This window comes from Oncorhynchus mykiss, chromosome 22 (genome assembly GCF_057628025.1).
Source record: "Oncorhynchus mykiss isolate SJ-2025 chromosome 22, ASM5762802v1, whole genome shotgun sequence".
Lineage (NCBI taxonomy): Eukaryota > Metazoa > Chordata > Actinopteri > Salmoniformes > Salmonidae > Oncorhynchus > Oncorhynchus mykiss.
The window spans coordinates 5,105,946-5,680,864 of record NC_143043.1 but is presented as its reverse complement, the minus strand read 5'-3'; the positions used below and the strand labels follow the sequence as shown (position 1 = coordinate 5,680,864).

The following is a 574,919-nucleotide window of genomic DNA, read 5'->3' as shown; positions in this document are numbered from 1 at the left end:
TCAATAACATTTGATTTGATTTGTATTACCACCACACCAGCGGTCACGATTCATGACCGCAGTCAAATTCCACTTCTCCAAGCTCTAATGCTGCTGATGGTCATTAGTAGCCTACCAAACTTGCTAACTGCCTGGCACTCAGCACTCTCTTGTCCCTCTAATCACTCTGACATAAATACAAAAACCATTACAAATCAAATCAAACACTTCATGAGAGCCCATTAGCTCATGTTGCACAACATTACTGTTGCCTATGCAATTGCATGAGAAAACAGAGTTTTGATGGCCTCTATTAAAAAGAGGAGGTCCATCAGCTGTTTATAGTCTAGGCCTACTACATTTATTTATCAACTTTCCTAATATTAAGCACATTGCATCTCTTTACAACATTAAAAAGGACTGTATAGCCTACCTGGCTGGCAAGAAAATGAACCACGAGAAAAGCGTCCTCCATTTACTATTTAAGTGCTCAGATGACATGTATTATTTCCCCAGGGGGTCCATTCTAAATCAAAACTAATTTCACACAAATATTATTTAGTATATGTAAATAAGGTCAATTAATAAGGTTAGTATGACACACCTCATGTAGCCTAGCCAATAGTCCTATATATTTTAATAAGGTTAGTATCACACCTCATGTAGCCTAGCCCATAGTCCTATATGTTTTAATAAGGTTAGTATCACACCTCATGTATCCTAGCCCATAGTCTATAAGGTTAGTATCACACCTCATGTAGTCTAGCCCATAGTCCTATAAGGTTAGCATCACACCTCATGTAGCCTAGCCCATAGTCCTATATGTTTTAATAAGGTTAGTATCACACCTCATGTAGCCTAGCCCATAGTCCTATAAGGTTAGTATCACACCCCATGTATCCTAGCCCATAGTCCTATATGTTTTAATAAGGTTAGTATCACACCTCATGTAGCCTAGCCCATAGTCCTATAAGGTTAGTATCACACCCCATGTATCCTAGCCCATAGTCCTATATGTTTTAATAAGGTTAGTATCACACCCCATGTATCCTAGCCCATAGTCCTATATGTTTTAATAAGGTTTGTATCACAAGTAAAGTGTCCAATACACTGGTGTAGATTCTAATTGGCATACATAGGAGGCGTGTGAGTTTCAAGTTTGGGGAAGGTAATATTCACCATAAAAATGCACCTTTGTAATAAAGCAATACATGCATAATGCCATTCCCGGTCACCATTGAGAACAGTGTGTTCCCACTAATTGATTACATTTTGGAACATTCGCGGGTATAGCCTACTGCCGCGTGCACATTGCTGCATTCATTAACATTTTAAGCTAAATGTTCCCGATCTGTTGCATCAGCCTCATTGCGTTTTAAACGTTATTTTACTGCAAGTGGTTGTATTAATTAGGGATCTATCACATCCCACAACTATCCCAGAGTATGTGTGGAATATGTATTTCTTGCACCTATAGAATAGGTCAACTTTTGTACTATGGGGGATAGTACACTGAACAAAAATCTAAAACGCAACACGTAAAGTGTTGGTCCCATGTTTCATGAGCTGAAATAAAAGATCCCAGATAACAGTTTATTTCTCAAATGTTGGGAACAAATTTGTTTACAGCCCTGTTAGTGAGCATTTCTCCTTTGCCAAGGTAATCCATCCACCTGACAGGTGTGGCATATCAGAACCTTTTGCTGGGGATAATTAAAGGACACGCTAAAATGTGCAGTTTTGTCACACAACGCAATGCCACAGATGTCTAACATTTTGAGGAAGTGTGCAATTGGCATGCTGACTGCAGGAATGTCCACCAGAGCTGTTGCCAGATAATTGAATGTTCATTTATCTACTATAAGTCACCTCCAACGTTGTTTGAGAGTATGTGGCAGTACGTTCAACCGGTCCCACAACCGCAGACCATGGCGTCATGTATGGCGTCGTGTGCGTGAACGGTTTGCTGATGTCAACGTTGTGAACAGAGTGCCCCATGGTTGCGTTTGGGTTATGGTATGGGCAGGTTTAAGCTACGGGCAATAAACACAATTACATTTTATCCGTGGCAATTTGGATGCACAGAAATACAGTGTTGAGAGCCTGAGGCCCATTGTGAGGCCCATTTATTTTAAGGTATCTCTGACTAACATGCATTTCTGTATTCCCAGTCATATGAAATCCATAGATTAGGGCCTAATGAATTTATTTCAATTGATTTCCTCATACGAACTGTAACAGCTTTTGCTGTTCGTTAGGCCTACTCATCTTGTTGGCTGATGAATGTGCGTCTCGGAATTCGATAAAAGGGACGCGCACAGTTGTGTCCCCAATGAGTCGGTCTTCACTTATAGCCTACTTGTTAGCTGAAATGACTGTGAGAAGGACCGGATCATGTGACGGCATTGGCTAATAAGAATTTAGATATCTGTGAGAGCCATGGGAATGAGAGGTGCTTCGGAGTACGGAAGCCGGGAGAAGGGAATTATTATTATATTTCCTCCCAAGGGCACAATGGCTACTTTAGCTTCAAAAGGCGTGGATTTTATAGTTGAAGCCTGGTGAGAATATTATCAAGTGCTTGTCAAATTGTGAATGAGAGACTGATGAAGTGTGTGCAGCATGCACAAGAAACATATCAGAGCTCATGCCTTTCATGCAACTTTTTTCAAATCATCGTTGGAGTTTCATCATGCAGCCTTAGAATATATTAAAAATCTAAATATATAATCTAACTTTGGTTCACAACAAAAGTTGCATAAAAAACTCTAAATTAAGCATATAGCAAGACATGTTTCTTTGTTAATCCCTCAACACAGAATAGCCGCATGTGCGCAATTCCTTGGAAATTTTTGGGAGAAAGTATCCTTTCTATTTTATTCAGCTATGTTCAATTGTATTCCTCATACTATAAAATAATTTTAAATAATGCCACGGAATTCTAAGCAAATCTTGTCGAAATGAATTAGTGTATTCCACAGCCATATAACATAGCCATATCAGGGCCTAACATAAGGACAACTATTCTGTTCATCTGAAATAGACTACATTTTATTCACATCATGTTGCTTTATGCCTGTCTAAAATAAATAATGGTGTAGGCTATATTGAATGGATTAATTCAACTTTTTTAAATGTACATGTTCCAAAGGTCTGCATCAGTTGCTTGTAGGCTGTGTGTCTAAACCAGTGTAAAACAGTTTAGACAGAGTGTCGGGATTAAACATAATCGGAATTGTAGTGCACTCGAGCAGGGTTTACCAAACTTCTTCACTTGCAGCAAATGCTAAACGTGTTTATGTTAATCAACGGTAAATCACCGTGAGACTGGCAGTTATTTGCTTGACAATCACCAGCTGACAACATTTCATGACCGCCACAGCCCTATGGGTGCATGCATGTGTTTGTGTTTGTGTTTGTGAGTGGCTATAATCAGTCTGTAATCAGTTCGCGAGCGCCTTTCTTTTGATGCATAAGTCTATATAAAACACAGAACTGGAGAACCCGTTTAAAGAACCCGTTTAAAGATGTTATTTTTTGAATGGTTTTCCCCGATTGCTCCTCCTTCTTGTGCCCAGTTGATAATCACCCTGATAATTACCTCAAAACTGAACGTAAAACCATACTGAAATATCACACATATAACAACAGATTAAATGAATGAAGTAAAATATGGTAGCGGAGAAAAGGGGGAGAATGGGTGAGTTGATGACCAAGGGAAAGCAGACGATGCATATTAAACAAGCCTGGTCGGCACAACGAACAAAGCGAGACGGGAGCTCCCTCCATCTGCGCAAAATAAGGCAACTGCACAGCAGCTGTACTCCATAACGTGCTGAAGAATGACAAGACAACACTCACATGATACCAGTGTTGGGAACTATTCATTTAACTACATTTTGCACTAGCTTGGTGGTAGTTGAACGACATTCAGATCTATGTAGTGTTTTCAGTAGTTCATTATTTTTCTGCCATCAGTAGTTAACTACTGGAACTACACACTACTTTTTTTTTTATATAAAATAATATATGGGCAATAATCAGACCTGCCTAATTCTGAACTTGAAACATAATTTTTGTGTTTAATAGGCTAAATAACTCATTCTGTTAACATATGACCCCAAAGTGATTTGTTCTTTCAATTTGTAGTCTGTGACATTTCAGATGACAATATTTCACAAAGTAGTTTGGATGTAGTGAACTACTTTTTCAAAGTAACTTTTGTTAATGAACTGTATTTTTCTGAAGGTTAGCTTTAGCGTAGCTTAACTTCTTCCATTGTGAAGTAATTGGTAGTAGCTTGGTAAACTATTTGTTCAGAGTACTGTAGCTTCCCCAGTACTGCACTTTACCAATGCAAGGCAAAGGTTTGCGTCATGTGCATCGGGCATCCGACAACAAAAGAGAAAACCAGAGACTATTACTTACTACAACTGAACAAGGTATGTCAACATTACATAATATGTATTGCCATATATAGATAAACTTATGCAATGCATTATGCTCTTCTGAATGGGAAAAGAATCCTAACATTTTCTACTTTCTTCTATTCCATAGGTCAGTGTGGATGTTTTTGGATCAGGTGGCACGGTTGTACTCTGTGAAAGGAGGAACTTGCCGCTGGCCTATCGCTGTGTTCTACAACATGCTTGACTTGGCTGCTATCAATGGACACTTGTTGTTCAAGCCGTGCGTGAACAACACCATTAGCAGAAGACACTTCATCATGAGTCTGGCACACGGGCTACCTGAGAGATATATGAGGACCAAGGCAGCAGCAAAGATTCCACACCAGCCATTGCTCGAGCAAAAATCGCGCACAGCTCCCAGCCAGGAGAAACTGCCAGGTGGGCAGATGAACTCACAACAAAACCTACCACACCTGCTTCAGCTGCAATCGACTTGTTTGTGGGAAGTGTTGCAAGCAATTGCAAGTGACCAAGCTTTTTGTCGACTGTTAGGACAAGGGATAACAGCTAAATGAGATCCAACTGATGCCATTGCGTGAAGATGCACACCATACTGTAAGAGCGAGAGCGAGGCCACAAATAAAGTGTCCAATAACTGACAATGGTGGACTACTTTTTACTGCAGTCATATCGATACATTCATTATAATGCGATTATTGCTTTTGTGCTGATTTTCACTATTCACAAGTACACTTGGTGCTGATACTGATGTTTAGGCAACTGATATCTTCTACATTTTACTGCGTCTTACTGACCATGACTCTTGGTGGGTATTTTTACTTGTTTTGTCGTGTTCCAGTGTTCCAAGGCACATATTTTTTGTATCATAGTCGTAACAAAGGCACTCCACCAATGAAATAGATTTTACACTTGAAATTCTGTAGTTTTTAGTGGTTATTCGTCTTTACATATCATAAACTAATGAAAATGTTATGTTCTTTCAAAAATATACAGTGGCAAGAAAAAGTATGTGAACCCTTTGGAAATATCTGGATTTTTGCATAAATTGGACATAAAATTTGATCTGATCTTCGTCTAGCTCACAACAATAGACAAACACAGTCTGCTTAAACTAATAACGCACAAACAATTATACGTTTAAATGTCGTTATTGAACAAACCGTGTAAGCATTGGATTTAATAACAAGTTGACCCTCCTTCAGCAGCTATAACCTCAACCAAACATTTTCTGGAGTTGCAGATCAGACCTGCACAACAGTCAGGATGAATTCTGGACCATTCCTCTTTGCAAAACTGTTTCCGTTCAGCAATATTCTTGGGATGTCCGGTGTCAACTGCTCTCTTGAGGTCATGACACAGCATCTCAATCGGGTTGAGGTCAGGATTCTGACTGGGCCACTCCAGAAGGTGTATTTTCTTCTGTTGAAGACATTCTGTTGTTGATTTACTTCTGTGTTTTTGGCCATTGTCCTGTTGCATCACCCAACTTCTGTTACACATCAATTGGCAGACAGATAGCCTAACACTCTCCTGCAAAATGTCTTGATGAACTGGGGAATTCATTTTTCTGTCGATGATAGCAAGCTGTCCAGGCCCTGAGGCAGCAAAGCAGCCCCAAACCATGATGCTCCCTCCACCATAGTTTACAGTTGGGATAAGGATTTGATGTTGGCGTGCTGTGCCTTTTTTTCTCCACACATAGTGTTGTGTGTTCCTTTGAAAAAACTGAACTGTAGTTTCATCTGTCCACAGAATATTTTACCAGTAGGCTGTGGAACATCCAAGTGCACTTATGCAAACTTCTGACGTGTAGCCATGTTTTTTTTTGTACAGCAGTGGCTTCTTCCATGGTGTGCTACCATGAACACCGTTCTTGATAAGTGTTTTACGTATCGTAGACTAGTCAGCAGAGATGTTAGCATGTTCTAGAGATTTCTGTGTGTGTGTGTGTGTGTACCCTCACCTCCACATATCTCCCCGCTGACGCTAGGATTCTTCTCAACCTCATTGAGCATTCTGTGCTGTGCTCTTGCAGTCATCTTTGCAGGAAGGCTACTCCAAGGGAGAGTAGCAACAGTGCTGAACTTTATACATATATAGACAATTTCTCTTACCGTGGACTGATGAACATCAAGGCTTTTTAGAGATACTTTTGTAACCCTTTTCAGCTTTATGGAAGTAAACAATTCTTAATCTTAGGTCTTCTGAGATATTTTTTGTTTGAGGCATGGTTCACATTAGCCAATGATTCTTGTGAATAGCAAACTCAGATTTTGTGTTTTTAATAGGGCAAGGCAGCTCTAACCAACATCTCCAATCTCATCTCATTGATTGGACTCCAGCTTAGTTGACTCCTGACTCCAATTAGCTTTTGGAGAAGTCATTAGCCTAGAGGTTCACATACTTTTTCCAACCTACACTGTGAATGCAGACAAGAAAAATACAATAATTTGTGTGTTATTAGTTTAAGCACACTATGTTTGTCTATTGTTGTGACTTAGACGGAGATCAGATCAAATTCCAGGTCATCCCAAAGGGTTCACATACTTTTTCTTACCACTGTATATGTTTATATTATAATATTACCTTCATAAACACAACAAATGGTTATCTTTCCGATAACATATATAAAACATATTTATTTGACTGTTAGAATGGCTTTTCTAATGTTAAGAAGGACAGCATGATTGCATCCGCTTAGCAACGTTGTTGACATCAGGCTAATGCCATGTTGAATCGATCCCCTCGCTCCCTCCTCCTGCGAGCGCATAGACCACCTTAGTTAAACCCCTTCATGGTAGCTTTAGCAGATATGACTGGCTCAAAGGCCCTGTTCTAATCTTTCATTGGCGGTTGACATTTCTCATTGAGAGAAAGAGAGAGCGGTTTGTATGTGGTATCAGGAAGTATCAGCTAATCACTCAGCCATTCAAGAGGCACACACATGCAACTTCCACGACTATGTACAATGGACCATACTCAATTACACATACGTGTATAACACCCCTGCCTTATCGAGATAATCTCTGTGGTTGTCATGGCTGCCTGCGCCTGAGAGGGTTGTGTGTGTGTGTGTGTGTGTGTGTGTGTGTGTGTGTGTGTGTGTGTGTGTGTGTGTGTGTGTGTGTGTGTGTGTGTGTGTGTGTGTGTGTACCCTCACCTCCACATATCTCCCCGCTGATGTCCTCACACTGGCGGTCATCACACTCACAGTTCCTCCCATGCACACGAGTGTCCCCTGGGGGATGGCAGGTACACTGGCCACATTGACACAGACCTGGAACACAGGTAGTACACAGGTACACACAGGTAAGAATACAGGTGTAAAGGTGGCAGTGTTATTCTCATTTAACAACATTATGACAGACGACTAAATTGTAAAATACAGTTTTTCAACAACAAATATCAGAAAATGTTTATTTGCCATCGCTCATGTTGTATTGTTAAAGGTAGATTCAGTGAAGTGACATCCTCAAATACAGAAGGGTGAGGTCCTTCTTACAGAACATAACAACAACCACTAGTTGAGGTAAGGGAATCTTCAGGTATCGGCAGCCAAATGCACCTAATATTGGCTCTTAAAGTATGTGCATACTGTACCTAAGGGAGAAATATATTCTTCCAAATGAGGTTGTAAATTGGTCAGTTTTAGGAGATTGAATTCTAGTCTGCTTTCAATTGCTTTTTAATGACCATTGAATCATTTATGTAACAACAAATACATTACACTGAAACATAATATGACAACATTTTGAGGGTAAAGGGAAATAATCTGTTTTACAGTTTCTATCACATAACGAAACGGGGAGGGACTACTTGCACAATAAGAAACTATAATTTTCGTGGCACAACGTTTTCCTTTGCAAAACATTTTACTTCGGTATGCTATGATGTGCATTCATAAATACACCCAGAAGGCTTTACAAGGAGGAGAGTGAAAACGGCAACAGAGACAATCCCAGTACAAAGTGCTGTCTAACCAAAGCAACTGCCAAAGCAAACGGAGAGTTGTCATAACTGCAGGTTTCAGAGATAGTGTATTGCCCTTTTAATTACGGAGTGTGTCGCCATCCGTTAGCTGTCAGTCAAACTGCGCAAAAGTGAAACCAAAACTATCCTCAACGGTTAAATTTAGACATTCATTCGTAGGTTTTGGTAAAAATGTAAAGCATTAGGGCTGAAGGTCCAATGCAGCCGTTTCTATCTCGATATCAAATAATATCTGAGTAACAGCGGAGTACCTTACTGTGATTGTTTTGCTGGTCTGAGTGGGGAGGGGGTAACTAAAAACTCGCTGTTATTGGCAGAGTTGAAAAATCTCTTTCTTATTGGTCTATTAATATAGAGTTGACAGCAGTTTTCCACTGGTTTGCTGTTGGCTATATTCATCTATCCAGCAAGAAAGCAATATTTTTAATAATATATATGTACATGTATATTTATTTATCCACCAAAATAAATGTTGTTACAGCTTTTTCTGCGGTCCAACTCATCCCAAACCATCTCAATTGGGTTGAGGTCAGGTGATTGTGGAGGCCAGTTCATCTGACGCAGCACTTCATCATGGTCACAGTCTGGAGGTGTGTTGGGTCATTGTCCTGATGAAAAACAAATTATAGTGGAACTAAGTGCATACCAGGTGGGATGGCGTATCACTGCAGAATGCTGTGGTAGCCATGCTGGTTAAGTGTGCCTTGAGTTCTAAATAAATCACTGGCAGTGTCACCAGCAAAGCACCCCCACACCATCACACCTCCTTCTCCATGCTTCACGGTAGGAACCACACATGCAGAGATCATCCGTTCACCTAATCTCACAAAGACACAGTGGTCGGAAACAAATATCTTGAATTTAGACTCATCAGACCAAAGGACAGATTTCCATTAGTCTAATGTTCGTTGCTTGTGTTTTTTGGCCCAAGCAAGTCTTTATATTCTTATTGGTGTCCTTTAGTAGTGGTTTCTTGCAGCATTTCGACCATGAAGGCCTGATTCACGTAGTTTCCTGAACAGTTAAAGTTGAGAAGTGAAGCATTTCTTTGGGCTGCAATGTCTGAGGCTGGTAACTCTAATGAACTTTTCCTCTGCAGCAGAGGTAACTCTTTGGGTCTTCCTTTCCTGTGGCGGTCCCCATGAGAGCCAGTTTCATCATAGCACTTGACGGTTTTTGCGACTGCACTTGAATAAACTTTAAAAGATCTTGAAATTTTACGTAATGACTGACCTTCATGTCTTAAATTAATGACGGACTGTCGTTTCTATTTTCTTATTTGAGCTGTTCTTGCCATAATATGGACTTGGTCTTTTACCAAATAGGGTTATCTTCTGTATACCACGCCTACCTTGTCACAACACAACGGATTGGCTCAAACGCATTAAGGAAAGAAATTCCACAAATTAACTTTTAACAAGGCACACCGGTTAATTGAAATGCATTCCAGGTGACAACCTCATGAAGCTTGTTGAGAGAATGGCAAGAGTGTGCAAAGCTGTCATCAAGGCAAAGGGTGGCTACTTTGAAGAATCTCAAATATAAAATATACACTTAATATACACTTAATTAACACATTTTTTGTTACTACATGATTCCATTTGTGTTATTTCATAGTGTTTATGTCTTCACTATTATTTTATAATGTAGAAAATAGTACAAATAAAGAAAAACCCTTGGATGAGTAGGTGTGTCCAAATTTTTGACTGGTACAGTACATCACATCCAGATACGTTATATATCCGTATACGTTATATTGTGTTTTTAGTCATAACTATTATAAAACATGAGCTTTCAAACATGAGCTTTCAATCCCACCCCTCAGCTTTTGAATTAGTTTATTTATGTCTGAGAAAAAAAACACTCAACCCATATGCTCTAGTACATCATTAAAGTGTGTGTGTGTGTGTGTGGGGGGGGGGGTTCTGTGTCTCAATATTAGGAAGGTGTTCCTAATGCTTGGTATACTCAGTGTATAGTTACAATCAGATTTAGGAACATCTACCAAAAATATTTCACCTTCTTTTTTACTTTTTTCAAACTGTCATCACATTTGTGGGAGTCAGAATTTGTGAAATTTGTGAACATCTAAATCAAAAATGTTGCCATTGATGGGGTGGACAGCGTGTCCACCCCATCAACAAGGGGAGATGCGCTCAGAAAAAAAGTAGCTTTTTCTTGATTTTACTGTGCTTTTAATGTCTGTCTCCGCAGAATTTTTTTTGGGGGGGGACTTCCACACAAAATGAGTTCTTTACTGATAATATGTTTACATAATTTATGTGATTAATGTCCCACTGTTTTATTAGTCAGAACACAAAAGACTAGATATTCCTAGGACACTCAGGTTTATCTGTCGAATAAACGTGTCTCTGGCTCAATCGAGTGGTCAGCTGCGTCATTACAATCCATTTTGTCTCCTCTTTGCCACGTCATGTCAAAGTGTGGTCCTTAGCAAGCTGCTTGTCTAGTCGACCCGCTACTGCTATTGGATTCCTATTGAGCATGCGGTTCTAAATGTATAACTTCCATAGATACACGATAAAGACTGTGACCTACACACCTAAAATAAGTAATTACCAGTTAATACAGTGCCCACCGTAGTCTTAAGAAGTTTAATTTAATTTAATTTGATGTCACCAGGCAGGCCAAAATGCTATCCCAACAAAACAGGCTGAAATTTCAGGCGGTCTTTTCAAATAGCTCTTATTACACTAAAAGGGCATTATCATAATTTGTACAATTTCACAGTATTATTCCAGCCTCATTGATGGGAGAGGTCGAGGGAGAATGGCAAGAATTGTGCAAGCTAACAGGCGGAAGGCAAACAGACAAGTAACGGGCATCTCGGAACTCACAACTCGTTAATCCTTGTCACGGATGGACTATTGCAGCAGACGACCACACCGGGTTCCACTCCTATTAGCTAAAAAGACGAAGAATCGGCTCCAGTGGGCACCCGATCACCAGCACTGGACAATTGTGAAGTGGAAAAAGATTGCCTGGAACATGACAGCGAGTTCAGTATATTTGAGTGGAATGTGCAGTCCCCAGACCTCAACCCAATAGAGCATCTTTTGGATGAGATGGAACCGGCTGTTTTTAGCATTAATGTGCCGCAGTCCAATCTGCAGCAACTGCTTGATGCCATTGCATCAGCATGGACCAACATCCCTGTGGAACGTTTCTGACACCTTGTAACCAGGCCTGAAGAATTCAGGCTGTTCTAGAGGTAAAGGTGGCTCCGACCTGCTCCTAGAATGGCGGACCTAATAAACTAATAAAGTGTATATAAAACAAGGCACTTAACCCTAATTGCTCCTGAAAATCGCTCTGGATAAGATTTTCTGCTAAATGACTGTGTGTGTTCAGTTAGCCTAGTGGTTAAGGGTGGCAGGTAGCCTAGCTGTTAAGAGCATTGGACCAGAAGCAGAAAGGTTGTAGGTCTTAATCCCAAAGCTGAATAGGTGAAAAATATGCTGATGTGCCATTGTGCAAGGCACTTAACCTGAATAAGAGCATCTGCTAAATGACCAAAATGTGTTCCAATGTCCATCTCTCTGTTACCAATAAAATGAATAGTGTATGCAGGAGAGGCATGTGTATGCATCCAAGTTCCATTCTTCGAAATAGACATGTTGTTAGGTGCATGGGCAAGGCTTACTTGCAGGTAAAGAGAAGCTAGAAGTGACAATTCCACTTCCAGCTAATGCCAAATGTCAATTACATACCAGTAGTACTGTAGAATCTTAATTTGAGCCAGTTCCCTGAGTTTCCTACCACAGGAAAAATAATCCTGCAGCAACAGGAAATGTGGATTATTGGGGTTGATACGTTTTACGAAAATCAAGTCTACATTTTCAAAGTGGAAATCACAAACTTTTACAAGCCTTTTTAAACCTTAAATACACTTAAGTTTGTCGTTTTCTGCTTTGCATGAAAGTTTTTCTGCGTCACGGTGATTAAATGAAGATCTGTAGCAAAAAAAAAAATGAAATCCACGAGAGTAAAAATGACATTTATGAACAAAGCGTGACATATTTTCACCGCCAATTAGCGTTTTTACCAGCCTAACCGGCTGTTGTTGTGTGGACAACTTCCTGAATTATGATTGGTTCTCGTTTGCAAAGTTGACAACAATAACAAACATATCAGCAATAGAAAACTTCTTCACGCCGTTGCAACTGATGTTTTTTGGATTCTAAGAAGCAGGAAAAAGCCATTTTAGCCAATTCTAAGCAGTGTCCTTCAAAAAAACATGAAGAAATCACATGTATGGATGAAATGCTACATGTTTCTCCTTTAAAGCAACTATCTTAACAAATACCGTTAGAAGTTGGTAGGTCAGTGAAGTGTGAATAGGTGTGAAAATAGTCAATGAACTTGCTTTGAATTGGCAGTTTAATATGTACTGTACTATTTGACATAGAATCAGTCCTGTCTTGAAATGACCAACAGGTGTCATCTGACGCACGCACGCACGCACGCACGCACGCGCACACACGCACACACACACACACACACACACACACACACACACACACACACACACACACACACACACCACTCTGTAATTAGACAGAGTAACCTGGAGGCAGTGGCCTGTCTGACAACCTCTCCAGTCATCCTCACTGGCCTCATACACCCCTGTCTTATCAATTATGTCTGTGGTCATCATGGTTACCTGCGCCTGGGAGGGGTGTGTCTGATTTGTGTGTGTCAATTGTTTACCCTCTACACTAACCAACTTTTCAAGGATTTGTTGTCTTCCTGAGTGTGTGTTTGTGTGTGTTTATGTGTGTGTGTACATAACACCTTCACTACAGCAACAAGTGAATGGGGGGCAGTCGAACTCAGTTTGCCCCTGTTTGAAGATGCAGAGGACAGACCAGTGAAGCCTAAACATAGTCAATCGCCCACAGGCACTCTACATCACACAACACAGATATCAACTGTGACACTAAGGAGCCAGAGTGGACCCAAGTGCAAACCAGCTCCATGGTTTGTCAGTGGACTTAAACACAGAAAACTATTCAAAATAACCACAAATTACAAACAACAACAATAGAAATACCCAGCTGGCAAAACCAGTTGTAATAACGTCATATCAACCCATTTCTGGTTTCAATGACATTCTAATGATGTTATGATGATGTCGTAATGACAGCAGCCAGTTTCACCTACTGAGAGGCTCATTATCTTGTCACAGTCACAGCATCAACCATCTTCCGACTTCAGAGCTGAAATAGGTTAAAACCAGGTTAGCTGCCTCCAAATCTCCAACGATTAAAAATTCTCTTAAATCTTTCTTTCATGCCGTATTGTGACAGGCCTATAGCCGACTTCACACAAAACATGACAAATCCTGTGAAATCGTCCTCGGTGCCACATCACAGTGGTCCTGTGGTGCGAATGGGAAACAAGTTGGACTAAAGTATTCCATTAACGCCCCCACCTCCTATCTGCCACGTAGGACCTTCCTCACATCAAGCCTCAAACGTCAAGCTTTCTTCAGACAGCTTGAAAACTTTTCTCACTCTCCCGTCTTCCCAAACTTTGCAATGCTAGGGAAATCTGACTTGTAAATAGGCCTACTTGGCGGGAGGAGGGGTGGGGGGTATCTCTCGCTCTCTCTGCTCGCCAAGCAGAAACAGAGGCCCACTCTCTCGCTGTGTGTGTTTGTGTGAGCCGGATCATTTTTTTTACCCCTGGTGTGTGTGGTGAAACATAAAGCCACTATGAAAAACACAACAATAAAAAATACAGAAAAAAATAGAGAATGAGTCCAGATGTTAACAATGGGATCCCAGGGACCCTGAAGAGAAACTCCTTGTTTGTCAAGATCTGAGTAATGTCAAAAACAGAATAAATACTGCAGTGTGTGTTGAACTGAGAGAAATAAGAATAAAAGAGAGAGATTGAAAGAGAGACTTAGAGTTGAGTAAGAGGTGTTGACCCTGCAACTGTGTCTTAGACTAGTTCACAAATGTTCCTGACTGTGATTGACCATGTGTTTCAGCACCATCTGTGAGCACTGTGTCCTTTCAAGGTATGGAAGCATTGATGGTACAAAAGCAAGGGCTGACTGGGACAAGAGTTAGGTCTTGGCATTTTATCCACACCAAACCATATCACTGCACGCATAGCCAACTCACCTTTTTGTGTGCCTCCCAGTTGTGCTGTCTACCTGTCTCAGCATATTCTCCCATGTCACTCTGTGCTTCTTCTTGTTAGGCCTAACTGAATTATAAGGATGGTGGAGATGTTGATATAATATAGAACGACAATAGCGTAGTGATAAGTTTATGTTATGCCTACTTATCAGCAGCAAATAGCTTGGAGTTGTGTCTACACGGCTGAAAATGGTGAGAACAGTACATTGCCGGGTTACTACTGGCGTGTAAAGTGCTCGGGAGCTGAACCCTGAATAATCAACCATTGAGACCAAAAGACGTGAGACCGTGGTTCACGCGTTGAAATGGTTGAAACTACCAAACCAGCTGACGTGAAGTGCGAGCTAAACATTACAAATGGTTGTTACTCTGAAACTCTCAATCTCTACACGAGAAGATAAACTCACTAGACCTTAGCATTACCAGTCTGCAGCTGGCATGTAAAGTAGTCTTGAACTTTGACTAAAGACATTAGGTGGAAAGGAGAATCCCATCTCAGACAACTGTTGGTGCATCTGAAGTATCTGTTCTGACCAACACTTCACTACCAGAGAAGCTCTACAAAGAAGAAGAACATTGTGCCCTCTGGTGGACAACCAGAGCCTTACACCCATCCAGCCCCTTCCTCATAGCAGGATCGATTGGTTTCAGAGGGACGACGGACAAAGACATCTACACGTAAATACATTGCATTTATTACCAAAATGCGCGGTGGTTTGTGAGCAAAGTATTATTATTATTTTGAAGGTACCTTCTAAATGTATCCAAGTGTTGTCTCTCTTTGTCTCTCCCTCTCTTTACCTACCCCTCATTCTCCATGTGTGTAACAAGCTGTCATATCTTGTCAGTCCACTAGGGACTTTTATCTCATGTAAGTGTGTATGTGTATTCTGTGTTATTATTTAGTTAGTTAGTAAATAAATAATTAAATCAATTTGTGTATAACCAAATAATCAGAAAAGCTTGGGTTGTTTAGGATTCAAGAGTTCTACGAAGTTCAGAATGAGACTGATATGAGGTAATAATTAATAAGTGACTGTTATTGAAATAAGAAATATCTATATATCTTTAGAGTTTAATTCAGGAGATAGTAATTTGTTAAACAACTTTTCCCGTGGTGCCCCAAATTCCTAATTAGTTAACTGTTACATGACTAATTTAATGGAGTAACAATTAAACATAGTTAGTTGATAAGATAAATAACAGTCATCACATTAATGCAAGTCACGTCAGGACAATATCCTTGATTCTATCCAGTGTAGCAAACGATACCAGCCCACTGAATGAATGACAAATGGATGGGCAATAATTGTGCAAATTACTTCAAAATAGTATTTAAATGAACTGAAATGATGAAGAGGTTGATTTAATTTAGAACAACAATAGTGTAATGATGAGTTTGTGTTACTTTGTAAAAAGAAGCTGTTACGGGACTGTTTTATTTACTGTAACTCCATTACAAACATGCTATGTGTTGCATTGTGTCTTTGGAATAATACTGAACAAACGATGCCAGTCAGCCTGCACAGCCAGCCCATCAAAACACACCTATGCAATAACAAAACGAATTCCACACATAATATAAACAAGATTAAATTGACAATAATGAAATATTAGGCCTATCAGTTCTCAAATTGTACATGAAGAGATGGGCACATCCTCATTCAGAGCCAATTTCGTGGTATCCAATTGGTAGTTACAATCTTGTGTCATCGCTGCAACACCTGTATGGACTCGGGAGAGGCGAAGGTCCGCCAAAACACAGCCACAGCCACAGCCACACTGCCTGCTTAACCCAGAAGCCAGCCATACCTTTGTGTCAGAAAAAACACTGGCGACCGTGTAGGTGCCTGGCCCGCCACAGGAGTCGCTAGAGCACAATGGGACAAGGACATTCCTGCCAGCCAAACCCTCCCCTAACCCAGATGACGCTGGGCCAATGGTGCACTGCCCCGTGGGTCTCCTGGTCTCTGACAGCTGTGACAGAGCATGGACTCGAACCAGGATCTCTAGTGGCACAGCTAGCACCGCGATGAAGTGCCTTAGACCACTGTACCACTCAGGAGGCTCTGTGATTTCTATATAGTATCTGAATGAGCTAATTCTGCAGTTTCGATGACACTTAACTTTGTCAAATAAAGCTTAAAATTCAAGAAGTGTAGCTCTTTTTCCAAATTTCATTTTTTTCTCCAAAATATCTGTGCTGTCCATGCATTCAGCACATGACCACTCACGCTGCAGCATTCCTCTGGCGAATTAGCAAAAGCTAGTAACATAATAAACTTAAAATGAAAATATGCTATTCTGTCATTCAAAGGATAAATGGGCAATAGATAGAAACTGATAATAGTGCATGTGACTTCAGTTAAGTTTTGGTTAGCCACCTATGTCAAAACCAAGTACTTGCTCAGTGGCTTTCCGCATCCGGGGAAAGACGAAACCAGGCCAGCAGGTGAGCGACTTTCTGAGGCTGTGGTTTTGAGACTTGTGGAGCCTTACATGGGAAATGCAAATGCAGAAATGTGAATATGGACAACTTTTTCAGGTCCTGCTCTCCGTCTTCCCCAAGTCCTGCTCTCCGTCTTCCCCAAGCACCACAGCTTCCACTCGGGAAAAATAAGACACAATGTCAATTTGGCAGGTGCACACGAAACAAGACCCATGACAACTAAGTGCATTGCAACCGATTTGTTTGTGGGGATGCTCACGCAAAGCCCAGAAGCTATCTGCTGATGTGGACCCTAAGCATAAAGAGAAGACACAATTGACTCATGAGTAAAGGCATGGGTATAATACAGTGTGTGATTCAATCAACAAATGACTGTTTTTATATCTTGAAAATATTTCCACAAATATTTCTTTATGCAATTATTACTTTACAATTGTTCAAGCACTGGTGCGTTTGTTTAGGAATACATCAAATAATTTAAACTACGCACCTGGCTGGTTATATTATTATTATTATTCTCATCTTTTTTGTCTGCTTTGTCAAAATAAATTACTATAACTCTATTACTAATCAAATCTAGAAATAAAAGTTGATCAAATGAATTACACTGTAATGTTTTTATTGTTATTATTATTATTATTGTTTATTTATTTTATTGGGCAACAAAAATATATTATTCAAAACATATCCTTGACTCTATCTAAACAAATAACTATTGTTGTTATTTCTTTAAATTGATATATTCCCATGAATATTTCTTCATGCGATTAATCCTTTACAATAATAGTTCATGCACTATCAAGCATTTTATTTATCAAGCGTGTTTGCGCACCTTGCAGGTTGACGTGCATCTGATGCAGATGCTAAAGGAGATGCCCGGCCACGTTCTTTAGCGGGTTCTTACATGCTGAAAGACCAGGCGGTTCTAGTGTTAAGCCATTATAAAAGCCAAGCTAATGTCTTATAGTTATCTTTCTAAGTTTATAAGCACCCTTTTTATTTTTTACCATCCATGATCTTGGCTGTCTAACTGAGAGTCGGAGCAGGTATCTTTACCGATGTTTGACTTTGAATGTGAGTTTGCGTGTCTGTATTTTGATGTGTGCGTTAATTTTGACCAGCTCACCCAACAAAAAATGTCCAGCCCATCTGCCATTTGCCAGACGCCGTAAATCCGTAGACCTATGATGTGAGGACCTGCTATTGTATTTCTGCACTGCTAAAAGCCATACAGAACCTGCTCTATTTTCTGTATAAGTACATGATAACATACTGTAGTTCGCCCTTAACTTGATTTTCAGCCACATACCCTTTAATGGCCTTTCAGGAGGTCAAAAACTCATTCTGATTGGCTGGGCTTGGCTCCCCAGTGGGTGGGCCTATGCACTCCTACGCCCACCCATGGCTCCACCACTGCCCAGTCATGTGAAATCCATGGATTAGGGCCTAATTTATTTATTTAACTGGACTAATTTCCTGATATGAATTGTTGAAACTGTTGCATGTTGCGTTTGTATTTTTGTTCACTACACATTTACCCCAATCCTGACACTTTTACATGGCATCCTCTTCTCCTCAACTTTAAATTCACACAATCAGTGCCCCCCCTCCGCTCTTCCCTAGTAGGAAGCTGGTGGAGGTAAACACACAGACGGTCTGTCTCTCACCTGGCATTTCCACGCCTAGCACTCACAACCCTTCAATCAACACAGAGGAGGGAAAAGGTCAGTGAGGAGAGAGAGAGAGAGAGAGAGAGAGAGAGAGAGAGAGAAATTATTGGTTAATCACTCAGCCATTCAAGACACACACACACACACATGCAACTTCTAATGCTTTACCCAATTTGCCAATGAAACACATAAACTCCATACACATACATATAGGCATACATGTTTGCACGCACACACACACGCACACACACACACTGGCTCCTACCTCTCTGTCCATGCTAGGCTTGGAAGGGCCAGGTGAGTGACAGACTGTCTTTTTTTGTTTTGTTTTGTTTTAGGGATGCGACTGCATCTAGAGTATTACGCAAGGTAACATTGAGATCCTCAGTTAGGTGATTAACCGGTTTTTGTATGTCCTTGGGTAGGTGGAAGGAGCGTGGAAGAGCATCTAGGAATCCAAGATTTTATAGCACAGCTTTCAATCATCCTTGGTTGGGGTCTGAGCAGATTATTTGTTGTGATTGCAAACATAATAAATCATAGTCTAGGATTATGAGGAAAAACATTTAGATCCACAAAGTTTATTTCACAGGACAAAACTATATCCAGGGTATGACTGTGACAATGAGTACGTCCGGAGACATATTGGACAAAACCCCCTTTTGGAGTGGGTCTGTGGACTTGAATTGAAGTCACTAAAAATGTGAATATTTCTACAAGGTCCGATGGGAATTCAGGAAACTCTGTGAGGAATGCCGTATAAGGCCTAGGAGGCCTGTAAACAGTAGCTATAAAAAGTGATTGAGTAGGCTGCATAGAATTCATGACTAGAAGCTCACACAACAAAAATGCTGTCATTTTTGGGAGGTAAATTTAAATTTGCTGTTGTAAATGTCAGCAACACCTCCACCTTTGCAGGATACACGGAAGATATGGTCAATAGCGTAACCAGGAGGAGAGGCCTCATTTAACATAGTCAATTCATCAGGCTTGAGACAAATTTCAGTCAGGCCAACCAGATCAAGATTATGATCAGTGAATAGTTCATTGACTTCCTTGGAAGTGAGGGATCTAACATAAGTAGCCCTATTTTGAGATGTGAGATATCATAATCTCTTTCAATATTGACAGGAATGGAGGAGGTCTTTATTCCAGTGAGATTTCTAAGGAGAACACCACCATGTTTAGTTCTGCCCAACCTCGATCGAGGCACAGACACAGTCTCAATGGGGATAGCTGAGCTGACTACACTGACAGTGTTAGTTGCAGTCACCACTAAGCTGGCAGGCTGGCTAACAGCCTGCTGCCTGGCCTGCACCCTATCTCATTGCGGAGAGGAGTTAGAGCCTTGTCTATGTTGATAGATAAGATGAGAGCACCCCTCCAACTAGTCATTTATTCAGAAGGCCAGGCTTGGTCCTGTTTGTGGGTGAGTCCCAGAAAGAGGGCCAATTATCTACAAGTTCCATATTGAGGGGCAGAAAAAGTTTTCAACCAGTGACTGAGTTGTGAGACTCTGCTGTAGAGCTCATCACTCCCCTTAACTGGAAGAGGGCCAGAGACAATTACCCGATGCTGACACATCTGTCTAGCTAATTTACATGCTGAAGCTATGCGCTTGGTGACCTCTGACTGTTTCATCCTAACATCGTTGGTGCCGACGTGGATAACAATATCCCTATACTCTCTATGCTCACCAGTTTTATCCTTAGCCAGCACCCTCTTCAGATAAGCCTTTATGTCGGTAGCCCTGCCCCCTGGTAAACAGTGTATGATCGCTGGATGATTATTTTTAAGTCTAATATTGCGGGTAATGGAGTCACCAATGGGTTTTCAATTTGTCAGAGCTAACGGTGGGAGGCTTCGGCGAGTCAGATCCCGTAATGGATGGAGGAGAGATCTGAGAAGGCTTGGCCTCTGACTCCACTCGTTGCTTAATGGGGAGAACTGGTTGAACGTTTTTGTCGGCTGAATGAGCGACACCGGTTGAGCATGCCAAAGGTATTTCTGTCCAGAAGCCTTGAGAAAATTGTCCTGCTGTGGGGACTGTGTAGGGAGATTTATACTACTATTTGTACTTACTGGTGGCACAGACACTGTTTCATCCTTTGACCTTACCTAACGATTGCATCTGAAGCTTGGCTTGCAACACGGCTGTCCTCACCATAAGGTGATAGTTCTCCTGTATATTATTAGTACAGCGACTGCAATTAGATGGCATAATGTTAATGTTACTACTTAGCTTTTCCGGCTGGTGGAGGTCCTGTATAACCATGTCCAGATAAAGCGTCCGGAGTGAAAAAGATGAATGAAAAAAGTTGAACGTGGTAAAAACTAAGATGTTGGTAAAAACTAAGACGTTTGATAAATGCACATTTTTATTAAACAATGGACTTTCTTCTTTCTATCAATAAACCCAGCTAGACACAATCCCACACATAATTAAGCAATCATTACTATGTATTAAACAACAGCAGATGTGTGAAAAATTATGTTTCTTGAAAGCAACTGAACGTTCTTAGGATTAATTCTACAGTGTATAAAATTGCATTATGCATACAGGAAGTTGATTTACAGATACAGTACCAGTCACAAGTTTGGACACACCTACTCTTTCAATGGTTTTTCTGTATTTTTTATTTAATTTTTTTCTACTTTGTAGAATAATAGAGAAGACATCAACACTAAGAAATAACCCATATGGAATCATGTGGTAACCCAAAAAGTGTTAAACAAATCAAAATGTATTTTAGATTTTAGATTCTTCAAAGTAGCCACCCTTTGTCTTGATGACAGCTTTGACAACTATCTGCATTTTCTCAACCAGCTTCACCTGGAATGCTTTCCCTACAGTCTTGAAGGAGTTCCCACATGTGCTGAGCACTTGTTGGCTGCTTTTCCTTCACTCAGCGGTCCAGCTCATCTCAAATTATCTCAATTGGGTTGAGGTGGAATGATTGTTGAGGTCAGGTCATGTGATGCAGCACTCCATGACTCTCCTTCTTGGCGAAATAGCCCTTACACAGCCTGGAGGTGTGTTGGGTCATTGTCCTGTTGAAAAACAAATGATAGTCCCACCAAGCACAAACCAGATGGGATGGCATGTTGCTGCAGAATGCTGTGGAAGCCATGCTGGTTAAGTGTGCCTTGAATTTTCAATAAATCACAGACAGTGTCACCAGCAAATCACCCCCACACCATCACACCTCCTCCACCATGCTTCACGATGGGAATCAGACATGTGGACATCCTCCGTTCACCTACTCTGCGTCTCACAAAGAAACAGTGGTAGAAACCAAAACATAACATTTGGGCTCATCAGACCAAAGGACAGATTTCCACTGGTTTAATGTCCATTGCTTGTGTTTCTTGGCCCAAGCAAGTCTCTTCTTCTAATTGGTGTCCTTTAGTAGTAGTTTTATTGCAGAAATTCAACCATGAAGGCCTGATTAGTAGTGGTTTCTCTGAACAGTTTATGTTGAGATGTGTCTGGTACTTAAACTACATGAAGCATTTCTTTGAGCTGCACTTTCTGAACTTTTCCTCTGCAGCAAAGGTAACTCTGGGTCTTCCTTTCCTGTGGCGGTTCTCTTGAGAAAGAGTTTAATCATAGCGCGTGATGTTTTTTGGAACTGCACTTGAAGAAACCTTCAAAAGTTCTTGACATTTTCGGGATTGACTTACCTTCATGTCTTAAAGTAAGGGTGGGCTGTCATTTGTATTTGCTTTTTTGAGCTATACTTGCCATAATATACACCACGCCTACCTTGTCACACAACTGATTGGCTCAAATAAGTAGAAATGGTTGAAATTCTGCAAATGACGTTTAACAAGGCACACCTGTTAATTGAAATGCATTCCAGGTGATTACCTCATGAAGTTTATTGAGAGAATGCCAAGAGTGTGAAAAGCTGTCAAGGCAAAGGGTGGCCATTTTGAATAATATCAAATGTAAAAGCTATTTTGATTTGTTTAACACTTTTTTGGTTACTACATGATTCCGTATGTGTTATTTCCACGCGTATGGCTTCACTATTATTCTACAAAATAGAAAATAATAAAACAATAAAGAAAACCCTTGAATGAGTAGATTTGTCCAAACTTTTGACTGGTACTGTACATAAAGCAATTGTTGTCTGTATGAATATTCTGTGTATTTTGGTGCATGAAAAGATAGATAGTAGTAGATATTGGAGACCTGGAAAAGTATGGTACGGTATCGGGGTTGAAAGAGACTGTCAGTCAGAAAGCTTCCAGAACACTGAGAGAAAGACACCATTCAAAAACACAGAAAAGCTGTGTAGCTTCCAGAACACAGAGAGATGAGATTTTAGAACACTGAGATTAGATTCTAGAACACTCAACATTCGTAATTACCCCTGGGGTGCCAGAGAGCGCTCAGAGGGTGCTCTGGGTGTGAGTAAATTCAGAGCATTGTCAGATTGCCCTTTCGTAAATTGAGAGTGTGTCGCTCTCTGAGGGTTCAGAGCGCACACTGGACGCTCTGGCCGAGAAGTAGAGTTGATCCGAGCGTTCTGACCTCACAACAGCAGTCAAGCCCTAAGTTAACTGGCTAAAGTTAGCTAGCTTGCTAGCTATTTCCAGACATACAGTTGAAGTCGAAAGTTTACATACACTTAGGTTGGAGTCATTAAAACTCGTTTTTTCAACCAATCCACAAATTTCTTGTTTACAAACTATAGTTTTGGAAAGTCGGTTAGGACATCTACTTTGTGCATGACACAAGTCATTTTTCCAACAATTGTTTACAGACAGATTATTTCACTGTATCACAATTCCAGTGGGTCAGAAGTTTACATACACTGAGTTGACTGTGCCATTAAACAGCTTGGAAAAGTCCAGAAAATGATGTCATGGCTTTAGAAACGTCTGATAGGCTAATTGACATCATTTAGGTCAATTGGAAGTGTACCTGTGGATGTATTTCAAGGCCTACCTTCAAACTCAGTGCTTCTTTGCTTGACATCATGGGATAATCAATAGAAATCAGCCAAGACTTCAAGAAAAAAATTGTAGACCTCCACAAGTCTGGTTCATCCTTGGGAGACATTTCCAAACACCTGAAGGTACCACGTTTATCTGTACAAACAATAGTATGCAAGTATAAACACCATGGGACCATGCAGCCGTCATACCGCTCAGGAAGGAGACGAGTTCTGTCTCCTGGAGATGAACGTACTTTGGTGCGAAAAGTGCAAATCAATCCCAGAACAACAGCAAAGGACCTTGTGAAGATGCTGGAGGAAACAGGTACAGAAGTATCTATATCCACAGTTAAACGAGTCCTATATCAACACAACCTGAAAGGCCGCTCAGCAAGGAAGAAGCCACTGATCCAAAACCGCCATAAAAAAGACTATGGTTTGCAACTGCACATGGGGACAAAGATCATACTTTTTGGAGAAATATCCTCTGGTCTGATGAAACAAAAATAGAACTGTTTGGCCATAATGACCATATTTATGTTTGGAGGAAAAAGGGGGAGGCTTGCAAGCCTAAGAACACAATCCCAACCGTGAAGCATGGGGGTGGTAGCATCATGTTGTGGGGGTGATTTGCTGCAGGAGGGACTGGTGCACTTCACAAAATAGATGGCATCAACATCTCAAGACATCAGTCAGGAAGTTAAAGCATGTTCGCAAATGGGTCTTCCAAATGGACAATGACCCCAAGCATACTTCCAAAGTCGTGGCAAATTAAGGACGACAAAGCCCTGACCTAGAAAATTTGTGGGCAGAACTGAAAAAGCGTGTGTGAGCAAGGAGGCCTACAAACCTCACTCAGTTACACCAGCTCTGTCAGGAGGAATGGGCCAAAATTCACCCAACTTATTGTGGGAACCTTGTGGAAGGCTACCCGAGATGTTAAACAATTGAAAGGCAATGCTACCAAATACTAATTGAGTGTATGTAAACTTCTGACCCACTTGGAATGTGATGAAAGAAATAAAACCTGAAATAAATAATTCTCATTTCACATTCTTTCACATTCTTAAAATAAAGTGGTGATCCTAACTGACCTATTTTTACTAGGATTAAATGTCAGGAATTGTGTAAAACTGAGTTTAAATGTAGTTGGCTAAGGTGAATGTAAACTTCTGACTTCAACTCTAGATGAGAGAATACAGTTGAAGTCGGAATGCACAAAGCAGATGTCCTAACAGACTTGCCAAAACTATAGTTTGTTAACAAGAAATGTATGGAGTGGTTAAAAAACAACTTTTAATGACTCCAACCTAAGTGTATGTAAACTTCCGACTTCAACTGTACCTCACTCTGACCATTGTTCTCACCCTAGCAGAGCTGATTAGGCTGTTTTCATGTTATCCAGTGAGTTGGTGAGCGTTGGAGCGTTGCTGCTGGCAGTCACCTTTAACAATATAATTACACTTTTACTGACACCGACCATATTCAACGGGTGTTGAGCTGTTGTAAATTCATCCGTTATTCTACGCTCTGGCACACTCAGACAAGCGTGCTCTTAAATCGGAGTAGATAGCCAGAGGGAATTTAGGAACTAATCCTGAAGAAATTTTTTTTTGATTATAGAGCATTTAGAGGACATGAGATTGTAGAGCATTGAGAGAAAACAATACTCTAGAACCCTCACATTCAAATCTGGAACTCAAGGCCAGTTCTACTGCTTTTTTTTAAATGAATGTTTCCATTTTAATCACAACCCTTAAAACAGAAAGACTCAAATCACCATAATTGTGTGATAAAACCACAAACCATGAAGTGGTGCAACTAAGATGAGATCTGGTGTTTGAAGTGTGTTTGAATGTAAACCCAATGTAAGTGTTATGATACACTGAATTCATTTAATAAACAGAATGGAAGCGCTCTGAAACACACAAAGTGTTTCTTCAATCTGAATAATTGTGTTATTTTAGAGCTCGCTGTGAAATTTGTTTGGGTGTTTCAGTGCATGTAAAAGCATCAGAATGGAAACAGAATGTTTTGGCACACTATGTCTGTCATTCAATCAAATGGTTTTGCATTTCAAATTATTGTTTTTGCACAAATATTGTTTGATGATTTTTTTGTCTATATTTTGATTAACATTTTAAAAGACACTGGGAAATGAATACTTTTCCTAGGGTAGACTTTGGCCAGGACCATTGTGAGATTATATTCAAAATGTTTAGGACTAAGTTATAGCAGAGGTAACATGACGTCACATGTGTAAAATGGGCTTTCATAACTGGTATTCATGTGAGAAAGTGAATGTGGACCTGGGTCTCCTGCTAGTCCTACTATAGAGAAATGTGAAATGCCACATTTATTTTTTGTGCTTTGTTTAAACAGATTAGAAACAGAGAGACAGAGAAAAAGTCAAAGTTGGACAGGCGGAAATGGGAAATTAACCGCAGACTGCTGGAGCAGTAAGATTGGAATTTTACCGCCTCAACCACAAAGCCACATACTGTGTGAGGAGCTTTGGCCCCAATATCATAGGCAAAAGGTGAACTCCAAACATTGTACTGGTGCACTGTTCAGAATTCACCCAATCTGAGGCATGGAGGTGGAGAGAGGGCATACGTGGCAGGTGTGCCCTCTAGCAAGCTCAATGGTCAAGCATAAAAACATCGGGCGCCTCCCCTGTATTCGGGTCCTTCGCAAACTCAGACAGGTAAGAGCACACCAAATGCACATATGAAATGCTCCAAAACAATCTAAGAATGTATGTGTCAATGAGTAAAACATTTTATCACATTGAAGGAAACATAAATGGAATTCACTCAATAAGAACACTTGTTTCGTGTCACATTTCAGCCGCCAATGCTAATAGTCTGAGTCAAACAGCCATTTTGATTCATTGATCAGTTTTCATGATGCTACATGTAGTTGTTTATTGGCACATGTTGTTGTTTGCACCTTTTGTACAGTAGTGCAAATTATAGGCCTGCTTTTTAGTTAACACTGCTGACTTGTTTGCCTACTAGCTTCATGAGCTTCTTCTATTGTTTCATGTATGACCCACATGTGATATACTACATTAAATGGCCACTGCCCATTTAACCACGTTATTGCATCCTATCCTATGTTATTGCATCCTGTCATTAGCATAATGGGGATGACTGGTAGATTGCATTGAGCCCTGGGCTAAAGTTTGTACAAGTGCTACTGCTATCAAGTTTTGTATAACTGCTACTGCTAACATTGGCAGTTATTAGACAGGTTTCCATTGACTCAGGTTTATTCGACAAAAGCAATGTCCCAAAAAAACCATTGTAACGTGTAATAGAAACGGCAGCTATAGGACAAATGTTCTAAGAATCTAAATTTGTATCCGTTCAACAGGGGTGGATTTTAATTTAGTCTAACTTCCTTTATTGCAACACATTATGATGGAATTATGATATTTTTTCAAGTAAATGATCATTGCTGAATACTTTTGAATGTATGCAGGGCACGTGATGTCATAATGTAACTGTAAAGGTCCACCCCACATTTAACTATGACAATAATGTATCTTTGCAGGACAAGGATTGTCTTGACTTTCAAGAATGCCTAAATTGCTTCACTTATCTTTTATAGTTGCACATTTCACCATCCCAATAATTTCAGAACTACAGGATTGCAAGTTTCACCATGGCACGGAATGTGGCAATACGTTGGCACATGATAATTATTAGAAATGGCAAATATTAGTCCATTCTTGCATTCTATCCATGCTGGCTTTTGCGGGCTACCTGAGACATGAAACAGATAGGTTGGAGGGCATACAAAATGTCACTGATTTATTCACCAATTTGCCTAAATGGATAATGGAGACACTTCAACCACGTCATTTTTATTCGACATTAGGTGTTTTCTATGGGGTTTTTTTGTTTGTTTTTTGGTGTGACATCATTACGTCCAGCTGTTTTTATCGACACAAGACAGTCCGGGCTCTGGCTGGGCCACTCAATGGAAGCGCACAATTGTAGAATCTATTTTCTATGCGAACATTCTAAACGTCAACAAAAAATATCACTGAACAAGTTTATGGAAACGTAGCTACTGCCTAAATTTATTTTCCATAAATGTGAAATATAGTTCCATATTTCCATTGATTTTGTTTGCTCAACTTTTTGGTCAAAGTGTTGCCTGAACCTAACATTTTTTTGTCTGTCCAAACTGAACTTCGACATTAGAAGAAATAGGCAAAAATTCAGTCAACTTAAAATGTGTTTGCTCAAATTGTATTATATGTTCATTCAACTAGAAATGATTACCTAAAAAAGCTGTAGAACTAGTTACACACAGCACTTCTAACAAACAATGTTTTTTTCTTACACATGTACATGTTCATTTACACAGTCATTATTATTCAATATGTATATTATTAATATATTATTCAATATATCACTTGGGATTTGAACTCACAACATCTTGGATCATGGCATTCCAATCTTCCTGCTGTCTGTACCAATAACTCATTTCCATGTATTGTTACACTCTGCACTTCACATCTCAGCTCTGTTAACAATACACTCACTTCACATCTCAGCTCTGTTAACAATACACTCACTTCACATCTCAGCTCTGTTAACAATACACTCACTTCACATCTCAGCTCTGTTAACAATACACTCACTTCACATCTCAGCTCTGTTAACAATACACTCACTTCACATCTCAGCTCTGTTAACAATACACACAAGAAAAACTATAGTGATTAAGGGGTGACGTTAAAACAGCCCCAACAACATTAGACAAACAATTGCTTACATATCTAAATCAAATCAATGATGAAAGAACTGTATGATTAACTGATCGGTGACACAGACATGGTGGCATAGATTGAAGATCGGCGTGACATAAACCAAGCGGTTGTGAGTTCAAATCCCAAGTGAGGACATGTTTGAATAATAGTTACTGTATTAACGAATATGCACAATGTAATCATGTACAGTCCATTTCGAAAGTATTCAGACCCCATGACTTTTTCCACATTTTGTTACATTACAGCCTTATTCTAAAATGTCTTAAATCGTTTTCTCCCCCTCATTAATCTACACACAATACCTCATTTTGACAAAGTAAAACATATATTTTAAAAGAAACCGAAATATCACATTTACATGAGTATTCAGACACTTTACTCTGTACTTTACAATTACAGCCTCGAGTCTTCTTGGGTATGACGCTACAAGCTTGCCACACCTGTATTTGGGGAGTTTCTCCCATTCTTCTCTGAAGACCATCTCAAGCTCTGTCTGGTTGGATGGGGAGCGTCGCTGAACAGCTATTTTCAGGTCTCTCTAGAGATGTTCAAATCCGGGCTCTGCCTGAGCCACTCAAGGACATTCAGAGACTTTTCCCGAAGCCACTCCTTCATTCTCTTGGCTCTGTGCTTAGGGTTGTTGTCCTGTTGGAAGGTGAACCTTCGTCCTAGTTGGAGGTCCTGAGTGCTCTGGAACAGGTTTTCATCAAGGATCTCTCTGTACTTTGATTTCCCTTGATCCTGACAAGTCTCCTAGTCCATGCCACTGAAAAATATGTTTTCACTTCATCATTATGGGGTGTTGTGTGTAGATTTATGAGGAAAACATTTCATTTAATCCAAGGCTGTAACGTAACAAAATGTGGAAAAAGTCAAGGAGTCTGAATATTTTCAGATCGCACTGAATGTCAACCTGTGTCAAATATGTAAGTTGGAAACATTGTATGTTGAAAGCACTGTGAGTGTGTGTTTGTGTAACCAGTTGCACATCCTTTTTAATCTCAAATAATAATTTATAGTTGAATGAACATATTACTTACATTTTTGCCAAAGTTTCCTCAAGTAGGAGGTACGTTTGGACCAACTAATTGCTTTTAGTTATGGTAACACTTGGATTAAAAAAAAGGCTGTGGAACCAGTTACTTCTTTGGGATCGGCGTCCCGTCAACGGGACATGTAAATCATGCAGCGCCTTGTGTCACAATCGCAGTTTTTAGAGAAACAACAAATGTCGGTACATATAAGTGTCTTATATCGGCTGGAAGCTTAAATTCTTGTTAATATATCTGCACTGTCCAATTTACAGGAGCTATTGCTGAGAAAAAATGTCATGCTATTGTTTGAGGAGAGCTCCTAACAACAAAACATTTTTTTCACCCGTGATAGGTTTGATAAATTCCCCTCTGAAGGTGAAATGTGTACTTACATTCTGAAATCTTGCTCTGATTTATCATCCAAAGGGTCCCAGAGATGACATGAAGTGTTGTTTTGTTAGATAAAATCATTTTTCATATCCTAAAAAGGTCCATATAGCATGCAAGATCGATTCTGTATTTCCACTCGTTCATTAAGCAAAGAAACTAATCTGTGAAAATCACATTCGTATGTATTCCTCAGAGATCTTAGAACGTAACTAGACTTCACTATATCATTAGGGGTGTAGTATATCCTATAGGACACCATATCAGAGATCCTAGAACGTAACTAGACTTCACTATATCATTAGGGGTGTAGTATATCCTATAGGACACCATATCAGAGATCCTAGAACGTAACTAGACTTCACTATATCATTAGGGGTGTAGTATATCCTATAGGACAACATGTTTGGCCAGAGACCGACGCCTTCATGGCACGCCTATGACGCAGGCAGTCTTCACTTGAACGACCCTAACTTTGTCAAATAAGAACCAATCAGGGTCAAACAAAGAAGAGCTAGATAGCCAATGAGCTGGGCTTTACGGGAGTAAAGGAAACCCTGTATCTGTTGTAAAATGTAGCTACTAACCTTGTGCGACAGCAGGACCTTTCCTTTTTGACAAAAATTATATTTATGAAGTTACTGACGTTATGAAGTTATGAGAACTGATTGTTTTGCAAATGTTGAACTTCTAATATGTCTACTAATACTGGAAAAGCTAAATCAAAGTCCAAGTATACAGATCTTATGATATTTGCAGAAAAATGTAATAGGAATGCAAATGTCTCCTTCACGATTTGCCCAAATGTACCTGGGTGACTTCACACTAAATGTCATGTAGTTCGCTCAAACTTCAAGTTATCTGACTGACACTTTACACATACACTGCTGGCATATTGTGGACACCATCAGAATTACAACCAGAGTGATGGAATGAACTGGGACCTTTCTATTACATTTCAAAGACAGTGGTAGAAAAAAACGGTTGTTCTTTTCTTTGTATTTTCTTCTACCAGATCTATTGTGTTATATTCTACTACATTCAATTAACATTTCCACAAACGTCAAAGCGTTTTCTTTCAAATGGTACCAAGAACATGCATATCCTTGCTTCAGGGCCTGAGCTACGGGCAGTTAGATTTGGCATGTAATTTTGGGCAAACATTGAAAAAAAGGGGGTTAATCCATATTTATAGTAGTTGAAACAACAATTATTTTTCTTATTATCATTTTGACAGTGCAGATCTTTGAACTGTCTTACTTTATCAATATACAAACGTGAAAGACCTGTTAATATTTTGTCATTTGCAAAGACAAGCTAAAGCATCAGAAGCTTTAAAATCATGTCATAGAAAAAGTAATTCTATAATCTAATTAATGAATTATATTCCTGGACAAACTTATACATTGTTTTTACAAAACTATATTTTCTTGTGTCCTTTGTTTGAGCATAATAGTGTATATTTAACCATTTTGAATTACCAATGAGGATTTTATTAACACAACATTGAAGAGCAAGGAATATACAATACGAGGAAGGACCCTTTTTACATTATTTTGTCCAAAAGAGAAGGGTCTAATTCTGCATTACACAGGACTCGAAACACCATAATAGTTAGTGCTCTCAGTCAGGCAAGGTGTTGCACAACTCTTGATTATGTGGTGTTATAACACACCATGTTATGTTTCAGAATACCTTAGGATAAATGTTTCAGTAGAGTTGATATCTGCGCCCCCGCAGAAATCGAATTAGCATAATAATAACAAATCCCCAGCACAATCCATTGGTTTAAGGCTTCTCATCTGCGGGGGAAGTTGATAGAGCTATACCGGTATTTGTCAGACCAGGAGACATCCAGAAAATATGTCTTCTCTTGGTACCGTCTGTAGCATCCCAACGGTTTGGGCTACAGACTATGACCCTTCTATAGAAAGATGTAACTCTCACCAGCTTCATTAATAAGTGCATCGACAACATCATCCCCACAGTGACCGGACGTACATATCCCAACCAGAAGCCATGGCTTGCAGGTAACATTCACACTGAGCTAGAGCTGCCACTTTCAAGGAGAGGGATATTAAACCCGGACGCTTATAAGAATCCCGCTACGCCCTCCGACGAACCCTCAAACAGGCAAAGCACCAATACAGGACTAAGAACAAATCCTACTACACCAGCTCTGACGCTCGTCGGATGTGGCAGGGCTTGCAAACTATCGCGGATTACAAAGGGAAACCCACCCGCAAGCTGCCCAGTGACGCAAGCCTACCAGACAAGCTAAATGCCTTATGCTCACTTCGAGGCAAGTAACACTGAACCATGCATGAGAGCACCAGCTGTTCCGGACGACTGTGTGATCTAGCTCTCCGTGGCCGATGTGAGTAAGACCTTTAAACAGGTTAACATTCACAAGGCTGCAGGGCCAGATGAATTACCAGGAAGCGTACTCAGAGCATGCGCTGACCAGCTGGCTAGTGTCTTCACTGGCATTTTCAACCTCTCTCTGGTCCAGTTTGTAATACCTAGTTTGTAACACCTAAAAGTTTTAAGCAGACCACTATTGTCCCTGTGCCCAAGAGTGCCAACGTAACCTGTCTGAATGACTATTGCCCCGTAGCACTCACATCTGTAGCCAAGAAATGCTTTGAAAGGCTGGTCATGGCTCACATTAACACCATCATTTCAGACACGCTGGACCCACTCCAATTTGCATACTGCCCCAACAGATCCACAGATGAAACAATCTCTATTACACTCCACATTTTGCCAGATGGACAACGTGAAAAATGATGTTCATTGATTACATCACAAAGCTAAGGACCCTGGGACTGAACACTTCCCTCTGCAACTGGATTTTGGACTTCCTGACGGGTCACCCGCAGGTGGTGAGGGTAGGCACATGCGCCACATTGAACCTCAACACAGAGAACCCTCAGGGGTGCGTGCTAAGTTCCCTCCTGTAATCCCTGTTCCCCCACGACTGTGGCCGCACTCACAATGATGAGACAGCCCATAGGGAGGAGGTCACAAACCTGTCAGTGAGGTGCCAGACAACAATCTCTCCCTCAACGTCAGCAAGACAAAGGAGCTAATCATGGACTACAGGAAACGGAGGGCTGATCATCAGCGGGTCAAGAGCTTCAAGTTCCTCTGTGTCCACTTCATTAAGGATCTATCATAGTTCAAACACACCAACACAGTCATGACGAGGGTAAGACAATGCCTCTTTCCCCTCAGGAGGCTGAAAAGATTGAGAGCATCTTGACTATCTGCACTGACCTTTTTTGCACTAACTTTCTTTTGACTCATCACATATGCTGCTGCTAGTGTTTAATATCTGTCACTTTATTCCTAGCTATATGTACATCTCTACCTCAATTTCCTCGTAACCCTGCACTTCGACTCGGTACTGGTACCCCTTGTATATAGCCAAGTTGTTACTCATTGTGTATCTATTATAACTTTTTTTTAATTACATGTTTTTATTATTTATTTTCTTTCTCTCTGCATTGTTGGGAAGGGCCCGTAAGTAAGCATTTCACTGTTAGTCCACACCTGTTGTTTACAAAGCATGTGATGAAAAATATTTTATTTGATAAAAGTGTACACCGAGTGTGCAAAATATCAGGAACACCTATTTGCATGACATAGACTGACCAGGTGAATCCAGGTGAAATCTATGATCCATTATTTGTATCAATTGTTAAATCCACTTCAATCATTGTAGATGAAGGGGAGGAGACAGGTTAAAGAAGGATAGTTCATCCTTGGTGACAATTGAGACATGGATTGTGTGTCTGTGCCATTCAGAGGTTGAATGAGCAAGACAAAATATCTATGTGTCTTTGAATGGGGTATGGTAGTAGGTGCCAGGCGCACCGGTTTGAGTGTGTCGAGAACTGCAAAACTGCTAGATTTTTAACACTCAACAGTTTCCTGTGTGTATCACAAATGGTCCACCACTCAAAGCCAACTTGACGCAACTGTAGGAAGCATTGGAGTCAACATGGGCCAACATCCCTGTGGAACGCTTTCAACACCTTGTAGGGTAAAAATAAAATACAAGTACTTTCCTGAACTTTGTTATATCTCTTAGATATAGAACCAACACTTCAAAACATACTTCCGTTTGATTTATTTTTTGACTATCTGTTTTGCCACGTGTTATTTAATGGGTTTCTACGGGCTAATAGCCAACTAGTTCTCATAGGCTCATGTCAGAATTAGACGTTCATCCAAATTTTGAAGTTCTTCCAAACGTCAAATTTCGAAGAGTTTAAGGTTAAGTTTAGGCATTAACTCCATATTTTTAAAGTTAGGCTTGAACTCCGAATGGTTAAGGTTAGGGTTAAGGTTTGGGATAGGCTTAAAACAACAACAAAAATCTTTCCATTGCTAGATTTGAACATCCAAGCTTTGTCACCAAAGGCAGATGCTTACACCCATCCGCCATTTCATCCACAATGCCCTAGCAAACCGAAACCTTCTTGAAGGTAACAGCGGTCACTGTTGCCCCTATACTGACTTGTATCAAGGGTGTCCTAGCTGCTAATAGCAGTAAGGCCAAATTCAGTGTTTCATCAAATATTAGTATTTTTTTTCATACTTACACATCCTAAAATTCAAAATAAATTAGCTAAATGATCCTTGGTATGACCATCTTAAAACAATTCCATAGGTTAGCTTAGTATAAACCCATCCCGGGACCCTTAGACAAATCTGTCCCAAAACCCTTACAACACTGTGTTTAAATACTCCAGAAAATATACGTTTTCGGCTCCATTAATGTGATGGCGGCTCAGTTACCACTAGTTTTAATGTTACAAAGCACTTCATTTTAACAGTGCAGGGACTGATTTAGACCTGGAACACCAGGCGTGTGCAATTAATTATCAGCTAGAACAGAAAACCAGCAGTACTCCAGACCTGATAGGCTAAGATTTGAATACCCCTGCTCTAGAACAATGAGAGAAAGATGTAATTCTAGAACATTGAAAGAAAGGTGAGACTGTCAAGAGATATTATTCTAGAAAATAATCCAGAACACGGAGAGGAGATTCTAGAGTGTTCTCGGTGCCGTGTTCTGGAACATTGTACAAATGATTGCAAATTTGTAATGCATATGACTTGTTCATAAATTACTGATCAATGCATTGAGTTGTACAGCTGACTAGGTATCCCACTTTCCTTTCATCACACCAGGCTGGTGGGTGGATCCATCCCAACTATTAATCAGGATGCATTCATGACTTGCCGTTTAACAGGAAACATACGGAATTAGAAAGCATCAGTGGACTAATCAGGCAGTATAGACCCACATGTAGACACTTCCCTCTAATGCTTTTTAGAGATGATTCATTCCATTCTCAGTTCATACATGTAGCTGTTTTCCTGAGCACAGTATTGTTCTCACAGACCTTTTTGGAATGCAAGGCCAAACATGTCCTCGTTAAACACTTAAACAACACAGCATCTCATCTTTAATGTCATGCAACATTTGAAATGACTGCAGATTCAAATATAGCATATGTCTGCCAATCACATCTGCAAAGCTGTACTAGGTTTTCTTTCAAGTATGAAATATGAACGTTTGTTTGAAGGTGTTCAGTTTCAATATTTGAGAGAGGATATGCCTACAGTTCATCTACTACATACTTCAGAGGGCGCATAAAGGAATCAGCAGAAAAATGATCGAAGCAGGTGTTTCCTTGAGGAAATACCACAGTAAAAATAATGTAATATCTGCAAGCATTTGACTTCTGCCTTTCAGGAAGAAACTCAGACGCTGCTGTTTCCACTCAAGTCTTGGATTGTACCAGCTGGACTCATATGTGTCTCCCTGAGCCTTTCTTTCTCTTTCTCTCCCTCTGTTTCTCTCTGTTTCTCTATTCCAACCATTCCCCTTCTCCCATCTTATTGATCATGTCTCCATTACCTCCCTTTTGTTCCCATCATTCTCTTTCTCTCGTTCTCCAGGCCTTCACACACTGATCTACAATAATGTGTTATACAGTATAACAAATCCGCTTCTCCCAACCACAGGACTAAGACAGAAATGGGTTGTGCGCAGCATCTATCCTTTTACCAAATGAAAAAGTTCACATGCATATGCCTGCAAACGTATGCACACACACACACACACACACACACACACACACACACACACACACACACACACACACACACACACACACACACACACACACATACAACATTGCCAATTAAAGGAGTGAAATAATGAGGAATATATAGGGAAGTTATGTAATTGAGCCTACTATCTGAGCTACTGGCTGTGTCCAAAACCTGGCTTTCCTATTACTTATTTAAAGTTCATACTGTGTACTAATCGTACAATGTACTATTTAGCACGTGCTGTTTAGTAAAAAGTATGCACACGGTCTAAACACATTACTTTTGGTGCTTTCAAGATAACAGGGAACGAGCTCAGACAAAAAGGAGAAATCGTGACGTCGGTGATCTTAAGGTCAGAGAAGTTGGAGCTCTAGGATGATGCCCGAGTTCCTGACGTAATTCCGAGTTGGAAGACCGTTCAAAATTATTATTTCCAGTCGGAGCACGTTCCCTGTTGTGTTGAAAGCACCATCAGTTACGACTTCACATATGAACCGTAAAGGATCGTCTGTAGCCCCATCCAGTGACCTTTCACTACTAGAGTGTTGTTGTTTTGGGTTAACGTCAGTTAAGTAGCTAGTACTTGGAGTACACCTGAGTTCCCATAGAACTATAGCTAGGCTACTCATTATGTTGTATTGCTTGTTTGTTTTTTGCTTTTAATGTGCTTTGAGATCGTTATGTAAAGCACTACAGAAATGTAATAAATTATTAATGGTCAGTTATGTTTAGTAGATGGTTTATTAGAGTAAAATGGTCATAAGGCGTGCCTCCCTGGCACTCCACATCTGGACCCTTCTGGGAGGGAGAGGAGCCCACAGCTGCACCTTGGATGAGGAGATGATTATCATACCACTTCCAGGATGCGGCTGTGGCCTCCCCTCCCTCCGTGCTGACTACGGTGGGGGGAGATTTCAATTCCTGGAAAATATGGAAAAGGATAGCTTTCAGCATCAAACTTAATTATTAAAAGGAATTATGCAAATTGACAATCTCAGAAATACTTGCACCTTTCTAACATGTACAGTTGAAGTCGAAAGTTTACATACGCCTTAGCCAACTACATTTAAATTCAGTTTTTCACAATTCCTGACATTTAATCCTAGTAGAAAATCCCTGTCTTAGGTCAGTTAGGATCATCACTTTATTTTAAGAATCTGAAATGTCAGAATAATAGTAGAGATAATTATTTATTTCAGCTTTTATTTATTTCATCACATTCCCAGTGGGTCAGAAGTTTACTGACACTCAATTAGTATTTGGTAGCGTTGCTTTTAAATTGTTTCACTTGGGTCAAACGTTTTGGGTAGCCTCCACAAGCTTCCCACAATAAGTTGGGTGAATTTTGGCCCATTCCGCCTGACAGAGCTGGTGTAACTGAGACAGGTTTGTAGGCCTCCTTGCTCGCACATGGTTTTCTATAGGATTGAGATCAGGGCTTTGTGATGGCCACTCCAATACCTTGATTTTGCTGTCCTTAAGCCATTTTCCACAACTTTGGAAGTATGCTTGGGGTCATTGTCCATTTGGAAGACCCATTTGCGACCAAGCTTTAACTTCTTGACTGATGTCTTGAGATATTGCTTCAATGTATACAAATAATTTCCCTACCTCGTGTTGCCATCTATTTTGTGAAGTGCACCAGACCCTCCTACAGCAAAGCACCCCCACAACATGATACTGCCACCCCCTGCTTCACAGTTGGGATGACGTTCTTTGGCTTGCAAGCCACCCCCCTTTTCCTATTTTTCATTATGGCCAAACAGTTCTATTTTTGTTTCATCAGACCAGAGGACATTTCTCCAAAAAGTATGATCTTTGTCCCCATGTGCCTTTTCAACACAGGTACTGTATAAGGCCCTCTCTAGCCCTCCTTTCAGCAAATCTGACCACAACTCCATTTTGCTTCTCCCGGCCTACAAACAAAGTCTCAAGAGGGAATTCACGCTCCAAGACTGTTTTGATCACGTGGACTGGAATATGTTCCGGGTTGCCTCTAGGGGTTTACATCAATGAATTTGCTGACTCAGCTACCAGAATCATCAAAAAATGAATAGATGATGTGATTCCAAGTGTCATTCAATACTTACCCAAATCAAAAACCGTGTAATGATGGCAGCATTGTAGGAAAACTACTAGAGAGAGATGCCTCTTATGAACACGGCAAGGTGACCGGGGACAATAGTAAAGGTTATAGGGTCAATCTGTTACATCTGGTGTAATTCTCCTGCCTTATCTGGTGTCCTGTGGAAATTTAAGGGAATTTAAGTATGCGCCCTCTAATTCTCTCCCTGCACTCCCTGCGGACATGAGCACTAGGGCCATGCCTCAGGACTACCTGGCCTGATGACTCCTGGCTGTCCCCAGTCCAACTGGTTGTGCTGCTCCTCCAGTTTCAACTGTTCTGCCTGCGTCTAGGGAACCCTGACCTGTTCACCGGACGTGCTACCTTGTCCCGGACCTACTGTTTTCATCTCTCTTTCTCTTTACCGCACCTGCTGTCTCAGCCTCTGAATGCTCGGCTATGAAAAGCCAGCTGACATTTACTTCTGAGGTACTGACCTGTTGCACCCGCTACAACCACTATGATTATTATTTGACCCTGCTGGTCATCTATGAACATCTCGAAGAACAATCTGGCCTTAAAGGACCATTTACTCTTATCTCCACCCATCACAGCCAGAAAAGGACTGGCCATCCCTCAGAGCCTGGTTCCTCTCTAGGTTACTTCCTAAGTTCCTGCCTTTCTAGGGAATTTGTAATAGCCAAGATTGCCAGTTGCACGGTGTTTCCTCCAACACATTGGTGCGGCTGGCTTTCGGGTTGGATGTGTGCTGTGTTAAGAAGCAGTGTGGCTTGGTTGGGTTGTGTATCGGAGGACGCATGACTTTCAACCTTCGTCTCTCCCGAGCCCGTACGGGAGTTGTAGCGATGAGACAAGATAGTAGCTACTAAACAATTGGATACCACAAAATTGGGGAGAAAACGGGAGAAAAAATACAAATAAATAAAAAGAGACCCTGAGGACAACGAGGGCTATGTACTTACGGTCTCCACAAAGGATGTACAGTATATGTCATTCAAATGTGTTAACCCTCACAAACAGCATCCCTAGCTGTGCCCTCAGAGCATGTGCAGACCAGCTTGCAGTTGTGTTTTCTGATATCTTTAATCTCTCTTTAGCTTAGACCACTATCTTCACCTGCTCCAAGATATCCACTATCATCCCAGGGCCCAAGAAAGGGAAAGTAACAGATCTGAATGATTACTGACCCGTAGCACTCACCTCTGTCACCGTGAAGTTTTTGAGATGCTAGTCAAAGAACCACATCACCTCCTCCCTCCCTGACACACTCGACCCTCTCCAATTCTCCTACCGCCCTGACAGATCCACTGACGATGCAATCGTCATTGAATTGCACACTGCCCTCACCCATCTGGACAAAAAGAGTGCACATGTGAGGTTGCTGTTCATCGACTACAGCTTGGCATCAATACCATAGTGACCTCTAAGCTCACCACAAAGCTCACTGCTCCCCTGTTCCCTTCCTGCCTCTTACCCTGACCCCACACCAAAGGATATTTACCATTGTTACAGTGTTAATATAGTGTTAATATACAGTATTTATATATATTCATTTAAATACATATTTGTTTATAGTCCTTATTATTAAATGTGTTTTTATTTCACTTTGACCTTTATTTCACTGTAGCCCCGTGTGGCTCAGTTGGTAGAGCATGGCACTTGCAATGCCAGGATTGTGGGTTTGTATCCCATGGAGGACCAGTATGGAAAAAAGTATACAAATGTACACTACTGTAAGTCGCTCTGGATAAGAGCATCTGCTAAATTACTAAAATGTACCTGCATGCTTAGAGTTTAAGATTTTCACTGTGCCCTGAAATTTACTTTCACTATTCAACATCTAATCTAAAAAAAAAAAAATGTGTATGGTCAATCTCTTCTAAGCAAATAGGGTTAAAGTGTGGGTCAGAATTAGCTGTCTAGCTTTATACATTAATTCATTCAAAACGCATAGCTGCTGTTATCTAGTCATGTGTATTATACCAGTTTCATACCTAAATCCTGGTTGAAATATGTAAACATTGAGTCATAGGAGTCTATATCAGCGGGAGACTTTGTTCTCTTTGTTCTTTCAAAATTGGAGTCAACTAACGCAATAGAGAAGGAGTTGAGAGTGGACTTGTTTGGTGCTGGCCCTCCACCACTAATTAGACATTGTGTCATTTGATCTGGTAGAATCACTATGGCGTTAGTATTGTAATTCCCCCGACGGCGAGCCATGGGAAAGCATTTAGCAGGGCACAACAAAGTGCAATGTTTAATTGAACGGAAATGGTGCTGTTCTGAATGACCAGTTGAAGAACGTTGTGATCATGGTGGGCGATTGTATGTGGTGTGATGCTGCAGTAATTTTGCTATTTCAAGTGGTCACCCCGCCAGACCCACCAAACAGGAGCAAAGATACCTTGAAGACTATTGAAGAATGGTGTGCATCATTGTAGGAAAACATGGCGTTCAGGTCAAACTATCAAAATCCTTAACAAAATGCTTAATCAGCTGACTGGACCCTGTAGTGTCATTTCAGGTGCTGGGTTATACAGCAGAGGCAGGGCCAACCATGGGGCCTTAGAGACCCAACCCGGACCAGCCCTGCAACTCCCACAAACACCAGTCTGTTCAGTTTGTTTATTTGGGCCCTGGCAGCAGTGACCAAGCCAAGCAATCCCCCACAGACGTCATCTCCTCTTTGAGTAACACAAAATCAATGGCTACATTAACCCACGTTAAATATAGGGAGCTTTGAGACCATGCAGGGTTATGTTCCTCTTAATGAAGATATCCGCCAGCGACATAATCAGGAAACTCTCCACCGTTTAACAGTTAAATTCGATAAGGTCTACCTGAATTACGTTCATGTTATAGTGCCATGTGTTAGTTGTTTTTCTGACACCGGTCACTGCCTAGAGGTCAGTATCCTTCAGGGATTTAAAGACAAGGTAACGACAAAAGGAAGGACAATGCAATATGACAGGACACATTGAAAAAGGCCCGACACATTAAATCTAAGTTTACTTGTCACGTGCACCGAATACAACATACAAAATGCTTACTTACAGGCTCTAACCAATGGTGCAAAAAAGGTATTAGTTGAACAATAGGTAAGTAAAGAAATAAAACAACAGTAAAAAGACAGGCTATATACAGTAGAGAGGCTATAAAAGTAGCGAGGCTACATACAGACACCGGTTAGTCAGGCTGATTGAGGTAGTATGTACATGTAGATATGGTTAAAGTGGCTATGCATATATGCTGAACAGAGAGTAGCAGTAGCGTAAAAGAGGGGTTGGCGGGCGGTGGGTGGGACACAATGCAGATAGCTCGGTTAGCCAATGTGCGGGAGCACTGGTTGGTCGGCCCAATTGAGGTAGTATGTACATGAATGTATAGTTAAAGTGACTATGCATATATATGATAAACAGAGAGTAGCAGCAGCGCAAAAAGAGGGTTTGGGGGGGCACACAATGCAAATAGTCCGGGTAGCCATTTGATTACCTGTTCAAGAGTCTTATGGCTTGGGGGAAAAACTGTTGACAAGCCTTTATGTCCTAGACTTGGCACTCTGGTACCACGTGCCATGTGGTAGTAGAGAGAACAGTATATGACTAGGGTGGCTGGGGTATTTGACAATTATGAGGGCCTTCCTCTGACACCACCTGGTGTAGAGGTCTTGGATGGCAGGCAGCTTAGCCCCAGTGATGTACTGGGCCGTATGCACTACCCTCTGTAGTGCCTTGCGGTCAGAGGCCGAGCAATTGCCATACCAGGCAGTGAAGCTCTCGATGTTGCAGCTGTAGAAAACCTTTTAGTTTCCTGAGGGGGAATAGGCGTTGTCGTGCCCTCTTCACGACTGTCTTTGTGTGTTTGGACCATTCTAGTTTGTTGGTGATGTGGTCACCAAGGAACTTGAAGCTCTCAACCTGCTCAACTACAGCCCCGTCGATGAGAATGGGGGCGTGCTCGGTCCTCCTTTTCCTGTAGTCCACAATAATCTCCTTAGTTGAGGTTGCTTTGAGGGTTAGGTTGTTATTCTGGCACCATGTGGCAAGGTCTCTGATCTCCTCCCTATAGGCTCGTTGTTGTCGGTGATCTGGCCTCTTGTGTCGTCTGAAAACTTAATGATGGTGTTGGAGTCATGCTTGGCCATGCAGTCGTGGGTGAACAGGGAGTACAGGAGGGGACTGAGCACGCACCCCTGGAGAGCTCCAGTGTTGAGGATCAGCATGGCAAATGTGTTGCTACCTACCCTCAGCACCTGGGGGCGGTCCATCAGGAAGTCCAGGATCCAGTTGCAGAGGGAGGTGTTTAGTCCCATGATCCTTAGCTTAGTGATGAGCTTTGAGGGTACTATGGTGTTGAACGCTGAGCTGTAGTCAATGAATAGCATTCTCACATAAGTGTTCCTTTTGTCCAGTTGGGACAGGTCAGTGTGGAGTGCACTAGAGATTGCATCATCTGTGGATCTGTTTGGGTGGTTTTCAAATTGGAGTGGGTATATTGTTTCTGGGATAATTGTGTTAATGTGAGCATTACCAGCCTTTCAAAGCACTTCATGGCTACGGACATGAGTGCTATGGGTATGTAGTCTTTTAGGCAGGTTGCCTTTGTGTTCTTGGGCACAGGGACTATGGTGGTCTGCTTGAAACATGTTGGTAATGCAGACTCAATCAGGGACATGTTGAAAAGGTTAGTGAAGACACCTGCCAGCACACATCCTTGTAATCCGTCTGGCCCCGCAGCCTTGTGTATGTTGACCTGTTTAAAGATCTTACTCACGTCGGCTACGGAGAGCGTGATCACATGAAAAGATTAATTATAAATGATGAGTAATCGTACTGTACGTTTGTAAAGCATGCACAATTTACAAGACTCCGGATAATAAGTGCTATCCTAAAGAAATGAACTACAATCCGGCATCGGGAACTGCCTCTATGAACGGAGGCCAAAATCTGACAGGCAGCATTGTTCCCAAATGTTGGCCAATCGCTACGAATGTAAGTTTGTGTGTGCAAGCAGTTTTATGTAGTTGATATGGAATCACTAGCTAGTTAGGGGCGGCGCGCTTGTTATTATCAGCGCTAGTTACTAGCTCTAGTTAGAAGTGCTCTAGTTAGCGTCTATCGTGCAGGTGCTCTTTCAAGGCCCGTGGCTTTTGTGCAGCACTAGATAAAGCTGCTAATAAAGTGTGCAAAGTGTTGTTGTGTAGAAGGTCCCCTGTGAGGGGAATGGTGAGTGAGAGACAAGGACATGACCTAACATGTTACAGTGTCACTACGTGTCCCTGTTCCAAGTTGCTGGGGGTTGCTGCAGAGAAGGGGGGGGGTACGCCAAAGGGGGTAAATGTACCCGGTGTGGAATTACTAGCTGGTTAGTGCGTTTGGTTGCAACCAAGTCACTGGTTGTGACCAAGTGACATCCCTCCCTTTGAGAAGTCATGGCTTTTGAGGAGCGACAAAATGCCGCTTCATGTGTGTGAAGTGTTCAAATCAAATGTTATTTGTCACATGACACCGAACACAACAGTTGTAGACCGACCGTGAAATGCTTACTTAAAGACATTGTATTTGACGCATGTGACAAATAAAATGTGATTATATTTGATTCCATTGAGGGACAGGGATGGGGATCCACTGTGTTACATAAAGAGCTCAACCTGAATCTACTTTCTTTGTGGTGAACCTGACCAACCCCTTCTATAAGATGTTACTCAAACGTTCTCTCTCGCTACGGTCTTTGATCATGACCCAAGATGGACAGGTGGGTTTATGTGAATAGAGCAATGACATAATACAGTGTATCAAATCTTGTCTTTTTACAATGCAGTTGGATCACCCTGACTGACCAACCTGATGGACCAGGTGGGGGAATTTAACACGGCCAGTTAAATTAACATCTGCTTGAACATCACAGACCACAGTGTCCCAGAAATATCTACTGGAAATGCCAGTGTCAGCGAAATGCATGTTTTCTGTAACATACAGTACATTACATGCATCAGACGCCCATACAACACAATACAACGCACTGTACATACAACACCACCACAACGCATGCCCATACAAATCACATACAATGTAATGGCGTTACCGTGAATTTGACAGTAGCCCACGGTAATATGAATACGGCATCAAAGCAAGTACTGTGTAATGACACACAGTACAATACTGTAACACTGACTGTATTACGCTGTTAAAAGTAAATGCTACTGTAAATCGGAATGAATGACTGGATGAACAAATTAAATTAGTTGACAGAGGGGTTTGTATTTCATAGTATTTTACTATAATTACAAGGGATTGGTGCAAGCAGGTTGGCTGATGGGGAAAGTGTTTACAAACATTACAGCATATTAATCTATATTTGGTGTTTTATACCACTTGCACTTCCAGAGGTCTTAACAAGCACTGTCCGAAAAGGGATTCTACAGAATACAGACCATTTCCAATGCGTTTTTTGAGTTTTATTTATTTATTTATTTTATTTTACCTTTATTTAACCAGGTAGGCAAGTTGAGAACAAGTTCTCATTTACAATTGCGACCTGGCCAAGATAAAGCAAAGCAGTTCGACAGATACAACAACACAGAGTTACACATGGAGTAAAACAAACATACAGTCAATAATAAAGTATAAACAAGTCTATATACAATGTGAGCATTTTGTGGATATACACCATATCCTGACAAATTCTGAATCCAGATGAGTCTTTTAGACATCTATGACATTGGGATTACTCTCTTTATGTTGACAAATACTGATTGTATACATCGCATATCTGTGTTTTCTCAAGATATGAAGCAATTTTGATTCCAGATATGCTTCTCTAGGCTGAGGTCCATATCTGCATGTTGATATGTTTTTTGATGTGCTGAAAATCAGGATGATTTCTGATGCATTTCTGAGTTTTCAGCACATGCACAATATTTGGACAAACATAAATCTGTATTTTTTTTTCATGCACATTTTATTTTGGGATTCCCTCTGGATATCACACACTGAACGGCTGGATATTGATTCATTAGATATCCTGAGGCCTATTTCGACATCTTATTTTCTCTATATGATGACAAGTACTGACAGTAGGCCTACATATTGATATCCTGAATAAGGACAACTTCTGATGCTCATTTGAGTTTTGAGGACATGTTCAATAAGTTGAAAAATATGAAATCCATATTTTTTTAAGAACTTGATCTCATGTTTTATTTCCCTCTGCATGAAGACACGTGCAAACCGCAAGCACTGTAACTGGTAGTCTAGCAGGAAAAATCATGAATTTTCTGCTGGGGACATCCAATTTGTTATTTTGGGTGCCACAAATGGGTCTGTAAACACTATATTAAATAAATACAATTATATATATATACACAGTTGAAGTCAGAAGTTTACATACGCCTTAGACAAATACATTTAAACTCTGTCTTTCACAATTCCTGACATTTAATCCAAGTAAAAATTCCCTGTTTTAGGTCAGTTAGGATCACCACTTTATTTTAAGAATGTGAAATGTTAGAATAATAGTAGAGAATGATTTATTTTAGCTTTTATTTCTTTCATCACATTCCCAGTGGGTCAGAAGTTTACATACAATCAATTAGGATTTGGTAGCATTGCCTTGAAATTGTTTAACTTGGGTCAAACATTTCAGGTAGCCTTCCACAAGTTCCCCACAATAAGTTAGGTGAATCGTGAAAAACAGAGTTTAAATGTATTTGGCTAAGGTGTATGTAAACTTTCGACTACAACTGAATATATATTTAGCAAAGATTGGCCTACCGTTGCATCTTCACAGAAAATGTGTTGTGATTGGAGGGTTGGAATTGCTATGCTGCATTTTTTGGAAACTTGGATTAAATATGATAATGTTTGCCTTTCCGTCCCTTTTATAACCTACTACTGAACATGGTGCAAATGTATGCTCAGATATTGTATGTCACCTTCATGTGAAGAAACAGTATGATTTTCAGCACCTGAACACATAAGATCATTTTGGAGCTAGACATTTCATGAGTCCGATTTAGCACATTTTCCATCAGATATAGGAGGATGAATACTACATATGTAACGCTATCTATTGAAATTGCGATTATTTAAAAAAAATACAGATACATAAATGGTCAGTTAATGATTACAGATATGAAACGTTTCTGAAAATATGCCTAAGTGTAAATAAAGGCTTAGATATGTCAGCATGTTGACGCATACCCTCTGCGGAGTTAGAATATCCTACAAATATGTAACTGGGTGCATGTGCATCAGGTGCGTGTTTTGATAGTATCTCAGCCTAGATATCTCCCTGGACTCATATGATAGCAGGGAGATTTTTGAGGTCCAGATTGGACGCATGTAGAAACTGTCCCATTACGGAGAATATCCTAGCTCCGTATCTGAAATGAAGGACATGCATATCTGGAGCATGTCTGCACCCTACATTTAACAAAATGTCAGATATCTGGAAATATATAGTTCAATATTTCACTTAATATTGACCCTTTTCGCCCAGTGAAATTCTCCCAAGCTGGCAGCGGCTACAGTGCAAAACAGACCGAAAGGTTAAGGTTGAAGACTTCCTGCCACTCTAATCTGTCCCCTATACATTTTAAATTGATGGGGCACTATAACCATATAGGAGTTCAATTGGTACAGCATTCTCACTAATGGGTGCAAGAAATATAGCGTCACACCTCAAAATATGTTAATCTGTTAATTAGCCAGAAACAACAATACCATGCACCTACTAGTGGTCAAACGGTATTTGGCGCACCAAAGATACGGTACTGTATTATACAGGGTGGAATTACAGTACCATTCGAAATACAGCAATTATTTCCCCGACCACCACATTTTCCCATAATGCACCATGATTTACAGTATGCTGCAGTAAAATGTTTCAGAGTATTTTACCGTTGATAATACAAAAAATGACCACATAATTGACAGTTTTCCATTACAGTGTAGGCTACTGTACAAGGCATTTGCAACACACAAACAAACACCATGATGCAAATACGACATCCCCACCAATGTTTGGATCTCATTAGATCTGTTTGATATCGAAGCGCATCGTATTAGTCCCTTTAAAACCCACTGCTATCAGCAATATTGGACATTGGATTCCTTTATTATTTCAGTGAGAGTCAGGGATAAGAATCACACAGAGGATGAGGAGGTCCCAGGAAAACATGCTTCCTCAGTCCAAAGGGACAGTTAATGAGGCATATAATGTAATAAATCTAGACACATCGACCCAGGCCATTGCTGTTGAGAGCAGCCCCTACCCTGACTCACAATGTAGCTGGCCAGCCATGCTCATTAGACACACACACACACACACGCACACACACACACCAAGGGCAGTGGGTGCTGTTTAAGATGAGGGAGAATTATATATTTTTTAATGAGCATGGCATTATTTCTATTACATTATATTGGATGTCTGTTATTCATATTCCGTTCACCCAGTTCAATGTAACATCGATAGGTTTAGGCTACTACATGATACTCAAATGTTCCTTGTATCCATCATGAGGTTGCTATATCCTAGCCTATGAATGAAAGTTTACAAAGTAGGTGTACAGGTCGAGAGAATTTTGAGTAATCAAGGTGACAGACACATTCAATACTGCATTGCACTAGCTATCTTCTTTTGCTATCTAAGTGACTATTGCCTTTCTCGTTGAGTCAACTACTCATCACATTTTATGCACTGCAGTGCTAGTTAGCTGTAGCTTATGCTTTCAGTACTAGATTAATTCTCTGATCCTTTGATTGGGTGGACAACATGTCAGTTCATGCTGCAAGAGCTCTAATAGGTTGGAGGATGTCCTCTGGAAGCTGTCATAAGTACTGTGTAAGTCTATGGAAGGGGGTGAGAAACATGAGCCTCCTCGGTTTCGTATTGAAGTTAATGTACCCAGAGGAGGAGAGAAGCTAGCTGTCCTCCTGCTACACCATGGTGCTGCCCTACAGTGTGCTGCTGAGGCTACGATAGACCTTCATTGTAAAACAGTTTGTTGTAATCAACACACACACACACACACACACACACACACACACATACACACACACACACACACACACACACACAGCCTTACATTAGTCAGTAAACTGAAAGGGAGACACTTGGCATCCCCTCAGTTCTGCTAAGATCCCAACACTAGGCGCAAAGGGATTCCATTTGGACCGGTGTATAGTTGGACTGGTTTGCTCAGTTAGTTCGAGTATTGTGCACCAACATTTGAAACTACAAACACAATTTCTTAAAAAACACATTGAAACCGTGGTGACGAGAAATGATTGGAAGTATACTGTACTGTGCTGTAATGTAATGTAGTTTTCTGTACCTCGTCCGAAGCAGGGCATGTTAGACGTTCCCTTGCACTTCTTCAGGCTGCTCTCCAGAGACAAGGAGCAGGACAGAGGGTGCTCACATTTCTTCCCCATCCAGCCTTCCTTACAGTCACACCTTCCACAGTTACACTGGCCATGTCCTGGGGACGAGGAGGGAGAGTGTAAAGATGAATGGGTTGGGGAGGAGAAATGGAAAATAGTGGAAAGATGAGGTAGAAGAAAGAGTGTGAGTAGATGGGGTGATTTGTGGTTGGGGGAAGAGAAAGAAGGGAGCGAGTGGGACAGGGATGGAGGAAAAGGGACTGGAAAGGATGAGGGAGAATTTAGTAGAATTCTCCCTCATTTTATTTTAGTAGAATTTAGGGAAAGGTTCACTGTGTTTTGACAAACAAAACACCATAAACGTAAAAAGCTGTTCCAATGCAAATAAATGTACTTTATCATCACCAATAGAAGGCACAGTGAGAGCATCCATTACATTTCCCCAAGAAGTTACTAAAACCTCCTTACCAAAAAATATAGTTGGAAAGTTACATATGAAACAGCATAACGTTTAATGGCTATAAAGTTTTACTGTTGTATTAGAACCAGATGGAAGAGTGTTTTTGGTGTTGGCCCTGTGTCTGTGATCTCAGGGTAATCCTGAAAAATAGTATTATTCCACCCAACGCCCAATTTCTAAAGCTGAATCAGCTGGACTTTAATCAAGAACAGAATGTATCCGCTTTCTGAAGTTCATGTAACCCTCACAAAGATCTTTGGGTTACTTTGACAAAAGACTGTGTGATATAATGGTCTGGTTTGTGTCCATGTTGTTAGTTGATGTTACATTTTGTTCATAATCACCTTTCAAAAACCTTACATTCCAAACATTGCTATGATTCTATTGTTTGCAATTCTCCTCTGCCCTGTTTTTTCAAATTCAATCAAATCAAATTTCGTCTTACAGTGAAACGCTTATTAACAAGCTCTTAAGCAACAGTGCAGTTTAAAGAAAATGCCTTTAAAAAGTAAGAGATAAGAATAACAAATAATTAATGAGCCGTAGTAAATAACAATAGCGGAGCTATATACAGGAGGGGGGGGGCTGGATGCAAATAGTTTGGGTGGCCATTTGATTAGATGTTCAGGAGTCTTATGGCTTGGGGGTAGACGCTGTTTAGAAGCCTCTTGGACCTAGACTTGGTGCTCCGGTAGCAGAGAGAACAGTCTAAGACTAGGGGGGCTGGAGTTCTTGACTATTTTTAGGGCCTTCCTCTGACACACCGCCTGGTATAGAGGTCCTGGATGGCAGGAAGCTTAGCCCCAGTGATGTTTATTTGATTTGATCTTTATTTATACAGGTTTTTCTCATTGAGATAACCTCTTTTCCAAGAGAGACCTGGTCCAATAGCAGCAGAGGGAACAACGTTTCAGACAAAACAATTGACACAACATTAAACAAAACTATAAACACACATACAGTACAACAAAAACATTGTACATTAAAAACACAAACGTCTTGACTAAAAACAGCTGGCCTAAAAACAATTACACTCTTCTGTGATATATACAGTGGGGAGAACAAGTATTTGACACACTGCCGATTTGGCAGGATTTCCTACTTACAAAGCATGTAGAGGTCTGTAATTTTTATCATAGGTACACTTCAACTGTGATAGACGGAATCTAAAACAAAAATCCAGAAAATCACATTGTATGATTTTTAAGTAATTCATTTGCATTTTATTGCATGACATAAGTATTTGATCACCTACCAACCAGTAAGAATTCCGGTTCTCACAGACCTGTTCGTTTTTTTTTAAGAAGCCCTCCTGTTCTCCACTCATTACCTGTATTAACTGAACCTGTTTGAACTTGTTACCTGTATAAAAGACACCTAATGGCATTCCCCACAGAAGTAAAACAGGAAATTAAAAACTTTCACAAGATAGGTAACCGAGATTAGCTTGCCCTTACAGTTGTCCTATGTCAGTACATGTTAACATTGCATTAACATTGCATTAAAGTGACATATAGAATGCCTTACATTTGAATGTTTCAGACCGAAGCGAACGCAGCCAGTTGCCTTCCTGTCTCACCTGAACAGAAGTCGTCAGAGTATCTGTCATAGGTTGCGTGACAGCTCCTCTCATCACACTCGCAGGTGTCCCCGTGAATGTCACCCCAGTCCCCTGATGGATCCACATCATAGCATGTACACTCCCCACATATGCAGGTACCTATGCACACAGAAAAGAATGCACACACACACAAATACACACACAATATTTTCCAAATTTGGAGTTGATTCTGCTTTCAACACAAAATCCAGTCTAATCCTTTTCTAACTAAGTGAATGTTTATGCACCATAGAGATCAAACAACAGAGGGCCTATGGGAGCTCAAAGAAAGTCAGAGAGGTTACAAACATTATTCTGTTGTATGGAATATTTTAGGCAAGGAAACCTTATTGAACACACAAGAGCCTTCCTGCCTATGCCTCTTGAGTTTAAGGATTAGGAGGTTTGCTGAGACATTTTCAGTTAGTGACAGTAACACAATCAAAGTCTGGCTGAGAGGGAAGGCAGACTGATTCCCCCTGAGTCTCAAATCCCTGGTAATGACCCCAGAGTGCAGACTGTTGACAGGAAACGACCACTGCTATAAGATTGGAGGGACTGGGTTTGGGCAGGAGTATGGCAGTAGCCTTAGTGGGCATAGCAAAAGCCAATGGCAGGAGCCTAGGGGTGGGGCACTGGGCAATGGCAGGAGCAAAAGCAGGAGCCAAGGAAGGGGCACGACAATGAGCAAAGTCAGAAAGCAGGATTTCAGGCAGGGGGGGGAGAATAAGATTCAGTATAGTATAGGCAGATGTATGGTCAAGCATGGTCAGGTCTGGATGTAATCTGTGATAGTGGAACAACCGTGGCTCCCATGCCCTTTCTCTATCCTCCTTCCCACTCTCCTCTAATTTCCTAGCTCACGTACCTCCAACTCTCTCTTTCATTCTTTTCCCTCTGATGAGTCTAAGCCAGGGTGCCGGTTGAGCAGTTGCCAGTGGAAATCCCATTTTCTCTTATCAGGCGCAACAGGACAGGGGAGCCCTGGGGGAGCCAGGTCAGTTGGCAGGCCTCTTGACTAGGGCAGACACATGGCAGACTTGGCCTCTGGCCCTGGATCTCCTACCCCTACTGGGAACCCTGGAGCTCAGGCATCCCTGGCTATAGAGCCATGCTGTTTCATGCCACTAACAATATCACTGTTCTAAAAACATGAATACAAACCACAAGTCCTGACTTTTACACCTGGACCTGTATATCTCTGAGATAGACACAGAGTGTACCAAACATTAAGAACACCTGCTCTTTCCATGACATAGACTAACCAGGTGAATCCAAGTGAAAGCTATGATCCCTTATTGATGTCACTTGTTAAATCCACTTAAATCAGTGTAGATGAATGGTAGGAGACAGGTTAAATAAGGATTGGTAAGCCTTTTAGACAATTGAGACATGGGTTGTACATGTGTCCCATTCAGAGGGTGAATGGGCAAGACAAAAGATTTAATGGCCTTTTAACGTGGTATGGTAGAAGGTGCCAGGCGCACTGGTTGAGTGTGTCAAGAACTACAACGCTGCTGTTTTTTTTTTACACTCAACAGTTTCCTGTGTGTATCAAGAATAGTCCACCACACTAAAGACATCCAGCCAACTTTACACAACTCTGAAAAGCATTGGAGTCAACATGGGCCAGCATCCCTGTGGAACGCTTTCGACACCTTGTAGTCCATACCCAGAAGATTTGAGGACGTTCATTAAAATATATATATATATATATATATATATATATATATATATATATATATATATATATATATATATATTAGTATAGGCTTATACAGTACATAATTCTCCAGCAAATATTTTAAGTGTTTGCCTCTTTTTACATTGTTTCCAAAGAATGTTCAAAATCAAATGTTCCTATTACTAAAGGCTTGTTTCTATGTCAGTTTAGAATGAAGTTTTATGCTGAAGTAAATTAAATTGTACGTGGAGAGTTCCATACACACACACTGGGTGTGTCTATTTCCTTTCACAGAGTGACTACTGCAGTCTGGGACACCTGCAGCTCTTCTTCCTCCAGTTGAACACAATCTCACAGATTAGTCAGGCACCACAGGCACTGTGTAAACCAAACACAACGCCTGATTTTGGACTGAGGGAAACTGTAGGTTTCTAGTAGAGTAACCCAACTGTAGGTTTCTAGTAGGGTAACCCAACTGTAGGTTTCTAGTAGGGTAACCCAACTGTAGGTTTCTAGTAGAGTAACCCAACTGTAGGTTTCTAGTAGAGTAACCCAACTGTAGGTTTCTAGTAGGGTAACCCAACTGTAGGTTTCTAGTAGAGTAACCCAACTGTAGGTTTCTAGTAGGCTAACCCAACTGTAGGTTTCTAGTAGGGTAACCCAACTGTAGGTTTCTAGTAGGGTAACCCAACTGTAGGTTTCTAGTAGAGTAACCCAACTGTAGGTTTCTAGTAGAGTAACCCAACTGTAGGTTTCTAGTAGGGTAACCCAACTGTAGGTTTCTAGTAGAGTAACCCAACTGTAGGTTTCTAGTAGGCTAACCCAACTGTAGGTTTCTAGTAGGGTAACCCAACTGTAGGTTTCTAGTAGGGTAACCCAACTGTAGGTTTCTAGTAGGGTAACCCAACTGTAGGTTTCTAGTAGGGTAACCCAACTGTAGGTTTCTAGTAGGGTAACCCAACTGTAGGTTTCTAGTAGAGTAACCCAACTGTAGGTTTCTAGTAGGGTAACCCAACTGTAGGTTTCTAGTAGAGTAACCCAACTGTAGGTTTCTAGTAGGCCAGCCCAACTGTAGGTTTCTAGTAGGGTAACCCAACTGTAGGTTTCTAGTAGGCTAACCCAACTGTAGGTTTCTAGTAGGGTAACCCAACTGTAGGTTTCTAGTAGGCTAACCCAACTGTAGGTTTCTAGTAGGGTAACCCAACTGTAGGTTTCTAGTAGGGTAACCCAACTGTAGGTTTCTAGTAGGGTAACCCAACTGTAGGTTTCTAGTAGGGTAACCCAACTGTAGGTTTCTAGTAGGCCAGCCCAACTGTAGGTTTCTAGTAGGGTAAACCAACTGTAGGTTTCTAGTAGGGTAACCCAACTGTAGGTTTCTAGTAGGGTAAACCAACTGTAGGTTTCTAGTAGGGTAACCCAACCGTAGGTTTCTAGTAGGGTAACCCAACTGTAGGTTTCTAGTAGGGTAAACCAACTGTAGGTTTCTAGTAGGGTAACCCAACTGTAGGTTTCTAGTAGAGTAACCCAACTGTAGGTTTCTAGTAGGGTAGCCCAACTGTAGGTTTCTAGTAGGGTAACCCAACTGTAGGTTTCTAGTAGGGTAGCCCAACTGTAGGTTTCTAGTAGGCTAACCCAACTGTAGGTTTCTAGTAGGCTAACCCAACTGTAGGTTTCTAGTAGGGTAACCCAACTGTAGGTTTCTAGTAGGGTAACCCAACTGTAGGTTCCTAGTAGGGTAACCCAACTGTAGGTTTCTAGTAGGGTAACCCAACCGTAGGTTTCTAGTAGGCTAACCCAACTGTAGGTTTCTAGTAGGCTAACCCAACTGTAGGTTTCTAGTAGGCCAGCCCAACTGTAGATTTCTAGTAGGGTAACCCAACTGTAGGTTTCTAGTAGGCTAACCCAACTGTAGGTTTCTAGTAGGCCAGCCCAACTGTAGGTTTCTAGTAGGGTAACCCAACTGTAGGTTTCTAGTAGGCTAACCCAACTGTAGGTTTCTAGTAGGGTAACACAACTGTAGGTTTCTAGTAGGCTAAACCAACTGTAGATTTTATTTCTGCATTGCACCTAACACAATGTTCTGTTGCACCTACCACAATGTACACTTCTCTTTGAGTTTCAATCTCGCTCTCTCTCTCTCTCGCTCTCTCTCTCTCCTCATTCTGCAGTGTAGGTAAGTAGAGTGTTAAAGGTTGTATTCACACCGTGTCAGAAGTCCACTTGACCACAATTGAGAAATTCAGCTCTGTGGTCGAGTTCAGTCCATGTACCACTTACCCTTAATTTTTTTGCTGAAAAGTTCACGGGGACAATTTCTGCAATGGACTTTTTCTCCTGCCTGTCCAAGCTCAGATGAGAATTTCAGTGGAATATACAAAATGAGGGATTTTTTAAAATCTTTCTCTCTCTCTCTCCTTTTCTACCTCTCTCTCTCTCTCATGTTCTACCTCTCTGTCTCTCCTTTTCTACCTCTCTCTCTCTCTCTCTCCTTTTATACCTCTCTCTCCTTTTCTACCTCTCTCTCTCCTTTTCTACCTCTCTCCCTTTCTACCTCTCTCCTTTTCTACCTCTCTCCTTTTCTACCTCTCTCCTTTTCTACCTCTCCTTTTCTACCTCTCTCCTTTTCTACCTCTCTCCTTTTCTACCTCTCTACCTCTCTCCTTTTCTACCTCTCTACCTCTCTCCTTTTCTACCTCTCTCCTTTTCTACCTCTCTCCTTTTCTACCTCTCTCCTTTTCTACCTCTCTCCTTTTCTACCTCTCTACCTCTCTCCTTTTCTACACCTCACTCACTCACTCACTCACTCATTCACTCATTCACTCATTCATTCACTCACTCACTCACTCTCTCAGAGACTCAGTGGGACCAACCTCTGTTGCTGCAGATCTTGCCATCCGGAGACGTACATCTCCGCTTGCTCTCCCACGGGCTGATGTCACACTGTAATTCACATTTGTCTCCATGCCAACCGGCCGCGCAGTAACAGTTGCCACAGTAACACTGACCGTGGCCTGGAAGCAGAACAGAATGCAACAGTCACACAGAGACGAACAAACGCCTTCATCTTTACATAGCATACAACAAGAAACCTGTTATCATTGTTGAATCGTTGGGTGTCACTTTGGGTAAACATTTTCTGCCGTTTGGAATATTTCTGTCAATGTAGGTTTATCCCAGAGGATAATTACACAAGGTACTTTTATAGCCACATAAATTAAGGAAAGTAGTCCCCTTTTACAGTGCCTTAAGAAAGCATTCATGAATTCAAAATGGATTAAACACATTTTTTTCCTCACCCATCTACACAAAGCGAAAACGTGTTTTGATATGTTTGCAAATTTATTGAAAATGAAATACAGATATACTCTATCCCATTTACATAAGTATTCCCACCCCTGTGTCCACTTTTTAAAAGCACCTTTGGCAGTGATTACAGCTGTGAGTCTTTCTGGGTAACTCTAGGAGATTTCCACACCTGGATTGTGCAACATTTGCCCGTTATTGTTTTCAAAATGCTTAACGCTCTGTCAGCACACTGGGTTTTTAACAGTCCCGGTATTAGCGGACCGATATAGCCCTCGTAAGTGCAGGCGAAAAAACATTCTCAGCACCCCGCCCCCAAACATCTTCCCACGGCTATGTACCCATAACATGATGCAGCCACCACTATTCTTGAAAATATGGATAGTGGTACTCAGTCATTTGCCCCTAACATTGCAAACAGGATGCGTCTTTTCACTCTGTCAATTAGGTTAGTATTGTGGAGTACCTACAATGGTGTTGATCCATTCTCAGTTTTCTCCTATCACAGCCATTAAACTCTGTAACTATTTTAAAGTCACCACTGGCCTCATGGTGAAATTCCTGAGCGGTTTCCTTCCTCTCCGGCAGCTGAGTTAGAAAGGACGCCTGTATCTTTGTTTATCATTATCAAATGAATGGGTGAATTGATACACCATCCAAAGTGTAATTAATAACTTCACCATGATCAAAGGGATATTCTGTGTCTTCTTTTTCTTTACCCATCTACCAATAGGTGATCTTCTTTGTGAGGCATTGGAAAACCTCCCTGGTCTTTGTGGTTGAATGTGTGTTTTAAATTCACTGCTTGACTGAGAGACCTTAGAGATAATTGTATGTGTGGGGTACCGAGATGACGTAGTCATTCAAAAATCACTGTTATTGCACACAGTGAGTCCATGCAACTTACTATGTGACTTGTTACGCACATGTTTATTCCTGAACTTATTTAGGCTTGCCATAAGAAAGGGGTTGAATACTAATTGACTCAAGACATTTCAGCTTTTCATTTTTAATTAACTTTTGAACATTTTTGAGAAACTGAATTCCGATTTGACATTATGAGGTAGGCCAGTAACAAAAAATGTCAATTGAATCCATTTTAAATTCAGACTAAAACAACAAAATGTGAAAAAAGTAAAGTACTTTCTGAAGGCACTGTATATCCTGGTAATTAGGTTCACCTTTAATTACAGTTATTACAGACACCGGCTGTGTCCCAAATGGCACCATATCACCTATATATACATAAATATATAATTAATAGGGTGCCGTTTGGGACGCAGGCACTGTCAATCTCTGTGCTTTGAATCTCCTGAAAAAATGTAGTGCCTTTCTCTCACAATGGACTGATGGGGAGAGAACATAATGTGTTTTATTTCAAATTAAATTAGCGAATGGTTAATTAAAGTTCACAACCAGGGGATCCCAAACCTTCAGGAACCTATGGATAAGTATAATAACACCACTAAGTGATTCAGAAAACATTAGGTCAATCTTTAATTAACTTCCTGTTAACCTTTTCTCAAATTAAACTGTGGAATGTTTTTCCTATTCACAGAAGCTTTACAGATTGCACTGTCAGAAGTGCATTTGATTGTGCAAAGCCTGTGGTCTTGTGGTAAGTTACCCGGCTGCTTGAAAATACTGTACGTATGCCACCCCACTGTGTCTATCCCCGTTTCAATCCCCGTTTCAATCCCCGTGTCCATCCCCGCCTCAATCCCCGTGTCTATCCCCGTGTCTATCCCCGTGTCAATCCCAGTGTCTATCCCCGTGTCAATCCCTGTGTCTATCCCCGTGTCTATCCCCGTTACTATCCCTGTGTCTATCCCGGCCTCAATCCCCGTGTCCATCCCCGTGTCTATCCCCGTCTCAATCCCCGTGTCAATCCCAGTGTCTATCCCCGTGTCTATCCCCGTGTCAATCCCCGTGTCAATCCCCGTGTCAATCCCCGTGTCTATCCCTGTGTCTATCCCCGTCTCTATCCCCATGTCTATCCCCGTGTCAATCCCCGTGTCTCCCACTCTATTTCTAACCTGTCTGAAAGGAATATGGCATTCCCCTATCTTTGGAAAAAAGAAGTGCGTTTGATTTGCTCAGGCACAGCATGTCCCAGATAGAGGGAGTTTGACACTTGCTACTGGTTGCGTACATTGGATTACATTTCAGCCAGGTTTGCTGTCAGAACTAAACGGTTGATGCCACAGGACTGCCAGTTCCTTAATCTAGTGTCAACTCCCTCTATATAGGGAAGATGCTGCTTCTTGTGAACATGCAATGTTCACTAGCTGCAGTTGACTGAATCCCAGCTAGAGTAACACGACCAGGGTGGGAGTAAGAGAGCATACCACTGCCAATATTGGAGACAGTTTCCATCAAATCCTGCATTAGGTCTATAACAGTACAGCTATTTGTTTAAATGATATTCAAAATGAGGTCAGAGAAAACAATTTGATGATAACACAGTCTGTCTCAGTGGAAACAATGGTCTGTTTGATGTGGAGGACATATTCTAGTGGCTACTTCCACACACACCACACAGGCTCAGGGGCGTACCTCCACACACCTCTCCGTTGTCCTCGTCCAGACATTCGCTGTCGTCACACTCACAGAAACGTCCTGTTACCAGACTCTTGCCATCGGGGTTGTGACACATGCAGCTGCCGCAGTGACAGGAGCCTGTCAGAGACACAAACGTCTGTGTGTGTGTCTGTGGTGTGAGTGTGTGTGTGTCTCATCTGTCTGTCTGTCTTGATGTGATGCACATTAAGGGGTGAGGACACAGCTGGTTTGCAGATGTGCTTTGCGAGGGGTTGTGTGTCTCCACGTGTGTGTTGGGGCTCAGGCTGTGAAGCCTGCGCAGTGTTTGAGTGTGCATCTGCTTTAGGTCCGTAAGGCAGGGTGACAGCATGCTGTGAACGGATTTGCATTCACACATGCTGATTGGTCTTGCAATCAGGCCACACACGTACTCACAAAAACACAGACACACAGACACACACACGGTCAGAGGCAAGATCGTTAGGGTTATCCACAGGTGGGTATGGTGAGTCTGAAGTAATAAGCTTGTGCCTTCAGATGCGCAAGCACGCCCATAGGGCTCTGCTCAAAAGTAGTGCACTATATAGCGAATAGGGTGCAATTAGGGACGAAGCCACAGCTACTTTTCCTGTGTCTGTGTAATTGTAGTTGTGTACCTGTGCTCACATGAGAGAGAGAGAATAATAGAGACAACACAAGGATAATAAAGCATGTGTCATAACTTTGTTAGCAAGAAAGAGTGAGGTGAGATACCTGTGTCAATATGAAAGAGGTTGAGGAGCGACGGCATAGTACAGTATACCTGCGTTGGAGCACACTACTCCCTGTGGGTTTCTGCACAGCTCCTTGCTCTTCTTGTTGGTCAGGTTACAGTCTTCCTGGTACTGGCAGGCCTCCCCGAACCAGTCCTCATCACACTCACACTTCCCACAGTGACACACACCATGGCCTACAGGGGAAGGGAGATGGCAGAGTCAGATCAAACGTTGTGAGAGGTGTAGACCTAAGTTATAGCATTTAGAGACAATGGAGTATTTTGATCAGCTGATGTTGAAGGCACAGTACATAGTGTACACATTGAAGTTCTCACATGCAGACACACAATGTATTGCTAATACACAGGCACACAGGCACACAAGTGCACAGACACTCACCTGCACACACACAGCCTTGCATTTGCCAGTTAACTGAAAGGGAGACACTTGGCATCCCCTCAGTTCTGCTAAGACGCTAAAGCTCTTCAGTCTAACCAGATGATGCAATAGTCCTCCAATCCTATCCCTACATCTTTATTTAACTAGGGATGTCAGTTAAGGACAAATTCTTATTTACAATGACGGCCAAGGAACAGTGAGTTAACTGCCTGGGGCAGAACGACAGATCTTTACCTTGCAAAAATCCCCAGCTCGGGATTCGATCTAGCAACCTTTCAGTTACTACCCCAATGCCCTAACCACTAGGCTACCTGTCACCCCTTACATTACACAAGTAAGCCATGATGATTAGGATTTATACTGTAGAGTATTTATTCCTATTGTAATATTATTCAAATATCACATCTTAAAACAAAGTGTTGGGAGAGAAGAGGGTTTAGGTAGAACACATTTTAAAGAGGCTCCCTGGTCTAGGCCGTCTTGCTCTAAAGGCAGACCTACATTAGATTGCGTAACTGTTGTAATAAGGCCAGCAGGATAATAGGCTTAACTGCTTCTGACACCATTACAGACATGATTGATAGACAAAAATAAGGATTTTAATTTTTCCTAATCAAAAAGGGTTCTGCTGCCTTAAGGTCGTCTCTCTCACACATACTTTCTCCCTCTCATTGATTTCTGTTGCACCTACCACAATGTACACTTCTCTTTGAGTTTCAATCTCTCTCTCTCTCTCTCTCTCTCTCTCTCATTGCGTTTCTCTCTCACACTCTTTCCCTCTCTTTTCCCCATTCTCTCTCTCTCTCTCTCTCTCTCTCCCTGTTTCAGCGGATGAAACATGACGACTTTGAAAAGGGAAGAAAATACCCAGGTAGCACATGACGTTCTGAAAACCAAATGCTTCTTAAGAGTTTGGCAAGCTTGGTGAAATTGGTTGTCCTTTGGTTATTTTGTATACAACCTTGGCACAACTTTCTGGGAATGGTGCAGGATAGTTGACTTTGGAACATTCTACGCACATTTAAGGAACATGACCAAATGTTTTATTTATTTTCTTGGTTTTTCATTACTTGAAGTTAACAGAATGTTTTCTAAAAGTTCAAATATAATTACATTTAATGTCAATTTTGGTGGTGTTGTAGTAGCAACATTCTCCAACTGGTTTGACTTTGGGAATGTTCTGAAATAGTTCAGAGAACGTTAAGAAACAACATTCTTCTGTGGGAATTTCAGTACTTCAGCATAAGGTTTTCTACAGGTTTTCTCGTGGTTCTATTTCAAGTAATTTTCTCGAATTGTTTTCAAAGAACGTTAGGAAAGCTTTCCGTAAAAACTTTAGTAACATTCGTAGAACATTGTAGGAATGTTATTTATAAACATATACATTCCGTTCTCAGCATCAAGCAAACTCTCTATATCCTCTAACTCAGGGCTCTCGAACCCTGTTCTTGGAGAGCTACCCTCTTGTAAGTTTTCGCTCCAACCCCAGGTGTAACTAACCTGATCCAGCTTATCAACCAGCTAATAGTTAAAATCAGGTGGTCTAAATTAGGGTTGGAGTGAAAACCTACAGGACGGTAGGTCTCCAGCAACAGAGTTGGAGATCCCTGCTCTATTTTGTTAATTAAGTGTGTCAGGTGTATTGGCCACACCTGATTTTAATGAGTGCTTGTTTCCTTTGAAATGGGGTCTATTTGAATAGACTAAAACAAACAGCTTTGTATGAGTAAAAAAAAAAAGATTAATTTCAATTAATTTTTTAATAATTTTGCACGCCCAATTTTTCAGTTTTTGATTTGTTAAAAAAGTTTGAAATATCCAATAAATGTCGTTCCACTTCATGATTGTGTCCCACTTGTTGTTGATTCTTCACAAAAAAATACAGTTTTATATCTTTATGTTTGAAGCCTGAAATGTGGCAAAAGGTCGCAAAGTTCAAGGGGGCCGAATACTTTCGCAAGGCACTGTAAATGTGCTAGCTGGGCACATTATGTTAAAACACATTTTCCAATAAATGTGTAAGAAACCATATTTGTTGCGTGGTTTCACAGCCATATTTGTTCGAATCACTTTAATCTTCTGTATAACACATTTCAGTGGTGAAGATTAGCGGTTGTTTACTGTAATCAAGTATATCTGTTTTCCGTCTCTGAAATTGAGGGCCAAAAACATGTTTAGGTATTCGGAGGGTTTGTGAAACTGCTTTGTCTGTGTACCATTACTCATAATTCTAATAGCTGAAGTGTGCAATGTTGAACACAGGAGAATTCATACAATGAAAATGAAGTCTGTTGACAAGTTATTATAAATGTTGCTCTTGTCGCGTTTTGCTGGGGCCTTGCATGTCATACTCCATCATTCGTCTGCCTCGTCCATCATGGAAATATGATGTCCTCTTCAAGGGCTATCCATCAGGCCATAAAAATAGGCCTTGTCCTCATCACGCTCCTCTCATTACTGATCTGTCCCACCAGACTGCAGAGGAGTTTTTATGCCCAGGTTATTTCATATCATGTAGTGTTGTTCTATCCAAAACACTTATCTTAAAAATGCCATGCAAAAAGTGGAAATGTCCACAATCAACTCTCTCCATTCTATCCCCTTGTTGCTGTTGTTTAAGTACATAACTCAAGTGAAGGTTTCAAGCTCAAGTATTTACTGATTTGATGCTCATGTATTTTATTATATCCTTCTTAGAAGAAAGGGAAAAAAATGCAGGATTAATCTTTCACGCTAAGTATTTTGCCAATGTAGCAATCAAAAACAACCCAAAAGTATGGAGAAATGTTTGTTATCTAGATGTAAAATAGATCTATATTATTATTATCATTACTATGAAGTACAACAATGGGGGCTAGCTGTGGACAGAATGTGTCCTGTGGGTAGCTTCAGAGCAGCTGTATTCTCAACAACACTAGCTTCTCCGAGTGTTAAAGCTATCATCAAAGCTGTCAGCACATCACAGACCAAACCCAACCCCAGAATATGGCGTCCATCTGAATAACCTTCAACTGAAAGACACATAGCCAAGCCCAGGCAGGCTGAGGGTTCCGCCATCACAGCTGTACATGTTACTATAGTATATTGAAGTGTTTGAACAACTTAATGACTATTCGCCCGCTCCCACATCTTTTTGTGCTCTTGCCAACTCCGTGAGGCCCATATGTTGATGGAGGTTGAACAGATGCAGGGTGAGGTCTTTGTGCATTTCATCAGTCTCTGTGTGGCACGTGCCAAAGAGATAGCAGGGCTTGCTGTACCACCTCAGTTTAAGACCTGTCTCCTTGGTAGCAAACTCCGTTAGCCATAGAGTGCCCAGATCCTTCTTTACTGATTGACAGACATATTTAGCCAATGACACGCTCTGACAGATAGACCCAGCCAATGATAATGAGGCAGACAGACAGATTCAGCCAATAAGGCCTTGGGAAAGACTTTATCAAGCCCAGCAGCTGTGGGAGTTAAAGATAGGTGATGCACCGTCACCGTCAGATAAACTGTTGATGGGGAGAGAAGCAATGACTCATTCAGGAGGCTAATTTGAGTGTTTTTATTCCAGTCACGTCTTTCCTGTCCGCTGATAAATGGGGGATATATCATTTAGATAGAGGTGAACAACAAAGTGGGCTTGTTTGAAACACAGTTTAAGATAATAATGAAGCAATCTTGAGTGATATAACCTACCCTGGCTGTTCAGCTAAAAATGGACAAAGATGGTGATGTGTCATTCTTGTTATGAGCTACTCATTAGACTTTACCATGACACATCCAGCTGTATATGGAGTGGATTTCAACAATATATAAACACAGGGATATGTAACATTTAAATTACTTGTGAAATTAGCTAAAAAGGGAGAACAGGACTGTCATTAAGAATCTCAAACTAGTTAACTAGTTAAGTTAATACAACCTCCACAAGTCAGCCTTTCACTGTTAGTCTACACCTGTTGTTTACGAAGCATGTGGAAGATACAATTTGATTTAATTCAAGACTATTATACAAAAACGATGAGGACCCCAAGTTGAAAACCTGGTTCTGTAATGAGCAAATTAGGAAAAATGTTTGATTGTCTTCTGTGTTCATTTACTGCTTGGTTCCCGGGTTTTATAGCCTGATGGCATTTTTCCATTCACTGTCTCTATTAAACACAGAAACATTTTGGTAAGTAATTATTCCATCCTTGCTCTCTTTTCTTCTGTGATGTGGAGCGTGAAATGGCTACACGTCAGGTCACGTCTTAAGCGAGAGAGGAAGGAGTCACATGTTTCAAGTAATTATTTATCCTTATAGAGCCGCAGAAGACTGAGAGAGAGACCAGAGTCATAGATATACCACGAAATAGAGTGATAAGTAACAGTAAATCAGTCATTTTCATTCTATAAGTCCAAAACGCATTGTGATGTTTGTTTCTTCTTCATAGAAGCGAAGGGCAATAACTCTGAACTGATGGAAAGTATATAATGGAAGGATAACAGCCAGGACAGTTAAAGAGATTATGCAGAGTAAAAAAATAAAATAATTCAGCCAGTAATTCTGGCAGTAGTGCTAAAAAGCTGAAAGGATCCCCCAAAAATAGTGTCCACCATCACAGCACCACAGTATTATTCATGATCATTGCGCTGGCACATGGCTGCAGTGTTCCAAGCATGAAGCGGCCTAATGTAACTCCCTGAGGAACCTGAACACACATCAGAGAGCAGCTCTCAACCTCTCCTTCATAGCCGCACTGGACCCATTAGGTGAGTCATCATACAAGCACACAGTGCATCACATCTGTATTAGAGCACATCAAAATATACGCCATGAAGGAAAGAAATGGAGAATGAGGGACAGGGTAATGAGGTATAATAATAAGTACAGCAGAGTACTGTAGAATCCTTGCTGCAAATTCAGAGACCAGTAAATCCGTAGTTGACAAAGGGTGTTGTTCTATTGGTGGACGAAGGGACTGGACATTTTCAATAACTTCAACATTTGCAACGAGGACGTGAAATGCCAGAGGAGAGCTTTCCCAGGGGGAAAACTGGTTGTAATGGCAATCTTATCTCGGTCAGGTTGTATACTGGCTGAAAAAATATGTTTTTTTCCCGCAACAAATAAGAGAAGTCTTTATGTGGTTGTATTCTAAACAGACAACAACCAGAATATTACGTCTTTCCTGTGACGTCTGGGTTGTGGATCATAATGCCAAAATATCTTCTACAATAGTTTGCCTGAAGTTTGGAGGATATAAGATTCATGCTCAAGTGTGCCATGGAAACTCTCTCTTTCCTGCATTCGGGGAATGTAGGGAAACCTTTTTCTTACAGCACACTGACGTGCACTCAACTTGACGAAGATGATGCATCTGCCAGACACCCACAACTGTTGTGTCCAAAGGAGTCGGAACTACTCAGAGGCAGGCAGGGTGGATTTCAGATTAAGCCAAGCCCAGAATTACGTAAACTCCCCTGGGGTGGGATCGCCTTGTGCCGTGGCAGGGCTGACTGGAACAGAACAGTGAAGGAGACTCTGAAACACCAAAGCCTTCAGTAGGGAGGGAGGGAGGGAGAGGGAGAGAGAGAGAGAGAGGGAGAGAGAGAGAAAGAGAGAGAGAGAGAGAGAGAGAGAGAGAGAGAGAGAGAGAGAGAACTGAACACACATCTAAAGACCTTTCTGACAGAGCACAGCTAGGGCAGTCAATCAGCAGAAAAGGGATTTTCTCTTGCCCAGTTTCTCACTGTCCCCTTTCAACCAACCGCCCCTCACAGATAGAGGAGAGAGGAGGACACAGAGAGATGATAAAATCCACACAAATCATAAAGTTACAGATTCTTTCAGATTGGAGAGACATTTAGCTTTTTGTTGAAAGTCCTCTGGGGGAAGAGAAGGAGAGTTGGCGTACCAAAAGGGTTGAGAGCATCTGACCCATGCAAAATTAGTTGCTCAAAGGCCCAATGAAGATGTTTTTATCTCAATATCATATCATTTCTGGGTAAAAATGACTGGGTAATTACCTTATTGTGAAAAAATAGCTTCTTTGCAAGAGCAATTTCTCAAGCAATAATTTTATTAGGACTGGGGAGGGGTAAACTGAAAACTAGCTGTTATAGGCAGAGAGGTTTGGAACTCTCTTATTGGTGTATAAACGAATTCACCAGGCAGGCCAAAACTCCATTCCAGCAAAACAGGCTGAAATTTCAGGCGGTCTTTTCAAACAGCTCTTACACTAAAAGGGCATTATCCAAATCTTTTTACATTTCACAGTATTATTCCAACCTCACAGTGTGGAAATGTATATACAACACAAGCAATCACATTTTTGACTGCACTGGGCCTTTAATTCATCTTCAATGAATAAAGCAGATAAAAGTGTCATTATAACCCATTTGGCAATAAATCGTTACTTGCAAGACCGAATTACCATTATCATCTGCGAAGGTGAATACTTTTCTTCAGTACGGAAGACATGGAGTTCACTCACTGCATCCGTTTATGCAGTATTGCAGAACCCCTTGATCTGGATGGGAAGGTTGACCTACCTACAACAATTTGCAACGTTTTTAACATCTTTAAACAACATTCACTCGCTAGCCTCATCTGAGGATTACTTCAAGAATGAGCTTTGCACATAATTAATGTTTAGATCACCTTGAACAGGCTGCTGGTAACCTATTGTGCCCCAGGTCTCACTTAGTGTGTCTGACAGTGGAAAAGATTAGGCATCAGAGAAAAGGAGAGAGAGAGAGAGAGAGAGAGAGAGAGAGAGAGAGAGAGAGAGAGAGAGAGAGAGAGAGAGAGAGAGAGAGAGGAACCAGTTATTTCACATGGCTCATTAAAAAACAGAATAATCCTATAAAAAAAATGAAACACTGTGAAAGGGATGGAAACATTGCCACGTCGAGTCGCCATGAGTCTGAGAGGACCAAGTTCAGAACAAAAACACATTATACCAAAGGAATAAAATGTTTTAACTGTGCACCAATTAAAGGTTACTACACCAACAATGGGGAAAGTTCAACCAAGTTGTGGCTGTTTACATACAATACATCACTAAATATGACTTTATTCCTGGGATCCTCTCCTATTTTACTGTTGTTTTTCTTTCCTGATTATATTAAGCCAATAGACAGAAATATACAAGGTTGATCAGGGACAAACCAAGACAAAAACAAAACAGATAACAGGTAAGTCCTGCACAGGATTGCAGTAGCATATTTCCCCCCAGTAATGGACATTTATAGGGAATGTTTAGGACATGATCCTGGGAGCGCTCGGCAGAGTGCCCCTTTTTGCATACAGAATTATGTCGCCGGGGGTTTTCAGGGAAAATTAGGAATCTGCAACCTCTGAGTGAACTCTGTTACCTCTTTGTAGTGTTGATATTAAATTAGACTACCGTCATGCCATGCCGTACTGTTATCAACAAAAACTATGCACATTGTGTTTTCTATCTGCACAACAGATGGACAGAAGAAACAAGGACTTCATGCGAATCAAACCTCCAGGCGGATTGAGATCGCAAACCGGATACAATAGTATATTGTCTCTCAAACTTTTAAGAAATGTCACATGATCAGACATTTTGCAGTGACAAACAGCTAATTCAACATGCAAAACATACATGTATCTTGCTGCTGAACATCTCTTGCAGATTTAAGCCAGTTCATTCTCAGATAACTTCAACAGCGAGTCGCTACAGTCGCTACTTGTTGCTTCGGCTAGCTGTACATCTAGGCCATGTGTCACTGATGAATAGCATCCAAAGGAAAAGCTCAAGTTCAAAGTCAGCCCAGCTAATGTGTTTGGAGGAGGAAAACCCATAGTTTAGCCCTAAGGAGGAAAATCCATAGAATCCTATCTGGGGGCAGTTGGGAGAGGCAGAGATAAGTGAGTCACAGGAAGAGCATGGATGCTGGGCACAGTACAGTGGAGAGAGAACTTGGCAAATGCAGTGAGAGAGAGAAATGCTCCATTTGGTCGTCTTCTTACTGTTTTGAATAACATTGACATGTGAGGAGTGTGGTTATAGGCAGTTACACACACGTGGATGAATATGCAAGTGTGTGTGTGTGTGTGTGTGAAAGTCTAACTGCACCCCATTAACAGGCTGAGGCAGAACCTTCACTCTCCGGACCCGTGAACCATAATGAGCTCCTTACCAGCTCCCAACCTGTCTGCCCAAATAAATCACTCTCTCCCTCACACACAAGCAAGCATGCAGGTGCACAGCAGTGGCGGTCGGTGCCATTTAAGATTAGGGAGGACACGTTTTTGTTTTTAGGAGCATGACCTTATTTTTATTTTCCCATTTAGTTTTGTTTGCTTCCATTTAAGAAATGTTTTTCAACAGAATCAGCAGAATCAATAAACCCCTGAACACCCGCACACACAGTTCACTTTCATAGCAGCCACATACAAACAGCCTGATCACTTTGCTCGTTGTATAATTCCTGCTCACATCTACACACCCTCCTCCTCTCACATTTTCCCTTCACTTGTGGACTTCATTGCACAACACAACAAAACCGCTAATCGATACACACAACCTACATCGTTGTCACCATATTAGCTAACATCTTAGTCAACATATCTACATATCTACTAGAACTAAAGAGTTAGTAAACCCACAACAATCATGCAGTACAGTGTACAGCAAGCGGTTTATCAGTTACAATAAAAGTTTACCATGAGTTCCAGTGTTGGATAGCCTTACCCAGCTAGCTAGCATAGAATCCCTCTCTGTTTAAGCTGGGTGTTTGAGTAGGCTAAACTAGCTAGCTGCATCCGCTAGCTAAGTAAGTGAAAGTGAAAAAAATACTCTCTCACTCTCATTTTTGAATCAATGTATGTGTTCAAAACTGTTAAACAATTGTCTTTCTCTCTCTTTAAGTCAGCTACTCACCACATTTCATCCACTGCAGTGCTAGCTAAACGTAGCTTGTGCTTTCAATATAAGATTAATTCTCTGATCCTTTGATTGGCTTGACAACGTGTCAGTTCATGCTGCAAGCGCTTAGATAGGTTGGAGGATGTCCTCCTGAAGATGTCATAATTACTGTGTAAGTCTATGGAAGGGGGTGAGAACCATGAGCATTCTAGGTTTTGTATTGAAATCAATGTACCCATAGCTGTCCTCTGGCTACACCATAGCATTACCCAAGAGAGTGTTGTTGAGGCTACTGTAGACCTTAATTGCAAAGCAGTGTGTTTTAATCAATTATTTGGTAACGTGAAGTTCACAGGAGGTTGGTGACACCTTGATTGGGAAGGACGGGCTCGTGGTAATGGCTGGAGTGGAATAAGTGAAATGGTATCAAATACATCAAACGTGTTTGATGACATTCCATTAGCTCGGTTGCAGCCATTATTATGAGCCGTCCTCCCCTCGGCAGCCTCCACTGGTGAATATATTTAGTATAGTTTTATTTAAAAAGCATAAGCTCTGAGGAGCCTCCATTGGTGCACACGTACACATACACTAACACACACTCTCCTGAAGGAGCTCAATTGCACACCCATGTATGTACACACACACACACACACACACACACACATGCCTTTAGGCCTGTTAAAGATTGTAGATCTTCACCAAGAAATATATTTATTACTTTCAAGTTCATGAAATTGGATAGTAAAGTAGCTGTTACGATGGTATTCATCAGTGTGAATGCTTTGATTTAGTTCCACTGGTTTCAAAGAAGAAAGATTGCAGCATGTTTCAGGATAATTTGTATCAGGTGTTCAGGATATGGAATGTTTGGCGACTGCACAGCAGTTAAATGTTCAGATACTTGTAGTGCCTGTAGAAATGTTAATAAACAATGCATAAAGTGCTTCCCTTTCACTTAATAAGAGGAAACAGGAATAAATATGAACCCCAATACAGCTAAAAAAAAATCACATTTGATTGACAGTAGCTTAACATCAATTCCCCTTGAAAAGACAAAACTATTAAAAAAAAAATTTTTACAAAATTTACAAGACAGAATCTCGAACTTGAGATGTTTTATTTTTCCAAATCCATTTATTTCATTACGCCCAGAGCCATAATCCCTGTAGTCCCTGACTGGATGTCAGCACTCTTTAGTATTTCAAGGAACAATGCCAATAACCACAAGAGACTGAAGAGGATGAGGGAAAGAGTGGACATATTTGATGCTAGAGAGGTGTGCACTCAAGCTCAAACCAGCTCCATGGATTTGTGTGGACGCACATCTCCTTTCTGAGAACAATTACCGAAATGTCAACTGAACGGCCGCCCAACTTCAAAAACAGACTGGCTATCTAACAGAAGCTAATGCCACCATGACGCATGTGGATGGCAAGCTGTCTATTCCAAAATGTATGATTTCTCTGATGTGTGTTCTAGAACTAATAAGGCCAGAGCATTCTTATTCTGTACCTATAAAGTAGCGACCGGTCAGACCAACTGACTACACTTTCAAAATGTACTTTTCGATCTCTATTAAAATGAATGGCTGTCAAATTTAAATGACCTTCCAGATGCTGATGAAAGGAGAGAGTGGGGTAAGTTGAGCCAAATGGGTAGTATGAGCTACCCTTGTTTCTAAGAAACCATACACAAAATGTATAATTTGGTCCAAATACCGTATGAAGAGCTTTGAAATGTTGGTAATGGCTCACATCCACACCATTATCCCAGAAACCCTAGACCCACTCCAATTTGCATACCGCCCAAACAGATCCACAGATGATGCAATCTCTATTGCACTCCATACTGCCCTTTCCCACCTGGACAAAAGGAACACCTATGTGAGAATGCTTTTCATTGACTACAGCTCAGCGTTCAACACCATAGTACCTTCAAAGCTCATCACTAAGCTAAGGATCCTGGGACTACACCTCCCTCTGCAACTGGATCTTGGACTTCCTGACGGGCTGCCCCCAGGTGGTGAGGGTAGGGAGCAACACATCTGCCACGCTGATCCTCAACACTGGAGCTCCCTCGGGGTGCGTGCTCAGTCCCCTCCTGCACTCCCTGTTCACCCACGACTGCATGGCCAGGCATGACTCCAACACCATCATTAAGTTTGCAGACGACACAACAGTGGTAGGCCTGATCACCGACAACGACGAGACATCCTATAGGGCGGAAGTCACAGACTTGCCCGGGTGGTGCCAGAATAACAACCTATCCCTCAACGTAACCAAGACTAAGGAGATTACTGTGGACTATAGGAAAAGGAGGACCGAGCACGCCCCCATTCTCATTGACGGGGCTGTAGTGGAGCAGGTTCCTTGGTGTCCACATCAACAACAAACTAGAATGGTCCAAACACACCAAGACAGTTGTGAAGAGGGCACAACAAAGCCTATTCCACATCAGGAAACTAAAAAGATTTGGCATGGATCGTCAGATCCTCAAAAGGTTCTACAGCTGCAACATCAAGAGCATCCTGGTTGCATCACTGCCTGGTACGGCAATTGCTCGGCCTCTGACCGCAAGACACTACAGAGGGTAGTGCGTACGGCCCAGTACATCACTGGTGCTAAGCTGCCTGCCATCCAGGACCTCTACACCAGCCGGTGTCAGAGGAAGGCCCTAATAATTGATTGTCAAAGACCCCAGACACCCCAGTCAAAGACTGTTCTCTCTACTACCGCATAGCAATCGGTACCGGAGTGCCAAGTCTAGGACAAAGAGGTTTCTCAACAGTTTTTACCTCCAAGCCATAAGACTCCTGAACAGATAATCAAATGGCCACCCGGACTATTTGTATTGTGTGCCTCCCCCCAACCCCTCTTTTTACGCTGCTGCTACTCTCTGTTTATCATATATGTATAGTCACTTTAACTATACATTCATGTACATACTACCTCAATTGAGCCGACCAACCAGTGCTCCCGCACATTGGCTAACCGGTCTATCTGCATTGTGTCCCACCAACCACCCGCCAACCCCTCTTTTACGCTACTGCTACTCTCTGTTCATCATATATGCATAGCCACTTTAACCATATCTACATGTACATACTACCTCAATCAGCCTGACTAACCGGTGTCTGTATGTAGCCTAGATACTTTTATAGCCTCGCTACTGTATATAGCCTGTCTTTTTACTGTTGTTTTATTTCTTCACCTACCTATTGTTCAACTAATACCTTTTTGCACTGTTGGTTAGAGCCTGTAAGTAAGCATTTCACTGTAATGTTGTATTCAGTGCACGTGACAAATAGACTTTGATTTTAAATATTTAGGAAGAGGTCATAATTTCAAGGAGTCTGTAAAGGAAGAAACCACATTGAAAAAGTGGTAAGCAAGTTAGGGCCAAAAAACAGATTTTCACAAAGTCAAATTAATTTATTGTGTTAGAGGATTCATGATTTTTGTATCTAAACCAAAGTAGATCATTTAAAGATCTTTCTATATATCAGTTGGGGTCTCTATAAGCTTCAGTATGAGGTCCTAAACCTAGCATGAACGTGCATCCTTGTAGCTGTGCGGGTTAATAGTCTAAATGTTTTCCTTGGGGTAAGTGTTTTCTTCCCAGGCGTAATGCAAGGAATTATAGCTGGGATATAAGTTAACAACAGGACCTATGTTAAAAGTGCCAAAAAATGTACAAAGTGTTTGTTAGAAGTAAAGATACCTTAATATAAAATGACTCAAGTAAAAGTGAAAGTCACCCAGTAAAATACTACTTGAGTGAAAGTTTAAAAGTATTTGGATTTACATATTCTTAAGTATGAAAAGTAAATGTAATTGCTAAAATATACTTAAGTACCAAAAATAAAAATATATAAATAATTTCAAATTCCTTATATTAAGCAAATCAGACGGCACCATTTTCTTTTTTTTCTTTTTTTACAGAGAGGAAGGGGCTCCAGTAGACATAATATACAAACTAAGCATTTGTGTTTAGTGACTCCGCCAGATCACAGGCAGTAGGGATGATAGGGGATGTTCTCTTGATAAGTGTGTGAATTGGACCATTTTCCTGTCCTGCTAAGCATTCAAAATGTAACGTTTGGGTGTCAAGGAAAATGTATGGAGTAAAAAGTACATTATTTTCTAGTAAAAGTAAAAGTTGTCCAAACTATAAATAGTAAAGTACTTTAAAGTATTTTTACTTACTTTTTTACTTAATTTAACTTAACTTTTACTTTTTACTTTTACTTTACACCACTGGTGGACACCCCTTCAAATGAGTGGATTCTTGAGTGAATAATTGTTCGTCAGGAGCTTCATGAAATGGGTTTCCGTGGCCTAGCAGCCGCACACAAACCTAAGATCACCATGTGCAATGCCAAGCGTCGGCTGGAATGGTGAAAAGCTTTCCGCCGTTGGACCCTGGAGCAGTGGAAACGCGTTCTCTGGAGTGATGAATCACGCTTCACCATCAGGCCGAATCTGGGTTTGGCGGATGCCAGAAGAACGCTACCTGCCCCAATGCATAGTGCCAACTGTAAAGTTTGGTGGAGGAGGAATAATGGTCTGGGCTGTTTTCTCATTGTTTGGGCAAGGCCCCTTAGTTCCAGTGAATGGAAATCCTAACGCTAAGGCATACAATGAGATTCTAGACGATTCTGTGCTCCCAACTTTGTGGCAACAGTTTGGGGAAGGCCCTTTCCTGTTTCAGTATGACAATGCCCCTGTGCACAAAGCGAGGGCCGTACAGAAATGGTTTGCCGAGATAGGTATAGAAGAACTTGACTGGCCTGCACAGAGTCCTGACTTCAACCCCATTGAACACCTTTGGGATGAATTGGAACGCCAACTGCGAGCCAGGCCTAATCGCCCAATATCAGTATCACCTCACTAATGCTCTTGTGGCTGAATGGAATGAGATGTTCGACGAGCAGGTCATGTGTATGTCATGTTTATTCATTCTGATTATTCCCTGGGATTCTCAACATCCTGAAATAACTCCCTTGACAGAGTGATGCTGAATGTAAAAAATGTTCAAACTCTCCCCTACAATGAAAGCCTGTGGGAACATCAAAGGCCCTAATAAAACCTGGAGGGGAATTTTTAGTGTGACTCCAGGATGAGGCCGAGCTATTCTTCTCACACACTAACCCGGGGGGTGTCTTCAGTCTGGTTGAGTCAAACCAAAGAGCTTTCCAGAACGTTTGCAATCTGAGAGAGAAGATGTCTGCTTTATAACTTATCTTTGGAAGACCGAGCTGGGTCAAAACGTGTTGCACCATACATCCACTGACATGTTAAAAACGTTCCTGGTCTGCTGCACTTTTTTCAAACCGTGAGAGTACATGTCCTTGTACTGTGTGTACTATGGTTACCTACAGTATTTTTTTAATGACATAAAATGCTTTACAATTCAATCAGTCAACCAAAAGAGGGAGCAACAGTCACAAGACAAAGTGCAGAGGAGAGAACCCTTGAGAGGAACCCTACTGCTGACTTAGTGAGTGTTTCTGTATCGCTCTATCCCTTACCTCCACAAGTCTTCCCGTCATATGTAGCACAGACCCAGTCATGGCATTCACAGCGTGGTCCATAGTAGTTCCCTGGCTCTGCGACCTGGCATATGCAAGCCCCACAGTCACACTCTCCCCTACCACTGCAGATAAGGCCTTCAGGGGTCTTGCACCGCCGTTGGGACGACTCAGCAGACAGCGTACATACCTGCCTGGGAAAACAAGAGGATTAGCTTTTTATATCTCTATAGCCTATAGATCATATGTAGATGTATATATTAAGTATGTTATTATCAACACAATTTCCATAACTGGCCATAACTGCAGCAACAGAGAGATGGCATGGCTGGCCCTTTTAATTATGGCGTATGGGGCAGTCTGTGGAGCCGTCTATTGATTGTGGAATGTGTTGACATTAAGGTTAGGGTTTAGGTTTGGGATAGGGTTAGAAACAGAAAAAATAAAAGTACAAAATTATTGCCTACAACTGGGATTGAACCTGAGAGACCATTTTTAATCCCCAATGTCCTATAGTGGGGCAGTTAAGCAGATAAATTGTTCACTTCTTTGATAAAAGCACCAAATTTGGAAAAGATGTAGATTCATGTACCCTGAAAATATTTAGATTGAAGCCACCCCAGATTTGACCCCTGGCGTCCGTGGCGACCATCTTACAAAATGGCTGCTGTCGTTAGCACTATTTATCTGGACTTTTTCAAGACAAACGCACCAAATTTGCTTTCAGGTAGATTAATTTACCCTGAATAGATTTAGATTTGGCCACTGGAGACCTTGGTAGTCATCTTAAAAAATGTAAAAAAATGTACATTTCACAAGGCTTATTTTGAGACAATAACCACATTTGGCACAGAGGTAGATTTAGAGGTAGATTTAGGTACCCTAACATTTTTAGATATAGAGCCACCACAGATTTGGTCCCTGAGTGCCATGAATGCCATCTTACTAAATGTCCCCAGGCTGTACAACTATTTTACAAACATTAAATCTACAAGACATCATGGCATATAGTGTACTTCTTTGACTTTTAAAAGTCATAGCCTATACTTCTTGGCTTGAATCTTCTGAATGCCAAAATGGCTTTAAAGGCCCAGTGCAGTCAAAAACTTGATTTCCCTATGTTATATATACACACAGTACCAGTCAAAGGTTTGGACACACCTACACATTCAAGGATTTTGTCTTTTTTTTTACTATTTTCTATATTATAGAATAATATTGAAGACATCAATACCATGAAATAACACATATGGAATCATGTAGCAATCAAAAACGTTGTATATTTTATATTTGAGATTTTTTTAGCCACCCTTTGCTTTGATGACAGCTTTGAACACTCTTTGCATTCTCCCAACCAGTTTCACCTGGAATGCTTTTCCAAAAGTCTTAAAGGAGTTCCCACATATGCTGAGCTCTTGATGGGACAAACTTCCAGAAGGACAACCATCGCTGCAGCACTCCACCGATCAGGCCTTTATGGCAGAGTGGCCAGACGGAAGCAACTCCTCAGTAAAAGGCATATGACGGCCCTCTTGGGGTTTGCCAAAAGGCACCTAAATGACATTAACGATGAGAAACAAGATTCTCTGTTCTGATGAAAATAAGATTGAACTCTTTGGCCTGAATGCCAAGCGTCTGGAGGAAACCCAGTACCATCCCTACGGTGAAGCATGGTGGTGTAAGCAGCATTATGCTCTGGGAATGGTTTTCTGCGACAGGGACTGGGAGACTAGTCAGGATCGAGGGAAAGATGAGCGGAGTGAAGTACAGAGGGATCCTTGATGAAAACCTGCTCCAGAGTGCTTAAGACCTCAGAGTGGGACGAAGGTTCACTTTCCAACAGGACAACAACCCTAAGCACACAGCCAAGAGAATGCAGGAGTGGCATTGGGACAAGTCTCTGAATGTCCTTGAGTGGCCCAGCCAGAGACGGACTTGAACCCGATCGAACATCTCTGGAGAGACCTGAAAATAGCTGTGCAGCAACGCTCTCCATCCAACCTGACAGAGCTTGAGAGGATCTGCAGAGAAGAATGGGAAAAACTCCACAAATACAGGTGTGAACAAAGTACTGAGTAAAGGGTTTGAATACTTATGTAAATTAGATGTTTATTTTTTTAATTTGTAATACCTTTGCAAACATTTCTAAAAAACAGTTTTTGCTTTATCATTGTGATGTATTGTGTATAGATTGATGAGGGGAAAAAAAGATTTCATCAACTGTGAAATAAGGCTGTAACCTTACAAAATGTGCAAAATGTCAAGGGGTTTGAATACTTTCCGAAGGCACTGTATGTACTGGGGTTGGAACATAAGGGAGGAGGAGAGGTGGACTTCTCTGCATACAGTGTGTCTATAATACATTTGTTGTATATATGTATTAGAGCTGTCTGTCAATTAGATTTCTCATCTTGGCCTTTATTCTTATGTGTTATAGGTACAGTGCCTTCAGAAAGTATTCATGCCTCTTGTCTTGTTCCACATTTTGTTGTGTTACAGCCTGATTGATCTTTTCACAAACATCGACACACAATACCCCATAATGACAACGGAAAAACATGTTTTTAGACATTGTTGCTAATTTATTGAAAATGAAATACAAAAAGATCTCATTTACATAAGTATTCACACCCCTCAGTCAATACTTTGTAGAAGCAAGTTTAGCAGACTGAAAGAGGTCCTCTAGGATTTTGCCTGTGTTTAGCTCCATTTTGTTTATTTTTTATTAACTATCCAGTCCTTAACAATTACAAGCATACCCATAACACGATGCAGCCACCACTTTGCTGGAAAATATGGAGACTGGTACTTGTATTGGATTTTCCCCAAACATACAACTTTGTATTCAGGACAAAAAGTGAATTGTTTTGCCAATTGTTTTGCAGTATTACTTTAGTGCCTTGTTGAAAACCGGATGCATGTTTTAACACATTCCAAAGCATCTTCCCACGGCTAGGTACCCATAACTTGATGCAGCCACCACTATGCTTGAAAATATGGAGAGTAGTACTCAGTAATGTGTTGTATTAGACTTGCCCAAAACATTGCAAACAGGATGCATGCTTGGGAATAATTTGTATTCTGTACAGGCTTCCTTCTTTTCACTCTGTCAATTAGGTTAGTATTGTGTCGTCAGTGTTGTTGATCCATCGTCAGTTTTCACCTACCATTAAATTATGTAACTGTTTTAGTCACCATTGGCCTCATGGTGAAATCCCTGAGCGGTTTCCTTCCTCTCCGGCAACTGAGTTAGGAAGCATGCCTGTATCTTTGCAGTGAAAGTACAATTAATAACTTCACCAGGCTCAAAGGGATATGTCTGCTTTAAAAAAAAAGACGCATGTACTAATAGGTTCCCTTCCTTCTTTGCGAAGCATTGGAAAAAGTCCATGGCCTTTATGGTTGAATCTGTGTTTGAAATCCACTTTACAGATAATTACAGATCCACTTTACAGAAATCCACCTTTCAGATAATTGTATATGTGGGCTACAGAGATGAGGTAGTCATAAAAAAATTATGTTAAACACTTATTTCACACAGAGTGAGTCCATGCAACGTATTATGTGTCTTGTTAAGTTCATTTTTACTCTTGATCTTATTTAGGCTTGCCATAACAAAGAGTTTCAATACTTATTGACTCAAAACATTTCAGCTTTTCCTTTTTAATACAAAATATAGAAAAACATTCCACTGTGACATTATGGGGTGTTGTGTGCAGGCCAGTGCCAAAACATCTCAATGTCCATTTAAAATTCAGCATGTAACACAACAAAATCCGTAAAAAGTCAAGGGGTGTGAATTTTTTCTGATCGTACTCTACATTCTATATCTATGCTATACCTTTCCTCATCCCTTCTTTCAACTTTTTCCATTTTCTTTTGGGGAATAGTAATGTGTGTTTCCTTTTGTAAACAGTGCTGGTCTCTGGTAACAATCCCCATCTCAAGAGTCAAGAATGCCTCTGTTCACTCTTCCCTCACTTTCTTCCCTCATTTTACTTCCTGTGAAAAAGTAATTTGTCTATAGGTGCAAGGTGACTGTGTGAAGTTTTACAGCTTTAATTGTAATCGTACTCACTTTCCCTTTCTTTCTGACTATTTCTCTCACTCTCTCTGTCTTCCTATCCTCTCCTCTCTCTCCATGCCGCTTCCCCTCTCTTGTTTTTCCTCTCTTTCCCCCTCTCTCTCTCCCACCTTCTCCCTCTCTCTCTCTGACTGTAAATCTTTTGTGGCTCCTGAACGTTCAGCTCTGCAAATGCTGTAGGAGTATCTCACAAATGAATGGATTATCTCATTGTAATGTAATTTCTGTTACTATTCACGTCCTATTTTAAGCATAATGTGAACTAACCAATACCTAGTGTACTCTAAAGGCAGAAATACCTCCTATGGCTGGTGAGCTACTGTATGACAACAGCTAACCAGTGCAATATAAGAAAATGGTCATTTGACAATAGCTATAATGTTTCTCTGTGTTATGTAATTCAACTGATAATGGCCGAGGTTAGAGCTGGGGTAGAAACCTACAGTCTACAGACACAAGTATGTCAATGTTCAATGTTCAGGAAAGAGAGACAGAGTCCCGAGTCATTTCAAATAGGTTAAAAGGAAAGGAAAATGGGGATACCTACTCAGTTGTACAACTGAATGCAGTCAACTAAAATGTGTCTTCCGCATTGAAACCAGGTTGGAATGGAGAATGAGAACCAAGAAAAGAACATACTGTACAGATACAGATATAGGATCTCAATTTGATCACTCTCTTGTTGCTGAGAACATTCCTGCAAAGCAGGAAATGCAAACTTGTAGTGTATATGAGTTTTTCAAAGGATTCTAAAGTTAGCAATTTCCACTTTGAAATTTGCCCGTACAAAAAATGTATCACCCCCTACAAAAATGTTCCTTAATTATAATCCACATAATAATTCACATTTCCTGTTGCTGCAGAACTATTTTCCTGCTGTAGCAAACTGGCTGTACAGTCATTCCACTTGGACTGCAACTCCAGACGGGCGATCTTTCAAAGCTTTTGTTTTGCTGTCCCACTCACTCGGAGATTTCCCAGTGAGTCTTTTGGTCTAGGTTTCTGACATTCTTTTCTATTCCTGGCCTCACATGCTAAGGCCTTTCCTGTTCAGGAACAGCAGAAATATTCCAAGGGGTGAGTAAAACCCAAATATCAAATATTCCTGCCACTCCCAATTTGATAAAGGAACAGCTTATTACACTCTTTATGGAATAATGCATGCATACCTTATCTAAAAGAAATGGTGGCACATTAACAAACACAAACCAACCAGGGAGAAAAAACTCAACCCTGCATTTGAGCTATGGGCTACAACAACATACTGTTATTAATCCTTGACTTCACCGTAGCTGTCACATGTACAGTAATGGTACAGAAAGCCTCTATATTTCCCAATTAACATGTGCTGTGGATTTTGGGGGGCCTACCACCCAACCACATAACACAACAACAAACACCCTACACAGCCTCAACATTGGCCACATTCACACGCGCTCGCGCACACACACATACACACAGCCCCCTGGTGCACCTATTTTGAGTAAATACCTCCTTCTCTCCTCAGCTGAGTCCAGTTTACAGACTATGCTCTGCAATGTCATGTGGCAATACTTACTGCAGGCTCCCCACTTTGAGACTTTCCTTCAAGGCCAAGGCAAAGGAAGATGTGGTTTCCCACATTCACATCAGACAACTATTTCACTGTCTATTTTTGTTTAGTTTTGTGTAGTATCATAAGAAATGCAGATGCATGATACAACACACCACAAAACAAGCGCTCGTGACATTTCAAGGGAATGGTTTCATATCCTGCAAATGCAGCTTGATTTATGTAAAACAAATTGTCATCACCACTTTGTACAGATACAGTTCATGTGACATAGACATTCTTTTCCACTATTGATGTAACATTTGTTCAATAACGTTTCAAAATCACATAATGTCCTTTGAAAACACCTACCCAGTGCAGAGGTAACAACTTTCTTACGTGTCAATAAAATTAAAAACTTGTACTCCATAATAGAGAATCTGACAGTTTCAAACTTAACCAACCACATTTACGTACACTACTGTAACGGCACCTTTTTCTACTTCTAAACGTTCACCCAGTCAGCAGATCTCACCTCTCTCTGCCCTCTCTCTCTCTTTCTCTCTCTCTCTCTGTCTTTGAAACCCCCAAACTAAGTGAAAAAGAAAGCCATGGTGAAACTCCAAAACTCACCCCAGCGATTGTAACAAACTTTGCTCGACAGCCGTGAGCAGAATAAGAAGCAAGGGAACTAACATACAGTTCACCAAAGCCTCCGCACGCATGTTTAAATCCCACAGAAACCTGGAGTGAAGTCGCCTACAAGAATTTACCCCCTTTTTTCCCAAACAGAGGGAGAGCTAGAGGGAGCGAGGAAGAGGAGGAGTGAGGAAGAGGAGGAGAGAGAGAGGGAGAATGAGCAACGGGTTGGACAGAACTGGTCAACCCTTCTCTCTCTCCATACAAGTGCCTTTGATTAGTTGTGACTCTCTCAGGCTGAGTCCTGGGCAGGAGTTGGAGAGGAGGAACCTGCCAAAGAAGAAAAGAAAAGTTCAGTCACAGTTATGTAATTAGAAACAGTCTTTCATACATATGATTTATCGTTGTTTTTTTCTCTTTCTTTCCTGAGTCCTGAGTTTCTTGATCAAAGACAAGTATTGAATCAAAAGTACCCTAATAGGTACTATACCTGACCATGGTCAAACTAATGAACAAATTTTGCAAAGCAGTATTCATTGAACATTTCAATATTTTATTAGCATTTTTCAATTGTGTAAATTTTTAAAAATAATTATAGGCCTATTTAGATTTTTTTATTTTGTGATTATTGGAAGACACCTGACAAATGACTGATTCCCACAATCCTGCAATTCATTAATTGTGGGTGCAATTTATTTTTACTGTTGCAATACAGTTACCTAAATAATTGTCATGTATTGAATTTCCATGTCATGATTGCACTGACTGGTGGGTTTTTAAGGATTATGGACTTGTCTAAACCAATAATATACACTGATTTAAGCCACGCAGGCACTGCCAACCAACTGACGCTGCATGCTATTGCCAGGAAAATCCTAATTTTGGTGGTATATTTTCACTATTTAGGATTTCTATTTGAGGCCTGTGGTCTGCCAGTGCCTGTTTCAGCTTGCCCCAGTAGCCTACCTACTGTTGCTGGGGGGATGAATTTGCGCAAACACTGCCGCAGCTGCAGCCGTCTGCTGCTGATGTGATGAGAGGAATGAGCTGCAGGGTCGCTAAAACTAGTCTCTGGCTAAATAACTTTTGACATTTCATTGTTTTTTTTTACCCAGCACGCAACCAGTACTATTTGTACTTATTATGGATCCCCATTAGCTCTTCCTGCTCATTCACAGATTTCACAACACACTGTGTGCCCTCAGGGCCCTATTCCACCACTACAATATATCTACAGTACAAAATCCATGTGTAAGGGTGTGTATGCATGTGTCTGTGCCTATGTTTGTGTTGCTTCACAGTCCCCGCTGTTCCATAAGGTGTATTTTTATCAGTTATTTACATATCATTTTACTGCTTGCATCAGTTACTTAATGTGGAATAGAGTTCCATGTAGTCATGGCTCTATGTAGTACTAAGCACCTCACATAGTATGTTCTGGACTGTGAAGAGACCTCTTGTGGCATGCCTTGTGGAGTATACATGGGTGTCTGAGCTGCGTGCCAGTATTTCAAACAGACACCTTGGTGCATTCAACATGTCAATACCTCTCACAAATAAAAGTAGTAATGAAGTCCATCTCTACTCCACTTTGAGCCAGGAGAGATTTACATGCATATTATTAATATTAGCTTTCTGTGTACATCCAAGGGCCAGCCATGCTGCCCTGTTCTGAGCCAATTAAAATTGTTATGGAACCTGAACCCATGACTGAACAGTAGTCCAGGTGTGACAAAACTAGGGCCCGTAGGACCTGCCTTGTGTTGTTAAGAAGGTAGAGCAGCGCTTTATTATGGACAGACTGGACAAGCACTTTGAGACTTTCCTATCAACAGGACCTGAAGTAAAAGTTTCTCAGTGTCGTGGCTGAAAAAGGACATGTATAATATATAGTACAACTAACTGGTTTTTCTATGCATCGTCAAGACCGAACAGCAGCTTTGGGTAAGGTTAAGGGTGGAGGACTGTCTCTTTGTTAACAACAGCTGGTGCGCAATCTCTAATCTCACTTCTAAAGGAAGTGGCAAAGTTTTGAGTTAGAATACCTTTATGATAAGATGCGGACCACACTATTTCTCAAAAGAGTTTTCATCTATATTTTCATAGCTATTTACCGCCACAAACCGATGCTGGCACTAAGACCGCACTTAACGAGCTGTATACGGCCATAAGCAAACAAGAAAATGCATATACAGAGGCGGCACACCTAGTGGCTGGTGATTTTAATGCAGGGAAACTGAAATCCGTCTAACCTTATTTTTACCAGCAGGTCACCTGTGCAACTAGAGAGGAAAAAACTCTAGATCACTTTTACTCCAATCACAGAAAAGCATACAAAGCTCTACCTCGCCCTTCATTTGGCATATCTGACCATAACTCTATCCCTCTGACTGCTGCTTACAAGCAACAACTCAAATAGGAAGTACCAGTGACATGCTCGTTACGGAAGTGGTACGATAAAGTGGAAGCTATGGGGCTGTTTTGCTAGCACAGACTGGAATATGTTCTGGGATTCATCCGAAAACATTGAAGAGTTTACCACATCAGTTATCGGCTTCATTAGTAAGTGCATTGAGGACATCATCCCCACAGCAACCATACGTACATACCACAACCAAAAAATCAGGGAACATCCGCACTGAGCTAAAGGCTAACTCTGCCACTTTCAAGGAGTGGGACACTAATCTGGACTCTTGTAAGAAATCCCGCTACTAACTCTGACGAGCCATCAAACAGTCAAAATGTCAATACAGGACTAATATTGAACCCTACCATGCAGGCTCTGATGTTCGTCGGATGTGGCAGGGCTTACAAACTATCACGGATTACAAAGGGGAACCCATACGCGAGCTGTCCAGTGACTTGAGCCTACCAGTCAAGCTAAATTCATTCTATGCTCGCTTCCTGGCAAGCAACACTGAACCATGCACGAGAACACCAACGGTGCTCTCCGAAGCCAACCTTGAAACAGGTTAACATTAACAAGGCCACGGGGCCAGACGGATTACCAGGACACGTACTCAGAGCATACCTACGTTTCAAACAGACCACCATAGTCCCTGTGCCCAAGAACGGCAAGGTAACCTGTCTAAATGGCCATTCCCCCGTAGCACTGACATCTGTAGCCATAAAATGCTTTGAAAGGCTGGTCATGACTCACATCAACACCACCATCCCAGACACCCTGGACCCACTCCAATTCGTGCACCGCCCCAACAGATCCACAGATGATGCAATCGCTATTGCACTCCACATTTCCCTCTTCCACCTGGACAAGAGGAACACCTACGTAAGAATGCTGTTCATTGACTCTAGCTCAGCATTCAACACCATAGTGCCCTCCAGGCTCATCACTAAGCTCCGGAACTGGAACTGAACACCATCCTGTGCAACTGGATCCTGGACTTCCTGATCGGCCGACAACCCAGGGGCCCCTCTCCAGTGCTTAGTCCCCTCCTGTACTCCCTGTTCACTCACGACTGCGTGGCCTCGCACGACTTCAACACCATCATTACGTTTGCTGACAACAGCAAACAGTGGTTGGCCTGATCACCGATGATGAGACAGCCTATAGAGAGGAGGTCAGTGACCTGGCAGTGTGGTGCCAGCTTAACAACCTCTCCCTCAAAGTTAACAAGACAAAGGAGCTGATCATGGACTACAGAAAAAAGAGCCCATCCATATCAAATAGCTGTAGTGGAGTGGGTCGAGAGCTTCAAGTTCCTTGGTGTCCACATCACAAAGGAATGAACATGGTCCACACACCAACACAGTCGTGAAAAATGCACGAGAATGCCTTTTCCACCTCAGGAGGCTGAAAGGATTTGACATGGGACCTCAGATCCTCAAAAACTTCTACAGCTGCACCATTGAAAAAATCTTGATTGACTGCATCACAGCTTGGTATGGCAACTGCTTGGTATGCCACCTCAAGGCGCTACAGACAGAGAACCGCACAGCAAGTGATACCGATGCACCAAGTCTGGAATCAACAGGACTCTGAACAGCTTCTACCCCCAAACCATAAGACAGCTAAATAGTTAATTACATACCCAATAGCTACCCGAGTATTGGCATTGTGTCACGCCCTGGCCATAGATAGGCTTTTATTCTCTATTTTCGTTAGGCCAGGGTGTGACTAGGGTGGGCATTCTAGTTTCTTTATTTCTATGTTTTCTATTTCTTTGTGTTTGGCCGGGTGTGGTTCTCAATCAGAGGCAGCTGTCTATCGTTGTCTCTGATTGAGAACCATAGTTAGGTAGCCCTTTTTCCCACCTGTCTTTGTGGGCAGTTGACTTTTGGGCACATAGGGCAATGTAAGCTCACAACGCTGTACCTTGGTCCTCTTCTTTTAACGGCCGTGACACATTGACCTTTTTTGCAGTAACTATATTGACTTATCACATAGAGTACCAGTCAAAAGTTTGAGCACACCTACTCATTCCAAGGTTTTTCTTTATTTTTACTATATTCTACTCTGTAGAATAATAGTGAAGACATGAAAACTATGAAAAAACACATATGGAATCATGTATTAACCAAAAAGTTTCAAAATAAATCGAAATATATATTATTTCCTCATGAGACCTAGTTTCATAATTGCTATTGATGGTTTTTGCGACTGCACTTGAAGAAACGTTAAAAGTCTTGAAATTTTCCGCATTGACTGACCTTCATGTCTTAAAGTAATGACGGACTGTCGTTACTCTTTGCTTATTTGAGCTGTTCTTGTCATAATATGGACTTGGTGTTTTACCAAATAGGGCTATCTTCCGTATACCAACCCTACCTTGTTACAACACAACTGATTGACTCAAACGCATTAAATTAAATTTTAACAAGGCACACCTGTTAATTTAATTGCATTCCAACTGACTACCTCATAAAGCTGGTTGAGAGAATGCCAAGAGTGTGCAAAGCTGTCATCAAGGCAAAGGGTGGCTACTTCTAAAATATATTTTGATTTGTTTAACACTTTTTTGGTTACTAGATAATTCCATATGTGTTATTTCATAGTTTTGATGTCTTCACTATTATTCTACAATGTATAAAACCATTTAAAAAAAACTTGAATGAGTCGGTGTCCAAACTTTTGACTGGTACTGTATGTTCGCTGCTATTGCTATTAAGATCTGGTGCAACCAATTACCTACATAATACACATCATTTGTTAAATAAAGTCCATCTGTGTGCAATCAAAAGTGTCACATAATATGTCACATGATCTCAGTACATATACACCTGTTCTGAAAGAACCCAGAGTCTGCAATACCACTAAGCAAGGGGCACCACCAAGCAAGCTGCGCCATGAAGATCAATGAGCTCTCCAAACAGGTCAGGGACAAAGTTGGGGAGTACAGATCAGGGTTGGGTTATAAAAAAAATTATCATGAACTTTGAACATCCCACAGAGAAAAAAATACATTATTAAAAAATTGAAAGAATATGGCACCACAACAAACCTGCCAAGAGAGGGCCGCCCATCAAAACTCACAGACCAGGCAAGGAGGGCATTAATCAGAGAGGAAACAAAGAGACCAAAGATAACCCTGAAGGAGCTGCAAAGCTCCACAGTGTAGATTGGAGTATCGATCCATAGGACCACTTTAAGCCATACACTCCACAGAGCTGGGCTTTATGGAAGAGTGGCCAGAAAAAAAGCCATTGCTTAAAGAAAAAGATAAGCAAACACGTTTGGTGTTCGCCAAAAGGCATGTGGGAGACTCTACAAACACATGGAAGAAGGTACTCTGGTCAGATGAGACTAAAATTAATATTTTTGGTCATCAAGGAAAACGCTATGTCTGGCGCAATTCCAACACCTCCCTGAGAATACCATCCCCACCGTGAAGCAAGGTGGTGGCAGCATCATGCTGTGGGGATGTTTTAATTTGGCAGGGACTGGGAAACTGGTCAGAACTGAAGGAATGATGGATGGCACTAAATACATGGAAATTCTTGAGGGAAACCTGATTCAGACTACCAGAGATATGAGACTGGGACAGAGCTTCACCTTCCAGCAGGACAATGACCCAAATTATACTGCTAAAGCAGCATTCGAGTGGTTAAAGGGGAAACATTTAAATGTCTTGGAATGGCCTAGTCAAAGCCCAGACCTCAATCCAATTGAGAATCTGTTGTATGTGTCACACCCTGGTCAAAGTATTTTGTGTTTATCTTTATTTATTTGGTCAGGCCAGGGTGTGGCATGGGTTTTTGTATGTGGTGTGTTTGTATGGGGATTGTAGCTAGTGGGGTGTTCTAGCTAAGTCTATGGCTGTCTGAAGTGGTTCTCAATCAGAGGCAGGTGTTTATCGTTGTCTCTGATTGGGAACCATATTTAGGCAGCCATATTCTTTGAGTTTGTCGTGGGTGATTGTCCTTAGTGTCCTGATGTCATTGTTCTGTGTTAGGATACACAAGTATAGGCTGTTTCGGGTTTTGTTAAGTTTATTGTTTTGGTAGTGTTTGTGTTTAGTGTGTTAATTCATTAAACATGGATTGCAATAGACACGCCGCATTTTGGTCCGACTCTCCTTCTCATCAAGAAAACCGTTACAGAATCACCCACCACAAAGGGACCAAGCAGCGTGTCAACAGGCAGGAACAGCCCAAAGTGGAGTACAGTATGGACTATACTTCTTGGGAGGAGATAGACAGGTGGGCGGTCGACCCAGGGAGAGTGCCGGAGCCCGCCTGGGATTCGATGGAGCAGTGCGCGGAAGGATATAGGAGAATGGAGTTTGCGAAGCAAGCAAGGCGGCGCGGACGGAGGCCCCATAGTCAGCCCCAAAAATTTCTTGGGGGGGGGCTCAGGGAGAGTGTGGCAGAGTCAGGAGCCAGACCTGAGCCAACTCTCCCTGTTTATCGTGAGGAGCCAAGGAGGAGACCAGAACCAGAGCCGGTGTTGGAGGTGAGCGAAACAGAGACTGTGAAGGAGTTAATGGGGAAATTGGAGGAGAGAGAAATGAGGGAGTTGCTGTGTTGGTGTTTTAAACATGGAATTCGCCCGACGGAGCGTGTCGGGGATTTGATGGCACCTGGGTCAGCGCTCCATACTCGTCCTGAGGTGCGTGTTAGTCGGCTGGTGAAGATGGTGCCAGTCTCACGTACCAGGCCTCCTGTGCACCTCCCTAGCCTTGCACGTCCTGTGCCAGCACCGCTCTCAAGATCTCCAGTACGCCTTCACGGTCTAACCCATCCTGTGCCACCTCCACACCCCAGCCCTCCGGTAGCAGCTCCCCGCACCAGGCTTCCTGTGCGTGTCCTCGGCCCAGTACCACCAGTGCCAGCACCACGCATCAGGCCTATAGTGCGCCTCGCCTGTCCAGCGCTGTCGGAGCCCTCCTCCTCTCCAGCGCTGTCGGAGTCTCCCGCCTGTTTAGCGCTGTTAGAGCCTTCCTTCTCTACAGCGCTGCCGGAGTCTCCCGCCTGTTCAGAGCTGCCAGTTAGCATAGAGCTGCCAGTTAGCATAGAGCTGCCAGTTAGCATAGAGCTGCCAGTTAGCATAGAGCTGCCAGTCTGCAAGGAGCTGCCAGTCTGCAAGGAGCTGCCAGTCTGCATAGAGCTGCCAGTCTGTAAGGAGCTGCCAGTCTGCAAGGAGCCGCCAGAGCTGCCTGTCTGCAGGATGCCGCCAAAGCTGCCAGTCTGCAAGGAGCCGCCAGAGCTGCCAGTCTGCAAGGAGCCGCCAGAGCTGCCAGTTAGCATGGAGCAGCCAGGGCCGCCAGTCAGCATGGAGCAGCCAGGGCCGCCAGTCAGCATGGAGCAGCCAGGGCCGCCAGTCAGCATGGAGCAGCCAGGGCCGCCAGTCAGCATGGAGCAGCCAGTCAGCATGGAGCAGCCAGTCAGCATGGAGCAGCCAGAGCAGCCAGTCAGCATGGAGCAGCCAGTCAGCATGGAGCAGCCAGAGCTGCCAGTCAGCATGGAGCAGCCAGTCAGCATGGAGCAGCCAGAGCTGCCAGTCAGCATGGAGCAGCCAGTCAGCATGGAGCAGCCAGAGCTGCCAGTCAGCATGGAGCAGCCAGTCAGCATGGAGCAGCCAGAGCTGCCAGTCATCATGGAGCAGCCAGTCAGCATGGAGCAGCCAGATCTGCCAGTCGACCAGACTCTTCCAGATCTGCCAGTCGACCAGACTCTCCCAGATCTGCCAGTCGACCAGACTCTCCCAGATCTGCCAGTCGACCAGACTCTTCCAGATCTGCCAGTCGACCAGACTCTTCCAGATCTGCCAGTCGACCAGAATCTTCCAGATCCGCCAGTCGACCAGACTCTTCCAGATCCGCCAGTCGACCAGACTCTTCCAGATCCGCCAGTCGACCAGACTCTTCCAGATCCGCCAGTCGACCAGACTCTTCCAGATCTGCCAGTCGACCAGACTCTTCCAGATCTGCCAGTCGACCAGACTCTTCCAGATCTGCCAGTCGACCAGACTCTTCCAGATCTGCCAGTCGACCAGACTCTTCCAGATCTGCCAGTCGACCAGACTCTTCCAGATCTGCCAGTCGACCAGACTCTTCCAGATCTGCCAGTCAGCCAGGATCTGCCGAAACCACCAGCCAGCCAGGTAGATTCATCAACCTGCCTGAGCTTCCTCTCACTCCTGAGCTTCCTCTCACTCCTGAGCTTCCCCTCAGTCCCGAGCTGCCTCAGTCCCGAGCTGCCCCTCAGTCCCGATCTGCTCCTCAGTCCAGTGGGGTTCTGGGTGAGGACTACTAGGCCATGGTCGGCGGCGAGGGTGGACTATCCAGGGACGCGAGGAGAAGGGACTAAGACATTGATTGAGTGGGGTCCACGTCCCGCGCCGGAGCCGCCACCATGGACAGACGCCCACCCGGACCCTCCCTATTGTTTTGAGGTGCGTTCGGGAGTCCGCACCTTAGGGGGGGGGTTCTGTCACACCCTGGTCAAAGTATTTTGTGTTTATCTTTATTTATTTGGTCAGGCCAGGGTGTGGCATGGGTTTTTGTATGTGGTGTGTTTGTATGGGGATTGTAGCTAGTGGGGTGTTCTAGCTAAGTCTATGGCTGTCTGAAGTGGTTCTCAATCAGAGGCAGGTGTTTATCGTTGTCTCTGATTGGGAACCATATTTAGGCAGCCATATTCTTTGAGTTTGTCGTGGGTGATTGTCCTTAGTGTCCTGATGTCATTGTTCTGTGTTAGGATACACAAGTATAGGCTGTTTCGGGTTTTGTTAAGTTTATTGTTTTGGTAGTGTTTGTGTTTAGTGTGTTAATTCATTAAACATGGATTGCAATAGACACGCCGCATTTTGGTCCGACTCTCCTTCTCATCAAGAAAACCGTTACAGAATGACTTAAAGATTGCTGTACACCAGTGGAACCCATCCAACTTGAAGGAGCTGGAGCAATTTTGCCATGGAAAAATCCCAGTGGCTAGATGTACCAAGCTTAATTACTGCAAAAGGTGGCTCTACAAAGTATTGACTCTGGGGGGTGAATAGTTATGCATGCTCAAGTTTTCTGTATTCCTGTCTTATTTCTTATTTGTTTCACAATAAAACATATTTTGCATCTTCAAAGTGGTAGGCATTTTGTGTAAATCCAATGACACAAAACCCCCAAAAACCTGTTGTAATTCCAGGTTGTAAGGCAACTAAATAGGAAAAATGTCAAGGGAGGTGAATACTTTCGCAAGCCACTGTAATTCATTTCCAGCCATATTCATACAGTTTTGTTGAATAGGAAATACATCATATACAACATTTAATATTTTAATATTGGTCAAATCAAATCACATTTTATTTGTCACATGCGCCGAATACAACTTACCTTACCTGCTCATCAAGTCCCCCCAGATCCCCGTGGGTTGGGATTCTCCTGGCTCCAGCGACACAACCCACTCATCAACAGGTCTAATTTACCACTAGGTCACTTGGAAAGTTATGGAGTTTATTTTCATTCCAAACTCCATTATTACTATTGTATCCTTAGACCTCAGAAAGTACTGCTTCATGTTTTTTTGTTGTTATAGCTAACACTAATAATATTCTCTACACCACTCTCTTTTTTTGTCAAATCACATTAGTGTGCGGGAAGGGATGCAGCTACCCCCTGTTCAGAAATGCACACTGCTGCAAGCTGCATCACTGCCAACTATGGGCCTCTACAATCTTAAGCTCATCTACAGAAGCAAACTAAACTGACATTTAAATGCTCACCTTGGCAGAGAAGTTAAATATAAGGCCTGGGCTACAGATAAGGAGTTTTCACCCAGGCCCTGCTCTTGCCCGCCCCTCCAGAAACCTCGTTCTTAAAGCTAAAGATCCGGATAACATTCTGCGGATGTGTTTTTTAAGCACAGATTCGTTTTTCTAACATAGCTGCTGCTCACACACACTACCTTAGCTGCTGGAGCAGGTAATGGAGCAGATAATGGCGCTGGAGGGGATGGCTGCCATTTTACGGGCTCTTAACTAATTTGTGTGTTTTTTTGTGTTGTTTGTAACTTATTTTGTACGTAATGTTTCTGCCACTGTCTCTTATGACCGAAAATAACTTCTGGATATCAGAAAAGCAATTACTCACCTTAAACTGGACAAAGATTTTTTCTTTAATGAGTCGGACACAAAGGATTTACTCCAGATACCAGACCGGGCCCAAATCCCCGTCATTCACATGAAGAGAAGATGCCGATACAGGTCCGGGTGCCTTGTGGGTAACTAGCCACTTCCATCTGTCCTATTGGCCAATGTGCAATCATTGGAGAAGACTATCCTACCAATGTGACGTTAAAAACTGTAATATATCTTATGTTTCACTGAGTCGAGGCTGAACGGCAACATGGATAATATACAGTTGTTTGGTTTTTCCCATGAATCTTCAAGACAGAACAGCTGCCCCCAGTAAGACAAGGGGTGGCGGCCTGTATCTTTTTGTCAATAACAGCTGGTGTGCGAAATCAAATATCTAAGGAAGTCTCAAAGTTTTGCTTGCCTGAGGTAGAGTATCTCATGACAAGCTGTAGACCACACTATTTACCAGAGTTTTAATATATATTATTCGTAGCCCTATATTTACCACCACAAACTGATAATGGCACTAAGACCACACTCAACGAGCTGTATACGGCCATAAGCAAACAAGAAAATGCTCATCCAGAAGCGGCACTCCTAGTGGCCTGGGACTTGAATGTAAGGAAACAAATCTGTTTTACCTCATTTCTACCAGCATGTTACAAGTGCAACCAGAGGAAAACAACTCTAGACTATCTTTACTCCACACACAGATATGCGTACAAAGCAATCTCTCGCCCTCCATTTCTATCCTCCTGATTCCTGCTTAAAAGCAAAAACTAAAGCAGGAAGTACCTGTGACCTGTAAAAAATCTCGTTATGCCCTCAGACAAACCATTACGCAGGCAAAGCTTAAATAGAAGACTAAGATTGAATCCTACTACATCAGCTCCAACACTCGTCGGATTTTGCAGGACTTGCAAACCATTACGGACTACAAAGGGAAGCCCAGCCACGAGCTGCCCAGTGACACAAGCCTACCAGACGAGCTAAACAACTTCCATACGCGCTTCGAGACAAGCAACATTGAAGCATGCATGAGAGAACCAGCTGTTCCGGACAGCTGTGTGATAATGCTTGCCGTAGCCGATGTGAGTAAGACATTTAACCTTTTCATGCGTTGAGTTCCAAATATCTCTATTGGTCACCCCAGCACGTGATGTTAGAATGTTCTCTTCATTCCAGAATGTGATTGTTACACAACAGTACATTTAATCCGCGCTGCCCTCAAACCAAGGCACTGTTTTTATTTATAGGCTGTATTCAACTTGTCAATTTCAAATTATTTTCTAACAAGTTGTTTTATTCTCTGAGAACAGTTGGACTTGAGGTGTGTTCCACCTCCTCATTCAATCACATAAAAGTAGTTATTTTTACTTTTGTGGACATTTCTGACCCGGACAAAATTCCCCAAGCACTTCCCAATTGTTTGTGCAGTTAAAGTCTGCAGACATTTGTGCATCTCCCTTCAGAACAGGATCTGCACCCGTGTTCACATTTTCTGTCTGTTGCCCGCGTTGTAGTCATTGTTGTTTTCGTTACCAATAATAACTTTGGAAATGTGTGCGTTTTTATCAAAGTAAGTGTAACGACTTTCATTAGAAGAAGGTGAAGACCAAGGTGCAGCGTGGTACGTGTTCATATTATATATTCTGACTGAACACTGACTACAAAAAAATCTAAAAGAATAGCCGAAACAGTTCTGACAGGTGCAACAAACACTAAACAGAAAATATACTATATATATCTATATATACTATATATCGTATAGTCGTATATTGCACAAATCTGGCCTTTATGGAAGAGTGGCAAGAAGAAAGCCATTTCTTAAAGATATCCATAAAAAGTGTCGTTTAAAGTTTGCCACAAGCCACCTGGGAGACACACCAAACATGTGGAAGAAGGTGCTCTGGTCAGATGAAACCAAAATTGAACTTTTTGGCAACAATGCAAAACGTTATGTTTGGCGTAAAAGCAACACAGCTGAACACACCATCCCCACTGTCAAACATGGTGGTGGCAGCATCATGGTTTGGGCCTGCTTTTCTTCAGCAGGGACAGGGAAGATGGTTAAAATTGATGGGAAGATGGATGGAGCCAAATACAGGACCATTCTGGAAGAAATACCTGAGACTGGGACGGAGATGTGTCTTCCAACAAGACAATGATCCAAAACATAAAGCAAAATCTACAATGGAATGGTTCAAAAATAAACATATCCAGGTGTTAGAATGGCCAAGTCAAAGTCCAGACCTGAATCCAATCGAGAATCTGTGGAAAGAACTGAAAACTGCTGTTCACAAATGCTCTCCATCCAACCTCACTGAGCTCGAGCTGTTTTGCAAGGAGGAATGGGAAAAAATTTCAGCCTCTCGATGTGCAAAACTGATAGAGACATACCCCAAGCGACTTACAGCTGTAATCGCAGCAAAAGGTGGCGCTACAAAGTATTATCTTAAGGGGGCTGAATAATTTTGCACGCCCAATTTTTCAGTTTTTGATTTGTTAAAAAAGTTTGAAATATCCAATAAATGTCGTTCCACTTCATGATTGTGTCCCACTTGTTGTTGATTCTTCACAAAAAAATACAGTTTTATATCTTTATGTTTGAAGCCTGAAATGTGGCAAAAGGTCGCAAAGTTCAAGGGGGCCAAATACTTTCGCAAGGCACTGTAGGCACACCACATTTTAATTAAATTAATGACATATGAACAGTATTTAATCATACAAACACATCTATACTGTTTTTACACTTCAGATATTGGCAATCTCTACATGTGGGGTTGGAACCTGCAATGTTTGGATTCCCAAGCCAGGTCCTTTATCCTCTGCACCACCAAGAAATGTGTACAGTTCCTCCAATACATTGGTGCTTCTGGGTTAAAAAATAATTGTGTCAGCAGTGCGGCTTGGTTGGGTCGTGTTTCGGACCTTCGCCTCTCCTGAGCCTGTACGGTAGTTTCACTGATAGGACAAGACTATAACTACCAATTGGATATCATGAAAAAGGGGTACATTTTTTTGAATAAAACATTGTGGAAAAAATTTACTGTTCAGCTTTTAAAAAATATAGAATTCCTTCTTTGCGATACTTGATATGGTCCCTTCCTCCTGTCTTATTTTCTTTTCTTTGTACTCATAGGCATCGATACCTTGTTAATATGGGCCAATTTGTACAGTACACAGCATATAAAGAGGATGGGTGAAATGATGGTGAATCAGCCAGTTACCAGTATTTCCCGGGTTAGTTATGTCTTAGAAGGCAGAGGATTATAGACCTGGCTTGGGAACTAAACTGTTGCAGGTTCAAACCTGACATGTGCAGACTGTCAACATATAAAGTGTAAAAAAATCTTGTATGACTAAATGCTGTTCAAATATCACCTTGTACCGGGCCTACAATAAGGTCCTCAAATGCAAATTCCCATTAAATCTAGAGAAACATAATGGGGATGTATTCCAATCTGCTTTATTAAGGAGCTACAAATTGGCTTGCTGAGAATTTTTTAATAATATTAGGTAAAACTTAAATTTAACATTTTCTAAATGTTCTTGGGATGTTCTGAGGACCTTCAAGAGAAGGTCAAATGTATATTGCATGAGCATCAACGGAATATTATTTTAAACCTAAAACGCTATCCCTGCAAACAACAACAGTCGTTAGGACATCCCTGGGATGTCACGAAATGGTCGCCAGGAGGTTGAGTCATGGTTGGCCAGAGATTTTGTCTACTTCTCGGTTGGTTCTGGATACCTCCCCAAGGATGCTTTTAGGAGGTTATTGGGACATTGTGTCATGGTCCCCTGGAGGGTTTGTCTAGTTTGTCCCGGGGACATCCCTGGGGACGTTTTTAGGACTTTCTTGAGATGTTGTGTCATGGTCCCCTGAAGGTCCCCTGAACGTTCTTGGGACGTTGTATCACGGTCCCCTGGTGTTAACTGACATATTTGACACACTTTGACATTCATGATTACATTGTGATATTTATTCATACAGTAATTATTATTTAACATGTCCTCAACTGGAATTTCAACCCACAACCTCTTGGTTTAAGGCATTCAAATCTTCCTGCTATCAAGTAAATCTCAGCTCTGTTAAAAATACACGGAAGAAAAACTATTATATTTATCATAGTGATTCAGGAGTAACATTAAAACAGAATAATACAATGAAATTAAAATGGATGGCCCTCCCTTCAGCAAAATATATTTGACCTAAAACCTCCCTGATTGCTTGAAAAACAACAACAAGTGAACCTCCCCTATACCCAAAATAATAATTGAAACTAAGTGGATAGCAGAGAACATGCCTAACGTTTACCCTAATTTCTTGAACAGACCAGAGTCTTAGATATGCAGTTTAAGAAATTGTTATTCGTCCTGTAAGCATTAAATGACAATGCAGGAATTGTGATAGTGTACAGGTCTGTGTGCCAGAATGTTGTGGGTTCAGATACCACTGTGGATAAGAGTAGAGGTGGAAAGATCTCCTTTACAGTAAAAGCATTTCATGAATCGATCATTGTATTCGCAAGTCCAAGAATACATTTCCTTCTATAAACATTTCATGCAAATCTACGTCCTTTTACATATTAGAGGAATCTTTTTTTATAACACAAATGACCGATATTGCAGGCTAAGAATGGATAGAAAGATAGGCCTATGTGTTCATCTTATCATCATTTCCCAATGCTAAATCAGTGTGGCTTGTTTACAACAAAACTGTCCCCGTTTGCAAGTGATTCAATCTGAGATGACATTAGGAATCTGGTACTTTCAAAAGTTAGGCCTACCTTTCCGCTCCAATGCATATGGGGATATCATTGTTTAGTTTATTTGACAATCAGATGCTGATCTACAACCTTCTATAGCAGAGGAGACAAAACAAGAGACTTTCCTTGAGATGTAATCTAATTCTGTCACTATCAATTGATTAAGCTATTCACTTAATGTAAAATAGAAGATGTTTTAACCCAGACAGCTTTTAGGGAAACACTTGTGACCGTCTCTCGTTAGGTTAAGCCATGGAAGAAGAGTAGCCAGCAGTTAAAACTTAAATGTTTCTGCGTTGGTCAATCTACTCTGTCTGGGGTGGAAAGGTAGGCTTAACTTTTGAAAGTACCATGCTCAGATTCCTAATGACGTGATTCATTTCATGACTCTAGCTCACACGGGGTGTGGGGAAAGGGAGCCGACCTTTCAAAGTTTGCATTTTCAATCGCCTGTTATAAACGGGGTAGTTCGAGCCCTGAATGCTGATTGGCTGACAGCCGTGGTATATCAAACATGCATTTTTACTGCTCTAGTTACGTCAGTAACCAGTTTATAATAGCAATAAGGAATCTGGGGGGTTTGTGGTACATGGCCAATATACCACGGCTAAGGCCTATATCCAGGCACTCCTTGTTGCGTCGTGAATAAGAACAGCCCTTAGCCGTGGTATATAGTCTATATACCACACCCCATAGTGCCTTATTGCTTAATTATAGTGATACCATGTGGCCAATTGGCATGGTGTGGCATGAGAGGGGCCTTTGCCATGTTGCTAAATTACACAGTCCTGGGCCTTTTCATCTCACAGAGATTCGCATTTTTTCACCAAAATGGCAGAAAAAAAAGAACATAATAATAAGAAGAAGAATAATGAACAGGAACAACTTCGCTGCTTGAAACCCTAATTAAATGTAAAGTCATCATAATCCCTGCCACACACACACACACCAGTTGATGGTGACTGTATTGGTATTAGTGACAGGCTAGTTTTAGTCACAGGCTATGCTGCGGGGCTGTAGATGGATACTATTGGAGGTGATCGCAGCTCCGTGCGCGCGCCCGCACGCTCCATCGTCACAACACACACCGGAAAACAGCTGATGTCATTGAGAGAACGACACACTGCCACCGATAACCGGGAATATACACACTTATCGCGTAAGTGATTTAAACATTTATCTGATTTGATGCTTCATTACCTTGAAGCGATCGAATGAGAACGTGGAGGGTGTGAGTGTCGACGAAGGACTGCGTTGAATCTGTGTTTGCTTGTATCATCTCCAGGAAGTAAAACGGTGCATGCACAGGTTATGGCCAGTCCTTCCTTCCAAACCCGCATTTTTATTAGGTGCACATTATTATTCTTCACGTTTCGACAAGCGCTTTATTCGCTTCGAACAGAAACACATTACAACCGCTGAACATTACATATTGGATACAATATACCGTGATTTTGCATATTTTTTGTTGTTGATGTAGCTTGGTTCCTATCAGTTTCCATAGTAACCTTGGTGAAGAAGCAGATGTCATTCGGTCAATGTCTGAGGATTTTCAGTCTCAATATGGGCATGCATTACCAAATTAAAAATCGGAAAACTAATCTCTGTAATAGATGAAATACCTGCTACATTTGATGTAACCAATGCCAGCCAGGTTGCACTTGCATTGAAGATGGATGCTGACACGGCTATTTTTGTGTATGTACATTTGATTGATATTATATTGTTTTATCAGTCATGGAAGGAAACCATACACTGGACATTCTTTATAATAGTGCCATGGTGTTTGAAATGGATATGCATGTTGGAAGCTGCTTTAACACAGTGTGAAAATACAATTATTGTAGTCGCTAGGCCTCTGTTCTGCAAGTGTTATCTTCAATTCCTCATGTGTACGCACGCTATTCCCCATTGCCTTCAGAAGTTAATGGAATGCCATATCAAATGTATACTTTGCTTGCATGTTTGTTTGAAGTGTGTTTTTTATTTTTTTGTCTCAAAGTCTTAATTGGCTGATTTTGATTGCACAACTTTTTCACCACTGCAGATCTTGTGGTTTGAATTGCTTTTGTCATTTTCCAATGAACGAAATAGGTCCTTAATGCAAGTCAGTCATTTCAAAAACTTTCTTGGACAATGGATTTAATTGATTGTATTTGCATTTGAAATTGACTTTGGAAAGTGGTTGGCAACACTTTACTTTAGGTTGTCTTTAGTTATTCTACTTTCAGCCAAACAGTCTGTCTCTCCCAGTGCATGAAAGCTCTAAGCATGGGAATGCATAGCCCAATATTGGACTAAAGGAGCGTAACGTCACTCCTTAGTCCAAGGAACTTACATGCTCTGTTTAAAGGGCGAATTGGCACTGGAAGCCAAAACGGCCAAATACTCCAACTAAACGTGAATCGATTCACAATTGTGGTACGGTTCTAGAAACAGAAATCCCTCTACTTTCATATCATATCAAAATAATTTCACAAATGCAAAATGCATTATTTTAACACAGTTGCAGCCGACAGTATTTTTTTTGTGACAACACGTCAGTGGCGTGCGTCTGTCTTCCGTTTACACACAGGTGTTCGGAGACACAGAGTGACTGACTACCTGTGCTAATTAGCTGTCTTTCGTTTGTTTTCTGTAAACAACCGCCATTACATGGAAATATGGCCGTGTGGAAACCGTAACCCTATAAAGGTGTGTATAAATTTAGCCTTTCGAATTGTTTTTATTATTTGGGAAGATAAGGTCCTTATGCTTCCAAAATCGTACCGCAAGTGACGCATGTTAATGTACTGACCGAGCATTGCGGCTCTTAACAAAACAAATCAAATCAAATTTCATTGGTCACATACATGTGTTTAGCAGATGTTGTTGTGGGTGTAGCGAAATGCTTGTGTTTCTAGCTCCGACAGTGCAGTAATATCTAACAAGTAATATCAAACAATTTCACAACATATACCCAATACACACAAATCTAAGTAAAGGAATGGAATTAACAATATATAAATATATGGATGAGCAATGTCAGAGTGATGGCTATTTAACAGTCTGACGGCCTTGAGATAGAAGCTGTTTTTCAATCTCTCCCAGCTTGGATGTACATGTACTGACCTCGCCTTCTGGATGATAGCGGGTGAACAGGCAGTGGCTCGGGTGGTTGTTGTCGTTGATGATCTTTTTTGCCATCCTGTGACATCTGGTTCTGTAGGTGTCCTGGAGGGCTGGTAGTTTGCCCCCTGTGATGCATTGGGAAGACCGCACCACCCTCTGGAGAGCCCTGTGGTTTCGGGTGGTGAAGTTGTCATATCAGGCGATGATACAGCCCAACAGGATGCTCTCAATTGTGTATCTGTTAAAGTTTGTGAGGGTTTTAGGTGCCAATCCAAATTTCGCTGTTGCGCCTTCTTCACTACACTGTCTTTGTGGGTGGACCATTTCAGTTTCTCAGTGATGTGTACTCAGAGGAACTTAAACCTTTCCACCTTCTCCACTGCGTTCCCTTCGATGTGGATAGGGGGCTGCTCCCTTTTCTGTTTTCTGAGGTCCACCTTTTCTGAGGTTCACCCAACCTCAACCCAAATTAAATGGTTTGGGATGAGTTGGACCGCAGAGTGAAGAAAAAAAACATTAACAAAGTCTTACATGTCTCCCAAAACATTGTCAGGATTGGATCTTGATTAGAAAAAGCCAAAAATTTATGCATCAACAATGCCTACATTTTTCTATAAGCACACCACTATACATGGCACTTAAACTATTTCAAGCAGAAACTCTAAACAAGTGTATAGTTTTAAGTAAGTATACCACCCTGCATCCCACTGTTGGCTTGCTTTTGAAGCTAAGCAGGGTTGGTCCTGGTCGGTCCCTGGATGGGAGACCAGATGCTGCTGGAAGTGGTGTTGGAGGGCCAGTATGAGGGTCCCTTTCCTCTGGTCTAAAAAAAATATTCCAATGCCCCAGGGCAGTGATTGGGGACATTGCCCTGTGTAGGGTGCTGTATTTTGAATGGGATGTTAAACGGGTGTCCTGATTATCCGTGGACACTAAAGATCCCATGGCACTTATCCTAAGAGTAGGGGTGTTAACCCCAGTGTCCTGGCTAAATTCCAAATCTGACCCTCTTATCATCATGGTCACCTAATCATCCCCAGATTACAATTGTCTCATTAACCCCCCCCCCCCTCCCCCCACTCCTCTCCTGTAACTATTCCCCAGGTCATTGCTGTTAATGAGAATGTGTTCTCTCACAACTTAGCAGGTAAAATAACAATTTTAAAAAGCAGCCAATAAGTGCTCAGCATATGTGGGAACTCCTTCAAGCTTTTTGGAAAAGCATTCCAGGTGAAGCTGGTCGAGAGAATGCCAAGAGTGTGCAAAGCTTGCATCAAGGCAAATGGTAAAAACTCTGAAGAATCTCTAAAACTCAAAAATATAAAATATATTTTTATTTGTGCAACTCTTTTTTTGTGGTTACTACATGATTCCACATGTGTTGTTTCATCGTTTTGATGTCTTCACTATTAGTCTACATTGTATAAAATAGTGAAAATAAAGAAAAAACCTTGAATGAGTAGGTGTGCCCAAACTTTTGACTGGTACTGTATATAAATAAATCTAAATATATACATAAAAACACAACAATGTTACAAAGGCCTCTGCCAACTAATATTAACATTTCTATTTAGTTTAGAATAAATTATTTGCCTACTGTAATGTTAAGAAAAATTGCCTAGTGTCTTGTCATGCTGTTAGCAACTACCCTTAAAGTATTCACACCCATTTACTTTTTTCAGCCTGAATTTAAAATGGATTCAGTTGAGAGGTGTCAATGGCCTACACATAATACCCCATAATGTGTAAGTGGAAATATAATTGTGACCCGTTACAGGATGTTGTGGGTCTCTGGAGGTAGCTAGCAAGCTAGCCAATATTAGCCAGTTAGCTTGGGTGCTTGACTGCTGTTGTGAGGTCAGAACGTTCGGATCAACCCTACTCATTGGCCAGTGATTCCAGTGTGCGCTCTGAACGCTCCGAGAGCGAAAGGCTTTGAATTTATGACCTGACAATCTGACAGCATAGTTGCAGTCACCAACGCTCTGGATAACATAAAAACAGTTCAGTGAGCTTTTCTCTCATTTGTGTCTGGAAGTAGCTAGCAAGTTAGCCAGTTAGCTTGGGTGCTTGACTGCTGTTGTTAGGACAGAACGCTCAGATCAACCCTTAAAGAGAAGGGTCAGGCTAAACCTCAAGAGAGTGTGAAAGATCCTGAATGGGTGTCGACAAGTTGGTACCAAAATATTCAAATGCCATTATCTTAAAAATGAGGTTACAAGTTTGTCATCTTTCAAAGCAGAATTACTTTCCCATTGTTCCTCAAATGCAACGTATGGTATATCTTTTTTTTTTAGCTTTGTGTCTCTGCTTTTATCCAATGTAAAAAACACAATTTCAAATTTTGCTACATAAGACTGAAAAAGGGCGGTCGGTAACATTTACAAATTCATAAGAAATGAACTGAAATGTGAGTCAATAAGTATTCAACACATTTTTTTATGACAGGAGTTTGCTTAACAAGTCATTACAAAGATACAGCAGTCTTTCCTAACTCAGTTGCGGGAGAGGAAGGAAACCGCTCAGGGATTTCACCATGAGTCCAATGGTGACTTTAAAACTGTTACAGATATGAAAAACTGAGAATGGTTCAACAACATTGTAGCTACTCCACAATGTCTACTCTAAATGTCAGTGTGAAAAGAAGAAAGCCTTAACAGAATAAAAATATTAAAAATAAATTAACTTTATGTCCTAACTTCAAAGTGTTATGGTTGGGGCAACCCTTCCAAAAACATGTCTCTCACCGTTGCCGCTTGCTATAGACCACCTTCTGCCCCCAGCATATGTGAATTGATTCCCCCCCATCTATCTTTAGAGCTTGTGCTGATAGGTGACCTATACTGGGACATGCTTAACACCCTGGCCATCCTACAATCTAAGCTTGATTCCCTCAATCTCACACAAATCCAGGTACAACCCCAAATCCGTAAACACGGGCACCCTCATAGATATCCTCCTAACCAACCTGCCCTCCAAATACACCTCTGCTGTCTTAAACCAGGATCTCAGCGATCACTGCCTCATTGCCTGCGTCTGTAATGGGTCCCTAAAACACTTCAGCGAGCAGGCCTTTCTAATCTACCTGGCCCGGGTATCCTGGAAGGATATTGACCTAATTCCAACAGTAGAGGATGCCTGGCTGTTCTTTAAACCTCTTACAGCCCCCCCCCCCCTACTTTGTGCAATTACAGTGCCTTGCGAAAGTATTCGTCCCCCTTGAACTTTGCGACCTTTTGCCACATTTCAGGCTTCAAACATAAAGATATAAAACTGTATTTTTTTGTGAAGAATCAACAACAAGTGGGACACAATCATGAAGTGGAACGACATTTATTGAATATTTCAAACTTTTTTTAACAAATCAAAAACTGAAAAATTGGGCGTGCAAAATTATTCAGCCCCTTTACTTTCAGTGCAGCAAACTCTCTCCAGAAGTTCAGTGAGGATCTCTGAATGATCCAATGTTGACCTAAATGACTAATGATGATAAATACAATCCACCTGTGTGTAATCAAGTCTCCGTATAAATGCACCTGCACTGTGATAGTCTCAGAGGTCCGTTAAAGGCGCAGAGAGCATCATGAAGAACAAGGAACACACCAGGCAGGTCCGAGATACTGTTATGAAGAAGTTTAAAGCCGGATTTGGATACAAATCCACGTGCCTGTCATAAAGACATTACATCAAAGTTGGATCAGCCTGTTGTGTGGTTTTCCACTTTCATTTTGAGTGTGACTCCAAATCCAGACCTCCATGGGTTGATAAATTTGATTTCCATTGATAATATTTGTGATTTTGTTGTCAGCACATTCAACTATGTAAAGAAAAAAGTAATTAATAAGAATATTTCATTCATTCAGATCTAGGATGTGTTATTTAAGTGTTCCCTTTATTTTTTTGAGCAGTGTATTATGACAGACCAGCTAGATCTACTGTCTTCATTATATTACAACAGACCAGCTGTATCTACTGTCTCCATTTCACTTTGGCCATTGATGTGGTCCTGCCCTCTCCTCAACAGCCTCAAATAGGCTATTTCATGTGGGTTGGGGTGGGGCGGCAGACACGCATCTCACATTTCATGACATTACATGTTTATATATGGCTTCTAAAATAAATAAAAAATAAAAAATAATATTTTATATTATTAATTTCAAATAAGGGCATTAGCATGATAAGAACTTACCAGTCCAAAACGATGTCCTTTCCTGTTCAAAAAATATTCCTCCACAATCGCTAAATGAATCGTCCTACAACATTCTCTGTCTCACCTTCCCAATCAATTTATTCTAAAATTGTGTGTACATCTGTATATCTAGACTTAGATTTAGCTTTCCCTGACTTAGTCGCCATAATGATTGATATATAAACAGCTGAATCTGCGCGTTCACCAAACAATGCAGAGCGTAACATGTGTTTCTCCTTCCGGTATGAAACTTCAATAGCGAATGACTCACTTTACGCTGGAGCTTATGACATGGGTTGGTCTTGCAACACATAAACATGGTGTATTGCCGTTTAGCTCAGCTCATTGGCTATCTACCCAGCTAAATTTCAAGACGATCAGTGGTCATTGGGTTAAAAGACAGCCAATCAACGAAACAGCGGGCAAATCATTGGTGCACAATGATGTCATGACTTGTTGTCTTCAAATCGGTTTCTTTCAGTCAATACGTCCCGCAAAATGTCCCATCACGTTTGATTGTGTTACCAACAAACCAGTTGATTGCAGTGAAACCAAACATGACTGGAAAAGTCGTCAAAGGTAAACAATTTATTTTAATGCAGTTTGTGATTATGTTACGCCTGTACTGGTTACATTTTTTAAATTTTTTATGGGGCTCTATGCTCAGATAATCGCATCGTATTCTTTCGCAATAAATCCTTTTTTAAATCTGTCATTTGGGAAAGCAAAGGCTAGATTTTTCAAACAGAAATTTGCATCCTGTAGCACAAACTCCAAAAAGTTCTGGGACACTGTAAAGTTCATGGAGAATAAGAGCACCCCCTCCCAGCTGCCCACTGCACTGAGGCTAGGAAACACTGTCACCACCGATAAATCCATGATATTTGAGATTCAAGGCTTTTTTTTACGGCTGGCCATGCTTTCCACCTGGCTACCCCTACTCCGGTCAACAGGGCTGCACCCCCCACAGCAACTTGCCCAAGCCTCCCCCATTTCTCTTTCACCCAAATCCAGATAGCTGATGTTCTGAAAGAGCTGCAAAATCTGGACCCCTACAAATCAGCCGGGCTAGACAATCTGGACCCTCTCTTTCTAAAATTATCTGCTGAAATTGTTGCAACCACTATTTCTAGCCTGTTCATCTTCTCTTTCATATCTCTGAGATCCCCAAAGATTGGAAAGCTGCCGCAGACATCCCCCTCTTTAAAGGGGGAGACACTCTAGACCCAAATTGCTACAGACCTATATCTATCCTAGCCTGCCTTTCTAAGGTCTTTGAAAGCCAAGTTACCAAACAGATCACCGACCATTTAGAATCCTACCGTGCCTCCTCCACTATGCAATCTGGTTTCTGAGCTGGTCATGGGTGCACTTCAGCCATGCTCAAGATCCTAAACGATATCATAACTGCCATCGATAAGAGACAATAGTGTGCAGCTGTATTCATCGACCTGGCCATGGCTTTCGACTCTGTCAATCACTACATTCTTATCGGCAGACTCAACAGCCTTGGTTTCTCAATTGACTGCCTTGCCTGGTTCACCAACTACTTCTCTGATAGAGTTCAGTGTGTCAAATCGGAGGGCCTGTTGTCCGGACCTTTGGCAGTCTCTATGGGGGTGCCACAGGGTTCAATTCTCGGGCTGACCCCTTTTTTCTGTATACATCAATGATGTTGCTCTTGCTGCTGGTGATTCTCTGATCTACCTCTACGCAGACGACACCATTTTGTATACTTCTAGCCCTCCTTTGGACACTGTGTTAACTAACCTCCCGACAAGCTTCAATGCAATACAACTCTCCTTCCGTGGCCTCCAACTACTCTTAAATGCAAGTAAAACCAAATGCATACTCTTCAGCCGATTGCTGCCCACACCTGCCTGCCCATCCAGCATCACTACTCTGGACGGTTCTGGCTTAGAATACAACTAGAAATACCTAGATGTCTGGTTAGACTGTGAACTCTACTTCCAGACTCACATTAACCTTTTGCGTGTAGGGGGCAGTATTTTTGTTTTTGGCTAAAAAACGTACCCATTTGAAACTGCCTATTTCTCAGCCCCAGAAGCTAGAATATGCATATAATTGTCCGATTAGGATAGAAAACACTCTAAAGTTTCCAAAATGGTAAAAATATTGTCTGTGAGCATACCAGAACTGATATTGCAGGCGAAAACCTGAGGAAAATCCAATCAGAAAGTGCCTCTTATTTTGAAACCTCTGTTCCTATGCATGCCTATCCTCCATTTAAAGAGAAATCAACCAGATTCATTTTTCTATGGCTTCCCTAAGTTGTCAACAATCTTTAGACATAGTTTCAGGCTTTTATTTTGAAAAATGAGCGTGAACGATCACATTGCGTAAGTGGATAGGTGGGGGCTCTCAGAGTGAGTTTTGTAAAGCGGCCATTGTTTCTCCCGGTGTTATTGAAAAACCTACACACCCGGTTGATATATTATCGAATATATATTTTAAAAACAACCTGAGGATTGATTATAAAAAAACTTTGACATGTTTCTGTGGACATTATGGATATTATTTGGAATTTCCGTCTGCGTTGTGGTGACCACTCTTTCCTGTGGATTTCTGAACATAACGCGACAAACAAACGGAGGTATTTTGGGTATAAAAATAATCTTTATGGAACAAAAGGAACATTTGTTGTGTAACTGGGAGTTTCGTGAGTGAAAACATCTGAAGAAAAAGGAACAAAAGGAACACCTATGTGAGAATGCTGTTCATTGACTACAGCTCAGCGTTCAACACCATAGTACCCTCAAAGCTAATCACTAAGCTAAGGACCCTGGGACTAAACACCTCCCTCCGCAACTGGATCCTGGACTTCCTGACGGTCCGCCCCCAGTTGGTAAGGGTGGGCAACAACACATCTTCCACGCTGATCCTCAACACTGGGGCCCCTCAGGGGTGTGTGCTTAGTCCCCTCCTGTACTCCCTGTTCACCTACAACTGCGTGGCCAAGCACGACTCCAACACCATCATTAAGTTTGCTGATGACATAATGGTGGTTGGCCTGAGCACCGACAACAATGACAATGAGACCGCCAATAGGGAGGAGGTCAGAGACCTGGCAGTGTGGTGCCAGGACAAAAACCTCTCTCTCAATGTGAACAAGACAAAAGAGTTGATGGTGGACTATAGGAAAAGGAGTCCCGAACAGGTCCCCATTAACATCGATGAGACTGAAGTGGTGGGTTGAGAGTTTCAAGTTCCTTGGTGTCCACATCACAAACACACTGTCATGGTCTAAACACACCAAGACAGTTGTGAAGAGGGCACGACAACACCTCCCCCCCCCCCCCCCCCCCCTCAGGAGACTGAAAAGATTTGTCATGGGTCCCCAGATCCTCAAAAAGTTCTACAACTGCACCATCAAGAGCATCCTGACCAGTTGCATCACTGTCTGGTATGGCAACTGCTCAGCTTCTGACCTTAAGGCGCTACAGAGGGTAGCGCATACGGCCCAGCACATCACTGGGCCAAGCTTCCTGACATCCAGGACCTACACTACCGTTAAAAAGTTTGGGGTCACTTAGAAATGTCATTTTTTTTGGCCATTAAAATAACATCAAATTGATCAAAAATATAGTGTAGACATTGTGTTAATGTTGTAAATGACTATTGTAGATGGAAACGTCAGATTTCTTATGGAATATCTACATCGGCGTACAGAGGCCCATTATCAGCAACCATCACTCCTGTGGCATGTTGTGTTAGCTAATCCAAGTTCATAATTTTAAAAGGCTAATTGATCATTAGAAAACCCTTTTGCAATTGTGTTAGCACAGCTGAAAACTGTTGTCCTGATTTAAAGAAGCAATAAACCTGGCCTTCTTTAGACTAGTTGAGTATCTGGAGCATCAGACACAAAAACCTTTCTTCTGAATCTCGTCAGAAATTAAGGCTCTTCCATGCGAGAAATTGCCAAGCAACTGAAGATCTTGTACAACGCTGTGTATTACTCCCTTCACAGAACAGCACAATTTAGCTCTAACCAGAATAGAAAGAGGAGTGGGAGGCCCCTTGTGCACAACTGAGCAAGAGCGCAGGTACATTAGAATGTCTAGTTTGAGAATTTTTGTTTGTTTTTGATTTTATTTGAAGAAACTTTTTAAAGTTCTTGAAATGTTCCACATTGACTGATTTTACAGAAATATTAACAGTGTAGCTCTTATTGCGGGACTTTGACTGTGGGAAATCACATCCCCAGTCAGTCTATTGTGCGTATTGACATTCATATTGCACTCTACAGCCTTACCTAACGATTGGGGATCAAAGAAATGTGGTATCAGTGCTTTTTTCCCAAAGTTCTCAAGAGTTATCAGGCTCCAAAACATCCACTCTTGAATAGTGTTCAATACACAGACTGGCACAATAAATGTGGCTCAATTCACAGTGGTTTCAGTCCTACAATAAGAGCTACGACACTAATGTTTCTCTGGGTGTCACTGAGTAGACTGATACCCCATGTCATTGATCCACAATCCATAGGGAAGGCTGTACAGTGAAATAAGTATGTCCCCAATGCAATTCTAAAGTCTAATGCATCCAGCGTGATTTTAAAAGATTTGTCAAATTAACAAATTGTTGAATTTATATAAGAACATTCCAACCTCGTTTAGCATGATCTATTCCATTATGGCATGATTCCATTATTTGTATTATTTGTATGACTTTCATTGAGATACTTTTATTTTGAAGGCAAAAAGCAAATTCCACTATTGTGCCTAATCCTTATTGTGGTTATTTTCACATAGGTGGGTCCGACCATTAATCAAATAGGTTATAAATTAGGGTTATTTTAGATGACGCCTATATAGTTAGTTAGCTAACTATACCTACTGAAACAGATTAATCATTAATCAAATAAGATTAATCAAATAAGAACGGTCTTATAAAGAACGGTCTTATAAATTAGGGGTATTTTAGATGATGACACTTAGCTAGATAGTCGGTTAGCAAACTATAGCTACTGAAACAGATGTCGTTTTGCTATGTTTTTGGAGAAGAACATTGTTTGCATCCATCACCTAGCTATCTTTTTTTGTGACCAGCAATGTCTAGAGTTTAGGGGAGTGTGTCTGCGCTCGTGACCAGCAATGTCCAGAGTTTAGGGGAGTGTGTCTGCGCTCGTGACCAGCAATGTCCAGAGTTTAGGGGAGTGTGTCTGCGCTCGTGCGGCACGGCGCCAGACAAAACTATTACCTGCATCAACGCATACGTATCGGTGCATCGACATGAAATACGAGTAATAGTGGTATCAATGTGTAATAACTACGTCAAAAATTAATGAATGTGTTAATTATGTGACGTGCAGTCATATTCGGGTCCTCATTGGTCAACAAGCGTGTTTGACACGTCAATTGTGTTATTTGACGTGTATCTTTTTTTGACAAGCAAAGTCCTAACTGTCGTTCCATATCTATGCAAGGTGTTGGCATACGCAGCGGATTGAGGATAACATAGTAGCGAATTCGAAGGGCAGACTGCAAGGACTGATGCACACAACGCCATGTCTTCGCAGTCAGTGACAGTGCCAAGAGAGTTAACTCCATTCGGTGTCCTGACAACGCCCCATGGCTGTTAAAATGGTATAGTATTGCTTTGAGGATATATGGTGTGTGTGTGTGACCTCCGCTCCAAGGACCACATTCATTTACCACCATATTTTGTAATGTAGACAAGACTAATCACCCGCACTGACGTGTTAGGTTCCACTTGAACCACATACTTAGAAATCACCCCGTTTTCCCAGCTACACCAATATTTAAATGTAAATAATATTTAAATTTAATGAATAAAGGTACATTGGGAAAACAATATCAAAATCGACATTTTACGGTGTAGAAAGATATGAAATTGAAGTTTCTGTTACGGTTGTCGGTGGAAGAAGGTGAGGACCAATGCGTGGTACCGGTTCATCTTTTGTAATGTAAACTGAACACTGAATAACAAAACAACAAAGAAAACAACGGAAACAGTTCTGTCTGGTGCAGACACACAAAGACGGAAAACAATCACCCACGAAACACAATAGAAAACAGGCTCCCTAAATATGGTTCTCAATCAGGGACAACGATTGACAGCTGCCTCTGATTGAGAACCATACCAGGCCAAACACAGAAATAGCAAATCATAGAAAAACTAACATAGACAACCCACCCCAACTCACGCCCTGACCATACTTAAACAAAGACATAACAATAGAACTAAGGTCAGAACGTGACAGTTTCCTATTATTCGGGAATAATTGTATTTTCACACTGTTAAAACAGCTTCCAACATGCATATCCATTTCAAACACCATGGCACTATTATAAAGAATGTCCAGTGTATGGTTTCCTTCCATGACTGATAAAACAATATAATATCAATCAAATGTACATACACAAAAATAGCCGTGTCAGCATCCATCTTCAATGCAAGTGCAACCTGGCTGGCATTGGTTACATCAAATGTAGCAGGTATTTCATCTATTACAGAGATTAGTTTTCCGATTTTTAATTTGGTAATGCATGCCCATATTGAGACTGAAAATCCTCAGACATTGACCGAATGACATCTGCTTCTTCACCAAGGTTACTATGAAAACTGATAGGAACCAAGATACATAAAAATAACACATACAAAATGACGGTGTATTATATCCAATATGTAATGTTCTGTTTCTGTTCAAAGCAAATACAGCGCTTGTCAAACATGAAGAGGAATAATGTCCTCCTAATAAAGAGGGAGTTTTGGAATCAAGGCCATAACCTGCATGCATGCACCATTTTACTTCCAAGAAATGTAAACGAGTGGATCAGAAAATTGAGAACTTGAGAAATTGCAACTAATCAGTGGAGACTCAGTTGGTAGAGCATGGCGCTTGCAATGCCAGGGTTGTGGGTTTGATTCCCATGGGGTCCAGTATGGGAAAAAAATAAATAAATAAGTTGCTCTGGATAAGAGTTGAAGGGATCATCCTCAGTGGATTTTATTATAAATAGTGAAACATTAAAGTTATCCTTTTATGATAAAACTATACTAAATATATTAATGAAGGTCTAACAGTAGGCTCAGCAGCACTCTGTAGAGCAGCACCATAGTGTAGCCGGAGGACAGCTAGCTTCTGTCCTCCTCTGGGTACATTGACTTCAACACAAAACCTATGAGGCTCATGGTTCTCACCCCCTTCCATAGACTTACACAGTAATTATGATAAATTCCAGAGGACACCCTCCAACCTATCAGAGCTCTTGCAGCATGAACTGATGTGTTGTCCACCCAATCAAATGATCAGAAAATGAATCTAGTACTGAAAGCTACAGCTTGCTAGCACTGCAGTGTATAAAATGTGAGTAGTTGACTCAAAGAAAAAGACAACAATTGAATAGTTTTGAACAAAATTTCTTCCAAAATTAAGGAGAAGACAGAGGGAGCTATATTTGGTTGTATTTAAAAAAAAAACTTTCACATAACTAGCAAAATAAGCTAGCTAGTTTAGCCCAATCAAACACCTGTCTCAAAAAGAGAGGGATGCTATGTTAGCTAGCTGGCTATGGTTATCCAACACAGGAACTCGTCCAAGTCAAGGTAAGCTTTTGGGTTTATGAATTTATTGCCACCTGGGCCCGCAGGTGTAACTGCTAAACTGCTTTCTGACTGTTCACTGTGCTGCATGACTGTAGCGGGTTTACTAACGCTTAAGTTCTAGTATCTACTATATGTTGACTATAACGTGACAACGATATAGGCTGAGTGTAGCGGTTAGCTGTTATGATATGAAGGTTTGAATTGGAACGTTTTTTTTGCCTGGTTACAAACCGCTGATGTGTTGTGCACTGAAGTCACAGGCGAAGGTAAAACATGAGAGGAGGAGAGCGCATAGATTGTTGCGAGAAGGAATTCTATATACAACGAGCTAAGTGATCATGTTGTTGTGTATGTGGCTGCTATGAAAGTGAACTGTGTGTGCGGGTGTTCAGGGGTTTATTGATTCTGGTGAAACTGTTGGACTAATGATTACATCCTAGATCAGCTATATGTAGACAAGCGTGTGCAAGGTGGTATTGAATGTTTCACTGTCTGTCACCTTGATTACTAAAAATTATCTCAGTACTTTGTAAACTTTCATTTATAGGCTAGGTGATAGCACCCTCATGATGGGTACAGGGAAAATGATATGTTGTAGCCTAAACTTATCAATGTTACATTGAGCTGGGTGAATGGAATATGAATGACAATCATCCAATATGCTGTAATATAAATAAGGCCGTGCTCATTATTTTTTAAATAATTCTCCCTCATCTTAAACAGCACTGACCACCACTGAAACTAATATTATATTAATCAATTTGAATGCCTTTATTAGATCTTTAGACTGATAAGCTTTACACGGACCAGTCACAAACCACAATTGCAGTAGAGCACAGTACAGTCATGGCCAAAAGTCTTGAGAATGACACAAATATTAATTTCCACAAAGTTTGCTGCTTCAGTCTCTTTAGATATTTTTGTCAGTTGTTACTATGGAATACTGAAGTATAATTACAAGCATTTCATAAGTGTTAAAGGCTTTTATTGACAATTCCATGAAGTTGATGCAATTTGCATATTTGCAGTGTTGACCCTTCTTTTTCAAGACCTCTTCAATCCACCCTGGCATGCTGTCAATTAACTTCTGGGCCACATCCTGACTGATGGCAGCCCATTCTTGCATAATCAATGCTTGGAGTTTGTCAGAATTTGTGGGTTTTTGTTTGTCCACCCGCCTTTTGACAATTGACCACACGTTCTCAATGGGATTAAGGTCTGGGGAGTTTCCTGGCCATGGACCCACAATATTGATGTTTTATTTCCCGAGCCACTTAGTAATCACTTTTGCCTTATGGCAAGGTGCTCCATCATGCTGGAAAAGGCATTGTTCGTCACCAAACTATTCCTGGATGGTTGGGAGAAGTTGCTCTCGGAGGACGTCGTGGTACCATTCTTTATTCATGGCTGTGTTCTTAGGCAAGATTGTGTGTGAGCCCACTCCCTTGGCTGAGAAGCAACCAGACACATTAATGGTTTCAGGATGCTTTACTGTTGGCATGACACAGGACTGATGGTAGCGCTCACCCTGTCTTCTCCGGACAAGCTTTTTTCCGGATGTCCCAAACAATCGGAAAGGGGATTCATCAGAGAAAATAACTTTACCCCAGTCCTCAGCAGTCCAATCCCTGTACCTTTTGCAGAATATCAGTCTGTCCCTGATGTTTTTCCCTCGAGAGAAGTGGCTTCTTTGCTGCCCTTCTTGACACCAGGCCATCCTCCAAAAGTCTTCGCCTCACTGTGCGTGCAGATGCACTCACACCTGCCTGCTGCCATTCCTGAGCAAGCTCTGCACTGGTGGTGTCCCGATCCCGCAGCTGAATCAACTTTAGGAGACGGTCCAGGTGCTTGCTGGACTTTCTTGGGTGCCCTGAAGCCTTCTTCACAACAATTGAACCGCTCTCCTTGAAGTTCTTGATGATCTGATAAATGGTTGATTTAGGTGCAATCTTACTGGCAGCAATATCCTTGCCTGTGAAGCCCTTTTTGTGCAAAGCAATGATGACGGCATGTGTGTCCTTGCAGGTAACCATGGTTGACAGAGGAAGAACAATGATTCCAAGCACCACCCTCCTTTTGAAGCTTCCAGTCTGTTATTGGTTCTCGATCAGCATGACAGAGTGATCTCCAGCCTTGTCCTCGTCAACACTCACACCTGTGTTAACGAGAGAATCACTGACATGATGTCAGCTGGTCCTTTTGTGGCAGGGCTGAAATGCAGTGGAAATGTTTTTGGGGGATTCAGTTCATTTGCATGGCAAAGAGGGACTTTGCAATTAATTTCAATTCATCTGATCACTCTTCATAACTTTCTGGAGTATATGCAAATGGCCATCATACAAACTGAGGCAGTAGACAGAAAATGTATATTTGTGTCGTTCTCAAAACTTTTGGCCAAGACTGTACAGTAAAGCACGCACCAGTTCTATTTCTATGTGCACAAGCACTGTTAATGAAACAGACTGTTCACACCCATCTTGTTGGTGGAGAGAATTTTGCAGGCTTAAAGGTCATTTTCTTGATATTCTCTACATTTCGTCCATGTCTAATGTGTATTCATGTGATATTTGATTGACAAAAAAATTACAACAATATCTATGGGCTAAAAAACATTAATAAAAAAACTGCTCTACTGATCCTCTCCTCTACGGTACTGCGCTGTACTGTGATGTCCAAACTTGTGAAGCATAGACGTCTATGATTGGTGCAGATTTGGTCTGGTCTGGACCAACCTTGTTTGGGGGCGGAGTTCATTAGAATTATAGACTGTGTGTAGAATAATACCCAAACAAAAGGAGGATATGACATTTTTATACCTACGTGTACCTACTCAGGATGCATCACAATGAAGAGAATGATATCGATAATTATGCATTTCTGTATAGTACATATCGAGGACCCATGATGTCATTCTGTTACCATCATTTTATTACCACGTGTTGATCCACTTCACTTCCTGTAGTTCAATAACCAAAATATATTTTTTTCAAACTCAAGTTGTCATATCATAGCCGACACCCCATTCTTTCTACAGACATATTTGACTCTTAATTCGGACTAGATATTTAAGAGTTTTTGAAAACGTGGTCACATAAAAACTAAGGGAGCCTTTTGTCATTCTGTTACCAAACTTTGCCTCTGCACTGTTTTTCAAGTAGACACATCTTAGTGAAATGTTCAGCAATTGTGAAGTAGACTTCTGCATATAGGTGTATGGTTTGTTAGTTTCAATCAATGGTTTTAGCTTGGCATACATTTTAAAGGGAAAATGTGAGTTTAGGCTTCTCTGTTACTGTGGATTTACCCCTTTTAAGGATAAGATTAGTGTGCTTTGTCACCTACCCCAACACTTATTTCTCTTTCTATAGTTACAATTGCAATGTACAGGCCTATTTCTGAGTGCACTCCTCAAGTGTGAAACAAACTCTTAGAAAGTAGGCCTAAGTTTGTTGAAGCTAATAGATACTCACAGCTACAATTAATGTGCCCGGTGATTGCATCCTGCTCATGAGAGAACATGTCCCTCTCTTGAAATGGGAGGCTAATTGTAGTCTCTGGCAACTTTACTCCTACATTATAGCACTTACACCCTGTAATTTAGTTTTCACTCTTCTTCAAATCTGTACCAACATAATATGCTAAGTGTAGCAATTACATTGCAAATTGCTTCTGACAGCATGATGCGTTTAGAGGACACATTTATTTTTTGGGGCCGTGAGGTGAAAGAGACACAGTGGGCATAGGCATTATACTGTCCTCTCTATGTCTAATGTAATTTCCCCATGCCTTGACCATTTTCGAAACGTGGACATTGACGTTAAAGTATTTCGCTAAGTGCAATTGGAGAAGGTTGTTGTTTCCCTCTCGCTATTGGAATAAGACGGGGTGGAATTATAGTCTACTTATTGTCACTGATAATGGCCCATGGACTAGGTTAATTATATTGTGCTTATGTGATGTGCAGAGGAGTCTTGGCAGAGTCATGAACAAATGGATGGAATAATTAGGATTTTACTTTCGTCTCTGTCCGACTGCAAAGTAGTTTGCTTATGTCAGAGCAGCTCACAGATCACTGCACCTGTACATAGCCCACCTGTAAACAGCCCATCTATCTACCTACCTCATCCCCATACTGTATTTATTTATTTATTTTGCTCCTTTGCACCCCAGTATCTCTACTTGCACATTCATCTTCTGCCGATCTACCATTCCAGTGTTTACAGTAATTGCTATATTGTACATACTTCGCCACCATGGCCTATTTATTGCCTTAACTCCCTTATCTTACCTCATTTGCACTCACTGTATATAGACATTTTTGTTCTACTGTATTATTGACTATGTTTTGTTTATTCCCTGTGTAACTCTGTGTTGTTGTATGGGTCGAATTGCTATACTTTATCTTGGCCAGGTCGCAGTTGCGAATGAGAACTTGTTGTCAACCAGCTTACCTGGTTAAATAAAGAGGAAATAAAATAAGTAAATAAAAAAATATGTTCAGGGTGACTGTTCATTTTATCAAGGTGCCTAGTAAGGCTGACATTGAGCTGACATTCATTAAGAGGGAATTGCTAGGTCTAACACTTATTGAAATGAACATTGATTATGTGCACATAGTCCTGACTCGTGGACTGTTGAATGATGTCTCTCTTCCAGTAATCTGACTGCTGTAGTATTCTCTCTATCTTACAACAGGTAACCCTATAGCACCACACTCCCCCTGTCTATCTCTGGCTGGTCTCTCTGCCCCCCTCTGACCTGGGGATGAATGCACCAATGAGGAGCCAGCTCACAGTGAGTCACATGACCCCTCACCACTGTCCCACTCCCATCCTATCCCACAATACCTCTCTCCACTGAGTGTGTTGTTTGCATATATGCCTCTGTCAGATGTTGGTGGGCGTTTTCTTGTCCCTCTTTGATCGTACTGTAGATGTTGGTATTGTACATGTACATTGTATACCATATATGCCATGAGGTTGACTAACTGTTATGTGTTATTTACAGGGTATGCCTGATCGCATGTTATGTGCAGTGCTGGAGCAATTTCAGCTTTACTTTTCCCTTTGGTATGTGTGCTTTGTCTCCATTGAGGGCGTCATATCCCCCATATGTGTACTTCTGTTCCAATTCAATCGGGCCTTGCATACCACACACACACAGACTCTCACATACATCGCTCTCTCAGTCACTGTGCTGTAGCTTGTAAGCCTTAACCTGTAGCCTAGTAGCCTTTTGATGTTTATTACACATGGGGAAGATTGCGTATGATCTTTACGTCTCGGTAAGTAAGTTACTGAAGCTGTTGCTCCAATGTGAATACACTTGTTCTGTGTTCACATGTGTGCTCTGTTGCCTATCACGATGGACATTCAATAACACAACATTGTTGTGTGATATTAAAGCATACACCTGTTGTCTGTTATGTTATGAATAGAATCTGGGCAGGAACTCCAAATCTGGGCAGACTTTTTTTGTGTTTTGATATCGGAAAGACTGCCCGAGTTGGCACAACATTTTCAAGACAGTTCCACTCTATGAACATTCCATGTCAACAAAGAGGATAAAATCCACATAGAGTTTTAAATACTAGAACTTGACTGAGTAGAATTCTATGGATTGAACTCTTCAATATTTATGATACAATTGAAACAATTCTCAGGATGTTCAGACTTGGATGCAGCCAGATAACTCTGCCACTCTGAGACTTTGCTCTGGTCACTTACTTCCTGTGTGTGTGTATCAGATCCACTCTCTGTATAGTACAGCCAGCCCCAGCATGCTGAAGAGGAAGCAGAGCTCGAGGGTTGAGGCCCAGCCCATGACTGACTTTGGGCCCGACGAAACCCTCGCCGACAGCGCCGACATCTTCTGGATCAACAAACCAGTGAGTGGGTGACTATTTCAGTCACATGGGACTGGGCCATATTTGAAATGGAAAAGTGGCACATTTAGACGCCAATTCAATTAATTACAAATAAAGTGAAGGTACACTATGGGTTCACTCAGACTGTTTAGGCTGTATTTTACATCTGTTTGGTTTGTTTCAATATCCAATTAAAATGTAGACTACGTTCAAGTTTGTTTTTTACCCATGGACTAGTCCCAAAACTGCAAACTCCCAAGTTAAATCAAGAGCAACTCAAATCATGAAGCAATTTCAGGTCTGATCATCAACAAAAAGCTTTGCTTTCCACTACACATGATAACAAACTTCTATATTCACACTAAAATCAAACACTAATGTTCTGAACTGCATTTTGATTGGACGACCAGTGAACAGTAGAAGAGAGCTGCCATCCGGTCACCTGTGGGTAACTGACGTACAACATGTATTTGACCCAAGTACGATGGGATTCTCACTTTTCCTTGTCTGTCCCCTTCCTCCGCCTCGCCAGTGGGTGCACTCTCTGCTGCGAGCCTGTGCCATCATCAGCGTCATCAGCGTGTGTATGAACACACCCAAGACGTTCGAGCACTACCCCCCGCTGCAATACGTGACCTTTACCCTGGACACGCTGCTCATGTTCCTCTACACCGCTGAGATGATCGCCAAGATGCACATCAGAGGAATCATCAAGGTAATAATACAAACAATCCATTTTCTGCACAAAAAATAAAACAAATATAACGATGTACATTCTATGCCCAAGCTTACAAATCTAACTTTACATAGCTCTTTACACTCACACCCCGTATACTGTATGAAAATGGCAGATTTGGTCACTGAGAAGCGCATAAATTGTAACGCACTGGCTGTACAGTAACATGCTATACATTACGTCAGAGCTCATTATTGTGAACCGTATTGTGAAGAAAATCCCCCACGAGTCACCTTTATGCACTCATTACTCTATTCCTTGTGCACCAGAACGAATAACTGTTTCTCTAAAGTGCTCTATGAAAGCCTAACACTGGAAGATGATATTTTATAAATTAGCTAGTGTTGTTGGCAATATAATAAGCTTTTAAATGATGACCATCTGACCCACATTGCGATTTGTAGTGAAACATTTTTGAATCGTGTTATGGTGGGGATGCAGGGCAGCGTTCCAAACTAAAAACTACATGTGTGCTTGCTTCAGTTCCTCCAAAGCCACAGCCAGGAGAGCTCCAACAAGTACCTAATAGTACCTTTTTTTTTAGCTCAAGAGCACCACCAGAGTCAAATGATCTGTCGTGTGATTTAATACCGTGGGAAGGTGCCCTAGCACTGCTGTAAACAAAGGCCATTTCGGATCCACTCTGATAGTTGATTGCAGCGTAGATGCTGCACAGTTTACAGAACTCCATTGAAATTGGGGGAAGAGTGGATCCGAAATCCGTTGTGGTAGAGGGGTGTGACGCCTCACTTTCCCATCATATGCCCTCTATTTAGATAATAGTGTCCGTGGGTGTTCTCTAACTTTTGAGTGATGGCTTCTGCTTAGCCACTAAGTATTTGATCTGCTGATTATATGGATGTGTTTGACAACCATCAATCAGAATGAATGTTGTGATAAGAAATAAGTGCCAGTTTGCGGTCCTTTAAATTATGACCCTTTGACATTACTCGAATGTTTGTGTCCAACAATACCCCGTTAATATGGATCTGCATTAGTATTCACATTCTTTCAGATACTATGGCTGTGGTTGAGTTTGCCTGGTTCAATGGAACCAATTGGTAGTCCCAATAGTGCAAACCCTGCCCACCGACCTAGCACTCCAAGGCAGGATCAATCAAATGTTCATAATATTTGAAAGAAACCAAAATGCTATTTGAACCCAGGTCTGATTGGGTCAGACAGATCCAGGGAAATAGATGGTGTGCTACAGAAGCACCCGGATACAATACATCTGGCAGATGAAAGGCCTAAATTACTGCGGTGGGAAGTGTAGACAGCTTAATTGGCAAATCAAGGATAACAAGCACACTGACAGGAAGTCATCAGACGGACACCGAAACACTGTTTACGCCAAAGCGGAATACAGCCGAGTCATTTGGGTAATGCTTCTGTCAGTGTGGACAGGTCAATACCGCCTCTTAACATTTGCCATCCGGTGTTAAAAGGGATGAGGGATAATTATTTTGTATTGTGTGTGAGCGTGTCTGTCTGTCATCACTGAGTCCTCATCAAAGTAAAAATAGATTGTTGTCCGTATCAATAGCAACATGTCAAGTTGACCATCAAGATGATGGATGATATTGATGATTGTGTGAATCAATACCAAGCGAGTGAAAGCCCAATGTTTCCATTATAAAGTCCTTTTATTCTTTTCCAAAATATGGTATGATGTTTCACACAGTTTTACTCATTTAGACGGTCTATTTATTATTCTGTCACAGATTCTATGAGTTATTGCTCATTGTCCCTTTCCCCCCTTCCCAAAAATAAGACTCCACATAGTATTATTCAACCTGTTAGTGTGGTTTTGATGTCTCACATAGTTGGAATCTTGTGCTTGCAACACTACGCTTGTGAATTGGATATTAAAAGTCCAATGCAGCTGTTTTTCTTTCAATATCAAATGATTTGCAGGTTACAATTAAGTACCTTACTGTGATGGTTTCCAACACCATCAAGTTTTCTGATTACACCACGGTAGTAGGCCTGATCACCGGCGACGATGAGACAACCTACAGTGATCTAGCAGGACAACAACCTCTCCCTCAACGTCAGTAAGACCAAGGAGCTGATCGTGGACCACAGGAAATGGGGAGGGGCTGCAGTCGAGCAGGTCACAAGTTCCTCTGTGTCCAAATCACTAAGGACTTAAAATTGTCCACACACACGCAAACAGTCGGGAAGAGAGCGTGACAGCGGCTCTTCCCCCACAGGAGGTTGAAAATATTTGTTATGGGCCCTCAAATTCTCGAAAGGTTCTCCAGCTGCACCATTGAGAGCATCTTGACTGGCTGCGTCACTGCTTGGTATGGCAACTACACTGCCCTCGATTGCATGGCGCTGCAGAGGGTGGCGCGGGCAGCACAGAGTATCACTTGGGCTGAGCTTCTTGCCATCCAGGACCTCGATATCAGGCGGTGTGAAAGGAAGGTCCGGAAAGCGGTATCGGAGAATCAAGTCCGACACCAACTGGATCCTGAACAGCTTCTATCCCTAAGCCATAAGAGTGCTAAATAGCTAACAAAATCTGCATTGGCCCTTCTATTTTATTTATATTTAGGCACTGTCTATGCACACTCACACACTCTCTCTATGCACATTCTACGCACGCACGCACACACACACACACACACACACACACACACACACACACTTCATTTGCTCACACACGCATAACACGCACATACAGTTATACTGACTACACACACACAATCACATACTATTATTATTGCTGCTACTCTGTTTATTATATCTAACCCTACCACTTGAGTGGCTGCTGCCAACACACTGACTCAACTCCAGCCACTTTAATAATGGGAATTGATGGAAATTGATGTAAAATATATCACAGCCACTTTAAACAATGCTACTGAATATAATGTTTACATACCCTACATTACTCATCTCATATGTATATGTATATACTGTACTCTATATCATCTACTGCATCTTTATGTAATACATGTATCACTAGCCACTTTAAACTATGCCACTTTGTTTACATACCCTACATTACTCATCTCATATGTATATACTGTACTCGATACCATCTACTGCATCTTGCCTATGCCGTTCTGTGCCATCACTCATTCATATATCTTTATGTACATATTCTTTATCCCTTTACACTTGTGTGTATAAGGTAGTAGTTTTGGAATTGTTAGGTTAGATTACTCATTGGTTATTACTGCATTGTCGGAACTAGAAGCACATGCATTTCGCTACACTCGCATTAACATCTGCTAACCATGTGTATGTGACCAAAACATTTGATTTGATTTGACTTCAGTATCCCTGCACATTGTAAATATGGTATTGGCACTGATGCTGTATATGTGACTTACCTTTCTTGATTCGGTCTTATGTAGTAAAATGTGAAATTGTGTTTTTTACAATTTCTCTGGGAAACTAATAATAACCTCTGCTAGGGAGCCAGCCAGCTAATGTTAGCTCCAGCTAATGTTAGCTCCAGCTAATGTTAGCTCCAGCTAATGTTAGCTAGCTAGCTAACAGTACGCTTTAGCTTAAGACATATAGCTAGCTAGCTAAACAATTAAAACTTATTCAGGATTGGTGGTTCCCCTGTGTGACGGTTGAGCTAATGTAGGCTAATGCGATTAGCAGGAGGGTGTAAGTAGCAAGGACATTTTCCAGGACATAGACATATCTGACATGGGCAGAAAGATTAACAAGAATTTTAGCTAACTGCACTACCCAATTTACAGTAGCTATTACAGTGAAATAATACCACGCTATTGTTTGAGGAGAGTGCACAGTTTTGAACATGAACGTTAATAATAAACAAATTAGGCACATTTGGGCAGTCTTGATACAACATTTTGAACAGAAATGCAATGGTTCATTGGATCAGTCTAACACTTTGTACATACACTCCTGCCATCTAGTGGCCAAAATCTAAATTGCACCTGGGCTGGAATAATACATTTTGGCCTTTCTCTTGCATTTCAAAGATGATGGTACAAAAAAATGCAAAGATTGTTATTTTTTTCTTTGTATAATCTTGTACCAGATCTAATTTGTGACAGTTGAAGTCAGTTTTTCACAATTCCTGACATTTAATTCTAGTAAACATTACCTGTCTTGGGTCAGTTAGGATGACCACTTTATTTTAAGAATGTGAAATGTCAGAATAATAGTAGAGAATTATTTATTTCAGCATCACATTCCCAGTGGGTCAAAAGTTTACATACAGACAATTCGTATTCGGTAGCATTGCATGGAAATTGTTTAACTTGGGTCAAACGTTTCGGGTAGCCTTCCACAAGCTTCCCACAATAATTTGGGTGAATTTTGGCCCATTCCTCCTGACAGAGCTGGTGTAACTGAGTCAGGTTTGTAGGCCTCCTTGCTCGCACACACTTTTTCAGTTCTGCCCATACATTTTCTATAGGATTGAGGTCAGGTCAGGGCTTTGGTTGTCCTTAAGCCATTTTGCCACAACTTTGGAAGTATGCTTGGGGTCATTGTCCGTTTGGAAGACCCATTTGCGACCAAGCTTTAACTTCCCGACTGATGTCTTGAGATGTTTCAATATATCCACATAATTGTCCTACCTCATGATGCCATCTATTTTGTAATGTGCATCAGTCCCTCCTGTAGCAAAGCACCCCAACAACATGATGCTGCCACTCCCGTGCTTCACGGTTGGGATGGTGTCTTCGGCTTGCAGGCCTCCCCCTTTTTCCTCCAAACATAACGATGGTCATTATGGCCAAACAGTTCTATTTTTGTTTCATCAGCCCAGAGGACATTTCTCCAAAAAGTACGATCTTTGTCCCCATGTGCAGTTGCAAACCACAGTCTGGCTTTTTTATGGCGGTTTTGGCGTAGTGGCGTCTTCCTTGTTCAGCGGCCTTTCAGGTTATGTCGATATAGGACTTGTTTACTGTGAATTTAGATACTTTTGTACCTGTTTTCTCCAGCATCTTCACAGGGTTCTTTGCTGCTGTTCTGGGATTGATTTGCACTTTTCGCACCAAAGTACGTTCATCTCTAGAAGACAGAACACGTCTCCTTCCTGAGCAGTATGACGTCTGCGTGGTCCTATGGTGTTTATACTTGCGTGCTATTGTTTGTACAGATGAACGTGGTACCTTCAGGCATTTGGAAATTGCTCCGAAGGATGAACCAGACCTGTGGAGTTCTACAATTTTTTTCTGAGTTCTTGACTGGTTTCTTTAGATTTTCCCATGATGTCAAGCAAAGAGGCACTGAGTTTGATGTTGGCCTTGAAATACATCCACAGGGACACCTCCAATTGACTCAATTATGTCAATTAGCCCGTCAGAAGCTTCTAAAGCCTTGACATCATTTTCTGGAATTTTCCAAGCTGTTTTAAGGCACAGTCAACTTAGTATATGTAAACTTCTGACCCACTGGAATTGTGATACAGTATATTATAAGTGAAATAATCTGTATGTTAACAATTGTTGGAAAAAAGACTTGTATCATTCACAAAGTAGATGTCCTTACCAACTTGCCAAAACTATAGTTTGTTAACAAGAAATTTGTGGAGTTGTTGAAAAACAACTTTTAATGACTCCAACCTAAGTGTACAGTTGAAGTCGGAAGTTTACATATACTTACAGTGCCTTGCGAAAGTATTCGGCCCCCTTGAACTTTGCGACCTTTTGCCACATTTCAGGCTTCAAACATAAAGATATAAAACTGTATTTTTTTGTGAAGAATCAACAACAAGTGGGACACAATCATGAAGTGGAACGACATTTATTGGATATTTAAAACTTTTTTAACAAATCAAAAACTGAAAAATTGGCTGTGCAAAATTATTCAGCCCCTTTACTTTCAGTGCAGCAAACTCTCTCCAGAAGTTCAGTGAGGATCTCTGAATGATCCAATGTTGACCTAAATGACTAATGATGATAAATACAATCCACCTGTCTGTAATCGAGTCTCCGTATAAATGCACCTGCACTGTGATAGTCTCAGAGGTCCGTTAAAAGCGCAGAGAGCATCATGAAGAACAAGGAACACACCAGGCAGGTCCGAGATACTGTTGTGAAGAAGTTTAAAGCCGGATTTGGATACAAAAAGATTTCCCAAGCTTTAAACATCCCAAGGAGCACTGTGCAAGCGATTATATTGAAATGGAAGGAGTATCAGACCACTGCAAATCTACCAAGACCTGGCCGTCCCTCTAAACTTTCAGCTCATACAAGGAGAGGACTGATCAGAGATGCAGCCATGAGGCCCATGATCACTCTGGATGAACTGCAGAGATCTACAGCTGAGGTGGGAGACTCTGTCCATAGGACAACAATCAGTCGTATATTGCACAAATCTGGCCTTTATGGAAGAGTGGCAAGAAGAAAGCCATTTCTTAAAGATATCCATAAAAAGTGTTGTTTAAAGTTTGCCACAAGCCACCTGGGAGACACACCAAACATGTGGAAGAAGGTGCTCTGGTCAGATGAAACCAAAATTTAACTTTTTGGCAACAATGCAAAACGTTATGTTTGGCGTAAAAGCAACACAGCTGAACACACCATCCCCACTGTCAAACATGGTGGTGGCAGCATCATGGTTTGGGCCTGCTTTTCTTCAGCAGGGACAGGGAAGATGGTTAAAATTGATGGGAAGATGGATGGAGCCAAATACAGGACCATTCTGGAAGAAATACCTGAGACTGGGACGGAGATTTGTCTTCCAACAAGACAATGATCCAAAACATAAAGCAACATCTACAATGGAATTGTTCAAAAATAAACATATCTAGGTGTTAGAATGGCCAAGTCAAAGTCCAGACCTGAATCCAATCGAGAATCTGTGGAAAGAACTGAAAACTGCTGTTCACAAATGCTCTCCATCCAACCTCACTGAGCTCGAGCTGTTTTGCAAGGAGGAATGGGAAAAAATGTCAGTCTCTCGATGTGCAAAACTGATAGAGACATACCCCAAGCGACTTACAGCTGTAATCGCAGCAAAAGGTGGCGCTACAAATTATTAACTTAAGGTGGCTGAATAATTTTGCACGCCCAATTTTTCAGTTTTTGATTTGTTAAAAAAGTTTGAAATATCCAATAAATGTCGTTCCACTTCATGATTGTGTCCTACTTGTTGTTGATTCTTCACAAAAAAATACAGTTTTATATCTTTATGTTTGAAGCCTGAAATGTGGCAAAAGTTCGCAAAGTTCAAGGGGGCCGAATAATTTCGCAAGGCACTGTAGGTTGGAGTTATTAAAAGTCGTTTTTCAACCACTCCACAAATTTCTGGCAAGCCAGACAATATTTAAAGGGCCTATTTATATAATGAACATGAATTCGGAGGGCAGAAATTATTAAATATGAAAGCCTTAGACCTCTCACTAATACCATCAGTCATACAAAAGTTATACTTAATCCAAACTGGTTCTCTAGCAAATAAGTTCAAGAATGGCCTTTTTCCCTTCATTCAGATTACAACCGCTCACTTTCGGTTATATGAAAACGAAATAATCTCCAAAATATTGTTATTTTTTAAACAAGCCATAAAAAGTTGGTTGCAATTCCAGTTTAATCCACCAGAACAGACGGAACAAATAATACAACACATATTGTGTGCTCCCGATTGGCACAGCGGTCGAAAGCAATGCATCTCAGTGCTAGTGGCGTCAATACAGACCATGGTTTTATCACATCCGGCTGTGATTAGGAGTCCCATAGGGCATCGCGCAATTGGCCCTGCATCGTCTAGGTTAGGGTTTGGATGGGGTAGGCCTTCATTGTAAATAAGAATTTGTTCTTAACTGACTTGCCTAGTTAAATAAAGGTTCATTAAGAAAATGTGTTTTTCGATAATGTTTAAAAAAGGTAAATTATATCATAAATAGGACTGGTGTAGTTATGTCACCTATGCAGCTAACACAAATATATGGAAATATCTGCTCTACCCAAAACAACAAATTACAACCAGCTAATTGCAGCATTACCGCAAAAATGGAAGAGGAAAGTGGATGGGGAAAAAGTAAGGAACTTGTCTGTCGGCCCTGCATTGAAGGTCAAAATTGGTTAAAGGAAATTGTGATAAATAAAACTGGTATGTGTATATATAGTGGGGAGAACAAGTATTTGATACACTGCCGATTTTGCAGGTTGTCCTACTTATAAAGCATGTAGAGGTCTGTAATTTGTATCATAGGTACACTTCAACTGTGAGAGACATAATCTAAAACAAAAATCCAGAAAATCACATTGTATGATTTTTAAGTAATTAATTTGCATTTTATTGCATGACATAAGTATTTGATACATCAGAAAAGCAGAACTTAAAATTTGGTACAGAAACCTTTGTTTGCAATTACAGAGATCATACGTTCCTGTAGTTCTTGACCAGGTTTGTACACACTGCAGCAGGGATTTTGGCCCACTCCTCCATACAGACCTTCTCCAGATCCTTCAGGTTTCGGGGCTATCGCTAGGCAATACGGACTTTCAGCTCCCTCCAAAGATGTTCTATTGGGTTCAGGTCTGGAGACTGGCTAGGCCACTCCAGGACCTTGAGATGCTTCTTACGGAGCCACTCCTTAGTTGCCCTGGCTGTGTGTTTCGGGTCGTTGTCATGCTGGAAGACCCAGCCACGACCCATCTTCAATGCTCTTACTGAGGGAAGGAGGTTGTTGGCCAAGATCTCGCGATACATGGCCCCATCCATCCTCCCCTCAATACGGTGCAGTCGTCCTGTCCCCTTTGCAGAAAAGCATGCCCAAAGAATGATGTTTCCACCTCCATGCTTCACGGTTGGGATGGTGTTCTTGGGGTTGTACTCATACTTCTTCTTCCTCTAAACACGGCGAGTGGAGTTTAGACCAAAAAGCTCTATTTTTGTCTCATCAGACCACATGACCTTCTCCCATTCCTCCTCTGGATCATCCAGATGGTCATTAGCAAACTTCAGACGGGCCTGGACATGCGTTGGCTTGAGCAGGGGGACCTTATGTGCGCTGTAGGATTTTAATCCATGATGGCTCAGTGTGTTACTAATGGTTTTCTTTGAGACTGTGGTCCCAGCTCTCTTCTGGTCATTGACCAGGTCCTGCTGTGTAGTTCTGGGCTGATCACTCACCTTCCTCATGATCATTGATGCCCCACGAGGTGAGATCTTGCATGGAGCCCCAGACCGAGGGTGATTGACCGTCATCTTGAACTTCTTCCATTTTCTAATAATTGCGCCAACAGTTGTTGCCTTCTCACCAAGCTGCTTGCCTATTGTCCTGTAGCCCATCGCAGCCTTGTGCAGGTCTACAATTTTGTCCCTGATGTCCTTACACAGCTCTCTGGTCTTGGCCATTGTGGAAAGGTTGGAGTCTGTGTTGACAGGTGTTCTTTGGATGCAACTCAGCATTCTTTGTCCTCCAAACATGACGAGTTGAGTTTTTACCAAAAAGTTATATTTTGGTTTCATCTGACCATATGACATTCTCCTAATCTTCTTCTGGGTCATCCAAATGCTCTCTAGCAAACTTCAGACAGGCCTGGACATGTACTGGCTTAAGCAGGGGGACACGTCTGGCAATGCAGGATTTAAGTCCCTGGCAGCGTAGTGTGTTACTGATGGTAGGCTTTGTTACTTTGGTCCCAGCTCTCTGCAGGTCATTCACTAGGTCCCCCCGTGTGGTTCTGGGATTTTTGCTCACCGTTCTTGTGATCATTTTGACCCCACGGGGTGAGATCTTGTGTGGAGCCCCAGATCGAGGGAGATTATCAGTGGTCTTGTATGTCTTCCATTTCCTAATAATTGCTCCCACAGTTGATTTCTTCAAACCAAGCTGCTTACCTATTGCAGATTCAGTCTTCCCAGCCTGGTGCAGGTCTACAATTTTGTTTCTGGTGTCCTTTGACAGCTCTTTGGTCTTGGCCATAGTGGAGTTTGGATTGTGACTGTTTGAGGTTGTGGACAGGTGTCTTTTCTACTGATAACAAGTTCAAACAGGTGCCATTAATACGGGTAACGTGTGGAGGACAGAGGAGCCTCTTAAAGAAGAAGTTACAGGTCTGTGAGAGCCAGAAATCTTGCTTGTTTGTAGGTGACCAAATACTTATTTTCCACCATAATTTGCAAATAAATTCATAAAAAATCCTACAATGTGATTTTCTGGATTTTTTTCCTCATTTTGTCTGTCATAGTGGAAGTGTACCTATGATGAAAATGACAGGCCTCATCTTTTTAAGTGGGAGAACTTGCACAATTGGTGGCTGACTAAATATTGTTTTGCCCCACTGTATATGTCCATATGTAGCTAGTTTTTGGTCACAGGTCCAGGAATGGCTGAATATTTTTTTTTTTTACCTTTTATTTAACTAGGCAAGTCAGTTAAGAACAAATTCTTATTTTCAATGACGGCCTAGGAACAGTGGGTTAGCTGCCTTGTTCAGGGGCAGAACGACAGATTTTTACCTTGTCAGCTCGGGGATTCGTTCTTGCAACCTTTCGGTTACTGGCCCAACGCTCCAACCACTAGGCTACCTACAATTGTAACATTTACCTGCAGCTAACACTGCAGAAGGCAATACTCGGTGATCTGAAAAGTCATAGTCAATCGATCAATATTGTAATAATTATTTTAGAATTTTTTTTTTATTTAACTTACAATCTGCAGAAACTATGAGAATAGAAAGGTTCCTAACTTTTGTGAATCATCACAGCAGCTGAAAAATATACGGCAAATAGAAATCCAATATGGATGGTGTCAAGATAGATGGGAGGGGTTGAATGGAGCTCAAGGGTGGGACCTAAAATGTATATAGGTTCAGAAATGTTGTGAAATAGCACAGATACAAATATATGGCAAATAGAGATCAAACTGGATGGACATCAGAAATAGAGGAAGGCCAGGACTAAAAACAAACAGAATATAACTATTGTAAAATAGTCCGTAAAATGTAAATAGAATGTATAGTGTAGAGTAGTGCCTAAGTGTTATTGTTTATTAACTTTTCCAATTAGGGGAGGAGTGTTAGGGTTTGCGGGGAATAATGAAGAGAAATATCATTTAAAAAGATATGTGTATATATACACTACCATTCAAAAGTTGGGTTTCACTTAGAAATGTCCTTGATTTTGAAAGAGAACCAAAAAAAAATGTTTACATCAAAATTATCAGAATTACAGTGTAGACATTGTTAATCAATTTGATGTCATTTTAAGGTACAAACAATATGCTTTTCTTTCAAAAACAAGGACATTTCTAAGTGACACCAAACTTTTGTGTGTGTTTGTGTGTGTGTGTGTGTGGATATTATTTACCCCCAAAATATATGGGGGATTAGAAATGATGAAAATATGTTACAGGTGTAACAGATGTAACAGGTACAACAGGTATATGCTTAATTTAGAGTTATATTTATGTAACTTTAGTTGTGATGCTTTGATTTGAAAAAAGTTGCATGAAAGGCATGAGCTCTGCTTTGATATTTGCGCAAGCTGTACAAACTTCATCAGTCTCTCATTCACAAGTTGACAAGCACTTGATAATGCTTCATATTTCCCTGTGGCATCCCCTTTGTATGGCCGTAATGCCCCCTAAAAAAAGCCTTTTGTGTCCCTTTTTCCCTTGGGCTGTTTATAATAATTATAATTATCCTCCTCCGGCTGCCTGTTCCGAAGCACCTCTCACTCACATGGCTCTCCGTCACTTAATCGGGTTTTTCTCACAAGTGAAGACAGACACATCAGGAATGCAACTGTGCACATCCTTGTCCAATTCCAAGGCGCATATTGAAGATATTGGAAGAACTGTTTGCATTTTATTTTTGTCAACCAACAAGATGAGTAGGCCTAACGAACAAACAAAGCACTAGCCTATGTCAATCTACTGTCCCTTATAGTACAAAAGTTGACCTATTCTGTGCAATGAAAAAATATTCCAAACATAGTCTGGGACTGTTGTGGGATGCGATAAATTCCAGATTTATACAACCACTACCATCCCAAGCAATGAGGCTGACGCAACAGATCAGAACATTTTAAAATGTTGATAAACTATTAGGCTAGTTCTTCACCTTATAAGCGCAGCAATGTGCACACGGCAGTAGGCTATACGTGCGAATGTTCCAAAATGTAATCAATTAGTGGGAACACACTGTTCTCAATAGTGACCGGGAATGCGATTATGCTTTATTACAAAAGTGCATTTTTATGGTGAAAATTATCTTCCCTAAACTTGAAACTCACGCACCGCCTATGTATGCCAATTAGACTCTACACCGGTTGGAACTGTGGGAAGCATTGCAGTCAACATAGGCCAGCGTTTCTGTGGAACATTTTCGTCATCTTGTGGAGTCCATGCCCTGATGATGAATTGAGGCTGTTCTGAGGGGAGGGGGGGGGATGCGTAACTCAATATCAGGAAGGTGTTGTTAGGTTCTGAACAAACCAGGTTTATTCACCCACTAGGTCATACAGCTGCAAAGACGAAGTATGATTACACAAGCACATATATTTCTAGTCAGGAACTTGCCTGATGCTAGAACGATCGTGGGCGTGGAGCTGTATGCATGTGAGATAGAACTGTAGTCCGAGAGTCGTTGGGGTGAGCCCCTCTGGCCTGCCTTATCAGGAACTGAAACTAGACTGTTGTCATTTTCCCCTCTCCTTAGGAACCTTGACATTCAACTGTCACGTGTGCTCCCTCTTCGGCCTTTAAGTCACCAGGCTGCTCATTATGGCGCACACCTGTCACCAGTGTTACGTGCATAATGACACTCACCTGGACTCCATCACCTCCTTGATTACCTGCCCTTTATGTCACTCCCTTTGGTTTCTTCCCCAGTCGTTATTGTTGCTGTTTCATGTCTGTGCTCTGTTCGTGTTTCTTGTTTTGTTCATTTATTAATTAAATGTATTCACTTCCTGAACTTGCTTCCCGACTCTCAGCGTACATTGTTACATCAACAATAACATGTTTGAACAGAATATTAACTTTCTGCACTTCCCCTTGTCTCACTCAGTAACTTTCCATACACACAGTTCCTTTCCACCATTCATTGACCCCAACATATCCTTATACATGTAAAGTAATCAATAAGTTTTAGCATGGTAACACGAATAAGTATATTTCAAGCTAGAATCCAACAGTCCCTCCTTTTTGAATAGTAACTCCCATACTGATGAACATTATACAAACTTTGAAATGAATTATTTTAGACTGTTGGAAAAGAATTCCAGGTGAAGCTGGTTGAGAGAATGCCAAGAGTGTGCAAAGGTGTCATCAAGGCAAATGGTGGCTACTTTGAAGAACCTAAAATATACAGTACCAGTCAAAAGGTTGGACACCTACTCGTTCTGTATTTTTAATATTTTCTATAATGTAGAATAATAGTGAAGACGTCAGTAGTATGAACTAACAGATATGGAATCATGTAGTAAAAGTGTTAAACAAATGAAAATATATTTGCTTTGGTGACAGCTTTGCACACTCTTGGCTTTCTCTCAACCAGCTTCATGAGGTAGTCACCTGGAATGCATTTAAATTAACAAGTGTGCCTTGTTAAAAGTTTATTTCATGCTTTTGAGTCAATCAGTTGTGTTGTAACAAGGTATGGGTGGTATACAGAAGATAGCCCTATTTGTTAAATGACCAAGTCCATATTATGGCAAGAACAGCTCAAATAAGCAAAGAGAAACGACAGTCCGTCATTACTTTAAGACACATTTCAAGAACTTTGAACATTTCTTCAAGTGCAGGCGCAAAAACATCAAGATCTATGATCAAACTGGTTCTCATGAGGACCGCCACAGGAAAGGAAGACTCAGAGATACCTATGTTGCCGAGGATAAGTTCATTAGAGTTAACTGCACCTCAGATTGCAGCCCAAATAAAGGCTCCTCAGAGTTCAAGTAACAGACAAATCTCAACGTCAACTGTTCAGAGGAGACTGTGTGAATCAGGCCTTCATGGTCGAACACCTCCAGGCTGTTTAAGGACTATTTGACCAAGAAGGAGGGTGATGGAGTGCTGCTTCAGATGACCTGGCCTCCACAATCACCCAACCTCAACCCAAATGGTTTGGGATGAGTTGGACCCCAGAGTGAAGGTATGCCAGCAGCATACCACCCTGCATCCCACTGCTGACTTGCTTTTGAAGCTAAGCAGGGTTGGTCCTGTTCGGTTCCTGGATGGGAGACCAGATGCTGCTGGAAGTGGTGTTGGAGGGCCAGTATGAGGCACCCTTTCCTCTGGTCTAAAAAATAATATCCCAATTCCCCTGGGCAGTGATTGGGGACATTGCCCTGTGTAGGGTGCTGTCTTTTGTATCGGACGATAAACAGGTGTCCTGATTCTCTGTGGTCACTAAAGATCCCATGGCACTTATCGTAAGAGTAGGTTCAAGTAACATCTCAACATCAACTGTTCAGAGGAGACTGCTTGAATCAGGCCTTCATGGTCGAATTGCTGCAAGGAAACCACTACTAAACGACACCAATTAGATGAAGAGACTTGCTTGGACCAAGAAACACGAGCAATGGACATTAGGCCGATGGAAATGTGTCCTTTGGTCTGATGAGTCCAAATTTGAGATTTTTGGTTCCAACCGCCTTGTCTTTGTGAGACGCAGAGTAGGGGAACGGATGATCTCTGCATGTGTATTTCCCATCGTGAAGCATGGAGGAGGAGGTGTGATGGTGTGATGGTGCTTTGCTGGTGACAGTCTGATTTATTTAGATTTCAAGGCACACTTAACCAGCATGGCTACCACATCATTCTGCAGCGATACGCCATCCCATCTGGTTTGGACGTAGTGGGCCTGTCATTTGTTTTTCAACAGGACAGGTACTTTCACAACTCCAGGCTGTGTAAGGGCTGTTTGACCAAGAAGGAGCGTGATGGAGTGCTGCATCAGATGTCCTGACCTCCATAATCACCCGACCTCAACCCAATTGAGATGGTTTGAGATGAGTTGGACCGCAGAGTGAAGGAAAAGCAGCCAACTCCAAGACTGTTGTAAAAGCATTCCAGGTGAAGCTGGTTGAGAGAATGCCAAGAGTGTGCAAAGCTGTCATCAAGGCACCGGGTGGCTACTTTGAAGAAGAATCTTGTTTAACTCTTTTTTTTTTTGGTTACTACATGATTCTCTGTGTTATTTCATAGTTTTGATGTCTTCACTATTATTCTACATCTAGAAAATAGGATAAATAACCCATAAATGAGTAGGTGTGTCCAAACTTTTAATTGGTACTTTATATGTATAACCTCCTACTAGGCGGGGTCAGCTCCTTATACTAGACAGCCAATACATCTCTGTTGCTATTCAGGAACTTAATTAGTTCCTCTCACTGCTGTAGTCTTGGTCCTGCCTGATGCTTGGTCCTTTTTTGGGCATGGAGGTGTATGGGTGTGTGAGAGGACTGCAGTAGGAGGGTCGTTTGAGTGGTCCCCTCTGGCCCCCCTCCCAGAGGTTTCTTTTAACCTCATTTGTTGAGTTAACCTCGAGCCAAATTCCTCGCTCCTCCCTAGTTCCGCAGCTCTCCCTGCCTTATCAGGAACTGAAACTAGACTGTTGTCCTTTGCCCATCTTAGGAACCTTGATATTCAACAATATTAGAATATTAACTTTCTGCACTTCTCACTCAGGTGCTTTCCATACACCCAGTTCCTATCCTCCCCTTATTGACCCCAACATATACATTCCTTATACATATAATGTAATCAATAAGTTATAGTATGTTAACACAAATAGGTTTATTTCAAGATCGAATCCAATATTGTTCTTAATGTTTTGTACACTCAGTCTATATGACTCCACCTCTACCCTTATTCATGCAACTTTACTGACACAGCCCTCACTAGAGCACTGACGAATGCAGTGTCTCTCTGCCTATGAGTGAGTCACTTTTCAACCTCATATTCATTATTTCCAGCACCAAACCAGTATCTACATATGCGAAAACAGTGCGTTTCAATGATCTGTAGCTAGGTTTCGATCCAATTTGCAACAGATTTTAATAAGAATATAAAAAATCAGAAAAAAAGATAAAAGGATGTGCGTAATGCACATAAAAATATTTTTTTGTAAATAAAATTCCCATGTGCTAAATGAGTTTCATTGCATTTTCAACTCCACTGATGGTTGTGTCACTAAAACTGCTGCGTTATATAGCAAATGTGCCCACTCTGATCTTGGCACATGTGTGCTAGCCAACAGCCCGCAGATACAGTGACGGTAGGCTACCTACATTATGACATTATTATGGATAAGAACGATAGTTTTTGTCAAATGGCAGCCAAGCATCGATCATCATGTCACCAGAATAAGAACCTCGATATTTATTGGAACATCACCTTGCACATTCATCACCCTGTGAAATTCACTATTTATCTCATCTGTAGCCTAAAAAAATGCATGCTTTGCTGAGTCGTAGTGGGAGGACCACACACGTTTACTTCGATATGATGGTTATTATATCAATATTTGCTCATAAATCTGTTTCCACTGCCATTTCTCGCACAATTAACTTTATCGACATGAAAAGATCCCACCATGTCGAACAAACAAATTGTCTGTCGGCATTTATAAAATTGTCCCGGCATTTCATGTTTCCATCAGCCCGGTCGTGACTTTTTTCATTCATCAGGTAATTCATCCGAATGAAATGGTTGGTGGAAACATGGTTATTGGCATCACAGGGTATTTTCCTGCTCCCCACGTCACAATGAATCTCATAGGCTGTGTTTGAATACCCAGACTAACCTACTGTATACTACATACTATATACTATTAGTTCATTTTAGTATACTGTAAACGGTATCGTTTCAGTTGAGCATACTAGAGCTTCGCCTGTCTTTTTTGGTATTTTTTGTAATACAGTTGAAGTCGGAAGTTTACATACACTTAGGTTGGAGTCATTAACTTGTTTTTCAACCTCTCCACAAATGTCTTGTTAACAAACTAGAGTTTTGGCAAGTTGGTTAGGACATCTACTTTGTGCATGATACAAGTCATTTTTCCAACAATTTTTTACAGACAGATTATTTCACTTAAAATTCACTGTATCACAATTCCAGTGGGTCAGAAGTTTACATACACTAAGTTGACTGTGCCTTTATACAGCTTAGAAAATTCCAGAAAATGACGTCATGGCTTTAGAAAATTCTGATAGGCTAATTGACATAATTTGCATCAATTGGAGGTGTACCTGTGGATGCATTTCAAGGCCTACCTTCAAACTCAGTGCCTCTTTGCCTGACATCATGGGAAAATCAAAGGAAATCAGTCAAGACCTCCCCAAGTCTGGTTCATCCTTGGGAGAAATTTCCAAATGCCTGAAGGTACCATGTTTATCTGTGCAAACAATAGCACCCAAGTATAAACACTGGGGACCACACAGCCGTCATACCGCTCAGGAAGGAGACGCGTTCTGTCTCCTAGAGATGAACGTACTTTGGTTAAAAAAGTATCTATATCCACAGTATATTGAAGCAATATCAGTCAGGAAGTTAAAGCTTGGTCGCAAATGGGTTTTCCAAATGGACAATGACCTCAAGCATACTTCCAAAGTTGTGGCAAAATGGCTTAAGGACAACAAAGTCAAGGTATTAGAGTGGCCATATCAAAGCCCTGACCTCAATCCTATAGAAAATTTGCGGGCAGAACTGAAGAAACGTGTTCTAGCATGGAGGCCTTATATTAGATTTCCTACATTACACCAAAATTACTTTGGTCAATTACCAGTAGCTTTGCAACCCTAGCTGCAGATAATGAAAATGAGGTTAAAAAGTGGTGGACTTGTCCTTTTAAGAGATTATTTGAGCACAGAATTCAAAATCTGCTCAATGGGGGAGATGCTTTTTGTCAGCTTTTGCAGAGGCAGCCGCTATTCTTCCTGGTGTCCACCTAAACACAAAACATGACAAGTAAACAGAACACTGGTAGAGATGGACAGTCACACAAATTTAAACGATATACAAACAATACAACAACAAAAAAATACAAACAAGACAACTTAAAAAAATAATAATTGTTTGTGTCCCCTCACAATCCCTGCCGTTCCATAACATGTTGTTTAGTCTTTTTTTTAGGTCATTTGCTGTTTGCTTGAGTAATTGGAGATGTAAGGGAGTTCCATGCGATCATGGCTTTGTATAATACTGTGCATTGCCGTGAATTTGTTCTGGACTTGGGCACTGAGGAGACCCCTAGAGGCATGTCTTGTGGGTTATGTATGGGTGTCTGAGCTGAATGTCATTTCATTATGCAGACAATCTGGAATTTGAACTTTTTTTTGCTGTACTTGACCATAATACCAGACCGTATTTAAGATGGGACAAGACCAGAGCCTGAACAACTTGTTGATTTTTGAGTAAAACAAAGTATTTTAATAACAGACATACCCCTCCCCATCTTCACAACAACTTTGTCATTATGACTTCACCATGGTAATTGACCATCCAATGTTATACCTAGGAGTTTACCTTCTTCTGGTTTTAGATGCCAGTTTATCATTTATCACCAATTCTGATACTGACTGTAACTGCTTATTTAGAATTTCAGTGAGCTCACTGGCTTTTGGGGGCTGACATGTTAAGTATGGAATCATCTGCATACAAAGTCATTCTTGTTTTGTGTAAGACCAGTGGCAAATCATTTGTAAAAATAGAGAAGAGTAACGGCTAAAGGTAACTGCCCCGAGGGACACCGCACTGCATGTCTGATGTTAGAAGAAGTTCAGTTGAAGAACACTCTTTAGGTTCAATTAGATGAATAACTCTCCAACCATTTGATGGCAGGTTATGTAAGCCATAGCAAGTGAGTTTCTTCAATAATAATTTCTGATCAATAAAATCAAAGGCTTGCAGTGAAATCTAACAATACAGCTCCAACTATCATTGTATTATCCATTTATTTTAACCAATCATCTAAAATATGAGTCAAGGCAATACAAGTTGAGTGCCCTTCTCTATATGCTTGCCTAAAGTCAGTTGTTAACTTGTTCTCTGAAAAATAGTGTTGTGTTTGGTTAAACTCAATTCTCTCCATCATTTTACTAAGAACAGGCAGCAAATTGATTGGGCGCTTGTTAGAGCCAGCAAAGGGTGCTTTACTATGTGTCTTGGAACACAATTCCCATTATGCACTTTAGTCTATACCTATCCCACGTGCCAATTTATTAAAGGGATAATCCACTCAAAATACAACCTAACATGAAATACAGTTGAAGTTGGAAGTTTACATACACTTAGGTTGGGGTCCTTAAAACGCATTTTTCAATCACTCCACAAATGTCTTGTTAAAAAACTATAGTTTTGGCAAGTCGGTTAGGACATCGACTTTGTGCATGACACAAGTAATTTTTCCAACAATTGTTTGCAGACAGATTTGGGGATAGTTTAACCAAAATATGCCACAAGACCTAGAATTGCCTTATGCCTATCCCACAAAAAAGGTTCACTGTAACAAGCTAACTTTTTTGATGAATTTAAGCAAAATTCCCCAAATTCCCAGGCCTTCCCATGGAATTTTCTGGGAAAATTCTGGAAATTTACCGGAAAGTTTTACAACCCTTTGCATCCCTACTCTGGACAATGAAGTAGACGAGCTCAGAGCGAGGATCTACTTCCAGAGAGATACCGGGGACTGTAACACACTTTGTTTCACAAAATCATGCCTCTCTCCGGATATACAGTTGAAGTCGGAAGTTTGCATACACTTAGGTTGGAGTCATTAAAACTTGTTTTTCAACCACTCCACAAATGTCTTGTTAACAAACTATAGTTTTGGCAAGTCGGTTAGGACATCAACTTTGTGCATGATACAAGTAATTTGAGTCAATTAGAGGTGTACCTGTGGATGTATTTCAAGGTCTACCTTCAAACTCAGTGCCCCTTTGCTTGACATCATGGGAAAATCAAAAGTCAGCCAAGACCTAAAAAAAAATGGTATACCTCCACAGGTCTGGTTCATCCTTGGGAGCAATTTCCAAACTCCCTGAAGGTACCACGTTCATCTGTATATGGGACCACGCAGCCGTCATACCTGTTCAGGAAGGAGACGTGTTCTGTCTCCTAGAGAGGAACATACTTTGGAGCGAAAAGTGTAAATCAATCCAAGAACAACAGCAATGGACCTTGTGAAGATGCTGGAGGAAACGGGTACAAAAGTGTATATATATCCACAGTAAAACGAGTCCTATATCGACATAACCTGATAGGCCGCTCAGCAGGGAAGAAGCCACTGCTCCAAAACCGCCATAAAAAAGCTAGACTACGGTTTGCAACTGCAAATGGGTACGAAGATTGTACTTTTTGGAGAAATGTCATCCAGTCTGATGAAACAAAAATAGAACTGTTTGGCCATAATGTCCAGACAGTGGGGCAAAAAAGTATTTAGTCAGCCACCAATTGTGCAAGTTCTCCCACTTAAAAACATGAGAGAGGCTGTAATTTTCATCATAGGTACACTTCAACTATGACAGAAAAAAATAGAAAAAAAATCCAGAAAATCACATTGTAGGATTTTTAATGAATTTATTTGCAAATTATGGTGGAAAATAAGTATTTGGTCACCTACAAACAAGCAAGATTTCTGGCTCTCACAGACCTGTAACTTCTTCTTTAAGAGGCTCCTCTGTGCTCCACTCGTTACCTGTATTAACGGCACCTGTTTGAACTTGTTATCAGTATAAAAGACACCTGTCCACAACCTCAAACAGTCACAATCCAAACTCCACTATGGCCAAGACCAAAGAGCTGTCAAAGGACACCAGAAACAAAATTGTAGACCTGCACCAGGCTGGGAAGACTGAATCTGCAATAGGTAAGCAGCTTGGTTTGAAGAAATCAACTGTGGGAGCAATTATTAGGAAATGGAAGACATACAAGACCACTGATAATCTCCCTCGATCTGGGGCTCCACATAAGAACTCTCCCCGTGGGGTCAAAATTATCACAAGAACGGTGAGTAAAAATCCCAGAACCACACAGGGGGACCTAGTGATGGGACCAAAGTAACAAAGCCTACCATCAGTAACACACTGTGCCGCCAGGGACTCAAATCCTGCAGTTCCAGACGTGTCCCCCTGCTTAAGCCAGTACATGTCCAGGCCCGTCTGAAGTTTGCTAGAGAGCATTTGGATGATCCAGAAGAAGATTGGGAGAATGTCATATGGTCAGATGAAACCAAAATATAACTTTTTGGTAAAAACTCAACCCGTCGTGTTTGGAGGACAAAGAATGCTGAGTTGCATCCAAAGAACACCATACCTACTGTGAAGCATGGGGTTGGAAACATCATGCTTTGGGGCTGTTTTTCTGCAAAGGGACCAGGACGACTGATCCATGTAAAGGAAAGAATGAATGAGGCCATGTATCGTGAGATTTTGAGTGAAAACCTCCTTCCATCAGCAAGGGCATGAAGATGAAATGTGGCTGGTTCTTTCAACATGACAATGATCCCAAACACACCGCCCGGGCAACGAAGGAGTGGCTTCGTAAGCAGCATTTCAAGGTCCTGGAGTGGCCTAGCCAGTCTCCAGATCTCAACCCCATAGAAAATCTTTGGAGGGAGTTGAATGTCCGTGTTGCCCAGCAACAGCCCCAAAACATCACTGCTCTAGAGGAGATCTGCATGGAGGAATGGGCCAAAATACCAGCAACAGTGTGTGAAAACCTTGTGAAGACTTACAGAAAACGTTTGACCTCTGTCATTGCCAACAAAGGGTATATAACAAAGTTTTGAGATAAACTTTTGTTAATGACCAAATACTTATTTTCCACCACAATTTGCAAATAAATTCATGAAAAATCCTACAATGTGATTTTAGTTCAAGTGTACCTATGATGAAAATTACAGGCCTCTCTCATCTTTTTAAGTTGGAGAACTTGCACAATTGGTGGCTGACTAAATACTTTTTTGCCCCACTGTATATTGAAGCAACATCTCAAGGCATCCGTCAGGAAGTTAACGCTTGGTCGCAAATGGGTCTTCCAAATGTACAACTTCCAAACTTGTGGCAAACTGGCTTAAGGACAACAAAGTTAAGGATTTGGAGTGGCCATCACAAAGCCATGACCTCAATCCTATAGAAAATGTGTGGGCAGAACTGAAGAAACGTGTTCGAGCAAGGTGGCCTACAAACCTGACTCAGTTACACCAGCTCTGTGGGAAGCTTGTGGAAGGCTACCTGAAACATTTGACACAAGTTAAACAATTTAAAGGCAATGCTACCAAATACTAATTGAGTGTATGTAAACTTCTGACCCACTGGGAATGTGATGAAAGAAATAAAAGCTGAAATAAATAATAAATAGTATCTACTATTTTTCTGACATTTCACATTCTTAAAATAAACTGGTGATCATAACTGACGTAAGACAGGGAGATTTTTCAAGATTTTTCAAGAATTAAATGTCAGGAATTGTGAAAACTGAGTTTAAATGCATTTGGCTAAGGTGTATGTAAACTTCCGACTTCAACTGTATATTTTTTGTGTATTTGATAACCATATTGTTTTGTTATCACAGGGTCCCATTTGGTCAGAAAATATGTCTGTAACAACTCATAAATTCTCCCATCCATCTTCCAACTACATCAGTGGGCCATTCAAGTTTTTTTTTTAGCTCTGCAACTCTGAATTGATAAGGCCTGCTTTGTATTAAAAACAGCCCGCTTTAAATAACATGCAGCTTGTAAGAATTTCATAAAGCCTTCATAAACACTACTGTAGTGGCTTCCTTTCATCTTTACCATAGCCACTGCCCAAGCCTGAAGCTTGTTTGGTACGCGTACAGTCCACACTCAAGGTTTCCAAACGGCCAAACATTCAATGACAACCAGGGATATGGTACAACAAAAATGTGTTTTCTTCTTATATCTAACAAATAAATGATAATCCAATCAACTTAAAGCATAGAATACTTGATATGGAAAATACATATTATGACCTGTCTGTATGTCTGTATGGTCAAAAAACTATACCGCTCCCGCATCTAGCAAGGACTCCTTCTCCCAAAGGCCCAACTTCTTGCCTTTATCCTAACACACTTACCACAATACAATGAACAGGCAAGAGGGGGGGGCAAAAACTGAGTTACACTAACAACAAATGAATATATCTCAATCAGGTAAATTTAAATCATAAAGGTACGTACCTATAATTTCATTATGTACATTAATATTTAATATATTTACACAAATATACATGGCGCTCCGTATGTTCAGTCTTTTATACAAATATGTCCAAATCGGCTCTAACATACCGGCCCCTAATTGTTGACTGCATTGAATGCACAACAATGACTTAATATTCAAACGTAGAGCCATAAAAGAAGAACCATTGAAATATTAGTGGAATCTGTGTGGGTAGCTGGACAGGTAGGATGACTGGCAGTGAAGGTGAACAGGTGTTCGGTCACGTGTCAGGTGACAGAGGAATGGATGAGACTGAGGCAGGAATTCCTTTAACCATAAAGTGGTATATTTACTGAGTAGTCTGTGAATGACGGCTGCCATGGCCACTTCCAAAGGGGTATCCACTGGTCGAACTCCCACTCCGTCTAGAGTGCTTCGACGATTTCCCATTAGTTAAGGGGTGAGCGGAGCCTGCCTCAGGAAGCTGGTCGACCTGTGCGGTGGGAGTTATCTCCTCCATAGGTTCTTCATGTAGACCACTTTCCTGCTCCAAAGCAGTTTCCAGTCCTTGGCTCAAAGGAGATGGTTGATGGCTGAAATGTATAGTTGACCCATGAACACTTTGAGCTCTGGTGGGCTTGCCCTTTGATGTCGGAAACTCGACCACATAATCCTTAAGATAACCAGGTGCTTGCCTGGTTCTTCTGGTGCTGCTGGTGGTTGAGGATGAAGCCTTTGTTACTTTAGGCTTAGCTCCTGGATATTTCCTTTGTTCCAAGACCTTTCCCTCAGCTGCTCTCTCCTCCTCTCTTCTTCCTTCCAGTGGAGACAATTCTTCCCTCTCTGCCTCCATTTCCTTTTCACCTGTCTTTGGTTCAGTCATCATCCGGTTCGAAGGACCATGAATGTCTCAAATAATTTGTCTCAAATAACTGTATGTTTTGCACAATAAAGGGTTCATAAATGTGGCATTGCTGTGTGACATAACCACCAATATCAAATGTGACATAACCCACTATGTCAAATATGATGTAAACCTTTGCTTTAAAAAGGGTGGCATAAGCACTGCTTTGTAAAGGCTTTATCAATCATATTACATTTATGCTTCGCAAAGCATGTTTAATCTTGACATAAATCTTGTTAGAGCATTGCAGTGTTAGAATAGTGGGTTCGATTCCAGGACCACCCTCAGCGTACACTTCACGGACAAACTGGTATTGGTAAATTGGTAAACCCCCGCTATCATCCAGAAGGCGAGGGCAGTACAGGTGCATCAAAGCAGGGACCGAGAGACTGAAAAACAGCTTCTATCTCAAGGCCATCAGACTGTTAAACAGCCACCACTAACATTGAGTGGCTGCTGCCAACATACGGACTCAACTCCAGCCACTTTAATAATGGGAATTGATGGAAATTGATGTAAAAAAATTATCACTAGCCACTTTAAACAATGCCACTTAATATAATACTCATCTCATATGTATATGTATATACTGTATATACTGTATATCATCTACTGCATCTTTATGTAATACATGTATCACTAGCCACTTTAAACTATGCCACTTTGTTTACATACCCTACATTACCCATCTCATATGTATAACTGTACTCGATACCATCTACTGCATCTTGCCTATGTTGTTCTGTACCATCACTCATTCATATATCTTTATGTACATATTCTTTATCCCTTTACACTTGTGTGTATAAGGTAGTAGTTTTGGAATTGTTAGGTTAGATTACTCGTTGGTTATTACTGCATTGTCGGAACTAGAAGCACAAGCATTTCGCTACACTCGCATTAACATCTGCTAACCATGTGTATGTGACAAATACAATCTGATTTGATTTGATAGTATATGGGGCTTTGGTGACAAAACTGTGATAGACTGCATCCAATTTGCTGAGTAGGGTGTTGAAGGCTATTTTGTAAATGACATCACCAAAGTCGAGGATCGGTAGTATAGTCAGTTTTACGAGGGTATGTTTGGCAGCATGAGTGAAGGATGCTTTGTTGTGAAATAGGAAGCCGATTCTAGATTTAAGGTTTGGACAACAGGCTCTCCGATTTGACACACTGAACTCTATCCGACAAGTAGTTGGTGAACCAGGCGAAGCAGTCATTTTAGAAACCAAGGCTGTTGAGTCTGCCGATAAGAATGCGGTGATTGACACAGTCGAAAGCCTTGGCCAGGTCTATGAATACGCCTGCACAGTAGTCTTTTATCGATGGGGGTTATGATACCGTTTAGGACCTTGAGCGTGGCTGAGGTGCACCCATGACCAGCTCGGAAACCAGATTGCATAGTGGAGAAGCTACGGTGGGATTCGAAGTGGTCGGTGATCTGTTTGTTAACTTGACTTTCGAAAGGCAGGGCAGGATGGATATAGGTCTAGAGTGTCTCCCCCTTTGAAGACAGGGATGATTGCGGCAGCTTTCCAATCTTTAGGGATCTCAGGCGATACGAGAGGTTGAACATGCTAGTGATAGGGGTTTCCAGCTGGAAAGCTTCTGCGGGGGGGGTGCAGAGCTGTTGGCCGGGGTAGCCAGGTGGAAAGCATGGCCAGCCGTAGAAGAATGCTTATTGAAATGATCTATTATAGTAGATTTATCAGTGGCGACAGTGTTTCCTAGCCTCAGTGCAGTGGGCAGCTGGGAGGAGGTGCTCTTTTTCTCCATGGACTTTACAGTGTCCCAAAACGTTTTGGAATTTGTGCTACGGGATGCACATTTCTGTTTGAAAAAGCTAGCCTTTACTTTCCTAACTGACTGTGTATAATGGTTCCTAACTTCCCTGAAAAGTTGCATATCGCGGGGGCTATTCGATGCTAATGCAGTACGCCACAGGATGTTTTTGTGCTGGTAAAGGGCAGTCAGGTCTGGAGTGGACCAAGGGCTATATCTGTTCTCAGTTCTACATTTTTTTAATGGGGCATGCTTATTTATTTATTTAATTTATGTTGAGGAAAGCACTTTTTAAGAACAGCCAGGCATCCTCTACTGACGTGACCCGGGCCAGGTCGATTAGAAAGGCCTGCTCACTGAAGTGTTTTAGGGAGCATTTGACAGTGATGAGGGGTGGTCGTTTGACCGCGGACCCATTACGGACGCAGGCAATGAGGCAGTGATCACTGAGATCCTGGTTGAAGACCACAGAGGTGGATTTAGAGAGCAGGTTGGTCAGGATGATATCTATGAGGGTGCCCGTGATTAAGGAGGTTGCACCCTGTGAAGGCATTCTGAAGCTGAACGTAATCTAAAGCGTGACCGAAACATTTAAATGGCATTGATCTCACTCTCTCTCTCGGTTTCCCTCTGCCTGTCTCTCCCCCCCCCCCCCCTCCATCCAGGGTGATAACTCGTACGTCAAGGATCGCTGGTGTATGTTTGACGGCTTCATGGTCTTCTTCCTCTGGGTGTCTCTGGTGCTTCAGGTACAAATGTTGCGCCTCACGCTGTGTGTGTCCAAGACCTTGGTGAAATACGTCTTTGTTTTCTTTAATGTAGTTTGCACCCTGTGTGGGTGGAGTTTTCACTTTTGGGACTATTGCTTTGGTTCCATAATTCCAATCAATTTAAATGAAGTGCACGTAACGTATTTCAAAGAAAACAAAATCAGTATTTTTTTAACATAGGTCTGGTGTGTGCATTTGTGTGCATGTGTGTGTTCATTTGCATACACTTTACAACAGTGGTCTTCCAGGTACAGCACCTGTCTTTGTTCACAGCTTTCCCTCTCTCACCCAGGTGTTTGAGATAGCAGATGTTGTTGACCAGATGTCTCCCTGGGGCATGTTGAGAATCCCCAGAGCCCTCATCATGATCCGAGCCTTCAGGATCTACTTCCGCTTCGAGCTGCCACGCTCACGCATCACCAACATCCTCAAGTACGTAGGGTTTTATTAGGACGTGACGTTACCTGCGTAGGTTTATGAAATATCATTTGAATTGGAACTATGTGCTTGGTTTATGGTTAATGTCAAATATCCTCTCTGTTTAGGCGATCAGGGGAACAGATCTGGAGTGTGTCGATATTCTTGCTCTTCTTCCTCCTTCTGTATGGAATTCTGGGAGTTCAGATGTTCGGAACGTTCAATCATCACTGTGTTACCAACGACACAACGAATGGGTAAGGTCCTCCATTTACAACATGATTAGTGTATGAGACATTTTATCTATGGTATCAATGATATCAGTGGGATGAACATACTGTAGGCTAAACTGACTGTGTGTATGCAACTTGTGACAGTGTGTGTCTGTCAATTTTGGCGGTGAAATATGCCATGGTGCATGTCTGTTGTACTGAGAGCCAGTCGGCTCATCCAGATCTTCAAACTTCTGCATCATGGACACTCTGGTCGGCGTAGGCTTTTTTTTTTCAAGACTTTTGGTTTGGGGAAAGGATTGAAGTTAATTAAACTATGAGGTGATGTATGCCTTGCATCAGTAGTCCATCAGTCTAAACCGTGAGGTTGGATTAAGGGCGCACTCGGCCCAAAGATGTTTTTAGCATGGGCAGCACCATTGAAGTAGTCAACTAGGTGGGACATGCTATGGGTTAAGAAAGGATCATAGAATTCTATCCAGGTCAGCAGGGCGATCATTACATAACCACAGGAGGCAGTAAATCATCAACCTTGGTTTTATACTTGTTCAGACTATACACACTCCAGCGCAGTAGGTGGTGGAATGCGTCTTTTCAGTTTATTTATGATCTGCCGATACACTCATAGGACAAGAAATTGACAAATGGAGCTCTTAATGGCGTTGCCCATGTTGTATGCGTAAGTGTGAGTTTGTATACATCCATGTGAGTTCATTTGTGCTGTGTGCATGGTGTGTGTGTGTAGGTGTTTAATATTTGTATACAGATGATGAGTAAGCGGTGACGAGGAGAACAGAAACCACAGTGGGGGAACAAAAGAAGCCATCACCATCACAGTTAGAGCTGCGAGACAGAGCGAGCCCTAATCATAATCATTAACGTTGTGTATTGTCTGGGATTTATATTTAAAGCCTCTACTCTACCATCGATCTGTCCATCTCCGCTTGTTGACAAGTGCTCTCCTGCTCCAGGGACACTGCGTACATTGCCCACTTTCAGATGAAACAGAAGGCACAGAATTACATTTCACATGAATAAATCCTTCCCCTTTCAGAAGTGGTTTAGCCGGTGTATTTGTGATTTGGTTATTATTGGGCTAGTTTGTGTCAACCCCCCTGATGTGTGGGTGTAAGTGGGGTGCTTTAATAATAATAATTAACCTTTCATAGCGCTTTTCATTACAGACAGAATCTCAAAGTGCTTGTTCATATAGGCTACAGCAGTAGCTAGATCAGCTAGATCAAGTCTGTTTGAGTGTTTCTTGAAGCCTCCAGATGGGCAGACGCAGTCATGAGAGGATCTGGAAGCTAGATGGTCAGCGGAGGGGATGGTCATGGTCAGGTCAGCATGTCCAAGGGCAACCAGGTAGGCGGGCAGCTCGATGTCATCAAGACATCTCCGCCACCTGCAGATTCTCTGTATTTGGACTGTGATGAAGTTTAAGCTCCCCACAGAGTAAAGCCCACTCCTTACTTCAGAGGTTTCCTCCTGAGTACCAACTCTGCATGCATAGCCTCCTCTTGGATCACCGTCAGTGGAAACCACCCCAAAGTCAGTAGGTGTAATTCAAATGAAAACACACAGAGGCTAGCTAGCATTAGTTAGCTTGATTTTCATCCATTTATGAGCAGGAGTCTAATTCATGATGTCAAGACTTGCTCTGCACTCATTTAGTTATTGTACAAATATTGACATAATTTGAACAAATATGTACAGAAATGACATGAGCTCTTTGCCTAGGCTGCCACGAGGCGCCAAGGCAACTCTAAAACCTTTAGACATGTTTTATGCGGGATAGTCTAACAGGCCATATGCCTTTGGCACAAAGTCACAGACTTCCTCTCCAGTCATTCACACAGAACAGATGGGATTTATATTGAGATTGAAAGCGAAATGTGTAGGAGGAATTTGACTGGGGTGGGTATTTGTGTGTGGATGAAAAGGGGCTCCTGGATGTGCAGACAAAATGGGTTTCTTCACCTATTCCATATGAGAGATTATTCACATTGACCTTGGCCTTTTGGTGAATTGAATGAAACATCTTGTGAAATATGTACATTTGTCCTTATTGTGCGTTGGTATCTCAGGCTCTTTGGGAAGAGTAGTTATGTCTGGTTAAAGTTAATATTGGAATTGCCAGGGACTAGGGCTGTGATCGGGGACCGTATTACCGCCACACCGGCAGTCATGAGTCATGGTAAGTCATGAAAGTTGAGTCACGGTAATCTCCTTTTATGCACCCAGGACATGCGTTGGCAGTATCCAACTCACTAATGGCCTGGTCCTCAGGGTTCTATTGTCCTTCTAACCACTCTGACATTAATGCAATCATTTAAAACTCACCTCACTGTGTTTGATAAATTGGAAGAAGGAAAATAAAAAAAAACAGCTTGCCACTGAGTGGAAAATATGGTCATTGTGGATGTTGTTTCAAAGCCTAACAACGAAATGGACAGCGCTTTCTAAGGTGATGATTAATTCAAAACACCCATACACATATTAGAGCTTATACATATGCATAAGCCTATATATGAGCCCAAGCCTAAAAAGAATATATACAAAAATAATGATTGTGCCGTTTGTTATACAATACATATTCTACAGCATATTACTCACTGCAAAAAAATATTTGGAAAACTGATTAAATATGTCTAATTGGTCTGGCCTATATTCCAAAATAAAACCAATTCTACTAATTGCCATCTAGTGTGGACTGTATTATTATGCATACTGGATGGACTAGTTACCTTATGCTAATATCTAAAGTTTCTATTCATGAGTCTGGGAGAGAACTTATGGGCCTAGCTGATGCAGTTGGTTCATTGATTGTCCAGGGCAGCTTACAGGCTTCACAATAGTGAATATGATTTTGAATAGCGTAGTAGTAGGGATTTTTAAAAATGATTTCATAATTAATAGGGTGACACATTAGACTACCTTAAGCTACAGAATATCTCACCACTGTGCGTTTCCATCTCCTCCCCTCACTCCTTCATTACTTTCTCAAGCATGCAGAGAGAGGAACTGTCAACAGTTTAATGAAATATGGTTCATTGTGAAAACATGTTCACTTGCTTTCCCAAATGAAACCTGTTCCTGCAGGGTTGGGGAGCCCATGGCGTACAAAGTTTGGGCGGGAATATCACCTGTCGTGCATCGAGAGGCTGCATACTCTTCAAACAGTGGTTGATGCATGGAGTGAAATAACCAACAGGCGGGAAAGAGGCTTCCATTCACTGTTGGAGTGCATCAAATCAAATGTTATTGGTTACATACACATATTTAGCAGATGTTATTACGGGTGTAGCGAAATGCTTGTGTTCCTAGCTCCGACGGTGCTGTAGTATCTAGCCATTCACAACAATGCACAGAAATCTAAAAGTAAAAGAATGGAATTTTGAAATATATAAATGTTAGGACGATCAATGTCGGAGTGGCATAGACTAAAATACGGTAGAATATAATACAGTATATACATATGAAATGAGTAAAGCAGTACAGTATGTAAACATTATTAAAGTGCTTGTGACGGGTTGGCTTAAATGCGGAAGACACATTTAAGTTGAAGGCATTCAGTTGTACAACGGACCAACTATCCCCCTTATTAAAGTGACCAGTGAATCCATGTCTATGTATATAGGGCAGCAGCTTCTAAGGTGCAGGGTTGAGTAACAAGGGTGGTAGCCGGCTAGTGAGGGCTGTTGAACAGTCTGATAGCCTTTATCATTCTCTCTCGGCTCCAGCTTTGGATGCGCCTGTACTGACGTCCCCTTCTGGATGGTAGCAGGGTGAATAGGCTGTGGCTGTGGTGGTTGATGTCCTTGATGATATTTTTTACCTTCCTGTGACATCGGGTGCTGTAGGTGTCCTGGAGGGCAGGCAGTGTGCCCCCGGTGATCCGTTGGGAGACCGCACCACCCTCTGTAGAGCCCTGTGGTTGCAGGCGGTGCAGTTGCAGTACCAGGTGGGGATACAGCCCGACAGGCGCTGTTCACCACACTGTCTGTGGGTGGACCATTTCAGATTTGTCAGTGATGTGTACACCGAGGAACTTAAAACAACATTTTTTTAATTTTTATTTACATTGTATTTATATTTTATTTAAAAAAATCCCCCTATGTTTTTTACTCGTTTTTTTTGTTTCAGTATTGTCTCATCGCTGCAACCCCCGTACGGACTCGAGAGGCGAAGGTCGAGAGCCCTGCGTCCTCCGAAACACAACCCGACCAAGCTGCACTGCTTCTTGACACAATGCCCACTTAACCCGGAAGCCAGCCGCACCAATGTGTCGGAGGAAACACTGTACACCTGGTGGCCGTGTCAGTGCGCACTGTGCCCGGCCCGCTAGTGCACGATGGGACAAGGACATCCCTGCCGGCCAAACATTCCCCTATCCTGGACGATTGTGTGCCAAACGTGCAGCGCCCCATGGGTCTCCCGGTCGCGGCCGGCTGCGACAGAGCCTGGAATCGAACCCAGAATCTCTAGTGGCACAGCTAGCTCTGCGATACAGTGCCTTAGACCACTGCTCCACTCGGGAGGCCGACGAGGAACTTGAAGTTTTCACCTTCTCCACTGCGGTCCTGTCGAAGTGGATAGGGGCTTGCTCCCTCTGCTGTTTCATGAAGTCCACGATCAGCTCCTTCATTTTGTTGATGTTGAGGAAGAGGTTATTTTCCTGTCACCTCTCCGCCAGGGCCCTCATCTCCTCCCTGTAGGCTGTCTCATCATTGTTGGTAATCAAGTCTACTACTGTTGTGTCATCTGCAAATTTGATGATTGAGTTGGAGGCCTGCGTTGCCACGCGGTCATGCATGGACAGGGTGTGCAGGAGGGGGCTAAGCATAGACCCTTGTAGGGCCCCTGTGTTGAGGATCGGCGAAGTGGAGGTGTTGTCTCCTACTTTCACCACCTGGGGGCGGCTGATCAGGAAGTCCAGGACCCAGTTGCACAGGGCGAGGTTCAGACCCAGGGCCCCAAGCTTAATTATGGTGAGTTACCGCCGCTCTGATATCCAAAACACAAAAAATGTTCTGGGCTAATAATGCAAGAAATAACACACAAAAAAAGAAAATACTGAAAAGTTGCTGAGGAGCTAGAAGCAGAGCTGCCATGTCTGTCGACGCCGTCTTTCCCCTGCCCCTGTTCCTTCCCATTTGATAGTGGGCCATTCTAAATCAAAATTAATTTGACATATTAGTAAAGACAATATTATATTGAGAATTGTCTGATTTGGCAATAATATGATCACTTGATAAGAGAACAGTGTGTGCAGCCTGAGGCAAGGAACAGAGCACAATATTTTTTCCCGACTTTCTTAAATCATCAATAGCCTGTAGTCGCATCATGCACCCCATATGTGTTTTGATTTCTATGACATTCTAAGGTTTATCATTAACAACTAAAGGTTCCAAATAACTCTACATTTTGCGTAGCCTATATGACCTGTTTCAAATGATTAACATAGACTACATATGCACACTTGCTTCGGAATGGGAAAAATATTATATTTTATTCAGCTAAGTTCAATTATATTCTTCTTACTATAAAATCATATAAACACAGGACTTCTAAGCATATCTTGCCAGCTATATCAACAAGCCTTCAGCCTATGGCACGCCACATAGCCATATAACATACCGTAATAGGCCAACTCATATTCTGTTAATCTGAAATACATTTTCTTCATACCATAATGTTTCTTTAGACCTGCCTAAAATAAATAATGGATTCATTATGGTTTGTATTAAATTGATTTATTAGAGTTAAAATGTCGATGTTCCAAAGGCACACATCAGCAGCTTGTATGTGGAGACCTGTATGTTAATTAACGGTCAATTACCGTGAGACCGGCATTCCTTTGCATGACAATAACTGGCTGACAAAATGTCATGACCTACCAGGGACCTCATGATACTATATAATCACAGTACTTAGGGGCCGATACCACGTGTTGCAAGTCTCACAATTTTATATGTATTGCGATTCGATACTGCAATTTTATTGTGATTTGATGTTCCAAGTATATTGCTTGCTATATGTCTAGTGCAGAGAGACAAGAGTGAGCATGAGACAGTGAGTTTTGAGCAGTCATGGAAATAAATATGCTGAAAACAAATGTTGGATCGCTATTTAAAAACAAGGTGAAGATGAAAAATACCAGAGTTTGGCGCACCTACAGCCGACTAGCACCAGTTAACGCTACCTAGCAACAAAAATATATACTGTATATATTATTATTTAAAACAATCCACAGTTAACACATATTCAGTATGTGGTCCATTTTGGAATCAAATCAACCCCAAGTTACATTGTTGCCCAACACAAAGATACAAAGACTCTTCACTCTACAGCAGCCATTTTAAATCTCCATGAAGTTACAGTTCATTTTTGTTACAGATTTTGTGAACCTAATCACGATTAATCCCAGATCTGGTTTTACTTTTATCTCAGTAAATGTTCTGTGACACACTATTACTGGACCTTTAACCCACCGTTTGAGGCTTAATTTATCATGTCTGTGTTGTGAAGAAAGGTGATTTATTTTATAACGTGTTAGCCATTATCCGAGTCTCTATAATTAGCTGTATCTGGATTCACCGCTAGGCCTTTGATTGCCCCTTTTGTGATATGGCAATAAATTATCCCTTCTCATCCCTGAGCCCTAATAAACAATGTGGATGAATGTCTGGCGGGCCAATTTGAAGGCATTCATTTTCATTAGAGATGTCAAGCGGCTCCTGGAATAACACCTGCGGCAAAAGTGAAAGGTTGGGGGGGGGGGGGCTGGCTGTGTGTGTGTGTGTCCAATTGGTGCTGTTGGTGTGCCAATGTCTCATATTCATAGCTTGTCTATTTTACAACTAAAATTCATTTACCGGAAGATTGCCATATACACTTGCACTCACTATTATAAAGGGTCGATAGTGTAAATGGGTTTTAGCCAGCAGTCCATGTTAAAGTGAGTTTTTCCCCCTCGTCATTTCTCCGTCAATACTCTATATTACGGAGCGAAATTTGGCACACCGTTTGAGAACTCAATTCCCTAAATGGTCAGCAGATGATGGCGCGATCCGTTTGCTAGTTATCTTCATGGAAGGATGGGTAGAAATGTTGTATTCTCCCGTAGAGATTTTTTAGGAAGACATATAAGAAATTCCACTAAGTTGTCTACGGTGACACTCGAATGTCAGAGAAAGGTTTAAATACGCTTTCGGAAAGCACACCTCTTTACTTTTTTACATTTTGTTGTTTTATTGAATTTAAAATGGTTTAAATTTAGATTGTGTGTCTACACACCAAAACCCCAAATGTTGTTTGTAGAAATACTCTTAAGTTAATAACATTTGAAAATCTGAAATGTCTTGAGTCAACCCCTAAGTTATGGCAAGCCTAAATAAGTTCAGGACTACACATTTTCTTACCAAATCACATAATAAGCTGCATGGACTCATTCTGAGTTCAATAATAGTGGTTAAAATGATTTTTGAATGATTACCCCATCTACGTACCCTACACATACAATTATCTGTAAGGTCTCTCAATTGAGTAGTGAATTTCAATTACAGATTCAACCACAAAGACCAGGAAGGTTTTTCAATACCTCGCAATGAAGTGAACCGATTGGTACATGCGTCCTTCCCTAACTCAGTTGCCGGAGAGGAAGGAAACTCCTCAGGGATTTTAAAACAGTTACAGAGTTTAATGGTTGTGATATGAGAAAACTGAGGCTAGCTAGCTAACTCAACTCAGCAAAAAAAGAAACGTTCTCTCACTGTCAACTGCATTTATTTTCAGCAAACTTAACATGTGTAAATATTTGTATGAACATTCAACAACTGAGACATAAACTGTACAAGTTCCACAGACGTGACTAATAGAAATAGATTGTGTCCCTTTTTATTTATTTATTTGTATTTTTATTTCACCTTTATTTAACCAGGTAGGACAGTTGAGAACAAGTTCTCATTTACAACTGCGACCTGGCCAAGATAAAGCAAAGCAGTGCGACACAGACAACAACACAGAGTTACACATGGAATAAACAAACGTACAGTCAATTATATATACAGTGTGTGCAAATGAGGTAAGATTAGGGAGGTAAGAATTATCCCTGAACAAACGGGGGGTCAAAATCAAAAGTAACAGTCAGTATCTGGTGTGGCCACCAGCTGCATTAAGTACTGCAGTGCATCTCCTCCCCATGGACTGTACCAGATGTACCAGATTTGCCAGTTCTTGCTGTGAGATGTTACCCCACTCTTCCACCAAGGGACCTACAAGTTCCCAGACATTTCTGGGGGGAGTGGCCCTAGCCCTCACCCTTCTATCCAACAGGTCCCAGACGTGCTCAATGGGATTGAGATCCGGGCTCTGACATTTCTGTCTTGCAGGAAATCACACACAGAATGAGCAGTATGGCTGGTGGCATTGTCATGCTGGAGGGTCATGTCATTCCTGGTGTAACTCGGACAGTTGTTGTTGCCATCCTGTACCTGTCCCGCAGGTGTGATGTTCTGATGTACCGATCCTGTGCAGGTGTTGTTACACGTGGTCTGCCACTGCGAGGACAATCAGCTGTCCGTCCTGTCTCCCTGTAGTGCTGTCTTAGGGGTCTCACAATACGGACGTTGCAATTTATTGCCCTGGCCGCATGTGCAGTCCTCATGCACACCTTGTAGCATGCCTAAGGCACGTTCATGCAGATGAGCAGGGACCCTGGGCATCTTTCTTTTGGTATTTTTCAGAGTCAGTATAAAGGCCTCTTTAGTACCCTAAGTTTTCATAACTGTGACCTTAATTGCCTACAGTCTGTAAGCTGTTAGTGTCTTAACGACCGTTCCACAGGTGCATGTTCATTAATTGTTTATGGTTCATTGAACAAGCATGGGAAACAGTGTTTAAAGTTTATTTCATGAAATATATATCTAGCTAGGTAGTTATCAATATTTAAACATGATCTAACCTAGCTAGCTGTTAGCTAACCTGTGTTCAAAGTATTTAGCTAGACACAAGCAGAACGATGGATAGAATGATATGTAGAACAAGGCATCCAAAGTCTATTAGCTAACGAACCTCATTTGGTCTATTTTAACTAACCTAGCTAGCTAGCTAACATTAACACCTGTAAGTGACAGACCATTGAAGATTGACTTCCTTGTCCATAGATCCTGTATAATGTACCACGTTTTGTAAAGAATGGCCCTTTAGTTCCGGAGAGAGGGCAATTTAACTGGTTTATAAAAAATGTGCAGATAATCCATCATGGGGAAGTTAGGTGCTGTGTAATGCAAATCTATGCATTTGTAAATAATTATGTAGTTCATACATTTGTTATGTAATTGTAAGACCTTTTTACAATTGGTCTAGTGCAGACTTTTTTGGCCCACGACCCCATTTTGATATCGGGGCTTCCAAGTGGCGCAGTGGTCTAAGACACTGCATCTCATTGCTAGAGGCGTCACTACAGACAACCTGGTTCGAATCCAGACTGTATCACAACCGGCTGTGATTGGGAGTCCCATAGGACGGGGCGCAATTGGCCCAGTGTCGTCCGAGTTTGGCCGGTGTACGCCGTCATTGTAAATAAGAATTTATTCTTAACTGACTTGCCTAGTCAGGGGCGACAGGGTAGCCGGGGGCGGCAGGGTAGCCTAGTGGTTAGAGCGTTGGACTAGTAACCGGAAGGTTGCAAGTTCAAATCCCCTGTCGTTCTGCCCCTGAACAGTCAGTTAACCAACTAGGCTGTCATTGAAAATAATAATTTGTTCTTAACTTACTTGACTAGTTAAATAAAGGTACAATTAAATAAAAAAATAAAGGCTATACAAATATCTGAATATTCTTGTGAACCCAACCATGTGAAATATGTGATGTAAATGTAAATGATGTAATTAACAGCCAATGTTTACTGTTTTAATTGGGGCTATGGCCATCAATTGCAAAACATTGTAACAGTATTTCTGATTGTATTCTCAACTCACCATCATATACTTTTAATGTGGGTGCAAATTAGTCTGACTTAATTAATATTATCTCTCTAATGAGATGGGTGTGCTTGATGCATGTCGCATTGGAGCATCTCAAAGTCAGGGGGCGTGTTCGTCAGTGCACACCTCATCTTTCCTGTCTGATCCAACCAGGATCGAAATCTGTTTTCAATGCAAATGAGAGCACTGAATCAGCGTACCGTGACTTTTAATGCTCGGAGGGAGACGGCACAGTATTCCCTTTGAGTCAGGAACCAAAACGTCTCTATAGTGACCCGTGAATGAGTTGTCTTCAGCATTCTGTCACGTGACAGCTCGATCAGCTGTTCGATTTCACTTATCGGCATGTCTACTGAGCCAGGATCACAGTCAAATGGATTTATTTGATTCGGTCACTCATCTGTAGAATGTTTTTGTATTTCCCCTGCATGCTTGCGTTCAGTTTCCCAAATATGTCTGTTACACAGAAAGTCCGTTTTTTTTTTTTTTACATCCATTGCAAATGACAACAGTTCCTCTCTCAATTAGAAACATCTTTCCAACACTCCCCCTTGATAACCATCAAGGCTCGGTGTGATTATTTTAGTTTTTTTTGTCAGGCTCTTATCCCATAAGTCCACGTAGTTTTGTGAACTGGCGCCCAGAACTGAAGCCCACCATTTGATCCCATGGAATCTGTTTTTCGTGAACAATATATCCTCGTGAATAGCATCCCCGACATGTAGCAAACAAAAGTCTATGCATCTTGGCCCTTACAGCTAACGTCCATTTGGAGAGCATGAAGTGGGGAGTTTTTGAGTTGTTCAGTCAGTTTCCTCTTGATTTTCTAGCTATAGCATCAATTCTTAGTTTCACAGTGTTAACTGACACACACATTGTTCTCACCATATCAATTGCGGCCGATAATATCAAAGGCTCTGCAATATTGTGTGGTTTCATAGCGTAGCGGGCTTAGCCGTTCACCATGGGAATGTTTCAAGATCAACGGTCAAGTGCAGGCTTTTCCCACGATCTAAGGGCGCTCTCTGGTTGAATTGTCTGCTGTTAAAAATCTGTACCGTTTTGAAAATCGACCACTTTAGGCTGCCATTGATAGCCATGATGTTTTATGCCATTTCAAATAGTTATAATACAGAGTAATAATGTTTGGTGGCCGGACTTGTTATTATCAGACCTTCTAGAAAAAACGCCCCCTGGAAATTATTAAAAATAACTTTTAAGTGAAATATTAGCTTTTGCTGGGAGTTTAAAAGAAGCAAATATGAAAAAAGCTACAGAAGTTCTATCAACACATTGCCTGTAGTACTCGTGCTTCAAAAACTCTCAACCATAGTTACTCTCCCTTCTGGAATGGCTCCAATGCCCTCCCCTGCCCTCCCTTCGGCAAATCAGATCACGACTCCATCCTGCTCCTCTCTTCCTATAGGCATAAACTAAAACAGGAAGTACCTGTGCTAAGGTCTATTCAACTCTGGTCTGACCAATTGGAATCCATGTTTCAAGATTTTTTTGATCACGTGGACTGGGATATGTTCTAGGTTGCCTCTGACAATAACATTGACATGGTGACTGAGTTCATCAGGAAGTGTATATGGTATGTTGTTCCCACTGTGACTATAAAAACCTTGAGAAAGTATTCACCTCCTTGGCATTTTTCCTATTTTGTTTCCTTACAACCTGGATTTACAATGGATTTTTTGGGGGGTTTGTATCATTTGATTTACTCAACATGCCTACCACTTTGAAGATGCAAAATATGTTTTTATCGTGAAACAAGCAAGAAATACAACAAAGAAACAGAAAACTTTGTAGAGCCACCAGTTACAGCAATTACAGCTGTAAGTCTATTGGGTGTCTCTATAAGCTTTGCACATCTAGCCACTGGGATTTTTGCCCATTCTTCAAAGCAAAACTGCTCCAGCTCCTTCAAGTTGGATGGGTTCTGCTGGTGTACAGCAATCTTTAAGTCATACCACAGATTCTCAATTGGATTGAGGTCTGGGATTTGACTAGGCCATTTCAAGACATTTACATGTTTCCCCTTTAACCACTCGAGTGTTGCTTTAGCAGTATGCTTAGGGTTATTGTCCTGCTGGAAGGTGAACCTCATTCTCAATTCTCTGGAAAACTAAAAAAACAGGTTTCCCTCAAGAATTTCCCTTTACTTAGCACCATCCATCATTCCTTAAATTCTGACCAGTTTCCCAGTCCCTGCCAATGAAAAACATCCCCACAGCATAATGCTGCCACCACCATCCTTCACGGTGGGGATGGTGTTCTCGGGGTGATGAGAGGTGTTGGGTTTGCACCAGACCTTTTCCTTTCCTTGATGGCCAAAAATCTCAATTCTACTTTCATCTGACCAGAGTACCATCTTCCATATGTTTGGGGAGTCTCCCACATGCCTTTTTGCGAACACCACACGTGTTTGCTTATTGTTTTCTTTAAGCAATGGCTTTTTTTTCTGGCCACTCTTCCATAAAGCCCAGCTCTGTGGAGTGTACGGCTTAAAGTGGTCCTCTGGACAGATACTCCAATCTCCGCTGTGGAACTTTGCAGCTCCTTCAGGGTTATCTTTGGTCTCTTTGTTGCCTCTCTGATTTGTTGCCTGGTCTGTGAGTTTTGGTGGGTGGCCCTCACTTGGCAGGTTTGTTGTGGTGCCATATTCTTTCCATTTTTTAATAATGGATTTAATGGTGCTCTGTGTGATGTTCAAAGTTTCAGATATTGTTTTATAACCCAACCCTGATCTGTACTCCCCAACTTTGTCCTTGACCTGTTTGGAGAGCTCCTTGGTCTTCATGGTGCTGCTTGCTTGGTGGTGCCCATTGCTTAGTGGTGTTGCAGACTCTGAGGCCTTTCAGAACAGGTGCATATATATACTGAGTTCATGTGACAGATCATGTGACACTTAGATTGTACACAGGTGGACTTTATTTAACTAATTATGTGACTTCTGAAGGTAATTGGTTGCACCAGATCTTATTTGGGAGCTTCAGAAGCAAAGGGGGTGAAAAACAAACGGTTGCTTTCTCCAGTGCTTGAGCTCTCACCAATCTGCCTTTTTATCTCATCGTATTCTCTCCTGTTTCTGTCTGTGCACATTTCAGAAAAGTCTGTATTGAAAGTATTTTTATGTCTTATCAGTCATTTTTGTATATGTAAATTATTTTTCTGTCTTTCATTAATTATAGGAAAAACAAGAAGGGGGCTTTATGCTGAACATAATATAATGTTTGGCCCATGTTTCATGAGCTGAAATAATAAATCCCAGAAATTGTCCATACTGTATGCACAAAAAAATATTATTTAGCATACATTTTGTGCACACATTTTTTTTACATCTCGGTTAGTGAGCATTTTTCCTTGGCGAAGATAATCCATCTACCTGACAGGTAGAAGAAGCTGATTAAACCGCATGATCATTACACAGGTGCACCTTGTGCTGGGGACAGTAAAAGGCCACTCTAAAATGTGCAGTTTTGTCACACGACACAATGGCACAGATGTCTCACGTTTTGAGGGAGCAGGGCATTTGGCATGCTGACTGCAGGAATGTTCAACAGAGCTGTTGCCAGAGAATTGTGTGTTCATTTATCTACCATAAGCTGCCTCCTATGCCATTTTAGAGAATTTGGCAGTACATCCAACCGGCCTCATAACCACGCCAGCCCAGGACTTCCACATCTGGCTTCTTCACCTGCGGGATCATCTGAGGAGGGGGTGGGGGGGGTGCTGAGGAGTATTTATGTTTACAGTTATTTATATAAAGCTCTTTTGTGGGGAAAAGCTAATTCTGATTGGCTGGGTGGGTGGGCCTATGCCCTCCCAGGCCTACCCATGGCTGCACCCTTGTCCAGTCATGTGAAATCCATAGAATAGGGCCTAATGAATGTATTTCAAATGACTGATTACGGTTTTATGAACTGTAACTCTGAACTGTAAAATCTTTGAAATTGTTGTGTTTATATTTTTGTTCAGTATATAGTTGAGATTGTTAAATGTTGATGTTTCAGTTCCAATGTCTTTCTCAAGATCAGTTTCGATGATCAATGCACTTGGCAAACATAAGTAAGCTCTAAAATGAAATAAATATTTTATTATATTATTATTATATTGTGTTTGTGTTTCTGTGTTTGTCAGTACTGTGACATGGAACAGCCTGGCCATCCCCGACACCCACTGTTCGCCAGACGGGGAGGGATACCTGTGTCCTTTGGGCTTTAAGTGTGTGGACTTGGAAGAACTGGGGCTCAGCAGACAGGAGCTGGGCTACAGCGGCTTCAACGAGCTCGGTACATACACACACACACACACACACATGCACACGGGTGTACCCCCACATACACATGCACACGGGTGTACCCCCACACGCACATGCACACAGCATTTTTAGCTTTGTACGTTCAGCTTAGTAACTGCTGTCTGAATAACTTTGAGTTTTATTTGTACAACTACCAATTTAGATGATAAAATGCCAAAGCTGGAATCTGTGTGTTAGAGCTGTGCTACAGCGGCTTCATCAACCGGATATACAGATTACACCACTGCTGGAACACCTTTGTTGGTTTACATCCCTGCATAAATGAATCAGACCAAGAATGTTGAGGGTTATCATGGTGCTTCCCAAAAAGGTGGGTCGGTTCCATAGAAATAGAATAGGGATTCTATTTCTTAGCATTTCCATGGACAGTACTGGAGTCTCCTGGGTTCTTTTCTCAGAAGCAGAAAAAGCTACAAAATAAAAGAAATGCTTCTACATGAGCCTTGGTCTGGGGTTCTGGCCATCTTAGCGGCGTGATTCATTCTTATCACCTGAGCGGAGCCCAAATCCAGTGTCGGATACTCTGAGCAGTGGCTCTAATCTCTAAAAGGCTAGATAAGGATAGAAAGAGAGATAGGGATGGAGAGATGGATACAGAGAGGATAGAGGGAGAGAGAGAGCTTATTAACAGACCTTGACAGACTGGGCATGCAGGGAAGGCCTGTATTCTGTTAAGACTTTACTTCTCTCTCCGTTCTCTCTATTTCTCCCTCTCTCAATTGGTAGTATTTTCTGGAGGAAGAAGTGCATCCCTGTCTACCAGTGTGTTTACTTCACACATTGTAGTGACCACAAACATGCTCTTGGGTTGTTGAAGCCCCGCTCTTTCCCTCTCTTCTGTTTATGTATTACTGACCTTGTTTATCATTTATACAATTATACCATGTTATTCAATCATGTTGCATAGCCATGCATTGAAGACGTGTGTTGCATAGCCTTGTTATTATGGCACTTACATAGACTACATACAGTTCGGAAAGTATTCAGACCCTTTTACTTTTTCCACATTTTGTTAAGTTACAGCCTTATTCTAAAATTGATGAAATTGTGTTTTACCCCTCATCAATCTACACACAATATCTCATAATGACAAAGCAAAAACACGTTTTTAGAAATGTGTGCAAATGTATTAAAACGATAACAACTGAAATATCACATTTACATAAGTATTCAGACCCTTTACTCAGTACTTTGTTGAAGGACCTTTGTCAGCGATTACATCCTCAAGTCTTCTTGGATATGACTCTACAAGCTTGGCACACCTGTATTTGGAGAGTTTCTCCCATTCTTCTCTGCAGATCCTCTCAAGCTCTGTCAGGTTGGATGGGGCACTCCCCAAATACAGGTGTGCCAAGAGAATAGCGGCCCAGCTATTTTCAGGCCTCTCCAGAGATGTTCGATTGGGTTCAAGTCCGGGCTCTGGCTGAGACTTGTCCCGAAGCCACCCCTGCCCTGCCTTGGCTTGGTTGTATGCTTAGGGTCGTTGTCCTGTTGGAAAGTGAGCATTCGCCACAGTCTGAGGTCCTGAGCTACCTGGAACAGGTTTTCATCAAGGATGTTCCGTTCAACTTTCCCTCGATCCTGACTAGTCTCACAGTCCCTGCCACTGAAAAACATCCCCACATCATGATGCTGCCACCACCATGCTTCACAGTAGGGATGGTGCCAGGTTTCCTCCAGATGTGACGCTTGGCATTCAGGCCATAGAGTTCAATTTTGGTTTTATCAGACCAGAGAATCTTGTTTCTCATGGTCTGAGAGTCTTTAGGTGACCAAGTGGTCCGTCATGTGCCTTTTACTGAGGGTTGGCTTCCGTCTGGCCACTCTACCATAGAGACATGATTGGTGGAGTGCGGCAGAAATGGCTGTCCTGGAAGGTTCTCCCATCTCCATAGAGGAACTCTGGAGCTCTATCAGAGTGACCATCGAGTTCTTGGTCATCTCCCTGACCAAGGAACTTCTCCCCGATTGTTCAGTTTGGCCGGTCGGCCAGCTCTAGGAAGAGTGGTTCCAAACTTGGTGGTTCCAAACTTCTTCCATTTAAGAATGATGGAGGCCACTGTATTCTTGGACATTTAATGATGCAGAAATGCTTTGGTACCCTTCCCCAGATGTGTTCCTCAACACAATCCTGTCCCGGTGCTCTTCGGACAATTCTTTCAACATCATGGCTTATTTTTTGCTCTGAATGCATGCACTGTCAACTGTGGGACCTTTAAATAGACATGTTTGTGCCATTCCAAATCATATCCAATCAATTGAATTTACCACAGGTGGACTCCAAGTTGTAGAAACATCTCAAAGATGATCAATGGAAACAGGATGCACCTGAGCTCAATTTCAAGTCTCATAGCAAAGGGTCTGAAGATAAATAAGGTATTTCGGTTTGTTTTTTTAGTAAATGTGCAAACAATTCTAAACCTGTTTTAGCTTTGTCATTATGGGATATTGTGTGTAGTAGATTGAGGACATTTTTTTGAATGCATTTTAGAATAATGCTATAACGTAACCTAATTTGGAGAAAGGGAAGGGGTCTGAATATTTTACGAATGCACTGTATCTGTCTGACACCGATGCATGGAGATAATTATGATCTGTCTGGGTGCGATGGAAGTCTTTGTGCAGTGGGGATGTTTTGATTCACTGAAAATGTAAATGAAAGTTTCTTATTGGACTATTCCCTCCCTGTTTTAGTCTTGTTTTCTTTAATTGGTGCCCAATGAACATGACCAAGTTTTTAGACACCGGTTATTACTCCCAATGCTTTCATTACTGTGTTTGAGAAACTATTTTACCAGCCCAGAAGATGTTGACAAGGAACCAAAGAGACCACACACACTTTTGAATTTGTGAATTTAATAAGGTTATTTTCCCATGGTAGTTTGGTGTGGAGTTTGGCGTTAGCAAACAATATATTTCACATTTAACAGCAACACGAGTGCAAATGATAGACAACAAAAACAGAGAGAGAGTGTGTGTGATCAGTCCGTGTGCAGAGGTCCTCTGGCCTTCTACCTCCAAGTTCTTGTCTTGACTGCATCAAGACAGTTTGAGATTACAGTTTTAACTGAAGCTGAAGCTACCCTTAACTCTAGTGACATAACGTGTGTGAGTGACATGGTGACTTGTTTCCCGGTACAGTGGCAGCACCCCACAGTAAGCCACGTGAGACGAGGAGTGCAAGGAAGTTTCATAGAAACATTTTTTTAAATTGGACATTAGATCAGAATTATGCATTACAGAATTACTCTTATTGCCAAAACAACTCAAAGGGTTGTAAGAGACTGAATCTTTCTTCAGAATTGGCAAGCAATTTAACAACTACAAAATTTAATTAACAATTTGATCTCACTCTCTCCCTCTCTCCAGGTACCAGTATCTTCACCGTGTACGAGGCAGCCTCTCAGGAGGGCTGGGTGTTCCTTATGTACAGAGCCATCGACAGTTTCCCTCGCTGGCGCTCCTACTTCTACTTCATCACGCTCATCTTCTTCCTCGCCTGGCTTGTCAAGGTACAAGAGACAGATTTATCTGACTTGCTACGATCCCGTCCCTTTTGACTGGTACAGTTATACTCTCTGTCATCCTATGGAAGGATACAGTTTGTCTGGTGAAAGAGAATGGACCGTAGCTGGCCAGATAAAAGTGTCACTCGTATCTTGTGTGAGGAGACTCTTCTCCTGTGTGGTCCTGTTTGAAACAGTTGGTAAGAGTATGGGGTTAGCAACGCCAAGGTCATGGGTTCCATGTCCCGCTGGACCACCTACAAAAACAGATGCACTCACCGTTATTAGACACTTTGTATACAAGTGTCTGGTAAATTGCATATATAGGTCAAAGTATTTGGACAGTGACACATTTTTGATGGTTTTGGCTCTGCACTCCAGCACTTTGGATTTAAAACGATGCAATGTTTCTGAGGTTATTTGAGGGTATTTCCATCCATACCGGGTGAACAGTCACAGCACTTTGGATTTAAAACGATGCAATGTTTCTGAGGTTATTTGAGGGTATTTCCATCCATACCGGGTGAACAGTCACAGCACTTTGGATTTAAAACGATGCAATGTTTCTGAGGTTATTTGAGGGTATTTCCATCCATACCGGGTGAACAGTCACAGCACTTTGGATTTAAAACGATGCAATGTTTCTGAGGTTATTTGAGGGTATTTCCATCCACACCGGGTGAACAGTCACAGCACTTTGGATTTAAAACGATGCAATGTTTCTGAGGTTATTTGAGGGTATTTCCATCCATACCGGGTGAACAGTCACAGCACTTTGGATTTAAAACGATGCAATGTTTCTGAGGTTATTTGAGGGTATTTCCATCCACACCGGGTGAACAGTCACAGCACTTTGGATTTAAAACGATGCAATGTTTCTGAGGTTATTTGAGGGTATTTCCATCCACACCGGGTGAACAGTCACAGCACTTTGGATTTAAAACGATGCAATGTTTCTGAGGTTATTTGAGGGTATTTCCATCCACACCGGGTGAACAGTCACAGCACTTTGGATTTAAAACGATGCAATGTTTCTGAGGTTATTTGAGGGTATTTCCATCCATACCGGGTGAACAGTCACAGCACTTTGGATTTAAAACGATGCAATGTTTCTGAGGTTATTTGAGGGTATTTCCATCCACACCGGGTGAACAGTCACAGCACTTTGGATTTAAAACGATGCAATGTTTCTGAGGTTATTTGAGGGTATTTCCATCCACACCGGGTGAACAGTCACAGCACTTTGGATTTAAAACGATGCAATGTTTCTGAGGTTATTTGAGGGTATTTCCATCCACACCGGGTGAACAGTCACAGCACTTTGGATTTAAAACGATGCAATGTTTCTGAGGTTATTTGAGGGTATTTCCATCCACACCGGGTGAACAGTCACAGCACTTTGGATTTAAAACGATGCAATGTTTCTGAGGTTATTTGAGGGTATTTCCATCCACACCGGGTGAACAGTCACAGCACTTTGGATTTAAAACGATGCAATGTTTCTGAGGTTATTTGAGGGTATTTCCATCCACACCGGGTGAACAGTCACAGCACTTTGGATTTAAAACGATGCAATGTTTCTGAGGTTATTTGAGGGTATTTCCATCCATACCGGGTGAACAGTCACAGCACTTTGGATTTAAAACGATGCAATGTTTCTGAGGTTATTTGAGGGTATTTCCATCCATACCGGGTGAACAGTCACAGCACTTTGGATTTAAAACGATGCAATGTTTCTGAGGTTATTTGAGGGTATTTCCATCCACATCGGGTGAACAGTCACAGCACTTTGGATTTAAAACGATGCAATGTTTCTGAGGTTATTTGAGGGTATTTCCATCCACACCGGGTGAACAGTCACAGCACTTTGGATTTAAAACGATGCAATGTTTCTGAGGTTATTTGAGGGTATTTCCATCCACACCGGGTGAACAGTCACAGCACTTTGGATTTAAAACGATGCAATGTTTCTGAGGTTATTTGAGGGTATTTCCATCCACACCGGGTGAACAGTCACAGCACTTTGGATTTAAAACGATGCAATGTTTCTGAGGTTATTTGAGGGTATTTCCATCCACACCGGGTGAACAGTCACAGCACTTTTGTACATATTCCCCCCATTTGGACCAATTCCCGTGTGTGTATTAAAGGTCCCCTATTCCCGAACACACAACGACTACATCAAGTTTGTGACTACAATCTTGTCAATGTTTTGTTTGTGTTTCAGATTATTTTGTGCCCAATATAGAAATGAATGGTAAATAATTTGTCTTTTTTTCATTTTGGATTCACTTTCATTGCAAATAAGAATATAATATTTGTCTAAATACTTGTACATGCTACAATGGTTATGGATAATCATGAATGCATCGTGAATAATGACGAGTGAGGCACAAATATCATACCCCCAAGACATTCTAACCTCTCACCTTTACCAAGGGGTTAGCATTTTCTGCGGGGTATGATATTTATGTCTCTGTAACTTTCACCTCATAGTCATTGTATCATTTCACATCCAAAAGTGCCAAACTACAGAGCCAAAACAGCCCAAATGTGTCACTGTCCAAATGCTTCTGGAGCTCACTGTATGTATTATTCTCTCCATCTTTCTGAACGTGATCTCTTTTGTCGGGTGTGTGGCACAGTAGATTCCTCCAGTCTAGACAAAGACATTCACAACCTGTGTTGTTTGCTCACTTCCAATCCCTCAAGAGTTAGCTGGATATGTAGTTATATAGACAAGTGAACTGTCAAGGAGAAACAGGTCATAGTGATACATTGAGGTTCTGTTTAATTCTATGAGACAGGTAAAGTAGAGCTACTCTATCTGCCTAGTTAGATGTCACCTATTGCTCCTCTTTAGTGAGAATATCAGTGTACTTTCTAATTGGACTAATGACTAAGAGCGAGACCAGCTCAGAGACCTGACGAAACGGTCTAGTTTTTGTCCGTTATGATCTTCTCTCTCATCTCTTCCCCTCTTCATTGTTTGCTCGCTGTCTCTATATCACTCTTTCTCTCTCACTGTCTCCTTCACCTTTTCTCTTTCTATTTATCTCTCTCCCTGTATCTCCTCATTTCTTTCCACCTCCCCCCTCCCTCTCGCTCTGACTCCGTCTCTCTTTCTCTCTCTCAGAATGTTTTCATTGCGGTCATCATTGAAACGTTTGCTGAGATCAGAGTTCAGTTCCAGCAGATGTGGGGGTCCCGAAGCAGCACCACCTCTACTGCTACCACACAGGTACTGTTACACACACACACACACACACACACACACACACACACACACACACACACACACACACACACACAGACACACGCACACTTCAATCAGAGCCACATTAGAGTATGTATTTATAAAGCAATAACACTGTCAAATTATCAAATAACATCACAGGTAGGAGACTTCCGCTTGTTCAGAGTAAGACTTGCTCACTGGGCTGAGCAAACAAAGCCAGGGCAGAAACATTGCTATGTCAGGTTTGATTAAATCTGCTCCTCCAGTCTCAATGTAACTGGTTCATCCGCCCACTCTTCATTGGTATCCCAGCTGCCTGAACAATCTCATGGCGAGGAGAGAGGACATTTTCTATTTTCCTTTCTCTCCTGGCTTATTGAAATAAGGGCTCGCAATCAGATTTAATTCAGCAAATGCACTATCCTACCCTCTGGGGTTCAGTGCATATGCCCAGTGTTTGAAAATGCATATTTAATGTGAAAATGGCCTTTCTCTCATCCATACTATTTTCATGACTCTCAAATGTAATGATGATTAGTTATGCAAATGAACTGGGACGGAATGTCAGACATCATATGGAGCAATGGTTAGAGGACGGGAAAGGGCAGGAATGGCATAATACACACACACACACTTTAAAAAACAAACAATTCATTTGCTGCTTTGTAGAGATTTCTACTTTAACTTTTAACATTGCTTTGGGAAACGGACTGTATTTTATGTATATGTATAGCAGCTCCTTCTCCCAACAGTAGGGCCTGCTTTGCTCTTTCTCCCAACAGTAGGGCCTGCTTTGCTCCTACTCCCAACAGTAGGGCCTGCTTTGCTCTTTCTCCCAACAGTAGGGCCTGCTTTGCTCCTTCTCCCAACAGTAGGGCCTGCTTTGCTCTTTCTCCCAACAGTAGGGCCTGCTTTGCTCTTTCTCCCAACAGTAGGGCCTGCTTTGCTCTTTCTCCCAACAGTAGGGCCTGCTTTGCTCCTTCTCCCAACAGTAGGGCCTGCGTTGCTCTTTCTCCCAACAGTAGGGCCTGCTTTGCTCCTTCTCCCAACAGTAGGGCCTGCTTTGCCCCTTCTCCCAATAGTAGGGCCTGCTTTGCACCTTCTTCCAACAGTAGGGCCTGCTTTGCTGCTTCTTCCGACAGTTGAAAGTGCAGAGCCCAGCTGATAATCATCCAGATAATTGCCTCGAAACCTAAACTATACTGAATCTAATTTCACACATATAACAGATGAAATAAATGAAGTAAAGTATTATGGGGGAGAATGGGGGAGTTGATGAGCGAGGGGAAGCGAACGATGCATAATTATGTCATCACCAATTGTGAAGTAAGAACAGAGAGGGCCATACTATTGTGTTCATCCATTCTAATCATAATCTTAAAATGGTATGTACCCTATATCAGTCCACCGAATAAAACAAGTCTTATCTGTGTACTCTGGCATACTTGGAGTAGGCTACACAATGAGGGTGTGCAAGGGGAGAAATGTCACCATGGACAAGTTATACACCTCACTGTCTTTGGGAACAAGTTTCTTGCAAAGAAAACCAGTCTATGAACAATGTGAGATGGGATATCGCTCCCTCTGTGCAAAATAAGGCACCTGCACAGCCGTTGTACTCCACGACGGTGCTGAAGAATGACAAGACAATGGGAATACAATAAAGGGAACACAATTAAGAGAAAACCAGAGACAACTTTGTTTGGTTGTAGTGCAAATTAATGTCTAAGTGTGTCACGCAAGTGAAAGATACGAAAACAGCTAAATGAAATCCAACTGATGCCATTGTGTGAAGATGCAGACAATATAAGCACAAGCTGACAATCATTTACTATTTGACTGCTGTCATATCGACACTTATATTCATTATAATACCATTATAGCTTTTGTGCCGAGGCACTCCGCTAATAAAATTGATTGTCCACTTGAATTTGAGCTTTTTTACAAATAGGCTACAGTAACATAAACGAATGAAAATCATATTGTGTTATTTGAAATAAAATGCAAATCATATTCTAATGTTCCTAAACACAACCAAATGATTATTTCTGCGATAGCATATATGAATTACACTGTCAGAACGTAGCTTGAAGGAGGCCCAGCGGTTTTAGTTTTAAGCAAAATATTTTTTCACACGACCCTCCCTAAACGCTTGGGAAAAAAATCACGTGACCCTCTCTCTACCAGAATAATGATAAAAACATGAAGTAGATAGCAGGGAACATGCCTACATTTTGATCTCACTCCTAGCTAGGACAGACCAGAGACTTAGATTTGTAATTTGGCTAACTGTTTTTCACCTCGAGCCATTATGTGTCAGCATTCTGATTATGATAGCGCACAGGGCTGTGGGCCTGAAGGTTGTTGGTTCGCCGACCACTGTGGACCAGCTTACTCTCGGATCTTGACATCAATCTGATTTCAGTTCGCAACCCTGATAACTGGTTTTACACAAAATTACAGAAATGGAGCGGATTGTTGTAAGCCTATATATCGGTTTGTCCTACCTTCATTGGGCAATATCATTCCTCTGTCACATTCCTCTTTTACAATTTAATTCCAAATGTATGCACATAGCCTGTCTTGGAAACTTACCTTTAGGAGCAGTACGATTCGCAAGCTGAAACAAATTAATATAGGCTATCAATGTTTATTTCCAGTCAATGTATATTTATACTGAACAAAAATATAAACACAACATGCAACAATTTCAACGATTTTACAGAGTTACATATAAGGAAATCAGTCAATTGAAATAAATTCATTAGTCTCTAATCTATGGATTTCACGTGACTGGGCAGGGGCCACTGGGGAGCCAGGCCCAGCCAATCAGAATGAGTTTTTCCCAACAAAAGGGCTTTATTACAAACATAAATACTCCTCAGTTTCATCAGCTGTCCGGGTGGCTGGTCTCATACAATCCCATAGGTGAAGAAGCCGGATGTGGAGGTCCTGGGCTGGCGTGGTTACACATGGTCTGTGGTTGTGAGGCCAGTTGGACATTCTGCCAAATTCTCTAAAACAACGTCGGAGACTGCTTATGGTAGAGACGGGACATTAAATTATTTGGCGACATCTCTGTTGGACATTCCTGCAGTCAGCATGCCAAGTGCACGCTCCCTAAAAACTGTGGCATTGTGTTGTGTGACAAAACTGAGGGAAGTGCACTATATAGGTCTGTGTGTTTTTGAGTATGGGTGTGTGTATGGGTATATAGCCTGGCAGAGAGAGTGGAGCGGTATGCCAGTGTTCAAACAGACTCCAAGTGTTCACACACACAGCTCTTCCAGACATTTGGCCGGCTGTCAGCGCAGAGCCAGACACAGCCTACAGGAGATAGGGCAAATGACAGACATACACATGAGTCATACTGAGAGCGGGAGAGAGTGCGCGTGTGTGTGTGTTTTTGGGTGGGTAGGTGGGTGTGTATTGTTGTACGGGCCTGGCAAAGAGTAGAGCAGTATGTCAGTGTTCACACAGTCTCCCTCCCCTCACACACTCTCTCTCTCACACACACACACACACACACAATGAAAGAGCAACCAGTGAAGAACAGACACCATTGTAAATACATCCCATATTTATGTTGATTTTTAAAATCTTTTGTAGTTTCACTATTAGCACATCGTTACAACACTGTATATATACATAATATGACATTTGAAATGTCCCTATATTATGCCCCTATAACAGCTAATGGGGATCCTAATAAAATACCAAGAGTGAGCGTGTGAGGGGAGGGAGAAGGTGTGAACACTGGCATACTGCTTCACTCTCTCTGCCAGGTCCATATACCCTCACATCCACCAAAAAAACAGATACACACTCCAAAACACACACACACAGTCAGAAAGTGAGACTGACCTGCCCATCAGCGCAGCGGATCTGACTTTGTTGACATAAGACAACACAGCACACATTTTTTTACTTGAAAATTACTGCACCAAACATCTTAGCAAGATGTAAAATTGTGCAGTTGGCTTGGCATCACAGCCCTGTAGCCTTCTAGAGTTCCATTTGGTGTTCCATTGGGGATGCCAATCGAGCCAGAGGAGGGTGAAGTGGGAGGAATGGATGGAAAGGGAGAGAATTGCTATGCTTGTGATGCATGGTTGTATCACCTATACTTCAGTTAACTGCACCCATTGTTGGCTTAGAATAAAAGTTTGTATTAAGCTACCTAAATGGAAAACATGACTAAGGGGTGTAGGTAGGGAGAAGGAGGAAAGGGGAGAGGAGGCATAGGACAGGTGTAGAATCAAGAAAGGAGGAAATGATAGGGAGGAGGGTAGAAGAGAGATGGGAGTAGAAGGAGGAGTAACGAAAACCATTCTCGACCATACGACTACTTATTTTAGTATTTTCACAGCAAGAATCAGGACACAGTGAATCGGGTCAGGGAATACAAGTGCATTTTTTTCTGTTCTAAATGTAGCTCATCCTTTTCAAAGATTGAACAGCACTGATTTGTTTTCTTACCTTTTCCCAAATTCCCCCGAGAAAAGGTTGAACCTGAAAGTGTTGGTGGTTGTCTAATCTCTCTACCAAAACATTGTTAAAAGTTAACCGAAAGTAGAAATCTCTACAAAGCAACAAAGGAATCATGGCTCTTTAAAGGAAGGTATAATTGTATTCTGTAACAAAGTCTTCTGTAGCCTTTCTCCACTTTAATGGGTTCTTGTTGTGTATTAGTGTTGGGTTGACACCCACATTATAGCAGTGCATTTTATTGGTGCCTTAGTCCCTCTGCATCATAACACGGACAGATCATTGGAGGTTAGAAGTACATTATTTCTTTAGCTTCTGCCATCAAAATAATACAAATTCAAGGAGTGCTTGTTTGTGTAGCATTTTAAGTTTGGCTTCAATACATTTACCGTTTTCTCTCAAATATTTACCACATTGAAGTTCATGATCCAACCTTAAAATGTATTTTCATGTTGTGGTTGTTGATTGTATGTCTGTATTCTTATGCAGATATCAATATCCCACTTACTGTGGAGGTTTGAGTTTAACCATTCACATCTCATTTACGACAGTGAAGGTTTATAGAGCGATTTCAGTGCCAACAGACATTTTATTTGAATTCTATAGTTTTTCCGTTGTATATGGAATTTTATATTTTTTCATTTGGAATGCACAAATTGAATCATTGCATTCATGAATGTAACTTCTATTTCATGATTTGAAACTGATTTGAATGAATATTGCATTCAGTTTTAAAAATCAATTTCAATTGAATATTCAAATGCAATATTTATACAGTAAATTCAGTTTCAGTATGGTAGATATTGCATTCATTGTCTGTGAATCAAGTTTACAAACTATAATTTCAAGTTTATCGAAGTTTCTTATATTCAACTTCTCAGATGCATTCAGTTTTCAAATTCGGTTATCACATTCAGATTCAAAACCAGAGACAACATCCTGGTACTTTGCCAGCCAGGAAAGGTAGATCAGAACAGATAGAATCAAACGCTCTCTGTGCTAAACAGAAGCTTCTGGCGGATTCTGAAGCCAATGTGGCAGTTCCTATGAATTTGTCTCTAGCATTTGAACCGTTTTGGTTTGAACCAGATCTCCTGGATATCACAAGGCTGTGTTAGCCACTTAGCTAAAGCCTATAGGGATAAGTTCAGGAAGTTCATGTAAAGGACAACATGCTGCTTACTTGACAAGTACCTCTTTCCCCTGTTTCAACTAATACCGAGATGCGAACCTTGAACCGCTGTCTCACAAATGCATGTAACCACCCTTCTGAAGCGTTCCAACCCATCGTGCTATTAAAAAGGGCCTTCTTCAAATGTGCAAGGCTGAGGAGTAAGTTTCATCTGCTACACTAAGTCTTCAAATTCCAGCAATGTTACTCATCAAAAGAGCGTAGTCTGGTGATACATGCTTATGTGATTAGCAACCTTGCCTGAGACGTGAAGACGTGTTAGTTTGACGTGTTAGTTTGTGTCCGGTGGAGGTTGGTGACGTTTAAGATGAGGGACAATTATGAAAAAAAAATAATGAGCACGGCCTTATTTCTATTACAGCATATTGGATGATTGTCATTCATATTCCATTCCCCCAGCTCAATGTAACATCGATAGGTTAGGCTACTACATGATACATAAACATTTTCCCTAAACCCATCATGAGGTTGCTACAACCTAGATTACGAATTAAAGTTTACAACGTAGCTACACAGGTCGAGAGACAAATTGGAGTAATGGTGGCAGACTGACATATTCAATACCGCCTTGCAGACTCTTGCCTGTATGTAGCTGATCTAGGGTGTAATCATTAGTCCAAACAGTTGCAATTGAGAGTTTCTATTAGACAAATTCAGGTATGTCTATTCCTGTTTCCTTTCCGTTTGCTTCCGTTTAAGAAATGCTTTTCAACAGAATCGACAGAATGAATACACCCCTGATCACCCGCACACACAGTTCACTTTCATAGCAGCCACATACAAACAGCCTAATCACTTTTCTCATTGCTCGCATCTCTCCTCTTCTCATCTTTTCCCTTCGCTTGTGGACTTCAAGTGCACAATACAACAGCTGTCTGTGACCAGGTGAAAAAACCTTTCAAGCCAAACCTTCATACATAACTGCTAACCACTACACACAGCCTACATCTTGATCACTATATTAGCTAACGTCATAGTCAACATAGCTACTAGAACTAAAGCGTTAGTAAACCCGATACAATAATGTAGTACAGTGTACAGAAAGCAGTTTAGCAATTACACCGGCAGGCCCCGGTGGCAATACATTAATAAAACCAAAAGCTTACCTTGACGTGGAAGAGTTCAAGTGCTGGATAGCCTTAGCCAGCTAGCTAACATAGTACCCCTCTCTGTTTGAGCCGGGTGTTTGAGTAGGCTAAACTAGCCAGCTAGCTAACATAGTACCCCTCTCTGTTTGAGCCGGGTGTTTGAGAAGGCTAAACTAGCCAGCTAGGTAATATAGAAGCCCTCTCTGTTTGAACCAGGTGTTTGAGTAGGCTAAACTAGCCAGCTAGGTAACGTAGCAACCCTCTCTGTTCGAGCCGGGTGTTTGAGAAGGCTAAACTAGCCAGCTAGGTAATATAGCAGCCCTCTCTGTTTGAACCAGGTGTTTGAGTAGGCTAAACTAGCCAGCTAGGTAATATAGAAGCCCTCTCTGTTTGAACCAGGTGTTTGAGTAGGCTAAACTAGCCAGCTAGGTAATATAGCAGCCCTCTCTGTTTGAACCAGGTGTTTGAGTAGGCTAAACTAGCCAGCTAGGTAATATAGCAGCCCTCTCTGTTTGAGCCGAGTGTTTAAGTAGGCTAAACTAGCCAGCTAGGTAACATAGTACCCCTCTCTGTTTGAGCCGGGTGTTTGAGTAAGCTAAACTAGCCAGCTAGGTAACATAGCAGCCCTCTCTGTTTGAGCCGGGTGTTTGAGTAGGCTAAACTAGCCAGCTAGGTAACATAGCAGCCCTCTCTGTTTGAGCCGGGTGTTTGAGTAGGCTAAACTAGCCAGCTAGGTAATATAGCAGCCCTCTCTGTTTGAACCAGGTGTTTGAGTAGGCTAAACTAGCCAGCTAGGTAACATAGCAGCCCTCTCTGTTTGAGCCGGGTGTTTGAGTAGGCTAAACTAGCCAGCTAGGTAATATAGCAGCCCTCTCTGTTTGAACCAGGTGTTTGAGTAGGCTAAACTAGCCAGCTAGGTAACATAGCAGCCCTCTCTGTTTGAGCCGGGTGTTTGAGTAGGCTAAACTAGCCAGCTAGGTAACATAACAGCCCTCTCTGTTTGAGCCGGGAGTTTGAGTAGGCTAAACTAGCCAGCTAGGTAACATAGCAGCCCTCTCTGTTTTAACCAGGTGTTTGAGTAGGCTAAACTAGCCAGCTCGGTAATATAGAAGCCCTCTCTGTTTGAACCAGGTGTTTGAGTAGGCTAAACTAGCCAGCTTGGTAACGTAGCAGCCCTCTCTGTTTGAGCCGGGTGTTTGAGTAGGCTAAACTAGCCAGCTAGGTAACATAGCAGCCCTCTCTGTTTGAGCCGGGTGTTTGAGTAGGCTAAACTAGCCAGCTAGGTAACATAGCAGCCCTCTCTGTTTGAGTCAGGTGTTTGAGTAAGCTAAACTAGCCAGCTAGGTAACATAGCAGCCCTCTCTGTTTGAACCGGGTGATTGAGTAGGCTAAACTAGCCAGCTAGGTAACATAGCAGCCCTCTCTGTTTGAACCGGGTGATTGAGTAGGCTAATCTCCCATGCCTCCTTCAACTTACATATGTAGATAATTTCCATCCATCCCGGAAGAAAGAATCCTACTCAAACACATCAGAATACAATGTTTAATTAAGTTAAATCAACTCCTAAAACAAACCATAAGCAAATAAACAAACCCCTTTAATCAGCAATCTAATAATTTCAACCTGTTGATATAAATTTAGTAAAAACGATCCTGATTTTTTTTTTAACAAATCTAAAATCTTTCAAAAGTTGGAGCTGTCTCATCAGCGTAAAAATCCAAACAAACTTTTTTCCCACTCATATCCGCAAAGTTTTCATTCCCCAAAGGTTAATACTGTTCAGCACATCCATTAATGATCTTCCTTTGTTCTGTACAGGGTCTGAAGTTCCAATGTATGCAGATGATACAGTGATAAATTCATGCAAATAACAAACTACACAAGAACTCACTACTATAATGGTTCAGATGACAAAATTGCTCAGAGACTCATGTTTACATCTCAATAAAATAAAACACAGTCTGCATGTTCCTCAAAAAACAGCTACTGATGCCCCTGAGCAGATGTCTATGTATCAGGCTCCCGGTGGTATCTGATTTTAAGTACCAAGGCATCATACTTGATTCCAAACTCTCTTTTAAAAAGCAAAATAAAAAAGGAACTCAAATAACCAAATTCAACCAAGCTAATTTCCCAAAACATATGAAATTGTTTTGACTATTGCGGTAACAACACTAAAATTAAAATCTATGATACTCCCCCACTTAACATACTAGTTTACTAGTTTGGACCAAGCTTGCTTTTCAACATTCATACCCATTCAGTCTTCTGCCAACAGGCTCTCAAACTACTCAACCAGCAATCAACTTTAATGACCTGACATTGTTCCACATAATGGAAACATACTATAATGTTAGACTACATGAACTTTCCTGCTCAAATTAACTGGTGTTACCTAAACAATCAAACCAAGAATCAATAACCATCAGAATCCATTCTCAAAATGTTTTACTCGCTCACAACTTAACATCCTATTTATTTTCTCCCAGAGGGCCAAAATATAACCCCTCCCATTTCAAAGTTTTTTCTTTACCTCTATCGTAAGCTTTAAAACCCCAACTTTATAACTTCCTCTTCTCTTTGCTCTTCACACTTATGAAATGTATCCTATTTCTTTAAAAATAACACACGCAGCGCCAAAATTATAACATGCGTCAGTCAATCTATGAGAATGAAAATCATTTCGGTAATCACTTCCTATCGCCATCCTCTCGCCGCTATTATTCAGAACTTCTTTAACTTAGGTAACTGTCTTCTCTATTGATACAGTCATTTAAATACGACTCAATTCTCAATACATTATTCCAGCAGATAATTTAGTGAACAGACATCGTCTTGCATCAAAATTAGCTTATTTTAAGTTGAATGAATTAGTCTATCAATTTAAGCTAAACAATCTATTAAAAACGTTCAATTTATCCCTTCTATCAATTTGAACCAAACAAGCTATTAAAACGTTCAGTTTATATTTTATACAAACACTAGCGACCATAATTTTCCAGGCAAAACATACAAATAGATTATTTACAATCAAAAACTCAGAATTCAGTTAGCGCATTGACTGGGAACGGAACCCGGGCCTCCTGCGTTGCAGGCGAGAACTCTACCACCAATGCTATGTAAATGACTAAGATTCTCCGCAAATAAACCCTACTTTACAAGTAAAATCAAGACACGTCTCTATCGGCAATTCCATGAAAAATAATAGCCCAAGTTTAAAGGTACAAGCGTTACTCCAGCTATGTTTCTCAAATGCCAAATGAATAGATTAGCAATCAAAGAATAAAATAGACATTCAATTACTAGGAAACAGATATTGCGCCTTTTAATAAAAGTAGATTAGGTTTACTTATGCAACGTATTTCAATTACTTTACTACATCACATTAATCACGCAATGATAATTAGTTTGATGGAAAACCTTAGGCTTTGTACGACATTATAAATTACATCGAGATTCCCTCTTAATTCTCTCTAACTTTATGGAAAACAGTTTATTCAATAAATCCCACAACTTCTCTCATACTGGGAAGAAAAAATATAACATGTTCAGACCTTAAGGGCAGATTAATTTAAAATGTTTCACCCAGACGGAGATAATCCAATATGCGTTTTATAGTTACATCGTTAGGGTAAGATGTGGACACACACTAACCCGTTTCTAGAGCTCAATTTCCCAGATTTTGTAGACTAGTTTAATAGTCCTTAAAACCTCATCTTTATCAAATTATCCATTTAAGATACCAACTCAAAACCTACGTACGTTAAATTGTATCTAATTATTCTCAGCATTACTTTATCAAATCCCTAGTAATTGATTATACACACATACAATTTATCATAATTTCAAATAATTCATAGAATCCATATAAAACTTAAGAAATCTTAGGTACTCACACAGAACTTTAAGGATCACCCACACAGGATTGGTCAGATGTTCACACAGAACTGGTCAGACACATATTACACTACCACTCAGAACATAAAAAGGTTACCCACACAGAGTCAACCTACCCCGCTCACACAGAACGGTCCGACAACTATTACCCAGTGATCCCATAACAAAATACTCACACAGAGTAACCCAGGGCATACCTGGCTAGCACATTTAAAATAATTGGAATTCACCACCTCTGAGGGTCACTTAGACAGTCACACAGACGCACAGAATGTGCTTCACCAAGTTCCATGTTTCACCTAGAACACACAGTCCCCTGGCCCCTCACCCTACAGACCGCACCAATCCACACTGTGATCAATTCAGTGTCAGGACAGCTCTTGGTCACTCGCAACCGGACAGTGGCAGAGTATCTTTTGAGTCCACAAACTTTCAGATTACTCTCCTCTGACTCGGCCCTGCTTACGCCACCAAGGTGCCTTCCTTACAAAGGAATTCACGCTCAGAGTATACGTAACAGGCATATTTAAAAAACTTGACTTAAAATCTGTGTGTGGTTCGCTCACCTTTTTCTTTAAAAAAAAACTCAGTTCGAGATGTGGTATCCACTCAGCTCGCTTCCTCTCAGATCAAAGGTTGGTCCATCTGCTTCGTTCCCGAAGTGTGGTTTCCCTAAGATCCCAAGTTCCCTAAGATCCCAAGTTTGGGGGATCCCTCGTGCATGATTTATTTACCTAGATCATCAGGAACAGTCACCGAGTGAAGATTCACATCCCATCCTCGTCGCCAAATGTAGTGGAAATTTCCTGTATTTACCAAATCATGAGAGCAAACCACACACAAGTCAGAGTTATCATAAAGTCCATCTTTAATTATATGAGCTCCATCACAACCCTGTGACTCTCAGATTAATTCAGAGTCTATAAATTAATTCTCTGAGAGTCCTTACACATTGCAACTGAGATCCTTTATAGCAAAGACACACATAGCCAGACAGCATTGGCTATATATTATCGTTCAGCTTTGTCTCCTAAACTTATCTCGCTCTCAGGACCATAAAACAAAACCTCATCAACAGGCATATATCAAATACACCCCTCCTGGACAAGATCACAGAGACACAGTGACTGGCACACAGACATTGTGGAGCCAAGAGATAATTGGTTCCCCCTCAATCATCCCTTAACATGGTTTAAAAGATATGTTTATATATGAAGACAAGCTTGACCCCTCCCCTCTCTGCGGCCCAAGTAACTGACCCCATGACAGAGAACATATAACTGCAACCGGCCAACAGTATTATCCAAAAATAGACATTCTAATGACATATCTCACATAAGCATGCAATAAAAATAAAACATCTTATCTATGTTACCCAACTATTCTGATTAATCCCCAACATAACACAGGTGGTTCATTTGCATTTGCTGGTGCACAGGAGACCTGTGTTAGAACCTCATCAGTCAAACAAACACATGTCTTCAGGTCTCAGGCAAGGTTTCTCATCACATGCATGAATCACCAAACCACCTATGTTGCACTTTCACTAAATGGGATGCACAGATCCTTTTGCTTATATTTGCCACAGAAATTGTTGTTGTTGTGAAGTAGGCCTGATTTCAAACCCAGTCAGTTAGTTTGGTGCTGTGATCTTTGAGTATGTGTTTGACCAGATACAATGCTATTTTATTGTAAACAAACAAACAAACAACAGACTCCCATTACACTTATAGGAAGGACATTCAACGAGCACAGCACTTACACAAATGGCTGATGATTGGCTGTTTTGTTAGACTTTAGTGTGACTTTTGACATTATCGATCATGGTCTGCTGCTGGAAAAATGTATGTGTTATGGCTTTACACCCCCTGCTATATTGTGGATAAAGAGTTACCTGTCTAACAGGACACAGAGGGTGTTCTTTATTGGAAGCCTCTCCAACATAATCCAGGTAGAATCAGGAAATCCCCAGGGCAGCTGTCTAGGCACCTTACTTCATTCAATCTTTATTAATGACATGCCACTGGCTTTGAGTAAAGATGCTCAACACTATACACATCAGCTACTACAGTGAGTGAAATGACTGCCACACTTAACATAGAGCTGCAGTTAGTTTCAGAATGGGTGGCAAGGAATAAGTTAGTCCTAAATATTTAAAAAAACTAAAAGAGTATTTGGGACAAATCATTCACTAAACCGTAAACCTCAACCAAATCTTGCAATACATAATGTAGCAGTTGAGGTCAAAACTTGTTGATACAGCAGTAGCTAAGATGGGAGAAGTCTGTCCATAATAATGCGCTGTTCTGCCTTTTTAACATCACTATCAATAAGGCATGTCCTATAGGCCCTAGTTTTGTCGCACCTGGACTACTGTTCAGTCGTGTGGTGCCACAGAGGGACCTCGGAAAATTACAGTTGGCTCAGATCAGGGCAGCACAGCTGGCCCTTAAATGTACACAGAGAGCTAACATGAATAATATGCATGTAAATCTCTCATGGCTCAAATTGGCTGAATGCCCCGAGGTGTCTGTTTTTAACCTACTAGCACACAACTCGGACACCCATGCATACCCCACAAGACATGCCACCAAAGGTCTCTTCACAATCCCCAAGTCAAGAACAGACTACAGGATGTGCACAGTACTACATAGAGCCATGGCTCTGTTCTCCTCTACCTTTCCTGGCTGGTAAAGTTCCAGGATGTTCTCTCTGGTTTTGAATCTGAATTTTGCTAACTGAATTTGAAAATGGAATATGAATGCATCTAAGTTTGAATATACAAAACTTTGATCAACTTTATATTATAGTTTGCAAACTTGATTCACAGACAATTAATGTAATATCTACCATGTTGAAACAGACTATATACAGTGCCTTCTGAAAGTATTCAGACCCCTTTACTTTTTCTACATTTTGTTACGTTACAGCCTTATTATAAAATTGTTGAAAAACATTTTTTTCCCCCCTCATCAATCTACACACAATACCCCATAATGACAAAGCAAAAACAGGTTTTTAGAAATAACTGAAATATCACATCAAATTCAAATTCAATTCAAATCAAATCAAATGTATTTATATAGCCCTTCGTACATCAGCTGATATCTCAAAGTGCTGTACAGAAACCCAGCCTTAAACCCCAATCAGCAAGCAATGCAGGTGTAGAAGCATGGTGTCTAGGAAAAACTCCCTAGAAAGGACAAAACCTAGGAAGAAACCTAGAGAGGAACCATGCTATGTGGGTAGGCCAGTCCTCAACTGGCTGTGCCGGGTGGGGATTATAACAGAACATGGCCAAGGTGTTCAAATGTTCATAAATGACCAGCATGGTCAAATAATAATAATCACAGGCAGAACAGTTTAAACTGGAGCAGCACGGCCAGGTGGACTGGGGACAGCAAGGAGTCATCATGTCAGGTAGTCCTGAGGCATGGTCCTAGGGCTCAGGTCCTCCAACAGAGAGAAAGAAAGAGTGAAAGAGAGAATTAGAGAGAGCATACTTAAATTCACACAGGACACCGGATAGGACAGGAGAAGTACTCCAGATATAACAAACTGACCCTAGCCCCCCGACACATAAACTACTGCAGCTTAAATACTGGAGGCTGAGACAGGAGGGGTCAGGAGACACTGTGGCCCCATCTGATGACACCCCAGGACAGGGCCAAACAGGAAGGATATAACCCCACCCACTTTGCCAAAGCACAGCCCCCACACCACTAGAGGGATATCTTCAACCACCAACTTACCATCCTGAGAAAAGGCCGAGTATAGCCCACAAAGATCTCCTCCACGGCACAACCCAAGGGGGGGGGGGGTGTCAACCCAGACAGGAAGATCACATCAGTGACTCAACCCACTCAAGTGATGCACCCCTCCTAGGGACGGTATGAAAGAGCCCTAGTAAGCCAGTGACTCAGCCCCTGTAATAAGGTTAGGCAGAGAATCCCAGTGGAAAGAGGGGAACCGGCCAGGCAGAGACAGCAAGGGCGGTTCGTTGCTCCAGAGCCTTTCCGTTCACCTTCCCACTCCTGGGCCAGACTACACTCAATCATATGACTCACTGAAGAGATGAGTCTTCAGTACAGACTTAAAGGTTGAGACCAAGTTTGCGTCTCTCACATGGGTAGGCAGACCATTCCATAAAAATTGAGCTCTATAGGAGAAAGCCCTGCCTCCAGCTGTTTGCTTAGAAATTCTAGGGACAATTAGGAGGCCTGCGTCTTGTGACTGTAGCGTACGTGTCGGTATGTGCGGCATGACCAAATCAGAAAGATAGGTAGGAGCAAGCCCATGTAATGCTTTGTAGGTTAGCAGTAAAACCTTGAAATCAGCCCTTGCCTTGACAGGAAGCAAGTGTAGGGAGGCTATCACTGGAGTAATATGATCACAAATTGTACGTTCTAGTCAGGATTCCAGCAGCCGTATTTAGCACTAACTGAAGTTTATTTCTTGCTTTATCCGGGTAGCCGGAAAGTAGTGCATTGCAGTAGTCTAACCTAGAATTGACAAAAGCATGGACAAATTGTTCTGCATCATTTTTGGACAGAACGTTTCTGATTTTTGCAATGTTACGTAGATGGAAAAAAGCTGTCCTTGAAACAGTCTTGATATGTTCTTCAAAAGAGAGATCAGGGTCCATGGTAATGCCGAGGTCCTTCACAGTTTTATTTGAGACGACTGTACAACCATTAAAATTAATTGTCAGATTCAACAGAATATCTCTTTGTTTCTGGGGACCTAGAACAAGCATCTCTGATTTGTCCGAGTTTAAAAGTAGAAAGTTTGCAGCCATCCACCTCCTTATGTCTGAAACACATGCTTCTAGCGAGGGCAAATTTGGGTGTGTCATCCGCATAGCAGTGAAAGTTAACATTATGTTTTCGAATGACATCCCCAAGAGGTAAAATATATAGTGAAAACAATAGTGGTCCTTAAACGGAACCTTGAGGAACACCAAAATGTACAGTTGATTTGTCAGAGGACAAACCATTCACAGAGACAAACTGATATCTTTCCGACAGATAATATCTAAACCAGGCCAGAACTTGTCCGTGTCGACCATTTTGTGTTTACAATCTCTCCAAAAGAATGTGGTGATCAATGGTATCAAAAGCAGCACTAAGGTCTAGGAGCACGAGGACAGATGCAGAGCCTCGGTCTGATGCCACTAAAAGGTAATTTACCACCTTCACAAGTGCAGTCTCAGTGCTATGATGGGGTCTAAAACCAGACTGAAGCATTTCGTATACATTGTTTCTCTTCAGGAAGGCAGGGAGTTGCTGCGCAACAGCCTTTTCAAAACATTTTGAGAGGAATTGAAGATTCGATATAGGCCGATAGTTTTTTTATATTTTCTCGGTCAAGGTTTGGCTTTTTCAAGAGAGGCTTTATTACAGCCACTTTTAGTGAGTTTGGTACACATCCGGTGGATAGAGAGCCGTTTATTATGTTCAACATAGGAGGGCCAAGCACAGGAAGCAGCTCTTTCAGTAGTTTAGTTGGAATAGGGTCCAGTATACAGCTCGAAGGTTTAGAGAACATGATTATTTTCATAATGGTTTCAAGAGATATAGTACTAAAACACTTGAGTGTCTCTCTTGATCCTAGGTCCTGGCAGAGTTGTGCAGACTCAGGACAACTGAGCTTTGAAGGAATACGCAGATTTAAAGAGGAGTCCATAATTTGCTTTCTAATAATCATGATCTTTTCCTCAAAGAAGTTCATGAATTTATTACTGCTGAAGTGAAACCTATCCTTTCTTGGGGAATGCTGCTTTTTAGTTAGCTTTGCGACAGTATCAAAAAGGAACTTCGGATTGTTCTTATTTTCCTCAATTAAGTTGGAAAAATAGGATGATCGAGCAGCAGTAAGGGCTCTTCGATACTGCACGGTACTGTCTTTCCAAGCTAGTCGGAAGACTTCCAGTTTGGTGTGGCGCCATTTCCGTTCCAATTTTCTGGAAGCTTGCTTCAGAGCTCGGGTATTTTCTGTATACCAGGGAGCTTGTTTCTTATGAGAAATGTTTTTAGTTTTTAGGGGTGCAACTGCATCTAGGGTATTGCGCAAGGTTAAATTGAGTTCCTCAGTTAGGTGGTTAACTGATTTTTGTCCTCTGGCGTCCTTGGGTAGACAGAGGGAGTCTGGAAGGACATCAAGGAATCTTTGTGTTGTCTGTGAATTTATAGCACGACTTTTGATGTTCCTTGGTTGGGGTCTGAGCAGATTATTTGTTGCAATTGCAAACGTAATAAAATGGTGGTCCGATAGTCCAGGATTATGAGGAAAAACATTAAGATCCACAACATTTATTCCATGGGACAAAACTAGGTCCAGAGTATGACTGTCACAGTGAGTAGTTCCAGAGACATGTTGGACAAAACCCAGTCGATGATGGCTCCAAATGCCTTTTGGAGTGGGTCTGTGGACTTTTCCATGTGAATATTAAAATCACCAAAGAATAGAATATTATCTGCTATGACTACAAGGTCCGATAGGAATTCAGGGAACTCAATGAGGAACTCTGTATATGGCCCAGGAGGCCTGTAAACAGTAGCTATAAAAAGTGATTGAGTAGGCTGCATCGATTTCAAGACTAGCAGCTCAAAAGACGAAAACGTTATTTTTTTTTGTGTAAATAGAAATTTGCTATCGTAAATGTTAGCAACACCTCCGCCTTTGCGGGATGCACGGGGGGGGGGGGGGGGGGGGGGGGGGAATATGGTCTCTAGTGTAGCCAGGAGGTGAGGCCTCATTTAACACAGTAAATTCATCAGGCTTAAGCCATATTTCAGTCAGGCCAATCACATCAAGATTTATGATCAGTGATTAGTTCATTGACTATAATTGCCTTTGAAGTAAGGGATCTAACATTAAGTAGCCCTATTTTGAGATGTGAGGTATCATGATCTCTTTCAATAATGACAGGAATGGAGGAGGTCTTTATCCTAGTGATATTGTTAAGGCGAACACCGCCATGTTTAGTTTTGCCCAACCTAGGTCCATGCACAGACACAGTCTCAATGGGGATAGCTAAGCTGACTACACTGACTGTGCTAGTGGCAGACTCCACTATGTTGGAAGGCTGGCTAACAGCCTGCTGCCTGACCTGCACCCCATTTCATTGTGGAGCTAGAGGAGTTAGAGCCCTGTCTATGTTGGTAGATAAGATGAGAGCACCCCTCCAGCTAGGATGGAGTCCGTCACTCCTCAGCAGGTCAGGCTTGGTCCTGTTTGTGGGTGAGTCCCAGAAAGAGGGCCAATTATCTACAAATTCTATCTTTTGGGAGGGGCAGAAAACAGTTTTCAACCAGCGATTGAGTTGTGAGACTCTGCTGTAGAGCTCATCTCTCCCCCTAACTGGGAGGGGGCCAGAGACAATTACTCGATGCTGACACATCTTTCTAGCTGATTTACACGCTCAAGCTATGTTGCGCTTGGTGATCTCTGACTATTTCATCCTAACATCGTTGGTGCCGACGTGGATAACAATATCTCTATACTCTCTACACTCGCCAGTTTTAGCTTTAGCCAGCACCATCTTCAGATTAGTCTTAACGTCGGTAGCCATGACCCCTGGTAAACAGTGTATGATCGCTGGATGATTCGTTTTAAGTCTAATACTGCGGGTAATGGAGTCGCCAATGACTAGAGTTTTCGATTTGTCAGAGCTAATGGTGGGAAGCTTCGGCATCTCAGACCCCGTAACAGGAGGAGTAGAGACCAGAGAAGGCTCGGCCTCTGACTCCGACCCGCTGCTTAATGGGGAAAACACTTTGAAAGTTTCTGTCGGCTGAATGAGCAACACATTTACATAAATATTCAGATCCTTTACTCAGTCATTTGTTCAAGCACCTTTGGCAGTGATTACAGCCTCGATTCTTCTTGGGTATGATGCTACAAGCTTTGCACACCTGTATTTGGAGAGAGTATTTAGGTGCCTTTTGGCAAACTGCAAGCGGGTTGTCATGTGCCTTTTACTGAGGGGTGGCTTCTGTTTGGCCACTACCATCAAGGCCAGATTGATGGAGTGCTGCAGAAATGGTTGTCCTTCTGGAAGGTTCTCCCATCTCCACAGAGGAACTATAGCTCTGTCTGAGTGACCATCAGGTTCTTGGTCACCTCCCTGACCAAGGAACTTCTCCCCTGATTGCTCAGGGCGTCCAGCTCTAGGAAGAGTTGGTGGTTCCATACTTCTTCAATTTAAGAATGATGGAGGCCACTATGTTCTTTGGGTTCTTCAATGCTGCAGACATTTTCAGATCTGTGCCTCGACACAGTCCTGTTTCGGAGCTCTACGGACAATTCCTTCGACTTCATGGCTTGGGTTTTGCTTTGACATGCACTGTCGACTGTGGGACCTTATATAGGCATGTGTGTGCCTTTCCAAATCATGTCAATTCAACTGAATTTACCACAGGTGGACTCTCAAGTTGTAGAAACATCACATGGATGATCAATGGAAGCAGGATGCACCTGAGCTCAATTTTGTGTCTCATAGCAAAGAGGTGGAATACTTGTGTAAATAAGGTATCTGTTTTTTTATTTTTAATGCATTTGGAAACATTTCTAAAAACCTGTTTTGGCTTTGTCATTATGGGTATTGTGTGTTGATAGCTGATTAATTGTTTTTATTCATAAATGTTAGAATAAGGCTGCAATGTGACAAAGTGGAAAAGTCAAGGGGGCTGAATATTTTTCGAAAGCACTGTAAATATTGAATTTGAATATTAAATCAAATTGAAATGAAAAATGTTAACTTAATGCAATTCAATTCAGTTTCAAATCATGAAATACAAGTTAAATTTATGAATTCAATGATTTAATTTGTGCATTCCAAATTCCAAAATATGACATTCAAATTCAACATTCTAAGACTAAGTAAAAATTATGGAATTTAAATACAATTTCTCTTGGTACTGAAATCTCTCCATAATGGTTTTCAAAATCTAAAAACATTTTTAGATCTGAAACAACAGTATTTTTTCCTCAAATAAAATAGCTTGTGTTGGGGGCTCCCGAGTGGCGCAGCGGTCTAAGGCACTGCATTGCATTGCATGCAGTAGTGCTGGAGGCGTTACTACAGTCACGGAGGGTTTGGCTGGTGGGGCTTAACTTGGTTCATCGCGCTCTAGCGACTCCTTGTGGTGGGTCAGGTGCCTGCGGGCTGACCCCGGATGCCAGTTGAACAGTGTGTCCTCCGACACGTTGGTGCGGCTGGCTTCCGGGTTAAGCTGGCGGGTGTTAAGCAGCGCGGTTAGGCGGGTCCCGAATCCGTTGGGGAGCTGCAGCGATGAGCCAAGTTCGAATAATTGGGGAGAAAAAAGGGGTAAATACCCCACAAAAATTGCTTGGTTGTCATATGTTCCTCAGTGAGCAATTTGTTTACGTCCTGTTAAATGCCCCTGGCGTCAAGACGGAGAGTTCTACGACCTTGAAAACAATTCATATTTTCTGTCGCTATCAAATGTAATTATATTCATGGCGTCACGCCCCAGTCTTTTATTTATTTAGAGACAAAAAAGGCAATTAGTCAGCGCAATACGGCAAGCTGTCAGTCACTGGGGCTAGCGCAATACGCCTTTTACTGTTTTCGTTTGACTCAAGTGGAAGAAGACTGATATTCCACTAATAAATGGGGGTCCTTGGGGACTGGGAGGATGTATGACTTATCAATCATAGAGCATGTATGAAATGACACCCTATTCCCAAAATATATAGATTTCTTTCCCCAGACCCTTTCAAGTGACACCCTATTTCCCATAAAGGCCACTTCTTTTGAACAGAGCTTTTCAAAAGACACCGGCCACTGGCTCAAAAATTGTGCACTACATGGGGAATAGGGTGTCAGATGAGCAGGTCTGAGATTACACATCCATCATTACATTGTGTTTGAGTACAGCAGTGTATGCTATAAACGACTGATTGACACAACTGAGGGGAAAGGACCTGGGTTTTCAATAATACTTTCAGAGTATCTTTCAGAGTTTTTGCTGCTGACAAAAGCAAGTGTTGGTTTTTGAACATACGCACAGCAAAGTCATGGTGCATTTTTTAAGATCAATGTGTAGGTTGACTGTGTGTCTTTTCAATTTAGCCCAAACTGGCAAGACTGGTACTCCTCTGCCTCCTATCCCAGTCACCTCTCCTCCTGCCCACAAGCCTGGATGCTAGTCTGTTTGTGCTTGTAGCCAACCTGTCTTTGTTTTGGGGGGCAATGTAGCATGGTTGATTGCAATGTTGGTCAGGCAGCCAGACAGGCTGTCCATACAACTGTCAGAATACAGTATGTACACGTACACACGTGTGTATGCACAGACACACAAACAGACAAGTATGTTTGTTTGACAAGGATGGGAACAGAACAGAACAACGTCCTCAGTCTCCGTTCCAAAAACAGTATGTGTTTGAAAGGGTGTGTGTGTAATCATGCGTGCATGTATTTGTGATTGATGCAACTCCACAATCAAGCTGCCTGGTGTGTTTGAAACCCTTACATGTGTGTGTGTGTGTGTGTGTGTGTGTGTGTGTGTGTGTGTGTGTGTGTTAGAGCCTGTGGCTATGTGTGTGGTCCCTCATGTTGTGTCTTACTGGTCACAGATGTTCCATTAGGACTGCCGTAGGGTGTGTGTCTGTTAAAATGTGTGTACATGCTTATTCTGACAGTTGTGTGTGTGCATGACGGCTTTTGTGCGTGTGTGTGTGTCTAACGTCTTGTGTTTGTGGTCGCAGATGTTCCACGAGGACTCGGCTGGAGGATGGCAGCTTGTTGCTGTGGACGTCAACAAACCACATGGCCGCGCACCAGCCTGCCTCCAGGTACAGACCTCTGAGATAATAGCAGCACCACTGTCATCACTCCTGAACATATCACATGAACACACAGACACGCGTGCACGCCCCCAAACAAGGCCAAATTCTATTCAAATACTAATTCTTTGGGGCAGAGCTCATTCGAATTGTGCTTTGCAAGTGTTCATTTTATATTTACATTTGAGTAATTTAGCAGATGCTCTTATCCATAGCGACTTAAAGGCTCTTCATGGTCAATCCGAGGTTTGCAGTGGCCGTACAGCATTTTCTGCAATGTGGCCTCCACAGAAGTATTAGAATTTCATACTTGCACTTCGAGGAGCTGTCATACGCAACCAATAAATTGGTGTGCACCGCACCGCTCATAGTGATTCAGGGCTAATCGCTATAGCCATCCAGCTAATTACAAACAACTGGCTAAACAAAAAGACGAGATGTTGGAGTCTGCGCCACATAACGCATTTTCGGATCAAACATAAATTGGCTTTTATATTCAGTTCATTCAACTTAACAAATAAACAACCACATATCAAAGTCATAGCAATAAAATATTTTAGAATGTTTTAAAAATACAAATACATTAATTTTGACACATCTTTAATGTATGTATTTAGTAACTTTGTAATGTTGCCCATCTCTATATATATATATATACGCACACACACACACAGACACACCAGTTGAGGTCAGTTAGCCTCTATGAGGACAGGGGTATGATAAAAAATGAAAAGAGAAGTGAGTCAAGTGAAAAGAATGTGGCACCTCGGCTGTTTGTGACAGTTTCTGTGTGATTTATCTCCCCCAAATAGTATGCCAGTAATGTACAGTAGGCCTAGCTATTCACTGTGCCAATAATGTGCTATTCACTGTGCCAGTTTGAAGAAACATTTGTCCTTTTTGGCAGTCTGAGCTAGCAGAAGCAGCAGGACAAGATGTCTGTCTGTCTGTCTGTGTCGGTCTGTTGGTCTGTCGGTCTGTCTTGGTCTGTCAAGGAGAACTCTCACTCACACACACACCTTCTCTCTGTTTCAGTGGTGGGTTATGTAAACCAGCTAGAATAAGAACAAAAGTTTCGTTTTCTGATCACATTCCCGTCAGACATTCCCAGTCTACTTAACATGAAACAGACAGACAGAAACAACCTATTTAAAAAAAAAAAATGAGAATGTTGGTGCAAAATCAATTACAGTTAAGGCAGTTGCCTTTCCCCTTTAGAAAATCTAGCGCTCCCCATAGAACATAGTTTACTTCCATTCTAGAGGAAGAACAGCTCCATTTCCAATGGTGCCTTAATGTAAGTTCTCCTTCAAAATCAGACCAGTGACAAAGAGACACACAGACAATGGTGGCATCTTGTCCTGCTTCTGCTTCTAGTTCAGACTGCTAAAAAGGACAAATGCTTCTTCAAACTGGCACAATAGATGACAAACGCACACACATAACTCCCCTCCCGACAGGCCTCTCCGACACACACAAACACAGCTTGTCACCTCATTGTGGTTACATTTCCCTGTGTGACTTCAATAGGCACGTTGAAACAACTTAATAATGTGATTTTAAATGAGACGAGCCTTGCCAGTGTTTTAATGTGTAGATGTGGCTGTAATGGCAAGGCTTGTGATGACCGATGAGTTTTAAATGACATATAAACGATAGCTGTGTTGTCGTCGCCTCCTGGTCGGACCGTTCAGAATGGTCGGGCTCTAAAGATAAGGGGAAAGCAGCAGGCATGGCTTACAGCTGTCACAATGTTGATGCAGGAAAGGCCAAGCACTTGGTGTGAGTGACTGCCAACAGCGAGAGCGAGAGGGGGCGGGTAAGAGGAAAAAGAGGGGAGACAAAAAGAGAGGGAAGATAGAGAGGGGATAGAGTGAGTAGCTGGAGGACAAACTCCCAATGATGATGTATTATAATGTAAAAATTATCCACACGTCACAAAGACAAGCAAGCAGAAAAACACACACACACACACACACACACACACACACACACACACATATGCTGGTATGAAAGGCCAAGTTCTACTCCCAAGCTGTTCTACAGATTCATTCCCCAAGCCATAACACTGCCATAACACTGCCATAACAGTTAATGAAATGACTAACCGGACTATTGCTTTGACCCTTTTTAGCACTGACTCTATGCACACTCACTGGACACTCACGCATACTTACACAGACACTCCAACACACACACACACACACGCGCAAAACACATGCAAAACACACACTACATACGCTTACACACGCAAAACACACACACATTCATATTGACGGCACAGACACACACTTTCACACTCTTCACATACGCTGCTGCTACTCTGTTTATTATCTATCCTGATTGCCTAGTCACTGTTACCCCTACCTACATGTACATATTACCTCAACTACCTCGTACCCCTGCACATTGACTCTCTACCGGTACTCCTTGTATATAGCCTTGTTATTGTTATTTATTGTGGTACTATATTTTTATTTGAGATTCTTTAAAGTAACCACTGTTTGCCTCGGAGAGCTTATTCAGTCAGCGCATAAAACTGCTTCGCCAGGCCAAATACACATGAATATCTTTCTTTATATCTGTTAATAAAGACATGTTTGTGCGATGGCAAACCCATAGGCCGTCAGGGTGTGACAGGTTGGTGATTCTGAAAGGACAGCAGCCGTAATGCAGCACACTAATGTAGGAGAGTGCACTTTTTGTAAAACACAAAGAGGCAGTGGTGTAGTGGAGGATATATGCAGGTATAAACCGTGTACCCACTTTTTTTCAGTGGGCATTGCCTATGCACACTTCTTAATCCCTATTGATGTGTATCAAAGTAGTGTGGTGGAGTTATACGACTTCAATTATCTATTACAATAGAGAAATAATGCACAAAGTAGCCTACACAATCGCAAAGCACGTGAAATATATTCTCAAGGGAGCCTCACACACAGCCTAGTTTCAGTAGAATATCATCTGCAGGCAGAAAGTGTGTGCAGCTCTCAACTGGTTGTTGCATGGAGAAAAAAACACAAAATAGCACAGTTGGTTAGGAGCAAAACGGAAGCCATCCAGTTAGTTTGGTGCAAAGCAGAAGCCATCCCCTCCGGCGCCATTCTAAGCAGACAAAAATGTGATGCTCTATAAAGAAAAGTATGATATTGAGTGAAAATCCAAAGAATCTGTATGAAAAGTCGTAAAAAAACATAGGAAAACATTGGATTAGCAGTCCATTCACTCAGACATAATAAGCCAGTTGGTCCCAATAATAACAAAACAAAAAACATTTAGCATTTCCCAATAGAAATATACAACTATTACTTCCCATTGCAAAAAACATTTCAGCTTTAGCACACAAAGTAACTGGTGACCTAAAGTTTAAATGCAACAAGTTTCACACACAAGTTATTTTCAAAGAGTTCCACTCACCAGATGATGATAATTTGAAACACAACTTCTTGTTGAAAGTTAGTCTTGAAATGGGAGAAGCTAACATTAGCAACAACATCCTTTTTGATAACTCCTGTTGCAGCCACTGCAAACTAGCTGACAACAAAAGCTAGCTAAACCGTGGAAAAACTACTGCTCGCTATTGCACAGTGACCTATCAAAAGTTTCCATACGTTTTTGTAAAAATGGACCCACCCATTAAGTCAAAATGTGATTGCTTGATTCCACTGTCAATCCAAAATGTTGCCCCATATACAGTTGAATGGCAGATGCCTAATATCTAGCTTCTGATGGCCTAGCCAATGGCTGACTTAGCTAGGTAGATTTATCTCCCGAGACTAGCAAAGAAAAATCCTGATTGGACCTTTTTTTCCTCTTCAGTCTTAACCCTTTCCTTTCCAACAAAACCTGAAGAGAGTAAATCAGAACAATGTTGAAAATAATATTATTATTATTATTATAATTATTTTATAAATCCTTAGCTCTTCTCTGAAATAGTAGAATGCCCATTGTTCCCCACTGTGTTTGGGTTAGTAGCGTGTCTCTATTTTCCATCAGCATGCATTTATTCTATCTGAATGTCTAAAGAATCGATATGTTGTTCTGAAATATGAACACATAAATACTGGACATTTTGATCTCTTATTATGGTGGTGATTTTGGTAAAATTACAATCATTGTCTTGAATTGGAATCAAATGTGTCTGGTCTCGGTCTTGACTCGGATCTGTTGTTCCCCTCCTGGTCACCGTCTTAACTCGGTCTCACCCCCTCTCCAGTCTTGGTCTTGAATCGTCTCACTTTAGGTGGTCTCTAACAAGCATTTTCCAGGGGCTAGAGAGATCGTGTGCAATATCCTAGGTCCTCAGTGATCAGGATGGTGGGGTAGATGGATACATAGGGATGCAGAAATGCACCTACAAGGTAATTGCAATACTGAACGGAATGTTGATAAACTGTAGTGTGCATCCAGATCCAAATAAGAATATATTAAAATCTGCGTCCCAAATGGCACCCTAATCCCTATATGGTGCACTACTTTTGACCACAGCCCATAGTGCACAATGTAGGGAGTAGGGTGCCATTTGGAATGTACAGTGGTGTCATGAGTATTCATCACCTTGGATTTCTTCACATTTTATTTTGTTGCAAAAGTGGAATTGAAATTGATAGAATTGTATCTACACAAAATGGCATGTAATGGGACTCATGTCAGTGAACTCTGTGTGTCACGCGTCACTGCTCCACAGCATCCAGTTGGCTGAGTAGAGTGTGTTGGGGGCTATTTTTTTAAATGACATCGCCGAAGTCAAGGATCGGTAGGATAGTCAGTTTTACGAGGGTAAGTTTGGCAACATGAGTGTGAAGGAGGCTTTGTTGCGAAATAGGAAGCCAATTCTAGATTGAATTTTGGATTGGAGATGCTTATTGTGAGTCTGGTTGCAACAATTTCGGCAGATAATTTTAGAAAGAAAGGGACCAGATTGTCTAGCCCGGCTGATTTGTTGGGTTCCAGATTTTGCAGCTCTTTCAGAACATCAGCTGACTGGATTTGGGAGAAGGAGAAATGGGGAAGGCTTGGGCGAGTTGCTGTTGGGGGTGCAGTGCTGTTGACCGGGGTAGGGGTAGCCAGGTGGAAAGCATGGCCAGCCGTAGAAAAATGCTTATTGAAATTCTCAGTTATAGTGGATTCATCGGTGGTGACAGTGTTTCCTATCCTCAGTGCAGTGGGCAGCTGGGAGGAGGTTTTTTGAGTTTGTGTTGCAGGAAACACATTTCTGCTTGAAAAAGCTAGCCTTGGCTTTTCTAACTGCTTGTGTATATTGGTTTCTAGCTTGCCTGAAAAGTTGCATATCACGGGGGCTGTTCGATGCTAATGCAGAACGCCATAGGATGTTTTTGTGTTGGTTAAGGGCAGTCAGGTCTGGAGAGAACCAAGGGCTATATCTGTTCCTAGTTCTAAATTTCTTGATTGGGGCATGCTTATTTAAGATGTTGAGGAAGGCATTTTTTTCAATAACCAGGCATCCTTTACTGACGGGATGAGATCAATATCCTTCCAGGATACCCCGGCCAGGTCGATTAGAAAGGCCTGCTCGCTGAAGTGTTTCAGGGAACATTTGACAGTGATGAGTGGAGGTCATAGTAGGTTCATTGATAACCTGGTAGGTTCATTGATAACCTGGTAGGTTCATTGATAATTTGTGTGAGATTGAGGGCATCAAGCTTAGATTGTAGGATGGCTGTGGTGTTAAGCATGTTCCAGTTTAGGTCGCCTAGCAGCACGAGGTCTGAATATAGATGGGGGGCAACCAGTTCACATGGTGTCCAGAGCACAGCTGGGGGCAGAGGCTGTATTATAGCAGGCGGAAACTGTGATAGACTTGTTTTTAGAGAGGTGGATTTTTAATAGTAGAAGTTCAAATTGTTTGGGTACAGACCTGGATAGTAGGACAGAACTCTGCAGGCTATCTTTGCAGTAGATTGCAACATCGCCCCCTTTGGCTGTTCTATCCTGTCTGAAAATGTTGTAGTAAGGGATGGAGATTTCAGAATTTTTGGTGGTCTTCCTAAGCCATGATTCAGATACTCCTAGAACATCCGGGTTGGCAGAGTGTGCTAAAGTGAATATATCAAACTTCGGGAGGAGGCTTCTAATGTTAACATGCATGAAACCAAGGCTATTACGGTTACAGAAGTCATCAAAAGAGAGCGCCTGGGGAATAGGAGTGGTGCTAGGCACTGCAGGGCCTGGATTCACCTATACATCACCAGAGGAGGAGTAGGATAAGGGTACTGCTAAAAGCTATGAGAATTGGTTGTCTAGAACTTCCGGAACAGAGAGTAAAAGGAGGTTTCTGGTGGCAATAAAATAGCTTCAAGGTATAATGTACAGACAAAGGTATGGTAGGATGTGAACACAGTGAAGGTAATCCTAGGTATTGAGTGATGATGAGAGAGATATTGTCTCTAGAAACATAATTTAAACCAGGTGATGTCATCGCATGTGTGGGTGGTGGAACTGAAAGGATGGATAAGGTATAATGAGCAGGGCTAGAGGCTCTATAGTGAAATAAGCCAATAAACACTAACCAGAACAGCAAAGGACAAGGTATAGTGAGGTTGGTTTGGGTAACGGCGATTCAGACAGCTAGCCAGGCCATCAGTAGCAAGCTAACATAGGATGGAGGTTTGTTTTTAGACACCTCGTGCGTTTCCGTCGGTAGATTAGTGGGGTACCGTGTGGTAGAGGGGATCAATCCAATTGGCAAAATAGATATAGTTATCGTGACCCAACAAAAAATTGTCTCATAGACCTATTCAGATAGCATCTGATAAGACAGCTAACGATTAGCGGGCCGCATATAGGCGTTCAGGTAACGTCAAGACGGAGGGGCCAGTTGGATTACTCCCTCAGGCAGATAACGTCGGTAGTCCAGTCGTGATGGGTGGGGCTCCGCGTCGTCAGTAAAACGGGTCCGGATAGGTGATTGTAGCCCAGGAGTGGCTGATGGAACTCTTCAGCTGGCTAGCTCCGGAATAATTGATGTTTGCTCCGGGATCGACGTAAGCCAATAGTCACACGGATAGCAGCTAGCTATCTGCGAGAATGCGGCTGCACACTACTGTCTTTTATCGATGGCGGTTATGATATCGTTTAGGACCTTGAGCGTGGCTGAGGTGCACCTATGACCAGCTCGGATACCCGGTTGCATATTGGAGAAGGTACGGTGGGATTCTACATGTTCGGTGATCTGTTTGTTCACTTTGCTTTCGAAGACTTTAGAAAGGCAGGGCAGGATGGATTTATGTCTGTAACAATTTGGGTCTAGAGTGTCTCCCCCTTTGAAGAGTGGGATGACCGCAGCAGGATTTCCAATCTTTGGGGATCTCAGACGATACGAAAGAGAGGTTGAATAGGCTGGTAATAGGGGTTGCAACAATTTTGGCAGATCATTTTAGACAGAGAGGGTCCAGCTGATTTGTAGAGATCCAGATTTTGCAGTTCTTTCAGAACATCATCTGTCTGGATTTGGGTGAAGGAGAAGCGGGGGGGGGGGAGTTGCTGCAGGGGGTGCTGAGACGTTGGCCAGGGTAGGGGTAGCCAGGTGGAAAGCATGGCCAGCCGTGGAAAAATGCTTATTGAAATGATCAATTATACAAGACAGTTAACCCACTGTTCCTAGGCCATCATTGAAAATAAGAAAATAAGTGCCAAGGACAAGAAGGCTTCTCAACAGTTTTTACCCCCAAGCCATAAGATTGCCTTAACAGGTAATCAAATGGCTACCCGGCTACAAGAGGGCCACCATTGTTCCTGTTCCCAAGAAAGCTAAGGTAACTGAGCTAAACGACTACCGCCCCGTAGCACTCACTTCCGTCATCATGAAGTGCTTTGAGAGACTAGTCAAGGACCATATCACCTCCACCCTACCTGACACCCTAGACCCACTCCAATTTGCTTACCGCCCAAATAGGTTCACAGACGATGCAATCTCAACCACACTGCACACTGCCCTAACCCATCTGGACAAGAGGAATACCTATGTGAGAATGCTGTTCATCGACTACAGCTCGGCATTCAACACCATAGTACCCTCCAAGCTCGTCATCAAGCTCGAGACCCTGGGTCTCGACCCCGCCCTGTGCAACTGGGTAATGGACTTCCTGACGGGCCGCCCCCAGGTGGTGAGGGTAGGCAACAACATCTCCACCCCGCTGATCCTCAACACTGGGGCCCCACAAGGGTGCGTTCTGAGCCCTCTCCTGTACTCCCTGTTCACCCACGACTGCGTGGCCACGCACGCCTCCAACTCAATCATCAAGTTTGCGGACGACACAACAGTGGTAGGCCTGATTACCAACAACGACGAGACGGCCTACAGGGAGGAAGTGAGGGCCCTCGGAGTGTGGTGTCAGGAAAATAACCTCACACTCAACGTCAACAAAACTAAGGAGATGATTGTGGACTTCAGGAAACAGCAGAGGGAACACCCCCCTATCCACATCGATGGAACAGTAGTGGAGAGGGTAGTAAGTTTTAAGTTCCTCGGCATACACATCACAGACAAACTGAATTGGTCCACTCACACAGACAGCATCGTGAAGAAGGCGCAGCAGCGCCTCTTCAACCTCAGGAGGCTGAAGAAATTTGGCTTGTCACCAAAAGCTCTCACAAACTTCTACAGATGCACAATCATAGAGCATCCTGGCGGGCTGTATCACCGCCTGGTACGGCAACTGCTCCGCCCACAACCGTAAGGCTCTCCAGAGGGTAGTGAGGTCTGCACAACGCATCACCGGGGGCAAACTACCTGCCCTCCAGGACACCTACACCACCCAATGTCACAGGAAGGCCATAAAGATCATCAAGGATAACAACCACCCTAGCCATTGCCTGTTCACCCCGCTATCATTCAGAAGGCGAGGTCAGTACAGGTGCATCAAAGCAGGGACCGAGAGACTGATTATCACTATTACTGTTTATCATATATGCATAGTCACTTTACCATATCTTCATGTACATACTATCTCAATCAGCCTGACTAACCGGTGCCTGTATGTATCCTGTTATAACCTCGCTGCTGTATATAGCCTCTCTACTGTTATATCCTCGCTGCTGTATATAGCCTCTCTACTGTTATATCCTCGCTGCTGTATATAGCCTCTCTACTGTTATATCCTCGCTGCTGTATATAGCCTCGCTACTGTTATTTTTCTTTGTCTTTTTTTCAGTTTATTTTATTTACTTACCTATTGTTCACGTGACAAATAAACTTTGATTTGATTGACAGACAGACGGAGAGATAGTCAATCACACGTGGATCGACATCACTTTTTCGGGAAATTCTCAGTGTAAGACTGCCATTTGTGGGCGGGCATAATTACCTGGCATCTGAAGAGCAATCACACCCGTTGCTTTCAGACGAAAATTGTGGAGAGTTGACAGGCAGACAGTGCAGTTCAATCTCGGGGCTATGCTGTCTCTGTATGTTTGCGGGGGAAGTGAAGTGTGGTGTTGTTTTCCGCTCTGGCAGCCTTTAGAGTAATTGGTCATCATACGATTAGAACATTCTAGGGCTGGCAGGTGGGCTCTACCTGCACTGTCTGTTTTCCTGCTTGTACATGTGCATGCATGCCTGTCAGTCTGTCCATTCTTCCTTCTCTCACTCTCTCGCTCTCTGTCTGTCTGTGTGCCTTTTTGTCTGTTTGTTTTTTGGTCGATCCATGTGTGATTGACAGGTAGACAGAGAGACAGTCAATCTCACTGTCCGTCCGTCCGTCCGTCCATCTATCTGTCTCTACGCGTGTCTGTCTTTCCGTCTGACTATTGGTACATTGCGATGCGGCAGGTAATTGTGAAAACACCTGCTCATTCTGGAACCAGATCAGGACACTGTAGAGTTCCCTGATGAGGTGATGACTGCTACAGAAATAGCTTGGAACAGAAATAGCCATGACATGTATCATCTCAGTGATGGGATTGGTTGCCATTGATGCCAATGCACATAAGATCCCGGATGAGCCCCCAAGAAGTGTGAACTTGCCCTGTACAACTCCTAATCTGACATGAAGCTGTATAGGGGAACTGTCTAGCCGACTTTACTACTCAAAATAGTTTGTTGTTTTGGGTTGTAGGTGTTGTGAATATTTCTTGTTTGGCAAAATAACCACACACCTTGAGAATACAGTGTCATCAAAAAGTATTCATTCCCCATGATTTATTCCACATTTAGTTGTTACAGTCTGAATTCAAAATGTTTCATACCCATCTATACACCATACCCCATAATGACGAATTGAAAACATGTTTTTAGAAAATGTGGCAAATGTATTGACAATTACGTCGTAACTTGCCTAGTTAAATAAAGGTTAAATAAAATCTGTACAGATGTATTTTTATTTATCTAATTACATAAGTATTCACACCCCTGAGTCAATACTTTGTAGAAGCCCTTTTTGCAGTGATTACAGCTGTGAGTCTTTCTGGGTAAGTCTCTTAAGAGCTTTTCACATCTGGATTGTGCAACATTTGCCCATAATTATTAAATCTCTGTCAAATTGGTTGTTGATCATTGCAAGACAGCCATAACCATTTATAGGTCTTGCCATAGATTTTCAAGTCGATTTAAGTCAAAACAGTAACTTGTTATTGGTCTCACACACATATTTAGAAGATGTTATTGCGGTTGTAGTGGAATGCTTGTGTTCCTAGCTCTGAGAGTGCAGTGATATCTAACAATACACAAATCTATAAATATTAGGACGAGCAATGTCGGAGTGGCATTGAATAAGATACAGTAGAATAGAATACAGTATGTACATTTAATCCAAGTAAACATTCTCTGTCTTAGGTCAGTTAGCATCACCACTTTATTTTAAGAATGTGAAATGCAAGAATAATAGTAGAGAGTGATTTATTTCAGCTTTTATTTCTTTCATCACATTCCCAGTGGGTCAAAATGCTACCAATTAGTATTTGGTAGCATTAACCATTAAATTGTTTAACTTGTGTCAAATGTTTCAGGTAGCCTTCTACAAGCTTCCCACAATAAGTTGGGTGCATTTTGGCCCATCCTCCTGACAGAGCTGGTGTAACTGAGTCAGGTTTGTAGGCCTCCTTGCTCGCACACACTTTTTCAGTTTTGCCCACAAATGTTCTATAGGATTGAGGTCAGGGCTTTGTGATGGCCACTCCAATACCTTGACTTTGTTGTCCTTAAGCCATTTTGCCACAAAAATGGAAGTATGCTTGGTCATTGTCCATCATTGTCCATTTGGAAGACCCATTTGCGACCAAGCTTTAACTTCCTGACTGATGTCTTGAGATGTTGCTTCAATCCACATAATTGTCCTGCCTCATGATGCCATCTATTTTGTGAAGTGCACCAGTCCCTCCTGCAGCAAAGCACCCCCACATTATGATGCTGCCACTCCCGTGCTTCACGGTTGGGATGGTTTTCTTCGGCTTGCAAGCCTTTCCCCTTTTTCCTCCAAACATAACGATGGTCATTATGGCCAAACAGTTCTGTTTTTGTTTCATCAGACCAGAGGATATTTCCCCAAAAAGTATGATCTTTGTCCCCATGTGCAGTTGTAAACCATAGTCTGGCTTTTTTAGGGTGGTTTTGTATCAGTGGCTTCTTCCTTGCTGAGTGGCCTTTCAGGTTATGTCAATATAGGACTCGTTTTACTGTGGATATAGATACTTTTGTACCTGTTTCCTCCAGCATCTTCACAATGTCCTTTGCTGTTGTTCTGGGATTGATTTACACTTTTTGCACCAAAGTTGCACCATACTTGCATACTATTGTTTGTACAGATGTCCCTTCAAGCGTTTGGAAATTGCTCCCAAGGATGAACCAGACTTGTGAAGGTCTACACATTTTGTTTTCTGAGTTCTTGGCTGATTTCTTTTGATTTTTACATGATGTCAAGCAAAGAGGCATTGTTTGAAGGTAGGTCTTGAAATACATCCACAGGTACACCTCCAATTGACTCAGATTATGTCAATTAGCCTGTCAGAAGCTTCTAAAGCCATGACATCATTTTCTGTCATTTTCCAAGCTGTTTAAAGACACAGTCAACTTAGTGTATGTAAACTTCTGACTCTTTGGAATTGTGATACATTGTGATACAGTGAATTATAAGTTAAATAATCTGTCTGTAAAGAATTGTTGGAAAAATTACTTGTGTCATGCACAAAGTAGATTTCCTAACCGACTTCCCAAATCTATAGTTTAACAAGAAATTTGTGTAGTGGTTGAAAAACTAGTTTTAATGACGCCAACATAAGTGTATTTAAACTTCCGACTTCAAATGTATGAGATGAGTGAAGCAGTATGTAAACATTATTAAAGAGGACAATGATTCTATGTATATAGGGCAGCATCCTCTAAGGTGCAGGGCTGAGTAACTGGGCGGTAGTCGGGTAGCGAAGGCTATTTAACAGTCTGATGGCCTAGCGATAGAAGCTGTTTTCAGTCTCTCAGTCCCTGCTTTGATGCACCTGTACTGACCTCGCCTTCCTGATGAAAGCGGGGTGAGCAGGCCGTGACTCGGGTGGTTGATGTCCTTGTTGATCTTTTTGGCCTTCCTGTGACAGTTGCCCCTGGTGATGCGTTGTGCAGACCGCATGACACTCTGGAGAGCCCTGCGGTTGTGGGCTGTGTAGTTGCCGTACCAGAGGTTTGTGAGGGTCTTCGGGACCAAGCCAAATTCTGTGTGAGTGGACCATTTCAGATTGTCATTGATGTGGACTTGGAACTTGAAGCTTTCCACCTTCTCCACTGTGGTTCCGTCAATTTGGATAGGTGTGTGCTCCCTCTGCTGTTTCCTGAAGTCCATGATCAGCTCCTTTGTTTTGAAGTCTTTGAGGGAGAGTTTATTTTCCTTTATTCCTTGTAGGCTGTCTCGTCATTGTTGCTAATCAGGCCTTGTGTCGTCTGCAAACTTGATGATTGAGTTGGAGGCGTGCGTGGCCATGCAGTCATGGGTGAACAGGGAGTACAGGAGGAGGCTGAGGATGCACCATTGTGGGGCTGTGTTGAGAATCAGCAAAGTGGATATGTTGTTTCTTACCTTCACCACCTGGGGTGGGTCGGCAAGAAGTCCAGGACCCAGTTTCACAGGGCGGGGTTCAGACTCAGGGCCAAAGTTTAATGATGAGCTTGGAGGGTACTATGGTGTTGAATGCTGAGCTAAAGTCAATGAACAGCATTCTTACATAGGTATTCCTCTTAGGGCAGTGTGCAGTGTAATGACGATTGTATCGTCTGTGGATCTATTGGGGCGCTATGCAAATTGAAGTTGGTCTAGGGTGTCAGTTAAGGTAGAGGTGATATGACTCGTAACTAGCCTCTCAAAGCACTTCATGATTACAGAAGTGAGTGCTACTGGACAATAGTTATTTAGTTCATTTACCTGTGGTTTCTTTTGGAACAGGAACAATGGTGGATATCTTGAAGCAAGTGGGGACAGCAGACTGGGATAGGTAGAGATTGAATATGTCCGTTAACACTCAAGCCAGCTTGTCTGCGCATGTTCTGAGGACGTGGCTAGGGATGCCTTCTGGGCCAGCAGCCTTGCGAGGGTTAATTAACACTCTTAAATGTCTTGCTCACTTCGTCCACAGAGAATGAGAGCCCACAGTCCTTGGAAGCGGGCCTCGTTGGTGGCACTGTGTTATCCTCAAAGTGGGCAGAGAAGGTGTTTCGGTTGTCCGGGAGCAAGACGTCGTTGTCCCCGATGTGACTGGTTTTCCTTTTGTAATCCACAGTTGTGTGTAGACCCTGCCACATATGTCTCATGTCTGAGCCGCTGAATTTGACTCCGCTTTGTCGCTGTACTGATGTTTTGCCTGTTTGATTGCCTTATGGAGGGAATAACTACACTGTTTAAATTCAACCATATTCTCAGTCACCTTGCCCTGGTTAAATGTGGCTGGTCGCGCTTTCAGTTTTGCACATATGTTACCATCTATTCACAGTTTCTGGTTTGGGTAGGTTTTGTCAGAATGGGAACAACATCCACTATACACTTCCTATTGAACTCAGTCAGCGTGTCCGTGTATACGTTAATGTAATTCTCAGAGGCTACCCGGAACATATCCCAGTCTGCGGGGTCAAAACAATCTTGAAGCATGAATTCCGATTGGTTAGACCAGCTTTGAATAAACCTCAATACGGGTGCTTCCTGTTTGACTTTCTGTCTATAGTAATGGAGGAGCAAAATGGAGTTGTGATCTGATTTGCTGAAGGGAGGGCGGGGGAGGGTCTTGTAGACATTTTGAAAGGGGGAGTAGCAGTGGTTGAGTGTTTTACCAGAGTATGTACTACAGTCAATCTGTGGATATAACATCGGTAGCGTTTTCCTCAAATTTGCTTTGTTAATTTCCCCATCTACAATAAATGCGGCCTCAGAATTTGTGGTTTCCAGTTTGCATGAAGTCCAGTGTAGGTCCGTGAGGGCCATCGTGGTATTGGCTTGAGGTGGAATATACACGACTGTGATTATGACCACAGAGAATTTTCTTGGAAGGTAATGCGGTCGGCATTTGATTGTGAGATATTATAGGTCGGGTGAACAAAAGGACTTGAGTTTCTGTACGTTATCACAATCAGACCATATGTAGTTAATCATGAAACATACACCACCGTCCTTCTTCCCAGAGAGTTCTTTATTCCTGTCTGCGCGATGTACTGAGAACACAGCGAGCTGTATGGACGGGGACAATATATCCCAAGAGGGCCATGATTCAGTGAAACAGAGTATGTTACATTTCCTGATGTGTCTCTCTGGTAGGAGATCCTCGCCCTGAGCTCTTCTACTTTATTGTCCAGAGACTGAACTTTAGCGAGAAATATACTCAGAAGCGGTAGATGGTGTGCACACCTCCTGAGTCGAACTAGAAGTCCACTCCGAATACCTCTTCTCCGAGCAGCCTTCGAGCAGCCTCCGAGCAGCCTCTGAGATAAGTTAAATTGCCCTGGGGAGTACGAGCAAAGGATCCAATTTGGCAAATTCGTGTTCCTGGTCATAATGCTGGTTGGTGAGTTACCGCCGCTCTGATATCCAAAAGTTTTTTTTACGGCTGTATGTAATAAGACAAAAGAACTGTAAGGAATAACACAAAAAAACAAAATACTGCAAAGTTGCTTAGGAGCTAGAAGCAGAGCTGCCACTTCTGTCGACGCCATCTTGCAACCACTTCGGAACATTCACTGTATTCTTGGTAAGCAACCCCAATGTAGATTTGGCCTTGTGTTTTAGGTTATCCTGTCTGGCGCAGGCGTGCCGCTAGCGACCCACCTCGACAACATTCAGTGAAATTGCAGAGCGCCAAATTCAAAATACAGAAATATTCATAATAAATATTCCTAAAAATACAAGTGTTGTACATCGGTTTAAGATTAAATTCTTGTTAATCCAGCCGCTTTGTCAGATTTCAAAAAGGCTTTACGGCGAAAGCATACCATGCGATTATCTGAGGACAGCACCCCACTTACAAAAGCATACAAACATTTTACATCCAAGTAAAGGAATTACAAACGTCAGAAATAGCGATAAAATTAATCACTTACCTTTGATGATCTTAATATGGTTGCAGTCACAAGAGTCCCAGCTACACAATAAATGTTTGTTTTGTTCGATTAAAGTCCCTCTTTATATCCCAAAATCTCTGTTTTGTTGGCGCGTTTTGTTCAGTAATCCACTGGCTCAAAGGCAGTCAAAATATGCAGATGAATACATCCTAATAGTACCGGTAAAGTTTGTTGAAACATGTCAAACGATGTTTATAATTAATCCTCAGGTTGTCAATTGTCTAAATAATCTATAATATTTCAACCGGACAATTGCGTATTCAATAGAAAGGAAAAACAACGATGGGCATGCACAAAGTCACACACGCAAACCAGCACTGCATGCTTCCCCAGTCCCCTGACAGAAAGGTCTCAGTCTTCTCCATTTTTCAGAAAACAAGTCTGAAACAGTGTCTAACGACTGTTGACATCTGGGGGAAGCCATAGGAACTGCAATCTGGGTCCTAATCCATTAGATACTCAATAGGCATTCTATTGAAAACGGAATGCGGAAAACCCACATCAAAAAAATCCCACTTCCTGGATGAACTGCCATATCAGTTCTGTTATACTCACAGACATTATTTTAACAGTTTTGGAAACTACAGTGTTTTCTATACAAATCTACCAATTATATGCATATCCTAGCTTCTGGGCCTGAGTAACAGGCAGTTTGTCATCCAGACGTCAACATACTGCCCCTAAGTCCAAAGAAGTTATACAATGTTTTCCTCTAGGATTTTGCCTGTGCTCAGCTCCATTCCATTATTTTTTTAATCCTGAAAGACTCCCCAGTCCTTAACGATTACAAGCATACCCATAACATGATGTAGCCACCACTATGCTTGAAAATATGGAGAGTGGTATTCAGCAATGTGTTGTATTGGATTTGCCCCAAACATGACACTGTGTTCAGGACAAAAAGTGAATTGCTTTGCCAATTTTTTTGCAGTATTAATTTAGTGTTGTGTTGCCTGACAGGATGCATGTTTAGGTTAGTATTGAGGAGTAACTACAATGTGGCTGATCCATTCTCAGTTTTCTTCTATCACAGCCATTATACTCTGTAACTGTTTTAAAGTCACCGTTGGCCTCATGGTGAAATCCCTGACCGGCTTCCTTTCCCTCCGGAAACTGAGTTAGGAAGGACGCCTGTATCTTTGTAGTGACTGGGTGTATTGATACACCATCCACAGTGTAATTATTAACTTCACCATGATCAAAGGGATATTCAGTGTCTGCTTTTTTCTACCAATAGGTGATCTTCTTTGCGAGGCATGGAAAACCTCCCTGGTGTTTGTGGTTGATTCTGTGTTTGAAATTCACTGCTCAACTGAGGGACCGCACAGATGATGTTGTATGTGTGTTACTGAGATAAGGTTGTCATTCAAAAATCATGTTAAACGCTATTATTGCACACAGAGAGAGCTCATGCAACGTATTATGTGACTTGTACACGTTTACTCCTGAACTTATTTAGGCTAGCCATAACAAAGGGGTTGAATATTTATTGACTCAAGACATTTCAGTTTTTCATTTTAAATTAATTTGTACAAATTTAGAAAAATCTAATTCCACTTTAAAATAATGGATTATTGTCTGTGGCCAGTGACAAACATTTAATTTCAGGCTGTGACAAAACAAAATGTGTAAAAAAGTGAAAGGGTGTGAATATTTTCTGAAGGCACTGTACATTTAGGGGCAGGATCTTTTACCTGACCACGTGGCCTGACCAGGATAAATAGTTAGTTCGTGGTTTATAGGGTCCTGGTAAGGCCATGCAGTCAGGACAAATTCCGAGCACTATTCCTACAACACATTGTTGTTAGTTGTTATGTAAATGTGATGTTGTTAACAGCAGTGGGTCTCCTAGTGGAGATGAGGTACAAGAGGTTAATGGGGTCTCCTGTCTTTCTCTCCACAGGCCTCGTACATGCTAATTAGCCCCTGGCCTTTTCCTAAACCATAATTACAATTGGCATAACTATGACAGTCTGCACAGAGAGGGTGGTTGGAGAGGGAGGGTGAGTGAGAGAGAGATGTAGAGATGTGAGTAAGAGATGAGTGTGAGAGTAAGAGAGGATTGGGAAAGGGAAAGGGGGATACCTAGTCAGTTATCCAACTTAATTTATTCAACTGAAATGTTTCTTCTACATTTAACCCAGAGACGTTGAGAGAGGCTTAAGTTTATGAATCTCTGTATACCTAACAAGTGTTAAGGATAAAATGTGGGACTGACAGACAGTTGTCCTACATTTGCAATGTGAAACAAAGATGGGAACTCCAAATGGTTCCAATACGTGTCGAGGTGAGGCTGCCCTAACACTCACCACCACCAGGCCCCAGTCTAAAGCCCTGGCCCCCATTCCCTTGCCCATAGGCCCCAGTCTTCAGCTTCATCCCCCTGACCCTGCCCCGGAAATAATAAGTACACTACTATGGATAACCCAGCCCCAGGGGTTATTGAGTCAGTACAGTCTGTTCCGCCTGCAACACTGACCCCTAACCCATCCTGGTTCCAGCTCTATTACCCCCCCTCATTAGCAATCATACAGAGACACACTCTCTCTCTCTCTCTCTCTCTCTCTCTCTCTCTCTCTCTCTCTCTCTCTCTCTCTCTCTCTCTCTCTCTCTCTGTCTCTCTCTCTCTGTCTCTTTCTCTGTCTCTACCCTTTTCTCTGATGCCTAATCTTTTCCACTGTCAGACACACTAAGTAAGACGGCAGGGTAGCCTAGTGGTTAGAGCGTTGGAATAGTAACCGAAAGGTTGCAAGTTCATATCCCCGAGCTGACAAGGTCGTTCTGCCCCTGAACAGGCAGTTAACCCACTGTCATTGAAAATAAGAATTTGTTCTTAACTGACTTGCCTAGTTAAATAAAGGTAAAACAAATAAAAAAGACCTGCACAACAGGTTACCAGCAGCCTGTTCAAGGTGATCTGAATGTGAATGATGTGCAAAGCTAATTCTTGAAGTAATCATCAGATGAGGCTAGCGAGTGAATGTTGTTTAAAGATGTTAAAAACGTTGCAAATTGTTGTAGGTAGGTCAACCTTCCCATCCAGATCAAGGGGTTCTGCAATACTGCATAAACGGATGCAGTGAGTGAACTCCATTCAATCGTACAGAGACACACACACACACTCTTTCTCTTTCTCTCTCTCCCCACACACACACTGTGGCACCTCGGCTACACTGTGGCACCTCGGCTGTTGGTAACATTTCCTGTGTGATATCTCTCCTACATGCTGCGTTCCAGTAATGTACAGTAGGCCTTGCTATTCAATGTGCCAATTTGTGCCATCTAGTGTGTCAGTTTTCCTTTTTGTCAGTCTGAGCTAGCAGAAGCAGCAGGAAAAGATGCCACCATGGTCTGTATGTCTTTCTGTTGCTGCTTTGCATTGGTGGGGGAACTTGCATTACGGCACCATCGGAAATCTGGCTGTTCCTCTTCTAGAATGGCATTGCATTCTAGAATGGGTTAGACTATGTTCTATAATGGGGATGGGTAGATATTCTGAAGGCGAAAGTCCGTTACTTTCATCGTAATCTTTTTGCACCAACTAGTTTTTTATATGGGCAGTTTCTGTTTGTCTGTTTCATATTAACACGTACAAACACACAGGTGAGGTCATTCTACAGTGGTCCCTGCAGCCTACGCTCCAACCGGTGTGATGACAACACTTATTTAGAACATCAAGTTACAGTTGACACAAGAGTCAGCGTTTGAGTTGACCACACTGTTTTTTTCACAGAAACAATTTGCATGAACAGTCTTCACAACGGTATGTCCTCAATGTGAGCAGTTTATTTTTGGATTCAATGTTCAGACATTCACAGAAGTAGCGACAGTATAACACAATTCTCACCCAAACCAGAAAATGAAAGCTAGGATAGTGAATGTGCTAAGGAAAGAGTGACCTAACACAAGCTGTCATGTTTAGTTGTCTCACGGCTGACCGAAACCATCATATGAATTAGCTAATTACTATTTACACTTCATCACATCACGGGTGACCTCACCAGTGATCAAAATAGTTGAGTAAAACACTTACATTTTAAAAAAGTAATCCGACAATGGGTAGTTTGTGCCCATCGCTATAGGTTACAAGATGATTTGGATAGTATGCATGTTGTAGGGGGGTGTGTCTTCTACCATCATTCACTTCTGGAAGTTTACTCGAAAGACGAGTGAACAATCCCTTCACCTCATTTTGTTATAACATCTTTGGTTTGACAGGTGTCAACCAGAATGCATTGCATGATGTCAACAAACGTGGCACCACACATAGCTTGTAATGAGCTGAGCATTAGCTCATCATAATCAGTACAACCTTAAAAAAAATGTTTTACACTCATCATATGTGTCCATTGCAATCTACAGTTGAAGTCGGAAGTTTACATACACCTTAGCCAACTCAGTGTTTCACAATTCCTGACATTTAATCGTAGTAAAAATTCCCTGTCTTAGGTCAGTTAGGATCACCACTTTATTTTAAGAATGTGCAATGTCAGAATAATAGTAGAGATAATGATTTATTTCAGCTTTTATTTCTTTCATCACATTCCCAGTGGGTCAGAAGTTTACATACACTCAATTAGTATTTGGTAGTATTGCCTTTAAATTGTTTAACTTGGGTCAAACATTTTGGGTAGCCTTCCACAAGCTTCCCACAGTAAGTTGGGTGAATTTTGGCCCATTTCGCCTGACAGAGCTGGTTTAACTGAGTCAGGTTTGTAGGCCTCCTTGCTCGCACATGCTTTTTCAGTTCTGCCCACAAATGTTCTATAGGATTGAGGTCAGGGTTTTGTGATGGTCACTCGAATACCTTGAGTTTGTTGTCCTTAAGCCATTTTGCTACAACTTTGGAAGTATGCTTGGGGTCATTGTCCATTTGGAAGACCCATTTGCGACCCATTTAACTTCCTGACTGATGTCTTGAGATGTTGCTTCACTATATCCAAGTAATTTTCCTGCTTCATGATGCCATCTATTTTTTTGAAGTGCACCAGTCCCTCCTGCAGCAAAGCATCCCCACAACATGATGCTGCCAACCTCTTGCTTCACGGTTGGGATGGTGTTCTTTGGCTTGAAGGTCTCCCCCTTTTTCCTCCAAACATAACGATGGACATTTCTCCAAAAAGTACCATCTTTGTCCCCAATGTGCAATCCGTCGCATGGCTTTTTTATGGCGGTTTTGTAGCAGTGGCTTCTTCCTTGCTGAGCGGCATTTCAGGTTATATCAATATACGACTCATTTTACTTTGGATATAGATACTTTTGTACCTGTTTCCTCCACAAGGTCCTTTGCTGCTGTTCTGGGATTGATTTCCACTTTTCGCACCAAATTACGTTAATCTCTTGGAGACAGAACGCGTCTCCTTCCTGAGCGGTATGACGGCTGCCTGTTCCCATGGTGTTTATACTTGCGTACTATTGTTGGTACAGATGAACGTGGTACCTTCAGGCATTTGGAAATTCATCCCAAGGTTGAACCAGACTTGTGGAGGTCTACAATTTCTTTCCTGAGGTCTTGGCTGATTTCTTTAGATTTTTCCAATGATGTCAAGCAAAGAGCCACTGAGTTTGAAGGTAGGCCTTGAGATACATCCACAGGTACACCTCTAATTGACTCAAATTTAGCCAATTAGCCTATCAGAAGCTTCTAAAGCCATTACATCATTTTCTGGAATTTTCCAAGCTGTTTGAAGGCACAGTCAACTTAGTGTATGTGAACTTCTGACTCACTGGAATTGTTGTACGCTGAATTATAAGTGAAATATTGTAAACAATTGTTGGAATAATCACTTGTGTCATGCACTAAGTAGATGTCCTAACCGACTTCCCAAAACTATAGTTTGTTAACAGGACATTTTTGGATTGGTTGAAATTCGAGTTTTAATGACTCCAACCTAAGTGTTTGTAATCTTCCGACTTCAACTGAATGTAAGAATTGGAATGCATGATTTGTCACCTGTACTTGAAAACGTGAATAAAACTGCATACATTATGCTCCATACATACATATGGTATGCTACAGTAGAAACGACAACACGCTATACAGAAACTATAAGGATAACGTAATAAGGCACTTACTTTGATAGGAACGCACACATATCCAAAGTTATTATAAGCAATGAAGGCAATGCGGGCGCCAGCCAAAAAATGTGCCAGGGATGAACAAGTTTGTGTTTTGGGCTCAACACTTTGAGGCACGGGTTAACATTTTGTTGATGATGCTGCTGGCGTCTTCCATCAAACACCACAACTACCTCTGCACTGTCATTTGAGGGATTCGCTTCACGTGGGAGTTACACCACCTGTCGCAAGACAAGGGGATTATTCTTGGTTGACCTGAGAATTACTAGGCTAACCTGTAATAAAAGAGGAATCATATGTAACTCAGGCCTGATGAAATAATATTATTCACATATTACACAGAACAAAAATATTAACGCAACATGCAACAATTTCAAATATTTTACTGAGTTACAGTTCATATAAGGAAGTCAGTCAATTGAAATAAATGTATTTGGCCATAATCTGTGGATATCACACGACTGGGAATACAGATATGCATCTGTTGGCCACAGATACCTTAAAACCTGTCTAGAACCCCGTTCCGCTAGCGGAACCCCTCGTCAACAGCCAAGGAAATTGCAGGGCCCCAAATACAAATCAACAGAAATCTCATAAATCTAATTTCGCAAACATACAAGTATTAGGCACCATAGAATTCTGATTAATCTAGCCACGGTGTCTGATTTCAAAAATGCTTTACAGCGAAGGCTCCACAAACGATTGTTAGGTCACCACCAACTCACAGAAAAACCCAGCCATTTTTCCAGCCAAAGAGAGGAGTCACAAAAAGCACAAATAGAGATAAAATGAATCACTAACCTTTGATGATCTTCATCAGATGACACTCATAGGACTTCATGTTACACAATACATGTATGTTTTGCGTGTTACGTTCAGTAGTTCCAAAACATGCAGAGGCAAATGAATTCACAGAACTACTCATTATAAATGTTGATGATAATACCATTTTTAGACATGGAAATATAGATACACTTCTCCTTCATGCAACCGCTGTGTCAGATTAAAAACAATAAAATAAAAACAGGCAGAGAAATATCCACCATGTTGGGTAGTCAACATTATTCATAAATGGCATTAGAAATATTCACTTACCTTTGATGATCTTCATCAGAATTCACTCCCAGGAATCGCAGTTCCACAATAAATGCTAGTTTTGTTTGATAATGTCCATCATTTATGTCCATTTATGTCCAATAGCTTATTTTCTTAGGGCGCTTGGTAAACAAATCCAAATGCACGATCTGGTTCATTCGGACGAAACGTTCAAAAAGTTACATTACAGGTTGAAGAAACATGTCAAACGAAGTATAGAATCAATCTTTAGGATATTTTATCATAAATATTCAATAATGTTCCAACCGGAGAATTCCATTGTCTGTTGAAAAGCAATGGAACGACAGCTACCTCTCAAGTGAAAGCGCTTGACTGAGAACGAGGCTGTAGGCAGACCACTGACTCAAAGAGCTCCCATCCGGTCCCACATCACATGAGAAGCCTGAAACAACGTTCTAAAGTCGGTTGACATCTAGTGGAAGCCTTAGGAAGTGCAACATAACCCATATCCCACTGTGTATTCGATAGGGACTGAGTTCAAAAACTTCAAACCTCAGATTCCCCACTTCCTGTTTGGATTTTTTCTCAGGTTTTTGCCTGCCATATGAGTTCTGTTATACTCACAAACATAATTTAAACAGTTTTAGAAACTTCAGTGTTTTCGGTCCAATACTAATAGTAATATGCATATATTAACATCTGGGACTGAGTAGGAGGCAGTTCACTCTGGGCATGCTATTCATCCAAAAGTGAAAATGTTGCCCCCTATCCCAAAGAAGTTTAAAAAAAAGGTAGGGTTGTGGATCTGAAAACCAGTCAGTATCTGGCGTGACCACCATTTGCCTCATGCAGTGCGACTTCACTCAGAGTCTATCAGGCTGTTGATTGTGGCCTGTGGAATGTTGTCCCACTCCTCTTCAATGTCTGTGCGAAGTTGCTGGATATTGCAGGAACTGGTGATGGTGGCAGATGAATGGCACGACAATGGGCCTCAGGATCTCGTCACTGCATTCAAATTGCCATCAATAAAATGCAATTGTATTCGTTGTCTGTAGCTTATGCCTGCCCATACCATGACCCCACCGCTCTATGGGGCACTTTGTTCACAATGTTGACATCAGCAAACCATTCGCCCACACATACATGCTGTCTGACATCTTCCCGGTACAGTTGAAACCGGGATTCAACCATGAAGAGCACATTTCTCCAGTGTGCCAGTGGCCATCGAAGGTGAGCATTTGCCCACTGAAGACTGACAGTTTGTACAGAAATATTTAGGTTATGCATACCCACAGTTTTATCAGCTGTCCGGGTGGCTGATGTCAGAATATTCCGCAGGTGAAGAAGCTGGATGTGGAGGTCCTGGGCAGGCCTGGTTACACGTGGTCTACGGTTGTGAGGCCGGTTGGAAGTACTGCCAAATTCTCTAAAACAACGTTGGAGGTGGCTTATGTTAGAGAAATTAACATTTAATTCTCTGGCAACCGTTCTGGTGGACAATCCTGCAGTCAGCATGCCAATTGCACGCTCCCTCAAAACTTGAGACATCTCAAAACTTGAGACATCTATGGCATTGAGTCACCGGTGCCCCCGCACATTAACTCTGTACCGGTACCCCCTGTATATAGCCTCGCTATTGTTATTTTACTGCTGCTCTATAATTATTTGTTAATTTGATTTCTTAGTTTTTACTTAACACATATTTTTCATAAAACTGCATTGTTGGTTAAGGGCTTGTAAGTAAGCATTTCACTGTGAGGTCTACTACAGCTGTTGTATTCGGCGCATATGACAAATACGATTTGATTGTCCTTGTGTGACAAATGCACATTTTAGAGTGGCCTTTTATTGTTCCCAGCAGAAGGTACAGCTGTGTAATGATCATGCTGTTTATTCAGCTTCTTGATATGCCACACCTGTCAGGTGAATGGATTATCTTGGCGAAAGGAGAAATGCTCTACAAACAGGGATGTAAACAAATGTGTGCACAGAATCTCTGAGAAATAAGCTTTTTGTTGCGTATGGAACATTTTCTGGGATCTTTTATTTCAGCTCCTGAAACAGTTGCACTCATATTTTTGTTCAGAGTATATGAAGAGGGTGCCTTTTATCTACTTGTACAACAATATCTGCGTATCTAATCTATACAATCATTACTATTGAAATGTTGTCGTGTAGCAGTTTTGTATTTGATATTGGTTAAGTTCACTCCTTTTTCCAATTGATTTCTAAGGGCTTAAGGGCAACTCACTAGGATCGCACTAGGTTTGAATTGTTCCATTGATTTGAAAGTAAATATTGTGCTGTGAAGATGCTCGAGGCTACATGTTGAGATGTCTTAAGGAGCCGTCCTCCTTTGCTGTTTGATTCGAGGCTGAAAAGTGACATTTTTCCAGACTTCCTGCCAAAACATACACTAATTGTGTGTCAGCCTTAGCACCTTATGTTGCCAAGGCACGAGAAGCTGTGTATGGGTGTGGGCGTCGGTGTGGGCGTACACCTGACGTTTCAAAGACTCATGAGAAGTGGCACTAATAAGCAACCCTCCAACATGTGGGGAAGCAAAATAGATAGCATCAAACGGAGTGAAAGAGCTATCATGTCTCACAACGGGGGCTGTTAAATTCATTTTGACATCCCGCTCCCATATTGCCCAGCTTTACCAAACACACCAATGTGAACACACACACACACAGACACTTACGGCTTCTCAAAGTAGGCCATGTCACCTCGGGTGTATGACAGTGTTTCTGTATGTCTTTTTTTAGATGAAATAAAGATAGGGGGATAGACAATAGAGCTCTTCTATCCAGGGTGGGTGACTGGCGAAGGCAGGGGAGCAGGCAGACAGAGGTAGTAGAGGCTGTGTGTGTGTGTGAGAGAACGTTTGGGAGACCGGCAGACTGATTTACAGAGGTAAAAATATAGCCTTCACTCCCTCAGTTAATAGTGTAAGACTTACACTCGCATACACACACACACACACACACACACACACACACACACACACACACACACACACTCCCCTTCAGCCCAAACATCCGTGGGGGGAGAGCGCCTGAAAGCTGGAAATGTCAAACTGCGTCTCACATTCAATCCCAACTACTGTTTGTGTTCGTGTGCTTGCGTGGCGAACCCTGCCTGATTTGATATAGCCGTATAGGTGCCAGGAGACGAAGATCAACAGACAACCTTTCCACTTTTTCCTCATCCTTCCGGAGCTACAGAGCTGTCCATCTCTCTTTCCTTCCCTCTATCTCTCGTCTCTGTCTGTGTGTCATATCATGAAGATCATACCCCCATTGCATGCTATCCACTCACCATTACCAATAACAGGGGGAGCTAGCATGTCTTGGGGGTATGATCTTTGACCCTCTGTAAATGTCTCTCTCATCATTAGTCACGATCCATAGTATCCATAGTCATGGTAGCATCAACATGAATATACAGTGCCTTGCGAAAGTATTCGGCCCCCTTGAACTTTGCGACCTTTTGCCACATTTCAGGCTTCAAACATAAAGATATAAAACTGTATTTTTTTGTGAAGAATCAACAACAAGTGGGACACAATCATGAAGTAGAACGACATTTATTGGATATTTCAAACTTTTTTAACAAATCAAAAACTGAAAGATTGGGCGTGCAAAATTATTCAGCCCCCTTAAGTTAATACTTTGTAGTGCCACCTTTTGCTGCGATTACAGCTGTAAGTCGCTTGGGGTATGTCTCTATCAGTTTTGCACATCGAGAGACTGAAATTTTTTCCCATTCCTCCTTGCAAAACAGCTCGAGCTCAGTGAGGTTGGATGGAGAGCATTTGTGAACAGCAGTTTTCAGTTCTTTCCACAGATTCTCGATTGGATTCAGGTCTGGACTTTGACTTGGCCATTCTAACACCTGGATATGTTTATTTTTTAACCATTCCATTGTAGATTTTGCTTTATGTTTTGGATCATTGTCTTGTTGGAAGACAAATCTCCGTCCCAGTCTCAGGTCTTTTGCAGACTCCATCAGGTTTTCTTCCAGAATGGTCCTGTATTTTGCTCCATCCATCTTCCCATCAATTTTAACCATCTTCCCTGTCCCTGCTGAAGAAAAGCAGGCCCAAACCATGATGCTGCCACCACCATGTTTGACAGTGGGGATGGTGTGTTCAGCTGTGTTGCTTTTACGCCAAACATAACGTTTTGCATTGTTGCCAAAAAGTTCAATTTTGGTTTCATCTGACCAGAGCACCTTCTTCCACATGTTTGGTGTGTCTCCCAGGTGGCTTGTGGCAAACTTTAAACAACACTTTTTATGGATATCTTTAAGAAATGGCTTTCTTCTTGCCACTCTTCAATAAAGGCCAGATTTGTGCAATATACGACTGATTGTTGTCCTATGGACAGTCTCCCACCTCAGCTGTAGATCTCTGCAGTTCATCCAGAGTGATCATGGGCCTCTTGGCTGCATCTCTGATCAGTCTTCTCCTTGTATGAGCTGAAAGTTTAGAGGGACGGCCAGGTCTTGGTAGATTTGCAGTGGTCTGATACTCCTTCCATTTCAATATTATCGCTTGCACAGTGCTCCTTGGGATGTTTAAAGCTTGGGAAATCTTTTTGTATCCAAATCCGGCTTTAAACTTCTTCAAAACAGTATCTCGGACCTGCCTGGTGTGTTCCTTGTTCTTCATGATGCTCTCTGCGCTTTTAACGGACCTCTGAGACTATCACAGTGCAGATGCATTTATACGGAGACTTGATTACACACAGGTGTATTGTATTTATCATCATTAGTCATTTAGGTCAACATTGGATCATTCAGAGATCCTCATTGAACTTCTGGAGAGAGTTTGCTGCACTGAAAGTAAAGGGGCTGAATAATTTTGCACGCCCAATTTGTTTTTTTGATTTTTGATTTGTTAAAAAAGTTTGAAATATCCAATAAATGTCGTTCCACTTCATGATTGTGTCCCACTTGTTGTTGATTCTTCACAAAAAAATACAGTTTTATATCTTCATGTTTGAAGCCTGAAATGTGGCAAAAGGTCGCAAAGTTCAAGGGGGCCGAATACTTTCGCAAGGCACTGTAGATGTGTTTAGAAACATATTCTATTATTCACAATAAAAGTGACTCCAAAATGACACGATACATTATTTACCGTGAATTGTTATTGGGCACGAAATAATCTGAAATAAAAATGTGATGTAGTAATTGCATGCTTGGAATATGGGACCAAAAACTAAACTTTTGACTGCTTTATTCAGAACAACCTTTAGGGGTGTCAATGTAATTGTCAACCTTACCTTTTTTGTGAAAAAAAAAAATATTTCTCTGAGAAATTGTATTAGTTTAAAATAGTATAATTTCCTTTTTTTGGTATACAATACAGCTCTGTATTTGAATGATTTACTTTATAAAGTCATTATTGTGCATCTTTATCAATGGTGTCAATAATTTCAGACCCCACTCTATCCCCCTGGTGATATGAGAGTGCAAAGTTGACCAGAAAAGGGAAACACGCCTTCCTCGGTGGTGGAACTATTCTCAACACACAAGCAAACAGATTCTACGTTTGAACCAGATCCTACAGCAACCAAACCTCCAGATCCTACAGCAACCAAACCTCCAGATCCTACAGCAACCAAACCTCCAGATCCTACAAAAATTGTCCTCCACACTGCAAACATGAGAGGTAATGGTTCCTGCTCCATGACCCTGGCCGTGAGTGGTTCTTCTTCCAGCATGACCCAGCAGCAACTAAACCCATCTCTATTCCACTGCCCAGGCACCACAGTCAGCCGTGGATGATCCGGCTACCAGGGTGGCTCTGCAACAGCAGTGGAGGTGGGATCTGAATTCCACAATTAGCATGCTGACAAGATACAGATCAAATCAAATCTTCAAATCAAATCAAATGTATTTATATAGCCCTTCGTACATCAGCTGATATCTCAAAGTGCTGTACAGAAACCCAGCCTAAAACCACAAACAGCAAGCAATGCAGGTGTAGAAGCACGGTGGCTAGGAAAAACTCCCTAGAAAGGCCAAAACCTAGGAAGAAACCTAGAGAGGAACCAGGCTATGTGGGGTGGCCAGTCCTCTTCTGGCTGTGCCGGGTGGAGATTATAACAGAACATGGCCAAGATGTTCAAATGTTCATAAATGACCAGCATGGTCCAATAATAATAAGGCAGAACAGTTGAAACTGGAGCAGCAGCACGGCCAGGTGGACTGGGGACAGCAAGGAGTCATCATGTCAGGTAGTCCTGAGGCATGGTCCTAGGGCTCAGGTCCTCCGAGAGAGAGAAAGAAAGAGAGAAAGAGAGAATTAGAGAGAGCACACTTAAATTCACACAGGACACCGAATAGGACAGGAGAAGTACTCCAGATATAACAAACTGACCCTAGCCCCCCGACACATAAACTACTGCAGCATAAATACTGGAGGCTGAGACAGGAGGGGTCAGGAGACACTGTGGCCCCATCCGAGGACACCCCCGGACACAGGAGCTGAACGTGCACTTTGCGGGCTTCAGGTTCAGAAATTGGAGCAGAGGAATGCCCAACTGCAGGCGGAACTGGATGATGTGAAGTGCATCCACTAGGGGTGCCCCAGCGGCATTGGTGAAGAGTACAATCTCAAACTCAAGGAAATATGGGATCTGATTGAGGCGCTAACCCAGGAGAAGGGGGCAGTGGACATCGAGATGAGCTACATTGAGGAGGAGGTTTAAGGTGTGGATGACGAAACTGGAGGAGGAGCTGTCTCTGCGGGACAAGGCAGAGATGATCCTGAGGGAGTTCCGTTAGAACGTGGACGACGCCACGCTGCAGAGGCCCGACCTGGAGAGGCACGTAGAGCAGCTGGTGGCCGAGATCCAGTTCCTCAAGAAGCTCCATGATAAGGAGGTGTCTCAAGAAGGAATCCAAGGTGTCTGCCAAGCTGGAATCAGACACGCCCTGGCTGCCTACCTGTCCCAAACATGAATGGAGATCAAAGCTGCCATGGCCCGCAACGTCCAGGAGGAGGAGAAGTGGTACAAGGGCAACTTTGAGAAGTTCAAGGATGTCTCTGGCAAGAAGGAGGACCAGATGAAGAACATGAAGGAGGAGATCACAACAGGTGACAGACTTCCAGAACCAGATCGACGGGTTGAGGGCCCAGAACGCTGCCATGGAGATGCAGTTGGAGAACATGGAGAATGCCCATCTGGAAAACATTGGCGTGCTAGAGGACATCATTGCCCACCTGGAAAACCAGCTGTGCAAGACCAAGCTAGAGATGAGCAATTTCCTGAAGAACTACCTGGAGATGCTTCACATCACGCTGAAGATGGACACAGAGATCACTTACAGGGAGGTGCTGGATTGAGAAGAGACCAGGCTGGGCATTTCGGGATGTTGAGCAACACACCACCTGAGTCAAGACCCATATGTCCGCTTTCTTGACCATGCCTGCCAACCTCTTACCAAGTAACAAAACTGAGGGTGTTTACATGAATGTATACTAACTAGCTAGAGAAGTTTGACCTTTGCAAAAGAAACACTGGATTACACATATTTTATATATATTTAACTATGGGAACCATAGGATTTGTGGTCTAATTTCCTTACCCTTCTTACTTTATTGATATAATAAGGATCTGAATTTGAGCTTGACATTTACTGGAGTTTAGAGTTATAATTAGTGCTGAGCGTTTAACCAAAATGTCAGTTATTTTCGTTTTTTTAACAACCAATTGACCGATGTTGGTTCAATTATTTGAAATCCATATACAGTTGAAGTCGGAAGTTTACCTTAGCTAAATACATTTAAACTCAGTTTTTCACAATTCCTGACATTTAATCCTTAATTCCCTGTCTTAGGTCAGTTAGGATCACCATTTTATTTTAAGAATGTGAAATGTCTGAATAATAGTAGAGAGAATGATTTATTTCAGCTTTTATTTCTTTCATCACATTCACAGTTGGTCAGAAGTTTATTAATTGTTTTATTCTGTGTGGTTACATCATTCAGGCCACATAGTGATTTAATGGAAAACAATATATATTTGAATTAAAAAAACGTGATTATTTTTTAAGAATCTAACCAAAACCAAACCGACCTCAAAAAGCACTAATCGCTCAGCACTGGTTACAATTCACATTATCAAGGAGATGATGTTGACCGGTCCCTGAACTGGTTAGCTGACACTGATTCAGTGAGTTCTACCGGGGAACAACTATAGCTTGCCAGTCCCTGGTAAGGTTGAGAAACACTGACACAGCACTCCGAATACCCACAGTGAGGCGGTTCCTTCCAGCAAGGAGCAGTAATAGTCACTCTTCCCCAGCTGTCTCCCAGACCTCTCCTTCCTATCTTTCCATTTCCATTTGCCTTTTAGAAAGTGTTCATACCTCCTGATTTATTCGACATTTGGTTGTGTTACAGCCTGAATTCAAAATGCATTAAATACATTTTGTTTGTCACCCACATACACACAATACCCCATAATGACAGGTTGAAAACATGCTTTGAGACATTTTCGGGAATTTATTGCAAATGGAACAGAAATATTGAATTTACATAAGTATTCAAACCCTTGAGTCAATACATGTTAGAATCACCTATGGCAGACCTTTTCAAACCCACAGTTGTACAATATTTGCCCATTAATCTTTTAAGAATTCTTCATACTCTGTAAAATGAGTTGTTGATCATTGCTAGACAACCATTTTCAAGTCATCCTATAGATTTTCAAGCAGATTTAGGTCAAACTCGGCCACGCAGGACCATTCAGTCTTCCTGGTAAGCAACTCCAGTGTATATTCGCCCTTGTGTTTTAGATTATTGTCCTGCTGAAAGGTGAATTAATCTCCCAGTGTCTTGTGGAAAACAGAATGAACCAGGTTTTTCTCTAGGATTTTGCCTGTGCTTAGCTCCATTCTGTTTCTTTTTATCCTGAAAAACTCCCTAGTCCTTAATGATTACAAGTCCCCCTTCTCCATCACCCAGTTCTGTAAGAGCTGCAAAATCTGGATCCCTACAAATCAACTGGGCTAGACAATCTGGACCCTCTCTTACTAAAATGATCAACCTCTCTTTTGAGATTCCTAAAGATTGGAAAAGCGGCCACAGTCATCCCACTCTTCAATGGGGGAGACACTCTAGACCCAAACTGCTACAGACCTATATCTATCCTACCCTGCCTTTCTAATGTCTTAAGAAGCCAAGTGAACAAACAGATCACCGACCATTTCGAATCCCACCGTAGCTTCTCCACTATGCAATCTGGTTTCCGAGCTGGTCACAGGTGCACCTCAGCCACGCTCAAAGTCCAAAACGATATCATAACTGCCATCGATAAAAGACAGTACTGTGCAGCCGTCTTCATCGACCTGGCCAAGGCTTTCGACTCTGTCAATCACCGTATTCTTATCGGCAGACTCAACAGCCTTGGTTTCTCTAATAACTGCCTGGTTCACTAACTACTTTTCAGATCGAGTTCAGTGTGTCAAATCTGTAAGTAGCCCATCCAACTACCTACCTCATCCCCATATTTGTTTTGGTTTTTCTGCTCTTTTGTAAACCAGTATTTCTACTTTTGTTCATCCTCATCTGCACATATATCACTCCAGTGTTAATTGCTAAATTATAATGACTTCGCCACTATTGTCCTATTTATTGCCTTACCTCCTTACTTCATTTTGCACACACTGTATACATATTTTTCTATTGTGTTATTGACTGTATGTTTGTTTACTCCATGTGTAACTCTGTGTTGTTTTTGGCACACTGCTTTGCTTTATCTTGGCCAGGTTGCAGTTGTAAATGAGAACTTGTTCTCAACTGGCCTACCTGGTTAAATAAAGGTGAAATAAAAAGTGAAAACCAAGCATATGGAGAGTGGTACTCCATAATGTGATGTTTTGGATTTGCCCCGAACATAACACTTTTTGTTCCAGACAAACAATGAGTTGCCTTGCCAAATGTTTTGCACTATTACTGTAGTGCCTTGTTGCAAACAGAATGCATGATTAGGTTAGTATTGTGGAGTAACTACAATGTTTTTGATTCATCCTCAGTTTTCTTCTATCACTGCCATTAACCTCTGTAACTATTTTAAAGTCACCATTGGCCTCATGGTGAAATCCCTGTGCGGCTTCCTTTCTCTCCGGCAACTGAGTTAGGAAGGACTCCTGTATCTTTGCAGTGACTGTGTTAATTGATACACCATCCAAACTGTAATAAATAACTTGTATTCCGATATTCAATGTCTGTTTTTTGTATTTTTACCCATCTACCAATAGGGTCAAATGCCTCGCTTCTTTGCGAGGCATCGGAAAACCTCCTTGGTCTTTGTGGTTGAATTTGTGTTTGAAATTCACTTCTTGACTGAGGGACTTTACATTATAATTGTATGTGTGAGGTACATAGATGAGGCAGTCACTCAACTATTATGTTAAACGCTATTATTGAGTCCATGCAACTTATTATGTGGTTGTTATGCATATTTTAACCGCTGAATGTATTTAGACTTGCCATAAAAGGGGTTGAATGCTTATAGACTCAAGACATTTCAGCTATTCATTTTTTATTAATTTGTAAACTCTTCAAAAAACATAATTCCACTTTGACATTATGGGGTATTGTGTAAAGGCCACTGACAAAAACATCTACATTTAATACATTTTAAATTCAGGCTTAAACACAACAGACAAGAGGTGTGAATACTTTCTAAAGGGACTGTGAATGTCTCACTTTCTTTTCATCTATCCATCTTCTACAGACAGTCTTCCATACTTGGTCTCATTCCTCCCAAGCTGTACAATCTGATACTCCCCTCTGACTGTAGGGAATTCAATTCAGCACGGTGGTTAAACTGGGCCCACAGACAAATAATATTGTTTCTGTGTTAGAAAAGAACACACATGTCTTGCATGAATAATATAATCTGAAATCAAAACCCCCTGTTTGGTTAGGGCATGGCTTCTACTCGCTACATTTGTTTTAATGATACAGGGACAGATTTTTTGCGTGTGCCAATTTTGGTTTTGATTGAATTTGGCCATGCTGCTTGTACTAGACGTTAAATACTGTAGCTGCTCCTGGAAGAAATAAAACAGGGACTTACCTCTCTCCATTTTGTTTATTATGTCTGAACACATAGTGATTTTGCTGTACCTCTCTCTCTCTCTCTCTTAATTCCTCTTTCCCTCTCCCCCTTTCGCTCTCTTCCTCTCCCCCTCTCTCTCTATCTAATGAAATAGTCCTGATTGCTTTTCATCCCCTGAAGTTTAGCTGCCAGCCATGTTTGCCTGTTGCCATTTCCAATAAGAACCACTGTCCTACAGGCTCAAGCTCATGTCTCTTCCTCCCTCTCTCTCCTCCCTCTTTCATGTCTCTGCCTCTCTCTCTCCTCTCTATTTAATGTCTCTGAATATCCCCCTTCTCTCCATGTCTACATATCTCTTTTTCTCTCACCCCCATTTCTCTCTTAATTTCTCTCATTCTCCATCTTGCTATAACTGAGACGAGAGGATATTTAAATCCCCACCAGCCAGGCACATCATTTGTCTTGTTTAATGGTTTGCTCATGAATCATTACCTCAGAATGATGGGAGGTCGTATTTAGCTTTTACAATTAGGATACATTTATAATTTGGGTTGATCAAATCCTTTTGATTGTATTGGCAATTGTGAAAATCAATTATATGTTTTTTGCATTCATTTATACCATCATACCCTAGCTTAAGGTCTTTCACAAGTAAATGTGTTACTGTGGCATAAAGAAGCAAATTATGTTATTTTGAGTTTTAAATTTAAACTATTTTTTCTCTACAACATTTTTTTTTTTTTAACTCTTAGAGCAGAAGTCTTATACTGAAGGTAATTTATTTTATTTGTATCCACTAAGGAGGTAATGGCTGATTTTACTTTCACTCTGTGACATTTTCACCATCTGAGAAAATGTTGCTGGAATGTATAGAGGACATTTTACTCCTGAGCAATTCTGCTATTTTATGTTTGTTTGTTTTTGTTTGTTGCTGCTCTTAAAATATTTTTGTACATGATGTTTCCGGAATAGAAAGGCAAGCATGGCAGCAAACCTGTCGCCCACACGACGCCGTACACGTTGTCTGACATATTTCCGGTACAGTTGAAACCGGGATTGATCTGTGAAGAGCACACTTCTCCAGCATGCCATTGACCATTGAAGGTGAGCATTTGCCCCACTGAAGTCGGTTACGGGACAACGAGCGCCCAGATGAGCTTCCATGAGACGGTTTCTGACAGTTTGTGCAGAAATTCTTAGTTTGTGCAAACCCACAGTTTCATCAGCTGTCCGTGTGGCCGGTGTCAGATAATCCCACAGGTGAAGAAGCCAAATGTGGAGGTCTTGGGCTGGCGTGGTTACATGTGGTCTGCGGTTGTGAGAGCGGTTGGACGTAATGACAAATTCTCTAAAACAACATTTGTCTTATGGTAGAGAAATTAACATTAAAATATCTGGCAACAGCTCTGGTGGACATTCCTGCAGTCAGCATGCCAATATCACTCTTCCTCAAAACTTGTGGCATGTGACACAACTGCACATTTTAGAGTGGCTTTTTATTGTCCCCAGCACAAGGTGCACCTGTGTAATGATCATGCGGTTTAATCAGCTTATTGATGCCACACCTGTTAGGTGGATGGATTATCTTGGCAAAGGATAAATGCCCACCAACTGGGATGTAAACACATTTGTGCACAACGTTTTAGAGCTATGGGACATTTCTGGGATCTTTTCTATTAGCTCATGAAACATGGGACCAACACTTTACATGTTGCATGTATATTTATGTTCAGTGTATATTGTAGCAAGACTCATACTGTTTGTCCAGACCAAAGTGTTTTTTGAGCAAAACTGAAAAGACATAAATGTAAGGCTCCGGTCAAAAGAAGTGTGCTGTCGTTTAGGTCAGCCAGAGGAACCTCTCATATGTGGACGTGGTTATCTGGATGGGTGTGTTTGTTATAGAATAGATGTCAATATGTCCTTATTCTACATTAATTCTAAATGAATGTCTCTGTTTCCGCAGCAACTGATGCGCTCCTCCATCTTCCACATGTTCATTCTGACTATGGTTGCCGTAGACGTAATCGTTGCCGCTAGCAACTACTACAAGGGCGAGAACCACCAAAGGCACTATGACGAGTTCTACCTGGCTGAGGTAAGGGATCAGAACACACAAACATACTGTACAATACACACACAAACACCATACTGTATGTTTTACTATCCTTGTTTGACTTGATATTGATTTTGATTCAAAATCCTATTTTCCCTAACCCTAACATTGACCTCATGACTCTTATGATAAGATATTTGTGATCAATGTAATGTTGAGTGGTCACAGCATCGTACCATCATAAATATGTTATTTGAACAGTAGCAACAGAACGTCTACATTTGATGCACAAACGCATCTAAATAGCATTGTTTTTTATTAATTTAATTTAACCATTATTTAACTAGTTAAGAACAAATTCTTATTTACAATGATGGCCTACCAAAAGGCAAAAGGATTGGGATAAATAAAATATATATATACATATATACACTACCATTCAAAAGTTTGGGGTCACTTAGAAATGTCCTTTTAAAGAAAAGCACATTTTTTGTCCATTAAAATAACATCAAGTTGATCAGAAAGGCAAGGTATACATTAATATTGTAAATGACTATTGTAACTATAAAAGGCAGATGTTTTATGGATTATCTACATAGGCGTAGAGAGGCCCATTATCAGCAACCATCAATGGCACATTGTGTTAGCTAATCCAAGTTTATAATTTTAAAAGGCTAATTGATCATTTGAATTTTTTTGGCAATTATGTTAGCACAGCTGAAAACTGTTGTTCGGATTAAAGAAGCAATAAAACTGGCCTTCGTTAGACTAGTTGAGTATCTGGAGCATCAGCATTTGTGGGTTCGATTACAGGCTCAAAATGGCCAGAAACAAAGCACATTCTTCTGAAACTCGTCTGTCTATTCTTGTTCTGAGAAATGAAGGCTATTCCATGCGGGAAATTGCCAAGAAACTGAAGATCTCCCTTCACAGAACAGCGCAAACTGTCTCTAACCAGATTAGAAAGAGGAGTGAGAGGAGTGGGAGGTCCCAGTGCACAACTGAGCAAGAGGACAAGTTCATTAGAGTGTCTAGGTTGAGAAACAGACGCCTCACAAGTCCTCCACTGGCAGCTTCATTAAATAATTCCCACAAAACAGTCTCAACGTCAACAGTGATGAGGCGACTCCAGGATGCTGGCCTTCTAGAGCAATAAGTTAGAGACAACAATACATCAAGCAAAGTAGGTAGCCACAACTGTCATTAAGAGTATCCATGATTGAGTATTTGAATGAATAGATTGAGATAAACCTGTCCAGTTTGAGTTTTTGTTGCAGCTCGTTCCAGTCGCTTGTTGTAGAGCATTTGACACAATATCCGGGGAGGGGCCAGCTGAATATTAGACTATCATCTGCATATAAATGGATGAGAGAGCTTCCTATTGCCTGAGCTATGTTGTTGATGTAAATTGAGAAGAGTGTGGGGCCTACTATCGAGCCTTGGGGTCATCCATTGGTGACAGGCAGTGGCTGACAAAGTAGATGTTCTAACTTTATACACTGCACTCTTTGAGAGAGGTAGTTAGCAAACCAGGCCAAAGACCCCTCAGAGACACCAATACTCCTTTGCCGGCTGACAAGAACGGAATTGTTTACCGTATCCAAAGCTTTGGCCAAGTCCATAAAAATAACAGCACAGCATTGCTTATAATCAAGGGCAATGATGACATCATTGAGGACCTTTAAGGTTTCAGTGAGACATCATAACCTGAGCAGAAACCAGATTGCATACCCGAGAGAATACTGTAGACATAAAGAAATTGGCCTATAACAGTCTGAAAAGCATCTAAATAATGTTTTGTACTGATGGGAAATAAAGATCTTCACCTTCATTCCTCAATTTGACCTTTTATTGTGAAAGATAAATGAACTTGATCATTCAAGCATCACACGGAACACATCCATAGCCAAACTCATTTCATAAACCAGTCTAAATAACAGGTTGTGCTGACAGAAAACAAATCATAAGTTACAGTTGAAGTCGGAAGTTTACATACACCTTAGCCAAATACATTTTCACAATTCCTGACATTTAATCCTAGTAAAAATTCCCAGTCTTAGTCCCGGTCAGTTAGGATCACCACTTTATTTTAAGAATGTGAAATGTCAGAATAATTGTTGACAGAATGATTTATTTCAGCTTTTTATTTCTTTCTTTACATTCCCGGTGGGTCAGAATATTACATACACTCAATTAGTATTTGGTAGCATTGCCTTTAAATTGTTTAACTTGGGTAAAACGTTTCGGGTAGCCTTCTACAAGCTTCCCACAATAAATTGGGTGAATTTTGGACCATTCCTCCTGACAGAGCTGGTGTAACTGAGTCAGGTTTGTAGGCCTTCTTGCTCGCACACACTTTTTCAGTTCTGCCCACATATTTTCTATAGGATTGAGGTCAGGGCTTTGTGATGGCCACTCCAATACTTTGACTTTGTTGTCCTTAAGCCATTTTTGCCACAACTTTGGAAGTATGCTTGTGGTCATTGTCCATTTGGAAGACCCTTTTGCGACCAAACTTGACTGATGTCTTGAGATGTTGCTTCTGTATACAATTTAGCTGATTTCATGGATACACCATTCAATCTGATCACCCGCACAAACTACCTCACTTTGTTGCTTACATGACTTGATCCACTCTGCACTCACTCTCCTCCACTCACTCTCCCTCACTCTCCTCCACTCCGACCAGGCTAAAAGCTATCCAAGCCATTATACTCATACTTATACCACATGTGATGATTCCAAAATATCGTCCTCGCTTATCGATGAGGCAGGCATCTGGCTACATGTCCAGTGGTCATAATACTTTGAAATGATGATGAATTGTATCCACTGCTGTAGCCTAATTTCTCCGGGGGGGAAATACATGTAATTCATAATAAAAATGTACAAAAGTATTAAAGATGCCTGCCAGTGTTTCCCTTAGCCATGGTCTGCATTTGAAATAAACAGTTCATTTTGAAAGTTTTCAGACCCTTGACTTTTTCCACATTTTGTTACGTTACAGCCTTATTCTAACATTAATTAAATAAACCATTTTCCTCATCAAACTACACACAATACCCCATAATGAGAAAGTGGAAACTGTTTTTTTATGTTTGCAAATGTAATACAAATAGTAATACCTTATTTACGTAAGTATTCAGACCCTTTGCTATGAGACTCGGGAATTGAGCTCAGGTGCATCCTGTTTCCATTGATCGTCCTTGAGATGTTTCTACAACTTGACTGGACCTTTGGGAAATTCAATTGATTGGACATGATTTGGAAAGGCACACACCTGCCTATATAAGGTCCCACAGTTGACAGGGCAGGTAAGAGCATAAACCAAGACATGAAGTCGAAGGAATTGTATGTAGAACTCCCATACATAATTGTGTCGAGGCACAGATGTGGGGAAGGGTCCCAAAACATTTCTGCAGCATTGATGGTCCCGAAGAACACAGTAGCCTCCGTCATTCTTAAATGGAAGAATATTTGGAATCACCAAAACTTTTCCTAGAGCTGGCCGACCGGCCATACTGAGCAATCGGGGGAGAAGGACCTGGGTCAGGGAGAGGACCAAGAACTCAATGCTCACTCTGACAAACCTCCAGAGTTCATCTGTGGAGACGGGAGAGCCTTCCAGAAGGACAAGCATCTCTGCCACACTCTACCAATCAGTCCATTATGGTCGAGTGGCCAGACGGAAGCCACTCATTAGTAAAAGGCACATCACAGCCAGCTTGGAGTTTGCCAAAAGGCACCTAATGGAATCTCAGACTATTAGAAACAATATTCTCTGATCTGATGAAACCAAGATTGAACTCTTTGGCCTGAATGCCAAGCATCATGTCTGGAGGAAACCTGTCACCGTCCCTACTGTGACTGGGACTGGGAGACTCATCAGGATCAAGGAAAAGATGAACGGAGCAAAGTACAGAGAGATCCTTGATGAAAAGTTGCTCCAGAGCGCTCAGGACCTCAGACTGGGGTAAAGGTTCACCTTCCAACAAGACAACAACCCTAAGCACACAGCAAAAACAATGTAGGAATGGCTTGGGGACAAGTCTCTGCTGTCCTTGAGTGGCCCAGCCAGAGCCCGACTTGTAGCCGATCGAACATCTCTGGAGAGACCTGAAAATAGCTGTTTAGCAACGCTCCCCATCCAACCTGACAGAGCTTGAGAGGATCTGCAGAGAAGAATGTGAGAAATACAGGTGTGCCAAGCTTTTAGCGTCATCCCCAAGAAGACTTAATGCTGTATTCGCTGCCAAAGGTGCTTCAACATAGTACTGAGTAAAGGGTCTGAATACTAAAAACGTTTTGCTTTGTCATTATGGTGTATTGTGTATAGATTACTGAAAAATGTCAAGGGGTCTGAATACTCTCTGAATCTACTGTATGCTCATAGTGTACCCTGCTCTCACTGTTTGTTCGCCACTATTTTAGCAAATACACTGGACTTAGAACCTCAGGTTCCACGCCCTGTTTCACACGCGCAGCCCCTCAGACAAGCTAATACCAATGCCTCTTTCAGATATTATAAAAGCAATATATATGATCAAAATAATTATTTAATTACCAATAATACTATACGTACTCGCTGCTCCTACTATTGGCAAAAAAAGATAAGAGACACAATGGTTAAAAATGACTGTTTTATAAAGCCTCATATGAAGCAGACAACGCTGTCTTGATACAGAATAGTGGCAAAATGCGACAATCAAATTCTAGAACAGTGGTATAGATTTCTGGTACTACGTGCAAAAAGAATTCGCCCTGTTTGGTCCGCTATTAATATTTCAAACCTACGCTTCAAAAGGTTATTGGCCATGTACTCTTATAATCTCCAGCCGGCACAGCCAGAAGAGGAATAGCCACCCGTCAGTGCCTGGTTCCTCTCTACGTTTCTTCCTATGTTCCTCCCTTTCTACAGAGTTTTCCCTAGCTACAGTGCTTCTACATCTGCATTGCTTGCGCTTTGGGGGTTTAGGCCGGGTTTCTGTAAGCACTTTGACAACTGCTGATGTAAAAAGGGCTTTATAAATACATTTGATTGATTGATTGAGGATTGGGCTTCATATTCCCTACCACACAAACATAAAATGAAAAACGTACCTCCGATTGAATCACACTCAAACCTGGGAGTAAAATCTATGATTTTATAGTTATTTTTGTTGTACAATTATAATATTGGTGCTACTATCGGATTGTAAACGGAAACAGTTGATTTGCACTCGCCATCATGGAGTGTTTTTACACACACGCACACACACACACAAACCCGCTCTCAATCTGCCCGGCTCTGTCGATGCCATCAGTATGCAGGTGGCAGAGCGTGAACAATGAAGGAGAGGCGTGTCTCCCTCTTTACCTCCCTCCCGGCCCTCACTCTCTCTCACACAGCTGAATGGGAAAGATAAGAGATGGGAGAAACCACACACAAGATTCTCTCCCTTCGCTCCCTCTCTTTTTTTATCATCCATCCATTGATCACAGTTTTTCCACTCAATCAGGGCTAGGTGAGGGGAAAAATATAGGAAATACTTGTTTTGGTTTTCTTGCTAAATGCATATTTTGGTTTTTCCAGCTATTTCCCCCTTCCGGCCACTCCCTTTTCTTCCCTATGGGATGAATGCAATCACGTTATCTCTTGTTCTCCTTTCAATCTATTTCTTATTTCTCTCCTTCTCATTACCTACACAAGCTTATTGTCCCCCACCATGAAATCGGGAAGGAAACTGTTGATCTGTCTCCGTCCGTTAGTGCGTTCGTTAGTACATTAGTCACATGCGATATCTCAGACAGCACTGACCCAATTTTGACAAAACGTGGGTGAATGATGCATCTTGTCATAGAGATCCGGAATTTACATAATTACACTGATTGGCCAGATGGGGACGCTATGACAAGAGATTGAAAATGCAGACTTTGAAAGGTCACGCCCCTCAACCCGTTTGACGTAAAGTCATGAAATTTGGGACACAGGTCCCTGTTCTCACAAGGAACTAATTTGCCTCAGGGACCCATTAGGTCCGCCATGATGGATTTTCCACCATTATGGAAAAGGAAAAAATATCTTCTTGCACCAAATGACTTATCTGCATGGAACTTGATATTTGGTATCTATTAGAGGTCGACCAATTATGATTTTTCACCGCCGATACCGATTATTGGAGGACCAAAAAAGCCGATACCGATTTAATCGGACGATTTTTAAAAAACGTATTTTTAATAATGACAATTACAACAATCCTGAATGAACACTTATTTTAACTTAATATAATACATCAATAAAATAAATTTAGCCTCACGTAAATAATGAAACATGTTCAAAAACAGTGTTGGAGAAGAAAGAAAGTAAAAGTGCAATATGAGCTATGTAAGAAAGCTAACGTTTCAATTCCTTGCTCAGAACATGAGAACATATGAAAGCTGGTGGTTCCTTTTAACATGAGTCTTCAATATTCCCAGGTAAGAAGTTTAAGGTTGTAGTTATTATAGGAATTATAGGGCTATTTCCCTCTATACCATTTGTATTTCATTAACCTTTGAATATTTGATGTTCTTATAGGCACTTTAGTATTGCCAGTGAAACAGTATAGCTTCCGTCCCTCTAGTTAGCACGCTAACTAGCTAGCCTTTTCACTTCAGTTACACCAGCCTCATCTCGGGAGTTGATAGGCTTGAAGTCATAAACAGTGTAATGCTTGACGCACAACGAAGAGCTGCTGGCAAAACGCACAAAAGTGCTGTTTGAATGAATGTTTACGCGCCTGCTTCTGCCTACCACCGCTCAGTCAGATACTTGTATGCTTGTATGCTCAGTCAGATTATATGCAACGCAGGACACGCTAGATAATATCTAGTAATATCATCAACCATGTGTAGTTAACTAGTTTATGATTGATTATGATTGATTGTTTTTATAAGATAAGTTTAATGCTAGCTAGCAACTTACCTTGGCTTACTGCATTCACTTAACAGGCAGTCTCCTTGTGGAGTGCAACGAGAGAGAGTCAGGTTGTTATTGCGTTGGACTAGTTAACTGTACGTTTGCAAGATTGGATCCCCCGAGCTGACAAGGTGAAAATCGGCCCTAATTAATCAGCCATTCCGATTAATCGGTTGACCTCTAGTATCTATGGACAAAGGTCTCTTATCGCAATATTTTTCAGATTAGTACCTAAAACAACAATATTCACCAATAAACATTCACGTGGGTGTGATCTGGCACATAAATGAATATAAATCAGTCAAGGATATTGTTATTATAACAAAACACTGTGAAGACTCAACAAATGCAAGATCATTCATATCGACCACACGGTGGCTCTAACGATTCAAATTTGTCTCACGTGCTCAGGGATATGAGTCTAGCTAACCCACACGATATTTCAGACTCCTGGCCCGATTTTGACTAAATTTGGGTAAATGATGTGTCTTGCCATATGACCAAGAAGGCCAACACTCATTTTGAAGTCGCAGGCAGGACTACCTCATCACATGATCATGAGTAACAATAACTGACTCATGTCCACTACACTTTCAAATGTACATTTTCACATTTTAATGTCGACTAGGGCTGTCAAATGATTCCAAAATGTAATTGACTTTATCGCAGGATTTGCTGTGATTAATCACAATTAATAGCAAATTCATAATTTTCTCAAATTGAGCTGTAATTTAAGATTTTTTATACAAAAAGCATTACAGCAATATTGACGTCTTCATTTTTTCCAAAGTAACGGTTAGGAAAATCAGGTAAAACACACTTTCTTAAACCTCAAAGTCAACTTGTTTTGACATAGCATTGTTTTTAGATGTATAGATGATGTATTTTGGATGTTTTCAGTGTATTTTGAACGCTTTCAGACAATGTGATAAAAAATGTGCACAAAAATGGCAAAAAGTTAACTTTAGTTAATGTTTACTTGTTAAACGCTAGCTTCTCTGTCCTTTTCACTGGGGTTCTTCCAACGGTCACTGGCCTACATATGCCGAAGAGAAGCGTGCACCTGCAGCAGTAACACACACACACTAACACACAATTGCTCAGATTTACAACATTTAAAAATTGTACGCACTTCAATTATTATACTCAGGTAGGCTGTTACCTTTTTATAGAGTGCATTATAGAATTAGTCATTTTACCACCACCTTTTCACACGTGAGGAGAATAACACAATTTCACTACCTCATGTGAACTTCCAATTCCACATGTGAAAGTTTGCCTAGCGGTTAAGAGTGTTGGGTCAGTAACCAAAATGTCGCTGGTTCGAATCCCAAGCCAACTAGTTGAAAAATCTGCCACTTAACCATAATTGCTCCAGTAAGTCGCCCTGGATAAGAGCGTCTGCTAAATGACTAACATGTAAATGTGGAATGTTCTTATGTGAAACTTATGTGAAGCAAATTCGTTTTTCACGTATGATTGTTCATAACATGGTGAAGTGATATTTTCACAGGTAGATTTTTTTTACACATTGATTTTCACGTTATTGATTTCGACATGTGAACTTGCAATTCCGTATGTGAACGTGATATTTTCACATGAGAAACTACAATTCACAGATGAAAACACGTTTTTTTTCTCACTTGTAAAAATGTGGTTAACGTGAAATTTTATGCATGTGAAAATATGGTTTCACGTGACGTTTAAGCTCTACATGTGAAAACGACTATTTCACATGCGAAACAGCAAATTTGACATGTTTTTTGTTTTTAAGGTATGTATGTGTATGTTGCACATACATGTGATGAGTAACCTTGACTGACACCTGAAGACTTGAGTTGGCGCCTCAAGCCTAGTCATTATCTCAGCTGGCTAACACAGTCTTGTGATGGGCAGGAGATCTGGGTCACATTAATAAAATACCAACTGTGACCTGGGATCTCTGTCTATCTGTTCGTAGGTTGCATTTACAGTGCTGTTTGACCTGGAGGCTATGCTTAAGGTCTGGTGCCTGGGCTTCACGGGCTACATCATCTCCTCTCTGCACAAGTTTGAGTTGCTGCTGGTGGTGGGGACCACCCTGCACATCTACCCTGACCTCTACCACTCCCAGTTCACCTACTTCCAGGTAATGAATACATGCACATTCACACACACACATGCATGCACATACACACAATCACACACACACGATTATGGGGCTGCTTTTGCTCGTAAAAAATGACTAGTGATGCCACTTCTTATTTATTTTCTGTGACCACGCTAGTGATGCATGGGTTGACTCATAACTCGCAGTCCCTGCAGTTATATCTGTGGGGCGAATTGGTTTAGGGTCATTAAATATCGTGTGGTTGAAGGGCAGGTTGAATTAAGATAAACTATACTTTAAAAAAATCCATAAATGTGTAAATATTGTGCAATTTCTATAGTCTACATTGTGGTTTTTCTTTCATTATTTTAAGCTGTTTGGTATTAGTGCATAAGTCTAAACTTTAGGGCTTAACTGTACGTGTGCCAAATTGCCTACACAGCCAATCGCCAAACGGGAAGAAAAAATGTACGTCAATCCATGGGGGCAAAACGGCATTGGCGAAGTTTAATTCAACAAGACAAAAGCTATGAAAGGAGAGTTGAAAATAAAGAGAAGGGAGGGACAGAACAGTAATGTTTGGGAAAGATTTGGTGAAGCGGTAGAAGAGAGTGATAGCAGTGCCGGTTATGTTGTGTGTGATGATTGTGAGGCCCTATACAAATTCCACGGTCACAAGACGGATCTTCAAATAGGCCTATGGCATGTCAAGGGAACTGTTGTTTAGATGGGTTAAATGGAAACGGAAATCTGGAAAACTAATCAGAATAACCAACTGTTTTTTGGCAAAATCCATAGTCGTCTGATAATACTAGTCCCGTGTGAATCGACATCCCTGTGTTTTGAGAGAAAGGTCTGAGTTTTATAGCTGTTGCTCACGGTATGAGCAAGAAAAAATAACTGGGGTATTCTGGGGTAATAAATACATAACCAATGTTCTCTAGTAATACTTGTCCCGTGCGAATAGGGCTATAGCCTTAATAACTCCTGCAGAATTAAGCATTTCTTGAAGAAAAATGATACCCCAAATTTAGACAAAATTTGGACTTCTTTCTTTCTGCATCTTGAGAGAACGCTCCGTTAGATACGATCTGTACAGGTGCTGTCTTCATCATAAAAGCTGATCATTTTTCAACCACATAAAAAATGCATCGAAGCCAAACTGAAATCTTATCAGAAACACGTTGGGTCGTTCTCAAAGCTTTTTCCTTACAACTGATCAAACTGATGGGCATTTGGATATTTTTGCACAGAAAATGTTTGCCTTTTATTTTTCTTTATTGTATTTTCTCCCCAGTCCCTAAACATATTTTCTCTGCGAAAGATGACACAGAGAACTTTACAGATGTTAACTAGATTGTAGCAATAGCATCGATCTATTACCTTATTCTGTCTTCTAGGGCAACATATTATGACAAAAGAGAAGCTGCTTAAATCTAATTATAGACAAGTTGACTAACAAATAGCCTACCAAAATGTTAGACATTATAAGCATAAACATATCTAAATCAGGCAAAAGAAAATACTGCACCCCCTGTCAAAAAATTGTTCTTCAGTCTTTGACTGTAGCCTATAGCGCATCTTCTATATTTGCGGGTTATGGTTGGGTGCGGGCCTCAGCTTTTCACTTCATCACATAGTCGGTCGGCTGTGGATGGGTTATTAGAAATTGCAGGTGGGTGTGGCTGAACAAACAGCTGAACAACGCACCACTAGACCATGCATTGATTAACATAATTACATGTTCATTCAATCACTGATCCAAGCATTATAACAGATTCTGACAAATGTTAGTTTGAGTTGAATGCTTTGACTGATGTTGTATTAGTCAGCACTAACATACAGGATTTGTTTGTCCCAATGCCACTAGATTTATAAACATGGATTTCCACTATTTGGTGACAGGCCTATCGTTCACATGAACCCATGATTAAACTGGCCCTACTTTTTTCGTCTTCACTGTGGTGTGTGTGAGGGAGAGACTATGTGCATGCAGTCAGAGGAGACGAGGCAGAGAACAGCAAGCAGGCAGCACCTGCTGCCGTTTCCCCGTCCTAATCGTTCACTAAATGTGGGTAATAATGTGTGCTGGCAGTTCCCTTGGTGGCTTCTGGGTGGCCTGTGTGTGTGTCTGTGTTTTTGCAACTGTGGATACTTGTGTGTGTATACGTATGCTTGTCTGTGTGTGTATGTATGTGTGTCTGCATATATGTTTGTGTGTGTGTGTGTGTGCATTCATGTGCCAGTGTGTGTGTATGCATGCTTGTGTGTGCGTGCGTTCATGCCTGTGTGCGTGTTTGTACGTGCGTGTGTGTGTTTTGGTAGCATCTGTTGAGAGAAGCAGGCAGGATCAGGTCGGCTCATGTTGACAAGCCTCATTAAGAACAAGAAGCTGTGAGGGAGTCATTCTGCCATACTCACAACAGGAGAGACAAGAGGGTCGCTGCATGATTCTAACATCAAGGTGACAGGTTTAAGTCCCACAAGGTGCTGGTCACACCAATATTTCAGGTTGAAGTCCCATAAAGTGCTGAGAAAACCAAAGCTGTATGTTCAAGGCTCAACGGGCTGGCAACACCAATGTTGTGGGTTCAAGTCCCACAATGTTCTGGGAACACCAATGTTCAAGTCATATAAGGCTCTGGCAACACTAATGTTGTATGTTCAAGTCCCACAATGTGCTGGAAACACCCATGTTCAAGTCATATAAGGCTCTGGCAACACCAATGTTGTAGGTTCAAGGCTGTATGTTCAAGTCCCATAAGTTGCTGGCAACACCACTGTTGTAGGTTCAAGTCCCACAAGGTGCTGGAAACACCAAGGTTGTAGGTTAAAAGCCGATGGTGCTGGAAACACCAAGGTTGTAGGTTCAAGTCCCATAAGGTGCTGGCAACCCCAATGTTGTAGGTTAAAGTCCCATTAGGTGCTGGAAACACCAAGGTTGTAGGTTCAAGTCCCAAAGGGTTGGCAATTTTATGGGCTCAAATCTCACATTATATACTCAGTATTTTTGTAGATTTTGCAATATAAAGGTAATAGGTTCAAGTCCCGTTAGGACAACACATTATCAATACTATGGGTTCATTGTCCCTTTCGATAACAGTGTCTACTAAATTAGACTGTATTGTATTATGAAAGTCCATGAGAGGTCCATTGCTTTGGAGGCCAAAAGGTATTGTAGCGAACTCCTTATTGAAGAAGAGACTGCATTTTACCCAGATGCCTATATGAAGATTTAGGAAAAAGCTGCAGGCTTACCAAACCAAATTGATATGGGACAAACAGGTTTTGTTCTTTCAGGATCTTCTAGAATCCTCTGTGTGAGGAATTAGCCCAAAGAGAGAGGCATTTGTTCAGTGTATTCCTTATATCTTTTTACGATGGGGCATTTCACTTTGAAAGGTCAGACTGAGCTGATTGTCATCCGGTCTGGTCAAAATGTCACATACATTACACAAACACACACACTGTTTAATCACAGGAATGGTTACGCCTCTCCAGTATTTTACCTAAGTGCTGGCCATCTGCTAAACAGCCGGTAACATCCAGCTACTTTTTCCATTTCAAATCTTTTCAAATAAAAATGTACATTTGTTTGTCAGAAAAGTCAGTTGAGCCCTCTCCAGCAAGAATGAACCACATACGACATATTCTAGTGATCTATTGATAAGACAGGCGCTTGTCAGTCACAAAGCAAGCGATGAACGGGAAACACTTCTGGTTTGACAGTCTGCTGTCTGTCCCACCTCCCGCTACCTGTGTGATTTGTATTCCGTCACGGCTGGTATATCGATGTTACCACACGCGGAGGATAAAATAGACTTTCCACCATCTCAACATCCCTCTAAGGCTAGCTTCCTAGCCCCGGCCTGCTAGCTGTCTGAATCGCCATGTCTCCAGCCAGCCCAACCACTCACTGGACCCCTATGATCACTCGGCTACGCATGCCTCTCCCTAATATCAATATGCCTTGTCCATTACTGTCCTGGTTAGTGATTATTGTCTTATTTCACTGTATAGCCTCTAGCCCTGCTCAATATGCCTTAACTTCTTGTGAATAGCAATCCCGGATCCGGGAGCGTAATCATAGCCTCAAACGAATTAGCATAACTCAGCGGACATAAATACCCCTAGAAAATGTTCCTATTCATGAAAATCACATATGAAATATATTGAGACACAGTTTAGCCTTTTGTTAATCACACTGTCATCTCAGATTTTCAAAATATGCGTTACAGCCAACGCTAGACAAGCATTTGTGTAAGTTTATCATGGCATAATGCTATGCTAGGCTCTGCTGGCAGCAGGCAACATTTTCACGAAAATAAGAAAAGCAACCAAATTAAATAATTTACCTTTGAAGAACTTCGGATGTTTTCACTCAGGAGACTCTCAGTTAGATAGCAACCATTCCATCTCCAACGACCAGTTCTGATAGTCTTTAGCCGTACCCTTATCCTACCCCTCCTCTCTTCCTCTGGTGATGTAGAGGTTAATCCAGGCCCTGCAGTGCGTAGCTCCACTCCTACACCCCAGGTGCTCTCATTCGTTGACTTCTGTAACCGTAAAAGCCTTGGTTTCGTGCATGTTAACATCAGAAGCCTCCTCTCTAAGTATGTTTTATTCACTGCTTTAGCACACTCTGCCAACCCGGATGTCCTAGCCGTATGTGAATCCTGGCTTAGGAAAACTACCAAAAACCCTGACATTTCCATCCCTAACTATAACATTTTCCGACAAGATAGAACTGCCAAAGGGGGCAGTGTTGCAATCTACTGCAGAGATAGCTTTCAGAGTTCTGTCTTACTCTCCATTCCTGTACCCAAACAATTTGAGCTTCTACTTTTAAAAACCCAAGTCTCACACCGTTGCCGCTTGCTATAGACAACCCTCTGCCCCCAGCTGTGCTCTGGACACCATATGTGAACTGATTGCCTCCCATCTATCTTCAGAGCTCATGCTGCTAGGTGACCTAAACTGGGATATGCTTAACACCCCGGCTATCCAATCTAAGCATGATGTCCTCACACAAATTATCAATGAACCCAACATGTACAACTCCAAATCCATAAACACGGGCACCCTCATAGATATCATCCTAACCAACTTGCCCTCCAAATACACCTCTGCTGTTTTCAACCAAGATCTCAGCGATCACTGCCTCATTGCCTGCATCCGTAATGGGTCTGTGGTCAAACGACCACCCCTCATCGCTGTCAAACGCTCCCTAAAACACGTTCTAATCGACCTGGCCCGGGTATCCAGGAAGGATATTGACCTCATCCCATCAGTAGAAGATGCCTAGTTATTCTTTAAAAGTGCCTTCCTTACCATACCAACTTAAATAAGCATGCCCCATTCAAAAAATGTAGAACCAGGAACAGATATAGCCCTTGGTTCTCTCCAGACCTGACTGCCCTTGACCAGCACAAAAATATCCTGAGGCGCATCGAATAGCCCCCAGTGATATGCAACTTTTCAGGGAAGTTAGGAACCAATATACACAGGCAGTTAGGAAAGCTAAGGCTAGCTTTTTCAAGCAGAAATTTGCATCCTGTAACACAAACTCAAAATGGTCTGGGACACTGTAAAGTCGATGGAGATTAAGAGCACCTCATCCTAGCTGCCCACTGCGCTGAGGCTAGGAAACCACCGATAAATCCACTGTAATTGAGCATTTCAATAAGCATTTTTCTACGTCTGGCCATGCTTTCCACCTGGCTACCCCCACAGCAACTCCCCCAAGCCTCCCCAAGCATCCCCCATTTCTCCTTCACCCAAATCCAGATAGCTGATGTTCTGGAAGAGCTACAAAATCTGGAACCCTACAAATCAGCCGGGCGAGACAATCTGGACCCAATCTGGATCCTCTGAGATTCCCAAAGATTGGTCATCCCCCTCTTCAATGGGTGAGACACTCTAGACTCAAACTCCTTCAGACCTATATCTATGCTACGTGTTACGGAGTAATGGTTCATATGCTATTTACTGTGCTTTGATTGACGATCAGTGTTGACCAATTTATAGGTGTTGAATTGACTGAATATAGTCGATAACCTATATCCTTTTACCATTCATAAATCATACAACGTAGTTATATGTCCATAGTATCGCACTGAGACAAGTAAACCAAAGATCTTGTTTGAATTCTCCTATGCTTTGTAGCCCATGTCAGGACTTCCCAGACAGTGACACTAAAGTGAGTGACTGGTCAGTGTACTGTAACCTACCAAATCACATCGGTAAGCGAGACACTCATTTGGCTCCCTATTTTGCATACTGTTAGTCTTTTTTAGCAATTATCTGCAGATAAATTATAAAAGTCGATGAAGATGGTGAATCCTCCCTGCAGGAACAATAGGTATTGGAGATAGAGCCTCATTCTGGTCCAAATATTAAGGATAATTTTACCTAAAATTATGTCAAATCAGAAAGATATAGTACTTAAGACTAAGCTTTTTATTTCTTCAATTTGACCTTTCATTTATTTTTCAAGATGAAGTGGGCTATCTACCTAATTTTTGTTTTACTAAAATACATAATTTGAAAAACATCATTGTTGTAATTCATATCTTGTAGTAAAACTCTAAAGGCAACTTTAATTTCAACAGAAGGTGTAATGTTAAAAAAGGTTACATTTTCTCCACTTACGCAAAAATAGTAATGACCATATAGGCAATATCCAAAATACCTAACAATACACTGAATTCATAACTCAAATAAGTAATTTAAATTGTAAAGCATTTCTACACAATACCACAATAAATCATACTTTTTATTGCATGTATATAATGTCTCTTGACTTACATGAGCAAAACATACATAAATATTTTCATGGTGGAACATTCATTTTTATTTTTTTAACCTTTATTTAACTAGGCAAGTCAGTTAAGAACAAATTCTTATTTTCAATGACGGCCTAGTGGGTTAACTGCCTGTTCAGGGGCAGAACGACTTTTTTTACCTTGTCAGCTCGGGGATTTGAACTTGCAACCTTCCGGTTACTAGTCCACCGCTCTAACAACTAGCCTACCCTGCCGCCCCAGGGTAGCCTCATGGTGGGGAGGGGAAAATAACAAAAAGAAGAGAAGGAAAAGGATGGCATGTCCAGAGTCAGTACCTCTGAAAAAAGATGTCACACATCTCTGTCATTTACGAGTTCCAACCCGTTTTTGCTATTTAATTACTTGTTTTGTGTTTATCTAAACATTTTTTTTTATACATAACGTTGATACAGTGGCAAGAAAAAGTATGTGAACCCTTTGGAAATACCTGGATTTCTGCATAAATTGGTCATACAATTTGATCTGAACTTCATCTAGGTCACAACAATAGACAAACACAGTCTGCTTAAACTAATAACACACAAACAATTATACGTTTTCATGTCTTTACTGAACACACCGTGTAAACATTCACAGTGCAGGGTGGAACAAGTATGTGAACCCCTGGATTTAATAGCTGGTTGACCCTCCTTTGGCATCAATAACCTCACCAAACATTTTCTGTCGTTGCGGATCAGACCTGCACAATGGTCAGAAGGAATTTTGGACCATTCCTCTTTACAAAACTGTTTGAGTTCAGCAATATTCTTGGGATGTCTGGTGTCAACTGCTCTATTGAGGTCATGCCACAGCATCTTAATCTGGTTGAGGTCAGGACTCTGGGCCACTCCAGAAGGCGTATTTTCTTCTGTTGAAGCCATTCTGTTGTTGATTTACTTTGATTTGGGTCGTTGTCCTGTTGCACCACCTAACTTCTGTTGAGCTTCAATTGGCAGACAGATAGCCTAACATTCTCCTGCAAAATGTCTTGATAAACTTCGGAATTCATTTTTTCTGTTGATGATGTCAAGCTGTCCAGGCCCTGAGGCAGCAAAGCAGCCCCAAACCATGATGCTCCCTCCACCATACTTTACAGTTGGGATGAGGTTTTGATGTTGGTGTGCTGTGCCATTTTTTTTGTTGTGTGTTCCTTCCAAACAACTCAACTGTAGTTTCATCTGTCCACAGAATATTTTGCCAGTAGCGCTGTGGAACATCCAGGTGCACTTTTGCAAACTCCAGACGTGCAGCAATGTTTTTCTGGACAACAGTATCTTCTTCTGTGGTGCCCTCCCATGAACAACATTCTTGTTTAGTCAACAGAGATGTTAGCATGTTTAGTCATCAGAGATGTTAACATGTTCCAGAGATTTCTGTAAGTCTTTAGCTGACACTCTAGGATTCTTCTTAACCTCATTGAGCATTCTGCGCTGTGTTCTTGCAGTCATCCTTGCAGGACGGCCACTCCTAGGGAGAGTAGCAACAGTGCTGAACTTTCTCCATTTATAGACAATGTGTCTTACCGTGGACTGATGAACATCATAGATACTTTTGTAACCCTTTTCAGCATTAAGTCAACAATTCTTAATCTTAGGTCTTCTGAGATCTATTTTGTTCGACTCATGGTTCACATCAGGCAATGCTTCTTGTGAATAGCAAACTCACATTTTGTGAGTGTTTTTAATAGGGCAAGGCAGCTCTAACCAACGTCACCAATCTCTTCTCATTGATTGGACTCCAGGTTAGCTGACTCCTGACTCCAATTAGCTTTTTGGAGAAGTCATTAGCCTTGGGTTTCACATTTTTCCGATCTACACTGTGAATCTTTAAATTATGTATTCAATATAGACAAGAAAAATACAATAATTTGTGTAGACTGTTCTGTTTGTCTATTGTTGTGACTTAGATGATGATCAGAACAAATTTGATGACCAATTTATGCAGAAATCCAGATAATTCCAAAGAGTTCACATGCTTTTTCTTGCCACTGTATGACTGCCAATAACTTCTGGACATAAGATAGACAGTTACTAACCTTGATTTCGACTTTAAATCTGACTTCAACTGCAACTTTGCTGTTCCCTTGTTCATACCAGACCCATTCCTTTGTTTCATGGGCTACCAAAACGTGCCGGCATCCTGGTGAGGTTGAGCCGAAGAGAATATCGGCCAGCACTCCCCTACGTTCTATTGCCAAATGTCCAGTCACTTGAGAACAAGATGGATGAGTTTTGTTCGAGAGTCTCCTATCAAAGACTTGAAAAGCTGCAATATTATATGTCTTGCAGAGACGTAGCTGGATTACTCTAGGTCAAATCAGCTACAAATCAATTGACAAATCAAAAATTATTTGTCAATTGCGCCAAATACAACAGTTGTAGACCTTACCGTGAAATGCTTACGTAAGGGCTTTTAACCAACAATGCAGTTTAAGAAAATAGAGTTAAGAAAATATTTACAAAACAAACAAAAAAAAGTTACACAATAAAATAACGATAATGAGGTGACTATAAAGTGACTCTAAATAGATAATAAACAGTGAGTAGCAGCAGTCTAAAAACAAAAGTGGGGAGTGTCAATGCAAATAGTTGGGGTGGCCTTTTGATTCATTGTTTAGCAGTCTTACTGCTTGGGAGTAGAAGTTACTAAGGAGCCATTTGGACCTAGACTTGGCCTTCTGGTACTGCTTGGGAGTAGAAGTTACTAAGGAGCCATTTGGACCTAGACTTGGCCTTCTGGTACTGCTTGGGAGTAGAAGTTACTAAGGAGCCATTTGGACCTAGACTTGGCCTTCTGGTACTGCTTGCCGAGCGGTAGCAGAGAAAACAGTCTATGACTTGGGTGACTGGAGTCTTTGGGAAGAAATGTTGCCCTTCCTCTGACACCGCCTAGTTAATAGGTCCTGGATGTCAGGAAGCTTGGCACCAGTGATGTACTGGGCTTACGCACTACCCTTTGAAGTGCCTTTTGGTCGGAGGCAACCGGTCAGGATGCTCTATGCTGTAGAACATTTTGAGGAAATCTTTTCAGTCTACTGAGGGGGAATAGGAGTGGTCGTGCCCTCTTCACGAATGTCTTGGTGTGTTTAGACCGTGATAGTTTTTTGGTGATGTGGACACAATCGATGAGAATGGGGGCGTGCTCGGCCCACCTTTTCCTGTTGTCCACAAACATCTCCTTGGTCTTCATCACGTTAAGGGAGAGGTTGTTATCATGGCACCACACTGACAAGTCTCTGACTACAGCTCAGTGTTCAACAATATTGTGCCCATAAAGCTCATCACTAAGCTAAGGATCCTGGGACTAAACACCTCCCCCTGCAACTGGATCCTGGACTTCCTGATGGGTCGCCCTCAGGTAGTAAGGGTAGGCAACAACACATCTGTCATGTTGATCCTCAACACAGGGGCCTCAGGTCTGCATGCTTAGTCCTCTCTTGTACCACATGTTCACCCACGACTGCATGGCCAAGCACGACTCCAACAACATCATTAAGTTTGCTGACGACATTAACGGTGGTAGGCCTGATCACCAACAGTGGTGTTAGACTGTCAGTGTAGTGTGTGTTAATATAGTTTGTGCATATACACTCCCTATGGGGAGGAGATCAGAGACCTATCAGTGTTGTGACAGGACAACAACTTGTCCCTCAACGTGAGCAAGACAAAGGAGATGATTTTGGACTACATGAAAAGGAGGGCCGAACACGGCCCAATTCACCTCGACGGGGCTGTAGTGGAGCAGGCTGAGAGCTTCAAGTTCCTTCGTGTCCACATCACCAACAAACTAACATGGTCCAAGCACACCAAGACAGTCATGAAGAGGGCACAACAAACCTATTCTCCCTCAGCAGACTGAAAATATTTGGCATGGGTCCTCAGATCCTGAAAAGGTTCTACTGCTGCACCATTGGTTGCATCACTGACTGGTATGGCAACTGATCGGCCTCCGACCGCAAGGCACCCAGTACTTCACTGGGGCCACTGGGGCCAAGCTTCCTGCCATCCAGGACCTCTATACCAGGCGGTGTCAGAGGAAAGCCCTAAAAGTCCATGACTAGGGTGACTCCAGCCACCCTAGTCATAGACTGGTCTCTCTGCTACCGCACGACAAGTGGTACCTGAGTGCCAAGTCTAGGTCCAAGAGGCTTCTAAACAACTTCTACCTCCAAGCCATAAGACTCCTGAACATCTAGTGACTACCCAGACTATTTGCAGTTCACCTCCCTTCTCACCCCCTCTTTACACAACTGCTACTCTCAGTTGGCATCTATGCATAGTAACTTTAATAACTCTACCTACATGTACATATTACCTCAACTAACATCCTGACTGGTGGCATCACTGCCTGGTATGGCAACTGCTTGGCCTCTGACCGCAAGGCACTACAGGGGGTAGTGCTTACGGCCCAGTACATCGCTGGGGCCAAGCTTCCTGCCATCTAGGACCTCTATATCAGGCATTCTCAGTGGAAGGCCCTAAAATTTGCCAATGACTCCAGCCACCCTAGTCATAGACTGTTCTCTCTCCTACCGCACAGCAAGCGGTACTGGAGCGTAAAATCTAGGTCCTAAAGGCTTCTTAACAGCTTCATCCCCCAAGCCATTAGACTCCTGAACAGCTAATCAAAGGGCTACCCATACACCTCTTTTACTCTGCTGCTACTCTCTGTTTATAATCAGAGTGTCTCTGTCCAGTGTCTGTGTTCTCTTGTCCATCTTAATATTGTATTGGTCTGTCTGAGATATGGCTTTTTCTTTGCAACTCTGCCTAGAAGGCCAGCATCCCGGAGTCACCTCTTCACTGTTGTCATTGAGACTGGTGTTTTGTGGGTACTATTTAATGAAGCTGCCAATTGAGGACTTGTGAGTCTGTTTCTCAAACTAGCAACTATTACTTGTCCTCTTGCTCAGTTGTGCACCGGGGCCTCCCACTCCTCTTTCTATTCTGGTTAGAGACAGTTTGCGCTGTTCTGTGATGGGAGTAGTATACAGTGTTGTATGTTTTGGTAATTTCTCGCATGGAATAGCCTTCATTTCTCAGAACATTTCTCAGAACAAGAATAGACTGACGGGTTTCAGAAGAAATTCTTTGTTTCTGGCCTTTTTGAGCCTGTAATCAAACCCACAAATGCTGATTGCTCCAGACACTCAACTAGTCTAAAGAAGGCCAGTTGTATTGCTTCTTTAATCAGGACAACAGTTTTCAGCTGTGCTAACATAATTACAAAATTATTTTCTAATGATCAATTAGCCTTTTAAAATTATAAACTTGGATAAGCTAACACAATGTGCCATTAGAACATTGGTTGCTAATAATGGGCCTCTGTACGCCTATGCAGATATTCCATAAAAAATCAGCCGTATCCAGCTACAATAGGCATTTACAACATTAACAATGTCTACAATGTAATTCTGATCAATTTGATGTTATTTTAATGGACAAAAAATGTAATTTTCTTTCACAAACGAGGAAATTTCTAAGTGACCCCAAACTTTTGAACGGTAGTGTATATGCACAAACTATATTAACACACACTACACTGACAGTCTAACATAAAACCCACACACGTTCACACATGAAAACACATACACGTATACCAACAACACAAACACACAGACATTCACACTCACACACACTTTTCCACTCATCATATGCTGCTGCTACTCATTTTACATGTACATTTTAGTAATTTAGCAGACACTCTCGACCTACAGGAGCAATTGGGGTTAAGTGCCTTGCTCAAGGGCACATCCTCAGAGTTTTCACCTAGTCGGCTCGGGATTTCAAACTAGCGACTTTTCGGTTACTAGCCCAACGCTCTTGAGTCTCCTTCTCTGTTCTTTTGTTTTTAAACTATTGTTATTATTTACAATCCTGATTCCTTGTCACTTAACCCTGCCTTCATGTTCACGTATATCTCAAATACCTCATTCCCCTGCACATTGATCTGGTACTTGTACTCCATGTATAAACAATTCTGAACATCTTCCTAATATTGAGTTGCACTCCCTTTTCCCTGCAGAACAGCCTCAATTGGTCGAGGCATGGACTCTACAATTTTTCAAAGGTGTTCCACAGGGATACTGGCCCATGTTGTTTCCAATGCTTCCCACAGTTGTGTCAAGTTGGCTGGATGTCCTTTGAGTGGTGAACCATTGTTGATACACAGGTGCGTCTGGCACCTACTACCGTACCCCGTTCAAAGACACTTAAATATTTTGTCTTGCTCATTCACCCTCTGAGTGGCACACATACACAATCAATGCCTCAATTGTCTCCAGGCTTAAACATATATATATGTTTTTACCTAACTCCTCCCGTTCATTTACTGTGATTTGAAGTGGATTTAACAAGTGATATCAATAAGGGATCATATCTTTCACCTGGATTCACCTGGTGGTCAGTCGATGTCATGGAAAGAACAAGTGTTTCTAATGGTTTGTACACTCAGTGTAAAGCTTAGTTGTTGTGTATTTTATTATTCTGGTTTTTATTACTTTTTTTCCATGGTTTTTTACTGCATTGTTTGGAAAGGCTCGTAAGCAAGTCTGAAATATATGGTCAACTTTCATTTCTAGCTAATCATTTATTTATAGTAGTGTGGTTGTGCTGGTTGTCCAGCAGAAGGGGCCGCTCGCTCTAGTGGTTGCTTCACGAGCTCTCACTGCTGTAGTTCCCACGCTAGCTTGTCAGTTGAATGAGTGACAAGCCAACCGTAAAAATGTGTTTCAATAAAAATGGACATGATTTCTCTTTGTACTTCATGCCACAAACCGACTTTGTTTAATTGTCAAGAAGACATGCACAGTTTTTAAAAGGGGTAAATTAGCTTTGCTGAAAGGACAGCAACTTTTGATGAACAGATCAACCTCTGCTGCTGAGAAATGGACATGAGATTACATGCTTCTTGGCTAGGCATAAGAAGGCCTTTACCCTTTTGCAGACATAGTGAAAGAGTGCTTTTTGTGTTCAGCATATGCTGATGTGCATATGTGCTGACTTCACTAGCAAACATGCAATTCTAAAGCACAAATACATTAACTTCATCTTTCTTACACAACCTTAATAAGAAGGGTTGAAGATATAGGAAAATACATTGGTAAGCAGCTAAACGAGGATACATCACTGGCTCCGTGTTTCAGCTTAGCATTTGACGAAAGCACAAATGTTTGTGACATTGCTCAGTTATGCGTATGGGTCGGTCCCCTAAAGATACGTCTTATCGGAAATAAATATTGTGCTTATTACTGCAAAGTGAAACGGGAGGAGAGGATGTGTTGAATGCACTTCAGACCTTTATGAATGGGAACAATCTGAACTGGTACAATCTTGCATGTGTGTGCCCTGATGGAGCCCCAAAGAAAAGGGACTTGTCAGGCTGATGAGAAAGAGAGAGGGTATCCTCAACTTCGCTGCGTATCTTTGCATCATATATAAGGAGGTACTTGTTGCAAAACTCAAGAACAGAGAGTTGAAGATTGTGATGCAGCTGTTTGTACAAGTGGTCAACTTTACTGTTTCAATAGCACTGAATCTTCGCCATATTCGTAAACTGCGGCAGGAGTATGAGACAGAAAATGGCGACTTGGTGATGTACAACGAGGAGAGATGGTTATCTCATGGCAGAGTACTTGAGCAGTTTGTGTCTCCTCCCCCAAATATGCGAATGCCTCTCAACCAAGGGGAGAGACGAGCCAGACTTGGAGAATCCAGAATGGGATAATTAAGTATGCCACATTGACTGACCTCACCTGCCAATGCACTGAATCTCAATCTCCAAGGGGAGAGACAAGCCAGACTTGGAAAATCCAGAATGGGATAATAAAGTATGCCACATTGACTGACCTCACCTGCCAATGCACTGAATCTCAATCTCCAAGTGAATAAAAATCCACATAACCAGGGGTGGAATTGGGATGGGGAGTGAACAAAATATATTTTAGAATAGAATGTACGATTTTACAGTGGGATGTTCCCAGAGTGACTTTTTACCCTTCAATTTAATCCCTGTAGGTAACATGCTGTGTCGTCACAACGTTTCAAAACAAAATCACCACGCTGTTCTTACCTGACAGACAGTTTGTGCACTTCCCAAAACTCAGAGCAGTCACCACAGATGACCAGAACTTTTGCAAATTTCAACTAGAATGTATTTGTGGAAGTGTTCGAGGAGCCAAGGGGGGGAGTTTGAATCCAGATTCCAAGATGTACAGGAGTACAATGAGTTTTTCCATGTCGTTGAGACCCCTTCCAAGTCCCAGTGTCTTCTCTGGCCCCAGTTATCACAGGCCTCTCCCCTGACCGTGCTGCAGTGGAATGTGAAGTTGTTTAGCTTCTGGGAAATGACACCCTGAAAGCTGAGATGGGAACCGGTCTTTCCCACTTCTGGAACATGGTCCCTGACACAGAGTACCCAGCTCTGAAGCAGTGTGTGCTAAAAATTGATGTCCTTTTTTGTGAGCACATATACTTGTGAATCAACATTTTCAACCATGAACATTGTGAAGAGAAAAACACGAACACACTGACCAATGCACATCTGTACTGCATTACAATGATTGCAATGACACAGTATTGTATGAGGAGTGTCAAGGAGCAGCAGGCACAATTCTGCTAATCATACTATTAAGCAGGTTGCTCTTCAATAGGTGTGTTTATACATGGCTATTTGTTTTATGTGAAGAGTCAAGGTACAGCAGGTACACCTTCACTCATCAGGTTATTAAGCAGGTTGCTCTTCAATAGGTGTGTTTTTAACACAGCTAGGCCTATTTGTTTTATGTGAAGAGTCAAGGTACAGCAGGTACACCTGCACTCATCAGGTTATTAAGCAGGTTGCTCTTCAATAGGTGTGTTTTTAACACAGCTAGGCCTATTTGTTTTATGTGAAGAGTCAAGGTACAGCAGGTACACCTCCACTCATCAGGGTATTAAGCAGGTTGCTCTTCAATAGGTGTGTTTATACATGGCTATTTGTTTTATGTGCTGCATTTGGAGTGTATTTTTATAAAATATTACATTAGCAGACAAAACTTCTTAATTGAGGTATGTTATTTCAATTTGAGGTTAACGCGGCGGCTCTCTCAGTGATTGAATTCTGCCGATTTGTGACTACCACTGCTCTAGAGGAGGACATCAAGGTGTGACGTTCAGGGCTAAAGTGAGGTTCCTAGGCAGGATGGCATCAAAAGACGGTTAAACCATAGACACAGCGGATGTGGCTCCTGTACAGACCTTGATGGAGAGACATCCAGCTACAGTAGGGGAACTCAGACAGGTGTTAGTGCTATTTTCCTAATACAGGTGAAGTTGGAAGTTCACATACACCTTAGCCAAATACATTTAAACTCAGTATTTCACAATTCCTGACATTTAATACTAGTAAAAACTCCCGTCTTAGGTCAGTTAGGATCCCCACTTTATTTTAAGAATGTGAAATGTCAGAATAAGAGTGGAGAGAATTATTTATTTCAGCTTTTATTTATTTCATCACATTCTCAGTGGGTCAGAAATGTATATACAGTTGTGACCAAAAGTTTTGAGAATGACACAAATATTAATTTCCACTAAGTTTGCTGCTTCACTGTCTTTAGATATTTTTGTCAGATGTTACTCTGGAATACTGAAGTAGAATTACAAGCATTTCATGTCAAAGGCTTTTATTGACAATTACATGAAGTTGATGCAGAGAGTCAATATTTGCAGTGTTGACCCTTCTTTTGCAAGACCTCTTCAATCCACCATGGAATGCTGTCAATTAACTTCTGGGCCACATCCTGACTGATGGCAGCCCATTCTTGCATAATAAATGCTTGGAGTTTGTCAGAATTTGTGAGTTTTTGTTTGTCCACCCGTCTCTTGAGGATTGACCAAAAGTTCTCAATGGGATTAAGGTCTGGGGAGTTTCCTGGCCATGGCCCCAAAATATCAATGTTTTGTTCCCCGGGCCACTTAGTTTTCACTTTTGCCTTATGGAAAGGTGCTCCATCATGCTGGAAAAGGCATTGTTCATCCCCAAACTGTTCCTGGATGGTTTGAGAAGTTGCTCTCGGGATGTGTTGGTACCATTCTTTATTCATGGCTGTGTTCTTATGCAAAATGTTGAGTGAGCCCACTCCCTTGGCTGAGAAGCAACCTCACACATGAATGGTCTCAGGATGCTTTACTGTTGGCATGACACAGGACTGATGGTAGCGATCACCTTGTCTTCTCCAGACAAGCTTTTTTCCCTGTACCTTTTGCAGAATATCAGTCTGTTCCTGACATTTTTCCTGGGGAGAAGTGGCTTCTTTGCTGCCCATCTTGACCCCAGGCCATCCTCCAAAAGTCTTCGCCTTACTGTGCATGCAGATGCACTTACACCTGTCTGCTGCCACTCCTGAGCAAGCTCTATACTGGTTGTGCCCCGATCCCGCAGCTGAATCAACTTTAAGAGATGGTCCTGGAGCTTGCTGGACATTCTTGGGCACCCTGAAGCCTTCTTCACAACAATTGAACCGCTCTCCTTGAAGTTCTTGATGATCCGATAAATTGTTGTTTAGGTGCAATCTTACTGGCAGCAATATCCTTGCCTGTGAAGCCCTTTTTGTTCAAAGTAAAGATGACGGCACGTGTTTCCTTGCAAGTAACCATGGTTGACAGAGGAAGAACAATGATTCCAAGCACCACCACCTATCAATCTTCCAGTCTGTTATTTGCACTCAATCAGAATGACAGAGTGATCTCCAGCCTTGTCCTCGTCAACACTCACACCTGTGTTAATGAGAGAATCACTGACATGTTGTCAGCTGGTCCTTTTGTGGCAGGGCTGAAATGTTTTTTGGGATTCAGTTAATTTGCATGGCAAAGAGGGACTTTGCAAATAATTGCAATTCATCTGATCACTCTTTATAACTTTCTGGAGTATATGCAAATTGCCATCGTACAAACTGAGGCAGCAGACTTGGTGAAAATGTATATTTGTGTCATTCTCAAAACTTTTGGCCTCAACTGTACACTCAATTAGTATTTGGTAGCATTGCCTTTAAATTGTTTAACTTGGGTCAAACATTTTGGATAGCCTTCCACAAGCTTCCCACAATTTGTTGGGTGAATTTTGGACCATTCCTTCTGACAAAGCTGGTGTAACTGAGTCAGGTTGGTAGGTCTCCTTTCTTGCACACACTTTTTCAGTTCTGCCCACAAATTGTCTATAGGATTGAGGTCAGGGCTTTGTGATGGCCACTCCAATACCTTGACGATGTTGTCCTTAAGCCATTTTGCCACGACTTTGGAAGTATGCCTTGAGTCATTGTCCATTTGGAAGACTCATTTGCAACCAAGCTTTAACTTCCTGACTGATGTCTTGAAATGTTGCTTCAATATATCCACATAATTTTTCTACCTCGTGATGCCATCTATTTTCTGAAGTGCACCAGTCCCTACTGCCGCAATGCACCCACACAACATGATCCTGCCACCCCCGTGCTTCACAGTTGGGATGGTGTTCTTTGGCTTGCAAGTCTCCCCCTTTTTCCTCCAAACATAACAATGGTCATTATGGCCAAACAGTTACATTTTTGTTTCATCAGACCAGATTATATTTCTCCAAAAAGTATGATCTTTGTCCCAATGTGCAGTTGCAAACCATAGTCTGGCTTTTTTATGGCGGTTTTGGAGCAGTGGCTTCTTTGCTGAGCGGCCTTTTAGGTTATGTCAATATAGCACTTTCTTTACTGTGGATATAGATACTTTTGGACCTGTTTCCTCCAGCATCTTCACAAGATAGAACAGTAGCCAATCAAATGCATGCATCTGACTTGCTCGAGAATTGAAAGACTAACAATTACAAAGTAGGCCCCGTTGTCTACACCCGTTGTATTCGGCACGTGTGACAAATGCAGTTTGATTTGGTTTGCTGATCTACGATCAGAGCTCTGACCACGTCCGTACCAGACAGGTTAAACACGGGTCGATGGGGTCAAAAAAAAGTCAATTATCATTATGCTATTCAGAGTTCAATCAGTATGCATCAGCTGTTTGGAGCAAGGGAAGGAACAGTAAGAAGACAAAGGAATATTTAGAAGTCCAAAGAAACATGCATAGTACCGACAACATTTCTTAACTTGATCCCAAAGCTAGTCCCAATGGCCACAGGAGTTTGCAAGACAGTACAAACAGATCTGGGACCAGTCTACATTTTGTCCTCTATAGACACTCACCTAGAAGTTAACACAGGAGGTCAGTACAGCTGGAATGGTTGTTTTTATACTGCTACCAGTATTCTATATTTGGTTTGGGAACCTTGGGATACATTTACACTAGGTATACATGAACTATACACATCTGTTTGTGCTGTGTTCCCAAATCGTTTCGTTCATGTCATACCAAATATACTTTTTGGCATAACAATGTCCATAGGATTTAAAAAGACCACACAGACAGATGTGGGATCAGTCTAATCAACTACCAGCATTGTATTTTCCGTGGTTATTGGAAGGAGTACAGTACTTAAGAACGTTTTCTGAAAAGCTTTTTGTTAACATTTCATTGGAAGGTCTGCTTGTAAGTCGAACCTTTTGGACTTATTAGACTAATAGGTTTTGATCCTCAATAACATGAAGTAAATGCATTGGTATTATCATATTTGGGATGCTTTCTCAAAACAATCTGGCTCATATATCAAATAAAACAAAGACAAATGGATTGCATAAAGAATTGGATATGTATAGCACTTTATTTCCAAGTTCTCCAAATGCTTATTTATTCATTGTAAAGGGGAACACTCGCCTCAAAATGATCTCTCCTCTCTCTCTCTCTCTCTCTCTCTCTCTCTCTCTCTCTCTCTCTCTCTCTCTCTCTCACTCTCACTCTCACACTCACTCACTCACTCACTCACTCACTCACTCACTCATAAAGACTTCCCTTCTCTCTCCACAGGTACTGCGAGTGGTGCGTCTGATAAAGATCTCCCCGGCACTAGAGGACTTTGTGTACAAGATATTTGGTCCCGGTAAGAAGCTGGGCAGCTTGGTGGTGTTCACAGCGAGCCTGCTCATAGTCATGTCAGCCATCAGTCTACAGATGTTCTGCTTCGTGGAGGAACTGGACCGATTTACCACCTTTCCCAGAGTAAGAGTTATTGGAAGCACAACTGGTATAATGTGTTATGATGCAGTCATAATGCATTATAAGACCTGTTCTAAGCATCTATGATCCCATTTTAATGTTAATCCTTCAGTGAATGATGTTGGCCTATTGTAGCTCATTCACTAGGGTAAGACCTAATTCACTCACTCACACACTCATTCACTTATGGTAATGAATGTTTGGGATGAGTTTAATATTACAGGCCACATTCCTGATTTGTCATTTTCTGAGCAACTGAACCTGTAGCATAAAAATGGGTTCCACTATTAACTCCCACTTTTCTCCCCACTGAACACTACCCATTCTTTTCTTCTTGAACACGTGACGCACAGGTGGAAATCTGGAAAAAGTCAGGAAAATCATGCTAGTGTGGTGGTATTTAATTTGTCGACAGATGTGGGGCCCACCGCCACCTCCTTTGATTTCTAAGTGCTCATCAGCTTCTTTCTTTCTCATTAGTCACATCCTTTCATCCACCCCCCCTCCCCGCCCCTTTTTCCCCCGCTTCCACTGATTCTAGCACAGTTGGACTTGGAGAGGTTCTCGTAAACAGATGCCGCTCTTCGTCTTCCCTTTTTCGGGACACACACACACATACATACACACACACAAACGAACAAACTCTCATATGGATTCACACATGGATTCACACCAACCACAAGTGCATGGACACACTCACATACACACACAGGCACATATGGGTACAGTCACACAGGGGCACATAATGCATACACGGCGCACACACCTCAGATTTAATGATGTCCCCTGCGGATAGATCTGTTGCTGGGTTTATCATTATCTGGCAGTGACTTGGGGTGTAGATTTAGGAGAGGAGAAGAGAGGGGAGCAGAGGGGAGAAAACAGGAGAGGGATCCGTCTTATTCTCTATCTCCAATAACCCCCTTAGCCCTCCCCCTCAGTTTTGTGCGATCCCGCGAGCCCCATCATGTCATAGTGGTATCCCAATTCAAGTTTGAGCGAGACGTAGTGCCTTTTCAACCCTCTAGTTGGTCCTCCAAACAAAGTGAATCGAGATGCAAACTTTCTTTCAAGTGGTAACCAAAACTCCAATGAAGCTCTGCGATCCAAGTTTGTAGAGTTGCTTCAGCAAAAATGACAGACAAATATACTAGGAGGGAAGCAAATGTAATTATAAGTAATTATAACTTCATCACAAATCATGCTTTGCTCAGAATGTTTGTGCAATACATTTCAACGACCAAAAACCACTTCTGGGTCATGAATCGGAAGGTACGCACTTATTTCTCAACCTCCCTGATCTGAAATATTACTTACCTGTTGCTGCTGACCGAGATTACCACCTGCAATGAAAAAGAGGAAGGACAGGGGGTCTCCAAGCTAGGATGAAAATGCTCCTCTTCCTAATATCTTGATGGCTAATGTCCAATCGCTGAAAAAAATACCATCAGTGCAAGGCTTCAATCACAGAGGGACATCAGGGAATGCTGTGCCATCGTTTTTACAGAGACATGACTTACGAACGATACACTCGACTGCTATTCAACCAGACAGCGTTTCCATTTTCCGTATGGATCGAACGGCGGTTTCAGATAAGAGTGAAGGGATATGTTTCCTCATTACTGGTCTACCAGAGTTGAAAACATCTCAAGCTCCTGTTCACTCGACATGGAGTTTCTTTTTTTCTCTGTTTGTTTTAACTTTTACCCCTATTTCTCGAATTTTGTGATCCAATTGGTAGTTACGGTCTTGTCCCACCGCTGCAACTCTTCTACGGACTCAGGAGAGGCGAAGGTCGAGAGCCATGCGTCCTCCGAAACACAAACCAACCAAGCCGCATTGCTCCTTGACACACTGCTCACTTAACCTGGAAACCAGCCGCACCAATGTGACGGAGGAAACACCGTCCTGCTGGCGACAGATGTCAGTTTTGGCCAAACCCTCCCCTAACCTGTATGTCCCTGGGCCAACTGTGCGCCACCTCATGGGTCTCCCGTTCATGGCCGGCTGTGACACAGCCTGGGATCGAACCCGGGTCTGTAGTGATTCCTCAAACACTGCGATGCAGTGCCTTAGACTGCTGCGCCCCTACGACCTGGAATTTCTGATGTTAAAATGCCGACCCCACTATATGCCAAGGTAATTCACGTGTCATTATCACATTGATGTATATACCGCCACAAGCAAACACCAAGTTGGCACTCAGCGAACTGTACAAAATCATGAGGCAGCAAGACTCCTCTCATCTGGAAGCAATCTTTATCATCGCAGGGAATTTTAATAAAGCACATAAAAAAATCATAATAAAAATGTATCCTGCCCCTGAAAAAGATTTGCTGGACCATGTCATTTTGGAGTCAATTTTATTATAAATAAGAATATAATATGTTTCTTAACATTTCATCTGGATGCTAACGTGATTGCAGATAATCCTGAATCATGATGAATGACAAAGTTACAGAGGAGATCATACCCCCAAGCTAAACTCTCACCATTACCAGTAACGGGGGAGGTTAGCATATCTTGGGGGTATGACTTTGACCCTCTGTAACTTGTGCAGCCAGGATTCATACAGTGAGCAAGTTATCCTCTTTCTCTCTGTTTATTGTACTGGTGCATGTGTGATCAAGTGTGTGTTGCTTTTGTGTGTTTGCCATTTCGCTGGCGATGCTTGTTTTCGGGTCGCGGATTGTGTTTGTGAACTCATTTTAGCTCACAAAAAGATTGTTGCATGGCTAATACTATACAGAAAAACACTGCAAAGAGTTCTATGAAGATTTAATAGATTTGCAGGAAAATAACTTTAAGACCACATTCAAAAACCATGTCTGAGGATTTCACAATTTCCCAACAACACTTCCAAGGGAAACTAGCTCGGAAACCAATCAAGACGCAATTTTTTTATTTTGTATTTGACCTTTATTTAACTAGGAAAGTGATTTAAGAACAAATGTTTATCTTCAATGACTGCCTAGGAACAGTGGGTTAACTGCCTGTTCAGGGGCAGAACAACATATTTGTGCCTTGTCAGCTCGGGGATTTGAACTTGCAACCTTCCGGTTTCTAGTCCGATGCTCTAACCATTAGGCTACCCTGCCGCCCCAGTAACATTTGCCAGAAACTCCTGGCAAATCAACTCAAACCAGACCCCAAACTCATCGAGATGGAGAGGGCACATAGAAATGGCACTTTCTTCCCCGAAGGACGGCCCAGATCTATAGTGGTGAAACTGCTCAGGTTCAAAGACAAGGAGAAGATTCTCATAATAGCCAAGTGCCTGAAGGGAACAAAAATCTTAATCAATGAAGGTACGCCTCAAAATAAAGGAACTGCTGCCACAACTAATTAAAGAATGAAAAGTATGATCAGCTTGTTCTACGATTTTACACACACACACACACATGATTTTTTTCTACTTTGTTAGTGCGTTTCACATAACCTCATGGCCAAAAACAAACATTGCTCGAATTGTCAGTGCCCTCTGAAGTCTTCAGTTGTGTTATGCGGACTGTGTCAATGTGCATTCCAAAGGAAGTTCAGTCCTATTGATAAAACTAACACAAATGTATGGTTGTATTGGACATGTGAGACATGCACTTCTATTTCTCTGTTCCATTTTCTGGATGATTCCCACTGTGTATCTCTCTTAGTTGGACAGGATGTCAACCCTGATAACACGGTCTTGAACCCATTAGATATTAATGAAGCGAACGATAAATATAATGATTGTGTTGATCTAGATTCTAATTTCCTGAGATTTACCAGAGATGAGTCTATCACTTGCGATTACCACAATGTCAAGCAATTTAACAACCTGTATAGCAGTTTATCTAATTTTAACACGGAACCCAAACCGGCTGCACGTGTGTGCCATCGTGCGCCATCGTACATACATTTATTTTGGGTACCTGCTTCTATAAACCAATGAGGAGATGAGAGAAGCAAGACTTGCAGCGCGTCACAAATAGAACTGACTTCTATTTTAGCCCTTGGCAACGCAGACGCTCGTTGGCGCACGCGAGCAGTGTGGGTGCAATAATTGAATAATACAGATTTCTTTATTGTAGTAGGCTAACGTTCACATTAAAGACGGAAGATACTGAATGTGTCATGAAATGCAGCTGAAGTAACATAGCTAACTATTGTATTGCGTATAGTGTACAATACCTACAATGCCATCAGAAAGTATTAATAACCCTGGACAAATTCCATGTTTTGTTGTTTTACGGCCTGAATTCAAAATCAATTAAATATGATAGAAATTAACCCATCTACACACAATACATCCTGACAATGTGATTTAAAAAAAAAAAATGTTTGCACATTTATTGAAATTTTAATTACAGTAATACCTCATTTACGTAAGTATTCACACCCCTGAGTCAATACGTTATATTAACCTTTGGAAGCAATTACAGCTTTGAGTCTTTCTTGGTAAGTCTGTAAGAGCTTTGCACACCTGGATTGTACAATATTTGCTCATTCTTGGTTGGCTGTTGATCATTGCTAGACAGTCATTTTCAATTCTTGCCAAATATTTCCAAGACAATTTAAGTCAAAACTGTAACTAGGCCGCTCAGAAACATTCAGTGTTGTCTTGGTAAGCAGCTCCAGTGTATAATTGGCCTTGTGTTTTAGGTTATTGTCCTGCTGAAAGCTGAATGTGTCTTCCACTGTCTGTTGGAAAGCAGACTGAACCAGGTTTTCCTCCACGATTTTTGCTTGTGCTTAACTGTATTCCGTTACTTTATATCCTAAAAAGTTTTTGCCGATGACAAGTATACCCATAACATCATGCAGCCACCACAATGCTTGAAAATATGAAGACTGGTACTAATTGATGTGTTGTGTTGGATATGCCCCAAACATAACACTTTTTATTCAGGAATTTTTCTGTTGTTGTTGTGTGCCTTATGTAAACATGATGCATGTTTTGGAATATTTATATTATGTACAGGCTTCCTTTCACTGTCATTTAGGTTAGTATTGTGGATTAACTAACTATTAACTGATTTCAAATGAAATCAGCCAAGACCTCAGAAAAATAAATTGACGACCTCCACAAGTCTGGTTTATCCTTGGGAGCAATTTCCAAATGCCTGAAGGTACCACGTTCATCTGTACAAACAATAATACGCAAGTATAAACACCATGGGACCACACAGCTGTCATACCGCTAAGGAAGGAAACGCGTTCTGTCTTTTAGAGATGAATGTACTTTTGTGCGAAAGTGCAAATCAATCCCAGAGCAACAGCAAAGGACCTTGTGAAGATGCTGGAGGAAACAGGTACAAAAGTATCTATATCCACAGTAAAACGAGTCCTATATTGACAAAACTGAAATGCCGCTCAGCAAAGAAGAAGCCACTGCTCCAAAACAACCATGAAAAGCTAGACTATGGTTTGCAACTGCACATGGGGACAAAGATTGTACTTTTTGGAGAAATTATGAATGATGAAACAAAAATATAACTGTTTGGCCATAATGACCATCGTTATGTTTGGAGGGAAAAGGGGGAGGCTTGCAAGCCGGAGAACACCATCCCAACCTTGAAGCATGGGGTGGCAGCATCACTTCACAAAATAGATGGCATCATGAGGTAGGAAAAATATGTGGGTATATTGAAGCAACATCTCCAGACGTCAGTCAGGAAGTTAAAGCTTGGTCGCAAATGGGTCTTCCAAATGGACAATGACCCCAAGCATACTTCCAAAGTCGTGGCAAAATGGCTTTAGGAGAACAAAGTCAAGGTATTGGAGTGGCCATCTCAAGGCCCTGACCTCAATCCAATAGAACATTTTTGGGCAGAACTGAAAAAGCATGTGCGAGCAAGGAGTCCTACAACCTGACTCAGTTTCACCAGCTCTGTCAGGATTTTAAATGTATTTGGCTAAGGTGTATGTAAACTTCCGACTTCAACTGTACATTTTCTCAACAACAGGTTATGGTCAATCATTTCACAGACTGATCTGAAATCTAACAGTACACCTCCCACAATCCATCTTCAATTTTTTCGAGATCATTTCCCTCACTTTGTCCTCAGACTGTCCAGGTCCGATGTGGAGATTCTGCATTTCCGTCTGCAACGATGTTGTTCTGCCTCGATTGTCCCTCGAAATAATCACATTTCTCTGTCATTGTTATCATCCATTCACATACAGAACTGATGTACTCTCTCAATGACTTACAGAATGCTGTCGTCTTTCCGTGATCATGTTTAAACTCATTGAGCTGACCCTGGGAGATCTGCAAGCTGTTCTTCAGGCCCTGCATCTGTCTGGTCAGGTCATCTATCAAATCAAATTTATTTATATAGCTCTTCTTACATTAGCTGATATCTCAAAGTGCTGTACAGAAACCTAGCCTAAAACCCCAAACAGCAAGCAATGCAGGTGTAGAAGCACGGTGGCTAGGAAAAACTCCATAGAAAGGCCAAAACCTAGGAAGAGACCTATAGAGGAACCAGGCTATGAGGGGTGGCCAGTCTTCTTCTGGCTGTGCCGGGTGGAAATTATAACAGAACATGGCCAAGATGTTCAAATGTTCATAAATGACCAGCATGTTCAAATGATAATAATCACATTAGTTGTCGAGGGTGCAACAGGTCAGCACCTCAGGAGTAAATGTCAGTTGGCTTTTCATAGCCGATCAGCACAACCCACCAACCCAGACAGGAAGACCACGTCAGTGACTCAACCCACTCAAGTGACGCACCCCTCCTAGGGACGGCATGGAAGAGCACCAGTAAGCCAGTGACTCAGCCCCTGTAATAGGGTTAGAGGCAGAGAATCCCAGTGGAGAGAGGGGAGCCAGCCAGGCAGAGACAGCAAGGGCGGTTCGTTGCTCCAGTGCCTTTCTGTTCACCTTCACACTCCTGGGCCAGACTACACTCATCATATCTTCAATAAAGACTTAAAGGTTGAGACCGAGTTTGCGTCTCTCACATGGGTAGGCAGACCATTCCATAAAAATGGAGCTCTATAGGAGAAAGCCCTGCCTCCAGCTGTTTGCTTTGAAATTGTAGGGACAATTAGGAGGCCTGCATCTTGTGACCGTAGCGTACGTGTAGGTACCAAATCAGAAAGATAGGTAGGAGCAAGCCCATGTAATGCTTTGTAGGTTAGCAGTAAGACTTTGAAATCAGCCCTTGTGTCACGTCCTGACCTTAGTTCCTTTTTTATGTCTCTATTTTGGTTTGGTCAGGGCGTGAGTTAAGGTGGGCATTCTATGTTTTTCATTCTATGTTTTGTTCTGTGTGTTCTATTTCTATGTGTTTGGCCTGGTATGGTTCCCAAACAGAGGCAGCTGTCAATCGTTGTCTCTGATTGAGAACCATACTTAGGTAGCCTGTTCCCACCTGTGTTTGTGGGTAGTTGTTTTGTGTTTTTCACCTCCACCTGTTTCGTGTCGTTCACTCTCTTTGTTGTTTTTTGTCATTCAGTGTTCAGTTCATTGAATTAAATTTACTATGAACACTTACCACGCTGCATGTTGGTCCGATGATTCCTATTCCTCATCATCTGACGAAGAGGAGAGCCATTACACCTTGCCTTAACAGGAAGCCAGTGTAAAGAGGCTAGCACTGGAGTAATATGATCACATTTTTTGGTTCTAGTCAATATTCCAGCAGCCGTATTTAGCACTAACTGAAGTTTATTTAGTGCTTTATCCGGGTAGCCGGAAAGTAGAGCATTGCAGTAGTCTGACCAAGAAGTTACAAAAGCATGGATACATTTTCGGACAGAACATTTCTGATTTTTGCAATGTTACGTAGATTGAAAAATGCTGTCCTTGAAACAGTCTTGACATGTTCGTCAAAAGAGAGATCAGGTTCCAGAGTAACGCCGAGGTCCTTCAGTTTTATTTGAGACGATTGTACAACCATCAAGAGTAATTGTCAGATTCAACAGAAGATCTCTTTGTTTCTTGGGACCTAGAACAAGCATCTCTGTTTTGTCCGAGTCTAAAAGTAGAACAATTGCAGCCATCCACTTCCTTATGTCTAAAACACAGGCTTCCAGGGAGGGCAATTTTGGGGCTTCACCATGTTTCATCGAAATGTACAGGTTTGTGTCATTCGCATTGCAGTGAAAGTTAACATTATGTTTTCGAATGACATCCCCAAGAGGTAAAATATAAAGTGAAAAGAGACAAACATATCTTTCTGACAGAAAAGATCTAAACCAGGCCAGAACTTGTCCGTGTAGACCAATTTCGGGTTTCCAATCTCTCCAAAAGAATGTGGTGATCGATGGTATCAAATGCAACACTAAGGTCTAGGAGCACAAGGACAGATGCAGAGCCCCTTCACAAGTGCGTCTCAGTGCTATGATGGGGTCTAAAACCAGACTGTAGCATTTGGTTTACATTGTTTGTCGTCAGAAAGGCACTGAGTTGCTGCACAACAGCTTTTTCTAAAATTCTTGAGAGGAATGGGAGATTCGATATAGGCCGATAGTTTTTTATATTTTCTCGGTCAAGGTTTGGCTTTTTCAAGAGAGGCTTTATTACCGCCACTTTTATTGAGTTTGGTACACATCTGTCTATGAATTGTGGTAGGCTATCCTGGTGGATTCTGCTGTTCGCGAGTGATGTAGTGATTTCCCATTTGCAAGGGTTATTTATCTCTCCCTACAACTAATTGCTCCGTTTGAGGGCCACTGCCCCACAGAAGGAGACTCGAAAACGAGGGGGAGGGCTAAGGGGGTATTAGGATTGAGCCTTACAATAGGCCCTGAAGGCACAGGGGATCAGTTGACCTTCATCTGACCTACAAACAGACTGGGAATGTATCAGACACACAAAAATGCATGCATGCATTCACGGACACATCCACACACACGTGCACACAAGTACACACACACACACACACACACACTAGTGATGCACACAATAATTCATAACCCACATTCCCCGCGGTTATATCTGTAATGCGGGCAGGTTTAGGGACATGAAATATTGTGTGGATGAAGGGCGGGTGGGTGGCTAGCGGGCGGGTTGAATAAAGAAAAAAATGCATTAAATTGTTATGCAGTTCATATCTATAGTCTACATTGAGGCTTTTACCTGGCTTTGGTGTGTAGTGTAAGCATAAGCTTTAGGGCCTAATTGTAGCATGCCAAATACACAGCAATTGCCAAATGCTTTTTGGAACTTTGGCAGATAAAGTTAACGTGTATCCACTCAGTCAAAATGGACAGTGCCGGAGTGTAATTGAATAAGAGAAAAACTGCTAAATGGAGAGTTGAAAATAAGGAGAAGGGGAGGCAGAACAGTAGTCTAATGTTTGGGAAAGATTTGGTGAAATGGATGATATGCTACATGACCGAAGGTATGTGGAAAGCTGCTTGTCGAACATCTAAATCCAAAATGACTACTTCCACTAGATGTTGGAACATGCTGAAACAGGAAAGGGCCTTCCCCAAACTGTTGCCACAAGGTTGGATGCACAGAATCCTCTAGCATGTCATTGTATGCTGTAGCGTTAACATTTCCCTTCACTGGAACTAAGGGGCTTAGCCCGAACCATGAAAAACATCCCCAGAACATTTTTCCTCCTCCACAAAACTTTAAAGTTGGCACTATGCGTTGGGCCAGGTAGTGTTCTCTTGGCATCCGACAAACTCAGATTTGTCCGTCGGATTGCCAGATGGTGAAGGGTGATTCATCATGCCAGAGAACGTGTTTCCACTGCTACAGAGTCCAATGATGTGGCGAGCTTTACACCACTCTAGCCAACTCTTGGCACAATTGCGCATGGTGATCTTAGGCTTGTGTGCGTCTGCTCGGCAATGGAAAGCCATTTCATGAAGCTCCTGACAAACAGTTGTTGTGCTGACGTTTCTTCCGGAGGCATTTTGAAACTCGGTAGTGAGTATTGCAACAAAGGACAGTTTTTTTCACGCTTCTTTTGCTCGGCGGTCATGTTCTGTGTGCTTATGTGGCCTACCGCTTCACGGCTGAGCCGTTGTTTCTCCTAGACGTTTCCACTTCACAATAACAGCACTTACAGTTTACCGGGGAAGCTCTAGCAGGGCATTGACAAACTGGCTTGATGGAAAAGTGGCATCCTATGACAGTGCCATGTTGAAAGTCACTGAGGTCTTTAGTAAGGCCATTCTTCTGCCAATGTTTGTCTACGGCGATTGCATGACTGTGTGCTCGATTTTATATTTCTGTCAGCAACGGGTGTGGCTGAAATAGCCGAATTCACTAAGTTGAAGTGATATCCACATATTTTTGTATATATAGTTTAGCATCAGCTATGTTATGAGTGATGTTTGTGAGGCTCTATAAAAATTTGACAGTCACAAGACGGGGACTTCAAAATTGTACGTCAAGGGAGCTGTAGGCTTACTGTTCAGATGAGTTAAATGGAACTGAAATCTGGACACTGACTGTAGGTCTATAACCTCTCACATACCCTAATATATAATATTAACTCCTGCAGAATTAAGCAGCATCTTGAGAATGAATGCGTGGTTAGGGACCGTCTGTAAAGGTGCTTTCTTTATCAGCGTCATAAAACTGTCATCTGGACATTTTGCACGGAAAATCCCCCAAAACATTTTGGAGTTAGCCTATGCATTTTCCCGAAATGTATTTTCTTTGCGAGAGAAGCATATATGAAAGAGAAAACAAACTTTACCGAAGCATTCATTTTGTTGAAGCATTCATTCTAGGGCAACAAGTAATGACAGAAGAGAAGCTGCATGTATAAGTTATCTAACAAATTGCCTACCAAAATGTCAGAAATTATAACCAGAAACATAGGATTATCTAAAGGCCTGTCAAGAAATTGCTCTTCCATCGCTGACTGTACAGCACATTTTCTATATTTGAGGGTGCGGGACTCACATTTTAACTTCATCACATGCAGTCGGGCGCATCCCTAACACACACACACACAGAGCTTTGTGATTCATGCTCCAGCTACTCTTCATCCGTCTTGGCTCATTCTATAGCAAAAGTGTGTGTGACATGTCCATGTATTTGTCTGTCCCTGTTGCAGAAACATGTTAAAAATGTCAATGATCTTTCTCATCTCCGCCTCTTTTTCAGGCCTCGATGTCCGGAGGCAATCTCTCGCTCTGTCAGTCTCTTTTTCTCCTATTGTTATCCATTGTATTATACTGTAGGGTGATGGACTGTAATGGAATATTCCTCCCTCCCGCAGGCATTCATGTCTATGTTCCAGATCTTAACCCAGGAGGGTTGGGTGGATGTGATGGACCAAACTCTTGTGGCTGTTGGTCAAATGTGGGCTCCTGTAGTGGCTATCTACTTCATCCTCTACCATCTGTTTGCTACTCTGGTAAGGGCTCTGTCTGCACAGTGTGTAGATCCTAATATATTCCATTAGGCAGACACTTTCATTCAGTAACCTACAGTCAGTGCATACCATAGAATGAATCGATCGAATTGTGCATCTGATCCCTGTGGGAATTACACCCACAACCTATTGACCATTTTTAATTTGTATTGTCCTCAGGGCACCATTGTAAATGAGACCCTGGTCTCTAAGGGTTGTTACCTGACGAAGGCTATTGTAATGTTTCACAGTATTTGTGGAGGAAGGAAAGATGGAAGCACAAGAGCAGAATACCATTCTGCTGGCTTGCTTTCTTTTAATGAGTCTCTCCACAGCATCACAGTGGATAAGTCTGACCTTATTCAATGTATTGATAAGGCCTCGTCTCTACACAACCTTAACCTCGTAGTGGAATATTCTATCATGCCTTTGCTACAGTGGATTGAAAGATTTCTTCACAATCTCATGGTGTAATATAGTATGTCGAGAGACGTTGTTTGAATATGTAAATAAACATTGACAAAGGAGTAGACAATCCACACTTGTGGATTCAGCCATTTACATAAAAAAAAAGTATTCACATTTATTTTGAAGTGTGTATATATATTTTCATTTTAAACAATATTAGCTTAGTGTTTGAATCAGATGCATTTTTATTGAGCTACATTTCCAAATCCAATCATGGCCCAAGGCTATGAGACACAAGGACAGATTGCATGTGTGCTACATTTTTATTCAGTCAATATGATAATGACAAATAATGTTAATACAGTTAGGAACCACATGCAATGAAATGGTGCTCGCCCACCATGACTACATGTAAAGTTCTGGGAGATTGGTTGATGTCAGTTGAGTCCCAATCCTCATCAAACCCTCTGACTTTTCTGATTGGTTCCCTGAGACTGAGAACCTCCTGGGCAAAGAACTGATTCCTGTGTCCTCTTCCGGGCGACCCTTGTCACACTGTCCTCATCTGAGCTGGTAAAAATACAATAACAATACGTTTAATACGTTTAAAGTCAACCAAGGACACTGTATCCTACATAAGAAAAAAAATGTAAGCACAAACCAAACATGAAATACTAGATTAAAAACAGAGACAAATATGGAATACCTCTTCAGTTTCATCCAGAATTTGCAACTACTAGGATCAAGCTTCCTCATTCACTTACAGGGGACCCATGTTGGCATGATAGGGACAAGGAAACTGTCCTCTGATTCTCTCTTCCTCTTGGAGGACACGCCCTCTGACTGAAAGCCTCCTGGGCAACCAGAAGTGAATGATTGTGACTCTTTTTTGAGACGCTTGGGCTCAGAGGTGTCCTCTGATCTCCCTCTTGAAGGGTGAGCTCTCTGCTTGAGTCCCTGCTGTTGCTGAATCCATGCTCCTGAACCAGGTGACCCATGTTGGCACCACCACATGGGCACAGCCATTTCCTCTGGTGATCTTGAGGCTGGAGTTCTGGTGGTTCTCATTTTGCTCGCCCACCATGGCCTCAATGACCTCCAGGAGCGTGGTCACTGCGTTTTACCTTGGTCAGGGTATCATTCCTGGTCACTGCACAGCATTGGCCAGATGGACCAGAAGGGGATGGCTGGGAGTGTGTGGGCTCAATGAAGAGGGTAAGGCCCACCTCTCTGGACTCTTCAGATTGGTCTTTGGACTCAGACACATAGCCATGTTTGCAGTCTAAGTCAAGAGTTAGTATGGCTCATCCTTATCCGACTGAGAGTCTGAGTTGTAGCCAAAGTCATGACATTTTAGATATCCAAAATACTTTAAGGGGTATCAAAACATGTCTTCTCAGAAGGTTTGGTTGTTTGAGGAGAATCTCAAATCTGTCTCTATAATGTTGCAAATATAGAACATACTGATGGTTTCCATAGAATTAGGAATTAGAATCTCTATGCTGATTTCCTTGTGATGCAGTCCATTCAGGCTGTCATAAGTGGTAAGGGAGAAATGGAGTCACCTTGTGTTACGCACACCTCGATGAAGAGGGAACGCAACACCCTGCTACAACCCAACTCTCTGTGAAGTGAAAGGTATGGACTGTAGGTGATGGTAAGGATGACAAAAGGCAGAGAATTTACCGTTTACTAGGAATTTATTCCTTCACACGGTAATATGGGGAACAGGGGCTGGACGGAACCAAAGAAAAGAGTAAATATCAAAGCCCCCTTTCCTACCTTACCTGCTTACCCACTACTTACCTAATTTAGCACCACCTGGTGCCCTAACCAAAATACAGGGGGTGGTCCGCCCAGGTCTTACCTAGTGTGCCTAGACAGTGAATATACTACGGGTATGTGTATGCCCGCGGGCCTCTTGCCTAAGCACTCCCTAGGTGCCTTCCCCTTCCCCCCTGGGAACAAATGAAACAGAATATTAAACAATCCACATCACAACAAAACTGAGAAAAAAAACTTAACTCAGGCCATTAAAGAAGCTCTGACAAAGCAACAAACACAGAACATACCAAAGCTGCTACCAACAACAACTAACATAGTACATACCAACGACCAACATGCTATACCCATCAGCCGCCTCTCTCAGCAATGATCTATATCACAATCAATCTCTCCCCTGAACAACAGAACACTGGCTTTCATAGCTTCAGAAGGCATTGGAAATTGGAGACAGCTGCGTCCTGACGAGGGGGTGGGGTCAGGTCTCCAATTAATCGTGGAGTCGACCAATCAGCTGCTGGGGGATTTCAGGAAGCCATCTCTGAAACACACTCAAATACACAAACTACAACACAGAAACTGGGGAACGTAACACCTTGATCAAGTTCAAGTTCCAATAAAAAAAATCAAATCCTGTGAGGGGACATCTTGTGTTCAGTGGTTCATTCAACCAAAAACAGGACATTTTAAACCATTTACAAAACAAAACTTCAAATAGCACCACTCACACTGGTACCAATAATACAGATTTTTTTTCAATCAACATCCCCCTCTATTTTAAATATGCATTGTGATATTCTTCTCCGAAGAATAAAAAAGACATGGGTTCAAATCCTTGAACAGTCCTTTCAAATACAGTGGCTTGCGAAAGTATTCGGCCCCTTTACTTTCAGTGCAGCAAACTCTCTCCAGAAGTTCAGTGAGGATCTCTGAATGATCCAATGTTGACCTAAATGACTAATGATGATAAATACAATCCACCTGTGTGTAATCAAGTCTCCGTATAAATGCACCTGCACTGTGATAGTCTCAGAGGTCCGTTAAAAGCGCAGAGAGCATCATGAAGAACAAGGAACACACCAGGCAGGTCCGAGATACTGTTGTGAAGAAGTTTAAAGCCGTATTTGGATACAAAAAGATTTCCCAAGCTTTAAACATCCCAAGGAGCACTGTGCAAGCGATAATATTGAAATGGAAGGAGTATCAGACCACTGCAAATCTACCAAGACCTGGCCGTCCCTCTAAACTTTCAGCTCATACAAGGAGAAGACTGATCAGAGATGCAGCCAAAAGGCCCATGATCACTCTGGATGAACTGAAGAGATCTACAGCTGAGGTGGGAGACTCTGTCCATAGGACAACAATCAGTCGTATATTGCACAAATCTGGCCTTTATGGAAGAGTGGCAAGAAGAAAGCCATTTCTTAAAGATATCCATAAAAAGTGTTGTTTAAAGTTTGCCACAAGCCACCTGAGAGACACACCAAACATGTGGAAGAAGGTGCTCTGGTCAGATGAAACCAAAATTGAACTTTTTGGCAACAATGCAAAACGTTATGTTTGGCGTAAAAGCAACACAGCTGAACACACCATCCCCACTGTCAAACATGGTGGTGGCAGCATCATGATTTGGGCCTGCTTTTCTTCAGCAGGGACAGGGAAGATGGTTAAAATTGATGGGAAGATGGATGGAGCCAAATACAGGACCATTCTGGAAGAAAACCTGATGGAGTCTGCAAAAGACCTGAGACTGGGACGGAGATTTGTCTTCCAACAAGACAATGATCCAAAACATAAAGCAAAATCTACAATGGAATGGTTCAATAATAAACATATCCAGGTGTTAGAATGGCCAAGTCAAAGTCCAGACCTGAATCCAATCGAGAATCTGTGGAAAGAACTGAAAACTGCTGTTCACAAATGCTCTCCATCCAACCTCACTGAGCTCGAGCTGTTTTGCAAGGAGGAATGGGAAAACATTTCAGTCTCTCGATGTGCAAAACTGATAGAGACATACCCCAAGCGACTTACAGCTGTAATCGCAGCAAAAGGTGGCGCTACAAAGTATTAACTTATGAGGGCTGAATAATTTTGCACGCCCAATTTTTCAGTATTTGATTTGTTAAAAAAGTTTGAAATATCCAATAAATGTCGTTCCACTTCATGATTGTGTCCCACTTGTTGTTGATTCTTCACAAAAAAAAATACAGTTTTATATCTTTATGTTTGAAGCCTGAAATGTGGCAAAAGGTCGCAAAGTTCAAGGGGGCCGAATACTTTCGCAAGGCACTGTACATTTGCTTGCGCTGTGAGTTTGATTGCATTGAATTTATCGTTGTTTGGAGTGCCAGATCGGCTGGGCTTGCAGTTTTCAGACTTTTCTATTGGTTCATTTAGCTAGGCAAGCTCAAACGGGCACAAATAACATATTTAATAAGATTTTTCAAGTGTTTGAATCTCAGATCTGGAATAAGGTGTTAGAGATCTCATTCCCCGGCATTGTGAGATCATCCTATAAACAGGACATCCTTCAAGGACTTGGATGATGATTCTGCACATTGTAACAAAAATATTGAGCTCGAGGAGTATCATTGATAGGATTTGTCATATCCAAAATAGCATCCATAAAGCTTGCCCCTGCATTCAATTTCCAACTAGACATTTAGTATTTGGTAGTGGCTACTCTTCCTGATGTCCAAACAGTAAACAACACAACAAATAATATACATAAATACACATGTATAGCACTATATTGACATAACAATTTAGCTGTTCGGCAAACGCTGCCATCCAGAGCGACCCACAGTTTGTGCAGTATCCCAACCAAGTATCACATGCATAATACAATACATGATACAATGTCAAATGCAACACAAAACAAAACACATAAAAATGTCTCTTTACATTTCAAAATGATAACAGTCATGAAGATTGATATGTGTTTGAAGAGTGGAATGTTAGTTTGGCTTATGTGTGCAATGTTGATACATTTTACCCTCATAGACAAAAGTAATATATAATATAGGCAATTTAGGAGACGCTTTTATCCAAACCAACTTAGTCATGCGTGCATAGATTTTTGTATGGAATCAAAAACCATCACCCATGGTCAACCATGTTCTACCAAATGAGCCACAAAGCAACATTCTTGTGAGCAGTATAACTCTTTCTGTAGTAGTAGTATGAGCAACAATTTAATGAGTCCTTGTCTGTGGATGATTGACATAAAATACAATATGAGATATTGAGATATGATTAAAATTAAAACTGCCTTATTGGTTAAGGGCTTGTAAGGAAGCATTTCACTGTAACGTCTACCCCTCTTGTATTCGGTATGTGACAAATACAATTTAATTTGAGTTGAAATTACGTAACCATGTCCAAACAAATTGCCTCTCCCAATGGCATTTATATAATCAGTCAGTCAATCTGTTTTCAGATCAGAAAATGTTAACTCCAATTGTCAATTATGGCTGCAGTTTTGACTTCATCAAACCATGAAACACCTACAGTGCATTTCAATAAAAGGACACTGAGATGCGTCATACGGGTGGACAAAATGATCCACAACCACGCAGTATGACTCCAATCAGCAGCTGTGTTGATTGCAGACCTGGGTTCATAGGATTTACATTTTTGGGACTGTTCCATTGGTTTCATTTAGCTAGGTAAGCTTAATCAAGTGCAACTAAAGTATGCTAAACCAAAACAAAATATTGTTTGAACCCAGATGTGGTTGATTGTGACACTCTGCTTTTGACTGCTAATCAGAGTTGAAGGACTTGAGCGTTGACATTTGAACATTGGGCCTGTGATAGTGGAAGATATGAGATAACAAACCACGGACCGCTTCGGGGGTGACTCAGACACAGCCAGACACAGAGGATGTTTTGAGGGCAGAACACAGCACTAATACGAATAAGGAGCTTATTTCATTTTCATTTTCAGAAAAAGCATCTGGCGATGCCATGACACTATCCTCCTAAAAAAAATAGCAGTAGTTTGGTGGTTAATTTTCAGCATCTAGGAACATTTAAGATCATTTGAAAATAAGTATACTCATAAATCCCTTGTGGTTGTGTTGCAGATTCTGCTCAGTCTTTTCGTGGCTGTCATCCTTGATAATCTAGAGTTGGATGAAGACTTGAAGAAACTCAAACAAGTAAGTTCTGGGTTTCCTTTTAGGTTATTGACATGTTGTTCAGACTTTTCCCCGTGTCATTATATCTAATTGAATCTGGTATTACAAAAATAGTTCACCCCAATGTGTATCAAACATTTTCATGCCTAAGAAGAAGTGATACTGGATTCTAGAGTCTAGCTGAATCTATACAGTTGCCATACAGAATCCATACAGAGTATTTCCAATTCATTTAGTATTGACACCTGCACATTCCCAATATTGTGAATCAATGGTGCTCAAGCCTTGATCCTTGAATCCTTAGTATCCATCCGGAAACTAAAGCTGGTCTACAGTCCTCCCACTCTCAACATTCCCTACATATGGATCGCCTTTGACTTTATGAACTTTGGAATGGCCTCCTGTGTTTAGTATCACATGACATCACCACTAGTCGAGCGTGAACATATGCCAATGATGTGTATACACCTTTCAGTGTGTGCACACTTTTCTTTTTACCACTACATAATTGACATTCTCAGATTTGAGAGGAGTTCCCTTCTAGCTAAAATATCAATATGTCACATCACATGGTCATTGTTTCATTACTTTGATTGTTGTTGCATGATAATAATTACCATCATGTCAGGGTTCCACAGTGAGATGGAATAGCCTCAGATATTGTCACAATATGTGGGCCGACTTACTAACTGATCTCTCATTTCTCACTAACTGATCTAACTGATCTCTAACTGATCTCTCATTTGTCCATCTTTGTGTGGCTGTTGTGTTCCATCATGACTCATTGTGCAATTAGTGTGAAAAAGCAGTGCTATGCACTCGGCAGTTACGTTCTGTAAGCTTGTGTGGCCTACCACTTCGTGGCTGACCCGTTCTTGCTCCTAGACGATTCCACTTCACAATAACAGCACATACTGTTGACCGGGGCAGCTCTTGCAGGGCAGATTTGATGGTGCTACATTGAAAGTGACTGAGCTCTTCAGTAAAGACCTTTCTACTGCCAATGTTTATCTATTGAGATTGCATAGCTGTGTGCTCGATTTTATACACCTGTCAGCAACGGATGTGACTTAAATAGCCGAATCCACACATTTTAAGGTGTGTTCTCATACTTTTGTGTATACAGTGCATTTGGAAAGTATTCAGACCCCTTCCCCTTTTCCACATATTGTTACGTTACAGCCTTATTCTAAAAGGGATTAAATAAATTGTTTCCTTTATCAATCTACACACAATACTCCATAATGACAAAGCGAAAACAGGTTGTAATGTATTAAAAGCAAAAAACTGAAATACCTTATTTACTTAAGTATTCATACCCTTTGCTAGGAGACTCAAAATTGAGCTCCGGTGCATCCTATTTCCATTGATAATCCTTGAGATGTTTCTACAACTTGATTGGAGTCCACCTGTGGTAAATTTAATTGATTGGAAACACACCTGTCTATATAAGGTCTCACAGTTGACAGAGCATGTCAGAACAAAAACCAAGCCATGAGGTCGAAGGAATTGTCCGTAGTTCACCGAGACAGGATTGTGTCAAGGCACCAATTTTTTTTTACAGCATTGAAGGTCCCCAAGAAAACAGTGGGCTCCCTCATTCTTAAATGGAAGAAGTTTAAAACCACAATGACTCTTCTTAGAGCTGACCACCTAGACAAACTGAGCAATTGGGGGAGAAGGGCCTTGGTCAGGGAGGTGACCAAGAACCCAATGGTCACTCTGACAGTGCACCAGAGTTCATCTGTGGGGATGGGAGAACCTTCCAGGACAACCATCTTTTCAGCACTCCACCAATCAGGCCTTTCTGGTAGAGTGGCCATAAAGTAAAAGGCACGCTTGGTGCCTTTTGGAGCCACCTAAAGTACTCTCAGACCATGAGAAACAAGATTATCTGGTTGGCCTGAATGCCAAGTGTCACGTCTTGAGGAAACCTGGCACCATCCCTACGGTGATGCATGGTGGAGGCAGCATCATGCTGTGGGGAAGTGTTTCAGCGGAAGGGACTGGGAGGATCAAGGGAAAGATGAACAGAGCAAAGTACAGAGAGATCCTTGATGAAAACATTCTCCCGAGCACTCAGGACCACAGACTGGGGTGAAGGTTGATCTTCCAACAGGACAACAACCCTAAGCACACAGCCAAGACATTCTCCCGAGCACTCAGGACCACAGACTGGGGTGAAGGTTGATCTTCCAACAGGACAACAACCCTAAGCACACAGCCAAGACAATGCAGGAGTGGCTTCGGGACACGACTCTGAATGTCCTTGAGTGGCCCAGCCAGAGCCCAGACTTGAACCCGATCGAACATCTCTGGAGAGACCTGAAAATAGCAGTACAGCGACGCTCCCAATCCAACCTTACAAAGAGAGAGGATCTGCAGAGAAGAAAGGGAGAAACTCCCCTAATACAGCTGTGCCAAGCTTGTAGCGTCAAACCCAAGAAGACTCGAGACTGCAATCGCTGTCAAGGTGCTTCAACAAAGTACTGAGTAAAGGGTCTGGATACTTATGTAAATGTTGCTGTTTTTTAATTTTTAATTAATGCACAAAACATTTTTTTAAACTGTTGTTGCTCTCTCATTATGGGGTATTATGTGTAGACTGATGAGAAAATAAATGATTGAATCCATTTTAGAATAAGGCTGTAACTTAAACAAAATGTGGAAAAAGTCAAGGTGTCTGAATACTTTTCGAGTATTTGTGTATCTAACTTTCACACTCATCATTATTTACGATTCATTCATGATTATCCGTAATCATTGTATCATCCACATTAATGTAAAACTGTTTCGAAACGTGTACACACAGAAGTGAATTTTGTCCGAATACTTTTGGTCCCCTAAAAAGGAAAGACTATTAACAAAAAGCTCTGTAATTTCTAAACAGTTCACCTGATATGGATAAATACCCTCACATTAAAGCTGACAGTCTGCACTTTAACTTCATCGTCATATTATATCAAATCCAATGTGCTGGAGTAAAGAGCCAAAATATCAAATCATCTGTTACTGTCCTAATACTTTTGTTGCTCATTGTATATTTCACTGTTCATATCATGTGTATGTTTTTGGTGGAGATTTGAATGGATGAATGTGATGTAATGTGTGTTATTTTCCACTGTGATGCTACCACATCTCAACCAGAAATGTTTCGGATAGACTTTTGGGTATTTCCTTAAACCAATGTCAATCAAATGATCAATCGATCGATCAAGCCAATCAATCGAACAAACTATGATTTAAGTGTATATTTTTTTTTGTTAGAACTGAAAACTTTTTTTTTTACTGAAAAGCCAGTCAAAACTGACAAGCCATATATCAATGATACTTTCCTGGGGAACCTTGACACACAAAGCTCATGCATGCATGATCTTCCCTGGGACATTGTTAATCCTTTCCTTTTCACAGTCTGCCGCGCCCGTAGACAATTGCCATGCTCAAATTAATTGGAAATAATGGAAAAACAAATTGAAGGTGAATAATCTATTCAAAATGTGTATTCATGCAAATCTTTGAACTCAGTATAGGTATTAGAGTTTTTGGATTCAAACTGCCTTTGCAGATATCGGAAAGTGGAGGCAATCACAGGCAGCTTTTGATCTAAGCAGGAGGTCGAAACATTGATGGAATGATGTTCACAGTTCACGTTGTTCATAATGTCATAGGCGTTTCCCTGTGTGTGTGTGTGTGTGTGTGTGTGTGTTTCCCAGTGTGTGTGTGTTTCTCAGAAATGTTAACAGCAAAACCATTCAAACATGCCATTGTATTTCAATTCCATCTATAAAAGCTGTGTGTGTACAGTTGGCTGTGTGAGTGTGGAAATGTATACTTTGTTCATGTGGTACAGAGTTCATGTTAACAACGGTAGATTGAACAATATTACATTGACATTTCCATCCAAGAGCCTTGATATATTGCCTTGATATATTGCCTTGATATATTGCCTTGATATATTGCTCAGTAAGGACTCATGTATATCTTTGAAATATGCCTACCTGTCTTTAGCTATCTCTTTATGATGTGCTGTAGTTAGAAACATAGTGAGTTAAGTCATGATACTTAAATGATTCAAGCAAGTCCTGATACGCAAATGATTTAAGCGAGTCACGATACACTATATATACAAAAGTATGTGGACACACCTTCAGATTATTAGATTAGTCTATTTCATCCCGTTGCTGACAGTATAACATCGAGCACACAGCCATGCGAACTCCATGACCAAACATTGGCAGTAGAATGGCCTTACTGAAGAGCTCAGTGACTTTTAACATGGTGCCGTCATAGGATGCCACCTTTCTAACAAGGTTGTCAAAATGTCGACCCTGCTAGAGCTGCCCCAGTCCACTGTACGTGCTGTTATTATGAAGTGGAAATGTCTATGAGCAACAACGGCTCAGCTGCGAAGTGGTAGGCCACACAAGCTTACAGAGCGGGACTGCCAAGTTCTAAAGCAGGAGCACACAAGCCTAAAATTACCATCAAGCGTCGGCTGGAGTGGTGTAACGCTTGCTGCCATTGGACCCTGCATCAGTGGAAATGCAAATGCATAGTGCCAACTGTACCGTTTGGTTGAGGAGGAATAATGGTCTGGGGCTGTTTTACATGTTTTTCATGGTTCGGGCCCCTTAGTTCCAATGAAGGGAAACAGCATACAATGACATTCTAGACAATTCTGTGCTTCAGTTTAGGGAAGGACATTTCCTGTTTCAGCATGACAATGCCACCATGCATAAAGCAAGGTCCATACAGAAATTGTTTGTTGAGATCGGTGTCGAAGAACTTGACTGGCCTGCACAGAGCCTTGACCTCATCCCCATCCAACACCTTTGGGATGAATTGGAACGCTGACTGTGCCTAATCCCCCAACATCAGTGCCCGACCTTACTAACCCTTACTAATGCTGTTGTGGCTGAATGGGAAGCAAGTCCCTGCGGCAATGTTCCAACATCTAGTTGAAAGCCTTCCCAGAAGAGTGGAGGCTGTTATAGCAGCAAAGGAAGGACCAACTCCATATTAATGCCCATGATTTTGGAATGAGATGTTTGACGAGCAGGTGTCCACATACTTTTGTCCATGTTGTGTATCTTCCCTTACCAAACTGCATATTTTAGATTGGCCTTTTATTGTCCCCAGCTCAAGGTGGACCTATATAATGATCATTCTCTTTAATCAGCTTCTTGATATGCCACACATGTGGTGGATTATCTTGGCAAAGGAGAAATGATCACTAACAGGACTGTAAACAAATTTGTACACATTTTAGAGAGAAAAGATTTTTATGCGTATGGAACATTTCTGGGATATTTTAGTTCAACTCATTAAACATGGGACCAACACTTTTCAAGTTGCGGTTATAATTTTGTTCTGTTTAAAAAAATAAAAAATGATTATTTGACCCCTTTTTCTCCACAATTTTGTTGCATCGAATTGGTAGTTAGAGTTCTGTCTAGAGGTCGACCGATTATGATTTTTCAACGGCGATACCGATTATTGGAGGACCAAAAAAAGCCGATACCGATTAATCGGCCAATTTTTATATACAGTTGAAGTCGGAAGTTTACATGCACCTTAGCCAAATACATTTAATCTCAGTTTTTCACAATTCCTGATATTTAATCAGAGTAAAAAAATCCCTGTTTTAGAACAGTTAGGATCACCACTTTATTTTAAGCATGTGAAATGTCAGAATAATAGTAGACAGAATGATTTATTTCAGCTTTTATTTCTTTCATCACATTCCCAGTGGGTCAGAAGTTTACATACACTCAATTGGTATTTGGTAGCGTTGCTTGCTTTGGTCAAATGTTTTGGATAGCCTTCCACAAGCTTCCCACAATAGGCTTGGTGAATTTTGGCCCATTCCTCCTGACAGAGCTGGTGTAAGAGAGTCAGGTTTGTAGGCGTCCTTTTTCAGTTCTGCCCACAAATTTTCAATAGGATTGAGCTCAGGGCTTTGTGATGGCCACTCCAATACCTTGACTTTGTTGTCCTTAAGCCATTTTGCCACAACTTTGGAAGTATGCTTGGGGTCATTGTCCATTTGGAAGACCCATTTGTGACCAAGCTTTAACTTCCTGACTGATGTCTTAAGGTGTTGCTTCAATATTTCCACATAATTTTCCTACCTCATGATGCCATCTATTTTGTGAAGTGCACCAGTTCCTCCTGCAGCAAGCACCCTCACAAGATGATGATGCCACCCCCGTGCTTCACGGTTGGAATGTTGTTCTTCGGCTTGCAAGCCTCCCCCTTTTCCCTCCAAACATAACGATGGTCATTATGGCCAAACAGTTCTATTTTTGTTTCATCAGACCAGAGGACATTTCTCCAAAAAGTATGATCTTTGTCCCCATGTGCAGTTGCAAACTGTAGTCTGGCTTTTTTATGGCGGTTTTTGGAGCAGTGGCTTCTTCCTTGCTAAGCGGCCTTTCAGGTTATGTCGATATAGGACTCGTTTTACATTTTCACAAGGTCCTTTGCTGTTGGCCTGGGATTGATTTGCACTTTTTGCACCAAAGTACATTTATCTCTAGGAGACAGAACGCAACTCCTTCCTGAGCGGCTGCGTATGACGGCTGCGTGGTCCCATGGTGTTTATACTATACTATTGTTTGTACAGATGAATGTGGTACCTTCAGGCGTTTGGAAATTGCTCCCAAGGATGAACCAGACTTATGGAGGTCTACAATTGTTTTATGATGTCTTGGCTGATTTCTTTTGATTTTCCCATGATGTCAAGCAAAGAGGCACTGCATCTGAAGGTAGTCATTGAAATACATCCACGGGTACACCTCCAATTGACTCAAATGATGTTAATTAGCCTATCAGAAGCTTCTAAAGCCATGACCTCATTTTCTGGAATTTTCCAAGCTGTTTAAATGCACAGTCAAGTTAGTGTATGTAAACTTCTGACTTACTGGAATTGTGATACACTGCATGGTAAGTAAAATAATCTGCCTGTAAACAATTGTTGAAAAAATGTCTTGTGTCATGCACAAAGTAGATGTCCTAACCGTCTTTCCAAAACTATAGTTTTTTAACAAGAAATGTGTGGAGTAGTTTAAAAACAAGTTTTAATGTCTCCAACCTAAGTTTATATAAACTTCCGACTTCAAGTGATATATTTGTAATAATGACAATTACAACAATATAGAATGAACACTTTTATTTTAACTTAATATAATGCATCAGTAAAATCAATTTAGCCTCAAATAAATAATGAAACATGTTCAATTTGGTTTAAATAATGCAAAAACAAAGTGTTGGAGAAGAAAGTAAAAGTGCAATATGTGCTATGTAAAAAATATAATGTTTAAGTTCCTTGCTCAGAACATGAGAACATATGAAAGCTGGTGGTTCCTTTTAACATGAGTCTTCAATCTTCCCACTTAAGAAGTTTTAGGTTGTAGTTATTATAAGAATTATAGGACTATTTCTCTCTGCACCATTTGTATTTAATATACCTTTGACTATTCAATGTTCGTATAGGCATTATAGGATTGCCAGCCTAATCTCGGGAGTTGATAGGCTTGAAGTCATAAACCGCGCTGTGCTTCAAGCATTGCGAATAGCTGCTGGCAAACGCAGGAAAGTGCTTGTTTGAATGAATGCTTACGAGCTTGCTGCTGCCTACCTCCGCTCAGTCAGACTGCTCTATGAAATTATAGACTTAATTATAATATAATTAACACACAGAAATATGAGCCTTAGGTCATTAATATGGTAAAATCCGGAAACTATATTTTCGAAAACTTTCTTTCAGTGAAATACGGAACCGTTCCTTCCGTATTATATTGACCTGGTGGCAACCCTAAGTTTAAGTATTGCCGTAACATTGCACAACCTTCAATGTTATGTCATAATTATTTAAAATTCTGGTAAATTCATTACGGTCTTTGTTAGGAAGAAATGGTTTCACACAGTTCTCAACGAGCCAGGCGGCTCAAACTGCTGCATATAGTCTGACTCTGCTTGCACTGAACGCAAGAGAAGTGACACAATTCCCCTTGTTAATATTGCCTGCTAACATTATTTTTTTAAACTAAATATGCAGGTTCAAACAAATATACTTGTGTATTGATTTTAAGAAAGGCATTGATGTTGATGGTAAGGTACATTGGTGCAACAATTGTGCTTTTTTCATGAATGCGCTTTTGTTAAATCATCACCCGTTTGGCGAAGTAGGCTGTGATTCGATGCACCGCATTGATTATATGCAACATAGGAGAAGCTAGTTAAACTAGTAATATCATCATGTGTAGTTAACTAGTGATTATGTTAAGGTGGATGTTTTACAAGTTTATTGCTAGCTAGCACCTTACCTTGGCTCCTTGCTGCACTCGCGTAACAGGTGGTCAGCTTGCCACGCATTCTCCTCGTGGATTACAATGTATTCGGCCATAATCAGCGTCCAAAAATGCCAATTACCGATTGTTATGAAAACTTGAAATCGGCCCCAATTAATCGGCCATGTCGATTAGTCGGTCGACCTCTAGTCCTGCCCCATCGTTGCAAGCCGCGGCCTGTTGCGACAGAGCCTGGACTCAAACCAGGTTCTCTAGCACTGCGATGCGGTGCCTTAGACCACTTCGCCACTCGGGAGGCCCTCAATTTTGTTCAGTTTAAATAAGAAGATGTACCATAGGCCTACATATATAATTGTTTTTGCTAAATTTCTTCTTCTTATATGTACTACTAAAGTTAAAAAGCATTGGATTGGTGTAAACAGGGGCGAGAGAGAGTTTTGTTCCACCATATTTTTGGGACTAGTCTCTGAGCTTTTCCTTTTCAATACAAGTCACATTGAGATTGACTATAATTTATATTTAACCTAACCTAAGCTATGACCTGACCCATCACCGTATGAATTACTGCCCCAGCACCAAGAAGTGACATCCCAAAAAATACTATACAACACGAATGTGACCAATTCAGTCTTATGTAGCAACATTTTAAATGGTGTTTTTAACATTGGATTAAAAGTAAAGAGTCAGAGCTAGAAAATGGTATGTCATGCACTATAGGAACTATAGGAATGTAATTCTGCTTTGAAAGTTGACCAACTTGAAACATCACTTTTGAGAATATGGACCTTGAATGTTTTGGCTAACCTACAGGAGCGCTCTTTTTTGTTCACACCCATTCAGCATCGTTCACACACTCTTAAGCCTTAGCTCGACCCATCTCTTTAAGGATTCACATGTGAGGCCATGTACTAAACAGAGTTAGTAAGGTAGTGTACTAAACAAACAAAGATTAAGATTAAAGGCTGGTTTATACTACGTCTATTGGCCGTGGTCACAGTGACATCATGAACATTCTATTGTCGTCCGACATCAAACTTGTAGTTATGAAAAAGTATAAACACAAAAACTACAGGCTGCATGACATCAACAGACTGGTGGTCCAAAATAACTAGTGTAATTTAACCATTAAACACACTCCTTTAAAAACGAATTTAGTATGCAATGCAGGAAACCAGGCACTAAAAGCAACTTTCTAAACAATGTTTACTTTGTTTCTAGCTTGTTAGCTAGCTAGCTAATGTTTAGTTAGCTAACTAGTCAGTTCAAATAGAGACCATATCATATACAGTACCAGTCAGAATTCTGGACATACCTACTCATTCAAGGATTTTATTTATTTGTACTATTTTCTACTATCACGACTCAGGAAATGACCCAGATGTAGACACAGGAGGCGGATATTACAGTTCTCAGATTATTTATTATAGTACGGGGAAAAGGGCAGGTTGAGGACAGGCAGGGGTTCGTGATCAGGTCAGAGTCAGACAGGTACAGAACGGCAGGCATGCTCGGCGTCAGGGCAGGCAAGGGTTCGTGATCAGGTCAGAGTCAGGCAGGTACAGGACAGCAGGCAGGCTCGGGGTCAGGGCAAGCAGAGGTTTGTAATTAGGTCAGATTCATGCAGGTACAGGACAGCAGGCAGGCTCGGGGTCAGGGCAGGCAGAAATGGTCAGAACCAGGAAACCTAAGAAACAAACACTTGAAAAACGGGAAAGCACGCTGGTAAGACCTGACAAGACGAACTGGCAACAGACAAACAGAGAACACAGCTCAGGGGAAGATGGGCGACACCTGGAGACAAGCACAAAGACATCAGGGTGTGACATCTACATTGTAGAATAATAGGGAAGACATCAAAACTTTGAAATAACACATAGAATCATGTAGTAACCAAAAAAGTGTTAAGCAAATCAAAATATATTTTTGATTTTAGATTTTTTAAAGTAGCCACCCTTTGCCTTGATGACAGCTTTGCACACAATTTGAATTCTTTCAACCAGCTTCATGATTCCATATGTGTTATTTCATAGACGTTGATGTCTTCACTATTATTCTACAATGTAGAAAATAGTAAAAATAAAGAAAAACCCTTGAGTAGATGTGTCCAAACTTTTGAATGGTACTGTACATGGATGAACACTTCTCCCCTTCTGTCACAGATGTCATGGTTGCCCTTAGTTTGAAGATGTAATCCGGAGAGAGGTGTTTTATATAACAGCCTTCTGTGTGTTAACTTTTCCACTCCCTCTGCATATTTGCAATCAAATGCCATAATTTTCTCCATCTCCTTAGCTATCATACTCTAGTTCCACCGGGAATTCCACTGATTTCAGAACTCGGTCCTCCAGAAAGTGGAGAGCAACAATTTTACAGTTCTACTACGTGAGCTAGAAGCAGTGCTAGAAAGGATTACCTACACATACTGAGCAGCTACGGGTGGGTGCTGCTATGGTGACCAGTGAGCTGAGATAAGGCAGGGCTTTACCTAGCAAATACTTATAGATGACCTGGAGCCAGTGTGTTTGGCAACGTATATGAAGCGAGGGCCAGTCAATGAGAGCATACAGGTCGCAGTGGTGGGTAGTATATGGGGCTTTGGTGACACTGTGATAGACTGCATCCAATTTGCTGAGTAGAGTGTTGGAGGCTATTTTGTAAATGACATCGCCAAAGTCAAGGATCGATAGGATAGTCAGTTTTACGAGGGTATGTTTGGCAGCATGAGTGAAGGATGCTTAGTTGCGAAATAGGAAGCCGATCCTAGATTTAATTTTGGATCGTAGATACTTAATGTAAGTCTGGAAGGAGAGTTTACAGTCTTACCAGACACCTAGGTATTTGTAGTTGTCCACATATTCTAAGTCAGAACCGTCCAGTGTAGTGATGCTAGACGGGCGGGCAGGTGCAAGCAGCGATTGGTTGAAGAGCATGCATTTTGTTTTAATTGCATTTAAGAGCAGTTGGAGGCCACTGATTTAGAGTTGTATGGCATTGAAGCTCGTCAGGAGGTTAGTTAAAACCTCTTAGTAGTTAGGGTGCATTTTTTCAACTTTTTGATAAAAAGCGTGCAAAATGTCAACGTCCTGCTACTCATGCCAGGAATATAGTATATGCATATGATTAGTATGTGTGGATAGAAAACACGCTGAAGTTTATAAAACTGGTTAAATCATGTCTGTGACTATAACAGAACTTGTGTAGCAGGCAAAACCCCAAGGAAAAACGATTCAGAAAAAAAAGATATATCCCTCCGCCAGTTCCCTGTATTGTCTGTCAAGGGAAAATAGATAGCGCCCAGTTTACAGTTCCTACAGCTTCCACACGATGTCGCCAGTCTTGGGAATTGGGTTGAAGTTAATCCTTGGTGAAATGAAGAATAGGCACTTCCTGTCAGTGGGTACACGCTGGATGGTTATGAAAGAGAGAAAATCGTCCATGCTTTGTTGACTTGCAGCTATTGAATACAGATCGCCCCGTCATCATTTTGATCGATTATTAACGTTTACAAATGCCTAAAGTTGGATTACAAAAGTAGTTTGAAGTATTTTGGCAAAGTTTATAGGCAACTTTTAAACATTTTTGTAATGACGTTGCGTTTTGGAAAGCTGTTTTTTTCTGGATCAGACGGGCTATATAAATGGACATTTTGGGTATACATGGACGGATTTAATCGAAAAAAAGAACCAATTGTGATGTTTATGGGACATATTGGAGTGCCAACAAAGAAGCTCGTCAAAGGTAATGCATGTTTTATATTTTATTTCTGCGTTTTGTGTAGCGCCGGCTATGCTAATTCTTTTGTTTACACCTCCTTCAGGTATTTCGGGAGGGTGCATGCTATCAGATAATAGCTTCTCATGCTTTCGCCAAAAAATATTTTTAAAATCTGACATGTTGGCTAGATTCACAACGAGTGTAGCTTTAATTGACTACCCTGCATGTGTGATTTAATGAAAGTTTGAGTTTTATCGAGTACTATTAGCATTTGGCGCTATGCATTTCCATTTCCTGTTGGCTAGGTGAGACGCTGGCGTCTCAGTGGCTGTAAGAGGTTAACACAGTGTCCAAAGAAGGGCCAGAGGTATACAGAATGGTGTCGTGTGCGTAGAGGTGGATCAGGGAATCACGAACAGCAAGAGTTGATGTATACAGAGAAGAGAGTCAGTCCAAGAATTGAACGCTGTGGCACCCCCATAGAGACTGCCAGAGGTCCGGACAACAGGCACTCTGATTTGACACACTGTTTGTTAACTTGGCTTTCGAAGACCTTAGAAAGGCAGGGTAGGATAGATATAGGTCTGTAACAGTTTGGGTCTTGTTCATCTCGGCCTTTGAAGAGGGGGATGACCCCAGCAGCTTTCCAATCTTTGGGGATCTCAGACGATACGAAAGAGAGGTTGAACAGGTTAGTAATAGTGGTTGTAGCAATTCTGGCGGAATTAGAGGGTCCAGATTGTCTAGCCCGGCGGATTTTTATGGGTCCAGCTATCTGGATTTGGCTTAAGGAGAAATGGGGGAGGCTTGGGCAAGTTGCTGTGAGGGGTGCAGGGCTGTTGACTGGGTTATGGTTAGCCAGGTGGAAAGAATTGCCAGCCGTAGAAAAATGCTTGTTGAAATTATCAATTATCATGGATTTATCGGTGCTGACAGTGTTTCCTAGCCAAAGTGCAGTGGGCAGCTTGGAGGAGGTGTGCTGCTCGCTGAAGTGTTTTAGGGAGCGTTTGACAATGATGGGGTGGTTGTTTGACCACAGACCCATTACGGACGCAGGCAATGAGGCAGTGATCACTGAAATCCTGGTTGAAGACAGCAGAGGTGTATTTGGAGGGCAGGTTGGTCAGGACGATATCTACGAGGGTGCCCGTGTTTATGGATTTGGGGTTGTACCTGGTAGGTTCATTGACAATTTGTGTGAGATTGAGGGCATCTAGCTTAGATTTTTAGACGGTCGGGGTGTTAAGCGTGTCCCAGTTTAGGTCACCTAACAGTACGAGCTCTGAAGGTGGATGAGGGGCAATCATTTCACATATAGTTTCCAGGGCACAGCTGGGGGCTGCGGGTGTTCTCTAGCAAGTGGAAACGGTGAGAGACTTGTTTCTGGAAAGGTGTATTTTTAGAAGCTTGAGTTGGTTTGCCACAGACCTGGATAGTATGATGGAACTCTGCAGGCTATCTCTGCAGTAGATTGCAACTTCGCCCCCTTTGGCACTTCTATCTTGTCGGAAAATTTCATAGTTAGGGATGGAAATTTCTGGATTTTTGGTGGCCTTCCTAAGCCAGGATACAGACACGGCAAGGACATCCGGGTGGGCCGAGTGTGCTAAAGCAGTGAATAAAACAAACTTAGGGAGTAGGCTTCTAATGTTAACATGCATGAAACCAAGGCTTTTACAGTTACAGAAGTCAACAAATGAGAGTGCCTAGGGAATGGGAGTGGAGCTAGGTGCTGCAGGGCCTGTATTAAACTCTACAGGAACAGAGGAGGAGTAGGATAAGGTTATGGCTAAAGACTATAAGAACTGATTGTCTAGTGCGCTGGGAACAGAGAGTAAAAGGAGCACGTTTCTCGGCGCGGAAGAATGGATTCAAGGCATAATGTACAGACAAAGGTATGGTAGGATGTGAATACAGTGGAGGTAAACCTAGGCATTGAGTGACGATGGGAGAGGTTTTGTCTCTAGAGACACCATTTAAACCAGATGAGGTCACCGCATGTGTGGAAGGTAAGCTAAGGCATATTGAGCAGGGCTAGAGGCTATATAGTGAAATAAGACAATAATCACTAACCAAAACCGCAATGAACAAGGCATATTGACATTAGGGAGAGGCATGCGTAGCCAAATGATCATAGGGACCAGTGAGTAGCTAGGCGAGCTGGAGACACAGCGATTCAGACAGTTAGCGGGCCGGAGCTAGCAGAAGGGCTTTAGGATGGATCAGCCTGGGCTCCGTGTAGGCAGTAAAAGGGTCCAGGCCAATTGGCAAAATAGGTATTGTAGCATAAAGGAGTGGCTCTTCAGCTAGCCAGGAGATGGGCCTAGCACAAGGTTTGTTCCCAGGTAACTGGTGCTTGCTTCGGGACAGAGACGTTAGCCAGGAGTAGCCACTCGAATAGCAGCTAGCTAGCTGCGCTGATCCAGGTGAAGAGGTTCAGAGCTTGTGGTAGGAATCCGGAGAAATTGAGATTTGGAGGAGAAAAAGCAGTCCGGTATGCTCTGGATTGAATTGCGCTGTGCAGACTGGCAGGAGTTGACCGGGCTAAGGTTAGCTGATGACTACTAGCAGTGGCTAACTGACTACTCGCTGGTAGCTAGCTATGCCAAGTTTCCTGAAACAAGTCACAAATGGATCCTACCCTCCCACGCATGCTTTCTATTCTTAACACTAAAAATGAAACTATAGATTGGATACCAGGTGTGTGCAGAGAAAAAAGGCAATATGATTGTATGATGTGTTGTTTATGCGATAATGACATCATCAATAAACCACATGGTCTGAAGCATCTGTCATAGTTAGCTGACTACACCACTGGTTTTTATGGGAACGACTTGCATCTGTCAATGCTGACAGCCCATTTGTCTTTATTTGGGTTTTCTTCTCAGAAAGCGAGGGATGAAAATGGCAGGAAGGTATGTGGATTAGTTCACAGTGATAGAGCAGATTAGGTTTGAACTTTTTTGTTGTTGCCTTTCTTTACGTTGCCTGAGATCTGCAGATCTGCATAACCTGTCTGTCACTTTAGAGAGTGAAAGAGAGAGGAAAGGGAGGGAGAGAAGGAGAGGGAGGGAGAGAGAGAGAGAGAGGGGGAGAATGGACTGTTGCTGGGTGGAACAATTCTCTTCATATTCATTGACTGACAATGTGGATTTAATTTGTCGTCTGCATTCAAGACATCTCAGACACACACACACACACTGTGGGATCATAAGCAATTAGTGAAGACAGGGTAAGCGGAGGTGCTGCTAATGAATGAACACCCGGCCTTTTCCTCCATGCAGATTAGCCTGAGATAACAGGAAGTATTTAATGAGACACGCACTCACACACATCCGTCCACGCTCTGCTCATCAGTACTGATTGGGATAATGCATTTATTGCGTGAAATTAAGTTAGGGGAGTTTTTTAAAATGTAGACAGCCAGACAGAAAGAGAGAGTAAACAGAGTTCAGTAAACATGATAGGAGGAAGCAGGAAGGACAGAGGAGACACCCCCTCAAAGTCAACAGAAATAGCCTTTCCAGGTGCTACTGCTCTCAGTGGAGATAACTTTATTTATTAAGATATGATAAGATGGCATTAATATGGGACAACACCAAATCAATCTGCTTGCTGGTATATACCAGGGTTACTGAACAAAGGTTGCTGCAAGTCGCTCCAGACAACAGAGCGACTACTGTCTGTTAAATTACCTCAAAATGTGAAATATAATATATAAAAATCATGATTTGAACATTTTTCCAATGTTTTCTGTTAAAGTAATTTATGTTACCTTCATGGAAATCCTACATTTATTCCCCTTAATGCTGTTATCTGCTCTCCAAAGCGTTTATTAATGAGACAGACAGGGTTTCAACCCTAGCTCGGTCGTCATCAGGATGGCTTTATCCAGCACTTTTAAAAGTTCATATGGGCCTCCCGGGTGGCGCAGTGGTCTAAGGCACTGCATCCCAGTACTAGCTGTGCCACCAGAGACTCTGGGTTCGAACCCAGGCTCTGTCGCAGCCGGCCGCGACCGGGAGGTCCATGGGGCGACGCACTATTGGCCTAGCGTCATCTGGGTTAGGGAGGGTTTGGCCTTGTCTCATCGTGCACTAGCGACTTCTGTGGCGGGCCTGGCACAGTGCACGCTGACCAGGTACGCTAGGTGCACGGTGTTTCCTCTGACACATTGGTGCGGCTGGCGTCCGGGTTGGATGCGGTTTGGTTTGGTTGTGTTTTGGAGGACGCATGGCTCTCGACCTTTGTCTTTCCCGAGCCTGAGTTGTAGCGATGAGACAGTAACTACTAACAATTGGATACCATGAAAAAGGGGGTACATTTTTTTTTTTAAAGTTCATATTATCTTCACTAGCGATGCACGATATATCGATGAACATATCGGAATCGACCGATATTTGCTTAAAATGCCAACATCGGTATTGGCCGATGTCTAGTTTAAAGCCGATGTTAAAAAACTATTTCAAAGCTACCTTGCATACAGTGCCTTGCGAAAGTATTCGGCCCCCTTGAACTTTGCGACCTTTTGCCACATTTCAGGCTTCAAACATAAAGATATAAAACTGTATTTTTTGGTGAAGAATCAACAACAAGTGGGACACAATCATGAAGTGGAACGACATTTATTGGATATTTCAAACTTTTTTAACAAATCAAAAACTGAAAAATTGGGCGTGCAAAATTATTCAGCCCCCTTAAGTTAATACTTTGTAGTGCCACCTTTTGCTGCGATTACAGCTGTAAGTCGCTTGGGGTATGTCTCTATCAGTTTTGCACATCGAGAGACTGAAATTTGTTCCCATTCCTCCTTGCAAAACAGCTCGAGCTCAGTGAGGTTGGATGGAGAGCATTTGTGAACAGCAGTTTTCAGTTCTTTCCACAGATTCTCGATTGGATTCAGGTCTGGACTTTGACTTGGCCATTCTAACACCTGGATATGTTTATTTTTGAACCATTCCATTGTAGATTTTGCTTTATGTTTTGGATCATTGTCTTGTTGGAAGACAAATCTCCGTCCCAGTCTCAGGTCTTTTGCAGACTCCATCAGGTTTTCTTCCAGAATGGTCCTGTATTTGGCTCCATCCATCTTCCCATCAATTTTAACCATCTTCCCTGTCCCTGCTGAAGAAAAGCAGGCTGCCACCACCATGTTTGACAGTGGGGATGGTGTGTTCAGCTGTGTTGCTTTTACGCCAAACATAACATTTTGCATTGTTGCCAAAAAGTTCAATTTTGGTTTCATCTGACCAGAGCACCTTCTTCCACATGTTTGGTGTGTCTCCCAGGTGGCTTGTGGCAAACTTTAACTGACACTTTTTATGGATATCTTTAAGAAATGGCTTTCTTCTTGCCACTCTTCCATAAAGGCCAGATTTGTGCAATATACGACTGATTGTTGTCCTATGGACAGAGTCTCCCACCTCAGCTGTAGATCTCTGCAGTTCATCCAGAGTGATCATGGGCCTCTTGGCTGCATCTCTGATCAGTCTTCTCCTTGTATGAGCTGAAAGTTTAGAGGGACGGCCAGGTCTTGGTAGATTTGCAGTGGTCTGATACTCCTTCCATTTCAATATTATCGCTTGCACAGTGCTCCTTGGGATGTTTAAAGCTTGGGAAATATTTTTGTATCCAAATCCGGCTTTAAACTTCTTCACAACAGTATCTCGGACCTGCCTGGTGTGTTCCTTGTGCTTCATGATGCTCTCTGCGCTTTTAACGGACCTCTGAGACTATCACAGTGCAGGTGCATTTATACGGAGACTTGATTATACACAGGTGGATTGTATTTATCATCATTAGTCATTTAGGTCAACATTGGATCATTCAGAGATCCTCACTGAACTTCTGGAGAGAGTTTGCTGCACTGAAAGTAAAGGGGCTGAATAATTTTGCACGCCCAATTTTTCAGTTTTTGATTTGTTAAAAAAGTTTGAAATATCCAATAAATGTTGTTCCACTTCATGATTGTGTCCCACTTGTTGTTGATTCTTCACAAAAAAAATACAGTTTTATATCTTTATGTTTGAAGCCTGAAATGTGGCAAAAGGTCGCAAAGTTCAAGGGGGGCGAATACTTTCGCAAGGCACTGTATAACGTAGATAGATACATGATGTAATAACAGCACATTAAATTTTGCACTACACGAGCAACATAGCATTCCTAACCTAGCCCACATTGTCTGCTGTGTGGATCGAGCAGTCAACAAGTCGAGCAGTCATTTGAAAGAGTACAAAAATTTCAACTCAAAAGGTGAAATCCATTAAAGCCATGATAATGGAATTCATTGCCCTTGACAATCAACCGTTGTCTGTCCTGGGTGATGTTGGCTTTCGCCGACTGGTCGAACACCGGTACACACTAGCAAGTTACTCAGTAGTAGCATCACTGCTATTAGCTTCACAACATACTATATGGAACGCCGTTTGGGTCTTTGCGTGTCAAAAAAGTTACAGTAACACTGTCAAAGCTGTATGAAAAAGTCTGCAAACATGCAAACACCAGCCACGAACTATGTTGGTAATAAAGCATAATTTGTTCGACCGCAACATCTGGGGTAGCTAGGTTTAGCTTGGTTCCAATACCTATACAACCAGCCTGAAAACAATTACCGGTAGAAACTGCAGTAATTTTCATTATTCTTAGCAATTATTTAGGAATCCTTGTGAGTAAGTATTAGCTAGGTTGCCACTTGTTGTTCAACTATTGAAATTGAACTTCAGTTCATGAAAATAAATAGCTAGCTAACTACTTAATCCTGTTGCCCAAAGCTAACATTATAAGCAGCCAGCTAGCTTCATCTGGCTAGTGAGGCTCCAATGGACCGGGCTGTGTGTTGTGAAGCTAGCCACAATAAGGATTAGGCACAATAGTGAAATTTGTGGTTTGCTTTCAAAATAAAAGTATGTCATTGACAGTGATGCAAATTAATACAAATAGTAGAATTCTGACATACTTTTATTTTGAAGGCTGACCCCAAAGTCCAGTATTATTGCTAGCTCACATAGATAGGTCCGACCACCATTAATCAAATAAGAACTCTCAAAACAATCAGGGTTATTTTAGATGATGACACCAAGCTATATAGTTAGCTAACTAACTATAGCTACTGAAACAGATTATGTTGTGTTATTTAACACGTCAAATAGTGTTATTTGACGTGTATATTTTTTGACACGCAAAGACCCAAACAGCGTTCTATGGAATCCTGGTTGAGAATGAAACGACTGAACAATGGAACAGCACAGCAAGTAAGTGAAATAAATATTTTACTGGTAATGGGGACATACGTAAATGCCAACAAAATAACGTTTTGGTCAGTGTGATGTGGTGTGTAGCATTTATTTAACTCGGCATTTCAGTTAAGAACAAATTCTTATTTACAATGACGGCCCGGACGATGCTGAGCCAATTGTGCGCCGCCCGATGGGACTCCCAATCGAGGCCAGATGTGATACAGCCTGGATTCGAACCAGGGACTTTAGTGACAGCTCTTGCACTGAGATGCAGTGCCTTAGACCACTGCGTCCGTGTGTGTGTTGACTATTTAACTTTACAAGAATGTTTAAAAGGCCGCAACATTTTTTAAATATTGGTTATTGGTATCGGTATTGTTTTTTTTGGATCCTCTCAAGATCTATCAGGTTGGATGGGGAACATCACTGCACAGCTATTTTCAGGTCTCTCCAGAGATGTTCCATCGGGTTCCATCAGGCTCTGGCTGGGCCAATCAAGGACATTCAGAGACTTGTCCTGAAGCCATTGTCTTGGCTGTGTGCTTAGGGTTGTTGTCCTGTTGGAAGGTGAACCTTCTGAGTGCTCTGGAGCAGGTTTTCATCAAGGATCTCCCTGTTCTTTGCTCCATTTATCTTTCCCTCGATCCTGACTACTCTCTCAGTCCCTGTCACTGAAAAACATTCCCAGAGCATAATGATGCTGCCACCACCATGCATCACCGTAGGGATGGTGCCGGGTTTCCTCCAGATGTGACACTTGGCATTCAGGCCAAAGACTTCAATCTTGTTTTCATCAGACCAGAGAATCTTGTTCCTCATGGTCTGAGAGTCCTTGAGGTTCCTTTTGGCAATCTCCAAGCGGGCTGTCATTTGCCTTTTACTGAGGAGTGGCTTCCGCCTGGCAACTCTACCATAAAGGCCTGGTTCTTGGAGTGCTGCAGAGATGGTTGTCCTTCTGGAAGGTTCTCCCATCTCCACAGAAGAACTCTAGAGCTCTTTCAGAGTGCCCATTGGGTTCTTGGTCACCTCCCTGACCAAGGCCCTTCTTCCCCGATTGCACGGTTTGGCCAGGCGGCCAGCTCTAGGAAGTGTCTTGGTGGTTCTAAACTTCTTCCATTTAAGAATTATGGAAGCCACTGTGTTCTTGGGGACCTTCAATGCTGAAGACAATTTTTGGTACCCTTGCCCAGTTTTGTGCCTTGTCACAGGACCTCACAACAGGGCAACAACGCTGAGCACATAGTCAAGACAACGCAGGAGTGGCTTCAGGACAAGTTTCTGAATGTGCTTGAGTGGCCCAGCCAGAGCCTGAAAATAGCTGTGTGGAGACGCAAACCATCCAACCTGACAGTGCTTGGGATGATCTGCAGCAAAGAATGGGAGAAACTCCCCAAATACAGGTGTGCCAAGCTTTTAGCGCCATACCGAAGAAGACTTGAGTCTGTAAATGCTGCCAAAGTTGCTTCGACAATGTACTGAGTAAAGGGTCTGAATACTTAGGTAAATGTGATATTTCAGCTTTTTGTTTTTAATATAGATTTTTTTAAATGTCTAAAACATTTTTTTGCTATATCCTTATGGGGTATTGTGTGTAGATTGATGAGTGGGAAAAAACAATTTAATCAGTTTGAGAATAGGGCTGTAACGTAACAAAATGTGTTAATAAAAGTCAAGTGGTCTGAATATGTCATGTTGTGTCTTGTTTCTGTCCTTTCCCTTCACCCTGTCTCCCTCTGCTGGTCGTTATTAGGTTACCTTTTCTCCCCCTCTTTCCCCCAGCTGTTCCTTGTCTCCTCCTAACTACCTCGTCACCCCTTTTCCCACCTGTTCCCTTTTTCCCTCTGATTAGTCCTCTATATCTCTCTCTGTTTTTGTTTCTGTCTTTGTCGGATTCTTGTTTGTGTTATTCATGCCTGAACCAGACTATCGTCATGTTTGCTGCAACCTTGTCCTGTCCTGTCGGAATCTGCCGGTCCATCTGAGCCTACGTATGTTTTGTATTAAAGAAGCTCTGTTTACGTTAATTCGCTTTTGGGTCCTCATTCACGCACCGTAACAGAAGAATCCAACCAAGAATGGACCCAGCGACTTCGGATCCTCTCCACTCAGCCGTCGAGATCCAGGGAGCGATGCTAGGCAGACACGAGCAGGAATTGTCTGCTGCTCGACATGCCGTTGAGACCCTGGCCACCCAAGTCTCCAACCTCACAGAACAGGTTCACCATCTCCGCCTCGATCCACCGGCCACTTCCAGGGCTTTCGAATCTCCGGAGCCCAGAATCAATAACCCGCCGTGTTACTCTGGGGAGCCCACTGAATGCCGCTCGTTCCTCACCCAGTGTGATATTGTGTTTTCTCTCCAGCCCAACACTTACTCCAGGAGCACTGCTCGTGTCGCCTACGTCATATCTCTCCTTACTGGACGGGCTCGTGAGTGGGGCACGGCAATCTGGGAGGCAAGGGCTGAGTGTACTAACCAGTATCAGGACTTTAAGGAGGAGATGATACGGGTTTTTGATCGATCTGTTTTTGGGGAGGAGGCTTCCAGGGTCCTGTCTTCCCTATGTCAAGGTAATCGATCCATAACAGACTACTCTATTGAGTTTCGCACTCTTGCTGCCTCCAGTGGCTGGAACGAGCCGGCTTTGCTCGCTCGTTTTCTGGAGGGTCTCCGCGCAGAGGTAAAGGATGAGATTCTCTCCCGGGAGGTTCCTTCCAGCGTGGATTCCTTGATTGAACTCGCTGTTCGCATTGAGCGACGGGTTGATCTTCGTCACCGAGCTCGTGGAAAGGAGCTCGCGTTCTCCGTTGCCCCCCTCTCCGCATCACTACCATCTTCCTCTGCCGGCTCGGGTGCTGAGCCTATGCAGCTGGGAGGTATCCGCATCTCGACTGAGGAGAGGGAACGGAGAATCACCAACCGCCTCTGTCTCTATTGCGGTTCTGCTGGTCATTTTGTCACTTCATGTCCAGTAAAAGCCAGAGCTCATCAGTAAGCGGAGGGCTACTGGTGAGCGCTACTACTCCTGTCTCTCCTTCAAGATCCTGCACTACCTTGTCGGTCCATCTACGCTGGACCGGTTCGTCAGCTTCCTGCAGTGCCTTAATAGACTCTGGGGCGGAGGGCTGTTTTATGGACGAGACCTGGGCTCGGGAACATGACATTCCTCTCAGACAGTTAAGGGAGTCCACGGCCTTGTTCGCCCTGGATGGTAGTCCTCTCCCCAGGATTCAGCGTGAGACGCTACCTTTAACCCTCACTGTTTCTGGTAATCATAGCGAAACCATTTCTTTTTGAATTTTTCGTTCACCTTTTACACCTGTTGTTTTAGGCCATCCCTGGCTAGTTTGTCATAATCCTTCTATTAATTGGTCTAGTAATTCTATCCTCTCCTGGAACGTCTCTTGTCATGTGAAATGTTTAATGTCTGCTATCCCTCCTGTTTCCTCTATCTCTTCTTCACAGGAGGAGCCTGGTGATTTGACAGGGGTGCCGGAGGAATATCACGATCTGCGCACGGTGTTCAGTCGGTCCAGGGCCACCTCTCTTCCTCCACACCGGTCGTATGATTGTAGTATTGATCTCCTTCCGGGAACCACTCCCCCCCGGGGTAGACTATACTCTCTGTCGGCTCCCGAACGTAAGGCTCTCGAAGATTATTTGTCTGTAGCTCTTGCCGCCGGTACCATAGTCCCCTCCTCCTCTCCCGCCGGAGCGGGGTTTTTTTTTGTTAAGAAGAAGGACGGGTCCCTGCGCCCCTGCATAGATTATCGAGGGCTGAATGACATAACAGTGAAGAATCGTTATCCGCTTCCTCTTATGTCTTCAGCCTTCGAGATCCTGCAGGGAGCCAGGTTTTTCACTAAGTTGGACCTTCGTAACGCTTACCATCTCGTGCGCATCAGGGAGGGGGACGAGTGGAAGACGGCGTTTAACACTCCGTTAGGGCACTTTGAATACCGGGTTCTTCCTTTCGGCCTCGCTAACGCTCCAGCTGTCTTTCAGGCATTAGTCAATGATGTCCTGAGAGACATGCTGAACATCTTTGTTTTCGTTTACCTTGACGATATCCTGATTTTTTCACCGTCACTCCAGATTCATGTTCAGCACGTTCGACGTGTCCTCCAGCGCCTTTTAGAGAATTGTCTTTTTGTGAAGGCTGAGAAGTGCACTTTTCATGCCTCCTCCGTCACATTTCTCGGGTTCTGTTATTTACGCTGAAGGCATTAAGATGGATCCCGCTAAGGTCCAAGCTGTCATTGATTGGCCCGTCCCTAAGTCACGCGTCGAGCTGCAGCGCTTTCTCGGCTTCGCGAACTTCTATCGTCGTTTCATCCGTAATTTCGGTCAGGTGGCAGCTCCTCTCACAGCCCTTACTTCTGTCAAGACGTGCTTTAAGTGGTCCGTTTCCGCCCAGGGAGCTTTTGATCTCCTCAAGAATCGTTTTACATCCGCACCTATCCTTGTTACACCTGACGTCTCTAGACAGTTCGTTGTCGAGGTTGACGCGTCAGAGGTGGGCGTGGGAGCCATTCTTTCTCAGCGCTCCCTCTCTGACGACAAGGTCCACCCTTGCGCGTATTTTTCTCATCGCCTGTCGCCGTCGGAACGTAACTATGATGTGGGAAACCGCGAACTGCTCGCCATCCGCTTAGCCCTAGGCGAATGGCGACAGTGGTTGGAGGGGGCGACCGTTCCTTTTGTCGTTTGGACCGACCATAGGAACCTTGAGTACATCCGTTCTGCCAAACGACTTAATGCGCGTCAGGCGCGCTGGGCGCTGTTTTTCGCTCGTTTCGAGTTCGTGATTTCTTATCGTCCGGGCTCTAAGAACACCAAGCCTGATGCTTTATCTCGTCTCTTCAGTTCTTCAGTAGCCTCCACTGACCCCGAGGGGATTCTCCCTGAGGGGCGTGTTGTCGGGTTGACTGTCTGGGGAATTGAGAGGCAGGTAAAGCAAGCACTCACTCACACTCCGTCGCCGCGCGCTTGTCCTAGGAACCTTCTTTTCGTTCCCGTTCCTACTCGTCTGGCCGTTCTTCAGTGGGCTCACTCTGCCAAGTTAGCCGGCCACCCTGGCGTTCGGGGTACGCTTGCTTCCATTCGCCAGCGTTTTTGGTGGCCCACCCGGGAGCATGACACGCGTCGTTTCGTGGCTGCTTGTTTGGTCTGCGCGCAGACTAAGTCCGGTAACTCCCCTCCTGCCGGCCGTCTCAGGCCGCTTCCCATTCCCTCTCGACCGTGGTCTCACATCGCCTTAGATTTTGTCACCGGACTGCCTTCGTCAGCGGGGAAGACTGTTATTCTTACGGTTGTCGACAGGTTCTCTAAGGCGGCTCATTTTATTCCCCTTGCTAAGCTTCCTTCTGCTAAAGAGACGGCACAAATCATCATCGAGAATGTTTTCAGAATTCATGGCCTTCCGTCAGACGTCGTTTCGGACAGAGGTCCGCAATTCACGTCTCAATTTTGGAGGGAGTTTTGCCGTTTGATTGGGGCTTCCGTCAGTCTCTCTTCCGGCTTTCACCCCCAGTCTAACGGTCAAGCAGAACGGGCCAATCAGACTATTGGTCGCATCTTACGCAGTCTTTCTTTTCGCAACCCTGCGTCTTGGTCAGAACAGCTCCCCTGGGCAGAGTACGCCCACAACTCGCTTCCTTCGTCTGCGACCGGGCTATCTCCTTTTCAGAGTAGCCTCGGGTACCAGCCTCCGCTGTTCTCATCTCAGTTCGCAGAGTCCAGCGTCCCCTCCGCTCAGGCTTTTGTCCAACGTTGCGAGCGCACCTGGAAGAGGGTCAGGTCTGCACTTTGCCGTTATAGGGCGCAGACTGTGAGGGCTGCTAATAAGCGTAGAACTAAGAGTCCTAGATATTGTCGCGGTCAGAGAGTTTGGCTCTCCACTCAGAACCTTCCCCTTAAGACCGCTTCTCGCAAGTTGACCCCGCGGTTCATTGGTCCGTTCCGTATTTCTCAGATCATTAATCCTGTCGCAGTTCGACTTCTTCTTCCACGATATCTTCGTCGCGTCCACCCGGTCTTCCATGTCTCCTGTATCAAGCCCGTTCTTCGCGCCCCCGCTCGTCTTCCCCCCCCCCCCCCCCCCCCCATCCTTGTCGAGGGCGCACCCATCTACAGGGTCCGTAGGATTTTGGACATGCGTCCTCGGGGCCGTGGTCATCAGTACCTAGTAGATTGGGAGGGGTACGGTCCTGAGGAGAGGAGTTGGGTTCCCTCTCGGGACGTGCTGGACCGTGCGCTGATCGAGGATTTCCTCCGTTGCCGCCAGGTTTCCTCCTCGAGTGCGCCAGGAGGCGCTCGGTGAGTGGGGGGGTACTGTCATGTTGTGTCTTGTTTCTGTCCTTTCCCTTCACCCTGTCTCCCTCTGCTGGTCGTTATTAGGTTACCTTTTCTCCCCCTCTTTCCCCCAGCTGTTCCTTGTCTCCTCCTAACTACCTCGTCACCCCTTTTCCCACCTGTTCCCTTTTTCCCTCTGATTAGTCCTCTATATCTCTCTCTGTTTTTGTTTCTGTCTTTGTCGGATTCTTGTTTGTGTTATTCATGCCTGAACCAGACTATCGTCATGTTTGCTGCAACCTTGTCCTGTCCTGTCGGAATCTGCCGGTCCATCTGAGCCTACGTATGTTTTGTATTAAAGAAGCTCTGTTTACGTTAATTCGCTTTTGGGTCCTCATTCACGCACCGTAACAGAATACTTTCCGAATGCACTGGGGATCATATTTCATGAAACTATGGAAACACTGGACCGTTAATTTAACAGGTCCGTTAAGATTCCTTGCCCAGCAGATGGGGAGTTCTGAGGCCTTTAATATGAGGGTCCTACATGCTATTAGCAATCCCAAATCTTATTAGCAAACGTTATTGTCATTATACAGTAATGTTGAGTGCACCACTGTTGGATTTTAAAGGCCCAGTACGTAATACTGTGAAAATTATGATATTGCCCTTTTAGTGTAAGAGCTGATTGAAAAGACCTCCTGAAATATCTGGCTGTTTTGGTGGGATGGAGTTTTGGCCTGCCTGGTGACATCATAATCATAATAATACATGTAATTTGTATAGCACTTTTAATTATTATATACATTAAAAACAACATACATTTAGAATCAATGCAGGTAAAATGGCAATAGTGGGCTAGGTGCTAAATACATTTTAGATTGGGACTAGGACTATGAAATAACAGTAGAAGTGGGTTTTAAGGCCTGTTTTAAAAGTTCCGAGCACTCCATAGGCAAGGACCAAGGGAGCAGAGACGTCTCTTGGGGACTTGAAGCAGTAAGGAGTGGGTGGAGCTGATGGAGATTAGATCGCTGATGTAGGTGGGGCTCAATCTATTCATGGCTTTAAATACAATCATGAGGATTTTGAAGTCGATCCTGTAATTGACCGGTAGCCAGGTGATGTGGCAGCACTATTCTGGATTTGTTGGAGCCTATGTAGTGGTTTGGCTGTCAGGCCCCCCAAACAGAGCAGTGTCGTAGTCGATCCAAGAGAAGATGAAGACGTGGGTGAGTTTCTCTGCATTTGTGTTATGTGAGCATCGGGGGAAAGAGAAGGCTCAAATGTGACTCCTGGGTTGGAGATGACAGAGGACAGGTGGATGGCCTGGACGTTGTTTGTAGGCCAGATGTTTCCAGCACTGTTGACCTGCTTGGGTATCCCAAAAGCCATAGCCTGAGTCTTGCTACTGTTCAGCTGGAGGAAGTTATCTTTCATACATGCCCTGATGTCCTATAGGTAGCTGCTGAGTTTTTCTAGGGCAGAGATGGTGTCTGTTTTTTGTTAATGTAAACCTGGGTGTCGTCAGCGTAGCAGTGGAAGTTGATGTTATAATCTCTGAGGATTTGGCCGAGAGGGAACATGTAAATTGAAAACAGGATAGGCTCCAGCACTGACCCCTGTGGAACGCCACGTGACTACAGACTCCTCCAATCTGGACTCTCCAATAGTGATGTATTGCTTCCTGTTGGAGAGGTAGGAGGAGCACTCTGAAACGCAGCAGGAGGATGTTGTGGTCTACGGTGTCAAAAGCAGCACTGAGATCTAAGACACTGATGCTAGGAGATCCTGACTGAATCAGCAGCTATTAGTAGGTTATTGGTAACTTTAACCAGAGCTGTTTCGGTGCTGTGCAAGGGCCGGAAGCCAGACTGGAAAACCTTGTACAACTGATTAGATGACCGATGTGACTGAAGCTGGTTTGCAACCACTTTCTCAAGTACGTTTGATAGGAAGGGCAGTTTGGCGATGGGCCTGTAGTTGGATAGGATGTCCTATTCAAGTTGGGTTTCTTCAGAAAGGGGGTTACTGCAGCTGTTTTGAAGATCAGTGGTACCTCTAATTCAGCAGTGAATTGTTGATCAGGGTGGTGACACACATACGCAGGCTAGATGAGCAGGTTTTGAGTAGGGATGTAAGGATAGGTTCAAGAGAACAAATAGTGACTTTCATTTTAGACATAATTAAAGTTGCTGAGGAGAGGGGCAGTCTCAGGAATGGGGGTGCATGTCATCTTAGAGGCCATGATGGTGTCAATCTTTGTCTTGAAAAGATCAGAGAAGTGATTGCACTGCTCAGATGAGGCTTCAGGAGAGGACAAGTTTGCAGGGTTAAAAAAGCAGTTGATGGTAGAGAACAGGGTTCTGTGTTTACCTTTGTAATTTTAAGGCAGCAGAGTAGCTTGCCTGGTGGTCTTTATAGGCCAGTAGGTGGGCAGTGAGGCCATCCTTCCTCCAATGGCCATGAGTCTTCATTCTGCGCAATTCATCAGTGAACCAAGGAGACGAGCGTTGGAATGTTTTTTTCAGGGGCAAGGATGTTCAGGGTGTTACTTGGAGTGCTGTTATACAGATTTATCATATTACCGAGGGCCAGCTCACTGCAGTCAGACTCAGAGGTGGACTGGATGTGTTCCTGGAAGAGGGATGGGTTAAGTTTTCTTAGGTTGTGGAATTTAATGGTCCTCTTTGGGTGGTGGAGAGGAGTTGGAGTGGTCAGACACAGTGTCTCGTCCTTGCGTACAGAGATGCCTAGCTCGATGACATCCAAGTCAGGGACAGAGACATTGCCAGTGATAATGAGGTCCAATATGTGTCCACGGTTGTGGATGGGAACATTTACATGTTGCACAAGGTTTAGACAGTCCAGCAAGTTAAGGGAGTCATCAGCCATAGAGCACTTGGGTGAGTCAACATGGATGTTCACGTGTCCCAAAATTACATACAGAGGTTATTAGTTCAGAAAACTCAGAGATTAAAGAGGTGCTTGGCCTGTTGGGTGGTGGGAAACAAGAATAAGGGTGAGAGGATTTTGTTGTAAAAGCAAGGCACTCCAATATTGATATTGAGATAAAAACAGCTGCATTTGACCTTTAAAGTAATCACTTAATGTATTGAGGTTTTACACCAGTTCTGTGATTATTTGACTAATGGTTTATGTTAAGATTTGTGAAATATTTTAAAAAAATGTCACATTAGTTGTCTGCTTCATTTAAATGTGACATTAATTTGCATGAGCCAAAGTCCACTTGTTCAATAGTTATTAGTATTCATCCTATGGTGCCGCTGGTTCCAATTACATTTATAGTGCCACCAACTGTTCTGTTGTAGCCATCTAATTTAAAAAAAATATGTATTTACCAGAAATTATTTCATATGGAGATAGAAAACAGCTGCATTGGACTTTTAACAATAATACATTATTGTAATGACTAACAAAAACAAGTATTTAAAATGTTGATAGGTTTAGCGGCAGTAAGTACAGTACTATTGTCTGGCACACTGCCCTTTTTGTGTGGAGGTGAAGGTTCTAACACCATGCCCAGACGGGACGCGCGTGCGCCATCGTGCGCTAATTGATTTTGTCTCCCCACACCAAATGCGATCACGACACTGTCACGTTCGTTGAATGGAGAAAACCAAGGCGCAACGTGATTTGAATACATTCTTCTTTCTATTTATTAACGAAGAAACACTAAACAAACTATACAAAACGTGCCGCTATATATAAACAAGTGCAGACACATGCAACTAACCATAGACAATAACCCACGAAATACCCAAGGAATATGCCTGCCTAAATATGGTTCCCAATCAGAGACAACGATAAACAGCTGCCTCTAATTTAGAAACAATCTAGGCAACCATAGACATACATAACACCTAGACTAGTGAACACCCATAGACATACAAAACCCCTAGACAGGGGCATAAACACATACATCACCCATGTCACACCCTGACCTAACCAAAATAATAAAGAAAACAAAGAATACTAAGGTCAGGGCGTGACAGATACGCAGGTTGAAATATATATAAAATAACTCTGAACCAATTATATTAATTCGGGGACAGGTCGAAAAGCATTAAACATTTATGGCAATTTATCTAGCTAGCTTGCAGTTGCTAGTGTTGGTCAATTTCTTCAACAAATGATCAGGTCTATATAATTATCAAACATACGTTAGTAATGGAAAGGAAACACAGACTCTTTGTTTAAGTATTAAAATTATCCTTTAGTAATACAATTGTAGGCAGAAGTTGGTACAGGGTACAGTATATGATCGCTTTCCCCAGGTTCTGCAAAATGTTTAAGACATCCTGTAACTCATATAGCCTCCATAGTCCTCCTTGTGTGAGTTTCCCTGGCAACAACATTTTAATAAATCTAACCTCCCCCCGACAGCAGCAACCATCTTGTCAGCAATTTAAATCTCATAAGTGGGTTTGACCGAAAACTTGACCTTTCATCGCAAGTATAGGGTCATAGCAAGGTGAACGAGTCCAGGCATCTTCTGACAGGTGGAGGTTTTCCTCAGGCCTGCGGCAGCCTTGTGTTCTCAGGAAACCAGTCGTATTCTCAGTACCTCAGATAGGTGGGACCCAGACAGGAGGAGTCTGAGCGTAGGAGGTTTCCACCTTCTGATAGTGTCTGAACAACACTCAAAACAGATGTTAACACACACACAAATGTCTCCTGAAGAGGAGAGTTTATCATAACACAATTTATTAACTCTTTAAAAAGTATGAGGCCTTAGTTTAACCTCTTCACTAGCTAATGTGTTCTATTTAGCCAGCTTGCTGTTGCTAGATCATCTGTCCAGGGATATAAATGTTGAGTTGTTATTTTACCTGAAATGCACAAGGTCCTCTACTCCGACAATTGATCCACACATAAAAAGGTCAACCGAATCGTTTCTAGTCATCTCTCCTCCTTCCAGGCTTTTTCTTCTTTGGACTTTATATGGCGATTGGCATCTAACTTTCATATTATTACTATAACTGACCTCGGTTCATCTTTCAATCGCCCACGTGGTTATAACCAATGAGGAGATGGCACGTGGGTATCTGCTTCTATAAACCAATGTGGAGATGGGAGAGGCAGGACTTGCACCGCATTGTGTCACAAATAGAGCTGACTTCTATTTTAGCACTTGGCAACGCAGATGCTTGTGTGCAATGATTGAATAACATGTATGTGTACATTTATTTTGCAAAGCTCGTGCACATGACGTGAGTGGTGTGGTCAGCATGTAAGTGGCCATGAGTTCTATAGGCACTTTGTCTATTCTATGGCCTTAACTTGTTATGGCTGCAATCCCCCATCGGGATAAGTGTCATCAACAACCGCTGAAAAGCATAGCGCTACATTCAATAAATATTACTACAAATATTTATATTCATGAAATCACAAGTGCAATATAGGAAAACACAGCCTAGCCTTTTGGATATCCACCTGTCGTGTCAGATTTTGAAATTATGCTTTACAGCGAAAGCAATCCAAGCGTTTGTGTAAGTTTATCGATCGCATATCAAAACATTAAGTACACTTTAGCATCAGGAAGCTTGGTCACGAAAATCAGAAAAGCAATCAAATTAATTGTTTACCTTTGATGATCTTCAGATGTTTTCACTCACGAGACTCCCAGTTACACAACATATGTTCCTTTTGTTCCATAAAGATAATTTTTATATCCAAAATACGTCCGTTTGTTTGTCGCGTTATGTTCAGAAATGCACAGGAAAGAGCGGTCACGACAACTCAGACGAAAATTCCAAATAGTTTCCATAATGTCCACAGAAGCTTGTCAAACGTTTTTATAATCAATCCTCAGGTTGTTTTTAAAATATAGAATCGATAATATATCAACCGCAAATGTCTTTCACAGTAGGAGAGGGAAAAGCAATACCTATCCAAACTCTGTTGCGTGAGCAAAACGCATGTGACCACTTGATGCAATGTTATCGGTCTGGCTAATTTTTCAAAATAAAAACCTGAAACTATGTCTGAAGACTGTTTACACCTTGAGGAAGCGATAGGAAAATGAATCTGGTTCATATCCCTTTAAATCCAGCAAAGGGAGGCTATGGGACATGGAGTTTTGAAAATAGAAGCCACTTCCTGTTTGGATTTTCCTCAGGGTTTCGCCTGCAATATTAGTTATGTTATGCTCACAGACAATATTTTGACTGTTTTGGAAACTTTAGATTGTTTTCTATCCAATAATAATAATAATATGCATATGTTAGCAACTGAGACTGAGGAGCTGGCCGTTTACAATGGGCACCTTTTCATCCTAGCTACTCAATACTGCCCCTGCAGCCATAAAAAGTTAAGGAGACAGGTCTTCCATCTTCCTCCCTCCCTTTCCCTTTCCTTCCTGCTATCAATATGTGTGTGTGTGTGCACGCCTGTGTCTATGTGTGTGAACCAAGCTGACAAGGTAAAAATCTGTCGTTCTGCCCCTGAACAAGGCAGTTAACCCACTGTTCCTAGTCCGTCATTGTAAATACGAATTTTTCTTAACTGACTTGCCTAGTTAAATAGGCCTAACTTCTGAGGCAACAAAGCGGAGAGACTGATAGGAGAATTTTTATCTTTATAATGGCAGATATCAAATGGACGTACGTTGGTTTATCCCTCAAGTTATGACGCGTGTGTATGAGCCACAGGGAGCTGCTGAGGGGAGGATGGCTCAAAATAATGGCTGGAATGAAATGGAGTGAATGGAATTGTATAAAACACATGGAAAATAAGTTTGATGTGTTCGATACCATTCCATTGATTCTGTTTCAGCCATTATTATTTGCATTTATTTCGTATCCATATTAGTTCCTGCCAAGGCAGCAGCTACTCTTCCTGGGGTCCAGCAAAATTAAGGAAGTTTATACAATTAAAAACATTACCTTCAACAACACATCATGTTGGTGCCTTCAGGCCACTACTATCACATATCTAAAACACAATAAACATGTGTATGTGTGTGTATCTGATTTCACTGATAACATGAGTTACTTTATGGTGAATAGAATTCCATGTAGTCATGGCTTTATGTAGTCATGGCTTTATGTAGTACTGTGCGCTTCCCATAGTCTGTTCTGGACCTGGGGACAGTGAAGATACCTCTGGTGGCATGTCTTGTGGCGTATGCATGGGTGTCTGAGCTGTGTGCTAGTAGTTTAAACAGACAGCTCGGTGCATACAACATGTCAATACTCCTCTACTTTAAGCCAGGAGAGATTTACATGCATATTATTAATGTTAGCTCTCCATGTACACTTAAGGGCCATTTAAGGGCTAATTGTAATTTTACAAAGTCGTTTTTTTTGGCACCTGACGACAACACTGGATAGTAGTCCAGGTGTGACAAAACTAGCGCCTGTAGGACCTCCCTTGTTGATAGTGATGTTAAGAAAGCAGAGTAATACTTTATTATGAACAGACCTCTCCCCATCTTAGCTAGAATTGCATAGATATGTTTTGACCATGACCGTTTTACAATCCAGGGTTACTCCAAGCCAGTTAGTCTTCTCAATTTGCTCAATTTCTACATTATTTATTACACATTTTTTTTAGTTGAGGTTTAGGGTTTAGTGAATGATTTGTCCCAAATACAATGCATTTAGTTTTTGAAATATTTTTTTCTTGCCACCCATTCCGAAACAGACTGCAGCTGTTTAAGTGTTGCAGTGATTTCACTTGCTGTGGTAGCTGACGTGTATAGTGTAGAGTCATCAGCATACATAGAAACACAGGCTTTACTCAGAGCCAGTGGCAGGTCATTAGTAAATATTTTAAAAGTAAGGGGCCTAGACAGCTGCCCTGGGGAATACCTGACTCTTCCTGGATTATGTTGGAGAGGCTTCCATTAAAGAACACCCTTTGTGTTCTGTTAGACAGGTAACTCTCAATCCACAATATAGCAGGGGATGTAAAGCCATAACACATAGGTTTTTCCAGCAGCAGCTTATGATTGATCGTGCCAAAAGCTGCACTGAAGTTCCACAATATTTGTATTATTAATTTCTCTCAGCCAATCATCAGTCATTTGTTTAAGTGCCGTACATGTTGAATGCCCTTCCCTGTATGCGTGCTGAAAATGTGTTGTTAATTTGTGAAATAGCATTGTTTCTGGTCAAACACAATTTTTTCCTACTATGGGTTGGTAACAGGCTGATTGGTCGGCTGTTTGAGCCAGGAAAGAGTGCTTTGCTATTTCTGGCTTGCGGAAATTACTTTTGCTCCCCTACAGGACTCCTTGGCGTTGGTAAGCCCGGACCGGATACACACACTTTCATGTAGGTTTAGATTGAAGTGATGGTAAATATGAGTGGCAATATCATCCGCTATCATCCTCATTAATTTTCCATCCAAGTTTTTAGACCCAGGTGACTTGTATTTGTTGATAGACAACAATATTATTTTCACCTCTTCCAGACTCACTTTAAGGAATTCAAAATGGCAATGCTTGTCTTTCATAATTTGGTCAGTCATGCATGGATGTCTATAGGTTCAGATTTCTTTGATGGCTTGTTTGCTAATCTTGCCAATGAACACAAAAACCTTTTTACCCTAAATGTAATTTAAGGTGCTCCAAAGCTTTTTACTATAATCTTAATACCATGTATCTTTGTTTCATAGTACATCTTCTTTTTGTTTAGTTTAGTGTCACTATTTCTCAATTTACAGCACGTTTTCCAATCGGCTGTGCAGCCAGACTTATTTGCCATTCCTTTTGCCTCATCCCTCTTAAAACCTCTCTAGGGTAGGGGGCAGCATTTGGAATTTTGGATGAAAAGCATGCCCAAATTAAATGGCCTGCTACCCGGGCCCAGAAGATATGATATGCATACAACTGGTAGATTTGGATAGAAAACACTCTAATGTTTCCAAAACTGTGTCTGCGAGTATAACAGAACTGATTTGGCAGGTGAAAACCTGAGAAAAATACATTCAGGAAGTAGTTTTTTTTTTGGTTTTGTAGTTTTTTATTCAATGCCATTACAGTATCCATTGACTTAGGACTAAATTTGCAGTTCCTATGCCTTCCACTAGATGTCAACAGTCTTTAGAAATTGTTTCAGGCTTGTATTCTTATAAATGAGGGAGTAAGACCAGTCTGAATGAGTGGACCCTACCATGTCGCAGAGCTTTTTCATGCGCAATCCCGAGAAAGTGCATTTCTTGTTTACCTTTTATATTGACGACGTTATTGTCCGGTTGAAATATTATAGATAATTTAGGCTAAAAACAACCTGAGGATTGAATATAAACATCGTTTGACATGTTTCTATGAACTTTATAGATACAATTTTGATTTTTTTTGTATGCCTGTTTTGACTGCGTTTGAGCCTGTGGATTACTGAAGAAAACGTGCAAGATTTTTGGATATAAAGATACTTTTGATCGAACAAAAGGAAAATGTATTGAGTAAATGAATGTCTTCTGATTGCCACTATATGAAGATCATCAAAGGTAAGGGATTCATTTTATCTCTATTTCTGAGTTTTGTAACGCTTCTGCTTGGCTGGTTACTGTTTGTAATAATTTGTCAACTGGGCTATGTTCTGGGCTAGGTATGCTTTCGCCGAAAAGCATTTTATAAATCTGACACCGTGGTTGGATTAACAAGAAATTAATATATAAAACCTATGTAAAATATGTTTTGTTTTCAGAATTTTTATAATGATAATTTCTGTATTTGAATTTGGCGCTCTGCAATCTCACAGGATGTTGGCCAGATGGGACGCTAGCGTCCCACATACCCTAGAGAGGTTAACCACAAATTATTTTGTTCCTCATCAATCCCTGGGGAGTTAACAGTTTTTAGTCATTTTCTTTATAGGTGCATGCTTATTAGTAACTGGAAACAGCAAGTTCATGTGTCAAGTGCAGTGTCTATACTAGGCCCAGCCTTTGGAACTTTGGTTTTCCTAGATATGGCTACTATATTATGATCACTACATCCGATGGATTTGGATACTGCTTTAGAGCAGATTTCTGCAGCATTAGTAAAGATGTGATCAATACATCTGGATGATTTAATTCCTGTGCTGTTTGTAACTACCCTGGTAGGTTGACTGATAAAACCTGAACCAGTTTGCAGGTACTGGTTACAGTTTGAAGCTTTTTCTTGAGTGGGCAGGTTGATGAAAGTCAATATTTAGGTCTCCCAGAAAATACCTCACTGTTGATATCAATCACATATTGTACATTATCAATCATTTTAAAAATGTTGTACAGATACTGACTGTTAGCACTTGGTGGTCTATAGCAGATTCCCACATTTAGGTGAGGCAGGTTAACCTGTAGTCATATTACTTCAACAGAATTTGACATGAGATCCTGTCTAAGCTTTACATGAATATGACTGAACATAAACTGCAACACCTCCACAATTGGAATTCGTGTCTCTTCTGAAGATGTTAAAACCATGTTTTGCTACCACTGTATCATCAAAGTTATTATCTTAGTGAGTTTCAGAGATAGTCAGTATATGAATGTTATCTGTTACTAGCAAGGTATACATTTAATGAACCTTGTTTCTTAGTGCAAAAAAATGCCCACATTAATATATTTAGCCTTTTTATTGCTTTACTGGCAGGCTTATCAGACGTAGACATGACAGTGATATTTATGTTTGGACTGATGGACAGTGGACTTCCTACTAGGTCAAACCGCCTCATTGCTAACATATAACTCAGGTTCACAGATGCATGATTCTTGCATACAATAGCTGTAGGATTGACAGAGGCATTCAGGGGAGTTGGATGTACATAAATTAGGTTACTAATATTATGACTGTCAATGCCCCTGGGACAATGTACATTTGCAACAGCACTATGACAACTCAGCGACACAGTGGTAGGGATAATCTGCACAGGGTTGGGTCAACTAGCACAGCCTTGAAATGTTTGGACAGGGTCCAGGAGCTACGATTTTTTGCCCCGGGAACCAAGATGTTGCTCACCATAGAGCTGCCAATGATGGCAGCTGGTGAAATGGTTGAGGAGGTCCGGCTGTTCTTTCGCCTTGAGTGGTTTAGAAGACTGCTCAAGGACCGATGGGAGGTGGGGCCCGATGGACCCGAGCCAACCGTAGAATCAATTTTGGCTGATGAAGGGGCAGGCATCACAGACACACTCACTGTCCAATGAGGGGGGGGGGGGGGATCTTTGAAGGTCTGAACCCGACATAGGATCCCCATAGAGCTGCCTAAAACAACAGCCAGCGAGATGGGAGAGGAAAACCCCCCAGTCAGAACATGGCACAAAGGTACAGGTACCACTGGATCCTATCTTGAAGCAAAAGTCCCCAGGGTTGAAGGCGGCGGAACCTCTGGATCCAGGGCAGCGAAGCCAGGGAGGCCCCTATTGCCAAAGGCTTCAACTTTTGACTTCCAATGCGAGTGACGTGCCTCCATTGTTGGTTGGTAGGATCAAGAATAGGAACATCCACTTAGTAATTCAGAAGCATTCTACAAACTCAATTTTCCAGATAAGGGGGGGAACCCCTTCAGGGAGGGAACCCTGCAGAGCACTGGCCTGTCGGCTGTGAAGAGACGACACGGCGGCGGCACTCCCACCAGACCAGAATGGCGTTCAGCTACTGGAGTTGAAGAGAAAGAGCAAGTAGGTGGAAGACGATACCCCAGTAGCATGTGTAAGTTTGCTAAGATTAGCCACTTCGTCCTTGTAGTCCTCTGTATGCAAACAGTTGGTACTTTGAAAGAATAGAGCAAAATAAACAGGAATTTACAAAAATTTCGCTATGAGCTACAGTGGGTTCTCCAATACAGCCCGCCTCCCAAAACAAGCACAGCCAGTGAACACACACCCTGGTCAAACATCAGTACGGCAAACAGAGAGAAAGTGAAGAACTTGCGCACTGTATGGCTTCTGGCTGCACATTCAGTTGTTTCCAAAAGTATTGAGAATGACACAAATATAAATGTTCATCAAGTCTGCTGCCTCAGTTTGTATGATAGCAATTTGCATATACTCTAGAATGTTATGAAGAATGATCAGATGAATTGCAATTAATTGCAAAGTCCCTCTTCACCATGCAAATTTACTGAATAAAAACCTTTCCACTGCATTTCAGCCCCGCCACAAAAGGACCAGCTGACATCATATCAGTGATTCTCTCATTAACACAGGTGTGAGTGTTGACGAGGACAAGGCTGGAGATCACTCTGTCATGCTGATTGAGTTCGAATAACAATCTGGAAGCTTCAAAAGGAGGGTGGTGCTTGGAATCATTGTTATTCCTCTGTCAAAAATAGTACCTGCAAGGAAACACGTGCCGTCGTCATTGCTTTGAACAAAAAGGGCTTCACAGGCAAGGATATTGCTGCCACTAAATCAACCATTTATCGGATCATCAAGAACTTCAAGGAGAGTGGTTCAATTGTTGTGAAGAAGGCTTCTGGGCCCCCAAGAAAGTCCAGCAAGCGCCAAGACCGTCTCCTAAAGTTGAAAAAAAGTTTGCACGCACAGTGAGGCAAGGACTTTTGGAGGATGGCCTGGTGTTTCAAGAAGGACAGCAAAGAAGCCACAACTATCTTGGAAAAACATCAGGGACAGACTGATATTCTGCAAAAGGTACAGGGATTGTACTACTGAGGACTGGGGTAAAGTCATTTTCTCTGATGAGTCCCCTTTCCGATTTGTTTGGGGCATCTGGGAAAAAGCTTGTCCGGAGAAGACAAGGTGAGCGCTACCATCAGTCCTGTGTCATGCCAACAGTAAAGCATCCTGAGACCATTCGTGTGTGGGGTTGCTTCTCAGCCAAGGGAGTGGGCTCACTCACAATTTTGCCTAAGAACACAGCCATGAGTAAGGAATGGTACCAACACATCCTCCAAGAGCAACTTCTCCCAACCATCCAGGAACAGTTTGGTGATGAACAATGCCTTTTCCAGCATGATGGAGCACCTTTCCATAAGGCAAAAGTGATAACTAGTGGCTAGGGGAACAAAACATTGATATTTTGGGTCGATGGCCAGGAAACCCCCTCAGACCTTAATCCCATTGAGAACGTGTGGTCAATCCTCAAGAGGCGGGTGGACAAACAAAAACCCACAAATTCTGACAAACTCCAGGCATTGACTATGCAAGAATGGGATGCCATCAGTCAGGATGTGGCCCAGAAGTTAGTTGACAGCATGCCAGGGTGGATTGCGAGGTCTTGAAAAAGAAAGGTCAACACTGCAAATATCGACTCTTTGAATCAACTTCATGTAATTGTCAATAAAAGCCTTTGACACTTATGAAATGCTTGTAAATATACTTCAACATTCCATAGTAACATCTGACAAAAGTATCTAAAGACACTGAAGCAGCAAACTTTGTGGTAATTAATATTTGTGTCATTCTCAAAACTTTTGGCCACGACTGTACACTAAATGAGCGGGAGAGGACCGCAAGAGAGAGAGAGTTAGAGAGAAAGAAATAGACTGAAAGAAGGAGAGGAAGAGTGGCCTTCATTACCATTCATATTGAGCAGGCAGGAAGACAAGCAGACAAGTGTTTAAAGTCTGAGTATCCTCTCGTCTCTGTGTACTTAATAATGGACATGCTGAGCTTCTCTCTCTCATTTGTTTTTCATCATCCCTCCATCTTCTATCGATTTGAATGGGTCAGGAGAAGAAGAGCAAAGATCAGACAGTATGAGAGGGTGTGAGGCGATGTGTGTGTCAAAGCAGTCTCTGTGTTTGTAAAAAAAAAATATCAGATCGACCCATTCTCTACCCTATAGGATCAGACTGAATTTGTGGGGGAAACTTTGTCAATTGGCTCCCATCATATTCAATAGCAATATATATGCAAGATGGCACCGACAGAGATGATCGCCTCGCTTCACGTCCTTAGGAAGCTATGCAGTAATTTGTATTTTTATGTATTATTTCTTAGATTGTTAGCCCAGAAAATCTTAAGTGTTATTACACACAGCCGGGAAGAACTATTGGATATAAAAGCGATGACAACTTATCAACATTACGACCAGGAATACGTCTTACCAACATTACGACCAGGAATATGACTTTCCCGAAGCGGATCCTTTGTTCGGACCTCCACCCTGGATATTGGTTCTAATCCCAGAGGCCGACCCCAAAGAACGTTGTTGCCGCATGAGAGGCAGACGGAACGGGCTCCTGGTCAGACTCAGAAGGCGAGCACACCATCCACTGCTTCCGAGCATACTACTCGCCAATGTCCAGTTTCTAGACAAGGTGGACGAAATTAGGGCACGAGTTACCTTCCAGAGAGATATCAGAGATTGTAACACTCTCTGTTTCACGGAAACATGGCTAACTCGGGATATGTTGTCAGAGTCGGTACAGCCACTCGGTTTCTTCATGCATTGCGCCAACAGAGACAAACATCTCTCTGGTAAAAAGAAGGGCGGGGGTGTATGCCTCACGATTAAAGACTCATGGTGTAATCATAACATCATCATAACCACATACAGGAACTCAAGTCATTTTGTTCACGTGACCTAGAATTTCTTCCAATCAAAGCCGATCGCATTATCTTCCAAGAGAATTATCTTCGATTATAGTCACAACCGTGTTTATCCCCCCCAAGCAGATACTTCGGCGGCCCTGAAATAACTTCAGTGGACTCTATGTAAACTGGAAACCATATACCATACCCTGAGACTGCATTTACTATAACTGGGGATTTTATCAAAGCTAATTTGAGAACAAGGTTACCCAAATTCTACCAGCACATTAAATTGTTGCACCCGCTCGAGCAAAACTTTGGACCACTGCCACTCTAACTTCTGCGATGCATACGAGGCCCTCCCCCGCCCTCCCTTCGGCAAATCTGACCATTACTCCATCTTGTTGCTTCCCTCCTATAGGCAGAAAGTAAAACAGGTCACGACCGTGCTTAGGTCTATCCAACACTGGTCTGACCAATCGGATTCCACACTTCAAGATTGCTTCGATCACGTGTCCTGGGATATGTTCCGGGTAGCCTCAGACAATAACATCTATGTATACGCTGACTCGGTGAGTGAGTTTATTAGGATGTGCATAGGAGATGTTATACCCACTGTGACTATTAAAACCTTCACTAACCAGAAACCTTGGATTGATGGCAGTATTCGCGCAAAACTGAAGGCGCGAACCACCTCATTTAATTAAGGCAAGGTGACTGAACACATGACCGAATACAAACAGTGTAGCTATTTCCTCCGCAAGGCAATCAAACAAGCAAAGCATCAGTATAGAGACAATGTAGAGTCACAATTCAAATGCTCAAACATGAGACGTATGTGGCATGGTCTACAGACAATCACGGATTTCAAAAAGAAAACCAGCCCCGACAAATTAAACAACTTATTTGTGCGCTTTGAGGACAATATAGTGCCACCGACATGGCCCGCTACCAAAGAATGTAGACTCTCCTTCAACGTGGCCGACGTGAGTAAAACATTTGCACGTGTTAACCCTCGCAAGGCTGCTGGCCCAGACGGCATCCCTAGCCGCGTCCTCAGAGAATACGCAGACCAGCTGGCTGGTGTGTTTCCGGACATATTCAATCTCTCCCTATCTCAGCCTGCTGTCCCCATTTTATTCAAGATGTCCTCCATTGTCCTGTTCCCAAGAAAGCTAAGGTAACTGAGCTAAATGACAATTGCCCCATAGCAATCACTTCTGTCATCATGAAGTGCTTTCAGAGACTAGTCAAGGATCATATCACCTCCACCCTACCTGATGGCCTACACCCACTCCAATTTGCTTACCGCCCCAATAGGTCCACAGACGATGCAATAGCCATCACACGGCACACTGCCCTAACCCGTCTGGACAAGAGGAATACCTATGTAAGAATGCTGTTCATTGACTACAGCTCAGCATTCAACACCATAATACCCTCCAAACTCATTATTAAGATTGTGACTCTGGGTCTCAACCCTGCCCTGTGCAACTGGGTCCTGGACTTTCTGACGGGCCGTCCCCAGATGGGGAAGGTAGGAAACAACATCTCCACCCCGCTGATCCTCAACACTGGGGCCCCACAAGGGTGTGTTCTCAGCCCCCTCCTGTACTCCCTGTTCACCCATGACCTTGTGGCCAAGCACACCTTCAACTCAATCATCAAGTTTGCAAGACTTGATTACCAACAGCGACGAGGCAGCCTACAGGGAGAAAGTGAGGGCCCTCGGTGTCAGGAAAATAACCTCTTACTCAACGTTAACAAAACAAAGGAGATGATCGTGGACTTCAGGAAACAGCAGAGAGGGTTTTCTGAGGTCTTGGATGATTTCTTTTGATTTTCCCATTATGTCAAGCAAAGAGGCACTGAGTTTGAAGGTAGTTGAAATACATCCACAGGTACACCTCCAATTTGCTCAAATTATGTCAATTAGCCTATCAGAAGCTTATATTGCCATGACCTCATTTTCTGGAATTTTCCAAGCTGTTTAAATGCACAGTCAACTTAGTGAATGTGAACTCTGACCCACTGGAATTGTGATACAGTGAATTATAGTTGAAATAATCTGTCTGTAAACAATTGTTAGAAAAATGACTTGTGTCATGCACAAAGTAGATGTCCTAAACAAAAAAATAGATGTCGTTGTGAGTTTGTTAGTTTACTTGTTAGATATTACTGCGCTGTCGGACAAGAAGCACAAGCATTTCACTTCACTCGCATTAACAGTCAGCTAACCATGTGTATGTGACCAATAAAATTTGATTTGATATATTCTGTTTGACTTTAGTTGATCTCATGTCTTTATTATTTCAAATGACTTTATGGAGACGCTGCCTATACACATTCTGTCTTCCCTACGTTTACATTTGACGTTTTGGTCATCTAGCAGACGCTTGCAGTCAGCGCGTTCATCTAAGGTTCCTGCATCTAGTGTTCTCAATGCTGTAGTGTTAGCATCTCCACTCCACCCCTCACTACATGGAAAAGCCCTCAGGACTGGGAAGCTAATGGAAGGTAATGGGCATATCATTCCACCTGATGGCCTACTAGAGCACTGGTTTCTATTGTCTTATAGGTCCAGTACTGTGTTATTCTGTGTGACTGGAAGAGCTAAAATACCCCAGCCATGAAAGGGTTTTCTACGGACACACGCCATACTTGTACACCCTAGTGGTGTTTCACTTGGACCAAGTGTGCCCTGAGTGTTTTCAAGAAGGAGGGTTTTAGTTTGGGACTGAGAGGATGAAAGGTCAAAGTACTAGTCTGTTGATTTTCTAAAACAGCTACAAGGCATTCCACTCCAACCATCTGACCAAACTGCCATCTAGTGCAAGGTGTTTGGTTTATGTGACGGTTATTATTATTTTGTTTTTGAGAGCTTTAGATGTGTGTGTGTGTGTGTTGCATGGTATACCAAAACATCTGTACTTTTTCAATCCAAGAATATGAAAGATGGTTCGATACTATATATATTTTTTGACTCTTGATACTTCTGTCAAATGTGTTGATTGCATGATTGTATAGTTGATTCATTAATGCATAAATGTCTGTTTCTGAAAAATGTTGACCAAAAAATCGTAATGTTATGGAATTTAAAAGATACCCAATGATTAAACAGAGCAGTAACTGAGTTTATCTGTCCGGATCAAGTGCCATTCTGTGACTTTGGCTAATATGCCTTGTTTTTTTGCCCTTGTATCATTTTGGTATCGTTTTGGTATCGAATATCGTGCTGATGGTGTGTCGAGTATTGTGATACTGAACCTGATACTAAACCTTTGTATCGCGACAATTCTAGTTTGTGGCTGGGTATCCGTTCTGGAATGATGGATGGCTGCTCCCAGAAATACCCATACTGGTATCATGTTAACAAACACAGCTGTGAGAGAAGTCTAACAATCCAAAATGAAACCTGAAAAAGAGAGGAAAAAGATTGGGGAAGAAAAAGAGGGCGAAGTGGCAGGAAAATAGGGAGGGGGGGGGACAAATAGAGAGAGGGATATAGAAAAAAAGTGTGATGCTAGAAAAGGAGGGTGACGGGAAGAGAGAGGAGGAGGGAGGGTTATAAGAGAGAGAGAGAGGGGTCTCTGGAAAAGGGTGTATTGAGCTAGCTGCGTCCAATTCGTCAGGAATGTCTGGGCTTGCAGTCAGGGGCTGTCCGAAATGGCACCCTGTGAAGTCTGTTCATTGGTAGTGCACTACATAGGGTGCCATTAGAGACACAACCCCTGGTATTCTTAGCATAGGAGTGGCAGAATATCTGATCTAGGGGAAGAAGTGTGTTTTAGTCGTTTCATGACGTTTTTTCTTTCCCTTTTTGTCTCAACATTAAACACACATCTGGAGATAGTCAGTGGCACAGGAGGAAAGTGGGAGCGAGAAGAGGAGAAAGGGATGGGCAGGGAAGGGGAATATAGGAGAGAGATGTACAGAGGAGATAAGTAGAGAGAGGGATGGGCAGGGAAGGGGAATATAGGAGAGAGATGTACAGAGGAGATAAGTAGAGAGCAGCGATACAGTGACTATTATGACAGGAAAAATAAAGATCCAGGGAAAGAGACAAAGAGAAGGGTTGTGTGTGTGTGTGTGTGTGTGTGTGTATGTGTGTCACTGTACTACAGCTGTGGCAGGCATATCTCCATCACCCCAGCAACAGGGGGAACTATTTGTCCTCTATCCACAGACCACTTGATCCAGACACACCCTTATATCCCTCTGCCTGTTGCTCTGTGTGTACGCGTCCGTGCGTGTAGCTGGTTATTTTTTCGCCCCTCCAGTAAACCTTATTTCACCTCAGCAAACTGCTCAATACTGAAATTATGCATTTTGTATGAGGGGCTTTAGTTTGCCCAAATGTGTTATTGGATTATGGCTTCCCAGAGAACATTCTATTATTTATGAATTAAATGGGGAGCCTCTCCTCCCTTCCCAATGATTTGGACCCTGAACAAATAGAGCAGATGAATGGAGAGAGAGAACAGAGAGGATAAATGTTCATTGCTTCAATGTCACCTTGTGTTTTATTTGGTAAACCCCACAGACGATAGAAGCAGGCACGCACGCACGCACACTCAAAGCTATACACAGATACACAGATAGGGGAGGTCATCCTCTCCCACTCATTGAGTGTGTAATGAGCCAGGTTTGTAGAGTTGTACTGGCTGTAAACTCCCAGACCACCTAGTGCTGCACCTCTGCTACCTGAGAACAACACTGCTCTCCTGCTTAGAGAGAGTAGAGATAGTAGGGAGAGTAGAGGGAGTAGGGAGAGTAGAGGGAGTAGGGAGAGTAGAGGGAGTAGGGAGAGTAGGGAGTGTGGAGAGAGTGGAGGGAGTGGAGGGAGTGGAGAGAGTAGAGGGAGTAGGGAGAGTAGAGGGAGTAGGGAGTTGTGAGGGAGTGGAGGGAGTAGGGAGAGTAGAGGGAGTAGGGAGAGTGGAGGGAGTGGAGAGAGTAGAGAGAGAGCACATGTGCATGTTTGTGTGTAAATGTATTTTATTGAGGAAAAAGATTTCTGCCAATGCCATGGAGCTTTTTGAATGGGTCCTGGTTTATACAGGTTATGTAACACAGAATAAAGAAAATCAACTGAATCACAAAAGGAGCAGGCACATCTCCATCATGTGTGGGCAGTATGTATGTGTGGGCAGCATCAGAGACACTGGTGCATGGCCATTCATCAGGTAGACATTGTCTTTTGGGCAGAGAAGCTTCTGAGTAATATGTAGTCCCAAATGGCATCCTATTCCCTTATAGTGCACTACTTTTGACCAGAGCCCATGTGGTAGTATGGCTCTATATGTGGAATAAGGTGATATTTGGGACTCACTCAGATTCACAACCCAGAGAAAGGGGTGGTTCATTGTAGATGGGTTAGCTGACAATGTTACGAAAATGATGTGCGTGCTTCCATGGGGCATAAGTCAGCGTGTTGTTATGATTCTGGATGGCCAGATAGCTAGCAGGAATGACAAACTGCCATGTGGGGAAGTAGCTCGTTTCATCTGGTTCTTGACACCATGTCTTGTTTTGAGGTGTTTTGTCTGATTTCATGTCAATGGTAATATGGCTCAAATTTTCTAGCTAGTTATCCAACAACTGTAATGATGTATTTGAGAGACAGCAAGTGGTCATTGTGCAAATTAATTTATGTTTTCAATAAACACTGGAGACGAAATATAGCTTACATTTTGTCAACAATCTAAGCCAACACAGACTGTTTTGCAATATAGTTGTGCACCCATCGGTTTTGTTGCTAAACAACCAACCCGTCTATACCTCACTGTCTATACCAGACTGTCTATACCAGACTGTCTATACTAGACTGTCTATACCAGACTGTCTATACCACACTGTCTATACCACACTGTCTATACCAGACTGTCTATACCACACTGTCTATACCAGACTGTCTATACCACACTGTCTATACCAGACTGTCTATACCAGACTGTCTATACCAGACTGTCTATACCAGACTGTCTATACCACACTGTCTATACCACACTGTCTATACCTCACTGTCTATACCAGACTGTCTATACCAGACTGTCTATACCAGACTGTCTATACCAGACTGTCTATACCAGACTGTCTATACCTCACTGTCTATACCAGACTGTCTATACCAGACTGTCTATACCAGACTGTCTATACCACACTGTCTATACCACACTGTCTATACCACACTGTCTATACCACACTGTCTATACCACACTGTCTATACCACACTGTCTATTCCACACTGTATATACCACACTGTCTATACCACACTGTCTATACCACACTGCCTATACCACACTGTCTATTCCACACTGTCTATACCAGACTGTCTATACCACACTGTCTATACCACACTGTCTCTTCCACACTGTCTATACCACACTGTCTATACCACACTGTCTATACCACACTGTTTATACCACACTGTCTATACCAGACTGTCTATACCAGACTGTCTATACCAGACTGTCTATACCACACTGTCTATACCACACTGTCTATACCACACTGTTTATACCACACTGTCTATTCCAGACTGTCTATACCAGACTGTCTATACCAGACTGTCTATACCACACTGTCTATACCACACTGTCTATACCACACTGTTTATACCACACTGTCTATACCACACTGTCTATACCACACTGTCTATACCAGACTACCAGGAAATAACTAGTGGATCATACAGAAATAAACAAAGAACATTCAGAGACAAATGTTAACGGGTTATGAAATGGTCATGTTGAAACAGCATTACGGACTAGTTAAATAAAGGTTAACAAATAATTAGGGTGTGTATATTTATGTTACAAAGAACATAAAAATGGTAATAAGCAAATACACTTGTTTTGCTGTTTTATGGTTAAATGCAGAATCCTGAGTCTGGGTTTCAGCCCAATGTCTACCCCATCACTTGTTGAGGGGATGGGACTGGGGTAACCACTCACAAATGAATAGACAGTATTCCCACTGTCATACTCACAATACCCCATAATACAAAATAATACAACATTAAAGGCTGAAATGTATTGAGTCAAAAGGAATCAACCCCTTTGTTATGGCAAGCCTACATTTATTGTTTATTTATTTCACCTTTATTTAACCAGGTAGGCTAGTTGAGAACAAGTTCTCATTTACAACTGCGACCTGACCAAGATAAAGCAAAGCAGTGCGACACAAACAACAACACAGAGTTACACATGGAATAAACAAACATGCAGTCAATAATACACACAGTGTGTGCAAATGAGGTAGGATAAGGGAGGTGAGGCAATTAATAGGCCATAGTGGTGAAATAATTACAATATAGCAATTAAACACTGAATGTGCAGAAGATGAGTGTGCAAGTAGAGATACTGGGGTGCCAAGGAGCAAAACAAATTAAATAAACAGTATGGAGGTGAGGTAGTTGGATGGGCTATTTGCAGATGGGCTATGTACAGGTGCAGTGATATGTGAGCTGCTTTGACAGCTGGTGCTTAAAGCTAGTGAGGGAGATATGAGTCTCCAGCTTCAGTGATTTTTGCAGTTTGTTCCAGTCATTGGCAGCAGAGAACTGGAAGGAAAGGCAGCCAAAGGAAGAGTTTACTTTGTGGGTGACTAGTGAGATATACCTGCTGGAGCGCGTGCTATGGGTGGGTGCTGCTATGGTGACCAGTGAGCTGAGATAAGGTGGGGCTTTACCTAGCAAAGACTTATAGATGACCTGGAGCCAGTGGGTTTGGCAATATGTAGTGAGGGCCAGCCAACGAGATCATACAGGTCGCAGTGGTGGGTAGTATATGGGGCTTTGATGACAAAACGGATGGCACTGTGATAGACTGCATCCAATTTGCTGAGTAGAGTGTTGGAGGCTATTTTGTAAATGACATCGCCGAAGTCAAGGATCGGTAGGATAGTCAGTTTTACGAGGGTATGTTTGGCAGCATGAGTGAAGGATGCTTTGTTGCGAAACAGGAAGCCGACTCAAGATTTAATTTTGGATTGTAGATGCTTAACGTGTGTCTGGAAGGAGAGTTTGCAGTCTATCCAGACACCTAGGTATTTGTAGTTGTCCACATATTCTAAGTCAGAACCGTCCGGAGTAGTGATACTAGTGGTGCGGGCAGCGATCGGTTGAAGCGCATGCATTTAGTTTTACTAGCATTTAAGAGCAGTTGGAGGCCACGGAATGAGAGTTGTATGGCACTGAAGCTCGTCTGGAGGTTAGTTAACACAGTGTCCAAAGAAGGGCCAGAAGTATACAGAATGGTGTCGTCTGCGTAGAGGTGGATCAGAGAATCACCAGCAGCAAGAGCGACATCATTGATGTATACAGAGAAAAGAGGATTGAACCCTGTGGCACCCGCATAAAGACAGCCAGATGTCCGGACAACAGGCCCTCCGATTTGACACAATGAACTCTATCTGCGAAGTAGTTGGTGAACCAGGTGAGGCAGTCATTTGATAAACCAAGGCTATTGAGTCTGCCGATAAGAATGCGGTGATTGACAGAGTCAAAAGCCTTAGCCAGCTCGATGAATACAGCTGCACAGTATTGTCTCTTATCGATGGCGGTTATCATATAGTTTAGAACCTTGAGCGTGGCTGAGGTGCACCCATGACCAGTACGGAAACCAGATTGCATAGTGGAGAAGGTACGGTGGGATTCGAAATGGACTGTGATCTGTTTGTTCACTTGGCTTCTGAAGACATTAGAAAGGCAGGGTAGGATAGATATAGGTCTGTAACAGTTTGGGACTAGAGTGTCCCCTTTGAAGAGGGAGATGACTGCAGCAGCTTTCCAATCTTTGGGAATCTCAGAAGGTACGGGTTTTGTAGGGGTCCAGATTTTGCAGCTCTTTCAGAACATCAGCTATCTGGATTTGGGTGAAGGAGAAATGGGGAGGCTTGGGAAAGTTGCTGTGGGGGGGGTGCAGGGCTGGGATAGCCAGGTGGAAAGCATGGCCAGTATGGCCAGCCGTAGATAAATGTTTCTTGAAATTCTCAATTATCGCGGATTTATCTGTGGTGACAGTGTTCCCTAGCCTCAGTGCAGTGGGCAGCTGGGAGGAGGTGCTCTTATTCCCAGAACTTTTTGGAGTTTTTGCTACAGGATGCAAATTTTGTTTGAAAAAGCTAGCCTTTGCTTTCCTAACTTCCTGTGTATATTGGATCCTAACTTCCCTGAAAAGTTGCATATCGAAGGTGCTATTTGATGCTATAGCGGTACACCACAGGATGTTTTTGTGCTGGTCAAGGACATTCAGGTCTGGAGTAAACCAAGGGCTATATCTGTTTCTGGTTCAATTTTTTGGGAATGGGGCATGCTTATTTAAGATGTTGAGGAAAGCACTTTTAAAGAATAACCAGGCATCCTTTACTGATGGAATGAGGTCAATATCCTTCCAGGATACCCAGGACAGGTCGATTAGAAAGGCCTGCTCACTGAGATATTTTAGTGATGTTTGACAGTGATGAGGTGTGGTCGTTTGACCGCAGACCCATAACAGATGCAGGCAATGAGGCAGTGATTGCTGAGATCCTGTTTGAAGACAACAGAGGTGTATTTGGAGGGCAGGTTGGTGAGGATGATATCTGTGAGGGTGCTCGTGTTTACGGATTTGGGGAGATCAGGAGTGATAATGTGAGTAACAAGTCACATAGTAAGATGCATGAACTCACTCTGTATACAATTATAGTGTTGAACATGATTTTTGAATGACTACCTCATCTCTGTTCCCCACACATAAAATGATGTGTAAGGTCCATAAGTTGACCAGTGAATTTCAAACAAAATATATGCACCTATTGGTAGATGGGTAAAAATAAAATAGCAGACATGAAATATCCCTTTGAGCATGGTGAAGTATGGTGAATTTACACTTTGGATGATGTATCAATACACTCAGTCACTACAAAGATAGAGAAGTCATTCCTCACTCAGTTGCTGGAGAGGGAGGAAACCACTCAGGGATTTCACCATGCGGCCAATGGTGGCTGTAAAACAGTTACAGAGTTTAATGGCTGTGATGGAAGAAAACTGAAGATTAATCAACAATATTGTAGTTACTCCACAATATTAACCTAATTGACAGAGTGAAAAGAAGGAAGCCTGTGCAGAATAAAAATATTCCAAAACATGAATTCTGTTTGCAAAAAGGCAAAGTGTTATGTTTGGGGCAAATCCATTGCAATACGTTACGAAGTAGCACTCTCCATAATTTCTTGCATAGCATGTTATGGGTATGCTTGTAATTGTTAAATTAAGGCCTGGGGAGTTTTTCAGGAGCAAAAATACATGGAATGGCACAGGCAAAGTCCTAGAGGAAAACCTGGTTCAGTCTGCTTAAGTCCACCAGATACTGTGAGATGAATGAACCTTTGAGAAGGACAAAAACCTAAAACACAAGGCCAAATCTCACTGGAGTTGCCAAGGAGAAGTGATTGTTCTTGAGTGGCCGAGTTACAGTTTTGACTTAAATCATCTTCGAAATCTATGGCAAGACCTGAAAATGGTGGTCTAGCAATGATCACAACCAATTTGACATATTTGAACACTTATTTAAATAATAATTGGCAAATGTAACACAATCCAGGTGTGGAAATCTCTTGGAGACTTATCCAGAAAGACTCACAGCTGTAGTCGCTGCCAAAGGTGTACAATGTATTGACTCAGGGGTTTGAATACTTATGTCAATGAGATATATCTGTATTTTATCTTCAGTAAATGTGCAAACATTTCTAAGAACATGTTTTCGCTTCGTCATAATAGGGTATTGTGTAGATGGGTGAGATTTTTTTACAAATCTTTTTTTCCATTTTGAATTCAAGTCAACTTTCAGAAGGCACTGTAAATTGTTTGATTTTAAAAAATGCACACACACACACACACACACAGAAGAAATACTGCTCTTTTCCTATGGAACTATCTTTCAGACAGAGACCAAGTGTCATTAATCACACTGATTCAGAGAGGATCTCCTCCCAGCTTGGTTGAGATAGGCTCGTCATTTGGTCAAGATATAAAGCACACAGACAGCGCTGTGTTCCCTTGTTGGTTTTAAACTTCACTGTCTCTTAAGCGTAATACTTCTGGGAATCAGCTGGGAAATATCCAATGAGAGGTATGCTTTGAACAGTGGATATCTGTGATTGGTTTAACACTAACATTTGTCATTAGATTTTATTCACTAGTTTTTTTCTCTCTCTCTCTCTGTTTTGGCGCTATTTCTTTTTGTGCTTAGTTTCACCACTGAATTGCCAGTGTTCTGTGTGTGCATGCGTGCGTGCGATACCTCCAGAAATATCTAATGCACAGCTCAGCCAAGCCTGAAATTGGCTGGAATTGGAAAGAAGGCCTAGATAGATCACCTTTCTCTCGTTTCCGGGGAGGGACATACATTTTTGTCCAAATCTGGAAAAAAATCCTATATCTGGTCTAAGACGTATGGTCTTTTCAAAAATAGAAATGACGCAAAACAATAGCAAGTCCTGTTGTAGCATACCTCTTTGTTCGAATTCCAAAAATTGTAGACCTCCACAAGTCTGGTTCATCCTTGGGAGCAATTTCCAAATGCCTAATGGTACAACGTTCATCTGTACAAACAATAGTACGCAAGTACAAACACCATGGGACCACGCAGCCATCATACCGCTCAGGAAGGAAACGCGTTCTGTCTCCTAGAGATGAACGTACTTTGTTGCGAAAAGTGCAAATCAATCCCAGAACAACAGCAAAGGACCTTGTTGAAGATGCCGGAGGAAACCAGTACAAAAGTATCTATATCCACAATAAACGAGTCCTATATCGACATAACCTGAAAGGCCGCTCAGCAAGGAAGAAGCCACTGCTCCAAAACCGCCATAAAAAAGCCAGACTACGGTTTGCAGCTGCACATGGGGACAAAGATCATACTTTTTGAGAAATGTCCTCTGGTCTGATGAAACAAAATAGAACGGATTCCCAATAGAACGGTTTGGTCATAATGACCATCGTTGTGTTTGGAGGAAAAACAGGGAGGCTTGCAAGCCGAAGAACACCATCCCAACCGTGACGCACGGGGGTGCTTTGCCTCAGTAGGGACTGGTGCACTTCACAAAATAGATGGTGTCATGAGGAAGGAAAATTATGTGGATATATTGAAGCAACATCAGTCAGGAAGTTAAAGCTTGGTCGCAAATGGGTCTTCAAAATGGACAATGGCCAAAGTTGTGGCAAAATGGCTTAAGGACAACAAAGTCAAGGTATTGTAGTGGCCATAACAAAGCCCTTACCTCAATCCTATAGAACATTTGTGGGCAGAACTGAAAAAGCGTATGTGAGCAAGGAGGCATAAAAACCTGACTCAGTTAACCTAGCTCTGTCAGGAGAAATGGGCCAGAATTCACCCAACTTATTGTGGGAAGGGTCATTGTGCTTTGGGTCATTGTCCTTTTGAAGGAGGAAATTGTCTCCAATTAAGCGCTGTCCACAGGGTATGGCATGGCGTTGCAAAATGGACAGATAGCCTTCCTTCTTCAAGATCCCTTCTACCCTGTACAAATCTACCACTTTACCACCACCAAAGCACCCCCAGACCCTCACATTGCCTCCACCATGCTTGACAGATGGCATCAAGCACTCCTCCAGCATCTTTTCATTTTTCTGTGTCTCACAAATGTTTTTCTTGGTGATCCGAACACCTCAAATTTGTCTGTCCATAACACTTTTTTCCAATCTTCCTCTGTCCAGTATCTGTGTTATTTTTCCAATCTTAATCTTTTATTTTTATTGGCCAGTCTGAGATCCTAAAATTTTATAATTAGGGGTTAGGTTTATGGTTAGGGTCAGGATTAGGGTAAAGGTTAGGGGTTAGGTTTAGGGGTAAGGGTTAGGGAAAAATAATTTGGAATATAATGTACACTACCGTTCAAAAGTTTGTGGTCACTTAGAAATGTCCTTGTTTTTGAAAGTAAAGCAAATTGCATCAGCATTTGTGTGTTCGATTACAGGCTCAAAATGGCCAGAAAGAAATACCTTTCTTCTGAAACTCGTCAGTCTATACAAGCCCCCACACGTTCCCTCCTTATTTCCCCATGTCGGATTACTCCATAGGTTGAGATCATGTAATGCCAGCAATCGATATATAGTGGATTGTGCTGGTGTGTGTGCTCTCCACCTGAGCCAGGGAAAGTAGTCGATTGCATGTATTGATCAAGCAGAAGGTCCATTACATTAGCAGATAGGGATTTACTGTTTGCTAAAACCTCTATGTACATTTGAACCTCTGTTTATCTATATGTGGGATTCAAACCTCTGACAGCACTAAAATACATTGCAGTATTGATACCCAAGCCAGCGATACAATCTATGTTTTCTGGATTTGGATCAAGATGGTATGACACTGTACATTACTTTCCCCATTTTGCCATCTTACTTACAGGCCATTCCTAGACTAGTGATTGTCAGGTCTGTGGGCTGACACTAATTTAGTCCATTTCCAAGAGCTAGTTGTAATGCAAGTGGTCCTCCAAGAAGAAAAGACCCTATATTGTCGGTCCATTTCACTGTACACAGAAAACACTGTACTCAAGTTGGATAACTCATAAAACTCTCTCTATGATATCATAACTCTAATTGTGTTGTCCCGAGGTGAAATGAAGTGCCTGCATGTTGGATCTCTCTCTCTCTATAAAAGTTAGGCATAGTTTAGGGGGTGGGCAGAAATGCGAGTGAGACAGAGAGATAGTGGTTATACTCTTTAACATCATCCTTGGCTCTGGCGCCAATATTTTGAACCAAGGACTGATGCTCCCCCCAATCCACAGAAATGTTGACAAATTTTACCCCAATAACTACCGTGAGATATGTGTCAACCTTGGGAAAATCCTCTTCATTGTCATTAACAGCAGACTCATACATTTCCTCAGTGAAAACAAATGTACTTTTTACCAAATTACCATACGACAGACCATGTATTCACCCTGCACACCCTAATTGACAAACAAACCAAAACAAAGGCAAAATATCTCAACTCAATTTGGCATGAGGGTCTGCTATACAGATTGATGGAAAGTGGTCCCACTGAGTATAAAATCCATGTACACAAAATTGGCAAAAAACGCACACATTTCTTTCCGCAGGACCGTGAGGTGAGACAGGGATGCAGCTTAAGCCCCACCTTCTTCAACATATATATCAACAAATTGGCCGGGGCACCGGAACAGTCTGCAGCACCCGGCCTCACCCTACTAGAATCTGAAGTGAAATGTTGACTGTTTGCTGCTGATCTGGTGCTTCTGTCCCCAACCACAGAGGGCCTACAGCAACACCTAGATCTTCAGCACAGATTCTCTCAGACCTGGGCCCTGACAGTAAATGTCAGGAAGACAAAAATTATGATGTTCTAATAAAGTTCCAGTTGCCAGGACACAAATACAAATTCCATCTAGACACCGTTGCTCTTGAGCACACAAAAAAACTATACATACCTCGACCTAAACATCAGAGCCACAGGTAACTTCCACAAAGCTGTGAACAAGGCAGAAAGGCCTTCTATGCCATCAAAGGAACATAACATTTGACAAACCCATTACAGTAGGATCTGGCTAAAAATACTTTAATCAGTTATAGAACACATTGCCCAAAAATTCACAAAATGGGACAAACATTAAATTGAGACTCTGCATACATAATTCTGCAAAAAAATATCCTCAGTGTACAACGTAAACACCAAATAATGCATGCAGAGCAGAATTTGGCCAATACCCGCTAATTATCAAAATCCAGAAAAGAGATTCTACAACCGCCTAAAAGAAAGCGATTCCCAAACCTTCCATAACAAAGCCATCATCTACAGAGAGATGAACCTGGAGCAGAGTCCCCTAAGCAAGCTGCTCCTGGTGCTCTGTTCAGAAACATGAACACACCCCACAGAGCCCCAGGATAGCAACACAATTAGACCCAACCAAATCATGAGAAAACAAGAAGAGAATTACTTGGCACATTGGAAAGAATTAACAAAACAACTGACCAAACTAGAATGCTATTTGGCCCTAAAAAGAGAGTACATAAAGGCAGAATACCTGACCACTGTGACTGCCCCAAACTTAAAGACAGCTTTGACTATGTACAGTGTGCATAACCTTGCTATTGATAAAGGCCGCCATAGGCAGAATGGAGAAGATGGGCTATGAGGTGGAAACTGAGCTGCACTTCCTAACCTTCTGCCAAATGTATGACCATATTAGAGACACATATTTCCCCCACATATTTGAAAATAAACCCAATTTTAATAAACCCTCATATCTAATGAGGAAGTACCACAGTGTGCCATCACAGCAGCAATATTTGTGACCTGTTGCCACAAGAAAAGGGCAACCAGTGAAGAACAAACACCATTGTAAATACAACCCATATTTATGTTTATTTATTTTCCCCTTTGTACTTTAACTATTTGCACATAATATTACATGTGCAATATCTTTATTCTTTTGGAAATTTTGTGAGTGTAATGTTTACTGTTCATTTTTGTTTATTTTACTTTTGTTTATTAACTATTTCCCTTGCTTTGGCAATGTTAACATATGTTTCCCATGCCAATAAGGCCCTTAAATTGAATAGAGAGTGAGGGATTGGGATATAAAGAGGAAGAAAGTAAGAGAAATTGTTCCTGTATCAGTAATGGGAAGCTAGAGCAGAGAGGGGTGTCGAGCCATAAATGTTCTGTACGTCCCACTGAGCTTGGCTCATTGATTAAGTCTGCGGGACCAGGGAGCTCCAAACTAACCCCATTTGGAGTTTAGAGTTTAGACCAAAAAGCTCTATTTTTGGCTCGTGAGACCACTTGACCTTCTCCCATTTCTCCTCTGGATCATCCAGATGGTCATTGGCAAACTTCAGATGGGCCTGGTCATGCGCTGGCTTGAGCAGGGGGACCTTGCGTGCGCTGCAGGATTTTAATCCATGACGGCGTAGTGTGTTACTAATGGATTTCTTTGAGACTGTGGTCCCAGCTCTCTTCAGGTCATTGACCAGGTCCTGCCGTGTAGTTCTGGGCTGATCCCTCACCTTCCTCATGATCATTGATGCCCCACGAGATGAGATCTTGCATGGAGCCCCAGACCGAGGGTGATTGACCGTCATCTTGAACTTCTTCCATTTTTTTATAATTGCGCCAACAGTTGTTGCCTTCTCACCAAGCTGCTTACCTATTGTCCTGTAGCCCATCCCAGCCTTGTGCCGGTCTACAATTTTACCCCTGATGTCCTTACACAGCTCTCTGGTCTTGGCCATTTTGGGGAGGTTGGAGTCTGTTTGATTGAGTGTGTGGACATGTCTTTTATACAGGTAATGAGTTCAAATAGGTGCAGTTAATACAGGTAATGAGTGGAGAACAGGAGGGCTTCTTAAAGAAAAGTAGGGACCAACTCCATATTAATGCCAATGAATTTGAAATAAGATGTTACGATCAGCAGGTGTGCACATACTTTTGGTCATGCAGTGTATGTTCTCATGTCACAGAATTTAGCAATCTTAGAACATTGATTTGTGACATATGGCAGAATTTACACAAGTAATAGGTCAATCAATCAACCAATGAATTGTCTCAACTGTGTGTGTGATTGTCTGTGTAGTTGGTGCCATTGGTTCTGCCCTTTTGCCAATAACATATTCCATTTTCACTCCTCACTAGAGCAAACTCTACAAAAGGTGCACTACAGTACAGTACAGGCTGTATGTAGCACAGTGAGAAGGTATGAAGCCACCCCTGTTTTCTTGACAAGGTATTGATGAGAGGGATCAATGGTATTCCCTTTTAGCTGTCGAGAACACTGCTAGCCACAGAGATCCTAATTCATTTTAATATGTAATTCTATGCTCCCAGCCCCATAAGCTTCCATCCGACTAAGATAACCTATCTTAGGTCCATGCAAAACCAGGTAGTTCCACCAAACACCAATGAACGTGAGGATCGGAATAGTTCCTCTGTCTGTCTTTATCTCTCTTTACCTTCTGGTAGTCTTATTGTGAATTAAGTTTGTGTGTGTGTGTGTGTGTGTGTGTGTGTGTGTGTGTGTGTGTGTGTGTGTGTGTGTGTGTGTGTGTGTGTGTGTGTGTGTGTGTGTGCGATAATTATCATTGCATGACATTTTTTTCTTTCTCACAAATTCTGCAATAACCGCATGGCTAAAGCAAAACAGACATTTTACAGTACCAAGTTCAAATCGGGCAGAAGGAGTGGATAGACAGATTTCCATTACATTTTCCTCTATTTTTATACCTGGGGCTCTTTCTGTTTGATAGACCGACAAACAGATACACACACACACACATACACACACAAATGAGACAGTGGTGGATGCTGTTTTTATGCCCAGAATGATATGCGCTCATTCACCGTCCAACCAAACTTGCTTGACCTCCAGTCTCCCAGACAGAAGAATTCAGCTCATGGATTTTTTATCAGTCAGCTTCTCTCTTATGGAATTAAATGAATTTCTATTGATATAATTTCACCCATTCATTTGTAATGTGTTTTTATTTGGCTGATCTGTCCTTGTGCAGGCTTGTGTGTTCATACATATTTTGTTCAGTTTAGGCTTCTTGCATAAGCCTTTCCAATGTAATCTGTTTTTCTTTTTCCTTTTCATTGCTTCCTTCATTCTTCTTTTTTCAAACGTAAGTAGGTTTTCACAGATTGGTTTGTAGGAGTGTGTGCGTGCGTGCGTGCATGTGTGCGTGCGTGCGTGTGTGTGTGCGTACTCTCAGCCCCAAACCAAAACCCACTTCATCAAAGTTGAACACCACCAAGCCGTAGAAGTATTGTGTGTGTGCGACTGCAAGAGTGTGGCTGCCATCTACAGGCAGAACTGTACAACTGCACCCTGACACAACAGATATATTCCACTCTTGGTAGAAGCTGCCCCAATCCACAGATCTATGATCAGTTTACTCTCCCCCAATCAGGACCTTATACAACATTTCCCTTAGATCAGTGTCTGAGGGAACTTAATCTGTCTCCAGAAGTCCCAACCATCCATTTGATACATCCATTCTCTACCTAAATGTAATCTTTCCTTTTTCAACCAAGGATCTTGACCATAATATGCTAATACAAGTTAATGAAAGTAATGTGAAAGTATGTACATTCTCACTGTATTGTATTAATGGCACTTACTAGTTGCCAAACATGATGTGAGTTCATACATTATTGTAGAAGTACAACATACAGATTTAGTGTAAAATCCAATATAGAGATAGGAAATGCATTTGATATTGTTTTATATCATCTAAAATCAGTCACCTGAAAAGGCTTGAATGGGAACACGGGGATGGAAGATATATGGTGCATTGTCACCTAAGACCAAATCTGGGACCTGTAGGAGACAAGTCAGGGACCAGCTGTTAGGAAAAGCCTACTGGAACACTGGTCTGTCTGTGAGAACCAACGGTTTTAGTAACATTTACACAGTAGGCTGGTTTTCAAACACAGATTAAGTCCTGGATTAAAAACACTCTCTAGAGCCAGACATGTATGTTCCCATCCCTCACCTTTGTCTTACCCATGGATCATTGTATTTCTCAACTGTTGTGGAAACTACCCTACCATTTCTCTAAACCAACAATAGCTATAAGAACGTGGAAATCCTCTCCGAGTGAAGTATATTTCTCTGTCTCTCTATGACAAATTAAAGTGTACTGTATCCCTCTCTCCTTTTACTGCAAAGTCACTATCCCTAGCTCCTGAGCTACATGAGATGTCAGTCTCTCTCTCTCTCTGTAGCTGTGAGTCTACTCTTTTTCTCCGCAGCTAAATCCACTCTTTCCTTCTCTCACTCCATCCTTCTCTCCAAGTGAAGTGTGTTCCTCTCTCTGTATGGCAAAGTGAAGTGTGTTCCTCTCTCTGTATGGCAAAGTGAAGTGTGTTCCTCTCTCTGTATGGTAAAGTGAAGTGTGTTCCTCTCTCTGTATGGCAAAGTGAAGTGTGTTCCTCTCTCTGTATGGCAAAGTGAAGTGTGTTCCTCTCTCTGTATGGCAAAGTGAAGTGTGTTCCTCTCTCTGTATGGCAAAGTGAAGTGTGTTCCTCTCTCTGTATGGCAAAGTGAAGTTTGTTCCTCTCTCTGTATGGCAAAGTGAAGTGTGTTCCTCTCTCTGTATGGCAAAGTGAAGTGTGTACCTCTCTCTGTATGGCAAAGTGAAGTGTCCCGCATCCCTTTCTCCCTTTACCGAAAAGTCACTATCTCTCTCTCCACTATCCCTCTCTTCTGAGCTGAATGAGATGTCAATCTCTCTCTGTAGCTAAGTCTACTCTCTCCCTCTTTGCAGACCACTTTCCTTCTCTCTATCCCTATGCCAAGTCTACTTATTTCCCCTCTCTGTCCCTAAATCTTATTTCCATTCTCTCTCTTTCTGTAGCTGAAGCAAAGTGAGGCGAACGCAGATACCAAAGAGAAGCTGCCCCTACGTCTAAGGATCTTTGAGAAGTTTCCTAATCGGCCCCAGATGGTCAAGATCTCCAAGCTGCCTTCTGATTTCACTGTGCCCAGAATCAGGTACCCTAACTGGGATCCATCAGGGGACACAACAAAGGACAGAACTTCTATGGCCTGGGTTCAGGTCAACAAATTCTTTATAGTTTAACAATAGTTTCAAGTTTTATTAGTTGTATGTACGGGATACACATCATCCAATGAAATGCTTACTTGCACGTTCCTTGTCGATAATGCAATCCTTCTCGTTTGCCATGTCACTCTCCCTCAGAAAAGGGCAAGTTGGTTTAAGATAGCCCCAATTTTGTCTCTGCAGTTTCTATTAAATACTGTATTACCACAAAACCTCTTGGTAGGTTTTCAATCCACAATAATAGCAGCTAGCAGCCACCCTGTATAGGACTATAATTAGGGCATTTCCTCATAGTAGAAGCCTTGTTTCTACAGGTTGGAATACTGAACCGTAACCCTTTTAGGATGATGCAATACGATGATACAGTAATACAGTCCATGTTTAAAAGCTGATTAGTGCACAGCCCTACGCTCTCGCAGACCTCCCTCTCTCTCCAGCCCATCACTTTGTCACAATAATCAGTCAGTCGGAATGTGTTCCTCTGTGTGTGTGACAGGGAGAGTTTCATGAAGCAGTTCATCGATCGGCAGCAGCAGGACACCAGCTGTCTGTTCCGCCGCCTTCCTTCCGCATCCTCCTCTTCCTGTGACCATTCCAAGCGATCCGCCATAGAAGACAACAAATACATCGACCAGAAGGTATATACACACGCGCGCACGCAGACACACAGACGCACACGCACAAACACGCACTCCGACAGTCCACAACTAAAACATCAACCAGAAGCCGGAAGGTACACGCACTGTCTCTCTCTCTCTCACATACACACACATGCACGCAGGCATACACACTCCACCACGCTTCACAACAAGTACATTGACCTTAAGCCAGAAGGTACACACAATCTTTCTGCCTCTCATACACACACAAACAAAAACAGATGTTTACCGTAGTGATAACACAACATTTTATCTGACGGTTGGAGGGCGATCAATACAATATGGGGATGTTTGCTTGCTGCTAGATGAAATGTGTTTGTATTTGATAACACTTTTCAAATTTCTCAAAGAATTAGTCTGCAACATCTGTTCTACAAAGCTCCGCAGGTCAATATTCAGCATCAGAGCTCGCAACCTCCTGGAGAAGGAAACTACTATCAACAAAATCCTCCGGTAAGAATGATTGATTCATAGCCACACCACCGACACCACCAGTCATTCTGTTTATTTGACAGAAACATCAGATTTACTGTGGCAGTTAGGTCATACCAAATATATGTTCTTATTTTCCTACCATTCACTTCCAAGTCTGAAGTGCGTGACTGATAGACTGTGTAGTTCTGGAAGCATCAAGAATCACCTTGCTATATCCAAGGACACTCAGTGCCCCTGTGCCAGCAACGTCCATCATTTTGCAGAGGGTGGACTGTTGTGATTTTTTTTCTTCTCTTCCTTGATATCATTTTGGAGACTGTTAATGCTGGTCTTTAATGCCCTTTGAAGCCTTGATCCATTCAATCTTTCTGCTTCTGAAAGAAAAGAATAAGAACAAATTAGAAGCATAAATTAACAAATTGAAACGGACGAATATACCTTAAATAGGTTTTTATATTTCCATTTACAGAAGTGCTGAACCCTCTCAACCTCAATGGTTTACTTTTAAAAAGTTGTATAATTTCCAGGAATTGTCACTAATGAAATAGATGCGTTATGAATGTACATTCAAGGACAATTCCACCACTTAATACCAGTTATTGTGCTGTTTGTATACAGCAGCAGGCAAAAGTGTGGACACACCTACTCATTCCAGGGTTTTTCTTTATTTTGTAGAATAATAGTGAAGACATCATGACTATGAAATAACACATGGAATCATGTAGTAACCAAAACATGTTATATTTGAGATTCTTCAGCGTAGACACCCTTTGACTTGATGACAGTTTTGCACCACTCTTGGCAATTCCCATAATAACAACCGAGTTTCATCTTAAACAACAGTCCAAACAACATGTATGCTTGTTAGAACACAACATTTATTATGATATTGAATGGCAAATCTCTATGGAATCCTAGTCTCTCGTGATTGAAGTCTGTATCTTTGGTGCTAACATTAGCAATGCTAGCTAAGCAGCCAACCATGCTGCATCTGAAATAGTGTTTTCAACAATAACAGCCAAATACAGACTCCCGTTGACGCGCGCGAGCAGTGTGGGTGCAATGATTGAATAACATGTATGTGTACATTTATTTTGCAACGCTCGCGCACGCGACGTGAGCGTTGTGGTCAGCATATTAGATACTTACCCAAGAAGACTTACAGCTGTAAATGCTGCCAAAGGTGTTTCTAAGTGAGCTGAATACTTATGCAATGACTCAATTTTATTTCTAAAGAAATATATACATTTTTTCAAAACAAAACACATTTTTCTTTGACATTACAGACTGTTTTGTGTAGATGTTGACATAAAATGACTAATAAATCAAATTTTATCCCACTTTGTAACACAATAAAATGTGAAGAAATCCAATGGGTCTGAATACATTTGCAAGACACTGTAGATAGCTGAAAATGACTGTCCATAATTAATTGTATTAGTCGTCTCAGGGATCAGATTTCAAAATGTCACAGAGAAGAAATTTCCGGTTTTGTTCATCACTATGAGCATTGCCTTATTTCTATTACAGCATATTGGATGACTTTCATTCATAATCCAAAACAAGAGTTTCTATTGGACAAATTCAGGTAGGTCTGTCACCATTTCGTTACGTTTACTTCCGTTTAAGAAACGTTTTTCAACCGAATCAACTGAATGAATACACCCCTGATCACCTGCACACACAGTTCACTTTCATAGCAGCCACATACAAACAGCATCATCACTTTGCTCATTGTATAATTCCTTCTCACATCTACGTGCTCTCCCCCTCCTCTAACCTTTTCCCTTTGCTTGTGAACATCAGTGCAGTGGTCTGTGAAACAGCTAACCGCTATACACAGCCTACATCGTTGTCACCAAATGTTCTAAAGTCATAGTCAACATACACTATATATAAAACAAGTATGTGGTCACCTCTTCAAATTAGTGGATTCGGCTATTTCAGCCACACCTGTTGCTGACAGGTGTATAAAATCGAACACACAGCCATGACATCTCCATAGACAAACATTAGCAGTAGAATGGTTTTAATGAAGAGCTCAGTGACATTCAAGGTGGCACCGTCATAGTATGCCACCTTTCCAACAAGTCAGTTCGTAAAAAGTTTTGCCCAGCTAGAGCTGCGCTGGTCAACTGTACAGTTGAAGTCGGAAGTTTACATACACTTAGGTTGGAGTCATTAAAACTCATTTTTCAACCACTCCACAAGTGTATTGTTAACAAACTATAGTTTTGGCAAGTCAGTTAGGACATCTTCTTTGTGTATGACACAAGTCATTTTTCCAACAATTGTTTACAGAGAGATTATTTAACCTATAATTCACTGTATCACAATTTCAGTGGGTCAGAAGTTTACATACACTAAGTTGACTGTGCCTTTAAACAACTTGGAAAATTCCAGAAATGTAATTTATGGCTTTAGAAGCTTCTGATAGGCTAATTGACATAATTTCAGTGAATTGGAGGTGTACCTGTGGATGTATTTCAAGGTCTGCCTTCAAACTCAATGCCTCTTTGCTTGACATCATGGGAAAATCAAAAGAAATCTGCCAAGACCTCAGAAAAAAAAATGGTGGACCTCCACATGTCTGTTTCATCCTTGGGAGCAATTTCCAAACACCTGAAGGTACCACGTTCATCTGTACAAACAATAGTATGCAAGTATAAACACCATGGAACCACACAGCCGTCATACCGCTCAGGAAGGTGACACGTTATGTCTCCTAGAGATGAACGTACTTTGGTGCAAAAAGTGAAAATCGATCACAGAACAACAGCAAAGGACCTTGTGAAGATCCTGGAGAAAACACGTACAAAAGTATCTATATCCACAGTAAAACGAGTCCTATATTGACATAACCTGAAAGGCCGCTCAGCAAGGAAGAAGCGACTGCTCCAAAACCGCAATAAAAAAGCAAGACTACGGTTTGCAACTGCACATGGGGACAAAGATCATACTTTTTGGAGAAATATCCTCTGGTCTGTTGAAACAAAAATAGAACTGTTTGGCCATAATGACCATCGTTATGTTTGGAGGAAAAAGGGGGAGGCTTGCAAGCCGAAGAACATCATCCCAACCGTGACTCATGGGGGTGGCAGCATCATGTGATGGGGGTGCTTTGCTGCAGGAGGGACTGGTGCACTTCACAAAATAGATGGCATCATGAGGTAGGAAAATGATGTGGATATATTGAAGCAACATCTTAAGACATCATTCAGGAAGTTAAAGCTTGGTCGCAAATGGGTCTTCCAAGTAGACAATGACCCCAAGCATACTTCCAAAGTTGTGGCAAAATGGCCTAAGGACAACAAAGTCAAGGTATTGGAGTGGCCATCACAAAGCCCTGGCCTCAAATCCCATCGAAAATGTGTGGGTAGAACTGAAAAAGCATGTGCGAGCAAGGAGGCCAACAAACCTGACTCAGTTACACCAGTGCTGTCAGGAGGAATGGGCCAAAATTCCCCCAACTTATTGTGGGAAGCTTGTGGAAGGCTACCCGAAACATTTGACCCAGGTTAAACAATTTAAAGGAAATGCTACCAAATACTAATTGAGTGTATGTAAACGTCTGACCCACTGGGAATGTGAAGAAATAATTAAAAGCTGAAATAAATAATTCTGTCTACTATTATTTTGACATTTCACATTCTTAAAATGAAGTGGTGATCCTAACTCACCTAAGACAGGCACTTTTTATGAGGATTAAATGTCAGGAGTTGTGAAAAACTGAGTTTAAATGTATTTGGCTAAGGTGTATGTAAACTTCCGACTTCAACTGTAAGTGCTGTTATTGTGAAGTGGAAATGTCTAGAAACAACAATGGGTCAGCCACAAAGTGCTAGGTGACGCATGCTCACAAAACAAACTACTGAGTTCCAAACTGCCTCTGGAAGCAATGCCAGCACAAGAACAGTTCTTCGCAAGCTTCATGAAATTGGTTTCCATGGCCTAGCAGCCGCACACAAACCTAAGATCAGCCAGGCGTCGGCTGGAGATGTGTAAAGCTTGCCATCAGTGGAAACATGTTATCTGGGGTGATGAATCATGCTTCACAATCTGGCAGTTGGACGGATTAATCTGGGTTTGGTGGATGCCAGGAGAACGCTACATGCCCGAATGCATAATGCCAACTGTAAAGTTTGGTGGAGAGGGAATAATGGTCTGGGCTGTTTTTTATGGTTTCGGCTTGGCCTCTTAGCTCCAGTGAAGGGAAATCATAACGCTGCAGCATACAATGCATTTTAGACGATTCTGTGCTTCCAACATTGTGGCAACACTTTGGGGAAGGCCCTTTCCCGTTTCAGCATGTCAATGCCCCTGTACACAAAGCGAGGTCCATAGAGAAATTGTTTGTCGAGATGGGTGTTGAAGAACTTGACTGGCCTGCACAGAGCTCTGACCTCAACCCCATCCAACACCTTTGGGAAGAATTGGAATGACGACTGCAAGTCAGGCTTAATGCGTTAGTAAACCCGAGACAATCACGCAGTAAATTGTACAGCAAGCAGTTTAGCAGTTACACCATTGGGCCCAGGCGGCAATAAATTTATAAAACCAATAGCTTACCTTTACTTGAAGAGTTCCAGTGTTAGCTAGCTGGCTAAGGCTATCCAACATAAATAACATTCCTCTCTTTTTTTGCTGGGTGTTTGAGTCGGCTAAATTAGCTAGCTCATTAGCTCATTAATTCTCTGATCATTTGTCAGTTCATGCTGCAAGAGCTCTGATAGGTAGGAGGATGTCCTCCAGAAGTCATCCTAATTAAGTCTATGGAAGGGGGTGGGAACCATGAGCCTCCTAGGTTCTGTATTATAGACAATGTACCCAAAGGAGGACGGAAAATAGCTGTCCTCAACCTACAGCATGGTGCTACCCCAGAGAGTGTTGATGAGGCTACTGTAGACCTTCATTGCAATCAAAACAGTGTGTTTTAATCAGTTATTTGGTGACAGGTAAATATATTTAACGATAATCGAGAATTTCAATAAGCATTTCTCTACGGCTGGCGATGCTTTCCACCTGGCTACCCCAACCCCGGCCAACAGCTAGCTCTGCACCCCCCGCGGCAACTGGCCCAAACCCCCCCATCCCGCTTCTCCTTCACCCAAATCTAGACAGCTGATGTTCTGAAAGAGCTGCAAATTCTGGACCCGTACAAATCAGCTGAGCTAGACAATCTGGACCCTCTCTTTCAAAAATGATCCGCCACCATTATTGCAACCCCTTTTACTATCCTGTTCAACCTCTCTTTTGTATCGGCCGAGATTCCTAAAGATTGGAAAGCTGACACGGTCATCCCCCTCTTCAAAGGGGGTGACACTCTAGACCCAAATTGCTGCAGACCTATATCTATCCTACCCTGCCTTTCTAAAATCTTCGAAAGCCAAGTGAATCCCACCGTACCTTCTCCACTAAGCAATCTGGTTTCCGAGCAGGTCACGGGTGAACCTCAGCCACGCTCAAGGTCCTAAACGATATCATAACCGCCATTGAACAATATCATAACCGCCATTGATAAAAGACAGTACTGTGCAGCCGTCTTCATCGACCTGGCCAAGGCTTTCGACTCTGTCAATCATCGTATTCTTATCGGCAGACTCAACAGCCTTGGTTTCTCAAATGACTGCCTCGCCTGGTTCACTAACTACTTCTCAGATAGAGTTCAGTGTGTCAAATTGGAGGGCCTGTTGTCCGCACCTCTGGCAGTCTCTATGGGGGTGCCACAGGGTTCAATTCTCGGACCGACTCTTTTCTCTGTGTATATCAATGATGTTGCTGTTTTTGCGGGTGATTCTCGGATCCACCTCTACGCAGACGACACCATTCTGTGTACATCTGGCCCTTCTTTGGACACTGTGTTAACAAACCTCCACACAAGCTTCAACTCCATACAACACTCCTTCCGTAGCTCCATCTGCTTTTAAATGCAACCGATCGCTACCCACCCGCACAACTTGCATCACTACTCTGGACGGTTCTGACTTAGAATATGTGGACAACTACAAATACCTAGGTGTCTGGCTAGACTGTAAACTATCCTTCCAGACTCACATTAAGCATCTCCAATCCAAAGTTAAATCTCGTATTGGCTTCCTATTTCGCAACAAAGCCTCTTTCACTCATGCTTCCAAACATACCCTCGTAAAACTGACTATCCTACCGATCCTTGACTTCGGCGATATCATTTACAAAATAGCCTCCAACATTCTACTCAGCAAATTGGATGCAGTCTATCACAGTGCCATCTGTTTTGTCACCAAAGCCCCATATACTACCCACCACTGTGAACTGTACGCTGTCGTTGGCTGGTCCTCGCTACATATTCGTCGCCAAACCCACTGGCTCCAGGTCATCTATAAGTCTTTGCTAGGTAAAGCCCCGCCTTGTCTCAGCTCACTGGTCACCATAGCAACACCCACCCATAGTATGCGCTCCAGCAGGTATATTTAACTGGTCATCTCCAAAGCCAACTCCTCCTTTGGCTGCCTTTCCTTCCAGTTCTCTGCTGCCAATGACTGGAATGAATTTCAAAAATCACTGAAGTTGGCGACATATCTCCCTCACTAACTTTTAGTGTCAGCTGTCAGAGCAGCTTACCGATCGTTGCAGCTGTACACAGCCCATTTGTAAATAGACCATCCGACCAACTACCTACCTCATCCCATATTTTTTTAGTTTTTCTGCTCTTTTGTACACCACTATTGGCCTATTTATTGCCTTACCTCCTTACTTCATTTGCACACACTGTATACAGATTTTTTCTATTGTGTTATTGACTGTACGTTTGTTTTTCCCATGTGTATCTCTGTGTTGTTGTTTTTGTCTCACTGCTTTGCTTTATCTTGGCCAGGTCGCAGTTGTAGATGAGAACTTTTTCTTAACTGGCCTACCTGGTTAAATAAAGGTGAAATAAAAAAATGACAAATAAATACAATGTAGTATTGTTTTTTCTAAAAAGGATAACTTGTTTATGTTTTACTGAGTAGGATTATTCTCCCTTCCTCCTCTGAGGAGCCTCCACCGCAGTCAATAGACATGAAATTATAGAACACTAAATACTTCGTAATAACAACCTAAATGTTAAATGTGTGAGTTACTGAAAATCAAAATGTCACATTGCTATGATTTTCAATGTTAAATAACATTCATATATGAGAACAATATTTTTGTGAACCAATGTTTCATTTTGGAAGAAACATGTTCCGGGGAAAGGCAATACAGTGCCTGATTTCATAGACAGACTATTTTTAGAACTTAAATTCCTGTGAAACAACATACTTTTCTCAACATTCAACCTTCATAGAAATTTGTTGATTGAGATATTCCTTTAAAGGTATTTATCAATGTTAATTACACCTTCATGAATATGCTGTGAATGCTTAATCTATGCTGATAATAATTGCTTAATGTATGCAACCTTTAAAGAAAGTGTTACAAATTGTTTTTGTGTATTTCCACTGGTTTTCTGTATCAATTGCCATTATAGAGAAATCGTGTAGTACTTCTGATGTTCTTATTCCAAAGGACACCCATCCTGAGGAGAGACCCACAAATTAAAAAGCCTGATTTAGCCGCTGATATTACAAATACAATTCTCAAAGAGTCAAAGGGAACACAGCAGAGCATTGCCATTATTTCTCTGGCATGCATTACCTTCACAAACATGTACACACATGGCTTGTACCAAACAGCGTATGCTGAGTGGATACTTTGAGGGCCAACTACTGAAAGCGCTCCGTCCCCAGGGTCCAACACCATATACGCCAAGAACGCAGGTCTTGTACATACACAAGCACATGTACTCACGCACGGGCACACACAGACACACACACCCTTCTGACAGATTCACCTGTGTGATCTAGTAATTGGAGGATTAAACATCTGGCACGGCGGTAGCTGCCAAACAGACACTACATCTGAAGTCATCACATGTATCATTTGGCCCGCCCACCCTCTCTCTCTCTCTCTCTCTTTCTCTATCTTTCTCAATCACACAATCCTTCTCACACACTCACAAACAACACACAGACACACACACTGCTGAAGTCCAGTTAGTCATTAGCTGGGTTCTGGAACATGACTCTGCAATTACCTCACTTAAACAGGATGTCCTAATCGCCAGAGTAACTAATATAGAATGATAATGTGAATAGGGCCTGCTTTGGATGAATAGCCTGTTTGACTGCTGAGGGGAGGAAGAGAGGTGTAGTTGCATGGATATTTTTCATGTTTTGCTGTCAAAGTACCCAACCTGACACACAACACACATCACAGGCTGGGACTGCCCCTGGAGCTTTTAGCGTATAAGTGCCTTGTTCAAGGGCACAATGGCAGTATGAAGTATATGGGATATTGAAGTCGTTAACTCTCCAGGTGCCAGCTCCAGGTGCCCTGCAGATTTCTCCCTGTCAGTTCAGGGATTCGAACCGGCAACCCTCCTCTTACCATCCATTCTCTTTAACTTTGAGGCCCCATCACTATCTATTTTTGGTCTATTTTGACTATGTTGTGTGTATTTGCACTGTGCTGTGAATGTGTCTCTTGTTCTGTGTGTTTCAGGGCTTGTACCAGACAGCGTATGCTGAGTGGATCCTTTGAGGGCCAACCACTGAAAGAGCGCTCCATCCTCAGTGTCCAACACCATATACGCCAAGAACGCAGGTACACACACAAGCATGTGTACTCACGCACGGGCACACACACACACGCACACTAATGTGCATGCAAAAGCAGACAAGCATGTACACCATGCACATATACTCACACACAATCTCACACCAATGGTATATTTCAAAGCTATGTCTTAACCTTTGACCCTGTGCTCTCTCCAGGTCTCTGAGACATGGCTCCACTAGTCAGAGGATCAGCAGAGGAAAGTCCCTGGAGACACTCACACAAGATGTGAGAAACACACACGCACACACACACACACACACACACACACACACACACACACACATTGTTAATAATGGAGGTATTTAATGCTTAGTTGAACAGGACACGTACATTTCCACATCCCATCCCTAGTGGGCAACAGCCCAAGGCCAGATGCTTGGCGAGCGCCAGTAAGACGTGATCAGTGATATCGGTGTACTTGCTGTTTACCTACACTATTCTGTAAAAGAACATACATTACTTTTCCTGCAGGCATATTTAGTTGCCTGCTGATTGGCCATCAATGGGCTTCAAATTGTTGGGTAGGTTAGGCCACCAGAACATTCACACATACCCAATCAGCAAGAAGTTGTCTGGAGTTCACAAAGCCGTGGAAGCCCACACAGTTGCAATGTTATTAATGCAAACTGACATCATGTTCCATATTGGTGCCCATCACTAATAATGACTTTGTGTACGTATGTGGGTGTGGTGTGGGTGATTGGCATCTTACCTTTTGTCATGGCATGCATTTTTGTTTATTTTTGTACATATTATTATTTTGTCACCATGAACATTGCATGCTGCTTTGGCTGGCCGACTAGCGAGAGTCAGAGCAGAGATCGCACTGGCACCAGGTAAGTACACTACAACCCTAGGACATGCATTCAACACCGGTCCACTCACTCTTACTGTCACGCCACACACAGTTATATCAGGTTATGGAGCAGGTAGTCAGGCTAGGACCCCTAGACATAGCAAAATGTCACACACTCACACACACCCTGACCCTTCTTTCCTCTCCCTTGTAGCATTCCAGTACAGTGCGTTATCGTAACGCCCAGCGAGAAGATAGTGAGATCAAGATGATCCAGGAGAAGAAGGAGCAGGCCGAGATGAAGCGGTACACGCACATACACACACACACACACACACACACACAACTCTCTCACACACACACATACAGACACATACATGCACACACAGGGTGTTGTGCCCAGTAAAGAAACACAGAACAGGCCACTCACCAATTTACAGTAAATCATCAATCTACAACCGTTTCATATCTTCCCACTCTTAGCAACCCTTTCATATCTTCCCACTCTTAGCAACCGTTTCATATCTTCCCACTCTTAGCAACCCTTTCATATCTTCCCACTCTTAGCAACCCTTTCATATCTTACCACTCTTAGCAACCGTTTCATATCTTCCCACTCTTAGCAACCGTTTCATATCTTCCCACTCTTAGCAACCCTTTCATATCTTCCCACTCTTAGCAACCGTTTCATATCTTCCCACTCTTAGCAACCGTTTCATATCTTCCCACTCTTAGCAACCGTTTCATATCTTCCCACTCTTAGCAACCGTTTCATATCTTCCCACTCTTAGCAACTTAAGTCCTTTGCTCCACCCTTGAACCTTTGAAGTTTGCTTCATTATTTGTTTGACAAATTACCCTGCATTTTAAGGACAGAATGAAATGATCATGTCTTCTTTTCCTGTGTTACCTATGTGTTGTTATCATTGTGTCTGTTTACATTTTGTGTGTGTGTGTGTGTGTGTAACTTTGTTTGTGCGTGTGTGTGTGTGTGTGTGAGCAGCAAGGTCCAGGAAGAGGAACTGAGGGAGAACCATCCTTACTTTGACAAACCTCTCTTCATTGTGGGGAGAGAGCACCGCTTCAGAAACTTCTGTAGGACTGTAGTGCGGGCACGCTTCAATGCGTAAGTTAAGACGATTACTTGCTCTGACGCTGTAGACCAGAGGAGAACGACTGCCCCCACGGAAGTTCAAGGCAGACCACGGTACTGCAGGCATTATTTTCAGAAAACAGGATCCCCCGTTATACTGAATAGAAAAATGGCCATCTCTGTGGTCAGTCATTGTATTAATAAAACAAATTTACAAGACAATCATGGTGCCAATAATTGTTTCTATTACACCAGATGGTCCTTGAACTGACTATTTTTCAATCGCACACAGAAAGAGTTATAAGGATAATTGAGTTGCTAATGGCAGCCTGCAGTACCCTGGTCGGACTTCAACTTGAGTTACTCAATAAGAGGGTTCCTGGAGTAGCTTAAACTGTGTAATGTCTCCATGAGACGCCATCTTAACCGACTTCCTTTGGCTTCAATGCTCTATTCAATTGACTATCTGCATTGACCCTTTTATTTAATGGATTATTTTTGCACTGACTATTCACACTCACAGGACTCCACACAGTCACACACACACACACACACACACACACACAATTAATTTGCTCACACACACATAAAACGTAGACACATTCATACTGACAATACACACGCACACCCACACACATACAATCATCATATGCGCTACTGCAACTCTGTTTATCATAATCCTGATGCCTAGTCGCTAGGGATGTAAGGATTCACTGATACGGTCCCTGATTCAAATGTTTAAGATACGACTGCATCGGTCTGCGGACCCCAAAACCGATCCAAATGTAGCATGCATCGGTCAGAAAATCGTTTCAAACGATGCGTATCGCAAATTAGAAATGTTTTGGGCTCTTTCTTTCTACCTTCTGAAAATACCTAGTAATTTAGCATGCCAAACACACCTAGGGAATATCAGTAGCCTAGTCAAACCGCACACTTTGCCCAGCTCCGCTCTGAAGAGTGCGAGGTAGGCGGCCTGTTCAAATGCTAAAATGGCTTGCGCAATATTAGGCTTTATTAGTTGAGTGACAGTTGAGTGACAATGTCATTTGCTGGGTTATTAGTATCTATGCACTGTTGAAAACGATACTTTTTTAATTGTTCAGGTTCACCATCAGCAATAGTTATGTGTATGGTCATTTTTTGACATACAGGGTAAAGTTCATTTCATAATGAGGAATCATTTTGCAAGGCGCACTGCATGGCCAAAGCGGGAAGAGAAAAGAAGCTCACTAAAAATGTCCAAATGGTCAAAACCATTTGGTATTGAGATCGGGGTGAAATTCAAAGTTGTGCTACATATTAATTGAATATGTCATAGCTCATTTGTAAACAATAAATATTGATAGACTACTAGCTCAAACGCTTAATCTGTAATTTCGGAACCAAAGACAAAAAACATAGACTACATTGCCCTCCCTAATCTGATAGTAGTAGTGGGGTGGTAGATACCTAGTATCCCTTATGGCTCAGATCAGGTGCCTACATAGTATACACACCATAGACATACATACATACATCACGCACACAGTACACACACGCACACGCACACACACACACACACACACAGTACATACACACACACAGTGCAAACACACAGATTTTTATTAGAAATGGAAAATGGATGTGTTAGTGCATCGTATCGCATCGAACCGAGTCGATTAATTCTCCAATCAAACCGAATCGTTTCAAACCAATACGCTTCATTCCTGTATGATATCGTAGCTCCCTTTATTTAGATAGGTATCGAATCGTCTTGAAAGGAGGGGAAAGCATATCACTACTAGTCACCTTACCTTACAGCAATCAATCAAATGTATTTATAAGGCTTTTTCATCAACAGTTGTCATGAAGTGCTTATACAGAAACCCTATAGGGGAAAGCCCTGCCTCCAGTTGTTTGCTTAGAAATTCTAGGAACAAAATGAGGCCTGCGTCTTGTGTGTGTAACTGTTTTAAAGTCACCATTGGCCCCATGGTGAAATCCCTGAGCGGTTTCCTTCCTCTCCGGGAACTGAGTTAGGAAGGACTCCTGTATATTTGTAGTGACTGGGTGCATTGATACACCACCCAAAGTGTAATTAATAACTACACAATGCTTAAAGGGATATTCAATGTCTGCTTTCTTTTGATTTTGACACATTAAGCAAATTCTTACTCCTGAATGTATTTAGGCTTGCCATAACGAAGGGATTGAATACTTACTGACTCAAGACATTTCAGCTTTTCATTTTTAATTAATTTGTCAACATAAAAAAAAAAATACATACTTCCACTTTGACATTATGGGGTATTGTGTGTAGGCTAGTAACACACAATCTTAATTTAATCCATTATAAATGCGTGCTGTAACACAACAAAATGTGGAAAAAGTTAAGGGGTGTGAATACTTTCTGAATGCACTGTATATAGTGAAAACAATAGTGGTCCTAGAACGGAACCTTTAGGAACACCGAAACGTACGATTGTTTTGTCAGAGGACAAAACATCCACGGAGACGAACTGATATCTTTCTGACAGATAGGATCTAAACTAGTCAAGAACTTGTCTGCATGGACCAATTAGGGTATCCAGTCTCTCCAAAAGAATGTGGTAATCAATGATATGAAAGCGCCACTAAGGCCTAGGAGCATGAGGACAGACACAGAGCCTTGGTCTGACGCCATTAAAATGACATATCTACCACTCCAGTGTCCCTGCACATGTAGATATGGTCTTGGCATTGACCCTGTATATAGTTTACTTACTATATACAGGGTTGTGTTCTTTTTATGTATATTTATTGTACGTTTTTGTTCTACTTTACATTATTTTGTAGTACTACTGATATTGATTACTGCATTGTTGGGAAAGAGCTTGCAAGATAGGCATTTCACTGTACTTGTGCACGTGACAATAACACTTGAAACTTGGGAAACTATTGAGTCTGTACATAGGAATGAATGGTGTCATGTGATCGATGGCTTTGTCCATTCATATATACATTCATTGCTGTAGACTCATATGGTGTCTAACATCTAAGGGCAAGCCAATCACAGGCAATGATTGCAATAGCATGTTAAACCGGCACAATGTCTTCGGATGAGTTGTAATAAGTTTAGCACTTAGGGGGACTTGCATGTCAGCAAAAAATTGAAAAAGGGGTGGTGCGCACCAACCAAGGCAGAAGTGTTCAAGAACAAGGCTCTAACAATGAAAAACATTCATATTTACTATAGCTCAATGCACTCTATTACTTTGCTAATACCCGTTTATTCTGTGCTGCAATGTAAAGTGCTACCCAAACTGTTTTAGCAACACATGCCATGAAAAGAAAATCTAATCTGTTTTCATGTCTATTTGTTTGTCCATTTGTCCAGATCCAAAACAGATCCGATAACAGGAGCGGTGAACTCCAAATACCACCAGCTTTAGTAAGTCTTCTACTCCCATTGTTGATGGGTAAATATTGCATAATTGGCTTGTTTCTCTTATTCTGTCTTGTTATTTATCTAAAAACAATACCAATCTCTTATGAGGGATGAAGATTGCAAAAACTAAAAAGTTGTGAAATAGGTTTTTAACATTGCATAAACTGATTAGAGTTCTGCCCAGGTTCCCAGGCTTCCAGCTCTGATTATCAAACAAAGAGAAATTCATTTCTATCTGGTTGCCAGGGGACTTTCATATGGATCTAGCTGGGATGGTGCTGTAGGGCTGCAGTGCGGTCGGATACATGCACGAGCACAAGCACACGCAATGCACGCATTAGCATACAGACACATAACACAAGCTATGCATATGTGCAACAACGCGAACACACACACTCAGGCATGCACACTCCATCACAGTCCTTAGATGATCCCACTCATTATGCAGTCTGTGTGTGAGGTTTTATATAAGTCATATTTCATCAGAACTGAAACAAAGTAGCATGGCCCACTTACAACTCACACTGCAGTGATGGGTCTACTAAGGATCTGCATGTGTGTGTTCCTTACTAAACTAGTGAGTGCTTATGCCTGCGTGTGTGTGTTGTGTGCCTGTATGTGTTCTTTATTCCTCAGTGATCTCCTGGGGCTGGTCACCTATCTGGACTGGGTGATGATCGTAGTGACCATCTGCTCCTGTATCTCCATGATGTTTGAGTCTCCTTTCACCAGGGTCATGCATGTACCCACTCTACAGGTAACTGATATACTGTAGCTGCCATCCATGTCCACTGCGCGACACACACGCACACTCACTGCATACTGTGTAGACCAGAGGTCACCAACCTTTTCTTGAGTCAAGATTACTTTCACAGTCAAAAAGCAAGCCGAGATCTACCGCTCAGAATTACTTTAACCTAATAAAAACAGTTATTTAGGAATGAGATTTGTGCAGTTGGCAAAGCCTGTAAATATTGTTCTTCTCAGACCATATTATATTTAAAACACCAGCTTTGATAACAAAATAGATCAGTTGGTTTAGCACTTGCGAGGCACAGCTGAGCATAAATTTAAATAATTTGCTAATAATTTGATTTTGTATTTTACTGGACCTGCATCTGATAATCATGGTGTTGGGAGCAAAAAAAAAACTGTGAAATCAGGACGTCGGTGATCTTCAGGTCGGAAAGTCAGAGCTCTAGAAAGATGCCAGAGTTTCCGACTGAGAATTCCGAGTTGGATGCCTGTTCAAAACTATTTTCGTTTTTTTTACTGAGAACCTAGTTGTTTTGAACACGGCATTAGTCTCAGCAGAGGGAGAGAGAGAGCAGCAGAGGGTCCATCTCTCACGGTCCCTGCTCTCTCCTTCCTTTCCTCCGGTGAGACTGACCAGACAGAGGGTCCGTCTCTCACGGTCCCTGCTCTCTCCTTCCTTTCCTCCGGTGAGACTGACCAGAGACACCGCTTCTTACGGTCCCTGCTCTCTCCTTCCTTTCCTCTGGTGAGACTGACCAGACAGAGGGTCCGCCTCTCACGGTCCCTGCTCTCTCCTTCCTTTCCTCTGGTGAGAATGACCGGAGACACCGCCTCTCACGGTCCCTGCTCTCTCCTTCCTTTCCTCCGGTGAGACTAACCAGACAGAGGGTCCGCCTCTCACGGTCCCTGCTCTCTCCTTCCTTTCCTCCGCTGAGACTGACCAGACAGAGGGTCCGCCTCTCACGGTCCCTGCTCTCTTCTTCCTTTCCTCCGGTGAGACTGACCGGAGACACCGTCTCTCACGGTCCCTGCTCTCTCCTTCCTTTCCTCTGGTGAGACTGACCGGAGACACCACCTCTCACGGTCCCTGCTCTCTCCTTCTTTTCCTCTGGTGAGACTGACCGGAGACACCGCCTCTCACGGTCCCTGCTCTCTCCTCCCTTTCCTCCGGTGAGACTGACCAGAGACACTGTCTTCTACGGCGAAACTCGAGTTGCATCTGCCTCATGCACAAATTCATGTTGTTCCTATGACCAAAGAAAGTGAAATATTCCTCGATATTAAAATAAACACGACGAGCTGCTAATGATAATGCAAGGTCATTGTGAGGCCATTTACTTAACAGCCAAAGATTTCAAGACTAAAGACTGGTTTATACTACAGGTGTATTCGTAAATTCAATCTGGGGTGCTAGAGTGCGCTCTGGGCGTTCGTAAACTCAGAGCGTTGTCAGATTGTCAGTTCGTAAATTCAGAGCATTTCGCTCTCGGAGCGTTCAGAGAGCACACTGGCAGCCCTGGCCGAGGAGTAGGCTTGATCCGAGCGTTCCGACATAACAACAACAGTCAAGCTACCAAGCTAACTGGCTAACATTAACTAGCTTGGTAGCTACTTCCAGACACATGAGAGAACAGCTCACTCTGACCAGCAGAGCTGGTTAGGCTGTTTTTATGTTATCCAGAGTAGAGGTCGACCGACTAATCGGAATGGCCGATTAATTAGGGCTGATTTCAAGTTTTCATAACAATCGGAAATCAGTATTTTTGGATGCCGATTTGGCCAATACATTTTTTCTTTCAGTTTTTTTACACCTTTATTTGACTAGACAAGTCATTTAAGAACACATTGTTATTTTCAATGACGGCCTAGGTACGTACGGTGGGAAGCTAGGGGGCACTATTTTTATTTTTGGAAAAATAATGTTCCCAAAGAAAACTGCCTATTTCTCAGGACCAGATGCTAGAATATGCATATAATTGACAGCTTAGGATAGAAAACACTCTAAAGTTTCCCAAACTGTAAAAATATTGTCTGTGAGTATAACAGAACTGATATTGCAGGTGAAATCCTGAGAAAAGTCCAATCAGGAAGTGACTCTTATTTTGAAACCCCTGTCTTTCTATGCATCCATATTGCCCATTGAAAGGGATATCAACCAGATTCCTTTTTCTGTGGCTTCCCTAAGGTGTCTACAGCCTTTAGACGTAGTTTCAGGCCTTTATTTTGAAGAATGAGCGTTAACGTCCACATTGCGTAAGTGGTCAGTTGTTGGCTCTGTGTGATTTTTGCGCAACGCAGAGAGGTAGCCATTTTTCCTCCCGGTCCTAGTGAAAAGCCAACTGTCCTGGTTGATATATTATCGAATAGATATTAAAAAAACACCTTGAGGATTGATTATAAAAAAAGTTTGCCATGTTTCTGTCGATATTATGGATATAATTTGGAATTTTTGTCTGCGTTGTCGTGACCGCTATTTCCTGTGGATTCCTAGGCATAACACATCAAACTAACGGAGGTATTTAGATACAAAAAATATCTTTATGGACTAAAAGGAACATTTGCTGTCTAACTGGGAGTCCCGTGAGTGAAAACATCCAAAGCTCATCAAAGGTAAACGATTCATTTGATTGCTTTTCTGATTTTCGTGACCAAGTTACCTGCCGCTAGGTGTATATAATGTTTTGTTGGTATATCGATAAACTTACACAAACGCTTGTATTGTTTTCTCTGTGAAGCATAATTTCAAAAATACAATTATCCCGGATCCGGGATGGGTGGTTCCAAGAGCTGCCTTGTTCAGGGGCAGAACGACAGATTATTACCATGTCAGCTCGGGGGTTCAATCTTACAACCTTACAGTTAACTAGTCCAACGCTCTAACCACCTGCCTCACGAGGAGCCTGCCTGTTACGCGAATGCAGTAAGAAGCCAAGGTAAGTTGCTAGCTAGCATTAAACTTATAAAAAAACAATTAATCAATCATTCATAATCACAAGTTAACTACACATGGTTGATGATATTACTAGTTTATCTAGCGTGTCCTGCATTGCATAAAATCGATGCGGTGCGCGTTCGCGAAAAAGGACTGTCATTGCTCCAACGTGTACCTAATCATAAACATCAATGCTTTTCTTAAAATCAATACACAAGTATATATTTTTTCACCTGCATTCAAACAGCACTTTCGTGTGTTTTGCCAGCAGCTCTTCGCTGTGCTTCAAGCATTAGGCTGGTGTAACCGATGTGAAATGGCTAGCTAGTTAGCTGGTGCGTTTCAAACGTCACTCACTCTGAGACTTGGAGAAGTTGTTCCCCTTGCTCTGCATGGGTAACGCTGCTTCGGGGGTGGCTGTTGTCGATGTGTTCCTGGTTCGAGCCCAGGTAGGTGCGAGGAGAGGGACAGAAGCTATACTGTTACACTGGCAATACTAAAGTGCCTATAAGAACATCTAATAGTCAAAGGTATAGGAAATACAAATCGTATAGAGAGAAATAGTCCTATAATTCCTATAATAACTACAACCTAAAACGTCTTACCTCTGAATATTAAAGACTCATGTTAAAAGGAACCACCAGCTTTCATATGTTCTCATGTTCTGAGCAAGGAACTTAAATGTTAGCTTTCTTACATGGCACATATTGCACTTTTACTTTCTTCTCCAACACTTTGTTTTTGCATTATTTAAACCAAATTGAACATGTTTCATTATTTATTTGAGGCTAAATTGATTTTATTGATGTTTTATATTAAGTTAAAATAAGTGTTCATTCAGTATTGTTGTAATTGTCATTATTACAAATACATTTAAAAAATTGTCCGATTAATCGGTATCGGCTTTCTTTGGTCCTCCAATAATCGGTATTGACATTGAAAAAATCATAATCGGTTGACCTCTACAGTTGGTGACCAACTGTGCTGCTGGCAACAATTTAATTACGCTTTTTTTGCTGACCTTTACTGACACCTGCCATATTCAACGGGTGTTGAGCATTATTCTGCGCTCTGGCACACTCAGACAAGAGTGCTCTGGAATCGGAGTAGATAGCCAGAGAGAATTTACCAGCTACAGTGCCTTGCGAAAGTATTCGGCCCCCTTGAACTTTGCGACCTTTTGCCACATTTCAGGCTTCAAACATAAAGATATAAAACTGTATTTTTTTGTGAAGAATCAACAAGTGGGACACAATCATGAAGTGGAACGACATTTATTGGATATTTCAAACTTTTTTTAACAAATCAAAAACTGAGAAATTGGGCGTGCAAAATTATTCAGCCCCTTTACTTTCAGTGCAGCAAACTCTCTCCAGAAGTTCAGTGAGGATCTCTGAATGATCCAATGTTGACCTAAATGACTAATGATGATAAATACAATCCACCTGTGTGTAATCAAGTCTCCGTATAAATGCACCTGCACTGTGATAGTCTCAGAGGTCCGTCAAAAGCGCGGAGAGCATCATGAAGAACAAGGAACACACCAGGCAGGTCCGAGATACTGTTGTGAAGAAGTTTAAAGCCGGATTTGGATACAAAAAGATTTCCTTTAAACATCCCAAGGAGCACTGTGCAAGCGATAATATTGAAATGGAAGGAGTATCAGACCACTGCAAATCTTCCAAGACCTAGCCGTCCCTCTAAACTTTCAGCTCATACAAGGAGAAGACTGATCAGAGATGCAGCCAAGAGGCCCATGATCACTCTGGATGAACTGCAGAGATCTACAGCTGAGGTGGGAGACTCTGTCCATAGGACAACAATAGTCGTATATTGCACAAATCTGGCCTTTATGGAAGAGTGGCAAGAAGAAAGCCATTTCTTAAAGATATCCATAAAAAGTGTCGTTTAAAGTTTGCCACAAGCCACCTGGGAGACACACCAAACATGTGGAAGAAGGTGCTCTGGTCAGATGAAACCAAAATTGAACTTTTTGGCAACAATGCAAAACGTTATGTTTGGCGTAAAAGCAACACAGCTCATCACCCTGAACACACCATCCCCACTGTCAAACATGCTGAATAATTTTGCACGCCCAATTTCTCAGTTTTTGATTTGTTAAAAAAGTTTGAAATATCCAATAAATGTCGTTCCACTTCATGATTTTGTCCCACTTGTTGTTGATTCTTCACAAAAAAATACAGTTTTATATCTTTATGTTTGAAGCCTGAAATGTGGCACAAGGTCGCAAAGTTCAAGGGGGCCGAATACTTTCGCAAGGCACTGTATGTCTAATGACAGTTGTCACAGTGACCTCATGAACATTCTATTGAAAAGGTTACTTGCATAGATGGAGTCTTTTGTTTAGATATGTAGCTAGCTAACTAAACAATTAACCATAATCCCAATTCATAACGTTACTACCCTGCATAAATCTGCAGGTAGCTAACCAACCAAGTTCAAAAAAAAAAAAAAGCCTATATATCCACTGATGCAGACCTTTGGAACATCTAAATTGTAAAAAGTCTAATAAATCCATGTAATATAGCATACACCATCCCAATAAATACATAATGTATTTTAGACAGGTTTAAAGAAACATGATATGAAGAAAATGTAGTCTATTTCAGAAGAACAGAATAACATACTCTGAGTTGTACTTAGGTTAGACCCCGATCTGGCTATGCCATATGGATGTGGTGTCACATTCTGACCTGTATTTCCTTTGTTTTGTCATTATTTAGTATGGTCAGGGCGTGAGTTGGGGTGGGCAGTCTATGTTTGTTTTTCTATGTTTTGGGTATTTCTATGTTTCGGCCTAGTATGGTTCTCAATCAGAGGCAGGTGTCATTAGTTGTCTCTGATTGAGAATCATACTTAGGTAGCCTGGGTTTCACTGTGTGTTTGTGGGTGATTGTTCCTGTCTCTGTGTTTTGCACCAGATAGGGCTGTTTTTGGTTTTCCACGTTTATTGTTTTGTAGTGTTCGTGTTTATCTTTTTTTATTAAACATGAATCAATATAACCTCGCTGCGTTTTGGTCCGCCTCTCCTTCACCACAATAAAACTGTTACATGTGGGCTACACTAGTTCATTTAGCAGACAAGATTTACTTATAATTCTATGGCATTATTTTCTATTATTTTTATAGAATGAAGAATGCAATTGAACATCGATGAATGAAATAGAAAGGATATTTTCTCCAAACGATTTGAGGGAGTGCACACATGCAGCTATTGTGTGTTGAGCTGTTAACAAAGAAACAGCTACCCCTATATGCTTCATTTAAAGTTATTTCAATGTTGGGCTATATGTTTAGATTTTTATTACATTCTAAGGCTGCATGATGCAACTCTAATGATTTTTGTCAGCCATCAAGTTGAGTAGGGCTAATGAATAGCAAAAGCACTGGCCTATGTCAATCTACTAGTACAAAAGCAAATGTGCCTATAGCAGGAAAACACCAATCTCAAAAGTAACAACAAAAGTCATTATGCATGTAATGCTTTTTTTATGAAGGTGCATTTCTATGGTGAGAATAATCTTCCCAAAACTTGAAACTCACACACTGTGTAGGTATGCCAGTTAGGCTCTACACCCATTGTAAAGCAGATGTAAGGTGCTTAATTTTAACAGAACATATAGGCCTATGGGCTACATGAGGTGTACGACTATGATTTGAAAAAGTTGCAAAAAAGGTAATGCACTGCCTTAAGCTGGGCATCATTCACAAGTGATAATATATCATTTACAATTGATAGACTAATATTGTCACCCATTACACAACAAATGAAAATATATTTTATATTTGAGATTTTTCAAGTAGCCACCCTTTGCCTTGACGACAGCTCTTGGCATTCTCTCAACTAAATTCATGAGGTAGCATTTCAATGAAAAGGTGTGCCTTGTTAAATTAATTTGTGGAATTTATTTCCTTCTTAATTATTTGAGCCAATCAGTTGTGTTGTGACAAGGTAGGGGTGGTATACAGAAGATAGCCCTATTTGGAAAAAGACCAAGTCCATATTATGGCAAGAACAGCTCAAATAAGCAAAGAGAAATGACAGTCCATCATTACTTTAACATATAAAGGTCAGTCAATATGGAATATTTCAAGAACTTTTAAAGTTTCTTCAAGTGCAGTCGCAAAAACCATCAAGCACTCTGATGAAACTGGCTCTCTTGAGGACCGCTGTAACGCTGAGTGTGCGCTGAGAGTCGGGAAGCAAGTTCAGGGAGTGAATCATTCAATAAATAAATGAAAACATAATACAAAACCAGACACACGAACAACGCACAGACATGAATCTGAAACAGAAACAATGACGCCTGGGGAAGGAACCAAAGGGAGTGACATATATAGGGCAGGTAATCAGGGAGATGATGGAGTCCAGGTGAGTGTCATAATGCACGTAACGATGGTGAAAGGTGTGCGCCATAATGAGCAGCCTGGTGACCTAAAGGCCAGAGAGGGAGCACACGTGACAACCCCCACAGGAATGGAAGACCCAGAGTTACCTCTGTTGCAGAGGATAATTTCATTAGAGTTAACTGCACCTCAGATTGCAGCCCAAGTAAATGCTTCAAAGAGTTCAATTAACAGACACATCTCAACATGAACGGTTCAGAGGAGACTGTTTGGATCAGGCCTTCATGGTCGAATTGCTGCAAATAAACCACTTCTAAAGGACACCAATAAGAAGATTAGACTTGCTTGGGCCAAGAAACACGAGCAATGGACATTAGACCGGGGGAAATTTGTGATTTTTAGTTCCAACAGCAGTGTCTTACACAACCTCCAGGCCGTGTAAGGGCTATTTGATCAAGAAGGAGAGTGATGGAGTGCTGCATCAGATGACCCGGCCTCCATGATCAACCGGCCTCCATGATCAACCGGCCTCAAGCCAATTGAGATGGTTTGGGATGAGTCAGACTGCAGAGTGAAGGAAAAGCAGCCAACAAGTGTTCAGCATATGTGGGAACTCCTTCAAGACTGTTGGAAAAGTATTCCAGTTGAAGCTGGTTGAGAGAATTCCAAGAATGTGCAAATTATTTTATTTTTTTGTTATTAAAATGTTTATTTAACCTTTATTTAACTAGGCAAGTGTAACTGGGCATGTTATCAAGGAAAAGGGTGGCTACTTTGAATAATATAACATAGATTTAGATTTGTTTAAAAAAATCGGTTAATATATGATTCTGTATGGGTTTTTTTGTTACATAGTTTTGTTGTCTTCACTATTATTCTACAATGTAGAAAATAGTAAAAAAAAAATAAAGAATATCCCTTGAATGAATAGGTGTGTCCAAACTTTTGACTGGTACTGTACTAAATAATATATGTGTGAAATTTGTTTTGATTTAGAATGGACCATTATCATGCCCCTGTCTCTAAACAGAGGCAGCGGAAATAAATACATGTCATCAATGCACTTGAGTAGCGAATGGGGGACTCTTTTCCAGTGGTTCATTTAAAAAAAAATAATGTTTTAGATATATTATTGTTCAGTAAACAGTAGATACAACTTATTGTACAGAGTTACGTACTGTGCAACTTTTTTTTGTGCTGCTAACTTTATCCCGGCCCCAGAGATGATGGTCTACACACTAAAAGGGTTCTTTGGCTGGGCCCATAGGAGAACCCTTTTGGGTTCCATGTACCTGCAACCAAAAAGGGTCATTCCAAAGGCTTCTCTGATGGGGATTTTATAGTGTAGAGATGATGAGGACAAGGCTTCAACCTGAATACATAAAGGGTGAATGAATAAATAAATCAAATATTTATTGGAACCTAATGTCTGGTGTGTTTCAGATAGGAGAGTATGTCTTTGTCATCTTCATGAGTATCGAGCTGAACCTGAAGATCATGGCGGACGGCCTGTTCTTTACTCCCACAGCCGTCATCAGAGACTTTGGAGGAGTCATGGACATCTTCATCTACCTCGTAAGTTCATGGATTTGGATTCATATAGCACTTTTTTTTTTACTGATAATCAAAGAACTTTACATTGTGTGTGGAAAACTCACCTCAACCACCACCAATATATGGGTGATGCCACGGCAGCCATTTTGCGCCAGAAAGCTCACAACGCATCACGTATCACAATATGTAATTGCAACCAGTTTTGCCAGCTTAGGGGAAATGTTGTGCAACGGGAGATTCTTACAGGATGTTTTTGATATTTACCTAAAGAAAGCATGGTCTCTGACTGGCTTTCCAAGTAAAGTATATTCCTCTGGAATACACCTTGATGATTCTAGACCTCTGTCTCCCATAAAGGGTATTCCCATGTGACTTTGGAGTGGACATAATATGCCTTTTGTTAGAGTAATGGAAAGATACATTCGTCATGTGAGAATAAGCAGACTCTTGTTTGATTAACGCTATTGCTAATGAGTTCGGGAAGATGACGCAGTGAATGACTGATGATCTACTTCATTTCGTCGGGATGCGTCGATCATCATTTATTTTCTTGTTTTTTTTTGTGAGCTGTTAGTTTTTTTAGGCCGTCTTTCAAAACAACTTCCCTTTCTTGTTTGGGAATATAATTTGCATATAGATGATATAATTGGATGAGAGATGGGAGAGAATTGAATTGTAATAGCTCTGACAGGCACACTCCACACAGACAGTGGTCCAGTGTTTACCTTACCATTACTTATGGGGGGGGGGGGGGCTCACCTCCCTGCCTGCCTAGCTCTGTTGCCTCCTCCTACCTAAATGAGTTTTGTTCTATAGGTGTCAATTGACAATGTTACTGCCAGAGGGCCTGTGGGATGGTGTAGTTAAAATTAGTGGTGTTATATGAGTGTGTTCTTAGCTTTGTATAGCATGCAAAGGGCAACGCAGTGTGTCCGATGGGCTTTGTCATTTTACTGTTTGATTAGAAAGGTCAGGTCAGGATCTGCATTTCTAATGACCTCCCTCCCTCCCCACCATCTCCTTCCCTCTTCCTCCTTCTTCCTCTCTCTCTCCCCCCTTTTTCATTCTCTCCATCATCTTCCTTTTCCTCTCCCTCCCTCTCTCCCTTCCTTTCTTTCTCTCTTCCAGTGTAGTCTGATCTTCCTGTGTTGGCTGCCTCCTAACGTGCCTCCGGAGTCTGGGGCTCAGCTGCTGATGATGCTGAGGTGTCTTCGCCCCCTTCGCATCTTTAAACTGGTGCCCCAGATGAGGAAGGTGGTGCGGGAGGTCATCAAGGGTTTCAAGGAGATTTTCCTGGTTAGTGGTGGCCACACAAGCACGCACACACGGTGTGAAAACTTGCACTTGTAGATGCACACACTAAGAGACACATACACAGGCTTGTAAGCATACACATACTCAGACAGACAGACATGCACATGAATGCACAATTACATGCGCATTGAGCCACATTCTTACTTGAGCTCCACCTGCTTAACTCAAGTTTCCATTAATGACTTATGCTATAGTCTGAGTGGTCTGTGCTCATCTCAACTCTGGATCAGGCCCATTGTGGACAGTTGAACCACACTAAGTAAAAACACTCGCATACACTTTACATGTATACACAGTGGACACATTTTGGACCAAACTCTGGAGCTAAGCCTGATTGTGGAAATGCTCCATATGAGACACACAGACATGAAGTGATTATTTTGACAAAGTTTGACCTAACTTTGTAGAGTAGATTACTGTAAGATGCTGAATGTGAGGTTTCCTCTGCCCTCTGTGTTCTCTCACACCCTACAGATCTGCCCAGCAGCCCAGAGGCTATTTGACTGCGTGGGAAAGCCCTGGCTGTCTATAACCCTCTATTGATCTAACACACACAAACACACACGCGAAAACACGCACACACACTCACAGGTTTCCATTTCTTCCTTTTTACTTGAATGTGTCTGTGTGTGTTATAGGTCTCCATCCTGCTCCTGACACTAATGCTGGTGTTTGCAAGCTTCGGCGTCCAGCTCTTTGCTGGAAAACTAGCCAAGTGCAATGACCCCCACGTATTCCTTCGGGTATGACCAAGCTCTTTACAAAATTGATTTTTACAAACATAGAAGAGCAGAAATTTCCATTAAAAGCCATGGCCATATTGGGCATACTATTTTAAATGATGGATTCCTAAAACAAATTGTTGCAATGTAGTTATTTGATATTGATGAAACCAGAAAATCTGATTTAAATCAGAACATTGTCATTATGACATCTCGTACCATCTACTGTATGTCCATTCTACCCATTCAATTTGCATGGTGTAGTGACATCTGTGCTCTCTGGTTGTTTGTAGGAGGACTGCCATGGAATCTTCCGGATCAACGTGAGTGTGTCTAAAAACCTCAATCTCAAACTAAGACCAGGAGAGAAGAAGCCTGGCTTCTGGGTGCCAAGAGTGTGGTGAGTGATTAGGATTGGCTGAAACATATATAGTGCTGGGCTGGCACTAAACCTTGCACACACTGTAGCCCTCCAGGACCATGAGTAATGATGGTGTCATTACTATAGTTCTACTCACTACATAAAGTATGTTTTAATTATAATACTTTTTTTTCAGGGCCAACCCTCGCAACTTTAATTTTGACAATGTGGGTAATGCCATGCTGGCTTTGTTTGAGGTCCTGTCACTCAAAGGCTGGGTGGAGGTCCGTGATGTCATCATTCACCGCGTCGGACCGGTACACACATTTACTGTCTCTTTGCCTCGGCCTCTCTCTCTTTCTCTCTCTCTCTCTGTATCTCTGACTTTGTCTCTCTCTCTCTTTCTGTCTGTCTGTATCTCTCTCCTCACTTTCTTCTCTCCTCACTTTATTCTCTCTTCTCTCGCTCTCTCTCTCTCTCTCTTTCTTCCCCTCTTCCTCTCTCTCTCTCTTCCCCTCTCTGCTTGATGATAATACTGGACCCTACATACATTGTAAGAAGTAATGACACACCTTTGTCTCTCCCTGCAGATACATGGTATCTACATCCATGTGTTTGTCTTTCTGGGCTGTATGATTGGACTCACTCTGTTTGTCGGAGTGGTCATCGCTAACTTCAATGAGAACAAGGTAAGAGATCCAAGATCCAAGAGAGCACAATTCTGTGCTCTGTGCGTTTTTCCCAGTTTCAACAAAGTTGAACACAATCATGTACTGGCATGGCGTAGCTGGGGACTGTACACCTCGAATACTGACTTGTATCCCGGGTGACCTGCCTTGCACACCTTCCTGACAATAATGATTGGTGTTCCTCTCAGATGTATTCATAAAGCCTTTATAACGCCGTCATAAGACCTGGGTCTGTGTGTGTATTTTTCCTCCCCAGGGTACTGCTCTGCTGACAGTGGACCAGAGGAGGTGGGAGGACCTGAAGAGTCGACTGAAGATAGCCCAGCCTCTCCACCTCCCCCCACGACCAGGTGTGTGTGTGTGAGAGAGAATAAATAAAATGTCTGTTTCGCTCTCTCGCTCTTCTCTTCTATTTTCTCTTCTCATATCTCTTGTCTACTGTGTCCTAATAAGCTCTCTGTCTCCTCTGACCAGCGACAGAGTTTTAAATCACTGACTCTCTAGTGACATTAAAATGCTCAGAACTCATCCACTAACCCACCCCCTGTGATAGAGTAGAACTTATACACTATTTCATTACGCAAAGACTAGAGTCCTCACAGACAAATACACACACACGCCCACACACAGAGAATGAACTGTTTTCAACAAGAGTATAAGTTATATTAATGATCGATCGCTTCTACTGATCTAATTGAGCATCCCAACTCAGCTCTTTGCCGAGGTCACTTCCTCTTGACAAACAAATCCTTCACCCAGTTAGATCGTACCATCCTCAGCATGGTAATACACAGACTGATCTACACAGCTTGTTATGCTGTTTTAACTGCAGAGGTGTATATGTGAAGGAGTGAGAAGAAGAACAGGGGAATGAAAGGAGAAGTGCATGGGAATCAGGGGAGGGAATAGGCACCACATAGCCAGTTAGTACAGAGCAAAGAGAAAATCAATGATTCGGTCTTAGTCAGCGGCTCTGCTGGGTAGAACTATGTTAATCTCCACTCTGATCCACATCCAAAAACCTTAGGCTCTGGCCTGACTCACTTACTCACACACACTTACTCAATGTGCAGCTCAACCCAGTGTTAGGGAGCTAAGGGAGGCTCGCTTGGCCAAATCGTTTCCGGTTCCTCCTCTCTATTCAGAAGTGTCTGCATTCTGCACACTTAACATTGCGGTAGAGAGACAGCTGATGAATCTTGCTGTTAAAATCTATTGGTTGATTGAGATGTTGCGTTATACTGGACTGGGGATGGGCTAGCATTGGCTGAGGCTGCAGAATAAGGGCTGGGCTAGTGTTTACTGGGGCTGAGGCTATTGTTTACTCGGTTTGGGATTGGGATAGTGTTTACTGGGGCTTGGGCTGAGCTAGTGTTTACTGGGGCTGGGCTAGAGTTTACTGGGGCTTGGGCTAAGCTAGTGTTTACTGGAGCTGGGATAGTGTTTACTGGGGCTTGGCTAGTGTTTACTGGGGCTGGGATAGTGTTTACTGGGGCTGGGCTAGTGTTTACTGGGGCTAGGCTAGTGTTTACTGGGTCTAGTGCTGGGCTGGTGTTAACTGGGATGGGGCTAGTGTATACTGGGTCTGGGGCTGGGCTGCTGTTTACTGGGGCTGGGCTAGCATTTACTGGGTCTTGTGCTGGGCTAGCATTTACTGGGGCTGGGGCTATTGCTTACTGGGTCTGGGCTAGTGTTTACTGGGTCTGGGCTAGTGTTTACTGGGGCTGGGATAGTGTTTACTTGGGCTTGGGCTGAGCAAGTGTTTACTGGGGCTGGGCTAGTGTTTATTTGGGCTGGGCTAGTGTTTACTGGGTCTGGGCTAGTGTTTACTAGGGCTGGGATAGTGTTTACTGGGGTTTGGGCTGAGCTAGTGTTTACTGGGGCTGGGCTAGTGTTTTATCTGTGGCTTGGGCTGAGCTAGTGTTTACTGGGGCTGGGCTAGTGTTTACTGGGGCTTGGCTAGTGTTTACTGGGACTTGGCTAGTGTTTACTGGGGCTGTTCTAGTGTTTACTGGGGCTAGGCTAGTGTTTACTGGGTCTAGTGCTGGGCTGGTGTTTACTGGGATGGGGCTAGTGTTTACTGGGGCTGGGCTACTGTTTACTGGGGCTGGGATAGTGTTTACTGGGGCTGGGCTAGCATTTACTGGGTCTTGTGCTGGGCTAGCATTTACTGGGGCTGGGGCTATTGTTTACTGGGTCTGGGCTAGTGTTTACTGGGTCTGGGCTAGTGTTTACTGGGGCTGGGATAGTGTTTACTGGGGCTTGGGCTGAGCAAGTGTTTACTGGGGCTTGGCTAGTGTTTATTTGGGCTTGGAATGAGCTAGTGTTTACTGGGGCTGGGCTAGTGTTTTATCTGGGGCTTGGGCTGAGCTAGTGTTTACTGGGGCTGGGCTAGTGTTTTATCTGGGGCTTGGGCTGAGCTAGCGTTTACTGGAGCTGGGCTAGTGTTTACTGGGGCTTGGCCTGGGCTAGTGTTTACTGGGGCTGGGCTAGTGTTTTATCTGGTGCTTGGGCTGAGCTAGTGTTTACTGGGGCTGGGCTAGTGTTTTATCTGGGGCTTGGGCTGAGCTAGTGTTTACTGGGGCTGGGCTAGTGTTTACTGGGGCTTGGCCTGGGCTAGTGTTTACTGGGGCTGGGCTAGAGTTTACTGGGGCTTGGGCTGAGCTAGTGTTTACTGGGGCTGGGATAGTGTTTACTGGGGCTTGGCTAGTGTTTACTGGGGATGGGATAGTGTTTACTGGGGCAGGGATAGAGTTTTCTGGGGCTTGGGCTGAGCTAGTGTTTACTGGGGCTGGGATAGTGTTTACTGGGGCTTGGGCTGAGCTGGTGTTTACTGGGGCTTGTGCTGAGCTGGTATTTACTGGGGCTGGGCTAGTGTTTACTGGGGCTGGGCTAGTGTTTACTGGGATGGGGCTGGTGTTTACTGGTCTGGGGCTTTGCTACTGTTTACTGGGTCTGAGCTATTGTTTACTGGGGCTGGGATAGTGTTTACTGGGGCTGGGATAGTGTTTACTGTGGCTTGGGCTGAGCAATTGTTTACTGGGGCTTGGCTAGTGTTTACTGGGTCTGGGCTAGTGTTTACTGGGGCTGGGATAGTGTTTACTGGGGCTTGGGCTGAGCAAGTGTTTACTGGGGCTTGGCTAGTGTTTATTTGGGCTTGGAATTAGCTAGTGTTTACTGGGGCTGGGCTAGTGTTTTATCTGGGGCTTGGGCTGAGCTAGTGTTTACTGGGGCTGGGCTAGTGTTTTATCTGGGGCTTGGGCTGAGCTAGCGTTTACTGGAGCTGGGCTAGTGTTTACTGGGGCTTGGCCTGGGCTAGTGTTTACTGGGGCTGGGCTAGTGTTTTATCTGGTGCTTGGGCTGAGCTAGTGTTTACTGGGGCTGGGCTAGTGTTTTATCTGGGGCTTGGGCTGAGCTAGTGTTTACTGGGGCTGGGCTAGTGTTTACTGGGGCTTGGCCTGGGCTAGTGTTTACTGGGGCTGGGCTAGAGTTTACTGGGGCTTGGGCTGAGCTAGTGTTTACTGGGGCTGGGATAGTGTTTACTGGGGCTTGGCTAGTGTTTACTGGGGATGGGATAGTGTTTACTGGGGCAGGGATAGAGTTTTCTGGGGCTTGGGCTGAGCTAGTGTTTACTGGGGCTGGGATAGTGTTTACTGGGGCTTGGGCTGAGCTGGTGTTTACTGGGGCTTGTGCTGAGCTGGTATTTACTGGGGCTGGGCTAGTGTTTACTGGGGCTGGGCTAGTGTTTACTGGGATGGGGCTGGTGTTTACTGGTCTGGGGCTTTGCTACTGTTTACTGGGTCTGAGCTATTGTTTACTGGGGCTGGGATAGTGTTTACTGGGGCTGGGATAGTGTTTACTGGGGCTTGGGCTGAGCAATTGTTTACTGGGGCTTGGCTTTTGTTTATTTGGGCTGGGCTAGTGTTTACTGGGTCTGGACTAGTGTTTACTGGGGTTTGGGTTAAGCTAGTGTTTCTGGGGCTGGGCTAGTGTTTACTGGGGCTGGGCTAGTGTTTACTGGGGCTGGGCTAGTGTTTACTGGGGCTTGGGCTGGGTTAGTGTTTACTGGGGCTGGGCTAGTGTTTACTGGGGCTTGGCTAGTGTTTACTGGGGCTGGGCTAGTGTTTACTGGGGCTGGGCTAGTGTTTACTGGGGCTTGGGCTTGGCTAGTGTTTACTGGGGCTGGGCTAGTGTTTACTGGGGCTTGGACTGAGCTAGTGTTTACTGGGGCTTGGCTAGTGTTTATTTGGGCTGGGATAGTGTTTACTGGGTTTGGGATAAGCTGGTGTTTCTGGGTCTGGGCTAGTGTTTACTGGGGCTGGGCTAGTGTTTACTGGGGCTTTGCCTGACCTAGTGTTTACTGGGGCTGGGCTAGTGTTTACTGGGGCTTGGGCTGAGCTAGTGTTTACTGGGGCTGAGCTAGTGTTTACTGGGGCTGGGCTAGTGTTTACTAGGGCTTGGCCTAAGCTAGTGTTTACTGGGGCTTGGCTAGTGTTTATTTGGGCTGGGATAGTGTTTACTGGGTTTGGGCTAAGCTGGTGTTTCTGGGGCTGGGCTAGTGTTTACTGGGGCTTGGGCTGAGCTAGTGTTTACTGGGGCTGGGCTAGTGTTTACTGGGGCTTGGGCTGAGCTAGTTTTTACCGGGGCTGGGCTAGTGTTTACTGTGGCTTGGGCTGAGCTAGTGTTTACTGGGGCTTGGCTAGTGTTTACTGGGGCTTGGCTAGTGTTTACTGGGGCTGGGATAGTGTTTACTGGGGATGGGCTAGTGTTTACTGGGGCTTGGGCTGAGATTGTGTTTACTGGGGCTAGTGTTTACTGGGGTTTAGTTTGGGCTAGTGTTTACTGGGGCTTGGGCTGAGCTTGTGTTTACTGGGGTTTAGGCTGGGCTAGTGTTTTCTTGGGCTGGGCTAGTGTTTTTGGGGCTTGGGCTGAGCTAGTGTTAACTGGGACTGGGCTAGTGTTTACTGGGGCTTTGCCTGAGCTAGTGTTTACTGGGGCTTGGCCTGAGCTAGTGTTTACCTGGGGCTTCGGCTGAGCTAGTGTTTACTGGGCCTGCGATTGTGTTTACTGGGGCTTGGCCTGAGCTAGTGTTTACTTGGGGCTTGGGCTGAGCTAGTGTTTACTGGGCCTGGGATTGTGTTTACTGGGGCTTGAGTTGAGCTGGTGTTGACTGGTGCTGGGCTAGTGTTTACTGGGGCTTGGCCTGAGCTAGTGTTTACTGGGGCTGGGCTAGTGTTTACTGGGGCTTGGGCTGAGCTAGTGTTTTCTGGGGTTGGGCTAGTGTTTCTGGGGCTTGGGCTGAGCTAGTGTTTACTGGGGCTGAGCTAGTGTTTACTGGGGCTTGGCCTGAGCTTGTGTTTACTGGGGCTGGGCTAGTGTTTACTGGGGCTTGGGCTGAGCTAGTGTTTACTGGGGCTGGGCTAGTTTACTGGGGCTTGGGCTGAGTTAGTGTTTATTTGGGCCATGCTAGTGTTTACTGGAGCTTGGCCTGAGCTAGTGTTTACTGGGGCTTAACCTGAGCTAGTGTTTACTGGGGCTGGGCTAGTGTTTACTGGGGCTTGGGCTGAGCTAGTGTTTCCTGGGGCTGGGCTAGTGTTTACTGGGTCTTGGGCTGAGCTAGTGTTTACTGGGGCTGGGCTAGTGTTTACTGGGGCTTGGCCTGAGCTAGTGTTTACTGGGGCTTGGGCTGAGCTAGTGTTTCCTGGGGCTGGGCTAGTGTTTACTGGGTCTTGGGCTGAGCTAGTGTTTACTGGGGCAGGGCTGGTGTTTACTGGGGCTTGGGCTGAGCTCGTGTTTACTGGTGCTGGGCTAGTGTTTACTGGGCCTTGGGCTGAGCAAGTGTTTGCTGGGGCTGGGCTAGTGTTTACTGGGGCTTGGGCTGAGCTAGTGTTAGCTCAGGTATACAGTACATACAGGTCTCATTTTGCCTACCAGGTACTCACATCTACCTGTTATGAATGACCTTTCATTAGTTTTATACAGCATAGAAAAGAGATGATGAGGCTGCTCTTAAAGCAATGGTGAGGCTAACATGCTTGTCCTGTTAACTCAGGAGACTATTAGCAGTAACACATTAAGTATTAACAATGATTTACAGTAGGATGGATTTTGTTCCCTATGTTATTTGGTGCCAATGTTTCAAAGTCAAGCATATAAGCAGGGACCAGGCATCTATAAGAGTTGTATTATTTTGTATATACAGTATAATCATCAGGAGATTATGTAGGGGTCCACGTTGGTAACTGGGGGGCCCTGCCTTGATTGGGTAACTGATTCATATATTTTTTTTATAAAGTACATAATAAATTAATGTTACTGGGCCAGTAACATCATTATTATTTATTTTAATATAGTATTTAACATCATTATTTCTAATATGTATTTATCCAACACCAGGAGCCCGCTCTCACTGTTAAAAAATGTGTGGAAGGCCTAAAAACTCCTCTGCTCAACTGTAGCCTACGCCACATCGCAAATGTTATGATGGCTTTATTAGAAAGGGGCTTTTTCTTCAACAGAAAATTCACCACACATCAAATTGTATATTGGTGCACGGATTTGTTTACAAAAAGGGTGGTGTGCCGGGAAGGGGCCTATGATTTCTTAATCCGGCCCTGCGTATGAGACTCATATTTTTAAATTATCTAAGATTAGACCTGTACTGACAAGCTGTAGATCTTATTCCAAGAAGATTGGAAATATTTTTTTTCCATTACAACCCTGAATCCAATTTTGAGATTTCTGTTGGTTTCCAAGTAATATTATTGCTGGCTGTAAAAGTTGATAAGTCGCTGGTCGTAGATGTTATTTATGATACTGGATAGAATAAACGGGTAATGTAAGGAGGACATAATCTGACACACACTGACTCGCACATCGAGAAATACTGACCAGTTTGTGTGCATGCATGTGTGACTGAGCCAGGAAGCATGGCCATGCGCGTGTGTGTGCCAGCAACTTTATAATCCAACATAAATATAGGCAATCTGTCTGATTTCTGTTTTCTCTGACTAATTGTATCAGTGAAATGGCTGGGGGTACTTGGGTTCTGCAGGGCACAATGTTGTGGAATGTTGAGCTAGAAATACATACTGTAGAGTAAATATGCTTCTCTGACATAGAATAAGGAAGCATGTCAGTTTTATTCATGACATGTCTATCTGCAATGTTCCACGTTTGCTTACTGAATGTGGTTCAGGTCTAGAAAACATTCAGTTGTACAGCTATAGTATGAGCTCCATCTATATTGGAAAGCATCATAATCATCTCCTAAGGAAAGGTGATGAGGAAATGATTTAGGCTATTGGAATTCACCCTGCTGTTTGGGTCTGGTCTGGTGTTGATCCTCACTCCTCTCTCCCCCAACAGAGAATGCAGGGTTCCGTGCCAAGATGTATGACATCACTCAGCACCCCTTCTTCAAACGGGGTATCGCTGTGCTGGTTTTGGCCCAGTCAGTGCTGCTGTCTGTCAAGGTGAGGCTGTCTGATGTAGACATACATTTTATATCTACTAGTGATGTGCTGCTCAGCTATTTTCTTACCTACAGTACACCCATCCGCAATTTCACAGAATTGTAATACAGTGAAAATCAAGGTTGCAATCAATTCAAGTTGAAGTCAGTCAATTCAAGAAGTAATCTGAAATGTTGAATCAATAATTTAAAAAAAGGGTGTCTACACTGAGTGTACAAAACATTAAGAACACCTACTCTTTACATGACATAGACTGACCAGGTGAATCCAGGTGAAAGCTATGATCCCTTATTATTAAATCCACTTCAATCAGTGTAGTTGAAGGGGAGGAGACGGGTTACATTTGTAAGCATTGAGACATGGATTGTATATGTGTGCCATTTAGAGGGTGAATGGACAAGACAAAATATTTAACTGCCTTTGAACGTGGTACGGTATTTGGTGCCAGGCCCACCGGTTTGCAACAAGAACTGCAACGCTGCTGGGTTTTTCACAGTCAACAGTTTCCCATGTGTATCAAGAATGGTCCACCACCCAAAGGACATCCAGCCATCTTGACACAACTGTAGGAAGCTTTGGAGTCAGCATGGGCCAGCATCTCTGTGGAACGCTTTCGACACCTTGTAGAGTCCATGCCCCGATAAATTGAGGCTGTTCCGAGGGCAAAAGGGGGCGCATCTCAATATTAGGAAGGTGTTCCTAATGTTTTGTAAAATACAATGTATTTTAAGTGACGCTAGCCTCAATAAACGCTATGAATTTCAACCCGTGCATCACTGTATATACTATCAATTAAGTTGAGCTTAAAGAGGGAGATTTAAGAGTGGTGCTGGATTGTGCTGGACATCAGCTTTTATGTAAAATGTGTGTGTTTCAGTGGGATGTAGATGACCCAGTAACAATGCCACTTGCTACCATGTCAGTGGTCTTCACCATTATCTTTGTGTTAGAGGTAAGAGTCTGGGTGCATGTCAATGGGACATTTGCATGGAATACTATGCACATGGATCTCAAGGCAGGATTGTGACAAATGTACAGTATTATAAAAGCAATGTGACTACAATGCGAATGGGTTTTGTTGTTGTGGTAACCAGGTGACGATGAAGTTCATAGCTATGTCCCCGGCGGGGTACTGGCAGAGCAGACGGAACCGCTACGATTTACTGGTGACAATACTGGGAGTCATCTGGATAGTCTTGCACTTTGCTCTACTGGTGAGGACACACATATACACACACACACACACACACACAGTATAAATACAGATATACAACTATTCTTTACAACACTTGTTCTTTCCTGGGACTAGTGCATTTTCTAACAAGTATTCTGTACTTCTTTCGAGTTATGACTAAATATATTGTGAAGATTAGTGTATAATTAGTAAATGGCTGATCACAGTGTTCTCCTGTAGAATGCATATACTTACATGATGGGCACGTGTGTGATCGTCTTCAGGTTCTTCACCATCTGTGGGAAGCATGTAAGTATAGCCCACTGTAAGCCTAATGGAACTTACAGTGCATATTACTGAACAAAACTGTTAAAAATATATTTTTCCCTATTTACTAGCTTGCCCAGCAGGCAAAAAAAAGCAATTTAGAGTTGTAAACTGTTTTTCTGGTTGAATACATCATATAACTCAAATTACAACCATCTGTTACAACCTCCGTTTGTTTTGTTGCTGGTGGCTAAAAAAGGAGGTAACAAAACTCCTGCAACCATTTTGCCCGCTGGGTGGTCTCTTTAATGCTATAATCGGTCTGTAGGTGACTCTGAAGATGCTACTGCTGACAGTCGTGGTCAGTATGTATAAAAGCTTCTTCATCATCGTGGGAATGTTCCTTCTCCTCCTCTGCTACGCCTTCGCTGGAGTCGTCCTATTCGGAACCGTTAAATACGGAGAGAACATCAACAGGTCATCAACAGCTTCCCTTTCTCTCCTTTCTGTTTTTATCCCCCTTTCTTTACCTCTTTCACACTTATTCCTGTCTCTTTCCTAACTTCAACTCTTCCTCCCACTCCTCCAAGTCTTCCTCCTTCCTTTCTTCCTTTTTACCTTTCTCCTTTCATTTGCCTGACTCTGCTCACCTCTCATTCTCCTTTCTAGTCATCATTTCTCCTATCTTCCACACGGTTAGCGCTCTGATTACTGTAGAGATTTGAAGAGCAAGTGTCACTTATTTGATTTGTGGCACCATCACAGCCTCCTCTAGTGGAGAAATAGTGGGAGTTTGAGAAGTCTGCAGCCACACCGATGACTCATTCTCTCTAAAGCGTGTGTGTGTGTGTGTGTGTGTGTGTGTGTGTGTGTGTGTGTGTGCTACTTTATTTGTTTACATTTTTTCTCAATGACAGGCATGCTAACTTCTCCACGGCAGGGAAGGCCATCACGGTTCTGTTCCGTATTGTCACGGGGGAAGACTGGAATAAGATCATGCATGACTGCATGGTAAGAGCTGGTCTATTTCATTTTTCATATGTACACAGCAGCGTCTTCAGGGGAAACTAGTCAAGACTTACAAAACAGAAAGCGTAGTGTAATACTTTTCTGTCAGTTACGTAAAAAGCACAAGACAAAGTCAGGTCTAAAAGGTAACCATGTAGAAAAAGAGGCATTTCTCAAAAAAAAGGATATACTGTTACAGTATTATTTCAAGTAAACAAACCAATGTTCATGACTCGAGAGGGTTTGTTGTTTTTATTGTTCAGTTTATATGTCTGCTCTATATAGATCATATACAATATACACTGATCAATATAAACGCAACATACAACAATTTCAATGTTTTTACTGCATTACATTCATATAAGGAAGTCAGTCAATTGAAATAAATTCATTAGGCCTTAATCTATGGATGTCACATGACTGGGAATACAGACATGCATCTGTTGGTCAGATATATTGTACCTTAGAAAAAAGGTAGGGGCGTGGATATTAAAAACAGTCAGTATCTGGTGTGACCAACATTTGCCTCATGCAGAGCGACACACCTCCTTCAGGCTGTTGATTGTGGCCTGTGGAATGTTGTCCCACTCCTCTTCAATTGCTGGATATTGGCGGGAACTGGAACACACTGTCTGTTGTACATGTCGATCTAGAGCATCATCCCGCTTAACAGACAGGTTGAAGCCTGCTTGACAGAGTCATTAACCTTAGCTAGCTAGCTAAGCTGCTAGCTAAGCTGCTAGCCATCAAGCTAACAAAATTAGTCCCAGATTAGTTTTGCAATGGAGCCTTTTTTGTCTGGAGAAGTAAATTAAGGGCAACTCTGAATAGTTGAAACTGGATTTTAAAGAGCTGATTGATTCTCTGCTAGACACTAATAAAAGACCCATCCTATCTGGCCCTGTGCCCTCTCTGAATCGTGGCATTGAATGCTTCAGCAGAGTTCTTTCTCTTTACAACTGGCTACATGATTATTGCAGCTCAATAGGTGTAACTTTTGTTGACAATTTCAATATCTTTTGGAAACAAAACATGTTTTATAAATAGGATGGGATCCACCCAAATCATTTGGGTACCTGGATCCTTTCACATCATTCTAAGGCTGCTTTGAGACAATAACTTATCAATTACCCAGGCCCAACTCAGTTAATTCCTACCATTGTGTCACTGACTTGTCATAATACTTTACAAAATGTACATTAGCCCAGGGGCATTGGTAGACACAATGGTGTGTCTGTTTTTTTGTGTTATTTGTAACTTATTTTTTACATAATGTTTGGTGATGCAACATAACTGGTTGCATCACTGCCTGGTATGGAAACTGCTCGGGATCCGACCACAAGGCACTACAGAGGGTAGTGTGTACGGACCAGTACATCACTGGGGCCAAGCTTCCTGGCATCCAGGACCTCTTTTCCAGGCGGTGTCAGAGAAAGGCCCTAAAAATTGTCAAAGACTTCAGTCACCCTAGTCATAGACTGTTCGCTCTGCTACCACACAGCATTTTTCTTAAAACTGCATTGTTGGTTAAGGCATTGTAAGTTAGCATTTCACTGTTGTATTCGGTGCATGTGACAAATAAAATTGTATTTGATTTTTCTAACTGCCATGAATGCCTCTGCTGATCCTGCAGCTATTGTATGCAGTAATCAGGTGCCTATAAACCAGAGTTATACTCTTAGCACTAAGGCAGTGTGCCCTAGTAGGAAGTCCACTGTGTGCATCTCACCCTGCACTAACATAAATAACATGAGCATGTCTACTTCTGCTATGCTTCCCAGTAAAGCAATGCAAACAATCAAGCATCCAAGAAAAATGCAAAACAATTGCCCTGGTTAACATATGTAGCTTAAGAAACAAGGTTCATGAAGTCAATAACTTGCTAGTAACAGATTACATTCATATTTGATCTCTGAAACTCACTTAGATTATACCTTTGATACAGTGATACCAATACATGGTTATAACATCTACAGAAAAGACAGAAATGCCAATGGTGGAGGTGTTGCTGTTTATATCCAGAGCCATATTCCTGTAAAGCTCAGAGGGGATCTCATGTTAAATATTGTAATATGGCTAATATGTATCACCTAAAGCCCATTCTTGTAGGGATCTGCTATAGACCACCAAGTGCTAATAGTCAGTATCTTGATAACATGTGTGAAATGCTTGATAATGTATGTGATATCAGAGAATTATATTTGTGGGGGGTGATTTAGATATTGACTGGCTTTCATCAAGCTGCCCATTCAAGAAAAAGCTTTAAACTGTAGCCAGTGCCTGCAACCTGGTTCAGGTTACCAATCAACCTACCAGGGTAGTTACAAACAGCACGGGAATGAAATCATCACCAAGTATTGATCACATCTTTACTAATGCTGCAGAAATTTCCATCGGATGTAGTGATCAAAATATAGTAGCTATCTAGAAAAACCAAAGTTCCAGAGGCAGGGCCTAATATAATGTATAAGAGGTCATACATCAACAACTATGTTATTGATGTAAAGAATACTTATTAATCACGTAACTAATTAACTAGGAAGTCAGGGCACCAAGGAATATATTCAGATTACAAAGTTATAATATTCCTAATATAACTTTCAGATATGTTAATACAGTATCTGATCACTTTGTCTTTTGAAACCTCTTAATTCTACCCCCTCCTTTTTCGAACATTCTGTTAAAAATCGCGCAACTTTTCAGCGTCCTGCTACTCATGCCAGGAATATAGTATATGCATATGATTAGTATGTGTAGATAGAAAACACTCTGAAGTTTCTAAAACTGGTTAAATCACGGCTGTGACTATAACAGATCGTGTGTTTCATTGAAAAGCGCAAGAAAAACTGCTCTCTGAAAGCTAAAAATTATTTCCATGCGTCACTTTCATGGGTTGTTAAAAGGGCACAAAATTAATTATCGACCTGCATGCAATTCCTACAGATTCCACACGATGTCGCCATTGTCGTCATTTTCAATTGAGTTTTTTCTTGGTAAATCCAACTAACTGGATTCCGTTTCTTCCGGTCTCCACCAGGATGTTTTGAATGTGCACATTGGCAGCCATTGATTTGAAAACGAGGAGCTATTGAATATACATCGCCCTGTAATCATTTTGATAGATTATAAACGTTTACTAATACCTAAAGTTGGATTACAAAAGTATTTCGAAGTGTTTTGTGAAAGTTTATCGTCGACTTTTTTAATTTTAAAAAATGACGCAGCGTTTAAAAACGATGTTTTTTTCTGAATGACACAGCTTCCATAGAAAGCTATTTTGGGTATATATGGACCGATTTAAACGAAAAAATACCCAATAGTGATGTTTATGGGGCATATAGGAGTGCCAAGAAAGAAGCTCGTCAAAGGTAATGAATGTTTTATATTTTATTTCTGCGTTTTGTGTAGCGCCAGCTAAGCTATATCTTTGTTTACATCGCATTCAGGCATTTTGGGGTGTTGCATGCTATCAGATAATAGCTTCTCATGCTTTCGCCGAAAAGCATTTTAAAAATCTGACTTGTTGGCTAGGTTCACAACGAGTGTAGCTTTAATTCAATACCCTGCTTGTGAATTTTGATGCACGTTTGAGTTTTAACGAGTACATTTAGCATTTAGCGTAGCGCATTTGCATTTCCAGGTGTCTACTTGAGACATCTGCGTCTCAAGTAGAAGAAAGAAGTTAATGACGTATTCTTTACCTCACGTTAGTCTCATTCCAAACGTCGTAAATTGTTGGTTATCTGCACGAACCCAGTCTTCACTATGAGTCATTCATACATCAATTGTCTTAAATTCATTTTTTTACTAACTAAGTAATTCACTGAAATGCATCACACAAACAATGGATAGTTACAAGGAAATGATAGCGGAGTTTCCCTAGTGGGATAAACCGGCATCGCGGCTTGGTGTACAAAAGGGAAGTGGGGGTCGACTGAGATAAGACAACACACAGTTGATAATTATAACAATTGAAATGCTAATCCTTTGCACATGAACGCTCACTCATTCGGGAATAATTGCAATCAATACATATATTTACGCTCAGTGTGTCGTCGGGATCTCTGTTGAAAAGTTTGTTTCTGTTGGAGAGTTTGTCCGCGCTCTCTCTCTTGGTTAGAATGGATAGTTCAGAGTGACATTCATTCATGTCGTCATAGAATAGATGTTTCGGAGGTTCTCGGTCTTCGCGTTCAATGATACCGAATTCCTAGCTGCAAACTAGTAATTAATATCAAAGACTTGTTCTTATTCTGTCGGTGTCGATAGTCTGAGTTTAACCACGTGTTATGGTTAAAAGATTCAGCCATCTACTCAAACCTTAGCTTATACTCAAGTTTATGGTCTCCACTCAAACCTTGGCCCTATCGTTATTCGAGGTAAGCTGGTCTCAACCTTAGTCCTCTCGTAGTTGAGAGAAACATGGTCTGTTGAGAAATTCTCAAGGTGGGGGTTTTATTCGGAAGAGCAGAAAGGGGCCTGTCCCAGGACGCCAGACCATAACTGTGCTCATGGGCAGTCCTCTGATTTAGTTAACCTATCTAGCGCAGCGGAAACCCTCGACAACATTCCGTTGAATAGGCAGCGCGTGGAATTCTATAATATATTTTTTTAAATATGTAACTTTCACACATTAACAAGTCCAATACAGCAAATGAAAGATAAACATCTTGTTAATCTACCCATCATGTCCGATTTAAAAAAAAATGTTTTACAGCAAAAACACAACATATATTTGTTAGATCACCACTGAATCAAATAAAAACACACAACCATTTTTCCCAGACAAAGATAGTCACAAACGCAGAATTAGAGATAAAATGAATCACTAACCTTTGATAATCTCCATCAGATGACACTCATATGACATCATGTTACACAATACATTTATGTTTTGTTCGATAATATGCATATTTATATCCACAATTCTCGGTTTACATTGACGCCATGTTCAGAAATGCCTCCAAAGTATCAGGAGTATTTACAGAGAGCTACGTCAGATAACAGAAATACTCATCATAAACTTTGACGAAAGATACATGTTTTACATATAATTAAAGATACGCTGGTTCTTAATGCAACCGCTGTGTTAGATTATTTTTAAACCTCACGAAAAAAGCATACCATGCAATAATCTGAGACAGAGCTCAGAAGTAACAACATTTCTCCGCCATGTTGGAGTCAACAGAAATACGAAATTACATCATAAATATTCCCTTACCTTTGGTGATCTTTCATCAGAATGCAGTGCAAGGAGTCCTAGTTCCACAATAAATCGTTGTTTTGTTCCATAATGTCCATTACTAGTGTCCAATTAGCTGCATTTGCTACCAGGTTTAGCTCACATGCCCAAAAGCTGGCGCTGGTCCAGGCGAACTTCAAAAATATATATTCCAGGTCAAATAAACTGGTCAAACTAAGTAGAGAATCAATCTTCAGGATGTTATTTTCATATATATTCAATAATGTTCCAACCGGAGCATTTGTTTTTGTCTACAGAGTCATGGAACGCAGGCGATATCAACAGATAATTGCGCAACCAGGAAATGGCATTCTGCCAGGCCAGTGACTCATTCCCCTCCCATTCGGTCAAATATCACACTAGGAGCTTCAGTCCACGTTCTACTGAATGCTGACATCTAGTGGAAGGTGTAGGAAATGCGAACAGATCTTGTTTGGATGTGAATAGGCGATGACTTCAAATTAGACCAGCCTTCAGAATTTCCACTTCCTGTTTGGAAGATTGCCTGCCCTATGAGTTCTGTTATACTCACATACATAATTCAAACAGTTTTAGAAACTTCAGTGTTTTCTATCCAATAGTAATAATAATATGCATATATTAGCATCTAGGACAGAGTAGGATGCATCCAAAGTGAAAATGCTGCCCCCTATCCCTAACAGGTTTCTACCCATCGTGTCCGATTTCAAAAATACTTTACAGCTATAGCACAACATTATGATTATGTTAGATCACTGCCAAGTCGAAAAAAACACACAGCCATTTTTACAGCCAAAGAGAGGAGTCACAAAAAGCAGAAATATAGATAAAATGAATCACTAACCTTTGATGATCTTCATCAGATGAAACTCATAGGACTTCATGTTACACAATACATGTATGTTTTGTTCGATAATGTGCATATTTATATCCAAAAATCTCAGTTTACATTGGCACCTTACGTGCAGTAATGTTTTGATTCCAAAACATCCGGAGATTTTAGCAAAAATACTCATAATAAACATTGATAAACAATACTAGTGTTATTCACAGAATTAAAGATAGACTTCTCCTTAATGCAACCGCTGTGTCAGATTTTAAAAAACTTTACGGAAAAAGCATAATCTGAGAACGGCGCTCAGAACCCAAAACAGCCAGACGAATCACCGCCATTTTGGAATCAACTAAGTTAGAAACAACACCATAAATATTCACTTACCTTTGATGATCTTCATCAGAAGGCACTCCCAGGAATCCCAGTTCGACAATAAATGACTGATTTGTTTCATAAAGTACCATCATTTATGTCCAAATAGCCATTTGTTGTTAGCGTGTTCAGCCCAGTAATCCATCTTCATGAGGTGCAAGCATTTCATCCAGACAAAAACTCGAAAAGTTGCGTTACAGTCCTTTAGAAACATGTCAAACGATGTATGGAATCAATCGTTGGGATGTTTTTAACAGAATTCCTTTGTCTTCAGAAAAGGCACTGGAACAAGAGTTAACTCTTTCGGGAGCGCGCGTCATGAGACCAAGGCTCTCTGCCAGACCACTGACTCAAACAGGTCTCATGAGCCCCTCCTTTATAGTAGAATCCTCATTCAACTTTCAAAAGACAGTTGACATCTAGTGGAAGCCCTAGGAAGTGCAACATCATACATATCTCAATGTGTACTCGGTAGGCAAAGCTTTGAAAAACTACAAACCTCAATGTCCCACTTCCTGGTTGGATGTTTGTTAGGTTTTTGCCTGCCATATGAGTTCTGTTACACACACAGACATCATTCAAACAGTTTTAGAAACTTCAGAGTGTTTTACATCCAATAGTAATAATAATATGCATATATTTGCATCTGGGACAGAGTAGGAGGCAGTTCACTCTGGGCACGCTATTCATCCAAAAGTGAAAATGCTGCCCACTATCCCAATAAGGTTCAATTCCAAAGGGAATTAGAGTTTCCTTCATTAAACAGTCCAAAATCACATTACACAGTATACAACAATTAGATGTAAGCCTCATATCTGAGGCTATTGTATAAACAGCGTTATGGTAATGTGGCCGTATTGCCTCCCATGAGTTTCACAAAATTGTACCAAACGGACCAGTTCGTAGCTGGATCCTCCACCGATATTTTATACCGATAAATTCTCCTCCAGGAATTTACAACCTGAGGTCGCAGCAGCCTGAGTGTAGGAGACAGAGAGAGGGGGATGGTGCTCGCTATACCCAAAGAGGGCAACGTCATGACAGTGGTGTGTAATGAGGAGAAACCAGACGCTGCACTTGACGCATTTATGAAATTGCTTATTCCAGTTACTAATAAGCATGCACCCATTAAGACAATTACTGTAAAAACTGTTAATCCCTGTGGATTGTTGAGAAATTTAAAAATGGTATGGTTGAGCGGGATGAGGCAAAAGGAATAGCAAATAAGTCTGGCTGCACAACCTATTGGCAAAAGTATTGCAAATTGACAAATCATGTGATTAAACTGAATTTAAAAAAAAGAAGAAACTACACTAAGAAACAAAGATAAATTATTTAAAGAATGATGGTAAAATTCTTTGGGGCACCTTAAATACATTTGGGTCAAAAAGGCAAATTTAGCTCCATCATTCATTGAATCAGATGGCTCATTCATCATGAAACCCACTGATATTGCCAATTACTTTAATAATTTTTTCATTGGCAAGATTAGCAAATTTAGGCATGAAATGACAGCAACAAACGCTGACACTACACATCCAAGTATAACTAACAAATTATGAAAGACAAGCATTGTAATTTTAAATTCAGTAAAATGAGTGTGGAAGACGTGAAAAAATGATTGTTGTCTTTCAACAATGACAAGCTGGATGAAAAATACTGAGGATAATAGCGGACAATATTGCCACTACTATTTGCCATATCGTCAATCTAAGCCTACTAGAAATTGTGTGCCCTCAGGCCTGGAGGGAAGCAAAAGTCATTCCGCTACCCAATAATAGTAAAACCCCCTTTGGTTGGCATTTGAGTTAGTAATCAATCAGCCTGTTACCAACCCTTAGTAAACTTTTGGACAAAATTGTGTTTGACCAGATAAAATGCTATTTGACTATAAACAAATTTACAACAGACTTTCAGCACGCTCATAGGGAAGGGCACTCAACAAGCACAGCACTTACACAAATTACTGATGATTGGCTGAGAGAAATTGATAATAAAAAGATTGTGGGAGCTATTTTGTTAGACTTCAGTGCAGCTTTTGACAATATCAATAATAGTCTGCTGCTGGTTAAACCTATGTGTTATGGCTTTACACCCCCTGCTATATTGTGGATAAAGAGTTACCTGTCTAACAGAACACAGAGGGTGTTCTTTAATGGAAGCCTCTCCAACATTATCCAGGTAGAATCAGGAATTCCCCTGGGGCAGCTGTCTATGCCCCTTACTTTTTTCAATCTAATGACATGCCACTGGCTTTGAGTAAAGCCAGTGTGTCTATGTATGCGGATGACTCAACACTTTACATGTTGGCTACTACAGCAACTGAAAAGACTGCAACACTTAACAAAGAGCTGCAGTTAGTTTCAGAATGGGTGGCAAGGAATAAGGTAGTCCTAAACATTTCAAAGACTAAAAGCATTGTATTTGGGACAAATCATTCACTATACACTAAACCACAACTTAATCCTGTAATAAATGATGTGGAAATTGAGCAAGTTGAGGTGACTAAACTGCTTGGAGTAACCCTGGATTTTAAACTGTCATGGTCAAAAATGTTTGACACAACAGGAGCTAAGGTGGTGAGAAGTTGTACCTTAAAACGTGCTGCTCTGCCTTTTTAACAGCAATATCCCCAAGGCAGGACCTACAGGCCCTAGTTTTGTCTAGTTTTGTCTCACCTGGACTACTCTTCAGTTGTGTGGTCAGATGGCACAAAGAGGGACCTCTGAAAACAACAATTGGCTCAGAACAGGGCAGCATGGCTGGCGAGATTGTCAGGAGAGATTGACTTCATCACTACTTGTTTTTGTATGAAGTGTTAACATGCTGAATGCACTGAGCTGTCTGTTTAAACTACTAGCACCCAGCTCAGACACCCATGCATACCCTACAAGACATGTCACCAGAGGTCTCTTCACAGTCCCCATGTCCAGAAAAGACTATGGAAGGCGCACACTACTACATAGAGCCATGACTACATGGAACTCTATTCCACACTACTACATAGAGCCACGACTACATGGAACTCTATTCCACACTACTACAAAGAGCCATGACTACATGGAACTCTATTCCACACTACTACATAGAGCCATGACTACATGGAACTCTATTCCACACTACTACATAGAGCCACGACTACATGGAACTCTATTCCACACTACTACATAGAGCCATGACTACATGGAACTCTATTCCACACTACTACATAGAGCCACGACTACATGGAACTCTATTCCACAGTACTACATAGAGCCACGACTACATAGAACTCTATTCCACACTACTACATAGAGCCACGACTACATGGAACTCTATTCCACAGTACCACATAGAGCCATGACTACATGGAACTCTATTCCACAGTACTACATAGAGCCATGACTACATGGAACTCTATTCCACAGTACTACATAGAGCCATGACTACATGGAACTCTATTCCACAGTACTACATAGAGCCATGACTACATGGAACTCTATTCCACATCGGGTTACTGATGAATCAGATAAAAAAAACAGATAAAATACACCTTATGGACCAGTGGATACTGTAAAGAGACACACATACACATGATAAGACACGCACTCTACACACACGTACACATGGATTTTGGATTGTAGATATGTGGTAGTAGAATGGTGGCCTGAAGGAACACACTTATTTGTTATGAAATGTAATGTCATGTAATATTTTAAATTTTATATACAGTGCATTCGGAAAGTATTCAGGCCCCTTGACTTTTTCCACATTTTGATACGTTACAGCCTTATTCTAAATTTGATTTTAAAAATCAATTCTCATCAATCTACGCACAATGCCCCATGATGACAAACCAGAAACAGGTTTTAGAAATGTTTGCTAATTGATAAAAAATACAAAACTGAAATACCACATTTACATAAGAATTCAGACCCTTTTACGCAGTACTTGAACCTTCAGTACCTTCGGCAGCGATTACGGCCTCAAGTCTTCTAGGGTATGACGCTGACAAGCTTGGCACACCTGTATTTGGGGAATTTCTCCCATTCTTCTCGGCAGACCGTCTCAAGCTCTGTCAGGTTGGATGGGGAAGGTCGCTGCAGCTATTTTCAGGTCTCTCCAGAGATGTTCGATCTGGTTCAAGTCCGGGCTCTGGCTGGGCCACTCAAGGACATTCGGAGACTTGTCCCTAAGCCACTACTGTGTTGTCTTGGCTGTGTGCTTAGAGTCCTTGTCCATTTGGAAGGTGAACCTTCACCCCAGTCTGAAGTCCTGAGCGCTCTAAAGCAGGTTTTCATTAAAGGTCTCTCCTCACTTTGCTCCGTTCATCTTTCCCTCAATCCTGACTAGTCTCCCAGTCCCCGCTGTTCTGTGAAGGGAGTAATACACAGTGTTGTACAAGATCTTCAGTTTCTTGGCAATTGCTTGCATGTAATAGCTTTCATTTCTCAGAACAAGAATAGTTTTATTGCTTCTTTAATCAGGACAACAATTTTCAGCTGAGCTAACATAATTGCAAAAGGGTTTTCTAATGATGAATTATCCTTTTAAAATCATAAACTTGGATCAGCTAACACAATGTGCCATTGGAACACAGGAGTGATGGTTTCCAGCTACAATAGTCATTTACAACATTAACAAGGTCCACTGTAAGGGTTTTCCTGTGGTGAAGGAGAGGCGGACCAAAATGCAGCGTGGTGGTTATTCATGTTCTTTAATAAAGGAACTATACATGAAATAACTAACAAAACAATAAATGTGTGAAAACCTAAACAGTCCTATCTGGTGCAAACACAGAGACAGGAACAATCACCCACAAAACCCAACACAAAACAGGCTACCTAAATATGAAGAAGCATATCAGGCCAAACATAGAAATAGACAAACCAGACACACAACATAGAATGCCCACCCAGCTCACGTCCTGACCAACACTAAAACAAGGAAAACACATACGAACTATGGTCAGAACTTGACATCCACACTGTATTTCTGATCAATTTGATGTTATTTTAATGGACAAAAATGTGATTTTCTTAAAAAAAAAACAAGGACATTGACCCCAAATTTTTAAACTGTAGTGTACATGAAGAGCACACTTCTCCGGCGTGCCAGTAGACATTAAAGGTGAGCATTTGCCCACTGAAGTTTGTTTTATGACGCTGAACTGCATGTCAGGTCAAGACCCTGTTGAGGACGACGAGCATGCAGATGAGCTTCCCGGAGAAGGTTTATGACAGTTTGCGCAGAAATTCTTTGGTTGTACAAACCCACAGTTTCATCAGCTGTCCGGTGGCTGGTCTCAGACGATGTGTTTTGTGACAAAACTGCACATTTTAGAGTGGCCTTTTATTGTCCACGGCACAAGGTGCACTTGTGTAATGATCATGCTTGTTGATATGCAACACTTGTCAGGTGGATGGATTATCTTGTCAAATGAGAAGTGCTCACTAACAGAGATGTAAATAAATTTGTGAACAAAAGTTGAGTGAAATAAGGTTTTTGTGGGTATAAGTTTGGTTATCTTTTATTCCAGCTCATGAGACCAACACTTTACATGTTGCGTTTATATTTTTGCTCAGTAAATATAACAATATATGCTATTTAGCAGACAGTGTTATCCAAAGCGACTTGCGTGCATACATTTTCATAACGTTGGCCCCAGCATAATTAGATAATTAAATATATTTCAATTCTTTCTGTGGGTTCACGTTGTAGTATGGGGCCTCATGTTGATAACACCGTGTTTGGGATGTTCCCCTCCTCAGGTGCAGCCTCCGTTCTGTACCCCCGATAAGCATCGCTACTGGGAGACGGACTGTGGGAACTACGCAGGAGCACTCATCTACTTTTGCTCCTTCTATGTCATCATTGCTTACATCATGCTTAACCTCCTCGTGGGTAAGTGTGTGTGTGCCCTAATCATATAAGCTTGACTTTGACTTTGAATAAAGCCTTTCCAAATAGGGTGTGTGTGCGAGCGTTCATGTGTGAGCGTGCATGCGTGTGCGTAAGCCACTCATGCAAAGGACAATTTCCTGTATCATCGTTCAGGCCCATATTTCATTTCCTGTGGTACGAGTCGTGTGTGACTGTCTCATAAAGCACAATAAACAGTTTAATCTCTCCCCATGACAGTTTAGCACTGTTATTACTGACCTCATCATCAAACCTTGCCATGCAGAAATCTGGGTCCACCTGTGTGTGTGTGTGTGTGTGTGTGTGTGTGTGTGTGTGTGTGTGTGTGTGTGTGTGTGTGTGTGTGGTGTGTGTGGTGTGTGTGTGTGTGTGAGTAAGGACAGTGGCACAGTCTAAATTCATGTCAGAGGTGTTTAGGAAGTGAGCCAACATCAACTCTAGCTATCCATCTCTCTCCATCTCCCTCTGAATATGATCTGGCATATACAGTGGGGCAAAACAAGTATTTAGTCAGCCACCAAGTGTGCAAGTTCTCCCACTTAAAAATAAGAGAGAGGCCTGTAATTTTCATCATAGGTACACTTCAACTATGACAGACAAAATGGAAGAAAAAAAATCCAGAAAATCACATTGTAGGATTTTTTATGAATTTATTTGCAAATTATGGTGGAAAATAAGTATTTGGTCAATAACAAAAGTTTATATCGTTGTGGTTTTATGGACTGTGTCTGTTAGAACAACTTGTCCCTTAGATGCCTACAGTGCTTGATGCTGTTAGTGTTGTAGGGAAATGACTATGTATAACATTTCACCAGTCACCAATCATTCACAATCCATTTACTGAAGGCTATAAACATCTAATTGCAGGTGCCATTAGCGAAGGCCATGTATGGTTCTTCGACCTCTCCAATGCTAGTTGGAGAATATGCCATGAAAGGTGTTGTTTCCCAGAAAGACAAACAAGAATTGGTGCTAGACACAGGTGTGGTTTTAAGAGAGGTTCTGAAAGACACTCATGGGGGTGTCCACTGAAAGTTGACTAGCAGCAACTGGGACTACATTTGCCCAAAAAGAGGCAAACAAAATTAAAAAAACACACAAACTTAGAAGCAAACCAAAAATTGGAACAAAACAAAGACAGGGAAGATCTGATAAAGGATTGTTGGTCTAGGAAATCACATTTGGAGAGCCAACTAAAGGTGTTAACCCTCCACGTTTCTCAAGACCACTGGAGCACTGAACCAGCCACTCTTAAATAGCACCTGGGCCAGCAAGGTAAAGCATCTTTCCACTAACGAGATGACCAACCAGAACAGGTATAATATATACTGAATAACGAGTTGACACCAGTGTGTGCGCCCCACGTGCTAATGTGCTAGCATCCAACTTCGAAATATAAATGGATAAGCCAGATCCTGTAACAAAGGTGATAAATCAGTAAACACAATTGGAGCCATCTTCAGTTTTTAAGGCGTAAAAGTCAGTATGGTAGCAAATTCTAGATGTATATAACTCTTGCATGAGATGTCATTGTTGTGTCCCAGACATATCTGCTGCATGTAAGTGTACTACATTGAAATGTTCAGACATGTGAGATAACCCCAAGATATGTGTGTGTTTTGCAGCCATCATTGTGGAGAACTTCTCTCTCTTCTACTCCACTGAGGAGGACCAGCTACTGAGCTACAACGACCTCCGACACTTTCAGATTATCTGGAACAATGTGGATGACAAGAGAGAGGTGAGAGAGAGAAGGAGGGAACCTTGTGGGGAGGTAAGGTTTGGAAGTGCAGGAAAGCTGGAGAGATGGATGGATAGGAGAGTGAGAGAAAGGAGAGATACAGAGAGAGCGGGAGAAACCAACTGTTATGATAGGGAAGAAACCATGTGGAGACGCAAGGGTTGGAAGTGGAGAAGAGCTGGAGGGATGGAGGGAGGGAAAGAAAAGTCTGGACAGGTGGGGTGACCTTTATCCACTCTCTCTCAGGGAGTGATCCCAACATCGCGGGTAAAGTTCCTGCTGCGTCTGCTGAGGGGCAGGCTAGAGGTAGACCTGGATAAGGACAAGCTGCTGTTCAAACACATGTGCTATGAGATGGAGAGGCTGCACAACGGAGGGGACGTCACCTTCCACGACGTGCTCAGGTGACAATAGCACACACACATAGACACACTTTCCACAACATGCACACTAAACACACATGCTTAATACTAATATAGTTTTTTTTTGTGTGTGGGGGAGGGGGCTGCATTGTTTCCCACAGTGTGTTTTCATATTGTTCTGTAGACCTATTTAGTTATTGTAAAACATTATATAGTTGTCGTTTATTAGGATGTATTTTAGCCCACAGTTACGTATAGAGTGCTCATCTATTCATTCTTCTTCCATTCTTTCTCTTCCATGTCCTCCTGTGTTTCTGCAGTATGTTGTCATACCGTTCAGTGGATATCAGGAAGTCTCTACAGCTGGAGGAGCTGCTGGCTAGAGAGCAGCTGGAGTACACCATAGAAGAAGAGGTGGCCAAGCAGACCATACGCATGTGGCTCAAGAAGTGCCTCAAACGCATCCGTGCTGTAAGAGATCCAAACATTAAGAACACCATACTTTATTGACTTACCACCCCCCCCCCCTTTTGCCTTAAGCACAGCATCAATTTGTCCAGGCATTCCTCAGGGATGCTGGCCCATGTTGACTCCAATGCTTTCCACAGTTGTCAAGTTGGCTGGATGTGCTTTGGGTGGTGGATCATGTAGTGACACTTTTTTGGTTACTACATGATTCCATATGTGTTATTTCATAGTTTTAATGTCTTCACTATTATTCTACAATGCAGAAAATAGTACAAATTAAGAGAAACCCTGGAATGAGTAGGTGTGTCCAACATTTTGACTCGTACTGTGTATATACAGTATATATTATAATTTTTCCAACAATTGTTTACAGACAGATTATTTTACTTATAATTCACTGTATCACAATTCCAGTAGGTCAGAAGTTTACATATACTAAGTTGACTGTGCCTTTAAACAGCTTGGAAAATTCCAGAAAATTATGTCATGGCTTCAGCAGCTTCTGATAGGCTAATTGACATCATTTGAGTCAATTGGAGGTGTACCTGTGGAAGTATTTCAAGGCCTACCTTCAAACTCAAAATCAAAGGAAATCAGCCAAGACATCAGAAATACATTGTAGACCTCCACAAGTTCGGTTCATCCTTGGGAGCAATTTCCAGCCGTCATACCGCTCAGGAAGGAGACGCGTTCTGTCTCCTAGAGATGAACATACATTGGTGCAAAAAGTGCAAATCAATCCCAGAATAACAGCAAAGGACCTTGTGAAGATGCTGGAGGAAACAGGTACAAAAGTATCTATATCCACAGTAAAACGAGTCCTATATCCACATAACCTGAATGGCCGCTCAGCAAGGAAGAAGCCACTGCTCCAAAACCACCATAAAATAGCCAGACTACAGTTTACAACTGCACATGGGGACAAAGACTTTTTTTTAACCTTTTTGGAGAAAGGTCCTCTGGTCTGATGAAACAAAAATATAACTGTTTGGCCATAATGACCATCGTTATGTTTGGAGGAAAAAGGGGGTGACTTGCAAGCCGAAGAACACCATCCAAACTTCACAAAATAGATGGCATCATGAGGTAGGAAAATTATGTGGATATATTGACGCAACATATCAAGACATAAGTTAAAGCTTGGTCGCAAATGGATCTTCCAAATGGACAATGACCCCAAGCATACTTCTAAAGTTGTGGCAAAATGGCTTAAGGACAACAAAGTCAAGGTATTTTAGTGGCCATCCTACCGATCCTCGACTTCGGCGACGTCATCTACAAAATTGCTTCCAACACTCTACTCAGCAAACTGGATGCAGTTTATCACAGTGCCATCCGTTTTGTCACTAAAGCACCTTATACCACCCACCACTGCGACTTGTATGCTCTAGTCGGCTGGCCCTCGCTACATATTCGTCGCCAGACCCACTGGCTCCAGGTCATCTACAAGTCCATGCTAGGTAAAGCTCCGCCTTATCTCAGTTCACTGGTTACGATGGCAACACCCATCCGTAGCACGCGCTCCAGCAGGTGTATCTCACTGATCATCCCTAAAGCCAACACCTCATTTGGCCGCCTTTCGTTCCAGTTCTCTGCTGCCTGTGACTGGAACGAATTGCAAAAATTGCTGAAGTTGGAGACTTTTATCTCCCTCACCAACTTCAAACATCTGCTATCTGAGCAGCTAACCGATCGCTGCAGCTGTACATAGTCTATTGGTAAATAGCCCACCCATTTTCACCTACCTCATCCCCATACTGTTTTTATTTATTTATTTTTATTTTTCTGCTCTTTTGCACACCAATTTCTCTACCTGTACATAACCATCTGATCATTTATCACTCCAGTGTTAATCTGCATAATTGTAATTATTTGCCTACCTTCTCATGCCTTTTGCACACAATGTATATATAGACACCCCTTTTTTCTACTGTGTTATTGACTTGTTAATTGTTTACTCCATGTGTAACTCTGTGTTGTCTGTTCACACTGCTATGCCTTATCTTGGCCAGGTCGCAGTTGCAAATGAGAACTTGTTCTCAACTAGCCTACCTGGTTAAATAAAGGTGAAATAAAATAAATAAAATAAATAAATAAAATCACAAAGCCCTGACCTCATCCTATAAAACATTTGTGGGCAGAACTGAAAAAGTGTGTGCAAGCAAGGAGGCCTACAGACCTGACTCAGTTACACCAGCTCTGTCAGGAGGAATTGGCCAAAATTCACCCAACTTATTGTGGGACGCTTGTGGAAGGCTACCCAAAACATTTGACCCAAGTTAAACAATTTAAAGGCAATGCTACCAAATACTAATTAAGTTTATGTAAACATTCCCAGTCTGACCCACTGATAAATCATTCTCTCTACTATTATTCTGACATTTCACATTCTTAAAATAAAGTGGTGACCCTAACTGACCTAAGACAGGGAATTTTTACGAGGATTAAATCTCAGGAATTGTGAAAAACTGAGTTTAAATGTATTTGGCCAAGGTCTATGTAAACTTCCGACTTCAACTGTATATACTGTACACACACAAACACACACCAAGTGAGTTGATTGTTCTTGTGGACTTACTGCTTTGTGCTGTAAGGTGTTTTGTGAGGACCCACTGCACTCGCTCTCCTACAGTAACAGCAACAGTCATGCTTGAAGGACCTGCCAATTGTGTAGTTTTGTATTTTGAGAGAACCAATTGTTCTGTTTAGTTTTGTGAGGATCCACTCCCCTGTCACTTCCCCTACAGAATACACAGAAGTCATGTTTGTATACACTGTTCCATAGCTTTTGTGGTTTGTTCTGTGCTGTATAGTGTCCTTTGAGGACTCTCTCTTTGAGGACTCTCTCTCTCTCTCTCTGCTACAGAAGCAGCAGCAGTCGTGCAGCATCATCCACAGCCTGAGAGAGAGCCAGCAGCAGGAGCTCAGTCGCTTCCTCAACCCCCCCAGCATACAGACCACCCTGCCTAGTGAGGACATCAACGCTAACCAGGACCATTCAACACAGCCAGAGGTACACACACGCGCGCACAGAACCACACACACACACACACGCACAAACATTAATTGAACCACACACACCTCACACCAGCAAGATGGATAAGATGTTAGAGTTTCTATGGTAAGGTTTTCTGTACAGTCTGTAGTAGGTACTCATATGCCAGGTAATAAACTCGCAGTACAATTTTTTGGGTGAATGCTCATAACAGGAAATTATACAATGTTTCATACATGTATTATAAAACTTTTCTACACCTACCTACCTGTAGTTGAGTGGTCTCCAACAGCTGCTGAGTCCTACCCTGTCAGACCGTGGGGGATACAGACAGGACTCCTCAGAACGCCCTCAGAGGAAACTGGGACAGTGGAGACTACCTGCAGGTCAGTCACGTTTGTGTATGTGCGCTCGTGTGTGTGTGCAGTGTCAACAAAGATCAACTCTGTGCTCACGAAACCAATGTGACTGACCAGTGTCAATGTGTGTCGAACCATGTCATCTGCATGACTAAAGCCTAGAAATCTAGAAAAATAACATTGGAGCAATGCTGTATGCCAACAGATTCTCACATACTGTCTCTTCTCTCTCTCTCTCTGTCCAGGTCGTACCAGTGTCAAGTCCATGGTGTGTAAGATGAACCCTGTGAGTGACGAAGCCTCCTCGGGGTCAGAGGTCAAGAAATGGTGGACGCGTCAGCTGACCGTTGAGAGTGACGAGAGTGGTGATGACCTCATAGATATTTAAACGGGAAACTCAGAAAATTCAACCACGCTCACATATCGAACGAGAACTAGGATAGACAACTATAGCTCTGAGCGCTCAGTGTCGACACAGTACTCTGGTGGTTGAAACGTTCTTTCAAGGTTTTTTCAAGCATATCCCATTCATACTTGACTGATTGGGGAAGTGACAGCGTGGACATCCTCCTCGCAAGTCTCTCCATCAGCAGCCATCTTACATCTTGTGGGACGTTATGATCAGTTTTTTCTCAAAATGGTGGCTTGTGGACACAGGAAAATGTCTCTTGGTTTGCAGTTAAGGCCATTTCAAGAACGTTGATTGTTAGAAACAACGCTTTAGCTGTTTGGTTTAAAGACTGTATATGAATGTACAAAGCCAAACCCATGACACCATTAATTCCTATGTGAAGACTCAATAGCCCATTTGAAGCCAAAAAAGTCAGTTAAGATGGCGTCTATAGAATACATAACATACACAGTTTGAGCTACCCCAGGAAGTGACATTGCAGGCTAGCTCAGTGCTTCCCCATCTCATTGAGTGTCAAAGGTTAAAGTCCGACCGGGATACTGCAGGCTGCAATTTGCAACTAAAACGAGGCAACAATAAACAAGTCGTCCCCCTTGGGCCAATCCGTGTAATTTTGTAAGTGATGGATCTGTATGGCAAGACTCATCATTCACCCAAGTTTCATCAAAATTGGGCAAGTGGTATCTGAGATTTTGTGTGTGACTTATGCACGTACACTTGATTACTACAGTGCACCCTTTGGCCAATCAGTGTAATTTTGGAAATTGCGGATCTATGTAGCAAGACGCATCATTCACCCAAGTTTAGTCAAACTCGGGCCAGTGGTGTCTGATAAATCGTGTGGGTAAGCTAGACTCATATCCCTGAGCATGGGTGCCCAATTTAATCACTTAGTCAAACAGATCAAGAGATATAAACATGTACCTGTTATTGCGCCACCGTGTAGTCGGTATGATTGTTCTTGCATATGTTGAGTTTAAACAGTGTTTGCAACATCATGTGTACCAAATATTGTTACAATACGGATATCCTTAATTGATTTAAATGCATTTATGTGCCAGACCATGCCCGTGTGAATGTTTATTGGTCAATAGCGGCCGCGTTGTTTTAGGTACTAGTCTGGAAAGGAATGCGTTGAGGGACCTTTTCCCAATGATGCCACATATCAAGTTTCGTGCAGATCGGTCATTCGGTGCCTGAGTAGCGTTTTAAGGTCAAGTTTCGTGCAGATCGGTCATTCGGTGCCAGAGGAGTAGCGTTTTAAGGCCAAGTTTCGTGCTGATCGGTCATTCGGTGCCAGAGGAGTAGCGTTTTAAGGCCAAGTTTCGTGCTGATCGGTCATTCGGTGCCAGAGGAGTAGCGTTTTAAGGTCAAGTTTCGTGCAGATCGGTCATTCGGTGCCAGAGGAGTAGCGTTTTAAGGTCAAGTTTCGTGCAGATCGGTCATTCGGTGCCTGAGGAGTAGCGTTTTAAGGCCAAGTTTCGTGCTGATCGGTCATTCGGTGCCAGAGGAGTAGCGTTTTAAGGTCAAGTTTCGTGCTGATCGGTCATTCGGTGCCTGAGGAGTAGCGTTTTAAGGCCAAGTTTCGTGCTGATCGGTCATTCGGTGCCTGAGGAGTAGCGTTTTAAGGCCAAGTTTCGTGCTGATCGGTCATTCGGTGCCAGAGGAGTAGCGTTTTAAGGCCAAGTTTCGTGCAGATCGGTCATTCGGTGCCTGAGGAGTAGCGTTTTAAGGCCAAGTTTCGTGCTGATCGGTCATTCGGTGCCAGAGGAGTAGCGTTTTAAGGCCAAGTTTCGTGCAGATCGGTCATTCGGTGCCTGAGGAGTAGCGTTTTTTTTTTTTTATTCACAAAATTCTAAATTGAGGAAAAATCATCATGGCAGACCTTATAGCACCCTGAGGCAAATTCTTTCCTTGTGAGGAGAGGGACCTATGTCCTGAATTTCATGACTTTAGGTCAAATGGGGTTAGCGGTGTGACCATACAAAGATTGCATTTTAATTTGCTTGTTATAGCGCCACCATCTGGACAATCAGTGTACTTTTGTAAATTACTGATCTCTGATCTTTTGTCCAAATCTGTGCCGTTTGAGATATTGCATGTAACAAACATACTAACAGACGGAGACAGATCCAGAGTCACCCCTCCCCTTCCCGATTTCATCGTGGGGGTCATTTGTCCTTATAACTTCTTCTGTGTGCGATTTTAAAACAATTGGTTCAAGGTATCGCGGTCGGCCTTGAACTTTGTGGCTTCAATGAGAGGGGGCAGTCGTTCTCCCCTGGTTTGGTGGCTCACAAGAACATCAAAAAAGGGTCAATGCCTCAATGCAAAGTTTTGGAACACTGATTTTAGAGTCGCATTGACATCTGTACTTTTCCATGTTGATGTTTTTCTATGCAGGAAGTTTTTATAGTGTCCATTAAACAGAACCTCTATGTGGTACCCTGTCACGACAACCTTTGATTAGCATCACTGTCCTTTTAGTTGTGAATGTCAGGGAGTGTTTATCGGGAAATACAAAATGAGAGTCATATAAATGATCAAGTCTACAAGCTACAGGACATTGTGTCATCTTGCTATTATATCGTTTTAGGAGATTATTTTATTACAATATAATTATACAATACCACACCAAAACAATGGATACATATTAATTGTATGTTGTTGCTATAACTTTAATTTATGAAATATGATGATTGAAATGCTTGAACTTTATAGCTATAGTTCCGTGTGATTCCCCTGTTGTCTTTGTTAATTGTGCCTCTCCCAGTCTCCAGTGTTTCATTGTACACTTACTGTCAGTTTGCTTATAACCACTTAATTCTATTCAAATCCAGGTTTCATGTTCTGTAGTAGAACAACCCAAAGGAAAATAGTTATAATTAAAGGGTGAAAGGAAATATGTTGGTACATGACTGTGAATGTTCTTTCAGATTAAATTAATTTATGTGTGGGCAAAAATATCAGATATATTTTATAAACTCTAGCATATAAATCCATTTTGGTTTGTTTGTACAGTATTGCATAATTTCAAATAAAGGCCTTTTGGCACCAACAGTGAGCTCCAAAAATATTAGGACAGTGACATTTTTTGTTGTTGTTTTGGCTCTGTACTCCAGCACTTTGGATTTGAAATGATACAAATAATTTCATCCATATCGGATGAGCCGTTTAGAAATCACTCCACTTTATGTACATAGAAAAGGGGGATACCTAGTTAGTTGTACAACTGAATGCATTCAGTTGCATGAATGCATGTTTTTCCGCATTTAACCCAACCCCTTTGAATCAGAGAGGTGCGGGGGGGCTACCTTAATCGACATCCACGCCATTGGCGCCCGGGGAACAGTGGGTTGACAGCCTTGCTCAGGGGCAGAATGACATATTTTTTCCTTGTCAGCTCGGGGGATTCGATCCAGCAACCTTTCGGTTACTGGCCCAGCGCTCTTACCCGCCAGAAATGAATGGTAAATAATGTATTGTGTCATTTTAGAAATAATATACAAATAATCATTATTTGTAAATAATAATAAAATATGTGAATGCTACCATGATTACTGATAATCCTGAATGAATTGTGATATACCCCAATATTTTTTTTTTTGGGGGGGGGGTATGATATTTGTGCTTCTGTAGCTTTCTCTAACATCATTATTCACGATTAATTCAGGATCATCTATAATCATGGTAGCATTCACGTTAATGTAGAAGTGTAGAAACATATTCTATTCCTGTGACTCCAAAATTACACTACATATTTACCATTAATATCTATTGGGCACAAAATAATATGAAACCCAACCAAAACAAACAGCAAATGCATCTATCAAGTTTGTAGAGTCACAAACTTGATGTAATCATTGCGTGCTAGGAATATAGGACAAAATACTAAACGTTTCACTACTTTAATACAGATAGGTGATTTTGTCCCAATACTTTTGGTTCCCTAAAATGTGAGGAATATGCACAAAAAGTGTTGTAATTTCTAAACTGCTAACCCAATATGGATGAAAATACCCTCAAATTAAAGCTGACATTCTGCATTTTGTATAATTTAAAATCCAAAGTAGTAGGTGCCAAGCTCACCGGTTTGAGTGTGTCAAGAACTGCAACGCTGCTGGGTTTTTCACACTCAACAGTTTCAGGGTGTATCAAGAATGGTCCACCACCCAATAGACATCCAGCCAATTCGACACAACTGTGGGAAGCATTGGAGTCACAATGGGCCAGCATCCCTGTGGAACGCTTTTGGCACCTTGTAGTCCATGCCCTGACAAATCGAGGTTGTTCTGAGGGCAAAATGGGGTGAAACTCAATATTACTGTTTTGTACACTCAGTGCCATTATTACCTTCACTTTATGAAGTATCTTATATTCTTATATAAAACATGAGGAATGGGGTAGCACTGGTAGGGTAGACAGTAGGTCTTTGTAGATAGAATGTGCTACAGAATGTTCGAAAAAGGAGGGGGTAGAAGTAAGAGGTTAAAGGGGTAAATTTATCAACAAATAGAAAGGAGGAATAAGGCACTGTTCATATAAATTAAAATGCCTTTATTTGTATGGCATGTTCAGTGAAACAAAGATTTTTTGTAACTTTGATTTATCAGGGGCTCCTGCAGCACCCCTACATCCCCCGGCTATGTCTCATTGTCCATGTACGCAGCATGCTCCTATCATTGATATTGTCTGAGCCTGCCGGCACACGATGAGCTTTAAAAAATGTTTTTTTAGCAGGTTTTAATTCATCTAATAAAATCAATCAATTCATCATTCAGCTTTCTTAGCCTAGCATTTTGTGTACCAATATATCATTGCACTCCAACCTCTGAATCCCAAATCAATCCCTAGTGTCTCCCCCCTAGGTACTTGTGTAGATCTGAGAGGATTTGATAGGTGTAAGAAATATGGTGGCAGCTCCATCTTGCCCTCTGATAGGCCAGGTGGAACATTTGCCATGTTTACGGACACCTATCCAATCCTGTCAGATCTCCGTAAGTGCCTTGCATCTATAATCAAGATGGTAGGGGCTTTGGGTTGATTTGAGATTAGGGTACTTTTCACTAGGTATCTGGATGAAGGCCAACATGACTTCCTTCTCATGATGCAAGCGTGTTTTGGTTCATGGGCCCTATTCACCTGATCTCTTTTCATGTGTCTGGATGTATAAAGCATATCGGTACGAGGAAGAAGACAATTGAGTTGGTTAGCTAGGGGGATAGTCGAGAAGACGGATGCTCTTTTAACGGTTCTCAGAACGCTTCTGCAGCCAAACACTGCAGTGTAGACTGTTCCCTGCTATTTCCTTAGGTGACACTGCCATCTGCTGGGTGGACGGTGTACTATTGGTTATTGAATCGGGTGGCGAGCGCCTTGGTGTGTTGTGCTGTCCTGTGTTATGCAGTCAACGCTGTCGTCCTGACAGAGATGTGTTGTGTAGTTTTTTTGTCGTGTCACATTTTGTTGGGGACAGGGTTAAATGCAGTCTAACTAACCGTTGGTGACCGTATGGTTATCCACTGTGACTGTGTTGGTTTGTGTTATCTTGTATTGTCTTGTGTTGTTTTTATGTTTTATCTTACCGATCACAGTATGATGTGAGGACAATATTAGCATTACATTTAAGTCCTCTTTGGTCACTGTGAGAGTTCCACATGTTGTATCTGAACGTGGTGACATGCCTAATGGTGCTAACCGGAGAAATGTAATTGATATTCCTACTTTGTTTTCTTTTCCTAATAGGTATAATCCAATCTTTGAATCTCCTGTTGTTCTGAAATCTCAAAGTAATTTGACTTGTATTGATTTTAAATGCAGAAAAGGTTTTACATTCTTACATCTTAACATTCGTAGTCTACAGTATTATCTAATATCGATCATGTCAAGATCTGGGCCTCTCAGGCAGACACTGATATTTGTATTGTATCTGAGACCTGGTTAACTGATAAAACCCTGGACTCTGACGTTTCTATGGATGGTTACAATGTGTTTAGGGCTGGTAGGAAAGGCAAAGGTGGTGGTGTTTGCTATTTACACAAATAATATTCTTTCTGTGTCTCTGTTGAAGGCTACCTCCAGTCCTAAACAATTTTAATTGTTGCCTATAAGTCCTTCAGTTTAAGTCTTCAAAAATAACAGTTATAGGAATCTATCGTCCACCCTCCACCAAGAAGTGTGTACTAAACAAACTCACTGATTTAATTGCCATTTTTACAACCCCAGAGGTGTTGATCGCTGGAGATTTTAATATTGCACGGGGAACGCAGGATGCTGACTGTTTAAAGGATTTTTGTACTCATCTAAATTTGTCTCAGCTGATTACAAAGCCTACTCGTCCAAACTTAAAGGACCCTATGAAATCGACTTTGATTGACCTCATATTTACACATATTCCAGAGAAATATGCTGGGAGTGGGGTATTTGCTTTGGATATTAGTGACCACTGTCCCATTGTGTGTTTCAGGGATATAGAGATGCCTAGATCCAAACCTCGTTTTATCAACAAGAAGAATTTTAAACATTTCAATGAACAGGCCTTCTTTTGGGACCTTTATGTTGGTAACTTTGATTGTACTGCATCTATACCTGACCCAGATTTGGCTCTGAACCACTTCTCAAATGTTTTCAATTGTATTGTAGATATACATGCTCCCTTTAAAAAAGTGATAGTTCATTTATTATTGTCCTTGGTTCCATCCAGTTCCATCCAGAGCTATCTGAACTCATACACAACAGAGATATTGCCTGAGCCAAAGCTAGATTCCCAGACTCGGGCCCAGGTTGGCAGTCTTTTTGGCGATTGATAAATCTGTGTGTAAAACTAGTTAAAAAAAAGCCAAATCTGATTATTATGTTAATAAACTATCTGAATGTACACTGAAGGGTTGCGTCTCCTTTTCTCACCCCCAATAAATTAATTTAGATTCTGGTCCTATTACTGACAAAATTGATATCATTAAATAATTTAATCACCATTTTATCTTTGGGGCTATATACTTGAATGTATTTCAAAGCAAGCTCTTGAAAAGAGTAGTTTGGATGTAGTTGGTGAAAATCTATTGAATGATACTGAACATGCTGGTCAGGAGATTTATTTTTGGAAATTCACTGATAAAAAAAAGTCCTGGAATCTTTGCTAAAATTTGAGGGGAAAAATCCACAGGGGCTGATCATTTGGAGCCTGTTCTGCTTAAGTGTGCAGCTCCCTTTATTGCTTGCTCAGTGGCTCACAGTTTTTATTTAACATTGTTATTCCAAAAGCATGGAAATCAGTGTATGTGCGGCCACTCCATAAGGATGGGCATACAAATGATGTTGACAACTATCGCTCCTTTTCAAGACTACATTCTTTAGCTAAGATTTTTGAATCCTTGGTTGATGTACAACTTCGTTCCTTTTTATCTGATAATTGTATTTTTAATATAAACCAATCAGGGTTTAGGCCTGATGTAATGAATACGATGGGAGACAGAGAGCTGGTTTCAAGCGCAGGAGGTGTTTATTTGTAAAGGACCACAGGAGGAGGCAGGTAGCTAGGTCCAGTTGCAGGCAGAAGGTCATACACAGGGAGTCCAAAAAGGTAACGGTACAGGCAGGGTAAAGGCTAATGACGTAGTACAGGCAGGGAACAGGAAAAAATAAAAGTGTATCTGTCACGAGAATTTTCAATCCCAATGATGATAACTAAACAATTATTTAAGCTTTGACCAATCCCCGAGGTTTGTAAGGCCCTGGGTTTAATAATAATTAGGCAAAGACTCAGCTTATGCAAAAGGTCCGTACGGTTTATTCAGAGAACGTTCTGAAGTCCAAAAGTGCAAAGACCTGTCTTTTTATAACTCCCACCCCCTACCTACTTACACGCACATACAGACACACAAACAGTAGGGGGATCACACGCACACACAGACACACAAACAGTAGGGGGATCACACGCACACACAGACACACAAACAGTAGGGGGATCACACGCACACACAGACACACAAACAGTAGGGGGATCACACGCACACACAGACCCCCAAACAGTAGGTGGGCTGTATCTTTCCCCACAGTCCACATTCCTTGTTTATCACTATCAAGCTGGCAGTTCCATTCCGTTCCCTCCTTCCCTAGGTTAGAGGGACCTTGACAGGACTCCCTTTCCTGTCGTAAGTTTTTTAGAGTTCTAACCAGGTCAGGTCATGCATAGTTTAATTGTTCTCTGTGTTTTCTTAGTCACACACACACATTTCTACTTGTCCCGACCAAACCTTATTGGACTTTGAGATTATCACTCTAAATATTCATTATACATGTTACATAATCTAATAATTACTAATAGTTGTTTGTTTAATTATTCATTATACATGTTGCATAACCTAATAATTACATTTCAGGGTGGAAATTAGTCTTTAGTCATTACCTTAAACATATACATTCCCTTATCAGTATCATAACAAACAATACCTCACAATGATGGGGTGCAAAGAACTGAACTAAATAGTGTGTGATAATGACATACGGGTGTGTGAACAGGTGATCAGAATTCAGGTGATTGGGATCTGGAGATTGAGCTGAGTTCAGGGGATCTATGTGTTTGAGAGTGTGAGTTGGAAGCAGACGTTACACCTGGACATAGTACTATCACAGCAACCATGCCAGTTGTTAATGATCTTGTCAATGCCTTGGATGCTAAAAATAGCTGTGCTGCCTTGTTTATTGACCTGTCGAAGGCATTTGACAATGTTGATCATTCTGTTTTGCTGAAGAAGTTATCAAGAATAGGGCTGGGATATACAGCCTGTTTATGGTTTCAGATTTATCTTAGCGACAGAACTCAGGCCATCTTGACAGATGGGGTTAAATCTGAATTTCTTGAGATTCAAAAAGGTATTCCTCAGGGTTCTATTTTGGGTACATGATTGTTCACTTTGTATATTACGTAATGACATAGGAAACACTGTTAATACTTGTAACATTCATCTCTATGCAGATGACACCGTTTTGTGTTCCTGTGCCACCTCAGTGCAGCAGGCCATTTGTGAACTTCAGCATGACTTTGATTCAATTCAGAAATCACTTACAGATCTTAAATTAGTGTTAAATTCAAGTAAAACCAGGCTCATGCTTTTTTTCTAGGTCACGGAATTTTGACCCTGAGGACCTGCATATTTGTGCAACAAATGGAGCCCAGATTGAGCTGGTTTCTCAATATACAGTGGGGCAAAAAAGTATTTAGTCAGCTACCAATTGTGCAAGTTCTCCCACTTAAAAATATGAAAGAGGCCTGTAATTTATCATAGGTACACTTCAACTATGACAGACAAAATGAGAAAAAAATCCAGAAAATCACATTGTAGGATTTTTTATTAATTTATTTGCAAATTATGGTGGAAAATAAGTATTTGGTCATTAACAAAAGTTTATCACAATGTTATATACCCTTTGTTTGCAATGACCAAGGTCAAACGTTTTCTGTAAGTCTTCACAAGGTTTTCACACACTGTTGCTGGTATTTTGGCCCATTCCTCCATGCAGATCTCCTCTAGAGCAGTGATGTTTTGGGGCTGTTGCTGGGCAACACAGACTTTCAACTCCCTCCAAAGATCTGAGAGACCTGGAGACTGGCTAGGCCACTCCAGGACCTTGAAATGCTTCTTACGAAGCCACTCCTTCGTTGCCCGGGCGGTGTGTTTGGGATCATTGTCATGCTGAAAGACCCAGCCACGTTTCATCTTCAATGCCCTTGCTGATGGAAGGTTCACTCAAAATCTCACGATACATGGCCCCATTCATTCTTTCCTTTACACGGATCAGTCGTCCTGGTCCCTTTGCAGAAAAACAGCCTCAAAGCATGATGTTTCCACCCCCATGCTTCACAGTAGGTATGGTGTTCTTTGCATGCAACTCAGCGTTCTTTGTCGTCCAAACACGACGAGTTGAGTTTTTACCAAAAAGTTATATTTTGGTTTCATCTGACCATATGACATTCTCCCAATCTTCTTCTGGATCATCCAAATGCTCTCTAGCAAACTTCAGATGGGCCTGGACATGTACTGGCTTAAGCAGGGGGACACGTCTGGCACTGCAGGATTTGAGTCCCTAGCGGCGGTGTGTGTTACTGATGGTAGGCTTTGTTACTTTGGTCCCAGCTCTCTGCAGGTCATTCACTAGGTCCCCCCGTGTGGTTCTGGAATTTTTGCTCACCGTTCTTGTGATCATTTTGACACCACGGGGTGAGATCTTGCGTGGAGCCCCAGATCGAGGGAGATTATCAGGGGTCTTGTATGTCTTCCATTTCCTAATAATTGCTCCCACAGTCGATTTCTTAAAACCAAGCTGCTTAACTATTGCAGATTCAGTTTTCCCAGCCTGGTGCAGGTCTACAATTTTGTTTCTGGTGTCCTTTGACAGCTCTTTGGTTTTTGGAGTTTGACTGTTTGAGGTTGTGGACAGGTGTCTTTTATACTGATAACAAGTTCAAACAGGTGCCATTAATACAGGTAACGAGTGGAGGACAGAGGAGCCTCTTAAAGAAGTAGTTACAGGTCTGTGAGAGCCAGAAGTCTTGCTTGTTTGTAGGTGACCAAATACTTATTTTCCACCATAATTTGCAAATAAATGAATTCAAAATCCTACAATGTGATTTTCTGGATTTTGTTTTCTCATTTTGTCTGTCATAGTTGAAGTGTACCTATGATGAAAATTACAGGCCTCATGTATTTAAGTGGGGGAACTTGCACAATTGGTGGCTGACTAAATACTTTTTTTGCCCCACTGTATATGCATATTCTAGCATCTTGTCCTGAGAAATAGCCTGTTTACTTTGGGAACGTTATTTTTCCAAAAATGAAAATACTGCCCCCTAGTCTCAAGAGGTTAAGTGTGCCTTGAGTTCTAAATAAATCACAGACAGTGGCACCAGCAAAGCACCCACGCACCATAACACCTCCTCCATACTTTACGGTGGGAAATTCACATGCGGAGATCATCCCTTCACCCACACCGCATCTCACAAAGACACGACTGTTGGAATGAAAATCTCCTATTTGGACTCCAGACCAAAGGACAAATTTCCACCGGTCTAATGTCCATTGCTCGTAATTCTTGGCCCAAGCAAGTCTCTTCTTATTATTGGTGTCCTTTAGTAGTGGGTTCTTTGCAACAATTCGACCATGAATCCCTGATTCATACAGTGTCCTCTGAACTGTTGATGTTGAGAAGTGTCTGTTACTTGAGCTCTGTGAAGCATTTATTTGAGGTGCAATTTCTGAGGCTGGTAGCTCTAATTAGTATAGTTTAGTTTAGTTTATTAATTCGACCATTTAAAAAAAACAAGCACACATAAAACTTGAACAAGCCATACATGTACGAGTAAAATCATGGAGGAAAACACACAATAAAGTATGTGACTTATTTCCACTGTTAAATCATGGAGGATAACACACAATAAAGTCTGGCGCTTATTTCCACTGTTAATTCATGGAGGATAACTTACAATACCGTCTGGGACTTATTTCCACTGTTAAATCATGGAGGATAACACACAATACAGTCTGTGACTTATTTCCATTGTTAAATAATGGAGGATAACACACAATACAGTCTGACTTATTTCCATGGAGGTTAACACACAATACAGTCTGGGACTTATTTCCATGGAGGATAACACACAATACAGTCTGGGACTTATTTCCATTGAGGATAACACACAATACAGTCTGGAACTTATTTCCATTTAGGATAACACTCAACATCTGGGACTTATTTCCAATGTTAATTCATGGAGGATAACATACAATACAGTCTGGGACTTATTTCCACTGTTAAATCATGGAGGATAACACACAATAAAGTCTGGGACTTATTTTCACTGTTAAATCATGGAGGATATCACACAATACCGTCTGGGACTTATTTCCACTGTTAAATCATGGAGGATAACACACAATACATTCTGGGACTTATTTCCATGGAGGATAACACAATACAGTCTGTGACTTATTTCCATGGAGGATAACACACAATACAGTCTGGGACTTATTTCCATTGAGGATAACACACAATACAGTCTGGGACTTATTTCCATTTAGGATAACACTCAACGTCTTGGACTTATTTCCACTGTTAATTCATGGAGGATAACATACAATACAGTCTGGGACTTATTTCCACTGTTAAATCATGGAGGATATCACACAATACCGTCTGGGACTTATTTCCACTGTTAAATCATGGAGGATAACACACAATACAGTCTGGGACTTATCTCCATTGTTAAATCACTGAGGATAACACAATAAAGTCTGGGACTTATTTCCATTGAGGATAACACACAATAAAGTCTGGGACTTATTTCCACTGTTAAATCATTGAGGATATTACACAATAAAGTCTGGGACTTATTTCCATTGTGGATAACACACAATAAAGTCTGGGACTTATTTCCATTGTTAAATCATCAAAGATAACACACAATAAAGTCTGGGACTTATTTCCACTGTTAAATCATGGAGGATAACACAATAAAGTCTGGGACTTATTTCCATTGTGGTCCTCTTGAGACAAGATGGCTAGGCAAGTTCTAGCCACTGGGATGTTTGCCCATTCTTCAAGGCAAAACAGCTTTCAAAAAAGCTTTACAGAAAAAGCACACCATGCAATAAATAATCTGAGTACAGCGCTCAGACAACAAAACAAGCCATACAGATATCCACCATGTTGTGGAGTCAACAAAGTCAGAAATAGCATTATAAATATTCACTTACCTTTGATGATCTTCATCAGAATGCACCCCCAGGAATCCCAGTTCCACAATAAATGTTTGATTTGTTCGATAAAGTTCATAATTTATGTCCAAATACCTCCTTTTTGTTCGCGCGTTTAGTACACAATACAATTTCACAACATGCGGGCAAGTCCAGGTGAAGGTTCAGCCGAAATGTCGTATTACAGTTCGTAGAAACATGTCAAACGAAGTATAGAATCAATCTTTAGGATGTTTTTATCATAAATCTTCAATAGTGTTCCAACCGGAGAATTCCTTTGTCTGTAGAAATGCACTCTCATGTGAGCGCGCGTGATCAGCTTATGCCACTCTGGCAGACCTCTGAGTCATTCAGCTCCCATTCCCCCCTCCTTCACAGTAGAAGCATCAAACAAGGTTCTAAAGACTGTTGACATCTAGTGGAAGCCTTAGGAAGTGCAACATGACCCCAGACACTGTATATTCGAAAGGCAATGACTTGAAAAACTACAACCCAAAGATTTCCCACTTCCTGGTTGGATTTTTCCTCAGGTTTTTGCCTGCCATATGAGTTCTGTTATACTCACAGACATCATTCAAACAGTTTTAGAAACTTCAGAGTATTTTCTATCCAAATATACTAATAATATGCATATATTAGCAACTGGTCCTGAGTAGCAGGCAGTTTCCTCTGGGCACCTTATTCATCCAAGCTACTCAATACTGCTCCCCAGTCCCAAATAAGTTAAACCACTCGAGTGTTGCTTTAGCAGTATGCTTAGGGTCATTGTCCTGCTGGAAGGTGAACCTCCATCTCAGTCTCAAATCTCCGGAAGACTGAAACATGTTTCCCTCAAGAATTTCCATATATTTAGCGCCATCCATCATTCCTTCAATTCTGACCAGTTTCCCAGTCCCTGCAGATGAAATACATTCCCACAGCATGATGAGAGGTGTTGAGTTTGCGGCAGACATAGCATTTTTTGATGGACAAAAAGCTACATTTTTGTCTCATCTGACCAGAGTACCTTCTTCCATATGTTTGGGGAGCCTCACACATGCCTTTTTGGACAAACACCAAACGTGTTTGCTTACTTTTTTTTCTTAAAGCAATGGCTTTTTTTCTGGCCAGTCTTCCGTAAAGCCCACCTCTGTGGAGTGCACAGCTTAAAGTGGTCCTACCGACAGATACTCCAATCTCCGCTGTGGAGCTTTGCAGCTCCTTCTGGGCTTACTTTCGTCTCTTTGTTGCCTCTCTGATTAATGCCCTCCTTGCCTGGTCTGTGTGTTTTGGTGGGCGGCCCTCTCTTGGCAGGTTTGTTGTGGTTCCATATTTTTTCAATTTTTTAATAGTGGATTTGATGGTGCTCCGTAGGATGTTCAAAGTTTTTGATATTTTTTAATAACACAACCCTGATCTGTACTTCTCCACAACTTTGGCCCTGACCTGTTTGGAGAGCTTCTTGGTCTTCATGGTGCCGCTTGCTTGGTGGTAACCCTTGCTTAGTGGTGTTAAAAACTCTGGGGCATTCAGAACAGGTGTATATATACTGAGATCATGTGACAGATCATGTGGCACTTAGATTGCACACAGGTGGACTTTATTTAACTATTCATGTGACTTCTGAAGGTAATTGGTTGCACCAGATCTTATTTGGGGGCTTCATAGTAAAGGGGGTGAATACATATGCAAGCACCACTTTTCTGTTTTTTATTTTTTTGAAGTTTTTGAAACAAGTTATTTTTTTCAGTTTCACCAATTTGGACTATTTTGTGTATGTCCATTACATGAAATCCCCCAAAATCTATTTAAATTACAGATTGTAATGCAACAAAGTTGGAAAAATGCCAAGGGGGGTGAATACTTTTGCAAGGCTCTATATTATCTTAGCAGGTGCCATAAATCACACATTTGGCAAGTTAGACAGACACAGCAATAAAAATGGCAAATTCAAGGAACCTCCAAAGAGGCTGAAAAATGTCACCTCTACATGACACCTGGAGATTTTAGCAGACGCTCTTATCCAGAGCTACTTACAAGAACCATTAGGGGTTAAGTGCCTTACTCAAAGGCACATCAACAGATTTTTCACTTATTTGGCTCTGGGATTCAAATCAGTGGCCTTTTGTTTACTGGCCCAATGCTCTTAACCCCTAGGCAACTTTTCACCCAACTACAAAAGACTACTTTTTTTTCTCAAAGCAAGTAAAGTTATTCAATAACTGATTACATTTATATTTGAAAAAATGTACAACAATTTATTGGGTTCAAAACTCCATAACATTGTGATATCGGATCATTCTCCTTTATCATGCTTAATTATACCAACTGAAAATACACTTAGTGACAGAATATGGAGAATGAACAGAGAGCATCTTCAGGACCCGAAATGTATTAAATACGTGAACAAAAAAATAAAAACCTTTACCATTACAAACCCAGACATAGAGGGCAGAGAAAAGGAGAACCCTGACATAAGTTGGGATGCTTTTAAGATGAACATCAACAGAATGATAATCTCATACTCGGCAATAGTTAAATATAAGTTTGAAATTAAAATGAACTAAAAATAAATTACTATGTTTTTTTATTTTTTTTTACCCACTTTTTCTCCCCAATTGTTAGTAGTTAGTGTCTTGTCTCATCGCTACAGCTCCCATACGGGCTCGGGAGAGATGAAGGTTGAGAGTCATGCGTCCTCCGAAGCACAACCCAACCAAGCCACACCGCTTCTTAACACAGCGCGCATCCAACCCAGCCACACCAATGTGTCGGAGGAAACATCGTACACCTAGCGACCTGGTCAGCGTGCACTGCGCCGGGCCCGCCACAGGAGTTGCTAGTGCACGATGAGACAAGGATATCCCTACCGGCCAAACCCTCCCTAACCCGGACGACGCTAGGCTAATTGTGCGTCGCCCCATGGACCACCCGGTCGAAGCCAGCTGCGACAGAGCCTTAGGCCACTGCACCACCCGGGAGGCCCTAATAAATCACTATCTTAGAAAAAGTCCATACAAAATATTTACAAGGTAAATAAGAACACAACATTTCTGAATTTATGCAGGAATATGATATTTTACTTTTGAAGAGAGCCAACAACTACCGGTTAAACTCAATGTTGGGTTTACCTGTATTTTGAAAGTTCCATAACTTGAAAAATGACATGCTAAATATTTTGGTAATATTTGAATAATGGACTAATAAAACAAATACCAAAATATATTTTTGGCGTGGAGTTTTCTTTTAAGATTCTGGGACAAATTAGGGCCCCTATTTACACAACATACGTCACTCAATTCAGTGCTTCCAAGTTCTATGTATCTAACAGTTATCTCAGTTATATTAAAACCAGGAAAATCTGGAGAGTCCCCTGCAGATTGCAGACCCATAAATGTAATAAGTTGCAACAATAAAACTCATAAGTAACAGAATTTCAAAGGTGTTGGATTGGGTTGAGGTCAAGGCTCTGTGCAGGCCAGTCAAGTTCTTCCACACAGATCTCGACAAACCAGTTCTGTATGGACCTTACTTTGTGCATGGGAGCATTGTCATGCTGAAACAGGAAAGAGGGGAAAGGGGGGGGATACCTAGTCAGTTGTACAACTGAATACATTCAACTGAAATGTGTCTTCCACATTTAACCCAATCCCTTTGAATCAGAGAGGTACGGGGGGCTGCCATAATCAACATCCACGTCTTCGGCACCTGGGGAAAAGTTTGTTAACTGCCTTGCTCAGGGGCAGAACGATAGAGGTGTTGGGTTTGCACCAGACATAGCATTTTTTGATGGACAAAAAGCTACATTTTTACCTTCTTCCATATGTTTGGGGAGTCTCACACATGCCTTTTTGGACAAACACCAAACGTGTTTGCTTACTTTTTTTTCTTAAAGCAATGGCTTTTTTTCTGGCCAGTCTAAACGGATAAAGCCCACCTCTGTGGCGTGCACAGCTTAAAGCGGTCCTACCGACAGATACTCCAATGAAAGAGCCTTCCCCAAACTGTTGCCACAAAGTTGTTTGCACAGAATCGTCTAAAATGTCATTGTATGCTGTAGCATTAAGATTTTCCTTTACTGGAACTAAGGGGCTTAGGCCGAACCATGAAAAACAGCCCCAGTTCGTCAATCCTCCTCCACCAAACTTTACAGTTGGCACTATGCACAGTGGCAGGTAGTGTTCTCCTGGCATCCGCCAAACCCAGATTCGTCCGTCGAACTGCCAGGTGGCAGTAAAAACCCATGAAACTCCCGACGAACAGATACTATGCTGATGTTACTTCCAGAGGCATTTTGGAGCTCAGTAGTGAGTGTTGCAACCGAGGACAGACAATATTTAAGCGCTATGTCCTTCAGCACTCGGCGGTCCCGTTCTGCGAGCTTGTGTGCCTTACCACTTCCCGGCTAAGCTGTTGTTGCTCTTAGACGTTTCCACTTAACAATATTAGCACTTACAGTTGACCGGGGCAGCACTTGCAGGACAGAAGTTTGACGAACTGACGGTGCCACGTTGAAAGTCACTGAGCTCTTCATTAAGGCCATTCAACTGCCAATATTTGTCTATGGAGATTGCATGACTGTGTGCTTGATTTTATATACCTGAAATAGTCAAATCCGCTCATTTGAAGTAGTGTCCACATACTTTTGTATATTATGGTGTACATACCAACATTCACACACATTCACAGTGTGGCATTCACACACACACACACACACATACACACACACACACACATAATTTGCACACTCCTATCAAAGTATCCAACATCTAGACCCCCTCACTAGTTAAACCACACGGCAACACTTTGGGTTAAGATTTCAACTAATTGGCAAGTGTACTCCCATTAATACTGCTGGCTGCACCGGGGTGTATTACCCCTTAACAAGGAGCCTCGTTAGTCAGAGAATTAACCCATTAAAAGACATGGGATCTTAATTTGTCTCTACAATAGGGCCAGTGCGCTTCACAGTTGACTTCGTGTGTATGGGGGTTGTGTGCACTGTCGATAATGAGGGGGGAGGGGGGGGGCAGCGAGAGAGAGAACGCCGTGAATTGGCAGCCCATGGGACGTCTACTTACTCACACATTTCAGTCTCTCGATGATGGAGTGATCGCCCCGGCACATGGTCGTGTAGGAAGGAGAAGAAAACAGACATCAGTCCTCTTGTCTTTCTTTTTCACCCAATCATCTCCCCTTAAACTTCTCTTTTCTTTTCACTATTTTCACACTTTCACACTGCGTGGGGGACGTGATATTTGTTGTGTGTCTCTTAATGATCTTTTAAGAGTGAGATGAGGGACCAGTTGTTTTTATCCAGGCCATTGTAATTTGCCTGACTCTCGGCAAAGGCGCGTGTCCATTGCTTATTTAGAGGCAATTTGGCAATTAGGGAAGGAGTGTGTGAGAGAGTGTGAAAGAAGAGATTACCTAAAATTAAAGTACATGCTGGCTTGGCCCCCTCCTGAGGAGATGTCGCCTTCGAAGCCGGGTAACAGAGGCATCAGTACGTACACCCGGAACCATACACATGTATGGAGAGAGAGAGACACACACACACACAAACACAAACACACAAACACACAAACACACACACACACGCACACACACACACACACACACACACACACACACACACACACACACACACACACACACACACACATGAACGAACACATGTAACGTATAATACACAGACACAGACACAGACACACACCTATACACTCGTAGAGTTTCTCTGTCAACGCATCTCCAATGCAGTTGTGAATGGTTCTCTCTGCACAGCTGGTAAAAAAATGATTGTGGAAGAGATGCACAGATTATGTACCAAATGAGATTGACTGATTAAGGGCTGAAACATGATTTATTGTCAAACTTAGGACAGCATTCAAAAAGCTGCCATGCATTGACATCGCACTGCACTTGACTTTAAAAATTAACTGAATTTCCCTGACTTAAGCGGAGATTGCATTCAGGGTAAACGCAGCGGAAGTCGGCTTAAGCATTAATTACTTTTAAAAGTTGGCGCACTGTGATTTGTTTGAATCCCAGCCAAGGACAGGTAACATATCATTCAACCTACTTGGTGACCAAGCTGATTAAGAACCAAAGGTAAGCGTTCTTATAGTTGGATAGATGGAATTTAGACCCAATATGCCTATTCAACTCAGTACCTACAGCTGAAGTTGAAAGTTTACATACGCTTAGGTTGGAGTCATTAAAACTCATTTTCCAACCACTCCACAAGTGTATTGTTAACAAACTATAGTTTTGGCAAGTCGGTTAGGACATCTACTTTGTGTATGACACAAGTCATTTTTCCAACAACTGTTTACAGACAGATTATTTCACTTTTATTAATTCACTGTATCACAATTCCAGTGGGTGAGAAGTTTACATACATTAAGTTGACTGTGCCTTTAAACAGCTTGGAAAATTCCAGAAAATGATGTCATGGCTTTAGAAGCTTCTGATAGGCTAATTGACATAATTTGAGTCAATGGAGGTGTACCTGTGGCAGTATTTCAAGGCCTACCTTCAAACTCAGTGCCCCATTGCATGACATCATGGGAAAATCAAAAGAAATCAGAAACAAAATTGTAACCTCCACAAGTCTGGTTCATCCTTGGGAGCAATTTCAAAATGCCTGAAGGTACCACGTTCATCTGTACAAACAATAGTATGCAAGTATAAACACCATGGGACCACACAGCCGTCATACCGCGCAGGAAGCACTTTGGTGAGAAAAGTGCAAATCAATCCCAGAACAACAGCAAAGGACCTTATGAAGATTCTGGAGGAAACAGGTACAAAGTATCTACAGTGCCTTGCGAAAGTATTCGGCCCCCTTGAACTTTGCGACCTTTTGCCACATTTCAGGCTTCAAACATAAAGATATAAAACTGTATTTTTTTGTGAAGAATCAACAACAAGTGGGACACAATCATGAAGTGGAACGACATTTATTGGATATTTCAAACTTTTTTAACAAATCAAAAACTGAAAAATTGGGCGTGCAAAATTATTCAGCCCCTTTCAATTCAGTGAGGATCTCTGAATGATCCAATGTTGACCTAAATGACTAATGATGATAAATACAATCCACCTGTGTGTAATCAAGTCTCCGTATAAATGCACCTGCACTGTGATAGTCTCAGAGGTCCGTTAAAAGCGCAGAGAGCATCATGAAGAAGAAGGAACACACCAGGCAGGTCCGAGATACTGTTGTGAAGAAGTTTAAAGCCGGATTTGGATACAAAAATATTTCCCAAGCTTTAAACATCCCAAGGAGCACTGTGCAAGCGATAATATTGAAATGGAAGGAGTATCAGACCACTGCAAATCTACCAAGACCTGGCCGTCCCTCTAAACTTTCAGCTCATACAAGGAGAAGACTGATCAGAGATGCAGCCAAGAGGCCCATGATCACTCTGGATGAACTGCAGAGATCTACAGCTGAGGTGGGAGACTCTGTCCATAGGACAACAATCAGTCGTATATTGCACAAATCTGGCCTTTATGGAAGAGTGGCAAGAAGAAAGCCATTTCTTAAAGATATCCATCAAAAGTGTTGTTTAAAGTTTGCCACAAGCCACCTGGGAGACACACCAAACATGTGGAAGAAGGTGCTCTGGTCAGATGAAACCAAAATTGAACTTTTTGGCAACAATGCAAAATGTTATGTTTGGCGTAAAAGCAACACAGCTGAACACACCATCCCCACTCAAACATGGTGGTGGCAGCATCATGGTTTGGGCCTGCTTTTCTTCAGCAGGGACAGGGAATATGGTTAAAATTGATGGGAAGATGGATGGAGCCAAATACAGGACCATTCTGGAAGAAAACCTGATGGAGTCTGCAAAAGACCTGAGACTGGGACGGAGATTTGTCTTCCAACAAGACAATGATCCAAAACATAAAGCAAAATCTACAATGGAATGGTTCAAAAATAAACATATCCAGGTGTTAGAATGGCCAAGTCAAAGTCCAAACCTGAATCTAATCGAGAATCTGTGGAAAGAACTGAAAACTGCTGTTCACAAATGCTCTCCATCCAACCTCACTGAGCTCGAGCTGTTTTGCAAGGAGGAATGGGAAAAAAATTCAGTCTCTCGATGTGCAAAACTGATAGAGACATACCCCAAGCGACTTACAGCTGTAATCGCAGCAAAAGGTGGCGCTACAAAGTATTAATTTAAGGGGGCTGAATAATTTTGCACGCCCAATTTTTCAGTTTTTGATTTGTTAAAAAAGTTTGAAATATCCAATAAATGTCGTTCCACTTCATGATTGTGTCCCACTTGTTGTTGATTCTTCACAAAAAAATACAGTTTTATATCTTTATGTTTGAAGCCTGAAATGTGGCAAAAGGTCGCAAAGTTCAAGGGGGCCGAATACTTTTGCAAGGCACTGTATATCCACAGTAAAACGAGTTCTATATCAACATAACATGAAAGGCCGCTCAGCAAGGAAGAAGCCACTTCTCCAAAACTGCCATAAAAAAGCCAGACTACTGTTTGCAACTGCACATGGGGACAAAGATCATCCTTTGGTCTGATGAATCAAAAATATAACTTTTTGGCCATAATTACCACCGTTATTGTTTGGAAAAACAGGGAGGCTTGCAAGCCGAAGAATATCATCCCGACTTTGAAGCACAGGTTCGGCAGCATCATCTTGTGGGGGTGCTTTGCTGCACTTCACAAAATAGATGGCATCATGAGGTAGAATGGGCCAAAATTCACCCAACTTATTGTGGGAAGCTTGTGGAAGGCTACGCGAAACGTTTGACCCAAGTTAAACAATTTAAAGGCAATGCTACTAAATACTAATTGAATGTATGTAAACTTCTGACCCACTGGGAATGTGATGAAAGAAATAGAAGCTGAAATAAATCATTCTCTCTACTATTATTCTGACATTTCACATTCTTAAAATAGAGTGGTGATCCTAACTGACCTAAGACCTCATTTTACTATGATTAAATGTCAGGAATTGTGAAAAACTGAGTTTAAATCCATTTGGCTAAGGTGTATGTAAACATCTGACTTCAACTGTAAGTGTTGTTATTGTGAAGTGGAAACGTCTAGGAAGAACCTCTGCTCTGTCAATGCAATGAAATACACCTATGATACCTTTAAAACACGCACACACTTTACAACACACACTGTGTGGATGTATGTGTGCGGTTTTGCGAGCATGCAATAGTTCTCCCTGTCTTGGGGTGCACCGAGGAAATTATGAAAGTGAAAAAAATGGACGATGATTTCAAGACTTGCTGCTATCGAATACAGATCGCCTCTTGATCAATTTGATCGATTATTAACGTTTATTAATACCTAAAGTTGGTTTACAAAAGTAGTTTGAAGTGATTTGTAAAAGTTTATAGGCAACTTTTTTAATTTTAAAAAGTGACGTTGCGTCTGTAAAGGTGAATTTTCCTTGGATCAGACGGCCTTCATAAATGGACATTTTGGGTATACAATGACGGATTTAATCGGGAAAAAGACCCAATTGTGATGTTTATGGGACATATAGGAGTGCCAACAAAGAAGCTCGTCAAAGGTAATGAATGTTTTATATTTTATTTCTGCGTTTTGTGTAGCTCCGGCTACCGCTAAATCTTTTGTTTAGGTCTCGTTCAGGTATTTCGGGGGGTGCATGCTATCAGATAATAGCTTCTCATGCTTTCGCCAAAAAGCATTTTACAAATCTGACATGTTGGCTTGATTCACAACGAGTGTAGCTTTAATTGAGTACCTTGCATGTGTGTTTTAATGACAGTTTGAGTTTTATCGAGTACTACAGGTGGCGCTCTGAAATTTCCGCTGATTTTGGTTCCTGTACAGGAACAACAATACGTAAGATGTGCCTTTAAAAAAATGTATTTGTGGAATTTCTTTAATTCTTCATGTGTTTGAGCCAATCAGTTCTGTTGTGACAAGGTAGGGGTGGTATACAGAAGATAGCCCTATATGGTAAAAGACCAAGTCCATGTTGTGACAAGAACAGCTCAAATAAGCAAAGAGAAATTACTGTAGATCAATTATTTAAGACATGAAAGTCAGTTAATGCGGAACATTACATGAACTTTGAAAGGAGCAGTTGAAAACAACATCAAGTGCTATGATGTAACTGGCTCTCATGAGGACCGCCACAGGAAAGAAAGACCCAGAGTTACCTCTGTTGCAGAGGATAAGTTCATTACAGTTACCAGCCTCAGAATTTGCAGCCCAAATAAACGCTTAACAGAGTTCAGGTGACAGACTGTACAGTATATGAACAAATATATTGAAAAACAGAGTCACTACATGGAACAACAGATAGTCCCCCCCAACAAAATCTAAATGAAGTTTGTTCTGAATTGTCTGTCCTATATCTGAGAGATACACTATACATCCCAAAATATTTGGACATCCCTTCGAGAATGTGTGTCCAAACCGCAAAGTGGTAGGCCACACAAGCTCACAGAATGGGACCGATTATTGCTGAAACTCGTAGAGAGTGTCTTACAACACTTACTAACGAGTTCCAAACTGCCTCTGGAAGCAACTGTTAGTCGGGAGCTTCATGACATGGGTTTCCATGGTTGAGCAACTGCACACAAGTCTAAGATCACCATGCGCAATGCCAATAGTTGGCTGGAGTGGTGTAATGCTCCCCACCATTGGACTCTGGAGCAGTGGAAACGCGTTCTCTGGAGTGATGAATCACACTTCACCATCTGCCAGTCCGATGGACGAATCTGGGTTTGGTGAATGACAGGAGAATGTTACCTGCCCCAATGCATAGTGCCAACTGTAAAGTTTGAGGAATAATGATCTGGGGCTGTTTTTCATGGTTCGGGCTAAGCCCCTTAGTTCCAGTGAAGGGAAATCTTAATGCTACAGCATTCTGTGCTTCCAACTTTTTGGCAACAGTTTGGGGACGGCCCAATCATGTTTCAGCATGACAATGCCCTGTGCATGAAGCGAGGTCCATATAGATATTGTTTGTCGAGATCGGTGTGGAAGACCTTGGCCCGCACAGAGCCCTGACCTCAACCCCATCGAACACCTTTGGGATGTATTGGAACACCGACTGTAAGCCAGGCCTAATTGTCCAACACCAGTACCCAACCTCACGTGCTCTTGTGGCTGAATGGAAGCAAGTCCCTGCATCAATGTTCCAACGTCTAGTGGAAAGCCTTCCCAGAAGAATGGAGGCTGTTATAGCAGCAAAGGAAGGACCAACTCCATATTAATGCCCATGATTTTGGAATGAGATGTTCCAATGAGCAGGTGTCCACATACTTTTGATTATGTACTGTGTAAGAAAGATCATGTATTTACCCACTTTTATTTATGTCAACTGGTACTGGGGGACCTACAGACAAGTCTTGTGAGACCTGTTGGGGTCCTAGAGCAATATAACAAACATATACGTGTCTCACCTTTACACAGAGGGTGTGTAGCCTGTTCAGACACTACAGACAGAAGTTGGCAGATCGGATGTACCGACTGCAGACGAGTCCCAAGATGCTTGTGGGGTCGTAGAGCAAAATAGAGAACACCATCGTGTTTGTGAAAGTTTCATCTTCCATACAGGGGTCAAAATTGGCCAAACCTTTCAGACGCTACAGACTATTTTGTGAGAAGATTGATTTTTGGGACGTCTCATGGTCTGACAAACACCGCTCTAGCTCTGTCACCTTTCACCTCAGATGCGGAAGTGTTACATAGGCAGATGCAGTGGATTGAGACTCATCCAATCTCTATCTTAAACAGATGGATTTTTACGGGGATGTTTTTATTATATGAATTAGATTTCTGCATTGGTGCGGACATGGACCTTAGGGTGGTTAAAAGTGACAAAGCTTGAATTTCAGCTTGATCCGAGTTTCCTGTATTACTTCACCAACATTTCACTTCCATTATCAGAAGCCACATTCTCATGTTCTGTCATTATCAAAACATTGATTTAATATTATCGTTTTTTTTCTTTCTGCAAATTCGTGCCCTGATAAATAAGGTGGCGGTGGTCTGTATCTTGTGTCAACATTCACCACAGGACTGAGGCTAATCCTGGCCCTGTGTTTTTAAACAGATGGTTGCAACTGTAGTACAGTAAAAAAGTAGCACATTATTTTACCAGCAGGCTTCTCAGGCAATTAACAACTGGCATAATGTGTTAATTAAAAATCCATTCAGCCTCAATGAAGAGAGAAAGTGTCTCCTTCTCCACTTAGACTGCCGTTGGCACATATCCGAGAGCCAGTTACTCAAACTATAGTGACCTAGAGAAAGCCACAGTGGTAGAGTTACCAAAGTCAAAAATTAAGGACTTCAGATACTGTGCTTATTCTCGGTTCTTGTTTATCAAGGTCAGTCAAGTGTATGTCTAGTTTGTTCTATGGAGAGACAAAGGAAAGGGAAAAGGGGGTTAACGCATTAAACAAACTGGGTTTTTTGGGTTGATTAGGGTCTGTGCGTTTTTTGAAGCACAGGTTGAATCTACCTTTTTCAAACGAAAATTAAAAAACAGGCCACAACGCGCTAACTTGTTTAATGTTGAATCCACATGAGTCAATAACTTGAATTCAACATAGCCAAAACTGGATGTTGAGTGGATGTCTGGTTAGAAGTTGCGTCAAATCGTTTTACTGTTCTATTGAACACTGTCATTTGGATTCAAGTTATCTACCATTTACAAACTGCAACAGGTGTAAAGAGGTATGTCTTTCAGTCGGATGGTTATTGTGGTGTAAAGAGGTATGTCTTTCAGTCGGATGGTTATTGTGGTGTAAAGAGGTATGTCTTTCAGTCGGATGGTTATTGTGGTGTAAAGAGGTATGTCTTTCAGTCGGATGGTTATTGTGGTGTAAAGAGGTATGTCTTTCAGTCGGATGGTTATTGTGGTGTAAAGAGGTATGTCTTTCAGTCGGATGGTTATTGTGCATTGATTGTGTTTTTATAGTTACAGACACAAACCGACATACACAAACAGGGGAGTATACTGTTGTGAAAATACTATAAGTCTTTATAGTAACTAATACTGGGGCCCTATGTTTAAACTTATACATACAGTTACTGCACATCTGATACGGCTTCATATTCATATCTCTGATTACATTCGTTTCACTTTGAAACTGTGATTCCTTTGTGAGACCAATGAATGTAGAAAATTACTTTGGGCCTTGTTCCCTGATCAGCAGTAGTCAATTGTCACCCCAATTGACTACCCGGGGCAACCCAATGCAATTTCACTTTGTCTTTGAGCCAGAAATTTCTCATTTTCAAACACGCAATCAGGGCCATTCATCTGGCTGTGGTCCCTGTTTTCTCCTCTTTCTCTCTCTTTCTCCCGTCCACACCTGGCTTCTCCCTTTCTTTAATTACTCAGGGAAAAAAACGCAACTCCTTTGATCCCCAGCCAAGCCTGAAATGTAACTGCCGTCATTCTAAAGGAAACCATACAGGCTCAAACCAATTCAATTACGTGACAATCAAAGTAGAAAGGGCCTCTAATTGCCCTGAAATGGGAGCGAGAAAAAAAATGGTGGTGGCTGTTGTGTGGGCGAGCGAGAGCAAGGCACAAAGACTAACTGCAGGGGGTGCTAAGCTCAAAGTAATAAATATGTCCTCCTATTGGAGAATAACTGGAGAAGGACTGGAGAACTCGGTGCTGTATGAACATAATGTACAACCTTATAGGTCACTCAGATAGCATATGTTTGTCCCTGACTGCTGCACTTAAGCTATATTTAGTTCATAATTTCACGTTTCTCGACTATGCTTTATGGGAAATTGCCATGCTATTATTTCAAACTGTAGGGATAAAATGGTGTGTATGTATGAGAGTGCAGAGTGTGAAAAGGAGAATTGATGTGGCATTTGAAAAGGTAATGTATTATGCATTACCTTAAGCTTCTGGAAAGTTGTAAACAACAAAAGAAATGACAGTTGCCTGTACATGAAATAACACATGTGATGTGAACTATCATAAGGGATTTAGAAGAAGAAAGATGTATGATATGTAACTAGAAACAAACGGTATGTAAAGGAACAATGTTATTTTCTATTTCCTTTGTAAAACTCCATCTCTGAATGAAATGCCTAGCAGGATCTCGGGTGGCTCTGCCCTGCACCACCACCCACCACCCCAACAGAATTTAGGGCATTTTATACCTGTCGATAAAGTCCTCAACACAAGTCAACAAAACAAACAAGAACAAATCAACAACACAATGCACAGGTCACACGTAACTTTGAGAAGTCTACCACAAATAGACACACATTCACAATAGAGCCTGGTTGCATTGTGATTGTGCATTCACACAAAATAAGAAAATTACCACTCCTTCCTCCACCACCCACCCAAACTCAATAAGCATCAAATCATGGCCCCTCATCCTATTGGGGGGGGGGGGGGGGGGTGGATCAAAGATTGGCTTTAATCTCAGTCATTCCTCGCCTGCCCACATTTCCCCTTGCCTTCGCCTGGAAATGGCAGAATATTTAAATGTATGTATCTGTCAGCAGTCTCCTCCCCCTGCTGTGTCATACCTAGTCATTACTGTGTGAGCCCTAGACCCACAGCTTTATAAAAGCACAGACGCAGAAACGCACTGAGAGAACGGAGAGGTAGGTTGCGTCCCAAATGGCACCCTCTTCCCTTTTCAGTGCACTACTTTTGACCAGGGCCTATAGTCCTCTGGTCAAAAGTAGTGCACTGTATAGGGTAAAGAGTGCCATTTGGGATGCTCTTGTCGAGAGGGCTGGAGGGAGAACTGACAGTAACCCCCACTGGCTGCAGAATGGCATAGATTGGGAGAACTCAGGTGTAAACTGACAAGTTATATATACTTTTTTGTGGTTTGTTTTTTATTTTTGTTTTTTTATTTATTTTAAAATTTGCCGTTTGATGATTTGTGATTGATCATATGGAAGAGAATCCAGTTGTTGTATGGTCGTTTTTTAAATGTGACCTTTTGCTGCTTTTGCAATTGTAAAAATATGTACACACACACACACACACACACACACACACACACACACACACACACACACACACACACACACACACACACACACACACACACACACACATACAAACTCTGTGTCCTTCATGGTTTGTGGGATGTTCCAGGTTAGTCTATGCTTGACTAGGCACAGCACAGTGGGTGTGGATGAGGTTCCAAAACAACATTTTGATATTTGGAATGTCAAAGTGGCTGTATCAGAATACAGCCCAGGACTGAAATTGAAGAATGTTGAACAGCCCAGGACTACACAAATACTGGACACCAGTGTTCAGGTAAATAAGACAATAAATCTGAATCTTATTAGTGTTGAAGTCACATTCTAAGTACTACAAGTATACTACAGTACCTGTAAAATGACCAATTTCCCATTTTCTTCTCTATTGAAGCAGAGTATAGGTGTAATACTGTAAAAAATGATTGTTGAGCTTGACCCAGTCTTTGAGGATGAAGTTGCGGTAGTCTTTGCCATGCCAGAACCTGGCTAGTAGTACAGGAGTAGTTTAGGTGTAGACATGTGTACTCACCATAAGGTGGGGGCAGGGTATTAGAGTAGTAGTAGTGTATTATTAGTAGTTGTAGCAGTAATAATGTAAGTGTATGACTCAACATAGGGTAAGGGCAGTAGTGTAGATGCAGAGAGTCAGTCATTGGAGTGCAGTGAAAGACTGTTGTTGTGCCAGTCACTATGAGGCAGCATCCTGGAACTGAGGCTGGCTTGGCTAACACAGTTCTCTGAGGTGAAGGGGATACAACGATATAAAGAGATGTCTAGGTCTACATTGATATAGACAGAGGCACAGCGAGGCACATATATACATAGAGACACATGGAAGTACAGAGGAGAGATACAGATGTGAAAAAAATAATGTAGACGGACTGACAGACAGAGACACATAAAGATAGACGTTCCTCTCACTTGTCTCTGTTCCACCATCTGAGTCCGAGCTGTGGTGGAAGATGAAGTTACACAATCATAGGCTGCCACTTGGAGGTTGATTTTAGGCAGGGCGTCTCTTCAATAGGCCTCCCCTGGCTCTGCCACTGTACGAGGCCCAAGTCCTCCATAACACCCCTATATGCCTCCTTTTGAAAGGCAGCATTACTGCCACCGTCCCCTGGCACTGCTTCTACAGGAGGGGCAAGACACCCCATTTCATAAGACCTGCTCTGGGGCTCAGTGCTGGGTAATGGGACTCTTCCAGAGCCCTCCTCTTGGTGTTCAATACTAGGGTGGCCAGCATTGGAATCCACATCCCTTTGTTGTGCCACTATAGGAATCTCTCTCTGGGCAAGGCCTCTGTAGCTCGGTCTCTGGGGCTGCCAACTGGAGAGGGAGACAGTGCTGCAGGACCCATCACTAGAGGGGGAGTAGGGCTCTCGTAGCTCTGACCCTTGGGGGTGACGCTCCCACAACTCTGTCTTCTGTGTCTCTTCTTTAGGTCGGCGAAGATGTCCCCCACCTCGCTGTACTTCCTCTCCTCTTCCTCCTCCTCTTCTTCTGCAATAGTGACCGATTGCTGGCGAGAGATACAGAACCAGTCATTGATAAAAAATAATTTAAGCTCGATTAAGCTTTCAATCTTGGTAGTACAATCTAAGAACAGAGTGGTAAAGGGTACAGAATCCCACACAATTTGGATGCCTAGATACAACCCTTAGCCATGGTATATTGACCATATACCACAAACCCATGAGGTGCCTTATTGCTATTATAAACTGGTTACAAACACAATTAGAATAGTAAAATTACATGTTTTGTCATACTAATGGAAAACGGTCTGATATACTCTGGCTTTCAGCCAGTCAGCATTCAGGGCTCGAACCACTCAGTTTATAATACATAATACATGATTTCAAGTCTATATAATCCATGCTGTATGATAAGCAGAGTGACTGATATGAGAGTGTAACGTGGGTAAGGGGGGCATGGCCTCTCATGTATGAGAGCTAATGGCTCATAAAACATCACTGCCACCTCAAGTTGACAAATATCAAATGTCAGCTCCGTATTCTCCTGGCAGGCATAATTTTATTAAGTGCAAATATCACAGTGCTCCTTAGGAGATGCTCGCAAAGGTTAGACCAACAGCTGTAACAGTTTCATGTGTATTAGCCAAGATTTTACAAGCGGGGAGGCCCCCGAGTTGATGGATACGAGCAGTCAAGCATGAGAGAGAGAGAGAGGAGCGAGGAGCCCTAAGTGAATGCAATAAGGAGCTGGGCCTCATTGAGAGGGGAATATCATGTTTATTTAAAAGCTCGGGACATATCTAATAACGCAATGGATGGTGGGCAGTGACAGCGAGGGTGGGAGGCTATGTATATGTGTGAGAGAGAGAGAGAGAGAGAGAGAGAGAGACAGACAGACAGACAGACAGACAGACAGACAGACAGACAGACAGACAGACAGACAGACAGACAGACAGACAGACAGACAGACAGACAGACAGACAGACAGACAGACAGTTTAAAAGAGAGAAAGGGGTGGTGTATAGAGGGCCAGATCATTTCTCCATTTAGTGACTGTGGTAATTTGTTGACTCACTCATCCATGCAGGGTCTTTATGTTTCATGCAGGCCTCCAGAGGAAAGAGAGGGGTGAGGTGGGAGAAAGAGGAGGAAGAGAGGGGATGGGGGAGCAGTGGGAGAAAATTGTGGATAGATTGGGAGGAAAGAAAGGGACGAGAAGGGGACAGAGGGAATAAAGAGTGGTAGGAAAGGGAGAAGGAAAGAAGAGAGAGGGGAAGGAGGGAATAAAGAGCTGTAGGAAAGGGAGAAGGAAAGAAGAGAGAGAGGAAGGAGGGAATTAAGAGCGGTAGGAAAGGGAGAAGGAAAGAAGAGAGAGGGGAAGGAGGGAATAAAGAGCGGTAGGAAAGGGAGAAGGAAAGAAGAGAGAGGAGAAGGAGGGAATAAAGAGTGGTAGGAAAGGGAGAAGGAAAGAAGAGAGAGGAAGGAGGGAATAAAGAGCGGTAGGAAAGGGAGAAGGAAAGAAGAGAGAGGAAGGAGGGAATAAAGAGCGGTAGGAAAGGGAGAAGGAAAGAAGAGAGAGGGGAAGGAGGGAATAAAGAGCGGTAGGAAAGGGAGAAGGAAAGAAGAGAGAGGAAGGAGGGAATAAAGAGTGGTAGGAAAGGGAGAAGGAAAGAAGAGAGAGGAAGGAGGGAATAAAGAGCGGTAGGAAAGGGAGAAGGAAAGAAGAGAGAGGGGAAGGAGGGAATAAAGAGCGGTAGGAAAGGGAGAAGGAAAGAAGAGAGAGGGGAAGGAGGGAATAAAGAGCGGTAGGAAAGGGAGAAGGAAAGAAGAGAGAGGGGAAGGAGGGAATAAAGAGCGGTAGGAAAGGGAGAAGGAAAGAAGAGAGAGAGGAAGGAGGGAATAAAGAGCGGTAGGAAAGGGAGAAGGAAAGAAGAGAGGGGGGAAGAAGGGAATAAAGAGCGGTAGGAAAGGGAGAAGGAAAGAAGAGAGAGGGGAAGGAGGGAATAAAGAGCAGTAGGAAAGGGAGAAGGAAAGAAGAGAGAGGGGAAGGAGGGAATAAAGAGCGGTAGGAAAGGGAGAAGGAAAGAAGAGAGAGTGGAAGGGAAGAGAAGAGACAGGGGTTAGGGGCTGGGCCCAGAGCGGTAAGCCACTGGTCTTCAGCATTAGGGACACGGGGGAAGATAGCAGCCCTTTAAAGCGGACCCCAAATGCTCTCTATTTAGCATTTTACATTGGCCCTCGACCCTCCTGAATACATGGGCCCCAAAATGTATCCATATAATAAGAAAATGGACGCCTGGTTGAGATTCTGTCTGTGGCCAGGAAACTGACAGTAGTAGAATACAGTATGTGGATGATTTACTGTACTGTATATAGTTTATTATACGTTCATAATCAAAGTTGTTTTGGTTTATGACACTAAAGTCCATGTTGCAAATGAGAACATGTGCTATTTATAAACTTACTTGGTGAAATAAAGGTAAACAAATATTTACAGTCCCAGTCAAAAGTTTGGACACACCTACTAGGGTTTTTCAAATCTAAAATATTTTTTGATGTGTTTGTTTACACTTTTTTGTTTACTACATGATTCCATGTGTTATTTCACAGTTTTGATCTCTTCACTATTATTCTACAGTGTAGAAAATAGTCAAATAAAGAAAAAAAACCTTGAATGAGTAGGTGTGTCCAAACTTTTGACTGGTACTATACAATATATATGTATAGGAAAAAAGAAACGTCTCGAGAGCCACGCATGAAACCTGCAGTCAAATTTCCGATAGACATCAATGAATTACTCGAAAGCCGAGGGTTGTGTGGAGATCTCAAGTTCTAGAAACCACCATCCACTTAGATCTCTGTCACACAGTTGGAGGCTACACATCGGTGTTTTCATCAGTCAGCTGTCAGGTGCGTGTCTTATGGTTTGACGTGTGGCATAGTCTGACACTCATCACCCACACCCAGCTACTGTTGACATGCCACCCATGCAGCACTGCCCGACCCCAGACGGGGGTCAGATCTGTGTTGACAAACATTGGTGGCCCACTACTGGCTCTTGTACCCCTCCCCCCACAGGTCACATCCGCCCTCCATATGGGTCACATTTACACCAGGTTTACTGCTGTCTCTTTCACTTAGAGGGCAATGGAGATACAGCCAGGATTGACGGTGAGTGACGAATCCGCAACTTGGAGACGGAATTATAAATAGGTATTTATAGTTCATGGAGGCACACCATGGGCAAATAAGTAAATACGTGGGTAAATAAGTCTTTCTCAAGTGTATGGTGAAAGTCTGAAGTTCGTCAACCAAATCTACTTTGATGAAGGAAAGACCAGTGACCAGCTGTCCAAAACAGTCCGAAACAATGGTCTGTGTCAAGTCAGATCAAATGATATTTGTCACATGCTTTGTAAACAACAGGTGTAGACTAACAGTGAAATGTTTATGTACGGCCCTTCCCAACAATGCAAAGAGAAAAAAAATGTAATAATAGAAAAATAATAACACGAGGAATAAATACACAATGAGTAACAATAACTTGGCTATATACACAGGGTACCAGTACCGAGTCAATGTGCAGGGGTACGAGGTAATTGAGGTACATATGTACATATACGTAGGGATAAACTGACTAGCCATCAGGAAAGATAATGAACAGTAACAGCAGTGTATGTGATGAGTCTGTCACGTCGGTATAACGGTATCGGGAGACAGGCGCAGGAATGCGGAATAGGGGTTTTAATTTCCCAAATTACAGTGTGCCGTGTAAAGGCAGGGGGACGAAGACCAAACAAACACGTAACAAAACACAGTGTAGAAAGCTAAACAAAAGAGTGAGGAGTACCTCGAATAATTACACAATCGCACAATGATACCACAGAGGACAAGACGCGTAATCATCTGCGCAATACATGTGGCACGAAAGCCAAAACAACACAGCACAGGTCACATGACCAATGGACATTTAAAAAATAATTGACACCCGCATGGTGAACAAATAAATATATATATATATATATATATATATATATATATATATATATATATATATATATATATATATACAAATACAATCAGTGGGAATAGGGGCCAATGCAGTGGGAAAAAGTGTCAATGCAGATAGTTAAATAGTTAACCAATAGCTACCCAGACTAACTATTTAGCTTGTTGGTAGAAGGTGTTCAAATCAAATCAAATCTAATTTTATTTGTCACATACACATGGTTAGCAGATGTTAATGCGAGTGTAGCGAAATGCTTGTGCTTCTAGTTCCGACAATGCAGTAATAACAAGTAATCTAACTAACAATTCCAAAACTACTGTTTTGTACACAGTGTAAGGGGATAAAGAATATGTACATAAGGATATATGAATGAGTGATGGTACAGAGCAGCATAGGCAAGATACAGTAAGTAGATGGTATCGAGTACAGTATATACATATGAGATGAGTATGTAAACAAAGTGGCATAGTTAAAGTGGCTAGTGATACATGTATTACATAAGGATACAGTCGATGATATAGAGTACAGTATTTACGTATGCATATGAGATGAATAATGTAGGGTAAGTAACGTTATATAAGGTAGCATTGTTTAAAGTGGCTAGTGATATATTTACATCATTTCCCATCAATTCCCATTATTAAAGTGGCTGGAGTTGAGTCAGTGTCAGTGTGTTGGCAGCAGCCACTCAATGTTAGTGGTGATGCGGTGATGCGTTGTGCAGACCTCACTACCCTCTGGAGAGCCTTACGGTTGAGGGCGGAGCAGTTGCCGTACCAGGCGGTGATACAGCCCGCCAGGATGCTCTCGATTGTGCATCTGTAGAAGTTTGTGAGTGCTTTTGGTGACAAGCCGAATTTCTTCAGCCTCCTGAGGTTGAAGAGGCGCTGCTGCGCCTTCTTCACACTGCTGTCTGTGTGAGTGGACCAATTCAGTTTGTCTGTGATGTGTATGCCGAGGAACTTAAAACTTGCTACCCTCTCCACTACTGTTCCATCGATGTGGATAGGGGAGTGTTCCCTCTGCTGTTTCCTGAAGTCCACAATCATCTCCTTAGTTTTGTTGACGTTGAGTGTGAGGTTATTTTCCTGACACCACACTCCGAGGGCCCTCACCTCCTCCCTGTAGGCCGTCTCGTCGTTGTTGGTAAGCCTACCACTGTTGTGTCGTCCGCAAACTTGATGATTGAGTTGGAGGCGTGCGTGGCCACGCAGTCGTGGGTGAACAGGGAGTACAGGAGAGGGCTCAGAACGCACCCTTGTGGGGCCCCAGTGTTGAGGATCAGCGGGGAGGAGATGTTGTTGCCTACCCTCACCACCTGGGGGCGGCCCGTCAGGAAGTCCAGTACCCAGTTTCACAGGGCGGGGTCGAGACCCAGGGTCTCGAGCTTGATGACGAGCTTGGAGGGTACTATGGTGTTGAATGCCGAGCTGTAGTCAATGAACAGCATTCTCACATAGGTATTCCTCTTGTCCAGATGGGTTAGGGCAGTGTGCAGTGTGGTTGAGATTGCATCGTCTGTGTTCAGGGTCCTATTGGTTCCAGACATGAGTCATGAGCTGGGCTAGTTTTGGGAAAGAGCTAGCTATCTGTGGCTAGGTCTAAGTTTAGGGATTGGGCTGGGTTCGGTTGAGCAAGGCTAGGCTAGGATAGGCTATGCTAGGCTAGACTAGGCTTACTCTGGTGCAGTAACCTTGGCTAATACCTGAAGACAAAGTAGCTAATGCGGAGAACTTCAATGGGCTAATACAATCTTGAGCCACACAGAGGAACAGATCGGTCACACAACTCTGGTGTGGTTGGCGGAGAGGGCTAGGCTGGGTTAACTTACCTCCTCCACATGCTGCCCAGTGAGTCTGTGAGTCTGTGCTGGGAGTTGTCCCAGCGCCAGTAGGCCAGTACAATGCCCCCCAGGAAAGCCAATGTTTGGTCAATCACCACGGTTTTCTCATGGTGCGGCCACAATAGGGCCATAGAGGGTACAAGGTCAGGGTGCTAGATCATTGACAGAGAAAGAGAAGAGAGGCTCGCCAATCAGATCTAGGCACGCTTGATTGTGTTTGTCATTGCAAAATGGACCCAATGGAATAGTCCCAACAGTGCAAACTCCTTGGACTCCAGGCAGACAAAATATTTTGAAAGAATACAAATAGTATTTGAACCCGGGTCTAACCTTGACTATGGCTGCAGCAGGTTTAATGGTTAAGATACATTTTATTCCACTTTCTGAAGTTCCCAATTATCTTTTGGACTGTATCTACTGCTTGGATGACTTTACATGCTATTAAGTTAGACTGTGAGGTGGTGACACTGTACATTTTTCTTTAGCAAAGAGGGCATAACAAAATAGCCATAATCTGCCACATCCTATATACAATGCCTATATACAATGTCTATCGTCCAATCAATTCCCAAGAAAGAGGACAACGTTCAACTTTTCTTGCCACATAAACTAAGTAACTTTGTCTGAGCCAGAACGGCAGGAGCCTCCTGTTTCTATATAATGCATGAGGCAGTTTGAAGTACATGTACACCAACTGGACACTAGTCTATTGCAGAGCTTTACCCCCAATCCATCACCATCCATCTAATGCTGAGTGCCAAGCAGAGGAAAATGGGTCCCATTTTAAGAGTCTGGTATGACTCAACCAGGGATCGAACCCCCAACATTCTAATCTCAGGGCAGACACTTTAACCTCAAGGCTACTGAGTTGGTACTTCTTTCCAGATAAAGTGTATAAACTTCCAAAAATGATCTGTCACACTGTCAAAACACTCCCTCCCCCTCTCGTCTACCAAAAGCAGCAGTTCTATGGACTACTAGAGAGAGTACCTGTCCTTCCAGATCAGCTTTACCCTCTCCCTCCACAGGTGTCTGAGTCCTGCCTACCCGAGAGAGCGACGGCCACATCACAACAAATCATGGTGCGGGCTGGCAGAGTGGCGGCACCCTGGCAGGTTGTGCCAGGCAGGCCTTTGGGCACAGGAAAGGGAGGGTTCGGGGATGGATACTTTCAGGTGGTGAATGTCCATGGATGGCACTTTTTTAGGGGCATGTTTGGACTCATACCCCCCACTGGGAGTTGTCTCTCTGGGGGATAGGGGGAAATGGGATGAGTATTCCTTTCGGAATGTAGAAGTGATTGTGTGTGTGTGTGTGTGTGTGTGTGTGTGTGTGTGTGTGTGTGTGTGTGTGTGTGTGTGTGTGTGTGGTGTGTGTGTGGTGTGTGTGTGTGTGTGTGTGTGTGTGTGTTGGCCAGAGGGAATTTTGGGTATGTAGGGGGAGGGGGTTGACTAGAAATCTGGCAGTTGTGGGTTTGTTTGTATTGTGGTATTATGGGTCCCTGCTGCTTCCCTCTCCCTGCTGTTGCTCACGAAGGCATTCCACCTAAAAAATGCTCTAGTCACCATGGCACCCCGAGCCTTGGCATGAGTGACACCCTGTCACATTATCTTATGACTGCACTGGCAGAGAGCGTGCCAAGGAGTGATACTGGGAAGTGGCTGGGGACACATGCAAACACACACGCCCTGAGGAGCTCCAACACACACCAGCTGGGTAGTAGAGGTATTCCTGGGCCCTGATGGGGTGTGTGTGTGTTTTTTTTTGGTGTGTGTGTGTGTGTGTGTGTGTGTATGCTCCAGGGACAGGAATCTCCAAACACTTGGGGAGATGCGCTGATGTCGTACGTATCCCACTTACTACTTTAAGCAATGGGACATATAGAACAGTTAAGCAGTTTGTATATCTGATTACTAATCAAGCACTATAATATTCTCACAGTGGGTTGAAAATACAATAAGTCTCATGGTAACTAGAGATAACTCCAAGCCTTTTCTTATGCATGCCATTAAGACAGTCTTTTCTCAAGGGACACACATTATCATAGCCTAGTGATGTGTCATTTGGTGCATCTGAGGATCAAACCAGAAAACATTCATATATTTAACCAGCTCTAACAAGCTGAGCTAAACTTGCCAAGGGGTTTGATGAAGAGTAGATTAGTGATTTAGAAATTAATCGCAATACTATCATGTCTTCACATGGCACATTCACATCCATACATAGTATCCCCTTCAACCAATGGCAATGGGATCGTGATGTTTGAGTGTACATTTTGAGTTTTTCCCCCATCATCTCTTTTGGGTGTGGGCCAATGGTTTTTCTCTTACCTTGATGTTTGGGTGTAGTCTAGGCCCATGATGTTCCCTTATCTGATGTTTGGGTGGTACAGTGCATTGGGAAAGTTTTCAGACCCCTTGACTTTTTCCACATTTTGTTATGTTACAGCCTTATTCTAAAATGTATCCTCATCAATCTACACACAATACCCCATAATGACAAAGCAAAAACAGGTTTTAGAAATGTTTGCAATTCATTAAAATATGTTAAAAAACATCACATTTACAGACCCTTTACTGAAGCCCCTTTGGCAGTGACCACAGCCTCGAGTCTTTTTGGAAAAGACCACTCCCTTCCTGGGTTACATCATCGCTGCAGGGAGTGAACAGATGGATCCCAGGAAGGTGAGAGTGGTGGTGGATTGGCCCGAGCCTAACTCCAGCGTACAGCTGCAATGTTTCCTGGGATTCACCAACTTTTATTGCCGCTTTATCCAGGGTTACAGCACCCTGGCTTCCCTCTGTCTGCACTCACCTCTCCCAAGGTTCCATTCATGTGGTCCCCAGCTGCTGACGGGGCATTGCGGGATCTCAATCACCGCTTCCCCACAGCTCCCATTTTGGTTCATCCTGACACGTCCCGCCAGTTTGTGGTGGAGGCCGATGCTTCGGATGTCGGAGTGGGGGCGTCCTATCCCACCGTTCTGCCCTGGACCTCAAGTTACATCCCTGCGCCTTCTTCTCCCATCGTCTCAATGCCACGGAGAGGAACTACAATGTGGGGAATCATGAGCTTCTTGTGGTGAAGATGGCATTGGAGGAGTGGAGGCACTGGCTGGAGGGGGCGGAACATCCGTTCATTGTGTGGTCCGACCACAAGAACCTGGAATATCTCTGCACCACCAAGCGTTTTAATTCCAGCCAAGCTAGGTGGGCCCGTTTTATTTCATAAATGTTTTTATTTAATCTTTATTTAACCAGTTAGGCATAACATGACATAATCATAATTACATAACATAAGATCAATAATACAACAGAAAAAGTCTGTAAACAGTGTGTGCAAATGAGCAAATGAGGTAGGATAAGGGAGGTAAGGCAATACATAGGCCGTAGTGGCGAAATAATGACAAAAAAGCAATTAAACACTGGAGAGATAGATGTGCAGAAGATGAGTGTGCAAGTAGAGATACTGGGGTGCAAATGAGCAAAATAAATATCGGTATGGGGATGAGGTAGTTTGATGGGCTATTTACAGATGAGCTATGAACAGGTGCAGGGATCTGTGAGCTGCTCTGACAAGTCAGAACCGTCTAGAGTAGTGATGCTGGACGGGCAGGTGTGGGCAGCGATTGGTTGAAGAGCATGCATTTAGTTTTACTTGCATTTAAGAGCAGTTGGAGGCCACGGAAGGAGAGTTGTATGGCATTGAAACTCGTCTGGAGGTTAGTTAACACAGTTCCAAAGAAGGGCCGTAGGTATACAGAATGGTGTCGTCTGGGCAGAGGTGGATCAGAGAATCACCAGCAGCAAGAGCGAAATCATTGATGTATACAGAGAACAGAGTCGGCCCGAGAATTGAACCCTGTGGTATCGCCATAGAGACTTCTAGAGGTCCGGACAACAGGCCCTCCGATTTGACACACTGAACTCTGTCTGAGAAGTAGTTGGTGAACCAGGCGAGGCAGTCACTTGAGAAACCAAGGCTGTTAAGTCTGCCGATAAGAATGTGGTGATTGACAGAGTCAAAGACTTGGCCAGGTCGATGAATACAGCTGCACAGTATTGTCTCTTATCGATGGTGGTTATGATATCGTTTAGGACCTTGAGCGTGGCTGAGGTGCACCCATGACCAGCTCAGAAACCAGATTGCATAGCGGTAAGGTGAGATTCAAAATGGTCGGTGATCTGTTTGTTAACTTGGCTTTCGAAGACCTTAGAAAGGCAGGGTAGGATAGCTATAGGTCTGTAGCAGATTGGGTCTAGAGTGTCTCCACCTTTGAAGAGGGGGATGACGGTGGCAGCTTTCCAATCTTTGGGGATCTCAGATGATACGAAAGAGAGGTTGAACAAGCTAGTAATAGGGGTTGCAACAATTTTGGCGGATAATTTTAAAAAGAGAGGGTCCAGATTGTCTAGCCCAGCTGATTCGTAGGGGTCCAGATTTTGCAGCTCTTTCAGAACAACATTCAGAACATCAGCTATCTGGATTTGGGTGAAGGAGAAATGGGGGAGGCTTGGGCAAGAAGCTGTGGGGGGTGCAGGGCTGATGACCGGGATAGGGGTAGCCAGGTGGAAAGCATGGCCAGCCGTAGAAAAATGCTTATTGAAATTCTCGATTATCGTGGATTTATCGGTGGTGACAGTGTTTCCTAGCCTCAGTCCAGTGGGCAGCTGGGAGTAGGTGCTCTTATTCTCCATGGAATTTACAGAGTCCCAGAACTTTTTGGAGTTTGTGCTACAGGATGCACATTTCTGTTTGAAAAAGCTAGCCTTTGCTTTCCTAACTGCTTGTGTATATTGGTTCCTAACTTCCCTGAAAAGTTGTATATCACGGGGGCTATTCGATGCTAATGCAGTACGCCACAGGATGTTTTTGTGCTGGTCAAGGGCAGTCAGGTCTGGAGTGAACCAAGGGCTATATCTGTTCCTGGTTCAACATTTTTTGAATGGGGAATACTTATTTAAGAGGAAAGCACTTTTCAAGAAAAACCAGGCATCCTCTACTTTTTTTTATTACCTTTATTTAACCAGGCAAGTCAGTTAAGAACAAATTCTTATTTTCAATGACGGCCTGGGAACAGTGGGTTAACTGCCTGTTCAGGGGCAGAACGACAGATTTGTACCTTGTCAGCTCGGGGGTTTGAACTCACAACCTTCCGGTTACTAGTCCAACGCTCTAACCACTAGGCTACCCTGCCGCCCCTACTGACGGAATTAGGTAAAAATCCTTCCAGGATACCCGGACCAGGTCGATTTGAAAAGCCTGCTCACTGAAGCGTATTAGGGAGCGTTTGACAGTGATGAGGGGTGGTCGCATGACTGCAGACCGATTACGGACGTAGGCAATGAGGAAGTGATCGCGAGATCCTGGTTGAAGACAGCAAATGTGTATTTGGAGGGCAGGTTGGTTGGAATGATATCTATGAAGGTGTTTACGGATTTGGGGTTGTACCTGGTACGTTCATTAATAGTTTGTGTGAGATTGAGGGCATCAAGCTTAGATTGTAGACTGGCCGGGGTGTTAAGCATGTCCCAGTTTATGTACAGACAAAGGTATGGTAGCATGTGAATACAGTGGAGGTAAACCTATGCATTGAGTGATGATGAGAGAGACATTGTCTCTAGAAACATAATTTAAACCAGGTGAGGTCAACCCATGTGTGGGAGATGGAACTAAAGGGTTAGCTAATGCGTATTGAGCAGGGCTAGAGGCTCTACAGTGAAATAAGGCAATAATCACTACCCAAAACAGCAATGGACAAGGCATATTGACATTAGGGAGAGGCATGCGTAGCCGAGTGATCATAGGGGTCCAGTGAGTTGCTGAAGACACAACGATTCAGACAGCAAGCAGAAGGTTCTTAGAGGGACGTCTCGGCGGAAGAAGTTTGTTGTAGCCCCCTCGTACTGTTACGACGGCAGACCAGTCGTGATGGATCAGCAAGGCTCCATGTGGTAAAAGGGTCCAGGCCAATTTTTCATTTCACCTTTTATTTCGCCATAGGTATAATGGCCAAATAATATGTCCGGTGGGCATATTCAGCCAACAGTCCGATATGCTCTAGACAGCTAGCGGGCCGCGGCTAGCGGGCCGCGACGGAGGAGCCAGTTGAAAAACCCCCTCGGGCAGATTACGTCGGTAATCCAGTCGTGATGACCCTGCTCTTCACCCGGTTCAACTTCTCCATCGCCTACCGACCAGGATCCAAAAACATTAAGCCGTTGCGCTGTCACGTGGAGATAGCCCCGTGGCTACACCCTCGGACCACAAGGGAATCCTTCACACCTTGTGTCTGGCGACGACACTCAGCTTTGGGATAGGGAAGCAGGTCCATGGAGCGCAGCTTTCCCAGCCAAACCGCCGGGGGGTGGTGGATAACCGGATGTTTGTGCCTGACGCTATCCGCTCTTCTGTCCTGGAGTAGGCCCACTCCTCCAGGCTTGTCTGCCACCCGGGCTCCCGTCAGACCCTGGCATTTGTTCGACAACGCTTTGGTGGCGTACCTTGGTCCCGGACGTCTCCGCGTTCATTGCTGCCTGCACGGTCTGTGCGCACAGCAAGACGACTTCTCATGCTCCGTCTGGTCTTCTTCAACCACTGCCTGTCCCTCACAGTCTCACACATTCCTGGACTTCATCACGGGTCTTCCTCCGTCTGATGGCAACACTAAATCCTGACAGTAGTGGACCGGTTTTCCAAAGCTGCCCACTTCGTTCCTCTCCCCAAACTACCCTCTGCCAGTGAAACAGCCCAGCTCATGGTGCAGCACATCAGATGGATCCATGGACACCCGGTGGACATGGTCTTTGACCGGGGCCCTCAGTTCTCGTCCTGGTTCTGGAAGGCGTTCTGCACACTCATTGGGTCATCGGCCAGCCTGTCCTCAGGGTTCACCCCCAGTCCAATGGCTAGTTGAAGCGAGCCAACCAAGACTACCGGGAAACGACTCTTCGCTGCCTGGGCTCCCCCAACCACACCACCTGGAGCCAGAAACTAGTGTGGCCCGCAACACCCTTCCTTGCTCTGCCACGGGTCTCTTGCTCTTTGAGTTTTCCCTGGGCTATCAGCCCCCGCTCTTCCCTTAGCAAGAGGAAGAGGTCGGCATACCTACGGCCCAGATGTTTGCTGTTGTCGTACCTGGAAGAGAGCCCGGTCGGCCCTTCTCAAGACCACCTCCAGGTATCGACAACATGCGGACCACCACCGGAACCCGGCTCCCCAGTATCATCTCGGGCAGAAGGTATCTGTCCATCTGGGATCTGCCCCTCCGGGTGGAGTCCTGCAAACTTTCCCCCCGGTTTCTCGGCCCTTTCCCATCTCCAAGATCATTAGCCCCTCTGATATTCGTCTTCTGTTGCCCCATACCCTCTGTATACATCCCACTTTTCATGTGTCTAAAATCAAACCCATGTCTCACAGCCCATTGTCTCTTGTTTCCACTCTGGATTACTGACCTCTGCCTGCCCTTGACCTGTCGTTTTGCCAGCCCCCTGTTCTGGTAATAAACTATTGTTACTTCGACACTGTCTGCATCTGGGTCTTCCCTAAAACGTGATAATGTGAGCCATGACCAGCCTTTCAAAGCACTTCATGGCTACTGACGTGAGTGCTCCGGGGCGGTAATCATTTAGGCAAGTTACCTTTGTCATTATTGCGTGTAGATTGATGAAGGAAAATAATGTATTTAATCCATTTTAGAATAAGGCTGTAATGTATCAAAATGTGGAAAAATTCAAGGGATCTGAACACTTTCTGAATGCACTTTCTGACTTTCCCGAATTTGACTATTTTTTGTACCCCCCCAGAGCAATTAAACTGATTCCAGAGTCTGATCCCAAACATTGCAGGCGGAGAAGAGTTATTCGGAGTGGACTTCTAGTCTGATTCTGGAGGCGCCCACATCATCCACTGACTGCTTTCGAGTATATTAATCGCTAATGTTCAGTCTCTGGATAGTAATGTAGACAAGCTCAGGGGGAGAATCTCCTTCCAGAGAGACATCAGGGATTGTAATATATTCTTCTTCACGGAAACATAGCTCTCTCAGGATATATTGTCTTTGTACATACAGCAAGCTGGGTTCTCAGTACATCGCACAGACAGAACTCTCCTGGAAGAAGAAAGGCGGGGATGTATGTTTCATGATTAACTACTTATGGTGTGATTGAGATAAAATACAGAAACAAAAAGTCCTTTTGTTCACCCGACCTATAATACCTCAATCAAATGCAATCAAATGCCGACCGTATTACCTCCCAAGAAAATTCTCTTCAGTTATAGTCACAGCCGTGTATATTCCCCTCAAGCCGATACCAAGACGGCCCTCAAAGAACTTCACTGAACTTTATGCAAACTGGAAACCACATATCCTGAGGCCGCATTTATTGTAGAAGTTCAAAAAAGCTAATTTAAGGAAAACGGTACTGAAGTTCTATCAACACATTGACTGTAGCACTCGCTCTGAGAAAACATAAGACCACTGCTACTCAGCTTTTCGAAATGCCTACAAGGCCCTTCCCCACTCTCCCTTCAGTAAATATGATCACGACTGAATTTTGCTCCTACCTTCCTATAAGGCAGAATCTCAAACAGGAATTACCAGAGCTAAGGACTATTCAACGTTGGTCTGACCAATCAGAATCCACGATTCAAGATTGTTTTGATCACACGGACTGAGATATGTTCCGAGTAGCCTCTGAGAATAACATCAACGAATACACTGATACAGTGACTTTGTGAGTTGTAAACTCAGTGAGTTTATCAGGAAGTGTATAGGAGATGAACTTCTTGCGACTAGGTGGCGCTATTAAAATTTTTGGATGAAAAACCTTCCCGTTTTTAAACAAGATATTTTGTCACGAAAAGATGCTCGACTATGCATATAATTGACAGCTTTGGAAAGAAAATACTCTGACGTTTCCAAAACTGCGAAGATATTGTCTGTGAGAACCACAGGACTGATGTTACAGGCGAAACCAAGATAAAAATCTAACCAGGAAGTGCCGCATTTTTTTAATCCGCCTCATGCCAATGACTCCTTATATGGCTGTGAATGAGCTATGAATGAGCTTGCGTTTTCCACGTATTCCCCAAGGTGTCTACAGCATTGTGACGTCTTTTTAGGCATTTCCATTGAAGAATGGCTGTAAGGGACCATATATGGCATGTGGTCACATGGTGTCTCCCACAGAAAATCTTGCGTAAAATACTGAGGTAGCCATTTTTCCAATCGCTTCTTATGAGAAACCAATTGCCTCGACCAATATATTATCGAATATATATGTTAAAAACACCTTGAGGATGGATCCTAAACAACGTTTGCCGTGTTTCTGTCGATATTATGGAGCAAATTTTGAAAAAAGTTTGGCGTTAGAGTTGTAGCATTTTCCGGTCGATTTCTCAGCCAAGCATGATGAAGAAACGGGAGCTATTTCGCCTACAAAAATAATATTTTTGGAAAAAAGGAACATTTGCTATCTAACTGGGAGTCTCCTGAGTGAAAGCATGTGAAGTTCTTCAAAGGTAAATGATTTAATTTGGTTGCTTTTCTTATTTTCGTGAAAATGTTGCCTGCTGCCAGCAGAGCCTAGCATAGCATTATGCCATGATAAACTTAACAATTCAACAGCTCAGACATGAGACGTATGTGGCAGGTTCTACTGACAATCACGGACTACAAAGGGAAAACCAGCCACCTCGCGGACACCGACGTCTTCCTTCCGGACAAGCTAAACACCTTCTTAGCCCGCTTTGAGGATAACACAGTGCCACCGATGCGGCCCACTACCAAGGACTGTGGGCTCTCCTTCTCCACAGCTGACGTAGGTAAGACATTTAAACATGTTAATCCTTGCAAGGCCGGTGGATGCCAAGATCCCTAGCCGTGTCCTCAGCGCATGCGGAGACCAGCTGGCTGGAGTGTTTCCGGACATATTCAATCTCTCCCTATCCCAGGCTGCTGTCCCCAATTGCTTCAAGATGTCCACCATTGTTCCTGTACCCAAGAAACGAAGGTATCTGAACTAAATGACTATCGCCCCGTGGTCATGAAGTGCTTTGAGAGGCTAGTTAAGGATCATATCACCACTATCTTACCAGACTCCCTAAATCCACTTTAATTTGCTTCCTGATCCAATAGATCCACAGATGATGCCATCACACTGCACACTGCCCTATCCCATCTGGACCAGAGGAATACCTATGTAAGAATGCTGTTCATTGACCACAGCTCAGCATTTAACACCATAGCACCATTCAAGCTCATCATTAAGCTTGGGGCCCTGGGTCTGAACCCCGCCCTGTGCAACTGGGTCCTGGACTTCCTGATGGGCCGACCCAGGTGTTGAAGGTAGGAAAACAACACCTCCACTTGTCTGATCCTCAACACAGGGGCCCCACAAGGGTGCGTGCTCAGCTCCTGTACTCCCTGTTCACTCATGACTGCGTGGACATGTATGCCTCCAACTCAACCATCAAGTTTTTAAATGTCACAACAGTAGTATGCCTGACTACCAACAATGACGTGATTGCCTACAGGGAGGAGGTCAGGGCCCTGGGAGGAAGGTGCCAGAAAAATAACCTCTCACTCAATGTAGACAAAACAAAGGAGCTGATCATGGACTTCAGGAAACAGCAGAAGGAGCACACCAAAACCCACTTCGACGGAACCGCAGCGGAGCAGGTATAAAGCTTCAATTTCCTTGGTGAACACCTCACTGACGATCTGAAATGGTCCACCCACACATACAGTGTAGTGAAGAAGGTGCAACAGCGTTCTTCAACCTCAGGAGGTCACCTAAACCCCTCACAAACTTTTACAGATGCACAACTGAGAGCATCCTGTCGGGATGTATCACCGCCTGGTACGGCGACTGCACCGCCCACAACCACAGGGCTCTCCAGAGGGTGGTGCGGTCTGCCCAACGCATCACCCGGGGCAAACTACCTGCCCTCCAGGACACCTACAAAACCCAATGTCAGAATCCGAGCCACTGCCTCTTCACTGTTCCACTGTGATGTCTGTACAGGTGCATCAAAGCTGGGACCGAGAGACTGAAAAACAACTTCTATCTCAAGGGCATCAGACCGTTAAATAGCCATTACTAGGCGGCTTCCACTCAGTTCCGTAACCCTGCACCTTAGAGGCTGCTGCCCCATATACATAGACTGAAATCACCGGTCATTAAAATAATGGAACACTAGTCACTCTAATTCTGTTGTTTCCTCAACCATGGCTGGGTGAAGGCCCATGAAGGTTCTCTCACCCTGATGTTTAGGTGACCCATGTTGGTTTCTTCAACCTGATTTTGGGTGAAGTGTAGACCATTGATGGTTCCATTACTGATGTTTGGATGGAGGCCCATGCATGTTCTTTTACCAAGATGCTTGAGTGGGTTATTTTGGTATACTCGCTATTCAGCCCCAGAATAACCTCCACTTCCTTGTAGAGAAGGACACGGATCTCACTGTATCACAATTCCAGTGGGTCAGAAGTTTACATACACTCAATTGACTGTGCCTTTAAACAGTGTGGAAAATAACCTAAAATTAGAAGCTTCTGATACGCTAATTGACATAATTTGAGTCAATTGGAGGTGTACCTGTGGATGTATTTCAAGGCCTACCTTCAAACTCAGTGCCTCTTTGCTTGACATCATGGGAAAATCAAAAGAAAAGAGCCAAGAATTGTAGACGTTCTCAAGTCTGGTTCATCCTTGGCAGCAATTTCCAAACACCTGAAGGTACCACGTTAATCTGTACAAACAATAGTATGCAAGTATAAACACCATGGGACCACACAGTTGTCATACCGCTCAGGAAGGAGACGTGTTCTGTCTCCTAGAGATGAACGTACTTTGGTGCGAAAAGTGCAAATCAATCCCAGAACAACATTAAAGGACCTTGTGAAGATGCTGGAGGAAAACAGGTGCAAAAGTATCTATATAAACAGTAAAACAAGTCCTATATATCGACATAACCTGAAAGGCTGCTGAGCAAGGAAGAAGACACTGCTCCAAAACCACCATAAAAAAGCCAGACTATGGTTTGCAACTGCACATGGGGACAGAGATCATACTTTTTGCAGAAATGTCCTCTGGTCTGATGAAACAAAAATAGAACTGTTCAGGCAATAATGACCATCATTATGTTTGGAGGAAAAAGGGGGGGGGGGGGCTTGCAAGCCGAAGAACATCATCCCAACTTTGAGGCACAGGGGTGGCAGCATCATGTTGTGGGGGTGCTTTGCTGCAGGAGGTACTGGTGCACTTCACAAAATAGATGGCATCATGAAGTAGGAAAAGTATGTGGATATATTGAAGCAACATCAAAACATCAGTCAGGATGTTAAAGCTTGGTCGCAAATGGGTCTTACAAATGGACAATGACCCCAAGCATACTTCCAAAGTTGTGGCAAAATGGTTTAAGGACAACAAAGTCAAGGTATTCGAGTGGCCATCACAAAGCCCTGAACTCAATCCTATAGAAAATTTGTGGGCAGAACTGAAAAAGTGTGTGCGAGCTAGGAGGCCTACAAACCTGACTCAGTTACACCAGCTCTGTCAGGAGGAATTTACCAAATTTCACCCAACTTATTGTGGGAAGCTTGTGGAAGGCTACCCAAAATGTTTGACCCAAGTTAAAAAAATGTAAAGGCAATGCTACCAAGTACTAATTGAGTGTATGTAAACATCTGACCCACTGGGAATATGATGAAAGAAATAAAAGCTGAAATAAAATAATTCTCTCTACTATTATTCTGACATTTCACATTCTTAAAATAAAGTGGTGATCCTAACTGACCTAAGACCATCATTTTTTACTATGATTCAATGTCAAGAATTGTGAAAAAGTGAGAGTTTGAAGGTATTTGGCTAAGGTGTATGTAATCTTCTGACTTCAACTGTATACAGTAGTTTACTAAGCTATATAATTTCAGTAGAATCAATCAAGAATCAAAGCTTGTAGTCCTAATAAAGAGGAAATAAATGACCTCTGGTTCGTTCCCATTCCTATGGGGAAAATTCATGGGGAAAGAATAGGGTTTTGGGAGAAACACTGAAAATAAGGTTGAGGTTATAGGCTAATATTAGTCAGTTAACAATGCCTTTATGAATTATGACGCCTTGTGTGCATCAAAGCTGGGACCGAGAGATGCCATCTGCTTTTTTTATCGCATAAATGCTTCAAAATTCAAAATTCAATAAACTGACTTTAGCTGATGCAGATTATCTCATATGACAAAATATATTAGATCTCCTGTGTTTTCCTTCTTTTCAATTTCCCGTAGGCTTTGACCAACGAACCATGGTGAAGTTATTGCCAACAAAAAGACGCCACTAATATTGCTCTCTATTCACAACAGTTGATGAATTTTTTTTTTTTTTTTGCACAATACCGTACATCATTTATATTCCAAGCTTCTCATCTCACCACTAGTAATTCTGGTTTACAATTTAGAACATAATCCAATCTCCAAGTGTTCCCATCATGCACAGGCCTTTTAAGAAGCTTTTGGGACTCAACCTGAGAGAGAATGTGATCCCAATAAGGAACAATAACTTCAAAGGCTTTATGAAGCCTTCAAAAACCCAATAGAAGTTCTTCACAAACCACGTTTCCATCCACAGTTTTTATGCAAGTCATACCATATATAAAAAAAATCACAACAATTTTTAAACGCCGACAGATAATTTGTTCGTTCGACATGATGGGATCTTTTGTGTCTGTAAAATGTTTTATATGAGAAATGGTGGTGGAAACGCCTTTATGCGCCATAAACAACAAGTTGAAGTAAACTTGGAGTCGCGGGATGACACGGTGTTCAAACAGTAAAACAAATATTTATTAAATTAGCACCGGCAATTTATGAACATCCATATAGTTTCAATATTATAGTATCCATATAATTTGGATTACTTCCTTTTTTATCAAGACATTTTTTTCGTGTGGCATTTGCTAAATGAAAACAGATTGTGAATATAAAAATCTGCATAAAAACAATTTTACCACCAGAAATGTCCATCAAATGTACTGGATAAAAGGCCGTGCGTGGTGACATAGTGCACATCAAATTACTTTTTTGGTTAAATTCACATGCTTCTATTGTTTTTTCAACTAGCGAATGTGTCCAATCTGGTCTTGGCACGTGTGCTCCAGCCAACAGTTTACAGATGCAGTATGGGATTAGCCTACATGATGACATAATGGACAAAAGAGCAATATTATTTTATTTGTCAAACGGCAGCCAAGCATCGATCATCATGTCACTAGAATAAGACCCTTGATATTTATTGGAAAGGAGCATCAAACTCATCACTGTGCACATTCACCACCCTGTGAAGTTCATCATCATTTATTTCATCTGTAGCCTAATAAACTGCATGCTTTAGTGGGAGGACCACACAGCATATCATCACGTTACCCCAAGTTTACTTCGATATGATGGTTATTATGTCAGTATTTGTGCATAAAACCATTTCCACTCCCATTTCTCACATAATACGTTTTACAGACACAAACAAAAAATCCCACCTTGTCTAGTGTATTTTGTTTTGTCAACATTTGGAAAGTTTACTGACAAATTTGCAGTTTCCATCAGGCCTGTCTGTTACACGCTGATCTGTTTCACCTGTCTTTGTGCTTGTCTCCACCCCTTCCAGGTGTCGCCAATCTTCCCCATTATCACTGGTGCATTTATACCTGTGTTCTGTTTGTCTGTTGCCAGTTTGTCTTGTCCCGTCAAGCCTACCAGCATTTTTTCCCCGTACTCCTGTTTCTTGTTAGTTCCTGTTTTCTAGTTCTCCTGGTTTTTGACAATTCTGCCAAACCTGAGCCTGCCTGCCGTTCTGTACCTCTTGACACTGCTCTGGATTACTGACCCCTGACTGCCCTGACCCTGGCTGCCGTTCTGTACCTTACGGACACTGCTCTGGATTACTGACCCCTGCCTGCCCCGACCCTGAGCCTGGCTGCCGTTCTGTACCTTACGGACACTGCTCTGGATTACTGACCCCTGCCTGCCCCGACCCTGAGCCTGGCTGCCGTTCTGTACCTTACGGACACTGCTCTGGATTACTGACCCCTGCCTGCTCTTGATCTGTCGTTTGCCTGCCCCGTTTAAGAAATAAACATTTGTTAATTAGAACTGTCTGCATCTGGGTCTTATCCTGAGGTCTGATACTGTCAGTGTCACAGCTGTTGAAGGAGGAGGACCAAGGTGCAGCGTGGTTAGCGTACATTTTCTCTTTTATTCGAAATAATACAGACAAAAAAAAGTTCACTTCCCACAAACACAGGTGGGAAAAAGGGTACCTAAGTATGGTTCCCAATCAGAGACAACAATAGACAGCTGTCCCTGATTGAGAACCATACCCGGCCAAAACATAGAAATAGAAACACAAAACATAGAATGCCCACCCCCAACTCACGCCCTGACCCAACCAAAATAGAGACATAAAAAGGATCTCTAAGGTCAGGGCATGACAGTTTTATTCAACATGTAATTTACTCGCTTGAAAAGGTTGGTTGGAAACCTGGTTAATGACACAGAATGTGCAGTAATGTATGATAGCTCAGTCGCTACAAAGGATGTACTGTACATTACATTAAAAGTCAAATTACATCATAATCCCCATTTAGTGCACAACTCTTAACCACAGCCATAGGGAGTGATTTGAGATGCAGCCAGCATGATTCTTTTTTTGTCTTTAGAACGAGGTTCTCGATGGAAACTCCATGTCAGACACCTGTGTCCTGGGTGCCAATATCGATGTGGAAGCTCTTGTCATACAGAATGACCGTTCCCACTTGGCCATCCTCTGGCCACATATAGAGGACAATATAGTCCTTCACCACCAGCCATCTATAGGATAATGCACACACACAAATATACACACACAAACACATGTGCACATGCACACACACTGACATACACACATACATAAATGCACACACACAAACACTGTTGGAGCCCCACCAGTAACACACAGGAAAAGTAATTCCTGCTGACTTCTTCAGGATCAGGCCTTCCCTTTAGATACAAACACACAACTTCTTAACAACATCTCAGAGAACGGCATCAATCGATGTACTTTGTATGTAAGGGCTCACGTAACAAAAATGCACACCGTCAGTGTGAAACACTGCACTACCACAAAAGACTGTCATTGTACCATTATTGACTGTATCCCCAAATGCTATACTTACTAAAGGAAGTAAGCATTCATCTTTTCAATGTTGAAATTAGGTGAAGACACTCTTACATTCCTTTTGGTCCCAGGTCCTGGATAAAGGAACTGATCTCACTGATCACTAAGAACTCCATCTGAAACATATACCAGAAACCATGTATAGCTTTTTAAGGCTTAATTATGCTTTATAACCCTTTAATAAGTCCTACATAGATGCTTCACAATGTCATTTAGACAAGGGTGATATAACATGTCCTTACATTTTCCGCCTTACAGCATAACTTTACCTATTCATTATTTGTGAAAAATCTATGTAGGCATTATTACATTTACATTTCAGTCATTTAGTAGACGCCCTTAGTCAAAGTGACCAATTAGGGTTAAGTGCCTTGCTCAAGGGCATATCGACAGATTTTCGCCTAGTCTGCTCGGGAATTTGAACCAGCAACCTTTAGATTACTGGCCCAAACGCTCTTGACCTCTATTTCATAAATGTGCATTTTTTATTCAATAGTCTGTACATTGTTCTAAATGTCATTCCAGGAAATTTGGTTTCTATATCTATTTGTGATTTGAAGTGTATTGCGTGCAATCTTTGAAGGCAAAATCACTGTAGCTAAAGATGCTTGCACTGCACTTATGTATCATTATCTTAATGTGTCACCCTCATCATTTTCATACTGGATAATGGATATTAGTGGCCATTTTGGTTCTTTAAGTGATAGTTTCCTTCCTTCCACCTGCTGTGCATCATCTCATTAACGCAACTCATTCTCCATCACACACCTCAATGAGGTGACTCCACTCTTCTTGGGGTGTAACACACAGAATAGAGCTCTGGAAGGGAAAATGTTATTATTATACCACTAATTATAAGGTAGTTCTATAAGGAATCAATCACCTCCTATGATTATATCTGACGTAATTCCTGTGAAGATTTACAAGATATTCCATCGGCAAATAACTCACCGTAGCAGGTTCTCTTCAGGATGTTTCTGATATAGTTCTCCAACTGAAACTATTGGGATAAAGTCAGCCCCCGAAGTGACTCTTATCAACTGTATACTCCCGAGTGGCGCAGCGGTCTAAGGCACTGCATTTCAGTGCAAGTAGTGTCACTACAGTTCCTGGTTTGAATCCAGGCACTATCACATCCTTCCATGATTGGGAGTCCCATAGGTCAGCTCACAATTAGCCTGGGTTTGGCCGGGGTAGGCCGTCATTGTAAATAAGAATTTGTTCTTCACAGACTTGTCAGGTTAAATAAATTAAAAAACTGTATGCAAGAATTCCTGTGTATTGTCCTAGGGATGCTGCATAATCTCTCAAACTTCCATTGTCTCACCTCTGGGTAGCACAGGTTCTGCTGTCTTTACATCCTGTAGGTCTGAGTGGAAGTTAACTCAACCGTAATGCTATTGGTCAACAACTCAGATTTGGAATTTAAACACAGTCAAAAGGTTATAAAAGGGTCTTAGATTCATTGTTTCTTTCTCTTCTTTTGTTCCTGACCTGCGCTGGTGAGATACACTCTTCTTTCTCTCTTCACCCCAGGGACTCTTGAGGCATGGCCTTTCAGGCTATGACTTCTCTCTTTCTTTCCCTCTCTGACCATGCCTAGAATAATGCCTTGTAATGCTTGTTAAAGCTTTGTAACTTAAGCTTTATAGCGTGTATGGGATTTCATACCCAAGACGACTCGAAGCTGTAACCGCTGCCAAAGGGGCTTCTTACAAAGTATAGACTCAGGGGTGTGAATACTTATGAAAATTCTATATGTAATTTGCAAATTTGTCTAGAAACATGTTTTTACTTTGTCATTATCTAGGTCATCCATTGTGATTTCAGGCTGTAACACAACAAAATCTGTAATAAGTCAAGGAGTATGAATACTATCTGAAGGCACTGCATTCACAGGAGTATATCTTCATCTAAAATGTGTACTACTGCTAACCCTAAAACGAACTATAACCCTAACTGTTTTTTCCTCAGATTTCAAGTTATCACCTTGGACCTAGCGGGGAAAGCTGACTCTGTATGGTGGTGTGATGTCCAATCAAGTCTTACTAAGTTCCAGACGTGTTGGATTGGCTGTTGATACAAGCATTACCTAGATGCTGTGGGCTTGCTAAACACCCATCAAGCGTTCATCGCTTTTAGGGCTCCCGAGTGGCGCAGCGGTCTAAGGCACTGCATCTCAGTGCAAGAGGCATCACTGCCGTCCCTGCTTTGAATCCAGGCTGCATCACATCTGGCCGTGATTGGGAGTCCCATAGGGCGGAGCACAATTGGCCCAGAGTCATCTGGGGTAGGCCGTCATTGTAAATAACAATTTGTTCTTAACTGACTTGTCTAGTTAAATAAAGGCTACATTAAAAAAATATATATATATATATTGAATGTAAACAGTCTGTTAGAGAGCTTATGCAGACTTATTCTAGTAATCTATGGGGTCTATTTCTTCTCGTTATCAGGTCCTCATCTATTCTTCTCTCATGGCTCACCGGCATATTCTGTTAGACGTAAGCTTCAGCTCAAATACTCTACATTGTAGACCTATGTTTTAGATGATCATGTCACTCTCACTGTGCATGCTGCAGATGCATCAGCTACTTCTGAGCAGTATCAGTAGTGACATTAGGCTATTTGGATAGTACGTGTGATGACATGTCATTGCTGAGATCATTTACATTTACAACTCCCCACCAACTACCGGATCTCACCCTCTTTTCATGCTAACCCTCGGGTATCTGGGCTTGTTTCCATCATGTCCGAGGCATTTCTAGGACAGTGAGATGTGTTTCACACATAATTGCCCAGGAAGAAGACAGGGGGCGGGGCTGGGAGGGAGATCTAAATATAAAATGGACTCCTGCTTTGTGGCTCTATGTTATACTGATTGCACTATACATTTTTGTGTGTGTCGATATGGCTGTTCTAGTTCGATAGAGCAATTGGACACCTTTCAGAAATGTTCCTATTGCTAAATATACAAGCAGGCCCTTTTTTTCCAGTCTCTGAAAGACTACAACTTGTGTTGGTCAGTGCTTCGTGCTCTGGTCCCCGTCCCTCTCCAAGGAGGGCTTTTATTAAAAGGAGGTGGACACTAACACAATCCTGAATTGGGCTGCCGGTGTAAACACAGCCATAGTCAGGCAGCCAGGACCTGCCAGAGCCGTCAGTCAGCCAGGAGCCGCCAAAGCCGCCAGTCAGCCTGGAGCCGCCAGAACCGCCAGTCAGCCAGGAGCCGCCAGAGCCGCCAGTCAGCCAGGAGCCGCCAGTCAGCCAAGAGCAGCCAGAGCCGCCAGTCAGCCAGGAGCCGCCAGAGCCGTCAGCCAGCCGGGAGCCGCCCACCCAGACCCTCCCCTATAGGTTTAGGTTTTGCGGCCGGAGTCCGCACCTTAGGGGGGGATACTGTCACACTCTGACCATTATTTGAGTTGTTTGTTTCTATGTTTTGTTCGGTCAGGGTGTGATATGAGTGGGCATTCTATGTTGCATGTCTAGTTAGTCTGTTTGTATTTGTTTTGGCCTGATATGGTTCTCAATCAGTGGCAGGTGTTTGTTGTTGTCTCTGATTGGGAACCATATTTAGGTGGCCTGTTTTGTATTGTGTTCGTGGGTTATTGTCTATGTGATGTTGCATGTTAGCACTCAGTTTCGATAGCGGTCACGTTCGTTTTGTTATTTTGTTTGTTTGTTTAGTGTTTGCTTCGTGTTTTTTCGTCATTCATTAAAAGTATGTATTCACACCACGCTGCGCTTTGGTCTCCTCACTACGACGATCGTGACATCGTGCAACGATTGTGCTTTTTTCGCAAATGCGCTTTTGTTAAATCATCCCCCGTTTGGCGAAGTTGGCTGTCTTTGTTAGGAAGAAATTGTCTTCACACAGTTCGCAACGAGCCAGGTGGCCCAAACTCCTGTATATTCCCTGACTCTGTAGCAAGAGAAGTGACACAATTTACCTAGTTAAAAGAAATTCATGTTAGCAGGCAATATTAACTAAATATGCAGGTATAAAAAATATATACTTGTGTATTGATTTTAAGAAAGGCGTTGATGTTTATGGTTAGGTACACGTTGGAGTAATGACAGTCATTTTTCGCGAATGCGCACCGCATCGATTAAATGCAAAGCAGGACACGCTAGATAAACTACTAATATCATCAACCATGTGTAGTTAACTTGTGATTATGATTGATTGATTCATTGTTTTTTATAAGTTTAATGCTAGCTAGCAACTTACCTTGGCTTCTTACTGCATTCGCATAACAGGCAGGCTCCTCGTGAGGCAGCTGGTTAGAGGGTTGGACTAGTTAACTGTAAGGTTGCAAGATTGAATCCCCGAGCTGACAAGGTAAAAATCTGTCGTTCTGCCCCTGAACAAGGCAGAACCCACCATTCCTAGGCCGTCATTGAAAATAAGAATGTGTTCTTAACTGACTTGCCTAGTTAAATAAAGGTGTTAAAAAAAATAAAAAAATAATAAATTGGCCAAATCGGTGTCCAAAAATACAGATTTCCGATTGTTATGAAAACTTGAAGTCGGCCCTAATTAATCGGCCATTCCGATTAATCGGTCAACCTCTAGTTTCAGGTACACTCCGATAGGTGACTGCGTCACATACAGTATCTTCTTTTGACATTATCTTCTATTGTTTGTCCTCATGTGTCTGTTTTTCAGCATAAAGTACTCTGTAGCCTCTTAGTGTGGACACCAGGTGAGACCACACACACACAATAACAGTCTCTCTTCTTCACTTCCTCCCTCTCCCCCTTCTCCCTAAATCCTCTAGGTTATATCAGCTGTTGTGGTGAACCCCTCCCGTATCTGAACTGGCTGACACAGAGGGCACAGCATGATCATAGGTGTGATGTCACTTGGTCGGGTCAACAGGAAGTATTATTAAAGAGATGCTTTACATTGAAATACAGAGAGAGACGTAGTTAATGATCCAAGGTCAGTTTTACATTTCACCTCCTGATGACTGACCGTGTTAGAATAAAAAAAACAAGGCTTAATCATGCTCACCTTCTCTCTCTATCCATCTGTCACTTGTCTGCAGGTATGTTTTGATGTGAGGAAGCCAGCCCCGTCATTGCCACCTCACCCTCTCTTAAGATAACCTTCGGGCCAACTGGGGTCCCAAGACTGGTTAGGAGACACTGCAATTGTGATGAACTGAGAGAATAGGGTAGGGTAGCACGGTAATTCATTAATCATATGGTGTCTGCTGCTGTTCTTACCTCTTTCCCTTTCTGTCTTCTACACCTCGTCTTTCTTCCTTCGTTTTATATTGCACACCATATGTGCATTGAAGTACAGATTGAACTTGTATTTATAATATAATATTACAATTATCATAATTATAATGCATTATGTATTTATAACACCTGGATAATGAACTTCTTTCAATAAAGCGTTTCGCATTCTCCACTGGTTGAAATTAACTATCTCATTGAAATACTATCATGTGTCCTCAGATTAATGCAGATGAAGGAAGTTAGATATGATTTGTTTATTTTCTGTATATATGAATTACAAATCAATCATGTTTCTAGTCTATTGCATAGTTACAATGTGTAATCATTGATGTCCCAGGAGCAGGAGTGGTAAACACTGTTGAAGTGTATAATTATAATACATACATGTGGACACAGCATCATTCAAGTAATGAAGTTTGATATGACTGAAAAGAATGTCTCAGAGATTCATACCTGAACCGCACCGTTATTTGCCAAGGAAGAGTACATGATCAGTGATTACATTCAATGTACAGGTTACAATGTGGGAATCTCATGAGTGATAATAACTACAGTACATGTATATAGGACTTGCATCCTTGGCACAATAAAGTTATTATATTCTACTCTATTCATAGGCTTCACTAATGCCATTCAGACTTGAAGTTGATACAACAACTATGATAGCTGAGGTTCATAGATTGGTATGAATGTTAGTTCAGAATCTAGCGTTTAAGGGTCCATACACAGATTGGCTACATACTGTAGCTAGCTACACATCTATAGGTATACATTTATTTTCATCCTCCACTACACAATAAGCAAGTCAATAGTTAGCTTTGTTACTTGCATTGCAAGGCAAGCTTACACAATAGTACATTCAATTTGCAGTAAAAAAAAAAAAGCTTGATTCTTTACATCCACTGTTTCATCCACTGTTTCACAAGATGACAGCCTGGTTTGCTGGTTCTCAGGAGTTCCTAAAACAAACAACACAAATTACAAATTCGTTCTCCTAACACTAGCTAGCTGGCTCATGTCAGCTAGTCAGAACTGGCTAAATAGAATTTTCATAAATTAACTTTATGACAAAAAAAAAAAGCACAATAATTTGTCTCTACATTAACTAACATATTCCTCTCAATTGTCCAGTTTTTACTTGACTCGTTGTGACGTTATAACTACTTACATCTGCTTCCACCGTAATGTTTTGTCAGACATCTTTGCTGAAGAAAGTCACCAGGTGGCTTGTGTCAAATTCATCATTGGAACCAGTCAATAAAAAACCTTGGGACCCAAATGCATAATGAGTGCTCTAACTCCTCCTTGTGGTGGTCTGGAGCAATGAAGCCGTGCCGCTGGGTACCTCTCAGTCCCGCGGTGCAAGCTCGCAACTTTTAAAGGAGGAACCACTGTAGGGCAACACACCTTTGTTAGTAAAGCTGTCAACCGAACGGGACCAGCTAGTGTATTGTTTAGGGACAATGAGGGGCCATTGGGAGCTGAGAGGAAATATCAGTCAACAAATTGAATGGGCTGGGCGGCTGAAGAAGTTGTGAAAAGTCTTAGGCGGGCAGTTCTTACAGGAATTGTTGTGTAACGGAGATTGATGAGAAATGGCACCTCAATCGCTCTCATACACAACAATACATTTACTGTCTAAGCAAGCGCTTCCCAAACTTGGTCCTGGGGACCCTAAGAGGTGCCCTAGCACTACACAGCTGGTTCAAATAATCAAAGTTTGATGAAGAGTTCATTATTTAAATCAGCTGTCTAGTACTACTGGGGACCCCAGGATCGAGTTTGGGAAATGCTGGTCTAAGCATTACCCTGCACTACCAAAACCACCCTCCTCATCTCAAAGTACTGTCTGTAAACCTCCCTCAACCCATTGACTTTGACAGATCATTATTTTCAATAGTAGCCCTATGCAGGGGCTTTTTGTAGACATGTCTTTGTATTGTGCTGAGAATCTGCATAGAGAACAATGAGGTTGTTGTGTCATTACTGTTGTAGTCTTGATTTTATACCTTTCAGTGTCCCTTGCTGGTTTCTGTTCCACAATCTTGTTGTGCTCCATAACCACTTTAGGGTGATTTTCAGCAGGGCACTGCATAATGACTGAATAACATGAGTTAGAGGTTAGAGAAAATGTTTTTAAGTTTTTAAAAAAGCAAATTGTTTACATAGTCTGGATGGAAGGTACTTTGTGGTCCTGAGGCTACCTCTAACAACCTGTAACCCCTGTCATGACGTTGGCCTGGGGGGTAGGTTTATGACAGCCATAAATACCTCTTCCCCCCTTTTTCCTCTCTCTACCCTACTGAGGTTACATTTGCAAAACCCTTGGTTAACATAGATTTTTAATGAATTTATTTGCAAATTATGGTGGAAAATAAGTATTTGGTCACCTACAAACAAGCAAGATTTCTAGCTCTCACAGACCTGTAACTTCTTTTTTAAGAGACTCCTCTGTCCTCCACTTGTTTCCTGTATTAACGGCACCTGTTTGAACTTGTTATCAGTATAAAAGACACCTGTTCACAACCTCAAACAGTCACACTCCAAACTCCACTATGGCCAAGACCAAAGAGCTGTCAAAGGACACCAGAAACAAAATTGTAGACCTGCACCAGGCTGGGAAGACTGAATCTGCAATAGGTAAGCAGCTTGGTTTGAAGAAATCAACTATGGGAGCAATTATTAGGAAATGGAAGACATACAAGACCACTGATAATCTCCCTCGATCTGGGGCTCCACGCAAGATCTCACCCCATGGGATCAAAATGATCACAAGAACGGTGAGCAAAAATCCCAGAACCACACGGGGGGACCTAGTGAATGACCTGCAGAGAGCTGGGACCAAAGTAACAAAGCCTACCATCAGTAACACACTACGCCGCCAGGAACTCAAATCCTGCAGTGCCAGACGTATCCCCCTGCTTAAGCCAGTACATGTCCAGGCCCGTCTGAAGTTTGCTAGAGAGCATTTGGATGATCCAGAAGAAGATTGGGAGAATGTCATATGGTCAGATGAAACCAAAATATAACTTTTTGGTAAAAACTCAACCCGTCTTGTTTGGAGGACAAAGAATGCTGAGTTGCATCCAAAGAACACCATACCTACTGTGAAGCATGGGGAGGAAACATCATGCTTTGGGGCTGTTTTCCTGCAAAGGGACCAGGATGACTGATCCGTGTAAAGGAAAGAATGAATGGGGCCATGTATCGTGAGATTTTGAGTGAAAAGCTCCTTCCATCAGCAAAGGCATTGAAGATGAAACGTGGCTGGGTCTTTCAGCATGACAATGATCCCAAACACACCGCCAGGGCAACGAAGGAGTGGCTTCGTAAGAAGCATTTCAAGGTCCTGGAGTGGCCTAGCCAGTCTCCAGATCTCGACCCCATAGAAAATCTTTGGAGGGAGTTGAAAGTCCGTGTTGTCCAGCAACAGCCCCAAAACATCACTGCTCTAGAGGAGATCTGCATGGAAGAATGGGCCGAAATACCAGCAACAGTGTATGAAAACCTTGTGAAGACTTACAGAAAACATTTGACCTCTGTCATTGCCAACAAAGGGTATATAACAAAGTATTAAGATAAACTTTTGTTATTGACCAAATACTTATATTCCACCATAATTTGCAAATAAATTCATTAAAAATCCTACAATGTGATTTTCTGAATTTCTTTTTCTCATTTTGTCTGTCATAGTTGAAGTGTACCTAAGATGAAAATTACAGGCATCTCTCATCTTTTTAAGTGGGAGAACTTGCACAATTGGTGACTGACTAATTACTTTTTTGCCCCACTGTACATAGCCTATATTTTCACTGTGATTTTACTGTTTAAAACAATATTTATTTATTTACTTATCTATTGTTTACTTAACACCTATTTATTCCTTAAAAATTGCACTGTTGGTTAGGGCTTGTAAGTAAGCACTTCACTGTAAGGTCTACCTACACCTGTTGTATTCGCCGCATGTGACAAATACATTCTGATTTGCTTCTAATAGGTTGTCATTGCCTGGAATCAAACACAGTAACAACGTGAGATCAACTGGTCTGCAAGTTTATTCTTGTGGATTTTATGTTGCACTTAAGATGACTTTAGCACAGAGGTTTTAGGAAAACAAGTGTTTACACAACTGTGCCTCTACATTTCTACTCAACACCTGCCAAATGCAGAATGCAAGTATGGATTTCATATCTTCCTTTATGTCTGCTATGTCAGTCAGTCACCCAGCCATTCCGCTCGCACGCCACCCACCCCTCTGTCCCTCCATCCGTCAGATAGACAGACAAGTCCGCCCGCCACACAGAAAGACAGACAGCCAGTCACACAGACAGACAAAGACGGAAAGTATTCAGACCCCTTGAATTTTGTTACGTTACAGGCTTATTCTAAAATAGACTAACATTTTCATCAATCTACACACAATACCCCATAATGACATAGCAAAAATAGGTTTTTAGAAATGTTTGCTAATGTATTAAAAAAAAAAAATTGAAAATATTGTTTAGGCCAGCTTAAAAGAAGAGTCTTGTTGGTTCCAAACTTCTTCCATTTAAGAATGACGGAGGCTACTGTGTTCTTGGGGACCATCAATACTGCAGATATCTTTTGGTAACCTTCCCCAGATCTGTGCCTCGACACAATCCTGTCTCAGAGCTCTACGGACAATTCCTTCGACCTCATGGCTTGATTTTTCCTGTGACATGTACTGTGGACTGTGGGACCTTCTATATAGAGTTGTGTGCCTTTCCAAATCATGTCCAATCAATTGAATTTACCACAGGTAGACTCCAATCAAGTTGTAGAAACATCTCAGGGATGATCTGTTCTTTCGCTTTGTCATTATGGGGTATTGTGTGTAGATTGCTGAGGATTTGTATTTATTTAATCCATTTTAGAATAAGGCTGTAACATAAGAAAATGTGGAAAAAGTCAAGGGGTCTGAAAACCTTCAAAAGGCACTGTACAACCGGCTGGCGTTTATTTGTATTGGGAGTCTTGTCCTTGGGGAAGAACTGAATGATTTCAGCTGGACGACCAGCTACAAAGTCAAAATTGGCTATATTGCTTTTTGGTCTCAATATAAGGTTATAAGTATGGTTAAGGTTAGGTTTAACATCAAAATCAGAGCTTGTGATCATTCTGCAGAGCTGCCTCCAGAACAAGATTCATGATGAAAAATGCTAACCTGTTGGGCGGTGGTGAGGGGTGGGGGAAGGTAATGAGGGGGGCTGTGCCTGTATCACCCCGCAGAAGGCATAGTGGCCCAAATGTGGTGTGACAGGCCATGCCAGAGGAGGACAGGGGGGACTTAATGTCTTGTGATCCCCCAGAAGGTGACAGACATTGATTGGGAGCATTCTGACGTTACGTGTAATGACAACAGAAAGGAAAGGTCAGTCAAATGGCATGAAAGTGAGGAAATGGCTGAGTATCACGCTAAGTCCTGACGAGCCGTAGGCTCTTTTCCTAGTACCTGATTCCATGTGTTTTTAAGAATAAAATATTTTGATTTTTACCTACATATGGTAAAACCTACATATTAGCCTGCATACAGTATGGATAAAAAGCTGTAGCGTCTCATAGTACTTACAGGTAGTTGATAATACAGTATTATCTACCTTTTCTAAGCCTTTTGTAGGCGCTACCTTTTTGTCACCATATTGTTCTGACAATGAAGTCTGGATATAACAAATGTGAAACTTCACAATCATAACCATTTGGTGTCATTTAGGGGTCATAGTATTGAAATCAATGGAGGGTCGTTTCGGAATGTGCTGAGAGCAACATCAACATCAAACTTCTAATCTCATGGATTTTAAAACATCCTACATTCTTCAAATGGCCTCATGACAACATGCACTGGTGTGATTCACAATGTTTTAAATACTGTCTGAACTGCTGGTTAGGATGCTGTGAGGTATTTGACGGTATACTCCTAGTGAGAGTATGCTTACTTGCTGAATGCGTGTATCTCTCTCTCTCTCTCTTCAGACTCAGTTTAGGGGTGAGGATGTGAGATGTCCACCCCTTTCCACTCCCTCCCTTCCCCTTCCCTCAGTCTAGCCCTGGGCCCTGTGCTATGGCCATTAGGGAGATTCCTAGTCCACCCCAAGCAATGACAGGTGAAATGGAGCACAAAGTCCTACAGCGAGCGAAGGGCCTCTCCTCAACCTTTCTTCAACCCCTCTCTGTGTTTCTGTCTTGCTCTCTATATAATAATTGTTGTCTGTCTTTTTTTCTCTCTCTTGCTCTCACTCATTTTCTCTTTATATCTTCTTCTCTCTGAAACACTCGAAAACATACAATGAATACGCCTTCAAATGTTTGTGAACACCCTCTTAGGGGAGATTTTCGAACTGTACACCTTTTGCATTGCACATCCAACCACAGCAGGCAAAGGTAAGGTAATGTTCCCTTAGGGAAAAGTCCACTGAATAAAAGACAGTTAACAACATGTCCTTGTTATAGGCCACATCGTCTAGAGCTCTTCAGCCATGCTGTCCAGCTGGTGGGCGAGTCAACCAGGTTACATTCTGAGGTGCTGCTCCTATATGTTACAATGAGCAACATTCCTTATGGCTGACATGAGACAACTTGAATGCTGCAGAAGGCAGAACATATACATACAGTATATACACACACACACACTACCCATGAGCACACACACCACAGACGCACGCACACACACGCACACATGCACACACACACACACACACACACAATGTTCAGAGAGCCATGCGGATATGTGATGGAAGATGGCACCTATTTACACAGGCCTTATGTCCCCTGGCAGTGGGGGAAGTGCTTGGTCATCAGTTTTCTGATTCATTAGACTAATGAGATGGAGTTTGAGTCCCCCCCTCGCTCTTCATCTCCCTTTCCCTCATCTCTTGCTTTCTCTCCCCCTTGTCCTCTCTGGTTCCAGAAATTCACACTATTATGGTAACCAGTCCGTCTAACAGCGTGTTAATTCCTTCAAAAAGGCCCCGCAGTCAAATATAATGACATTTAATTATTGTCTTTGGCCATAGGGGTATTGAAGCCACCACTACAGTCACGACCTAATGACAGAGCGTATCTGCATTATTGATCATTACCAAGTTACATCCTGTACCAACCATGGCCAGGACTGTGCCCATAATGATTTCACTGCTGGTTTTTATCATTTCTTATGTTTTGATTTGATTTTGGTTTAATTTTCTGCAAAAAGATATTCTTATCCAATCATCAGTGTTTCTGAGTTTCTTTGAGTGTCTTGTTCCCACTGCTTTTGTACAATTGAAATCAAAGGGAGGGAGATATTTGTGGTAAGAGCTCCGTTACTAGACGTTCCCGTTGGGATAATGAGAGGACTGACTTTTGGAAGTTGGATTCTATTGTGCCAGAGCTCTATAAGCAAACGAAACGTGTTCAGTGTCTGTATCAAAAGAAGAAGACAGAAAGGAAATGTTAAAAATGCAGAAAGAAAGGCCTAGCTGCAGAGGCTGGGGGTGAAGATGAAGGGATACCGTTCACATGCATGTATGTGCGCGCACGGAGACACACACTATTAGGGGAATCAAAACGTTTTCGTTAATATGCTATTTCTGATATGTTTATTTTAAATAATACTAGCCTTTCAACTGTTAGGTTTGCAGTGTGGATATGTATTGTATACTCAGTGTAAACAGATACATTTTGGTCAAACTGAACCCCATCACTTGAGTACGATCAAACCATGGCCAAATCGTCTACAATCACAATAATTGTAATAATGTAACGTAAGAGGCCTTTTAATCAATAGTGGAACCCAAAGCACCACTTCAAATGTGTTGTCATATGGGTCAGAATGAAACACAGAAACTAGAGTTGATTTTAACTGAAAATAATACAGTACGAGACAAAAGTTTGGAACACCTACTCATTCAAAGGTTTTTCTTTATTTTTACTATTTTCTACATTGTTGAATAATAGTGAAGACGACAAAACTATGAAATAACACAGGTGGAATCATGTAGTAGCCGAAAAAGTGTTCAACAAATCAAAATATATTTTATATTTTTCAAAGTAGCCACCCTTTTCCTTGAATGACAGCTTTGAACACTCTTGGCATTATTTCAACCAGTTTAATGAGGAATGGTTTTCCAACAGTCTAGAAGGAGTTCCCATATATGCTGAGCACTTGTTGGCAGCTTTTCCTTCACTCTACGTTCCAACTCATCCCAAACCATCTCAAATTGGGTTGAGGTCAGGTGATTGTGGAGACCAGGCCATCTGATGCAGCACTCCATCATCTTCGGTTGCAACACTCACTACCGAGTTCCAAACTGCCTCTGGAAGCAACATCAGCACAAGAACTGTTCATCGGAGCATCATGAAATGGGTTTCCATGGCCGAGCAGCCGCACACAAGCCTAAGATCACCATGCGCAATGCCAAGTGTCAGCTGGTGTGGCGTGAAGCTTGCTGTTATTGGACTCTTAAACATATTCTATGGAGTGATGAATCATGCTTCACCATCTGGCAGTCCGACGGACAAATCTTCTTTTGGCGGATGCCAGGAAATACCTGCCCCAATGCATAGTGCCAACTGTAAAGTCTGGTGGAGGAGGAATAATGGTCAGGGGCTGTTTTTCATGGTTCGGGCCCTTTAGTTCCATTGAAGGGAAATCTTAATGCTACAGCATACAATGACATTATAGAGAATTCTGTGCTTCCAATTTTGTGGCAAAAGTTTGGGGAAGGCCCTTTCCTGTTTCAGCATGACAATGTCTCTGTGCACAAAGCGAGGTCCATTCAGAAATGGTATGTTGAGATTAGTGTGGAAAAACTTGACTGATCTGCACAGAGCCCTGACCTCAACCCGATTGAACGCTTTGAGCATGCATACCTATTCACCCCCCCAAACTCAATACTTTGTAGAGCCACATTCTGCAGCAATTACAGCTGCAAGTCTGTTGGGGTATGTCTCTAAAAGCTTGGCACATCTAGCCCTGGGCAAGGCAAAACTGCTCCAGCTCCATCAAGTTGGATGGGTTCCGCTGGTGTACAGCAATCTTTAAATCATACCACATATTCTCAATTGGATTGAGGTCTGGGCTTTGACTAGGCCATTCCAAGACATTTAAATATTTCCCCTTAAACCACTCGAGTGTTGCTTTATCAGTATGCTCAGGGTCATTGTCCTACTGGAAGGTAAACATCCGTCCCAGTCTCAAATCTATGGAAGACTGAAACAGGTTTCCCTCAAGAATTTCACTGTATTTAGCTCCATCCAACATTCCTTCAATACTGACCAGTTTCCAAGTCCCTGCCGATGAAAAACATCCCCTCTGCATGATGATGACACCACCGTGCTTCACTGTGGGGATGATGTTCTCAGGGTGATGGGAGGTGTTGGGTTTGCGCCAGACATAGCGTTTTCCTTGATGGCCAAAAAACGTAATTTTAGTCTCATCTGATCAGAGTACCTTCTTCCATATGTCTGGGGAATCTCCCACATGCCTTTGGCGAACACCAAACTTGTTTGCTTATTTATTATTTTAAGCAGTGGCTTTTTTTCTGGCCACACTTCCGTAAAGCCCAGCTCTGTGGAGTGTATGGCTTAAAGTGGTCCTATGGACAGACACTGTCCTGTAGAGCTGTAGAGCTTTAGAGCTTTGCAGCTCCTTCAGGGTTATCTTTGGCCTCTTTGTTGCCTCTCTGATTAATGCCCTCCTTTCCTGGTCTGTGAGTTTTGTTGGGTGGCCCTCTCTTGGCAGGTTTGTTGTGGTGCCATATTCTATCCATTTTTTAATAATGGATTTAATGGTGCTCTGTGGGATGTTCAAAGTTTCAGATATTTTTTCTAAACCAACCCTGATCTGTACTTCTCTACAACTTTGTCCCTGACCTGTTTGGAGTGATCGTTGGTCTTCATGGTGCCCCTTGCCTTTTACTGGGATCATGTGACATCATGTGACACTTAGATTGCACACAGGTAGACTTTATTTAACTAATTATGTGACTTCAGAAGATAATTAATACATCAAGATGTACCGACAGAGATGGTCGCTTCGTTTCAGGTCCTTAGGAAACTATGCAGTTATTTGTTTTTTATGTATTATTTCTTACATTGTTATCCCAGGAAATCTCAAGTGTTATTACATACAGCCGGGAAGAACTATTGGATATAAAAGCAATGACAACTTACCAACATTACGACCAGGAATATGTCTTTCCCGAAGCAGATCCTTTGTTCGTTCCTTCAACCTAGACATGGGATCCAAATGGGACACCAGTACCGAGTCAATGTGTGGGGGTACAGGTTAGTCGAGTTAATTTGTAAAGTGATTATGCATAGATAATAAACAGCAACTAGCAGCAGTGTAGTTGGGTAGAAGCTGTTCAGCAGTCTTAGGGGTAGAAGCTGTTAAGGAGCCTTTTGGTCGTAGACTTGGTGCTCCGGTACCGCTTGCCGTGCGGTAGCAGAGAGAACAGTCTATGACTTGGGTGACTGGAGTCTTTGACAATTTTTTGGGCCTTCCTCTGACATCGCCTAATTTATAGGTTCTGGATGTCAGGAAGCTTGGCCCCAGTGATGCACTGGGCCGTACACACTACCCTCTGTAGCGCCTTACAGTTAGATGCCGAGCAGTTGCCATACCAGGCGGTGACGCAACCGATCAGGATGCTCTCGATGGTGCTGCTGTAGAACATCGGGAACCGATGCCAAATATTTTCAATCTTCTGAGGGGGAAAAGGTGTTGGTGTGTGTGTGTGTGTGTGTGTGTGTACAGAGGAAGGGCTCTGAATGGCATTTGTGCTGCAAAGTGAGGGTCAGAGTGCTGGGCAGTTTGTGTTTACATCATAGCATGTACATACGTCTATTAATCAGACCTTTCCTACATTGATATACAAAAACTACAATGTCAGGAATGGGTGGGAAGTTTGTCCTCTGTTCATGGAGATGCAGTTTATCATTAACAGTCTTTTATGTTATCAAAATAAGTGTTTTTCTAATCATTACACATATATAATGTGCAATACCATCACCATGAATAAATATGAATGGTAATGCACTACATTACAACAGTATATTTATTTTTTACTGAATTTTGACATTTCACCTAAATTTAAGGCCAGGGCATGACCTTCTTGGTCTAGTTAAAGTATATTTCTCCTTGCAAAGCATTAGTCAGCACAATTAAATAAATACTGACACATCTATCGATCTTGTTGGTTGAAATCTGGTACTTGTAGGTCTACTGTCATTCTTCCATTGCATGGGGCCAGCTCTCCTTCAAATCAAATCAAACTTTATAGGTCGCATACACATGTTTAGCAGATGTTATTGCGGGTGTTGTGAAATGCTTGTGTTTCTAGCTCCGACAGTGCAGTAATATCTAACAAGTGAAAAGTACCAATTTTACAACATATACCCAATACACACAAATCTAAGTAAAGAAATGGAATTAAGAATATATAAATATATGGACGAACAATGTCAGAGCGGCATAGACTAAGATACATTACAAGATAATAAAATACTGTACACTACCGTTCAAAAGTTTGGGGTCACTTAGAAATGTCTTTGTTTTTGAAAGAAAAGCAATTTTTTTGTCCATTAAAATAACATCAAATGTATCAGAAATACAGAGTAGACATTGATAATGTTGTAAATGACAATTGTAGCTGGAAACAGCTGATTTTTAATAGAATATCTACATAGGCGTACAGAGGCCCATTATCAGCAACCACCACTCAGTTGTTCCAATGGCACGTTGTGTTAGCTAATCCAAGTTTATCATATTAAAAGGCTATTTGATCATTAGAAAACCCTTTTGCAATTATGTTAGCACAGCTGAAAACTGTTATCCTGATTAAAGAATCAATAAAACTGGCCTTCTTTAGACTAGTTGAGTATCTGGAGCATCAGCATTTGTGGGTTCGATTACAGGCTCAATATGGCCAGAAACAAAGAACTTTCTTCTGAAACTCATCAGTCTATACTTGTTCTAAGAAATGAAGGCTATTCCATGTGAGAAATTGCCAAGAAACTGAAAATCTCGATACAATGCTGTGTACTACTCCCTTCACAGAACAGTGCAAACTGTCTCTAACAAGAATAGAAAGAGGAGTGGGAAGCCCCGGTGCACAACTGAGCAAGAGGACAAGTACATTAGAATGTCTAGTTTGAGAAACAGACGCCTCACAAGTTCTCAACCGGCAGCTTCATTAAATAGTACCCACAAAACACCGGTCTCAATGTCAACAGTGAAGAGGTGACTCCGGGATGCTGGCCTTCTAGGCAGAATTGCAAAGAAAAAGCCATATCTCAGACTGGCCAATAAAAATAAAATATTAAGATGGGCAAAAGAACACAGACACTGGACAGAGGAACTCTGCCTAAAAGGCAAGCATCCTGGAGTCGCCTCTTCGCTGTTGACGTTGAGACTGGTGTTAACAGTCTGATGGCCTAGAGATAGAAGCTGTTTTCAGACTCTCATTCCCAGTTTTGATGCATCTGTACTGACCTCGCCTTCTGGATGATAGCGGTGTGAACAGGCAGTGGCTCGGGTGGTGGTACCTGTTTCCTCCAGCATCTTTGACATCGGGTGCCCTGGATGGCAGGTAGTTTCTTCCACATTGTAGGCCAATGTTTTCTGTAAAAGGGTAACTGACTGTTATGTCATAACAATGTTCAGAATGTCAAATACTCTGCATTCTGATTTACATCCATATACCAAAATCTATGACCTATATTCAGAGACCAAATGCCACTAGACTTTGTATAGGATAATTGAGTTTTGTTTTTAGATTAATTGCAGGTGCTAATAGACTATGTAAGAACCATCAATTGTTCAAAAACTTCAAAGGAAAGATACTACAAAACATACATTATTGGTAAAACATCTATTCATATATGTATCTAAGCTGTTAGCTGCATCTAAATAGAACTAGATATCGCCACTTCTTCATCCCTTGTGTTGTCACGTGACATCCACTTTCCTACGTCACCATCCAAACTAATTCCACGCGCCAGCCAACGAGGAAGTACCAGGCATGCATACAGTCGCGAGTTGTGTATTTACTAGAGACAGACAGACAGTGTTGACATATTGTTAGCGTTATACGTGACGGTCAACCTGCATTTCTCGCCGCCTTTTGAGTGTTTTCTTTCGGTGCATATGCAGACGTAGGAGTCACATTAGTTGCCGCTAGCCGGCTAACAGCATCAGCTAACGTTAGCTGGCTAATAGTTAGCGAGCAGTATTTCACTTGGCAACCTTTGCAATACTTGTAGTTTGCCTGAAGGCTATATGATTGGCTTTATTATCAGTTACTCTGATTATGCTTGAAACTAAATTACTTTAGTAAGATTAGCCAGCCAGCTTTAGCTAACTATCAAGCCGCTGCAATGGAACTCATGCTTACGTGCGCGTCCTCCAAAACGCCTTCCAATATAATGAGGTATGCATGCTCTACGTGCGTGTCCCTACAATTCCTGTAGCTTGAGAACAGACTGATATGTGAGGATATTTCTATAATCGTAATATTGTACAAATAACAATAGTCAACCAATATCTTCATTTTCTACAAGGTAAAGCCCAAAAAATACTGTAAGGAGTAGGCTATTGTTATTCTGCCACCAACACTGAAGTCTTATCACACCATTCCATGCCCATTTCCTGTAGGGAATAGGTGACGATGCAGCATGACCAAAGATCCTATGCACCATGGCACAGACTGAAATTAATTGGGATCAACAGATACCTTTACCAAAGCTTTCCCCATTCCATGCCAAGATCGCTGTGGCACTAGTGGCACTGCTCTGCTTCATCAATAGCTATGATGGAGACTTTGTGTTCGATGATTCTGAAGCCATTGTCAATAACAAGGTAATAATCTACTTATCACATACTTACTACATCTTCCTAAGTACATCTTCAAGGATGCAGTGTCTATAAAAGCGTGATCTATTCAAAGTCTATATTGTGTGCATTATTTCAACAGCTAAAAATAACCTCACAGCCACAGTACATACTGCATACAGTACAGAGTATACTTACAGTTGAAGTCAGAAGTATACATACACCTAGCTTGGAATCATTGAAACTCGTTTTTCAACCACTCCACAAATTTCTTGTTAACAAACTATAGTTTTGTACATCTACTTTGTGCACGACAAGTAATTTTTCAAAAAATTGTTTACAGACATATTATTTCACTTAACTCACTGTGTCACAATTCCAGTGTGTCAGAAGTGTACATACACTAAGTTGACTGTGCCTTTAAACAGCTTGGAAAATTCCAGAAAATTATGTCATGGCTTTAGAAGCTTCTGATAGGCTTATTGACATCATTGGAGTCAATTGGAGATGTGCATGTATTTCAAGGCCTACCTTCAAACTCAGTGCCTCTTTGCTTTACATCATGGGAAAATCAAAAGAAATCAGCCAAGACCTCAGAAAAACAATTGTGGACCTCCACAAGTCTGGTTCATCCTTGGGAGCAATTTCCAAATGCCTGAAGGTACCACGTTCATCTATACAAACAATAGTACGCAAGTATAAACACCATGGGACCACTCAGCCGTCATACCACTCAGGAAGGAGACACGTTCTGTCTCCTAGAGATGAAGTACAAATCAATCCCTTAACCTTCCTTAAGATGCTGGAGGAAACAAGTACGAAGTATCTATACCTACAGTAAAACGAGTCCTATATTGACATAACCTGAAAGGCCGCTCAGCAAGGAAGAAGCCACTGCTCCAAAACCGCCATAAAAAAGGCAGACTACGGTTTGTAACTGCACATGGTGACAAAGATCATACTTTTTGGAGAAATGTCCTCTGGTCTGATGAAACAAAAATAGAACTGTTGGCCATAATGACCATCATTATGTTTGGAGGATGCTTGCAAGCCGAAGAACACCATCCTAACCGTGAAGCACGGGGGTGGCAGCATCATGTTGTGGGGGTGCTTTGCTACAAGAGGGACTGGTGCACTTCACAAAATAAATGGCATCATGAGTAGAGGTCGACCCAATATGATTTTTCCATGCCGATACCGATTATTGGAGGACCAAAAAAGTCCGATACCGATTAATCAAACAATTTTTACGTTTTTTAAATTTGTAATAATGACAATTACAACAATACTGAATGAACACTTATTTTAACTTAATATAATACATCAATAAAATCAATTTAACCTCAAATAAATAATGAAACATGTTCAATTTGGTTTAAATAATGCAAAAAAAGTGTTGGAGAATAAAGTAAAAGTACAATATGTGCCATGTAAAAAAGCTAACGTTTCAGTTCCTTGCTCAGAACATTAGAACATATGAAAGCTGGTGGTTCCTTTTAACATGAGTCTTCAATATTCCCAGGTAAGAAGTTTTAGGTTGTAGATATTATAGGAATTATAGGACTATTTCTCGCTATACGATTTGTATTTCATATACCTTTGACTATTGGATGCTCTTATAGGCACTTTAGTATTGCCAGTGTAACAGTATAGCTTCTGTCCCTCTCCTCTTTTTAAGAAAGGCATTGATGTTTATGGTTAGGTACACGTTGGAGCAACGACAGTCCTTTTTCGCGAATGCGCACCGCATCGATTATATGCAGCGCAGGACACGCTAGATAAACTAGTAATATCATCAACCATGTGTAGTTAACTAGTGATTATGATTGATTGATTTTTTTTTTGTAAGATAAGTTTAATGCTAGCTAGCAACTTACCTTGGCTTCTTACTGCATTCGCGTAACAGGCAGGCTCCTTGTGGAGTGCAATGTAAGGCAGGTGGTTAGAGCATTGGACTAGTTAACTGTAAGGTTGCAAGATTGAATCCCCGAGCTGACAAGGTAAAAATCTGTCGTTGTGCCCGTGAACAAGGCAGATAACGCACCGTTCCTAGGCCGTCATTGAAAATAAGAATGTGTCCTTAACTGACTTGCCCAGTTAAATAAAGGTGTAAAAAAAAATACAGATTTCCGATTGTTATGAAAACTTGAAATCGGCCCTAATTAATCGGCCATTCCGATTAGTCGGTTGACCTCTAATCATGAGGTAGGAAAATTATGTGGATATATTGAAGCAACATCTCAAGACATCAGTCAGGAAGTTAAAGCTTGGTTGCAAATGGATCTTTCAAATGGACAATGACCCCAAGCATACTTCCAAAGTTGTGACAAAATGGCTTAAGGACAACAAAGTCAAGGTATTGGAGTGGCCATCACAAAGCCCTGACCTCAATCCTATAGAAAACCTCTGGGCAGAACTGAAAAAGCATGTGCGAGCAAGGAGGCCTACAAACCTCACTCAGTTACACCAGCTCTGTCAGGAGGAATGGGCCAAAATTCACCCAACTTATTGTGGGAAGCTTGTAGAAGGCTACCCGAAACGTTTGACCCAAGTTAAACAATGTAAAGGCAATGCTACCAAATACTAATTGAGTGTATGTAAACCTCTGACCCACTGGAAATGTGATGAAAGAAATTAAAGCTGGAATCGTTCTCTCTACTATTATTCTGACATTTCACATTCTTAAAATAAAGTGGTGATCCTAACTGACCTGAGACAGGGAATTTTTACTCAAATTACATTTCAGAAATTGTGAAAAACTGTGTTTAAATGTGTTTGTCTATGTAAACTTTTGACATCAACTGTATGTCATATTCCAAGTTGTACATGCACACATCAATGTATGCGTAAAAAATAAAATATATGTCCCTAGGCATCTAAAGTTGTTTTTGTCACATCTCTTTTCGGATGTGTCTCCCGCAGGACCTGATCCCATCCACGCCTCTCAACAACATCTGGAGAAATGACTTCTGGGGAAGTAACCTGAGCAGCAACAACAGCCACAAGTCCTACAGGCCGCTCACTGTCCTCACTTTTAGGTAGGATACACATATGACATACACACATGCATGAACTCATGTGCGTACTCACAAGACTCCGCAAGGTAGCTCTGTCAATATACAGAAAGACGGACAGATCTAAAAGTAGAATCATAGCTGCCTCTACAAAAGTTGTTAGGATGAATAAAGAACATAATGCCAAGATGACCTTGGAATGTATTGATGGTTAATTGTTGAAAACACAATTTGGTTCTCTGTGAGGATTTCAGAGGTGGGTCCCAAGTGCTATTCTTCTCAGTAGAATTGTAATTGATAGGCAATGAATATGTACGGTATGTTACTTTGACTGGTTTCAGGATCTCAACATTTTATTTTCACCTGACATACACTGTATATACAAATGTATGTGGACACCCCTTCAAATTAGTGGATTCGGCTATTTCAGCCACAACCCTTACTGACAGGTGTATAAAATCGAGCACACAGCCATGCAATTTCCATAGACAAACATTGGCAGTAGAATGGCCTTACTGAATAGCTTAGTGACTTTCAATGTGACACTGTCATAGGATGCCACTTTGCTATCAAAGCAGTTTATCACATTTTTGCCCAGCTAGAGCTGTCCCGGTTAACTGTAAGTGCTGTTATTGTGAATTGGAATCATATAGGAGCAACAACGGCTGAGCCGCAAAGTGGTAGGCCACACAAGCTCACATAATGGGACTGCCGAGTGCTCAAGAGCGTTGAGCTTAGAAATCGTCTGTCCAGGTTCGAATACAACAGGTGTAGACTTTACAGTGAAATTCTTACTTACAGGCTCTAACCAATAGTGCAAAAAAGGTGTTAGGTTAAGAATAGGTAGGTAAAGAAATAAAACAACAGTAAAAAGACAGGCTATATACATATATGCATAAATGATGAACAGAGAGTAGCAGTAGTGGAAAATAAGGGTTGGTGGGTGGTGGGACACAATGCAGATAGCCCGGTTAGCCAATGTACGGGAGCACTGGTTGGTCGGCCCAATTGAGGTAGTATGTACATGAATTGTATAGTTAAAGTGACTATGCATATCTGATAAACAGAGAGTAGCAGCAGTGTAAAAAGAGGGTTTGGGAGGGGGGCACACAATGCAAATAGTCCGGGTAGCCATTTGATCACCTGTTCTGGAGTCTTATGGCTTGGGGGAAAAACTGTTGAGAAGCCTTTTTGTCCTAGACTTGGCACTCCGGTACCGCTTGCCATGCGGTAGTAGAGAGAACAGTCTATGACTGGGGTGGCTGGGGTCTTTGACAATTTTTAGGGCCTGACACCGCCTGGTGTAGAGGTCCTGTGTGGCAGGCAGCTTTGCCCCAGTGATGTACTGGGCCGTACGCACTACCCTCTGTAATGCCTTGCGGTCAGAGGCTGAGCAATTGCCGTACCAGGCAGTGATGCAACCAGTCAGGATGCTCATGATGTTGCAGCTGTAAAACCTTTTGAGGATCTCAGGACCCATGCAAAATCGTTTTAGTTTCCTGAGGGGGAATAGGCGTTGTCGTGCCCTCTTCACGACTGTCTTTGTGTGTTTGGACGATGATAGTTTGTTGTTGATGTGGACACCGAGGAACTTGAAGCTCTCAACCTGCTCCACTACAGCTTTTCCTGTAGTCCACAATCATCTCCTTTGTCTTGGTTGTTATGCTGGCACCGCATTACCACGTCTCTGACCTCCTCCCTATAGGCTGTCTCGTCATTGTCGGTGATCAGGCCTACCACTTTTGTTGTCTGCAAACTTAATGATGGTGTTGGAGTCGTGCCTGGCCATGTAGTTGTGGGTGAACAGGGAGTACAGGAAGGGACTGCACATGCACCTACCTACCCTCACCACCTGGGGGCGGCCCGTCAGGAAGTCTAGGATCCAGTTGCAGAGGGAGGTGTTTAGTCCCAGGATCCTTAGCTTAGTGATGATGTTGAACGCTGAGCTGTAGTCAATGAGTAGCATTCTCACATAAGTGTTCCTTTGTCCAGGTGGGAAAGGGCAGTGTGGAGTGCAATAGAGATTGCATCATCTGTGGATCTGTTTGGGCGGTATGCAAATTGGAGTGGGTCTAGGGTTTCTGGGATAATGGTGTTGATGTGAGCCATTACCAACCTTTCAAAGCACTTCATGGCTACGGACGTGAGTGCTACGGGTCTGTAGTCATTTAGGCAGGTTGCCTTTGTGTTCTTGGGCACAGGGACTATGGTGGTCTGCTTGAAACATGTTGGTATTACGACTCAATCAGGGTAATTGAAAATGTCAGTGAAGACACCTGTCAGTTGGTCATGCCCGGAGCACATGTCCTGGTATTCCGTCTGGCCCCGCAGCCTTGTGTATGTTAGCCTGTTTAAAGGTCGTATTCACGTCGGCTACGGAGAGCGTGATCATACAGTCATCCGGAATAGCTGATGCTGTCATGCATGCCTCAGTGTTGCTTGCCTCGAAGCGAGCATCGAAGAGATTTAGCTCGTCTGGTAGGCTCGTGTCACTGGGCAGCTCGTGGCTGTGCTTCCCTTTGTAGTCTGTAATAGTTTGAAAGCCCTGCCACATTAGACTAGCGTCGGAGCTGGTGTAATATGATTCAATCTTAGCCCTGTATTGAGGCTTTGCCTGTTTGATGGTTCATCGCAGGGCATAGCAGGATTTCTTGTAAGCTTCCGGGTTAGAGTCCCGCACCTTGAAAGCGGCAGCTCTACCCTTTAGCTCAGTGCGAATGTTGCCTGTATTCCATGGCTTCTGGTTGGGGTATGTATGTACAGTCACTGTGAGGACAACGTCCTCGATGCACTTATTGATAAAGCCAGTGACTGATGTGGTGTACCCCTCAATGCCATCGGAAGAATCCCGGGTCATGTTCCAGTCTGTGATAGCAAAACAGTACTGTAGTTTAGCACCACTTTTTTTATAGACCGAGTCACTGGTGCTTCCTGCTTTCATTTGTTCTTGTAAGCAGGAATCAGGAGGATAGAGTTGTGGTCGGATTTACCAATTGGAGGGCGAGGGAGAGCTTTGTACGCTTTTCTGTGTGTTGAGTACAGGTGATCTAGAATTGTTTTCCCTCTGGTTGCACATTTGTCATGTTGATAGAAATTTGGTAGAACTGATTTAAGTTTCCCTGCATTAAAGTCTCTGGCCACTAGGAGCACCACCTCTGGATGAGTGGTTTCCTGTTTGCTTATTACCTTATACAGCTGACTGAGTACGGTCTTAGTGCCAGCATCTGTCTGTGGTGGTACATAAACAGCCACGAACAGTATTGCTGAACACTCTCTAGGCAAGTAGTGTGGCCTGCAATTTATCACAATATACTCTACTTCAGGTGAGCAAAATCTAGAGACTTTTCATAGATTTCATGCACCAGCTGTTGTTTACAAATATGCACAGACCGCCCACCCCTCATCTTACCGGAGCGTGCCAAGCTTGTGTCTTGCCGGTGCAGCGTATATCCCGCTAGCTGAATATCCATGTTGTCATTCAGCCACGATTCCGTGAAACACAGGATATTATAGTTTTTTTTGTGAAGTTGGTAGGATATTTGTGATCATACCTCGTCTAATTTATTGTCCAATGATTGCACGTTGGCTAGTAGTAGTAGCTTTACCAGTCGCCTTTGCCGGGTCCTGACAAGGCTCGTTGTCCTCTGTACCTGCGTCGCTTCTTCTTGCAAATAACGGGGATGTTTGTCCTGTGGGGTGTTTGGAGAATGTCTTGAGCGTCGTCTTTTTTAGTGGAAAAAATATTTTTCTAATCCCAGGTGAGTGATCGCTGTCCTGATATCCAGAAGCTCTTTTTTTCCGTAAGATACGGTTGCGGAAACAATATGTACAAAATAAGTTCCAAATAACACGAAAAAAACACATAGTAGCACAATTGGTTGGGCTCCTGTAAAACTGCTGCCATTTCTTCCGGCGCCATTTTGTAATGCCAAGCGTCAGCTGGAGTGGTGTAAAGCTCGCCACCATTGGATTCTGGATGAGTGGAAACGTGTTCTCTGGAGTGATGACTCATGCTTCACCATCTGGCAGTCCGACGGACAAATCTGTGTTTGGCGGATTCCAGGAGAACGCTACCTGCCCCAATGCATAGTTCCAACTGTAACGTTTGGTGGAGGAGGAATAATGGTCTTGTGCTATTTTTCATGGTTTGGGCCCTTAGTTCCAGTGAAGGGAAATCTTCACGCTACAGCATACAAGGACATTCTAGGGGATTCTGTGCTTCCAACTTTGTGGCAAAAGTTTGGGGAAGGCCCTTTCCTGTTTCAGCATGACAATGCCCCGTGCACAAAGTGAGGTCCATAGAGAAATGGTTGTCGAGATCGGTCTGGAAGAAGTTGGCTGGCCTGCACAGAGCCCTGACCTCAACCCTTCACAATTCTATTCCAAACTGCTATTCATTTTGTTGCTGATATTTGGACTAATCACATCACCTATTACAACCAGACCTGGGTTCAAATACCACTTTAAATCTCTAAGTTACTTTCACATTCATTTGAAGTACACTGAACAAAAATATCAACACAACATGCAACAATTTACAGATCATATGAGGAAATCAGTCAATTTAAATAAATGCATTAGGCCCTAATCTAAGTATTTCACATGACTGGGAATACAGATATGCATCTGTTGGTCACAGATACCTTAAAAAATTGTAGTGGCGTGGATCAGAGAACCAGTCAGTATCTGGTGTGACCACCGTTTGCCTTATGCAGCGGGACAAATCTCCCTAACGTAGAGTTGATCAGGCTGTTTATTGTGGAATGTTGTCCCATTCTTCTGTGTGAAGTTGCTGGATATTGGTAAGAACTGGAACACCCTGTCGTACACATAAATCCAGAGCATCCCAAACATGCTCAATGGGTGACATGTCTGGTGAGTATGGAGGCCATGGAAGAACTGGGACATTGTCAGCTTCCAGGAATTGTGTACAGATCCTTGCGACATGGGGCTGTGCATTATCATGATGTAACATGAGGTGATGGCGGCAGATAAATGGCACAACAATGGGCCTCGGTATCTCGTCACGGTGTTTTATCAAATTGCCATTGATAAAATGCAGTTGTGTCCTACAATCAGCATGCCAATTGCACGCTCCCTCAACTTGAGAAACTTGTGGCATTGTGTTGTGTGACAAACCTGCACATTTTAGTGACCTTTTATTGTCCCCAGCACAAGATGTACCTGTGTAATAACCGTGCTGTTTAATCAGCTTCTTAATATGCCACACCTGTCAGGTGGATGGATCTTTGTAAAGGAGAAATGCTCACTAACAGAATGTAAAATAATTTCTGCTCAATTTGAGAGAAATTAGTTTTTTCTGTGTGTATGGAAAATGTATGGCATCTTTTATTTCAGCTCATGAAACATGGGACCAACACTTTACATGTTGTGTTTGTATTTTTTGTTCTGTATACATATTCAGATGCAGATGCAGTACCAGTCAAAGTTTGGACACACCTACTCATTCCAGGGTTTTTCTTTATTTTTACTATTTTCTACATTGTAGAATAATAGCGAAGACATCAAAAATATGAAATAACACATGGAATCATGTAGTAACCAAAAAGTGTTAAACAAATCAAGATATATTTTATATTCTTCAAATTAGCCACCCTTTGCCTTGATGACAGCTGTGCACACTCTTGGCATTCTCTCAACCAGCTTCATGAGGTTGTCACCTGTAATGCATTTCAGTTAACAGGTGTGCCTTGTTAAAAATGTATTTGTCGAAGTAATTTCCTTCTTAATGCGTTTGAGCAAATGAGTTGTGTTGTGACAAGGTAATGGTGGTATACAGAATTTGGTAAAATATCAAGTCCATATTATGGAAAGAACAGCTCGAATAAGCAAAGAGAAATGACAGTCCATCATTACTTTAAAACATGAAGTCCAAATTGAGATTCTTGGTTCCATTTGCCGTGTCTTTGTGAGACACAGAGTAGGTGAATGGATGATCTCTGCGTGTGTGGTTCCCAGCATGGAGGAGGAGGTGTGATGGGGATTTGCTGGTGACACTGTCAGTGATTTATTTAGAATTCAAGGCACACTTAATCAGCATGGCTACCACAGCATTCTGAAGCGATACACCATCCCATCTGGTTTGCGCAGAGTGAGACTGTCATTTGTTTTTCATCAGGACAATGTCCCAACACATCTCCAGACTGTGTAAGGGATATTTGACCAAGGAGAGTGATGGAGTGCTGCGTCAGATGAACTGGCCTCCACAATCACCTGACCTCAACCCAAATGAGATGGTTTGGGATGAGTTGGACCGCAGAGTGAAGGAAAAGCAGCCAACAAGTGTTCAGCATATGTGGAAACTCCTTCAAGCTTGTTGGAAAAGCATTCAAGATGAAGCTGGTTGAGAGAGTGGCAAGCGTGTGCAAATCTGTCATCAAGGCAAAGGGTGGCTACTTTGAAGAATCTCAAATATAAAATATATTTAAATTTGTTTAACACTTTTTTGATTACTACATTCTACAATGTAGAAAATAGTGAAAATTAGTAGGTGTGTCCAAACATTTGACTAGTACTGTATATGTAAAGACAAGATTAAATCAAAAACAGTGTGATGGGTGACAATATTAGCCTATCAATTGTAAATTATATATAAAATAGCAAAAATAAATAAAAAACCTTGAATAGTAGGTGTGTCCAAACTTTTGACTCGTACTGTATTTGTATTATCAAGTAAGTACACAATGTCGCAGTTGCAAATGAGAACTTGTTCTCAACTAGCCTACCTGGTTAAATAAAGGTGAAATAAAAATAAAAATGTCCCATTATATCTCATGCTAAGCCATTTTGATAGTACATTTAAACTCTGTTTTTCACAATTCCAGACATTTAATCCAAGTAAAAATTGCCTGTCTTTGGTCAGTTATGATCACCACTTTATTTTAAGAATGTGAAACGTCAGAATAATAGTAGAGAGAATGGTTAATTTCAGCTTTTATTTCTTTCATCACATTCCCAGTGGGTCAGAAGATTACATGCACTCAATTAGTATTTGGTAGCATTGCCTTTAAATTGTTTAACTTGAGTCAAATGTTTCAGGTAGCCTTCTACAAGCTTCCCATAGTAAGTTGGGTGTAACTGCGACAGGTTTGTAGGCCATTTTACTCGCACACGCTTTTTCAGTTCTGCCCACAAATGTTCTGTAGGATTGAGGTCAGGGCTTTGTGATGGCCACTCCAATACCTTGACTTTGTTGTCCTTAAGCCATTTTCCACAACTTTGGAAGTATGCTTGGGGTCATTGTCCATTTGGAAAACCCATTTGTGACCAAGCTTTAACTTCCTGACTGATGTCTTGAGATGTTGCTTCAATATATCCACATCATCTTCCTACCTCATGATACTATCTATTTTGTGAAGTGCACCAGTCCCTTCTGCAGCAAAGCACCCCCACAACATGATGCGGTCACCCCTGTGCTTCACGGTTGGGATGGTGTTCTTTGGCTTGCAAGCATCCCCCTTTTTCCTCCAAACATAACGATGGTCATTATGGCCAACAGTTCTATTTTTGTTTCGTCAGACCAGAGGACATTTCTCCAAAAAGTACGATCTTTGTCCCCATGTGCAGTTGCAAACTGTAGTCTGGCTTTTTTATGGCAGTTTTGGAGTGGTGGCTTCTTCCTTGCTGAGTGGCCTTTCAGGTTATTTCGATATAGGACTCGTTTTACTGAGGATATAGATACTTTTGTACTGGTTTCCTCCAGCATCTTCACAAGGTCCTTTGCTGTTGTTCTGGGATTGATTTGCACTTTTCTCAACAAAGTACGTTCATTTCTAGGAGACAAAGCGCATCTCCTTCCTGAGCGGTATGATGACTGCTTGGTCCCATGGTGTTTATACTTGTGCACTATTGTTTGTACAGATGAACGTAGTACCTTCAGGCATTTGGAAATATCTCCGAAGGATGAACCAGACTTGTGGACTTGTGAACCAGACTTGAACCAGACTTGTTTTTCTGAGGTCTTGGCTGATTTCTTTTGATTTTCCCATGATGTCAAGCAAAGTGTCACAGACTTTGAAGGTAGGCCTTGAAATACATCCACAGGTACACCTCCAATTGACTCAAATTATATCAATTAGCCTATCAGAAGCTTTTAAAGCCATGACATAATTTTCTGACATTTTTCAAGCTGTTTAAAGGCACAGTCGACTTAGTGTATGTAAACTTCTGACCCACTGGAATTGTGATTCAGTGAATTATAAGTGAAATCTGTCTGTTAACAATTTTTGGAAAAATTACTTGTGTCATGCACAAAGTTGATGTCCTAACTGACTTGCCAAAACTATAGTTTGTTAATTAACAAGAAATTTGTGGAGTGGTTGAAAAACGAGTTTTAATGACTCCAACCTAAGTGTATGTACACTTCTGACTTCAACTGTACATGTCTGTACTTTGTTGATATCATTGTGTATTATTGATATATTTTTTTCAAATCTGTTTGTAGAATTCATGCTGTCATCTCTTTTATGGACCCAGGCTTAACTACCTCATGGCTGGTGGGCTGCACCCAGTTGGCTTCCATGTGCTGAACATCGGCCTGCACAGTCTCATATCAGCGCTGATGATCGACATGTTCTCCGTACTGATCGGTGGCTTGGCATACGATGGGAATGGGAACAGGCTCAACCACGCACCCAAAGCTTCTCTCCTGGCTGGTCTTCTCTTTGCAGCGCACCCCGTTCACACCGAAAGCGTAAGTAGACAAACATTGTATGGAATGGAGGGATGTAAGAAATAGTGAAAACACACAGACAGGTACTATACGTGTCTATCACATAATATTTGTTTGTTTTATTGAGAACAACTGAGATGAGAGGAGGAGACCTATGAGATGGGTACTGTACGCAAATATGAAAAGTGGGAGTCTTGGGGATTGAACCCGGACCCATTACAAGGGGCAATGCATTGTCCGGAGTCGGCAGTGCTGTTACCAAAACCAAACTCCGGCACTGGAGCTATGATGACACTGGGCTGTTAGCTCAATAGAATCAGAATGGACTAGAAGGGACGTCCTTAATCAAAGCAATATTCTATGGTAGATAATCGTGTAATGGCGGCCATATCTGGTGTACCATTTGATATGTAAAATTTTGAACTGATAGACTTTGTCCAATTCTATGATTCCCCCTCTGGCAAACAATATCTCTTTACTTACTTTCCAAAATAATAACAGCCTCCCATCACTACATGTGTTCCAACATCCACGGGTGTTTGTTGTATTAAACATGCGTTAGAGCCATGCCAGGAACAAAGGTCCATCTCAATCGGAGTGTGCATCGAAAAGGTGTGCGTTTTGAGCGAGGCCCAGACTATTAAAAGCTTATTCATACCCGGTTGTGGTGTGTGAGGGCTGCGGTGCCCGGCTGGAGGGCTGCACCCCCCCTGCTCTCGGCTGGCTTTAATCAGGGAGGGCAACAGGCTGAGGGAGACCTGGGGGTGGGAGCGGGCAGACCACAGACCCAAGGCCTGCTGCACTTATCAAAGGAGATAGCCCCCAGGATTCCAGGACGTATGCAGTACACACTATACAGACACAGTATAAATCATGCACACTATATGTAATATACTCTCTCTCACACACACACACACCGACAGAGAGGGACACACACACATGCACTGCACACACAGGCCAGTAATGAGAGTCTCCTGCGCTGGATGTTAATTGGCTGCTGTCAGTAAGGCTGTTATATACAGTACAGGAGCAGATACAGAAAGATGGTGTATTTGCGTTATTGCATTTGATCATGTGCAGGTTGTTAAAATATACATTCCGACTATCTGTTGGCTGACACAGTTGCCTTCATCATTTCTGGTCTACCCGAAGAGTCCAAAGGCAGATTAGATAATAGGTGTTGATTTTTAACTGGACATGTCAAATGACGGAATTCTGTCTCTCATAACCTTTCTGGCGCAGTCTTCCGCTAGCTACCCACCTCGACAACATCCGGTGAAATTGCAGAGTGCCAAATTCAAAATACAGAAATAGTCATAATAAATATTCATAAAAAATACAAGTGTCATACATTGTTTTAAAGATGGACTTCTTGTTAATCCAGACGCTTTGTCAGATTTCAAAAAGGCTTTACGGCGAAAGCATACCCCGCTTACAAAAACATACAAACATTTTACAACCAAGTAAAGGAATTACAAACGTCAGAAATAGTGATAAAATGAATCACATACCTTTTGAAGATCTTCATATGGTTGCAGTCACAAGAGTCCCAGCTACACAATAAATGTTTGTTTTGTTCGATTAAAGTCCTTCTTTATATCCCAAAATCTCTGTTTTGTTGGCGCGTTTTGTTCAGTAATCCACTAGCTCAAAGGCGGTCAAAACATGCAGACGAATACATCCTACTAGTACCGGTAAAGTTCGTCAAAACATGTCAAACGATGTTTATAATTAATCCTCAGGTTGTCAATTGTCTAAATAATCGATAATATGTCAACCGGACAATAGCGTATTCAATAGAAAGGAAAACAAGGAAGCGTGCGCATACCAGCACTGCATGATTCTACAGTCCACTGACAAAGGTCTCATTCTTCTTAATTTTTCAGAAAACAAGCCTGAAACAATGTCTAAAGACTGTTGATATCTAGTGGAAGCCATAGAAACAGCAATCTGGGTCCTAACCCATTAGATACTCTATAGGCATTCAATTGAAAATACTCATATAAAAAAAATCCCACTTCCTGGATGGATTTTCCTCTGGTTTTTGCCTTCCATATCAGTTCTGTTATACTCACAGACATTATTTTAACAGTTTTGGAAACTTTAGTGTTTTCTATCCAAATTTACCAATTAAATGCATTTCCTAGCTTCTGGGCCCGAGTGACAGGCAGTTTACTTTGGGCACGTGTCTCATCCAGACGTCGAAATACTGCCCCCAAGCCATAAGAAGTTATTAAACCCCTCTTTCTCTCTTTCAGGTGGCAGGGATTGTAGGCCGGGCGGACCTACTTTGTGCACTGTTCTTCCAGCTCTCCTTTCTGACCTACTGCAAAGCCTTCAGAGGAGGTAGGTTTTGTATGCATTAAGGATGGTGTGTCATGGTTGCTTGAATGTATACAGAGAGAGTACGAACATGCATCACATCTATAGGCAATGTACACAAGTCTCATATGGTCAGATGAAACCAAAATATAACTTTTTGGTAAAAACTCAACTCGTCGTGTTTGGAGGACAAAGAACGCTGAGATGCATCCAAAGAACACCATACCTATTGTGAAGCATGGGGGTGGAAAAATCATGCTTTGGGGCTGTTTTTCTGCAAAGGGACCAGGATGACTGATCCGTGTAAAGGAAAGAATGAATGGGGCCATGTATCGTGAGATTTTGAGTGAAAACCTTCTTCCATCAGCAAGGGCATTGAATATGAAACGTGGCTGGGTCTTTCAGCATGACAATGATCCCAAACACACCGCCCGGGCAACGAAGGAGTGGCTTCGTAAGAAGCATTTCAAGGTCCTGGAGTGGCCTAGCCAGTCTCCAGATCTCAACCCCATAGAAAATCTTTGGAGGGAGTTGAAAGTCCATGTTTCCCAGCAACAGCCCCAAAACATCACTGCTCTAGAGGAGATCTGCATGGAGGAATGGGCCAAAATACCAGCAACAGTGTGTGAAAACCTTGTGAAGACTTACAGAAAACATTTGACCTCTGTCATTGCCATCAAAGGGTAAATAACAAAGTATTGAGATAAACTTTTGTTATTGACCAAATAGTTATTTTCCACCATAATTTGCAAATACATTCATTAAAAATCCTACAATTTGATATTCTGGATTTTTTTTCTCATTTTGTCTGTCATAGTTGAAGTGTACCTATGATGAAAATTACAGGCCTCTCTCATCCTTTTAAGTGGGAGAACTTGCACAATTAGTGGCTGACTAAATACTTTTTTGCCCCACTGTAATGCAGAAACCATTTTATCGTTTGAATATTTAATTTATGAACTACGTCTCACTCATCTATGGATGTCTTCTGCAGGTAGGGAGAGCGAGGAGAAGTTTTCCATCCATTGGATTGCCGTGAGCCTCTTGCTGTGCGCTGCGGCCATGCTCTGCAAAGAACAAGGCATCACAGTCCTGGTAGGGGCGTCAATTAAATGCGACCTAGTAGCTGCTTTTATCCAAAGTGCGTAGATATTTAGTACGTGATCCCTGCGAGAATTAAACTCACAACCTTGGCATAGCTAGCGCCACTCTCTTGATAGTCATATACAGTACATTGTGTTTATGACTAAGCTTGCGTAATGGAAGCCTAATACATTTGTAGCCTATATTTAACTCTTGTGAACTTGACCCAGCAATTATCTGATGTCTGTCGCTGGTTTATATTGTGCTTGAATGTCTAATCTCTAATGTTTCTCTCTTCTCTCAGGGGGTGAACGCTGCCTTTGATGTCCTTCTCATCTGTAATGTAAATGTCTACGAGCTGAGCCAGAGGCTGTTCCTCAGAAGGAAAGCAGAAGACGTGAGTAACTAGCATACTACTTACAATGCCCAATACATGTCTTTATTCTACAAGGTGTGGACATTGGAACAGTGACATTCGCTAGGGTTGGGAGGTATCCAGATTTTCATAAATTTATAATGTTCTTGTAACATACTGGGATGTATGGTATTACCGGCACTGCACACAAGGGGCGCTATTTCTTTCCGAACTTAAAAAATATACTCTACCGTTCAAAAGTTTGGCATCACTTAGAAATGTCCTTGTTTTCCATGAACACATACATGAAATGAGTTGCAAAATGTATAGGAAATATAACCAAGACGTTATAAATAATGATTTTTTATTAAAATAATAGTGTCCTTCAAACTGCTTTCATCAAAGAATCCTCAATTTGCAGCAATTACAGCCTTGCAGACCTTTGGCATTCTAGTTGTCAATTTGTTGAGGTAATCTGAAGAGATTTCACCCCATGCTTCCTGAAGCACCTCCCACAAATTGGCTTGATAGGCACTTCTTACGGTCAAGCTACTCCCACAACAGCCCAATAGGGTTGAGATCGGGTGACTGCGCTGGCCACTCCATTAAAGACAGAATACCAGTTGACTGCGTCTTCCCTAAATAGTTATTGCATAGTTTGGAGCTGTGCTTTGGGTCATTGTCCTGTTGAAGGAGGAAATTGTCTCCAATTAAGCGCCTTCCACAGGGTATGGCATGGCGTTGCAAAATGGAGTGATAGCCTTCCTTCTTCAAGATCCCTTTTACCTTGTAAAAATCTCCCTTTACCACCACCAAATCACCCCTAGACCATCATATTGCTTCCACCATGCTTGATAGATTGCGTCAAGCACTACTCCAGCATATTTTCTTCTTTGTGATCCGAACAAACACCTCTAACTTAGATTCATCTGTCCATAACACTTTTTTCCAATCTTCCTCTGTCCGGTGTCTGTGTTCTTTTTCCTATCTTCATATTTTCTTTGCCAGTCTGAGATATGGCCTTTTCTTTTTAACATATGTTTCTCAAACTAGACACTCTGATGTACCTGTCCTCTTGCTCAGTTGTGCACCGGGGCCTCCCACTCCTCTTTCTATTCTGTTTAGAGACAGTTTGTTCTGTGAAGGGAGTAGTATACAGCGTTGTACGAGATCTTCAGTTTCTTGTAAATTTCTCGTATGGAATAGCCTTCATTTCTCAGAACAAGAATAGATTGACGAGTTTCAGAAAAGTTATTTGTTTCTGGCCATTTTGAGCCTGTAAACGAACCCACAAATGCTGATGCTCCAGATACTCAACTAGTCTAAAGAAGGCCAGTTGTATTGCTTCTTTAATCAGGACAACGGTTTTCAGCTGTGTTAACATAATTGCAAAAGGGTTTTCTAATGGTCAATTAGCCATTTAAAATGATAAACTTGGATTACCTAACAACACCCTTAGTGTCGTTATCCTGTAGGAAGGTGAACCTTCGCCCCAGTCTGAGGTCCTGAGCGCTCTGGAGCAGGTTTTCATCAAGGATCTCTGTACCTTTCTCTGTTCATCTTTCCCTCGATCCTGACAAGTCTTCCCTGCCGCTGAAAAACACTCCCACAGCATGATGCTGTCACCACCATGCTTCACCGTAGGGATGGTGCCAGATTTCCTCCAGATGTGACGCTTGGCATTCAGGCCAAAGTGTTCACTCTTGTTGTCATCAGACCAGATAATCTTATTTCTCATGGTCTGAGAGTCATTAGGTGCCTTTTGGTAAACTCCAAGCAGGCTGCCATGTGCCTTTTACTGAGGAGTGGCTTCCGTCTGGCCACTCTACCATAAAGGCCTGACTGTTGGAGTGCTGCAGAGATGGTTGTCCTTCTGGAAGGTACTCCCGTCTCCGCAGAGATACTCTGGAGCTCTCTCAGTGACATTGTGTTCTTGGTCACCTCCCTGACCAAGGCCCTTCTCCCTCGATTGCTCAGTTTGGCTGGTAGGCCAGCTCTAGGAAGGGTCTTGGTGGTTCCAAACTTCTTTCATTTTAGAATGATGGAGGCCACTGTGTTCTTGGGGACCTTCAATGCTGCAGAAATGTTTTGGTACCCTTCCCCAGATCTGTGCCTCAACACAATCCTGTCTCGGAGCTCTACGGACAACTGTCGGACCTTACATAGACAGGTATTCCAAATCATGTCCAATTAATTGAATTTACCAAAGGTGGACTCCAATCAAGTTGTAAAAACATCTCAAGGATGATCAATGGAAACCTGATGTCAATTTTGAGTCTCATGGCAAAGGGTCTGAATACTTATGTAAATTAGGTATTTATTTATTTATTTGTAAACATTTCTAAGAAACTGTTTTTGCTTTGCCATTATGGGGTATTTTAAAGTAAGACTTTAATGTAAGAAAATGTGGGAAAATGGAAGGGGTCTGTATACTTTTCGAATGCTCTGTACATTGTGGAGTTGAAACTGGGCTAGCTAGAAAACTAGCAAACTAAATGCATAGCCGGAGCCCTGAGCTGCAGAAAATGTATTTGACACTTCTTCCGTATTTAGCTGGCAAACATTAGTAGTGAATTTAAAGTTTAAACTGATCAACTCTCTTGGGTTGCTCAACAGTGGATCGTCATGTTACGTTTGCTCCATTAGTTTTTTGTAAAGAAACATACACTTATGTGACTGGCTCAATTGACTATTTCAGATTATTTTTTTTTGTACGGTATTTAAAATCATACCGTCGGTAGAATGAAGGTATGGCTATTGCATCGTAGCTATTGTAACATAATTTCACCATACACTCATATAACCATTTAAACCATGGTTATATGAGTGTATGTCCAACTAGAGCCTGAAAGATATGGGATTTTTTGTTTTTCCGATTTTAGAGAGTGGAAATATTAATCAATAACGGATATGTGCCGATTTATTTTTAGTTTAGCTGAAATTTAAAAAAAACTTCCGTACAAAGATACTCAACTTTGATGTCTTACATTTGAGGAAAGAACATTCATGTAATAATTTAGGAGCACCAGAAAGTTAATGTAAAAATGGTGTTACTCTAATCTAGTGAAAGGAGAATAAACTGCACTGATTCCATCATCAACAAATAAATGCCTAGGCTCTGAAGAATGAGCTGCCTCATGCTAGCCAGCTGGAAAACAACGACAGGACACATTTTCAGTGTATTAGTAATTAGCTATGTTTTCATCGATTGTAAGGCTGTAGCCACTGAATTCTGGTAATCACTTGAAAGGAAAAACAAGCTTTGTCTTTGTGCTATCTGGGATCCTTGGGACCTCCAAACAAATGTTTAGTGTAATGGTTCAGGTTTAGCGTAGGGACGTCCCAAGGATTCTTGATACTACTAAGCTTCAGTGAATGGCGTCAAGAACTCTCACACAGCTAGTTAGATGGCTGGCTAGCTAGCACTTGTCAAGGAAATGGATTAGCGATTGGCGAAACGTGAATTTGAACCAGTCCCTATCAAGTGACAATGAACCCATACATCAAAACGTAGCTGCAAAGTGCTACTTTGTAAACCGCCAAGTTTTTTTTTTTGTGTGTGTCTCGGAAAACATTTAAGTGACAGAGCTTGAGGAATAAGCTTCGCAAAGAGCACATATAACACTAGATCTCGCTGGCTTCACTAGAGGGCATTAACGTTACCACAGAGTTGAATGTTCTTAGCACGGCACTTACTTGGTACGCCCCATCAATTGTTTGTCAAGACACCTGACATCTTACCAAGACACTTCACGTAATGGTATATGCCCAGGGTGCATTTTTGGCACTTTTATTTAGCTGGCCAGCTCAATAAAGTGGTAGCAGTAAGACTAAGAGTTAGTTCACAGTTGTTCACTCTCCTCTCTGACTTAATGCATCTGCATGCTTCCCAGCCGAAACAGTTTGGAAGTGTTTGTGCATATATGATGACATTTTGTGACGTTTTTGTACTTCGGTAAGGGTTTTTTCAGCTTTTCGGGCACAAGACATCTTTTCTCGAGGCAAGCCGAAGTCTATGCCCTTTCGTCGGTGATTGGTCAACAGTAGGGATTCTTCAAGTCTTGTCATTCAATGAGAGATTACTCATTTTCATGCCCAGTTTTTCTGCACCAAACATCTTAGTTAATGTAAAATTGTGCGACTAAGATCTCTGCAAAAACATAAAAATTAATGAGAGATTTCTTAAGTTATCTTAGATTAATTCTGACTATTTTGAGAAAGTTTTTACTAGCTACAGTGTTTCAAAATGGACAAGCAGTTGCCGCCCTCAAGACAAATAATGTCATGCACAATAAAGTCAAATTCTATGAACTACTACTTTCTCCACATCTTGTATATGTCCTTTCCAATGGATCAAACGGCGATACAAATACATCAGTAAAAGGATACTATTTGTCGGGCTCTACCTCTTACACTAATTATGTTACTTTTCCTGCTACACTACTCTATATGCCCTTATGTTATACTAGGGAAGTTGTGTTTCCGTAGCTAGGGCTGACAGAAAGGGTTTGTGAAAAGCAGAATCAACAACCTCTGCATAATAATAACAGTGGCTTTGTGAGAATGAGAAAGTTCACAGTTTGCCATTGTTATGTAAATGCAGGCTGAAAAGTACCAGTTGCTTGGCTTTGACCCAAAGTGAGAGCATGACCGCCGGAGCCATGGCCAGTGAGACACATGTCGGCCCCGCGTAGATGGACAAAAAACAAAATTCTTAGCCTTTTTCAGTAAAACACTAGTGTAAATCCTGTATGGAAATGCACCAGAATAGCCTTCTAACATGTACTGATCATGTACCCTATGGTTATGGTTAGGTAAGTGTACCTAATTTGGACTCGGGCTGTTGTTGTTGTGGACTCCTCTATTACTATGTTTTTCTGGTGTGTGTCGTGTCAGGTGAGTGAGCGGGTGCGGACGGGCCTCCTGATCCGATTGGCTCTGCTGGCCATGGGCGGAGCCTCCCTGCTGTACGCCCGCTGGAGAATCATGGGAACTGGGCCCCCCGCCTTCACTGAAGTAGACAACCCAGCATCCTTTGCAGACAATGTCTTTCTCAGAGTGAGTCGTGTTTTACCTATTTGAATGATACTGGATAGAGTATGTAGGCTAAATAACGACTCTTATGGTAATTTGTAACCTCACCCTCCTTTATGGAAGGAAATTATTTTAAAGTTATGTCAGAATACTAAATCTAAATGGATTAAGTTTTTTGGTTTTGGATGGTCTTTTTAGGATGTGATCTTAATAGTTGAAAACATCTAACTATCACCACGCAGACCTCTGTAGTAGTACAACAATCATAATCGTATTTTTTTATTTCAAATGTTCTTATTTTTTCCCTCTCTCTCCTTTTCCCTCACACTCTGCCATCTCACTCTGCCATCTCACTCTGCCATCTCACTCTGCTCTCTCACTCTGCTCTCTCTCTCTTTCTCTCTCTCTCTCTCTCCCTCCCATTCTCTCTCTCCCTCTCCCTCCCACTCTCTCTCTCCCCTCCTTCCCACTCTCTCTCTCTCTCTCTCTCTCTCCCCTCCTTCCCACTCTCTCTCTCTCTCTCTCTCTCTCCCTCCCCTCTTTCATTCTCATCCCCTGTCCTGTTCTGTGTGATTGGCAGATAGTCAACTATAATTACTACTACTCACTGAATGCCTGGGTGCTGCTGTGTCCCTGGTGGCTGTGTTTTGATTGGTCCATGGGCTGTGTGCCCCTCATTAAGTCAGCGTTTGATTGGAGGACAGCCTGGCTGCTGCTGCTCTGGTGCTTCCTGATAGGCTTGATAAGCCAAGCCTTATGCTCACAGGACAGCCAGAGGAGGAGGTAGGAGAGAGCTCAGCCGACACGTGTGTGCACACACGCACACACACACTGTTGTCAAGATAAAACATGTTTGGATACAATGTTAGTTACTCAGTTATGAACAGTGGATGGAATGTGATTCAAGCATCACCTCTGATCACTTTATAGAAACATTCAGAATAATCTCAGCTGATTTACAACTGTATATTACACAGTATGTCTATGTGTTGTAAGTATTATGTAACCGTGTTTTTTAGGGGTCCAAGCAGTGAAAAGAACAAAGGCCAGCACACTGAATATGCTCTGATGAAAATCCTTTGAAATGTTGCCAATAAAGGTGGTAATTGGAAGCATATATAGTGTGCAGGCCTTTCTGTTTTTTTTCTACTATACTTCATTAGCCCAGTGTTATGTTTCCACTTCCACCAAGGTTTTTTTTAAAGGATGTCGGTATGACCATGACCTTTTCTATAGACTGGTGAAAGCAGTGAAACACTCACCCACCTCTTCCTCCTCACGTCCTGTTCACTGCAGACCCTCATTCAAATAATAGGTGTGAGTTCAGGTGGGCCGACCAAAAGTGGTGAAGGTAGGCAACAACACGTCCGCCCCTCTGATCCTCAACATGGGGGCCCCCTGTACTCCCTGTTCATCCAAATATTACAAAGTGTTACTTTGACCCCGTGAATCTTGTCAGGACGTTGACCCTGGGTCTGGTGCTGCTGGTAGTCCCCTTCCTGCCCGCCTGCAACATATTCTTCAGGGTTGGCTTCGTCATTGCAGAGAGGGTCCTCTACCTCTCCTCCGCTGGCTACTGTCTGCTACTGGCCTACGCCCTGGGACACTGCTGCGGCCGCTGGAGCAGATGCAAGGTAGAGAATATACACACACACACCCTCGCCCAGCTAAAAGCTACACATCACATATATTTGAGGTTCTCCCAAATGTTTTTGTCACCTGATCTAGTCTTTTGTTGGACATTGAAAAGAGATGGAGGATTTAAGACTGTTAGGACGGAGCTGAATCAAACAGGGTTCACTTCATTGCCTTCACTTCATTGTCCTGTCGTAACGGATGGTCCTCAATCTTGTGTGTTGTAGGGGCTGCTCCGTGCCTCCCTGCTGGCCCTGCTATGTGTGTATGTGGCTCGCTGTGCCCTGCGCAGTCACCAGTGGCGGTCCGAGCAGAGCCTCTTCACCAGCGCCCTGTCAGTCTGTCCACTCAATGCCAAGGTGGTGTCTGTCTGTCTGATGTGTCTATCTTTCTTGCTGGCTTGTCTGTCTGTCAGGATTACTGGTGCATCGATTGGTGTGTCTGTCTGTCTGCCTCTTTGTTAGACCATATTGGGTCCTCAAGCTGTCATGAAAATGATTCCCAAACTATTCTAAATAAGTTTTATTTGAATTTTATTAGTTTTATTTTGTTTGTTTTTTGTCTTTCCCTCTCCAGGTGCATTATAATGTGGGTAAGAACCTAGCAGACAGAGGGAACACCAGTGCTGCCATCAAGTACTACAGAGAGGCAGTCAGGTACGAATACTACAGGTTCACACTCTCAATATGAGTTTTTTCTATAGTTCTATGGTACATGTAGGTTACATTCCAATGTTCATACTTGTATATCACTTACACCCAAAACATTGTTTCATACTAGGCGTTATGCTACTGTGGATATTTGAACAGAGTCGCATTGGAAAGCACATGTCACGATAACACTTTATCAAACCTACGGCTGAAACCATTGAACCTCTCAGCTGTGTTTTGTGTCAGGTTGCACCCTACGTATGTCCACGCTATGAACAACCTAGGCAACATCCTGAAAGAGAGGAACGAATTGGTGGAGGCAGAGGAGCTTCTGGCAAAAGCTGTACTCGTACAGTAGGTGGACACACACACTGTCATGCCCTAACATATGCATGCATGTACATTCACACAGAAAAGAATCACAGATATAACTTTATTAGCCTTTGACTTCACAAAAAACAAAACATTCCGGACATTAAACGCAACTGTGGTGTTCTTCTGAGAAAGGCCGGACTTTGCAGCAGCGTGGATGAATCTGGGAATAGTGCAAAACAGTCTGAAGAAGTTTAAGGAAGCAGAGCAGAGCTACTGGAACGCCATCCAATTCCGGAAGAAATACCCTGACTGTTACTACAACCTGGGACGCCTGGTGAGTACAAAGGTTGGATAAAGGTTGGTTAAAGCCACCAACTGAGGTTGGACTTAAAGCCACCAACCGAGGTTGGACTTAAAGCCACCAACCGAGGTTGGACTTAAAGCCACCAACCGAGGTTGGACATAAAGCCACCAACCAAGGTTGGACTTAAAGCCACCAACCAAGGTTGGACTTAAAGCCACCAACCGAGGTTGGACTTAATGCCACCAACCGAGGTTGGACTTAAAGCCACCAACCGAGGTTGGACTTAATGCCACCAACCGAGGTTGGACTTAAAGCCACCAACCGAGGTTGGACTTAATGCCACCAACCGAGGTTGGACTTAAAGCCACCAACCGAGGTTGGACTTAAAGCCACCAACCGAGGTTGGACTTAAAGCCACCAACCGAGGTTGGACTTAATGCCACCAACCGAGGTTGGACTTAATGCCACCAACCGAGGTTGGACTTAAAGCCACCAACCGAGGTTGGACTTAATGCCACCAACCGAGGTTGGACTTAAAGCCACCAACCGAGGTTGGACTTAAAGCCACCAACCGAGGTTGGACTTAATGCCACCAACCGAGGTTGGACTTAATGCCACCAACCGAGGTTGGACTTAAAGCCACCAACCGAGGTTGGACTTAAAGCCACCAACCGAGGTTGGACTTAATGCCACCAACCAAGGTTGGACTTAAAGCCACCAACCGAGGTTGGACTTAATGCCACCAAACGAGGTTGGACTTAAAGCCACCAACCGAGGTTGGACTTAAAGCCACCGACCGAGGTTGGACTTAATGCCACCAACCGAGGTTGGACTTAAAGCCACCAACCGAGGTTGGACTTAAAGCCTCCATCCGAGGTTGGACTTAAAGCCTCCATCCGAGGTTGGACTTAAAGCCTCCATCCGAGGTTGGACTTAAAGCCACCAACCGAGGTTGGACTTAAAGCCACCAACCGAGGTTGGACTTAAAGCCACCAACCGAGGTTGGACTTAAAGCCACCAACCGAGGTTGGACTTAAAGCCACCAACCGAGGTTGGACTTAAAGCCACCAACCGAGGCTGGACTTAAAGCCACCAACCGAGGTTGGACTTAATGCCACCAACCGAGGTTGGACTTAATGCCACCAACCGAGGTTGGACTTAAAGCCACCAACCGAGGTTGGACTTAAAGCCACCAACCGAGGTTGGACTTAATGCCACCAACCAAGGTTGGACTTAAAGCCACCAACCGAGGTTGGACTTAATGCCACCAACCGAGGTTGGACTTAAAGCCACCAACCGAGGTTGGACTTAAAGCCACCGACCGAGGTTGGACTTAATGCCACCAACCGAGGTTGGACTTAAAGCCACCAACCGAGGTTGGACTTAAAGCCACCAACCGAGGTTGGACTTAAAGCCACCAACCGAGGTTGGACTTAAAGCCACCAACCGAGGTTGGACTTAAAGCCACCACCTGAGGTTGGACTTAAAGCCACCAACCGAGGTTGGACTTAAAGCCACCAACCGAGGTTGGACTTAAAGCCACCAACCGAGGTTGGACTTAAAGCCACCAACCGAGGTTGGACTTAAAGCCACCAACCGAGGTTGGACTTAAAGCCACAAACCGAGGTTGGACTTAATGCCACCACCTGAGGTTGGACTTAAAGCCACCACCTGAGGTTGGACTTAAAGCCACCATCCGTAAGCTTTCCTACTATCTAACAGTCAATACAATTTACACTAATTAATTATTGAAGAATATGTTATTAATTGCCTTATGAGCTTAGTACTGTTGTACCCCAAACTGTAAGGTTAAATAAACTATATGTTTAAATGTATCATGTTGATCAGTCTATGTAGAAAAAGTGAATTCAATAGATTTGAGAGTGGTAACTTTTCCCGATAAGGTTCTGTAGCTTGTTCTGTTCCAAACCTAGTGGCAAGGCTGCTGTAAGCCTCAAACACAGACTGCAGATTGTGGCTTTGATGATGAATGAAGGTGATGTGGTTTGCTAGAATGGTAATGTATGAAATCTACATAACCTGGTTCAAGCATTCATAACATCACCCTGAAGAAGGCACAGCGATGCCCGAAACATTGGTGTGTTTTTAGCCAGTAAAAGGAGCTTATACATGTGGAGTGTGCAGCTCTTTGTTTTTAAAGCTTACTGTTTATTCACCGTTAGTCAGCACCTAAATCATTTCCTCTGGGTGTGTGCAAGCTCATGCTTTTTATTTGTCTAGTATGCAGACCTGAACAGACACCTAGATGCCCTGAATGCGTGGAGGAATGCTACAGTGCTAAAGCCTGACCACAGCCTGGCATGGAACAACATGGTCATACTACTGGACAACACTGGTAACCCACACACACACACCGCCACATGCACGTACACCACATACACACTTCTAACACACACTTTCACAGACACACACACACACTACCACATGCATGCGCACCCAAGGCTCTAAATAAAATCATTTAAATTGGTAGCACTGCTTCACCTAAAGTGAACACAACATAAGCACAACATAAAATCTGTTTCTCAAATTAGACACTTTAATGTCATTGTCCTCTTGCTCAGTTGTGCACCGGGGACTCACACTCCTCTTTCTATTCTGGTTAGAGACAGTTTGTGCTGTTCTGTGAAGGGAGTACCTGTCGGCCCCAGCCTCGAACGCAGGTCCTGTATGTACCTAACTGACAAACTCTGTCCATTCATTGCCATTTACCCGTTGTTGTCTTAGCTCTCCTGATCTACATTTGTGTTTGCTTTTTACCTCTCTATAATGTCAATATATCTTGTCTACTGCTGTCTTGGCTAGTTCTTATTGTTTTATTTCACTGTACAGTCGTGGCCAAAAGTTTTGAGAATGACACAAATATAAATGTTCACAATGTTTGCCGCCTCAGTTTGTTTGATGGCAATTTGGATATACTCCAGAATGTTATGAAGAGTGATCAGATGAATTGCAATTAATTGCAAAGTCCCTCTTTGCCATGCAAATGACATGAATCCCCAAAAAACATTTCCACTGCATTTCAGCCCTGCCACAAAAGGACCAGCTGACATGTCAGTGATTCTCTCGTTAACACAGGTGTGAGTGTTGACGAGGACAAGGCTGGAGATCACTCTGTCATGCTGATTGAGTTCGAATAACAGACTGGAAGCTTCAAAAGGAGGGTGATGCTTGGAATCATTGTTCTTCATCTGTCAACCATGGTTACCTGCAAGGAAACACGCGCCATCATCATTGCTTTGCACAAAAAGGGCTTCCCAGGCAAGGATATTTTTGCCAGTACGATTGCACCTAAATCAACCATTTATCGGATCATCAAGAACTTCAAGGAGAGCGGTTCAATTGTTGTGAAGAAGGCTTCAGGGCACCCAAGAAAGTCCAGCAAGCGCCAGGACCATCTCCTATAGTTGATTCAGCTGTGGGATCGGGGCACCACCAGTACAGAGCTTGCTCAGGAATGGCAGCAGGACAGGTGTGAGTGCATCTGCACACACAGTGAGGTGAATACTTTTGGAGGATGGCCTGGTGTCAAGAAGGGCTGCAAAGAAGCCTCTTCTCTCCAGGAAAAACATCAGGGACAGACTGATATTCTGCAAGAGGTACAGGGATTGGACTGCTAAGGACTGGGGTAAAGTCATTTTCTCTGATGAATCCCCTTTCCGATTTGTTTGGGGCATCCGGAAAAAAGCTTGTCCGGAAAAGACGAGGTGAGCGCTACCATCAGTCCTGTGTCATGCCAACAGTAAAGCATCCTGAGACCATTCGTGTGTGGGGTTGCTTCTCAGCCAAGGGAGTGGGCTCACTCACAATTTTGCCTAAGAACACAGCCATGAATAAAGAATGGTACCACCACATCCTCCGAGAGCAACTTCTCCCAACCATCCAGGAACAGTTTGGTGACAAACAATGCCTTTTCCAGCATGATGGAGCACCTTGCCATAAGGCAAAAGTGATAACTAAGTGGCTCGGGGAACAAAACATCGATATTTTGGGTCCATGGCCAGGAAACTCCCCAGACATTAATCCCATTGAGAACTTGTGGTCAATCCTCAAGAGGCGGGTGGACTTACAAAAACCCACAAATTCTGACAAACTCCAAGCATTGATGGGAAGAATGGGCTGCCATCAGTCAGGATGTGGCCCAGAAGTTAATTGACAGCCTGCCAGGGCGGATTGCAGAGGTCTTGAAAAAGAAGGGTCAACACTGCAAATATTCACTCTTTGCATCAACATCATGTAATTGTCATTAAAAGCCTTTGACACTTATGAAATGCTTGTAATTATACTTCAATATCCCATAGTAACATCTGACAAAAATATCTAAAGACACTGAAGCAGCAAACTTTGTGGGAATTAATATTTGTGTCATTCTCAAAACTTTTGGCCACGACTGTGGAGTCCTCAGTCCCGCTCAAAATGCCTTAGCTCTTTTTGTCCCACCCCACACACATACGGAGCGAGACCTGACCTTGCTTAACTGGTGCCTCCATAGGCGAGACCTCTCGTCACTCAATGCCTAAGTTTACCTCCACTCTACTCACATCCTACCATACCATTATCTGTACATTATGCCCTGAATCTATTCTACCATGCCCAGAAATCTGCTCCTTTTATTCTCTGTCCCCAACACACTAGACGACCAGTTCTTATAACCTTTACCCGTACCCTTATCCTACTCCCCCTCTGTTCCTCTGGTGATGTAGACGTTAACCCAGGCCCTGTAGCCCCCAGTTCCACTCCTATTCTCCAGGCACTATCATCCCCCTCTTCAAAGGTGGAGACACTCTAGACCGAAACTGTTACAGACCTATATGTATCCTGCCCTGCTTTTCTAAAGTCTTCGTGAGACAAGTTAAACAGATCACCGACCATTTAGAATTCCACCGTACCTTCTCCACTATGCAATCTGGTTTCTGAGCGGGTCATGGGTGCACCACAGCCACGCTCAAGGTCCTAAACGATATCATATCCGCCATCGCTAAAAGACAATACTGTGCAGCCGTCTTCATCGAAGGCTTTTGACTCTGTCAATCACCGCATTCTTATCGGCAGACTCAACATTCTTGGTTTTTCAAATGAATGCATCGCCTGTTTCCCCAACTACTTCTCAGATTTCAGTGTGTCAAATCGGAGGGCCTATTGTCTGGACCTCTGGCAGTCTCTATTGGGGTACCACAGGGTTCAATTTTCCAGCCGACTCTTTTCTCTGTGTACATCAATGATGTCGCTCTTGCTGCTGGTGATTCTCTGATCCACCTCTATGCAGACATCACCATTCTGGCATATACTTCTGGCCCTTCTTTGGACACTTTGTTAACAAATCTGCAGACGAGCCATTACAACACTCCTTCCGTGGCTTCCAACTGCTCTCAAATGCACCTTAGCCAAATACATTTCAACTCAGTTTTTCACAATTCCTGACATTTAAAATGATTAAAAATTATGTTCCTAGGTCAGTTAGGATCACCACTTTATTTTAAGAATGTGAAATGTCAGAATAATAGTAGAGGGAATGATTTATTTCAGCTTTAATTTCTTTCATCACATTCCCAGTGGGTCAGAAGTTCACATACAGTGGGGCAAAAAAGTATTTAGTCAGCCACCAATTGTGCAAGTTCTCCCACTTAAAAATATGAGAGAGGCCTGTAATTTTCATCATATGTACACTTCAACTATGACAGTCAAAATGAGGAAAGAAAATCCAGAAAATCACATTGTAGGATTTTGAATGAATTTATTTGCAAATTATGGTGGAAAATAAGTATTTGGTCACCTACAAACAAGCAAGATTTCTGGCTCTCACAGACCTGTAACTTCTTCTTTAAGAGGCTTCTCTGTCCTCCACTCGTTACCTGCCATGGTGGCGAAGTACGTACAATATAGCAAGTAAAACACTGGAATGGTAGATTTGCAGTGGAAGAATGTGCAAAGTAGAAATAGAAATAATGGGGTGCAAAGGAGCAAAATAAATAAATAAATACAGTAGGGGAAGAGGTAGTTGTTTGGGCTAAATTATAGATGGGCTATGTACAGGTGCAGTAATCTGTGAGCTGCTCTGGCAGCTGGTGCTTAAAGCTAGTGAGGGAGATAAGTGTTTCCAGTTTCAGAGATTTTTGTTTTCCATGCAGGGTGATAATAAGAAGTGTGGATCATCATTATTTGGTCCGTATGACCCATATCTGTTTATGGTCCAATAACATATTTAAACATAAACATATTGCACGTTGGGATCAAAATGACTGTTAATTAATAACATCACCCCTTTTGAGTTTATTTGCCCATGGGAGAAATACCCTACCGCTCAAAAGTATGGGGTCACTTAGAAATGTTCTTGTTTTTGAAAGAAAAACACTTTTTTTTTTGTCAATTAAAATAACATCAAATTGATCTGAAATACAGTGTTGTTAATGTTGTAAATGACTATTGTAGCTGGAAATGGCAGATTTTTTTTTTAAATCTACAAAATACCAGTCTCAACATCAACAGTGACAAGGCGACTCCGGGATGCTGGCCTTCTAGGCAGAGTTCCTCTGTCCAGTATCTGTGTTCTTTTGCCCATCTTAATATTTTATTTTTATTGGCCAGTCTGAGATATGGCTTTTTCTTTGCAACTCAGCCTAGAAGGCCAGCATCCCGGAGTTGCCTCTTCACTGTTGACGTTGAGACTGGTGTTTTGAGGATACTATTTAATGAAGCTGCCAGTTGAGGACTTGTGAGGCTTCTGTTTCTCAAACTCTAGACACTCTAATGTAATAGTCCTCCTGCTCAGTTGTGCATCAGGGCCTCCCAATCCTCTTTCTATTCTGGTTAGAGACAGTTTGCACTATTCTTTGAGTACACAGCGTTGTACGAGATCTTCAGTTTCTTGGCAATTTCTCACATGGAATAGCCATCATTTCTCAGGACAAGAATAGACTGACGAGTTTCAGAAGAAAGGTCTTTGTTTCTGGCCATTTTGAGCCTGTAATTGAACCTACAAATGCTGACGCTCCAGATACTCAACTAGTCTAAAGAAGGACAGTTTTATTGCTTCTTTAATCAGTATGACCGTTTTCAGCTGTGCTAACATAATTGCAAAAGGGTTTTCTAATAATCAATTAGCCTTTTAAAATGATAAACTTGGATTAGCTAACACAACGTGCCGTTGGAACACAGGAGTGATGGTTATTGATAATGGGCCTCTGTATGCCTATGTAGATATTCCATAAAAAATCTGCCGTTTCCAGCTACAATAGTCATTTACAACATTAACAATGTCTACTCTGTAATTCTGATCAATTTGATGTTATTTTGATGGACAAAAAACATGATTTTCTTTCAGAAACAAGGACATTTCTAAGTGACCCCAAACTTTTGAACAGTAGTGTATATTTTTCCACACAACTTTAACTAAAATTGTTGAATGAGTTTCCTGTTGAGAGTAGATATTATATTCCTTCTCTTTGAGCCAAGTTTCAAATCTATTTATCATAATATGTTTGTAAATGTACCATGGTGATTGAGTATCCATATTAGCTGTACCATGATATTTGCATTGCTACTAAGTAACCCTCCAATTGACTTCCGCTAAAGCACCCTCTCTCATCCCAAGCTCTCTCTTTCTTTCTGTGCCCCCAAATGTTTAGATATATACTGGTAATGTAACCAGGTTGTTAGCTAATGAGGTAACATGACTGAACAAGGTGTACACAAATGCGTGGTTTTTGGACGACCCGCGACATGGTTTATGACGAGAGCCTAAAAACAAACATTTTGGTCCACCAAGCACTTTTGCAGGTATATGAAAAAAATCTATCATCCACTCATAATTCTTACATTTATTCGCCATAATAACACCAAAAATCACCCCAAAAAATGGTCTAGTTTTTTTTTCCCTCCGTGTTTCCGATTTCCCTAGTTTTCTTTTCTTCAGGTTTTCACTCTCAAAATCATACCTTTTTTAGTAGAACATCCATTTTTGTTGTTTCTCTAAGTCCACAGGAATGCTTAAACCACATCAGGAGACCACATGTGAGTTCTGGGGAAGAAAATAAAACACATGTCTTGCAGGGTATTATTTGCCCTTTTTTAATTTCAATTCTGTTTATAAAACAAGACACTCGATCCATACAGATCATCATAAAATCATATTATTGTGCCGGGTAAGTTTACTTTACAGTTAACATTTAATTTGGAATTGAATACGTCTCAGGAAAGTTGCAAGAAGTACAAGTCACTGATGAATTCTTTAACATTATTTACATGTGGGCTTTGGATTGAAGTACAAGTCACTGATGAATTCTTTAACATTCTTTACATGTGGGCTTTGGATTGAAGTACAAGTCACTGATGAATTCTTTAACATTCTTTACATGTGGGCTTTGGATTGAAGTACAAGTCACTGATGAATTCTTTAACATTCTTTACATGTGGGCTTTGGATTGAAGTACAAGTCACTGATGAATTCTTTAACATTCTTTACATGTGGGCTTTGGATTGAAATACAAGTCACTGATGAATTATTTAACATTCTTTACATGTGGGCTTTGGATTGAAGTACAAGTCACTGATGAATTCTTTAACATTCTTTACATGTAGGCTTTGGATTGCACGAATCTGCATTCACATTCTTCTCTAGGGCACTTGGAAACAACTGCACAATGAAGACTATCATTACAACAATTATTATCTGGGAGCATGTATCTAGGAGCATAAGCAACCAAAATGGTCGTTCTTTAGAGCCATGTGCGTACCACACACACACACACACACCACTAACACACACTTTGACACACTCACCACAGTTGCTGTCTAATGGGAGATACTATGAGTGACAATACCCATCACTTGCTTTGTTTTGTGCCCAAACTATTTTGGATATTCAAAATCAATCTTTAATAGTTGAGTAATGGATGAATTTCCATTGATTACATGCGCCGCAGAGTTAGTCAAATGCCTCATTTTTACTCATTCATCCGTACGCACAGTTGTTCAAAGATTGTTTCTGTACGTTAACAGCAGTGAAGACAGAGACAAAGATAAAAAATAAAAAAAATGGGGGGAAATTTGATCTAAGCGCCCAACGTGATTAGACTGGAAGAGCAGGAACCGGCAATGCTTGAAATTTATGTATTAAAGCTTTGTGTGTGGAGTTTTCCAAAGGCACTCTTCCCTGCCGTGTGGAGAATGCGCTGATTTCCAGACGTTGGCGCCGCTTTTGTCAGAAGACTCTCCCGAGGGGGGCGGGGTCTCCCAGGAGGGCCCTAGAACCATCCAATCGCCAGCCAGCATGCCCATGATCAAACGCAAGGCAGACACAGAGAAGTGCCCCCTCCGAATTCAGAATCCCCCTCCTCCATCCCCTCTCCCCATAATTTCTTCCCCAAATCTGCCAAGACTACATGTCACCAAAAAACATAAAGTAACTGAGGTGTGCTTCCTTTATTCGCCTTTATTGCACAGAGACAAAGCTGAGCTAGCACACATACACTCAGCAATAAAATAAACATCCTCTCACTGTCAACCCTGTTTATTTTCAGCAAACTTAACATGTGTAAATATTTGTATGAACATAACAAGATTCAACAACTGAGACATAAACTGAACAAGTTCCACAGACGTGACGAACATAAATTGAATAATGTGTCCCTGAGCAATGGGGGGTCAAAATCAAAAGTAAGTCAGTATCTGGTGTGGCCACCAGCTGCATTAAGTACTGCAGTGCATCTCCTCCTCATGGACTGCACCAGATTTTCCCGTACTTGCTGTGAGATGTTACCCCACTCTTCCACCAAGGCACCTGCAAGTTCCCGGACATTTCTGGGGGGAATGGCCCTAGCCCTCGCCCTCTGAGCCAACAGGTCCCAGATGTGCTCAATCAGATTGAGATCCGGGTTCTTCGTTGGCCATGGCAAAACACTGACATTCCTGTCTTGCAGGAAATCACGCACAGAACAAGCAGTATGGCTGGTGGCATTGTCATTCTGGAGGGTCATGTCAGGATGAGCCTGCGGGAATGGTATCACACAAGGGAGGAGGATGTCTTCCCTGTAACGCACAGCATTGAGATTGCCTGCAACGACAACTAGCTCAGTCCGATAATGCTGTGACACACCACTCCAGACCATGACGGACCCTCAACCTCCAAATCGATCCCACTCCAGAGTACAGGCCTCGGTGTAACGCTAATTTCTTCAACGATAAATGCGAATCGGACCATCACCACTGGTGAGACAAAACTGCGACTCGTCAGCGAATAGCACTTTTTGCCAGTCCTGTCTGGTCCAGCGACGGTGGGTTTGTGCCAATAGGCGACGTTGTTGCTGGTGATGTTGCTGGACCTGCCTTACAGCGGGCCTACAAGCCCTCAGTCCAGCCTCTCTCAGCCTATTGCGGATAGTCTGAGCACTGATGGAGGGATTGTGCATTCCTGGTGTAACTCGGGCAGTTGTTGTTGCCATCCTGTACCTGTCCCGCAAGTGTGACGTTTGGATGTACCGATCCTGTGCTGGTGTTGTTACATGTGGTCTGCCACTGTGAGGATGATCAGCTGTCCGTCCCGCTGTCTTAGGCGTCTCACAGTACGGACATTGTCATTTATTGCCCTAGCCATATCTGCAGTCCTTATGCCTCCTTGCAGCATGGCTAAGGCACGTTCACGCAGATGAGCAGGGAACCTGGGCATCTTTCTTTTGGTGGTTTTCAGAGTCAGTAGAAAGGCCTCTTTAGTGTCCTAAGTTTTCATAACTGTGACCTTAATTGCCTACCGTCTGTAAGCTGTTAGTGTCTTAAAACTTCTTAAGGATAGGTGTTTCCTGGCTGGATAACTTCCGGTGAAACTGGAGGGAGCGCAATTCAAATACATTTTAATAGTAGTGAGTGATTTATTTCAGCTTTTATATCTATCATCACATTCCCAGTGGGTCAGAAGTTTACATGCTCAATTAGTATTTGGTACCATTACCTTTAAATTGTTTAACTTGGGTCAAACGTTTCTGGTAGTCTTCCTCAAGCTTCCCACAATAAGTTGGGTGAATTTTGGCCCATTCCTCCTGACAGAGCTGGTGTAACTGAGTCACGTTTGTAGGCCTCCTAGCTCGCACATACTTTTTCAGTTCTGCCCACAAATGTTCTATAGGATTGAGGTCAGGGCTTTGTGATGGCCACTCCAATACCTTGACTTTGTTGTCCTTAGGCAATTTTGCCACAACTTTGGAAGTATGCTTGGAGTCATTGTTCACTTGGAAGACCCACTTGCGACCAAGCTTTAACTTTCTGACTGATGTCTTGAGATGTTGCTTCAATTTATCCAAGTAATTTTCCAGCCTCATGATGCTACAGTTGGTTTCATCTGACCAGAGCACCTTCTTCCACATGTTTGGTGTGTCTCCCAGGTGGCTTGTGGCAAACTTTAAACAACACTTTTTATGGATATCTTTAAGAAATGGCTTTCTTCTTGCCACTCTTCCATAAAGGCCAGATTTGTGCAATATACGACTGATTGTTGTCCTATGGACAGAGTCTCCCACCTCAGCTGTAGATCTCTGCAGTTCATCCAGAGTGATCATGGGCCTCTTGGCTGCATCTCTGATCAGTCTTCTCCTTGTATGAGCTGAAAGTTTAGAGGGACGGCCAGGTCTTGGTAGATTTGCAGTGGTCTGATACTCCTTCCATTTCAATATTATCGCTTGCACAGTGCTCCTTGGGAAATCTTTTTGTATCCAAATCCGGCTTTAAACTTCTTCACAGCAGTATCTCGGACCTGCCTGGTGTGTTCCTTGTTCTTCATGATGCTCTCTGCGCTTTTAACGGACCTCTGAGACTATCACAGTGCAGGTGCATTTATACGGAGACTTGATTACACACAGGTGGATTGTATTTATCATCATTAGTCATTTAGGTCAACATTGGATCATTCAGAGATCCTCACTGAACTTCTGGAGAGAGTTTGCTGCACTGAAAGTAAAGGGGCTGAATAATTTTGCACGCCCAATTTTTCAGTTTTTGATTTGTTAAAAAAGTTTGAAATATCCAATAAATGTCGTTCCACTTCATGATTGTGTCCCACTTGTTGTTGATTCTTCACAAAAAAATACAGTTTTATATCTTTATGTTTGAAGCCTGAAATGTGGCAAAAGGTCGCAAAGTTCAAGGGGGCCGAATACTTTCGCAAGTCACTGTATCTATTTTGTGAAGTGCACCAGTCCCTCCTGCAGCAAAGCACCCCCACAACATGATGCTGCCACCCCCGTGCTTCACGGTTAGGATGGCGTTCTTCGGCTTGCAAGCCTCCCCCTTTTTCCTCCAAACATAACGAGGGTCATTATGGCCAAACAATTCTATTTTTGTTTCATCAGACCAGAGCACATTTCTCCAAAAAGTACGATCTTTGTCCCCATGTGTAGTTGTAAACTGTAGTCTGGCTTTTTTATGGCGGTTTTTGAGCAGTGTCTTCTTCCTTGCTGAGCGGCCTTTCAGGTTATGTTGATATAGCCCTCGTTTTTCTGTGGATATAGATACTTTGTACCTGTTTCCTCCAGCATCTTCACAAGGGCCTTTGCTGTTGTTCTGGGATTGATTTGCAATTTTCACACCAAAGTACGTTCATCTCTGTGAGACAGAACGCCTCTCCTTCCTGGTACCTTCAGGTGTTTGGAAATTGCTCCCGAGGATGAAGCAGACTTGTGGAGGTCTACAGGTTTTTTTTTAGGTTTTGGCTGATTTATTTTGATTTTCCCGTGATGTCAAGCAAAGAGGCACTGAGTTTGAAGGTATGCCTTGAAATACATCCACAGGTACACCTCCAATTGACTCAAATTATGTCAATTAGCTTATCAGAAGCTTCTAAAGCCTTGACATCATTTTCTGTCATTTTCCCAGCTGTTTGAAGGCTCAGTCAACTTCGTGTATGTAAACTTCTGACCCACTGGAATTGTGATACAGTGAATTATAAGTTAAATAATCTGTCTGTAAACAATTGTTAGAAAGAAAAATGACTTGTGTCATGCACAAAGTAGATGTCCTCACCGACTTGCCAAAACTATAGTTTGTTAACAAGAAATTTGTGGAGTGGTTGAAAAACGAGATATAATGATTCCAACCTAAGTGCATGTAAACTTCCGACTTCAACTGTAAATGTCTTATATTTGCGTTAATCTAACTGCACTGTCCAATTTACAGTAGCTACTACAGCGAAAACATGCCATGCGATTGTTTGAGGACGGCGCCCCACATCAAAATATTTTTCCACCGGCACAGGTTTCATACATTCACATATAACGATTAAATATTCACTTACTTTTTGAAAATGTTCCTCTGATTTGACATCCAGAGGGTCCTAGCTTTAACTTCTTAGGGCTAGGCCACTTTTTTTCTCCACTTCCTGCCTGAATGACGTGCCTAAAGTAAACTGCCTGTAACTCAGGCCATGAAGCCAGGATATGCATATAATTGGTACCATTGGAAAGAAAACACTAAATAATGCAGGAGAATATAACACAATAGACATAGAAAATTCAAAGAAAAACAAACAGATGTTTTTTTGTTGAGAAAGACCATCCTCTTAGAAATGCAAAAGGTCATATTGCAATTCCTATGGCCTCCACATGTTGTCAGCAGTCTACGTTCAAGGTTTCAGGCTTGTAACTTCAAAAACAATAAGAAATAACAGTTTTAGTAGAGGGTAGCACAGTCTTGGAAATTCGTGTTTGCGTGTGTCATGAAGACATTACGCACCTGCTAAAATCAGTTTCCTATTGAATATACTTCTTTCCAAAATAAATATTATAGTTTCATTACATTTTAGGGTATCTGAGGAGTAAATAGAAACGTATTTTGACTTTTTGAAACAAAGTTTAGGGGTAGAATATCGGATTCTTTCTCTGCAAGATGAACGAGTGGATGACTCAAATCGGTGAAGCAAACAAAACTGACATTTTGGGATATAAAGAAGGATTGTATCTTACAAAACGACACTACATGTTAAACCCTTTACAATGAAAATCTGTGAAGTTATTTGGATTTTTACAAATTCTCGTTGAAATACAGGGTCCTGAAAAAGAGATGTTTCTTTTTTTGCTGAGTTTATGTGCACACACATGTGCACGCAGAGCATGACTCGGGGCCTCTCTCCCTCCCACCTTCCCTTCCTCTATCTCTCTCCTTCCCACCTCCCCTCCCTGGTCAGACAGGTCTGACAGAGATCAATAAGCCAGTGGTCCTTGTGTTCAGCTCCTAATTAGGAAGCTAAAGCGCTCTTCCATGTGTGGAGAGGAAAAACTCTGCTCTACACACCACAGACAACACACACATGTACACGCACACTGGGCGCTCAGTTTATATTGGGTTTCATCATTTTATCTGTTGTATAAAGGTATAAGCACTTGTTTTAAAGCTCTGTACGTTCGTACAAGCAGTTGACATTTGTATTCTGTGAATGCATCGACTTCCAATTAAGACTTTTAAAGCTGACTTGTAGTCTGACGGTTTTAAACTTTGTTCTCCTCATGACTTGGATTTCCACCTTGCATGTCCACAGGCTTTGAACTAGCAAGTTCAATCTCGCTTGTCTGTGTCTGACTATCCGTCTGTCCTTCTCATGTCTTTCCCTTCTCTCTCCTGTCGTCTAGGCAACCTAGCCCAGGCGGAGGCAATTGGCCGAGAGGCCCTAAAGCTCCTCCCTAACGACCACACCATCATGTTCTCATTGGCCAACGTCCTGGGCAAACTACAGAAGTATAAGGTCAGTAAGCCCAGAGAGAGAAATTACTTACAATAATTTACCTCAACTAGGGCTGTGACGGTCATGAAATTTTGGATGACAGTAATTGGTCAGCCAAATGACCGCTGTCACGTTTCAACCGTTGGAATAGCAATTTAGTAAAAAATAATCTAATCATGTGATTAAGGCACATTTTCACCTCTCCTCCGCTCCTGACTGCATGTGCTGCCATAGAAATAGAATGAATGAAATGGACGTCCTCATTCAAGTCAATGATGGCATAATGGCTGGACTGGTGGCAATTGCAAGTATAGCAGCAAAGGAGAAAAGCTAGGTTGAAGATAACAAAGGTTAAAACGAGGATTCTAATACCCCATAACTTTTTGCAGCAATGGGACCAGCTATGCAAGTTAGAAACGGCGCTGGTCATGTGAATGTTTATTTTCTTAAAGCTTTCACATGGAGTCCTAACTTTTATCTTCAAGCTAGGAGTAAAGCAACTGAAACCAGGAAGTGTACCTGTCTATTTGTGCTGTGATTTGTTGATTGAACTCAACTGACATTACAAAAAATACATTCCATTGCATGAGCCCCATCAGTTAACATCATTTGAATGAACATTCTACATTACCATGGAAATGATTGTATCACAATACCAGGCAGCCATTGCGAGTGTACCCATGAGTTTACCAGTCACATTTCCAGGGTTAGAGGTTGTAAGCCTGTTCTATTCATTCTATTTCTGTGTGTGTGTGCTGCAACCTAACACTCGTTTGCTACAACACCTTGCTCGTTTCTGCAAGGAGCAACACATTTTCATCACGTGGTTAAGAGTCCATGTTACCACAGAAACAGACTTAACCGCATGAAGTCATTGGGATTGAAACCATTTTTTGGGACTCAAATCAAATGTTATTTGTCACATGCACCAAATACAACAGGTGTAACCCTTACCGTGAAATGATTACTTACAAGCCCTTTACCAAGAATGCAGTTTTAACAAAATATAGTTAAGAAAATATTATCTAAATCAACTAAAGTAAAAAATTATAATAATAACACTATAAAATAACTAAAATGAGGCTTATATACAGGGGGTACTGGTACTGAGTCAATGTGCAGGGGTACAGGTGTGTGTGTGACTGCACTCCTAATGCAGCCAGACACCCACACACACTGAAACATGTCCTGTGTTTTGTGCCCAATCAGGAGTCCGAAGGCTTCTTCCTCCAGGCTCTGAGGATCAACCCAAATGCTGCCAGTTGCCATGGCAATCTGGGTAAGACCAGTGGGTTCCGAGATACGTTTGATGTCGAACCATATTTCTTATAGACCCATATGAATGTTTTTCATATACAGTATATTTGTCTTTTGTATTAAGACACTTGCCACATAAATAAATCCATAATACCTCAATGTGGTGTGTTTAATTAATAGTTTTGGGATAATGTGATGGGTTTGGTCTCAAGCAAGAGTAACAGTCAGAAACATTATTGGTCAAACATCATATGAAGTAAATGCATGGGCCACCTTCAGTAGGTACACGGTAGAACGTTGCAGGTAGAAATGTCACGAAGAGGCTGACATGAATTGTGATTCCTTATTCTCGTGTTCCACACGTGTCTTTGGCCTCACAATAATATGTCTGTGTCTCTCTCCCCTCCATCTCAGCGGTGCTGTACCATCGCTGGGGGAAGCTGGAGCTGGCGAAGAAGCACTACGAGCTGTCTCTGAAGCTGGATCCAGAAGCCCCAGGCACCCGGGACAACTACAACATGCTGCGACGCAAACTGGACCAGCTTTACAGGACCACACCACCCTGAGGGTCTCAACCACTGACTGCATGCTGCAACACACACACATACGCAAATAACCATTCATTCATTCCAGCTTTGTACCGTTTCCATTCTATTTAAGAAATAAAGACTGTTTTGTGTAACATGTTCTGTTGCTTGTCCCCCATTATGGGAAGGGGATTAGATTGGTCTCTGTCTGTTCGTACTTTAGTCACACGCGATGTCTGACAGCACTGGCCCGATTTTAAATTAACTTGGGTGAATGATGCGTCTTCCCTTACTGGGAAAAAAAAACCTTTTTCACATGCAAATTCGTTTTGTGGCAAATTTAAGGCGAGTTGTGAACTTCTGGAAAACAATTATGGGGAAACTTGTGGCTAACATTCTACTGTTTGCAAATTTGTTTCAAACTGTATGAATATGCAAATAAAATCTGATTTTTGGTTACTGTGTGTTAACATTTAAATGTATCAATATAAACCAAATCACGTCATTTTAAATAAACTTGCTTCTCACAAAGAACAACTAAACATACTATACTGAACAAAAATTAACACAACATGTAAAGTGTTGGTCCCATGTGAGCTGAAATAAAATATCCCAGAAATGTTTGATACGCACAAAAAGCTTATTTCTCTCATGTTGTGCACATATTTGTTAACATCCTTGTTCGTGGGCATTTCTCCTTTGCCAAGATAATCCATCCACCCGGTGTGTCACATCAAGACACTGATTAAACAGCATGATCATTACACAGGTGCACATTGTGCTGGGGATAATAAAAGGACATGCTAACATGTGTAGTTTTGTCACACAACACAATGCCACAGATGTCTCAAGTTGAGGGAGCATGATGAAACTGAAGTATTTCTGAATGTAATATAGTTCACACCCATGTGAAATCCATGGATTAGGGCCTAATGAATTTATTTCAATTGACTGATTTCATTATATGAACTGTAACTCAGTAAAATCATTTAAATTGAAGCACGTTGTGTTTATTTTTGTTCAGTATAAATGTACCAAATATACTAAACATGTACTCAATGTCTTAACAGATTAAAATGTATCCAATAGAACTTGAAATGATCTGCATGCTAGTGAAGAAAAGATGGGATATTTCCCAAATAAATTTCTAATTGAATCTATTGATGTAGATACAACATTTACATGAGAGAGATGGGAACACTATCGGGATTTTGACCTTAAGATGTTTAAAGGGGAAACTACAGAATTTACATGAGCCAAGTGAAAACCGAGCAATAGCTTTCAACCAGTGGAAAACAGGGTCAGCTATTACAAAGTTGCCTTGATGTTGCTATGCTTCTCACTGAAACTGGCATTCTATACACTGAACAAAAATAAAACCAACATTCAACAATGTCAAATATTTTACAGAGTTACAGTTAATTTAAGAAATTCAGTCATTTGAAAACAATTCATTAGGCCCTTATCTATGGATTTCACATGACTGGAAATACAGATATGCATCTGTTGGTCAACACTTGCCTAATGCAGCGTGACACATCTCCTTCGCATAGAGTTGATCAGGCTGTTGATTGTGACCTGTGGAATGTTGTCCCACTCCTCTTCAATGGCTGTGCTAAGTTGCTGAATATTGGTGGAAACTGGAACACGTTGTCATACACGTTGATCCAGAGATTGCCAAACATGTTCAATGGGTGACATGTCTGGTGAGTCTGCAGGCCAAGTACAAGGAGACAGTCATTTACTAGTTGTCTCTTCTTCCTAACGAAAGAAAAGAAAAGCAACATAAAATTGAGTTATGCCTAATATGGCAATTCATATTATTTTTCCAAAGTGAATTATCGTTAACTTACATCTCAAAGCCATGCATGCAAGAAGCCTTGACCGAGTGGACACATTTCTATGTCCTCAGTTTTGATTGAAGGCCTGTCTCTTTGCCTTGTAACTGATTGCTTCTAGAAAAAGAGAAGAAACAAGACATGATCAAGATGCACTAGCTACTAGAATAATACATGCACTCGTATCAAGCTTTAAACCTCTTCAGTCTACCCCCTACTTTTTCGAACATTCTGTTAAAAATTGCTCAACATTTCAGCGTCCTGCTACTCATGCCAGGAATATAGTATATGCATATGATTAGTATGTGTGGATAAAAAACACTATTTTTCTAAAACTGGTTAAATAATGTCTGTGACTATAACAGAACGTGAACAGCAAGCGAAATCCCAAGAAAAACCTGGTCACAAAAACCACAGAAAAGTATTAATCCGCCAGTCTCTGAATTGTTTATTGCAAGCAAAAATATATAGCAGGGAGCTTGCAGTTCCTACAACTTCCACACGATGTCGCCAAAAACATAATTTTCATTGACAAAAATCCTTTGTGTAATGACAAATAGATCCTTCATTTCGTCCAGCATACAGCAATCGATTTTGGAAGAGAGACAAAGGACATCGTTTTCTTGAGTAGCTGCTATTGAATACTGATCGCCCAGTGATCAATTTGATCGCTTATTAACGTTTACAAATACCTAAAGTTGGGTTACAAAAGTAGGTTGAAGTGTTTTGTCAAAGAATATAGGCAACTTGTATAATTTTAAAAAATGACGTTGCATGTTGGAATGGAGCTTTTTTCCTGAACCAGACAGGCTATACAAATGGATATTTTGGGCATACATGGACGGATTTAATCGGGAAAAAGACCCAATTGTGATGTTTATGGAACATATAGGAGTGCCAACAAAGAATATCATCAAAGGTAATGAATGTTTTATATTTTATTTCTGCGTTTTTGTGTAGCGCCGGCTACGCTAATTATTTTGTTTACGTCGCCTTCAGGTATATTGGGGTGTTGCATGCTATCAGATAATAGCTTCTCATGCTTTCGCCGAAAAGCATTTTAAAAATCTGACTTGTTGGCTAGATTCACAACGAGTGTAGCTTTAATTCAATACCCTGCATGTGTGTTTTAATGAACGTTTGAGTTTTAACGAGTACATTTAGCATTTAGCGTAGCGCATTTGCATTTCCAGGTGTCTAGATGAGACATCTGCGTCTCAGGTAGGAGCAAGAGGTTTTAAGATGATACACTCATATCAGAAAAACCACAAACATATTTCTAGGATGTTGATGCATCCTCCCAAAACAGCCTCTTCCAACACCACGGGTTCAGGAAGGGTAACGATCTGCAAAAGTTAAGTTGCTTTGATGTCAAGTCAGCTCATATTGTTGCTACCTTAACATGCTACTGAACAGTGACACTGGCATATTGACATGAATTTATTAAAAAGAGAGCAACATTTTCACCTAAAAATGTGTTTAGGAAAATCCTTAGCTAGCTAGCAATCACATTAATTGTGCAAAAATGATAGCTAACATCCGCTAGCTAAGCGCTAGCCAATCAGTGGAGCTGCCGATTGAAACTTTATGCCATAAAACATGACTTTGCTGACTAAGCATCATTTAGCTAACTCAATTTAAAAGTTTACTAGGAAGTTTAATAAATAAATTAGACACTCACAGGACAACTTTGGTAGGTAGCTAGCTGGATAGCTCAGTTTCCATTTTCCAACAGATTTTTCTAATCCCCCTGATTGGTCATCGACGGATACTGATCTTCTGGTAAACTGATTGCCACTAGTGGCAATAAATATTGTTACCACAGATTCAAATAGATTCTTAAGAGAATTGTTTGCAAGTAAAAATCCTCTGGTGAAATGTTTATAACTAGTGGCAAACATTTGCAACTTTTTGTGGCACACTATTTAGTTTGCAGCAAATTTGTCACACAGTTGCAGGAAGTATGAAGCAACACATAAATTTTTTAAAAGGTTGCCATAGAGATCCAGCGTTTAAAAAAAATTACACTGATTGGCCCAAGGAGGGAGCTATAGTAATTAAATGACATTTTGTGAGTCACACAAGACAAGAAGAGGCGAAGCAAGAACTCAAGCAACGATTATGAACATACTGACAAGACACCTCTCTCTGTCCTAACAATAGGAGTTGTCCACAAAGCGGCACGGTGGGCTGTCTAGCTCCCGCCTATCCTCTCTTTGGATTGGTGGATACATCTCGTCATTGTAATCCTTTTTGAATATTCGATGAGGGTTGTTGACTTCAACCGCCTGTATTCAATGGAGAGAGATGCTATACGCTACAAGCCTAATGTCATTAATATGCATAGCCATCAAGACGACTCCGATGTAAAGTGTTTTTTCTCAAAGTTGTCGGAATGTCATGTGTCCTACTTATATTAGCACACTCATAACAACTTAAGCGTTGCCAAATGTATTTTCAGTCAAATAAACCAAACGTAGCAAATAAGCCATAAAGGTTTTTGTTGACCAAATTCGACACTCATTGACCCCAATACAAAAACTCCTTGCTTGGTAGGCCCATTCTTCCCCATCAGCCAATCAAATTCAAAAAGTAAAAGCGCTATCACGCACACAAGAATATCTATTTTCCAACATCAAAATGGTAAGCACATTGCATCTGAAAACAACAAAAATGACAAGGCTATTTTCATTTTATACCAGCTAACCATCTAAAACACTGAAATGGGAAGACATCTAGATTAGCTAAACTGCTTTGCTGGTTAGTTCTCTTTTCAAAGGATCTCATTTAGCTTGCTAGATATTGGCTGGCTATTTAGCTAATGTTTTTATTCTAGCTACCTACATAATGCAGCAAGTACTGGTTTTGAGTCCGGTATCGAGACCACATATTGAGTCTTAGTCTTGTCATATTGAGTGTCATCGTCTTGTCTCGGTGTCAGATACATTTGTACTTGGTCTCAGACACTGAGGACTCAACATTTCTTCCCGAGACCAGCCGAGTATAAAACCCATTATCAGCTTCCATTCAGTCACCTCATAAAACCGCTTCGCCAGGCCAAATACACTGCTCAAAAAAATAAAGGGAACACTAAAATAACACATCCTAGATCTGAATTAATGAAATATTCTTATTAAATACTTTTTTCTTTACATAGTTGAATGTGCTGACAACAAAATCACACAAATTATCAATGGAAATCAAATTTATTTAACCCATGGAGGTCTGGATTTGGAGTCACACTCAAAATTAAAGTGGAAAACCACACTACAGGCTGATCCAACTTTGATGTAATGTCCTTAAAACAAGTCAAAATGAGGCTCAGTAGTGTGTGTGGCCTCCACGTGCCTGTATGACCTCCCTACAACGCCTGGGCATGCTCCTGATGAGGTGGCGAATGGTCTCCTGAGGGATCTCCTCCCAGACCTGGACTAAAGCATCCGCCAACTCCTGGACAGTCTGTGGTGCAATTGGTGGATGGAGCGAGACATGATGTCCCAGATGTGCTCAATTAGATTCAGGTCTGGGGAACGGGCGGGCCAGTCCATAGCATCAATGCCTTCCTCTTGCAGGAACTGCTGACACACTCCAGCCACATGAGGTCTAGCATTGTCTTGCATTAGGAGGAACCCAGGGCCAACCGCACCAGCATATGGTCTCACAAGGGGTCTGAGGATCTCATCTCGGTACCTAATGGCAGTCAGGCTACCTCTGGCGAGCACATGGAGGGCTGTGCGGCCCCCCAAAGAAATGCCACCCCACACCATGACTCACCCACCGCCAAACCGGTCATGCTGGAGGATGTTGCAGGCAGCAGAACATTCTCCACGGCATCTGTCACGTCTGTCACGTGCTCAGTGTGAACCTGCTTTCATCTGTGAAGAGCACAGGGCGCCAGTGGCAAATTTGCCAATCTTGGTGTTCTCTGGCAAATGCCAAACGTCCTGCACGGTGTTGGGCTGTTAGCACAACCCCCACCTGTGGATGTCGGGCCCTCCATACCACCCTCATGTAGTCTGTTTCTGACCGTTTGAGCAGACACATTTGTGGCCTGCTGGAGGTCATTTTGTAGGGCTCTGGCAGTGCTCCTCCTGCTCCTCCTTGCACAAAGGCGGAGGTAGCGGTCCTTCTGCTGGGTTGTTACCCTCCTACGGCCTCCTCCACGTCTCCTGATGTACTGGACTGTCTCCTGGTAGCGCCTCCATGCTCTGGACACTACGCTGACAGACACAGCAAACCTTCTTGCCACAGCTCGCATTGATGTGCCATTCTGGATGAGCTGCACTACCTGAAACACTTGTGTGGGTTGTAGACTCCGTCTCATGCTACCACTAGAGTGAAAGAACCGCCAGCATTCAAAAGTGACCAAAACATCAGCCAGGAACTGAGAAGTGGTCTGTGGTTACCACCTGCAGAACCACTCCTTTATTGGGGGTGTCTTGCTAATTGCCTATAATTTCCACCTGTTGTCTATTCCATTTGCACAACAGCATGTGAAATGTATTGTCAATCAGTGTTGCTTCCTAAGTGGACAGTTTGATTTCACAGAAGTGTGATTGACTTGGAGTTACATTGTGTTGTTTAAGTGTTTACTTTATTTTTTTGAGCAGTGTATATATACTCCTTTCTTGAAACATAAATATCTTAACAGCCTTGTCTATTACCCAGCCTGCACAGTGGATCTGGACCGATTCCGGCTGAGAGTCGGGGCACTCGGCTGAGAGTCAGACTCCGCTGACGTTGGCAGTATTACTTATAGCCAGGATGTGGGGATTGAGCTTGGGCCTATTCTGTTGTGAGTTACCTATCATGACACAAACCCAGATGCAGACACAGGAGGCAGATGATTGGAGTCTTTAAATGTTTATTAATCCAAAGGGGTAGGCAAGAGAATGCTCGTGGACAGGCAAAAAGGTCAAAACCAGATCAGAGTGCAGGAGGTACAGAGTGGCAGACAGGCCCGTGGTCAAGGCAGGCAGAATGGTCAGGCAGGCGGGTACTGAGTCCAGAAACAGGCAAGGGTCAAAATCGGGAGGACTAGAAAAAGGAGAATAGCAAAAGGAGTACAGGGAAAACCACGCTTGTTGACATGACTTAAACATACAAGACGAACTGGCACAGAGAGGCAGGAAACACAGGGATAAATACACTGGGGGAAAAAAACGACACCTGGAAGGGGGTGGAGACAATCACAGGAACAGGTGAAACAGATTAGGGAATGTATTACTTGGGGCTTGGGCCAAGTCTGGGCAGTAATTCGTTAGTATTTTAGTATTTTCATACTTTGATAAGCATTAAAAACTTTGTTGATGAAGCCTCCCCAGTGGTGCCGCAGTGTAAGCTAGCTGGATATAGACATGTTTGCGCAGTGGCGAACCTATAGTCATTCGGTATGTGACAGGTTCGGGACTTTGACAGCAACCGTAATACCAGTACACTCATGTAGGAAAGTGGAGGGCACACACAGACAAGTATAAACCATATACCCAGTTGTCTTTCAGTGGGTATTGCCTCTACTTACTTCTTAATCCCTATTGATGAGTATCAAAGTAGTGTAGTGGAGGTATACGATTTATCAATTATGTAGTACAATAGAGAAATCATGCCCAAATTAGCATACTCAATCTCAAAGCACATTAACTATATTCAAATGCGAGCGGCACACATCGCCTAATTAGAATATCATCTGCAGGCAGCAAGTGTTTGCAGCTCTCACTGGTTTTGGCATGGAGCAGAATAATGACATCAGTAGCTGGTAGGAAAGAGGTTTCAATTGATATCTACCGCTAAATGCTAACTAAGGCAATACTTGATATGCAAACTAGGTTTTGATAAAGTTTAGCAGGTCATAAACACGGACATAATAAGCCAGTAGGTCCAAAACACAACCAATAAGCATTTGCAAAAAAACGCCACTTTTAGCACACAGGGCAATTTTCATGGCCAACTAGCTGAAAATGTTTGAGAGGGTTTATCTAATGTTCCTTCTTTAGATTTTAGCTAATGTTGCGCTGGCTAGCATTATGTCACGCCCTGACCATAGAGAGCCCTTGGTTCTCTATGGTGTTAAGGTCAGAGCGTGACTAGGGGGGGCAGTCTAGTTTTCATATTTCTAGGTTGGTGTGCTTGATATGGTTCCTAATTAGAGGCAGCTGGTTATCGTTGTCTCTAATTGGGGATCATATTTAGGTAGCCTGTGCTCCACATGCGTTTTGTGGGATATTGTTTTTAGGCATGGTGAACTGCTGTAGTCACGGTTCGTTGTTCGTGTCCTTCCTTCTTGTTTTGTGCCTGTTCAATTAAATAATATGTGGAAACCATATCACACTGCAGCTTGGTCTGATAATTATTACGACAAACGTGACACATTAGTTGTTGATCTTGTTGATGTGCACAACAGATGGAGCGAGAGTCTACCTTTCCATGGTTGTTTGATCAATAGGACTGTAAAGTTCCCAAATGTAAGAGGACTCCTTTGGTGTTTATATATTTGCAGAAATCCATTCAGGTGTTTTGTGTTTTTTGGCGAATGGCCTTCTAATCTAAATTTGCGCTGTTGCAAATGGCTTGTTTGTATTGTAGCTGTAGCTCTGCTTGGCTATAGCACACCGGTCTGTGTAGACTTTAGTCCTGGACAAGGCAGATGTTTTAATTTGGTTTAATTTACTGCAGTGTCTATAAATTGTCCAAACACACGGCCCTTAACCACTCTATATTTCTATAGAATTTTCACAAATGCCTTAGTATACGTAATTCCCAAACATTCTAAGAATTTATGTAAATGTGAAAATGGTTGCTTAATCTGATTTTTTTTTACTTTGGGGTGTATACAGTATGAACCGATTTTAATAAGATTTCATGTTGCTGAAATGCTGTCAGTTCCACTTTTAAATGCAACACTGTAGCACACGCAAGTTATTTTCAAAGAGATGGCTAACAAGCACGCTGCAATGAAAAGCCCAGTTCCACTCGCCAGATGATCATCTGAAACTTAACTTCTTGTTGAATGTTATTCTTGAAAAGGGCGACGCTAACAAATTAGCAACACCGTCCGCTTTTAATACACGCGCCGCAGCTGCTGCAGACAACTAGCAGACAACTGAAGCCACTGTTGACTAACCCCATTCCGTACAAATGTATGCAACCGCGGCATTCGCTAACCGATCGCTGCAGCTGTACATAGTCTATTGGTAAATAGCCCACCCATTTTCACCTACCTCATCCCCATACTGTTTTTATTTATTTACTTTTCTGCTCTTTTGCACACCAATATCTCTACCTGCACATGACCATCTGATCATTTATCACTCCAGTGTTAATCTGCAAAATTGTAATTATTCGCCTACCTCCTCATGCCTTTTGCACACATTGTATATAGACTCCCCCTTTGTTTTCTACTGTGTTATTGACTTGTTAATTGTTTACTCCATGTGTAACTCTGTGTTGTCTGCTCATACTGCTATGCTTTATCTTGGCCAGGTCGCAGTTGTAAATGAGAACTTGTTCTCAACTAGCCTACCTGGTTAAATAAAGGTGAAATAAAAAATAAAAAAATTCAAACGAGGCTGGAATGAAAACTAATGGGACTGTGTTGGCGTCAAAATCTGGGGTGTGAACTACGTTTCTATTCAAGCGTTGATTGACATGGTAATGGCCCGATTAGTATTGGAGTTGAAACAACTGACCCCTCTGACACTGTACGTTAAATGATGAACTGTCATGGCGTAACGTACAGCACGCCGCATAATGTGACTCATTCTGTGTCGTACAGCCTCTCTCCACCAGGTGTAGCTCTTCTCTCGCATATTAAAAACAAGAAAGGGACAGGGTAAGGGGGATACCTAGTCAATTGCACAACTGAATGCATACATATTTTGTGTCATTACTGCAAGCCAACATGACTCTCAAAAGCCATGACAGCCGCTGTTTACTTCTGAAGATAACTTTAGTGCCGCCCTAAAAACCAGATTCAAATTTGACACAAACCTTCAAATAGGTATGTAATGATACATTACATAAACTCTTCATAATTGTTTTATTTACATTTTAGAGGTGATTAGTTGGACCATCAGTCTTGGTCTTGACTCGGTCTCGGACCCCTTGTCCCCATCCTGGTCTCGGTCTTGACTCGGTCTTGGCCTCCCATCAGTCTTGGTCTTAACTCGGTCTCGTACCCCTTGTCCCCATCCTGGTCTCGGTTTTGAATCGGTCTTGGCCTCCCATCAGTCTTGGTCTTAACTCGGTCTCGTACCCCTTGTCCCCATCCTGGTCTCGGTCTTGACTCGGTCTTGGCCTCCCATCAGTCTTGGTCTTAACTCGGTCTTGTACCCCTTGTCCCCATCCTGGTCTTGGTATTGACTCGGTCTCGGACCCCTTGTCCCCATCCTGGTCTCGGACTTGATTCGGTCTTGGCCTCCTATCAGTCTTGGTCTTGACTCGGTCTCGTACCCCTTGTCCCCATCCTGGTCTCGGTCTTGACTCGGTCTTGGCCTCCTATCAGTCTTGGTCTTGACTCGGTCTCGTACCCCTTGTCCCCATCCTGGTCTTGGCCTCACATCAGTCTTGGTCTTAACTCGGTCCCGGACCCCCTGTCCCTATCCTGGTCTTGGTCTTGACTCGAACTCGATTTGCTCCGGTATTGGTCTTGAATTTGTTTCGCTTTAGGTGGCCTCGAACACAACACTTTTCTCAGGAGCTTTCAATTTCTCTCAAATTGTGTGTACTTTCTTTCACATCCCTGTTAGTGAGCATTTTATCCTTTGTCAAGATAATCAATCCACCTGACAGGTGTGGGGTATCAAGAAGCTGATTAAACAGCATGATCATGATACAGGTGCACCCTGTATCAAAGCCTGTGAGGGTGACTGCAAGTTGAAGTTCACAACTTTACTCTTTAACCAACACAAACAACAAACAACAAGGAAAAAAGTTAGCCTTGTGAAACCAGATGGTTTGCTAAGAAACATAATGTGAGCTCGTGAGATCAGGCTGGTTAAGGCTAAAACAAAGTTGCTCTACATGAGAAAATATGTCCTGAAGAAAAACTGGATTATTTTATAATTTCATAAAACAAATATCTCTCCTGATATTCAGTGTCTGGTAAAACTCATAATTACAACAAATGAACCCAGATTATTGAACCAGAATATTTCAAGGACTCACTATTTAGATTTACACAACACAGGATTGGACTGAGCAGAAAGTCAAAACTCACAGTTTGTTCAATGTACATATGGAGTAGAACTATATGCAACCTCTAATAATATGTTCCATGTTAGACAGAAGAGAGTGATAGGGTTACCATCCCTGGGTTGAGGCAGAGCAGGAGCCTGTTCAGAGAAAACAGGGGAGCAGTTCCTGAATTTGTCCAATATGAACGATTTTTGTTTGCCATTGCAGAAAGTTTTTGCTACGGTGTACCCTACTGAACACAACCCAGGGGTACGTTTTGAGTGACAGTCAGTTCTCCCCAACACCTGAGTGTCAGTCGCAGGTCTATCCCTGTGTTGTTCAGGCAGAGCAGAAGTCTAGGTGTGGGTCACCTCACCTGTCCACCTGGGTTAGGGTTCCTATAAATGCCACCCTATTCCCTATATAGTCCACAACTTTTGATTAGAGCCCTACGATGGGAAATAGGTGCCATTTGGGACACAGGCCTAGGGTCAAGCCATCTGCCCCCCTCGGTTAGTCAGAGTTAGGGTTACTAGAGTCAGAGATTCCCTTTGAATACTTTTACTAATGTAGTCAGTACTGTTGTACTGATCCCCTGTCTGTCCCTGTAAAAATAAATATTTTCTTTTAACACGCACACATATAGATGCAAACACGCATGTAATACTTGAAGGGGGTATAGCATTCACAGCACCTTTGCTTGACTAGTCATTAGTGGGCGCTTTGATTAAAAAAATGTTTTACCCTGCTATGCAATCAAACTCCCAACATTTGTTTCCTTATGGCTTTGCTTAAAGATATTGTAAGTAGCAGGTGCTCTAGAAGCTAACACTAGTCACATGTCTATCTAAGTTTCCGTGTTTCATCTGTGTGGAACCCATCCTCGGTGAACCCTCTCCTCTCTCATCTCTGACCCCCATGTTATCTCAGCTGTGAGGAACACAGTGCGTTTGTGTGTCTAGAACAGGCATTGTAAAACGGTGTTTAGTTTGGCTAGCCCTCGGGAGTAGACCTGGGTTCAAATATAATATAACTTTATATTCACTTTGGGATTATATACTATGCTATCCTTTATCTGTGCTTGATTGAGCTTGTCTAGCGCAATGTAAACAATGGGGTAGTCTAATGTACGATCCTCACCTATTTGCCAGTCACACTCCAGCCATGCTCAAGCAAACGCTCAAAGTATTTGGAAGATTTCAAATATTATTTCAACCCAAGTCCGCTTGGGAGTGCCATTGCTTATTGCATTCTTGCACAACACTCTACATTATATTACTCTGGAGGAAAAAATAATAGTTAAATCGTTGTTTACTGTCTGTGAGATGGCAGATAGGGTTCGGTCATTCAAACGGTTTGTGTTACTGTGTTTATTTTGACTAACATCTCTCTGTTCTTTTCCTAACTGGGGTGGGATCAAGACCCTTCACCTCTCCTCCATCCCTCGTTTCCTCCCTCCTCTTCCCGTCCTCTGTAGTTTTAATGTAAGAAAGGTGTTTGACCACAGAATTTAAAAAAAATTTACATCTTAAGATTTTTCCACCTAAAAGAGCAAAACCAATGTTTCAATCAAAAATATGGCCATCTTTTCATCAACTTTTTCCACCATCTGTTTTTTTTTTATTTTTTACACTTTCTTACACAGACAAAAATACATGAACATTTTCATTATGTTACTTTACATGTACTGAAAATAATGGTCATACTGTGTGAGACATCAGCATTCTCCCCCCTTTTCCCCAGAAAGGTGTTTGGCCATGAAAGTTTTTCTGAAGTGTCCACCGAGGCAACCAGGGGTCAGCCGAGACAGCAAGTCAGCATCGGCAGCCATCGCTGGATGAAAAAATAGAGGCTTCAAAGAGACGTGATGAGATCCCTCACAGCTACACACACAAACAGTATCACACATGGTCTCTTTAGCTCACACACACACACACACACTCTCTCTCTCAGACATAGTCTCACTGTCTCCCTCTCTCACACTTCGGCTTCTCTGAAAGGACACTGCTGAGGGAAGCGCTGACCCGGACGTGAAACATCAGTCAACAACTGTGCAGTCCGGGTTCAAAGGTCAACACACAATTTTTTTTCAAATGCCTCCCTTGGCTCGCAGGAAACTTTTGAAGCACTGGTGGTGTGTCTCTCCTTTAAGGGCTGCAACATTTCTTTACACATGCAGTAGAATACACGTGTTGTGACTGAACGCAGCCCCTTTGATGTTGATGTTACTGATACACTCACCGGGGGGGCGACACAACACCTGATCTGGATGGGTTTTTACCATCAATGGCAGTCTTCGATAAGTTCCACCTTCTTGTACATACACCACTAGTATCCACTAATGACATTTCACCCTTGTTGTGTAACTGTTTTTTTATTTGCTCTACTTTGATGTAAATACACAATGTTGGAGATGTTTGAAATTGCAATAAATAGCTTACACACACGGCAAACAAAAAAATAAAACCCGTGCTTCTCATAGGTTAACATCTTGCTAAGGTCGCTTAGTTCAGTCAGACCCGCTATGGATGTCCTGAAACTAAAACGAGATGAAAAAGGCGATCAGTTGATGGTTTCACAAACCTAAAGATTTTTGAGGGCACTTTCCAACGGAGCTCCCAGAACTGAGTGTGGGAACAGTCGGCTACCGCGTATGTCTCTTCTGACAGTCTTCTGTTTCATTCTTTTTTTTATCTCATCCTAGGCTTGAAGGTGGATGTTGATCCATATTGTTCTGACTGGCTGGACACCACATACACCACACTCATCAGCAGGGAGCAGACATTTTGATCATAATAACCTTATATTATCATAAAAAGTATGTTGGGATGAATCCCCACCCCCAAAAAAACTTGGTCTTCATTAGTTATTCTGACTGACAAGAACCTGGTGTCCTAGGGAGTGACATTAATAAAATATGGGTTGCCTACCGGTGCTTTAACTTCTCATACTGGATCACATTTTGCACTTCACACTTCTTATCTGCTAAATCACCCTGACACAATTAATGAAATATTGAATTAAATACTGGTACGCTATATATACAAAAGTATGTGGACACCCATTCAAATGAATGGATTTGGTTATTTCAGCCACACCTCTTGCTGACAGGTGTATACAATTGAGCACACTGCCATGCAATCTCTATAGACAAACATTGGCAGGAGAATGACCTTACTGAAGAGCTCAGTGACTTTCAACGTGGCACAGTCATAGGATGCCGCCTTTCCAACAAGTTAGTTCGTCCCAGTGAAGGGAAATCTTAATGCTACAGCATATGACATTTTAGACAATTCTTATGACTCCAACTTTGTGGCAACAGTTTGGGGAAGGTCCAAAAACCAAATAATGTCGCTCAAACAGAAGGAGGAATTAACAAAGAGTCACTGACAACAACCAAAACTAAACAGGTTTTAGGAGAGGTTCTGAAAGACACTCATGGGGGGTGTCCACTGAAAGTTGACTATCAACAACAACTGGAACCAGAGCGTCCATTGAATTTGCCCACTTAGAAGCAAACAAAATAAAAATCCACACCAAACTGAAAGACAGGAAGCAAACCAAAAAGGTAGAGCAAAACAGAATCAGGGAAATCAAATAAATTATTGTTTGTCTAGAAATCAACATGGGGCGCACCAACTAAAGGTGTTAACCCTCCGGATCTATCAAAACAACTGGAGCACAGGGCCAGCCACTCTTAAATAGCGCCTGGGCCAGCACAGGTGAAACACCTTACCACTAAGCAGATGGACAAACCTGCACAGGTATAACATACCGACTAACGAAAGGTTTCACCAATCGGTGCACCGAACAAACTAAAGTGCTATATGTGCTGTCCAACCTCAAAACTAGAATAAAAAACAAAAACCTGTAACACCTTCCCCCTTAATTAAGAACACAAATATATTCATCTCCAACACGTAAAAAAACATGCAATCAAAATAAATTATGAGCCAGGGCTAAACACAAAACACAAATCTTTTTCACTGACCATCCTTGAAAGACATTCAGCAACCAAATTGTCCTTACCACGGACATGTCTGATTTCAACGGGAACTCCTGCAATATCCGTAGTAACTTTCCTCTTGTGATTTTCCTCAGTAGAAACGTCCATACAGTAAGCAAGGTCCGTACAGAAATGGTTTGTCGAGATCGGTGTGGAAGAAGTTGATTGGCCTGCACAGAGCCCTGACCTCAACCCCATCGAACACCTTAGGAATTAATTGGAATGCCGACTGAGAGCCAGGCCTAAACACCCAACATTAGTGCTCAACTTCACTAATAGTCTTGTGGCTGAATGGAAGCAAGTCCCCGCAGCAATGTTCCAACATCTAGTGGAAAGCCTTCCCAGAAGAATGGAGGCTGTTATAGCAGCAAAGTAGGGACAAACTCCATATTAATGCCCATGATTTTGGAATGGGATGTTTGACGAGCTGGTGTCCACATACTTTTGGTCATGTAGTGTATTTTCCCAAAGCTTAGACTGCATGAGATGTGATGCCTGGAGATGTGCAGATTTGCCAAATCTTAACTAATGATATGTGGAGGTAACTCGTCCGTAAATCCTGCCATGATATCAAAAAAAGCACTACACTCACTTTATGATCGCAGATCTCAAGAAGTAATTGGCACTGTAGGCTAATTGTTGGCCACATACTGTACATACAGATGTACCTTCTTGATTTGATTACTCTTGTCGCAGAGAATTTTCCTGCTCAGCAGGAAATGCAAACTTTGAGTGTTTTTGAGTGTATTCAAGGTTTAAAAAGGCTTCTAAAGTTTGTAATTTCCACTTTAAAATGTCAGATTTGATTTATCCTAACAAAACTGTATCAACCCCTACAGAAATGTCCATTAATTATAATCCACATAATAATTCAGATTGCCTGTTGATGCAGGATTATTTTCCTGCTGTGAGAATCTGGTCAATTAAGAGAGTACATCTGTACCTCTATCCTTTGGAATCATGGTTGCATGTTCATTTGAACACTCCTGCCCCACCTCTAACCTACCCCCATCATCTGAGAGAGGGCTTCTCGGTCTTCTGACAAACTTCTTGTCAATCTGACAGGACGTGATCTGTGTTAGCCCATCCCTCCCGTCCCCCCAACCACAACAACCCTAATGGGCTCTGATGGACACCTCCGTCTCCTCTGTCTAATTGATGTAAAGCGCATCAACTTCAACCAACAGTATCTCTCCCATCCCTACACTTTCCCCCTTCTCTAACACCAGAGGTCAGGAGTCATGTGTGATCATCATCTTCGTCTGCGTGATCATTAAACTGGCAGTCCTTATTAGGTAACAGCTTGTCACAATCCTGCCTCCGCCCCAGCGTACTTCCATCCCTTTAATGTCACATTCCTTCCATCCCTCTGCCCCTTCTATCTGTCCAACCCTCCACCCCTCTTAGGTATCCCAGGTGTCCACTACTGGTGATTAATCATTAGAGATGGGCGATAAAACATCCAGAGAAGCCAGATTCTCATTCATTCATTCTTTGTTCGGATCACCATTAGCTGATGCCTTAGCGACAGAGAAACTGGACGCTAGTCTTTGTGAAGTCTTGATATTACCCAGGGCTCTGCTGCGATGATCTAATGGACATACAGAATGTTGGTCCATTGCCAATTTGACCTCCATTACCCAGTCTGGTACTGGAATCATTGCCAAGATTGATTCTCATTTTTGTAGCGCTGCCCAGGTGATGTGAGAGTACTGTAAGATACACTCTGTTATTATCTGCAGAGAAAACAATGAATTGCAAATATTTAATATCCTAGTCACTAACGATTGTGTAGTAACAAACCGAACGTTTGGTGTTACTGTATGGAAATAGAGAAAATGTTATCTTTTGAGGCCGTGGAGAAGTCGGGGAAAAGGGAAGGGTGGTATAATTTTCAGCAGGAGCCCTCTGAGGCTTGTTTTGCAAAACAAAGCGAAGCAGCTAGACCCCTTATTGAAAAATATAGTGCAGTGAGACGGAAATGTATTAACTGGCACCAGCTAATGAGTGCATTATTCATTTCGGGTGAGCATGAAAAATGATCTAAAGAGGTCTGAAATTGCAGGCGCGCAGGCTGACTGCACAGTGACTGGGCTCGCTGGTTCGTTTCATCTCTTTGGGAGTGGGGTGGAAAGAGGGAGGGATGGATGACGGGATGGATGGATGGGCAGAGTGTTGGAGGGATGGAGGGACAAGAGGGATAAAAGGTTGGGAGAGGAGGAAGTAGAGAATGATAAAGGGATGGAGGGGAGGAGTGCTCATCCCTCTCTGGACAGGGCTTTACAGTAACAGCTGTGCTCCTCTCACGAGGGGGCGTCGGCAGGGCTGTGAGAGGGGCCGGGCTGGACAGATGGACGGACACCAGAGCCTGGGACCACCACTGTTATTTAAAATACAATATCTGCTGCTGCTGGACCGGCCTGTATGTGTCTGTGTGTCTGTGTGTCTGTCTGTGTGTGTGTGTCTGTGTGTCTGTGTGTGTGTGTGTCTGTGTGTGTCTGTGTGTGTGTCTGTGTGTGTGTCTGTGTGTGTCTGTGTGTGTGTCTGTGTGTGTGTGTGTGTGTGTGTCTGTGTGTGTGTCTGTGTGTGTGTGTGTGTGTATGTCTGTCTCTTTCTACTCTTTCTACCCCCCCCCCCCCATTTGTCTCTCACTCTCTCTTCATTTTTAAAACCCCTCTCCCTCTCCAGCCTTCTACTTTCTTCTATCTCCCTCTCCGTTCTCTTCTTCCTTCTCTCCCTCTCTCCCCGGCACTTCTAGGAGGTGGCTGGGGCAGGGAAACTGTGCCAGTGGCATATGGCTTTTCACTGCGCTAAACATCCATACAAAAGACAGACCCATCAGTCATCGCTTTGGCCCGATGAGGGAAGCAAGCCGCTCTCTGTTACCGACTTACCTGCTGCTAAAACATTACCCCAGAAACACCTGCTTTCCCACAAGCCCACCTAATATTAAAACCCGCACAGCCTGTGAAAAGTTAATACCAGGCCCTCATGAGTACACATTGTGTAGACTAGGTTATACCAAATAACCCTTGACTAGGAACCCCAGGTTAAGCCTTCACAGGCCAATTAATGCTCGGCATCTGCTGGAACCTATACAGTGGAAACACGCCAAAGAAACACCTTAGAGAAACACGCCAAAGAAACACCTTAGAGAAACACGCCAAAGAAACACCTTAGAGAAACACGCCAAAGAAACACCTTAGAGAAACACGCCAAAGAAACACCTTAGAGAAACACGCCAAAGAAACACCTTAGAGAAACACGCCAAAGAAACACCTTAGAGAAACACGCCAAAGAAACACCTTAGAGAAACACGCCAAAGAAACACCTTAGAGAAACACACCAAAGAAACACCTTAGAGAAACACGCCAAAGAAACACCTTAGAGAAACACGCCAAAGAAACACCTTAGAGAAACACGCCAAAGAAACACCTTAGAGAAACACGCCAAAGAAACACCTTAGAGAAACACGCCAAAGAAACACCTTAGAGAAACACGCCAAAGAAACACCTTAGAGAAACACGCCAAAGAAACACCTTAGAGAAACACGCCAAAGAAACACCTTAGAGAAACACGCCAAAGAAACACCTTAGAGAAACACGCCAAAGAAACACCTTAGAGAAACACGCCAAAGAAACACCTTAGAGAAACACGCCAAAGAAACACCTTAGAGAAACACGCCAAAGAAACACGTTAGAGAAACACGCCAAAGGGACGCTCTAAAGAACTTCCCAACCATTTAAACCAATCAAAGTGGATGGAGAGGTAGCAAGCTAATTTCCAAGGTAAAGCAATTGCTTCTCCTAGATTAGACCCAAATGAAGCCATTCTTTCTCTGGTCTCTGGGATTCATTCTCTGGTTCTACGGGTGGAAACTGAAATCGCAGGGTTCTTTGTTCTTGGTCTCGAAGCCTGGCGTTCTTCTGCCAAATTTAACAGAAGGCTTGGAGGGGTAGCGGGGGCCTAAACCAACCCGGTATCACCTTCTGCTACGGAGCGCCGAGCAGCAGAGGGACAATCAGCCTTGAACCCTGCTGTCTGACACACAAAGTGAAAAGACTCTAATTGGGCAAGGTTTTTATTAAACATTTTTACACTCACATTTTTTACGGCAGGATTGCTGGATTATGAAAACGCAATTAGACCTCGGAGCTACGACTCTAATTTGGTTTTCATCAATCTCTTTCTCTCTCCTGCTCCTTCTCTCTGAAAAAAAACAGATCACTTGAGTGAGGATCAATTTATGTTTTTTATAGGATCCTTTTAGGTATTATTGATTTGACTGTAGATCTTTTTTATTTGTGGGTAGGCCTACTCCTGTGTCATACCTTTTAGAAATGTATATCGTTTAGTTTTTCTGGCTTGGATGCAAACACAATAACTGTATACATTGCATAGATAAACATGTGTGAAACAACAAAAGCTGTTTATGAAAATTGACTGAGTATTTTCGCAAATTAATTGAACTATTAAACATGACAAAAAACTGTCAATGTTGTAGATAGAATCCCTTTGAGAGCCTGAGGGGCTGTAGTTTTTCAATTGAACCTGTAGGGGCAGTGTTGCCCAACAAAAACTACATCCCTAAAATATCTAGTGTTCAACTGGGAGGGAAAGGGATTTAACATGTTTTGTGAAGAAAAGTGAGTAAAAAAAATCCACAAATACTACCACAAATTAAATAAAAATAATTACCATGAACAAATGTCAGGGAGTGGGTCAGACAGTATTATGTATAATTGTAATAAATAATGAATATACAAACTTTAATTAAACATCTTTGCATTGAATGTCTTGAAAACAAAATCTTAACACACATGCAATGAAAACACAGACAGATTTTTCACAAAACAAATACTCAATAGGTACATTTTATCAGACCTTTATATTAAAAAGTATTCCCCAAAAATATGATTATATTCTCAGTAGTATTATTCATTTCCACACAACAACAACTGATTTAAAAAACAATACATGTTCTAAAAAAGTGCAAAATAATTGTTGTTGGCATTAAATGCTAATGAACATTCTAAATGTGTTGTATTACAGATACCTTGACAAACTCCGTAAAAGAAATGAAAACAAATGTATGATACAAGGTACCAAAACAAATACCTCGACCCCAGAATTCATAACCAAAGAACCATTGTCTTTTTCTCTGCTGAAATACAGTGGCTAATTTCTTAAACAATTCAAAATAGATTGAATTAACATTTCAGTCTTTGTGTTTTAATTACTAAGATAACTAATCATGGAAATGAGCATCATCCATGATTTTGCATTGAAGAGCAGAATCAAAATCTAATTTTCTAAACAACTGTCTTCCCCTTCAGCATCTGTTGGTAATAGCATACAACTGTTAGCATCCTAGAAAATTAGCCAATTCATTTTCAAATAGACGCTATAGACCATAGAAAAGCCAGGAGGCTTCTAGTAAATCTAAGAGTACACTGCCAAGAAATGATCCAGAACTAAACGGAAACTTTATCACACATTATTTTTGGGAGGAATCTAAAGCTTCGAAAATAACAAATATAAAAATAATTATTCCCTTATCATTTTTATTAGCAATTATTCCAAACATCTATTTTACTTTGTTTACACATTTAGTTTGAATATTTTTTAAAGAGAAAAGTAAAGCAAAAATGTACAAACTTAAAAAATAAATATTGGTCTCATAAAAATATATGTTTAATTCCAAGTAACCAATCAGTCTTGAGAGCGGCGCTCTCACTTGTTGACCATAAACCTGTGCAATGGTTTGTTTATTTCCCCTCACAGCTCATTTGTTAATTTCCCCAGTAATATCCACAACAGATTTAGCCCAATTGCACACCAAGAATTGTTAGCGAAGCGTTTAACAATCTTATAACTGGGAATGTTCCACTCGGCAGAGTCCATACATTGTGAATTAGGACTGTTAATATACTCTGAGAAGAGAGTGCAGTGAATGAGACAGTGGTGGGTGTAACCACACATTCGCACGCGCACACACACACACACACACACACACACACTGAGAAATCGCAGACCCTGTCACCCCTTTTGTGCTGTTGGGTAGGCTTCGCGTCCACTTTTGTTTTCCCACTCAACAAAAAAGTGATCAACTATCACACCATGGACGGTGAGATGTCAACATGAAATACCTTCATTTGCATCAGCTTTACAAACTCCCAGTCACTCTCTTTATGCCAGCCACCCACCAGAGTCTCCATAAAATTCACTTTAGCCACGGGGGTCCCGAGACCTTGCTAAATACTGCCCCAATACTGCTGTCAACAGCCTGTCAATCTGATGACAAATCCTTCTGATTAAAAATAGCTTCACTCAGTCTGCCTAAACAAAGGCCTAAAATTCACTGAATTATTTCTTACATGTGTTTTGCAGCACCTGAACTAAAGTCTTTATAGAATGAATACTGTACTAATAGAAAAAAAGGAGAACCCTTTTTTGGTTCCAGATAGAACCTTTTTGAGTTCCATGTGGAAAGGGTTCTACATGGAACCCAAAAGGTTTGTACCTGGAACAAAAAATGGTTCTCTTATGGGAACATCTGAAGAACCCTTTTAGGTTCAAGATAGCCCAGGTGTGGGAGTACTGAAAACATTTACGTTTAATTTATACTCCTTGGATAATATTGTTTCATTATAAAATAACATGTTTGCACTCGGTTACATTTTGTACGTTTTAGCAATATATTTTTTTTAACTGAAATGATATGTAAAGAACTGTGATACATTTGATGAGCATTGAGCAGCAACATGATATACACTCATCATACATAGGTTTTTGCTATAGTCAGAAAAAAATCCTCAACCCTAGTTCCACTTTTTATTGTCCTGTACTTTCAAAAGAGGCTCCGTTTTACAACCACTGTTTTTACCGTCCTTGAAGTTATCAACAAGAGAAAGGTTGAATACAAAGACTCCTTTTTGGAAGAAAATCCTGCCGGTGGCAATCAATTCAAATGGCTAAGAGCATCTGAGCAACAGATACAAGTATTTTGGTATTGCATTAGGAACCCCATTAGCTGTTGTAATAGCAGCAGCTCATTTTTCTGGGGTCCTCACAAAACACGAAACATGACACAATACAGAACACTAATAGTCAAGAACAGCCCAATGACAGAACTACATACATTTAAAACAAGAACAGCCCAATGACAGAACTACATACATTTAAAACAAGAACAGCCCAATGACAGAACTACATACATTTAAAACAAGAACAGCCCAATGACAGAACTACATACATTTAAAACAAGAACAGCCCAATGACAGAACTACATACATTTAAAACAAGAACAGCCCAATGACAGAACTACATACATTTAAAACAAGGACAATGTATCTAAAAGGTTATGACTCAAGACAACCAGACAAACAGACAGACAGACACACAGACAGACAGACTAAGTCGCTTTGGATAAAAGCTTCTGCTAAATGGCTTCTATCATTACAGACAGGACAGGACATTATAGCCACTCTCTGAGTTGATACACAATGTAATAATAGTCAGTGTTCAGAATATAATGTCTGTCTGCCTGCCTGTCTGCCTGCCTGGCTGCCTGCCTGTCTGCCTGCCCGGCTGCCGTCCGTCCACCCGTCCATCCGTCTAACTTGCTGTATATGGCCCTGCCCCGGTCTAAATCACAGACATTTGGGCTGAAGAGGAAGGATTTAACTTAAAGTCCTTTCAACGTGGTCAATGTGTTTTTTTTTTATTAAACCCATACAATTAACACTGACAAGCATAGGTCACAGAGTGCACCGCGTCTCTCTTTAAATGGTCCTCCGCCACTCAAAGAGAGAAAAGGAAAGGGGGTCGGAGAGAGGAGAGAGGGAGAGAGAGAAAGAGAGCGAGAGAGAGAGAGAGAGAGAGAGAGAGAGAGAGAGAGAGAGAGAGAGAGAGAGAGAGAGAGAGAGAGAGGGATAGGGAGAGGGAGAGAGGGAGAGAGGGAGAGAGAGAGAGAGAGAGAGAGAGAGGGAGAGGGAGAGGGAGAGAGACTCGGGTTTTGAGAGTTGTAACTTCTTACAGATTCAGGCCGTCTAAAGTCTATGTAGAGCTCTACAAGTTAACCTCAGAACCACAGTGATCACACGGAGAAAGCTTTCCAGATTTTGGTTGATATCCAGTTTCATTACCTCGAAAAGATTCAAGGTGTTGCAGCAATGTACAACACAACTCTACATTTTTGTGGTATTGTATAACAATGTTGACTAAGGATTCAACTTTAAGAAATTCCTGATAGTAATCAGTTAGTTATGTTCCTAAGTTATGAACAAATAGTAGGCCTACTCCTTACAATACTTTGTCAAAAATTATTGTAAGGAGAATAATTAAACATAATGTATAAAAACAAGACATTATCAGTTATCCTTATTTTTGTACTTATCAAAATGAACAGCAATATTAATCATCCTAAAAAATGCTTAAACATTTGAAACGTTTTGTATATGTTACATTTGATAGTGTTAATTTCAGTCTTGCAACATCAATTTTGAGAGGTGACATTTCAAAGACTTTAAGGCTAAGCAAATGTCATCTATTAATCAAACCCTATTTTCAGTTAAAGCCTCTTTTTTTGAGGGGGGGGGGGGGGGGGCTTACTGAGATACATTCTTCAAAAGTTATAAATAAATCAATTCTATGGCCAAGTAATTTTAAAATACTTAGTTTGTTTCTCATTTAGTTAGTTTCTCATAGTGTGTTTGAGTTTCTTACAGCTTAAAGTCATTCTTGTTGTTTAGTTGTAATACAATGTCATTGTGCCACTGTGGGCATTTTTGTTTTATTTGTAGTAATGTATTTGTTGTTAGCCTTTCCAAAGACTACATTGTAACTAAATTATTATTTTATGTGTTAATTCATTTCAAGATGTTAGTTATTGTGCATTGTCCCTATTAAATAAATAACATGAGTAAACAAATAGATTAATACATTAAATATATATATATATATATATATGAATGTGAAAACTTTGTTTTCAGAAATAAAAATCAAATCATGTTTAATTTGTCACATACACGTGTTTAGCAGATGATATTGCTGGTGTAGCGAAATGCTTGTGTTTCGAGCTCTATCTGTGCAGTAATATCTAACAAATAATATATAACAATTTCACAATAATACACACAAATGGAAAAGTAAAGATCTAAAATTACAGAGCATAGTAAACCTATATGTGATAGAGAGTAAAATGTTGCTTTAACCACAGCCTATAATGTTATTGTCTGGTTGTACTATTATTAGCAATTATTTTCTCATCATATATTTCACATTTAAAACCTGACACTAGTCTGCGCAAGTTTTAGTCCCATCAAACCCTATTATACTCTTAACACTTGATTTAAGCACGTTTCTTAGTCTGTGGAGCAAAGGGGCCTCAGGTAAATGGGAGTAAAGTTGACAAAGCCCTTTAAACACAGTGCACTGTTCCCTCAGAGCTAGCCAAGCATGTCATTATAATGGATCTCTTTCACCCTCCCACACCATCAGACACACGGATGGGCCAGTCCTTATTATTCAGGAACTAAATGAAGAGTTGGTACTTGGGCGGCCGTCTGTGCCACTTGAAGGCATTTGATAGACTGAAGTGAATGGCCCGCTAATTGATAGAGAATCAAAAAGGGAACATTAAACATTTGAGAAACATTTGAGAAATGCACCCCCTGAAAGAAACACATGCTCAAAGAAAGACAGCAGCTCAAGTGTTTCATGGATATAATGTCTAAAGTACTGTTGTGCCGATTGAAGAACTCGAAAGGATCAAAAGATCTATCTTTGAAAATACATGCTTTTTTTTCTAAAATTTAATTCATAATGGAAATCACAGAGCTTTGAAAGAGCTTTTTAATTTTAAGATTTTGTGATGATTCAAATATTTTCTAAAATACAAGTACAATTTACACCATTTAACCAAATATAACACACCACTAGATTCAACATCTCTACACTATTGTTTTGAACTAAAGTCTATTAAAAATAGCATCAATTAATTATATATATATATATATATATATATATATATTACAATTATTTAAAGAGAAGGGCTCACTGCTGGTATTTACACTTCAGGGGGAATCCAAACATTTTTACCCAAAGACCCCTGTCCAAGTGTAGATTGGGGGCTGTGTTGGTGCTGTGTTCTTAGCATGTTGTTTCTATTTTCTAAGCATTTGTTACTCATGTCTGGTGGCCTGACGGATATGCCTGCCCCCACGCTAGTCAGAGTAGAGGGAGAAAGAGGGAGAGCGGGTGTGTGGAAAAGGGGGAAGAGAGAGAGAGAGAGAGAGAGAGAGAGAGAGAGAGAGAGAGCAGAAGGGTGGTGCTGGTGTCCTGTCCTTTGGAACTTTCTGGGGCATGTGCCCAATCAGCGTGGCATCCCGCTTACTCAGCACCCCGCGCCAAACCCACAGAACTACACACACTGGCCATGGAACCACACACACACGGTTCCATCCACAAACATCTCGCACGGACTCCATGGAAAAACACACAGTGCACTGCGCCAACGACAACGAAACTACAACTTAACACACACACACACACACGCATGGAGTCAAGGGACAGAACACAACAACCAAACACAGACTCTCACACACTCACACACACACACACACACACACACACACCAATTAACACTGTGCCATAACACAGATCATACTAGGGTGCCATGAAGGCAATGAGAGAGCACAGGGATAAGCAGGAACAGAACACATTAGAACACATATGCATTTATAGAAGAAAAGAGGACCCCTACATTCACATTTCATTTGTGAAATGTCAACCATATATTATTCAGATTTGAATAGACCAACGATAATCATGTATCTACTGTACATGCTTTTAGAAATAATAAGCCTTTTCTCAGGAGAGATAGGATAACTCAGTGTCAGACACGAGTTAATGCTGTATCCCATATGTTTGTTCTACATGTTGTATATGACTTCAATACTAAAATACAACACGTTTTAGTCTTTTTACAATATTTCAGCACAAAATGGTCCTTTCATGAACATGAGTCAGGCGATGAGAGGGATACATTTCTATTGGCCAGTCTCTTCACTCCCTGAAGTTTGGCTGATAATCCAGAAGGTGGCAACATACCTCTGGCTGAGGCACAAGGTTGGATCCTCTCCCATTTCTGTATATATTTACCCTACATACTTTATGTGATTAGTTATTTATTTACTTGACCTGAGGAGAGGAGAAGGTAAGTAGAGTGAATTATTCAGAAGGTGCCTGGCTTGACTATTGGTTAGGCAATCGAAAAGACAGGCAGTCCAATCCCTCTGGTTGGGTTATAGACAGTGTGTGTGTGTGTGTTTAGTGTGGTTTGTGTGTCGAACTGGGCAAAGAAAGACTTCGGATACCTACCGCACAGCACCCATGCAGAACACACATCTCCAAGCGCTACCCTATCCCCACTCTCATCCTCCTCTTCCTTCTCCCTATGAATCTCCCTCTTTTCCTCTTTTCCTCCTCTTCTCTCAGTCCTTCCTGTTACATAAGCTGGAGAGAAACCAAGAAACCACTCCGGGGCACTGTGCAGCATTACGCCAAAGAACACTGTTTCTACTGTTAATTTACTGACTAACACACTGACTGATTGATATACTCTCCACTCTGTGCATTTAATAGAGGAGTCTCTGATGTACAGTAGGGAGAGAAAAGAGTGAATGTTAAAGAAGCAAGCTCTCACAGTCTCACTGCAGAATTAGACGTTTATCCATGCTTCTCCAAACGTCAATTTCTGAAGTTGCTCCAAATGTCAAATTTAGAAGGTTAAGGATGAAGGTTTATGGAAAGAATAAAACATGAATCATACTGAATAGTTAACGTAAGGGTTAAGATTTGGGTTTAAAACAAACAAACAAAAACATTTAAACAAGTGTTCACCACTAGGAAAACACACACAACCTTATGATCCAGAGTCATGAGATTATGCCCATCCACCGCCTATTCCAAATGGTTAAAATAAGGGTTAAGGTTTGGGATGGGGTTAAAACAAAACAATTTAAAACCCCTGGGATCGACACACACAACTTGATCCAGAGTTATGGGATTACGCCCATCCGCCACTCCCAAGCAAAACCCAAGCCTACTTGATGTAATGGAGCTCACTGTTGCCTAGTGGCTAGTTTTTAAGTGAATTCCCGACGTCCTCAGGACATGGATAGACGTCCAATTTCGAAGTCACTCTTAATCAATCTGGATCTGCCTGGATCGCCCTACTGTACAGTGAGAGGTGAGCCCGGTGCTCTCCCTCCGCTGCTGAAATGACTGTCACTTCAAACAGACTGCAGTAAGATGTCTCCATTTGCCATTGTAAACAACTTCATTTTGGATGTGCGGTACAGTACAGTAAGCAACCACGTAGATCTCTCTCTCTCTCCTCGTTTCTCTGCCCATTTGTTGTGTGTGTGAGTGTGTGTGTGTGTGTGTGTGTGTGTATAGCAGAAATCCGAGAGGCAATGGGAGCATGTGAGGGCAGGGAGATGAATGAGTGAGCAGATACAAGCAGCTTGTGTATGTGAGAAGAGATTATATAGACAGCCATATATACAGTATATAACAATCACATCAATATACGCAGGACACAGGAATAGAAAAGAATCAAGGATTCAAGAACCAAAGTATTATAGGGTTTTGTTGTGTGTTTGTGTGTGTGTACACCTGGAGGAAAATCATGCAAAGAAGCATGCTCACAGGGCTACTCCTTCCTTCTACATCCAAGCCTTCACCTTCCCTGTCATCAGCCACAGCTGTAAGTCCAGGATTGGCCTTTACAGTCACCGAAAGACTCACAAGGTAAGGAGAAGATGGTCATCATCGGGCTGTGATCTGTGTGTGTTACCTGTGCATGCTTCTTTCCACGCTTTTCCTCCAGGTGTACCCACAAACACAAACTCAACTGATACAACCTAATACAACTCAACTAATGTAAAATCAAGGTCCACGATCATTTGATTTGAGCAGGTGTGTTAGTGCTGGGCTGGAACAAAAGCATGAGACCTCTGGTTTAGTGCAGTCTGTCAAAACAGAGAGAAAATCATTTATGTAGTTACAGTATGTGAACAGTCTTATACTGCACTGGCAGAGGGTCTGTGCCAAGTCTACCCATGAGGGGAACACAAGACACACACACACACGCACACACACATAAAACCAGACCGTAGGCAATGGGCAAAGTGACACAGTTGGGACTAGGACAATTACAGCAGTCACTTACCATCACAGTCTCTGGTAAGATCTGGCACTGCAGGACATTGCCACATTACAATACTGTTTGTGTCAGGAAGGCAGTCCCCAGTCTCTTTTTTGTAAGGAGGGAGGATGGTGACATGGGTATGTTTCCAGGGCTAGGCCTGGCTGGGGCTGTGGCTGTGGCTAAGGCTGAGACTAGGCCTGGCTGAGAGGGCTGAAGAGGGCTAAAGCAACCATTCTGCACCAACTCTTATTCCTGGGACAGGATACAGACAGGATACATCTCAGTTTAAACTGCATGTGTGTCTTCACATCTGTCTCCTTGGGTTTTGGTAGGTCTGTAAACATCAAATTCAAATACATTTTTGTCAGCTTTCAACGTGAGATTTCACTTACACACACACTCACTGGGAACTGAAAAGCCAGACACACACACATGTACACACACACAGATTCACATGCTGTAGGGACACACATTCACAGATTCACAAAGGGATGCACACACGCAGGCACCCACCTATGCACGCACACACGAACACACTGCACGTATACGTACATATGCTTTAGTGTATTCTAATGCACCCCCCCACCACACACAGATCACACACACCACCAGGCAGCACATCACAGACCTCCTCATCCGCCCCCCTGGTCCTCAGGTTCAGTGCGTGGCCCGAACCCACGGCGCCACCTCTTCCCTGTCACCATCACAATCACAATCCCTCCTGGCAGGATCCATTATCTGGTTGGCAGACCGGGTACCAGTCAGTCAGCCTCGCCATCCTCCCGGAGGACCAGCCGGCGCAGGGAGAGGAAGATGCCCAAAAGCCTCCCCAGGCTTGGCAGCAGCTGTGCTGGTAGACAAGGGAGAAGTGCAGCGCAGATGTGAGGAGTACGGGGAGCTCTGAAGGCACCAGAAGGTAGGAATCCTTGGTATCCTCCATGTTTTCTTTTGTTGCCTTTTCCTGTTGAGGAAGAGGTACTCACTTTTGGAGATAGGGATGGGGATAGAGATAGAGAGAGAGAGAGAGAGAGAGAGAGAGAGAGAGAGAGAGAGATAGTGGGCGGAGAGGGAGGAAGAGAGACAGAGACAGAGAGAGAAAGACTCATCCTGGAAAATACAAGGTCTGAGGTTTTCTGCCTTTGGCCTAAAGAGCAGTAACCCAGAGTACATCAAAGAAATTGGAAATACATACATTGTTATCCTTCAAGAAACATGGTATAGAGAAAATGGATCCACTGGTTGCCCTTCAGGTTACAGAGAGCTGGTAGTCCCATCCACCGTACTACCAGGTGTGCAACCGCAAAGAGAGTCAGGGGATATGCTCATTTGGTATCGAGCAGACCTAACCAACCCACTCTATTAAATTAGTCATAACACAAGCATTTTACTTCTGGCAAGAAATAAATAAGGACATTATCTCAACTGACAAAAATGTCCTCAAGTGTGCTACTTATATCTCCCCAATAAAATCCCCAACACCTAGAGTTGATATCCGGGACCCCGTAGAAATATAATTAGCATAATAAAATAATCCCTATGAAAATCCATCTGTTTAAGATAGAAATATCAGTTATTTTAGTATGGGCTGCGTCTACATCCACCAAATCCACTAATGGCAGCCTTCCACGTCACAATCCATCTGTTTAAGATAGAAATATCAGTTATTTTAGTATGGGCTGCGTCTACCAAATCCACCAATGGCAGCCTTCCGCGTCTGCGGTGGAAGGTGGCTGAGCTACAGCAGAGTTTGTCAGAACATGACACATCCCGACAATCTGTCTACTCACGAAAACGTCTGCAGCATCCGAACGGTTTGGCCTACAAAATAATGACCATTCTATGGAAAGGTGAGACTCTCACGAACACGTGTTTTGTTCTAGGACGCCCACAAGCCTCACAAGACTCGTTTGAAGGTAGCTCGGTACCAGTTTAAAAAATGAATGGAAGTACAGTGCTGTATTCAGACCCTTTACTCAGTACTTTGTTGATGCACCTTTGGCAGCGATTACAGCATAGTCTTCTTGGGCATGACACTACAAGCTTGGCACAACTGTCTTTGGGGAGTTTCTCCCATTCTTCTCTGCAGATCCTATCAAGCTCAGTCAAATTGGATGGGGAGAGTCGCTGCACAGCTATTTTCATGTCTCTCCAGAGATGTTGGATCGGTTTCAAGTCTGGACTCTGGTTGGGCCACTCAAGGACATTCAAAGACTTGTCCCGAAGCCACTCCTGCGTTGTCTTGACTGTGTTCTTAGGGTTGTTGTCCTGTTGGAAGGTGAACCTTCACTCCAGTCTGAGGTCCTGAGCGCTGTGGAGAAGGTTGTCATCAAGGATGTCTCTATACTTTTCTCTCTTCATCTTTGCCTCGATCCTGACTAGTCTACCAGTCCTTGCCACTGAAAGACACCCCCACAGCATGATGCTGCCTCCACCATGCTTCACCGTTGGAATGGTGCCAGGTTTCCTCCAGATGTGATGCTTGGCATTTTGACATTCAGGCCAAAGAGTTCAATCTTGGTTTCATCAGACTAGAGAATCTTGTTTTTCATGGTCTGAGTCCTTTAGGTGCCTTTTGGCAAACCCCAAGCAGGCTGTCATGTGCCTTTTAGTGAGGAGTGGCTTCCATCTGGCCACTCTATCTTAAAAGCCTGATAGGTGGAGTGCTACAGAGATGGTTGTCCATCTGGAAGGTTCTCCCATCTCCACATCTCTGTCAGAGTGCCCATTGGGTTTTTGGTCACCTCCCTGACCAAGGTCCTTCTCCCCCGATTATTAAGTTTGGCCGGGCTCCCAGCTCTATGGAGAGTCTTGGTGGTTCCAAACTTCTTCCATTTAAGAATGATGGAGGACACTGTGTTCTTGGCGACCTTCAATTCTGCAAAATAAATGTGGTAACCTTCCCCAGATCTGCAGTACACTAGAATAGAAAATGCAGGAAAAGAGTAATCAACGATTAAACAACCAAAGTATTATAGGGTTTTGTTGTGTGTTTGTGTGTGTGTACACCTGGAGGAAAAGCATGCAAAGAAGCATGCTCACAGGGCTACTCCTTCCTTCTACATCCAAGCCTTCACCTTCCCTGTTTAGTGTGGTTTGTGTGTCGAACTGGGCAAAGAAAGACTTCGGATACCTACCGCACAGCACCCATGCAGAACACACATCTCCAAGCGCTACCCTATCCCCACTCTCATCCTCCTCTTCCTTCTCCCTATGAATCTCCCTCTTTTCCTCCTCTTCTCTCAGTCCTTCCTGTTACATAAGCTGGAGAGAAACCAAGAAACCACTCCGGGGCACTGTGCAGCATTACGCCAAAGAACACTGTTTCTACTGTTAATTTACTGACTAACACACTGACTGATTGATATACTCTCCACTCTGTGCATTTAATAGAGGAGTCTCTGATGTACAGTAGGGAGAGAAAAGAGTGAATGTTAAAGAAGCAAGCTCTCACAGTCTCACTGCAGAATTAGACGTTTATCCATGCTTCTCCAAACGTCAATTTCTGAAGTTGCTCCAAATGTCAAATTTAGAAGGTTAAGGATGAAGGTTTATGGAAAGAATAAAACATGAATCATACTGAATAGTTAACGTAAGGGTTAAGATTTGGGTTTAAAACAAACAAACAAAAACATTTAAACAAGTGTTCACCACTAGGAAAACACACACAAACTTATGATCCAGAGTCATGAGATTATGCCCATCCACCGCCTATTCCAAATGGTTAAAATAAGGGTTAAGGTTTGGGATGGGGTTAAAACAAAACAATTTAAAACCCCTGGGATCGACACACACAACTTGATCCAGAGTTATGGGATTACGCCCATCCGCCACTCCCAAGCAAAACCCAAGCCTACTTGATGTAATGGAGCACACTGTTGCCTAGTGGCTAGTTTTTAAGTGAATTCCCGACGTCCTCAGGACATGGATAGACGTCCAATTTCGAAGTCACTCTTAAGCAATCTGGATCTGCCTGGATCGCCCTACTGTACAGTGAGAGGTGAGCCCGGTGCTCTCCCTCCGCTGCTGAAATGACTGTCACTTCAAACAGACTGCAGTAAGATGTCTCCATTTGCCATTGTAAACAACTTCATTTTGGATGTGCGGTACAGTACAGTAAGCAACCACGTAGATCTCTCTCTCTCCTCGTTTCTCTGCCCATTTGTTGTGTGTGTGAGTGTGTGTGTGTGTATAGCAGAAATCCGAGAGGCAATGGGAGCATGTGAGGGCAGGGAGATGAATGAGTGAGCAGATACAAGCAGCTTGTGTATGTGAGAAGAGATTATATAGACAGCCATATATACAGTATATAACAATCACATCAATATACGCAGGACACAGGAATAGAAAAGAATCAAGGATTCAAGAACCAAAGTATTATAGGGTTTTGTTGTGTATTTGTGTGTGTGTACACCTGGAGGAAAATCATGCAAAGAAGCATGCTCACAGGGCTACTCCTTCCTTCTACATCCAAGCCTTCACCTTCCCTGTCATCAGCCACAGCTGTAAGTCCAGGATTGGCCTTTACAGTCACCGAAAGACTCACAAGGTAAGGAGAAGATGGTCATCATCGGGCTGTGATCTGTGTGTGTTACTGGTTTGTTCGGCTGGAACAAAAACATGCATACACACTGGCCATCCAGGAATTGAATTTGAGACCTTTGAGCTGAATCATCAGTATAATGAAATCAAAATCCTGACATGGAGCTCTATGGACAATTCCTTAGACCTCATGGCTTGGTTTTTGTTCTGACATGCACTGTCAACTGCGGGACCTTATGAAGACAGGTGTGTGCCTTTCCAAGTCATGTCCAATCAATTGAATTTACCACAGGTGGACTCTAATCATGTTGTGGAAACATCTCAATGATGATCAACACAGGATGCACCTGAGCACAATTTCGAGTCTCATAGCAAAGGGTCTGAATAGTTAATATATATTTGGCCCAACCAGAGTCCAGACTTGAAACCGATCCATTTTGCCACAACTTTGGAAGTATGCTTGGGGTCATTATCCATTTGGAAGACCCAATTCCGTTGCAAGCTTTAACTTCCTGACTGATGTCTTGAGATGTTGCTTCAATGTATCCACATAATCTTCCTACCTCATGATTCTGTCTATTTTGTGAAGTGCACCAGTCCCTCGTTCAGCAATGCAGCCCCACAACATGATGCTGCCACCCCCGTGATTCATGGTTGGGATGGTGTTCTTTGGCTTGCAAGCATCTCCCTTTTTCCTCCTAACATAACGATGGTCATTATGGCCAAACAGTTCTATTTTTGTTGCATCAGACCAGAGGACATTTCGCCAAATAGTATTATCTTGTCCCCATGTGCAGTTGCAAACCATAGTCTTGCTTTTTTATTGCGGTTTTGGAGCAGTGGCTTCTTCCTTGCTGAGCGGCCTTTCAGGTTATGTCGATATAGGACTCGTTTTATTGTGGATATAGAAACTTTTGTACCTGTTTCCTCCAGCATCTTCACAAGGTCCTTTGCTGTTGTTCTGGGATTGATTTGCACATTTCGTGACAAAGTACGTTCATCTCTAGCAGACAGAACGCCTCTCCTTCCTGAGCGGGACGACTGCTGCATGGTCCCATATGCTTGCGTACTATTGTTTGTATAGATGAACGTGGTACCTTCAAGTGTTTGGAAATTGCTGCCAAGGATGAACCAGACTTGTGAAGGTCTACAATTTTTTTCTGAGATCTTGGCTGATTTATTTTAGTTTTCCCATGATGTCAAGCAAAGAGGCACTGAGATTGAAGTAGGCCTTAAAATGCATCCACTGGTACTCCTCCAATTGACTCAAATGATGTCAATTAGCCTATCAGAAGCTTCAGGACATCATTTTCTGGAATTTTCCAAGCTGTTTAAAGGCACAGTCAGCTTAGTGTATGTAAACTTCTGACCCACTGGAATTGTGAATAGTGAATAGTGAATTATAAGTGAAATAATCTCTGTAAACAATTGTTGGAAAAATGACTTGTGTCTAACCGACTTGCCAAAACTATAGTTTGTTAACAGTACATTTTTGGGGTGGTTGAGAAACGAGTTTTAATGACTACAACCTAAGTGTATGTAAACTTCCGACTTCAACTGTAGGTGTAGAGAGGCCCATTATCAGCAATCATCATTCCTGTGTTCCAATGACACGTTGTGTTAGCTAATCCAAGTTTATAATTTTAAAAGGCGAATTGATAATTTGAAAATCATTTTGCAATTATGTTAGCACAGCTGAAAACTGGTGTTCTTATTAAAGAAGCAATAAAACTGGCCTTCTTTAGACTAGTTGAGTATCTGGAGCATCAGCATTTGTGGGTTCGATTAGAGGCTCAAAATATAGAAACAAAGACCTATCTTCTGAAACTCGTCAGTCTATTCTTGTTCCGAGAAATGAAGGCTATTCCATGCGAGAAATTGCCAAGAGACTGAAGGTCTCGTACAGTGCTGTGTACTACTCCCTTCACTGAATAGCGCAAACTGGCTCTAACCAGAATAGGAACAGGAGATGGGAGGCCCCGGTGTACAACTGAGCAAGAGGACAAGTTCATTAGAGTGTCTAGTTTGAGAAACAGACGCCTCACAAGTCCTCAACTGGCAGCTTCATTAAATAGTACCCACAAAACACCGGTCTCAACCTCAACAGTAAAGAGGCGAATCCGAGATGCTTGCCTTCTAGGCAGAGTTGCAAAGAAAAAGGCATATCTCAGACAGGCCAATTAAAATAAAATATTAAGATGGGCAAAAGTACACAGACACTGGACAGATGAACTCTGCCTAAAAGGCCAGCATCCCTCTTTACCGTTGACATTGAGACTGGTGTTTTGCGGGTACTATTTAATGAAGCTGCCAGTAGACAAACACCTACTTGGAGGTGACAGCATTCCCTCGTCCATATGCAGAGCTTGATTTGTAATTTGGGAGGTGCCGAGCTGGGGGTGACCTGGGGCGCTCTGAGGTACCAGAATGCCAGATTTGTTTTCCCTTTATAAGAAGCATTCCATGCATATTAATACTTTTTCACACAGAGCAGTAGAGTACAAGGCACTTTCAGAACCCCCCCCCCCATCATTTTAGATGACTGGAGACTTAAGCAGAATCTTTTTGAACCTTTTCACACATATCAACAAATCCTTCTACAGTGGTCCCTGCAGCGTACGCTCCAACCGGTGTGATGACAACACTTATTTAGAACATCCTGTTATAATTGATGCAACAATCATGACGTGAAATGAAAAAAATAACTTATTTTAAAATGCGTAAATATGTATTCACCCCTTTTGCTATGAAGCCCCTAAATAAGATCTGGTGCAACCAATTACCTTCAGAAGTCACATAATTAGTTAGATTGCACACAGGTGGACTTTATTTAAGTGTCACGTGATCTGTCATATGATCTCAGTATATATATATACATGCACCTGTTCCGAAAGGCCCCAGAGTCTGCAACACCCAGAAGCAAGGGGCACCACCAAGCAAGCGGCACCATGAAGACCGAGGAGCTCTTCAAACAGGTCAGGGACAAAGCTGTGGAGAAGTATCGATCAGGGTTGAGTTATAAAAAAATATCAGAAACTTTGAACATCTCACGGAGCACCATTAAATCCGTTATTAAACATGGAAAGGATATGGCACCACAACAAACCTGCCAAGAGAGGGCCACCCAACAAAACTCACAGACCAGGCAAGGAGAACATTAATCAGAGAGGAAACAAAGAGACCAAAGATAACCCTGAAGGAGCTGCAAAACTCCACAGTGGAGATTGAAGTATCTGTCCATAGGACCACTTTAGACTGTACACTCCACAGAGCTGGACTTTACGGAAGAGTGGCCAGAAAAAAAGCCAGGTTAAAGAAAAAAATCAGGAAACACATTTGGTGCTCGCCAAAAGGCATGTGGGAGACTCCCCAAACAAATGGAAGAAGGTACTCTGGTCAGATGAGACTAAGATTAAGCTTTTTGACCATCAAGGAAAACGCTGTGTCTGGAGCAAACCAAACACCTCTCATCACCCCGAGTACACTATCCCCACAGTGAAGCATGGTGGTGTCCCATCATGCTGTGGAGATGTTTGTCATTGGCAGGGACTGGGAAACTGGTCAGAATTTAAGGAATGATGGATGGAGCTATATACAGGAAAAGGCTTAAGGGAAACCTGTTTCAGTCTTCCAGAGATTTGAGACTGGAACAGAGGTTCACTTTCTAGCTGGACAATGATGTTAAGCATACTGCTAAAGCAGCACTCTAGTGGTTTAAGAATAAACATTTAAATGTCTTGGAATGGCCTAGTCAAAGCCCAGACCTCATTCCAATTGAGAATCTGTGGTATGACTTCTAGATTGCTGTACACCAGCGGAACCCATACAACTTGAAGGAGCAGGAGCAAATTTGCCTTGAAGAATGGGCAAAAATCACAGTGGCTAGATGTGCCAGGCTCATAGAGACATAACCCAAGAAACTAGCAGCTGTAATTGCTGCAGAAGGTGGATCTACAAAGTATTAACTTTTGTCGTATTTCTGGTTTGTTTCACAATTTTTTTTTATTTTGCATCTTCAAAGTGGTAGGCATGTTGTGTAAATCAAATGATACAACCTCCCCCGAAAATCCATTTTAATTCCAGGTTGTAAGGCAACAAAATAGGAAAAATGCCAAGGGGGTGAATACTTTTGCAAGCCACTTTATTTCTAACTTAAACTGACAGATTCAGATTTTTTTTATTTTGTTACTCAATTTGATGCACCGGTGCAGAGGCACCGTTATAGTGGTGAGTTGTGTTTTTACATATTGTACTTGTTTTAATCGAGTGGCTGCGGATCCGACTTTTTCGGGATCTGTTGTCGTCTGATTAATAGATCTGGAGCTTCCTGAATCTTATGCGCATGTGCAGATTACCTTCTACACGGGTGTATTTTCTCTACTTTACTCGCAGAGAACAGGCGTCTCAGGCAAAGTTAGATCAAAGTTAGATCAAGCTGAATCAATGTCTGCAAGATCACATAATTCTACATGACAATACCAAATATAATAGCATAGTTTAACATTACTGTAAGACAAAAAACAACAACAACTTTTTTCTCTCTTGTGGCCAAAATACAACACCGTGCCCCACAAGGCAGAATACACAGGTAGGCAATGCTACAGTTTGTTATCACCATCTGCAGAAAAATTAGCTCAATGTACATCGTTCAAAACAACACTGCATGCTACTTCGAAGGAACACTGTTTAACTCAAGATCTACATGCATATCCCCATGAAACTAATTGAGATCTAATGGTTGGTTGCTATGTGTAAAACTTGAAGAATTATCATCCACGATTAAATGCAATGGTGTTTTTGTGTAAAGTATACACATGCGCAGAACGTAATCCGCACATGCGCAGATCTTTTAGCGAGGTGACTAAAGATTCTGAAAAAGTCGTATCTGTAGCCATAGCCTTGTTTTACAAATGAGATTATTAGAAAAGAGGAGGAGGAGCATGTCTCGCCAGTCACTGGTACAGAAATGTTTGGGAAATGCTGTACCGTATTGCCAATGTTACATGTGACCCGTTTCAGGAAACTAGGCATAAATCGCAAGTCACAACTTCACAGGAGAGCCATTTGAACGTTTTAATTTTTTTTTTAATCAAAATGTTTTTTGGGGGGGACAGAAATGCCTTCTGGAACATGTGATCTTTCATGTGCCTTAATAATAAACTTGTATGCCATCTGTAAATACAAATAAAATGGTTTAATTACAAGCACTGTTGGTTAACCCTTTCACACATACCATCACATGGGTGTGATCGTTCTACAGTGGTCCCTGAAGCATGTGATCACACCCGTGTGACTAGAACGCTTATTTAGAACGCAAGTTTCCAATGACGCAACAATCAGCATTTGAGCTGGCCACAGTGTTTTTTCAGAAACTATTTACACAAACACAGTCCTTACAAAGGTATGTCCAGAATGTGGTCAGTCTATTTTTGGATGCAATGTTCAGATATTCACATAGCACAATCATCCACCTCATCCAAACCGGAAAAATGTAGGCTACATTTGTCCTAGCGCTAACTGAGGAAAGATTGGCGCAACACAAGCGGTCATATTTTATAACCCTAGACTGACATAAACTACAATATGAATGAGCTAATAGAAATTACTATATAGAATTAATCATATCACGGGTGAGCTCACTATTGTTCAAAGTAATTGAGTAAAACACTTTTTAGAAATCTAAAGTAATCTGATGATTCGTTTCAGCGCACAGCCGTGCTTTTTTCCTCACAGAAACGAAAGATAATAAGAGAAGACAAGATGAGTTTGCTCTGTTTATAGTATGCGTGTTGAAGGGGTGTGTCGTCTACCATCGTTCACATCCCACCATTCACTTCCTGAAGTTCTCAAAAAATGTGTGAACCCTTACCCACCTCATTTTGTGATAGCATCTTTGGTCCGACAGACGATTACATGAAACCCAGAATGCATTGTATGTCAACAAACATGGCTCCACACATAGCTGGAATTAGCTTAGCTCATCGTAATCAGTACAACCTTCAAAAAAGTATTTTACACACATAGTGCGTACCCATTACAATCTATGCAAGAATCTGAATGCATGATTTATCATTGTTACTTGAAAAACGTGAATATAACACTAAATATATAAATAATTACCACATTATTTACCACAAGATATTTTCTGATAGTGATTTATTGATACAAATGGTGCTTGCAGGCAGTCAATCACGTAACCTCTCACTCCCACTCTGAGCCATTCAGTGTTGTTGTTTATGTATGTAGCTAGTGAGCTAAGCTGTAGCATTAGCAAGGTCTTTCAAAAGGAGACAACTCACAAATTAAGTCTGAATTTCAGGATTCAGATTCTGACAGTGAGAGTGAGGAGCTGCCCCCAGCCATTGAGAACCCTGAATCTGAGGACTCCTTGTCCACTGACGAAGTCCCAGTTCCCTTTGAAGATGCTGGTGGTAATGGAGGCAGACTGACAGTGGATGAAGTACAGGAGTTCTGTGGTAGCTGGAAGGCTGCCAGCCAATTCACCCCTCCTGGCCCTGCTGTTTGCTTTAATGAGTCCCAGTCTGGAGTGCAACGCCCCTTGCCATTTTCATCTGAGGCAGAGTGCTTCAAGTTGTTTCTGACAGAGGAGCTGGTGTGAGACATAGCAGAGGAGAAGGAGAAGAGAGTGCCAGGAGTGGGGGGGGGGCAACCATAATTAGTGAAATGTTCACCTTCCTGGTGACAGTCCTTCTCATGGGGATAGTAGAGAAGAACTCCCTAAGAGAATACTGGAGCACAGATCCTATGTTTGCAACTCCCTTCTCTGCCACCCTCTTTTCCCAAGACTGCTTCCTAGTTCTGCTGCAATGACTGCATTTCATCAACAATGCTACTGCCATCCTAAATGACCTGTTAAACAAAATAAGAAATGTCAACAGCTAAGAGTAAAGTGGCAGGACAAACGAGACATCCATGTCCTCTCCACTGTCCATACAGCAACCATGTCGGCCATAGGGAAGGTGGACCACTTGACGGGAGAAAGAAATATCAAACCAGACTGTGTGTTTGACTATAACCTCAAAATGAGGGCAGTGGATGAGGCGGACATGATAAACAGCTTTGAGGAATGCACTCAGAAAACGACCTAGTGGTATAAGAAGATATTTTCCCATCTGACCAACGCAGCCCTCAACTGCCACATCGTTCACCGCCAACTAACAGGTGAGATGATTACTGAACAAGGTATTTTTTGTAAATGGACATACAGTTCACATAGAGAAACTATTAACGTAATAAGGCACTTACTTTGATAGAAACGCAGTCTGGATTTGAGACTGGGTGTCTGTAGTGACACCTCTAGCACTGATGTGCTGTGCCTTAGAACACTGCACCACTTTGGAGTCATAAGGCCGGGGTATCTTCAAAATACAGCACAAGCTAATACTTCTCTGACGCAATTAGCATTGTTTTCCAGAGCTAATAGAAGAATGTAGCTAGCTACCTAAGGACAATTGAATATAACACCATAAAGGTTATGAAATTAGTAATGTTACCTCGCGTGTCCGCGGTTATAAGGAATATACACAAATATTATGCTACAGTAGAAAAGACATAACAGCAGGGTAGCCTAGTGGTTAGAGAGTTGGACTAGTAACCGAAAGGTTGCAAGTTCAAACCCCCGAGCTGACAAGGTCTGTCAATCTGTCGTTCTGCCCCTGAACAGGCAGTTAACCCACTAAGCCGTCATTGAAAATAAGAATTTGTTCTTAACTGACTTGCCTAGTTAAATAAAGGTTAAAAAAAAATAACACGACATGCTGAACCTATTATAATGTAATAAGGCACTTAATTTGATAGAAATGCACACTTTTCCAAAGTTATTATTAGTAATGAAAACAACTATGACTGGCAACAGATGGAAAATGTGAACATGTATGGGAGATGAGCAAATGTCTGCAGACTTGAACTGTTTGGGAAGTGTTTGTGGAATTTTGTCCAGGTCAGAAATGTCCCAAAAATTCATTGGTCCGCAAAAGTAAAAAAAAACTACTTTTAGAATGAACACACCTCAATTCAAACTGTTATAAGAAAATAAAAAGCTTGTTAGAAAATAATTTGAAATTGACAAGTTGAAAACAGCCTATAAATAGAAACAGGCTGCGTGCCTTGGTTTGAGGGCAGCGCACATTAAATGTACTGATGCTTAACAGTCACATTCTGGAATGGAGAGAATGTTCTAACATCACGTGCATAAAAAAATTCACGCCGGTTGGACCATTAGAGATATTTGGAACTCACGCATGAAAGGGTTAAGCCACAGAAAAAGACAGCATCCTTCCCACTAGCAATGATTGGCTGAGATAATGGATGGACTGGACATGCCGAGAGAGGTGTTGGAATTGGTCTGCCATGTAGAAGGCTTCTGTCTATTTGAGCTGGTCAGTCTGTGTTAGTAATCCTGTCGAACGCTGTTTTTTAAAAGATGTATTGTGTAGTGGAGCTGCATAAGTGTTGCTCTCCATTTTCAGGAGGATCAAGTCTTGAAAAATCTGTGTAATTAGAGTATAATAGCTAAAGAGATGGAGAAAACACCTGTCTCCAGATTACATCTTCAAACTAAGGGCAACTGTGGCATGGCATCTGTGACAGGGAGACACGTCCATCATGCATGATGATTTATACAGGTAAGATAGTCTAGCTAGTGTCGTGTCTTTGGCATCATTAAACTGAAGACTGTTAGTTTATCAAATCAATTCTCTGTAATTATTATTACATGATTAACTAATCAGGTAAATGTAATTAACTAGGAAGTCAGGGCACCAAGGAAAATATTCAGATTACAAAGTTATGATTTTCCTAATAATTTTCCTAATATTTTAATATCTGATCAATTAGTCTTCTAATTAATGAATTATTCTTTACCTCACGTTAGTCTCATTCCAAACGTCGTAAATTGTTGGTTATCTGCACGAACCCAGTCTACACTATGAATCCTCCATACATCAATAGCCTCAATCATTTATTTATTAACTAACTAAAAAAATCACAGAAATGCACATGCAAACAAACAAAGTAGATATGGTTACAAGGAAATGATAGGGGATGTGCCCTAGTGGGCTAAACCGGTATTACGGCTTCGTGGACAAAAGGAAAGTGGGTGTAGACTGAGAAATGTGGGAATTACGCAACTGAATCACTACACACTTGATAATCATATTCATTGAAATGCTAATTCTTTGCATGCTCACTCATTCGGAAATAATTGCAATCAATATATATATTTACGCTCAGTGTGTCGTCGTGATCTCTGTTGGGATCGTCCATCTTTCTGTTGGAGAGTTTGTCTGCCCTCTCTCTCTCTCTCTCTTCCATGGATAGAATGGATAGTTCAGAGTAACATTCAGCAATGTTGTTATAGAACAAATGTTTCGGCGGTTTTCGGCCTTCGCATTCAATGGTATAGAATTCCTAGCTGCAGACTAGTAATTAGTATCAAAGATTTGCTCTTATTCTGTCAGATCGATAGTCTCAGAGTTTAACCACATGGTATGGTTAAAAGATTCAGCAATCTACTCAAACCTTAGCCCTCTCGTGGTAATCGAGGTAAACTGGTCTGAAGGGAATTCTTTAGGGTGTTTAAAAAAAAATCGTAACAGTAGAAAGGGGCTGTCCCATGATGCCAGATCAATGTCTGTGCTCATGGGGCAGGCCAATGATTTAGTTCAACTCCACAGGGAATTGGAGTTTCCTTCATTAAACAGTTTAAAATCACATTACATCATTTCACAAATAGTTTAATCTTTACTCATTCATTTTATACAGCAATTAGATGCAAGCCTCACAACTGAGACTCTTGTATAAACACAGTTATGGTAATGTGGCTGTATTGTCTCTCATGGATTTCACAAACATTATACGAAATGGACCGGTCGTAGCTGGATTCCTTTATTCTCCTGTGAACCTCACTCCCTCTCTACTCTGGCCATGAGGAGAGAACTTCTCTAAGAATTTATGAACTGCCTAACAGAACCTGGTTGTAGGGGGAAGAGAGAGTGTGGTGAGAGAGGGGGATGGTGCTCGCTGTACCCAAAGAGGGCCACGTCATGACACTAGCTACGTTTTCAAATATTACACATTTCTAATTTTGGCAGAAAATGGTTTCATTTCAAGCTAAAGTGTACTGTTAGCTAGCTAGCTAACGTTAGCTGGTTGGCTCCCTAGCTAACGTTACGTGTATGACGTTATTATTTGTATCCCAGAACCGTTTGCTTTGCTAGTTAGAGCCTAATGTTATCTTGCTAACAATGAACCTGGTTGGTTAGCTCCCAGCAGATTCATCCAGGGTAGTAACATGATTTGGCACAATGTTCATTGTTGTTTAACTAGCGTTAGCTGGCTGGCTCATTAGCTAACATTGCATGACGTGTGTGATCTTACACATTGTTTACCTAGCTAGGTTAATTGTTTACCAAAGTAATTAGCTACATGTCTTAAGCTAAAGTGTACAACACCCGTAGAATATGGCAGGTGTCAGTAAACATTGGCAAAAAAGCATAATGAAATTGTTGCCAGCAGAGCTGGTTAGGCTGTTTTCATGTTATCCAGAGGTAAACAAATCATCGGCCAAAGCATCAAATGTGCGCTCCGAGAGCGAAACGAGATGGGTGGGGCTAAAGCTTAAGAGGGTGTGAACGATGCTGAATGGGTGTAGACAAAGAAGAGCTCTTTCACCGAGACACCAAAAATGCAATTTTCTCAAAAGTGAGATTACAAGTTTATCAACTTTCAAAGAATAATTACTTTCCTATTGTTCCTCAACTGTATTGTGTGATATACCACACATGTTTGCGATCAGAGGACCACTGGTTTGAGCGCAGTATGGGGACAGTATAGGAAGCTCAGTGAGCTCAGTGATATGGGTTACATTAACACACATTTAAGGAGGGTAATAATTACATGATGATTATGCTACTCCTATTTTTGGTTAAACGCGTTTATAGATCTATCTATAATGATTTAAATTGTTATCAGATGATGTGTCACAATAACAGTGCACATGTCCAAAAGAACAATACCATTTATTGTTTTAATAAAGCCCCCAAAAAATGTATGAGATTTGGTCTGTTTGTCAGGTGGGCAGGCATGTGCTGTATGGCTCAGTTGATAGAGCATAGTGATTCCCATGAAGGACCAGTACTGAAAAGCACAAACGTACTGTACGTGTGAAATATTCTTAAACATAATCTGAATACAGATCTGCCCTGTGTGATCGCAGAAGATCTGTGTCAACTGAGTATTCCTCACATCAAATCTGTACAGTTAGACGAATCACTAACACTTGATATTTCCACGGGGCAATGTTTTGCAATAATTAATTATGTTGTAACACTATCATCCTGTAAACTTTATTCTAACAACAATTTATGTGAGAGAGGGGAACATTTTCTCACAGAGTTCCCAGAAATCCAACTGCATTCAACTCCCAACACTAACTCTGTAAACAATTCCTAACTACAAAGCTCTGTTTTCAAGGCGAAAGGGCAATTGTATATACTCATTACATGAAACAAATCCTATAGGAGAGTATGTAATAGCATATTTTTATTTGGTCAAAACAAATTGAGGAAGACAATACATTCTCCTCTCAGCCAATTCAAATCAAATTATTTGAGTGTTTGTGTGTCACCAAATACATGGGGTGTGCCACGTGCATGTGTTTGAGTGCCTGTGCCACGTGCATGTGTTTGAGTGTCTGTGCCACGTGCATGTGTTTGAGTGTCTTTGCCTTGTGCATGTGTTTGAGTGTCTGTGCCACGTGCATGTGTTTGAGTGTCTGTGCCACGTGCATGTGTTTGAGTGTCTGTGCCACGTGCATGTGTTTGAGTGTCTTTGCCTTGTGCATGTGTTTGAGTGTCTGTGCCACGTGCATGTGTTTGAGTGTCTGTGCCACGTGCATGTGTTTGAGTGTCTGTGCCACGTGCATGTGTTTGAGTGTCTTTGCCTTGTGCATGTGTTTGAGTGTCTGTGCCACGTGCATGTGTTTGAGTGTCTGTGCCACGTGCATGTGTTTGAGTGTCTGTGCCACGTGCATGTGTTTGAGTGCCTGTGCCACGTGCATGTTTTTGAGTGCCTGTGCCACGTGCATGTTTTTGAGTGCCTGTGCCACGTGCATGTTTTTGAGTGCCTGTGCCACGTGCATGTGTTTGAGTGTCTGTGCCACGTGCATGTGTTTGAGTGCCTGTGCAGAACAGGGGTGCAGAGTACAGAGTCACACAGGCTGTTAGCATACAGGCTTTTACATCTCCATCAGGGCAGTCTCAAGGTACCTGTCAGTCACAACAAATCAGCTCCTCCCCCAGCACTCCAAGGACCCTTTCACCGCCTCCTCCACCCTCCCACCTTTGCCCCCCCCCTCTCTCTCTCCGCCAGAGCGCATGACAGCATACTGTAAATACAGCTCTATTTACCAATGCATGCTGTCCTGTTTTCAATATGCTCATAATTAGACAACAGGAAAAGGACGAGGAAAAGGAGGAGCAGTATGGAAGAGAGCAGGAGGAGGAGGGTGAAATAGAAAAGAGCAACAAAATATTGATATTATGCGAAGGAGCCGAGTCCCCAACAACTGGATCGGCCTGTGACCTTACTTCCGCTTTTGGATGTTAACAAGGCAACACTCCATCTTACCTCCTCCACATTCACTGGATTGTTTGAACAGTGCAGAAGAGAACCTCCCCTTTCTCGTCAAGACCAGTATGTAGGGGATCTACATTCAGGCGTTTATTTTACTCCTGCTACGTTAGGTTAGTGTTGAAGTGGCTGTGTTGGCGTTTACATTGTGGCATAATGATAAATGGCTAGTGTATAAGTGTGTGTGTGTATTTCTGTGTCTTTGTGTGTTACAGCACATTCTTGCTAATTGTGTGTGTGTGTGTTGTGTGTGACAGAGCTTCATTTGCAGCTCGCTATAATAAGATTAACACTAGGATGGCATTGCAACACAAAGCACGGCCCTGGCCACTTCTCACAGAACATGAATCGGGGACAAACACGTATTTCCCAGGCAGAGGGGAGCAGTGGTGCGGGCGTTAAGCATACCCCTTTATGGTGGAGATGTTAATTGTGTACCATTACTTCTAAACTGCAGGTTTGTTGTATTAATCACTGTGCTAACTGATGCAGAGCTACAAAGGTAGCCCGGGGCGAGAGAGAGAAGGAGCGAGAGCTGAAGATGGAGGATAAAGGATTATCCTGTCCACCATATGGAGATGGCACCGCTTTGAAAAGAGCTGCTTTAAATGCCCACGAGCACCGTGCCTACTGATCACTATGGTGCCACTGTAAAGAAATTCGATTTTATTTATTTTTTCCGAGAAAGACACTGGGGCAGTGGAGTGTGGGGGGATGAAGGTTTATGTGTGTGTGTGTGTGTGTGTGTGTGTGTGTGTGTGTGTGTGTGTGTGTGTGTGTGTGTGTGTGTGTGTGTGTGTGTACTTGATGCCTTGTTTTACACGGACAGAGTACAAAAGCATTGGATTTGTCTGAGATCTTTGTTGAACAGGGATTCAGGATCGGAAGAGGATAATGTTCGAAGAAGAGGATCATGTCAGCCCTTGAACCTGTTCATTTAGACTAGCCCCTATGTCTGACTAATTTACTTTGTAATTTACTATGATTAGCACCTATACAAAAGAGCTGATTAAAAATCCATATTTTGGGTTGTCTGTAGCAATTGGTTTGGTTTTAATAAATCAATCCAATTGTCTTTCTAGGATCTTTCTTTATCTTTCCAGTTGATTGTTTTTGGTTGATTTCTTGAGACCTTTGAAAATACCCAGTGCAGAAACATGTCTACACTTCCAAAAAAGGGTTCTTCGGCTGTCCCCATAGGACAACTCTATTTGGTTCTAGGTACAACCCTTTTGGGTTCCATGTAGAGACCTCTGTGGAAAGTGTTCTAAATGGAACCAAAAGGGTTCTACTTGTAACCAAAAGGGTTCTAGCTGAAACCAAAAAAGGGTTCTTCAAAGGATTATCCTATGAGGACAGCTGAAATACTCTTTTAGGGTCTAGATAGCACCTTTTATTGTAGGAGTAGCCCTAGATACCCTTTTCCAAGGGTACTCTCCCCACACTCACACTGACACTCCAACACACACACACACACACACACACACACACACACACACACACACACACACACACACACACACACACACACACACACACACACACACACACACACACACACACACACACATGCATGCATATTGATGCCACACTCTCACTCACAGATACTGTAGACACACTCTCCACATACACTGCTGCTACTTTTTTAGTTACCTATACTGATTGCCTTGTCACTTTTACCCCTACCTACATGTGCATATTACCTCAATTCCCTCAACTGCCTTGTACCCCTGCACATAGACTCAGTACCGGTACTCCTTGTATATAGTCTCGTTATTGATATTTAATTGTGTTACTATTTCCAGTTGTATGTTGTCTACATTTTTGTTCGTTTTTAACCCCCTAGAGTTGATGTACAGTACGCGTCCCCAAGAAAATCTAATTCCCATCAAAATCAGTCAGTTAAAGCTAGAGAATCTGTTTTTTTGGCATTGAACCCTCTATGTAAAGATGAGACTCTCATGAACACGATGGTGTCATCCGTTCTGCTCTACGACCCCCACAGGCATCATCGGAGTCGTCTGAAGTACAGACGATCTGCCAACTTCTGCCTGAACGGTTTGGGCTACAAATTAATATGACCCCTCTATGGGAAAGGAGTCTCTCACTTTGCTCTAAGACGCCCGCAAGCCGCACAAGACTCGTCTGAAGGTAGTCGTTTAAAATGGAATGGAAATATACAGGGTATATGGACATACTTTAGTGCCTAAAATACAGGGTTTCCTGATCTTTGTTACATCTCTCAGATTTTATTTTATTTTATTTTACCTTTATTTAACCAGGCAAGTCAGTTAAGAACAAATTCTTATTTTCAATGACGGCCTGGGAACAGTGGGTTAACTGCCTGTTCAGGGGCAGAACGACAGATTTGTACCTTGTCAGCTCGGGGGTTTGAACTCACAACCTTCCGGTTACTAGTCCAACGCTCTAACCACTAGGCTACCCTGCCGCCCCAGATATATGACAGACACTTCAGAACAAACTTCCTTTTGATTCATTATTTGTTTTACTATCTGTTTATCCTTGTACGAAGCTGTTAATGAATGTGTTTCTATGGGCTAGTAATAGCAGTAAGGCCTATCTGTTATTCAATGTGTTTCTATGGGCTAGTAATAGCAGTAAGGCCTATCTGTTATTCAATGTGTTTCTATGGGCTAGTAATAGCAGTAAGGCCTATCTGTTATTCAATGTGTTTCTATGGGCTAGTAATAGCAGTAAGGCCTATCTGTTATTCAATGTGTTTCTATGGGCTAGTAATAGCAGTAAGGCCTATCTGTTATTCAATGTGTTTCTATGGGCTAGTAATAGCAGTAAGGCCTATCTGTTATTCAATGTGTTTCTATGGGCTAGTAATAGCAGTAAGGCCTATCTGTTATTCAATGTGTTTCTATGGGCTAGTAATAGCAGTAAGGCCTATCTGTTATTCAATGTGTTTCTATGGGCTAGTAATAGCAGTAAGGCCTATCTGTTATTCAATGTGTTTCTATGGGCTAGTAATAGCAGTAAGGCCAAATTCAATGTTTCATCAAATCATTTGTTGATATTTTTCTCTGATACCTTAAGGGGTCCTAAAAATCAAACAGCTTAAAAAATCCTTGCTATGATCCTCTTAAAATAATTCCATATGTAGCTTAGTAGAACCCCCCCTCCCCCCCCTCCCCCAGTAAAGTCTACACCTGTTGTATTCGACACGTGTGACTAATAAAATGTGAGTTGATTGAAAGGACAGGCAGGTGACAAGCACACAAACAGACCTTTGAATGTATGATGGTATGCCTCAATGCCCTCCTCTGTGTTAGTAAGATCGCGGTCGGAACAGACCCGGCCATTTAAAGACCTTACCGGCACAAGAGTACCTCTGTGTGAATGGGAAAGTCAGAAAGACCCAAGACCGTACGTGGAACACCAGCCTGCACTTACTGACACGCTGTGGTTTTGCATGTAGATTCACCTTGTCAGAATTCATGAATTCCAAGGCAATTATCAGAGAGATTAGGTTATAAGACAAAAATAGACACATTCATGTAGTTTTTGAAAAATGTTAAATGCTAATGTTATGAGAACTGGTGGTTTATGCGTATGTATTAGTGTAACAATCTGATACTGTGGTCTCTAGGCTCTCCGGTCAAGAGGCTTGGTTCACTGAGACAGCAGAGCACTGAGAGCTTGTAGGGTTCAATAGTACAACTCTGGTGCTCTGGGGGACTCACTTCATATATTTAACATCACTTACAGTAAAGGATACTGCATGTTCTATACTCACCTTTAAGCATTTAGATACCAAATTAAACACTTTTAGAGAAGATTGGCTGGCGAAATGGTGATTATATATTTCATGAAAGAAATCATTTTGATTTCATACATTCTAAATGTTTGATCAAAATCCTTGTGATATACAAAATTATAAAGATTACAGTAACCCTCTCCTTTGTGAATGCAATGAAACCTCCAAAGAAGTTTCAGACATTTGACATAACTGCAAGCAACAGAGATATGGTGTAGTATTTATTCAGTGTTCCTCCAGCCTTTCACTTCAACCAAAGCTCTTCTCCCTCCATCTCTCCTTTCATTCCTTCTCTGTTTTTTGCGCAGTTGGTGGGCAATCCTAGAGTCTTTCTCATTTATTTTTGTTCCCCTCCAATTGCTCTCAGCTGCAAAGCTGTTGATGTTAATGGGACTGTTGGCTGTCTCATGGATTCTTAGGGGGCCCCTGGTTGGGAGTTCACAACACAGACCAGAGGACACTCATCCACTGGTTTTAATTAGAGATGATGCTATCCCTTTCTCTCATTATTGTGCTCTCTCTCTCTCTCTCTCTCTCTCTCTCTCTCTCTTTCTCTCTCTCGCTCTCTCGCTCTCTCGCTCTCTTGCTCTCTTGCTCTCTCTTCCCAATCCACAGGAGCCTAATCACTCTACCACTGTTGCCTGGTCTCAATCAGAGGAGGCAAACAAACAACACACTCTTTTGTTCCTTCCTTAACTTGCACATGATCCACTATCATAGCCCCATTGGCCCAACCCTTCCCTGCCACCCAACCAGGAGAGACAAGTGCCTCAGCCTGTCATCTATCCCATTCATGTGGCCCTTCGAGTGCCTGCAAGAGTCCCCTGGTCTGGGGAACGGCTGGAGCTGTTATGCCAGTGGTTATGCTCACTGCACATATTTCATGGTGGCTCCCAGACTGCTTTCTGCCAGCTATTAGCAGGCCTTAAGGACCTGGGCAGAGTCTGGTAATCATTTAAGGCATTGTTGGGCTCTGACTTCTGCAGAAATGCCTTTAAATTGAGGAATCATCCACCATGTCTTGTTGTTGGGTGTTGCTTCAGACTAAAGGGGCAGAGAGTGAAATAAAATGTTTTGGTGTGGTAGAAAGCCATCATATTAAAATCCTAGTTTTGTCCCTCTGTGCAAAGCTTGTACTGTGGCTTCCTAGACAGAGTTTGTTGGCAGGGTCCTGAGTTGGTCACTCATTTTTGGAGAAGGGAATTAGCAAATGCTAAGGATTGTCAGCAGGTTTATGCTAGGAAGACCAAGTCTTGAAACTCCAGCCCGGAGGCAGCGAGGCCTCCTGAGGGTGTGGGCTGATGACGTGGATGCACACACACACACACACACACACACACACACACACACACACACACACACACACACACACACACACACACACACACACACACACACACACACACACACACACACACACATATGAGTCGTTCTTCAGAAGTGGTGTAAATTGGGGGTTGAAGAAAAAGGTGCATATACTCACAAACTTTGTTTGTATTGCATATTTGAAATATTTACCTGAATTAGGGTGTTAGGTGATGCGACAAACAATGCTATGCGAGAATTCTCCAACTAATTTGTTAACGCTAAATGTCAATAATATGGACGTCAGAATACATAATAAATCATTTGAAAACATGAATGTGGCAGTTGTTACCCGTGTCTAAAAATGCCAATACTGTACATTATGATATTAACAAGAACAAGAATTGACAAGAATTGAGCCCAATTGTAAAGCAAGTGCCATGCTAAGAACATTCAAATCTGTGGGACAGCCCTTTTTGTGAAACCGGTAAAATCGGTGTGCCAAGAAGTATGTGAATGTCCTGAGGGGGTTTCACAGTCATCTGACGTTTTGACTATAGAGTGCATTCGGAAAGTATTCAGACCCCTTGACTTTTTCCACATTTTGTTACATTACAGACTTATTCTAAAATAGATAAACGTTGTTTTCCCTCATCAATCTACACACAATACCCCATAATGACAAAAAAAAACTAACAATGACATTTCACAATTATATAAGTATTCAGACCCTTAACTTTGTTGAAGCACCTTTGGCAGTGATTACAGCCTGAGTCTGCTTGGATATGATGCTACAAGCTTGGCACACCTGTATTTCGGTAGTTTCTCCCATTCTTCTCTGCAGACCCTCTCAAGCTCTGTCAGGTTGGATGGGGAGCGTCGCTGCACAGCTATTTTCAGGTCTCTCCGGAGATGTTCGATCGGTTTCAAGTCTGGACTCTGGCTGGGCCACTCAAGGACATTCGGAGACTTGTCCGGAAGCCACTCCTGCGTTGTCTTGACTGTGTGCTTAGGGTCGTTATCCTGTTGGAAGGTGAACCTTTGCCCCAGTCGGAGGTCCTAAGTCTTCTGGAGCAGGTTTTCATCAAGCATCTCTCTGTACTTTGTTCCGATCATTTTTGCCTCGATCCTGACTAGTCTCCCGTTCCCTAAAAAACATCCCCACAGCATGATGCTGCCACCACCATGCTTCACCGTAGGGATGGTGCCACGTTTCCTCCAGATGTGACACTTGGCATTCAGGTCAAATAGTTTAATCTTGGTTTCATCAGACCAGAGAATCTTGTTTCTCATGGTCTGAGAATCCTTGGGTGCCTTTTGGCAAACTCCAAGTGGGATGTCATGTGCCTTTTACTGAGGAGTGGTTTCCGTCTGGCAATTTTCCCATAAAGGCCTGATTGCTGGAGTGCTGCAGAGATGGTTGTCCTTCTGGAAGGTTCTCCCATCTCCACAGAGAAATTCTGGAGCTCACCTCCCTGACCAAGGCCCTTCTCCCCATATTGCTCAGTTTAACTGAGTGGCCAAAGAGTCTTGGTGGTTCCAAACTTCTTTAATTTAAGAATGATGGAGGCCACTGTGTTCTTGGGGACCTTCAATACTGCAGAAATATTTTGGTACCATTCCCCAGATTTGTGCCTCGACACAATCCTGTCTCGGAGCTCTACAGACAATTCCTTTGACCTCATGGCTTGGTTTTTGTTCTGACATGCACTGTCAACTGTGGGACCTTATATAGACAGGTGTGTGCCTTTCCATATCATGTCCAATCAATTGAATTGACCACAGGTGGACTCCAATCAAGTTGTAGAAACATCTCATGGATGATCAATGGAAACAGGATGCACCTGAGCTCAATTTAGGGTCTCATAAAAAAGGGTCTGAATACTTTTTTAAATTTTATTTTTATTTCACCTTTATTTAACCAGGTAGGCTAGTTGAGAACACCTTTATTTAACCAGATAGGCTAGTTGAGAACAAGTTCTCATTTGCAACTGCGACCTGGCCAAGATAAAGCATAGCAGTGTGAACAGACAACACAGAGTTACACATGGAGTAAACAATTAACAAGTAAATACCACAGTAGAAAAAAAAGAGAGTCTATATACATTGTGTGCAAAAGGCATGAGGAGGTACGCGAATAATTACAATTTTGCAGATTAACACTGGAGTGATACATGATCAGATGGTCATGTAAAGGTAGATATATTGGTGTGCAAAAGAGCAGAAAAGTAAATAAATAAAAACAGTATGGGGATGAGGTAGGTAAAATTGGGTGGGCTATTTACCGATAGACTATGTACAGCTGCAGCGATCGGTTACTTGTGTAAATAAGGTATTTCATATTTTTTATTTTTTTTTATACATTTGCAAACATTTCTAAAAACCCGTTTTTGCTTCGTCATTATGGGGTATTGTGTGTAGATTGATGAGGAAATTGTTTTATTTGCTCCATTTTATAATAAGGCTATAATGTAATAAAATGTGGAAAAAGTCTTCTGAATGCTTTCCGAATGCACAGTAAGGTCAAAGTCAAGGGTTCTGAATGCTTTCCGAATGCACAGTAAGGTCAAAGTCAAGGGTTCTGAATGCTTTCCGAATGCACAGTAAGGTCAAAGTCACGGGTTCTGAATGCTTTCCGAATGCACAGTAAGGTCAAAGTCAAGGGTTCTGAATGCTTTCCGAATGCACAGTAAGATCAAAGTCAAGGGTTCTGAATGCTTTCCGAATGCACAGTAAGGTCAAAGTCAAGGGTTCTGAATGCTTTCCGAATGCACAGTAAGGTCAAAGTCAAGGGTTCTGAATGCTTTCCGAATGCACAGTAAGATCAAAGTCAAGGGTTCTGAATGCTTTCCGAATGCACAGTAAGGTCAAAGTCACGGGTTCTGAATGCTTTCCGAATGCACAGTAAGGTCAAAGTCACGGGTTCTGAATGCTTTCCGAATGCACAGTAAGGTCAAAGTTAAGGGTTCTGAATGCTTTCCGAATGCACAGTAAGGTCAAAGTCACGGGTTCTGAATGCTTTCCGAATGCACAGTAAGGTCAAAGTCACGGGTTCTGAATGCTTTCCGAATGCACAGTAAGGTCAAAGTCACGGGTTCTGAATGCTTTCCGGATGCACAGTAAGGTCAAAGTCACGGGTTCTGAATGCTTTCCGAATGCACAGTAAGGTCAAAGTCACGGGTTCTGAATGCTTTCCGAATGCACAGTAAGGTCAAAGTCACGGGTTCTGAATGCTTTCCGAATGCACAGTAAGGTCAAAGTCAAGGGTTCTGAATGCTTTCCGAATGCACAGTAAGGTCAAAGTCACAGGTTCTGAATGCTTTCCGAATGCACAGTAAGATCAAAGTCACAGGTTCTGAATGCTTTCCGAATGCACAGTAAGGTCAAAGTCACGGGTTCTGAATGCTTTCCAAATGCACAGTAAGGTCAAAGTCACGGGTTCTGAATGCTTTCCGAATGCACAGTAAGGTCAAAGTCACGGGTTCTGAATGCTTTCCGAATGCACAGTAAGGTCAAAGTCACGGGTTCTGAATGCTTTCCGAATGCACAGTAAGGTCAAAGTCACGGGTTCTGAATGCTTTCCGAATGCACAGTAAGGTCAAAGTCACGGGTTCTGAATGCTTTCCGAATGCACAGTAAGGTCAAAGTCAAGGGTTCTGAATGCTTTCCGAATGCACAGTAAGGCCAAAGTCAAGGGTTCTGAATGCTTTCCAAATGCACAGTAAGGTCAAAGTTTTTCTATCACTACTTTCATTCAGATATTTTCAGAGACACTAAAAAAACATAGCAGGTTACAAAGTAAAGCTACGTTTTGATGTGTGGATTGTCAGGGATTGGTCAAAATTCACATTTCACAAACCCATTTCCATGAGGAGAGCTAGCTGTGTGGGAGTGCCTGACGCTGTTCACTGAGGTTACGACCCGGCAGGAGGCAGCGCTGTGCATCATTGGCTATATTGTGCCGACGGCAAATTGTGTGGATGATGGTTTTATTCTTTTATGTAAAAACTACCAGAATTTAGGGGCTACAGCCCTAAAATCTATAAAAACATATCTAAATACCAGTGAACTTAAAATGTGTCCCATCTATCTTTCTGTGCAGCTGGCAAGCAGGCAGCTCACTCTGTCAGTTTATCCTCCCATCAGCAGTAACTAATCAACACCAAAAATACAATTACCCAGGTGTAGGATAACCTTAATGTTTTATTTTACCTTTTTTTAACAAAGCAAGTTACACATTCTTATTTACAATGATGGCCAGCCAAACCCGGATGACGCTGGGCCAATTGTATGCCACCCTATGGGACTCACAATCACAGCCGATGCAGCCTGGATTTGAACCAGGTGCTGCAGTGAAGCCTCTTGCACTGAGATGCAGTGTCTTAGACCACTGCGCTACTCGCGAGTCCCACTTTAGAAGTGAGCTACGTTATTAGACTAGTAGCCTTCTGTATTACAGTTCAGACTTGAAAAGTGAGTGTCTGTGTTAGGCGATGTGTGATGTGGTATGTGAGTGATGGTGGAGGTTGCTGTGAATGTTGGTATGGGTGCTGTGTGTATGGGGGTGCTGTGCCGTGTGTGTATTAAGTATCTATGTTTGGATAAGGTAGTATAAAAAGTTATATTCTCATTTTAATAATGTCATATTTTGTACTTTTATTTGGATTATCTCTGTGTTCCACATCAGCCCTGTCCAGTACAGTAGAGTACAGTACAGCAGAGGACAGTAGAGTAGAGGACAGTAGAGTAGAGGACAGTAGAGTAGAGGGCAGTAGAGTAGAGGGCAGTAGAGTTGGGTACAATACATTACAGTAGAGTACAGTACAGCAGAGGACAGTACAGTAGAGTACAGTACAGCAGAGGACAGGAGACTAGGGTACATACAATACAGTTGAGGACAGTAGAGTAAAGAACAGTAGAGTAGAGGGCAGTAGAGTAGAGGACAGTAGAGTAGAGGACAGTAGAGTAGAGGACAGTAGAGTAGAGGGCAGTAGAGTAGAGGGCAGTAGAGTTGGGTACAATACATTACAGTAGAGTACAGTACAGCAGAGGACAGTACAGTAGAGTACAGTACAGCAGAGGACAGGAGACTAGGGTACATACAATACAGTTGAGGACAGTAGAGTAAAGGACAGTAGAGTAGAGGGCAGTAGAGTTGGGTACAATACATTACAGTACAGTATAGTAGAGTACAGTACAGTAGGGTACAGTAGGGGACAGTAGAGTAGAGGACAGTACAGTAGAGGACAGTAGAGTACAGTAGAGTACAGTACAGTAGAGTACAGTACAGCAGAAGACAGTAGAGTAAAGGACAGTAGAGTAGAGGACAGTACAGTAGAGGACAGTAGAGTACAGTAGAGGACAGTAGAGGACAGTACAGTACAGGACAGAGAGTAGGGTACAATACATTACAGTAGAGTACAGTACAGAAGAGGACAGTAGAGTACATTACAGTAGAGAAGAGTAGAGGACAGTAGAGTAGGGTACACTACATTACAGTAGAGGACAGTTCAGTAGAGGACAGTAGAGTAGAGTACAATACATTACAGTAGAGGACAGTAGAGTAGAGGACAGTACAGTACAGTAGAGGACAGTAGAGTAGGGTACAATACATTACAGTAGAGGACAGTAGAGTAGAGGACAGTAGAGTAGGGTACAATACATTACAGTAGAGTACAGTAAAGTAGAGGACAGTAGAGTAGAGTAAAATACATTAGAGTAGAGGACAGTACAGTAGAGGACAGTAGAGTAGAGGACAGTAGAGTAGGGTACAATACATTACAGTAGAGTACAGTACAGTAGAGGACAGTAAAGTAGAGTACAATACATTACAGTAGAGGACAGTACATTAGAGGACAGTAGAGTAGAGGACAGTAGAGTAGGGTACAATACATTACAGTAGAGGACAGTACAATAGAGGACAGTACAGTAGAGGACAGGAGAGTAGGGTACAATACATTACAGTAGAGTAGAGGACAGTAGAGTAGTGTACAATACATTACAGTAGAGGACAGGAGAGTAGGGTATAATACATTACAGTAGAGGACAGTACAATAGAGGACAGTAGAGTACAGTACAGTAGAGGACAGTAGAGTAGAGGACAGTAGAGTAGGGTACAATACATGACAGTAGAGTACAGTACAGTAGAGGACAGTAAAGTAGAGTACAATACGTTACAGTAGAGGACAGTACAATAGAGGACAGTAGAGTAGGGTACATACAATACATTACAGTAGAGTACAGTTCAGTAGAGGACAGTAAAGTAGAGTACAATACATTACAGTAGAGGACAGTACAGTAGAGGACAGTAGAGTAGGGTATAATACATTACAGTAGAGGACAGTACAATAGAGGACAGTACAGTAGAGGACAGGAGAGTAGGGTACAATACATTACAGTAGAGTAGAGGACAGTAGAGTAGTGTACAATACATTACAGTAGAGGACAGGAGAGTAGGGTATAATACATTACAGTAGAGGACAGTACAATAGAGGACAGTAGAGTACAGTACAGTAGAGGACAGTAGAGTAGAGGACAGTAGAGTAGGGTACAATACATGACAGTAGAGTACAGTACAGTAGAGGACAGTACAATAGAGGACAGTAGAGTAGAGGACAGTACAGTAGAGGACAGTACAGTAGAGGACAGTAGAGTAGGGTATAATACATTACAGTAGAGGACAGTACAATAGAGGACAGTACAGTAGAGGACAGGAGAGTAGGGTTCAATACATTACAGTAGAGGACAGTACAGTAGAGGACAGTAGAGTAGGGTACAATACATTACAGTAGAGTACAGTACAGTATAGGACAGTAGAGTAGAGTACAATACATTATAGTAGAGGACAGTACAGTAGAGGACAGTAGAGTAGGGTACAATACATTACAGTAGAGTACAGTACAGTAGAGGACAGTAGAGTAGGGTATAATACATTACAGTAGAGGACAGTACAATAGAGGACAGTAGAGTAGGGTATAATACATTACAGTAGAGGACAGTACAATAGAGGACAGTAGAGTAGGGTATAATACATTACAGTAGAGGACAGTACAATAGAGGACAGTAGAGTAGGGTATAATACATTACAGTAGAGGACAGTACAATAGAGGACAGTAGAGTAGGGTATAATACATTACAGTAGAGGACAGTACATTAGAGGACAGTAGAGTAGGGTATAATACATTACAGTAGAGGACAGTACAATAGAGGACAGTAGAGTAGAGGACAGTACAGTAGAGGACAGGAGAGTAGGGTACAATACATTACAGTAGAGGACAGTACAATAGAGGACAGTACAGTAGGGTACATACAGTACATTACAGTAGAGTACAGTACAGTAGAGGACAGTAAAGTAGAGTACAATACATTACAGTAGAGGACAGTACATTAGAGGACAGTAGAGTAGGGTATAATACATTACAGTGGAGGACAGTACAATAGAGGACAGTAGAGTAGAGGACAGTACAGTAGAGGACAGGAGAGTAGGGTACAATACATTAGAGTAGAGGACAGTACAATAGAGGACAGTACAGTAGGGTACATACAGTACATTACAGTAGAGTACAGTACAGTAGAGGACAGTAAAGTAGAGTACACTACATTACAGTAGAGGACAGTACAGTAGAGGACAGTAGAGTAGAGGACAGTAGAGTAGGGTACAATACATTACAGTAGAGTACAGTACAGTAGAGGACAGTAGAGTAGAGTACAATACATTACAGTAGAGGACAGTACATTAGAGGACAGTAGAGTAGAGGACAGTAGAGTAGGGTACAATACATTACAGTAGAGGACAGTACAATAGAGGACAGTACAGTAGAGGACAGGAGAGTAGGGTAAAATACATTACAGTAGAGTAGAGGACAGTAGAGTAGTGTACAATACATTACAGTAGAGGACAGGAGAGTAGGGTATAATACATTACAGTAGAGGACAGTACAATAGAGGACAGTAGAGTACAGTACAGTAGAGGACAGTAGAGTAGAGGACAGTAGAGTAGGGTACAATACATGACAGTAGAGTACAGTACAGTAGAGGACAGTAAAGTAGAGTACAATACGTTACAGTAGAGGACAGTACAATAGAGGACAGTAGAGTAGGGTACATACAATACATTACAGTAGAGTACAGTTCAGTAGAGGACAGTAAAGTAGAGTACAATACATTACAGTAGAGGACAGTACAGTAGAGGACAGTACAGTAGAGGACAGTAGAGTAGGGTATAATACATTACAGTAGAGGACAGTACAATAGAGGACAGTACAGTAGAGGACAGGAGAGTAGGGTACAATACATTACAGTAGAGGACAGGAGAGTAGGGTATAATACATTACAGTAGAGGACAGTACAATAGAGGACAGTAGAGTACAGTACAGTAGAGGACAGTAGAGTAGAGGACAGTAGAGTAGGGTACAATACATGACAGTAGAGTACAGTACAGTAGAGGACAGTACAATAGAGGACAGTAGAGTAGGGTACATACAATACATTACAGTAGAGTACAGTTCAGTAGAGGACAGTAAAGTAGAGTACAATACATTACAGTAGAGGACAGTACAGTAGAGGACAGTACAGTAGAGGACAGTAGAGTAGGGTATAATACATTACAGTAGAGGACAGTACAATAGAGGACAGTACAGTAGAGGACAGGAGAGTAGGGTTCAATACATTACAGTAGAGGACAGTACAGTAGAGGACAGTAGAGTAGGGTACAATACATTACAGTAGAGTACAGTACAGTATAGGACAGTAGAGTAGAGTACAATACATTATAGTAGAGGACAGTACAGTAGAGGACAGTAGAGTAGAGTACAATACATTATAGTAGAGGACAGTACAGTAGAGGACAGTAGAGTAGGGTACAATACATTACAGTAGAGTACAGTACAGTAGAGGACAGTAGAGTAGGGTATAATACATTACAGTAGAGGACAGTACAATAGAGGACAGTAGAGTAGGGTATAATACATTACAGTAGAGGACAGTACAATAGAGGACAGTAGAGTAGGGTATAATACATTACAGTAGAGGACAGTACAATAGAGGACAGTAGAGTAGGGTATAATACATTACAGTAGAGGACAGTACAATAGAGGACAGTAGAGTAGGGTATAATACATTACAGTAGAGGACAGTACATTAGAGGACAGTAGAGTAGGGTATAATACATTACAGTAGAGGACAGTACAATAGAGGACAGTAGAGTAGAGGACAGTACAGTAGAGGACAGGAGAGTAGGGTACAATACATTACAGTAGAGGACAGTACAATAGAGGACAGTACAGTAGGGTACATACAGTACATTACAGTAGAGTACAGTACAGTAGAGGACAGTAAAGTAGAGTACAATACATTACAGTAGAGGACAGTACATTAGAGGACAGTAGAGTAGGGTATAATACATTACAGTGGAGGACAGTACAATAGAGGACAGTAGAGTAGAGGACAGTACAGTAGAGGACAGGAGAGTAGGGTACAATACATTAGAGTAGAGGACAGTACAATAGAGGACAGTACAGTAGGGTACATACAGTACATTACAGTAGAGTACAGTACAGTAGAGGACAGTAAAGTAGAGTACACTACATTACAGTAGAGGACAGTACAGTAGAGGACAGTAGAGTAGAGGACAGTAGAGTAGGGTACAATACATTACAGTAGAGTACAGTACAGTAGAGGACAGTAGACTAGAGTACAATACATTACAGTAGAGGACAGTACAGTAGAGGACAGTAGAGTAGGGTATAATACATTACAGTAGAGGACAGTACAGTAGAGGACAGTAAAGTAGAGTACAATACATTACAGTAGAGGACAGTACAGTAGAGGACAGTAGAGTAGAGGACAGGAGAGTAGGGTACAATACATTACAGTAGAGGACAGGAGAGTAGGGTACAATACATTACAGTAGAGTACAGTACAGTAGAAGACAGTAGAGTAGGGTACCATACATTACAGTAGAGTACAGTACAGTAGAGGACAGTAGAGTAGAGGACAGTAGAGTAGGGTACAATACATTACAGTAGGGGACAGTACAGTAGAGGACAGTAGAGTAGGGTACAATACATTACAGTAGAGTACAGTACAGTAGAAGACAGTAGAGTAGGGTACAATACATTACAGTAGAGGACAGTACAGTAGAAGACAGTAGAGTACAGTACAGTAGAGAAGAGTAGAGTAGAGGACAGTAGAGTAGGGTACAATACATTACAGTAGAGGACAGTACAATAGAGGACAGTACAGTAGAGTACAGTACAGCAGAGTACAGTACAGTAGAGGACAGTAGAGTACGGTACAGTTGAGGACAGTACAGTACGGTACAATACATTACAGTACAGTACAGTACAGTAGAGGGCAGTAGAGTTGGGTACAATACATTACAGTACAGTATAGTAGAGTACAGTACAGTAGAGGACAGTACAGTACAGTACAGTACACTACAGTAGAGTACAATTCAGTACAGTAGAGGACAGTACAGTAGAGGACAGTACAGTAGAGTAGAGTACAGTAGAGTAGAGGACAGTAGAGTTTGGTACAGTACAGTAGAGGACAGTACAGTAGAGGACAGTACAGTAGAGGACATTACAGTAGAGGACTGTACAGTAGAGTAGGGTACAGTACAGTAGAGGACAGTACAGTAGAGGACAGTACAGAAGAGTAGAGGACAGTAGAGTAGGGTACAATACATTACAGTAGAGTACAGTACAGTAGAGGGCAGTAGAGTAGGGTACAATACATTACAGTACAGTATAGTAGAGGACAGTACAGTAGAGGACAGTAGAGTAGAGGACAGTAGAATAGGGTACAATGCATTAAAGTAGAGGACAGTACAGTAGAGGACAGTTGAGTAGGGTACAATACATTACAGTAGAGGACAGTACAGTAGAGGACAGTAGAGTAGGGTACAATTCATTACAGTAGAGGACAGTACAGTAGAGGACAGTTGAGTAGGGTATAATACAGTAGAGGACATTACAGTTGAGAACAGTAGAGTTGAGGACAGTAGAGGACAGTATAGCACATTATAAACATCTGTGTTTGGACTTTTTGGAGGGTTGGATCCCCGCTGCTGGCTGTGCATTTCAATATTCTGCACTTCTTCCTCTCTAGCACAGTTGGTAGAGTATGACGCACGCAACGTTCAGTTGGAGATAGCATGGACAGCCTCAATGGCACAGGCTCAGACTCCGTAATGACACAGATACAAAGATGACTTTCAATTGGAGATAGCATGGGCAGCCTCAATGGCACAGGCTCAGACTCCATAATGGCACAGATACAAAGATGACTTTCAATTGGAGATAGCATGGGCAGCCTCAATGGCACAGGCTCAGACTCCACAATGGCACAGATACAAAGATGACTTTCAATTGGAGATAGCATGGGCAGCCTCAATGGCACAGGCTCAGACTCCGTAATGACACAGATACAAAGATGACTTTCAATTGGAGATAGCATGGGCAGCCTCAATGGCACAGGCTCAGACTCCATAATGGCACAGATACAAAGATGACTTTCAATTGGAGATAGCATGGGCAGCCTCAATGGCACAGGCTCAGACTCCATAATGGCACAGATACAAAGATGAGACCTCTGGATATGGTGTAAATTGCTTTATTTGTAACTGTATCTGTTTGGACACTTTGACTTTTTTATGATTGCAATGAATCCCCATAGATAACATATGGCTGTCAATCCTTCATTGTACAGATGTACAACCCAGCAACCATATATTTTAGTCACAAAACCTTTACATATTTCTTGATATATTCCATGTTCGGTAGTGACACTTCTTACAAATACAATAATATTTAACAACTTGTTCACTCATTTTTGCAAAACTATTTGCAGACAAGACTACACACCATGTGGCCGTCGTGGAGAGGGGTCCCATCACCTGCTGATATTTGTTGGGTTGTGACTCAAGGCACATTCATTCTACAGCCTTTCAAAGTGTGTGTTTCGGTGGTCACTTTTCAGAGCGATGTTTAACAAAAGAAGCCTTTCATAATTGGATCATTCGATGTAATAACAGAACAACTCAAGATGTTCTATTGAAATAATAGTGTTCCAAAAATCCTCAACTGCTTTTTTTTCCAAACATGAAGTTTAGGAGTCAGGGTTTGTGACAGCCCCCACTCAAAATAAACAGGTGTAAAAAACAATGCCTTTGCACTATATTAATTAAAAAAATATTGCCTTAGATTGAATTAGAGCATATCATGATGTCAATGTCCTAAGTTTGGAGAATTAATTAACCATTTTTTAAATACTTTTTTTAGGGGTGGGACAGTAATTTACAGCACTTCTGTCGAATCACTCATATACACACACACACACACACACAATTACACATGCACCAATTCACACACGCAGACACACGTCCACACAAACGGAAGGATCCACGGTCATCTGGTCTGCCGTGTCATCCGCTCTTCAGGGTTGCACTGGTTCTGTGTGTGTGTTTGAAAAGGTGAATATTTGTGGAACGGCGGGTGTATTTGGGGAAGGTGCACAGAGGGGTAGGCATGGGCAAGTGTAGCACATGGAGATGCGTGAAACGTACTCCTCAGCCTGAAGTGTCACCACCTGCGCTGCCAAATTGTTAAGCGCCGGCTACTGGTAAGACCCTTTGGGAGGGTGGTCACGTGCTAGCAAAACAATGGTCCTGGGTTCAAACCTGAGTGTGAGCGGGAGGAAGTGGTACTCGCTAAGCAAGCAGTGTGATGTAACAGTGGTGCCTATTGACCGGACCTGCAGTTGAGATGTGGTCGCTGTGAAGTAAGTTTAGACTTAAAGAAGGCCAGCATCCCGGAGTCGCCTCTTCACTGTTGACGTTGAGACTGGTGTTTTGTGGGCACTATTTAATGAAGCTGCCAGTGTCCATGTAAATCCACTCCACAGTGACCTATCAACTTGAAACGTGTCATTGCTATCATGGACATCCCTAAGATGAACCACACTGAATTTGGTATTGATATCTCAAAAAACAAGGAAATTGTAACAACACATTTCTTTTGCATATTTAACGCTTATTCACTTGGGCTCCCGAGGGCCGCAGCGGTCTACGGCGCTGCATCTCAGTGCTAGAGGTGTCACTAGGGATTCAAACTAGCAACCTTTTGGTTAATGGCCCAATGATCGAACTGCTAGACTACCTGCCATCCCTCAAGTAATAAATAAGTTGCCATATTCAAAGTCGGCTACACCTGCTGTGTGAATATACATTCACTGCAACCTTAGATGGCTGCAACAGGCCAGTTGGTGGCACTATTGATTTCATTGGCACCAGTGGCAGCATAGCATACTAGAGAAATAACTATTGATCAAGTGGACTTTGTCTCATTGAAATGAATGTTCGATTGAAATGATGCGGACAAACAATGTGAAATAGTATTATTAGTATATCTGTATAATCACATGTTGTTGCCCTATTATGTGGTCTGAACAGTGTGATAAGTATTTTATTCTGGAAAATGAAGTGTTGAGAAATAGACTTTCACTGATTGTACATAAAGGAAGATAGATCCTACGTGATAGATTGCTTGCGTTTTTTCCAACTGATATTGTGTCCTTCCTGTCACCCTGTGAACCCATGAATTGCCGCTCGCAGCTGTATTTATCAATGTCCTTTTCTACTGACATAAACTATTGTGTAACTGATTCTGATAGCATTCCAGTGAGTTTCAGTTGATAGGTAGACGGGAAATGTCTTCCCAGAAAAGACTAAATGAGACTTCTTCTGAATTCTTCTGTTTATGCCAGTGTGTGTGTGTGTCTATGTGCTTGTGTATGTGTGCCTCCCTCTCTGCATTTGTGTGTGTGTATGTCCATTAGTGTGTGTGTGTGCTTGCGTGCCCCTGTGTGTGTGCACTTGCATGTGTGTATAATCTTGGGCCCCCCACACACAGCACTGTTCCAGCCCTGCTCCAATACGCCTGCAGACACATCAACAGGCATCACACACATGTCCTGTGGGACGCCAACCTTTTCTTTCTCTAGCCAGCAGAGAACCATGCCCTGGTGCCAGCCTTGTGCCAACATAGTGCCAGTCTGCTGCCAGCGTCATAGTGCGCTAAGCTCACTGACGGAACTTTGACTGGCTTCCAGAACTTTGAGCCTGGTTCCAGAACCGAGAGGCCAGTTCCAGATCCCCGAGAGGATCAGCAGGAGTCCAACAAGTGTTCTTCAAGACTCAGCTGACAGTCCGTCGGCTGGAGGCCCTCGTCCCCAGAGTCATCCATGACAGGAGTCAGAGACCCAGTAAACACTCTCTGCATCACAAATGTCACCCTATGCCCTGTATAATGCACTACTTTCAACCATGGCCGTTTGGGACGCAACCACTGTGTCTAAGACCTCCCTCCTTCCCAACCCTGACCCTGTCCAGCCCCGCCACTCTCCTCCCCCAGGTTTAGCAGTTGATCTGTGGGCCTTGGTGTGGCGTAATGCTGGTTCTGGTGTTTGGGTGGTGGGTATTTGGTGACCAAGCTGTGCTGAGGTAGACATGTCAGGACACAGTCCCAGACAAACAAAAGGCCAGATGAGAGGGTCTTCTTAACAGGACTCTGGGGGGTGAAGGGCGAAGACTCTCCCTCACTCTGTCTCTCTCTCTCGTCCTCTCATCCTTGGCATCTGGACAGTGAAATATGATCACACAACTCTCATTAGAATGAAAAAGGGATGAAGACAAAGGGGAGATGGGGTAGGAGAAGTGAGGACAGGGGAAGAGAGGGAGAAGGGGTTGGCTGGATGGCGTGGGAGAGAGAGAGGGAGGGGGTGACACACTGAGAAGTATGATGGGTGTCAGAGTACAGACTGCCCTTCCAGCTGATGTTTTCACAGTGACCAATTCTAAAAAGAGTGGATCAAGGCTTGGCAAGTCCAAAAAGGATTTCACATGCTAAATATGATTTCATGCTACTTCATGTATAGTTTGTTTCTGTATAACTGAATCATAGGGTTATCGACTTTTGATGTGTGTAATGGATTGCAACAAATTGCCCTCCAGGGACAATAAAGTTAAATTGAATTGAAGCTCTGGGCAGATCTCCTACAAAGACTGAATTTGCATTATGGTAATAAGTTAAACACGACCACAATATTGTATAAATACACAAACTTCCATCCTCTCAGTGTATATAATCACTCCATGCTGCACCAGGAGATTAGAGCTAGGTGGTAACCCACCAACCAGTTTTTCAAATTCGTCACAAGCCCCTCAACCCCCATCGCAATCCCACCTGACACCTCCACCTCAACCACCTTTACCGTTTACAAAAAGTTTCCCTACAAAAATCTCAAAATGTATTTTATGACTTCTGTTCCACTTCCTAGTTCCTGTAACAGCCATCTAGGCCATGCCAAATGTGCCCAGATATAAGCCGACGCCTCCCCACTGTCTCGAAGATTGCCCACCCGGGAGACTGGCACACGGCGTCGCATTGCACGGGAGGCCTAGTAGATTACTGTAATACACACTATCTCATAATGGAAAGCTGCCTCGCCATACACCCCCTCTCTCTCCCTCCCTCCACCCTCATTGTCCACACTGACGCCTCTACAATTAGGGTGCAAGGGAGCGGTCGCTCCTTACCTTTTACCTCAGTCCGGGGGCACTGCTTCGCTTCGCTTTACAGACTAGACATAAACAACGAGGTTGATGTGCGTGTGTCTTTATGGATGTATGAATTGTTAGCCTGCTCCTGGGTTACACGTAGGATACAATTGTGTGTCACATCTCTCCTTCCCGGGCAAGAGATGACACTAAAACTCCAGCCAACATGTTTAAATAGGTCAAAGGTAATGCCAAATCTCCCGATCTTACAGTCACTGGAAATAGTCTAAGACTGACCTGAAATATGTAATTCATTTTAAAGAGTAGAGATCAATGGTCATAATAATGTCATGGACACAAAACAGCTCACAGACAACAGTACTTAGGCCTGGGATTCATTGCAAGGCACTTATCAAACGTCGGGTCGAGGAAAATTCCAAAGTCCAGCGTGCAGCGCTGTAAAGCACCTTGAAATGAATCCCTGCCTTAGGCCTACTACTACTGCTATGTAAATCCTGGACATAGTCTCGAAATATGCCATTCATTTTAGCGAGCAGAGGTCAAGGGTTATCAGTGAGAGGGACTGACATATGTTACTTCACTTATGTCTACTACAACTGCTACGCAAACACTGTCAAATTCATTTTAGATAGCAGAGGTCAAGTGGTCAAGCAGTAACAATGACAGGGACTTTTTTTTTCTGGCCTACTCCTTCTGCTGCGTAAACAGTCCAGTGTCTCTTCTCTCACACGTCCCCGCCAAACAAGGTGCAAACTCCGCCACTTTCCCTCACTGCCCCTAATCACCGGACCCACCACAATTAATGGGGAGGATGACCTGTGGTTCACGGGAGGAAAGGCAGGCAAAGTTGAAAGTCATTAAGAGGAAGGGAATGGGGGAGAAGAGGAACAATTAGGAGAAGGAGGAGGGGAAGGGAGAGGAGAGGAGGCTTGGGGTGGTCTGTCTGACACGGTTGGCTTTACAAAAAATGACACAGGTGGGTCCAATAGGAGGAGGAGATGCAGTGAAAAGGTGCATTCTGGCTCTGGTTCCGGCCTCCGACAGGTGACCACACAAACTGCCCCCTAAGAAGCAGGTAATTACAGTACCACAAAAGGTCATTTACTGAACTAAGTGGCCCCTTTCAACAACCCCTGCTCACCCTTGTTGGGTAACTCCACGGCAATTAGGCGCGGCGGCCTAACAGTAGGCCATGTGTCCCTTTGACTGGAGTGGGAGGGCCAGGTCCAAACCACCAGACCAGACCGCCAGACCGCCACTAATAAATATGGAGGGCGTTTTCAATGAGATAGAAACAACACAAAATCTAGGGGAGAGGGATAGGAACAGGTGAGGAGACAGACGGCAAAGGCAGGCAGCTATAGGGTCTTAAGTCGCAGATTGAGGGCACTGGTAACCTGTGTTTATCTTGGAGTGAGGGGGATACTGTGACATTTACTGGTGCATTGAAATCAGGTGTCAAGCCTCACCTTGCTTGACGCCTGCTGGCCCACACTTAAGTCTGTCTCCTACTAGGCCATGTTTTTTGTTCCCTAGCACTTTCTTTTAACATCCTTTTACCTCAATCATCGGAAAGCCCCCGAACCCATGACCCAACTAGAAATTTAGATCAGTCCGATGTGATCCCGATGTTGTGCAGAAAAAACGCCAGGGTCTGGCAGGACCACTGGTGCAGTGCTATTTTTATAGGTGACGGAGCGCAAAAATACAAATAAATGACATCATAATATCCCAACCATACTTTGTACCGACACATAGCCTATTTAATAGTATAATTGTAGAATTTGCATAAAATGCAACATCCAAATGCAACAGCTGCCTATGTCTTCACATAATTTATTGGCTAAAATAAATGTTTATATTTTTAATACCCTCAAACTCTGATTGTTGATTGTTATACTTAGGATAGAAGGATATATTTATATCACTGCCGACCCACTGTAATATTCTCAATGTAATAGAACATCCTATGTATACAAATATAATATACAAAACAACTGTTTCTTTACTTTGGTATATATCACAGTCGGTACAGAGGCCTACATAGTCAATTTGGTGCACAAATCGTTAGGCGTGTTCTGTTTAAATAAACTGAAAAGTATTTTTGGAAAATGGCATGTTGGCGTGCTAGTCAGAAAGCGAGAACAAAACAGACCCTAAAATGAGTTGTGAAATATAGTAAATACATAAAGGTGAAAAAGATGGACTACATGTGACAACAGGTGGCTCCACGGCTATTGGATATCATTCCTTGCGTATTTCAATTCCACACTACAATGTTTTCCTAGGTGAGCCTCCAACAAAAAGGCAGAAAGAGAGCCCCATATCCTGTCCACTTCGGTGGAGTGATAGACTAGCTCGTTGCTAAGATGCCAATCAGACCTGCCAAACAGAAGCACATGGAAGCTCATAGTGAACTATTTAAGCTTTGGCCCCAGCTACAAAAACAAAACCTATCCACCTGAGACCACAGAGGGGACAGGATGCAGGCTACTTATAGCAACTCAAAACTCAAGCCAACAAGAATAGCAGGAAAAAACGACTCAATTTACAAAAAAGCTGCCTCTGAGGAGGCCTTTTGAAGTGCGCCCACTTCTAAACTATTCCGATACTCACTTCGGCCACACCAAGGCCTGTCGTTTGAAGGCCGGGTTATCCTCGGCGAGCCGTGTGTCCTGTTGTGAACTAATTATTTCCTCTTCACTTTGTCTCTATTTTTGCCTGGAAACTGACAAGGCTTTATTGTCCTCCTGGGCATGCCTCTGTTGTCCAGCGAGTTGGAGGGTGTAGGGGAGAGGGATGGAGGCGGGGGATGTAGAGGTGGCCGTGTTGTCTGATCGTTTCAAAGTTATGTACAGTTTTTTAATTGCATTGTCACCTTTTCTTTTAACAGTTCACCTTCTGACCAACCAGGTTGCTTTTGTAAAAGAAAACTAGTTTTCAATGACGGGTGAAATAATGGTTAAAACTGTATTTATTATAGGTGGGTTAGAGTGACCAGTTGAGTGGACAGTGGGGTTGTTGCAGGTGACTCAATGGGGATTCTACTGTGGAATCTCCACAAGGATGTCCCCCTGCTTATAGTCGCCATTTCCTCTATCCTCTCAAGGTCGCAACCTCACAATGCCCTCACGGGTTATGAATGGACCAATAGGGCAATCAATCAATCAGCAGGTGATGATGTCACTACACAAACAAGTTACGCTAATTGTATCTTTAGTTTGGGAGCAGTAGTACAATGGAGGTTGAAGTAGTAAATCATGTCGATTGACAGTAAGTATGTCGGTGTTGTGTTAAAGACCACCTAATGACCGATTCAGGACCAAGAGCAGGGGTGGGGGGGCAAACCGAGTCGAGACCGAGACCAGAAAAATGACATTTTGTCAAATCAGCATCATAATAACCACCAACATGTCCAGTATTTCTGAGGTCATTTTTAAGAACAAAATATGGGTTCTTTAAGCATTCTGAATAGTGAAAAAATGCATGCTGAGGGAAAATAGAGCCACTCTACAAATGATTACTAACCCAAACAAAGTGGGGAAGAATGGGCATTCTACACCTTTAGAGAAGGGCTAAGAATTTATGAATTTAATTTTTTTTTTTATTATATTATTAATTATTTTTTTTTCAATGATGTTCTGATTTAATCTCTTCGGTTTTTGTTAGAAAATAAAGGGTTAATACTGAAAAGGAAAAAAATATGCAATCAGGATTGTTCTTTGCCTGTTTCTTTGCTCTCTGATTGGGTGGGCATGTCAGGTGCCGGCTCTGAAGTGGGCGGGCCTGTCAGGGCCTGGCTCCCCAGTGGGTGAACTTCTGTCCACCCCGGCCCATCCATGTCTAACAAACACTTCAGACTAAACTTTTTCAATACCTGGTTTGCATACTCATTGTTGCCTTAGTTAGCATTTACTGGTAGATATTCATAAGTTGAAACGTCTTTTCTACCCTACCGGCTACGGATGTCATTCTTCTGTGAGCTGATCCATGCCAAAACCAGCTGAGAGCTGTACACTTTCTGACTGCAGATGATATTCTACTGAAAGTAGGTGATGTATGCAGCACGAATGTAAATGTATTTCATGTGCTTTGCGATTGTGTGCATGATTTCTCTATTGTACTACGGTTGTTTTTCGTTTGTTGTTTTGTTGGCGACATTTACTCAAATGAAAGGGAAATGTACGCTCACCACGCTGCACTTTGGTCTACTTCTTTTGACGGCCGTGACAGAACTACCCACCACAAAGGGACCAAGCAGTGTGGTAAAAAGGAGGACTGGACATGGGATGACATCCTGGACAGCAAAGGATCCTGGACATGGGAGGAGATCCTGGCCGGAAGGGATCGCCTTCCATGCGAACAGGTGGAGGCAGCCAGGAAGGCGAAGACAGCTGGTAAAGGGGCCCATCGTTACGAGGAAACACGGCTGGCAAGGAAGCCCGAGAGGTAGCCACCAAAAACGTTTTGGGGGGACACACGGGGAGATTGGCGGAGTCGGGTAATAGTCCTGAGCGAACTCCCCGCACTTAACGTGGCGAGCGTTGTACTGGTCAGGCACAGTGTTATGCGGTGGAGCGCACGGTGTCTCCAGTGCGTGTTCAGAGCCCGGTGCGCTACTTTCCAGCTCCCCGAATCGGCAGGGCTAGAGTGGGCATCCAGCCAGGTCTGAGGGTGCCGGCTCAGCGCATCTGGCCGCCAGTACGTCTCTACGGCCCGGGATATCCTGCGCCGGCTCTGCGCACTGTGTCTCCGGTGCGTCTGCACAGCCCAGTGCGTCCTGTGCCTGTGCCCCGAAGTAACCAACCCGCCAGCGCAGGCTCTACGCTCGAGACCTCCAGTGCGCCTCCATGGCCCAGTGTATCCTGTGCTCTCTCCCAGTACCAGGCCTCCTGTATGTCTTCCCAGCCTGGTGAGTCCTGTGCCTGCTCCCAGAGCCAGGCCTCCTGTGTGTCTCTCCAGCCCAGTGATGATCCATGGCACAAAGCCTTCAGTGATGATCCATGGCACGAAGCCTCCAGTGATGATCCATGGCATGAAGCCTCCAGTTATGATCCAGGGCACGAAGCCTCCAGTGAGCAGTCATGGCATGAAGCCTCCAGTGATGATCATGGCACGAAGCCTCCAGTGATGATCCATGGCACGAAGCTTCCAGTGACGATCAATGCCACGAAGCCTCCAGTGATGATCCATGGCAAGAAGCCTCCAGTGATGATCCATGGCACAAAGCCTCCATTGATGATCCATGGCAAGAAGCCTCCAGTGATGATCCATGGCAAGAAGCCTCCGGTGATGATCCATGGCAAGAAGCCTCCAGTGATGATCCATGGCAAGAAGCCTCCAGTGATGATCCATGGCAAGAAGCCTCCAGTGATGATCCATGGCAAGAAGCCTCCAGTGATGATCCATGGCAAGAAGCCTCCGGTGAAGATCCATGGCAAGAAGCCTCCAGTGATGATCCATGGCATGAAGCCTCCAGTGAGGAGTCATGGCACGGAGCCTCCAGCGACGGCCTCCAGTCCGGGGCCCGCAACGAGGGTGCCCAGTCCGGGGCCCGCAACGAGGGTGCCCGGTCCGCAGCGAGGGTGTCCAGTCCGGGCCTCGCAACGAGGGTGCCCAATCCGGGGCCCGCAACGAGGGTGCCCAGTCCTGGGCCCGCAGAGAGGGTCCCCAGTCCGGGGGTGGCGGCGAGGGTCCCCACACCAGAGGCGCCACCAAAGCGTGGTGAGCCAGAGGTGGAGCGGGGTCTACGTCCCGCATCAGAGCCGCCACCGCGGATAGATGCCCACCCGGACCCTCCCATATAGGTTCAAGTTTTGCGGCCGGAGTCAACACCTTTGTGGGGGGGGGGGGGGGGGGAGAGTTAGAGAGTTAGAGAGTTTTATTTCTCTATTTGGTTAGGTCAGGGTGTGATGTGGGGTCAAGGAGAGCTGTCTATGGTTGTCTCTGATTGGGAATCATATTTAGGTAGCCCTTTTCCCCTCCTTTCAGTGTGGGTAGTTATTGTTGTTAGTGGCACTTTAGCCCTGTAAGCTTCACGGTTGTTTTTCGTTTGTTGTTTTGTTGGCGACATTTACTAAAATGAAAGGGAAATTTACGTTCGCACTTTGATCTACTTCTTTCGACGGCCGTGACATATACTGCATTCTAACTACAGTTATACTACAGTGTTCTGCAGTTATACTGCACTCTAACTACAGTTATACTACAGTGTTCTGCAGTTATACTGCACTCTAACTACAGTTATACTACAGTGTTCTGCAGTTATACTGCACTCTAACTACAGTTATACTACAGTGTTCTGCAGTTATACTGCACTCTAACTACAGTTATACTACAGTGTTCTGCAGTTATACTGCATTCTAACTACAGTTATACTACAGTGTTCTGCAGTTATACTGCACTCTGACTGCAATCTTTTTTCGTATGCGTATAGGTTCACCACTGCGCAAACATGTCTATTATAGATAAGGCTGTTAAGATATTTATGTTTCAATAAAAGAGTGTATATATTTGGCCTGGCAAAGCAGTTGTATGCGGTGACTGAATGGAAGCTGATAATTATGAGTTTTATACTCCGCTGGTCTCAGCTGGTCTCAGGAGGAAATCAGAGTCCTCACTGCTTGCAACCGAATCAAGTACAAATGTATCCGGCACCGAGACACTCAATATGTGGTCTCGTGACCCGACAGTACATGCATATGCCTCAGTGACTAGAAAAACAAGGGAAGTAATAATAATTAAACACAGAAATAGCTAACTGGCTCTTGTTAAAGTCAAAACTCATTTACCCTATCGAGCTCTTCCTGAAATGTACAAAATGAAACGTGTGACATCTTCCATTACAAATAAATCGATGCCCTATGGGTCTGTGGCTACATGCTCAGCTTATTGAGCTCACAACGTGACCCCTTGTGCAATAAAAAATAATCCCTTACATTTCTCTAAGATTCAACTAGAGCCTTATTGGCTACAGAGTAAGTATACTTGGGGGGGAAAGTAATAGATGTAGCATTGCATGCTTAACACATAAACACATATTTGTGTCTCTGCTGCCAATAGGATTTGTATTTGGGATGTAGCCATATCAGGGTGTTCATCTGGCTTTAAATGTACTGCAGCACTTCAATTGTAATGCTATGTAAAATACCCTGTTCCATTTTACGTGCTCCTTTGCATGCTGTCATTGATTAAAATTGGTTCCAAAAGATTAGTGGGTTAGACTGAGCATGATGCTGGCAACATCAGGTCTGTGTTCAATTCCCACGTGGGCCACATGCACTGAATATGTGTTACTGTCAATGTTGACAGGTTTTTAGGTCATTTTAGATAAAAGTGTCTACTTCATGACCATATTCAATTATCTTAAAATGGTTTTAACAACCTGCTGAGGGACTACATGCAGCCATATCTCACATGAGCTAAATCTGGCGCCTTTACAGACAGATTACAGCAATATGAATTGTCCCTGACAAATAAATCTAATAATGCAAGGGAAACTCAATGCATTGATATTGATAGACCACACTTGTCTGGAAAAATAGCTGTAGCATAGTATATTATGGCTCAGATTCCGAATCATTTGATCTGTACCATATTCAGATGTTTAATCATAAGGATTTGTCAGACAATGTGATCTGGTCGATATGCTTATGATGCAGATATAGATTAGGCATTCATTTGTAGAAAAATATCCAATTGCTGTCTCATACTGTGAGTGAGAAAGCTGCTGGTTGATAGACGGTGGTTGTCTTTCACGGTCCACTAAGGTCCACAGAACCTCAACCACCATTCAACAGTGCCAAATGTTCAAATTGGCCAAATTCCCACAGCCTGACTAGCGTAACAAACTATTCTCTCAATCGGAAAACATCAGGTATTTTACGAGCAAGTATGACAGGTTTAGGCATGTTAGCAAGTATTCTCGGACACCCAGAACTAAAATCATAATTTAGTCAGATACTCGATGAAGTTCTGGGGGAAGAAGTGTTTCTCCACCCTTCTAGACTTTCAGCCAGTTTCAGGCCCAGTTCTGAAAAATAGCACCTGCGAAATCGTGTTGTGTCCAAATTTGTCCAAATTTGTGTTGTGGAATAAAAAATAAAAAAAAACTTCTATCATGTCAATTAACTAGACTATTTTGTCATTAGGGGATTCGGGACAACATTGGTGTAATGGTGTGTGTGTGTGTGTTTGACAGTGGAGGTTCCTTAGAGGAGGAAGGGGAGGACCATCCTCCTCAGTGAATTTCATAAAAATATAAATATAAATAGTGAAACATAAAAAAAAGTGATCCTTTTCATACAAAATGATAACATATATATTTACATGTAACCAAATAGTTGATTAAAACACTGTTTTGTAATGAAGGTCTACAGTAGCATCAGCAGCACTCTGTATGGTAGAACCATGGTGTAGCTGGAGGTCCTCCTCTGGCTATACTGACTCCAATACAAAACCTAAGAGGCTAGTGGTTCTCACCCCCTTCCATAGACTTACACTGTAATTATGACAACTTCCGGAGGACATCCTCCAAACTATCGGAGCTCTTGCAGCATGAAATTACATGTTGTCCACCCAATCAAAGTGTCAGAGAATGAATCTAGTACTGAATGTATAAGCTACAGCTAGCTAGCACTGCAGTGCATAACATGTGATGAGTAGTTGACTCAAAGAGCTATAAAGATGATAGTTGAACAACTTTGTACAAATAAATTTCTTCCTAAATTATGGAGAAGCGAGAGAGAGAGCGTGTGTGTGTGTGTGTGTGTGTGTGTGTGTGTGTGTGTGTGTGTGCGTGTGTGTGTGTGTGTGTGTGTGTGTGTGTGTGTGTGTGTGTGCGTGTGTGTGTGTGTGTGTGTGTGTGTGTGTGTGTGTGTGTGTGTGTTTATATATATATATATATATATTCACTTTCACTTACTTACCTAGCATCGAATGCACCTAGCTAGTTTAGCCTACTCCAACACCCTGCTCGAACAGAGAGGGATGCTATGTTAGCTAGCTGGCTATGGCTATCCAACATTGAGACTCTTCCAAGTCATAGTAAGTTTTGGCTTTTACTAATTTATTGCCACCGGTGGCCCGCTGGAGTAAATTCTAAACTGATTGCTGCTGACTATACTGTACTGCATGACAGTAGCGTGTTTACTAACGCGTAAGTTCTAGTAGCTACAATAGTGTTGACTATGACGTGACAACGATGTAGGCTGTGTGTAGCGGTTAGTGGTTATGATATGAAGGTTTGGCTTGGAAAGTTTTTTTTGTTGCCTGGTCACAGACAGCTGACGTGTTCTGCGCTGAAGTCAACAAGCGAAGAGAAAAGGTGAGGAGATATATATAAGCTTATTTCCCTCAAATTGTGTGCACAAATTTGTTTGCATCTCTTAGTGAGCATTTCTCGTTTGCCAAGATAATCCATCCACCTGACAGGTGTGGCATATCAAGAAGCTGATAATACAGCATGATCATTACACAGGTGCACCTTGTGTTGGGGACAATAAAAGGCCATTCTAAAATGTGCAGTTTTGTCACACAACACAATGTCACAGATGTCTCAAGTTGTGAGGGAGCTGGCATACTGACTGCAGTAATTTCCACCGGAGGTGTTTACCAGAGAATTAAATGTTAATTTCTCTACTGTAAGCTGCCTCCAACGTTGTTTTTAGAGAATTTGGCAGTACGTCCAACTGGCCTCACAACCACAGACCACGTGTAAGCACGCCAGCCCAGGACCTCCACATCCGGCTTCTTCAACTATGAGACCAGCCACCCGGACAGCTGATGAAACTGAGGAGTATTTAATGTCTGTAATAAAGCCCTTTTGTGATTGCCCTGGCATGGCTCCCAAGTGGGTGGGCCTGTGCCCTCCCATGAGACCCTGCCCAGTCATGTCAAATCAATTAGGGCCCAATTTATTTATTTTTAAATTGACTGATTTCCTTATATGTACTGAAATTCTCTATAGACCTGTGCACCTACTTTGTGAACTTTCATTCATAGTCTAAGATATAGCAACCTCATGAAGGGTACTAGGACAATTTGAGTTGCATGTAGTAGCCTAAACCTTCCGATGTTACATTGAGTTGGGTGAACGGAATATGAATGACAGTCATCCAATATGATGTGATAGAAATAAAGTCAGGTTCATAAAGAAAAGTATTATCCTCCCTCGTCTTAAATGCACAGACCGTGTGTGTGTGTGTGTGTGTGTGTGTGTGTGTGTGTGTGTGTGTGTGTGTGTGTGTGTGTGTGTGTGTGCGTGCGTGTGTGTGTGTGTGCGTGCGTGCGTGTGTACAAAACTGTGCTGCCCTCTGTGATATAAATCAGTCACGGTGAGCTATACAGGCAGGTCTCCCGTGAAACAAGTCAGGATTCTACGAACATCCATGTCTGAGGATGTTGGTTGGGAGATGACGTGGAAACCGGCCACTAGGTGCTACAGTGAGTGTGTGGGGAGGCCTGCTGGGCTCTTGCTAATTCTGAGGCCCCCTCGTGAGTCTACATTATCTCTGAGTCCCTATATTATTCCAGAACAGTCTTTGACTCCTAATGTGTCTATTCTCAATGTCCCTGGATATTAAAGAAAACGAATACAAATCCATTACATCAATCACTCACCCTTCTAAAAACAACCAACAGGTTATTTACTGTACACACTATTTAGCAAAAAAGACTATTTGCAGTCTAAATACTACTTAGAGCCATAAAATCATTAGGAAGTGGAATTGACTGTTGACCAATGACAAGTCAGCCCGTTGACCAATCAGATGTCTGCTTCAGAGAGGAAATAATGTAGTGGCCAGAGATGAAGCCTACTTTCCTGTAACCTGGAGGCAATGTGATATCCTTAGTGGCCGTGGAGTGATTCCCAATCGCCCTTTGATCCAATGCCTGTGCACAGAGAGGGGGTCACTAGTGTCCAGTGCGGAACTGTATGTTGGCCACGCCAGAGACAGGAAATTCTGCCTTCCACAGCCACACAGCAGAATACTACATCCTACTACAAACAGAAGGAAAGATAAAGTGGGAGAGAGAGAGCGAAAGAGAGAGAGGAAGAGAGAGATTCTGACCGATAACCCTGTTTCATGCATAAGCATTCTGATCAGATGAAACGTTTCAATGATGCACTCTTCAACCAAACAAAATAAATCCACATGGAATCACATCAAAAATAGTCTGCTTTATTTTTAGGAATATGATTTTTAGCTGAGTAAGTAGAAATTACTTTGCAGGTTATCAGTGAAACCTCCACTGTAGTTTAGCTCCAGGATTTAAAAATGAGAGATAAGAGCTGTTGAGTTGATGGTATTAAAATCCCATTCAAATAATCCTCTCTAAACTATAACATTTCCCTGGATAGATGCACACTTTGGGATAACGTCTCTCTTACCTTTCAATGTGTTTTGTCTTCGCAGGAATATAATATACCTCCCACTGGCTCAGGGCAACTAATCACTCCAATCAATCAATCAATCAATTAATCAATCAATCAATATTAATGCAGCAGGATCCAGTGAAATCACAATGTTCTCAAGGACAAGGATTGATGCTGAAATATAAGATGGTTGTAGATTGTTTAGAAATTGGAAACGTTAGACAATTCAGTCTTTTCAATATGTTCTCACTTCTCTCTGAGCAAAGAACCCTTTTAGTACAATTAGATCTTTACATTTTGGAGGTGGGTATTCCTTAATATTGACCATGTGTGTGTGTGTGTGTGTGTGTGTGTGTGTGTGTGTGTGTGTGTGTGTGTGTGTGTGTGTGTGTGTTGGAGTAGAATGAACGGAAATGCCTGAGTTTTGAGCTCTTTCATCTAAGAGCAACTGCTGGGCCACAGCCAATAGCTAAACCACTGATATGCCAAATATTAGCACGGCTGCATTGATATCAATGTGAGATGGATTCCATTACATTTAGCCTTATGAACATCAGCAAGTGTTAAATGCTGTGTTCATTAGGCTAAATAAGGATGAACTTCAGTTTTTTCCACCAGCTTCAAATCAATTACAATTGAAAAAATGAAAAAGGCATTCTCCCACAGACTCACAGAGGAGAAATCAATACTATTTGGACAAAGCCATATCAAACTTTCTCCATTGATGTCTTGTAACTGTAACTAATATTCAATTTCAAAAGAGCTTTAATTTTCCCGACTCATGATATGACCCAGACGCAGACACAGGAGGCGGATGGTTCGGTTCTCAGAATATTTATTATAACAACGGGGCAGGCAGAGGTCTATAATCCCAGGCAGAGTCAAAAAGGGACAGAATGGCAGGCAGGCTCAGGGCCAGCAGAAAGGTTAGAACCGGGATAACAAGAACTGGAGCAACGGGAAACACCCTGGTAAGACCTGACAAAACAAGACAAACTGGCAACAGACAGACATAAAATGCAAGTATAAATACACTGGGGATAATGGGGAAAATAGGAGACACCTGGTGGGGGGTGGAGACAAGCACAAGACAGGTGAAACAGATCAGGGTGTGATATTAATTTCAATCAAATGTAAAAGACACTGAACATTATTGAAACATATTATTGAAGGGTTATTGAAGGGTCGTCTGTAAAAAACAACTTTTCGCAGGTACTGGGTAACAAAAACACATATACACTGTACTTAGTCCAAGCACTTAGTTCATTAGGATAACATTTCAAATCCTGTGTTGTTAGCACAATTAAACACAATTAAAAAATACAACATTAACATTAAAACACAAGATGAACAAGCAGCATTCAACATTGTCCAACATTTCCCTCAGTGATGTTGAACGTAGATGGGCATTTAATGACAGCTTCCTCCCTCATTAGGTATTAATTTATCCATTAAACATTAATTCTATGAGGCCTGGGTGGCAGTGCCGGGTGACCGTTCCTCATTTGGTCTACGGCAGCTCGCTCCTGGGCCTGGGAATACCACGGTAATGCCATGCAGACGGGGAAGAGTTGGAAGGCTCCTGGAAATTATTCCTATTCCTTGGAGAGAAACTGCCAAACACACGGTGGGTGGCAGGGCCCTCGCATATTTAAATCTGCACATCCACGAGAGCCAGGGCCTTTTTGTGGCAATACACATGCCGATACACACACCCAAGCTGTATAATACTCACCTGCACAAAAACACACAGAGACAAACACACACAAGCATGCACGTACACACACACACAAACACGTGCGCAGGCACATGCACGCGCGTGCACACACACAAATTCAAATCCATAGCCCCCATCACCAATGATTTAGAAAATCCTATTAAAAATGATAAGCTAATTAATAATTAAACCTTTATTGGCAACACTTTACATTAAGTTGCCCCACCTACTATGTAACTACGCCACGGTAGTAAAAACTATGTGTTTGTATGTAATTACATGGTAATAAAGTTATAGCGCTATCAGTTATTACACAATTGTAACAATTGATTTTTATTAAGATGGTAATACCCCCACACATTGACTCGGTACCGGTACCCCTTGTATATACCCTCGCTATTATTATTTTGTGTTACTTCTTTATTTTTTACTAGATCTTTATTTTTTACTTTAGTTTATTTTATAAATATCTTCTTAACTCTATTTTCTTAAAACTACATGGTTGGTTAAGTGCTTGTAAGTAAGGCATTTCACAGTAATGTCTACACCTGTTGTATTTGGCAAATGTGACAAAACATTTGATTTGATTTGTAATTCACAGGTGACTTTCAAACATGTAGGAAGGATTGACTTCAGACACCGGACAATGCCCAAATCCCCGTCATTCGCATGAAGAAGAGACAGAGATATCAGGGACCGTGTGCCTTGTAAGGATCCGACAGCG

General features: G+C 42.1%; 3 protein-coding genes, 1 long non-coding RNA gene and 1 pseudogene across 13 annotated transcripts in view; 3 read left to right on the top strand and 2 right to left on the bottom strand.

Moving 5' to 3' along the window:
- itgbl1 (integrin subunit beta like 1) overlaps window positions 1-80,166 on the bottom strand; it is a 115,806-nt gene extending 35,640 nt beyond the window's left edge. Inside the window, exons 1-8 of the mRNA XM_036958515.2 lie at window positions 79,844-80,166; window positions 73,596-73,789; window positions 58,841-58,987; window positions 58,054-58,176; window positions 55,065-55,205; window positions 50,490-50,630; window positions 48,402-48,548; window positions 7,570-7,686 (exon numbers count right to left, since the gene is read on the bottom strand). Of these exons, the coding sequence (XP_036814410.1) occupies window positions 7,570-7,686; window positions 48,402-48,548; window positions 50,490-50,630; window positions 55,065-55,205; window positions 58,054-58,176; window positions 58,841-58,987; window positions 73,596-73,789; window positions 79,844-79,935 (1,102 nt within the window). The 5' untranslated portion in view covers window positions 79,936-80,166. The remainder of the gene's footprint in view (window positions 1-7,569; window positions 7,687-48,401; window positions 48,549-50,489; window positions 50,631-55,064; window positions 55,206-58,053; window positions 58,177-58,840; window positions 58,988-73,595; window positions 73,790-79,843) is intronic.
- A 16,125-nt stretch (window positions 80,167-96,291) lies between these two features.
- Window positions 96,292-386,073, top strand: nalcn (sodium leak channel, non-selective). 4 transcript variants are annotated; one of them, XM_036958510.2, is made up of 47 exons: window positions 96,292-96,311; window positions 114,741-114,839; window positions 115,053-115,114; window positions 115,792-115,932; window positions 116,444-116,626; window positions 143,089-143,172; window positions 143,486-143,625; window positions 143,739-143,867; window positions 157,976-158,127; window positions 161,526-161,668; window positions 164,799-164,903; window positions 186,301-186,387; window positions 222,101-222,232; window positions 231,088-231,255; window positions 250,961-251,152; window positions 262,327-262,464; window positions 268,739-268,813; window positions 328,183-328,319; window positions 328,886-329,027; window positions 329,428-329,501; window positions 338,046-338,147; window positions 338,318-338,387; window positions 338,966-338,998; window positions 339,173-339,264; window positions 339,962-340,084; window positions 343,410-343,463; window positions 344,097-344,217; window positions 352,960-353,091; window positions 354,199-354,366; window positions 355,023-355,127; window positions 355,400-355,506; window positions 355,664-355,784; window positions 356,058-356,156; window positions 356,413-356,506; window positions 363,525-363,631; window positions 364,509-364,583; window positions 364,726-364,845; window positions 365,046-365,114; window positions 365,401-365,549; window positions 365,990-366,083; window positions 378,259-378,391; window positions 380,035-380,150; window positions 380,397-380,554; window positions 380,833-380,983; window positions 383,847-383,993; window positions 384,250-384,361; window positions 384,580-386,073. In XM_036958510.2, exons 3-47 carry the CDS (start codon window positions 115,073-115,075, stop codon window positions 384,720-384,722), a joined length of 5,259 nt encoding a protein of 1,752 aa, XP_036814405.1. In that variant the 5' UTR covers window positions 96,292-96,311; window positions 114,741-114,839; window positions 115,053-115,072; the 3' UTR covers window positions 384,723-386,073. The 4 variants fall into 4 exon arrangements, with proteins under 4 accessions (XP_036814405.1, XP_090071294.1, XP_090071293.1 ...); XM_090215168.1 differs by lacking the exon at window positions 338,966-338,998; XM_090215167.1 differs by lacking the exons at window positions 96,292-96,311; window positions 115,053-115,114 and having other exon boundaries at window positions 114,756-114,839.
- Window positions 212,503-216,651, top strand: LOC118943626 (vimentin-like; annotated as a pseudogene). Its single transcript, XR_016490727.1, has 2 exons — window positions 212,503-214,929; window positions 215,542-216,651. The product of XR_016490727.1 is annotated as a vimentin-like (transcript).
- Window positions 386,074-450,569: 64,496 nt separating the features above from the next.
- On the bottom strand, window positions 450,570-453,903 carry LOC149972765 (uncharacterized). Its single transcript, XR_016490465.1, has 3 exons — window positions 453,773-453,903; window positions 451,450-451,508; window positions 450,570-450,681 (listed from the first exon to the last, which is right to left on the bottom strand). It is a non-coding gene; the product is annotated as an uncharacterized LOC149972765 (long non-coding RNA).
- A 319-nt stretch (window positions 453,904-454,222) lies between these two features.
- Window positions 454,223-495,652, top strand: tmtc4 (transmembrane O-mannosyltransferase targeting cadherins 4). Of its 6 annotated transcripts, none has more exons than XR_016490463.1 (18): window positions 454,223-454,709; window positions 454,934-455,137; window positions 458,033-458,148; window positions 466,621-466,837; window positions 469,075-469,166; window positions 470,137-470,233; window positions 470,526-470,618; window positions 475,473-475,634; window positions 476,191-476,393; window positions 477,070-477,244; window positions 477,473-477,604; window positions 477,822-477,901; window positions 478,126-478,249; window positions 478,403-478,544; window positions 480,756-480,870; window positions 493,139-493,251; window positions 494,440-494,509; window positions 494,902-495,652. XR_016490463.1 is itself a non-coding variant. In XM_090215170.1 (18 exons), the coding sequence occupies exons 2-18, from the start codon at window positions 454,976-454,978 to the stop codon at window positions 495,051-495,053; spliced, it is 2,229 nt and encodes a 742-aa protein (XP_090071296.1). In that variant the 5' UTR covers window positions 454,223-454,709; window positions 454,934-454,975; the 3' UTR covers window positions 495,054-495,652. The 6 variants fall into 6 exon arrangements, 4 of the variants coding, with proteins under 4 accessions (XP_090071296.1, XP_090071299.1, XP_090071297.1 ...); XM_090215170.1 differs by having other exon boundaries at window positions 478,142-478,249; XM_090215171.1 differs by having other exon boundaries at window positions 454,242-454,839; window positions 478,142-478,249.
- Window positions 495,653-574,919: the final 79,267 nt, after the last annotated feature.

Bases quoted from the DNA above. Each gene is read 5' to 3' on its own strand.
- tmtc4 (XM_090215170.1), top strand. From the start codon at position 454,976: ATGGCACAGACTGAAATTAATTGGGATCAACAGATACCTTTACCAAAG. The intron at 466,838-469,074 runs GTAAGTAGACAA...TCTCTCTTTCAG, and splicing joins ACCCCGTTCACACCGAAAGC to GTGGCAGGGATTGTAGGCCG. The intron at 477,245-477,472 runs GTAGAGAATATA...TGTGTGTTGTAG, and splicing joins GCCGCTGGAGCAGATGCAAG to GGGCTGCTCCGTGCCTCCCT.
- nalcn (XM_036958510.2), top strand. From the start codon at position 115,073: ATGTGCAGTGCTGGAGCAATTTCAGCTTTACTTTTCCCTTTG. The intron at 329,502-338,045 runs GTAAGAATGATT...TGTGTGTTTCAG, and splicing joins ACTATCAACAAAATCCTCCG to GGCTTGTACCAGACAGCGTA. The intron at 340,085-343,409 runs GTAAGTTAAGAC...CCATTTGTCCAG, and splicing joins GTGCGGGCACGCTTCAATGC to ATCCAAAACAGATCCGATAA.